Source organism: Pseudophryne corroboree, chromosome 2 (genome assembly GCF_028390025.1).
Source record: "Pseudophryne corroboree isolate aPseCor3 chromosome 2, aPseCor3.hap2, whole genome shotgun sequence".
In the NCBI taxonomy this organism is placed as follows: Eukaryota; Metazoa; Chordata; class Amphibia; order Anura; family Myobatrachidae; genus Pseudophryne; species Pseudophryne corroboree.
In genome coordinates this window covers 936,699,510-937,276,225 of record NC_086445.1, presented here as the reverse complement: position 1 = coordinate 937,276,225, position 576,716 = coordinate 936,699,510, and the positions used below count along the sequence as shown (strand labels likewise).

General features: G+C 46.4%; 2 protein-coding genes across 3 annotated transcripts in view; both read left to right on the top strand.

Annotated features, from left to right (window-relative positions):
* ARL6 (ADP ribosylation factor like GTPase 6) overlaps positions 1-99,627 on the top strand; it is a 156,881-nt gene extending 57,254 nt beyond the window's left edge. Inside the window, exons 6-8 of the mRNA XM_063956284.1 lie at positions 45,523-45,652; positions 57,859-57,914; positions 99,138-99,627. Of these exons, the coding sequence (XP_063812354.1) occupies positions 45,523-45,652; positions 57,859-57,914; positions 99,138-99,163 (212 nt within the window). The 3' untranslated portion in view covers positions 99,164-99,627. The remainder of the gene's footprint in view (positions 1-45,522; positions 45,653-57,858; positions 57,915-99,137) is intronic.
* Positions 99,628-215,368: 115,741 nt separating this feature from the next.
* On the top strand, positions 215,369-558,588 carry CRYBG3 (crystallin beta-gamma domain containing 3). 2 transcript variants are annotated; one of them, XM_063956282.1, is made up of 23 exons: positions 215,369-215,978; positions 300,229-300,295; positions 366,700-367,109; positions 398,922-406,245; positions 413,530-413,565; positions 420,287-420,334; positions 427,858-427,973; positions 433,673-433,820; positions 454,480-454,613; positions 456,505-456,619; positions 457,656-457,691; positions 457,791-457,930; positions 458,118-458,244; positions 469,174-469,316; positions 474,449-474,575; positions 476,810-476,842; positions 489,716-489,825; positions 491,977-492,103; positions 506,645-506,784; positions 538,548-538,671; positions 547,836-547,994; positions 550,057-550,216; positions 557,436-558,588. In XM_063956282.1, exons 1-23 carry the CDS (start codon positions 215,596-215,598, stop codon positions 557,522-557,524), a joined length of 10,296 nt encoding a protein of 3,431 aa, XP_063812352.1. In that variant the 5' UTR covers positions 215,369-215,595; the 3' UTR covers positions 557,525-558,588. The 2 variants fall into 2 exon arrangements, with proteins under 2 accessions (XP_063812352.1, XP_063812353.1); XM_063956283.1 differs by lacking the exon at positions 413,530-413,565.
* Positions 558,589-576,716: the final 18,128 nt, after the last annotated feature.

The window sequence follows — 576,716 nt, the reverse complement described above, 5'->3', positions numbered from 1 at the left end:
AATATGTTGCGTGGTGTGAGGCCAGGAAGGCCCCAACGGAGGAATTTCAGCTGGGCCGTTTCCTGCACTTCTTACAGTCAGGGGTGACTATGGGCCTAAAATTGGGTTCCATTAAGGTCCAGATTTCGGCTCTATCGATTTTCTTCCAGAGAGAACTGGCTTCACTACCTGAAGTTCAGACTTTTGTTAAGGGAGTGCTGCATATTCAGCCCCCTTTTGTGCCTCCAGTGGCACCTTGGGATCTCAACGTGGTGTTGGATTTCCTAAAGTCACATTGGTTTGAGCCACTTAAAACCGTGGAATTGAAGTATCTCACGTGGAAAGTGGTCATGTTGTTGGCCTTTGCTTCGGCCAGACGTGTATCAGAATTGGCGGCTTTGTCATGTAAAAGCCCTTATCTGATTTTCCATATGGATAGGGCAGAATTGAGGACTCGTCCCCAATTTCTCCCTAAGGTGTTATCAGCCTTTCATCTGAACCAGCCTATCGTGGTGCCTGCGGCTACTAAAGACTTGGAGGCTTCCAAGTTGTTGGACGTAGTCAGGGCCTTGAAAATTTATGTTTCCAGGACAGCTGGAGTCAGAAAGACTGACTCGCTATTTCTCCTGTATGCGCCCCACAAGTTGGGTGCACCTGCTTCAAAGCAGACTATTGCTCGCTGGATCTGTAGTACGATTCAGCTTGCACATTCTGCGGCTGGACTGCCGCATCCTAAATCGGTAAAAGCCCATTCCACGAGGAAGGTGGGCTCTTCTTGGGCGGCTGCCCGAGGGGTCTCGGCTCTTCAACTTTGCCAAGCAGCTACTTGGTCGGGGTCAAACACGTTTGCTAAATTCTACAAGTTTGACACCCTGGCTGAGGAGGACCTAGAGTTTGCCCATTCGGTGCTGCAGAGTCATCCGCACTTTCCCGCCCGTTTGGGAGCTTTGGTATAATCCCCATGGTCCTTACGGAGTCCCAGCATCCACTTAGGACGTCAGAGCAAATAATAATTTACTCACCGGTAATTCTATTTCTCGTAGTCCGTAGTGGATGCTGGGCGCCCATCCCAAGTGCGGATTGTCTGCAATACTTGTATATAGTTATTGTTTAACTAAAGGGTTATTGTTGAGCCATCTGTTGAGAGGCTCAGTTGTTATCATACTGTTAACTGGGTATTGTATCACGAGTTATACGGTGTGATTGGTGTGGCTGGTATGAGTCTTACCCAGGATTCAAAATCCTTCCTTATTGTGTCAGCTCTTCCGGGCACAGTATCCTAACTGAAGTCTGGAGGAGGGTCATAGTGGGAGGAGCCAGTGCACACCAGTTAGTCTAAAGCTTTCTTTTAGTTGTTCCCAGTCTCCTGAGGAGCCGCTATTCCCCATGGTCCTTACGGAGTCCCAGCATCTACTACGGACTACGAGAAATAGAATTACCGGTGAGTAAATTCTTATTTTTCTCCTTACTAAATAGAACATACATTATTTTCTCCTTACTAAATAGAACGTACATTGGGGGTAATTCCAAGTTGATCGCAGCAGGATTTTTGATAGCAACTAGGCAAAACCATGTGCACTGCAGGGGAGGCAGATATAACATGTGCAGAGAGAGTTAGATTTGGGTGGGGTGTGTTCAATCTGCAATCTAATATGCAGTGTAAAAATAAAGCAGCCAGTATTTACCCTGCACAGAAATAAAATAACCTACCCAAATCTAACTCTTTCTGCAAATGTTATATCTGTCCCCCTTGCAGTGCACATGGTTTTGCCCAATTGCTAACAAACTTTCCGCTGCGATCAACTCAGAATTACCCCCATTATTTTCTCCTTACTAAAAAGAATGTACATTATTTTCTCCTTACTAAATAGAATGTACATTTTTTTCTCCTTACTAAATAGAATGTACATTATTTTCTCCTTACTAAATAGAATGTACATTATTTTCTCCTTACTAAATAGAATGTACATTATTTTCTCTCTGTTTTGCTTGATCTGTGAATAACAATACGGCGGGAGCAGTATGAGTTACCGGCGCATGGAATCCCGGCGCTTGAAATATCGACGCCGGGATCCCGATTGTTACGACGCCGACAGGGGGAAGGGGTATTCTCCCCAACCCCCTAACCCTATCCCTCCCTTCCCACAGATGAACCCTACCCTACCCCCTTGGTGCCTAACCCTAACCACCCCCTGTAAGTGCCTAAACTGTCAAAGTCAGAAAAATGTCTCTATGCACGTTGCCATATTTGCACCGCACACTGGTCCACGCTGCGCATGCGTACGCTCTCCCGTGAAGGCGCATACCCGCAATAGCGTGCACTCGCAGGCGCGGTATGCGTATTTACGGTAGAGTTTATGTAGTCGTAGCGTGCGACTCATTCGTTACATATTTTTCACAATTAATGTAGTTTATAGATCATGATCCCTTTGATAGTTTCTGAAAGTTTGGTTAATATAGAAGGTCCCTGTTTAAAGGAATCCCTCTTTGTATTGTACGAAGGGTCTAACAGGAATCATACAGCAGTGTTTGGTACCCATCGGAAGAGTATTTAATTAGTAATATTCCGGTGTTGGTTTGGAGCGTATTAATCGCTCGTGCGAATAGTTATGGACATAAGAAGTTTATGTCCATTTCTATTATTTACTCATACTCAGGTATGCGGCGGGAAACCCAGTTTCCCACCCACCTGAGCTGTTGGAAATCGTCACAGCCCACCTGTATGAATCACCCTATGACCTTTTGTTGTGATACAGGGTCGAATTCCTTCATCCAATGGACAATGGGATTGTAGGGACTATGAGATTGCATTGTGTGTGGGGCATAAATAGGCAGGCCGACCATATCCAACTGCACTCTCTCATCAACGGTTATCTGCTGATAGCCGGGAGCTGGATATCGAGGCGCATGCGACCATACCCTTTGTGCGTAAGTTTTCTCTCCGTAATCATTGTCTTTCTGTGAGCCAATTTCTCCCATCTCTCTCCGTCTCTCTCTCTCTCTCTCTCTCTCTCTCTCTCTCTCCTCTTTTCTCTTATATCTCTCATAGTATTATAGCATTGTATTGTATTGCATTTAGGTCAGTGTAGTATTGTCTTTTTGTATTTATTGTTTAGTTCTGTGGTTAGGAAGTCTCTGTTATATTGTAGTGTATCACTTGTACTGTTATCCCCTTTTTACAAGTATATTAGATATAATACAGTTAATAGGCTTTGGACCCTAAACCAGTATCTGTGTATTTTCTATAGTGTTAAGTGTTCACTTGAGCGTCGGTGTTGCTCAAGCAGCTTTTTAGTTAGTCAGGTTACACAAGGTTGCATTTACACCCTGTATTCACATTAAGGTATTCTGTGTATTTCATTAGTATAAGGTCTAGACATAAAGGTATAGCATTGTGAGCGTCTGCACCGCTGGTGACCTCCTCGTGGTCTCGAGCGTAAGCTACGCCATAGCGAATCATTACTCTAGTCATAGCCAATAACGTGTCCTGTGATCACTGGGCCGCGAGCGAACGTGACGCTTGAGCGTCTAGCCTACGGCTGAGCGATCGTTACGCAGATAGCGTACCCTTACGGTACTTCTTAAGCAAACAGCGTACAGTGTTCTTAGACTTCATAAAGGGTTGTTTATACGACAAAGGAATTTAGCATTGTCAATTGGGGACTCGTCCGATCCTTCTCATATCTGCACTAGGTAGATCAGCAGACATTATCCCTCCAGCAAAGGGTGGGAGGTTGTCTCGCAGTGCTGACGGGATAAGCGTCTGCTTCGCTTAGATAAAGAGTGCTGAAGGAATCCGGGAACCGGAAGTAAGAACAAAACGCTTGTGTCTTTTAAAACTGTTTTATTTCTCTTCTGTCTTGCGTATACACGCACGCATACATATATATCTGCATTTCTGTTTCATTTTCGTATATCACTATTCCTGTTTGCCAATTTTATAGTTGATAGAAAGTGCTAAAAGAGATTTGCTGTTATTTCATAGTAAAGGTAATAGTTAAAGTATAGAACAACACACGATTTGTCTAGGAGACAAGGCAGTCAGTGTGGATTGCGGTAGATGATCAGGGATCATTTACATTGATAAAAGTATATATTGTGTTACGGTGGATCTTTGCATTGCGTACACGTGTCGCTAACAAAGACTAGCGTACGCAATCCAAAAGGCAGACGCACGCAGCGTACATTACGCAACGTAGCGTCCGGTTACGCCCACGTAGCTCAAAGTCACGAAAAAGGTGAATTAGCGCAAAGCGATAATTAGCGCAAAGCGATAAGTAACGCACAGCGATAAGTAACGCGAAGCGGTAAATAACGCAAATCTATTTTTGGAAAAATCTGAAATTTAGTTTAACAGATCCTGCTCCTAATTGGTAACACTGTTGGACTGAAGACAATTTCTGCGCAGAAATAGATATAGAAACAAAGTGTACATGTGTTGAGTGAGTGTGTTTTTATCACATAAGTTTATATAACTTAGAGGTTGAACCAAAAGGAAAGTCGGGTACTCGTCAAGGGACATACGTGTAAGTGACATATACGGTGGCTAGGGAGGCATCCCTGGTTAAATAATATCTGAGCATTAGAGTATAGCGGACCATAAGGTAACAGACCAGGAGGTCATTAACAGAAGGTAACAGACCAGGAGGTCATTAACAGAAGGTAACAAGACCAGGAGGTCGTAAGGTACTAAAGAGGTCCGCTATAAAAGTCCAGTGGCACAACCCCTGGGGGCGTTGGTGCAGAACCCATATAGGCCATAAGCTCTTGCTGAAGGAATCGCGGCCGGAAACATCGATTCCATTAAATCTCTCAGTACATAACAGGTAGTGCTTATGTACTGAACGATTGGACCGCACGTAATTGTGTGCAGTAGTTAGTAATCTGACCTAATACCATTAGAGTAAAGTGGTCACAAACGCTATTTGTACATTCTGACGTGATTTGTGTAATTTTTTATTTTTAAAGGGAAGTTCGCTGGTCACTCAGGAACTATCTAACAACCCCACCTTTACTGGAAAGAGTAAGTGTCCTGCGGGTAACCCTCATATGTTCCAGTAAACAGAAGGTTTTTGGTAGGGCCCTGTATCGAGTACGCCAGCACCACGTCGGTGTGATCAGGTCGTATTGGTCGAGGTGGGCGAGTGAGTGGGGTACTCGGTAAACCGCCACCGCCGGCCTACTGTGGAGTAATTTGGTTGTCTGTAAAGGCTTGCTGAAAACCTTGATACAGAAATCCAAGGAGGACTAAGCAACACCTGCAGACTATGGGGGCCAGTTGCTCAGGTAGGGGGCGATCAACCTTGGTTCAGGTTGATTCTGTGAACCGACCAGTTGGGTCGGCACGATATGTAATGTGTGAAAAATATGGAAGTCACACCGAATCTTTATGTGATGAATGGGAGAGAATGACTGTACAAGACAGGGACAAATTCCCAAGAATAGGTAGCTTTAGTCCAGAAGTGTTACAAAATTTAAGGAGGAGGATATGTCTCGTAAAATCAGCAAAGAGACGAATTCAACATCATGATTATTTACAGTTATGGCACCAGGAAGGTGAGATACAGAGAGGTTTGGCTCTGGCGGCAGGATCTGGGGCAGTCAGGAAGCTGATAGCCACAGCTCCTCCTCCACCATACATTGCAGGAGAGAAGTTGATTGCGGAGAGAAACGCACTGGGTTGTAAAACACAAACACTCAGTAACTCTGTAAATGTAAATGATGTTAACCAAGTAACTCATGCAATTATTAACCCGTGCAAGATGTACCCTGTTTTGAACCTTCCTCAGGAGTGTGATCAAGAAGACGATTCAGCAACAATTTCAGCTCTCTCTCTTGCAGCCACCATAGCAGAGACCACAGTAGGCACAGCGACACCCACGAGATTAGTGAAAGCCCCTAGCGGAGGGATAGGTGAGGTCGTGTCAACGGGTAAGTACGGCACCATGCACTACACTGAAACAATTGTACCACAACAAGCAGTAGAATCCACACAGGAAGAGGCTGTTAGAATTGCTCCTGTAAGGGTAATAGCAGTTCCCAATGGAAAAACAGATGTGTCTGGAGCCACTCCCATAAGGAACATTGCCATGTACACTCCATTTTCCAGAATGGAATTAAGAACAATAGTGTCCGAATTTCCTGACCCCAGGAAGGACTTAGTTGCTAGCCAAAAATACATCAGGGATCTAGGTAACACTGTAGAACCCAACAACAAGGATTGGCAGATACTGCTAAGAGCTTGTTTACCTTCCAATGTCGACGCAACTCAATTTTTAGCTGACTGTGCATTGGATAAAGATGTACCGCTTACCGACGTGTACAACAAGGACAATGTAAAAAGGATAAATTTACAGCTAAAGGAGTATTTCCCAGCCGTTGTTAAATGGAACAAGATATTTCCCATTAAGCAAAAGGAGTCCGAAACGGCAACAGAATATTTTCACCGGGCACTATTAGAAATGGCAAAGTACACTGGTATAGAAGACATTAAGACCAACCCAAACCATCGAGAAGTAGCAGTATCTGTACTGATGGATGGTTTGAAAGAAACATTAAAAGCTAGGGTACAGACCACACAACCATGTTGGCGAGGTCTGTCAGTGTCCACATTGAGAGAGGCTGCTATTGATCACGACAGAAACATCACTAGGCACAGGGAGTCGCAAAGTGATAAGTTGATGTCCGTAAGTATACAGGCGCTGACCACAAGGCAGCCTGCGTATGTACCACCGAATCCTGTGGGTAAGGCAAGTGTAATAACATGTTTTTCTTGTAACAGACCGGGACACTATGCACGAGAATGTAGAACAAAGAGTGTACAAAGATCTTTTCAACCCCCTAGACAACGACACGACACACGACATTGGGAGCAGGGTCCACAGAGGCGGAGTTTTGAGCCACATACAGGGGAAACAAAAAGATATCCCCCGAACAGAGATTGGCATGCCTCTGGTAGTTCCCAGCTAACCCCCGCACAAGTAGTCGCTGCCAGCGGGATTCAGGGAGGTCAGCATACCCAATAGGGGTGTGGCCATACCTGTAATCTGCACCCAGTTAAGTTGATTGCTAGTCTTGGAAGCGAACCAGAGATTGCAATCAATGTAGCTGGTAAAACTTTAAACTTTCTTGTAGACACAGGGGCGGCCAAGTCAGTGATAAATTCGACAGTGGGCATGAGAACCACTGGTAGGACAATTCCAGCCATGGGAGTAACAGGAGTAGTCCAGCACTACCCTGTTAGCAAACCAGCCGAGATTACAATAGGGCCTTTGCATACCAAGCATTCCTTTTTGCTGGCTGCATCGGCACCAACTAATCTCCTGGGTAGAGACTTACTATGTAAAATGGGTTGCGTCATTTATTGTACTCCTGAAGGTGTATTCTTGGACATTCCTGAGAATCACGCTCAGGAGGTACGAGACATGTTAGACTCCCCATCAAAATTAATGTCACATTCCATTATGACAAATAGGAATCCATCCCAAGTAGAAGAGATGACATCTCAGATACCAGAGTCACTTTGGACAAAAGATGGACAGGACACTGGATTAATGGCAAACGTAGCTCCAGTAGTTGTACAAGTAAAAGATGGTAGGATAGCTCCAAAAATCCCACAGTATCCTCTGAAGCCAGAGGTGGAGTTAGGAGTTTTCCCAGTAATAGAGCGCTTGCTGCAACAGGGCATTCTGGTAAGAACGTCCAGCACAGCAAATAGTCCCATCTTCCCTGTTAAAAAGAGTGGGGGGAGGGGTTACAGGCTAGTGCAGGATCTAAGGGGAATTAACAAAATAGTTGAGAGTCAGTTCCCCGTAGTGCCTAATCCAGCTGTCATCCTAATGCAAATTCCTCCCACTGCCAAATTTTTCACTGTTATTGACCTCTGCTCCGCTTTCTTTTCGGTACCTCTGCACCCTGACAGCCAATATTTGTTTGCATTCACATACAGAGGAGTCCAATACACATGGACTCGGTTACCCCAAGGTTTCATAGATAGTCCAAGTATATTTTCTCAGGCTTTGCATGATTGTTTACAGTCTTTCCAACCGGAGAGTGGATCAGTGTTGATACAGTACGTGGATGATCTACTACTGTGTTCTGACTCATTGGAGGCATCCCTGAAGGATACGAAACAGCTCCTGTTTCATCTTTCAGACACAGGTCACAAGGTTTCCAAAGACAAGTTACAATTATGCCAAACTAGGGTAAAATATTTGGGACACTGTCTAACACAAGGACTGAGACACCTGACCGCTGATAGAATCCAAGCCATTAGAGACATGACACTGCCACAAACCCAGCAACAGATCAGGACGTTTCTAGGAATGTGTGGGTATTGCCGTAATTGGATCCCAGGGTTTTCCATATTGGCGCTACCTCTGCAGGAAATGGTCTCTTCAAACAAACCTGATCGGATTTCGCATACAGACGAATCTGAAACAGCATTTGAGAGACTTAAGCAATGCCTAACGCAGGCACCAGCACTAGGTATGCCAGACTATGGGAAACCCTTTGAACTATACGGAACAGAAAGTGCTGGGTGCGCAGCAGGTGTACTAACCCAAAAACACGGTGACGCCAGCAGGCCAGTTGCATACTACAGCGCTCAGCTAGATACGGTAGCGCGATCCCTCCCCACATGCTTGCGTAGCGTTGCGGCGATAGCATTGCTAGTGACGAAAAGCGAAGATGTCGTGCTAGGCCACAACCTCACAATCCATACACCGCATGCGGTATCTGCCTTATTGAATTCTGCCCAAACCAGACACGTCTCATCTGCAAGGTTTACAAGATGGGAATTGGCATTAATGGCCCCAGTAAACATCACCATAAGGAGATGCAGTGCATTAAATCCTGCAACATTTCTCCCAGGTGTGCCTGGTCAGGCACAAAGGGTGGAAGGTGAGAGTGATGGGGAAGGAGGATTTAATGCAAAGGAAGATACACATGATTGTATGGAATATTTGACCCAAAATTTTACCGCAAGGCCTGACATCAGTGACAATCCACTGGAAGATGCAGAACTCACGTTCTACACGGACGGTAGTTGTCACAGACAGTCAGACTCGGGAGACTTGTGTACTGGATACGCAGTCGTAGATGACCAAGGCACCATAGAAGCGGAACCGCTAGGCCCACCTCACTCAGCCCAGGTTGCTGAACTGGTCGCCCTAACCAGAGCATGTGAATTGGCTAAGGGTAAGTCACCCAATATCTACACCGATTCTAGATACGCCTTCGGGGTAGTACATGATTTCGGAGCCTTATGGCGTCTCAGAAATTTCATGACGGCAGCTGGTACACCGATAGCGCATGCAGCTTATATAAAAAGGCTTCTAACAGCGATACAGGAACCCGACAGAGTGGCTGTTATCAAATGTAAAGCACATACATATAGTCAAGACCCAGTGTCACTTGGTAACAGCCGAGCAGACGAAGCCGCAAAGCTTGCAGCTGCTACCCCCATACAGACAGACACCACACAACTGATGGTATTTAATACCATCAACACACAAAAGTTGTGTGAGATGCAGAATTTGTGTTCCACACAGGAAAGAGCAGTCTGGAAGGCAAAGGGATATGGCCAGGAGTCCTCAGGGCTCTGGACGGATGGACATGGTAAACCAGTGGCCCCCAGGGCATACCTTCCATGTCTGGCTGAAGCAGCTCACGGGCTGACTCATCTAGGCAAGGAGGGGATGTGCAAATTGGTAAGAGCATACTGGTGCGCCCCAGGATTCTCCTCTCATGCGGGTAAAAGAGCAATGTCATGCCTTACCTGTCTGAGAAAGAATATTGGAAAAGCAATACCTACAGAACCATCCCATATCCCACCTGCCGGCGGCCCTTTCCAGGTAATACAAATTGACTTCATTCAATTACCCCCATGTCGAAATTTGAAATATGTACTTGTTTGTATAGATGTTTTCTCGAATTGGGTCGAAGCTTTTCCAGCAGCTACAAATACCGCTATGTTTACAGCTAAGAAAATTGTGCAGGAATTTGTATGTAGATATGGTATCCCTAGAATCATTGAAAGTGATAGGGGTACCCATTTTACAGGTGATGTCTTTCATAGAATGTGTAAGTTGATGGGAATTGATAGTAAGCTGCACACTCCGTACCGTCCACAGGCGAGTGCGAAGGTCGAAAGAGTGAACAGCACTATTAAAAATAAATTGAGTAAAGTAATGACAGAGACAGGATTGACGTGGCCAGAAGCTTTACCCATTGTTTTGTATAGCATCAGAACCACTCCCAGGTCCCCTCTTAATCTGTCTCCTTTTGAAATCTTGTTTGGTCGACAACCGCATGTCATGATTAACCCTCAGGATGATTTGAAATGTAACAATGAAGTAACTGTAAAGTACTTGATTAACATGAGTAAGCAGTTGAGGAGTCAAAATGATAATCTGAAGTTGGTGATTCCTGATTTACCAGATAGTAATTGTCATGACATTGAACCTGGGGATTATGTAATGATACGAAATTTTCTACGCTCAGGTTGTCTTATTGATAGATGGGAAGGACCATACCAGGTCTTATTGACTAGCACCACAGCATTGAAGGTTGCTGAGAGAGAGACTTGGGTCCATTCATCCCACTGCAAAAAGGTTGCTGATCCAGAGAAGTCCCGTGATAAGGAACAGACGGTAGAGGTTGTATCACTGGAGTGTCTGTTCCAGGAGGACTGAGGCGGCACCTGAGCCTTGAAGACCGAAAGCAGTTGTCGACTCCCTTCTCCCTTTTATTGTTTTTCTCCACTTCCCAGCCCCTCTCCCTTAAAATTTCTTTTTCCCCCTTCTCATTCTTCTCTATTTCCTCCTCAAAGATGGACTTGCCCCAAGAGACTGTGATCCGGATTTTGATGTTAACCATGATGTTGACCAGAGCAGTCTGTTCCGGCGAGAGTACCATAGAGGTCGAAAGAGGTTCTGGAATGGGTTCCGATTATGATGATGGAGGCGTAGTTTTCCAAGATCAACCAAACCAACAAGCAAAGGCGAGTATCAGAAAACGATCCGATAGAAGAAATTGTGATGGATTGTTAGCTGAAGAAAATTGTATCTGTAGGCTCTGTGATAATCTGGTTGAAGATGGATGCATAAAGAAATGCCAATCCAGTTTTAATATCCATATGGACCGGCATCCATTGAGTGACTATCACTCCTTAGTGGGTAACGTATTAAACCAAACAGATTGTTGGGTATGCTCTCAAGTACCTCAGGGTCACAGCAAATCAGGGCTAGTACCATTTCCTTTAACGTTAGGGGAGGTACTTGAGCTAAGTGGTGGGAGACCGGTGGACCGGAGGTTTAACATCTCCAGCCCTCCTAGTTTGAAGCTCCACCAATACCATGTGGATAGGTCCCTCTTATGTTTTAATATCTCCAATCCCCGTAAGCCGGGAAATTGGGAAGTGTCATGGAGCAACCTTACCATGACCTTTTCACACAGAGCAGATAGAATGCCTACAGATACAGAGCTCGTACGCCACATAGCCAGTAGAGGAAAATCTTTCCGGTATCGATATACCTTAGGAAATAGGATTACTAGAGTTGGAGAGGTATCACCAGGATACTGTGCACATATCGTACAAACCGATACGTGCATTAAGCAGATGGAAGAATTAGGGTCAGGAGATTTCACCTGGAAGGTTTGTAACATGATCATGTCCTTCTCCGTCCCTTATGTTCTCCCCGATGATGCATATTTCATATGCGGGAGAAAGGCGTACAAGTGGCTTGCCCCAAACTCTGAAGGATTGTGTTATATTGGAAAGGTATTGCCTGAAGTGATGACTGTTACACATGACAAAATGAAGGACATACACCGTGGTGCCCAAGCTCCTTATACTCTCACTCATTACGAGCACCGAGTTAAAAGACAACTGTCAGAAAGGTTAGAGCATCCGGCCTCTGATCTTATCCATGAATCCACCGGGATTCAGGTTCTGGTAGCGTTAGATTTCACTCGTACCGCTCGAGGAGTGATGAATTATAGATACATTTCCGCACTCGCCAATTTGTTAGATAATATCACTGAAATGTATGATGACACGTTTAGATACACTGGAAGAGAACTTCAAGCTTACAAAACAGAACTAGTTCAGCATAGGATGGTTCTTAATTATCTTACAGCAGTAACAGGCGGATATTGTGTTACATTGGCAACACAGTACGGCATAAAGTGTTGCACGTATATCACAAATAGCACCGAGGATCCGGTAGAGGTCATAGACCAAAAGATGGACGATATTCTCCAATTGAAGTGGGAATTTCGTCGAAAACACAATCTCACCCTTGCTGCTGTAGGTAATGAGCTGACTGGTTGGGTGTCATGGTTGAACCCGCGAAATTGGTTCTCCGGTTTAGGAGACTGGGCTCAAGGAGTCATAATGGATGTTGGAAAGTTTCTACTATGTATCTTGGGTGTCATTATATCGATTGGATTGATATTTAGATGCGGGCAGGCTTTAATGAGGTGCAAACAAAGTACAAAAGTGATGAGCTTGAGGAGTGAGGAAACCGTAATTAACCTGGATTTGATTTATGACCCAATGATAGAAACCAGAATGTGATGAAAATGCGATTATACGGTCCGTTTCTTTCACCTGTTTTTCTGTTTTTCTCCAAGACACAAAGACCCCCTTGGACGAGGAAGCTGACGAGACGAGATGTATACAGACAACAGACAAGCACCAAAGATAAAGTTTTGACAACCTATGATATGGACACTTGATGAACTTTGCCATGGATCCCCAGTTTCCCTAGTACTTTTAAACTCACGCTAGCCCAACATTTTTTTGTAAATCTGATGGCTCAGACAAAGCTATTTGCTCACGCCCAAGGAGCAATACAGCGCAAAGAAGACGACTCTCAACAGATACCGAACACAACTTCAACGACAGATGTACATTTCCCTGACATAGAATATCATTGCATTTTCCATAAGTGTTCTTTATCTTCATCTCTTCAACCCTCAGGTAATGACACACATAGACGATAGGGAGTACAGGCACAGATATCAGCAACCACATACCTCCCCCATTCATGTATCATCAACTAAAATGTGCATCCCCATTCTGTTACAACTGAAAGCCGAAATGAGCTCGGTAGAGTTTGACAGCCCATCCACAGACCCTTAGTACGGGATAAGAAGGAATTCAAATGTATACTTCGCAATACCTCAAAGCTTGATTTACCACACGTACGGCACGATGATACATGACCCTCCAAACATGGACTCATACACACAAGCTTCTACTTTCTCACTAGGTCATACCCTTTTCACACCTACTCCTCTCTTCTTCCTTACCCCACCATGGAAATCAATTAACCCCTGACTTACATTTTTCTCCTTAAATATTTTAGAAGGTGGCAGTTATTATTGACTGCCAAAGGGTGGACTGTCAAAGTCAGAAAAATGTCTCTATGCACGTTGCCATATTTGCACCGCACACTGGTCCGCGCTGCGCATGCGTACGCTCTCCCGTGAAGGCGCATACCCGCAATAGCGTGCACTCGCAGGCGCGGTATGCGTATTTACGGTAGAGTTTATGTAGTCGTAGCGTGCGACTCATTCGTTACATATTTTTCACAATTAATGTAGTTTATAGATCATGATCCCTTTGATAGTTTCTGAAAGTTTGGTTAATATAGAAGGTCCCTGTTTAAAGGAATCCCTCTTTGTATTGTACGAAGGGTCTAACAGGAATCATACAGCAGTGTTTGGTACCCATCGGAAGAGTATTTAATTAGTAATATTCCGGTGTTGGTTTGGAGCGTATTAATCGCTCGTGCGAATAGTTATGGACATAAGAAGTTTATGTCCATTTCTATTATTTACTCATACTCAGGTATGCGGCGGGAAACCCAGTTTCCCACCCACCTGAGCTGTTGGAAATCGTCACAGCCCACCTGTATGAATCACCCTATGACCTTTTGTTGTGATACAGGGTCGAATTCCTTCATCCAATGGACAATGGGATTGTAGGGACTATGAGATTGCATTGTGTGTGGGGCATAAATAGGCAGGCCGACCATATCCAACTGCACTCTCTCATCAACGGTTATCTGCTGATAGCCGGGAGCTGGATATCGAGGCGCATGCGACCATACCCTTTGTGCGTAAGTTTTCTCTCCGTAATCATTGTCTTTCTGTGAGCCAATTTCTCCCATCTCTCTCCGTCTCTCTCTCTCTCTCTCTCTCTCCTCTTTTCTCTTATATCTCTCATAGTATTATAGCATTGTATTGTATTGCATTTAGGTCAGTGTAGTATTGTCTTTTTGTATTTATTGTTTAGTTCTGTGGTTAGGAAGTCTCTGTTATATTGTAGTGTATCACTTGTACTGTTATCCCCTTTTTACAAGTATATTAGATATAATACAGTTAATAGGCTTTGGACCCTAAACCAGTATCTGTGTATTTTCTATAGTGTTAAGTGTTCACTTGAGCGTCGGTGTTGCTCAAGCAGCTTTTTAGTTAGTCAGGTTACACAAGGTTGCATTTACACCCTGTATTCACATTAAGGTATTCTGTGTATTTCATTAGTATAAGGTCTAGACATAAAGGTATAGCATTGTGAGCGTCTGCACCGCTGGTGACCTCCTCGTGGTCTCGAGCGTAAGCTACGCCATAGCGAATCATTACTCTAGTCATAGCCAATAACGTGTCCTGTGATCACTGGGCCGCGAGCGAACGTGACGCTTGAGCGTCTAGCCTACGGCTGAGCGATCGTTACGCAGATAGCGTACCCTTACGGTACTTCTTAAGCAAACAGCGTACAGTGTTCTTAGACTTCATAAAGGGTTGTTTATACGACAAAGGAATTTAGCATTGTCAAAACCTAACCCCCTGTCCCCTGCTGCCTAAACCTAACCCTCCCCCCTGCAGCCTAACCCTCACCCTCCGAGGGGGGTGCCTAATCCTAACCCCCCGGCATGCAGCCCAAGCCTCCCACTGCAGCCTAAACTTAACCCTCCCCCTGCAGCCTAACCCTAACTCCCCGGGATGCAGCCTAACCCTAACTCCCTGGGATGCAGCCTAACCCTAAGCCTCACCCTGCAGCCTAAACCTAACCCCCCACCCCCCTTCCCTCCCCAGGATCCTGACTGCTTCCCCAATATGGCAATTGAATATTAACTAATATACTCATTACTTATAGGGAATTAATACAAGTTACACATTATCCACTTGTAATACAGAGTCTTCCTTCTTACGCAACCATTCACACCTTTGTCTTGTATCACAGCAACCCATAGCCATGTAGGGCAGTATTTAACTAGTAATATACCGCAATTAAACTTTTTGCCCTTAACGGATGAAAATGCGTCCTTTTCGCCAGTTTGCGCCTTCCCGTTTTTAAACCTATCCAATTGCAAATGTGCGAAAACGGGATTCGCACTATAATTCCTAGCGGCAAAACCAGTGAAAAGTGTAGGCGAAAATGGATAAATTTGTCTGGACCCCAAAGTAAGACAAAATAATATAGGATAACAGTATAGAAGTGTATTAGTTGATCATAATAAAAGTTTTGGGGTACTTAAATTGGGTCAGATGGCTAACATATACCTTTTTAGAAAGAAAATGGCAAAAATGATAGAAAGTAAGTGTTTTTCAGCAAAATAAGTGCTCAGATAAAATTAGGGCTACATAAAAATTGGTATAAGTAGATATTTGGGTAATTTAAAGCCACTTAAGAAAAAATAATAATACAAATCTTCCACCTGCAAGCTTAAAAACATTTGTCCTACTCATAAAGCACCCCACTATACCTGTCCCAAACTATGTACCTAATTTTCCATCATTTTGCACTTTTCCACCCAAAATGTCACTATTGGCCAGTTTAAAAATTTTTAAAAACTTTTAAGTGTCTACTGTAATTAGTCATTCAAGAGGGGTGTCCCAAGAGTTCTGAACAAAATCCCCATCCTTTTTACCTTAAAAGTGGGATTTTTCCCAACCCTTCACCTGCTCGGAGGTGGTGAAAAGAAATTTGTGCTAAAACCTATGGAGAATTATCCCAGGCAAATCATTGAATTGGTCCTTTATAAGTGAGGAGAAAGTATTCAATTATTTTCTTTGAAAGTTATCATGAAAACATGAACAAGTAAATCGTTTTTTTCACATAGAAACTTTCAGATCATATAAGCAGAAAATAAATCCTTACATACTGTGCAAATAAAAAAATTGTTACAAATAACAATATTGAAGTTTATTGTTAAAATGTCGACAGGCAACCTGATGGCACACTCAAAATGTTGACAGGTGAAAAGTCATCATTGTCAGAATGTTTAGGGTTAGGCTGCAAGCAGGAGGTTAGGGTTGGGGGAGGGGGGGTCAGGTTAGGCAGTAGAGGGAGGGGTAGGGATTAGGTACAGGGGTCAAATACCAGAACACTGGAGAATCGGAGGTCTGACCCGGAAGTGACAGTCACATGACAGATGGGTCCAGGAAGAGAAGGAAAGTCACCGCTGGGTCTCTAGGGTGATATGTTAACATTCTAAGATGTTGACATTTCATCACTGTTTACATTATTAATGTTGACATTTCATACTCAACCCATCTCAGAGGCAGTTTACCAAGTTATATTCATAAATGGGTTTTCTTGCTGAGAGTTAGCTCTTTGGGTTAGACGTGAGTTTGCAGCGATATGCAGCCAACAGCTGGAATGACAACACACGATTTTAGGGTCAGGCTTGTGAGAAGGCTTAGACTAAATGTAAATGGGACATGCAGAATGGTGCCAAAAATAGGCCACCTCCTATGCAGTAAATGTGATTACCTGTATCCCTGTTGTAGTGCAATTGAGGGGGAATCCAGAACATTTCTAAAGCAAAATTCCTGGAGTCCCAGGTATTCTCCCAGCCAATCACAAGCAGCCAGCAGGGGAAACTCAGGTGATGAAGTGTAGTGCTGGCGACTTCATGCTGTCACCACCTTGGTTATTTAGTGGGTGGGTAGTTCTTATGGGGATTTTTTGGGTTACATGGTTCCCTGTTATCATGAATGCAGGCCCTGGCTGTCTAGCACTGGGGCTGGTGGAGTATTTGTTTCTGCGGGAAGTCAGGGGGAGTATTGTGCCCACTTTTTTAAATCATTTTGTTATTTCTTTTTTTAAACAGGCAACTTTGCATACAGATGCATCCTTATACATCTAGCCTCAGTACGCAATGCAGTGCGAGATGCCTTGCGGGAGTGAGCCGCGAACACCACTGTAACTCAGGTCGGACTAGGACGCTTCTCCCCTCTATGCCTCCTCCTACAGCTCAGTTTAGAAAAAAGTGCCCTCAGGTGAGGATGCACACTCTGCAAGCTCCAGAGCTGTTTGGGCAACAGCATACCTGCACTGTGGGAGTTAGCGGGGAAACGGTCACCGGCCTCTTGAGGTGCAGAGCCGCTTACCCGCTGCAGGACCACCGTCCTGAGGGGCTGGTACCAACCGGGGGCCCCGCTAGGGGGTCCCCCGGTTTACTGTGCTGCAAAAAGCGCGGGTGTGGCGACAGAGTGCCTCCTGGGGGGAACCCGCTATAGCCCCTGCGTGAGACTGACTAATTTAGGGTAAACCAAGCATTTATGTAAGGTTTTACAACTTGGGAGACATGGCCAGTATAAATATACAGAGGCAGCTCCGGCGCCATGACGGGGGGGGCGGAGCTACACGAGAGCGGGCTCAGTGGCATTTTGGCGCCTTCCTCTGCATAGCAGCAGCAGCCACCTCACAGCTCCGCCAAACAGTCCCTAGATCGCTGGTACCGGGTAGAGATGGGCAGAGCCCCTATATTACTGCACAATAAAAATCCCTCTGAGGGATTTTATCAAATTACAGTCTCACTGTGTTTACAGAAAAACGCTGACAGCCTCACTGGGGCTGTGCAGCGCTGGGTGCGTTGGGGTCTTCTCTTCTGTGTCTCCTCTCACATGCACTAGGGCAGGCTTGCAATATATCAATATCAGGCTGTGTTGTAAGTATATTGTACCTGTTTTTTCTATTCACAATGGTAAAACAGAAGTCATGCAGAGTATGTAATGCTAGATTCTCTAATAGTTCATCTGACTCCATATCATGTGAGCAGTGTAGTCAGCCATCTCAGAATGCTGATATCAATGTGGGGGAGAGTCCAGGGCCCTACTGGTTAGGGGCTATCAAAACTATGGTGGTCATTCCGAGTTGTTCGCTCGCAAGCTGTTTTTAGCAGATTTACTCATGCTAAGCCGCCGCCTACTGGGAGTGAATCTTAGCATCTTAAAATTGCGAACGAAAGATTCGCAATATTGCGATAAGACATCTCTGTGCAGTTTCTGAGTAGCTCGAGACTTACTCTGCCAGTGCGATCAGTTCAGTGCTTGTCGTTCCTGGTTTGACGTCACAAACACACCCAGCGTTCGCCCAGACACTCCTCCGTTTCTCTAGCCACTCCCGCGTTTTTCCCAGAAACGGTAGCGTTTTTTCCCACACGCCCCTAAAACGGCCTGTTTCCGCCCAGAAACACCCACTTCCTGTCAATCACATTACGATCAACAGAACGATGAAAAAAACGTGAGTAATATTCCTAACTGCATAGCAAATTTACTTGGCGCAGTCGCAGTGCGAACATTGCGCATTAAGCGGAAAATCGCTGCGATGCGAAGAAAATTACCGAGCGAACAACTCGGAATGACCACCAATGATGGCTGATATGTCGTCTGTTCCATCTGCCACCCTCTCATCTCAGGTGTGAGCAAAGGGTGCTGTTTGGAACCTTTAATAAGCCAGATTCCCACTTGAAGCCACCGATGCCCTTGCATTAGCCCTATGGAAACTGGCATTTACTTACAGTAAGATAGTAAATCAGGCTTCTGTGGCATCATGCAAACCCAGCTACTATACGTCTAATTCAGAATCCGGCCCTTAAGGGCATACAACCATGTTAATTTTAAGCATCTGATCAATGCAGGGGGCGAGGGGGGGTTCCGGGTTGCCTTGGCAAGTTGCTCAAATTAGAACATCAATAGCAATGGTATGTAATATGATTACTAGAGCTACCGCCACATTATACAGTTTGAGACAGAGCAGAGTTGCTGCACATGCCCACTGATAGCAGCTTCTCCTATGTGTGTGTGTGTGTGTGTGTGTGTGTGTGTGTGTGTGTGTGTGTGTGTGTGTGTGTGTATCTGAGTCCTCAATCCACTAAACCAGAGGGTAGCTACCAGGACGAAGAGACAGGAACCTTACCATGAGGTGGGAGAATGTGTGCTTAGAGAGTGTAGTACAGGTTCTATTATGTTTATGTATTTATTTATTTATTATAGTATGGTTAACCTTTTCCTGACCGCTTATTTATATTATTTAAATGTTTGATACAGCCCATACTATAGACTATCTGTACTGTGAAATATTAATACTGTATTCCATACAGTACCCAGTGTATAAAAAGACCAACGTTTACATTAAGGTCCAGTGTCGTTACAAGGTTCTTCTACCGCTCCCCCAGACTACCCACTTACTGCAATGTTCCGCGGAGAGGAAGATTGTGGACTGCATTAGGAAACCCCCTCTAGAAATCCCGCATTTGCCACTGTAATGTGCTCTTCAAAACCATTAAATGCTATTAGTACGCGTTAGCTACCACCAATATTGTTGAGTATTAATACACACACAAATAAAAAATTCTATGTTGTGCACAGACGTATATTCTATCATACACACCCTTTTGATGTGGAACAGTAGGTTGTTTAATGGGGCAGGGAAGGAAGTTTTGTAACATAACTTGCATATCTATGAATGGGGGCTTGGCCAAAATAATGTGATTCTCAGCATGCAGAATGTCAGGGGATGTACTGGGTACTCAGAACCCCCCCTGGGTGTGTCCTTGATTCTGATAACCTGTCAGCAAAAGGACCTGTACACACACACATTCAGAAAAGCAATTGCTTCACATTTATATCTACATTGCCTGTAGCATTACCACTCTGAAATACAGCGTTTTATGGGAACGCTCATGAAGTACATAGTGCTCTATGCTGCAAGTTTGCTCTGAGTATGTGCTTCTAGCCGTCTGTTTAAATTGAGGACAAACGCTCTGCTCATAACTTCCATTGTTTTGTAACGCTCATGGGTGCAAAATCAAATTACCATGTTATGTGGAGCATATATATCTATTAAAGAGTATTTTGTTGTTTCTGGCTGGTAAATGTTATTAGATTCCATCTGAAATTATTTAAATTACTGGAACATTTTACCAGCGCCAAAGCTTTAACTTCAATATATCATTAATTGATTAGTAGTTAGGGCAAACTGCCTCACTGGTATGTGCTGCCTTTTCTCAAATCCTATTACAAGTAGCTGGACTTGTTTGTGCTATGGGTATACCATTCCCAATGGGTGGTTACACATCTACGCGTGTTACAATGCCCTGTGTTTGTTAAGCAGAAGATGAACAAATCATGACGAGACCTCAAATAGTGATCTATTGATTTTTCTATATGGAAGTTGTGTGCGGTCCTGTAGATGAAGACGAAGCTGTAATTCTCCTCAATGAAAAGCAACATCAAAGTGTATTACAAAGGATATTCTGCCGCTTCCAGCTATTGTGCTTTGGAGAGGCAATAATGACCCATGTGCTTGGCATTTCCTAGTCATTAATGCACTTGCTAGGAGAGTGTCAGCTACAGCCTTTAGCTGTCAACATTTGGGGTTGTGTCGGATGCAAACAGACACTTCCTGGAAGGGATTCTGCTAAAGATCACAGTCATATGCTTAGTGCAGCTTTCATCTTCAATGTACGGCTTATTCGTGTGCTGCACATTGCCAGTAAAAGTATGTGTATGGTATATATCATCTTAGAGGACAGTGGAAACTATGGGCCTGATTGCTGAGATGTATGCAAACTTGATGGTTTGTGTACAGTTATGATGGTGAGAGATCTGCAAATGTGAAGATCTGTGTGCGAGATCACACGGAATGCCCTAAAACTGCAGCATGAATAACATACAGTACTGCGGCTGTTTGGGGGCGTTTTACAGACATGTTCCCCTTTTTTGCAGGCACTCCCTTTCCCTGGCCCCGGCTGCGTGAACACACTGACCATCCTACTTAACTTGAGATTTAGTGAGATTGAAAATGTTTTTTGCAGATGGTCTGATGCTGTGTCCACGGATGCAGCAGCAGATCACTGAAGCCGACAGGAATACGGCTCCTACAGCCTCCATCTCCTGCGGCATTAGCATACATTCACAGTAGCATCTGTGGCAGCATTGCATACAACTATCAGGACCACTGTTCCTAAGGATGTTTTAATTGCTTTGTTTTACCTTGTAGACGTTACAGCTTGTCATGTGGTTACGTTCTTGCATTACATGAGCTGCAGGTGAAGGGTCCGCACTGAGATGGATGAGTTTACAGCTCAGACAAAGATTTTGGATGGGACTGACTGTGCAGAACAATGCTAGGTCTATGGTTAGAGTGACGCATGTTTAACCTCTTGGCTACTGAGTGTTTTCTCACCCCAGTGCTGAGCTCCTTTTTAAACACGTATGATTGTCACATTCCGAGATGTATATCAGTCCTATTTTATACAGTACACATTATGCCTGATCCTTTTTTCAGCAGACACAAAACACCATTTATATTTCTGGTCAGTCTATACCTCAAATAAAAGATAATCAAAATGGGCATATAATTTTTTTCTTAATTATTTAATTAAAGTGAACTAAAAGCAAATGTGATGGGAGTTTTTTTCTATATAAACACTTTGTGGTTCTTTTCTCAGTATTAATCCATCAGAACAAAATCCGGTGGTTATTTTCACCGTCTGGTAGGGATAATAAAAAGAAGGCCGCCATTTTTCAAACTGGTAAACCTGCTGAAATGAGGGGATCCCTTTTTTTTTTTATGTGACACAGTATCGGTGAGATCTGGGCTTTAGATCCTTCATCTATAGAAAATGCTATTTATTGTGGTTACTGTATTAGTCAATGGTGAGCGTCAACACTAACTACTAAGGGGGAATTCAATTAGTCGCTGTAATTTACAGCAGCTAATTGATTCCCCAGTTAGTCCTGAAATGCTTACAGCTGCAGCACTGATCAGGGATTTGTTTTCAGGACCTCAGCAAGTCCCCAAGAAAATACCCGATAAGTGTCCATTTTTTGCGGCCACGATAATACGTAGGTCCAGGAACTTATCCCAAATCCTTTGTGTTTTCACCTGAAAATGGGTAATTTTTTGGGGAAAAATGGCTACAATTGAATTAATCAAAACCCACCATTGGGCAAAAATTGCAGTAAAAGCAGGTTTTTTTGGGGGGGGTTTCACCACAAAATTTTTTGGGGTACTTGAATTTCCCGCTAAGTGGGAAACATTGTGTGAATTGATAATGTCGATATTATCTTAAACCATAAAGCTATACCTCTAAATACACTTTTACCATGGAGCCGCTGCGGCCGCTAGACTTAATACACACGCTACGCACTTTGTACGCTATTTGCTTACAGAGTCCGTACCTTGTACGAACTTAGCGTACAAACGCCGCGCTGGGGGTACAAAGTACACACAGCGCGCACACACTCTTGATATACTTTAACCCTTATTAGAAATGTGATGCAATAATATTATTACACTCTAAACCTTATGCAGCAAAGCACTGCAATGATGTTACACCTTAAACCTTATGCAGCGCTGACGGTATAAAGTACCCGCAGTGCGTACACACCTTATCAATACACTCTTAAACCTTATACAGTTTGGTAATGTAATACGCTTTAAACCCTAGCAGGGAAAAGGGGACACAACACCGATTTGTAGTTAAACACTGGGCTCCGAAACCTCAGCATATATGTCTGGAAGGGGATAACAATACAATTTATACACTACAATATACAACAGAGTAAATGGCTACAGTCAATGTACATACGTGAGAATATTCGCTTGCGCAACCTGGTCCAGTCCTCCGCTAATCAGGTAGATAGCGTTCAGAGTCTTCTGACCGGCCAGGCAACAACTGGCTTTTTATACACTACTTCCATAAACAATATAATGGATACTGTAATCCCTTTGTCCATTGGACACAGAGATGCATCTTTACATTACAGGAGAGGTCATAGGTTGATTTGAAAAGGTGGGCGATGTCTTTCTCAACTGCTCTTGTGGGTGGTCTCCTCTGGATTCCCGCCGCATACATAATATACAGTAAATACAGTTTATATCTATATTCTACTTCTGCACATAACTATACGCAGGAACATGCGATCTTCCTCTAACCAACACCGGAATGTTACCTTTAAAATACCCTACAGCTGGATACTAGACATCACCGTATAACCTTAGTCTGTCCCTTCCTATCATGCAAAGGCGAATCCCTTAGTCCTGGAATCATTTAAACTGGTGATACTTGCTGATGTGGTGCAGGGGGGCTATGTGTACAATGTGCACTATTTGGGTTAAATATGTAATGTCTTGATAACCCTCTATGCGCTCACAAACTCCGCCGTAAATACCCACACCACGCGCAGGACCGCGGGAGCGATCATACGCAAATTGCGGATATGTGCACGCACGGCGGAACAAGTGCACACGCAGCGGGCATGTGTGTGTGGTTAGTACGTGCTGTGTGTATTACAATATTTTTCGACTTTGACAGTCCACCCTTTGGCAGTCAACAATAACTGCCACTATCTAAACACTAAACAGAAAAATATACAATACAATATCTACAGATGATTGGATGGTAGGAGGAGAGGTGTAGGTGGGAAATGTATGAGCTAGTGGGATAGTAACAGCATGTATGTATGAATCCATGTCTGAGGGGCATGTATCATCGTGCCGTATATGTTCTAGATAAGCTTCGAGGTATTGCGAAGTATACATTAAATCCTTCTTATCCCGTATTAAGGGTCTGTAAGTGGGCCAACAAACACTACCGAGCTCTTTTCGGCTTCTTGTTCCAACAAATGGGGTACACATTTAGTTGATGATACATGGAGGGGGAACATATGTGAGTGCTAGTATATGTGGATATCACCTGTCGACTATGTGTGTCACTAACTGAAGGTTGTAGAGATGAAGATAAGACACATATCTAAAATACATTCACATAACATTTTCGTAATCATTCTTGGGTGTAGTTGATGTCTTTTCCGGATCGGTGTATCTGGGCCAAGGGGGAGACAAAGGAAAAACGGGTGAAAGAAACAGGCCATGGAATTCATTTGCAATCCTTATCAAAACACTGTCTCTATGGATGGGTCATAAATTAAATCTGCTGCGATAACAATGCCCTCGCTCCTTAGACTCATCAATTTTGTGCCGTGCTTGCGCCGCGTTAGAATTCGAACACACCTGAATATCAAGCCAATAATTATGACGACTCCCAGGATACAAAGGAGAAACTTCCCTACACTCATAATAACATTTGAGCCCATTCTCCTAATCCTGAGAACCAATTTCGTGGGTTCAACCATGAGACCCAGCCGGTCAGTTCATTAGCAGTCAGGGTAAGGTTGTGTCTCTTTCGGAACTCCCACTTCAACTGCAAGATATCGTCCATCTTTTGATCGATGATCTCGTTTGGGTCATCAGTGCTGTTTGTAATATACGTGCAGCACTTCACACCATATTGAGTTGCCAAAGTGACCCAGTTCCCACCCGTCACGGCTGTGACATAATTAAGGACCATCCTGTGCTGGATCAATTCCTTCTTGTAAGCTTGTAACTCCCTTCCTGTATACCTGAAGGTGTCGTCATACATCTCAGTGTTATTATCTATCAAGTTCGCCAGCGCATGGATATACCTATAATTTATAGTTCCTCTGGCCGTACAGGTGACGTCCAATGCGATAAGGAACTGAATCCCGGTGGATTCGTAGTTCAAATCAGAGGCTCCGTGCTCTGTCCTTTCTATGAGGTGTCTCTTGACGATGTGTTCATAGTGAGTATGAGTATAAGGAGCCTGAGCACTGCGGTGAACATCTTTCATCTTATCATGGGTTATGGTCATGACTTCTGGCAACACTCTTCCAACATAACACAATCCTTCTGAGCTCGGGACAAGCTTCTTGTACGCTTTCCTCCCACACATGAAACAGGCATCATCGGGGAGAACATATGGTACAGAATATGACATTACCATATTGCAAACTTTCCAAGTGAAAAACCCAATCCCTAGTTCACCCATCTGCTCTGTACAAGTATCTGGCTGGATGATATGAGCACAGTACCCTGGTGATACTTTTCCAACCCACATGGTCTTGCTTCCTCGAGTATACCTATACCAGAAATACCTTCCACTGTTGGCTTTTTGGCGTACAAGTTGCAAGTCTATGGGCATCTTATCAGCTCTGTGTGAAAAGGTCATGGTCTGGTTATTCCAGGTCACTTCCCAATTTCCCGGTTTTTGGGAATTGGAAATGTTGAAACACACTAAGGATCTATCTACATGATACTGGTGGAGCTTTAAACTAGGGGGCCTAGAAATATTGAATTTCTTGTCCACCTGACTCCCACCCCGTAATTCGAGCACCTCCTCTATTGCTAAATGGTACGGTACTAATCCTGACTTGCTCTGACCTTGAGGTACTTGTGAACACACCCAGCATTCTGTCTGGTTTAAGACCTTACCCACTAGTGAGTGGTAATCACTCAATGGATGATGGTCCATGTTGATATTAAGGCTGGACTGACATCTCTGGATGCACCCATCCTCAACTATGTTCTCACAATTCTTACAAATGCAATTTTCCTCAGCCAATAACCCTTCACAGTGCCTCCTAGCTCCCTGACTACCAGATCGTTTTCTGATACTCTCCTTTGCTCGAGTGATGTGTTGCTCTTGGAATTCTACAAATCCGTCCTCGCCATCAGAACCCATTCCAGATCCTTTCTCGACCTCTCTGGTACTCTCACCGAAACAGACTGTTCTGGTCAACAACAGGGTTAACCGGAAAACCCAGAAAGCAGTCTCTTGGGGTAAGTCCATCTTGTTAAGGGGAGAGAAAGGAAACAAGAAGGGGGAGGAAAAGGGAAGGAGAGAAGGAGGGTAGTGGGAGATGGAGAAACTAATAAAAAAGAAAAACTGGTACGACAACCGCCTCTTGGTCTTGTTGTTCTCCGCGCTCAGGTGCCGGGACAACAGTCCTGCCTCTCAACCTTCCCGGAACAGACACTCCAGTGATACGATGTTCTCTCCGAGTCAGCGACCTTTCTGTAGAGAACATAAATCTTGTATTTCAATGTGTTTAACTGTTGTATGAAGTAAACCATCTTTGGAAAGTGAAAAGAGAGGGGAAATAAAAAAAAGAAAATTTGTCAGATTTGCGTTCACCATCAGGCTGTCACACCATCATGTATATCGGTGTCTATGCACAGTCTCCCTTCACCAGTATTCCCATTCTCCACCCTTTGTGCATGACCAGGCACACTGATACTGGTGTCCTTATGCTAGTGAGATATACTGGATTTAGGCAGAGCTCTGGCAGACCGAGTAGGCATGTGGCGTTTGAACTATATTCCTGTCAGTGAACGTAAGAGGATGAAGAGGAAACTTTGAAGACAAATCACAGAGTTTAGTAACAGGTAAGTTTGTAAAGGCAAAGAAGATTTTACAAAGTTTGACATCTGGATTGGGCACTACGGGGAATGATTCCCTAATCGGTCTGTTCCCCTTAAAAAAAATGTTTTATGTGTGTTATATCTCTACTGGGACTATCCCAGCCATGAATCCAGTGTCTTGTCCATTCTAAGTTCATAGGGAACCCGGTATCCTTGAGATAATTTCCTCTACCTGTGATGGACATGCATCTAAAACAGTGGAATGCATTATTAGTCTCCGTGGGTATTTAACATATTTTGTGCTTCCTGGGTGGGAGCACTCTATATGTATACCATCTCTAACAAAACTCCTGTTAAGTTACTTAGAGGTCACTTCTGCTAGAGAGAAAAGCAGAAGTTTAGAGGCCTCCTCCTAACCCCAGTAAGTTCTGTCAAAGGGTAAAGTTGCATTTATTCTGTTCTTCCCATTAATCGAATCTGTGTTTTTCTATACAGTATCGTGATTCCTTACTATATGTCCCTTGATCCCGTCTATGTGTTTAATAACGTGGCTTGTTTTCTTGTCTAGGGGGTCTGAATTTTTGTGTGCAGTTACAATTGCTGGCATAATGCCCTTCCCTTTTACACAGATAACATATTCTCGGTCTTTTGTTACTACTAGGGTTTTGGGGATTTGGCTGATGAGACTTTGGTGTAAGAGTCTGCATACTTTCAATCCTCAGCCTCTCCTCTTGTAGTTTCCTACGCCTAGCAATATTCCTATGGTGTTCAATTGCGCACTCTCTAAGGCAAGCTACTGTGACCCCTCTCCAACCAGGCAAAGAGGTTTGTACTCTGTCCCTCACTGTCTTATCGAGTCCGTCCATCAGCACAGAGACAGCCACCTCTCTGTAATTTTCATCGTTCCCTGCATCCGATACCCCTATCTATCCATTTCCTGCAGTGCTCGGTGGAAATATTCAGATGTCATTTCATTTTCCCTCTGTTTTATGGAGAAAATTCTTCTCCACTCAGTGGGGAAACACAACTCTAGTTGCCTATTAATTCGTTCTATATTTTCCTGATTGTTTCTGTCAGTCATAGGACTATCCGACTCTAGCCTACAATCAGTGGTGCATTTTTGGGTGTCAATATTAGGGGGTAGGCATGCTCTCAAAAATGTCCGCCAATGTTGGTTTGTCGGTTCATACGCATTACCCAGATCTCTGATAAACTTTTGACATTTGGCTAAATGCTTCCGAGGGTCGGGGAATTCTGAAATGATTGATCGCAGCTCATCTCTGGGCCACGGGCAATACATTGCATTATTCTTGGTGAGGACTATTTCCTGACTATCGGTTCCCCCATTGGGAGTTACTATTTCCAAGACAGGGTGTAATCCTACCATTCCGTTCCTAATCTGTTTACAGTGAGGTGTTGTTGTCTCTGTGCAATGAACTGTCTCACACTTACCGGTAGCTGTGACCTCACCCATTCTTTCATTGGGGAATATGCACTACCTGGTTGGACAGGCCCCACCTGAGTTTCCTGCAAGGTGACTGCTTGGAGGAGAGCTGCGATTTGGCTGAATCCTTCATCTTCCTGTGACCTAAAACCTTGGAGAGACTTCAAAACAGGATAGATTTTGCAAAAATTAGGGTTAATACATTGCTCTTTCATATTACGATCATTTACGGATGTATCATTGACTGTAGTCTTCTGTTCCCCTTCGACCTGTGTCGACAATGGTGTGTTTGTGTTCTCATCCCCGCTAGGTTTGGAACCTGTTGCATATGTTAATTTCCCTTGCATATCGCCCTCTTGCTGCCATAAGTTTAAACAGTTTGTGTGTCTGACCCTTTGCTTTCGGGATTTTATCAGACATATCCTACTCCTTAAATTCTGCAATACCTCTGGTTCAAAACTGCCTACCTTAGGGAATGGTTCCCTATCTTCCGCAGTCATACGTTCCCATTCATTGCACAAAATTTCTGCGTGTGGTCCATGCTTCTCACACATTATGTACCTCGCCGACCCCCTGGGCCGCCGAATGTCAACCTGAACCCTGGTTGCACGTCCCTTACTTGAGCAACTGGCCCCCATATTTTGCAGGTATTGCCGTCCCGGCTAATCCTACAAAAAAACAAAATACTCAATATAAGGCAACGGTGAAAGTTCTCCGAGTGCTTTCACCCACTCACCGCCCACGTTGGCCAATACTACCATACACTGTCATTAGCGAAGGTACGTACCCAACCTAGGGCCCCTATGTAACCTCTATTTACTGGAAGTATCTGGGAGTGACTTACCCTTTCCAGTAAATATTGGTTGTTGGAGATTTCCTGAGAGAGACCAGCGAAACCTCCCTTAACCTTTATTATACACAAATCACGCTTGCGTATGCTATATCCGGCGCTAATGATCCCGCGATTTTATGCAAAGCTCGTAAAAAGGGTATCACGTTGCGCTAAGTATTGCACCCACGAACGCGCGGTCCAATCGCACAGCGTATAGGTAACTGTTACTTATCCGCCGTACGACCAATGGAATCGATTTTTCAGGCTGCGAAACCTCAGCCGGAGCGTATCAATCAAAAACTAAATGGGTATCTTCGCTAACCCCCTGGGCTGCGGTACACTAAACAAAAACCTCGCTGACCTTTGGTCTGCGGTACTCTAAACCTTCGCTGACCTTCTGGCCTGCGGTACTCTGCTACCTTGCTCCTTTGTACTTCAATTTATATTAACGTGAGCTAGCTATTCTCACGCCACCAAGTCTCCACTCACCTGGTGTGGTCTCCTACGGCATCCCGAATTCCCTGGGTCCACAAAACCTTTATTATGTTTGCTCACTCACGCTCGTTCACTCAAATACACTTTGGTTTTTTCTGTACAGAAAATTAACTTTCATTCAGATAAACAGCCTTAGTACCAGAGGTAATACAGTAAAAAAGGTTTTATTTAAACTAAATCTTGGAAACTGAGCAATTTGTGCTATTGTCGCGTGGCTACCGTCCCGCGCCTAAACTAAACAATGCTATTGTGTAATTTGTACTTAGCGGCCGTACCCTTACGCACGTTGCGTAAACACGCGACCGTGCGTATGTCTTTACGTTGCGTACGCAGTCCCGTACCTTGTCCGAGACACGTGTACAAAGACCGTACGTCCGCAGTAGTACAAATCCCACACTTCTATAAATGTAAGCGATATTACCTATAATCGTTTACTTAACATAACACAGTATCTTTCTGTATAAACCTGTTTAACTAGGCCAGACTGTATTTGTGTTTTACGTTTACTTCCTTAATATTTAGTCTATGTCTTAACTAAATAGCAACAAATTTCTCAGTACAGGTCTAAATGAATCTAGTAATCGGTACTTATGGCAACAATGCGAGCCGGTATACAAATACAAAGTACAGGTGTATGCTTGTGTTGTGTGCGCATTTGGCGCAAAAATAGAAATTCACAGACTTTTAAAATAGCTTTGCGTATTTACCTTACGGATCCCACCAGCATCCCTACAAACCATGCAGAGCAGACGCCAACTTATCAGCAATGAGATAGGGTTTACCAGTGTATCCACCAACCAGGAGAAGGCTTACGTGGGATACCTGTCCGCCCTTTGCTGATAGATAAAGTCTGCTTTAACCTGCTAGGCTGCGGGTATGAGGAAAAAACGGACGATGTCCTCAATTGATAATGTCGATATTATCTTAAACCATAAAGCCTCTAAATACACTTTTACCATGGAGCAGCTGCGGCCGCTAGACTTAATACACACGCTACGCACTTTGTACGCTATTTGCGTACAGAGTCCCGTACCTTGTACGGACTTAGCGTACAAACGCTGCGCTGGGGGTACAAAGTACACACAGCGTGCAAACACTTGATATACTTTAACCCTTATTAGAAATGTGATGCAATAATATTATTACACTCTAAACCTTATGCAGCAAAGCACTGCAATGATGTTACACCTTAAACCTTATGCAGCGCTGACGGTATAAAGTACCCGCAGTACGTACACACCTTATCAATACACTCTTAAACCTTATACAGTTTGGTAATGTAATACGCTTTAAACCCTAGCAGGGAAAAGAGGACACAACACCGATTTGTAGTTAAACACTGGGCTCCGAAACCTCAGCGTATATGTCTGGAAGGGGATAACAATACAGTTTATACACTACAATATACAACAGAGTAAATGGCTACAGTCAATGTACATACGTGAGAATATTCGCTTGCGCAACCTGGTCCAGTCCTCCGCTAATCAGGTAGATAGCGTTCAGAGTCTTCTGACCGGCCAGGCAGCAACAGGCTTTTTATACACTACTTCCAAAAACAATACAATGGATACTGTAATCCCTTTGTCCATTGGACACAGAGATGCATCTTTACATTACAGGAGAGGTCATAGGTTGATTTGAAAAGGTGGGCGATGTCTTTCTCAACTGCTCTTGTGGGTGGTCTCCTCTGGATTCCCGCCGCATACATAATATACAGTAAATACAGTTTATATCTATATTCTACTTCTGCACATAACTATATGCAGGAACATGCGATCTTCCTCTAACCAACACCGGAATGTTACCCTTAAAATACCCTACAGCTGGATACTAGACATCACCGTATAACCTTAGTCTGTCCCTTCCTATCATGCAAAGGCGAATCCCTTAGTCCTGGAATCATTTAAACTGTTGATACTTGCTGATGTGGTGCAGGGGGGCTATGTGTACAATGTGCACTCTTTGGGTTAAATATGTAATGTTTTGATAACCCTCTATGCGCTCACAAACTCCGCCGTAAATACCCACACCACGCGCAGGACCGCTGGAGCGATCATACGCAAATTGCGGATATGTGCACGCACGGCGGGCATGTGTGTGTGGTTAGTACGTGCTGTGTGTATTACAATATTTTTCGACTTTGACAGAATGTCTGTTTTCTGTAAAGAGACTTAAAGTAATTCCCCTGTTCTTCTGCAATTTTTTTGTTTTACAAAAGTGATGTTGTTGCACCTGTATGGGAATCCTGTTTTTAAGTTGTAACAGTACAACCCATCAGAACACTCACAGCAGCACAGAATATTTCAGGAAATTAGTGTGCTTGTGGGAAGTAGTGACCTTTCTACTTGTTTTGTTTGATTGTGTTAGAGAGTACAAGGTGTAAGTGTGTTACACAGATGCAGGGTGACTGGGTTATGAAATGCACTTCTATATGCAACAAAGTTCATTTAGTCAGCTTGTTTTACATATGATAGCCATTCTTTTTCAGCATTAGATAATGTATTCTACATGTTATAATTATTAACAAGGGTTATTTATTCCATTGCTATACAACTGGAATGTGAGCAGTAGTTGTGCTTTATTAGTAAAGATAGGGGGTAATTCTGAGTTGATCGCAGCAGGAACTTTGTTAGCAGTGGGGCAAAACCATGTGCACTGCAGGGGGGACAGATATAACATGTGCAGAGAGAGATAGATTTGGGTGTGATGTGTTCAATCTGCAATCTAAATTGCAGTGTAAAAATAAAGCAGCCAGTATTTACCCTGCACAGAAACAAAATAACCCACCCAAATCTAATTCTCTCTGCACATGTTATATCTGCCCCCCCTGCAGTGCACATGGTTTTGCCCAACTGCTAAAAAATTTCCTGCTGCGATCAACTTGGAATTACCCCCAGTGAGAGAGTGCCGCTGATAAGTGTGTGTGTGGGCACAGCACGTGGGGAGGGATGGTTATGTGTTGTTAGGTAGTACCATGCCCCAAGGTAGGGAGTGCCTGACTGTAGTTCTAGAATGCCTCCTCTCTGGACTGTTCTGATGGCAGGGCTTGTTCCCTAAAGTCTGAATGTGGGGTTTCCAGCCTAATTGGGAAGTTAATAAAGCTGACCTATTGCAAAAGTGTCTTTAGCATAGCCGACATAAACATAAAGAGCCTGATTCAGTGCCACACATACAGCAGCTACGTCTGCAGGAATTTGCACAACGCTAGCCTCCAAGGCAAACATTTGCATCTTTGCAGATCTTCAGGGCTATTCGCAGTAGCATGGAAGTCAGCCAGATCTCCGCTTGCTGCTAAATAGTTGTAACTGGCTGACAATGGGGCATTTGCGTTTAGCCTAAGCTTGCTGTTGGTGCGTAGACAGAATTGCAGAATAATCAGAGATAAGTGATAAAGCTAAATATTTATCTTATATAATACCCTTTATGAGGTCTAAGAACACTGTACGCTAACTACGTATGAAGTACCGTAAGGGTACGCACGTTGCGTAACAATCGCTTAGCCGTGGTCGAGACGCTTAAGCGTTACGTTCGCTCACGGCCAAGAGATCACTGGCAGGCACGCTATTGGCTGCCGACTACCGCAATGATTCGCTATAGCGATGCGAACGCTCGAGACCACGAGGAGATCACCAGCGGCGCAGACGCTCACAATGTTAAACCTTTATCTCTAAACCATAAACAGTGTATTATGCAGAAAACCCTTAGTGTAGTGATATGGTGTAAATGCAACACAGTATAACCTTACTAACTTAAAAGCAGTTTGAGCGTCACCGACGCTCTGAGAATACTTAACGCTATAAGAAATACACAGATACCGTGCTTAGGGTCCAACGCCTAATATATATATTTTGAATGATATACTTGCAAAAGAATTAATACAAATACAAATCATACACTACAATATAACATAGACTAACTAACCAGATAACTACACAGTAAATACAATACAATTAAGTTTAAGAGAAAATGAGAAAGAGAAGAGAGAGAAAGATATGGCCCATAATAACAAGAGAGAAACAGTATGATTACGGAGAAAAACTTACGCACAAAGGAAACGATCGCATGCGCCTCTGGACATCCAGATCCCGATTTTCAGCAATGATAACCGTTGAAGAGTGAGAGCTGGATGTGATCGGCCTTTCTATTTATGCCCCACACACAATGCAATTCAATGGTCCCTACAATCTCATTGTTCATTGGACACAGGAATTCCTCCTCGCATTATAACAAAAGGTCATAGGTTGATTCATACAGGTGGGCTGTGACTATTTCCAACAGCTCAGGTGGGAGGGAAACTGGGTTTCCCGCCGCATGGGTAATAAAGTGCAAATACAGTAAATGTTCATAAACTTCTTATGCCCATAACTATTCGCACGAGCGATTGATCCGCTTCAAACCAACACCGGAATATTGCTAATTAAATATTCTTCCGATGGATACTAAACACCACTGTACTACTCCTGTCTGACCCTTTGTATCAAACAATGAGGGATCTCTCTGTCCAGGAACATGCTATATTAACTAAACTTTCAGAATCTATCAAAAGGACCATGATCTACAAAATACATTATATAGTGAAAATGTGTAACGATTGAGTCGTCCGCTACGATCACATAAACTCTACCGTAAATACGCATACCGTGCGCCTGCGGGTGCCCGCGACTGTGAGTATGCGCACGTACGGGAGAGCGTACGCATGCGCAGCACGGACCTGTGTGAGGTGCAAATATGGTAGTGTGCATAGAGATATTTTTCTGACTTTGACAGTCCACCCTTTGGCAGTCAACAATAACTGCCACTTCCTGAAAACATTTCAAAAAGAGAAAAATATATGTTAGGGGTTAATACATTTCCATGGTTGGGTAAGGGAGGAGAGAGGAGAAAGTGTGAAGAGGGTATGACCTAGTGAGATAGCAGAAGCATGTGTGTATGAGTCCATGTTTGGGGGGTCATGTATCATCGTGCCGTACGTGTGGTACATCAAGCTTCGAGGTATTGCGAAGTATACATTTGAATTCCTTCTTATCCCGGGGTACGGGTCTGTGGATGGGCTGTCAAACTTTACCGAGCTCTTTTCGGCTTTGGTTGTAACAAAATGGGGGAGCACATTTTAGTTGATGATACATGAATTGGGGGAGATATGTGATTGCTGATATCTGTGCCTGTATTCCCTATCGACTATGTGTGTCATTACCTGAGGGTTGTAGAAATGAAGAAAAGACATAATTACGGTAAATGCAGTGGTATTCTATGTCAGGTTAATGAACATTCGTCGATTGAGGTCTTGTTAGGTGTCTGTTGAATGCAGTCTTCTTTGTGCTTTTGCCCATTAGGTGCGAGCAAAAGCTTTGTCAATGTCCATAGATTTACAAAAAATGTTGGGCTAGCGTAATTTTAAAATTTCTAGGGAAACTGGGGATCTATGGCAAAGTTCATCAAATCTGTGTATAAGGTTGTCAAAACTTCTTCTTTTAATCCATCTGTTGTCTGTATATCGGCTCATCAAATTCCTCGTCCAAGTGGGTCTTTTCACCTTGGAGGAAAACGGAAAAACAGGTGAAAGAAACGGACCGTAGAAATCACATTTTCATTACATCATTGTTTCTACCGTTGGGTCATAAATCAAGTCCATTGGAATTACAGTTTCCTCACTCCTCAAACTCATTACCCTAGTACGACTTTTGCACCTCATTAAAGCCTGACCGCATCTAAATATCAAACCAATTGATATGACAACACCTAAGATACATAGGAGAAACTTCCCAACATCCATTATAACTCCTTGGGCCCATTCTCCTAAACCGGAGAACCAATTTCGCGGGTTCAACCATGACACCCAACTAGTCAGCTCATTACTCACAGCAGCAAGGGTGAGATTGTGTCTTCTGCGAAATTCCCACTTTAGTTGGAGAATGTCGTCCATCTTTTGGTCTTTGACCTCGACCGGGTCCTCGGTGCTATTCTTAATATATGTGCAACATTTCACGCCGTATTGTGTTGCCAGTGTGACACAATATCCGCCTGTCACTGCTGTGAGGTAATTAAGAACCATTCTATGCTGTACCAGTTCTGTTTTATAAGCCTGAAGTTCTCTTCCAGTATACCTAAACGTGTCATCATACATTTCAGTGATATTATCTAACAAATTTGCAAGCGCAGAGATGTATCTATAGTTCAGCACTCCTCTAGCAGTGCGAGTGATATCTAACGCGATTAGAAACTGAATCCCGGTGGATTCATGGATCATGTCAGAGGCCGGATGCTCTGTTCTTTCTATCAGGTGCCGTTTAACGATGTGCTCGTAATGAGTATGAGTATAAGGAGTTTGGGCAACACGGTGTATGTCTTTCATTTTGTCATGTGATACAGTCATTACTTCAGGCAATACTTTTCCAATATAACACAATCCTTCAGAGTTTGGGGCAAGCCACTTATACGCCTTTCTCCCGCATATGAAATATGCATCATCGGGGAGAACATATGGGACAGAGTAGGACATAACCATATTACACACCTTCCATGTGAAATCTCCTAACCCTAATTCTTCCATCTGCTTAGTACACGTATCAGGTTGTACGATATGTGCACAGTATCCTGGTGATACCTCTCCAACTCTCGTAATCCTATTTCCTAAAGTATACCTATACCGGAAAGATTTTCCTCTACTGGCTATGTGGCGTATAAGCTCTGTATCTGTAGGCATTCTATCTGCTCTATGCGAAAAGGTCATGGTTTGGTTACTCCATGACACTTCCCAATTTCCCGGCTTTCGGGGATTGGAGATGTTAAAACATAATAGGGACCTATCCACATGGTATTGGTGGAGCTTCAAACTAGGAGGGCTGGAGATATTAAACCTCCTGTCCACCGGCCTCCCACCACTTAGCTCAAGTACCTCCCCTATCGTTAAAGGAAATGGTACTAGCCCTGATTTGCTATGACCTTGAGGTACTTGAGAGCATACCCAACAATCTGTTTTATTTAACACACTACCCACTAAAGAGTGATAGTCACTCAAGGGATGCCGGTCCATATGGATATTAAAACTGGATTGGCATTTCTTAATGCACCCATCCTCCACTACATTGTCACAGAGCCTACAGATACAGTTTTCTTCAGCTAACAATCCATCACAATTCTTTCTGTGGTCAATGCTATCGGATCGTTTTCTGATACTCGCCTTTGCTTGTTGATTATGTTGTTCTCGGAAAACTACGCCTCCATCTCTGTCATCAGAACCCATTCCAGAACCTCTCTCGAACTCCATGGTACTCTCGCCGGAACAGACTGCTCTGGTCAACATCATGGTCAACAGGAAAATCCGGATCACAGTCTCTTGAGGCAAGTCCATCTTAGGAGGAGACGAAGAAGAATGAGAAGGGGGGAAAAATAATTTGAGGGAGAGGGGATGGGAAGTGGAGAAAAACAATAAAAGGGAACAGGGGATCGACAACTGCTTTTGATCTTGTGGTTCTCGATGCTCAGGTGCCGCCTTAGTCCTCCTGGAACAGACACTCCAGTGATACAACCTCTACCGTCTGTTCCTTATCACGGGACCTCGTTGGATCAGCAACCTTTCTACAGTGGGACGAATGAACCCAAGTCTCTCTCTCAGCAACCTTCAATGCTGTAGTGCTAGTCAATAAGACCTGGTATGGTCCTTCCCATCTGTCAATAAGGCAACCTGAGCGTAGAAAATTCCGTATCATTACATAATCCCCAGGTTCAATGTCATGACAATTACTATCTGGTAAATCAGGAATCACTAACTTCAAATTATCATTTTGATTCCTTAGCTGTTTACTCATATTAACCAAGTACTTTACAGTCACTTCATTGTTACACTTCAAATCATCCTGAGGGTTAATCATAACATGCGGTTGTCGACCAAACAAGATTTCAAAGGGAGACAGATTAAGAGGGGACCTGGGAGTGGTTCTGATGCTGTACAGTACAATGGGTAGAGCTTCTGGCCATGTCAATCCTGTCTCTGCCATCACTTTACTCAGTTTATTTTTAATAGTGCTGTTCACTCTTTCCACTTTCGCACTCGCCTGTGGACGGTATGGAGTGTGCAGCTTGCTATCAATTCCCATCAACTTACACATTCCTTGAAAGACATCACCTGTAAAATGGGTACCCCTATCACTCTCAATTATTCTAGGGATACCATATCTACATACAAATTCCTGCACAATTTTCTTAGCAGTAAACATAGCGGTATTTGTGGCCGCAGGAAATGCTTCAACCCAATTTGAGAAAACATCTATACAAACAAGTACATATTTCAAATTTCGACAAGGGGGTAATTGAATAAAGTCAATCTGTATTGCCTGGAAAGGACCGCCTGCAGGTGGGATATGGGATGGTTCTGTTGGTATTGCCTTTCCGATGTTCTTTCTCAGACAGGTAAGGCATGACATTGCCCTTTTACTCGCATGAGATGAAAATCCTGGGGCACACCAATATGCTCTTACCAATTTGCACATCCCTTCCCTGCCCAGATGAGTCAGCCCGTGGGCTGCCTCAGCTAAACATGGAAGGTATGCTCTGGGGGCCACTGGTTTACCGTGTCCATCCGTCCAGAGTCCTGAGGACTCCTGGCCATATCCTTTTGCCTTCCAGACTGCCCTTTCCTGTGCGGAACACAAATTTTGCATCTCACACAACTTCTGTGTGTTGATGGTATTAAATACCATCAGTTGTGTGGTGTCTGTCTGTCTGGGGGTAGCAGCTGCTAATTTAGCAGCTTCGTCTGCTCGGCTGTTACCAAGTGATACTGGGTCTTGGCTATATGTGTGTGCTTTACACTTGATAACAGCCACTCTGTCGGGTTCCTGTATCGCTGTTAGAAGCCTTTTGATGTGAGCTGCATGCGCTACCGGTGTACCAGCTGCCGTCATGAAATTTCTGAGGCGCCATAGGGCTCCGAAATCATGGACTACCCCGAATACGTATCTAGAATCGGTGTAGATATTGGCTGATTTGCCCTTAGCCAATTCACATGCTCTGGTTAGGGCGACCAGTTCAGCAACCTGGGCTGAGTGAGGTGGGCCTAGCGGTTCCGCTTCTATGGTGCCTTGGTCATCTACGACTGCGTATCCAGTACACAAGTCTCCCGAGTCTGACTGTCTATGACAACTACCGTCCGTGTAGAACGTAAGTTCTGCATCTTCCAGTGGGTTGTCACTGATGTCAGGCCTTGCGGTAAAATTTTGGGTCAAATATTCCATACAATCATGAGTGTCTTCCTTTATATTAAATCCTCCTTCCCCACCACTCCCATCTTCCACCCTTTGTGCCTGTCCAGGCACACCCGGGAGATATGTTGCAGGATTTAATGCACTGCATCGCCTTATGGTGATGTTTACGGGGGCCATTAGTGCCAATTCCCATCTTGTAAACCGCGCTGATGAGACGTGTCTGGTTTGGGCAGAATTTAACAAGGCTGACACTGCATGTGGTGTATGAATTGTGAGGTTGTGACCTAGCACGACGTCTTCGCTTTTCGTTACTAGCAATGCTATCGCAGCAACGCTTCGCAAGCATGTGGGGAGGGATCGCGCTACCGTATCTAGCTGAGCGCTGTAGTATGCTACCGGCCTGCTGGCATCACCGTGCTTTTGGGTTAGTACACCTGCCGCGCAACCAGCACTTTCTGTTCCGTATAGTTCAAAGGGTTTCCCATAGTCTGGCATACCCAATGCTGGTGCCTGCGTTAGGCACTGTTTAAGTCTCTCAAATGCTGTCTCAGACTCGTCTGTATGCGAAATCCGATCAGGTTTGTTTGAGGAGACCATCTCCTGCAAGGGTAACGCTAGAATGGAAAACCCTGGGATCCAGTTACGGCAATACCCACACATTCCTAAAAATGTTCTGATCTGTTGCTGGGTTTGTGGCAGAGTCATGTCTCTAATTGCTTGAATTCTATTAGCGGTCAGGTGTCTCAGTCCTTGTGTTAGACAGTGTCCCAAATATTTTACCTTAGTTTGGCATAATTGCAACTTGTCTTTGGGAACCTTGTGTCCAGTGTCTGAAAGATGAAACAGGAGCTGTTTCGTATCCTTCAGGGATGCTTCCAATGAATCAGAACACAGTAGTAGATCATCCACGTACTGTATTAATACTGATCCACTCACTGGTTGGAAAGACTGTAAACAATCATGCAAAGCCTGGGAAAATATACTTGGACTATCTATGAATCCTTGTGGTAATCGAGTCCATGTGTATTGGACTCCTCTGTATGTGAATGCAAACAAATATTGACTGTCAGGGTGCAGAGGTACCGAAAAGAAAGCGGAGCAGAGGTCAATAACAGTGAAAAATTTTGCAGTGGGAGGGATTTGCATTAGGATGACAGCTGGATTTGGCACTACGGGGAACTGACTCTCAACTATTTTGTTAATCCCCCTTAGATCCTGCACTAGCCTGTAACCCCTCCCCCCACTCTTTTTCACAGGGAAGATGGGACTATTGGCAGTGCTGGACGTTCTTACCAGAATGCCCTGTTGTAGCAAGCGCTCTATTACTGGGTAAACTCCTAACTCCACCTCTGGCTTCAGAGGGTACTGTGGGATTTTTGGAGCTATCCTACCATCTTTTACTTGTACAACTACTGGAGCTACGTTTGCCATTAATCCAGTGTCCTGTCCATCTTTGGTCCAAAGTGACTCTGGTATCTGAGATGTCATTTCTTCTACTTGGGAGGGAGTCCTATTTGTCATAGTGGTAAGTGACATTAATTTTGACGGGGAGTCTAACATGTCTCGTACTTCCTGAGCGTGATTCTCAGGTATGTCCAAGAATACACCTTCAGGAGTACAATAAATGACGCACCCCATTTTACACAATAAGTCTCTACCCAGGAGATTGGTCGGTGCCGATGCAGCCAGCAAAAAGGAATGCTTGGTATGTAAAGGCCCTACTGTAATCTCGGCTGGTTTGCTAACAGGGTAGTGCTGGACTACTCCCGTTACCCCTATAGCTGGAATTGTCTTACCAGTGGTTCTCATGCCCACTGTCGAATTTATCACTGATTTGGCCGCCCCTGTGTCTACAAGAAAGTTTAATGATTTACCAGCTACATTGATTGCAATTTCTGGTTCACTTCCAAGGCTTGCAATCAATTTTACTGGCTGCAGATTACAGGTATGGCCACACCCCTATTGGGTATGGTGACCTCCCTGAATCCCGCTGGCAGCAACTACCTGTGAAGGGGTTAAATGGGAACTCCCAGAGGCTTGCCAATCTCTGTTTGGGGGGTATCTTTTTGTTTCCCCTGCATGTGGCTCATAACTCCGTTTCTGCGGACCCTGCTCCCAATGTCGTGTGTCGTGTCGTTGTCTAGGGGGTTGATAAGATTTTTGTACATTTCTCGATCTACAGTCTCGTGCAAAGTGTCCCTGTTTGTGACAAAAATAACATGTTACCACATTTGACTTAACCACAGGGTTTGGTGATGTTAACACAGGCTGTTTTGTGGTCAGGGCCTGTATACTTACTGCCATTAACTTATCACTTTGTTGTTCCCTGTGTCTGGTGATGTTCCTATCGTGATCAATAGCAGCCTCTCTCAAAGTAGCCACAGACAGACCTCGCCAACATGGTTGTGTGGTCTGTACCCTAGTTTTCAATGACTCTTTTAAACCATCCATCAGTACCGATACTGCTACTTCTCGATGGTTTATGTTTGTTTTAATGTCCTCTATGCCTGTGTATTTTGCCATCTCTGATAATGCTCTGTGAAAATACTCTGCAGCTGTTTCTGACTCCTTCTGTTTAATGGAGAATATTTTGTTCCATTTAACTACGGCTGGGAAATACTCCTTTAACTGTAAGCTTATTCTTTTTACATTGTCTTTGTTGTACACATCTGTAAGAGGTACATCCTGATCTAATCCACAGTCAGCTAAAAATTGAGCTGCGTCAACATTGGAGGGTAAACATGCTCTCAGCAATATCTGCCAGTCTTTGTTGTTAGGCTCTACCGTGTTACCTAGGTCTCTGATGTATTTTTGGCTGGCAACTAAGTCTTTTCTAGGGTCAGGGAATTCAGACACTATGGTCCTTAATTCCATTCTGGAAAATGGGCTATACATGGCAATGTTCCTCACAGGGGTGACTCCTGATGTGTCAGTTTTCCCATTTGGAACAGCTATTACCCTAACAGGATTAACTCTAACAACATCACTCTGTGTGGGTTCTACAGCCTGTGGTGAAATGGCTTCAGCATAGTGTATGGTGCCGTACTTACCTGTAGATACGACCTCCCCTTTCCCTCCGCTAGGGGCCCTTGTTACTAATCTCGTGGGTGGAGCTGTGCCTACTGTGGTCTCTGCTATGGTGGCTGCTAGAGAGAGCGCTGAAATTGTTGCCGATTCGTCGTCTTGATCATACTCCTGAGGAAAGTTCAAAACAGGGTACAACTTGCACGGGTTAATACTTGCATTGGTTAATTGGTTAACATTATCTTTAACATTTACACAGTTGCTAAGTGTTTGTTTGTTACACCTTAGTGCGTCATTCTCCGCAACCAATTTCTCTCCTGGTATGTATGGTGGCGGTGGGGCCGTGGCTATCAGTTTCTTGATAGAGCCAGATCCCGCCGCCTGAGCCAATCCTCTCTGTATGTCACCCTCCTGTTGCCACAACTGCAAATAATCATAATGCTTGATTCGTCTCTTTGCTGATTTAATGAGACATATCCTTCTCCTTAAATTCGTTAACACTTCTGGGCTGAAGCTACCTACTCTGGGGAATTTCTCCCCGTCATGTACCGTCATTCTCTCCCATTCATCACATAAAACCTCTGTGTGTGAACCGTATTTTTCACACATCACGTATCTTGCCGACCCGACTGGTCGGTTCACTGAATCAACCCGAACCGAGGTTGATCGCCCCCTACCTGAACAAGTGGCCCCCATAGTTCGAAGGTGTTGCTTTATTCAGCCAACCCTTACGCAAACCAAAATGTTCAAAATAGGCTGACGGTGGCGGTTTACCGAGTACCCCACTCACTCGCCCACGCCGACCAATACGACCTGATCACACTGATATAGTGCTGGCGTACTCGACCCAGGGCCCCTGCGACCTGAACCTCTATTTACTGGAACCTGTGAGGGTGATCCGAAGAACACTTACTCTTTCCAGTAACTATTGGTTGTTGGATAGTTCCTGAGTGAGCAGCGAACCTCCCTTAAAATAAAAAAATTACACAAATCACGTTAGAATGTACAAATAGCGTTTATGACCTTCGTACACAAATAGTACCGGTCAGGTTTACTAATGTACACAATTACGTGCGGTACAATCGTTCAGCACATAAGCAACTAATCTTATGTACGGAGCGACCAGTGGAATCGAAAATTGCGGCTGCGAATTCCTTCAGCCAGAGCTTGTATGGCCTATATGGGTGTTGCACCAACCCTTTCTTGGTGTTGTGCCTGTGGACTGTATAGCGGACTTCCTTGTCTGCTGTACCTGAACCTGTTGGTCTGCTATGACCTCCTGGTCTGTTACAGTATGACCTCCTGGTCTGCTACACTCTAATGCTCAAATTGTATGTTTTAACCAGGGATGCCTCCCTAGCCACCATGTACGTCACTTACACGCATGTACCTCACGAGAACTCGACTTTTCTTGTGGTTCAACCTCAAAAAATTGTAAAAACAAACACTCACTCACCACATATACACTTTTGTTTCTATGTCTATTTCTGCGCAGAAATTTCTCTTTAGACCAGATGTGTTACAAATTAGGAGAAGGATCTATTAATTTAAATTTTTAATGTTAAAATAGATTTGTGCGATTTATCGCCTTGCGTTATTTACCGCGTTGCGCTATTTATCGCGTTGAGAAAAGAGAAGAAGAGAAAAAAAAAAAACTTGTGATTTGAGTTACGTGGGCGTACCCGGACGCTCCGCTGCGTGATATACGCTGCGTGCGTCGGCCTTTGGTTTGCGTACGCAAGTCTCAGTCCTTTGTTAGAGACACGTGTACGCAAAATAAAGATCCACCGTAACACAATTTATACGTTTATCAATGTAGATGATCCTTGATCATCTACCGCGCACCACACTGACTTCGCCTTGTCTCTCAGGCACAGCTGTGTTTGTCTATACTTTAACTATATTACCTTTTTACTCTTAAACTATAGAATAGCAGCAAATCTCTCTTAGCACGTTTATCAACTATAAAACTGGCAAACAGGAGAGTGATATACGAAAATACACAAATGAAAAAAAAGAAATGCAGATATATATGTGTGCGTGCGTGTGTACGCAAGACAGAAAAATAAACAGTTTTAAAAGAGACTAGCGTGTTGTTCTTACCTCCGGTTCCCGGATTCCTTCAGCACCCTTTACTAAGAGAAGCAGACGCTTATCCAAACAGCACTACGAGGAATATGATTTCCCGCCCTTTGCTGCTGGATAATGTCTGCTGAAATTACCTAGTGCAGATATGTGAAGGATAGGACGAGCCCGCAATTGATAAAGCTAAATATTTATCTTATATAATACCCTTTATGAGGTCTAAGAACACTGTACGCTAACTACGTATGAAGTACCGTAAGGGTACGCACGTTGCGTAACAATCGCTTAGCCGTGGTCAAGACGCTTAAGCGTTACGTTCGCTCACGGCCAAGAGATCACTGGCAGGCACGCTATTGGCTGCCGACTACCGTAATGATTCGCTATAGCGATGCGAACGCTCGAGACCACGAGGAGATCACCAGCGGCGCAGACGCTCACAATGTTAAACCTTTATCTCTAAACCATAAACAGTGTATTATGCAGAAAACCCTTAGTGTAGTGATATGGTGTAAATGCAACACAGTATAACCTTACTAACTTAAAAGCAGTTTGAGCGTCACCGACGCTCTGAGAATACTTAACGCTATAAGAAATACACAGATACCGTGCTTAGGGTCCAACGCCTAATATATATATTTTGAATGATATACTTGCAAAAGAATTAATACAAATACAAATCATACACTACAATATAACATAGACTAACTAACCAGATAACTACACAGTAAATACAATACAATTAAGTTTAAGAGAAAATGAGAAAGAGAAGAGAGAGAAAGATATGGCCCATAATAACAAGAGAGAAACAGTATGATTACGGAGAAAAACTTACGCACAAAGGAAACGATCGCATGCGCCTCTGGACATCCAGATCCCGATTTTCAGCAATGATAACCGTTGAAGAGTGAGAGCTGGATGTGATCGGCCTTTCTATTTATGCCCCACACACAATGCAATTCAATGGTCCCTACAATCTCATTGTTCATTGGACACAGGAATTCCTCCTCGCATTATAACAAAAGGTCATAGGTTGATTCATACAGGTGGGCTGTGACTATTTCCAACAGCTCAGGTGGGAGGGAAACTGGGTTTCCCGCCGCATGGGTAATAAAGTGCAAATACAGTAAATGTTCATAAACTTCTTATGCCCATAACTATTCGCACGAGCGATTGATCCGCTTCAAACCAACACCGGAATATTGCTAATTAAATATTCTTCCGATGGATACTAAACACCACTGTACTACTCCTGTCTGACCCTTTGTATCAAACAATGAGGGATCTCTCTGTTCAGGAACATGCTATATTAACTAAACTTTCAGAATCTATCAAAAGGACCATGATCTACAAAATACATTATATAGTGAAAATGTGTAACGATTGAGTCGTCCGCTACGATCACATAAACTCTACCGTAAATACGCATACCGTGCGCCTGCGGGTGCCCGCGACTGTGAGTATGCGCACGTACGGGAGAGCGTACGCATGCGCAGCACGGACCTGTGTGAGGTGCAAATATGGTAGTGTGCATAGAGATATTTTTCTGACTTTGACATAAGCGTAGAGAAAGAGCCGCCAATTTCAGACAGACAAGCGATTCCATGTTTTAGCACTTTATCTGCCAGTGCAACCAGATAGACGCGACCAGCTCTGAATATGGGAAAGTCCGCACCTATTTGCAGTGCGGCCGCTATGTGTCTGGCTATGAATTAGCCCCAAAATCTCTCCATAGACAGCTATACCTCCACCACTAGCCTTAAGAGACTACAGAGTTTAAAGGGCAAAGACATCTCGGTCTGTCACTTGTCCTTTTCCTCATCTGTAGTTATAGGGCAGTGTGGATGGGATTGCACATTGGCAGTATGTAAGAACACCTTGCATCCAGACTATCATTTTCATTTAAATAACTATTTTTTTCCCTCCTATTCCCTAGACATTAAACACCGACGGATACCAATTTTGTTTTTTGCTAACAAAATGGACCTGAGGGACTCTCTGTCATCTGTCAAGGTCTCCCAGTTGCTGTGCTTAGAGAACATCAAGGACAAGCCGTGGCATATTTGGTAATGGTTCTATTATTCTGAAGTGTGTGTGCACAATAAGCATGTTTTGTTAGCTAGAAATGCCTATAAACCGCAACACTAAACTCATGCCAAGCAGAAATCATTTCTCAAAAACAAAGTGACAGCAGGGGTTGCTGGGAATAAGAAAGGGAAATAGCGGTTTTTAAACTCCTTGTAATAGTGCTTTGTGATTTCAATAATACTCCTTTCAGATCACCAATGCCGGATCCCACCCTGGAATTGGAAACGGGTCCTTCCCGGGTGGGATCTGGCATTGGAGCCTCTGCGCTGGCTTCCCGACCCGGCAATATGCCGGGTTGGTTGCCATAGCGGCATGGGCGGAGCTTGGGGTGGAGGCGGCGCTGGGAGATGAGCTCATCTCCGTGCCGCTTCTCCCTATTAGTAAATGGGTCCCGGGTTGCATCGACGCGGGAATCCGTTTATGCTGCCACTGACCCGTATTCAACCCAGGAATAACCCTTCTTATTACCTGGGTTGAATTACCTGGTCAGGCGACCCGGGAATTCTCCAATGCCCCTTTCACATTGCACACTGATCCGTGTCGACCAGGCAATATACCGGGCCGATTCCGGTTTATTTTTGTGATGTGAAAGGGGTATTATTCACAAATTCCTTTTTTGCTCTTTAATTAATGTGTGTTTTGTATTGGCTACAGTAATGCTCAGCTGTGTAGTTACAGATCCTCACGCATTTTATCCTTTTTTTTTTTTTCCATATGTCAAGAGATTCCTGGGGCGATTCCCGTGTTGTGCACTTTTTCCGAAATTTTTATACTTTTTCCGAAATTTGCGTCTTAGCTTTGCTTATTGGGGCTAATTCAGATGTGGTTGGAGCCGCTATCGCTGAGCTTCCTTGTAAACACCAGTGATAGCGCTGTATGGTAATGCAGCAGAAGGCGTCTTTTACAAATAGAAGCCTCCTGCTGCAGTAGTGATCCGACCTGCATCCTAGGACGCAACATCGGATCACTAATCATCGGGGTAACACAAGCCACCATCCGTATTTCCTCGTATGAAGCCAGTAATCTCTGTCCAGCGACGGTATACGGGAACCTGAGGGTTAGATGCTTTCAAGTTGCAGCATGATTGACATGCTACGGCCATTTGGGGGTGGAGCAGGGGCGGCAGTCGGCAGAGTCAGTGTCAGGGACTCATATTCTGGTCATCCTGAGTACACAGAGTGAATCAATGCTGCAACATCGGATGACAGAAGTGGGTAGGAGGTGTTTATTTACACAATACGCCTCCAATGGCATTAGTGTAATTTGGCAGCTGCTATTGCATAGAGTATCTCTCTGAATCAGGCCATAGCCGCTTATAGTGCACTAGATACTTATGATTACCGTTTTGGCTTGGCTAAATCGCAAAGCCAGTGGGGTTCTAAATGGGTCTGTTTGGCATGATATGAGGATAGGTGTGTGGATACGTCTGTGCAGAAATCATAATGGAGGGGGACAGTGGTGAAGGGAAGCTACAGATGGAGCTGCTGGTGTGATCTGGAGCTTTCAGTGACTACTTGCCAATGTAGTAGAGTCGTTAGTATAAGTGAAAATGTATCCAATAACCACCAGGCATGTGCTTTCACTGAACACCGCAATCTGCAGCCTGGTACCCGTGGAGCGTGTTAAGCAGTTCCAGTACATAACACTGCGGCCAGAAACTGTCACATTAACCTGCCGGGTTCGTTATATACATACTGTACTGCTAGGCCAATGGTTCGTTATATACATACTGTACTGCTAGGCCAATGCAGAGGTTATTTGGCAATGGATATCCTTAGATTTTCTGCTGGCTATGGGTTCCCTACTAAACTTTTAACCTAAGTTTTAAATAATAATAATAATAAAATGAAAGCTGAAACTCTCTGATGCCCTGAGCCAGATTTGTTTATGATGACTGATTTTTTTTGTTTATTTAAATGATCTTGCGACTACCAGTCTTTTCCATAATGTTTAATGTTCTATTGAGCGGTTTGACAGCATAGTGAGGTTATCACCTAATGTATTTGGGGAAACGCTTATGCCCCCACTTTCCCTGTTTTTTTTACCATCTCTAGCACATTTTTTAAATCAGTGTAAATAATCACTTTGCACCTACATACTGTAGTATGACTTTTCTCTGACGTCCTAAGTGGATGCTGGGGACTCCGTCAGGACCATGGGGAATAGCGGCTCCGCAGGAGACAGGGCACAAAAATAAAGCTTTAGGATCAGGTGGTGTGCACTGGCTCCTCCCCCTATGACCCTCCTCCAAGCCTCAGTTAGGTTTTTGTGCCCGTCCGAGCAGGGTGCAATCTAGGTGGCTCTCTTAAGGAGCTGCTTAGAAAAAGTTTTTAGGTTTTTTATTTTCAGTGAGTCCTGCTGGCAACAGGCTCACTGCATCAAGGGACTTAGGGGAGAGAAGTTCAACTCACCTGCGTGCAGGATGGATTGGCTTCTTAGGCTACTGGACACCATTAGCTCCAGAGGGAGTCGGAACACAGGTCTCACCCTGGGGTTCGTCCCGGAGCCGCGCCGCCGACCCCCCTTGCAGATGCTGAAGATTGAAGGTCCAGAAACCGGCGGCAGAAGGCTTTTCAGTCTTCATGAAGGTAGCGCACAGCACTGCAGCTGTGCGCCATTGTTGTCACACACTTCACACCATAGGTCACGGAGGGTGCAGGGCGCTGCTGGGGGCGCCCTGGGCAGCAATGTATAATACCTTTTATGGCTAAAAAATACATCACATATAGCCCTTGAGGCTATATGGATGTATTTAACCCCTGCCAGATATCTCAAACTCCGGGAGAAAAGCCCGCCGGAATAGGGGGCGGGGCTTATTCTCCTCAGCACACAGCGCCATTTTCCTGCTCAGCTCCGCTGTGAGGAAGGCTCCCAGGACTCTCCCCTGCACTGCACTACAGAAACAGGGTAAAACAGAGAGGGGGGGGGGGCACTTTTTTTGGCGATATTTTATATATTTAAGCTGCTATAAGGATACAACACTTATATAAGGTTGTTCCCATATATATTATAGCGCTTGGGTGTGTGCTGGCAAACTCTCCCTCTGTCTCCCCAAAGGGCTAGTGGGGTCCTGTCTTCGATAAGAGCATTCCCTGTGTGTCTGCTGTGTGTCGGTACGTGTGTGTCGACATGTATGAGGACGATGTTGGTGTGGAGGCAGAGCAATTGCCGATAATGGTGATGTCACCCCCCAGGGAGTCGACACCGGAATGGATGGCTTTGTTTATGGAATTACGTGATAATGTCAGCACATTACAAAAATCAGTTGACGACATGAGACGGCCGGAAAACCAGTTGGTACCTGCCCAGGCGTCTCAGACACCGTCAGGGGCTGTAAAACGCCCTTTACCTCAGTCGGTCGACACAGACCCAGACACGGACACTGAATCTAGTGTCGACGGTGAAGAAACAAACGTATTTTCAAGTAGGGCCACACGTTATATGATCACGGCAATGAAGGAGGCTTTGCATATCTCTGATACTGCAAGTTCCACAAAAAGGGGTATTATGTGGGGGGTGAAAAAACTACCTGTAGTTTTTCCTGAATCAGAGGAATTGAATGATGTATGTGATGAAGCGTGGGTTAACCCAGATAGAAAAGTGCTAATTTCAAAAAAGTTATTGGCATTATACCCTTTCCCGCCAGAGGTTAGGGCGCGCTGGGAAACACCCCCTAGGGTGGATAAGGCGCTCACACGCAAATCAAAACAAGTGGCGTTACCGTCTCCTGATACGGCCGCCCTCAAGGATCCAGCTGATAGGAGGCTGGAAACTACCCTAAAAAGTATATACACACATACTGGTGTTATACTGCGACCAGCCATCGCCTCAGCCTGGATGTGCAGTGCTGGGGTGGTCTGGTCGGATTCCCTGACTGAAAATATTGATACCCTGGATAGGGACAGTATTTTATTGACTATAGAGCAATTAAAGGATGCTTTTCTTTATATGCGAGATGCTCAGAGAGATATTTGCACTCTGGCATCGAGAGTAAATGCGATGTCCATATCTGCCAGAAGAAGTTTATGGACGCGACAGTGGTCAGGTGATGCGGATTCTAAACGACATATGGAAGTATTGCCGTATAAAGGGGAGGAATTATTTGGCGTCGGTCTATCGGATCTGGTGGCCACGGCAACTGCCGGAAAATCCACCTTTTTACCTCAGACCCCCTCCCAACAGAAAAAGACACCGTCTTTTCAGCCGCAGTCCTTACGGTCCTATAAGAACAAGCGGGCAAAAGGACAGTCATATCTGCCCCGGGGCAGAGGAAGGGGTAAGAGAGGACAGCAAGCAGCCCCTGCCCAGGAACAGAAGCCCTCCCAGGGTTCTGCAAAGCCCTCAGCATGACGCTGGGGCTTTACAAGCGGACTCAGGAGCGGTGGGGGGTCGACTCAAGAATTTCAGCGCACAGTGGGCTTGCTCACAGGTGGACCCCTGGATCCTGCAGGTAGTATCTCAGGGTTACAGGTTGGAATTCGAGAAGTCTCCCCCTCGCCGGTTCCTAAAGTCTGCTTTGCCAACGTCTCCCTCAGACAGGGCGACGGTATTGGAAGCCATTCACAAGCTGTTTTCTCAGCAGGTGATAGTCAAGGTACCCCTCCTACAACAAGGAAAAGGGTATTACTCCACGCTATTTGTGGTACCGAAGCCGGACGGCTCGGTAAGACCTATTCTAAATCTGAAATCTTTGAACCTGTACATACAGAAATTCAAATTCAAGATGGAGTCACTCAGAGCAGTGATAGCGAATCTGGAAGAAGGGGACTTTATGGTGTCCCTGGACATAAAGGATGCTTACCTGCATGTCCCAATTTGCCCTTCACATCAAGGGTACCTCAGGTTCGTGGTGCAAAACTGTCATTATCAGTTTCAGACGCTGCCGTTTGGATTGTCCACGGCACCTCGGGTCTTTACCAAGGTAATGGCCGAAATGATGATTCTTCTTCGAAGAAGAGGCGTAATAATTATCCCTTACTTGGACGATCTCCTGATAAGGGCAAGGTCCAGAGAACAGCTGGAGGACGGAGTAGCACTAACCCAATTAGTGCTGCAACAACACGGGTGGATTCTGAATTTTCCAAAATCTCAGTTGACACCGACAACACGTCTGCTGTTCCTGGGAATGACTCTGGACACGGTTCAGAAAAAGGTGTTTCTTCCGGAGGAGAAAGCCAAGGAGTTATCCAAACTTGTCAGGAACCTCCTAAAACCAGGAAAAGTGTCTGTGCATCAATGCACAAGAGTCCTGGGAAAGATGGTGGCTTCTTACGAAGCGATTCCATTCGGCAGATTCCACGCACGAACTTTTCAGTGGGATCTGTTGGACATATGGTCCGGATCGCATCTGCAGATGCACCAGCGGATAACCTTATCACCACGGACAAGGGTGTCTCTTCTGTGGTGGTTGCAGAGTGCTCATCTGTTAGAGGGCCGCAGATTCGGCATACAGGACTGGGTCCTGGTGACCACGGATGCCAGTCTGAGAGGCTGGGGAGCGGTCACACAGGGAAGAAACTTCCAGGGAGTATGGTCAAGCCTGGAGATGTCTTTTCACATAAATATACTGGAGCTAAGAGCGATTTACAATGCTCTAAGTCTGGCAAAACCCCTGCTTCAGGGTCAGCCGGTGTTGATCCAGTCGGACAACATCACGGCAGTCGCCCACGTAAACAGACAGGGCGGCACAAGAAGCAGGACAGCAATGGCTGAAGCTGCAAGGATTCTTCGCTGGGCGGAAGATCATGTGATAGCACTGTCAGCAGTGTTCATTCCGGGAGTGGACAACTGGGAAGCAGACTTCCTCAGCAGACACGATCTACACCCGGGAGAGTGGGGACTTCATCCAGAAGTCTTCCGCATGATTGTGAACCGTTGGGAAAAACCAAAGGTGGATATGATGGCGTCCCGCCTCAACAAAAAACTGGACAGGTATTGCGCCAGGTCAAGAGACCCTCAGGCAATAGCTGTGGACGCTCTGGTAACACCGTGGGTGTTCCAGTCAGTGTATGGGTTCCCTCCTCTGCCTCTCATACCAAAAGTACTGAGAATTATACGGCAAAGGGGAGTAAGAACGATACTCGTGGCTCCGGATTGGCCAAGAAGAACTTGGTACCCGGAACTTCAAGAGATGCTCACGGAGGATCCGTGGCCTCTACCTCTAAGACGGGACCTGCTTCAGCAGGGACCGTGTCTATTCCAAGACTTACCGCGGCTGCGTTTGACGGCATGGCGGTTGAACGCCGAATTCTAAAGGAAAAAGGCATTCCGGAAGAGGTCATTCCTACACTGGTAAAAGCCAGAAAGGAGGTGACTGCACAACATTATCACCGCATTTGGAGAAAATATGTTGCGTGGTGTGAGGCCAGGAAGGCCCCCACGGAGGAATTTCAACTGGGTCGATTCCTACATTTCCTGCAAACAGGATTGTCTATGGGCCTCAAATTGGGGTCCATTAAGGTTCAAATTTCGGCCCTGTCGATTTTCTTCCAGAAAGAATTGGCTTCAGTTCCTGAAGTCCAGACTTTTGTAAAAGGAGTACTACATATACAGCCCCCGGTTGTGCCCCCAGTGGCACCGTGGGATCTTAATGTAGTTTTGGATTTTCTCAAATCCCATTGGTTTGAGCCACTCAAATCGGTGGAGTTGAAATATCTTACATGGAAAGTAACCATGCTACTGGCCCTGGCTTCAGCCAGGAGAGTATCAGAATTAGCGGCTTTATCATATAAGAGCCCATATCTGATTTTCCATTCGGACAGGGCAGAACTGAGGACGCGTCCTCATTTTCTGCCTAAGGTGGTGTCAGCGTTTCACCTGAACCAGCCTATTGTGGTGCCTGCGGCTACTAACGATTTGGAGGATTCCAAGTTGTTGGACGTGGTCCGGGCATTGAAAATATATATTTCAAGAATGGCTGGAGTCAGAAAGTCTGACTCGCTGTTTATATTGTATGCACCCAACAAGCTGGGTGCTCCTGCTTCTAAGCAGACGATTGCTCGTTGGATTTGTAGCACAATTCAACTTGCACATTCTGTGGCAGGCTTGCCACAACCAAAATCTGTCAAGGCCCATTCCACAAGGAAAGTGGGCTCATCCTGGGCGGCTGCCCGGGGGTCTCGGCATTACAACTCTGCCGAGCAGCTACGTGGTCGGGGGAGAACACGTTTGTAAAATTCTACAAATTTGATACCCTGGCTAAAGAGGACCTGGAGTTCTCTCATTCGGTGCTGCAGAGTCATCCGCACTCTCCCGCCCGTTTGGGAGCTTTGGTATAATCCCCATGGTCCTGACGGAGTCCCCAGCATCCACTTAGGACGTCAGAGAAAATAAGATTTTACTTACCGATAAATCTATTTCTCGTAGTCCGTAGTGGATGCTGGGCGCCCATCCCAAGTGCGGATTGTCTGCAATACTTGTACATAGTTATTGTTACAAAAAAATCGGGTTGTTATTGTTGTGAGCCGTCTGTTCAGAGGCTCCTACGTTTGTCATACTGTTAACTGGGTTCAGATCACAAGTTGTACGGTGTGATTGGTGTGGCTGGTATGAGTCTTACCCGGGATTCAATATCCTTCCTTATTGTGTACGCTCGTCCGGGCACAGTATCCTAACTGAGGCTTGGAGGAGGGTCATAGGGGGAGGAGCCAGTGCACACCACCTGATCCTAAAGCTTTATTTTTGTGCCCTGTCTCCTGCGGAGCCGCTATTCCCCATGGTCCTGACGGAGTCCCCAGCATCCACTACGGACTACGAGAAATAGATTTATCGGTAAGTAAAATCTTATTTTTGTGTTTGTGTGTTCATTGTCATGTGATACAATTTGTACAACATAGATCACAAACTCAGAATGTTTCTAGAAAAGCATTTAGCCTTTGCTGCTATTTCTGCTTGGGACTGTGCTGCTGCTTTCTGTATGTTATTCTGCAACTATGAAGCTGTGCACTTGTATTCCACCTCTGGTTGTCATGGTAGAGAAATACTGGTGGTCATTTATCAACAAGAAAACATTCAGGTGTACAACACTTTTCTTATTTAGGCCCAGATTTATCAAGCTTTGGAGAGTGATAAATTGCACGCTGATAAAGGGCCTAATTCAAGGTTGATTGCAAAACATTTTCTTCTAACGGGCAGAACCATGTGCACTGCAGGTGGGGGGAGGCAGTTATAACGTGTAGAGAGAGTTAGATTTGGGTGGGATGTGTTCAAACTGAAATCTAAATTACAGTGTAAAAATAAAGCAGCCAGTATTTACCCTGCACAGAAACAATATAACCCACCCAAATCTAACTCTCTCTGCACATGTTATATCTGCTCCAACTACAGTGCACATGGTTTTGCCCATTAGAGGAAAATGTTGTTTTGCAATCAACCTTGAATTAGGCCCAAAGTACTAACCAATCAGCTCCTGTCATTTTTCAAATACAGCCTGTAACATGACAGTTAGGAACTGATTGGTTGGTACTTTATCACTGTGCAATTTATCACTCTCCAAGGCTTGATAAATCTATGTATTAGACACAGTTACACCTATTTTACCATATCTCATAGGAGACACTTTATACTACATTTACATATCTGATAAAAATGTTGCTTCAGAGTATTGTTTATTATAAGATTGCGACCACATCTTTAAGGGCCATATACACGGGAGAGATGTTTGCTGAGTGAACCGCTCAGCACATATCTCTCCCGCCGCTCAGCACAGCGCGATGTGTGCTGAGTGATGCGGGGGAGGACGGGGGGGCCTCAAATCACTGAACCCGTACTTGCGGGTGTTCAAATTAAAGATGGAGTCTCTGAGAGCGGTGATCTCATGTCTGGAGGAGGGGGAATTCCTGGTGTCTCTGAATATCAAGGATGCGTACCTTCATATTCCTATCTGGCCGCCTTATCATGTTTATCTAAGGTTTGCATTACAGGACTGTCACTACCAGTTCCAGGCCCTGCCATTTGGCCTCTCCACGGCACCAAGGTTATTCACCAAAGTAATGGCAGAGATGTTTCTCCTCCGCAAACAGGGAGTAAACATAATACCGTACCTGGACGATCTACTGATAAAGGCACCATCCAGGGAGAGGTTGTTTGCCAACATTGCCCTCTTAATCTGACTACTCCGGGATCACGGGTGGATTCTGAACCTGGAACCAACACGGATGCTTCCATTCCTGCGGATGATACTGGATACAGAGGCACAGAAGGTATTCCTTCCATTGGAAAAGGCATTAGTAACCCAGTCTATGGTGCGGGACGTTCTAAAACCGACCCGGATATCGATGCATCTATGCATTCACCTTCTGGGGAAGATGGTAGCCTCTTACTGGGCACTGCAGTACGGAAGGTTTCGCGCAAGGCCCGTCCAGCTGGATCTGTTGTACAAATGGTCCAGATCGCATCTTCACATGCACCAGAGGATACTTCTGTCGCCAAAAGCCAGAATTTATCTTCTGTGGTGGCTTCAGACTTCTCACCTGACCGAGGGCCGAAGGTTCGGGATTCAGAATTGGATTCTGCTAACCACAGACGCAAGCCTCAGAGGTTGGGGAGCAGTCACCCAGGGGGAACAGTTTCAAGGAAAATGGTCAAGTCAGGAAACCATTCTTCCGATCAACATTCTGGAGTTAAGGGCCATATACAATTCCCTTCTACAGGCATCACATCTTCTTCAAGATCACGCCATTCAAGTTCAGTTGGACAGTGTGACAGCATTAACGTACATAAACCAACAGGGCAATCTTCATTCCGGGAGTGGACAACTGGGAAGCAGACTTCCTCAGCAGGCACGACCCCCACCCAGGAGAATGGGGCCTTCACCCGCAGGTGTTCGAGTCCTTGACACGTCGGTGGGGAATGCCACAAATCGACATGATGGCCTCTCGTCTCAACAAGAAGCTCAAGCGTTATTGTTCCAGGTCGAGAGACCCACAAGCAGTGGCGGTGGACGCTCTGGTGACTCCATGGGTCTACCAGATTATATACGTGTTTCCACCACTTCCATTGACCCCAAGAATTCTCAAAAGAATAAAAAGGGAAAAAGTTCAAGCAATTCTCATTTCTCCGGAGTGGCCAAGAAGGGCCTGGTACGCAGATCTACTGGAGATGCTCCTAGAGGACCCGTGGCCTCATCCTCTTCACGAGGATCTTGTACAACAGGGGCCGTTCGTCTATCAAGACTTACCACGGCTACGTTTGACGGTATGGAGGTTGAGCATCAAATTCTAGCCCGGAAAGGGATCCCGGACAGGGTTATTCCAACCTTGATCCAAGCTAGAAAGGGGGTAACGTCTAAACATTACCACAGTATTTGGAAAAAATATGTCTCTTGGTGTGAGAACAGGAAATTCCTTTGGTGGAATTTCAACTGGGACGTTTTCTCCTTTTTCTGCAGTCAAGAGTGGATGTGGGCCTATGTTTGAGCTCCTTAAAAGTCCAGATTTCGGCCTTATCCATTTTCTTCCAGAAACAATTGGCTTCTCTCCCGGAGCTTCAGACATTTTTGAACAGTGTTCTGCACATCCAACCGCCCGTTGTGCCTCCCACGGCACCTTGGGATCTCAATGTGGTGTTGCAGCTTCTGCAATCGGAATGGTTTGAGCCTTTACAGGATGTTGACGTAAAGTTTCTTACTTGGAAGACCGTCACACTGTTGGCTTTGGCTTCAGCAAGACGTGTGTCGGAGCTGGGGGCGTTGTCTCACAAGAGCCCCTATTTGATTTTTCATGAAAATAGAGCTGAACTCAGAACTCATCAGCAATTTCTTCCAAAGGTGGTGTCTGTATTTCATATCAACCAAACTATTGTGGTTCCGGTGGTTACCCACACCTCTGCTACTTCGAAGTTCTTGGATGTTGTGAGGGCTTTGAAGATCTATGTTAAGCGGACAGCTCGTCACAGAAAATCAGACTCGCTGTTTGTTCTCTATGATCCCAATAAAATTCGGTGTCCTGCTTATTCTACGGCAGGTTTGCCGGTTCCATGATTTGTACAGGCCCACTCTACTCGGTCGGTGGGTTCTTCCTGACAGCTGCCCGGGGTGTAACGGCTTTACAGCTCTGCCAAGCAGCCACTTGGTCAGGTTCGAACACATTTGCTAAGTTCTACAAGTTCGATACTTTGGCCGCTGAGGACCTTCGGTTTGGTCAATCGGTTCTGCAGGAATCTCCGCACTCTCCCACTCGGTTTGGGAGCTTTGGTACATCCCCATGGTACTAATGTGGACTCCAGTATCCTCTAGGATGTAAAAGAAAATAGGATTTTAATTACTTACCGGTAAATCCTTTTCTGGTAATCCGTAGAGGATACTGGGCGCCCGCCCAGTGCTTCGTGTTTTCCTGCACTGTTACTTGGTTAAGTATTGTTGTTGGTTCAGCTGTTGCTGTTCCTGTTCAAGTTTGGTTAGCTTAGCTTTCCTCTTGTTTGTGTGTGCTGGTTTGAATCTCACCACTGTTCTTTAAATCCTTCTCCAGGTATGTCCGTCTCCTCGGGCATAGTTTCTAGACTGAGTCTGGTAGGAGGGGCATAGAGGGAGGAGCCAGCGCACATGATTGATTTCTTAAAGTGCCCAAGGCTACAAAGTGGACCCATCTATACCCCATGGTACTAATGTGGACCCCAGTATCCCCTACGGACTACGAGAAAAGGATTTACTGGTAAGTAATTAAAATCCTATTTTTTCTTTTGTTGTAATTTATTATTTGGATGTACAGAGAAAATGAATAAAACATATTGTTGGTAAAAAAAATAAAAGGCTCCTTCACAAACTTCTGCATAATACTAGGTTCAGTGAACCCAAAACATTAAAGTACAACTCAACGATGAGCATTAAAACCAGGAATCAGGGGAGCCACACCATGGGAAACAGCCCCACACCCTGTTGTCACCTCTTGCAAACATTGTTGGAACTACACGCTTGGTTTGGTATCTTCCCCTGTCATCCTCCAAGCACACAGCCCCGTTAAATCAACGCATTGTGTTATGACTGCTGATTCTTAAGTTTTGCACCACGTACCATTCTTATATTGACTGTGGCTCATGTATGTATTCTTCTGTATGTAACTATTTACAACACCAATGTGACGTCCACCTTCAGATGTGTCTAAGGTCGAAGAGGTTCTAATACTTTTACCCAGAAGTGTACATTTTATTTACAATTCTGTTGTGTTAACTGTATTTCTATTCATTACAGTGCGAGTGACGGGCTGAAAGGAGAAGGCCTTCAGGAAGGAGTAGACTGGCTGCAGGGTAAGTCCCAGTGCCCCACCACATTACTGCTGCATTTCTCTAGTGCCTCCATTTAGTTTTGCCATTCTTTCATTGTATTATCTCCATTTCTCCTGCTATCAGACCAAATCACTCAGTGAGTACAACCGCTTTTCATTTGCTTATTCTGTTGTCATTCCTTCAGTCTTGTTCCGGTAGTGCTGTTAGAGTCCCCATACTGGCAGTGCTTTCCCATTTATCACTACGCTTTGTCTTTTTTTTTTTTTTTTACCAGCCTTTGTTATCGGGGTCATTCATTATTATTTATTACCAGTTATTTATATAGCGCACACATATTCCGCAGCGCTTTACAGAGAATATCTGCCCATTCACATCAGTCCCTGCCCCAGTGGAGTTTACAATCTATATTCCCTATCACATGTATACACAGACACATTCATGCTAGGGTTCATTTTGTTGGGAGCCAATTAACCTACCAGTATATTTTTGGATTGTGGGAGGAAACCGGAGTACCCGGAGGAAACCCACGCAAGTACGGGGAGAATATACAAACTCCGCACAATTAGGGCCATGGTGGGAATCGAACCTATGACCTCAGTGCTGTGAGGCAGTAATGCTAACCATTACACCATCCGTACTGCCATCTGAATCTATAGTAGTTATATTCCCGTAACCTTAACATGCATCCAGCAAACACAACTCTATATATTTGTGTCTATAATAGCATCCGTGAAAACAATGTGTGTGTGTGTGTGTACAATTACTGCAAAGAATATAGCTATATCTCTTGGAGGTGGCTATGGTATAACTTTGAAGTGGACACTGACGTAAATGACGGCCATTGGCCTAAGCGACACTGTGGGGGAGATGTACCAAGCCTCCTAAAGATTGGAGAAATTGCCCATAGAAACCAATGAGCTTATAGCTATAGTTTGTCAAGTACGTTCTATAAAATGATAGGGAGAAGGTGATTGGTTGCAACCTCTACACTAGTCCACTCTTCACTACATATATCGCCCCTTTGTTTCATAACCCATAAGGAGCCTCCATATAAATGCCTTGGGTCCTGTTGGAGAAAGAGAGCGCTATATAAATAAAATTATTATTAAATGCATTAAAAGAACGGCATGCTCAGAACTGGTGCCAAAATAATAAATTAATTATTAATTTGTTATCAATCTGGTTACGTATGGTTAATCCTGTCGCTGAAACATTTTGTGTATTAATAAACTATGTTTATGCTTTTTTGTTTTATTGCTGCATATATATTATATATAGATGCTTCACATATGTGTCACGATACATCCGTTGAGATGGGTCCTCATGTACCTGTATTGTAAGAGAACATCTTCTCCAGCATATAAACTGTGCATTGCTTGAGAATTAGACATAAATTACTCTGAGCCTTCAGTTCTTCCCAGATGTTATCCTAAAGCTCCTGGCTGCTTGATTGGCAAAGCTGAGCTGCCAATCACCTGTGGGCTTGTCAGTCATCTGTCTGACACTTGGGAAATCTAAGGACACCTTGGAACTATGATTGCCACCCGAGTGTTCTGCTAAAAGACTGTTTGTAATTAAGAGAACACAATTTAATCATTTTTAATAAGACATTACCAGCTGGGGTCAAGTTGTATATTTAGCCAGTCACAATTACAAAGAAAATAGTTTTTATTTGCGCAATTAAATGCTGGTAAAATCTTGTGTATTCCCTTATAGAGGTTATTGTGTCCCTTTCCTCCTCTGCTGTTGTTATTATCGTTTATTTGTATGGCGCCACAAGGGTTCCGCAACGCCTAACAAAGTACATAAACAATTTAGATAAACAAAAACACATAGTCAGGGATGGTGCTAGAAGTCTAGGCGCCCTAGGCAAAGCTTCAAATTATAGCCCCTAATTCCCCAATACACTCCAGTCCATTTACATAAACCCACACTTGTTCACCCTGTCAGCACCCCTTAACCTCCCCCCACCCATTACCTATTAATCCATTCACCCCGACCACTCATTAAACCCCCCACAGCACAAATTACCTCCCCAACCAGCACCTATTCCTTTCACTCTCAACATCCATTAACCCCAGAGCATAGCACTTATTAATCCATTCACTCCCAACACTCATTAACCCCCCTCTTAGCCCTCAATAACCTCCCTCCACCTACCACCTATTAATACATTCACTCTCAGCACCCGTTAACTCCCCTTTCACAGCCCCAAATAACTTCAGTCACGCACCAAGAAGCATTTAAAAAGTTCCATTGTCTGACTCCTGCTGCTCATTCAGCACCTCGTTCTTCTTGTACAGCCTGGCAGGGGAAGCTTGCACAATTGGCTGTGCCAGAGGGAAGGTGGAGGAGAGGGAAGTGGGTAGGGCACCCACGTTAATGCCTGCAGACTACACCTGGCTGATAACACTTATGGCCATAGGACCAGGCTGCATCCCGTATAAATAAATAATAGCTGGTGCAGCTGTGGGCATGGCTGTCACCAGCAGTAAGGGTAATAAGGATGTCAGAAATGTCCTTCATTTTTCTCACAGGCAGCCTCCAGGGGTAAACGTAGGATTTCCAGAGTGGGGTTTCCAAATGCAATCCACGTTATCCCACTCTGCGGAACATTGGAGCAAGTGCGGGAATCTGGGTTAGCCCTTGAAAAACCTACTATCGACCTTGGACGTTAATTTAACTAATATAAATATGTGGTCAGGAAAATGTTAAACATCCCATAATAAAAAAATACTCAAACATAACAGAACCAGTAGGAGACAGAACTGCACTTTCTAAGCACACATTCTCCCACCTCATGGTAAGGCTCCTGTCTCTTCTTCCTGGAAGCTACTCTCTGGTCCAGTGCACTGACTGAGGACTCAGATCCACACACACAGCAAACTTGGTAAAAGAAGCTGGTATCACTCACTGGGCATGTGCAGCATCTCTGTCTCTTAAGAATGTTGTGTCAGCAGCTCTAGTAATGATATTATATACTCTTGCTATTATTGTCATAGTTAGAGCCACTAAGGGGGTTTCCAAGCAACCAGAAACCCCCCCCGCCCCCCCCCCCCCCCAGTGTTTGCCTATGGTCTCAGTGGGCCGCCCCCTCAGGTCTCGGTGCCCTTAAGCAGCTGCCTAATGGAAGAACCGGCCCTGCATACAGTACAAGACAATGTAGGACAAGTACATGGTATATACACATTACTGCATCAGGGGAGAGGACACTGAAAATAGTCTAAAAGAGGGAAAAGCACATGAGGAGAGAGGTCCTTGCTCGTGGGAGCTTACATTCGGAAGTGACGGGCCAGACAAACAGGGGTGACACAGATGGGCGAGAAGTGAGCATGGAATAGAGGGTTAGGACAATGGCAGCGAGGTTTGAAGAAGTGGGTCTTGAGAGCCCGATTAAAGTTTTGTGGAGAGGTGGGAAGTCTGAATGGGAGAGGTAGACCATTCCAGAGATGGGGAGCGCCACAGACAAAATTTTGGTGGCAGGAAAGGAAGTAATCAATTGGGAAGCGGCCTGTGTTTGTGGAGCGAAGAGGGCGGGTGGGAGTGTAAAGGTCAGCTATGTTAAAGGCAAGAAGAATGGGCGAGGGCTTTGTAGTAGTACTAGTAGTAATGCTGCTGCTTGCATGTACGAGTGGAAACTGCTACATCTGTCTGTCACTGCACATGTGCTAGGTGGACGCAATAACCTAAGTATATACCAGGGGCGTCACTAGCCTTGGTGACACGCAGTGCGGGTGAAAGACTGCATGCCCTTACCACTAAAAGGGGCCATGCCTTCATGTAAAGGAGCGTGGCTTCATGGCCCGACCCCCGTTTTAGTCACTCCGGGGTCCTGGAGATGCTGGGCTGCCTTCAGAGACTGACTGCCACGTTATGTTTACAGTGCAGCAGCCGGCGCCTGTCACTGAAGAGGAGCTGGCATTTTGGTGTCACCCCTTTGCAGGTGACACCCGGGAGCAGCAGGCACCCCCACACACACACCCGTAGTGACACTACTGCTTATACTCTGTTGCTGCAGTCTTAGGGGTCTATTTATTATCCCTTAATTTCTAGAAAAGCGGGTGGAAACTTTCTCTGTAGTACAAAGTTTCATGCAAAAAAATAAATAAAAAGGGCGATTACAGGGACAACTGATTAAAATTAGCATCATGAATAGACCCCTTAGTGGCATAAATAAAACAATCGGATGCAACAAAACTGCCTAAAGAAACTGCACTGATTTAATTCTGAATCTGGATAGGAACACGAAGTACTGTTGTGCTCCATATTTAAAACAAATTCCTGTGCGGCGTCTCTGGTACAGAGTGAGTGGTATTTCACTGCGTGTGTGGTGCGAGTACCATGCAAATTGAAAGGAATTGTTGCTGCCCTGCTCCGCTGTGGGGTGGTCTTCAGTTTGCCGGCTGTCATGATCCCGGCGCACAGTATACCGGCGTCGGAATTCCGTCAGCCGGCATACCAACACTTTTTCTCCCTCTTGGGGGTCCACAGCACGCAAGGGACTCATTTGCGCTCGCCACGCTGTCGGTATGCCGGCGGTCAGGTCCCGGCGCCGGCATACCATATTACACCCCCGCTTGGCATGGTCGCCTGCGCTGGTTTCTTTGCACCGCATGGTGTATTGAGGCTTGGTATATGAGGACATTTCTGTAATAGATACAGAGTCCAAATTGTTAGGATTCATCCTTTTGACTTTAGCACACAAGACAACTAATTATCACCTTTATTAACTAAGCTTCCACATTAGATGTGATCAGTTAGGTGCATCTTCATTATGCTTAATATGTTAATTACTGAAGGGAAATGGAGAAGTGGGTGTGGGTTAAAAGAAGCAATAAAGGGGAGTGGCCTGTCCGCCTACACAGCAGGACGTGTTTTTGGTGGGCCCCTGCAAATACTACCTGTATATAGGATTTATTACCTCAATCCTGCCAGATTGTGCCTCTTATTATACCCCTGATTGCACCTGGGGAGCACCCAGTACGCAGCGGACCCTTCCCTGTCTCGCCTGAGGTATCCCACTGTGGCCCGTCCATTGCGGCCTACTCTCTGAAGCCGGGGACTGGAGTATGTGCGGCGGCCGGCCAGGTGAATCGGAGACGCCAAGCCCGCACTAGAGGAACACAGTTTGCCAGCCCACACCCCCCTCGACGAGCTTTACCTGACCTTGGAGGGCGCGAAGCAGTGGAGGAGAGAGGCACCGCCTGAGTCCCGTGTAGCGGCGGCCGGGTGAGCGGACAGCGCGACTTCCGGCTGGCGCTTCTCAGCGGCCGAGGGCCTTCCGCCCCTTCACGGAGGGGAATCATTATAGCTCCGCCCCGCGGCCTCGCTCTCCCCAGTGCCCTGGGACCGACACCGACACTCAGGCCAGCAGACCTCTTCAGCAGAGGAGGAATACAGTAGTACACCCGGGAAGAGAGGTGAGAGGGGGGCTGTAATTAGACATTGATTTCTGCCCCAACTGGGCCCTTCCCCCCCCCTCCCTCCCACTGTACCCACAGTACTCACTGCACCCCATACCAACGGGGCACTCCTATTCCTGTTCGGCAAGGGACAAAAAGTTATATATTCAATGGTGTTCGTTTCCACATGGTTCTTCGCTGCCATCTGGTGGATGCTTCTGGCAATTCCAGGGGATTTGACCTCAATTGCGTCATTATCTATACTATCCGTTGTATGTGAGGGAATCTCCATCTCTGCAACTGCTGAGTTTGTGACCTTGAAAATTTCCTGCTGCTGCTTGTGATGTATGCAGGCTTCACCATGCAGGTGATCTGTTAACGTCATATGTGATCACTCATTACGCCCCTTCCGCTCCGACATCATATATACAGTAACATTCTGATGTGACGTCTACTGCCTACCCCCCGCAATTGCCCACGGTTGCTTGAATACTATATAGTCCACCAGTGTGATTTGTTATACACATACACTACCGGTGATAATGCCGCCCAAACGACAGAAGGATCCGGCCGGAATCCCTCCCGTTAATTTCTTTAAACCACACTCTCCTCCGCGTACGAATAAGAACACTTCCTCTACCGACAAAACCCACAAGCTGTCTGCTTTGAGCTCTCCCTTTGAGCCCTCTCACACGACTCCGACCACGGAGACGATGCCCCGCTAACGATTGGATCAATGAAACAGCTGTTAGCCTCCTTTAAAGCGGATATCTCAGCGGACTTCAGATCAGCATTGCAAGTTTGCCAACAATCCATAGATGAAGTGGGTCAACGTACTGATCGGTTGGAAACCAAATTGGAAGAAGTGGTCGCATCCCACAATGGGCTTATTACCCTCCATGATGACATGCAGGCGGAAATCACTGAACTCCGCGCTAAAATCAGAGATCTTGAGGATAGATCGCGCAGGAACAATATCAAAATACGGGGTATCCCGGAATCTGTTTCAGCGACTGACCTGCTTGAATTCGTCACGGACATATTCACCAAGTTGCTCCCGACTGTTACGATAACTGATTTTTTTATTGGATCGGATTCACTGTCTCCCTAAATCCAAAAATGCCCCAAATGATGCCCCAAGAGACACCATGCGGTTTCACTATTACCATATCAAGGAGAGGGTACTCCGTGCAGCTCGCACGTCAAACTCCTCCGAAGACATCCTGGGAGATCTCCAGATATTCTGTGATTTATCCGCTGCTACGTTGGCATCTCGCCGTTCCTTTTACCTGGTGACCAAGGCTTTGAGACAGGCTGACATCCCTTATCACTGGGGATTCCCAGCCAAACTAATCATTAGGAAAAATGGGACCACGGCTGTAGTCTCAACGCCAGCGGCAGGCTCCCAACTTCTTCGTTCCTGGAATTTGGAGGATGATTCTTCTGTAAGGGCCTCAGATCATAAAATCTCTCCCGATTGGGCTACTAAGACTCACCCCCCGTGATGGCAGACTGCGACATGTATATTAGTGACGTTGTAGCTCAACCCTGATGTCCATTAAGGTCGTATGCTTTACTACTTAACTTCATATACTGCACATTCTACTCGCATGGACTTCCTACATATGTTATGTGTTTATTGTATTCTCAATTTGCTGTTTTCTATGTTTTGTTCTTTCTTATTTTTCTAGAGTGTTCTATGTTACTGTTTACTATGTTATTGTTTATATCAGACCCGCGGTCTAGGTTGTGTTGTCCAATTAATTTTAAAACAGCCCGACAAGTTCGGGCGCTATAGTTACTGCCCGATTTGGACTGCGGAGTCTTTTTGATGTCAGAGTGTAGGGGGTGGCTACTCAGGCCACTACCCTCTATGTGCCGCTATGTTCAGCGGCCCCAAGTTGCGCCCGCGAGGCGCTCAACCTATTTTTCCCTTCCTTTTTCTTTTGTTTTTGCCATTTCCTGTCCCCTTATGTCCCCCCTCACACATTGCAAAGTATTTAGCAAATGCATACAAATGGACGTGTTCTTAGGTCCACATCTTTAAATCAGTCTTATACTCCAGCTTTCTCTCCTCTACCCACAAAATAGTTAATGTAATATCCCTTAATGTTAAAGGACTTAACTCCCCAAATAAACGGAGGCTTGCTTTATGTCATTTTGCCAAACTTAAGGCACAAGTCATAGCGTTGCAGGAAACTCACTTTATGGCGTCCTTTCCCCCCCAGTTTTCGAACCACAACTTCCCGAGCTGTTACACATCTAATGGGCCTAAGAAAAAGGCCGGAGTGGCTTTTTTGGGGTTCACTACGGCTGGCCGGCGGTCAGGCTCCCGGCGACCAGCATACCGGCGCCGGGAGCCGACCGCCGGCTTACCGACAGTGTGGCAAGCGCAAATGAGCCCCTTGCGGGCTCGCTGCGCTCGCCACGCTACGGGCGCGGTGGCGCGCTACGCGCGCCACACTATTTTATTCTCCCTCTATGGGGGTCGTGGACCCCCACGAGGGAAAATAAGTGTCGGTATGCCGGCTGTCGGGCTCCCGGCGCCGGTATACTGAGCGCCGGGAGCCCGACCGCCGGCATACAGAAGACCACCCCTTTTTTGTTCTCCCGCTCGTGCACTTTTGTGTTGGATAAAAAATTCACTGATGCTGATGGCCGCTACCTGATTCTTACTGGGACATTGAATGACAAGCCGGTAACATTGGCGGTGGTTTATGTCCCTAATGTCGAACAAACCACGTTTATTAGGAAATTCTGTTCTACTCTCCAATCCTGCCTCAGTGGAGCACTATTATTAGTGGGAGATTTTAATTTAGTCTTAGACCCACGTTTAGACAAGTCGTCTACCCGACGACCCCTACGAACCCTTCCGACTAGGGACCATTCCCAAACATTGAGATGCATACTACATGAGTATGGCCTGTATGACGTTTGGAGGGCACGGAATCCTAACTGTAGAGATTACACCTTCTACTCCCAAGTCCACGGATCATTTTCCAGGATCGACTTGGCGTTGTCAGATAAATGGACGTTACAACAAATAAAGCGGGCCGATATACTGTCAATCCCCTGGTCGGATCACTCGGCCTTAAAACTACGCTGGGATTTGACTTCCCCTCAGACGTCCTCCCGATCGTGGCGCCTTGGCGAGTACCTCCTCACGGATAAAGAAGCCAAATCATGTATTTCCCAAGCCTTATCCTCCTACCTAGAATGTAATGATCCTGCTGACACATCTGTGTTTAACAACTGGTGCGCACTAAAAGCGGTGGTTAGGGGCTCAGTTATCCAAGCGGCAGCTCGACATCAAAAGCTGTTACGAAAGCAACAAAATGACATAGAAGCGCGCTTAGCAGACCTGGATCTTAGACTCAAATCCTCACCCGATAATAAATCACTCTATCGGGAGCTACTCCGCGTTAGGGAGGAATGGAATATTCTAACCTTAAAAGAGGTACATAAGAACCTCTTTAAGCTGAAACTAAAATTCTATACCCATGGGGATAGGGCAGGACGAATGTTAGCCAGGAAGCTGAGCGGCAAACTGGCAACTGAGAGAGTCGAGGTTTTTAATGCAAAAGGCTTGAAGGTCTCTGATCCTTCGGACATAGCCAATGCCTTCGCAGAGTATTACTCCGCCCTATATAATCTCCGCTCGGACCCCTCTACCCCGCAACCAACTACTATAGAGATTGATGCTTTTTTGAGTAAACTAAATTTGCCCAGCTTAGATCCCCGTTCCATTCAAGTGTTGGAACGCCCCTGGACCTTGGAGGAGATTAGTCAAGTAGTTGATGGACTCCCGTCAGACAAAGCCCCTGGCCCAGATGGCTTCACGAACGGGTTCTTTAAATGTTTTAGAGATACCCTGGTTCCAGTCTTGAGGTCAGTTTTTGATGAAGCCACGACAACGGGCTCGTTTCCATCGGAAATGTTGGAAGCCAGAATAGTAGCTTTCCCCAAACCTGGTAAGAATCCAGTTATGCTATCCAACTACCGCCCTATAGCTCTCTTAAATTCCGACGTTAAAATTTATGCAAAATGAATTGCTAATAGATTAAATCCACTATTGCCATCCCTAGTTAAGCAAGACCATGTGGGCTTCGTTCAGAATCGTCAAGCTCCCGACAACACCAGGAGGATTATAGATCTGTTGGACGCCTTCTCTGAGTCGGTGGATCCTCTTTTGTTGCTTTCCTTGGATGCGGAGAAGGCGTTTGACAGATTACATTGGGGCTATCTGAAAGCAGTTTTGATAAAATTTGGTATTTCTGGTAGGGCCCTGTCCTCAATTACTACACTCTACTCTGTCCCTTCAGCTAGAGTATTTATAAATGGTATGCTCTCTCCCATATTTACAATTTCTAACTGTACTCGCCAGGGCTGCCCGCTTTCCCCTTTAGTTTTTTGTCTTGGCCATTGAACCCTTGGCGGAAGCTATCCGCATTGATCCCAGGGTGAGAGGTCCGACTTTGTCTGGTCATATGTACAAGATATGCCTCTTTGCGGATGATGTCCTCCTCACCATCACCAAACCTCACGACTCTCTCTGGGCCCTCCATGACATATTACAGGTCTACTCTCAAGTTTCGTATTACAAACTAAATGCGTCTAAAACAGAAGCGCTCCCGATCAACTTCTCCGCTGTCCTTCTCGATCAATTGAAATCTCGATATACTTATGCCTGGCAAGTAGATTGCCTGAACTATTTAGGAGTCCGTATCTCCCCTAAAGTTTCGGATATCATTGGCTGTAATTACCCCCCCCCCCCTTTTGACTAAACTAACCATGTTGACAAAAGACTGGATGTTATATAATATATTGTGGTTGGGCCGTATAGCATCTTTGAAGATGGTCCTGCTCCCCAAACTGCTTTATCTATTTAGGACGATCCCCATCCTATTATCTAATGCCTTATTAACCAAATTTAACTCTGTACTAACCCGATATGTGTGGAGAGGCAAAAAACCAAGACTAGCCCGTAAAATTTTATCCTTACCAAAATCGAGGGGTGGTTTAGCTTTTCCCGATTTACATTTATACCAGATAGCGTGTATTTTGGCCCCATTAGGGGCGTGGTATGAGACGGATGCTCCTAGAATATGGGTCTCCTTGGAAAGGGGCCTCTTATCACCTCTCCCTTTATCTAGTGTCTTAGGAATGCCTGCTATTGAGAGGCCAAATCTATTTTCAGGATCGGCTGTGGTGCAATCCGCACGTAAATCTTGGCTGACTTTGGTAGGGATGTTACCGGAAATCTCTCTCCCCCCGCCAGACTTCCCACTGGACGGATTGGCGGGTCTAGTTCCGGATTTATCATTTCGCTTATGGGTTTCCCAGGGGATTAGGACTCTTCAAGATGTGATGGAAGGGGGTACTTTAATGTCCTATGCCCAACTACAATATAAATTCTCCCTCCCCAAGGGCGATTTCTTTAAATATCTTCAGCTCCGACACTGGTTGCAGAGTGTACCCATGCCACATGGTAGAATACTACAGATTCCCAAATATGTTCACTCCCTGATTGTGAGAACCGACCGCAAAGGTACAGTCTCCAGATGGTATGCCCTTCTCAACTGCCCCCCCTCTCAGACTAAACTTAAGTGTCAGGTGAAGTGGGAATCCGACCTGAATACAGTCCTGACGGAGGATGAATGGCGTCTGATATTTGCCTCCTGTGCTCATTTGTCTAAATGCGTGTCACACACAGAACAGTTTTATAAACTAATACATCGCCAATATTTAACACCGGCCCTCCTCCATTCCATATGGCCAACTACCTCTAATGATTGCTGGCGATTATGTGGTAACGTTGGGACGCTCATGCAGTTTTGGTTATGCCCTTCGGTTTCGGCCCTTTGGTATCATGTTTTTGACCTTATCTCTAAGATTGTGGGCTTTCCAATATCTCCCCAACCTACATTAGCCCTACTACACCTCTTTCCCAAGTATGTCCCCCCTCACACTAGATATGTCTTAGGCCACATTCTATCCACCACAAAATCGCTACTAGCACGCAATTGGCGCTCCCCAGTGATACCTACGGTCTCTGCTATTGAAGCCACAGTTCAGTCCCACTTTGAGTTTGAGATGGCGGGCGTAACTTTTACGTCAGGAAATGCCAAGCTAACCGCACAATGGGCGGCGTGGTGTGACTATAGGAAGACACGGCCCCCTTGACCACTTACCTGCCTTGATAGTCTACTTCCAATATGGAAGTTGTAAATCTCGGGTCATACAACCCTTGTTTATAGTAAAATTACACTTCGGAGAGGCCCCTTAGAATAGAATATTGGATTCGCCAATTTTGGGACAGTTAACCTTGGCTACTCCCGGATAAGGGATCTCCTTTAGGAGATGATATCCGTTGTTTATTGTACTCAATTGCCTCTTGTGGTGTAGACTGACACGAAGTATCGAATTATTGCTAAGAATGCTACTCGTTTGTATTGTCATGATGCAATGTCTGCTCCCTCTTCCCTCCCTTTTTTTCTTTCTTTCTGTAATCCTCCCCCCCCCACCCCGTTTTTATGTGAAAACTAATAAAAATTTAAAATAGAAAAAAATAAAAAAGAAACAATAAAGAGGTGTATAAAGTTAAAGATGGAAGTAGAAATGTCAAAACAATAGAAACAAATTCTGTAAGGGGGAATTCAATTAGCCAAGGTAATTTACTGCAGGCTAATTAATACTCTGGGGTAATTCGGTTAGCCCCGAAGGCAGCCCACAGTTAACAGGGATTTTTATTTTTCAGGTCTGAGCTGATCTAAAATGAAATCTGTGATAAGTCACCTGTTTTCGGGTACCGCAAACTGTTAACTCATAGGTCTGGTAACTTATACCGGATTCTATGTGTTAGCACCTAAAAAGAGTTACTTTAACTGGCGAGAAAGAAGGGGCTTTAATTGAATAGCCCTGGTCGTTAAGGCCCTAGGCTACCACCCTTTTTCAGACTTGTTAAATTAACGGGACTAATTGAATTCCCCGCATCCCCCCCCCCTCACCCCCACTAAGTCTTCCTAACAAAATAGATGAGCTAAAATAATGATTGCAACACAATTATTATTGTTTATTTATATGGCATCACAAGGGTTCCACAGCACCGAACAAAGTACATAAATTAGTGAGCACAACAAGAAAACAACAACTTTCAGTACAAGACAATGTAGGACATGTACATGGTATATTAACATTGCTGCGTCAGCAGACAGGACACTGAGATAAGCATCAGGGTGGCAGAAACTGAGGGTTAGGTGCCATATAGAGTAGAAAATAGTCTTAGAGAGGGAAAAGCACATGAGGGGAGAGGGCCCTGCTCGTGAGACCTTCACGATTGTTCCCTATTGTTACCTGTATCTATCCAATTTGATCGCCTGTAAATAAAAATAAATAAATAAATACATTCTCTCCCGAAAACACACAGGTTCAGTGAAGCCTGTATGTTTTTGGTTGAAACAGTACCGTTTTCGGATGAAATCCTCCGGCTTAGCGGGGCTAATAGGATAGCTCTTGGCAGGACAATTAGCCACGGTACTTAACCGTGGCTAATTGGATACCCCCCATAGAGTGTGTAACTGAGATTTGGATTGCTGAAAAGTCATAATTGGGTAGTGAATTTTGAAGATGATATGCCCAAAAAGGCCACCGGTGCAATCTCAGCTATTAAGTCACTAGATTTGAAGCAAAGTTAATATAAGACGTGCAAAATCAGGTAGGTTTTACATTTTTTAATTATTGCTGCTTTACATCTGCTTCTTCTAAATCGTTAAGTATTTAGGATGGAAAAGATAAATAGGGAAATAGTTTTTGTACTAGATGAAAAAAACCTTTGTACTAGATGAAAAAAACCTGTTTAAGACCTGGCCAGAGTGTCAGGTGATAATTATGACAGTGAGATGTGTTCAATAATAGCAATGGCCCCATGCAATTTAAGCATCTGCCTTGTAGCAAGTAGCAGAGGCAGATCCAAAACTACTGGTGCGGAGACACCTGCTCTATGAACGGAATCCGTATGTGATCCCGGTGGTCAGGAGACCGACGTCTGGAACCCGTCAGCCGGAATCCCGACTGAGAGCGCACCATGTCCCCTCTCGGGCTCGCTGCGCTCGCCACACTTCAGGCCCAGTGGCCGGTGGGAGGCGGGCCGTGCGTGTTACCGTGGACACTGGCAGTACTAGACCACAAGGCCAAGGGCACAGGTCAGTTTCCTCTCATAAACCGTTTTTATAAGCCCACAGTACCTGGTGGTGAAGTCCATGTTGACAAAAGACTGGATGTTATATAATATATTGTGGTTGGGCCGTATAGCATCTTTGAAGATGGTCCTGCTCCCCAAACTGCTTTATCTATTTAGGACGATCCCCATCCTATTATCTAATGCCTTATTAACCAAATTTAACTCTGTACTAACCCGATATGTGTGGAGAGGCAAAAAACCAAGACTAGCCCGTAAAATTTTATCCTTACCAAAATCGAGGGGTGGTTTAGCTTTTCCCGATTTACATTTATACCAGATAGCGTGTATTTTGGCCCCATTAGGGGCGTGGTATGAGACGGATGCTCCTAGAATATGGGTCTCCTTGGAAAGGGGCCTCTTATCACCTCTCCCTTTATCTAGTGTCTTAGGAATGCCTGCTATTGAGAGGCCAAATCTATTTTCAGGATCGGCTGTGGTGCAATCCGCACGTAAATCTTGGCTGACTTTGGTAGGGATGTTACCGGAAATCTCTCTCCCCCCGCCAGACTTCCCACTGGACGGATTGGCGGGTCTAGTTCCGGATTTATCATTTCGCTTATGGGTTTCCCAGGGGATTAGGACTCTTCAAGATGTGATGGAAGGGGGTACTTTAATGTCCTATGCCCAACTACAATATAAATTCTCCCTCCCCAAGGGCGATTTCTTTAAATATCTTCAGCTCCGACACTGGTTGCAGAGTGTACCCATGCCACATGGTAGAATACTACAGATTCCCAAATATGTTCACTCCCTGATTGTGAGAACCGACCGCAAAGGTACAGTCTCCAGATGGTATGCCCTTCTCAACTGCCCCCCCTCTCAGACTAAACTTAAGTGTCAGGTGAAGTGGGAATCCGACCTGAATACAGTCCTGACGGAGGATGAATGGCGTCTGATATTTGCCTCCTGTGCTCATTTGTCTAAATGCGTGTCACACACAGAACAGTTTTATAAACTAATACATCGCCAATATTTAACACCGGCCCTCCTCCATTCCATATGGCCAACTACCTCTAATGATTGCTGGCGATTATGTGGTAACGTTGGGACGCTCATGCAGTTTTGGTTATGCCCTTCGGTTTCGGCCCTTTGGTATCATGTTTTTGACCTTATCTCTAAGATTGTGGGCTTTCCAATATCTCCCCAACCTACATTAGCCCTACTACACCTCTTTCCCAAGTATGTCCCCCCTCACACTAGATATGTCTTAGGCCACATTCTATCCACCACAAAATCGCTACTAGCACGCAATTGGCGCTCCCCAGTGATACCTACGGTCTCTGCTATTGAAGCCACAGTTCAGTCCCACTTTGAGTTTGAGATGGCGGGCGTAACTTTTACGTCAGGAAATGCCAAGCTAACCGCACAATGGGCGGCGTGGTGTGACTATAGGAAGACACGGCCCCCTTGACCACTTACCTGCCTTGATAGTCTACTTCCAATATGGAAGTTGTAAATCTCGGGTCATACAACCCTTGTTTATAGTAAAATTACACTTCGGAGAGGCCCCTTAGAATAGAATATTGGATTCGCCAATTTTGGGACAGTTAACCTTGGCTACTCCCGGATAAGGGATCTCCTTTAGGAGATGATATCCGTTGTTTATTGTACTCAATTGCCTCTTGTGGTGTAGACTGACACGAAGTATCGAATTATTGCTAAGAATGCTACTCGTTTGTATTGTCATGATGCAATGTCTGCTCCCTCTTCCCTCCCTTTTTTTCTTTCTTTCTGTAATCCTCCCCCCCCCCCACCCCGTTTTTATGTGAAAACTAATAAAAATTTAAAATAGAAAAAAATAAAAAAGAAACAATAAAGAGGTGTATAAAGTTAAAGATGGAAGTAGAAATGTCAAAACAATAGAAACAAATTCTGTAAGGGGGAATTCAATTAGCCAAGGTAATTTACTGCAGGCTAATTAATACTCTGGGGTAATTCGGTTAGCCCCGAAGGCAGCCCACAGTTAACAGGGATTTTTATTTTTCAGGTCTGAGCTGATCTAAAATGAAATCTGTGATAAGTCACCTGTTTTCGGGTACCGCAAACTGTTAACTCATAGGTCTGGTAACTTATACCGGATTCTATGTGTTAGCACCTAAAAAGAGTTACTTTAACTGGCGAGAAAGAAGGGGCTTTAATTGAATAGCCCTGGTCGTTAAGGCCCTAGGCTACCACCCTTTTTCAGACTTGTTAAATTAACGGGACTAATTGAATTCCCCGCATCCCCCCCCCCCCTCACCCCCACTAAGTCTTCCTAACAAAATAGATGAGCTAAAATAATGATTGCAACACAATTATTATTGTTTATTTATATGGCATCACAAGGGTTCCACAGCGCCGAACAAAGTACATAAATTAGTGAGCACAACAAGAAAACAACAACTTTCAGTACAAGACAATGTAGGACATGTACATGGTATATTAACATTGCTGCGTCAGCAGACAGGACACTGAGATAAGCATCAGGGTGGCAGAAACTGAGGGTTAGGTGCCATATAGAGTAGAAAATAGTCTTAGAGAGGGAAAAGCACATGAGGGGAGAGGGCCCTGCTCGTGAGACCTTCACGATTGTTCCCTATTGTTACCTGTATCTATCCAATTTGATCGCCTGTAAATAAAAATAAATAAATAAATACATTCTCTCCCGAAAACACACAGGTTCAGTGAAGCCTGTATGTTTTTGGTTGAAACAGTACCGTTTTCGGATGAAATCCTCCGGCTTAGCGGGGCTAATAGGATAGCTCTTGGCAGGACAATTAGCCACGGTACTTAACCGTGGCTAATTGGATACCCCCCATAGAGTGTGTAACTGAGATTTGGATTGCTGAAAAGTCATAATTGGGTAGTGAATTTTGAAGATGATATGCCCAAAAAGGCCACCGGTGCAATCTCAGCTATTAAGTCACTAGATTTGAAGCAAAGTTAATATAAGACGTGCAAAATCAGGTAGGTTTTACATTTTTTAATTATTGCTGCTTTACATCTGCTTCTTCTAAATCGTTAAGTATTTAGGATGGAAAAGATAAATAGGGAAATAGTTTTTGTACTAGATGAAAAAAACCTTTGTACTAGATGAAAAAAACCTGTTTAAGACCTGGCCAGAGTGTCAGGTGATAATTATGACAGTGAGATGTGTTCAATAATAGCAATGGCCCCATGCAATTTAAGCATCTGCCTTGTAGCAAGTAGCAGAGGCAGATCCAAAACTACTGGTGCGGAGACACCTGCTCTATGAACGGAATCCGTATGTGATCCCGGTGGTCAGGAGACCGACGTCTGGAACCCGTCAGCCGGAATCCCGACTGAGAGCGCACCATGTCCCCTCTCGGGCTCGCTGCGCTCGCCACACTTCAGGCCCAGTGGCGCGTGGCCGGTGGGAGGCGGGCCGTGCGTGTTACCGTGGACACTGGCAGTACTAGACCACAAGGCCAAGGGCACAGGTCAGTTTCCTCTCATAAACCGTTTTTATAAGCCCACAGTACCTGGTGGTGAAGTCCAGTAGGGGGATAAGGCTTTGACCTGTAGCCCCTCCCCCAGTCCCAGGGCGCCATTTAGAGTAAATGTTCCCGCCCTGGAGCTGCATCTCTCTCGCTCTCTCTCTCTCTCTCCCTCTCCCTCTCCCTCTCCCTCATGTCCTGTCAGCATTTGGCTGCCATTAGGACAAGCTGAGCTGATCCTGGAACTGTTTGGGCAAATCCTCCTCTGTAAAGCCGCCTGCCTGTCAGCGATGTGCATTTTACAGGACACTTAAGTTTTCTACATGTCTGCTCACAGTGTTAGTTAAGAAAGAGTGCATTTAGTCAGGGTTATATAGTACAAGTACCCTGTGATATATATCCAGTCTTTACTGTGCATTGTTATATCTATTGAGTGTATAGCTATACTTAGTACTACTTTGTATTGCGAATTCAGTGCAGTTTTATTACATATCATAATTTCTGCATTGTGTAATGTGACTGTGTGTGCATATAGCTGCTGTGTGACCTCCATTTTGTGTATCTCACTCAGATTGCTATCCCTATATTCTATAACCTGAGGGAGCTAAATGCGTCAGGTTTATCATTCAATATAGGTGTTTCACAAGATATACTCAGTGTGTATTTTTCTCTGTGATTTTTAGTCACCATATACCTCTTGAATTCCCTGTTTGTGCTGTTACACTGCACAGGGGGTTCTTGTCGGGTATTGTGCTGCTGATATTGCACTGGGTTGCCCTGCATTGAGCTTTCGGATATGTCAGCTACAAGGGGCAACGGAGCTGGGGCTGATCCCACATTGTGTGGTGGTGACGCTGCAGACGCATTTGAGGAAAATATAGCAGCTGAGGGTTCAGCTTCTGGGGGCTCCTTAACCCCCAGTCGGATCGTAGCAACGGGGGTTGAAAATGACCCGCTTTGGGCTACTTTCTCCACACTTTTGAATACGCTGATAACTAGATTAACGCCCACTATGGGACCTTCTGTGCCTGTACAACCGCTTATGGTTCCCGTGGTTAACCCGCCTTGGGCAGATCAACTGTCTGCGCAGTTACAGCAATTGAACCAATCACTGAAAACTCAGAAGTCTAACCCTCGCCCGCCTAAGACCAAGGGATCCTCTATGCCGGCCATTACTTCCTCACAATCCACCAACGTCCCAGACACCTCGTCTGATGAGGATGGCGTTTATACTGGCCCCACAGATTCTGATCCTGACGCTTCTGATGGTGAATCTGTTTCATAGGCAGATGTTCCTGATTTGTTGGAGGCTATCAGGCTCATTCTTCAGATTACTGATGAATCTGAGCCTGATGCTGCACCTAAGAAACCGGACAGATTTAAACGTCAGAAAGTGGTTAAACAAGTTTTACCTCATTCTGATCATTTAGTTGACATATGTCAGGAGTCCTGGGAAAATCCAGGAAAGAAATTCAGGCCTCACAAGAAGATGCTGGCTCGCTATCCCCTCGCTGCGGAGCTAAGTAAAAATGGGGAAACACCCCCGCCAGTGGTTTCGCAGGTGGCGCGGCTGGTGGTATCCTCAGCTCTGCCGGTAACTACCATCACGTCTCTGAAAGGAGCGACGGATAAGCGTGTGGATGGTTGTTTAAAGGCGATTTACACCCTAGCAGGTGCTGCGCATCGGCCCAACATTGCAGCGACATGGGCTGCAGAGGCTATTGAAGCGTGGACTCAGGAGTTGGAAGCTGAGATGTCTTCCAACGCTTCTGATCATTCTAGACAATGCTTATTGTATATTGTCACAGCTTCTCATTACATTAAAGAGGCGGCTTGTGATGCCGGTATTCTGGCAGTCAAGGACTCTACTATGTCCATACTGGTGCGCCGGATTCTATGGTTGCGGTCCTGGTCCATGGATCTGGACTCAAAGAAAACCCTGGAGGTACTCCCTTTTAAGGGAGAAATCCGTTTCGGAGAAACCTCAACAAGATAGTGGCTGACTTAGCTTCTGCTAAAACAGCTTGTCTACCTAGTACTGCTCCTTCTGTACCGAAGGCTAAGAGTACTTCCTTTCGCTCCTTTCGTCCTTCAGGGAAAGCAAAGGGTCAGGCGTACCTGAAACAGGCTTGCGCTTCCAAACCCAATAAGCTCAAACCTAAACGGGCCTGGGCTGCCTTTCAGCCTGTTTCCAAGACTGACAAGCCTGCCACATGACGGGGCGGGCCTCCCTCTGGGGGATCCCAGGATGGGGGGCCGACTTCTAGGGTATACCCAGGAATAGTTGAAGACCACTTCCAATGCCTGGGTACGGGAAGTCGTCACTCAAGGTTACGCCGTATCCTTCAAAAATCATCCCTCTCAACGATTTTGCCTGACAGACGTCCCTTCGGATCAGGTGAAGGCAAAAACTCTTCATTCGGTGGTACAGTCCCTACTGGACACAGGAGTGGTAGTACAGGTGCCTCTAGCTCAGAGAGGCAAGGGGTACTATTCACCGCTTTTCCTAGTCCCGAAACCGAATGGGTCCTCCCAGCCCATTCTCAACCTCAAGTCCTTGAACAAATTTGTTAGGGTCTCCAATTTTCGTATGGAAACTCTTCGCTCTATTGTTCTGGCATTGGAACCTGGGGATTATATGGTCTCCCTGGACGTACAGGATGCTTACCTGCATATTCCCATTGCAATGTCGCATCAGCAATACATGAGGTTTGCGGTTGGCAACCTCCATTACCAATTTCGGGCGTTACCTTTTGGTTTGACCATGGCTCCACAAGTCTTCACCAAGGTCATGGCGGTAATGATGGTGGTACTCCGCCGTCAAGGGGTCAGGATCCTACCGTACTTGGACGACTTTTTGATCCTGGCAAATTCCCCAGAAGTTCTCCTACGCCATCTGTATCTGACCTTTCAGTTTCTGCAAGCCCACGGGTGGCTCATCAACTGGAAGAAATCTCTCCTTGTCCCTGCTCAGAGCATGGTGCACCTGGGTGAGCAACCAGCGGTTGTTCTGGTCTCAGGAGAAAGTCCTGAAGCTTCAGGACAGGATTCGATGCTTCCTATCTCGTCCACAGGTGTCGATACATTCGGCGATGCAAGTGCTAGGTCTCATGGTGTCGGCTTTCGACATGGTGGAGTATGCTCAATTCCATTCCCGCCCTCTGCAGAAGCTGATTCTTGCCAAATGGGATGGCCTGCCTCACCAGATCAGGTCTCAAATGATCTCCTGGTCTCCGGAGGTCTGTCTGTCACTGAGCTGGTGGCTTCAGGACCAACGATTGAGCAGGGGTCGTCCCTTCTGGATCTCCAACTGGGTCCTTCTGACAACGGATGCCAGTCTGAGAGGTTGGGGCGCGGTGTTGGAGCAACACTCTCTTCAGGGTCGGTGGACCAAGGAGGAGTCTCTCCTCCCGATAAACATTCTGGAATTGCGGGCGGTGTTCAACTCATTGAACTTGGCCCATCATTTAATACAGAACAGACCTGTTCAAGTACAGTCGGACAACGCCACCACGGTGGCTTACATCAATCATCAAGGTGGCACTCGAAGCCGCATGGCAATGAGGGAAGTATCACGGATTCTTCAGTGGGCAGAACGCCATCTGCCAGCCATATCGGCATTATTCATTCCGGGTGTCCTAAACTGGGAAGCGGACTTTCTGAGTCGTCAGGACGTACACGCCGGAGAGTGGAGCCTCCATCCAGAGGTGTTTCAACTCCTCGTGGACAGGTGGGGCCTTCCAGATGTGGACCTGATGGCGTCTCGACACAATCACAAGGTTCCGGTCTTCGGAGCAAGGACAAGGGATCCTCAAGCAGCATTCGTGGACGCACTGGCAATTCCATGGAACTTTCAGCTGCCATACGTGTTCCCTCCGGTGTCACTCCTGCCCAGAGTAATAAGGAAGTTCAAGCAAGAAGGAGGAATCCTACTTCTGATCGCTCCCGCATGGCCCAGACGGCATTGGTTCTCAGACCTTCAGGGTCTCTCGATAGAGCGTCCCCTTCTACTTCCACAGCGCCCAGATCTTCTCATTCAGGGCCCCTGTGTATATCAGGATTTAGCCCGGTTGGCTTTGACGGCGTGGCTCTTGAAGCTTCCGTCTTGAGGACCAAAGGATTTTCTGAGGCGGTCATTCAAACCATGTTGAAGGCGCGGAAACCGGCTTCTGCTCTGATTTACCATAGGGTCTGGAATTCTTACTTTGCTTGGTGTGCATCTAACAATCATGACGCTTACAAGTTTAGTACGGACAAACTTTTGGCCTTTCTACAACAGGGCCTGGACTTGGGCCTTCGTCTGGCCTCCATCAAGGTTCACATTTCTGCCTTGTCGGTTTGGTTCCAGAGAAAAATTGCTAGTTTACCTGATGTACATACGTTTACTCAGGGTGTGTTGCGGATTCAAACTCCCTACGTCCCGTCTGTGGCCCCTTGGGGCTTGTCGGTGGTTTTGGAGGCGTTGCAAGGGTCTCCGTTTGAGCCTCTTGAATCTGCAGACCTTAAGTGGCTTTCTCTTAAGGTATTGTTTCTGCTAGCTATTGCCTCTGCTAGATGAGTGTCGGATTTTGGTTCCTTGTCTTGTAGGTCACCATATCTGATTTTTCACCGTGATCGGGCGGTTCTTAGAACACGTCCCGGGTATTTACCTAATGTGGTGTCTTCTTTTCACCTTAATCAGGAGATTGTGGTTCCAGCCTTTGCCGCTCCTGATTTTTCTTCCAAAGAGCGGTCTTTGGATGTGGTACGGGCTCTCCGTATCTACGTGAAGAGAACTGCCTCCATCAGGAAGTCGGATTCTCTCTTTGTTCTGTTTGGTTTTCACAAACGTGGCTGGCCTACTCACAAGCAGACCCTAGCCAGATGGATTAAAATGGTGATTGCACATGCTTATGTACAAGCTGGCCTTCCAGCTCCTGCTACCATAAAGGCCCATTCTACTCGGTCTGTTGGACCTTCTTGGGCGGCCCGCCGTGTTGCGACCCTTGAACAATTGTGCAAGGCGGCTACGTGGTCCTCAGTGAACACGTTCATAAGGTATTATGCCTTTGACACTTCCGCCTCCCAAGATGCTTCCTTTGGACGCCGGGTTCTTGTGCCCGCTACAGTGCATCCCCTCCCATAAGGAACTGCTTTAGGACATCCCCAATGTCATTCCCTGTGGAGCCCAGTGTACCCCGCAGCAGAAACAAGATTTATGGTAAGAACTTACCGTTGTTAAATATCTTTCTGTGAGGTACACTGGGCTCCACAGGGCGCCCACTCTGACGCACTTAGCTTCTTTGGGTTGGTATGGCATTAGCCGCTGACACTTTCTCCTGTCATGAGAATGTGGTGTATGTGGCTACTAACAGTTGTCGTCTCTTTTGCCTGCTGCTGCATTGGACTGGTTAACAAAAACTGAGCTCCTGTGCACGGAGGCAGGGTTATAGAGGAGGTGGCGCTATGCATTCTGGGAAGAAGGTTAAAGCTTTGAGCCTGTTGGTGCCTCAGATCCAGTGACGTGCAGTGAGGTCAGTGGCTGGTGAGGCACTACAGCCATAATGTCCGCCGAATCCTGCCGATGACCCCTAACGCCGCCAAGCCAATGCCCGCTACTGCCTCTGAGCCGATGCCTGCTGCCACCACCAATGGCTTACAAACTTGCCCACCATCAACTGACCCAGCCCTTCGCCACTAATTTGCATCTCGGTCCAATGCCGCCAATGCCCGCTGCCTGCCTACTCATCATACTTGTGATATATTGTATATTTTTATAGAAAAAAATAATAATTAGTGTTTGGGACTGGGAAAGGAGTGGGAGGAGGACATGAATGCAATTTTGTTGTCCAGGGCTTCCATTAACTTAATGGAGAAGGGTCTGAATGGGTTAAAAAATGGGGGGGGGAAATGCGTGAGATCCCCCTTCCCAAGTATAACCAGCCTCGGGCTCTTTGAGCCAGTCCTGGTTGTTTAAATACTGGGGAAAAATTGGACAGGGGTTCCCCGTATTTAGACAACCAGCACCGGGCTATTAGACCGGTCCTGGTTCCAAAAATACAGGGGACAAAAGATGTAGCGGTCCCCCGTATTTTTAAAACCAGCACCGGGCTCCACGAGCCAGGGACATAATGCCACAGCCGGGGGACACATTTATGTAGGTCCCTGCGGCCGTGGCATTACCCCCCCCAACTAGTCACCACTGGCCGGGGTTCCCTGGAGGAGTGGGGACCCCTTAAATCAAGGGGTCCCCCCCCTCCAGGCACCCAAGGGCCAGGGGTGAAGCCCGAGGCTGTCCCCAGCACCCCTGGGCGGTGGGTGCCGGGCTGATAGCCATAAGTGTGTAAAAAAAAAGAATATTGTTTTTTGTTGTGGAACTACAAGGCCCAGCAAGCCTCCCCCGCTTGCTGGTACTTGGAGAACCACAAGTACCAGCATGCAGGGAAATAACGGGCCCACTGGTACCTGTAGTTCTACAACAACAAAAATACCCAAATAAAAATACAACACACACCGTGAAAGTAAAAATTTATTAAAACACACTCACACATACTTACCTACATCCCACGCCGGTCACGTCCACTTGTCCATGTAGAATCCAATAGGTGGTTCCTGTAAAAATGAGAGAGAGATTACTTACCTACATTCCACGCCGGTCATGTCCACTTGTCCAGTAGAATCCAATAGGGCCGGTACCTGTAAAAATGAAAATTATACTTTCAAACTAAGTAATCCACAGGAGGAGAGAGAGAGAGAAATAGAGAAAAATTAATGAATATTGGGGGTCATTCCGAGTTGTTCGCTCGCTAGCAGATTTTAGCAGCATTGCACACGCTAGGCCGCCGCCCTCTGGGAGTGTATCTTAGCTTAGCAGAATTGCGAACGAAAGATTAGCAGAATTGCGAATAGAAAATTCTTAGCAGTTTCTGAGTAGCTCGAGACTTACTCCTACACTGCGATCAGCTCAGCCCGTTTCGTCCTGGTTTGACGTCGCAAACACGCCCTGCGTTCGGCCAGCCACTCCCCCGTTTCTCCAGACACTCCTGCGTTTTATCCTGGCACGCCTGCATTTTTCCACACACTCCCAGAAAACGGTCAGTTTCCGCCCAGAAACACCCACTTCCTGTCAATCACACTCCGATCACCTCAATGATGAAAATTCTTTGTTCGGACATGAGTAAATCTACTAAGTTTTGTGCTAATTTACTTAGCGCATGCGCATTTTTGCCTTAATCGCTCCTTTGCGAAAATCGGCAACGAGCGAACAACTCGGAATGATCCTCGCTGATGAGGGAAGACGTTAGCACAGACAGGGGAGAGTGCTGCTGCTAGCTGGTATGATGGAGCAGGCTCCCCCTATAGTTGTGAGCCCAGTAGCTATACCCCCAGTAGCTTTGCCCCCTGTAGCAGTGCCCCGAGTAGTTGTGACCCCTGTAGTTGTGCCCCCAGTCGCTGTGCCCCTTGTAGCTGTGCCCCCTGTAGCTTTGCCCCCAGTAGTTGTGACCCCTGTAGCTGTGCCCGTTGTAGCTGTGCCCCCAGTCGCTGTGGCCCCTGTAGCTTTGCCCCCAGTCGCTGTGCCCCCAGTAGTTGTGACCCCTGTAGTTGTGACCCCAGTCGCTGTGCCCCTTGTAGCTTTGCCCCCAATAGCTGTGCCCCGAGTAGTTGTGCCCCCTGTCGCTGTGCCCCCTGTAGCTGTAGCTTTTCCCCCAGTAGTTGTGACCCCAGTCGCTGTGCACCCTGTAGCTTTGCCCCCAGTAGCTGTGACCCCTGTAATTGTGCCCCCAGTTGCTGTGCCACTTGTAGCAGTGCCCCGAGTAGTTGTGCCCCAAGTAGTTGTGACCCCAGTCGCTGTGCCCCCAGTAGTTGTGACCCCAGTAGCTGTGCCCCTTGTGGCTGTGACCCCAGTAGTTGTGACCCCTGTAATTGTGCCCTCAGTTGCTGTGCCCCCTATAGCTGTGCCCCTTGTAGCTGTGCCTCCAGTTGCTGTGCCCCTTGTAGTTGTGCCCCCAGTTGCTGTGCCGCTTGTAGCTGTGCCCCCAGTTGCTGTGCCCCTTGTAGCTGTGCCCCTTGTAGTTGTGCCCCCAGTTGCTGTGCCCCTTGTAGTTGTGCCCCCAGTTGCTGTGCCCCTTGTAGTTGTGCCCCCCAGTTGCTGTGCCCCCTTGTAGTTGTGCCTCCAGTTGCTGTGCCCCTTGTAGTTGTGCCCCCCCAGTTGCTGTGCCCCTTGTAGTTGTGCCCCCCAGTTGCTGTGCCCCTTGTAGTTGTGCCCCTGTTGCTGTGCCCCCAACACAAACACATAAAAAAAAAAAATACAAACACACATACTTACCGCTCCTGCAGCGCTGTCCTCCGTCTCCGTCCGCCGGCTCATCTCTACTATGGGAGAGACATCATGACTCATGACGTCTCTCCCATAGTAGCGCCGCTCAGACACTAAGGGTCAATTATGACCTCTGGTGTCAGTCAGCGGCGCCGGCTGCAGCGGGCGCCCACACAGCCCACGGCACCTGCTGCAGCCGGGAAGGGGCTCGCTAGTGATTGGACAGCGGATCCAGCACTGGATCCGCTGGGCCAATCACATCTGGGGCACTGACAGGGGCGTGCATTCATCGGGGCTGAATGCACACCCCTGTCATTGCGGCACCAGTATAGGTGCCGCTTCACCATTCATTTACAATGGGCTTTCACAGCCCATTGCTGCGCCCCGCCCCCCGCTGCCCGGACTTTAACTGTTAGCAGCGGGAGGCACCTTTCCCGCTGCCTCCCACCTATCCCTCACACGCAGCCACAGGGAAGGGGGAATTATTAAAATAATAAAAAAAGATATTTATGACGGACTGTGTTATAAATATCTTCTTTTTATTATTTTAATCATTATGACAGGGGAGGCACTGCCTCCCCTGACTGCACGTCCCTGCTCGGATCAAGATCCTACTCTACACCCCAATGTCATTCCCTGTGGAGCCCAGTGTACCTCGCAGAAAGAGATTTAACAACGGTAAGTTCTTACCATAAATCTTGTTTCTCTGACGTCCTAGTGGATGCTGGGAACTCCGTAAGGACCATGGGGAATAGACTGGCTCCGCAGGAGACTGGGCACTCTAAAAGAAAGATTAGGTACTATCTGGTGTGCACTGGCTCCTCCCTCTATGCCCCTCCTCCAGACCTCAGTTAGAATCTGTGCCCGGCCAGAGCTGGGTGCTCCTAGTGGGCTCTCCTGAGCTTGCTAGAAAAGAAAGTATTTGTTAGGTTTTTTATTTTCAGTGAGATCTGCTGGCAACAGACTCACTGCTACGTGGGACTGAGGGGAGAGAAGCAAACCTACCTGCTTGCAGCTAGCTTGTGCTTCTTAGGCTACTGCACACCATTAGCTCCAGAGGGTTCGAACACAGGGCCTGACCTCGATCGTCCGTTATCCGGAGCCGCGCCGCCGTCCCCCTTGCAGAGCCAGAAGACAGAAGAGAAGCGAGGAAATCGGCGGCAGAAGACTCCTGTCTTCATTAAGGTAGCGCACAGCACCGCAGCTGTGCGCCATTGCTCCCATAGCACACCACACACTTCGGTCACTGTAGGGTGCAGGGCGCTGGGGGGGGGGGGGGCGCCCTGGGCAGCAATTATAATACCTTTTGGCACTTTGGCACTTAAAATACACATAATACAGTCTGAAAACTGTATATGTGTAAAAAAAAACCCGCCATTAAGTTACATAAAACGCGGGACAGAAGCCCTCCGCTGAGGGGGCGGGGCCTTCTTCCTCAGCACACCAGCGCCATTTTCCCTTCACAGCTCCGCTGGAAGCAGCTCCCCAGGCTCTACCCTGCAGTATCCTGATACAAGAAGGGTAAAAAAGAGAGGGGGGGCACATAAATTTAGGCGCAAATAAGATATTTAAGCAGCTATTGGGTAAATCACTTTTTATAGTGTAAATCCCTGTGTTATATAGCGCTGTGGTGTGTGCTGGCATACTCTCTCTCTGTCTCCCCAAAGGACTTTGTGGGGTCCTGTCCTCAGTCTGAGCATTCCCTGTGTGTGTGCGGGCTGTGTCGACATGTTTGATGAGGAGGGTTACGTGGAGGCGGAGCAGGGGCAGATAAGTGTGGTGTCGCCCCCGTCGGGGCCGACACCTGATTGGATGGATATGTGGAAGGTCTTAACCGACAGTGTCAACTCCTTACATAAAAGGTTCGATGACGCAGCAGCCTTGGGACAGCCGGGGTCTCAGCCCGCGCCAGCCCAGGCGACTCAGAAGCCGTCAGGGGCTCATAAACGCCCGCTAGCTCAGATGGTAGACACAGATGTCGACACGGAGTCTGACTACAGTGTAGATGAGGATGAGACAAATGTACAGTCTACAAAAGCCATCCGATACATGATTACTGCAATGAAAGATGTATTGCACATTTCTGACATTAACCCGGTTACCACCAAGAGGGGTATTATGTTTGGGGAGAAAAAGCAGCCAGTGACTTTTCCCCCATCTGATGAATTAAATGAATTGTGTGAAGAAGCGTGGAGTTCCCCTGATAAGAAACTAGTGATTTCTAAGAGGTTACTGATGGCGTACCCTTTCCCGCCAACGGATAGGTTACGTTGGGAAACATCCCCTAGGGTGGACAAGGCGCTAACACGCTTATCTAAAAGGGTCGCACTGCCGTCTCAGGATACGGCCGCCCTAAAGGAGCCTGCGGATAGAAAGCAGGAAGCTATCCTGAAGTCTGTGTATACACACTCTGGTACTCTACTGAGACCTGCTATTGCTTCAGCCTGGATGTGTAGTGCTGCAGCAGCATGGACTGATTCCCTGTCAGACAACATTGGTTCCCTCGACAGGGATACTGTTTTGCTAACCCTCGAACATATAAAAGACGTCGTCTTATATATGCGGGATGCCTAGAGGGACATTTGCCTGCTGACATCTAGAATTAATGCAATGTCCATTTCTGCCAGGAGAGTATTATGGACTCGGCAGTGGACAGGTGATGCTGATTCTAAAAAACACATGGAGGTTTTGCCTTATAAGGGTGAGGAATTGTTTGGGGACGGTCTCTCGGACCTCGTATCCACAGCAACTGCTGGGAAGTCGACTTTTTTACCTCGGGTTCCCTCACAGCCTAAGAAAGCACCGTATTATCAAGTGCAGTCCTTTCGGCCTCAGAAAGGCAAGTGGGTCAGAGGAGCATCCTTTCTGGCCAGAGGCAAGGGTAGAGGAAAGAAGATGCACCAGGCAGCCAGTTCCCAGGAACAAAAATCCTCCCCTGCTTCCACTAAGTCCACCGCATGACGTTGGGGCTCCGCAGGCGGAGCCAGTGCGGTGGGGGCGCGTCTCCGAAACTTCAGCAACCAGTGGGTTCGCTCACAGGTGGATCTCTGGGCTGTACAAATTGTATCTCAGGGATACAAACTGGAGTTCGAGGCGACTCCCCCTCGCTGTTACCTCAAATCAGCCTTGCCAGCTGCTCCCAGGGAAAGGGAGGTAGTACTGGCGGCAATTCACAAGCTGTACCTCCAGCAGGTGATAATCAAGGTCCCCCTCCTTCAACAGGGAAGGGGTTACTATTCCACAATGTTTGTGGTACCGAAACCGGACGGTTCGGTGAGACCCATTCTGAATTTAAAATCCTTGAACACTTATATAAAGAAGTTCAAGTTCAAAATGGAATCGCTCAGGGCGGTTATTGCAAGCCTGGAAGAGGGGGATTTTATGGTGTCGCTGGACATCAAGGATGCTTACTTGCATGTCCCCATTTACCCACCTCACCAGGAATACCTCAGGTTTGTGGTACAGGACTGTCATTACCAATTCCAGACGTTACCGTTTGGTCTCTCCACGGCACCGACAATATTTACCAAGGTAATGGCCGAAATGATGATACTCCTTCGGAAGAAGGGAATTATAATTATCCCGTACTTGGACGATCTCCTCATAAAGGCGAGGTCCAGAGAGCAGTTGTTGGTCAGCGTAGCACTCTCTCAGGAAGTGTTGCAACAGCACGGCTGGATTCTGAACATACCAAAGTCGCAGTTGATTCCTGCGATGCGTCTGCTTTTCCTGGGCAAGGATTCTTCGATGGGCGGAGAATCACGTGCTAGCACTGTCAGCAGTGTTCATTCCGGGAGTGGACAACTGGGAAGCAGACTTCCTCAGCAGGCACGACCTCCACCCGGGAGAGTGGGGACTTCATCAAGAAGTCTTCACACAGATTGTAAATCGCTGGGAACTGCCACGGGTGGACATGATGGCGTCCCGCCTCAACAAAAAAAAAATATTGCGCCAGGTCAAGGGACCCTCAGGCGATAGCTGTGGACGCACTAGTGACACCGTGGGTGTACCAGTCGGTTTATGTGTTCCCTCCTCTTCCTCTCATACCCAAGGTACTGAGGATAGTAAGAAAGAGAGGAGTAAGAACTATACTCATCGTTCCGGATTGACCAAGAAGAACTTGGTACCCAGAACTACAAGAAATGATCTCAGAGGACCCATGGCCTCTGCCTCTCAGACAGGACCTGTTACAGCAGGGGCCCTGTCTGTTCCAAGACTTACCGCGGCTGCGTTTGACGGCATGGCGGTTGAACGCCGGATCATAACGGAAAAGGGCATTCCAAATGAAGTGATTCCTACGCTGATAAAAGCTAGGAAGGATGTGACAGCAAAGCATTATCACCGCATATGGCGGAAATATGTCGCTTGGTGTGAGGCCAGGAAGGCCCCAACAGAGGAATTCCAGCTGGGTCGATTTCTGCACTTCCTACAGTCAGGGGTGACTATGGGCCTAAAATTGGGGTCCATAAAGGTCCAGATTTCGGCCCTATCTATTTTCTTTCAAAAAGAACTGGCTTCACTGCCTGAAGTTCAGACGTTTGTAAAGGGAGTGCTGCATATTCAGCCCCCTTTTGTGCCTCCAGTGGCACCTTGGGATCTTAACGTTGTGTTGGATTTCCTGAAATCACACTGGTTTGAGCCACTTGGGACCGTGGAGCTAAAGTATCTCACGTGGAAGGTGGTCATGCTGTTGGCCTTAGCTTCAGCTAGGCGTGTGTCAGAATTGGCGGCTTTGTCGTGTAAAAGCCCGTATCTGATCTTCCATATGGACAGGGCAGAATTGAGGACTCGTCCCCAATTTCTCCCAAAGGTGGTATCAGCGTTTCATTTGAACCAACCTATTGTGGTGCCTGCGGCTACTCGGGACTTGGAGGATTCCAAGTTGCTGGACGTAGTCCGGGCTTTGAAAATTTATGTTTCCAGGACGGCTGGAGTCAGGAAAACTGACTCGCTATTTATCCTGCATGCACCCAACAAGCTGGGTGCTCCTGCTTCAAAGCAAACTATTGCTCGCTGGATCTGTTGCACGATTCAGCTGGCACATTCTGCGGCTGGACTGCCGCATCCTAAATCAGTAAAAGCCCATTCCACTAGGAAGGTGGGCTCTTCTTGGGCGGCTGCCCGAGGGGTCTCGGCTTTACAGCTTTGCCGAGCTGCTACTTGGTCGGGTTCAAACACATTTGCTAAATTCTACAAGTTTGATACCCTGGCTGAGGAGGACCTTGAGTTTGCTCATTCGGTGCTGCAGAGTCATCCGCACTCTCCCGCCCGTTTGGGAGCTTTGGTATAATCCCCATGGTCCTTACGGAGTTCCCAGCATCCACTAGGACGTCAGAGAAAATAAGAATTTACTCACCGGTAATTCTATTTCTCGTAGTCCGTAGTGGATGCTGGGCGCCCGTCCCAAGTGCGGACTCTCTGCAATACATGTATATAGTTATTGCTTCACTAAAGGGTTATTGTTATGAGCCATCCGTAAAAGGAGGCTCAGTTGTTGTTCATACTGTTAACTGGGTATGGTTATCACAAGTTGTACAGTGTGATTGGTGTGGCTGGTATGAGTCTTACCCTGGATTCCAAATCCTTTCCTTGTAATGTCAGCTCTTCCGGGCACAGTTTCCCTAACTGAGGTCTGGAGGAGGGGCATAGAGGGAGGAGCCAGAGCACACCAGATAGTACCTAATCTTTCTTTTAGAGTGCCCAGTCTCCTGCGGAGCCCGTCTATTCCCCATGGTTCTTACGGAGTTCCCAGCATCCACTACGGACTACGAGAAATAGAATTACCGGTGAGTAAATTCTTATTTTTTAGTCACACATAAGGCTATTAACCAAACTGCACCAACATATATCTCTTTGCTTATCTCAAAATATCACCCAACCCGACCTCTCCGCTCTGCACATGATCTGCATCTCTCATCCACGCACATTACTCGCTCCCACTCATTTCTGCAGGACTTCCTTAGGGCTGCACCTGTAATGCCCTCCCACTCGCAGTGAGACTGTCTAGTCTCTAAACCTTCAGGCAAGCTTATCCGATTCCAGGACCGCAAACATAATCTTCATAAATATTCATATCTAATTACATCCCCTCTGTACAGTCCACTAATCCTCACACACTGTACGGTATTTTCTTTTCTTCAGTTTAGCATCCTCCTAACCTCTTGTCCGTATCCAGATGATAGGTCGACAGTCAATAGGTCGCCACCAAATGGTCGACATGACAATTGTTGACATATCATATGTTCAGCATGGGTTTTGCTTTGCTTTATATAATTTTTTTCATACTTTACCATCCACGTGGACCACGGTTGTGCTGAGCACAGTGAGGCGCCTTTCTGAAGCATGGCGAGCGACACCAAAAAAAACTTGAAAAACGCATGTCAACCTTTTCATGTGTTAACCATTTCCATGTCGTCCTTTCAACCCTGACGACCTCTGGGCCCTGTTGACTTTGTGCATGTCAGCAATTTGATGTTGACCTAGACACTGTTGACCTTTTAACTGTCGACCTATAAAAGTGATGGGGAACCTTTGCACTCCAGCTGTTGTTGAACTGCACATTCCAGCATGCCCTGCTACAATTTTGCTATTTGGCCATGCTAAAACTGTAGCAGGGCATGCTGGGATGTGTAGTTCAACAAAAGCTGGCGTGCCAAAGGTTCCCTATCACTGACCTATAATAATGCCATAACCCCCTGGTCAACATTGCTGTGTGACCAGTGCAATCTGGCTGGACCATTATGCAGAAGATAGCACCTATCCTTGTGTATCAATGCCTATTTCCCTATAGAGTGTAAGCTTGCGAGCAGGGCCCTCCTACCTCTATGTCTGACTGTTATTACCCAGTTTTCTTCTGTTATTGTTGTTCCAATTGTACAGCCCAATGGAATATGCTGCACTATATAAGAAGCTGATAATAAATAATATACCTATTGCTCATGTGTGTAAGGGTGAAGTAATGCATGCAGGTCAGGATGCATGTCTGTATATGGGGAAATGGTATGTAGAGTACAGAAAGCATGTGTACCTGATTGCACAAGCATTGAATCCCGACCCAAAGCCATAGTATACACCAGCCCACTCTACAGGAACACCAATCACTGGGACAGATGTATTAAGCCTGGAGAAGTGATAAGTGGAAGGTGATAACGCACCACCCAATCATTATGGCTTTGAAAAATGACAGGAGCTGATCGGCTGGTGTGTTATCACCTTCCACTTATTACTGATTTATCACTTCTCCAGGCTTAATACATCCGCCCCACTGTGCTCACACAACACTGACAGCCAATGCCACAATCACACGCCCACACAAAGACTGACACCCGTACTAACAATGTCATAGGATGCCGTATGCTCACACCCAAAGTGTTTCTAAAGTGTTTGTCTTTTTCTCTAAACAAGGGTAACTATAAACGTATATTCCACATATGCATTAGTAACAAGCACCCACTGCAAAACAATACATAAATAACCATCTATAAATCATTAATTATCTGCCTAAAGATGCTCACTGGAGCATGCCAAGCTAGCCCATCATTGTATTGCACTAATTACCTATGTACATTACAGATGTGAGCTCTTTACATTTTGGTTTTTAAATTAGGAAATGAATGGCCAGATCTTATTTACTAATGTGTATATGCGTGTGTCTATATTTTCGGGACTTTTTTTTATCTCAAGTACCTGAAACGGAAACCATTAGTATTATTTATACACTCACTTCTGCTTGTCTTTCCCTTATACAGTACCTACAGTGTCACATTTATGATGAGTCTCAAACAGAACGACTCAATACCAAATGGTGGGGAACTTTATTATTTTAGCAACACAGGGAATCACCACTAGGTGTCAGAATTGATTTACTGTTCATAAACCTGTAGCTGCAGCTGTATTGCAGTACATATCGTGTACTACAGGACACTGGGATGAGAGAGAATAATGCAGTGTTACATAATATGTGCGGAATGATAGAAAGTACTGCAGAATTAAATCTTTATACAGTATGGCAGAGTGTCACGGGTTGTCTTGCTCTGCTGTATGGTGTGTTATTGACTGAGACATATTTTCAACATTGATTTTTATTTATTTATTATTTATTAACAGTTTCTTATATAGCACAGCATATTCTGTTGCACTTTACAATTAGAACAACAGTAATAGAACAAAACTGGGGAACAGTAATAGAACAAATCTGGGGAACAACAGACCGACATAGAGGCAGGTAGGCCCTGCTCGCAAGCTTACAATCTATTGATATATTTCAATATGATTCAGGAGAGGGGCTAACCTTGGCTGGCAGCCCATGTTAGTGTTTCCAGCAATTTCCAACTATTTCAGAAGGTTGCAATTACGTCTCACATGGGTGGAGCAGTTCTGTCCCAATTAAAACCCTCAATCTAGAGCCAGGGATTTTTTTCCCACTACCATTCTTTCCATTTCAAGTGAGTTTCCAGAACTTCATTAAAGGCAATGGCCACATATTTTTATGCTTTTTGTGTTTTTGTTTTTAGCACTTGACCCCTTCCATACAAAAAAGACCTTTGTAAATAGTGTGTATGTTCAGTATGTAATACATATAGTATTCAGTCTTCCTCTTCTGGCAATAGATAAGACTACACACAGTATATATAGGACTGTACATGCATGTTTATGTATTAGATACTGTAGATACAGGGCCGTCTTAGCAGTATTGTAGGCCCTGGGCAAAGCAATTTTATGGGGCCCCTATACACCGATTCACGGTAAGAAATAATAAAAAAAAAAATCATACTTTACCCATCCTGCAGCCCCGCTCTGTCTCTCCACTTGCTTCCATACAGTGAATGGCTGTCGGCGCTCGGATTGGTGTATAGCTCCAGCCATCCACCAATCAGCATTCACTGTCTGGCTGCAGGCAACCATGCAACTACTGTATGAACCAGGCCCTAGGTTAACAACTGAGATTAGATGAATGTACACTACTCTGCACCTAGAGGTGGAAAATAAGATAACTGGGTTTCTGCATTTGGACCATTATCTAACGTTGATCCTGTAAAATCCACGCAGAATCACACACAGCATATGGTATCCAATGAGAGGACTTTTAAAATTTGTGAACGCATGTGCTGAAAAGTAATGACTGTAGATAAGGCTATATACAGATGGGTTCTCGAATATCTAGCCTCAGTACACCATGTGTGTGAGCCGCCAGGTCCTCTGCTAGTGATGGGCGTCTTTTTTCTTTTTGCCAAAAGTGCATCTTAGTCACAGCACGATGTGACTAGGACGCACCAGGAGACTATGCTGATTAATTTGATAATCGACACTTGTATACATGGAGCAGAACATAACTTGTATTGGAAAAAAAGCTGCGGCTGCTACATTGTAGCATTTCGTATGCAGATTCAGGGACTCGGTCACGCACAGATATACAGATGTGTCCTCATCTTGCCTCAATACGCCAGGCAGCAGGAGATGGCTGACATTAGTGAGCTGACAGATCCTGTACAACTCCGCTAGCGTTGGGTGTCTTTGCCAAAATTGTCTTACTCGCATCACTATGCGACTAAGACGCACAAGTAGACTTCTGATTAAAATAACATGCGATATGCCTATATTCTGTGTGCAACCGCACCTGTATCTGCATACAAAATACTATGTTAAAGTGTTTTCTACAGTGTATGCAGATACAGCTGTGATCGTACACAGAATATAGGCATGCCGCATATATTTTTAATCAGCATAAGCTGCTTGTGCGTCCTGTTTGCATCATTTTGCGAATAAGACTCATCTTAATAGAAAAAGTTGCACAAAAAGATGCTCAACGCTACTAAGTCACGCCACAGAATGGCATGACTAGAAGGGCTGTTTAACATGCAGGGAGGATAGCTGTAAGTGGACTCATCTGTACAAGTGTCGCATATCCAATTAATTGTCCTAGCTTCATTGCGTTGCGACTAAGATACATTTTCAGCAACAAAGACGCCCCAACACTAACAGAGCCTCACAGGATCTGGCGCACTGAGAGGGGCTTGTTGACGTGACTGCAGCAGTGATGTGTGAGGACACATCTGTAATAGACAAGATTAGAGTTCTCACTGTGTGTATTCAAGGGATCAATGCTACATTGAACAGCAGGTGAGCGTTGTACAAAATGTTACAAGCAACCAAACAGAATAGCTCAGTTACACACAGACACTAACAGGATAATAACTACCTTTCATACAGCGAAACCCTTTTATCCCATAATTCCAGTATCGCAGCTTTATATTAGTACAACTAAGATGTGTCCTATATGCTGTGAAAGGGCAGCAGCCAAGTGCTTTAGTTAAACTCCAAGGTGACTTCTCATGATAATCGTACATTCCACCATGGTTATTTGTAATACCCATTCAAATTCACAAACGTGCCGTTTTATTAAAACACCTTGACATAATATTCATGAAAGTTTTGAGTCATAGGAAACCGTACACCAGATGTATTTCCAGCATGAATACATTGATATGTTCAATGATTTGAAGGTTGATCTCAATTTATTAAAAATATGTAACTATATATTTATCATTTGTAATTACTAAACTCAAAAGGAAATGTTGGTGTTTCTTAATTAGATGTTAATTTGCTTTCATTTTAGACCTATAATGTTGACATTCAGCATGTTATGTTCAGAATATCAACGTTTGAAATGTTGAAATTCATTTGTGAACACAGACATGTTGACATTGTAAATATCGACAGAATGTTGACACATGAAATGAAATTAGGGTTATGCTGCAATTGGGGTTAAGGTCGGGCTAAAAATATTTCATACCACACCCAAACTGTGTTACTCCATTTAGACTAATAATCACGTGCAGTATCTAATTTCCTGGTAAAGTCACGGTTTCCGCCTAGAGCCCTGGATCTCTTGTTCATCCAACTTGGTTGGTTTATGGCTTGAGGATCTATGAGGAGCTATGAGGCATTAGTGTCTAGTGCAGTGGTTCCCAAATACGCTCATCAAGATACCCCAATAGTCTAGGTATTATGGATTTACCTGCTTGTGCACAGATGATACTAATTAAGTCACCCATTCCTAAGCATGGATAGCCTTAAAACCTGGACTGTTGTGGTGCCTTGAGGGACTGCATTTGGAAATCACTGGCCCAATGGATTGGACTATGGAATCAGCCCATTCTCCTGGCTCCCAAGCTGTCTGTATCAGGGGCAAACGCAGGATTTTTAAAGGGGGGTTTCCAAGCATTTTTTATAAGAAGATAGATAGATAGATAGATAGATAGATAGATAGATAGATAGATAGATAGAGGGCAGATATAAAAAGAGAGGTAAATGAAGACAGACAGACATACAAAGGAGGACAAAACAGTGGCAGACACAATGTAGAGATACTGTACACAAACACAATGGCAGGGAGGCTGAGAAAAATATGGAAAGACAGCTGTACATACGGTATAAAATAACAAATGCACAAAAAGGGGGAAAAGAAAGGAACAGACATACACAAACGGGAGACAGATGGAGAGTAAATGGCACAAAGGCAGGAAAGGGGGAGATACTGACACGGTAAGAGAAGAGGAGCGACATAGTTGGAGGGCAGAGTGGATGGCAAAGATAGAAGGAAAATGAGACTGGTGCAGACACAACGGGCATAGAACCTAGCTCAGAGACGCTGGGGTAGACAGAGGATGGGTGGAAACGGTGGTGCAGACAGAGGAAGTCCAGAAAGACTGGCACAGTGGAAGGGAAGAGAGGATGGGCAGAAAGATTGGCACAGACAGAGGAAGGTCCGAAAGTCTGTCACAGTGGAAGGGAAGAGAAATTGGCCCAGACAGGATGGACAGAAAGGCTGGCACTGACATATGAGCAGAGAGGCTGATACAGAGAAAGGAGAGGAAGAGAGGCTGGCACAGAGGAGAGGAAAAAAGCATAAGGCTGGCACAGAGGAGAAAAGTGCAAAGAGAGTCTGACACAGGCAGTAACCAAAATGAGAATGATTTAAAATAATAATAATAATGGAACAGGAAAACATGTGCATGTTAGAGGAAAAGCTGATGTGAGATCACTAGCAGGCAGCAAACTGTGGCATGGTACTACCTGAGCCAACTGGACAGTCCTTCAAATTCACTCAGGGCTTACGTAAGGCAGGTCACCAGAAGCCTCGGCTGGGATCCGTGGTGCATACAGGAGGAGGGGAGTGTTCCCCGGTAAACATCCTCTCACTGTCATCAGCAGACTATACTGTGTACACACAGAAGCAGCCCGGCCACACTCACTGCACACTTAGCACGGGCGGGCAACTTCTTCAACCTGTCTCCCGGCGGTTGTGAGGAATGTAGACGCTACCGCGGTCTCCCGAGCTGTCCACTGTAGTGCTCGGGGGGGGGGGGAATGTGACGGGGGCACTGGGCACTTCTGGTGTACAGCGGCTTCTTCTGTAATATAAGCTCAAGTTGCAGCTGCGCCCTGCACTTGCGTTACACGGATGCACCGCATTCGTACCTCGTGGTCACTGTCTGTTCAATGTGGTACAGGTCAGGGCCGAAACTAGGATTTTTGTCACCCGGGGCAAGGTAGTCATTTGACACACACCCCCCACCCCCCAAAAAAAAATTTCTTTATTTTTACAATAAATAAATAAAAAAACTAAACATTTTAAAATATATAAATAAATGAATAAAAATATTAGATATATATATATCTCTTTCAGAACTTTTTTACCTGAAAAATTGCCTTTTCTAACATAAATTTCATATCCAGGAAAAAGTGTCCCCATTTTACACAGTACGACAGGCAAGTGTCCCCATTTTACACATTGCGGCAGACAGGTGACCCCATTTTACACATTGCGGCAGACAGGTGTCCCCATTTTACACATTGCGGCAGGAAAAAGTGTCCCCATTTTACACATTGCGGCAGGCACGTGTCCCCATTTTACACAGTACGCTGGCAAGTGTCCCCATTTTACACATTGCGGCAGACACGTGTCCCCATTTTACACAGTACGACAGGCAAGTGTCCCCATTTTACACATTGCGGCAGACAGGTGACCCCATTTTACACATTGCGGCAGACAGGTGTCCCCATTTTACACATTGCGGCAGGAAAAAGTGTCCCCATTTTACACATTGCGGCAGGCACGTGTCCCCATTTTACACAGTACGACAGGCAAGTGTCCCCATTTTACACATTGCGGCAGACAGGTGACCCCATTTTACACATTGCGGCAGACAGGTGTCCCCATTTTACACATTGCGGCAGACAGGTGACCCCATTTTACACATTGCGGCAGACAGGTGTCCCCATTTTACACATTGCGGCAGGAAAAAGTGTCCCCATTTTACACATTGCAACAGGAAAAAGTGTCCCCATTTTACACATTGCGGCAGGAAAAAGTGTCCCCATCTTACACATTGCGGCAGACAGGTCCCCATTTTACACATTCCGGCAGGTGGTGGGGAGAGGGAGGGAGAGAGAGAGAGAGAGAGGGAGGGAGAGGGGCTGACTTACATTTGAAGCGGTTCTCGCCGCTCTTCAGCCGCCTCTCCCTCCTCGTCTGCGCGGCTCCCCCTTCTCCCTCCTCCCGAGTGCCCAGCTCGGGGGGGCGGGGTTTCGCGGAATGACGCGTTTGCGTCGTGACGTCACGACGCAATCGCGTCATTCCGCGAAACCCCGCCCCCCCGAGCTGGGCACTCGGGAGGAGGGAGAACAGGGTTTCAAAGTACAAAGAATAGGGAGAGGGTGTTAGGGGGTCTCGGCGTCCCCTCCAGTCCGGCGCCCAGGTCGCCTGCCCCCCTAGCCCCCCCTAGTTTCGGCCCTGTACAGGTGACAATGAATTGGCGCGGGGGGGGGGGGGGGGCGCTCTGGGTACTCAGAATCCCCCCCCTGCGTGCGCTACTGTGTTTAGTGGTCCTGCCCAGTGATCGTTCTTTTTTTGAACATATTATTCCTATCTCCATGATGGAGGCTCTGATTATAAAAGACACATAGATCTTCCTCCTGTTCTATGTGTGAGAGGTGACTTTTTCCATAGTTCTCACACCAGAGAACATTGGCAGTCCCAGTTCTGCTCCCAGCAAGCCTTTTTACCCCAGCGCCATCTAGCTGCATGCATTTTCTGCCGAATGCTGCAGGTGAGACTTTCCTGGTAGTGAAAGGGAGGATTATACTTGCAAAAAAATATAGGGCTTACCGGGATACTTTAAAAAGGTATTCTGGGGCTGATTCAGAGGGGACGCTGTGTGCATTATTTTCACAGCTGGAAGATGTTTGAGGATCAGCGCAGGAGCTGCACTGTGCATATGCAGAACTGGGGGCTTAATGTTGCCTTCAAGTGCCCCAGTAACATGTCAGCCCTGTGTTCTAAGCATACCGAAAACAGTGGTTGCTTCCTTGGACACAGCTTCACTAGATGTGGCAGTGTGATTTGGCCGTATTACTCAAAACAAAAAAGAAATAATAGAGGTGGATGGTTTCGCTGTAAGGATTTGTGCAGGCCTGGGGGTAGTCTGGGAGTTCCCTACAAACTCCAAACGGTAAAAATGCACTAAAAATGGTAAAGGGACTCCTTCCACTTTGGCGCTAATCCAATGCTACACTTTTTGCAGGAACTTCTATTTTCTCAATAAAACGTAATGTACCGGCTTGATGTGAATAAAATATAAATTTAATACTACACAATGATTAAAAGTGAGACAAAAACAGAACCCAACATGGGAAACAGAGTCCTACCAAGATGATAATCGGAGCCGCAGGTGTTATGAATGCAAGGTATTTCCCGGGAACAATACCCTGCATGTGGCTCCGTCAGGTGTGTTCCCCAGTGGTCCCTTTCACAGTCAGGGATGTCCAGGAGCACATGAAAGTACTGGAAAGCAGGTGCCGACGCGTTTCGGGACATCAAAGTCCCTTTTTCAAGGCTGTATGGCCGTATTACTCAGATGACCGATGGTCTTGCAGTTGATCTGATGCTGAGTCCTCATACGCAGAAGCAGATCTGAGGAGCCGGCGGTCAGGGTCTTTTTACTTAAGATGCCTTCTGTGGCCTTAGCATAATTTCATACAGCCACTGCGTACAGTTATGTATGTGTACCATAGCAAGAAACCCTTTCATTGGATTCTAGGAAGTATTTATCCAACAAGTTTTCCAATTACCTTTCGCCATTTTGTAGGTTGAGCATCCATTAATGAGAATATACGATGGTCTGGACATATTTAGTATCTCAGCAATGTTACTAGTCTCTAGTGCTGGGATTTCCAGCCACGGTCCTCAAGACACTTTTAACAGTCCAGGTTTTAAGGATAGCTGTACTTGAGCACAGGTGACTTAATTAGTACCTTACTTATTTTGATTCAAACATTTGTGCTCAAGCATGGATATCCCTAAAACCTGGACTGTTAGTGTAATATGAGGTCCGAGGTTGATAATCACTGCTCTAGTGAACTGATAGGCTGCATTGGTTTTGCCTACAAAATGGCTGCCTCTGCCATTTGTAGAGTACGACAGTAGTTTAAGTGTCATTTTCCAGACCCTCTTCCCCAGAATTAAAGAAAACAATGGTTAGTAGAAATATCTTAATATATAACTTCTTAAATTCTTAGTTTGAAAATGGGTACATATATAAAGCTCTCATAAAAATGAAAAGTTGCTTACTAAGGTTTTTTTTGCGCAACTTTAAAGTACATAAGTCAAAATATTCAGTTTTACTTTTGAAATATGTTTGTAAAGACACATTTTCATAATTAAAGTCATAACCGTGGAGCATTTTATGTACTGCAATGATTGTAAAAATCGTCTAGTTTGATAAAACCTTTAATGGAAATAACTTTATTAAGACATTAAATAAGATGTTCTAAATATTTTATGCTCATCATCATTTTTGTCGTCAACAGATCAAATCCAAGCAATGAAGACATAAGAAGATAAAGCGTTTCACACTCCACTGCTTTCTATACACTTAGACCAAAAGAAGTGCTAATTGATATCCTTAGTTTACAAGGTCAGAGAAGGTCATCCATTATTTAGCGCTCAGGTACACTTTTGTAGAGCAAATCTAGTGCAATGTTATTACAGCAAATAATGAAGAGTACACACGTTTATTTTATTTATCTTTTTATGTGCTTTGTTACGTCAGTGAAATAAATGTGGTCCATTTTATAAATAATACAATGTAGTGGTATCACATTTTAATTTATTAATTTATTCACCATCATTGTACTTGAAAAGTACTGTCAAATATTCCTAGTTTACATTTTGTAATTTAGAACTGAAAAGAAATGTGAGCAAGTGTTTAAGCAATATTACAAATGAACGATTATATATGTATATTGATTTTATTAACTGTGTTTGATTCAATAAATAAAATATATTGCAAGTTTGTAATGGAGTAAGTTGTTGTTACATTTTGAGTTATCTCCATGTTTTTCTCTTTTTCTGAAATTCTTCCTTAAAATGAAACTCGGAGAGATGTATGAAGCAGTGAAAAGTGTGGAGAAGTTGCTAATGGCAACCAGGGCCATTTCTAGGGCCACGCGAGCCATGCATTCGCACGGGAAGCCTGCAAACACGGACATTGTCTCTTTCAGACTATTCCATGCGATCTGGCTGTCCACTTGGAATACTGTTGAAAATGTCCGCAGCCTCAGAGGAGACACTTATGACAGTTGTTAGAGGGGGCGACGGCATTTTGAGAGGGACATTTATAACACTGGCAGGCGCAAACAGCGCAGGAGTGCCGGGACTGCGGTGGCGGCATTATGAAACCCCGGACAACAAGCAGTTGGGCAGTGTGGCACAGTGGCATAATTCTAAGAGGCTTTACTGTGTAGGACGTAAATATGGTTCATGGGGCATTACTGTCTGTGTGGGGCATAGGGGGTCTTTCGGCCTGATCGCTTGCTGCCGTTTATCGCAGTGCAGCGATCAGGTCAGAAATGCGCATGCGCCGGTGCATGGCTGACAGCCGACGGCTGTCGTTGCCTAGCGATCGCCTCTGCCTGATTGACAGGCAGAGGCGGTCGCTGGGTGGGAGGGGATCGCACAGCGGCTTTTGGCCGCTGTTTTGTGGGCGCGGTCCGGCCAACGCAGGCGTGGCCAGACCGTGCAGGGGGCGGGCCACAGCGGCTGCGTGACGTCTCATGTAGCCGCTGCGAGCCGGGCAGTGATGAGTAGCTCCTGGCCATCCCGCAAAAGCTGCGCTGGCCGGGAGCTACTCCTGAAGTGCGAAAGCATCGCCGCTGTGCGATGCTTTTGTACTTCAGTAACGGGGTAGGAGTAGCCCTGTGCTGGGCGTCCCCCCGCATGTCAGTGTGGATGATCGTAGCTGTGCTAAATTTAGCACAGCTGCAATCAACTCTGAATCACCCCCATAAAACGATGTCAGGAGCATTACTTTGTGGGTCATAATATGCGCAAGGGCATAACATGGTGTAAGGGGCATAACACACACACATATGTGTAGGGCATAACATGGTGTAAGGGGCACTATTGTGTCGGTATAAGGTAGTCTTTATTTGCAAGCCACGCCCACTGCAGTGAGGCCACATCCCTGTGTGGTAGAGCACACCATTATTATTTTATTTTTACGATATCTTTGGGGGTGGGCACATTTTTTAGTGTTCGCACTGGGAGACAAATTGTCTAGATACAGTCCTGAATGCAACCAGTCATTGACTTTTATCTGTAGATTTATTGATTACATAGTTTAGATAATCATATCAGTTACTATAAACCGCTGCTTGTTCTGAGTTTATAATCCAAACTCTGAGAGGTCTCAAGGCATCTGACAACCAACTGTGGATCTCATGGTAAGTTTGGACACTAGACTGTATTTGCCATGAGGCAAGGTGAGGTCTTACCCCAGGAGGCACTTTTGTGTAGGCCTGCAGTGGTCATATAGATGCAGATTGCTGGCTCTTGATGAAGAGAGTGCCCCCAGCCTGCACCTGCTACTTCAATTGCAGCCTGTCCCAGCACTTGGTTCATTGACAAGTGGTAGGCGACAGGGCCAGATTTACAATGGGAGACTACTGTTCAGGGCCCCCACATAAAAGTAGGCCCATCATCATGACTGCTCAATGATGTCAAAGTAGTATGTTTATTTTCCTCACAAAATGATGCATTTTTTACTACTTATTTTAAGTAGACATTGAGGTTGACAGTGTATTAATGTACACGCCCACATGGCACTGGCCACACCCACACAGCACTGGTCACACCTTCTCTGCTTCTTCCAATTGGCCGTTTGATTATTTTCAGCTCACTGAAATACAGGTGGTAATTTTGCTCTGTGGAGCTTCGCCTTCAGGGAGGAGAGCTACCAGTGCTTGGTCTGTCTGCACTCTCTGTTCATTGTTGGTCTGAGAGGTCTCTAAGCACTGCCTCTGTCACATAGTACAGAAGACGGCAGGCACTAGGACCTGCCGAGGATCTCTCTGCAGGTCCGTCCTTTCACAGGCGCTACTGCACGGCCATGCCATGGGTCTCTCTCCGCCATCATCAATCCACAGATGCAACCCAGGCTTCCAAGACCCTATGGCTCCTTTGGTGGCTCCAGTTAGATCCCCAAGAGCTCCAGTTAACATCCTTAACTGCATTGCTTAGCACCTCCTGAAAAAGGGAGATGGGTTCCCTTGAACACACTTTGCAGTGTAACCAAGCGGCTGTGACTGTGGCAGTGATGAACTAGATGATCTATGGATATTACACGAGAAAGCCATTTATCCTTTCAGTGCCACAGAAAGCAGCAATGCATCCACAGTGCAGAAAGCCTGAAACATTTGCAATCATTCACTTATACCACAACACATATATATATACCGTATATACCACCACCACTTAGATTCCCAAGCACCCTACTGCCCTCACATTGAGTTTAGAGCCTGATACTGCATTCTGCACCAGATGTATTACAATGCCCAGCAAACCCTGTACACTCCAGGCTGACACAGTATAGCTCTTGCTGGTGAGATCTCTGCATTACTACTGTTTAAGCCCTGCATCAAGTACTGTAGGTGGTGTGGTGGGTGACTCCAGCTGTCCCTGAGGGGGTGACCTTCAGCGATTTTGGGGCGCCAAAATGATATCATGGCCCTCCCAATCTACAAACCTTCTGTTGCCCCTGGTTATAGGCAAATTAGCGGTTCTATATCAAGCCTTGCTAAAAAGATGAAGCTTAACAAAAATGCAAATCCGATGGTTTACGTGAAAATATGTTTAGGGGTCTGTGCAGACGCAAGATCCGTTCTGTGCCCCCTATCGGCTCGCAGCCTTTCAGCCGCAGCTTTATTGACATGCTGTAGCGTTTGGAGGGTGGAGCAGGGGCGTCATGGTGATCTGATACTGCGTCCTCAGGCGCAGCACTCGGATCTCACAAATGCAAACAGGAGGCATCTATCCCCAGCTGCATTACAATTTTAATGACACAAAATCGCACAGACACTTCCCTGCGGTTGTCCAATTCCTTACAATCCTGAATCAGATCATCTGTAGGTTTTTTTTTTCATATATGTAAAAAATTTGAAAATTGTACTGAGACCAAAATGATGAAGATGAGGTCACTTCTCACACCCATGATCTCTCACACAAGTGGGAGCACAAGGGTTCTGGTGACAATGAGGTCCGCGAGAGGAAGGAAAAAGCAGCACTCAGGAAACTGATAAAACATTAACTATTCTCCTTTGCAGTAATGTAACGGATAAGTGACTTTACTCTCTGCCACTTAATATAGTGCATTCTGTAAGGCTGACTGCATTAAAAGCAGCGCGCGTACTGCATTTCATGGTTTAAACATGAGTAAACCATTTTTGTCGTTTACCGAAGAGTGGTTTAGTTTATGAAAGCATCAATAATGTACATTTTTCAAACAATTTGACGTAGATAGGAATATGGAAATAAGTTAAACATTGTGTTTTAATGTGTAAAAATAATAATTTCCTGACATTTTCATAGTTCTTTTTAAGTGGCGGAAGTAAAGCAATCACTACAAACAATGACATGGAAAAAGTTGGGTGCTATTGCAAGTTTCAGTTGGGTCTCTTAACTTTTGTGGTGTGAATTTTCTTGTGATTGGCTACAAGTAGCTCCCGCACTGTGAATGGCCTAAAGTTCTGATTGGCCACAGGTAAGTCTAGACCTGTGAAGGTTCTAAATGTTCAGATTGGCTACTGGTACTGTAGGTCTATATCTGTGAATGGCCTAATCTGATGGTTTGCTGCAGATAAATCTAATATTCTGATTTGCTACTGGTAGGTCTTGACCGGTGAACATTCTGATGTTTTGATTGGCTACCAGTAGGTCTTGACCTGTGAAAGTTTTAATGCTCAGATTGGCTACAGGAGTATCAAGACTACCAGAGGTAGGCAGATGTCTGTTAAATGCCTCCTAGTTAGTAAAGAGACACTTTTCCATAATCCAATGCAGCGTACCTTTAAAGAGAAGAAAAGTATTACATGGAAAATATGAAAACATTTTCTGCAACATCTGTTTTATCCATGTGAATGGCTGCTGGCTTCTCTCAGATTTGTTATCTGGCACTACCTTAGCTGGAAGCTTGCCTTGTGTCTCTTATAGGCCCTACACACTTGTCGATGTAACTGAAAGATATGAACGATCTCGTTCATTATTGAACGAGATACCGTTCATATCTTTCAGTGTGGAGTCACCAGCGATGAACGATGCGCGGCCCCGCGCTCGTTCATCGCTGGTTCCCCGTCGGCTGTGCATGCAGACCAATATGGACGATCTCGTCCATATTTGCCTGCACTTCAATGGAGCTGTGTGACGGGGGAGTGAAGGAACTTCACTCCCCCCGTCACTGCCCCCCCACCGCCGGGTCGCCTGTCTGCCGTATCGGCGGTCGGGCAACTCGGCGGCATATCGCCATGTCTGTAGGGCCCATTAGAATGTATTAATAAGTAAATATACAGAGCAATAAAATATTTTTAAAAAGTTGTAAATGATGAATAATGGAAATACTTTGAAGGCTCTGTTTATGCAATGTAACTAAGAATAGAGTACAAGGTTTATAAAAAAAAATGATAATATGGTCAGAACAAAATATACAGTGTACTGTATAACAATAATACATATTTTACTAAAATGCATGCATTATATCTAATTGGCATCTCTGATGCTGAAGGTCCTTTTATAAGCAGTCAGTGTTTGTCTGATACTATATACGGGATGGTATCAGGGTCCCTGGGCTTGGGAGACCGGCGATCAGAATACCGCCAGCGGCATCCCTATGCGTAGAATACTGACACTACGAGGTAAGTATTCTAACCCATTTTTCTACAGTATGTTGTAGTATTAAGGGGGATATTCAATTATCCCTCTTAATACTATAAGGGGGCTATTCAATTAGCCCCAATAAGCTAAACGGGTCTGTTTCTACTGAAAACACACAGGTTTCGCTGAACCTGTGTGTTTTTAGGTGAAAAGGATGTTTTTTCCTAGTGAAAATACATCGAAGAAACATCAGGAAAAATCACCCGAAGCTTCTTCAACAGTAGTTGAATACCACCCTAAGTCTCAGCTAGGCAGCACATCCATTATAAGTAGCTAGGGTGTGCAGGACCTCTTTCACCAATATATTCAGAGGCACCAGTCCCACTGCCTCTGAGGCTTTTAAATAGGGACCTACCATTTCTGACTGCACAATCTGTATATCAAAGCCACAGGTAGCATCTTTATAATTATATAGCAAGTCAGTTTTGGGGGTGAACTTTTGGGGCGTGGGGCTCCTTGAATTTACTCTAGGGGCATCACCATCTTACATTTATTTTTAACACTTATATCACTTATATGTGTTTATTTTTTTTATTTATGTAACGTTTTCATACACCTTTTACTTTTTGAACACTAAACACTGATTAGCTAACCTCACCTTTTTAACACTTTAAAGGTACATACACAGTGTGCGATATGCTGTATGTGGGATATCATCTAGTGTGTTCCCTTTCCTCCCAAGCTGCCTGACATACAGGGTCATTCCGACCCGATCGCTCGCTGCAGTTTATTGCAGTGATCGGGTCGGAACTGCGCATGATGCCGGCCGGACTTGCTCTCTTTTTCTATGTTGTAGTATTAAGTCTCAACTAGGAAGCACATCCCATTATAAGTAGCTATGGTGTGCAGTCCAGGCCCTATTTCCCCAATATATTCAATATAATATTAATCAGGTATGCACACCTGAAGGCTAGAGACTTAGGGGGTCATTCCGAGTTGATCGTAGCTGTGCTAAATTTAGCACAGCTACGATCATTCACACTGACATGCGGGGGGACGCCCAGCACAGGGCTAGCCCGCCCCCCCCCCCCTCGCAGAAGTGCAAAGGCATCGCACAGCGGCGATGCATGACGTGCAAGGACACTGGGTCACTAGCGTTTATAATGTGAGAGAAGCAGCCAAATTCATTCTGAAGTGTGTGTATATATAGTATATACTGACACGTCGCCACCGGTCGGTGCACTAAGGGGTAGGAGAGGCGCAAGCTGCGCTCTCCTCCCCTCCCCTGACAGCAGCAGCGGTGGTGAGCAGCACAGTGGGGTGGGGCAATGTATATCTGGCACTGTGGGGCATTTGTGTATCTGGCACTGTCGGGCATATGTGTATCTGGCACTGCACTGGCATATGTGTATCTGGCACTGCACTATTCGGGGCATATGTGTATCACGTCCCATTTTAATTGGCTACACCCATTTTTTGATAATTTTTGTATGGCCCCCGAAGGATTTTATAAATATCCAAATGGCCCTTGGAAGAGAAAAGGTTCCCCAGCCCTGTGTTAAAGCAACCTATGAGGTTGTTTTCTTTAAGGCAAAGAAGTGGATATTCTGCAATGACCAAGTCAATCACCTGATCTCATCCTTATCGGGCATGCATTTCACTTGCTGAAGACAACTCACAAACAATAACTGAAGACATCTGCAGTAAAGGCCTGGCAAAGCACAACAAAGGAGCAAACCCAGCATTTGGTGATGTCCATGAGTTCCAGACTTCAGGCAGTCATTGCTTGCAAAGGATTATCGACAAAGTATTAAAAATTAACATTGTTTTTATAATTGTATGTTAATTTGTCCAATGACATTTGAGCCCCTGGAAACAGGGAACTGTGTATAAAAATGGTTGCAATTCTTATACGTTTCGTATAATATTTATTAAACTTACTGAATTAAAGCTAAAAGTCTGCACTCATTTGCATCCCCATTGTTTAAATTGATATCCATTGTGGTGGCTTACAGAACCAAAATTAGGAAAATTATGTCAGTGTGCAAATACATGTAGACCTAAGTGTATATGTTTGTATGTATATTATGTATGAATATATAATATGTAGAAGAAATAGACAACACGGCTATCGGCCTGATTCATGTTTGTAAGTAAAGCAAATTATCAAGCAACTGGGAAAAACAATATTGTACTGCAGGTGGGACAGATGTAAAGTACAGAGGAAGTTGGATTTGGGTGGGTTATAATTTTTTCTGTGTAGGGTAAATACTAGCTGCTTTTACATGTAGTCTACAAATGTTAGACAGCTTTATTTGTACACTGCAATTTAGATTCCAGTTTGAAAACAGCCCACCCAAATCTAACTCTCTCTGCACATGTTACATCTGCCCCGCTTGCAGTGCAGCATGGTTTTTCCCAGTTGCTTGATAATTTGCTTTACTTACAAACATGAATCGGCCCCTGTGTTTCAATATGCGGTATTGCAGCAAATACATTGTACTGTAGCCACATTTCTGGTAGTGATGACAGTGTTTATATGATGTCAATAAAGATATATAAATTGGGGATCACTGTTAAAAAATTTAAAGGAACACCCTGAAAAGAACCTGTTACTATTAGTGGCTGCTTTCAATGGCTCTTTTTTATTATGAGTGGGCTGCAAGGCATATATTGTATGCAGATTAGGATTCTCTCAATGTTGTACATGTAGAGCTGCCTTCTAACCATTCAAGGAATTATCATTTTAAAATCACTGTACTGCAGCTCCAAGTTCCAGCTGTCCTGCGTCCTGGCTCCAGCTGGCACTGCCAAGATTCCTCTCTCTGACTCTACTCTGGCACTCTCACACCTTCTGAACCAGCAGCGGGTTCTAACGGTATACTGTGTGTAACTATGTTATTGGCATCAGCATGTGTGGCATCATCGTGAACCTAATGACCAGAAGTGTAGTGGTAAAGGTTCACGCCATCTAGGGACACAGACATTCACATTTGTAGCAAGTACGAGTATTTCAAGTCACTTGTGAGAAGGCTTGGACTTGCCCACAGGGGTACAGGGGAAACCACTGATGGGCCTTACTGCCTGGGGGCCCACCTCCTGCTCTAAGGATCAGGTTCCAGACTGTGCACTTGAATTATACATTATACCTATGTTACCTTATACTGGATTATAGTGTATTTTCTACAGTGCATTGATGTTATTAATCTGGTACATTATAATTCATGCAGTAGCTGAATTACTGTATATATTTATGAAGGGGCCCAGACATTGCACTCTCTAATGGTTAGTCAAACCAATGAGGCAGCAGGCCACCACCCCCCTCCCCCCCTCAGCAGACTGGTCACACCCCTAACATGGGCCCCTAACACTGCATTTCCCCCGTGGGACCTACATGCCCCAGTCCGACACTGCTTGTGAGGCACCATGGAGTGCTATTGCCAGCTTTGAGGTATACGTAGTGACTGAAATATAGAACTTTGTAGCGGAATTCCAATGTTAAACAGTGGGTGGAGTTCTAAGTCATGATTAGTTTAAATCTGATTTACAACAGGAACCACACTCATCCAATTAGCATTTGGTACAAGAATGCTATTTCTAATTAATAATTTCAATAATAAGTAAGTAGTAACAGCAACCATGGTGGCAGCAGATAAGTGGCACATATGGGGTCAGATGTAATGAAGTCCGAGTTGGCCAGAGGTGCGGGTTCCCGGACTTTTTTAAAGCGACAATCATGTACAAGGCAAAACCATGCTTGTAAATGATTGCCGCTTTAAAAATAAATCTATATAATAACTCTGCATCCATACTAAATAATGGGATTTAGTTCATACATTGTTCAATACATTTAAACTTGCAGCCCCTGTCAAGGGACCTCATTTTTCTGCAAGTCCTACTGTATCACTCAGAAGTATATACATGGCAACTGCTATCACATTAGTGTTAAACGTAAGGTATGCTAACTGGTGTAACACTAACATCACATTGACTTTTAAAGGTGAGACATTGCATTCCCTGTTGGGCCCTTCATGCCCCAGCCCGACCCTGCCTGTGGCAGTAAACCAGCAGTCACCCAGAATATTCACTACTGCCAGCAATGAGCCTATTACCTACAGGAACATTAGCAGGAATAATACTGAGGCTGTGCTAGACCCTGGGCAGTTATGTTGCAACCTATACTTAGGGCCGCCCTTGTACATGTGTTTTCCAAGGAAATATTGAGATATTTGCCTTGCTGACCTTTGTTCCCCGAGCTGGTCTGTGAACTGTTTGACAGCAGTGCAAATATTACACTTTAGTGACTTATCCAGCACAACCAGTTTGGTGGAATGCGTAGAATCACCGCTTGTTTGCACAAGATGGCAGCAGTCCTAAAGATGATAAAAGCACTGGTTTCACTAATTTACTGAGTCAATGAAAGTAGTTAAATATTTAAAGGGAACCTATAATTAGAATCTTTATCTTTTGTTAAATTGCATTTAGATATTGCATTTTTTGTTTAGTTAAACATTCCACTCATAACAGCCTATTAGGTGCAGGTTCCGATTCCTAACTAATAAATTAGTAAAGCATAAAAGAAAGGTATTCTTAAAGGGACATTAAACTGGAACATTATGTATCTGAAAATTAATATTTAGCTTAAGAGTCTATTTATATAAATCAATGTTACTCCCATGCCAAAAGATAAAAGAGACAGAGAAACTTTGGCACAGTGCAGACCCACCACAAGCAGCAGACGCCCGATCAAGGGGGATCTGGTCAAGATCCCAGCGGTCAAAATACTGATGTCGGGATCCCGATACTACTGAATGCTGACACCGGCATCCTGAATAGGGTCACCTTCCCGGCGCTGGAATCCCGACTGCCGGGTTCCCAAACAAATAACTGGGGGGGGGGGGGGGGTGAGGAGGTTAGGTTTAGGCTCTCTACCCAACTAGTAGCCAAATTACTAGAGCTGAGCGGATTCGGTTTTACTCGGTTTTACTCGGTTCTCAAAACCGAATCTTATTGGCTCACGGATGTCACGTGTTTTGGATAGCCAATAAGATTCGGTTTTGAGAACCGAGTAAAACCGAGTAAAACCGAATCCGCTCATCTCTACAAATTACCAAGGAAAAATAAATCACACATGTATTTCACAAAACTCTAACTTTTGAACAAAGGTAGCCTTGGACATGGTAGTGGCATAGGACAATGCAGGTAGAGGTCACTCTCACTTGTCTTGTAATAGGTTATAGGCAGGGGTGTATTTAGGGGTCCGAGCACCCCTGGCAAAGTAAAGGACTGGTGCCCCCCATATTTGAAATAGGGAAGGCGTGTGCGCCAAAAACAGGGCGTGGCCACTCAATAGTACCGCAATTCAAATAACACCACACAGTAGTGTTCCTTACTCACATTACACAGCACAGTAATATCTGTTATTCATGTTATGCTACACATTAGTACCCCTTAAACACATTATACCACACAGTGGTGGCCATATATATGGGAAGGTGCACGCGCTCCTGGGAAAGTGGGCGTGACCTCACAATTTTATATTATAACATCAAACTATAAATATATAATCACACCTTCCCTACACACAAACACACACAATTAGCAGCCTTACACACAATGCCTACAATAGTGCTCCTTACACATAATGGGGGTAATTCCGAGTTGATCGCAGCATCAAATTTGTTAGCAGTTGGGCAAAACCATGTGCACTGCAGGGGGGGCAGATATAACGTGCAGAGAGAGTTAGATTTGGGTGGGTTATTTTGTTTCTGTGCAGGGTAAATACTGGCTGCTTTATTTTTACACTGCAATTTAGATTTCAGTTTGAACACACCCCACCCAAATCTAACTCTCTCTGCAAATGTTATATCTGCCACACCTGCAACACAAATGGTTTTGTTCAACTGCTAACAAATTTGGTGCTGCGATCAACTCGGAATTACCCCCCATATCCGCATTATAGTGTCAGATGCACATAATGTTCCCAGTATAGTGTGAAATATACATAATGTCCCCCAGTATAGTGCCAATTACACATAATGATCCCAGTAATGCAGTGCTTGATTCACATGTGCCCCATAGTGCCAGATACACATGTGCCCCTTAGTGCCAGATACACATGTGCCCCTTAGTGCCAGATACACATATGCCCCCATATTGATTTTATTTATAGAGGCAGCAGCTATCCCCCACCCCTATGTAGTTCCTCACTAGTAGGGATGCCCAGTAATGATCACAGCATGCAGCAGCGGCAGCCACTCTTATTGGCGCTGGGGTCCGGCACCGCACTGCACTCAAGAAACGCTACATAAATTACCCCTCCCAGTAGCCCTTGCTGCAGTGAGCTCCCAGCAGCAAGGGCTGCTGGGAGGTGTGGTTTATGTAGACTTTCTTAATTGCAGTGTGGTGCCAGACCTCTGCGCCAATAACAGTGGCTGCCGTTGCTGCATTCTGTGATCGTTACTGGGCATCCCTGCTGGTGAGGAACTACACGGGTTGGTGGATAGATGCTGCCTCTAAAAGTGAATTTACCTAATGGCCGTGGGTGGCACCGCTGGATGGCGCCCCTGGCAAGTGTGATCCTGGCCAATAGGTAGATACACCCCTGGTTATAGGGTTATAACCTTGAAGTTCTTCACACAATATTTAGGTCTCTGCTATGACTAGAGTAATCTTAAGGGTGAACTCCCAGCATTATTCTTTAATATCATATACTTGATAATAAGATGATCTGAAGATCTTTGTTTCTTTGTCTTCTTCTGTAGTATGATTGGACAGAAAAACGGAATTTAAACTTACAGCTCTTTGGCAGGTCTAAGGGTCAACTACAAAATACCAAACTGGTTTTAAGTATCGGAGAGAGAGCTGAGCTTTGCTTGCTGCCTGCAAGTGTGTAATGGCAAGCTGTAGGACATGTACACGATGTCAGTTAGATCAGGCCTTCATCACACGTTACCTGCAGTCATGCTGATAGACTTTTGCTAATTTGCAAAGTTCGCAAGTTCTCAACACTGAGAAGTTAATACACATGCATACAGGGCCTTAAGTCACCCGCAGACCCAACACTTGGTGTGGGGTCTGGCAAGGGCAGGCTGAGATCAGTAGTGCAACATGGAAAATATCACTATATATCGCCCACTGCACCAGTTGGTTTAGCCCTACTGTACCTGGATTATACTAGCCTGATCCTTCCCATCAATTGTCTTACTCTATGTAAGCCCCTGAGTGTCAGGTTTTAGCAGCCCTGTATATGCATGCAGGTCACAATACAAGAGCTGGGGTTAGGGGGATCATGATTACCAGGAATATCATCCACTGATACTTATTTTACATTTTGTTAAATTATCAATGTTGGGTGGTGTTTCATCTTTCAGAAGACAATAATGTCACCCGAATACTTGATATGTTGTTGATGATGATGATGAGAGCAAAGGGGTTGTCACTGTTTAACTGCACTTGAGTGGAAGATGACTTGCACTGTTATAGTTGCTCAATTAGAGGTGGCTTCAGTGACGTGCGGTCAGGTGAGGCAGAACTTTTACTGTCATACTCCAGTATAGACTTTTGACTGCATAGTTATATAAAAAATACAAAGACGATATTATAAATATCTTCTTTGTATTATTCTAATCATTTTAATAGTCAAAACTCTGGAGTATGACAGAAGAGGCAGTGCCTTACCTACCTAACTTGTCCGGACATCTCGGATCAAAATTCACCAAATTCCCAGCAGTATACACAGCAGCACCTGTTTATAATGCCCACTTGAAAGTTCATATATGTGTGTGTAAATCTGTCTCTGATACTAGCCAGTGCCTCCCCAGCCGTTTACTTCACTGCACGACACTGGGGGGCAGATTTATTAAGCTCGGTGAAGTGATAAAGTGGAAGGTGATAAAGCACCAGCCAATCAGATCCTAACTGTCATTTTTCAAACCCAGCCTGTAACTTGGAAGTTAGGTCTGATTGGCTGGTCCTTTATCACCATGCACTTTATCACTTCACCGAGCTTAATAAATCTGCCCCTGGGTGACATCTATTGGTATATGCATGTGGCAGCAGAGATGTCCCACAGGTGCATAGGACTCGGTAGGCCCATTATAGCCACCATCTTTTGGGCAGTTTGGGACAAGATTTCAGAATGAATGTGCAGATTACAGCAGGTGCCAGTTACTTACTCTAAAAGACCTGATTTTATTTCAAATCTGTGATATTTTTCTAGGACCTTGTAAAGCTCCATTGTTTAGCCCCAGTTAGCCGTCACCTACAGACAGGCCCAGTCCATGGCTATTTTATGTCATGGTGAAATCATGGAGGTGTAACATCCACTTTCCAACCTTTGTGCCTAACTTGGAAGTCTGCTACTGTTTCTCTGTTCACACCAAAGATGAAACTGTGGCTTTCACATGTTTGCAGATGGTTATTTTACTTAGAAAGCACACAAACAGAACAGAATAGTTCAACTGTCATCTACATTTTCTATATGCTACCAATGGGTATTAGGGGACATTCAGACACAAAAGGCCTACTTCAGATGTGGTTGTTCTTGCTGCTGCTATCTTATTCCGTACGCAATTGTGATTATATACTAATATGACCAGAAGCTAAGCTGAGCATAGGGTCGCCCACTGCTTTTGTATAATTTCCATCGGACGGCGGATAATTGCTGATACATTGGTACCATCGTTGTAAATCGGAACATGTCACAGAGTCTGAGTGCCTCTGTCAACGCACAGGCTGAGCTGCTCCCCAGTAACAAGTAAGATCACAACTGCTAATTTATGCACGCCCAGAAAATGCTCCTGCATTTACCCAACCACTGCCCGTTACCACCCCCCAAACGCCAGTGGCAAACGCAGGATTTGCATGGGGGGGGTTTCCATAACTGGGAGGAGCCAAGCACGGGGGTGGGGACTGAGGTGACCCAGTATATGATGGGTCCGTAAAACTAGTGTCTGTGTGTATGTATGTATATATCTACACACATATATATACCGTATATACACCTCTCTCTCTCTCTCTATATATATATATATAAATATATATACACATATACATAGCATATTAAACATGCATATATTTACAGTACACATATATATACACACATGTATATATATCATATGTGTGTGTGTTTATATGTATGTATATGCATGTGTATATATGTATGCACATGGATATATATGTACTATAATTAAAGTAAAGTAAACTTTTTGTAAGTACTTATAAGTACCACCAGGAAGACAGCAGGCATAATAATAGTCATGCAGGACAAAAAACTTTTTTTTAGTGAGGGGGGTTTCTGGGTGCTCGGAAACCCCCCCTGCGTGCACCACTGAAAGGCTGTCCTCCTGTCAACACTTTGCAACTCCTTCCTCGGTGTGATTGCAATCACATTTCATTTGCTGCACTTGCGCACTGTGGCTCAGATGCATGTGCAATAAGAAAACATCAGCCCATTTGCGTACAATAGCAGTTTTGCAGCCGCATCTGAATTAGATCCAAAGTACCTGGCTTCCCTTGACAGATTATGCGCAGGCCTGGCCAACCTGTGGCTCTCCAGCTGTTGTGAAACTACAAGTCCCAGCATGCCCTGCCGTAGTTTTGCTATTAGGAGATGCTAAAACTGTGGCAGGGCATGCTGGGATATGTAGTTTTACAACATCTGGAGAGCCACAGGTTTTCCAGGCCTGGATTATGGTGTGGACAAACGAGGAGAGAACCTGGGGCCCACAACTCTTGTCCCATCTGAGACCGCTTATAGTCAGGTTAATCACCAATAGCTTCCACTAGTATATGCCAAAGCTGCACATGCAATCAAGGTTGGACATGCCAGCCACATCCCCAAAGCCTGTACACAGCAGAACAGGCTTTTGTTAGTCAGTTCTTCCAACAGATTCATTTTGTTAACTGACATAGAATGGCAATGAAGGGGTGTGAGTGGTCCTTCTGCTGGTATTTGGAAGGTGCTTAACCCGGAACCCCAGGCAAAATGGCTGCAAACAGCCCTGAATCCCCCTATGGCTTCAGGTAGAATGGAGAGTCTGCGTTGCCACCTTGTAGTGAAGTGTTAAAGATTATTTGAATAATTCAATGCTTGACAGATGGATTCTACATGCAGACACACACACACACACCCCAAACTTTTTTTTTTGTCCTAGTAGATAATGAGGCTCCAGGAATCCAGACTAGCTCTGTAATAGCAGTTGAACAACAATCCTACACTGAAATAGGAAAAAGGAATTTATAATGTTTAAAATGGTGTGTGAAACATGCTAGACAACATTCTCCGCTCATGTGACCATACAGTGTATACAGTACATGGACTACACAGGTGCCACCACATTTAATGCCATCTATCATCTATCTCCACTTAGGAAGACACATGTACTTAGTGATATAGAAAAGTGCCCTAAAAGTGATAACCCTGAAGGGATTAAAAGGAGGGCTGATGTATTTGCACAACCAAGGAACCTATAACAAATCAGACCCTGTAGAATCTGACCAGATGCTTAGCATAAACAGACCAGCGCGTTTCGCCAGAAAAGTGAGCAATGTTCTACAGCAAGGATAAACCTTTTCTGAGTTGCATGAAATAAATGGAATTGGTATACCAAAGTTATTCCTTTGTTAAAGTATTGCATGTGGCCCCTATTTACATTACATGGACTGAGCATCTTCTTGTTTTAACACAATGATTACATGGACAGAAACATTTGGTTACCTAATCACCTGCCTGACAAGGTAGGTAAACATATTTTCAGCTAACTCGGGAGACGGCACTTTTCGTATAAAAATCTATATATTTTGTGTTACCCTCCCGTTCTCACAACTCTTTAGCCAAAGCTGTCAACATTTTGCTAATGCCCGGTGAGCAGACACAGGTGCGAAATGCGTGACGCATGATATTATAAAGTAAAGCTGCTGGATCTAAAGGGGCAATAATATTAAATACAAAACATGCCTGATTTTGTATTTATTATTATTCCCCCTTTAAATTTAGCAGCCGAAAACACTGAAGATCTGGCGGCTTTGAAAGCGTTGCATAGTAATAAGGCAATTATCGGTCTGCCATTGCCTGTTTCTATGTAAAAAATGGCCAACATACTGTACAATCATTTCCTTTTTGCCTTATTGCTTGTAATCAGAATACAAACACAACTGTGCTTTCTGTTCTAGGTATTTTATGGGTTTGTTTCTATTATTAGTCTTTAATCTAGTGCATACTGTATGCAGGCAACCTGCAATTTCCCAGCTGTTGTGGAGCTATAAGTCCCAGCGCATCATGTCAAGTAATACCGGGACTCGTAAGCACACAACAGCGAGAAAGCTAGAAGTTGCATGTGTCTAGTAAATACTGGCACAGAGAGCTCATTATGACATTGAACTCGTGTTCCTTGATTTTAGGCTGTACACTTCAGTGATACTTGGAAACCACAAGTGTTGTCTGAGAAGAAAGGTGATTGATTGAAATCCTGTCTTGGCAAAGCACTGATTGAAATGCTTTCAGACCAGACCAGAGATTTGTGATTAGCACAGGAACTATCACATATCCCCAAAAGCTGAGATATTCTGTATGCACAACCATTCATTCGCAAACCCTTGGCAATCAAGAGAATGAAACTGATCTGTAACATATGTGAAAGGATACATTCATAGTCAAAAAAGCTCAAGTACAGTAATTGGCGTACCGTAGCTAACAAAAAGCAGAACTGTGTTATTTTGATTTATTTTTCACTGCAACCTTCACTTGCTAACACAGATTTGGTTCCAATGTATGTTCATCTGCAAATGCTAAAATATATATTCTTATAAAGCCGCTGATGGTTTGCAATCTACCCTAAAAGACATTTTTTCCTATACTTTTTTCCATTATATCCTTCTATGAGTTTGATTCCTTTGCAATAGTATTTGGTTTCAAACCATTTATGGGCAAAATGTAATCTAATATCAGTCAGTTACAAGCGTCACCCTGATTATGTTATAGTTGAGGAAAGGGGAGGGATCAAAGTATTGTACTGGAAATGTGCATGCTGATTAACCCACTGCTCACTACACCATGGGGGTCATTCCGAGTTGATCGCTCGGTAGCTGCTTTTAGCAGCAGTGCAAACGCTAAGCCGCCGCCCTCTGGGAGTGTATCTTAGCTTAGCAGAAGTGCAAACAAAAGGTTAGCAGAATAGTGCTGACATTTTTTCAAGCAGTTTCAGAGTAGCTGCAGACCTACTCCTTCCTTGCGATCACTTCAGACTGTTAGGTTCCTGGTTTGACGTCACAAACACGCCCTGCATTCGGCCAGCCACTCCCCCGTTTCTCCAGGCGCGCCTGCGTTTTTACCTGACACGCCTGCGTTTTTTAGCACACTCTTGGGGAAATAGCCAGTTACCACCCAAAAACACCCACTTCCTGTCAATCATTCACCGATCAACAGTGAGACTGAAAAATGTCGCTAGACCTTGTGTGAAACTGCATAGTTTTTTGTGAAAGTACATCGCGCTTGCGCACTGCGCCCCATATGCATGCGCAGAAGTGCCGATTTTTAGCCTGATCGGTGCGCTGCGAACAACAGCAGCTAGCGATCAACTCAGAATGACCCCCATGTCATTTGACTGTGGTTGCCATAGTAATCACATGTTCCAGAATGAAAAGCAGGTCTATTAGCACAGACTGTTGAACAAAGTGTTATTAAGTGCAAAATAACAGAAAATGGCACAGCAGAAAATTATTTTTTTGTGCTGTCATGCTTATCGATTTATACAAGTGAGCCTAGGTTCTGCCAAAGCACATGGATATAAGGAACAAGAGGAACATAGTTTTTAAGAGGTCACTCTTGAAACATAGTAGTACTGAGCAGTGCAAAGCTAGATTTAATTTTGCAGAGCTAAATTATTCAGGCACTTTATTAGCAGTGTTCTTTGCCATGTTGGCCCATGGCCATGTCCACAATACAAATGAACTTGATTTTTAACCAACTCAGAACAGTGAGAAATTAATTTTTATCTTGTACTTTTAGTGAGACCAATTTGCACCTTCCAATTGCACTCAAACAGAGAAACAGGAGGTGCACTTTTAGGGGTATACATTCAGGATCCCAGCTGTCAGGATCCTGGTAGCCGCAATACCGACACCGGAATCATGATAGCCGTCAGAACTCCGACAACGAAATCCCGACATCCAGGATCCCAAAGGTAAGTATTAACGGACGGGTTAGGTTTAGGATGCATGAGTTAGGGGGTAGGGTAGGGAGGTTAGAATACTTAACCTATGTCGGGATTGCCGTGAACGGGATGCCGGCGTCTGGATATTCAACAATGGGCATCCTGACCACCAGGATTTCTGAATGAATCCTTAAGGCTTACTTGTACAACTCACAAATTTGGGAAGCTTTCCTGCACTCCTGCCAGAGTAGACTAGCCTCCTGGTTCCTACCAACTTCCCCAGTGTAGTGGGCAGTCAGGGGGCTTGATAACATAATTTACAGTCAAATGTGACATTGTGGCGTTGCCCTCTGATTCACAATGCTGACAATTGTACCACTATACAACTAAGATAGCAATGACGTGATTCATGATTCCATAGCCCCACGCACCTTCTCCTTGGTGATCTCCAAGAAGGGACCATTAAAATAATTAGCCAGTGTGGTTCTAGGCACAGTTGGGCCAATATAAACATAGCTTTAAACAAACAATATCCCTTAACTCCCATGATTAATTTCAAACTATCTGATGCACAATCAAATATTTTTATGCCAAATGACATTTACACTATGGCATAAAAAGATTTATCCACATCACCATATATTTATGCACACTACTAGATTGTGGAGGAATCTCCCAAGAGTGCAGCATAGGCACATACTGTATCGTGATGTACACAAGGGCGACCTACTGAGCCCATTGGGGCAAAATCGTGACATTTTGCACTGTGCATAAATAAAGACTTCTGGCAGCGCAGTGATTCTGAGTAATTGATAATAGAAATCATGATTCCTCTTTCAAATGATGGATCCCCTTGTCTTCATAGAATATTGGTTGGTTGGGATCAAGGTTCTTTTTAAACACTACCATATATGATTAAAGAGAGTGAACATGCTCTGGAGAGCTTTCCAGCATTCTACATAATTTGTTTAATTACTTGTAGTAACTCCAATCTGTTCTGCCATCCGTTGATCCTTCCTCCACTCGATTGCTTTGGTAAATAAACTCTGCTTGCTCCATTGGTATCTGCACCACGTTCCAGGTTAAAATCGCTAATCTGGGCCACAGCTTTGAAATGCATCTTCCACCCACTGTGCCTCCTGGATACCCATACAATGCCTCCATTCTCCTTCATCCATCTGCTTGATCTTGTACTCCAATGAAGCCTTCTCAACAACTCCCTGAACACCTTTCTGCTGGTCCTATATCTTGGACTTCTGTCCAAATCCGCTGCCCTTCCACAGCCATACTCCCTGCACTAGTCCCAGAACTCGTTCCTACGACCCTCCATGTACTGTCAGACAGCTCTTGCCAATTTAGTCTGATATGACCCTATGTACATTTATTTTAACCTTCTGCCTGACTGATCTCACCTGAAATGCTGTATTTACTGATTGTGTGCATTTTTTGTGCCATTCCCCTGCCTTCTCTCTGCTGTTGTTACATGTCAAAATAGCCATCCAGCCTCAATGTGTATGCTCATAGTATAGCTTTTATCAGTTATCACTCCTTTTTCTTTTTCATCCACTAGGGGTCACTGGAGTACTCTAGGGATATGGACGGTTCCACAGGAACTAGGCACTGAATAGTTAAACTTTGACTATACCTCCACTCCATATCCCAGAGTACCTCAGTGTTTTTTCGGTGCTCACCGAGACTAGGCTTGTGGAAGCTGATCCACAATTACTGAATTTTTTGATTATTTTTTTTTTTGAATCCCTTTCCCCCTTCCAAGAAGGCGAGGGTCTGGGATAGGAAAGCTGCTGAAGCAGCTGTGGGTGTCGGACCTCTCTAGAAGAGCTCCCTCACTACCACGTGCAGGTCACCTGCAGTAAAAGGCTGACAGTGCTTACAGAGAAGCCCCGTCATTGCCCTCACCACAGGGTCCAGGTATGTTGAACGGGGCGGTCAGCTCACGCTGCCGCCCTGCTGTGTGGGATACTGTGTGTGTGTGTGTGTGGCCGCCGGCTGCTGCCTTCAGCCGCCCGCCGCCGCTTCCAGCGCCGCTATTGATGCTGTGTCCCTTGCCGCTCTGAGCCGCGCCGGCCACGTTGATTTATGCATAGGCCGCTCCACGGCTCTATGCAGCGCGCTCCCCGGCCCTCGATGCCGCTTCCGGCTCCCTCTCCACCATAGCCCGGCTCCGTGTATAGAGAACAATACACGGAGCACGGGGGGAGGGGGGGGCACACAAATGTGAGTAACTTTGATGCCACAGTGATGTTCCCTGCACACAGAAATGTCAGGGTCACTGGATAAAATCTCATGATTCAACTCTTGTTGATAAAAGAAGTATGTTTACTAGAATACAGCAGCGCTGCATATGTATTACAATAGGCTATTAAGTCTTTGTTAAACAGGATACATGTTGCTCATATATGTGCAGGGTTGAATGCAACATAGTATGTTTATTAAATCTGCTTACATAATTATAAGTCTGCATATTTAACCATTTTTCCTGTTGTTTTTCCAGAATTTCCTGTATTACATCTCTCCTCCATTGAAGGCGCAGGGGTGTTAAGGGGAATTTGGAACCAGGCATATTGCTGACGTGTACTGCACTTGGCCAGATATATATTTGTAAAGACACCTTAGTGCTATTTACTGAGTCGCGCAAGTTGTATTTTGTATTGTCTGTCAGTATAATGAGTTGACACCAGCAAAGACTATTATTCTTATCATAACTGTTTATAATGATATTATCCCAAAGACTGCAAATCTGAATCATGGCTGTGGTCAGCCAAATACTGGCTTTGTTCACTGTTGTAAAGTAAGATGTGTTATACAATTGGTCAGCACATGGTGATTATAAAACAGTATCTGTGGAGCACTGCAAGCATTGTGAGTTCAGGCTCACCTGCAGCAGCTTTGCTTAATTCACTTAGCCACACCACAATTGGATACGCCCGATCTCATCTGATCTTGGAGGCTGAGCAGTGTTGGGCCTGGTTAGCCACCTGGGAATACAAGGTGCTGTAGGTATTTTTAAATCTACAGCCACACCACACTGGATTCGGGACCCATTAACTAAGCTGCGGTTAAGCAGCAGACTTCTCAGGTTTTTAAGCCTGTGAGTGGTCACATTTAGTTTCAGACTTCTAAGAATTATTATACTTCTGAATCAGGATATATCTGGATATATGTATATGGGTATATAATATATATGTGTATGTGTGTATGTATGCATATATGAAATATATATATATTTATAAGGTCTGAGTATGTGTGAATATACATGGTTGTATATATGTATACTAGGTGATTCAACGCTCCCTACGGGCGCTCTTCACACCGTCGTAAGGGGCTACGCCCTGTTAACCCTTGCACACCCTTGTGGTGTGCAATATTTCTCTGACGTCCTAAGTGGATGCTGGGGACTCCGTCAGGACCATGGGGAATAGCGGCTCCGCAGGAGACAGGGCACAAAACTAAAGCTTTAGGATCAGGTGGTGAGTACTGGCTCCGCCCCCTATGACCCTCCTCCAAGCCTCAGTTAGGTTTTTGTGCCCGTCCGAGCAGGGTGCAATCTAGGTGGCTCTCTTAAGGAGCTGCTTAGAAAAAGTTTTTAGGTTTCTTATTTTCAGTGAGTCCTGCTGGCAACAGGCTCACTGCATCGAGGGACTTAGGGGAGAGAAGTTCAACTCACCTGCGTGCAGGATGGATTGGCTTCTTAGGCTACTGGACACCATTAGCTCCAGAGGGAGTCGGAACACAGGTCTCACCCTGGGGTTCGTCCCGGAGCCGCGCCGCCGACCCCCCTTGCAGATGCTGAAGATTGAAGGTCCAGAAACCGGCGGCAGAAGGCTTTTCAGTCTTCATGAAGGTAGCGCACAGCACTGCAGCTGTGCGCCATTGTTGTCACACACTTCACACCAACGGTCACGGAGGGTGCAGGGCGTTGCTGGGGGCGCCCTGGGCAGCAATGTATAATACCTTATTCTGGCTAAAAATACATCACATATAGCCCCTGGAGGCTATATGGATGTATTTAACCCCTGCCAGGTCTCAGAAAAACGGGAGAAGAAGCCCGCCGAAAAGGGGGCGGGGCCTATTCTCCTCAGCACACAGCGCCATTTTCCCTCACAGAAAGGCTGGTGGGAAGGCTCCCAGGCTCTCCCCTGCACTGCACTACAGAAACAGGGTTAAAACAGAGAGGGGGGGCACTTATTTGGCGATATGTATATATATATTAAAATGCTATAAGGGAAAAACACTTATATAAAGGTTGTCCCTGTATAATATAGCGTTTTTGGTGTGTGCTGGCAAACTCTCCCTCTGTCTCCCCAAAGGGCTAGTGGGGTCCTGTCCTCTATCAGAGCATTCCCTGTGTGTGTGCTGTGTGTCGGTACTTGTGTGTCGACATGTATGAGGACGATGTTGGTGAGGAGGCGGAGCAACTGCCGGTAATGGTGATGTCACTCTCTAGGGAGTCGACACCGGAATGGATGGCTTATTTAAGGAATTACGTGATAATGTCAACACGCTGCAAGGTCGGTTGACGACATGAGACGGCCGGCAAACCAATTAGTACCTGTCCAGGCGTCTAAAACACCGTCAGGGGCGTTAAAACGTCCTTTTACCTCAGTCGGTCGACACAGACACGGACACTGACTCCAGTGTTGACGGTGAAGAAACAAACGTATTTTCCTTTAGGGCCACACGTTACTTGTTAAGGGCAATGAAGGAGATGTTACATATTTCTGATACTACAAGTACCACAAAAAAGGGTATTATGTGGAGTGTGAAAAAACTACATGTGGTTTTTCCTGAATCAGATAAATTAAATGAAGTGTGTGATGATGCGTGGGTTTCCCCCGATAGAAAATTATTGGCGGTATACCCTTTCCCGCCAGAAGTTATGGCGCGTTGGGAAACACACCTTAGGGTGGATAAGGCGCTCACACGCGTATAAAAACAAGTGGCGTTACCGTCTCCAGATACGGACGCCCTCAAGGAGCCAACTGATAGGAGGTTGGAAAATATCCTAAAAAGTATATACACACATACTGGTGTTATACTGCGACCAGCGATCGCCTCAGCCTGGATGGGCAGCGCTGGGGTGGCTTGGTCGGATTCCCTGACTGGAAATATTGATACCCTTGACAGGGACAGTATTTTATTGACTATAGAGCATTTAAAAGATGCATTTCTATATATGCGAAACTCTGGCATCAAGAGTAAGTGCGATGTCCATATCTGCCAGACGATGTTTATGGACACGACAGTGGTCAGGTGATGCAGATTCCAAACGGCACATGGAAGTATTGCCGTATAAAGGGGAGGAGTTATTTGGGGTCGGTCCATCGGACCTGGTGGCCACGGCAACAGCTAGAAAATCCACCTTTTTTACCCCAAGTCACATCTCAGCAGAAAAAGACATAGTCTTTTCAGCCTCAGTCCTTTCGTCCCCATAATATCTGCCCAGGGATAGAGGTAAGGGAAGAAGACTGCAGCAGGCAGCCCATTCCCAGGAACAGAAGCCTTCCACCGCTTCTGCCAAGTCCTCAGCATGACGCTGGGGCCGTACAAACAGGTGCGGTGGGGGGTCGTCTCAAGAGTTTCAGCACGCAGTGGGCTCACTCGCAAGTGGACCCCTGGATCCTACAAGTAGTATCCCAGGGGTACAGATTGGAAATTCGAGACGTCTCCCCCTCGCAGGTTCCTGAAGTTTGCTTTACCAACGTCTACCTCCGACAGGGAGGCAGTATTGGAAACAATTCACAAGCTGTATTCCCAGCAGGTGATAATCAAAGTACCCCTCCTACAACAAGTAAAGGGGTATTATTCCACACTATATTGTGGTACTGAAGCCAGACGGCTCGGTGAGACCTATTCTAAATGGAGTCACTCAGAGCAGTGATAGCGAACCAGGAAGAAGGGGACTATATGGTGTCCCTGGACATCAAGGATGCTTACCTCCATGTCCAAATTTGCCCTTCTCACAAAGGGTACCTCAGGTTCGTGGTACAAAACTGTCACTATCAGTTTCAGACGCTGCCGTTTGGATTGTCCACGGCACCCCGGGTCTTTACCAAGGTAATGGCCGAAATGATGATTCTTCTTCAAAGAAAAGGCGTCTTAATTATCCCTTACTTGGACGATCTCCTGATAAGGGCAAGGTCCAGAGAACAGTTGGAGGTCTGAGTAGCACTATCTCAAGTAGTTCTACGACAGCACGGGTGGATTCTAAATATTCCAAAATCGCAGCTGTCTCCGACGACACGTCTGCTGTCCCTAGGGATGATTCTGGACACAGTCCAGAAAAAGGTGTTTCTCCCGGAGGAGAAAGCCAGGGAGTTATCCGAGCTGGTCAGGAACCTCCAAAAACCAGGAAAAGTGTCAGTGCATCATTGCACAAGGGTCCTGGGAAAAATGGTGGCTTCTTACGAAGCGATTCCATTCGGCAGATTTCACGCAAGAACTTTTCAGTGGGATCCGCTGGACAAATGGTCCGGATCGCATCTTCAGATGCATCAGCGGATAACCCTGTCTCCAAGGACAAGGGTGTCTCTTCTGTGGTGGCTGCAGAGTGCTCATCTACTAAAGTGCCACAGTTATGCATTCAGGACTGGGTCCTGGTGACCACGGATTCCAGCTTGAAAGGCTGGGGAGCAGTCACACAGGGAAAAAATTTCCAGGGAGTGTGATCAAGTCTGGGGACTTCTCTCCGCATAAATATACTGGAGCTAAGAGCAATTTACAATGCTCTAAGCTTAGCAAGACCTCTGCTTCAAGGTCAGCCGGTATTGATCCAGTGGGACAACATCACGGCAGTCGCCCACGTAAACAGACAGGGCGGCACAAGAAGCAGGAGGACAATGGCAGAAACTGCAAGGATTCTTCGCTGGGCGGAAAATCATGTGATAGCACTGTCAGCAGTTTTCATTCCGGGAGTGGACAACTGGGAAGCAGACTTCCTCAGCACGACCTCCACCCGGGAGAGTGGGGACTTCATCGAGAAGTTTTTTCCACATGATTGTGCACCGTTGGGAAAGACCAAAGGTGGACATGATGGCGTCCCGCCTGAACAAAAAACTGGACAGGTATTGCGCCAGGTCAGGAGACCCTCAGGAAATAGCTGTGGACGTTCTGGTAACACCATGGGTGTACCAGTCGGTGTATGTGTTCCCTCCTCTGCTTCTCATACCAAAGGTACTGAGAATTATAAGACGTAGAGGAGTAAGAACTATACTCGTGGCTCCGGATGGGCCAAGAAGGACTTGGTACCCGGAACTTCATGAGATGCTCACAGAGGACTCAGGGCCTCTGCCGATAAGAAGTGACTTGCTTCAGCAAGTACCATGTCTGTTCCAAGACTTACCGCGGGTGCGTTTGACGGCATGGCGGTTGAACGCCGGATCCTAAGGAAAAAAAGGCATTCCGGAAGAGGTCATTCCTACCCTGGTCAAAGCCAGGAAGGAGGTGACCGCACAACATTATCACCACATGTGGCGAAAATATGTTGCGTGGTGTGAGGCCAGGAAGGCCCCACGAAGAAATTTCAACTCGGTCGATTCCTGCATTTCCTGCAAACAGGAGTGTCTATGGGCCTCAAATTGGGGTCCATTAAGGTTCAAATTTCGGCCCTGTCGATTTTCTTCCAGAAAGAATTGGCTTCAGTTCCTGAAGTCCAGAAATTTGACAAGGGAGTACTGCATATACAACCCCCTTTTGTGCCTCCAGTGGCACTGTGGGATCTCAACGTAGTCCTGGGATTCCTCAAATCACGTTGGTTTAAACCGCTCAAATCTGTGGATTTGAAATATCTCACATGGAAAGTGACCATGATGTTGGCCCTGGCCTCGGCCAGGCGAGTGTCAGAATTGGCGGCTTTGTCTCACAAAAGCCCATATCTGATTGTCCTTTCGGACAGGGCAGAGCTGCGGACTCGTCCCCAGTTTCTCCCTAAGGTGGTGTCAGCGTTTCATCTGAACCAGCTTATTGTGGTACCTGCGGCTACTAGAGACTTGGAGGACTCCAGGTTGCTAGATGTTGTCAGGGCCCTGAAAATATAGATTTCCAGGACGGCTGGAGTCAGGAAAACTGACTTGCTGTTATCCTGTATGCACCCAAAAAACTGGGTGCTCTTGCTTCTAAGCAGACGATTGCTAGTTGAATGTGTAGTACAATTCAGCTTGCACATTCTGTGGCAGGACTGCCACAGCCAAAATATATAAATGCCCATTCCACAAGGAAGGGGGCTCATCTTGGGCGACTGCCCGAGGGGTCTCGGCTTTACAACTTTGCCGAGCTGCTACTTGGTCAGGGGCACACCCTGGCTGAGGAGGACCTGGAGTTCTCTCACTCGGTGCTGCAGAGTCATCCGCACTCTCCCGCCCGTTTGGGAGCTTTGGTATAATCCCCATGGTCCTGACGGAGTCCCCAGCATCCACTTAGGACGTCAGAGAAAATAAGATTTTACTTACCGATAAATCTATTTCTCGTAGTCCGTTGTGGATGCTGGGCGCCCATCCCAAGTGCGGATTGTCTGCAATACTTGTACATAGTTATTGTTACAAAAAAAAAAAAAAATCGGGTTGTTATTGTTGTGAGCCGTCTGTTCAGAGGCTCCTACGTTTGTCATACTGTTAACTGGGTTTAGATCACAAGTTATACGGTGTGATTGGTGTGGCTGGTATGAGTCTTACCCGGGATTCAATATCCTTCCTTATTGTGTACGCTCGTCCGGGCACAGTATCCTAACTGAGGCTTGGAGGAGGGTCATAGGGGGAGGAGCCAGTACACACCACCTGATCCTAAAGCTTTAGTTTTGTGCCCTGTCTCCTGCGGAGCCGCTATTCCCCATGGTCCTGACGGAGTCCCCAGCATCCACTACGGACTACGAGAAATAGATTTATCGGTAAGTAAAATCTTATTTTTTATTATATGGAGTATTACCTTCAATCATAATTGTGTGAGTGGTTAAATATTGCACGTACAAAGGGCGTGCAATGGTTAAGGGGTGGAAGCCCCTTGCAACGGCGTGAACAGCGCACGCAGGGCCTGGTGAATTACCTAGTAGGTGCTTTGGTTGGGGGAGTAGGGGGTGCGGGGAAGAGGCGGATGGGATCCTGGGGTGCCACGTGAGGGGCGGTTGCGGTGGTGCCGCAGGTGGGGGAGGGTGCATGGGTGCCGCGGGTGGTGGTCTGGAGGCGCTGCGGGTGGGGGAGGAGCAGTTGCGGGGTTGCCCCGGGTAGGAGAGGGGTGGATGCGGTGGTGTGGCGGGAGGTACGGGTGCGGGGTCGCTGCGGGTGGAGGAGTGGGTCCGGCGCTATCGCGGGCACTGGAGGGGGTGTGTGGGGGTGCCGCGGATGGGGCCCGGAGGTACTGCGAGTGGGGGAGGGTAATGTTTCTCCTGCTTCTCCTCCTGTCAGCAGCTAAGCTGCTGTCCTCCCTTTGGCAGTGGCTCTCCCAGAGACTCGCACAGCAGCCAGTCACTATTGTTCGCGCCGGTGTCCCAATGCACTGCATTACAGGGAAGAAGATGTACGCAATAAACTACAGCTCCCAGCAGGCCTAAGGGGCGGAATGCTTCGGCGCTACGGGCTGCTGGGAGCTGTAGTTTATGTAGTGCATCTACTTCCCTGTAATGCGGCGCGTTGGGACACTGGTGCTAACAATAGTGACTAGCTGGCAGAACTGTGTGACTGGCTGAATGAATGTAAAAGGTGAGAGTGCTGTGCAGTGTCAGTGACACTACACACATGCAGCGGCGCCGGAAGCACAAAACCTTTTCTCCCCCTTGGCGCTGGCAGCACAAAGCCTCCTCTCCCCCTCGGCGTCGGCAGCACAAAACCTCCTCTTCCCCCTCCCCTCCCCTGTGTGACATTCAGTGGCCGGGAGGGAGCCAAAGTGGGCGAAGCTAGATGGGAGTAAGGGGCGGAGCTACACAGGACCATGCTGCAGCAGGAGGATGATCTGCTACAGCTTCGGCCAGCCAGACTTCATTAGATAAGTGTCTGGAAAGAGAGTGAGTGTGTGTGTATATATACAGTGTCTGTGTATACTGTATATATGTGTGACTGTGTATGTGTGTAATGTATGTGTGTAAACGGTACTGGGAGAGGGGGCAATACGTGTGTAAGCGTCACTGGTGTCAAAGTCAGAAAAATATCATGATGCACACTGCCATATTTGCACCTCATATGTGTCCCCGCTGCGCATGCGTACGCTCTCCCGTGCGTGCGCATACTCGCTGTTATGTGCACCCGCAGGCGCACGGTATGCGCATTTACGGTAAAGTTTATGTGCGTCTAGCGGGCGACTCGTACATAACATATTTTAACTGTATAATGTATTTTGTAGATTATGGTCCCTTTGATAGAACCTGAAAGTTTAGTTAAGGTAGCATGTTCATAGACAAAGAGAACCCTCTTTGTTTGATACGAAGGGTCAGACAAGGGTTATACAGTGGTGTTTAGTATCCATCGGAAGAGTATTTAATTAGCAATATTCCGGTGTTGGTTTGAAGCGGATAAATCGCTCGTGCGAATAGTTATGGACATAAGAAGTTTATGGACATTTACTATTATTTGCACTTTATTATCCATGCGGCGGGAAACCTAGTTTCCCACCCACCTGAGCAGTTGGAAATAGTCACAGCCCACCTGTATGAATCAACCTATGACCTTTTGTTATAATGCGGAGACGAATTCCTGTGTCCAATGAACAATGAGATTATAGGGACCATTGTACAGTATTATGTGTAGGGTATAAAAGGACAAGCCGACCTGATCCAGCTCTCTATTCTCTTCAACGGTTCTCATTGCTGATAATCGGGAGCTGGATATCCAGAGGCGCATGCGATTGTTTCCCTTGAGCGTAAGTTTTCTCCGCAATCATATTGTTTTTCTTGTTATTGTGAGCCATATATCTCTCTCTCTCTCTCTTCTCTTTCTCTCTCGTTTCTCTTATATCGTTATTGTACTGCTATTGTATTTCATGTGTAGTTATCTGGTTAGGTAGTCTATGTTATATTGGTAGTGTATGACTTGTATTGTATCATTCTTTTTGAACGTTCATTCATTTCCTTAAAAGGCGTTAGACCCTTAGACCGGTATTGTGTGTTCATTATATTGCAGTGGGTAATAGGAGCGTCTCTATCGCTCAAACAGCTTTAGTGTAAACCATCTTACACTGTGTTGCATTTTCACCTTATCACTGCACAAGGGTTTATTGCATAAATACATTGTTTATGGTATAGTTATAAAGGTTTAACATTGTGAGCGTCTGCGCTGCTGGTGATCTCCTCATGGTCCCGAGCGTCCGCTACGCAAATAGCGTATCATTACGTTAGTCGGCAGCCAATAGCGTGCCTGCCTGTGATCTCTTGGCCGTGAGCGAACGTGACGCTTGAGCGTCTCGACCACGGCTAAGCGATTGTTACGCAACGTGCGTACCCTTACGGTATTCCATACGCCAATAGCGTACTGTGTTCATTGACCTCTTAAAGGGTTTTAAGTAAGATAAATATTCAGCTTTATCAATTGGCGGCTCGTCCGTCCTTCACATATCTGCACTAGGTAATTTCAGCAGACATTATCCATCAGCAAAGGGCGGGAGGTCATATTCCTCGTAGTGCTGTCTGGATAAGCGTCTGCCTCGCTTAGTAAAGGGTGCTGAAGGAATCCGGAACCGGAGGTAAGAACAACACGCTAGTGTCTTTTAAAACTGTTTATTTCTGTCTTGCGTACGCACGCACGCATATATCTGCATTTCTTTTCATTCGTGTATTTTCATATCACTCTCCTGTTTGCCATTTCACAATTGTTAACGGGCTAAGAAAGATTTGTTGCTATCAGTAGTTAAAGAGTAAAGGTAATACATTTAAGGGGTAATTTGTAAAGCACGCACACAGCTTTGCCTAAGATACAAGGAGAGACTTGTGTGGTGCTCAGTAGATGATCGAGGATCACCTACATTGATAAACGTGTTAATTGTGTTACGGTGGATACCTGCCTTGCGTACACGTGTCTCTAACAAAAGACTGAGACTCGCGCACGCAACCCAAAGGCCGACGCACGCAGCGTATATTACGCAACGGAGCGTCTGGGTACGCCCACGTAACAAATCACACGATAGTGTTATTTTTAACAGGCGAAAAGGTGGCAACGCGATAAATAGCGCAAGTCAATTTTAGTGTCTGAAATTTAAATTAATAGATCCTTCTCTAAATTTACGACTCATCTGGTCTAAAGGAAAGAAATTTCTGCGCAGAAATAGAAATAGAAACAAAAGTAAAGTGTACATGTGGTGAGTGAGTGTTTGCATATATAAGTTTCTACAATTTTTTTTGAGGTTGAACCACAAGAAGTCGAGTTCTCGTGAGGTACATACATGTAAGTGACGTGCATGGTGGCTAGGGAGGCATCCCTTGCTAAACATAAAAATTTGAGCATTAGAGTATAGCAGACCAGGAGGTCTACTGTAGCACAGACCAGGAGGTCCAGAATTGACCAGGAGGTCCAGGTACAGCAGACAAGGAAGTCCGCTATAAATTAAAGAGCACAACCCAGGGGGTTGGTGCAGAACCCATATAGGCCATTAAAGCTCATGCTGAAGGAATTCGCAGCCGCAATTTTCAATTCCACTGGTCGCTCCGCACATAAGATTAGTTGCTTATGTGCAGACTGATTGTACCGCACGTAATTGTGTGCATTAGTTAGTAATTTGACCCAGTACCATTTGCGTACGAAAGGGATCATAAACGCTATTTGTACATTCTAACGTGATTTGTGTAATTTTTTTTATTTTAAGGGAGGTTCGCTGGTCACTCAGGAACTATCCAGCAACCAATAGTTACTGGAAAGAGTAAGTGCTCTGCGGATCACCCTCACATGTTCCAGTAAATAGCGGTTCAGGTCGCAGGGGCCCTGGATCGAGTACGCCAGCGCTAAGGCAGTGTGTGGGCGTATTGGTCGGCGTGGGCGAGTGAGTGGGGTACTCGGTAAACCGCCACCGTCGGCCTATCCTGAACATTTTGGTTTTTGTAAGGGTTCGCTGAAGACCCTGATTAAGGTCAGAGGTAGTGAAAGCAACACCTGCAAGTTATGGGGGCCAGTTGTTCAGGTAGGGGGCGATCAACCTCGGTTCGGGTTGATTTAGTAAACCGACCAATCGGGTCGGCAAGGTATGTAATGTGTGAAAAATACGGTTCACACACAGAGGTTTTATGTGATGAATGGGAAAGAATGACTGTACATGACGGGGAGAAGTTCCCAAGAGTAGGCAGCTTTAGCCCAGATGTGTTACTAAATCTAAGGAGAAGGATATGTCTCATTAAATCAACAAAGAGACGGATCAAACATTATGATTATTTACAGTTATGGCAACAGGAGGGTGAAATACAGAGAGGATTGGCTCAGGCGGCGGGATCTAACCCTATCAAGAAACTGATAGCCACGGCACCGCCGCCACCATATATATCAGGAGAGAAATTGGTTGCGGAGAATGACGCATTAGGGTGTAACAAACAAACACTTAGCAACTGTATAAATGTTAAAGATAATGTTAATAAGTTAACTAATGCAAATATTAACCCGTGCAAGTTGTACCCTGTTTTAAACTTTCCCCAGGAGTGTGATCAAGAGGATGAATCGTCAACAATATCGGCGCTCTCACTAGCAGCCACCATATCAGAAACAGCAGTGGGCACGGCCCAACCCGTAAGATTAGTATCAAAGGCCCCTAGCGGAGGGACAGGTGAGGTCGTATCAACGGGTAAGTACGGCACCATACACTATGCTGAAACCATTTCACCACAAGCTGTAGAATCTATTCAGAAGGATGTTAGTAGACTTAATCCCGTTAGGGTAATAGCAGTGCCAAATGGGAAAACTGACACTACAGGAATCACTCCTGTCAGGAACATTGCCATGCACTGCCCGTTTTCCCGAATGGAATTAAGAACCATAGTGTCTGAATTCCCTGATCCTAGAAAAGATCTAGTTGCTAGTCAGAAATACATCAGAGACCTAGGGAACACTGTAGAGCCCAATAACAAAGACTGGCAGATATTGCTGAGGGCATGTTTACCCTCCAATGTCGACTCAGCTCAATTTTTAGCTGACTGTGGATTGGACCAGGATGTACCCCTTACGGATGTGTACAACCAAGACAATGTAAAAAGAATAAATTTACAATTAAAAGAGTATTTTCCAGCTGTAGTTAAATGGAACAAAATTTTCTCCATTAAACAAAAAGAGTCAGAGACAGCTTCAGAATATTTTCACAGGGCATTACTAGAAATGGCTAAATACACAGGCATAGAAGACATTAAAACAAACATAAATCATAGAGAAGTAGCAGTATCTGTGCTAATGGATGGTTTAAAAGAAGCATTAAAGACAAGGGTACAGACCACGCAACCATGTTGGCGAGGTCTGTCGGTGGCTACTTTGAGAGAGGCAGCTGTTGATCACGATCGGAATATCACCAGACACAGGGAATTACAAGGTGATAAGTTAATGGCCGTAAGTATACAGGCCCTGACCACAAGGCAGCCTTTGTATAGATCACCAAACCTTGTGGGTAAGTCAAATGTGGTAACCTGTTATTCCTGTCATAGAGAGGGACACTTTGCACGAGACTGTAAATCGAGAAACACACAAAAGTCTTATCAACCCCCTAGACAACGACACGACACACGACATTGGGATCAGGGTCCGCAGAAACGGAGTTATGAGCCACATGCAGGGGAAACAAAAAGATACCCCCCGAACAGAGACTGGCAAGCCTCTGGTAGTTCCCAGTTAACTCCCTCTCAAGTAGTCGCTGCCAGCGGGATTCAGGGAGGTCACCATACCCAATAGGGGTGTGGCCACACCTGTAATCTGCAGCCAGTAAAATTGATTGCAAGTCTTGGAAGTGAACCCGAAATTGCAATTAATGTAGCTGGTAAATCATTAAACTTTCTTGTAGATACGGGGGCAGCCAAATCAGTGATAAATTCGACAGTGGGCATGAGAACCACTGGTAAGACAATCCCAGCCATGGGAGTGACGGGAGTAGTCCAGCACTACCCTGTTAGCAAACCAGCCGAGGTTACAGTAGGGCCTTTGCACACCAAGCATTCCTTTTTGCTGGCGGCATCGGCACCGACTAATCTCCTGGGAAGAGATTTATTGTGTAAAATGGGGTGCGTCATTTATTGTACTCCTGAAGGTGTATTCTTAGACATACCTGAGAATAACGCTCAGGAAGTACGAGACATGTTAGACTCCCCATCAAAATTAATGTCACATACCGTTATGACAAATAGGACTCCATCCCAAGTAGAAGGAATGACATCCCAAATACCAGAGTCACTGTGGACTAAAGATGGACAAGACACTGGATTAATGGCAAACGTAGCTCCAGTAGTTGTGCAAGTAAAAGATGGTAGGATAGCTCCAAAAATCCCACAATACCCTCTGAAGCCAGAGGTGGAGTTAGGAGTTTACCCAGTAATAGAGCGCTTGCTACAACAGGGCATTTTGGTAAGAACATCCAGCACTGCCAATAGTCCCATCTTCCCTGTGAAAAAGAGTGGGGGGAGGGGTTACAGGCTAGTGCAGGATCTAAGGGGGATTAACAAAATAGTTGAGAGTCAATTCCCCGTAGTGCCAAATCCAGCTGTCATCCTTATGCAGATCCCTCCCACTGCGAAATTTTTCACTGTTATTGACCTCTGCTCCGCTTTCTTTTCGGTACCCCTGCATCCTGACAGCCAATATTTGTTTGCATTTACATACAGAGGAGTCCAATACACATGGACTCGATTACCGCAAGGTTTCATAGACAGTCCAAGCATATTTTCCCAGGCTTTGCATGATTGTTTACAGTCTTTCCAACCAGAGAGTGGATCAATATTGATACAGTACGTGGATGATTTACTACTGTGTTCAGATTCATTGGAAGCGTCCCTGAAGGATACGAAACAGCTCCTGTTTCATCTTTCAGACACAGGACACAAGGTTTCCAAAGACAAGTTGCAATTATGCCAGACTAAAGTAAAATATTTAGGACACTGTCTAACACAAGGACTGAGACACCTGACCGCTGATAGAATTCAAAAGGCTTCTAACAGCGATACAGGAACCCGACAGAGTGGCTGTTATCAAGTGTAAAGCACACACATATAGCCAGGACCCAGTATCACTTGGTAACAGCCGAGCAGACGAAGCTGCTAAGTTAGCAGCCGGTACCCCCAGACAGACAGACACCACACAATTGATGGTATTTAATACCATCAACACACAGAAGTTGTGTGAAATGCAAAATTTGTGTTCCACACAGGAAAAGGCAGTCTGGAAGGCAAAAGGATATGGCCAGGAGTCCTCAGGACTCTGGACGGATGGACAAGGTAAACCAGTGGCCCCTAGAGCATATCTTCCATGTTTAGCTGAGGCAGCACACGGGCTGACTCATCTGGGCAAGGAGGGAATGTGTAAGTTGGTAAGAGCATATTGGTGCGCCCCAGGATTTTCATCTCACGCAGGTAAGAGAGCAATGTCATGCCTTACCTGTTTGAGGAAGAATATCGGAAAGGCAATACCAACAGAACCATCTCATATCCCACCTACAGGCGGCCCTTTTCAGGTAATACAGATTGACTTTATTCAATTACCCCCTTGTCGAAATTTGAAATATGTACTTGTTTGTATAGATGTGTTCTCAAATTGGGTCGAAGCATTTCCGGCGGCCACAAATACCACTATGTTTACTGCTAAGAAAATTGTGCAGGAATTTGTGTGTAGATATGGTATCCCTAGAATAATTGAAAGTGATAGGGGTACCCATTTTACAGGTGATGTCTTTCAAGGAATGTGTAAGTTGATGGGAATTGATAGTAAGCTGCACACTCCATATCGCCCCCAGGCGAGTGCGAAGGTGGAAAGAGTGAACAGCACTATTAAAAATAAATTAAGCAAAGTTATGGCAGAAACAGGATTGACATGGCCAGAAGCTTTACCCCTTGTATTATACAGCATCAGAACCACTCCCAGGTCCCCTCTTAATCTGTCCCCCTTCGAAATCTTGTTTGGTCGACAACCACATGTTATGATTAACCCTCAGGATGATTTGAAGTGTAACAATGAAGTGACTGTAAAATACCTGGTTAACATGAGTAGACAGCTAAGGAATCAAAATGACAATCTGAAGTTAGTGATTCCTGATTTGCCAGATAGTAATTGTCATGACATTGAACCTGGGGATTATGTAATGATACGGAATTTTCTACGCTCAGGTTGCCTTATTGACAGATGGGAAGGACCATACCAAGTCTTATTGATTAGCACGACAGCATTGAAGGTTGCCGAGAGAGAGACTTGGGTTCATTCGTCCCATTGTAAGAAGGTTGCTGATCCAGAGAGGTCCCGTGATAAAGAACAGACGGTAGAGGAAGTGCTATCACTGGAGTGTCTGTTTCAGGAGGACTGAGGCGGCACCTGAGCTTTGAAAAAATCATAAGATCGGAAGCAGTTGTCGATCCCCTGTTCCCTTTTATTGTTTTTCTCCAACTTCCCATCCCACCTCCTTCAAGTATTTCTTTCCCCCTTCTCATTTTTCTCCATTTCCTCCTCTAAGATGGACTTGCCCCAAGAGACTATGATCCGGATTTTCCTGTTGACCATGATGTTGACCAGAGCAGTCTGTTCCGGCGAGAGTACCATGGAGGTCGAGAGAGGTTCTGGAATGGGTTCTGATGACAAAGATGGAGGCGTAGTTTTCCAAGAACAACATAATCAACAAGCAAAGGCGAGTATCAGAAAACGATCCGATAGCATTGACCATAGAAGGAATTGTGAAGGATTGTTAGCTGAAGAAAACTGTATCTGTAGGTATTGTGACAATATAATTGAGGATGGATGCATCAAGAGATGCCAATCCAGTTTTAATATCCATATGGACAGGCATCCATTGAGTGACTATCACTCCTTAGTGGGTAAAGTACTAAATCAGACAGACTGTTGGGTATGCTCTCAAGTACCTCAGGGCCATAGCAAATCAGGGCTAGTACCACTTCCTTTAACGATAGGGGAGGTACTTGAGTTAAGTGGTGGGAGGCCGGTGGACAAGAGGTTTAGTATCTCTAGTCCTCCTAGTTTAAAGCTCCACCAATACCATGTGGATAGGTCTTTAGTGTGCTATAACATTTCCAATCCCCGAAAGCCGGGAAATTGGGAAGTGTCATGGAATAACAAGACCATGACATTCTCACATAGAGCAGACGAATTGCCAACAGATACAGAGCTTATACGCCACATAGCCGGTAGTGGAAAATCTTTCCGATATAGGTATACCCTAGGAAGTAAGACCATGAAAATTGGAGCGGTATCACCAGGATACTGTGCACATATCGTACAAACTGATACGTGTATTAAACAGATGGGAGAATTAGGGCTAGGAAATTTTATATGGAAAATGTGTAATATGGTTATGTCCTACTCCGTCCCATATGTTCTCCTCGATGATACATATTTCATATGTGGGAGGAAGGCGTATAAGTGGCTTACCCCAAACTCAGAAGGATTATGTTATATTGGAAAAGTACTGCCTGAGGTAATGACTGTACAGCATACAAAAATGAAAGATATTCACCATGTTGCCCAAGCTCCTTATACTCATACGCATTACGAACACATCGTTAAACGTCATCTAATAGAAAGAACAGAGCATCCAGCCTCTGACATGATCCATGAATCCACCGGGATTCAGGTTCTACTCGCGTTAGACATCACTCGCACCGCCAGAGGAGTGTTGAATTATAAATACATATCAGCGCTTGCACATTTATTAGACAATATCACTGAAATGTATGACGACACTTTTAGGTATACCGGAAGGGAGCTTCAAGCTTATAAAACAGAACTGGTTCAGCATAGGATGGTTCTTAATTACCTCACAGCAGTAACAGGCGGATATTGTGTCACACTGGCAACGCAGTACGGCGTAAAATGCTGCACTTATATTACGAATAGCACCGAGGATCCGGTCGAGGTCATAGACCAAAAGATGGACGACATTCTCCAATTAAAATGGGAATTTCGCAGGAGACATAATCTCACCCTTGCTGCTGTGGGTAATGAGCTGACCGGTTGGGTGTCATGGTTGAACCCGCGAAATTGGTTCTATGGTTTAGGAGAATGGGCTCAAGGAGTCATAATGGATGTAGGGAAGTTTCTTCTATGTATCCTAGGTGTTGTCATATCGATTGGCTTGATATTTAGATGCGTTCAGGCTTTAACGAAGTGTAAACGAAGTACTAGGGTGATGAGTTTAAGGAGTGAGGACATTATAATTCCAATGGATTTGATTTATGACCCAACGATAGAGACAATGATGTGATGAAAATGTGATTCTACGGTCCGTTTCTTTCACCTGTTTCTCGTTTTTCTCCAAGATAAAAAGACCCGCATGGAAGAGGAATTTGGCGATCCTGTATACAGACAACAGATGGATTAAAGAAGAAGTTTTGACAACCTTGTACACAGATAATTGATGAACTATGCCATAGACCCCCAGTTTCCCTAGAAATTTTAAATTTACGCTAGCCCAACACTTTTGTAAGTCTATGGACATTGACAAAGCTTTTTGCCCGCACTTTTTGGCAAAAGCCCAAAGAAGACTGCATTCAACAGACACCAGACAAGACTTCAACCGACAAATGTTCATTAACCTGACATAGAATACCACTGCATTTACCATAATTGTTTCTTATCTTCATCTCTACAACCTTCAGGTAAAGACACACATAGTCGATAGGGAATACCGGCACAGATATCAGCATTCACATATTCCCCCATTCATGTATCATCAACTAAAATGTGCTCCCCCATTTTGTCGCAACCAAAAGCCGAAGAGAGCTCGGTAAAGTTTGACAGCCCATCCACAGACCCTTAATACGGGATAAGAAGGAATTCAAATGTATACTTCGCAATACCTCGAAGCTTGATTTAAAACATGTACGGCACGATGATACATGACCCCCCCAAAACATGGATTCATACACACATGCTTCTGCTATCTCACTAGGTCACACCCTTTTCCTACCTTCTCCTCTCCTCCCCTACCCAATCATAGAAATGTATTTACACATGACATATATTTTTCTCTTTTTGAAATGTTTTAGAAAGTGGCAGTTATTGGTGACTGCCAAAGGGTGGACTGTCAAAGTCAGAAAAATATCATGATGCACACTGCCATATATGCACCTCATATGTGTCCCCGCTGCGCATGCGTACGCTCTCCCGTGCGTGCGCATAATCGCTGTTATGTGCACCCGCAGGCGCACGGTATGCGCATTTACGGTAAAGTTTATGTGCGTCTAGCGGGCGACTCGTACATAACATATTTTAACTGTATAATGTATTTTGTAGATTATGGTCCCTTTGATAGAACCTGAAAGTTTAGTTAAGGTAGCATGTTCATAGACAAAGAGAACCCTCTTTGTTTGATACGAAGGGTCAGACAAGGGTTATACAGTGGTGTTTAGTATCCATCGGAAGAGTATTTAATTAGCAATATTCCAGTGTTGGTTTGAAGCGGATAAATTGCTCGTGCGAATAGTTATGGACATAAGAAGTTTATGGACATTTACTATTATTTGCACTTTATTATCCATGCGGCGGGAAACCTAGTTTCCCACCCACCTGAGCAGTTGGAAATAGTCACAGCCCACCTGTATGAATCAACCTATGACCTTTTGTTATAATGCGGAGACGAATTCCTGTGTCCAATGAACAATGAGATTATAGGGACCATTGTACAGTATTATGTGTAGGGTATAAAAGGACAAGCCGACCTGATCCAGCTCTCTATTCTCTTCAACGGTTCTCATTGCTGATAATCGGGAGCTGGATATCCAGAGGCGCATGCGATTGTTTCCCTTGAGCGTAAGTTTTCTCCGCAATCATATTGTTTTTCTTGTTATTGTGAGCCATATATCTCTCTCTCTCTCTCTTCTCTTTCTCTCTCGTTTCTCTTATATCGTTATTGTACTGCTATTGTATTTCATGTGTAGTTATCTGGTTAGGTAGTCTATGTTATATTGGTAGTGTATGACTTGTATTGTATCATTCTTTTTGAACGTTCATTCATTTCCTTAAAAGGCGTTAGACCCTTAGACCGGTATTGTGTGTTCATTATATTGCAGTGGGTAATAGGAGCGTCTCTATCGCTCTAACAGCTTTAGTGTAAACCATCTTACACTGTGTTGCATTTTCACCTTATCACTGCACAAGGGTTTATTGCATAAATACATTGTTTATGGTATAGTTATAAAGGTTTAACATTGTGAGCGTCTGCGCTGCTGGTGATCTCCTCGTGGTCCCGAGCGTCCGCTACGCAAATAGCGTATCATTACGTTAGTCGGCAGCCAATAGTGTGCCTGCCTGTGATCTCTTGGCCGTGAGCGAACGTGACGCTTGAGCGTCTCGACCACGGCTAAGCGATTGTTACGCAACGTGCGTACCCTTACGGTATTCCATACGCCAATAGCGTACTGTGTTCATTGACCTCTTAAAGGGTTTTAAGTAAGATAAATATTCAGCTTTATCACTGGTATAGGGGGTGTTACGTGTGTAAGCATCACTGGTACAGGGGGCGTTACGTGTATAAGCGTCACTGGTACAGGGGGCGTTACGTGTGTAAGCATCACTGGTACAGGGGGCCTTACGTGTCTAAGTGGCACTGGTACAGAAAGCATTAAGTGTGTAAACATCACTGCTACAGGGGGCATTACGTGTGTAATTGTCACTGCTACAAGGGGTGTTACTTGTGTAAGCGCCACTGGTACTGGGGGGCGTGACATGTGTAAGCGTCACTGGTTCAGGGGGCATTACATGTGTTAGCGTCTCTGGTACAGGGGGCATTACATGTATAAGTGTCTCTACTACAGGGGTCATTATGTGCGCTGTGCATTTGTAAAGTATGTGAGGGTGCAAATTTATAGTTTCAGGGGGGCGCACAGCACTGTTACCTTACATTGATTCAGCGTCCATACATTACCCTCCACGATATCACCCTCTCTATCCGCTACATTAACCATCTCGGGGCTTCCAGGCCAGCAGGCCAGGTGCTGTGTTGCGGAGTCGGGGCCTCTGGGGATCTGGGTGCGGCTGTGGTGGGGAGGCACTTCTGTGAATATCACACGCAGAGCAGGCTCCGGGGCTCAGAGAGTATGCGGCGCAGGGAGGGCTATGAAAGTCTTCCGCTGCGCCGCTTTCATACACATCTATGCTGGTGGCCGCAGCAGCTTTTGTTCCACCTGCGGCGCGGCTAGGGAGTGGGGATTGTTGATGCCGGAGGGGGCAGGTGGACTGGCAGCAAGACATTGGTGGTCATTCCGAGTTGATCGCTCGCTAGCAGTTTTTAGCAGCCGTGCAAACGCTATGCTGCCGCCCAGTGGGAGTGTATTTTAGCTTTGCAGAAGTGGGAAGGAAGGGATCAGAGAGCGGGTACAAAAAAATTTTGTGCAGTTTCAGAGCAGCTTCAGACCTACTCAGCGCTTGCGATCACTTCAGACCATTCAGTTCCTGATTTGACGTCATGAACACGCCCTGCGTTCAGCCAGCCACGCCTGCGTTTTTCCGAACACTCCCTGAAAACGGTCAGTTGACACCCAGAAACGCCCTCTTCCTGTCAATCACTGTGCGGCTGCCTATGCGACTGAAAAGCATCATCGCTAGACCCTGTGTAAAACTACATCGTTCGTTGTAATAGTAAGCCGCACGTGCGCATTGCACTGCATACGCGTGCAGAAGTGCCGAGTTTTTGTCTGATCGCTGCACAGCAAACGAATGCAGCTAGCGATCAACTTGGAATGACCCCATAGGACGCTGCAGTGTAAGGATTGTTTCTCTGAAGTCCTAGTGGATGCTGGGAACTCCGTAAGGACCATGGGGAATAGCGGCTCCGCAGGAGACTGGGCACAACTAAAGAAAGCTTTAGGTCACCTGGTGTGCACTGGCTCCTCCCACTATGACCCTCCTCCAAGCCTCAGTTAGATTTTGTGCCCGGCCGAGGTTGGATGCACACTAGGGGCTCTCCTGAGCCCTTAGAAAGAAAGTATAGATTTAGGTTTTTTATTTTCAGTGAGACCTGCTGGCAACAGGCTCACTGCAGCGAGGGACTAAGGGGAGAAGAAGCGAACTCGCCTGCTTGCAGCCGGATTGGGCTTCTTAGGCTACTGGACACCATTAGCTCCAGAGGGATCGACCGCAGGCCCAGTCCTTGGTGTTCGGTCCCGGAGCCGCGCCGCCGTCCCCCTTACAGAGCCAGAAGCAAGAAGAGGTCCGTAAAATCGGCGGCAGAAGACATCAGTCTTCACCAAGGTAGCGCACAGCACTGCAGCTGTGCGCCATTGCTCCTCATGTACACCTCACACTCCGGTCACTGAAGGTGCAGGGCGCTGGGGGGGGGGGGGGCGCCCTGAGCAGCAATATTAACACCTTGGCTGTCAAAAATACCACAATATATAGCCCCAGAGGCTATATATGTGGTAAATACCCCTGCCAGAATCCAGAAAAAAGCGGGAGAAAAGTCCGCGAAAAAGGGGCGGAGCTATCTCCCTCAGACACACTGGCGCCATTTTCTCTTCACAGTGCAGCTGGAAGAAAGCTCCCCAGGCTCTCCCCTGTAGTTTTCAGGCTCAAAGGGTTAAAAAGAGAGGGGGGGCACTAAATTTAGGCGCAATATTATATATACAAGCAGCTATTGGGTAAATTTCACTCAGTTATAGTGTTAATCCCCACATTATATAGCGCTCTGGTGTGTGCTGGCATACTCTCTCTCTGTCTCCCCAAAGGGCTTTGTGGGGTCCTGTCCTCAGTCAGAGCATTCCCTGTGTGTGTGCGGTGTGTCGGTACAGCTGTGTCGACATGTTTAATGAGGAGGCTTATATGGTGACGGAGCAGATGCCGATAAATGTGATGTCGTCCCCTGTGGGGCCGACACCAGAGTGGATGGTTAGGTGAAAGGTATTAACCGACAGTGTCAACTCCTTACATAAAAGGGTGGATGACGTAACAGCTGTGGGACAGCCGGCTTCTCAGTCCGCGCCTGCCCAGGCGTCTCAAATGCCATCAGGGGCTCAAAAAAACGCCCGCTCACTCAGATGGCAGACACAGATGTCGACACGGAGTCTGACTCCAGTGTCGACAAGGTTGAGACATATACACAATCCACTAGGAACATCCGTGACTTAATCCCGGCAATAAAAAATGTGTTATTTCTGACATTAACCCAAGTACCACTAAAAAAAAAAAAAAAAAAAAAGGGTTTTATGTTTGGGGAGAAAAAGCAAGCAGTGTTTTGTTCCCCCATCAGATGAATGAATGAAGTGTGTGAAAAGCGTGGGTTCCCCCCGATAAGAAACTGGTAATTTTTAAAAGTTACTGATGGCGTACCCTTTCCCGTCAGAGGATAAGTTACGCTGGGAGATATCCCCTAGGGTGGATAAGGCGCTCACACGGTTGTCAAAAAAGGTGGCACTGCCGTTTTAGGAACGGCCACTTTGAAGGTACCTGTTGATAAAAAGCAGGAGGCTATCCTGAAGTCTGTATTTACACACTCAGGTACTAGACTGAGACCTGCAGATCGTGCTGCTGCAGCGTGGTCGGTGACCCTGTCACACATGAGAACATATTAAAGACGTCGTCTTATATATGAGGGATGCACAGAGGGATATTTTGCCGGCTGGCATCCAAAATGAATGTAATGACCATTCTGTCAGGAGGGTATTAGAGACCTGTCACTGGACAGGTGATGCTGACTTTAAAAGGCGCATAGAGACTCTGCCTTATAATGGTGAGGAATTATTTGGGGATGGTCTCTGGGACCTCGTATCCATTACCTCAGGTTTCCTCACAGACTAAGAAAGCACTGTATTATCAGGTACAGTCCTTTCGGCTTCAGAAAAGCAAGCGGGTCAAAGGCGCTTCCTTTCTGTACAGAGACATGGGGAGAGGGAAAAAGCTGCACCAGTCAGCCTGTTCCCAGAATCAAAATTCTTCTCTCGCTTCCTCTGAGTCCACAGCATGACGCGGGGGCTCCACAGGTGTAGCCAGGTACGGTGGGGGGCCGTCTCAAAAAAATTTCAGCGATCAGTGGGCTCGCTCACAGGTGGATCCCTGTTTCATTCAAGTAGTATTTCAGGGGTACAAGCTGGAATTCGAGATGTCTCCCCCCCGCCGTTTCCTCAAATATGCCTTGCCGACAACTCCCTCAGGCAGGGAGGCTGCGCTAGAGGCAATTAATAAGCTGTATTTCCAGCAGGTAATACTCAAGGTGCCCCTACTTCAACAAGGACGGGGTTACTATTCCACACGGTTTGGAGTACCGAAACCGCATGGTTCGGTGTGACCCATTTTATATTTAAAATCCTTGAACAAATACATAAAAAAATTAAAGTTCAAGATGGAATCGCTCAGGGCGGTTATTGCAAGCCTGGACGAGGGGGATTACATGGGATCCCGGGACATCAAGGATGCTTACCTGCATGTCCCCATTTACCATCCTCGCCAGGAGTACCTCAGATTTGTGGTACAGGATTACCATTACCAAGTCCAGACACTGCCGTTTGGACTGTACATGGCACCGAGGGTGTTTACCAAGGTAATGGCCAAAATGATGATACTCCTTCGAAAAAAGGGAGTTTTAATTATCCCGTACTTGGACAATATCCTTATAAGGGCAAGGTCCAAGGAGCAGTTGCTAGTCGGGGTAGCACTATTTTGGAAAGTGCTACAACAGCACGGTTGGATTCTAAACAGTCCAAAGTCACAGCTGGTTCCTACGACACGTCTACTGTTCCTGGGGATGGTTCTGGACACAGAACAGAAATAAGTGTTTCTCCCGGAGGAGAAAGCCAAGGAACTGTCATCTCTAGTCAGAGACCTCCTGAAGCAAAAACAGGTATCGGTGCATCATTGCACGCGAGTCCTGGGAAAAAATGGTAGCTTCCTACGAAGCAATCCCATTCGGCAGGTTCCATGCAAGAGGGCCGCAGGTTCGGCATACAGGACTAGGTCCTAGTGACCATGGATGCCAGCCTTTGAGGCTGGGGGGCAGTCACGCAGGGAAAAAACTTCCAGGGACTTTGGTCAAGTCAAGTGACTTCCCTACACATAAATATTCTGGAACTGAGGGCCATTTACAATGCCCTGAGTCAGGCAAGGCCTCTGCTTCAAAACCAGCCGGTACTGATCCAATCAGACAACATAACGGCAGTCGCCCATGTAAACCAACGGGGCGGCACAAGAAGCAGGATGGCGATGGCAGAAGCCACAAGGATTCTCCGATGGGCGGAAAATCATGTGTTAACACTGTCAGCAGTGTTCATTCCCGGAGTGGACGACTGGGAAGCAGATCTTCTCAGCGGACACGACCTCCACCCGGGAGAGTGGGGATTTCATCCAGAAGTCTTCCAAAGGATTGTACACCATTGGGAAAGGCCACAGGTGGACATGATGGCGTCCCGCCTCAACAAAAAGCTATAAAAGATATTGCGCCAGGTCAAAGGACCCTCAGGCGATAGCTGTGGACGCTCTGGTAACACCGTGGGTGTACCAGTCGGTTTATGTGTTCCTCCCTCTGCCTCTCATACAAAAGGTACTGAGAATAATAGGAAGGCGAGGAGTAAGAACGATACTCGTGGTTCCGGATTGGCCAAGAAGAGCTTGGTACCCAGAACTTCAAGAAATTATATCAGAGGACCCATGGCCTCTGCCGCTCAGACAGGACCTGCGGCAGCAGGGGCCCTGTCTGTTCCAAGACTTACCGCGGCTACGTTTTGACGGCATGGCGGTTGAACGCCGGATCCTAAATGAAAAGGGCATTCCGGAGGAAGTCATTCCTACGCTGATTCAAGCCAGGAAAGATGTAACTGCAAAACATTATCACCGCATATGGCGAAAATATGTTGCTTGGTGTGAGGCCAAAAAGGCCCCAACAGAGGAATTTCAACTAGGTCGATTTCTGCATTTCCTACAAGCAGGAGTGTCTATGGGCCTAAAATTAGGCTCCATTAAGGTACAGATCTCGGCTCTGTCGATTTTCTTCCAAAAAGAACTAGCTTCAGTACCTGAAGTTCAGACATTGTAAAAGGAGTGCTGCATATTCAGCCCCCGGTTGTGCCTCCAGTGGCACCTTGGGTTCTCAACGTGGTGTTGAGTTTCTTAAAATCACATTGGTGTGAGCCACTAAAAACCGTGGATCTAAAATATCTCACGCGGAAAGTGGTCATGTTATTGGCCTTGGCTTCAGCCAGGCGTGTATCAGAATTGGCGGCTTTGTCATATAAAAGTCCTTATCTGATTTTCCATATGGATAGGGCAGAATTGAGGACTCGTCCCCAGTTTCTCCCTAAGGTGATATCAGATTTTCACTTGAACCAACTATTGTAGTGCCTGCGGCTACTAGGGACTTGGAGGATTCCAAGTTACTGGACGTAGTCAGGGCCTTGAAAAATTATGTTTCCAGGACGGCTAGAGTCAGGAGAACTGACTCGCTGTTTATCCTGTATGCACCCAGCGAACTGGGTGCTCCTGCTTCTAAGCAGACTATTGCTCGCTGGATTTGTAGCACAATTCAGCTGGCGCATTCTGCGGCTGGACTACCGCAGCCAAAATCTGTAAAAGCCCATTCCACAAGGAAGGTGGGCTCATCTTGGGCAGCTGCCCAAGGGGTCTCGGCTTCCCAACTTTGCCGAGCTGCAACTTAGTCAGGGGCAAACACGTTTGCTAAATTCTACAAAATTGATACCCTGGCTGAGGAGGACCTGGAGTTCTCTCATTCGGTGCTGCAGAGTCATCCGCACTCTCCCGCCCGTTTGGGAGCTTTGGTATAATCCCCATGGTCCTTACGGAGTTCCCAGCATCCACTAGGACGTCAGAGAAAATAAGATTTTACTCACCGGTAAATCTATTTCTCGTAGTCCGTAGTGGATGCTGGGCGCCCATCCCAAGTGCGGATTGTCTGCAATACTTGTATATAGTTATTGCCTAACTAAAGGGTTATTGTTGAGCCATCTGTTGAGAGGCTCAGTTATATTCATACTGTTAACTGGGTATAGTATCACGAGTTATACGGTGTGATTGGTGTGGCTGGTATGAGTCTTACCCGGGATTCAAAATCCTTCCTTATTATGTCAGCTCGTCCGGGCACAGTGTCCTAACTGAGGCTTGGAGGAGGGTCATAGTGGGAGGAGCCAGTGCACACCAGGTGACCTAAAGCTTTCTTTAGTTGTGCCCAGTCTCCTGCGGAGCCGCTATTCCCCATGGTCCTTACGGAGTTCCCAGCATCCACTACGGACTACGAGAAATAGATTTACCGGTGAGTAAAATCTTATTTTTTGCCCCTATCTACAGCACAGAGACTTGCTGCAGATGGAGTGGCATACCCTCCAGCTGCACCTTTTTGGCAGGTACAGGACCTTTTTTTATGGTCTGTACCGTTTTTTGACTCTCCAAGCTTCCATTGAAAGTATAGGAAAAGGGGCGTGGCCACGCTGCTGTACCCGTGACCACGCCCCCTTCGAATTTGCATCAATGTTTATGTGTAAAGTGTTGGAGGGTGTGTTGCTGCAGATGCAGTGGGACTATTTGTGGGGTGTGGGTCTGGAGCTGCAGCTCCATCAGTCCCATTGCTAATCCTGCTCTGTAAAAACACAGCAGGCAAAGGGCAGAGCCTCCCATTGGATGTAACCTGTGCGGGAGGGCATTTCTCGCCCAATCAGCTGTGGGCTGGGTGTGATAGACCTGCCACTAACCCAATGAGAGCTCCTAGCCACGCCCAGCATTAGAAATCCAGGCACAGAATCACAGGGCTATTATATAGGAGATATGTATATATGTATATATATATATATATATATATATATATATATATATAGGTACACCCAAAGACGGCACTCACTGGTCTCACAAAGAAATACTGGACAACGTCCTCTTATCAACGTTTCGGGTTTATTTCAACCCGTCATCAGGATACACATACACATGTGTATCCTGATGACGGGTTGAAATAAACCCGAAACGTTGATAAGAGGACGTTGTCCAGTATTTCTTTGTGAGACCAGTGAGTGCCGTCTTTGGGTGTACCTACATGCTTTCTGTCAACGCAGCACCTTGGCAAGCTACACATGCGGGACAGAAGTGAGTGCCGACCTTTGGAAATTATATATATATATATATATATATATATATATATATATATATAATATGCTGACATTAAAAATCTATTTTGGCAAGACTACAGTGGCGCAATTGGTCGGCACACAGTGCTTATTAAACAGTATCTGTTGAGCACTGCAAACATTGTGAGTTCAGGCCTCACCTCCCCAGATCCCCAGTGGCCTAATGGATAGGACACTGCCCTCCTAAACCAGGGATTGTGGGTTCAGGTACCATCTGGATTGCAAGTCACTACAGCAACCATTTCATCACCAGAGTTGATGTTTAAACAGCAGCTTTTGCTTGTTATTTTTACAGGTGGCTCTGTAGCCAAGTGGTTAGGCTTCCCGCCCACAGTGAACATTGTGATTGCATGGACACTGGTTCAGATCCTGGTTTAACAGGTGTAATATATATTTATATAATAAAAAAAACATAATAAAAAACATGGTAGGACACCATTTATTTATTTTTTACGTTACTTCCTGGGTCTTTGCTGGAGGTTGCTGCCCTACAACACTCAGCCTCTGGGGGAGCAGGGGGTTGTTAGGAATTTAATTTATTAATTGTTTTTGACAGCATGTCTCTACAGGAAGATTCACTATTGCTGGAAACCACATGCACGGTAATGCAGGTTTAAACACAGATTACTTCCGTGGTGTACTTACTGGTCGGGGTACATGATCACTAAGTCTAATGCATAATCAAACAAGCAGCTTCGCTGCAGAGTCGGTCACACAGTGTGTCGGACAAATTCGCCTGCGCAGACAGACCCTTACCGGTCCTCTTTGGGGGGAATGCGGGCGCATGTACTGCCTGAGAGGGAAAAATTTACTGTTTCAGCTAGATTGTTGCGGTCGATTCGCCGCCAGCCCTCATAGCACCAGGCCAGTACATCAGGTTCTCAGCGAAGGCTGAACAATTTCCAATGAGAGACAATTGCAATTATTGGGCGTTTAACTACCTATCGGAGTGTACCCTACACAGCAGTAGGGCTGTTGCTTCGCCCTGCTTTGGTAAGGGTTTGAGGTAACAAGGCTGTAGTGGCAGGGCGCTCCAGTTCAGGTTTGCCCTAAATAAAGACCACCTTACACTTGCTGCCTACAGCTTCTTTGAAGTTGGCAGTTGGTTCTTGCGTCTCAGCTTCGTTAGTGGCGCACAACGTCCACTTTGGCTACGTTCCAAACGAGAATAGATCGCAGACCGAGTGGGGGGGGAAATCTGATTTCCTACCATTGTCTACGCAAATTCCTGAATGATTCCATCTCAACAATTTCAATTCCTAGGTATGATTCTCGATACGGTAAATCAAAGAATTTACCTACCCAAACAAAAGTACAGGTCATTCGTCATCTGGTACAATTAGTGCTCAAGCCTCGCACAGTCTCGGTTCATTTGTACATTCGCCTATTAGACACAATGGTGGCGGCTTTTGAAGCGCTTCAGTTCGGAAGACTTCACTCACGTCCTTTTTAACTGGATGTGCTCGCAATGGTTGGCTGTGGCCTAACGAGTACAGTGTCTGCCTGCAATGCATGCCAAAAACAATGGTCGGGCTCGCTTCTGCAGATTCACCGCAGGGTCAGTGGCGTAAGTTCGTCACAGTTGCCCGGAGGCAAGAAAAATATTGGTGCCACCCTATTTCCTATATTAAGATAAATATATGTATGCATGTGTGCGTATGTATATATATATATATATATATATATATATTCAGCACCTGGACCCCGGCACTCCGGACTAACGCAAATCCTGCTCCGGTGCCTTCCCTTCAGGGCTAATCACCTCTGTTTAGCATATAATACCTTGGAGAGGGCGGCACTCAAAGACTTGGCAAAATGATGTAGGTAAAGAAAAAACCCCGCAGGGCAACCTTTAATGTGACGTTTCGGGGACTAGCCCCTTCCTCAGACAGAGGAAGGGGCTAGTCCCCGAAAACGTCACATTAAAGGTTGCCCTGCGGGGTTTTTTCTTTACCTACATCATTTTGCCAAGTCTTTGAGTGCCGCCCTCTCCAAGGTATTATATATATATATATATATATATATATATATATATATATACACACACGTGTGTGGAGTGTTCTGAAAAAAAAGTATATACTGTTACTATTTATACATTTAATTGTCTTTTGTTTTAAATCACACATTTCTTAGCAGTCATACCCAGGTTTAGAACCCATGACCTGTTACACTAACAGCAGATACTTTACTGATGGAGTTATTTGCTGCTGTAGAGGAAGCATGAGGATTCTAACTAGATGAAGTTACATGTAATTGTCAGAGAAGTAACTTCATATAGTTAGAATTCTCATATTTCCTATACAGGAACAAACAGCTTCATCAGTAAGGTGTCTGCTTCCAGTGTAATAGGTTGTGGTTTCTAATCCTGGGTGTGATACTTGTAAAATGAATATATTCAGTATAATAAAGAGGCCCTGGGTGTGACTTGTAAGGTGCAGGGACCAGTGAGGAAGTTGGCCACTGAAAAGACAGCGAGAGCTATCAATTAACTTAATTCAATGGTGTCACAGAATGGGAGGAGAGGTGCCCCCCTTCAGAGCAGAAGCACGGCGGCAGATGACTCCGTTGCCTCCCAGAGTTCTGCCTCTGCGCAGGGTGAGGTGGTCTCCAAGGGCCAGGGTGTCTCTACTCTGGTGGCTCAAAGTACAGAATCTAACCGCAGGGAAACGGTTCGGCGCCTGGAATTGGATAATTCTCACGGCAGACGTGAGTCTCAGAGGTTGGGGAGCTGTAGTTCAAAATTTTCAGCTCCAGGGTCTCTGGGCGGATCACGAAAGATTGCTGTCTATAAATGTCCTGGAACTCCGGGCAATTTACAATGCGCTACGACAAGCAGTGCACATGCTGCAGGCTCAGGCTGTTCAGGTGCAGTCAGACAATGCGACGGTGGTCGCATACATCAACAAACAAGGAGGAACGAAAAGCCGCATGGCAATGCGGGAAGTAGCTCGAGTCCTCAATTGGGCCGAGGTGATTTTGTCGGCAGTATTCATTCCGGGAGTGGACAACTGGGATGCAGATTATCTCAGCTGCCGGGATTTTTAGCCAGGATGTGCATTAAATCCAGAAGTGTTTCACATGCTGGTCCAGAAGTAGGGTTACCCGCAAGTGGACCTGATGGCATCTCGCCACAATTATCAAACGCCCCAGTACATGTCCAGAACGAGAGATCCAAAGGCAGTGGCGGTGGATGCTCTCACAATCAAGTGGCCATACAGTCTCGTGTATCTGTTTCCACCGTTTTCCGCTGCTCCCTCTGTTGCTAAAACGGATCAAAAGAGAGTCCGTCACAGTCATACTAGTGGCGCCTCATTGGCCTCGGAGAGCTTGGTTTTCGGATCTCCGTGGTCTACTCGCGGACGTTCCTTGGCAGCTCCTACTGCGTCCGGACCTGTTACAACAGGGTCCGTTCTTTTTCTCCGATTTAGCGCGGCTGCGTTTGATGGAGTGGCTGTTGAGACAGCCCTCTTAAAAAGAGAGGGCATTCCAGAATAGGTTATATCAACCATGTTACGAGCTAGGAAGCCGGTTACGGCAGCTCATTATTACAGAATTTGACGTGCCTATATAGGTTGGTGTGAAGTTCGGAAGTTTCCGACATCATCTTTCAAGTTATCCCGTCTTTTGTTATGTCTACAGATGGGGTTAGATGGAGGTCGGCGTTTATCCACACTAAAGGTGCAGATATCTGCGTTGTCAATTTATTTTCAAAGACGATTGGCTCTATTGCCGTCGGTACACACCTTTATGCAGGGTGTCCTCAAAGTACAGCCTCCATTTCACTCCACTTACTGCGCCATGGGACTTGAATCTGGGTTTAGATTTCTTATAGTCTTTTTGTTTCGAACCCTTACAACAAGTGGATATTAAGTTTCTCACTTGGGAAACAATTTCTCTCCTAGCCTTAGCTTCGGCAGGGCGGGTTTCAGTTTTGGGTGCCTTGTCATGCAAGCCACCGTATTTAGTGTTTCATAATGACAGAACGGAATTTTAGACGAATCCCGCTTTCCTGCCAAAAGTAGGGTCCTCTTTTCACATCAATCATCCAATAGTAGTTCCTGTGTTAACAGGAGATTCTGGAATTTTGGTTGTGGTACGCACATTACGAGTTTATGTATTCCGAACGTCTACAGTTCCTAAGACGGATACGTTGTTATTCTCTATGATGCGGCCAAGATGGGTTGGCCACCTTCTAAGCAGACCTTATCCAGATGGATAAAACTGACCATACGTCAGGCTTACCTTCATGTTAGGTTACAGCCGCCTACATCAGTAACAGCTCATTCCACACGTTCTCCGGGAATGTCATGGGCAGCTGGTCGTGGAGTTCTACGACACAGCTTTGCAGTGCGGCTACATGGTCTTCAGTGCACATGTTTGTGCGCTTTTACAGGTTTGATACTTTTGCGGCATCAGCATCTAGCTTTGGCCATCTAGTGTTACAAGTGCCAGACAGCTCTCCCGCCCAGGAGGGAAACTTTGGTACGTCCCTAGAGTACTCCAGTGACCCCTAGTGGATGAAAAAGAAAATAGGATTTTGGTACTTACCATGTAAATCCTTTTCTTTGAATCCATAGGGGGCACTGGACGCCCACCCAGAGCAGTTGTTTACCTGGTTGTGGTAAGTGCAGGGAATATTATGGTAACACACTCTTACCGACTGTTTCAAATTAGAAATTCTATCGGGTTGGTGTCGACTGTTAGTTGTCAGTTTCGTTTTGTGTCAACTTTATTGTTGTCCGTTTTTTGGTTATATGTATTTCTCCATTGTCAACCTCTATAGCTCCAGTTCGGCTCAGTAAAAAAACACTGAGGTACTCTGGGATATGGAGGGGAGGTATAGTCAAAGTTTAACTATTCAGTGCCTAGTTCCTGTGGAACCGTCCATATCCCTAGAGTACTCCAGTGCCCCCTATGGATTCAAAGAAAAGGATTTGCCTAGTAAGTACCAAAATCCTATTATCTCCCCTTTCCCTTTCTACCCCCTCACCATTGGGTCTAATTACATCTCATCCATTCATACTCTTTGCTCCCTGTCCTCTACACTCCCTCTTATTTTCTGTTACCTGCCCAGTGGTCTCCCCACTCCTTTCCCTAAACTCGTATTCTCATACGCCACAATCCCTCCATCACTCAAGGTCCTTTCCTTCACCAACCTCATTCAATCTCACCACTCCTTTCCCTCTATTTTCTCTGTGCCCTCTGAAATGCAAGATCTGTCAGTAATAAACTATCAACCAGCCATGACCCTTTTGATCTCTAACTCCTTTAATATTCTTGATCTCTCAGAAATCTGGCTTCCCCCCTCTGATACACTTCTTGTACTGCTTTCTCTTATGGGGACTTCTTTTTACCCTGTCTACAGGCCTGGTGTCCGACTAGGTGGTGGTGTGGGCATCCCTCTGTGTTTCTCCTGCTACAACTTCCATGCCACACTATCAGATCACTCCATCAAAATTCTCCCTTGTGGTCTACTCTATTTGTCTTTTCTTCCCATGCAACCTTCATGTTATGTTCATCTACTGCTTCCAAATTTCACTTCCTCATATCTACCTTTGTATGTCTGAATGGCCATCCTCATCTACTCACAGTCTTGGTTTCACCATTGACTTATCCCACTCATGCAACATTTTTGACCTTTCACTCTCCTGTGCCATTTCCTGACCACCACCTACTCTTCTTCACCCTCTCCTTGCTTCCTGCATGTTCCCCTGCTCCCAAAACCACCCCAACACCTTTTCCTCTTTGCTGAAATACTTCAAATCATCAAACTGGCCTACCAAACAAGGTTGCTACTTTGTACATCCAATCTCTTGCCTCAAACTTCAACTCATCTGCCCATGTTACTGTACCTTGGTCAGCCTCCAGTGGACCTAACCCAATTCCTAACACTCCAAGTGCACCTCTACAATTTGCACTTCCGACCCTTCTGTGGATCAAGTCTCACTCGCTTTTTGACTTACATCTCTTCAAATTAATTATCTTTTCAGTTACATCACACCAGCCAAATATTCCTTCTTCAATGCTCTCATCTCCTCCCAATCCTCCAATCCCCAGTGGCTTTTCGAGACTTTCAATTCCAATCTTTGCCCTCCTCTTTGAGTTTGATTATTTCCTCCAAAATTGAATCTGTCAGTAGCATTCCTCCTGCCATGCCCCTCAATGTTATCCTCTTCCTCCACCTGTTTCCCTTGTGCTTCTTCCTTCCTACCAATGGGAAGTCCAAGCTGTTATCTCTGCTTCTCACCTCTCTGCCTAACTGTTGACCAACCACTTCTTTCTGTTCTCTTCACTCACTCGGCCTTAGTGTCACAATCCTCTCTTGGATTTCCTCATATATCTCCACCCAACATTTGTCTGTCACAGCCACCACCACCCCCTTCTCCCGCTCCCTTTACCTGTCCTTTCCTGACCCCTCCTCTTCAAATCTTTCATGCATTTAAAACTATTAGCTATTTCCGCGTGGATTGTCTCAGTACTTTCACAAGCTTAATATGTCCAAGACTGAGCCTATTTCCTTCCATCCTTTTGTATCTCCACCCCTCCCTACATTTCCCTCATCATCGATAAAACCACCTCATCAAGTTCATCAAGTAAGCTCTCTGGGCATCACTATTGATTCTGCTCTCACTCATTCCCCACTTTCAGTCACCCACTTCGGAACATTGCCATAATTTACACCTTATTCTCCCTTGACACTACAAAAGAACTCTTCCACTCCTACATGATCTCTTATCTGCACTATTGCAACCTTCTCTTTAGTCTTCTACTCAACTGCCTCCCTGCTCTTCCATCTCTCCCTAACGCTGCTGCTTGGTCCCTGCCTCCCCTCTCTGGCAATCCCTCCACTGGCTCTTTATCCCTAGGATTCCAGTTTGAACTCTACACCCTTACTTTCCTTTCATAGCCCTTTTACTCTTTTCTCTCTCCTTCTTCTCCCACACTTCCTTCTGCTCCCTCTCTGGTCAGCCGGTGACTATTGCCTGGTCGGTGACTATTGTCTCTCCTCCACACTGATTACCCAGTCTCTCTCCTGCCCGTAACATCTGCTATGCTTCTCTAATCTATAGCACACTTTCCCTCTCTCTATCAAACCCAGCCCTAACCACCATTGTTTCAAATGCTCCCTCAAATCTCACTTATTCACCACTGCTGGATCTCTGCCTGATCTGTTCTTTCTCTACTAAATCCTTAAACCTCTTTGCATCTTCACATTTCCCTCACTCATTTCCTACCCTTTTAGAATGCAAGCTATCACGAGTATGGCCATCCCAGCGACAGTGCGATGTGATGCATGATGTGTCGTTACAGCATGCATGTAACTGTATTCAGTTGTTCACCGCATCATCCCATCTGATGTGCAGCACATCACATAAAAAGATGCGATGAATGACCGCCTTGAATTCGCAATCTCGGGTACACGCTACGTGATGCATACAATAATATACAGTATCATTCGGATCTGCATCCTAACAATATATCGCATAGTGTGTACTCGGCTTAAAATGGCGCTGCTCTGTGGCCATTTGTGGCTCTTTTTAAATAAATGCTGGTAATAATGACTAGCTGTTCTACCCGTTCTTCACACGGGAGTTTCTGATTTTCACAGTTGTAAATATAAATGAGTGTTAAAAATTTGGTAAATCTATAGAGATGTACATTTAAGACATCTTAATGTAAGTAAATATTAATCCATGGTTGTTGGTGTTACCCGAGGAGCACCCGTAGCAGATACGCTAAAAAGTGACAGGACCATTTTTGTAGTTTATGAAATTCTACACACTGGAGGTGCAATCCAAATTTTTATCCGATTGTCCGTTTGGACGTTATCGTTCACTCAATGCAAGCCACGCAACGGTAATGATGTCATTATGTCAACCCCCTGTTCATCCCCTTAGGGGAGGATTATTACAATTCTAATTACATTGTTTTCTATTTCCCACCTGCAGAATACCTATGTTACATTTTAGCTTCCTCACATATCGGGAAGTAAGCGAATTAGTGATGAGTCAGTGAGTAAGGGCTTTCGCCTTTTTATATATATATATATATATATATATATATATATATATATATATAGCTCCAGAACTAAATAAGTGTAATGGAGAACCCATTGGCCTGTTTGGTATGAAAGAAATACTTTTTCTGCAGTTCATTCAATACACTGACCTGTCTATCAAACATATAATGAGAGCTAGATGGATGTATTGTAGAGAAACTAATCCATAGCAAATGTTAATTGTGGAGATGATGAGGCTATAGAAACATCTTGTGAAACTCACCATACAGGCTTTTTAAAAGGTGCCTGCAGGCTCCTTTTATACCCAGTTAGACATGTCTCTGAACTAAGGAGAACTGTGTTAGAGCACCTCAGTGGATCTGTAAGGCTGAAACAGACACTCCCTAGCAGGAGAATCACTAGATTGTAGGGGTGAGCGGGTTCGGTTCTCTGAGAACCGAACCCTACCGGACTTTATCATTCGAGTCCGGTTCTGAGTCAGGCATGTGTTTTCCCACCTGACTCGGAAACCAGAACAAGGCAAAATGTCATCATCCCGCTGTCGGATTCTCGCCGGATTTGGATTCCATATAAGAAGCCGCGCGCCGCTGCCATTTTCACTCCAGTCTTGGAGAGTGTAGTGAGAGGACGTGTCTCCGTCCTCAGTGTCTGTGTGGGGGCAGGGAAGTGGGGTGGCGATTCTAGAGCTGTCTTGTGCTGCTCAGTCCAGTGTAGTCAGTGTATTGTGCTGCATCAGTCCAGCCAGTCACAGTGTTGGTGTCCTCTGCTGCTATATGTCCCCAGTGCTGCTGGCTGCTGTATAAGTTCCTTGCAGTTTTTCTGTGTTGTCTTGCATCAGACCAGGGGTAGTGTCTTGTGCAGCATCAGTCCAGTGACCAGTCACAGTGGTGGTGTCCTCTGCTGCCATATATTCAGTGTTACTGGCGTATAATACTAGTGATATTGCCGTATAATTCCTGTGATATTGCCGTATAATTCCCGTGATACTGGCGTATAATTACAGTAATATTGCCGTATAATTCTCGGGATACTGGCGTATAATTCCTGTGATATTGCCATATAATTCCTGTGATATTGCCATATAATTCCAGTGATATTGCCATATAATTCCAGTGATATTGCCGTATAATTCCTGTGATACTGGCGTATAATTCCTGTGATATTGCCATATAATTCCCGTGATACTGTCGTATAATTCCGGTGATATTGCCGTATAATTCTCGGAATACTGGAGTATAATTCCAGTGATATTGGCGTATAATTCCAGTGATATTGCCATATAATTCCAGTGATATTGCCATATAATTCCAGTGATATTGCCATATAATTCCAGTGATACTGGCGTATAATTCCTGTGATATTGCCTTATAATTCCAGTGATATTGCCATATAATTCCCGTGATACTGCCGTATAATTCCATATAAGTGTCACGGTCCGGGTAACTGGACGCCATTTTCTACCAGTTAGGTGTCTCCTGAGATTGGCTCAGCATGCCAGGGCCGGGTCATAACTATGTTTTGTTTCACATTTCATCTGGTGTTACCCGCAGCGCTGGCTCAGCGGCCACCGCCGTGCCCGTGATCTTGCCGCATGGAAGCTGAGTGTGGCGTCCTCTGTGTGCCGACGCGGCCGTCCCTGTGGCAGCTGTGCGTGTGTGGCAGAGCGTGGAGTCTTCTGCTGCAGCCTCCACCGCCATTACTGTTTGGCACATGGTTCTACAAATCATCTTTCCCCTTCAAACTCTGTCATGGGCGCAGCCATGTTGGATGAAATCACATGTCACTCTTCTCATCAATCTGCAGCGCTGCTGGTGCCTGTGTGTAATTGTCAGCCAATGCCTGCTTCCCAGCAGGTATAAATATCCTGTCCCACACCTAGGAAATTGTCAGTGCTACAAATGTCTTCCCAGTGATTCCAGTCTTCAGCTTCACTAGAGACTCTCCTGTGATTATACTCTGCGGTACAGCCTGACTCTCCTGTGATTACACTCTCTGGTGCAGCCTGACTCTCTTGCTATTGCACCCTGCATTGGCAGAGTGTACGCCTCGGCTTCCAGCAGCTTCTCTCCAGCGGTACTTTGCTCTCACTGTCTTCAAGAATCCACTATTATTGTTAAGTGCTATCTCTGCGATCCCTAGCATCACTTAAATCATACTTACCTACAGGGCTGTTTCTAGCCAATTTGGCTCCCAGTGCGAGATTTAAAAATGCGCCCCCCCATGACATAAAAAAATGTGCCCCCCCCCCCACACACACACCTAGATAAAAAAAAAATTGCGTGCGCACCCGGCAAGGGGGCGTGGCCTCATCTAAATGGGTGTGGCCTCATTTAAATGGGCATGGCCTCGTCTGAAAAGACTACCTCACAATACAGTTTTTGACCCTGCTCCACCAGATCACGACCACCACAGGAAAAAAAAATTCTACCATATTAAGCCCCACACAGTAATGCCCCCTGCACCATATTATGCCACACACTGCAATGCCCTTGATACATTAAATCCCCACACTTCGGCAGGCAAGAGTCCCCATTTCACACATTACGGCAGGTGTCCCCATTTTACACATTGAGAGAGAGATAGAGAATACTTACAGAGGCGATTACCGCTCTTCGGCCCGCCTCACCAGTCGCTCCTTGCGCCAGCCTTTCCCTCTTCCTAACTTGGATCCCCCTCTGTACTCCGCTCGGGGGGGGGGGGAGTTTCGCGTCGTGACGGGGCTGCGTCGTGACGTAACGATGCAACTGCGTGAGCGGGTTACTCGGGGAGAAATAGGAGGGGGAAGCAGGGAGCCACAGTTAGTGAGCGGCGGGCGCCCAGTGCGGTTGCACTGCTCGCCTGCCCCAAGAAACGGCCCTGCTTACCTACATTGTAGGTCTCCTCTCCGGGAGAAGCCCGGAGAGGAGACGCTGCAGGTGTCTTCGGGGGGCGGGGGCGGACTGTGACATCACTAAGCCCCGCCCCCCGCACCGGAAAATTCCGCGATTCGCGGGTCCGCGGGAAGGGGGCGTGGCTAAAATGACGCGATTTGCGTCATTTTAACCCCTTCTCCACCCGACAGACCCGCGAAGAGGTTATCTGCGGGAGGTTATCTCTCCATCCTGCTCACATCACTAGGGTGCGAGCAGGATGCGGGAGACCTGCCCACTCTTCCGGGGATGCGGGGGGCTACCCCAAAAAACGGGAGCCTCCCGCAGCTTCCGGGAGAGTAGGTAAGTATGACTTAAATGCTTTACCTACGATCTCTAGCATCATAAAGCACTTTAAGCCAACCCCTAATTACTGGTCTCAAACCAGTAGGAATTCAGAGACTTTCTTTGACGGTTATTGTTTTGTTGCACCTTCTATGACTTTTATTATTTAATAAAAACCTTAAAGTCACCTCCAGTTGTCGTGGTCACGCCTTCGGGCATTGGTACTGCAGTCCCTGCGCATGTCTAGGAGTCCCATCTCACCACATAAATTCAGGTACCCGTCAGCCCCTACAACTGAGACTTCCCGCTAATAAGTCCATATCATTACGTATAAATTCAGTCCAGTGGTGCTGCCATATAAGTTCAGTGGTACTGTCCTGTGCTGTATATTATTTACTCCAAATAAAGGGGTTATTAATATTTAATCCAAATAATTTTTACAGGGTTTGCCCTGTGTGGTGTAGGGATACGCTGTCTTGTGCCGCATATTGGTGGTCATTCCGAGTTGTTCGCTCGGTAATTTTCTTCGCATCGCATCGATTTTCCGCTATTTGCGCATGCGCAATGTTCGCACTGCGACTGCGCCAAGTAAATTTGCTATGAAGATTGGTATTTTACTCACGGCATTACGAGGTTTTTTCTTTGTTCTGGAGATCGGAGTGTGATTGACAGGAAGTGGGTGTTTCTGGGCGGAAACTGACCGTTTTATGGGAGTGTTTGTAAAAACGCTACCAGTTCTGGGAAAAACGCGGGAGTGGCTGGAGAAACGGAGGAGTGTCTGGGCGAACGCTGGGTGTGTTTGTGACGTCAAACCAGGAACGACAAGCACTGAACTGATCGCACTGGAAGAGTAAGTCTCGAGCTACTCAGAAACTGCACAGAGAAGTCTTTTCGCAATATTGCGAATCTTTCGTTCGCAATTTTGATAAGCTAAGATTCACTCCCAGTAGGCGGCGGCTTAGCGTGTGCAAAGCTGCTTAAAGCAGCTTGCAAGCGAACAACTCGGAATGAGGGCCATTGTGTTATATAACTCCAGAAAAATAATGGAGAACAAAAATTTGGCGGATAAAATAGGGAAAGATCAAGAACCACTTCCTGCTAGTGTTGAAGTTGCTGCCACTAGTCATGACATAGACGATGAAATACCATCAACGTCGTCTGCCAAGGCCGATGCCCAATGTCATAGTAGAGGGCATGTAAAATCCAAAAAGCCAAAGTTCAGTAAAAAGACCCAAAAAAAGAAATTTAAATGGTCTGAGGAGAAATGTAAACTTGCCAATATGCCATTTACGACACGGAGTGGCAAGGAACGGCTAAGGCCCTGGCCTATGTTCATGACTAGTGGTTCAGCTTCACATGACGATGCAAGCCCTCAACCTCCATTTTGCCTATTAATTCCAGTGATTTTGACGTTTAATTCCAGTGATTTTGCCATTTAATTCCAGTGATTTGGATGCATAATTCCAGTAATTATGACATATAATTCCAGTGATTTGGACGTATAATTCCAGTGATTTTGCAGTATAATTCCAGTGATTTTGCAGTATAATTCCAGTGATTTGGACGTATAATTCCAGTGATTTGGACGTATAATTCCAGTGATTTTGCCGTATAATTCCAGTGATTTGGACGTATAATTCCAGTGATTTTGCAGTATTATTACAGTGATTTTGCAGTATAATTCCAGTGATTTTGCCATTTAATTCCAGTGATTTGGACGTATAATTCCAGTGTTGAAGTCGAAAATATTATACCCACATGCATCACGTGCAAACACCACACAGAGTGGCCTCCGTGCGTGTGCTTGTTCTGCCGTGCGTGCGCATGCCCGCAGGTTGAGTATATTGGCTCACGAAGTCCTGCGTATTAACGCGTGGTATGAGTAAATACGCTAGCATACGCATTCGCATGGAAAAGCCACAAAGACATATCTGATATTTAATCCACATAGTGCATAATTTACACATAGCCTACACGCACCACACCAGCAAGTTACATTTACTATGGAAGTATAACAACAGAGGGATTCAACTTTACAGGATATGAGGGGACAGAATTAGGTTAGGATGTGGTGTTTGGTATCCAGCTGTACAGTATTTCAAGGGCAATATTCCAATGGCAGTTTGCAGAAAGTAGCACGCTCCTGCGCATATCTATGCGCAGGAATGTTTTATTAATATCACACTGTATTTTCTGTATTCTTGATATTCGGCGGGAACCCAGTGGAGGACACCTGCAAGTGCACCTGGACCAGGCATCGCCCACCTATTCAAACCGACCTATGACCCCTCATGTACTGTAAATGACCAGCCCTTTGACCTATGAAGGAAGAGATTACAGTTTCCTTTGTTTCATGATTTGGACTATTGTATAAAAACCAAGCCTCCTGGCCGGCCTCAGTCTATTCTCTGAAGGTCACCTTTCCAGATTGACTGAGGACCGGATCCGGGTGGCGCAGGCGAACAAACGTATGTATCCATTGGTTGTAGCCTTTTCTCTTGTATTGTTGTATTTCTCTGTGAACCCCCTTTTAAGTAAATATTTGTTGCTGCGTTGGACCACAACATAACATATACAATTGGTGTCGCATTCCTTTCCTGTTAGGGGTTAAAGTGTATTCGGCCGCACGTGTAGCTACTTTGTGCTTACAGCGTGACGGCGTGCTTACGCAATGTGTACGCATTTCATAGAGGTTTAACACACACGCGCTTAGAGGTTGCAGCAGCCTGAATATTTCTGTATTAAGGTAGTGCTTTTTCTTCTTGTAAGTTAAACGAACTTAACAATTGGGGACTCGCCCGGTACACCACATACTTACAGACTTGCAGGCCATAACAGACTTTGATCTATCAACAAAGTGTGGAGACGCATCATAAGTAACCTTGCATTGTGTTTAAAACCATCCTGTGTTGTTAGACCACGTCTTTTCTGTATAGTCTTAGTGTTACGATCCTGATGCTCAGGACAGGGGAGATCTTATGTAGTGAGTCCTGAGCACCAAGACGGAATGCTGGGATTGGGAAATGGGAAGGAAATAGCCCCTAGCACCCTACCTCCGTTGTCTTACCCGTGTTATCAATTCACGCCTGAACGACTATGGTTTCTTGGGCCCATGGCAGCCGCGTTTGAAGGGCGGATTAGGTCTGCCCAACTCCGATGCCCCCTCAGGTCTTAAAGAGAGACAAGGTGTGAACTGAGACAGGGTAATAACAAGGGGACCTCTAACTGAAACAACCACGCTAGGGGCTATTAACTACCTAAAAACTAAACGTATGTGCGGCACGCCGCCAAAGGAAAAAGAACTACAAAGAAACCACTGTCCACTCCCCTACACGGCACCGCCGAGTTCCGGGGAGGACAGTGAAAGCGGAAACCCCCGCAAATGCACCAATTCACAGTTAAGTAAACACTAAGCGGCATAGGCCGCAACACGCGGCAGAAGCCACTACTCACGAAACCAGGCGAGAACCCCAGATGACAAACGGGTTCGCAAGGACTAGAAGGATTCCCAGGACCGGCTTCGGACCTCCAAAGTTCCAAAGGGCAGGGAGCAAGATCCACCAAACACGGCTGACAGGAACAGAGTTCTGCAAGGCAGGAACAGCATGCAAGAAGCTATCACCGGCGGGGCTGCAGTGTGCAGGCTCACATAAAAAGGCCCTGCTGGCCAATAACAGGAGGGCCAGCAGGACCAGCCCCCAGACCCTAATTACTAGTTGCCGTGCAGCTGCCCTGCTGCACGAGCAACCTAATTAACTATTCTTAGCAACGGGGAACACGGTCCACCTGTGGCGTCCCCGTTGCTATGCACCCGGCGGCCCTGCACGCACGGCGTCCTGCGTTGCCAGGGACCTGGCGGCTATCGTGCGCACGGCGTCCTGGCGTTGCTAGGCGCCGTGCGGGGGACAGGGAATGAGAGGCGCGGCGGCCGTGACCGCTGCTCAGTCAGGGCACGGCCGAAGACTGCCGCGCCTAACAGTACCCCCCCCTTGAGGAGGGGTTAAAGAACCCCTAGAGCCAGGTTTCTGAGGAAACTCCTGAAATAAAATCCTCTTCAGCTTGGGAGCATGTAAATCTTTATCCAACACCCAAGATCTTTCTTCAGGGCCATAACCTTTCCAGTGGACCAAAAAATAGAGCCGACCCCGAGAAAGCTTATAATCTAAAACCTTCTCCACCAAGAACTCTTGTTGCCCCTGAACATCCACCGGAGATCTACCCTGGGAAGTCCTCCGAGGAAATCTCCTGGAAGAAAAATACTGTTTCAAAAGAGAACAGTGAAAAGTATTGCCAATTTTGAGAGATCTCGGCAAGCGTAGCCGAAAAGCAACTGGGTTGACCTTCTTAATGATAAGGAATGGTCCAATAAATTTGGGACCCAATCTAGCCGAAGGTTGTCGGAGCTTGATGTTGCGAGTTGACAACCATACCTTATCTCCCACATTAAAAGTGCAAGGACGTCGGAGCCTATCAGAAAATTTCTTTTCTCGGAAGGCAGCTTTTCTCAAGGCAAGGTGCACCTTTCTCCAAATTGTTCTGAGATGGGAGGTTAAGGTCAACGAGGAGACTGGAGAATGAGGGGGGAAAAATAAGAGTTGGCTCTAGGATGAAAGCCAAAGACTGAAAAGAATGGGGACTCCTTGGTGGAAGAATGACAAGAGTTATTATAAGCAAATTCGGCTAACGGAAGAAATTCAGACCAATCATTCTGGAGTTTGGCCGAATACAACCGTAAATACTGTTTTAATGACTGGTTAACTCGTTCGGTTTGTCCGTTAGATTGTGGATGGTACCCAGATGTTAAAGAGAGTTTCATATTTAATGAGGCACAAAAACGTTTCCAGAAACGAGCAATGAATTGCGGACCCCGATCAGAGACAATATCCCTGGGCAACCCATGGAGCCTGAACACATGACGGAGAAACAAGACTGCCAACCCTTGAGCAGAGGGTAATCGGGGAAGAGCAATGAAATGAGCCATCTTACTAAAACAATCTACTACCACCCAAATGACTCGAAATCCGTCTGAAAGAGGAAGGTCCACCACGAAATCCATGGATATATGTGACCATGGCCTGAGAGGAACGGCTAAAGGTACGAGTTGCCCGATCGGCAATGAACGAGGAACCTTATGCCGTGCACAAACCTGACAGGAATGGACAAATTCCCTTACATCTTTAGAAAGACTAGGCCACCACACCGAGCGAGAGACTAACTCCAAGGTCTTAGTGATACCTGGATGACCAGAGACTTTGTTGTCATGAAACTCAGCTAAAACGGTGCCTCTCGGTTTAGGAGCCTGCTGTTGAAGCTGGACTAACTGAGTAAATAAATCCTGTGTGAGGCCTGCCCGGATGACAGATGATGGAACTATGGGGGTAGTAGCAGGATGGTTATTGTGAACCGGAAGAAAACAACGTGACAGGGCATCAGCTTTAGTATTTTTGGAACCGGGCCTGAAGGTGATAATAAACCTGAAACGAGTAAAAAACAAAGCCCCAACGTGCCTGCCGAGCATTAAGCCGTTTAGCTGACTCAATATACTGCAGGTTCTTATGGTCAGTAAACACTGTAATAGTATGCCTAGCTCCCTCCAGCCAATGCCTCCACTCCTCGAAAGCCCATTTAACTGCCAGCAATTCTCGATTACCAACGTCATAGTTGGATTCTGCGGAGGAGAATTTCCTGCACATGAAGGCACAAGGGTGTAATTCCTGAGACTCCGGATCTTCCTGAGATAGGATAGCCCCCACTCCAACCTCTGAGGCATCTACCTCGACTATAAAGGGGAGCTCCGGGTTAGGGTGCCTGAGAACAGGAGCCGAGACAAAGGCCTGTTTTAAGGCCCGAAAGGCAGACTCGGCTGCAGGCGACCAATTGGAAGGGTCCGCTCCTTTTTTAGTCAATGCTACTATAGGAGCGACCAAATCAGAAAAGGTATGAATGAACCGCCTATAATAGTTTGCAAACCCTAAAAAGCGCTGAATTGCTTTTAAATTTGTGGGTTGCGCCCAATTAAGGATGGCCTGGAGTTTTTTCGGTTCCATGAAAAATCCCTGGGGAGAAATAATATACCCCAAGAAGGACACTTCCGTGATGTGAAAATCACATTTCTCTAGTTTTGCGTATAAATGATTCTCCCGTAGTTTTTGAAGAACCAGACGCACATGGGTAATATGTTGTTCCATAGAATCAGAATAAATCAAAATGTCATCTAAATAAACGACAACGAACTTTCCAAGAAAGTCACGAAGAACATCATTGATGAGGTCTTGAAATACCGCAGGAGCATTTGACAGCCCAAAGGGCATCACCAGGTATTCATAATGACCCGACTGTGTGCTGAAAGCCGTCTTCCACTCATCCCCAGATCTTATTCGGATGAGATTGTAAGCTCCTCTAAGATCGATTTTTGAGAAGATAACGGCAGAGCGTAACTGATCAAAAAGTACTGAAATCAAAGGCAAAGGGTAGGTGTTTTTAACAGAAATTTTATTCAGAGCCCGAAAATCAATACATGGTCTGAGCGACCCATCTTTTTTCTCAACAAAAAAGAATCCTGCACTCAAAGGAGATTTCGAAGGCCTAATGAAGCCTTTTTTCAGGCTTTCCTGGATATAATTATCCATAGCCGTGGTTTCTGGCCCGGTGAGGGCATATAATCTCCCCTTAGGTAAAGTTGCCCCGGGAACTAAATCTATAGCGCAGTCATAGGACCGATGGGGAGGCAGAACGTCCACATTACCCTTGGAGAACACATCAGCAAAATCCTGATATTCCAGAGGAATAAGTTCTGGGGTAACTGCCGCAACCCGGACAGGATGAGAAATACACTCCTTAACACAAAAAGGACCCCATTGGGAAATCTCCCCAGACCGCCAATCTATGGTGGGATTATGAAAGGCATGCCAGGGGTGACCCAAAACTACTGGAACTGCCGGACAATGTGTAAGGTAAAATTCTATTTCTTCTGAATGTAGGGCCCCCACTGTCAGCAATACTGGAGGTGTGCGGTGAGTAATAACCCCATTGGAAAGCGGACCCCCATCCAAGCCGTGCATGGTGATACGTCTATCTAAGGGTATAAGTGGAACGCCTAAAGCCTTAGCCCAAGCTAAATCCATAAAATTTCCTGCAGCTCCACTGTCGACGAAGGCCGACACCAACGAACTGAGGCTGCCAAAGGAAATCTTTACCGGAACTAATAGAGAATTATTAGAGGAGATTAACTGCAGACCCAAGTGAACCCCCTCACAATTCACTTGGTCAGAGCGTTTCCCGGCTTGTTCGGGCAGTTACGTGCGATATGTCCCTTTCCACCACAATACAAACAAAGACCAGAACTTAACCTTCTGGTTCTTTCCTCTGGGGACAGCCGGGAGAGACCCATTTGCATGGGCTCCTCGACGTCCTCAGGAAAAGTATATACACATGGATTAGGCCTAAAAGTTGTTCCTCTTTCAGCCCTCCGCTCTCGGAGACGACGATCAATTTTAATAGCGAGCTCCATGAGTTTGTCTAGAGTCTCAGGAGCGGGGTACTGAAGGAGACTGTCTTTAATCACTTCCGACAGTCCGAGGCGAAACTGACTGCGCAGGGCCGGGTCATTCCAGCCACAGTCGTTCGACCAACGGCGAAATTCGGTACAATACACCTCTGCTGGATTTTTGCCTTGCTTAAGGGCACGCAGGTGACTCTCAGCTGATGCTTCTCTATCTGGGTCATCATATACCTAAGGATTTAAAAAAGGCGTCTACTGATAACAAAGCAGCATCATCCACTCTTAGCCCAAACGCCCAGGTCTGTGGATCCCCCTGAAGTAGAGACATCACAATCCCGACCCGCTGAGACTCAGTACCAGAGGAACGGGGCCTTAAACGAAAATAAAGCTTACAAGCTTCCTTAAAATTAAAAAAATCCTTTCGGTTACCCGAAAAACGGTCAGGTTAATGCATCTTTGGTTCTGGAACCATACTCGGGGAGGCTCGCAAAAGATCTTCCTGCGATCTCACCCGAAGAGTAAGGTCCTGAACCATCTGAGTTAATTCCTGTATTTGGTTAACCAAAAGCTGACTGGAGTTTGGCCCTAAACCTGCCGGATTCATGAGGCCGAATTTCTAGGCCCACCAATACAACGGAAAAAATTAAACCCCCTTTTTTTTTTTTTTTTTATGTGTGCCGGTGATAATGTTACGATCCTGATGCTCAGGACAGGGGAGATCTTATGTAGTGAGTCCTGAGCACCAAGACGGAATACTGGGATTGGGAAATGGGAAGGAAATAGCCCCTAGCGCCCTACCTCCGTTGTCTTACCTGTGTTATCAATTCACGCCTGAACGACTATGGTTTCTTGGGCCCATGGCAGCCGCGTTTGAAGGGCGGATTAGGTCTGCCCAACTCCGATGCCCCCTCAGGTCTTAAAGAGAGACAAGGCGTGAACTGAGACAGGGTAATAACAAGGGGACCTCTAACTGAAACAACCACGCTAGGGGCTATAAACTACCTAAAAACTAAATGTATGTGCGGCACGCCGCCAAAGGAAAAAGAACTACAAAGAAACCACTGTCCACTCCCCTACACGGCACCGCCGAGTTTCGGGGAGGACAGTGAAAGCGGAAACCTCCGCAAATGCACCAATTCACAGTTAAGTAAACACTAAGCGGCATAGGCCGCAACACGTGGCAGAAGCCGCTACTCACGAAACTAGGCGAGAACCCCAGATGACAAACAGGTTCGCAAGGACTAGAAGGATTCCCAGGACCGGCTTCGGACCTCCAAAGTTCCAAAGGGCAGGGAGCAAGATCCACCAAACACGGCTGACAGGAACAGAGTTCTGCAAGGCAGGAACAGCATACAAGAAGCTATCACCGGCGGGGCTGCAGTGTGCAGGCTCACATAAAAAGGCCCTGCTGGCCAATAACAGGAGGGCCAGCAGGACCAGCCCCCAGACCCTAATTACTAGTTGCTAGTTGCCGTGCAGCTGCCCTGCTGCACGAGCAACCTAATTAACTATTCTTAGCAACGGGGAACGCGGTCCACCTGTGGCGTCCCCGTTGCTATGCACCCAGCGGCCCTGCACGCACGGCGTCCTGCGTTGCCAGGGACCCGGCGGCTATCGTGCGCACGGCATCCTGGAGTTGCTAGGCGCCGTGCGGGGAACAGGGAAGGAGAGAGGCGCAGCGGCCGTGACCGCTGCTCAGTCAGGGCACGGCCGAAGACCGCCGCGCCTAACACTTAGAGGTGCTGTTGTAACCCGAGGGACAAACAGGAAAAAACAACGTTTATTATTTGTGTGTAACTTTTGGCGCTAAAGCGTACCGATACTTTGCATACATTCACACATACTGTTGCCATATGTTATAATAGTCATTATAGATCTGTGTGAAATCGGATACATTTATTTGCTATATATATATATTTGCATTATTGTGTTAAGGGAGTAATTATAAAAATACGAAACACAGTTTCAGCCTAAACGTTTAGGTATACACTCAAAAGAGGATTATCTTTGTGGGTGACTTCCGGCAAGTGTAAGGAACAATTGTGTGTTGTGTTAGTGAGCAGTAGTATTTTGTTGCTCACATTTATCGTGATATAGTGTGGATTAGTGAGTTGCGTACGCACGTTGTACACTGGTACGGTACGAGAGGAAAGTGTGCAGAAACGCGCACGGTCGTGTGTTTACGCAAGGTTGCGTGAAGTTGCGAGCGCAAGTTATAACCGCACAATAGCAGTTCAATTTAAGGTGGGATAGAAGACATTCATACAGTAGCAAATAACTATCCGATTTAAAAAAGCAGATTATTATAATACATTGTTTAAACTGTACTACCTCTGGGATAGGCTATCAATCAAAGGGAGTGATATTTTTCTGTACAGAAAAAAAAACATTGTGTATTTGTGTGGGCTGAAAGTAGGAGTGGACGTATTGAACCTCGATAAGGCATCATTTCCTAGGATGGGTAGTTTTAAACCAGAGGTACTGCAGAATGTAAGGAATAGAATATGTCTGATTGAGTCTAAGGAACAAAAGATCAGACATAACAACTGTTTAAATATATGGCAACAAGAGGGAGATGTGCAAAGGGAGCTTTCTCGCACAGCAAGTTCCAAACCTGACAGGAATGTGATTGCGAGCACACCATCACCGACACATGTCGATGGGGAGGAAACAGCTACAACCAATGGTACATCGGCAAAGAATAGGAACATTCATGTAAATTGTATTAACCCTAACCCATGCATATTGTACCCTGTCTTAAGTTCTCTCATAGGTCATAGGTCGAAGGAAGATGATGGATCCAGCCTAATCTCAGCCCTCATCCAGGCAGCCACCTTGCAGGAAACTCAGGTGGGCACGGCCCAACCAGTAAGAACAGTGACAGTGTCTCCCACTGAAGGGACGGGTGAGATCATAGCCACCAGTAAGTGTGAGACTGTTCATTACGCAGAGACAGTAACACCTCAAGTGAGCCAAATAGGAATGGAATGGCTGGGTTACATCCTGTCTTGGTAATAGCAACTCCCAAAGGGAGAACAGATAGCCAGGGAGTAAACCTCACCAGGAATACTGCAATGTATTGCCCGTGGACCAGATCAGAACTGCAGTCAATCATTTCAAAATTCCTTGATCCACGGAGACATTTAGCTAGATGTCAGAAGTTTATTAAGGGTAATCCCCACGAACCTACAAACAAAGATTGGCGGAGACTTTTGAAAGCGTGCCTACCCCCTAATATTGACACCCAAAAATGTATCACGTATTGTAAGATAGAGTCAGACGATCCCCTGACTGACGAATACAATCAGGAGAACGTGGAACTAATTAACATACAACTAGGATTGTATTTCCCCACAATTGTAAAATGGAGCAAAAATGTCACAATCAAACAGAGAAAATGAAATGACATCTGATTTCCATAGGGCCTTACAAATAATGGCTAGATACACTGGGGTATCGGATATAAGGAACGATGCAAATTACAGGGAGGTGGCTGTCTCTGTGCTAATGGACGGGCTCAATAAGGCATTAAAGGTCAGGGTACAGACTTATTTGCCTAATTGGAGAGGGATCACAGTAGACACTCTCAGAGAGTGCGCTATCGAGCATGACAGGAATATCTCCAGACACAGAGAACAGCAGGAGAAGAGGCTGAGGACGGTAAGCATACAGGCACTTAAAGGGATGTCTAATCAACCAAGATCCCAGGCCCCTAAAGACTGTAAACGAGCAAGAATATGTTATGTTTGTAGAAAGTAGGGGCAGTTTGGCAGGGATTGTAGGAGTCATGGGACACATAGTAAATATAGACCCCCTAGACAAAGAACACGAGCCACGTTATCAAACACATAGACGGGACCAAGGGACATATAGTAAGAATTTAAAGCCATATAGAAAACACTAATTCGGTAAATGGGAAGAACGAGAAAAATGCAACATTACCCTTTGACAAAACCTGCAAAAGTTATGATTGGGCCTCTATGATGCTAAACCTTTTCTTTTTTTTCCTAGCAGCAGTGGCCCCTGACTAACTTAATCAACAGAGACCTTGTAAAAAAAAAAAATGATATACACTGCTCAAAAAAATAAAGGGAACACTTAAACAACACAATGTATCTCCAAGTCAATCACACTTCTGTGAAATCAAACTGTCCATTTAGGAAGCAAGACTGATTGACAATCAATTTCACATGCTGTTGTGCAAATGTAATAGACAACAGGTGGAAATTATAGGCAATTAGCAAGAAACCCCAATACAGGAGTTGTTCTGCAGGTGGTGACCACAGACCACTTCTTAGCTTCTATGCTTTCTGGCTGATGTTTTGGTCACTTTTGAAAGCTGGCAGTGCTTTCACTCTAGTGGTAGCATGAGACAGTGTCTACAACCCACACAAGTGGCTCAGGTAGTGCAGCTCATCCAGGATGGCACATCAATGCGAGCTGTGGCAAGAAGTTTTGCTGTGTCTGTCAGCGTAGTGTCCAGAGCATGAAGGCACTACCAGGGGACAGGCCAGTACATCAGGAGACATGGAGGAGGCCGTAGGAGGGCAACAACCCAGCAGCAGGACCGCTACCTCCGCCTTTGTGCAAGGAGGAACAGGAGGAGCACTGCCAGAGCCCTGCAAAATTACCCCCAGCAAGCCACAAATGTGCATGTGTCTACTCAAACGATCAGAAACAGACTCCATGAGGGTGGTATGAGGGCCCGACGTCCACAGGTGGGGGTTGTGCTTACAGCCCAACACCGTGCAGGACGTTTGGCATTTGCCAGAGAACACCAAGATTGGCAAATTTGCCACTGGCGCCCTGTGCTCTTCACAGATGAAAGCAGGTTCTCACTGAGCACATGTGACAGACGTAACAGAGTCTGGAGACGCCAAGGAGAACGTTCTGCTGCCTGCAACATCCTCCAGCATGACCGGTTTGGCAGTGGGTCAGTAATGGTGTGGGGTGGCATTTCTTTGGGGGGCCGCACAGCCCTCCATGTGATCGCCAGAGGTAGCCTGACTGCCATTAGATACCGAGATGAGATCCTCATACCCCTTGTGAGACCATATGCTGGTGCGGTTGGCCCTGGGTTCCTCCTAATGCAAGACAATGCTAGACCTCATGTGGCTGGAGTATGTCAGCAGTTCCTGCAAGACAAAGGCATTGATGCTATGGACTGGCCCGCCCGTTCCCCAGACCTGAATCCAATTGAGCACATCTGGGACATCATGTCTTGCTCCATCCACCAACGCCACGTTGCACCACAGACTGTCCAGGAGTTGGCGGATGCTTTAGTCCAGGTCTGGGAGGAGATCCCTCAGGAGACCATCCGCCACCTCATCAGGAGCATGCCCAGGCATTGTAGGGAGGTCATACAGGCACATGGAGGCCACACACACTACTGAGCCTCATTTTGACTTGTTTTAAGGACATTACATCAAAGTAGGATCGGCCTGTAGTGTGTTTTTCCACTTTAATTTTGAGTGTGACTCCAAATCCAGACCTCCATGGGTTAATAAATTTGATTTCCATTGATAATTTTTGTGTGATTTTGTTGTCAGCACATTCAACTATGTAAAGAACAAAGTATTTAATAAGAATATTTCATTCATTCAGATCTAGGATGTGTTATTTTAGTGTTCCCTTTATTTTTTTGAGCAGTGTACATATAGTGTGCTCCCGCTCAGGAAGTACAAAGTATGTTAGACACCCACAAAGACTAATGTTGCATTCCACTGTTCTAAATTCATGTCCATCACAGGTAGAGGAAATTATCTCACAAAATACCGGGTTCCCTATGTACTTAGGATGGACAGGACGCTGGATTGATGGATGGGATAGTCCCAGTAGTGATACAACAAACACAAACTTTAAAGGGGAGTAGATCAAGTAGGGAATCAATTCCCTGTAGTGCCCAATCCAGCTGTCATTTTAATAAAATCCTCTTCACATCTACAAAACTTATTTGTTACCAACCTCTATTCTGTTTTTCTTCACAGTTTCCTCTTCACCTTTTACGTTCACCTACAGGAGGGTACAATACATGGACCCGATTACAGTTCATACACCACATGCCTTATCGGTCTTTCAGAGTGCTGCCCGAACCCGGTATATCTCACCAGCACGATGGCACCAGTATTACTGCAGTGTGCCTTGTCATGCACAAAGGGTGGAGAATGAGAATACTGGTGAAGGGGAATTGTGTACAGACACTGATATGCATGATGGTGTGACAGCCCGTTGGTGAACGCAAACCTGACATTTTCTTTTTTTCTCTTTTTTCCTCTCTCCTCTAGAGATGTTTTTACCCTACACAACAAATACACAACAATTAATCTAAATGCAAAAATTGTGTTCCCTACAGGAGAAGGCAGTCTGGAAGGCGAAGGGATATGGTCAGGAGTCCTCAGTACTTTGGAGAGATGGACACGGTAAGCCAGTGGCCCCCAGGGCACATCTCCCAAGCCTAGCTGAGGCGGGACACGGTCTGACTCATCTGGGCAAGGAAGATATGTGCAAATTGGTAAAAGCCTACTGGAGTGCACCAGGGTTGTCTTCTCATGCAGGTAAGAAAGTAATGACATGTCTTACTTGCTTGAGGAAGAATATTGGTAAGACAATACCAACGGAGCCATCCCATATCCCTCCTACAGACGGACATTTCCAGGTAATACAAATCGACTTCATACAGTTACCACCCTTTAGAAATGTAAAGTATGTTTTAGTATGTACCGATGTCTTTTCGAACTGGGTAGAAGCATTCCCCGCTGCCACAAATACTGCCGTGTTCACTGCAAAGAAAATCGTGCAGGAATTTGTCTGTAGATATGGTATCCCTAAAATGATTGAAAGTGATAGGGGTACCCATTTTATAGGTGAAGTCTTTCAGGTCTTGTGCAAACTGATGGGTATTAATAGTAAGCTGCATACTCCATACCGGCCACAGGCCAGTGCGAAGGTGGAGAGAATGAACAGCACTATTAAGAACAAGCTGAGCAAAGTGATGGCTGAAACTGGACTGTTGTGGCTAGTGTCGGACTGGGGCATGTAGGGCCCACCGGGGAATGCGGTGGTAGGGGCCCATGTTTACGGGTGTGGTAAGTCCGCGGAGGGGGTGTGGCCTGCCACCTCATTGGTTTGACTAACCATTAGAGAGTGCAACATCTTGGACCCTTCATAAATATATACAGTAAATTTAGCTGCTGAATGCATGATAATGAACCAGATTAATAACAGCAATGCACTGTAGAAAATACACCATAGCCCAGTATAAGGTAACTTATGTATAATGTATAATTCAAGTGCACAGTCTGGAACCTAATCCTTAGAGCAGGAGGTGGGCCCCCAGGCAGTGGGGCCCACCGGTGGTTTCCCCTGTACCCCTGTGGGCCAGTCCAAGCCTGGTTGTGGCCAGAAGCACTGCCACTAGTGTTGTACAGCATCAGAACCACTCCCAGGTCACCGCTTAACTTATCACCCTTCGAAGTTCTTTTTGGACGACAACCCCATGTAATGATAGACCCCTAGGATGATTTGAAGTGCAAAAATTAAATGACTGTGCAATATTTGGTTAGGATGAGCCAGCAACTGAGAAACCAGCAAAGGAATCTAAAACTGGCGATTCCTGACCTACCAAACAGTAATTGTCATGACATTGAACCTGGGGATTATGTGATGATTCAGAATTTTCTACGCTCAGGTTGCCTCATTGGCAGGTGGGAAGGACCGTATGAAATTTTGTTGACCAGCACCGCAGCACTAAAGGTTGCTGAGAGAGAGACTTTGGTCCACTCGTCCCACTGCAAGAAGGTCGCTGACCCGGAGAAAACTCGTGACAAAGAGAAAGGTGAAGAAAACCTCGTATCACTAGAGAACCTATTCCGGGAAAGATGAGTGGCAGGACTGTCGGACGGCACCTGAGCGTGGAGAGCAGCAAAATCAAAGACGGTTGTCGTAACATTTTTCTTTTTTTCACCTCCCACTGCATTTTTCTGTTTTTTTCCCCTATTCTATTTTTGCTCCTTTTTTTGATCCACACCAAGAGACTGTGTTCCAGCTTTTTCTTGTGACTCTGTTTTTGATCAGGACAATTTGTTTTTGTGAGGGCCCCCGAGACGTCGAGCAAGGATCTGGAATGGGTTCTGATGGAGAGTACGGATTCGTAGGACCCCAGGATCAGCGCATCACTTTGGTCAAAGCTGGTATCAGTAAGAGATCTGGTAGTCACGGAGCTCGGAGGCAATGTGAAGGGTTATTGTCTGATGAATACTGCATATGTAGGTATTGCGAAAACATAGTCGAAGATGGGTGCATCCAGAGATGTCAATGAAACTATAATATCGACATGAGCGGACATCCTTTGAGTGATTACCACTCATTAGTGGGTACGGTCTTAAACCACACAGAATGCTGGGTGTGCTCACAAGTACCTCAAGGACAGAGTAAGTCGGGATAAGTGCCATACCCTTTAACAGTAAATGTGGTACTCGAATTACGGGGGGGGGAGACTGGTGGACAAGAAATTCAACATATCTAGGCCCCCTAGCTTGAAGCTCCACCAGTACCACGTAGATAGGTCACTGTTGTGCTTTAACGTGTCCAATTTCCAGAAACCAAGAAATTGGGAAGTGACATGGAATAACCAGACAATTACTTTCTCACATAGAGCTGATAAAGTACCCATCAACTCCGAACTTGTACGTAAGATAGCCACAAGTGGGAGGTACTTTCGATATAGGTAAACACGTGGGATCAAAACCATGTGGGCTGGAAAAGTGTCGTAGGGGTATTGTGCCCACATCGTCCAGCCCGATACTTGTACTGAGCAAATATAACCAGAGGTTATGACCATTATGACCATTGCACACGACAAAATGAAAGATATTCACCGCAACGCTCAGACTCCTTATACTCATACACATTATGAACACATTGTCAAGAGACACCTCATAGATAGGACAGAGTCTGTAGCCTCTGATTTGATCCATGAACCTACCGGGATTCAAATTCTTCTCGCATTAGACATACCCCATACTGCCAGAGGAATTCATCCATGCGCTGGCGAACTTAATAGATAATATAACTGAGATGTATGATGACACCTTCAGGTATACGGGTAGGGAGTTACAGGCCTACAAGAAGGAGCTGGTCCAGCATAGAATGGTCTTGAATTATGTCACGGCTGTGACAGGTGGGTGCTGTGTTACTCTGGCAACTCAATATGGTGTGAGGTGCTGTACGTATATTACGAACAGCACCGAAGACCCAACGGAGATCATCGATCAAAAGATGGACGAGATCTTGCAGTTGAAGTGGGAGTTCAGAAGGAAACATAACCTTAGTTTGATGGCTGTGGGTAATGAATTGACCAGCTGGGCCTCATGGTTGAACCCACTCAAATGGTTCTCTGGGTTAGGAGAGTGGGCCCAAAATTTAATTGCGAGTGTGGGAAAGTTTCTCCTCTGTATCCTGGGTGTCATCATAATTATTGGGCTGATATTCAGATGTGTTCGAATTTTGACGCGGCACAAACATAGGACAAATTTGATGAGTCTAAGGAGTGAGGGCGTTGTAACAGCGGCAGATTTGATTTATGACCCATCCGTAGAAACAGTGTTGTGATAAGGATTGTAAATGAATTTCATGGCCTGTTTCTTTCACCATTTTTTTCTGTTTCCCCTCTACCTAGAGACATCCAACCGGAAAAGACTTCGGTATACCCAAATTTATGTAAATGTATTTTTATGTGTCTTACCCTCAGCTCTGCAATCTTCAGTTAATGACACACATAGTCGATAAATGTTATCCACACAATAGCATACACATACGTCTCCCTCACGTGTATCATAAGATAAATGTGCTCCCCATTTGTTGGTATAAGAAGCCGGAAAGGTGAGGGCTAATGGCTCTTGCCTGAAAAGAGCTCGGTAGTGTTTGTTTGCCCATGTACAGACCCTTAATACGGGATGAGAAGGATTTAATGTATACTTCGCAGTACCTCGAAGCTTACTTAGAACACATACGGCATGATGATACATGCCCCTCAGACTTTACTCGTACATACACGCTTTTTCCTATCCCACTAGGCTATATCTTTCCCACCTACAACTCTTCCCCTGTAACCCGAAATTTTGTACATATTGTAAATGTAATATTTTCAGTATTATTAGTTATGTGTGACAGTTATTGTTTACTGCCAAAGGGTGGACTGTCGAAGTCGAAAATATTATACCCACACGCATCACGTGCAAACACCACACAGAGTGGCCTCCATGCTTGTGCTTGTTCTGCCGTGCATGCGCATGCCCGCAGGTTGCGTATATTGGCTCACGAAATCCTGCGTATTAATGCGTGGTATGAGTAAATACGGTAGCATACGCATTCGCATGGAAAAGCCACAGAGACATATCTGATATTTAATCCACATAGTGCATAATTTACACACAGCCTACACGCACCACACCAGCAAGTTACATTTACTTTGGAAGTATAACAACAGAGGAATCAACTTTACAGGATATGAGGGGACAGAATTAGGTTAGGATGTGGTGTTTGGTATCCAGCTGTACAGTATTTCAAGAGCAATATTCCGATGGCAGTTTGCAGAAAGTAGCACGCTCCTGCGCATATCTATGCGCAGGAATTTATTATTAATATCACACTGTATTTACTGTACTCTTGATATTCGGCGGGAACCCAGTGGAGGACACCTGCAAGTGTACCTGGACCAGGCATCGCCCACCTATTCAAACCGACCTATGACTCCTCATGTCCTGTAAATGACCAGCCCTTTGACCTATGAAAAAAGAGATTACAGTTTCCTTTGTTTCATGCTTTGGACTGTTGTATAAAAACCAAGTATCCTGGCCGGCCTCAGTCTATTCTCTGAAGGTCATCTTTCCAGATTGATTGAGGACCGGATCCGGCTGGCGCAGGCGTACAAACGTATGTATCCATTGGTTGTAGCCTTTTCTCTTGTATTGTTGTATTTCTCTGTGAACCCCCTGTTAAGTAAATATTTGTTGCTACGTTGGACCACAACATAACATATACAATTGGTGTTGCATTCCTTTCCTGTTAGGGGTTAAAGTGTATTCGGCCGCACGTGTAGCTACTTTGTGCTTACAGCATGACAGCGTGCTTACGCAACGTGTACGCATTTCATGGAGGTTTAACACACACACGCTTAGAGGTTGCAGCAGCCTGAACATTTCTGTATTAAGGTAGTGCTTTTTCTTTCTGTAAGTTAAACAAACTTAACACCAGTTATTTGGCCGTATAATTCCAGTGATTTTGACGTATAATTCCAGTGATTTTGCCATTTTATTCCAGTGATTTGGATGTATTATTCCAGTGATTTTGCCATTTAATTCCAGTGATTTGGACGTATAATTCCAGTGATTTGGATGTATAATTCCAGTAATCCTGCCGTATAATTACAGTGGTACTGGTGTATAATTACAGTGATCCTGCCGTATAAATCCAGTGTTACGCCCGTATATATATATATATATATATATATATATATAAAATATACCCTGTTGCAAAGCCGATTACTGAGGCCAAAACAACTATGCTGGTGTTAGATGTGAGTCCGGTATCCTCCATTAGTGCAGTGGGACTGCAGTGCCAGCCCTAGATGGGCCAGGTGATTGTGTCGCTTAGCTTAGTCATACAGCTACCTCATTGCTCTCTTTTACTTCTTGGCATGATGTGCTGTTTGGGGACTATTTTTTTAAAGTGCCATCCTGTCTGACACTTCCGTATATGTCCAGTGGTACTGCCATTAAATTCCAGTGATTTTGCCGTATAATTCCAGTGAGTTTGCCATTTAATTCCAGTGAGTTTGCCATTTAATTCCAGTGATTTGGACGTATTATTCCAGTGATTTGGACGTATAATTCCAGTGATATGGACGTATAATTACACGTCCAATTCCAGTGATATGGACATGTAATTATTAATGTTGCTTGCCTTAGTCATACAGCCACCTTATTACACCTCTTCGACATCTTCACATGTGGTGCTGTTTGAGACCTAGTTTTTTAAAAGTGCCATCCTGTCTGACACTGCCGTATGAGTCCAGGGGTACTGCTGTATTAGTCCTGGGGTACTGCCGTATAAGTCCACCTATTGGAGAATTTAAAAAAAATGACAGGGGCATGCTGGAGATGCTGTCAGTTGACCGAACAATTGCGGCCCACTCTCGACATTCAGCCACTGCGTGACACTACTAGATCGGCCAGGAGGTTGTGTCGTTTAGCTTAGTCATACAGCAACCTCAGTGCACCTTTTTTTCTTCTTTGCATCATGTGCCGTTTGGGGCCTTTTTTTGATATCTGCCCTCCTGTCTGCCACTGCAGTGCCACTCCTAGATGGGCCAATTGTTTGTGTCGCTTGGCTTAGTCATACAGCTACCTCATTGCACCTCTTCTACATCTTTGCATGAGGTGCTGTTTGGGGCCTAGTTTTTGAAAAGTGCCATCCTGTCTGACACTGCAGTGCCACCCCTAGATGGACCAGGTGTTTGTGCCACACACTTGTGTCGCTTGGCTTAGTCATACAGCAGCCTCGGTGCACCTCTTTTTCTTCTTTGCATCATGTGCTGTTTGGGGACTAGTTTTTGAATAGTTCCATCTTGGCTGCAACAGCAGTGCCACTCCTAGATGGGCCAGGTGTTTGTACCGCACACTTGTGTCACTTAGCTTGGTCATACAGCCACCTGAGGTGTTCAGAATAGACTGAAAATTAGTGGAAATGAATGTTATTGAGGTTAGTAATACCGTAGGAGCAAAATTACCCCCAAATTCTGTGATTTTAGCTGTTTTTATGTTTTTTCCCCAAAAATCATCCAGATCAAAAACCAAAACCAAAACACGAAAGGGTGGTTTTGGCAAAACCAAGCCAAAACCAAAACACGAAAGTGGAATTAGAACCAAAACCAAGACACAAAACACGAAAAGTGCCAGCCGCACATCTCTACAGATTGTAAGGTACAAGAATATACAGCTACAGTATGAGTCTATATAATCAAAAAAATCCCATACTACTGTACTTTAACCTAAATAAATATAGTGTGTATGCAGGGCAGTAGAGAGATTGCAGGTCCTCCTCCCCGCTCCCACATAATATTATGCTCCAGTAATAATATGCTCTAGCCCCCTCGCCCCCATAATAATATGCTTCACTCACACACTGAGAGAATGAGACCCCCAATGCTGCCGACTGGCCAGACAGGGTGATGCTAAAATTAAAAATATTAGTATAAAAAAATAGAGAACAAGGTACCTAAATAGACCACTACTGCAAAGAGGACAGGCAGGAGACAGGCCTGTGCTCTGCATACTAGCCAGGCACACCAACACTGCCCTGCTGCTGAAGATGGCGCCTAGACGGATGTAAGAAATCTCTGACATCATGCATGTGCACAAAGGAGGACATGGGCTGCGGAAAACACTACTCAGCCTAGCATCAGCGGTGAGTGAGTCATCGATGGCGCTGCCGATGCTCTGTGTGAATGGCAATTACAATCGCCAGTGAGACCAGGCGCTGGAGCAGTAAATGGACGGGGCTTCGGGGCTGTGTTTACGGAGGGTGATCACCCTTGTTGCCCTCCCCTGGATCCGCCATTGGCTATGGGAAGTGATCGCGGAAGGCGGAGTGGAGGAGCAGCTGGCCAAGGGAGCCAGGTAGAGTGCTCGATGCCCCCTGAAATCCCCTTAGCCTCCCCTAGTTGCGGCCCTGGTACACCTATTAACCATGCTGTCTTATAAAATGTGAGGCAAATTGGAGTATAGTAAAACAAATACTAGGGCCAGTATTTACTAAAAATCCGAGTTTGGTCGATTTTTGTGTTTTTTTTTTCTAAGTCCCAATCCGGGAATTCACTAAGCACCAATCTCGGCAGTGTCTGGTCTATTCGTAATGGTTTGAATGGCAACGTCCTGAAATACGAATGAATAGACCATCGGTCAAACGCGGTTGTTATTTCATAGAATACGGGAATTCACTATTCATTCGTATTTGGGTGTTAGTCTCTGAGGGCTCAAATGCGGTCGTATTTTTTTGCGATTCGTTAAAAAAAGCGGCAAAAAAATAGACCTGCTTTTTTCAGTCGTGTTTACATGTGTTGCAAATAAAAAATCACTCACACCTGAATTAGGATGCCTATAAAAGGATGTTAGGCCCATTTCAATACACCTACACTCAGAAATGGCAGCAGGACTGTGGGCCAGTGATCTTTTGTGTGCTGTGGGATTCCTCAGACTCAGACATCAGCCTGTAAGTACCCAGGGCCAAGAAACTGAACATGGTCAGCAGGTTGTACAGGTTCCGCGGAGGCTGCGCAGGCCTCGTTTTTTTAGGGGGAGTTTAAACTTGAACGCATTGTCCGATGATAAGGTCATACAGATGTTCAGTCTAAATCGTAACAACATTTTCCGTCTGTATGACCTTGTCAAACTGGGCCTAGACCCTGAGACAGCACGCTCTCGCCCTGTCTCAGGCCTGCACAAACTCCTGGCTGTGTTGCACTTTATGGCTACTGGCAGCTTTCAGGCTGTGTCTGGGGATGTCATAGGAATCTCACAGCCCTCATTTTCCAGAATCTTAACACAGGTGATGTATACCTAACAACCTCTTCTGTTTTGTGTTTGTTTTAATTTCTCGGTGGCCAGTTTTGTCCTAAAATCTCAAGTTTATTGTTCTTTAAAATGTTCACACAGGTTTTGGCTGTTTTGCAGCCCCACATCGAGGCCTCAATCTGCTTCCCTACCCAGAAGTCTCAGTGGCATGCCGTCAGGGTAGATTTCTATGAGCTGGCTGGCATGCCCAATGTGCTTGGAGCCATAGATTGCACACACATTCAGCTGAGACCACCTAGGGGCAGACAGCACATATATACAAACCGCCATTTTGAACACTCCACAAATGTGCAGGTGGTTTGTGATGTAAATCTCAAAATAATGAGTGTTGTTGCTGGTTACCCTGGGGGCTGACATGACTCCTTCATCCTCAGTCAGTCATCCCTCTTTGATAAGTTTGAGGACGGACAAATGCCAGATGGATGGCTGCTGGGTATGTCATTTGATATGTGTAGGCCTGCGTATACTTTGTCCAAAAACAGGTGCAGATGTATTAACCTGTAGAAGGCATAAGGAAGTGGGAAACCAGTGATCTGTGCAAGGTGATAAAGGCACCAGCCAATCTGCTCCAATATGTAAATTAACATTTAGGATCAGATTGTCTGCTGCCTTTATTACCTTGCACATATCACTGGTTTTTCACTTCCTTATGCCTTCTACAGGTTAATACATCTGCCCCACAGTGTGTTACTTATGTGTTGCTGTATCTTAACATGAATCACGTTACTATATCTGTCTTTTAGGTGATGGAGGATATGGCTGTTTCTCTTGGCTTCTAACTCCATTGTCCCGACCTGATACCCCTGCTGAACACAATTACAATAATGCACATAAGTCCACGCGGAATGTGATAGAAAGATGTTTTGGTGTGCTGAAATCTAGGTTTCGGTGTCTGTATAAGTCTGGTGGCCTTTTGTTGTATAGTCCCTCCAAGGTGACTCAAATTGTGTTCTGCTGCTGCTTTCTTCATAACATGTGTTTGCAACAACATCTGCCACATGTTGAGGAGGAGGAGGAAGAAAGCAGCCAGCAAGCAGAGGAGTTAGAGACATCTGGTGATACTTGGAGTACTGATGTAGGGAGGCAGGTTAGGCAACAGATCATCAATCGCTATTTCTAAGGTAAGCTTGGTTTGCTTATTTCATTTGTTGTGTCTTCATAAATAGATGTTTTGTTTTTTTGGTCAAAATCCATTACTCAGAATGTGTCTGTCTCCTTGACACATACAAACATACCCTCGCTATATGATAAACAAATGTTGCATGTGTATTGTGTGTCTTTTTAATATCAAAACAACAGATTATGAGTGTCATGCATTAAGTATAAGTGTTCGAAATCTTGCAGTGCTAATTTCTTACAAGCCCACATCATCCATTTAGTATTTCACTTTATCATTGTGTGTAATGTCCTAATGCACAGGTTCACAAACTCGGCCCTCAGGACCACACACAGTGCATGTTTTTCTCGTAACCCAGTAGAAGCACAGGTGTATGAATTACTCACAGACATATGTTAAAAGGTTCACAGGTGGAGCTAATTATGTCACTTGTGATTCTGTGAGTAGACCTGCAAAACATGCACTGTGTGGGTTCCTGATGGCCGAGTTTGAGAACCTGTGTTCCCAAAAAACACTCCTCAACATATATGTTTGCCTTGAGGAATACATGTGTCCCTATGTGTGATGCACCATCATATTTAAGACTCACAAACTTACTGTAATCAGGAATAATTTATTTCCTAATGTTTGATGCTGTAAACTTGATGATGTGTAAGTAAATACACAGTTTGCCACACATATACATTATTATAAACAGGTTTTTTTTTTTTAAAGTACATATTTGTTTGTTTCAGCATCATGTGTAAAAACATGCTTAATAATTTTTAGCACACACAAACCTGTCCCAACAATACTGACATTCATTTGGACAATGTTTTTCAAACAAAACAAAGGCAACATATTACAAGCTTTTTACGCCACTCAATTGTGTTCATCTTGTAATGTTGTATAGATAAGATAGCTAATATATGTATTACTAACATTGTAATTTGGATTGTCTGCAGGCAAAGAGAATGATTGGAATCTAGAAAGAGTAATGATTAGAAAAAAATCAAGTGGTCAGTTTACTTCCTGCTAAAGACATTCTGCCTGGCTGGCAATTATTGTATCTGCAGGCAAAGTGAATGATTGGAATCTAGAAAGAGTAATGATTAGAAAAAAATCAAGTGGTCAGTTTACTTCCTGCTAACATGTATGTGTGGCTCCATCAACATTTTCCTCCTCCAATACCCCAAAAAAATGAAAAGGAATAAATGTGCGTACTATTTTTTACAATTAATGTTGTCCACTTATAATTAATGATGTTAAAAAAAGGGGCAAGGAGCTAAGTGTGATATTTTGTAAAGCATCAAAAACACTTGCTAACTATTTTGAGTTACTTATCACAAATGTCTAACTTTTTTTTTAACGTTTTTTTTTGGTGGCTGCTTGTCCTGCCCTTTGCCTTTAGCACTGTCATGTTGGCGTGCTCTGGTGGACCGTCTTGGTGGTGATGAGACTGGCGTGATATTTGGAGTAGTCATACCAGAACTGCTGGTTGTTTGCTGTTGGTGCATGCATCTGAGTGTTTCATTCATTTTAGTGAGGGTGGCATTGAGTTCACGTGTAGCAGCATTTTGATTGTCTACTATTCTGAATAAACTTTCATTAATCTTTTGACTGTTTTGAAAAATGCTCATATAACTTTGCTGTTGTCTGTGCTGTTCTTCCATTAGTCTGTGCTGTTCTTCCATTAGTCTGTGCTGTTCTTCCATTATGCGCTGTAAGTTGCCCATGACCTGTGTAATGTCTGTATGCATGAGTTCCATTGTATTGCCTATTCTGGTTGTTTGCTCATTTTGTCGACTCAGATTTCTTGAGATTCTTCTGAGGTGAGATGGTAGGCTTGCAAACATTTGTGTCTGCTTACGCAGGCAATCTTCATTAGTGGCCTGCAGTCTAGCCCAAATAGTCCAAAACACCTGATCAGGGCCTTGTGTTCCTGGTGTTGTTGGGCTGTGTTGTGGTGGTGTACTCACAGGTGCTGGGGGGCTCATTCCTTGCATTAATGGCCGCATTTCTAAGATGTTTGTCTCCTCCATGTCACTGTGTTGGTGTTATTGCGGAGGGATGCTGTTCCCAGGACTCGAAGCTGAAATGTTAAACAAATCTCCGTTAGCTATCCATATGGTTGTGAAATGATAAAAAATCACTACACATGGAACACGTCATTCACTGTTGCTTTCAACTATTCTGCCTAGCAACATCATCACTCATAGCTTAAATACATACATATGCCTGTTTGTGGCAAATGTGTCTGGTTACTTAATTGTGAAAGCAAACACTTTAGTTTTACTGTAGCTCACACATACTCCACCATAAAAAAAACATTGTAATACATAATGTGTTACCTTATAGCTTTGTTCAAACAAACATAGTAATGTTTTTTTATGTATTTGGCAATGTTACCTTAAGCACACATGAGATTTTTTGAAAAACAAACTTACTTTTTACAAACAAACCAACATGCTTTTTGTTGCAGCATCTTATACCCAATGTCATACTGTATGACTCAAGTGGACATACATATCTTTACTGGATGTGGACAAGGCCATTTAGTTTGGATTCCATTTCAGCTTTTACTAACTGCGGTAAGTATTTTTGTTTTGGATTTGTTTTGACTTAATGCGGTTATGACTGATTATGATTATGTTCTGACATTTTACACTTTTTTTTCAGTTTGATACTAACAATCAAGATGAGGGGAGTGTGGATGACGTCTTGGAGGTGTGTCCAAAATTTGGAGTGGGGGGACAGAACATACGGACGATAATCTTCGTGGCAGGGTAGCCTGCTGTGTTTGTGGTGGGACAGACGACCTTGCTTTCTTTTCGGCCACAGATTTCTTGTGGTGATGTCTAACAGAAGAGCCACTTCTGCTGCTCCATACTTCTTTTGATGGACCTTTTAATGAAAGTGCAATTTTGTTATGGCCATTCCTTTACAAGCATACCCTATACTACAATGGACACTTTACCTGCTTCCGCAGCGTCATCATCATCAGATGTGTTAGGATTTACTGGCCGACGAGTAGTACTGCTTTTTTCAGACACTGTATAAAATGAGATATATTCATAAATCATGCTATTGTGTATACATCCACCCATTATGCTTATAAACATTTTTACCTTTAGAAATGCTTGGATTTTAATTAAAAAAAACATAAGGACCAGAAATACCAAAAAAACAAAAACAAAAACAAAACACATATGCACTATGGCAACATCAAGACAGGCAAACATGTACAGGACACTGACATAGGCCACAAGTTAAAGGAAAGGTTTTTTATTTTTTTAAAAACACACAACTTCATTTTGTATTGTTTTTAAAAATAATACAGATGCAATATCTAATTTGCTCTGTGATGTGGCTGTCAGGAATCGACTTACCACAGCTGCATCTGTCCGTCGGTGCGGACTCCGTCCGGGGTTCCTACGTTTCGCTGTCGCTGGTCTCCCTGTCGCCGGATGCCATCCTGGGCCTAGGAACGCTCCTGTTGTCAGCGGGCGTGCATGCACGCCACGTTCCCGCCGGGCCGCGGCATGGGCGCCGCCATGACAGCTTTCCTCAGACTGCCGCATCAGCCAATCCGGAGCTTGGCCGCACCTCCTCGTTTCCCTTCCAGCCAATGCCTGCAGACCGGGGGGTATATCAGGAGCAGCAGGGTGAGTCAGCCCTTGTTCTGGACTTCGTGTCACTCCTATGACCTGTGTCTCTGGCTCCGTTCTCCAGTTCCTCCGTTTACCTGCTTTGCCTTCCAGTTTGTTCCTGTACTACCGTGGAACCACAAGCACCAGCAACCCTTGCACTTGAGTTCTAGCTTCACACATTTACCAGCTACAGTGTGCTCCAGCCCTCTGCAGTAGAGACTCTCCTCCAGGTGCATCTCGTCATCTACACCTGTTCATCAGCCTGCAAGCTGCCAGTGTTATTCAAACTGCACTGAGAACTTTAACACTTGTCTCCTGCAATTGCTACCAGGTTTGCTATTCCCACTAACATCTCTGCTGGCTCCACGGTCCAACAACTATCGGTTCCCATACCGACACATCGATCCCCTGATCGATTGAACTTACCTTACAGACTTTGCCATATGCTGCATTCAGACTGCAAATGCCGGATCATACCCGGTAAGACAAACGTGTACTTACCGGGTGGGATCCGGCATTTGCACTCCGCTGCTGGCTTTCCGACCCGGCAATATACCGGGTCGGTTGCCATAACAACGGAGCGCGCAGCAGCAGCAGGGGCGGGGGTGGAGGCGGCGTCGGGAGATGAGCTCATCTCCAGCGCCGCCTCTCCCTATCTTGTGAATGGGAACCGTGTCGCATCGACACGGCTCCCATTCACACCGCACCTGACCCGGTAATCAACCCGGGTAAAACCCTTCTTTTTTACCGGGTTGATTTACCGGGTCAGGCGACCCGCTAAATCGGCCAGTGTGCTTTCACATCGCACACTGACCCGGTTCGACACGGCAATATGCCGTGTCGGTACCGGGTTATTTGTGCGATGTGAAAGGGGTAATAGACTCTCAGCTTCCACGCTGCATATTCACAATTGCATTTTGTTTCTGTTGTTATCAAGTATTCCTGCTGCCTGTCACAATCCTGACTGTAGGTTTCATATTTGGTGACTTACCCCTGCCATCTGTCCCGGATCCTGTGTCTTTTTACTCACTGAGTTAAACAGCTTGTCAGCACTATGTGTTTTCCTGAGTTCTCTGCCTGAAAGGTAATAGTTAATTAGCTCCACCTGTGGTGATCTCCTGTGTGAGGCTGAATTCAGCAATATGAAGTTTAGGCCTAAAAGCCAGCATCTTATGTTTTGCAGAAGTTCAGGCTTCAGTGTTCTCTCGGCCTGCTAGGCCTCATTCTACATCACAGCCTAGGCTAGAGTAGTCACATGACAGTGACTGTTCACCTGACCCAGAGTTGTCCAATCCTCTGCCAGCCTGAGACTCTCTGCATCACCTAATCCTGCTCACCAATCACCAAGGACCAGGAAGTATAAGTCAGGAGGCTGAGTTAGAAACTGGGCCAGTTCCTTGTGTCACACTCACAGCTATGTGTGAGTCTTCAAGCTGAGCTCCCTAAAGGTAACCTTTATACTCTAGTTCCTGTGAAAACTGCTCCTTGTTACCCTGTTTGGTTTACTTTTGTGTTGCCACTGATGATCACTATTTCCACGAGTCTCAAAGTAAAGGCACAGCTGCAGTGGTTCATCTTAAAGGCACAGTATTATATTCCATAGTCTCAACTGAAAACCACAGCTGTCGTGGTTCATCTTTACTGCTGTTGTAGTTGTGATCTCCAGAGCTCCCGTATCTCCGTGCCTCAGCATCTCCGTGCCTCAGCATCTCCGTGCCTCAGCACCTCAGCACCTCAGCACCTCCGTGCCTCAGCACCTCCGTGCCTCAGTATCTCTGTGCCTCAGCACCTCCATGCCTCAGTACCTCCGTGCCTCAGCACCTCCGTGCCTCAGTACATCAGTGCCTCAGTACCTCAGCACCTCAGTGTCTCAGCACCTCCGTGCCTCAGCACCTCCGTGCCTCAGTACCTCCGTGCCTCCCAGCACCTCAGCACCTCCGTGCCTCAGTATCTCCGTGCCTCGGCACCTCGTGCCTCCAGCGTCTCCGTGCTTCAGCATCTCCGTGCTTCCGGCATCTCAGTGCCTCCAAGCACCCCAGTGCCTCTACGCACCCCAGTGTCTCTACGCACCCCAGTGTCTCTACGCACCCCAGTGTCTTCAAGCACTTCCGTGCCTCCTAGCACCTCAGTGTCTCCAAGCAACCAGTGCACTTTAGCGCAGTTGTACCTGGTATTCTTCACTGATTCATCAGCGCCTTTCCAGTTCTGTCTTTCAGGAGACCTTCAGCGTTCACACGTGCCCCCTGTCTGCCGACCTAATCCTGCATGGGGAGAACCTAGATTCGTCCATCTCTGCTGCGGTTCCTCTTCCCAGTCACCGGAAGAAGCCCCGAGTCCACAACACTCCCAAACCAGGTCAGTGGTAGTATTCATATAATTCTCCAGTCGCCCGCACAGACTTCACTAACACCGGGTTCACAAAACCTCAGTCATGACACTGCCATATTGTTTAAAGCCTATTGTTTAATAAACAACATTGCGCACATGCGCAGGAATCCAATCCGGCCTCCTCACTTCTTCCATCCTACCTCCACTGACCCACTAGCGCCCCCTCCGGGGACACAAACTAAACAGAACCTGACAGTAAGTCCAGAACCGATGGACTCGGATGGTGGTCAGAATGTGGGGTCAGGGGCCTTACAAAATCTAGTCTCCCGCTTGGATGGTCAAGAGGCTGCGCAGCAGCAGATGTTCCAGTTCCTGCAAGGAATGTCCTCCCGTCTCGATACACTACAACAATCTCTGCCCAGTGCTCTTGTTTCTTCAGTTCCAGTCACCCCTGCGCCTGCAAGTGCAGAGGGTTCTCCTTCACCGGCTGCATCAACTCCAGTGTCACGCTTGCACCTGCCCGTGCCCAGCAAATATGATGGCAGCCCTAAGCTATGTCGCGGGTTTCTTAATCAATGTGAAATCCAGTTTGAGTTGTTATCATACAATTTCCCCATGCCAAGATCCAAGGTTGCCTACATCATATCACTGCTCTCTGGATCAGCTTTGAGTTGGGTGTCTCTTCTGTGGGAACGTGCCGACCCTCTTATGAATAACTATACCGAATTTGTGTCAACCTTCAGACGCATCTTTGATGAACCAGGTCGCGCAACATCAGCTCCTGCAGATCTTATCCAACTTCGTCAAGGTACCCGTAGCATGGGTCAATACGTCATCCAGTTCCAGACGTTAGCCGCAGAGATTCAATGGAATAACCAAGCACTTGTAGCAGCCTTCTGACATGGACTCTCTGATCGGATTAAAGATAAACTAGCCACCCGTGACATTCCTGAGCAATTATCAGAGTTAATTTCTTTGTGTATCAAGTTGGACTCTCGCATTCGCGAACGCAACAGTGAGCGTGCTCGTAGTGAGTCTCGCAAGCCAAGAATGGTACCTCCGACACAATTTCAGCCTCCACCTTCTGACGAGCCTATGCAAATTAATAAGTCCCGCTTAACCCCTGAGGAGCGGTCAAGAAGACTTCGAGAGAGACTGTGTCTTTATTGTGCGGCTACAGGTCACCAAATTAATTCTTGTACAGCGCGTTCGGGAAACGCCATATCCTGACTTGTAAAGGAGGAGTCAAGTTGGGATCTTCTAGACAAGCTCCTTCAAACCAAGACCTTATCCTTCCTGTGACTTTAGAGACTAGGGCTGGACTCCAGTCTGTAACTGCATTAGTGGACTGTGGAGCTTCTGGAAACTTCATTACTCAAGCTGCAGTTGATAAGTTCCGTCTGCCTGTCTGCGAACTCACATATCCAGCCTACATCACTGCAGTGGATGGTAGCCGAATTTCCAAGGGTAACATCTCTCATCAAACCAAGCCAGTGGTGCTGGGAGTCGGGTTTCTGCATTCTGAATTAATTGAGTTCCTAGTCATCCCTCAGGCAACCCAGGAGGTCGTTTTGGGTATGCCCTGGCTCCAGCTACATAATCTGCAGATTGACTGGTCCACGTTACAACTGACTTCTTGGGGTTCACACTGCCATCAGTCCTGCCTAGCCCAAGTTCGTCCTGTGAGGTCTTCAGAAGTTAAAGTTCAGTCAAGTCTTCCTGTGGCCTACCAAGATTTCTCTGACGTCTTCAGCAAAAAGGCTGCCGATGTTCTGCCGCCCCATAGAGAGTGGGATTGCCCCATCGATCTCATTCCTGGCAAGAAGCCACCTAGAGGCCGTACTTATCCGTTATCCAGACCTGAAACCGAGGCAATGAGTGAGTACATCAGGGAGAATTTACAGAAAGGATTCATCCGCCCTTCGTCTTCACCCGCTGGAGCGGGTTTTTTCTTCGTTAAAAAGAAAGATGGAGGATTACGTCCATGCATCGATTACCGGGGGCTCAACGATATTACCGTCAAAAACAGCTATCCATTACCTCTCATCACTGAATTATTTGACAGAGTCAAGGGAGCCCGCATCTTCACCAAGTTAGATCTCCGCGGTGCCTACAATCTCATCAGGATCCGAAGTGGTGATGAATGGAAAACTGCCTTTAATACTCGGGATGGTCATTACGAGTACCTAGTAATGCCATTCGGGTTGAGCAATGCCCCAGCAGTGTTCCAGCACTTTGTTAACGAAATCTTCCGTGATGTTCTGTACAAATATCTCGTAGTCTACCTGGATGATATCCTTATCTTCTCTCAAGATCTCTCCTCACATCGCCTACAAGTTCGTGAGGTCCTCCGACGTCTTCGTGAGAACCGTCTCTACGGCAAGTTGTCTAAATGTACCTTCGAAGTTTCTTCCATACCCTTCTTAGGGTATATAATTTCTGTATCGGATCTCCAGATGGACCCGACAAAATTAGAAGCTATTGCCAATTGGTCTATTCCGAGTACTCTCAAGTCCATTCAGCGATTCCTGGGATTCGCTAATTATTATAGGAAGTTCATCAGAGGATTCTCAACTCTCATTGCTCCTATTACCAGCCTAACTCGAAAGGGGGCAGATCATTCCAACTGGTCAGAAGATGCTTTGGCTGCGTTTCAAAAAATCAAGCAGGCTTTCATGACCGCCCCAGTTCTGTCACAACCAGACGTTAACAAGCCATTCGAGTTGGAGGTAGATGCTTCTACAGTGGGAGTCGGAGCTGTTCTCTCCCAAGTGGGGGTTGATGGAAAGGTTCACCCTTGTGGGTTCTTCTCTCGCAAATTCCTTCCTGCGGAAGTTAATTACTCCATTGGTGACCAAGAACTACTGGCGATCAAGCTGGCTCTTGAGGAGTGGAGGTATCTCCTGGACGGAGCAAAGTTCCAATTTAACATCTACACGGATCACAAGAACTTGCTCTACTTAAAGGCAGCCCAGTGTCTTAATCCTCGCCAGTCCCGGTGGGCTATGTTCTTTTCTCGTTTCAACTTTAAGCTTCATTTCCGTCCAGGTTCTCAGAATACCAAAGCTGATGCTCTGTCTCGTTCTATGGAATCCGAAGAGGAGATTTCCGATCCAGTTGCGCATTCCATTCTGAATCCAGTTGTGTTTGCTTCGTCTCAAGTTACTTCTGTTCCGCCTCCTGGCAAGATTTTTGTTTCTCCTGAGCTTCATTCCAAGTTACTGTCTTGGGCTCATCAGTCTAAGTTCACTGGGCATCCTGGTGTCCTAAAGACTTTCAAGTTCCTGTCTGAAACTTACTGGTGGCCGAAAATGAAGGTCGACATCAAGGACATCCTGGCGTCCTGCCCCAAGTGTGTTCAACACAAGACTCCCCGTCAGTCTCCGGCAGGTCAGTTACAGCCGTTATCAGTACCCAGCCGTCCCTGGTCACACCTGTCCATGGACTTTATCTCTGATCTTCCCTCCTCTCAAGGATTCAATACCATCTGGGTAGTTGTCGACAGGTTTACTAAAATGGCCCATTTTGTTCCACTCCAAGGTCTTCCTTCTGCTCCGAAACTTGCTCAAGTCTTCCTACGGGAGATCTTTCGTTTACATGGACTGCCTACTGAAATTATATCTGACCGTGGAGTTCAGTTCGTGGCAAGATTTTGGAGAGCCCTTTGTTCTGCCTTGCAAGTCAACCTTAAGTTTTCGTCAGCCTACCACCCTCAGACGAATGGACAGACGGAAAGGGTGAATCAAGATTTGGAGACCTTCTTGAGACTTTATGTTTCATCTTCCCAAGATGACTGGGTAGACCTGCTTCCGTGGGCTGAATTCGCTCACAACTTTCGCTATCATACTGCCACGGAAACCACTCCGTTCTTTGCTGTATATGGACAACATCCTCGTGTCCCAGATTTCCAAGACCTTCCTTACATCGATGTTCCTGCAGCCACTTCTGTTCTAAGTCAGTTTTCATCAACTTGGAAGAAAATTCATGTTTCCCTTAAAAAGGCTTCAAGTCGATACAAGTTCTTTGCCGACCGCAAAAGACGTGCAGTTCCCAGCCTAAAACCCAAAGATAAGGTTTGGCTTTCCACTCGGAATCTTCGTCTCAGAGTGCCGTCGATGAAGTTTGCACCACGCTTCATTGGTCCTTTTCCCATTGACAAAGTCATCAGTCCTGTGGCCTACAAGCTCAAATTGCCTCCTTCTTTACGAATACCTAATGCCTTTCATGTCTCTCTCCTCAGACCTTTGATCCTGAATCGTTTCCAAAGAGCTCTTCCAGTTGGTCCCAAAATACGAACCCAGCGGGGCATTGAGTTCGAAATAGAGAAGGTTCTGGATTCCCGTTGCCGGTACGGTCGTCTGCAATATCTCATCGACTGGTCCGGTTATGGTCCTGAGGAGAGGAGTTGGGTAAATGCTACAGATGTCCATGCTCAAAGGTTGGTCCATGTTTTCCACAGAACTCATCCTTCCAAGCCACGTGGGTGTTCGGTGCCCACCCGTAAAGGAGGGGGTACTGTCAGGAATCGACTTACCACAGCTGTATCTGTCCGTCGGTGCGGACTCCGTCCGGGGTTCCTACGTCTCGCTGTCGCTGGTCTCCCTGTCGCCGGATGCCATCCTGGGCTTAGGAACGCTCCTGTTGTCAGCAGGCGTGCATGCACGCCACGTTCCCGCCGGGCCGCGGCATGGGCGCCGCCATGACAGCTTTCCTCAGACTGCCGCATCAGCCAATCCGGAGCTTGGCCGCACCTCCTTGTTTCCCTTCCAGCCAATGCCTGCAGACCGGGGGGTATATCAGGAGCAGCAGGGTGAGTCAGTCCTTGTTCTGGACTTCGTGTCACTCCTATGACCTGTGTCTCTGGCTCCGTTCTCCAGTTCCTCCGTTTACCTGCTTTGCCTTCCAGTTTGTTCCTGTACTACCGTGGAACCACAAGCACCAGCAACCCTTGCACTTGAGTTCTAGCTTCACACCTTTACCAGCTACAGTGTGCTCCAGCCCTCTGCAGTAGAGACTCTCCTCCAGGTGCATCTCGTCATCTACACCTGTTCATCAGCCTGCAAGCTGCCAGTGTTATTCAAACTGCACTGAGAACTTTAACACTTGTCTCCTGCAATTGCTACCAGGTTTGCTACTCCCACTAACATCTCTGCTGGCTCCACGGTCCAACAACTATCGGTTCCCATACCGACACATCGATCCCCTGATCGATTGAACTTACCTTACAGACTTTGCCATAGACTCTCAGCTTCCACGCTGCATATTCACAATTGCATTTTGTTTCTGTTGTTATCAAGTATTCCTGCTGCCATATTGTTTAAAGCCTATTGTTTAATAAACAACATTGCGCACATGCGCAGGAATCCAATCCGGCCTCCTCACTTCTTCCACCCTACCTCCACTGACCCACTAGCGCCCCCTTCGGGGACACAAACTAAACAGAACCTGACAGTGGCACTCCAAAGACACATTACCACTATATGACCCAAAAAAAAACACAGCAAATTTTATGATTTAAAAAAATGCAGTATGGTGTCACGGTACAAATACAAGCAAAAATAAATTTAATTAAAACAAAAAAAAAACTTAACATTCTCTAAAGATGACATTACACATGTAAGTGGTTTACAAACCACTTTCTAGTACTCCAGCCTCTAGCATGACAACGACTTTTTTTAATAAAAAAAAAAACATGGATCACTTATATATAAAACATAGTCATAATTTTTAACGTAAAAAACTCCCAAAAGGAAAACATTATTGCAGGACAAATCAGAGACACAACAAGTCCAAATTACACATGCTAAATATCTGTCTGAAAAACACATGACATACAATAAAGTAAGATGTTACATTGGCTTTTAGCTAACACATGACCCAAAACAATGTATTTGCAGACACACACTTGAAGATGGGAGTAATATGCAACGACACATGACACAGATTACAAAATAAAACTTAAAAAAAAAAAAAAAAACATGCTCACCATTCTTCCTTGGTCTATCTGAATCCCGGACATGGGTTGCAGAGACAACTTCAGGAGGTATTACACTCCGCATGGGCTCCTCATACTCCAGATATCTTGCAATATAGGGCTGCCCACCACCGGTTTGCCGAGCCGACTTGGCCTCCTTGGCCATTTTGGACTTGACACGTCGCTTTATGTCATAGTACCGTTTGCGGCATGTGTCCTCCGTCCGCTTGACCACCCCCTCACTATTGACAGCAGCAACAACTTTCGACCACAACACCGTCTTCCTCCGTGTTGGCACCTTGGCGGACTCAGGGCCAAATAGCTGCCTCTGATACTTCATCAGCTCACGCACCAATGCCACATTTTCAGCAAAACTAAACTTAACATTCCGCCCAGTCTTAGTAGTGGTGCGTGGCTGCAGAGCACTCTGACTGTCACTGTCACTTGAGGCTGCTGCAGCAACCTCACCCACCTCCTCCACCTCACTAACCTCACTAACACTCACCTCCTCCACCTGACCGACCTCCTCCCCCTCACTCACACCCTCCACCTCTGAGTCACACATAATTGTGTGTCTAAACCGTTAACACAGGAAAAAAAAAAGACAAACAACACACTCCTCCACTACCACTACACAACTCTCTCACACACACACACACACACACACACACACACACACACACACACACACACTGACAAGGGACTATAAAGAAAAATAACTTGGACTAAAAATGAGACAAAACCACAAAATACAAGATAACAAGAATGACAAGACGACTTTCAAACACAATACCACACTCAGAAATCGCTACCAACACTCCTCTTCAAACCACAAATTCACCTACCTCCACAGCACAACCTCCCTCCTCCTCACCACTAACTAAACCCACGAGGTGCGGACGGTTTGGGGTGTATTTATATGGTTGTGCACAGACACTCCTACCATCTGAAACACAACCAATCACAAATGGGGATGAAAATCGAAACTGAAAGTGAAAATGCGGCCACGGGGAAAAAAAACCCTGCCGCATTTAACTTAGGGAAAAAACCAGCAAATCCAACAAAAACACGTACGCAAACGACAATGACGGCCGTAAATGTACCAAAAAAAAACGACTGGCATTGACATCGGAAAACACGAAAACCATAAAGTCGACTGCTTCGTAACTTTGCGTATATGGATTCAAAAAGTTGCATGAAAATGCACCCGATACAAAACGAGTTTAAACACTACACAAACCGACTCAAACACGAATATTAGTAAATATTGCCCCAAGTGTGATTTTATACAGGAACCTCTAATCTCGTATATATATCATTAAATTTGAAAGAATGTAAAAGAGAGAAAAGGACAAACCAAATTTCTGCAGTGGGGTACACTGTGTTCCACAGGGAATACATCAGGGTGTAGGGATGGATTTTGATCCAGGCACCTACAGGTTAAAGCTTTAGCTGTCCCAGGATGTATTGGGGCCTCCTCTATAACCCCACCTCCAGGCATTGTGAGCTCAGTTTCGAGACTAGTTGGTGCCTGCAGAGCAGGCTAGTAAACAGGAGGGCTGCGCTGGGCAGCCCTGAATAAAGCTTTCTAAGAAGACTTCAAGGGCCGCAGCACTGTTACATGTCAGAGTGAAATTCAGCGCTGCGGCTCCATCACCTCTCAAGCGGCGTCGCATACTCCCGTGGCCTGTTCCCGGGTACTTGCGGCGGAGACGCTCCAGCTGCTACAGGGAGGAGGTAAGAGGGTCCCTCAGGCGGGACCCGCCACTAAATCGCGTTCCATTCGCAGTTTAGGGAGATGGACTGTGACGCTGGCGTGAACACTGTTGTGCACAGGGACCCAACTATATTTGCCAAGGCATAGGAGTACAGGTCAGGTGTACTAACACCCAGTTTAATAAGACTCCGTAGGACCAGGCGTTGAGGACCAGCATAGGGGAGCCGGTGCTTGACCTGTAGCCCCTACCCCGGCCCAGGGCGCCATCTCTGAGCCACCCTGGAGTTGCCTTTCACTCTCCCTCACTCCCTGACTGAGACGCTGGGTGCCATATTAGGTATAGCTGCGGCTGGTCTCCGGGACTGCAGGGCAAGAACTCCCTTGTAAAGCCGCCTGTATACAGCGCTGTGACTTTACAAACACATATATATATATATATATATATATACTGATATACTATTGTATACTAGTCCAGTGCAGTTTTATTGTCATAACTAATAATTATCTGTATTGTCACTGTGACTGTGTGCCTATATCTGCTGTGTGGATTTCACTTTCGGTGTTTACAAAGATATATCTAGCACAATATTCTGTACCCTAAGGGACTAGGGGGGGTCATTCCGACCCGTTCGCTCGCTGCGGGTCCCTGCTGCGCAGTGGCGTAACTAGCGAGCGGTGGGCCCAGGTGCGGCAAAATGCTTTGGGCCCCCCCCCCTCATCCCATCTAAGTCCACCCCCTCACCCCTGGAGAGGATCTGGTGAGGGGGACCTGCTCAGGGCCAGAGAAATGGATACCTAGCAACAGTGCCGTAACTAGACATTTTAGCACTGTGTGCAAGAAACGGCATCGGAGCCGCACCCCTGCATGCAAAACAGGGGCAGTGCGCGCCGTAGGCGCGCGCAAAAATACATAGTGGCGTGGCTTCGTGGGGAAGGGGTGTGGCCACAAAATAATACCAATTCATAAAACGGTGCACAGTAGTCTCCATTATTCAAATTACGCCGCACAGTAGCACCACTACACCAGGTAGAGACCCTTTTACACCTTACAGCAGACAGATTCCTCTTTTTACACATTACGGCAGACAGCGTCCCCTTTTTACACATTACGGCAGACAGCGTCCCCCTTTTTACACATAACGGCAGACAGCGTGCACTTTTTACACATAATGGCAGACAGCGTCCCCTTTTTACACATAACGGCAGACAGCGTGCCCTTGTTACACATAGCGGCAGACAGCGTACACTTTTTAGACATAACGGCAGACAGCGTACACTTTTTAGACATAACGGCAGACAGCGTACACTTTTTACACACAACGGCAGACAGCGCCCCCCTTTTTACACATTACGGCAGACAGCGTCCCCTTTTTACACATTACGGCAGACAGCGTCCCCTTTTTACACATTACGGCAGACAGCGTCCCCTTTTTACACATTACGGCAGACAGCGTCCCCTTTTTACACATTACGGCAGACAGCGTGCCCTTGTTACACATTACGGCAGACAGCGTCCCCCTTTTTACACATTACGGCAGGCAGATTCACCCTTTTTACACATTGCGGCAGGCAGATTCCCCCTTTTTACACATTGCGGCAGGCAGATTCCCCATTTTTACACATTGCGGCAGGCAGATTCCCCATTTTTACACATAGCGGCAGGCAGATTCCCCATTTTTACACATTGCGGCAGGCAGATTCCCCCTTTTTACACATTGCGGCAAGCAGATTCCTCCTTTTTACACATAGCGGCAGGCAGATTCCCCATTTTTACACATTGCGGCAGGCAGATTCCCCATTTTTACACATTGCGGCAGGCAGTCCCAACAAAGACAGAAAGAAAGAAAGACAGAAAGAAAGAAAGAAAGAGACGGAAAGAAAGAAGAATTATACTTACCCTCTCCGCTGGATCAGGCTCCTCGGTGCAGCTTGACGATTCCCGGGCAGTAGAGAAGGAGGAGGAGGGAGGTGGAGGAGGGAGCCGCAGCAGCGCTGTGTTATTGGTGGAGGCGCTGCTGCCGCTGCCCCTCTGCTTCACTATAGGCTGTTCTCGGAAGACAGCCTATAGTGAAGCAGAGGGGCAGCAGCAGCAGCGCCTCCACCAGTACCAAAGCGCTGCTGCGGCTCCCTCCTCCACCTCCCTCCTCCTCCTTCCCCCGTACTGCTGCTCCTCTCCTCTCCGCAGCGGCATGTAATGAGTCAGTTTGACTCATTACATGCTTTGGGCCCCTGGACAGAGGTACTGGTTGCACTGGCGGTAGTTCCGCCTCTGCTGCTGCGCATGCTGGACGGCCGACGGCCATGGCAGGACATGGCAGGACAGCGATCGCCTCTGCCTGATTGACAGACAGAGGCGATCGATGGGTGGGAGGGGGCGAAACAGCGGCATTTGGCCACCATTTTGTAGGCACGGTCCGGCCAACGCAGGGCCGCAGCGGCTGCGTGATGACATACGCAGCTGCTGCGGGCCAGGGAGCGAGGAGTAGCTCCCGGCCAGCTCGCTAAAACTGGCCGGGAGTTACTCCTGAAGTGCAAAGGCATCGCCGCTGTGCGATGCCTTTGCACTTCTGCGAGGTGGGGCCGGACTGACATGCGGGGCGGACTAGCCCCATGCTGGGTGTTCCCCCGCATGTCAGGAAAGTTGATCGTAGCTGTGCAAAATTTTGCACAGCTACGATCAACTCTGAATGACCCCCTAGGTGCATCAGGGTCGTTTATATAGTGCGTCACTGTATTTACCAATTATACATATTATACTGTGTACTCAGTCACTTACTTACCGGATTTATTCGCAGGTGTTGTATACTGGGTACTCCGTTGCATACTAAAGAATTTATTCGCAGGTAGTGTCTAGCTTTATCGTTCTCATACGCTCTATTGTTGCATTTACAGATATGTCTAACACAAAGGGCAGTAAATCTGGGGATGCTGCCGCATCATGCAGGGCATGCACCAAGGATTTACTTGAGGGGGAAGTTTTACATGATGGTTTGTGTAATGTGTGCCATACCTCTCCCAGTCAGTCCGCAGCTCCAGCAACCAATCAGGAGCCACCCTAGGATATGTTCTCAACTCTGTTGGGTACTCTGGTGGACCACCTTACGCCTACTATGGGATCACCTGTGCCACTACAGTCACAAATTGTCCCTATGGTTAATCCGCCTTGGGTGGATAATTTCTCTAACCAGTTGCAGCAATTAAATCAATCTTTGGTTAGCCATAAATCTACTATAGGTCACACTCGTGCCCCTAGGTCATCTAAGTGGGCTGCTACTTCCTCACAGTACACGCATCTCTCAGAAGTTTCTTCTGATGAGGATGGGGAACTAACTGTGCTGTCAGACACTGAATCAGATGCTTCTGACGAGGAATCTTCTTTACAGGTTGATGTCCCTGACTTGGTGGTTGCTGTTAGACAGATCCTCCAAATATCTGATGATGATGAGGAAACCACTGCAGTGGCTAAGAAACCTGACAAGTTTAAACGTTAGAAGGTGACTAAAACTCTATTACCACATTCTGACCATTTAGTGGACATATGCCGAGAACCCTGGTCTGAGCCAGGGAAGAAATTCCCCCTATCTAAACGGGCCATAGCTCGATATCCTCTCTCTGCAGAGTTATGTAACAAGTGGGAAAATCCGCCACTGGTGGATCCCCATGTCACCTGTCTGGTGGTATCTTCTACTCTGCCTGTCACTACTGTCACCTCATTGAAGGAACCGACAGACAAACGTGTGGAGGGTTGCCTGACATCTGTTTACTCCCTAACAGGTGCTGTACATAGACCCACTATTGCTGCCTCCTAGGCGGCAAAAGGTATTGAAGCATGGGTTCAGGCACTGGAGAAAGAGCTACCCGATGAATTATCTGACAAGGCCAGACAATATCTGTCTCACATTACCACCGCTGCCTATTATATCCAGGAAGCGTCCTCTAAGGCAGGTGTATTGGCGGCTAAGGCGTCGACTTTGTCTGTCCTGGCCCTCCGTATCCTGTATTTGAGGTCATGGAAGGTGGACCTGGACTCCAAAAAGACCTTGGAGGTACTCCCTTTTAAGGGAGACATCTTGTTTGGAGAAGACCTAAATAAAATTGTGTCTGATTTAGTGGCTGCTAAGACTGCATTTCTCCCAAATCCTACTCCCTCTGTACAGGGAGCAAAAGGTACCACTTGTTGTTCCTTTCGGCCTCATGGGAAACCAAAAGGTCAGGCATACCTGAGACCGTTTCGTGCTACCAAAACCACAAAGCCCAAAACAAAAAAGTCCTGGGCGGCGCGTCAGCCTGCTTCTAAACAAGACGAGCCTGCTGCATGATAGGCGGGCCTCCCCCTGGGGGATCCCAGGGTGGGAGGCCGACTTCTACAGTTTACCCAGGTCTGGTTAAAGACCACTTCATATGCATGGATGCAGGAAGTCGTCTGTCATGGGTACGCAGTCCCCTTCAAGAGACGTCCCCCTCGCCAGTTCTGCACCATGGTTATCCCTTTGGATCCATTAAAAGCGCATGCTGTACAATTGGTGGTGGGTTCCCTCCTGGATACAGGAGTGGTGGTGCCGGTACCTCTGTCCCCAGAGAGGCACCTCCACCCTGTTTCTAGCTCCGAAACCCAATGGGTCATTCTGGCCTATACTCAACCTCAAATCATTGAACAAGTTTGTGAGAGTATCCAAATTCCGTATGGAAACTCTGCGCTCAAATGTACTGGCCATGGAACCCGGAGACTATATGATATCCCTGGATATACAGGATGCATACCTGCATATACCTATTGCCATGTCGCATCAGCAATATCTGCGGTTTGCTATTGGCAACATCCACCATCAGTTTCAGGCTCTGCCATTTGGACTGGTTACGGCCCCTCGGATCTTCACCATAACCTTCACCAAGGTTATGGCCGTAATGACGGCTCATCTCCGTCGCCAGGGAATCAGGATTCTGCCATATCTGTTGATCCTCGCAAACTCCCACAATGTCCTTCTAAGCCATCTACAACTGACAGTAAGCTTCATACAAGCCCATGGGTGGCTCATCAATTGGAAGAAATCCTCGCTGGTCCCAGCTCAGAGCATGGTGCACCTTGGGGCATCTGCTGGACACGCACAGTCAACGGCTGTTTCTGTCTCCAGAGAAGATCCTGAAGCTTCAGGACAGGATAAGATGCTTCCTTTGTCAGCCCAGAGTATCGATACACTCAGCAATGCAAGTACTAGGTCTGATGGTGTCGGCATTCAACGTGGTAGAGTATGCTCCGTTTCATTCCCGCCCTCTGCAGAGGTTTATCCTTTCCAAATGGGATGGCCTACCTCATCGGATCAGGTCTCATATGATCACTTTGACTCCGGAGCTTCGTCTGTCGCTGACCTGGTCGCTTCAGGACCAGCAATTAAGCAGGAGCCGTCCCTTCTGGATCCCCGATTGGGTCCTGCTGACAACGGACGCCAGACTGAGAAGCTGGGGCGCGGTGTTGGAGCAACACTCTTTTCAAGGTCGGTGGACCAAGGAGGAATCACTCCTCTCAATAAACATTCTGGAGTTGTGGGCAGTGTTCAATGCATTGTCTATTTCGCTGCCGATAGTACAGAACAGGCCTGTTCAAGTACGGTCAGACAACGCCACCACGGTGGCATACATCAACCATCAAGGCGGCACTCGAAGCCGCATGGCAATGTTAGAAGTGTCAAAAATCCTTCAATGGGCGGAACGCCATCTGCCAGCAATATTGGCAGGGTTCATTCCGGGTGTCCTCAACTGGGAAGTGGACTTCCTCAGTCACCAGGACGTGCACACCGTAGAGTCGAGACTTCCGGAAGTCTTTCAACTCCTAGTGGACAAGTAGGGCCTACCAGATGTAGACCTGATGGCGTCTCGACACAATCACAAAGTTCCGGTCTTCGGATAAAGGACCGGGGATCCTCAAGCAGCGTTTTATGATGCACTAGCCATTCCATGGAACTTTCGGCTGCCTTACGTGTTCCCTCCAGTGTCACCCACTTCCCTCCAGTGTTACCCAATGTCCTATGGAAGTTCAAGCAAGAAGGAGGAATACTACTTCTAGTCGCTAAAGTGTGGCCCAGATGGCATTGGTTCTCAGAGCTGCAGGGTCGATCTATAGAGCATCCTCTTCTACTTCCTCAGTGACCAGATCTCCTCGTACAGGGCCCTTGTCTCTACCCAGACCTGGCCAGGCTAGCTTCACTCCTAGGGGCAAAAGGATTTTCTGAGGTGGTCATCCAAACTATGTTGAAGGCCCGCAAATCGGCATCTCCCCGGATCTATTACAGAGTCTTATTTCACCTGGTGTGCTGATTCAACAAGGCCTGGACTTGGGCCTTCATCTGGCCTCCCTCAAGGTTCACATATCTGCCTTGTCGGTGTGGTTTCAGAGAAAGATTGCATCTATATCTGACGTTCATACCTTCACTCAGGGTGTATTGCGGATTCAACCTCCCTATGGTGGTCATTCCGTGTTGTTCGCTTGGTAATTTTCTTCGCATCGCAGCGACTTTCCGCTAATTGCGCAATGTTCGCACTGCGACTGCGCCAAGTAAATTTGCTATGCAGTTAGGTATTTTACTCACGGCATTACGAGGTTTTTTCTTCGTTCTGGTGATCGTAATGTGATTGACAGGAAGTGGGTATTTCTGAGCGGAAACTGGCCGTTTTATGGGAGTGTTTGAAAAAACGCTACCATTTCTGGGAAAAACGCGGGAGTGGCTGGAGAAATGGAGGAGTGTCTGGGCGAACGCTCGGTGTGTTTGTGACGTCAAACCAGGAACGACAAGCACTGAACTGATCGCACTGGAAGAGTAAGTCTCGAGCTACTCAGAAACTGCACAGAGAAGTCTTTTCGCAATATTGCGAATCTTTCGTTCGCAATTTTCATAAGCTAAGATTCACTCCCAGTAGGTGGCGGCTTAGCGCGTGCAATGCTGCTAAAAGCAGCTTGCGAGCAAACAACTCGGAATGAGGGCCTATGTCCCTCCTGTGGCTCCATGGGATTTGTCTGCTGTCCTGATTGCCCTGCAAGAGTCTCCATTTGAGCCTCTTGAGTCAGTGGACCTTAAATGGCTTACGGCTAAGGTCCTGTTCTTACTGGCTATGGCCTTTGCCAGGAAGGTGTTGGATCTAGGCGCTTTGTCCTGTCGTCCACTCTTTCTGATATTTCATTGTGACCGAGCAGTTCTTAGAACTTGCCCTGGTTATTTACCTAAGGTGGTGTCATCTTTTCACCTTAATCAAGAAATTGTGGTTCCAGCCTTCATCTCCTCTGACTTGGGTTTCCACAAACGAAGCTGCCTGCGAACAAGCAAACCTTGATCAGATGGATTAGAATGGTGATTGCACAAGCTCATGCACAGGCTGGACTTCCAGCTGCTGCTGCTATTAAAGCCCATTCTACTCAGTCTGTTGAAGCCTCTTGGGCGGCCCGCCGTGGCGCATACACAGAACAATTGTGCAAGGCGGCTACGTGGTCCTCAGTGAACACGTTCATTAGGTTCTATGCCTTTGATACTTCCGCCTCCCAGGATGCTTCCTTTGGACGCTGGGATTTCATACCCGCTAAGGCGCATCCCCTCCCTTGAGGAACTGCTTGAGGACATCCCCGATGTATTCCCTGTGGAACACAGCATACAGAAAAGGAGATTTATGGTAGACTTACCATTGTTAAATCTCTTTCTGCGAGGTACACTGGGTTCCACAGGGCACCCGCCCTGACACACCTAGCTTCTTTGGGTTGTATGGCATTAGCTACTGGTCCCTTCTCCTGTCGTGAGAATGTGGCTCTATGTGACTAACATCTACCTTCTCTTTTACCTGCTCCTGCAAGACTGGTTAACGAAACTGAGCTCACAGTGCCTGGAGGCAGGGTTATAGAGGAGGCACCAATGCATCCTGGGACAGCTAAAGCTTTGACCTGTTGGTGCCTGGATCAAGATCCATCTCTACACCCCAATGTATTCCCTGTGGAACCCAGTGTACCTCGCAGAAAGAGATTTAACAATGGTAAGTCTACCATACATCTCCTTTTAAGGGTTGATTTATCAAGCAGTGAAAACAGTGGAATCAAGTGCATTCTGTCACGATCCGGGTACTGAGACACCGCTTTCTACCTGTTAGGTGCCTCCTGAGGTTGGCTCAGCGAGCCAGGGCCGGGCCTTAGTTATATTTATTGCCTGCAGCGCTGGCTTCAGCGGCCGCCTCACTATATGTACTCACGGAGGTGTGGCGCTTCCAGCCCCGTCGCGGACATCCCTGACGCGACTGTGGTTCTCTGCTGGATGCGCGTCCTTGTGTGCCTCGGCCGCCACTTCCATCCCTGTGGCCGCGGTGCGCGTTTGGGCGCATGGAGTCTCTGTTGCTGCGGCCTCCGCCGCCATTGTTGTTTGCACATGTTGCCCAGTGCTTAGTTCCCCTTCAGTTTCTGTCAATAGGCGCAGCCATCTTGGACTCTAATTACATGTTATCATTTCACCTATCCGTAGTGCTGCTGAAGCCAGGGAGTACTTGTCAGCCAATCCCTGCTGTCCAGCAGGTATAAATATCCTGTCCCAGCACCCAGAAGGTTGTCAGTGCTTCAATTGTCCCTCCAGCGTTTCCAGTGTGCAGTTCTCTGTGGATTCTCCTGTGGATCTCTCCTGCATTACAGCCTGACTCCCTGGTGATTCTCCTCTGTGGTGCAGTTCCAACTCTCCTGTGTCCAAGCCCTGTGGTGCAACCTGTTTCCTTTGCTCTCGCACCCAGTGTGTGATACTCTGTTTTCCAGCAGCTACTCTCCAGCTTCATCTACAGTGTTCCTGCAAACCCCAGCTTCATCTACAGTGTTCCTGCGAACCCCAGCTTCATCTACAGTGTTCCTGCGAACCCCAGCTTCATCTACAATGTTCCTGCGAACCCCAGCTTCATCTACTGTTTTCCTGCGAACCCCAGCTTCATTTACAGTTTTTCACGAACTCTATTATTATTTAGTTTCACTTGCCGTCCCCAGCATCACGTTTTACCTCACCTGGGTTCCCAAGCATTATACTGAACTTTTAGTTACTTTCTGGATTACTGGTCATTACCAGTTGTGCTCTCAATATTCACTTGTGACATTTATTTTCTCATTGCACCTTATATGACTTTTCATTTAATAAAAACCCTCAAAGACATTCTCAGTTGTCGTGGTCACGCCTTCGGGCATTTACTGCTACTGTCCTAACGCATGTCTAGGAGTCTACTTTCTCCTCCTAAGTTCCGGTATCCGTCAGCTTCTACAACTGAGGCTTCCAGCTACCGGCACCAGCCCTCAGTTGTGACACATTCTATAACATGATAAGTAGAATCTGATTGGTTGCCATGGGCAACTTTTCTACTTGTCCACTTCTCCAAGGGCCGTAACTAGGTGTGTGCAGAGGGGGCACCAAACATAGTGCTGCAGGGTAGGGGGTGCTGTTGGCAGCACTTGACAATTATCTGTTCAATTACTTTCACTTGCAGCTTTCACCCCCTTCAAAGCCCAGCATCTCCTGACCACCACTGTCTCCTACCCTGACCCCTTCTGTCGCTAATAATACCTATAAAACATTCATGAACTCAACTTGAGATTTATTTGGTATTTAGTCAGATTGTCCTTTATTATATTTCAAGATGCTGACATACCCGGGATTTGAACCCATTGCCTGTGGCATTGCAGTCAGAAAATGTATTCATTGAGCTATCTGCATAGAAAGGTAGATAATTCTAAGCTAGAGAATTCTAAATATTTGAAGTTTACCTTTTACCTTGTGAAAAAATGATCAGCATTGCAGCTGAGCAGATATATGTAGTGTTTGGCTGTGCACTACATAGATCTGCTCAATTGCAATGATGATTAAGGGGGTCATTTCGAGCTGATCGCTCGCTAGCTATGTTTTGCAGCGCTGCAATCAGATAGTCACCGCCTATGGGGGAGTGTATTTTCGCTTTGCAAGTGTGCAACTGCTTGTGCAGCCGAGCGGTACAAAAACAGTTTGTGCAGTTTCTGAGTAGGTCTGAACTTACTCAGCCGCTGCGATCACTTCAGTCTGTCCGGTCCCGGAATTGACGTCAGACACCCGCCCTGCAAATGCACGCCTGCGTTTTTCCAACCAGTCCCTGAAAACGGACAGTTGACACCCATAAACGTGCTCTTCCTGTCAATCTTCTTGCGATCGGCTGTGCGAATGGATTCTTCGTTAAATCCATCGCCCAGCACCGAACCGCTCTGTACCCGTACGACGCATCTGCGCATTGCGGTGCATACGCATGCGCAGTTTTGCTGAGTTTTGACCTGATTGCAGCGCTGCAAAAATAGCTAGTGTGCGATCAGGTCGAATGACCCCCTAAGTACCAGTAGCTTCATATAGTGTTCATAGTTTTTATGCAGGATCAAATAGCTCAATGAGTAGTGTGTTTGATTAGAATTCAACAGATTATAAGTTTGAATCCTGGGTATGGCAGCATATTGAAATGTGTTATTTAATCAAGGGTTCCGTAACTGAATAGCAACGAGCTCTCAAGTTAAGTGCATGAATGTGGTAAAAAGAGGATTTGTGTCCAAATCCATTCTCTTGAAATAGTCTATAAATGTGTGTGTATTATCTTTATATATATATATATATTTATACGAAAGGGGATGCAGTCAATTTACCTCCAATCAAAATCCCGACAGTCGAAATCCCGACAGCAATTGACCGACGGTCAAATTCCAGACAAGGTCAAAATCCCGACATGGACAAAATACCGACATTTAAAATACCGACAAGGTAAAAATATCAACATGCAAAATGCCGACAGGTCAAAATGCCGACATGAGTTTTTCATGATTTTTTAATTGAAACCGACTTGTTCATACTTTACCATCCCAGTGGACCTGGAGGGGGAATATAATAGTGTGCCGAGCACAGCGAGGCACCATGCCCGAAGCATGGCGAGCCCATGTCCATGTCGACACACACACAAAAACAGCGAAAAATGCATGTCTGTATTTTAACCTGTCGGCATTTTACATGTCGGTATTTTGACCTTGTCGGTATTTTAAATGTTGGTATTTTGTCCATGTCGGGATTTTGACCGTCGGTCAATTGCTGTGAGGATTTCGACCGTCGGGATTTTGATTGGAGGTATTTCATACCAATCCCTGTGAAAGACCTCACTCACTCATCACTAATTCTTTTACTTTCTGATATGTTAGGAAGCCAGTGGTGCAAGTAGAAAAAATGTCTTATAGGCGCACGTGACCAAAAATGGGTGTGGACAAATGCCACATGGGGCGTGGCCAATGAAAATGGGGGAGTAATACACATATTGGGGAGGGGCAGATACACATATGACCTCAATAGTGCCTGATACACGTTGCCCCACAGTTCCAGATATACATTGCCGCACAGTGCCAGAAATACATTGTCCCACAGTGCCAGATACACATAGCCCCACAGTGCCAGATACACAAATGCCCCCAGAGTGCCAGATATACATTGCCTCACAGTGCCAGATACACAAATGTCCCCACTGTGTCATATATACATTGCCCCCACTGCCAGATATAGAAATGCCCCCAGAGCCAGATACACATGTCCCCCCAGTGCCAGATATGCCCCCAGTGCCAGATACAGAAATGCCCCCACAGTGCCAGATATGCTCCCAGTGCCAAATATGCCCCCAGTGCCAGATATGCCCCCAGTGCCAGATACACATGTCCCCGAGTGCCAGATATGCCCCCAGTGCCAGATACACATGTCCCCCAGTGCCAGATATGCCCCCAGTGCCAGATACACATGTCCCTGCAGTGCCAGATATGCCCCCAGTGCCAGGTACACATGTTCCCCCTGCCCCCCTTCCCCTGCTGCTTACCGCTGCTACTGTCCTGTGTATGAGGGGAGGAGGCTGCCGGTCCGCGACCTCTGATTGGCTCACGGGCCGGCGTTGAATTGAAGGGAGACACTGAGGGGCAGGAGAGGCGCACCCTGCGCTTTCCTCCCCTCAAGCAGCAGTGGCGGTGAGCAGCATCAGAGGGAGGGAGGAAGCGGCGGCCCGTCTGCGGTGGGTACGGCGTACCCACGGCTAAATTCTTAAGGGTACGCCATACCCGGCCACTTGCACCGCTGTAGGAAGCTGACATTTAACATAGGTATTCTTCAAGTGGGAAATAGGAAAACTACATAATTAGAATTTTTATAAACCTCCCCTAAGGGGGTTAACAGAGTGTTGACATAATGACATCATTACCGATGCGTAGCTTGCGTTGTAAAATTTAATAAACTACAAAAATGGTACACATATGCCCCACAGTGCCAGGTAAACATATGCCCCACAGTGCCAGGTACGCATATGCCCCCAGTGCCAAGAACACATATGTCCCCACAGTGCCAGATACATATATGCCCCACAGTGTCAGGTACACATATGCCCACAGTGCCAGGTACATACATGCCCCTAGTGCCAGGTACACCCCCCCCCCCCTCATCGCCCCCCCCCCCCCCCCCCGTGCTGCTCTCCGCGCTGCTGCTCTGTTAAGTCTGCTGTGTGTTAGGGGAGGAGATCGAAACATGCACCTCTCCTGGCCCTCAGTCTCCAGTGGCGGTGTGTATCTCCAATCAGGCACCGGTCCATGAGCCAATCAAAGCTTGCGGTCCGGCAGCCAATCAGGAGCCTTAGCTGCCACTAATTCTCTTACTTCTCAATATATTAGGAAGCTGAAATGTAACATAGGTATTCTGCAGGTGGGAAATTGGAAAACTACGTAATTATAATTTTAATAAACCTCCACTAAGAGGATGAACAGGGGGTTGACATAATGACGTAATTACTGATGCGTGGCTTGCGCTGCGTGAACGATAACGCCCAAATGGACAATCAAATCAAAATTTGGATTGCACCTCCAGTGGGTAAAATGTAATAAACTATAAAAATGGCCCTGTCACTTTTTACTGTATCTGCTATGGGTGCTCCTCGGCTAACACCACACTCTCTCCCCTGCCCTGCTCACCCCCTTCTGTCATCTCTTTGCCCCCCTATACAGACTGGGAACCAGGAGATGCCAGGGGGCTCCCTCTCTCTTTTTGCTGATGACCCTTGTTAGCATAAGATTAGTATAATCGGCAGAGATGTGGGTGGGGGCAATGGTGGGGTAGGGGGTTGGGTGTAATCACCTCAGGAGAGAGGATGATAGGAGCCATTCTGTGCTGGTCACATGGTCATCAGAGCTTCTCTCCCCCTATGCTGCAGACACTTTGTCATATGAAACTTCAGAGAATAGTTACCTACTTTTAATATCTCCTCTTGGGGAGAAGTCCAGAGAGGAGACGCTGGAGGTAACTTCGGGGGGGCAGGGGCAAGTTGTGACATCATCAAGCCCTGCCCCCACACCGGGAAAATGCAGCGATTCGCGGGTCCGCGGGAAGCTGGCGGGGATAAAATTACGCGATTCACATCATTTTTGCCCCTTTCCCACCACATGGACCCTGCGAATACCAGTGAGTATCTCTTCATCCTGCCAGCATCACTAGGGTGTGGGCAGGATGTTGGAGATCTGCCTGCCCCAAAAATCGGGAGCCTTCCGCAACTTCCGGGAGAGTAGGCAAGTATGCTTTGTATGTGCCTTTTACTTCACACTTTATATCTCTCAGCCTGTGTGCCATGTTCTCCCTCTAAGTACTGTTTTATCGAAGTATTAGATCCTTGTGCAAGCATTAAGGTATACTGTATTTTGCTGTAATATGACATGTGTACAGGTAATAAAATGTGTTCCTCTTGCTGAAATGTGACATCAAATGATTGCACCTAAACTGTTACCTGGAAGCGCTGTTTGTACCTCAACATATTGGGGAGCGTTTGCAATTTCTATTTCTTTTGTGTGTAAGCAGCTAGTGTTGTTACTGTTATTATTGGTAGAAATAAAATATTAATTGGTAGAATGTTGTAAAAAATTGTATAAATATTTTATTTGATCTGTACTATACTTGATATTACCAAAAATGCACAGTGAATTTACTGTTTCATTAGGACTAAATTCATCTGAGTGATTTCTCCTTGTATACGTTTTAGCTATCTATCTGTATATCTATCTATCTATCTGTCTATCATGGGCTCTGCTGTCTGGCGTAATGTGTATAAGAGGCTGTACTGTTGCGCAATGTGTATAAGGGGCTCTGCTGTCTGGTGTAATGTGTAAAAGAGGATTACTTTATGGTGTAATGTAAATAACAGACACTACTGTGGTCAGGTGTAATGTGTATAAGGGGCTCTGCTGTCTGGTGTAATGTGTAAAAGAGGATTACTTTATGGTGTAATGTAAATAACAGACACTACTGTGGTCAGGTGTAATGTGTATAAGGGGCTCTGCTGTCTGGTGTAATGTGTAAAAGAGGATTACTTTATGGTGTAATGTAAATAACAGACACTACTGTGGTCAGGTGTAATGTGTGTAAGGGGCTCTACTGTGCGGTGTAATGTGGATAATGAACACTACTGTGCAGTGTATTGTAAATTGGTACTGTTCTTTGTCCATGCCCGTTCCCCACGAAGTCATGCCCCTTTCTTTGTGGCATGCCTTATCCCTATTTCGAATATGGGGAGGGGGGCACCAATTCTCTTTCTGGCACAGGGCACTAAAATGTCTAGTTTCGGCACTGACTTTTCCACTCTTTTCACTGCTTGAAAGACATCGGGCCTAACTCAGCTGTAATATCGTGAAAAATTGCAAAACTACAACTCCTTTCTCTAGCATGCGGGGAACCGCCCAGCACAGGGCAAGGCAACCCGCATGCTAAACAGCGAAGCGCTAGCAAATTAAGGATAGCCCTCTGCCTTCGCAGCCTAGCTGTCTGTCTGTTTGTTCCAGGTTGGCACAAAAAGTACTGAGACAATTTTTTTGTAGTGAAAGCTCCTAAAAATAACCTGCACTTTGGTTCATCAAGATCTGTCAAGTTGAAGCTGAGCAATAACAAAAACAAAATGTATTGTTTGTTGCTCAATTATGGCCCAACCTTTAACTCAATTGACTTCACATTTGGCATAAAAATAGTTTAAATGGCAGGTTAGAATACAGGCTATGTGTTTTCCCATAACTCCCACTCACATTCCCATTTTTTAGGTACTGGTGTACCAACTCCAACACACATGCATGGCTAGGAACCCGCCATGCACAGCACATAATAGGGAGATCTGTAGTGCAGTTAGTTTGTATCAAAGAGATAATAAGGGCAAGTTAAAGTATCCGAGAGATACTTATCGAAAGTAAAAAAATATATACAAAACAAAATACTGCTGTGCCGCACATTGCCTGAAACCTGTTTAAGTGTGAAATTGCTTACCACAGAACTTTGGAACGGAGTAGCTGCACGTAGTAAAATCCACAATGTTTGTAGCTTATGATATAGTATGTCAGCATCTTCAGTCACCATATGTAGAACATGTAATGTATATTGATTGCTGTTAATTATATATAGTCTGCAGCCATAAATTAAGGTCTACATACTGTCCGAGACCGCTATTCATAAAAGCTGCCAGACCTCAGAATGCAGATAACTTGAAAGCAGCTCCACATTACAAGGAAATCCTTTGGAAATGTTGGGATCTAATTTACAAGAACTGTTGACACAGTCCTGTTACTTTGAGCTCCTTAGCACTTTTGGAGGTACTGACGCACCAACCCCAATGAGCATGCTCAAGTCGGACCCATCCAAACAGAGCGTGTAATGAGATGTTTGGCGCTGACAATGGCATTGCCATTCACACACGAGCGTGCAGTGATGATGCACGCCAATTTAGGCATAGCCAGTGGCATAACAGTGGATGCGAGACGCTCCCGGTTGTCACCCTTCCAGGGGGTGACACCAAAATACCGACTTCTCTGCAATGACAGGAGCCGGGTGCTGCAGTGTGACATTACCTCTCCAGTCACTGAGAAGGAGCAGGCAGTGCTGGAAGAGTCTCTGGGAGCAGCCCGCACACCCCCAGGAGTAAGGAAATTGAAGGGCTTCCCTACAAAGCCACACCCTTAAATAATGTGAGGGCGGCTTCCACAAGGTCACGACCCCGGTGTCGCCACTGGGCATAGTAATTTTAAGTACATTCAGATCTTCACAGTAAAAGGAGAACTTCTCTACTATTGTTTTTGTTCTTCAGAATATTACTTGAAATGTCACTCAGATGTCCAGATATAAAATCCTTTTTCAATATAATTCTAATGACGGCAATGGTTGGTACTACAGCTAGTCATAAAATAACCAATGAGAAACATCATCTGGTCAAATTCGGACACTGGACCAGCCTTTGGACCGCAATCATGTGGTATGTGGTGTTGTGAATCTGATGACCTCCACCTCTCTTGTCTGATGAACAGTTTTCCATTGGTGAGGTTAACTAAACTTGAGTTTCTTGGATAGTCATCTTCTGAATCCTTAGCAAAGACCACCCACCTGTACAAAGAATGTGAACCAGCAAGAAAGATGCAGGAAAACATGGATCTTGATCCTATCGAAGTCAATTACATTAGTAGCTTATATCCTCTATATGTATCTTCTAGATAATTTCCTATTTCTGTGTAAAGTAATGCAAACTGCACATGACATATTTTGGTCTTTCCATTGCTTGTTGGGGATCTTGTACTAACATTTTATTTAAAACTTAGTGAGGATGTCTACAGACACTTTGAAGGTCATTCAGGAGCAGTTGGAGGTGCTATCACCGCTGCTTCCTTGGAAGCAGCAGTGATCACGCTGTATGGTGATGGAGCTCCCATGTACCTCCAAGCTTTGTGAGAAACTTGCCTACACTCGCCTCACACACATTCTGAACTCACACAACTTATTGGACCCACTTCAGTCAAGCTTTCATACCCAACATGCCACAGAGACAGCAGTAAGGTAGTGAATGATCTGATCCCTACTAAATCTAAAGGCCACTACTTACTTCTTATTCTCCTTGATCTCTCTGCTGCTTTTGACACTGTTGACCACTTTCTTCTCATATAAACACTACAATCCCTAGGTCTCCAGAGGACAGCCTATTCTTGGTTCTCATCCTACCTATCTAATCGCTCTTTCAGTGTTCACTTCTCTGATTCCACCTCCTCTTTGATACCTCTATCAGTTTGAGTACCGCAAAGCTCAGTCTTAGGTCCTCTGCTTTTCTCAATGTATGTATACCACATCTCTTGGCAAACTAATCAGCTCTTTCAGATTTCAATATCATCTGTAAGTGGAGTACACTCAAATCTACCTATCCTCCCCAGATTTGTCACCATCTGTATTGGTCCTTGGGGGTAATTCAGACCTGATCGCTAGGCTGCTTTTTCTCACAGGATGCGATCAGGTCCGAACTGCACATGCGTATGCACCACAATGCGCAGGCGCGACGGACGACTGCACCAGGCAACGGTGCATAGCGACGGATGGTGCGAAAAAAGCGATCGCACGGGCGTTCACAAGGAGATTGACAGGAAGAGGGTGTTTGTTGGTGTCAACTGAGCGTTTTCTGGGAGTGTTTGGAAAAACGCAGGAGTAACAGGTCACGCTGCGCAGGGGGAGCCAGAAGGAGGGAGCCGGGCAGCGTTGAGCATCCTGAGGACACTCAACGCTGCCCAGGATTAAAAGGCCGCCTGATCCCTCAATCCCCGGGATTGGAGTTTCCAATCCCGAGATTGAAGTTTCCAATCCCGAGATTGAATCCTGGCCGATTTTTGGGCTAAATCCCAGGATCCCACCGATCCTGATCCCGGGATTGGCCACCCTAGATAACACATATCCTTGTGTATCAATGCCTATTTAACTATAGAGTGTAAGCTTGCGAGCAGGGCCCTCCTACCTCTCTGTCTATTACCCAGTTTTGTTCTAGTATTGTTATTCCAATTGTAAAGCGTAACGGAATATGCTGCGTTATATAAGAAACTGATATTGTAGCAGGAGACGTCTATTACATGCAGACGCCTCCTGCTACAGTAGTAATACGAGGATCAGGTACCCACCATCATGCGGCTTATGGCATCCATTGTGCAGCGCAAGCAGATTCCTGACCTATTTCCTCCCCCAAACACCGTGACACGCCTCAGTTATCACAAACAGAGTCCGTCGCTGCCCCTTCCCCACCTCCGAAATGGCATCAGTCTGTCAATCAATGACAGTCTGATGCTGGGTTGCTTGTGACATCACAGGACCATTTGCGCCAGCACAGGACGAGTCCAGCGCATGCGTAACGTTCCCAACATCGGTACTTTGTGGCAGGAGCCGCCTAGTGACCGCACCTGAATAAGGGCCATACTACTGTACCCAATTCTTACTGACGACTGAGTAGTATTGAGGCCACTAGTAATTAACAAAATGAATGGAACACAGATATAAAGTGACTTGGTGGCTGGTATGAGTTAACACTTTTGAAAACATTGTTAAATTACCATTTTTCCGTGTACCGCTAGGTCACAGCATGCCCAGGCCAGGGACGTGCAGTCAGGGGAGGCAGGGGAGGCAGTGCCTCCCCTGTCATAATCATTAAAATAATACAAAGAAGATACTTATGACACATATTCTGTGTCATAAGTATATTCTTTAGGCTTTATATTATTTTAATAATTTTTACTGTGTAAAATAATAGTTTTAAATGTGTTTGGGAGGCACCGCTGTCGGTGCCTCCAGCTGTCAATGTGAAAAGGCTTTATCCCGGGGAGATGGGGCCACGAACTGGGCAGTAAAAGCCCATTAAAAAAAGGAGCTGAAGCGGCACTGTTATGAGTGCCTCTTTGACAGGGGCGTGCTTTCATCCCATATAATTGCACGCCCCTGTCGCTATGACCAATGTGATTGGGCAGTGGGCACCTACTTTCCTGTTAGGATCAGCAGCGGTGGAGCGGGAAGCTGCTGGCTGCCCGTGTCAGCCCGGAATCAGCGGGAGGGGAGCTGTGAATCCCGGAGCCCTCCTCTCTACTGCCGCTGGTGCCCTTTGGAGCCGTTCTCTCTACTGCCGCATGGTGCCCTTTGGAGCCGTTCTCTCTACTGCCGCTGGCGCCTCTTTACGGCCGCTGGTTCTACCGCCGCTGGTGCCTTCCTCTCTACCGCCGCTGGTGCCCTCCTCTCTACCGCCGCTGGTGCCTTCCTCCCTACCGCCGCTGGTGCCCTCCTCTCTTCCGCCGCTGGTGCCCTCCTCTCTACCGCCGCTTCTGCACTCGGCGAAGGACCAGGGGCTCGCCAGCGCAGGACACAGATCACAGGTGCAAGGGCTGCTGCTAACTTGTGTGGATAGCAGCAGGAGGGGGGAGAGGAATAGGGGAATGCAAGCACTCTCAGCTGTTAACCCAGTGCAACCATTGCCCTGTCCTCCACACTGCCCACTTAAGTCCAACTATAGTACATACACATACAAAAGTATACACATCTGATCCTATGCTACACAATGTAATGTTGTATAGGATCAGAAACCAACTGTGAGAAACACACAACTAAACACTACACTACTAGACACTGACAGTCGCTATTTTGTTGTCAAGGATTTCCATTAACTTAACAGCGCTGAACCCGTGGCGCTATTAAGTTAATGAAAGCCCTCGACAACAAAATTGTATTCATGTCCTCCTCACACCCCTTCCACAGTCCCAAACACTAATATTTAGTTTATATAAAAATGTACAATATATTAGCCACCCGCAGTGCTCATCACAAGTTTGATCAGCAGGCGGGCTGTAAGTATTGGCGGCGGCATCGAACTGAGATGCGAATTAGCAGCGGGGGACGGGGCGGTTGATGGCAGCAATTTTGTAGGCCATTAGCGGTGGTGGTAGCGGGTAGGAGGGGCGTTAGCGGACATCAGGGACCGTGGCGGTAAGGTTTATAGCCGGACTTTGTGGATTATGGCTGCAGTGCCTCACCAGCCGATGATCTCACCGCACGCCACTGGCCCAGGCTGCCTTTATGTGGTTAGGCATGCTGGTGCTTGTACCACTACAATCTCTAGCATACCCATGGCTGCCAGGGTACTGTGGCACTTGAAGAACCCCAATAAGGGACTTCTAACACAATATAAATACATGCAGCATATTACACACGGGACTTCTATGGTCTGAACACGTTAGAGACTGGATGAGGGATATGCAGACAGTGGCAGGCATGCACAGCCAGCTCTCACACACTTACTACATACATACATACAGCAGCTGTGACTCCGCCTGGCACCCTGTGTGCACAGTACTCTCTCCCCCTGACAATATGTGTGTGTGTGTGTGTGTGTGTGTGTGTGTGTGTGTGTGTGTGTGTGTGTGTGTGTACGTGTGAATTGCAGGGCAGAGTGTGTTATACACATGATGTAAGCTAGCAGAGCTCCTTGCTGGGTAATATAACAACATTCCCCGGGCTCCCAGCTGAAGGGCTGCACCTCTCCTCCTCCTCCTCCCCCCGCATAGTAGGGGCAGGGCCCCGGACCGTGCTGCTGCTGCTAGTATAGAGCCTGTGTGTCGTCTCCCCGGCCGGTGCAGCAGCAGCAGCAGCAGCAGGTCACACACAGCGCAGCAGCAGCAGCAGGTTCTGTCTCTCCCTAGCATGCAGTGACCCCAGCAGCCAGTCCCCCTCTCTGCTACTAAACTTCCCAAACTTTCCCACCAGTTGGCAGAGGAACTCTACAGTCCGCATGTCCCTACTTTCCCCACTCCCAGGACATGGGCACCCGCAGGAGACCCGGCTGGCAGGATGAGCTGTCCAGGAGCTTCTCAAGGCTCTTCTCCCGGACCTCTTCCCAGGAGAAGGAGGAGGACTCAGGAGAGGAGCAGGAGAGAGGGGACAGGAGCTCGTCCCGACTTTTCTTCAGGAGCACATCACAGGAGAGGAAGGGAGGCAGTGACAGGACTGAGCTTTCAGAGGAGCCGGAGAGAGGTCAGAGCCCGTCCAGGCTCTTCAGGAGGACTTCTCAGGAGACCAATGTGTCAGGTAGGGGATCCAGAGAGGAGCCCAGCGGGTTGTCCAGGCTCTTCTCCAGGACATCATCTCAGGAGAAGGAGGAGGACAGTGGCAGTCCCAGGAGTGCAGGAGAGGACCGTAGCAGGTACTTTTATTATTCTTATCCTTATTTTTCGTTTTCTTATTAGTAGTGTTATATTATTTTCTTATTGTTTTTTATTATTATTATTATTATTATTATTATTATTATTGTTACAGTTTTACTGTTTATTATTGTTTTGCAGTGATGATATTTTATGTAAATTGTGTATACAGCAAATCACTGGAATATTAGGACTTGTTTGTTGTTTGCTAAGGATGGAAACTTATTGTTGGGCATAAACTTCAAGGCTTCACAGTCGGCCACACACACACACGCACAATACTACACACCTATTTTATGGTTTCTGAATGACGATTTTATGGTTTCTGAATGAGCACATATATTTTTGCGTGAGCCAGAGGTGGACGCAGCAACGATGTTGGCGCAGTTGATCGATTCTTTTCGTACTGTGCATGCATCACAGTTGCACCGAGCAAGTGCAGCGATTGATTAGCGATGGCAGTTGCGCTGATGTTTTTTTTCGCAAAGCGAATAGCAAGAAGTGACCATATGTGGGCTGTGAAGGGGGCTTCAAAAATGCAGGTGTGTCAAGTCCATTTCAGGGGCATTTCTGAGCTTGTAAAGTCGTACACAGTTGTAAAGGCTCCGGCGGGTTACTTGTTGTGACGGACATTTATAGCAACCTTGGGGATGGTCATATGATTGATGGTACGTCTTTGTACACAAGCGGCGGATCAGAGACGCTTTCAGGCGGCGTCTCTGTACAAATCCCCTTGGCAGCGTCATTAACATATTTCCGCAGATCCTCTGCGTGCAAAAACTCAGTTGCTAATTCAATTGCAAGCACCTCTGAATTAGTACCATTCATATTCTATTTATATGGCACAGCAGGGTTCCGTAACCCCATACATGCTGAATGGAACATAATAATATAGTATATAATTGGTTCACACACATTAAAGACAATAGTTTTATTTGGTCCTGGCACAAAATGAGTTATCTGAGATACGCAGTGTTACAGTGTTGATGTTGCACTTGAGCAATGCAGTTTGGAGACACTCCACTTCAATGTCCTTTCCTCTGAAAAAGTGTTACAGTGTAGAGCAGTGTTTTTCAACCACTGTGCCGTGGCACACTAATGTGCCCTGAGCAGTCTCCAGGTGTGCCGCCATAGAAGCACAGCCAGTCACGTCAGTGTTTTGCCGCTACTGAGGCCCTGGAAGGATCAATACTGGTGGGTTTAGTGGTTGCAGAGCCAATTCTAATTTTGGGCCCGGGCAGTGTTGGTCTCTTCTGGCTTTCTCAGATGTGGCTCAGGCGTTACCTATGGAGAAGCTGCGACATGACATCTTAGGACACGCACTGCACCATGCCATCACCATTATATTTGAATGTGCCTTGGCAATATTTAAATCTTGTTCAGTGTGGTGCCATTTGTTTTAAACGGTTGAAAATCTCTGGGGTGGACAGTGAGTTTGGCCTGCTGCATCTGATCATACCTGTCACATAGTATTGAGGACCCTTCCAAAGGAGCCCCATAATGTCCATTGGATGTATATCTGGCATGTTGTACTGAGAAAGTGACACATTTGGCATTGAGCACCTGCTTATTACAGCTGTAAGATGTTTGCCTTGGTGCTGTGTTTGCATGATTTTGGCTCCTCGCTGTGATAGACGTTGCAGTGGGGGAACTATTATTTTGAAAAAGGTATAGGTAAAAGGGGATACAGTTGTTATGTCGACACAGCTTAGATCGACAGTCATTAGGTCGGCATAGTCATTAGGTCAACATGTTCTAGGTCGACCCGAGTTTTAAAAAAAAAAAAATTTTTTTTTTTTATTTTCCCATAATTGACGATCCACGTTGACTTCGATTGGAACGGTAACCTGTGCCGAGCAAAGCAATAGCGGAGCAAGGCACCATTCGCTCGCCCATGTGAGGGGACATGGTGCACTAATTGGGGTTCCCCGTCACTTTACAAAGAAAATGACACAAAAAAAAAGGTTAAAAAAATCTCATGTCGACCTTTTCACCTGTCGACCTAGTACACGTCGACATAATGTCCATGTCGACCTTCAGTGGTCAACCTGACTGTCGACCTAAGTTGAGTCGACCCAACAACCCATACCCGGTAAAAGACTATGGGGGTCATTCCGAGTTGATCGCTCGCTAGCAGTTATTAGCAGCCGTGCAAACGCATTGTCGCCGCCCACGGGGGAGTGTATTTTCACTTTGCAAGAATGTGAACGCCTGTGCAGCAGAGCGCCTGCAAACACAGTTTGTGCAAAACAAGACCAACCCTGTAGTTACTTATCCTGTGCGATGATTGCTGCGACGAGTGACAAGTAATGATGTCAGATACCCGCACAGCAAACGCCCGGCCACGCCTGCGTTTCTCCAAACACTCCCAGAAAACGGTCAGTTGCCACCCATAAACGCCCTTTTTCTGTCAATCTCCTTGCGTCCGGCTGTGCGATTGGAATCGTCGCTAGAACCAGTGCAAAACCACAAAGGGCTTCGTACCTGTACAACGCGCGTGCGCATTGCGGTGCATACTCATGCGCAGATTAGTAATTTTTTTCACTGATCGCTACACAGCGAACAACGGCAGCTAGCGATCAACTCGGAATGACCCCCCATATCCATGGAAGTCAATTGTAATTCTACTAATTTCCAAAAGGATTTCCAGGCCAGGTGCTGTGGGGGGAGGGGTGTATCCACTGGAGGAGGTGCAGCTAAGCCCCATCGTTGTGTACAGTCCTGTGGTGCTTAGTGGTGGTGCACGCACAGAGGACATGGATGTGGCATTGCAGGAGTGTGTGATTGCACCTTCCCTGTACTCCCAGGAACCCACAGACAAATTATCATTGGTTAGTAAGTAAAACTCAACAGGCCAGCTGAGTGATACTCCGCTTCCCAAACTGCTGTATTTACCGCATCTATCTTCATAAATGGTGGAGGAACTTTTGTCGGAAGTGAAACCTGGGTAGTTTCTTTTGTGGGGTATACAGCGATCCATAACTACCCTTTCAACACTATTAAAGCCACTGGTAAAAATGGGGAGCACTGATCCCTAAGGTCATTATACTGGATGAAATTTTGGACTCTGACCATAAACACTTCTTACACTATTTCTCTATCGTCCTAGTGGATGCTGGGGTTCCTGAAAGGACCATGGGGAATAGCGGCTCCGCAGGAGACAGGGCACAAAAAGTAAAGCTTTTCCAGATCAGGTGGTGTGCACTGGCTCCTCCCCCTATGACCCTCCTCCAGACTCCAGTTAGATTTTTGTGCCCGGCCGAGAAGGGTGCAATTCTAGGTGGCTCTCATAAAGAGCTGCTTAGAGAAAGTTTAGCTTAGGTTTTTTATTTTACAGTGATTCCTGCTGGCAACAGGATCACTGCAACGAGGGACAGAGGGGAGAAGAAGTGAACTCACCTGCGTGCAGGATGGATTGGCTTCTTGGCTACTGGACATCAGCTCCAGAGGGACGATCACAGGTACAGCCTGGATGGTCACCGGAGCCGCGCCGCCGGCCCCCTTGCAGATGCTGAAGTAAGAAGAGGTCCAGAATCGGCGGCTGAAGACTCCTGCAGTCTTCTAAAGGTAGCGCACAGCACTGCAGCTGTGCGCCATTTTCCTCTCAGCACACTTCACACGCAGTCACTGAGGGTGCAGGGCGCTGGGGGGGGGGCGCCCTGGGAGGCAAATGTAAACCTATATAAAGGCTAAAAATACCTCACATATAGCCCCCAGAGGCTATATGGAGATATTTAACCCCTGCCTGTATTCACAAAATAGCGGGAGACGAGCCCGCCGAAAAAGGGGCGGGGCCTATCTCCTCAGCACACGGCGCCATTTCCTCTCACAGCTCCGCTGGTCAGGACGGCTCCCAGGTCTCTCCCCTGCACTGCACTACAGAAACAGGGTAAAACAGAGAGGGGGGGCAAATTTAATGGCAATATCTTGATATATATAAAGCAGCTATAAGGGAGCACTTATTATAAGGCTATCCCTGTCATATATAGCGCTTTTTGGTGTGTGCTGGCAGACTCTCCCTCTGTCTCCCCAAAGGGCTAGTGGGTCCTGTCTTCGTTTAGAGCATTCCCTGTGTGTCTGCTGTGTGTCGGTACGTGTGTGTCGACATGTATGAGGACGATATTGGTGTGGAGGCGGAGCAATTGCCAAATATGGGGATGTCACCTCCTAGGGGGTCGACACCAGAATGGATGCCTTTATTTATGGAATTACGGGATAGTGTCAACACGCTAAAGCAGTCGTTTGACGACATGAGGCGGCCGGACAATCAATTAGTGCCTGTCCAGGCGCCTCAAACACCGTCAGGGGCTGTAAAACGCCCTTTGCCTCAGTCGGTCGACACAGACCCAGACACAGGCACTGATTCCAGTGGTGACGAATCAACCGTATTTTCCAGTAGGGCCACACGTTATATGATTTTGGCAATGAAGGAGGCGTTACATTTAGCTGATACTACAGGTACCACTAAACAGGGTATTATGTGGGGTGTGAAAAAACTACCTATAGTTTTTCCTGAATCAGAAGAATTAAATGACGTGTGTGATGAAGCGTGGGTTGCCCCTGATAAAAAGCTGATAATTTCAAAGAAATTATTGGCATTATACCCTTTCCCGCCAGAGGTTAGGGAGCGCTGGGAAACACCTCCTAGGGTGGACAAGGCGCTAACACGCTTATCAAAACAAGTGGCGTTACCTTCTCCTGAGACGGCCGCACTTAAAGATCCATCAGATAGGAGGATGGAAAATATCCAAAAAAGTATATACACACATGCAGGTGTTATACTACGACCAGCTATAGCGACTGCCTGGATGTGCAGTGCTGGGGTAGTTTGGTCAGAGTCCCTGATTGAAAATATTGATACCCTGGACAGGGACAATATTTTACTGTCGTTAGAACAAATAAAGGATGCATTTCTTTATATGCGTGATGCACAGAGGGATATCTGCACACTGGCATCACGGGTAAGTGCTATGTCCATTTCGGCCAGAAGAGCTTTATGGACGCGACAGTGGACAGGCGATGCGGATTCAAAACGGCATATGGAAGTTTTGCCGTATAAAGGGGAGGAGTTATTTGGAGTCGGTCTATCAGATTTGGTGGCCACGGCTACAGCCGGGAAATCCACCTTTCTACCTCAAGTCACTCCCCAACAGAAAAAGGCACCGACTTTTCAACCGCAGCCCTTTCGTTCCTTTAAAAATAAGAGAGCAAAGGGCTATTCATATCTGCCACGAGGCAGAGGTCGAGGGAAGAAACAGCAACAGGCAGCTCCTTCCCAGGAACAGAAGCCCTCCCCGGCTTCTACAAAAGCCTCAGCATGACGCTGGGGCTTCTCAAGCGGACTCGGGGACGGTGGGAGGTCGTCTCAAAAATTACAGCGCGCAGTGGGCTCACTCGCAGGTAGATCCCTGGATCCTGCAGATAATATCTCAGGGGTACAGGTTGGAATTAGAGACAGATCCACCTCGCCGTTTCCTGAAGTCTGCTTTACCAACGTCCCCTTCCGAAAGGGAGACGGTTTTGGAAGCCATTCACAAGCTGTACTCTCAGCAGGTGATAGTCAAGGTACCTCTTCTACAACAAGGGAAGGGGTATTATTCCACTCTATTTGTGGTACCGAAGCCGGATGGCTCGGTAAGGCCTATTCTAAATCTGAAGTCCTTGAACCTGTACATAAAGAAGTTCAAGTTCAAGATGGAGTCACTCAGAGCAGTGATAGCGAACCTGGAAGAAGGGGACTTTATGGTATCCTTGGACATCAAGGATGCGTATCTCCACGTTCCAATTTACCCCTCACACCAGGGGTACCTCAGGTTCGTTGTACAAAACTGTCACTATCAGTTTCAGACGCTGCCGTTTGGTTTGTCCACGGCACCTCGGGTCTTTACAAAGGTAATGGCCGAGATGATGATTCTTCTTCGAAGAAAAGGCGTATTAATTATCCCATACTTGGACGATCTCCTAATAAGGGCAAGGTCCAGAGAACAGCTAGAGATGGGATTAGCAATATCTCAAGAGGTGCTAAAGCAGCACGGATGGATTCTGAATATTCCAAAATCCCAATTAATGCCGACAACTCGTCTGCTGTTCCTAGGGATGATTCTGGACACGGTTCAGAAAAAGGTTTTTCTTCCCGAGGAAAAAGCCAAGGAGTTATCCGACCTGGTCAGGAATCTCCTAAAACCAGGAAAGGTGTCTGTACATCAATGCACGCATCTTCAGATGCACCTGCGGATAACCCTGTCTCCAAGGACAAGGGTATCTCTTCTGTGGTGGTTGCAGAGGGCTCATCTATTGGAGGGCCGCAGATTCGGCATACAGGATTGGATCCTGGTGACCACGGACGCCAGCCTGAGAGGCTGGGGAGCAGTCACACAAGGAAGAAACTTCCAGGGAGTGTGGTCGAGCCTGGAAAAGTCTCTTCACATAAACATTCTGGAACTAAGAGCAATCTACAATGCTCTAAGCCAGGCGGAACCTCTGCTTCAAGGAAGACCGGTGTTGATCCAGTCGGACAACATCACGGCAGTCGCCCATGTAAACAGACAGGGCGGCACAAGAAGCAGGAGTGCAATGGCAGAAGCTGCCAGGATCCTTCGCTGGGCGGAGAATCACGTGATAGCACTGTCAGCAGTGTTCATCCCGGGAGTGGACAACTGGGAAGCAGACTTCCTCAGCAGACACGATCTTCACCCGGGAGAGTGGGGACTTCATCCAGAAGTTTTCCACATGCTAATAAACCGTTGGGAAAGACCAATGGTGGACATGATGGCGTCTCGCCTCAACAAAAAACTGGACAGGTATTGCGCCAGGTCAAGAGATCCGCAGGCAATAGCTGTGGACGCGCTGGTAACACCTTGGGTGTACCAGTCGGTGTATGTGTTTCCTCCTCTGCCTCTCATACCAAAGGTATTGAGAATCATACGGCAAAGCGGAGTAAGAACGATACTAGTGGCTCCGGATTGGCCAAGAAGGTCTTGGTACCCGGAACTTCAAGAGATGGTCACGGACGATCCGTGGCCTCTACCTCTAAGACAGGACCTGCTTCAGCAGGGACCGTGTCTATTCCAAGACTTACCGCGGCTGCGTTTGACGGCATGGCGGTTGAACGCCAGATCCTAAAAGGAAAAGGCATTCCAGAAGAAGTCATTCCTACCTTGATTAAGGCAAGAAAGGAAGTCACCGCGAAGCATTATCACCGCATTTGGCGGAAATATGTTGCGTGGTGCGAGGATCGGAGTGCTCCGACGGAGGAATTTCAACTGGGTCGTTTCCTACATTTCCTGCAATCAGGATTGTCTATGGGTCTCAAATTGGGATCTATTAAGGTTCAAATTTCGGCCCTGTCAATATTCTTCCAAAAAGAATTGGCCTCAGTTCCTGAGGTCCAGACTTTTGTCAAAGGAGTACTGCATATACAGCCTCCTGTGGTGCCTCCGGTGGCACCGTGGGATCTAAATGTAGTTTTAGATTTCCTCAAATCCCATTGGTTTGAACCACTAAAAAATGTGGATTTGAAATATCTCACATGGAAAGTGACTATGTTACTGGCCCTGGCGTCCGCCAGGAGAGTATCTGAACTGGCGGCTTTATCTTATAAAAGCCCTTATTTAATTTTCCATTCGGATAGGGCAGAGCTGCGGACGCGTCCGCATTTTCTCCCTAAGGTGGTATCAGCGTTTCACCTGAACCAGCCTATTGTAGTGCCTGCAGCTACAAGCGACTTGGAGGACTCCAAGTTGTTGGACGTTGTCAGAGCTTTAAAAATATACATTTCAAGGACGGCTGGAGTCAGAAAATCTGACTCGCTGTTTATACTGTATGCACCCAACAAGTTGGGTGCGCCTGCTTCTAAGCAGTCGATTGCTCGTTGGATTTGTAACACAATTCAACTTGCACATTCTGTGGCAGGCCTGCCACAGCCTAAATCTGTTAAGGCCCATTCCACAAGGAAGGTGGGCTCATCTTGGGCGGCTGCCCGAGGGGTCTCGGCATTACAACTCTGCCGAGCAGCTACGTGGTCAGGGGAGAACACGTTTGTAAAATTCTACAAATTTGATACCCTGGCAAAGGAGGACCTGGAGTTCTCTCATTCGGTGCTGCAGAGTCATCCGCACTCTCCCGCCCGTTTGGGAGCTTTGGTATAATCCCCATGGTCCTTTCAGGAACCCCAGCATCCACTAGGACGATAGAGAAAATAAGAATTTACTTACCGATAATTCTATTTCTCGGAGTCCGTAGTGGATGCTGGGCGCCCATCCCAAGTGCGGATTATCTGCAATACTTGTACATAGTTATTGTTAACTAATTCGGGTTATTGTTTAGGGAGCCATCTTTCAGAGGCTCTTCTGTTATCATACTGTTAACTGGGTTTAGATCACAAGTTGTACGGTGTGATTGGTGTGGCTGGTATGAGTCTTACCCGGGATTCAAAATCCTCCCTTATTGTGTACGCTCGTCCGGGCACAGTACCTAACTGGAGTCTGGAGGAGGGTCATAGGGGGAGGAGCCAGTGCACACCACCTGATCTAGAAAAGCTTTACTTTTTGTGCCCTGTCTCCTGCGGAGCCGCTATTCCCCATGGTCCTTTCAGGAACCCCAGCATCCACTACGGACTCCGAGAAATAGAATTATCGGTAAGTAAATTCTTATTTTTTGTTCTTTCAGTCTCTGATAAGTCTCCAGCAAGCACAGATACAGTCTATCAACAGCCTAATACATGTCATTGGAGCATGTCTCAAATACTCTCCCACTCCCCAGCTAGTAGAGCCGAGAGGGACTCTTGCCTGGGACCTAAGGGGTTGACAGATTGTTTACTCCTGTGGCAGATGCTTGAATGAGAAATGATCACAGATTGTTATAAAACTTCTGCACTATCGGCCAGAGCGAAGTTACCATTACACCCACGTGCTGGACTGTATTTGCTGCCATCAGTCTTATAGTAAGATGTCATACATTCCTCACACTTAAGTTATTGTGCTGTGTTCTACAAATCGCTGCTCAGATAAGCCAAACGCCCAATTTACCTTCCCTTTAAAAGACTCGTAACGATACACAGATCTGGGCAAGTTAAATACAGAGATCAATCTGTAAACTGAGATTTTAATTGCCACTGAGTAACACATAGCTGGAAGCAGGCTGAGCACTTGCAGAATGTTAGTACTGTGCCTTATCATTCCTAATCTAGGTCTTGTGTAACTTGTAACCGGACAACAAAAAGGAGAAGTTGCATTGTCATGAGGATGTTCTGAGTACACATAAAGAGACAGTAATTCATGAAACAAGTCTGAACACAGCATATAACGGCAGTGGGCATATCGGTGGTATCTAGGATTATGGAGAGAATTAATGGGCACCTGTAATTTAACACACAAATAAGGCAGTCATTATATGTGGGTAGTCATTGTGAACGACAAGGGCCTTCTTCAGGTTCATGCGGATCTGAGATGCAATCGCATTCCTCTTTTCTAGAGCCCAATGCGCACGTGCAGGGCCGCACTACGGATGGTGAGATGCAATGCGAAACCATCTACCTGATCAACATGCAGTGGCGGTTGGGGGCAGCAGCGGTGCCGGGGCTGTTTTTGGGGCAGCCGTGTGACGTCACACTGCGTCAGGAAACATGCCGGTGGCCCGACTGCCCTCACAACCAGGCTGCGGAGGCAGGGGGGCTTCCCTTATTCAGTGGTGCGATTGCAATTGAATTGCGATTGCATCACTGTCCGCCATTAGCATGCTGGGCGGCCTTTCCCCGTGCTGGGCGGCCTTGTCCTGTGCTGGGCGGCCTTGCCCTGTGCTGGGCGGCCTTGCCCCGTGCTGGGCGGCCTTTCCCTGTGCTGGGCGGCCTTGCCCTGTGCTGGGCGGCCTTTCCCCGTGCTGGGCGGCCTTTCCCTGTGCTGTGTTGGGCGGCCTTTCCCCGTGCTGGGCGGCCTTTCCCCGTGCTGGGCGGCCTTTCCCCATGCTGGGTGTCCGTTCCCTGTCCTGGGCGGCTTTTCCCCGTGCTGGGCGGCCCCCAGCATGCGACTGATAGCAGAACTGTGATTGCTGCTGAATATGGTCCTAAATCAGTATTCATGTGGCTGGATTAGTGACATAGCTATTGTGGTTATGGATCAATAGATCTACAATAAGAAGGTCTACAATCATTAGGTCGACATTATATGGTCAACATGGACCAAAGCTTGCCATGGTTATTAGGTCAGCATATGAAAAGTCGACACAGGAAAGGGTAGTCAGGTACAAATGGTTGACATGAAAAGTTGTTGACACAGGAAAAGGTCGACACTGCATTTTCTGTGTAGTTTTCACCGTCTGAGCACGTGGACTCCCAAATTAGTGTGCCGCGACCTTTTGTACCAGTCGACCTAATACATGAGAACCATGTGGTGTTGACCTTTTGACTGTCTATCGAGACAGTGTAGACCTTCTGTACCGCACCCATACTTGCTTTAGAAGTGAATAACATTGTGTTCTCTTTTCACTCTGTTCCGGGCATTATTCAAATTCAGTCGCAAGTGTAAATTAGAACCTATTTCTATCTGACCTTGTGGTTTTGTGCACTGTACGTGCATGCTTTTATGCTTTATGCGTCTGTTTTTTGTCTCAAGTCTGACAGGTAGTTTGTAGAGTATCCCAGGGAGGTAAAGAGTATTGTCTGTGGCTGGAATGTATGTGGAATTGCGGGAAGTCGGTGTGATTGCAACTACAGTGGGTGTGCAGTCACAACAAAAGTACAGTGAGGGCATGTAGTCTGCAGTTAAGACAAACATGGCCGCCGATAAGTCTGAAACACAGCCTCCTGAAGGGGTCTGACTTGTGCCACCTCTGGTGTTGGTGTAACGTTACTACTGATGATTGCAGAGCTGCTAATGATGATGACTGCATCCGATTGGTCGCAAATGTGAAAACACAACCAATTAGACTGACTGTGAATAGGTCACACAGATACAGCTTCTAAAAACTTTCAAATTGCGATTATATTTCAGTCAGAAAGTGAATTAAACATGCCGTTAGTTTCTAGTTCAAATTAAACTATTTACTATTAGATTATTTGTATCATAGTAAGTTTCTCTAATGTCCTAGGGGATACTGCGATGGTATTAGTACCATGAGGTATAGATCAGATCCATTGAAGCCTGGCACTTTAAGAAATCTTCAGTGTGTGCTGGCTCCTCCCCTCTATGCCCCTCCCACAGACTCAGTTTAGGAAAGTGTGCCCAAGGAGCTGGGTGCATTCTCTGGAGCTCTAGAGTGTTTTCTTCAGAAATTTGTTTTAGTTTGTTATTTTCAGACAGCACTGGCTGGCACCAGTCTGCCTGCGTCGTGGGACATAGGGGTAGGGGGACCAAACCAACCTCTTATAGGGTTAATGGTCCGGATTGCCGCTGACAGGACAAAGCTCCTGAGGTGCTGTTTCGCATACCCCCAGGGTGTGCACGCACCCCAACAGCATGCCGCCACCCCTAACAGATGCTGAAGACGCTGGTGCGGTGAGTACAGACACCGGGGCCCCGGTTAGCGGGTCCTCGGTGACAGTGGCGGCATAAGGGCACGGTGGGCATGCGGCTGCAGGTTGCGGTGCCCGCCTTTACTGACGCTGGTACAGAAAGGGGTTTTAACCCTGTTTCCTGTGTTTTGGGACACAAATGCCAGTATAATTCCACACAAGGGATCACGTGCCATTACGGGGGCGGGGCTTCCCGGAGAGCGGGACCAGCGGCTCAGAGGCGCCATTTCCTGCTGCCTTGGACTGCAGGCTGCACACAGGAAAGCGCTGCTCCTCCAGGGATCCTCCAAAAGTCACCTTGTACGGTACCAGGGGGATTTATTTCACTTTACTGTTTGTGTGGGTTTTGCTGTATCAGCATGTCTGGTAAAAAAAGCTGTGTGTCCCTCATGCAACACAAAGTTTTCCCCTTCTCTACTATGTAATCAGTGCTCTCTTCCTTCTCAGGGTAGCAGTACACAGGAACCTGAGTGTTTAGAATCATTTAAAGGAATGATTTCTAATATTAATTCTGAATTGGCTGCTGCCAGACAGGAAAGGCAAATGCTAAAGAAACCTGTGGATGATTTTTTAGTCAATGCTGCTGACTGCAGACCAGCTCCTCAGCCCCTCCTGCTGGTCTCACGTAAATGCACACTCCCACATGTACTCCAATCTGACTCTGAAAATGACATGCCAGATTTGGAAGATGGTGAAGTGGACATAGAAGGGGACAATACTCTGTCTCAGGGTGTGGAAGCCCTAATATATTCTGTTTGGGAAGTCGTCAATATACCAGATAAAGAGACAGAACCTGATGAAGAGTTGTTTTTCAATGTGAAACCAAAATCTACTGCCATATTCCCTGTCTCCAAGGAATTAAACACACTTTTTAAAGAGGCATGGGTTAATCCTGACAAGAAATTTCAAACCCCAAAGTGATTGCTGAATTCCTTCCCTTTCCCCCTCCTGAGGATAGGAAGGTCTGGGAGAACTATCCAATTGTGGATACCTCAGTGTTCAGGCTGTCACGTAAGATTGTGCTGCCTGTACCTGGTGCTATCTTTCTAAAAGACCCTGCTGACCATAAGATTGAGACTACACTCAAATCCATTTACACTGCAGTAGGAGTCGCACAGAGGCCCACCATTGCTTGTGGTTGGATCACAAGGGCCATGGTTAAATGGTCCGATAATGTCATTGAGGGGTTTGACACCTTACCTCAGGATGAGATCCTGACTCTACTGCACCATATCCAGGATGCTGCTAACTTCATGAGTGAGGCGATCAAGGATACAGGCCTGATTAATGCCTGTTCCACGGCTATGGCGGTCTCAGCTCGCAGAGATCTTTGGCTGCGACAATGGACAGCGGATGCTGATTTTAAAAAAGGCGTGGAAAATCTTCCCTTCATGGGGAATGTCCTGTTTGGGGAGGAATTAAACAAGTGGCTTTCTCAAGCAACGGCAGGTAAGTCCACCTATCTGCCATCTGCGGCGCCTTCGTCTAGACGTCCTTACCCCGGTCCCTGTCTACAGTGTGGCCAGGTTTAGAGGCAGGGCCAGTTGTGCCTCAAATGCTGCCAGAGGAAATAAAGGTAAATCTCGCAGACCAGCGGCTGCTGGATCACTGGACCAGGCTTCAGGTTCTACCTCCACAAAGCCCTCCGCGTGACGGTTGGCCCCAGCTGCAGGGAAACTTTCAGGTGGGTGCTCAATTGCAATATTTTGTCTATGTGTGGGCAGAGTCCTCCCGGGACCCTTGGGTGAGGGATCTCATATCCCACAGGTACTGGTTAGAATTGAAAGCAGGTTCTTCAGGTCAGGCTTACCAGCTGCACATGTAGCAAAAGTTACCTTGCAGGACGCAATTCAAAAACTGTGTCTCAGAAAGTTTTCCTCCCTATGGAAAAAGCTTTGACGATTCAAGCTGTGGTCCGCTCTGTGCTCAGACCCCGCAAGATCTCAGTGCACCTTTGCATCTGACTACTGCTCAAAAAAGTGGCCTCCTACGAGGCAATCCAATACGGCAGGTTCCATGCCCATCCGTTCCATACCTACAAGTTTCTCACCTTGTGGAGGGTCGGAGTTTCGGAACCCAGTCTTGGACTCTACTGACGATAGATGCAAGCCTCCGCGGTTGGGGGGCTCAGTTCCAAGGGAGGTGGCCGAGTCAGGAATCTTCCCTCCCGATAAATGTTCTGGAACTCAGGGCGATTTACAATGCCCTTCTACAGGCATACTTTCTCCTCCAACATCAAGCCATACAGGTATAGTCTAACAACGCCACGGCGGTGGCGTACATAAACCGACAGGGAGAAATAAAAAGCAGGGCCGCAATGTGAGAAGTGTCAAGGATACCCCTCTGGATGGAGGCCAACGCAAGGGCCATATCGGCCATATTCATTCCAAGAGTTGACAACTGGGAAGCAGACTTCTTCAGCAGGCACCACCTCCATCCGGGGTAATGGGGCCTTCACCATCAGGTGTTTCAACAGCTGGTTCAAAGGTGGGGCTGCGCACTGATAGACATGATGGCTTCTCGTCTCAGCAAGAAGCTCCGTCGCTACTGTTCCAGAACAAGGGATCCGCAGGCTGCAGCAGTGGACGCTCTGACGGCACCGTGGACCTACCAGTTTGTCTGTTTCCTCCGATTCCTCTCATTCCCAGAGCTCTAAAAAGACTCAAACAGGAAAACGTTCAAGCAATTCTAATTGCCCCAGATTGGCCTTGCCGGACCTGGTATACAGACCTCCTGACCATGTCTCTCGAAGAGCCCTGGCCTCTACCACTTCTTAAGGATCTTCTTCAACAAGGGCCATTCGTCTATTCAGACTTACAGATGGAGCCTCCGTTATTTTGGCTCCCTGGGCACACCTAGTCACTGTGAGCGTCTCCGTCTGGCAGGGCACGCGCGCCCGGACGGAGACGCTCTCGATTCACTTTAATGGAGAGCGTCTCCATCCGCGCGCCTGGACAGAGATGCTCTGAATGGGAAGCGGCTCGTGCACTCCCGGCGTGACTAGGCAGACGTATCGCCTAGTCACGCTGGGTGTGCACGCCTGCGCCTCAGCCAGCAAACATAATGCTGGCTGCATCTGTACTGCAGTTACATTTGACAGCTTGGAAGTTGAGAGGAGATCCTAGCCAGAAAGGGTCTTCCGTCCAAGGTTATCTTGACTTTGGTGAAAGCTCGTAAGGCGGTCACGTGGAAGCATTACCACCGTATCTGGAAGAAGTATGTTTCTTGGTGTAAGGGTAGAAAATATTCTACTCTGGAATTTCAACTTGGCTGTTTTCTGCTCTTCCTGCAAGCAGGCGTCGATATGGGCCTACGGTTAGGCTCCATCAAGGTTCAGATTTTGGCCCTATTTGTTTTCTTCCAGAGACAGCTGGCTATAATTCCAGAGGTACAGACATTCCTGAAGGGTGTCCTTCGCATTCAACCACCCTTTGTCCCTCCCACGGCTCCATGGGATCTCACGGTGGCCCTGAATTTTCTACAATCAGATTGGTTTGATCCTTTGCACAAGGTGGACTTAAAATATCTTACTTGGAAGACCGTTGTGTTGCTGGCTTTGGCCTCCGCAAGGCGTGACGGAATTGGGGGCCGTATCCTGTAAGAGCGCTTATTTGATATTACATGAGGATAGGGCAGAGCTCAGGACTCGCCCACAGTTTTTGCCGAAAGTGGTTTTTCCTTTCACATTAATCAACCGGTCATCGTTCTGGTGATGTCTGACACTTCGGTTGCTCCAAAGTCCTTGGACGTGGTTCGGGCTTTCAGGATTTACGTCAAAAGGACAGCTCGTCACAAAAAGTCAGACTCAATTTTTGTCCTTTACGATGCTACCAAGATTGGATGTCCTGCTTCCAAGCAGTCCATTGCCCGTTGGCTCCAGCTGACAATCCAACAGGCTTATTCTTCGGCGGCGTTGCCACTGCCGAGTTCTATTCAGGCCCACTCCACTAGGTCGGTGGGTTCCTCTTGGACGGCTGCCCATGGCGTCTCGGGCTTACAGTTGTGCCAAGCTGCTACTTGATCTGGTTCGAACACATTTGTAAAGTTCCATAAGTTCGATACCTTGGCTGGTGAAGACCTTCACTTTGGTCAGGTAGTTTTACAGGGGTGTCAGCACTCTCTCACCTGTTCTGGGAGCTTTGGGACTTCCTCATGGTGCTAATACCATCCCAGTATCCCCTAGGATGTTAGAGAAAATAGGAATTTAATACATACCAGTAATTCCTTTTCTCGGAGACCGTAGGGGATACTGGGCGCCCGCCTCGGTGCTTCATGTTTTCTGCTTACCTGGTTGTAAGTTTTTTTGGTTGGGTCTACTGTTGCTGTCCCTATTCCTGTTCTGGTTAGTGTTGCTATCCTTTACTGTTGTGTGTTGGTTCGTTACCTCACCGCTATTGTTGTCAATTTTTCATTCTCTCAAAATATGTTCGTCTCCTCGGGCACAGTTTTCCTAGACTGGTCTGCAGGAGGGGCATAGAAGGGAGGAGCCAGCACACACTGAAGATTTCTTAAAGTGCCAGGCTCCAATGGACTCGAGCTATACCCCATGGTACTAATACCATCCCAGTATCCCCTACAGACTACGAGAAAAGGAATTACCGGTAGGTATTAAATTCCTATTTTTTGTACCAACAATCTGCTTGTGACCTGGACATTTTAGTTAAGTTTGAAAAAATGCTGAAACCTCCAGCTCACAAATAGATTCATTAAAAACTTTCAATTATGCATATTTTTTCACAAGAGTCACGTTAACTTACTAATGTACGTCTCTCGCACCCACCACCTTTCCTTTCTTGTTACACCACAACTTGGTAGATAGCCAACTGATGTTGTTAGACTCTTGAAGTCAGCCTTGATTCTGGTAACACAATCTGAGGTATCGTAGCTAATGGGCAGTTGGCCCAGTATTGCAGCTGATGTGGCCCAAAAAAAGACAATAATGAATAATAACAATAATAATAATAATAATAATAATAACAACAACACAATTGAGAATGATTTTGGTAAGTGAACAATGGCCTATACTGACCTTAGTGAGGTCATATTACAGATGTAATAACAGGTCCCAGTGTTACTCGGTTCTTGGGGCTGAACGCCCGGATCTTGTCCAAGTTATCATCCCACTGTTTCACCAAATTTAACTATATCCCATGTGGGGACAGTTTTAGTGCTGCTGGAATGTTTTTCAACAATTTCACAGAAAAACTAAAAACAGAATTTGTACAATTGCGGGATATGAAAACCGTGAACTTGAATGAACTACTGCTCCCATAGTACACTGCCAAATGTTGCACATTGATTTGTAGATAGAAGGCATCTCACAGGCAAATGTATATGTAGATACCAAATTACTTGCCATTATTTTAAAACTTGATTATACAAAGCGATATTTATGTATTTATTTGCAAACAAAGAACATATTAAATGAGAAAATATTGTAATAACTTACATCTCAGTTATATTTATTAGCTTCTCATTAGTTTTATCACCTGGAGCCTGTTTTGCTTTTTGTATCCAGAATTTCTGAAGATAGTTTAACTATCCCCCCTCCGAAACGCAGTTCATTTGCTTCTCATGGTCTCTAAACACCCAAATGATAATGAGTAGAGGAGATTGATGCCAAAGCTTCTCATCGGCATTTGGCAACTGAACACGAGTCTGGCAAAATACCTTGCTCAAAAGAAATAGAGCTCTGGGCATTTAAACTGACTGTCAGTGAGAATGACTCTGCATGACATGGCACAACCCTCGCGCGTCGCAGTATACATGGGAAATAAATGACCTGTGAGATGATATTATCACAATAACTGCACTGTATTTATGAACATTTATTTAAATAGCGCCGGCATACTCAGCAGGGATTTACGGCTGGGAAGGAATACATCAAATAGCAAATGTGGGTGTTAAATAAATGGTGTCAAAGGATAATATTAAACCATGTAAGGAAAAGGGCTTTGCTCTCACAGTCATGAGGTTAAAAGCCTCAGATTGCATATTGGTGGTCATTCCGAGTTGAACGCTCGTTGCCGTTTTTCGCAGCGCAGCGATCAGGTGAAAAATCGGCATTTATGCGCATGCGCATGGTACGCAGCGCGCATGCGCTAAGTACTTTCACACAAAAGTTTGTAGTTTTATCCAAGCTCGAGCGACGTTTTTCAGTCGCTCGAGTGTTCGTAGTATGATTGACAGGAAGTGGGTGTTTCTGGGCGGCAACACAGCGTTTTCAGGGAGTGTGCTAAAAAACGCAGGCGTGCCAGGTAAAAACGCAGGAGTGGCTGGCCGAACGCAGGGCGTGTTTGTGACGTCATACCAGGAACTAAACTGACTGCAGTGATCGCAAGATAGGAGTAGGTCTGGAGCTACTCAGAAACGGCATGAAAATTTTTAGTAGCAATTCTGCTAACCTTTCATTCGCACTTCTGCTAAGCTAAGATACACTCCCAGAGGGCGGCGGCTTAGCGTTTGCACGGCTGCTACAAGCAGCTAGCGAGCGAACAACTCGGAATGAGGGCCATTGCTCCAGCCAGATTGCAGTGGGAGAAGGGGTGCTTATAGTGGGACTATGCCCCAGTCAAAGGTCAATTTAGTTGAGTACAGAGAGAGAGAGTAAATGTAAAGCTGGGTAGACACTAGACGATATGCTCCATGGGGGTCATTCCGACCCGATCGCAGCGTACTTTCACTTGCACAGCTGCGACCGGGTCACTACTGCGCATGCGCGGGGGCCGTAATGCGCACGCACGTCGAGGGAACGAAGAAAGCGATTGCAGCGACGACCGCTTGAAGATAGACAGGCGGTGGGCGTTCCAGGGCAGCAACACAGCATTCTGACCCGTTTTCTGGGAATGGTAAGAAAAACGCAAGCGTGTTTGAAGAAACGCAGGCGTGTCCAGGGCGGGTATTTGACGTCAGAGCCAGGACCGAACATGCTGAAAACGTCGCAGCTGGTAAGTATGTCTAGACCTACTTAGAAACTGCACATTTTTTTTTACCATACAGGGCTGCACAAGCGAACGCAGCCTTGCTATGGGAAAAACCCCAGTATAGTTGATCGCACGGGCTATAAAAAGCAGCTACGTGCGATCAACTCGGAATAACCCCCCCATGAGCGATATCGTCAGTGTTTGCCCTTGAACTTCCGGGCAAATGACCTAGTACATGCAGACTGAACAATATCGTTCAGTGACGTCATCAGGCACAAACCCCGAACATGCAGTTTCTGACAATAGCGTCAGATTGACCTGCATGTGCGGGCAACAGAACACCTCATTAATGACTCTTGGGAGCGCGAATTGTTAACGAGATACGATATTACAAACGGTGTCGCTCAGACGGGTCAAAATGAGTGATATCGTTGAAAATATCGCCTAGTCTGTATGGGGCTTAAGATTTGTGTGCTGGCAGGGGAGAACATTCTAGGGAGGTAACCTGGAATGGGTGAAAATAATGATTAAGGGTGAGAGGTGCAACCCAGGTGCACCCAAAATGTTATTTTGTTTTCCCAACAACATGCCTTATTCATAATACGCTGCCAGAGAACAAACATATTTCAAGTCTTGTTTTATGATTACAGTAAAGAGGGCTGTCCTGTTCTTTTTAATTCGAGCACAGAGAGGACAAATGAACAACTACTACCCACATAACAAACCTGGGAATACTCAAAAATAGAAAGAACTGATGTATACAGTACACAACAAAACAATAACAGGGTACTTTGCAATTGCACATGGTATATTATATTTCAGCTGTGACTCTACTTAAGAACAAACAATTAGTACTCGCCAGAGGAGTCTATGCAAAGTTACATGCTCTCAAACCACTTGGTGAAGTAGTTGGACCAGTCTAAAGCATTTATGCCTTCTACATGCTGAATAAAAGTCTCCACTGCAGCTTCCGGTGACTCACAACGAGTCCCAAGCATCTTGCGCTTGATTTTTCGGAACACAAAGAAATTGCAGGGACTCAGGTCTGGACTGTACAGTGGATGACCAAGCTCCTGGATGCACCTGCACACTTTCTTGGACTTGTGGACAGGTGCGTTGTCGTGATGGAGAAGGGCAGCTCGAGCGTGAGTTCTTGCATGACACCTGGCAATTGCTTCCAGCACTTGCAGCAGTCATTGATTGATGTACCAGTCCCCAGCGACGGTGCACTGCTGCACGAGTGGTACAGTAGCTATATGACCAGTCTCAGCCATGAAACAGCCACCGGCTGCTTGGCAACGTTGCACTCACATCAGAACCTCTGTAGCGGCTCACCTCCAACTGGGACGATGTTTGGTCTCAGAATTTGAGTGACTGCCATCAACCCTGGCCAGCATGTTGCGACACAAAAAGTCACCCAAGTCTCCTTCTGCTCTTGAGTCACCTGACAGGGCACCCAGTGTGCAGAAACCTTGCTGAGGCCAAGCTTTGTGGAGTATCAAGTGGATGGATCCTAATGAGTTTTCACTGCCTATCTCCTTCTCTAACTGTCATCCACCTCAGCTATGGCCGCATGGCAGCAACGTTGTCCTCGGTGATGGTGGACACAGGTTGGCAACAACGCTAATTCTGCAATCCACTCAAACACAGTGGTTCAGGACGGTGTTTCGTCCTCAAAAGCAGCCAGTAAAAACTCTCCTTTCACAGACCACTCTTGTAGTCACAGAAGGGATACGGTCGTTAGGTCGACAGCCATTAGGTCGACCACTGAAGGTCGACATGCATTAGGTCGACTTGGTCATCAGGTCTACATGTACTAGGTCAACAGGTCAAAAGGTCTACATGAGTTTTTCACTTTTTGCATACATTTTTTGGATTTTTCCATATTTGACGATCCACGTGGACTACGATCGGAACGGTAACCTTGCCCGAAGCAGGGGACACGGTGTACTAATTGGGGTTCCCCGTCACTTTACGAAGAAAACGACACAAAAAAAGTAAAAAAGCTCATGTCGACCTTTTCACCTGTCGACCTTTTCACCTGTCGACCTAATGCCCATTTCGACCTAGTGCGTGTCGACCTAATGCCCATGTCAACCTTCAGTGGTCGACCTAATGACTGTCGACCTAAGTTGAGTCGACCCAATGACCCATACCCGTCACAGAAGATCATGGCTCTTCAGTGGCCTCTGTTGAGCTCCATACTGACTTTGTAAAGGAAGTGAACATGCTGATTTCTTCAATGTGCAGTGCTACTTATATATGGTTCTGTGCCTTGACCTTTTACAAGAACTTTAGTCCGAGATTACAGTGTCTTCTCTGCCTATGTACTGCACATCTGGAAATGTATTGCACATCCCTCGTACATAGTATGGCTGTAATATTGCATCTTTTCTCACTGCACACGCTCCGAAGCCGAACACGTGTATGTACGAGTGATGCAGATTTGTGCGCATCTCCACTTGTGACTGAAGAGACGTACCTGGTATGTAACGGGGGCTTTCTCACGTAGACAAAGTTCAGAGGGACGTGCTGATGAAATTGCTGGCTGTACAGAGGGGGTCATTCCGAGTTGATCGCTCGCTAGCTGTTTTTAGCAGTCGTGCAAACGCAAAGCCGCCGCCCTCTGGAAGTGTATTTTAGCTTTGCAGAAGTGCGAACGATAGGATCGCAGAGCGGCTACAAAAAAATAGTGTGCAGTTTCAGTGTAGCTCCACTTCAGACTGTTCAGTTCCTGTTTTGACGTCACAAACACGCCCTGCGTTCGCCCAGCCACGCCTGCGTTTTTTCGAACACTCCCTGAAAACGGTCAGTTGACGCCCAGAAACGCCGTCTTCCTGTCAATCACTCTGCGGCCAGCAGTGCGACAGAAAAACTTTGCTAGACCTTGTGTGAAACTGCATCAGCCTTTGTGAAAGTACGTTGCACGTGCGCATTGCGCCGCATGCGCAGAAGTGCCATTTTTTTGCATCATCGCTGCGCAGCGAACATTTTCAGCTAGCGATCAACTCAGAATGACCCCCAGAGATGGGCTGTGCAGGGTCTGCCCACAAAGAAGCGTGTAATTATGTATACAGATGAAAATACGCATTTAATTCTGTGTGCAACACCGGGACGGATACAGAATTAACCGCACATTGGCGACAATAGCTCCTGCATATCGTGCCTGGAGATAAATTTGTATGTCCAGCCATATGCAGAGTTTTATGCTCCTACTATTTACACACTTAGCCGGCATCATTATTAGGGTACACTTGCACCAGCCCTATCCTTGCTGCTAGGGCCGCACCTGAAGAAGTAGTATCTAGGCTTCCATCCAACTCTGTACAGCCGTCATTAAACTTAATGGACGCAAGTGAAGATACGGTTGAGCTACTATGTCCCTGGTGACTTCTTTTCTGCGCATGCACAAATCACTGGCATAACGGCAGCTGTACCATATTCCCGGTGATTTCTGTGATGACCCATTATAGATACGCCAATGTGTACTTAATAAATAATTCACAGTGTTATTTTCCATCTAAGGTTAATGCATCGCACAAAATGCTGATCAGTGACATTTTGTAAACATTATGTTTGAGATGTGTTATAGAAATGTAACACAACCACAAGCGCACAGTAATTTTATTCTGTGCATGTTATATGTGTGGAACAGTTGTGGCCTTAAGTGGCTGCTAAATTCTAGGCTGCACAGTTTCTGGAGCATAAGAAGCTAAATGTGGGTTTGGCTTTTGCTAATATTAGCAGATTATGGCTTTGAAGCTTCGGCTCTACAGATTCCGTTTAAAAAAATATTACTACATCTATAATTAACCCAACATACGGAAATAACTTAAGAAAATACCATCAACTACAAAATAAAATCTGATTTCCCATATAAATTTTTCAGTTTTATAAGGTGTTAATTGTAGCTTGAAACCTGTTCTACGAATATTTTGGATTGTTGTATTTATCACTTTCAGTTCCAAGTTGAAGCTGACTGTACAGGCTGAGAAATAGGTAGAGGAAACCATTTGTGGTTTTAACTGATTCACTCACTAGTGATATAACTAAGGCACAAGGCACCATGGGGCAGATGTATTAACCTGGAGAATGGATAAAGAAGTGACAATCATTACGGATTTGAAAAATGACAGGAGCTGACTGGCTGATGCGTTATCACCTTGCGCTTATCACTTCTTTATCACTTCTTTATCCCTTCTCCAGGTTAATACATCTGCCCCTACGTACCTCAGTGTTTTCATTACTTCTGAACAACCTCATAGGTACACTGGGTTCAGTATGATTTCCCGGTGGCCGGGATGCCGGCCGTCAGTATACTGACAGCGGCATCCCGGCCACCAGTATACCCGCAGCAGGGCGAGTGCAAAGAGTCCCCTTGCGGGCTCGGACACCCACAAGTGGGAATATTTCTGTTGCGCCAGTATTCCAGTTTCCGGCTGCCGGAATTCCGACGGATTCCGGTGTCGGTATCCTGACCGCCGGGATCCCGACAGCCGGCAAATAAAACATATACAGGTCCACTAAATGGCAGCCACCTGGGTGTGGGTGAACGTATTGACTACTTTTAGCACGTTTTCTGAAATGACACTGAGATAGGGCGTATCACTTATTAGGGGATACGTCACTGTTTAGCGCATCACAAATGCGGTCACTCTGATAATAGTAGCCTTTGTTCCATTCAGCAACACATCGTATAACTGATACTTATTTTCAGCAGAAGGCAAGTGGTCTGAACCTGATCAAACAAGATGCGGTCTCATAACGTCATTTGCCTTGGGCTTTTTACGTTAAATTAGCTGCTACAGCCTTGTATCGTGTTCCGATAGTTCATTAGCTATAGTGGGGCAAAAATCAAAGGTTAAGCCAACTTCCAAACATCACAGTGTAAATTATTGTTGTATCGCAGGCAGTTCTTTTACATACTATATAAATCTACTATATGTTTTCAGGTACAGTATTGTGAAGTCATTGATTTGTTTGCAGCACCAAATAATGTATGGGCGTCACTTGTCATTTATACTTGTATAACAAAAGATTAACTCAGTATTCTGTGATACAATGGGCTACAGATAAAAGGTACTGTAATACATAACAACCAGACAGAAGTTTGCTTTCATTTCTCTAACTGTACTTGAAAAATGCTAGTTAAAATCTCATTGGTTGTTTTTTGGCTAAAGCACATTTTTTCCACTTTAAACAACCAGGCCCACAGTTGATTCTAAAATAACATGCAGCACAAGCATTTTATTTAGTATGGAATAACATGACTAGAGAGATACATTTGGAATAGATCCAGTCTTTAAAATCATTGCCCTTTTCTTTTCTTGTCTGCGTGAGTCTGTCCCATTGTATATACCATTGTCAGTGTGGTATATAGTCATAAGATTGTAAGCTTGCGAGCAGGGCCTTCCTACCTCTGTCTGTCTGTCTTTGCCCAGTTTTGTTCTATAACTGTTGTTCTAATTGTAAAGCGCAACGGAATATGCTGCGCTATATAAGAAACTGCTAATAAATAATGTCAATTACAGAGTCCAGTCACATTGTTATGACCACCAGCTAATAGAGTAATAGCCGCCGTGTGCAGCACAGACAGCAGCTAGAAGGGCTGAACTGTCGTTTTAGACACACGTCTGGTAGCCCCCAGGTTCATTTTGACGGTGAGCTGCTCCACTGTAGTGCGTCAGTTGGCCCTCACGCACCTCCATAGCCGACGTTCACCTCTCACATCAATGGCACGTGAAGTACTTCATGGGCTACGCACTACCGACGTCAAATGTAGGGGGTGGTCATAATGTTACTCAACTGTGGATTTTTGGTTTTAAAGTAGGGACTTCATTGGCCTATTGAGTGACAATGACTTGTAGCTGAAGTGATATATTATTTATATTTTCACTGCAGCGGCCGGATGGTTTATAGAATGCCATAAATAATGATTGATGCTATTGGTATAGTCTGTATATTTGCTGTCGCTGAGGCATGAGGCACCAAGTGGCCGAAGTAGGCTGCATATTGTGCTGAGGTAATGAGTACACTTGTATAACAAAAAAAGGTTTGTAGAAATTATTTTCCGTCCCTAATAAATTGCTATTTGAAGGAGAAGCAGTTAGTTTCTCGGCTGTCGGGATCACGGCCAAGGGAACACTGGCGGTCAGAATCCCGACCAGGGCCCGGAATCCCCACTCGGGGGGTGGTCCACCCCAAAACTACAGTATCAGTGGTTTATGAAAGGAATAAACCTCCTAATGATACTCTATGGACCCCTTCATTCAAAGTAAAGCATTCATTACCTCTAATACCAAGAAATAATGACACGGAGACTTGAATTTGGCAGAAAATTGCTAGCTATTTATTGTACCCTAACCATTAGCAAACCTGTAAATTGAAAATTTTGTTAACATGCCGATTCAGCCGGCATATGGTGGCAGAAAAAAGAACGGCTCTATTGACCTGACGCTAACCTTAAAAACGTTAAAATTCAAAACTATCCTAATTTAAATACAAACTATAAAATCGGTAATAGGTGCCCAACTCAACCCCCACGGTGACTACCCACCCTGATGGGTGCCTGCCGCTGCCCCCGGACGGGTGGTCGAGCGGCCTTAAAAGTCGATGGAGGTGAGTGCACCTAAACCACACCAAACTGTAAATCACTACAGCTAACAAGACAAACTACAACCTGCCGTTCTTTTCCGCCAACAAAATAGCCAACGATAAAAACAGCCAACAATTCAACGCCAAGGCACTCCGTGCCAGAACCTCTATCAACAGGGCGGGAGGGCGGGAAGGCAATTCAGCAGCAAGAGAGACCAAGCTGGCCTAGCATTCCCTATATATATTAACCCTCCCCCTTTTCCAAAGGCTGTACCTCACAGCTAGGTCTACCCCTCACAGGATGTTTAACTCTTTCCATTCCTATGCAGTCATTTCTCTCTCCTTCTAACAACATTTTCTCTTTCAGCTTATTAAATTCCAGCCAGTCCCTCCTTGATTACACTATGGTGACTAATAGTGATACCAGGATACCAGCAGTCATTCTCTCTCCCCGTACATAAATATTCCTCAGGTTATATGGTGTTGTCACTATGGTGCATAATGTCACTGGGTAATATGATCTCATGCTGCTAATCCTATTCTACACACTAATATAATCTCCCAGCACTGCTTCTACATAATGTATTATTGGTCATGTCACCTTTTTAAAAGTATTTTTGCTATTTTGGTTAAGTGTTATGTTATATACAGATTTATGTGAATATATAGGTACTGATATAATAAGCTATATACAGATAAAGGCTGTCAAAGCGTCTGATTATCTGGATTTAAACTGGCAATAAATGCAAAAGAAGCCTGATACAGCATTTATTACTATTACTGTATTGGAACGATGGTCATAGCCATATGTGTACTGTACCTTTAGTCTAGGATCTATAATCCAGTGCTTTTTATGTAGCATATAAGGAGGCTGATGTAGGTTTGTGTGTGAGTGTATATGTGGGATGTGGGATTGTAAAGCAGGCCCTCGTTCAGTAAAGGACAGTATACACTAGAGCAGGGGTTCTCAAACTCGGTCCTCAGGACCCCACACAGTGCATGTTTTGCAGGTAACCCAGCAAGTGCACAGGTGTAATAATTACTCACTGACACATTTTAAAAGGACCACAGGTGGAGCTAAGTATTTCACTTGTGATTCTGTGAGGACACCTGCAAAACATGCACTTTGTGGGGTCCTGAGGACCGAGTTTGAGAACCTGTGAGAGATGTGTGGTGAGTGATCTGTCACAGACCGCTCAGCACACATCTCTTCCCCCGCTCAGCACATCGCAATGTGTGCTGAACGGGGGGGGGCGGGCCTCACTTCATTCAGCGGGCCGCGCATCACTATCGCTGGGGGGCATACACACGAGAGATCCATGCTTAAAATCTAAGCAATCTAGTCAGATTTCTTAGATTTTAAGAGCGGATCTCTCTGTGTGTACCCCCCTTTTGGGCGTGTTGTGAACAAATGCACAGATGCTTAGTTATATGCCTTTGAAAGCCCTATTATTATTTGCAGGTGGTCAGGGACAGATGCCCACAGCAGATGACCATAATGACAGTCCCCATCAGGGTTGGGAACGAAATGCAGACAGTAATAATATCGCCGTTGATCATGTCAACATTCAGGGATGAAATGCCAACATGTTAGAATGTTGATATTCTGTCTTGGTGGCCCAGTGGGGACTTACCATCTGGTGGCTTCAGCGGTGCCTGTCAGGTCCCGGCAGTCATGTGGCTGTCATTCCTGGGACAGACCTGCGGTACATCCCCAATCCCTACCCCTGAAAATGTCGGCATGTTGCCTGTCAACATTATAACTGTCAACATTGCGGATTTGACAGTATGAAAGTCTACATTGTTGACCTTTTGACTACATCCCTCCTCAGCACTAGCAAACCTCTTGTTGAATTCACCACTGCCGCTGATTGGTAACTTATTTATCGCTCCGGCCTATGTGAGGCATTTCTGTATGTGTTTAAGCAAAAAAAAAAATCCCGTACTGGCAATAGGGCCTTGTTTCTCCTTGTTTAAAAAAAAATATGGGTGCAAGTGGGACGTGAATGTATGCCTGGTCTGGGTGCGTCTTAAGATAGTTGTCATTTTACATACAGTCACACATTTGCAGTTTACTCTGTATAAGCTCCAATATGTTTTTTGGATCATGATGAAGCCTACACTGCCCCTGGCGTTCCATTCCTCATTGTGTAGCAGCGCTCCTCCTAGGAAAACCTAGAATGAAATGTAATAGCTTGCGTGATTCAGGCATCGACGAGTTCCTGATGAATATGGATGACGTGTTAAAAAGGGAGTCTTTTAAAAGTCAAAAACCACCTGGTTTTGCCTTTTAAAAGATTCCTCCTTTAAGACATGGGGCTGACGTGCCGGGACACTTGACAATGACTGCATTGTGCAGGCTAATATATTTATACCCCCTGGTGTCTGCATAGATGAAATCCACAAATTTAGGAATCTTTTTATCCTCTCCTCATTTTGGAGTTTTCTGAACATGTTTAGAGGATAAAACAAAACATTCTGTATTTGTGACCGTGTTAGGTTTTGTGGGAAGCCACAGTTGCTCAGCACTGCTGTGATTCAGCATGAAGGTGAATACTTCAGGCTGATGTAAGGGAAACTGTGATGAGAAAACATTTCTTGTCGCTCTAACAGACTGCAAATATCCAACCAGAAGTAACAAGAGGGAAGACGCTTATCCAAAAATATCTCTTTATTCTAGTTGTGATTGAGTCATCCACCCAATTCAGTTGGGGAGCTTGTACGTGTCCGGGTTGGGCTCGTTATGCCTGCGATTTGGGATGCTGGCAGTCAGAATACCGACCGCGGCATCCTGACATGGAGAATCCAGACAGGGGGAAGGTAAGGATACTTACATACCCCTGATGTCCCCCTAACCCAAACCCACCCCTCGTGAAGCTTAAACCTAACCCTCCCCCCCTCCCTGCAGCCTAACCCTAACTCTCCCCTTGGGTGCCTAACCCTAGCCGCCGCTTCCCGCAGCCAGACCTAACCCTAGCTCCCCCCGCAGCCTAACTCTAACCCTCCCCTGGGGTGCCTAACCCTAGCCGCCGCTTCCCGCAGCCTAAACCTAACCCTAGCTCCCCCCGCAGCCTAACCCTAACTCTCCCCTGGGGTGCCTAACCCTAGTCGCTGCTTCCCGCAGCCTAAACCTAACCATAGGTCCCCCAGCAACCTAACCCTAACCCTCCCAGGGGATGCATAACCACAATCCCCCTCCCCACAGCGTAAACCTAACCCCCCTCCTTCCCTCAGGTTAACCCTAACTCTCCCACAGCAGCCTAAACCTAACCCCAACAACCCCCCCATCCCCATCCCCGCATCCTGTCCTGCATGCCGGGAGTGTAATTATGGGGATTCCGGGTGTTGGGATTCCAGCGCTGGGATTCTGTTCTCATTCCAGTCTTCTTAGCTGTGTTGGGATCCCGGCGTCAGGATCCTGAATGGATCGCATATATTCGGTTGATCAACAACAGCTCCCAGCCTTCTATTATGTACATGGAATACCATGATAGGGATATCCTCTCCAGGACTGCCTGTATAAACTGATGACTTAAGGGCCCTACACACTGGCAGATAACACTGCATGAGATGAACGTTGCTGTTCATTAATGAACGAGAACTCGTTCATATTGTGCAGTGTGTAGGCACCAACGATGAACGATGCGCAGCCCCGCGCACGTTCATCGTTGGTGCCCCGTCACTTATGCATGCAGGCCAATATGGATGAGATTGTCCATATTAGCATGCATTGCTATGGTGCCGGGTGAAGGGGGGAGTGAAGAAACTTCACCCCCCCGGTCACTTCGCCTCCTCCGCCGGGTCGCTCGTCTGCCGTATCGGCGGTTGGGCAGCTCGGCGGCGGGTCGCCCCGTCTGTAGGGCCCTTTAGGCACTTAACACCAACATTCATAAAGTTTTCTCAGATGATTTGTCTAATGGTCCTGTTAAAAAATATATTTATATACCGCCTTATACAGAAGCCATCTGTACATACTTTGACAATGCCTGCTACACTGAATTACATTTATTATAATTCTAATGGTTGTATGGTGCACCTGCTCTCTTGTTCCTATATTATGCCCAATGACAAAGGGAAAAAAGAGAAAAGAAGTGATGATACAGTGTTGTGAATTGTAGTATTTTCGGTGTAGCAGGGACTGTCACAGTATGTACAGATGGCACATCATCTCTGAGGTTCTTCGCATACATTGGACAATATATGAGCCTGCCCATCAGTCGTCACGGTGACCTCATCAGACAGGTTGCTGACTTTATAGGGGTTCGCCTCTGGGGCGCAGGACACCCCCAAGCCACCCCAGCCAAACCACCCCAGGGCATTGCACATATAAAGGATAGCAGTGAAAAATCAGATTGTTAGGCAAATGAAAAAGGCTGCTGAGTGTTAGAAAGAGGACAGCAGTAAGGTGTCAGAGTGTTAGAAAGTGAGGGAAGCTGCTGAGTGTTAGAAAGAGGACAGCAGTAAGGTGTCAGAGTGTTAGAAAGTGAGGGAAGCTGCTGAGTGTTAGAAAGAGGACAGCAGTAAGGTGTCAGAGTGTTAGAAAGTGAGGGAAGCTGCTTACTGTTAGAAAGAGGACAGCAGTAAGGTGTCAGTGTTAGAAAGTGAGATTAGCTGATCAATGTTACAGATGTAAAAGATGTGTGACAAATGCTACATAAATAAAAACAAACACAGGGTGATATAGGTGTAAAAAATAAATGGTGATGTCCCAAAGTGGCCCAGCCATTGGGTATAATAAAAGAAGTTTATTCAACCCAAGATTTTGCTAGATGTATGTTTCCACAAACTATAAATCACAATTACAGATGCTCGAACAAGTTTATCGAATCTTCTTTAAAGATTCAAAATGTGCTGGAAATTCTCAGATTTGAGGTAGAGTAAAATACATGCAGCACTTGCCTAGTCAACGGGAATGTCCAAAATGTTTTGAATTATGGAGAGCTTTCCCGTGCCCCCCACCCTCCCTGATCCCGTCCTCTACTCCAAAGGACAGGACTGTGATCATGAGATATGCAGCATTGCACCATGGGATGTGTGTGGCCACATTGAGGTGCTTGGCGGTGCCACCCACCAGAACCTTCTCTTCAGTACAACCTGGACAACAACGTTTAAACATAGGTACTGTATGTATACTCATCATTACCAGTGCCACTGCCATGTGGTGTTCCGCAGGATTATCTCCTGTCTCCCATGCTTTTTGCAGCAGGAACGGATTTAGGGGTGAGGGCGCCCCTTGGCACAACAGTAGCGGCTGCCCCCTGCCTGCCTAATTTTATTATTAATATTGATTGGTTATAAGCACTCATTTTATGATAGCCAATTAAATAGAATAATAAAAAATGCCACTATGACATTTGTTTTTTAAATTACGTATACTGTACATATTTACTAAGTAGGACAGCTTACAGGGGCAGTATGTGCATGTCCTACCCATTTACACTCCATTCAAGATGGCATATGGTACAGTACAGTGGAAATATTTTACAGTTACTGGTACTTTTTGGGCTGACAGTACCAACATAAGCATCCGTAATTCATTTTGGAATGGAGGTTTTAGCTTTGCAGCCCCGACTCTCTGGAACTCGCTTCCTCACATAGTTTGAGAGGCCCTCACTCTGGAAAAAGGGATTCAGGACTTACCTGTGTACTCACGCATTTCACTAATGATACTGCAGTTCCTAAAAATACCACCCAAATGCTTAGCTCTCGTTTCTGTTACGTTTATTATGTACTGTATGTTGTGTTCTTAAATGCAAATATAAAGAAAGCTCTGTGAGTCCTATTGGGAGAAAGTACTACATAAATAACATTATCATAATAATAATAATAATAATAATAATAATTATTATTATTATTATTATTATAAAAGATTTGAGCTTAATACAGGAAAGGCAAACATGCTTAACAGCTAGTGTATTGTATTTTTTCTTTATAACGTGGAGTTTGGACACGGTAATGTCCCTTTTACAATCCAACAGCAATAGTGTATATTTATTTCTTTTTAAATAGCAAATGCATGACTCAAACCTTGAATCCTAAAGGTGGGTACACACTAGGCGATGTTGGGTACACACTAGGCGATGTGCTCTTGGAGCGACGTCACCTAGTGTGGTCGGTGGCAGGGCATACACATTGAGCGATATGACGACCATATTGCCCAGTGACGTAACGCCGCAGCCAAGCCATGCAGGCAGCTCTTGGACGACAGTCCAAATTGAGCTGCATGCACGGCCTACAGCGAGGGTGATTAATGACTCACGGGGCCGCGCATCGCTCATCGGCGGCGGCATACACACTTGCCGAGAAAGTAAACAACGTCGCTCAGGGTGAAAATGAGTTAAGTCGTTTACTTTCTCGGCAAGTGTGTATGCACCTAAGAATAGAACCGGGTCAAACTTGCAATCGAACAATTTCAAATACGATCGATTTTCGAATGAGTTTAATTATTCAAACATCTCAGCTAACAAGTGGTGCGGCTCCTTGACTCAATGCAAATTGGCCGAGCCCACTGTCTGTAAGTAACAGGTCCACTTTAAGAATACTTTAGCTCTGTTTTGGGTCAGGACCAGGGAAGGTCCTTGTCACTCCCTTCAGCTCCTCCGTTGCTCCCTTGTTCTTTATTCATTGTCTCCGCTTGCCTGGCACTCATTCATATTGTGATCCTCATGAATATTTGTGGACAGAGGGGGAAAAATAGAAATCCAGCTTCAAAACCTATTTTTGTATGATATTGTTTGCAGGCCCTTATCCTGAGATGCGCATAACGACAGGCTGTTTGGGAAGGAACGTCTTCACCGGAAATTTATGCCTGGGAGAACAGATTTATAAAACTTGGATTTTGTGAATATAGTGGGTGTATAGTTGTAGTGGCTTCTGGGAATGATTTAAAACAAAGAGAACTGTATATATTTTCCTCTCTCACTTTCTCTTTGCTGTTGTGTCTTTTATTATTCATCTTCCAACACATCTGCAAAAACAATCTCCAAGTACTGATGTTTGCTGGGGTGAAAAGCGTTTCGTTTAAGTCTTGGAGAGAGATAAGGTGGAGAGAGATGAAGAGATTCTTACTGGCATTTTTGCAAACACAGCCTGTAAAATGGCAGTTAATATCTGATTGGTTGGTACTTTATCTTTCTCCACTTTATCACTCTCCTAGATTCGATACATCTCCCCCTCAGTTAAATAGGATACAATTGTCAGATTGGCTGCGATGTGCCCCCCAACACCCCCTCCCAGATGAGTCTACTTAAATCAACAGCGGTAGCGTTTTTGAGTACCTCCAATTTTCTGCTTATATAAATTGAAACAAAAGGAAATATCCAACAACGGATTAAAAAACAAATTGTAGAATGTGTGCGTCATATAATCCATAGAAAAAATGGCAATAATCCCTGATTCTTATTAGTGCGCCATTCCGGATCTGGTAGGATCCTCTCTCAAGCTGAACATGCTTGTTGTAGATCACTTGAGTGGCAACTCTTTCATGGATTATATATACACCGAAACAGGACAAAGAACCCAAGATTGGGGATTCTTGGGGTGGAGTGGATAGGGCACATTATGGAGAGCCTTGTCCTGATTTTTCTAATCGGGCATGCTGGCACGTATATTATATATATATATATATTTATTTGATGCATACTTGTTGTAAACTTATAAATCATGGGAAAAGGGACCCATACATCTAGCCAGGATTGGGGCAGCCCCCCGTTCTGATTGGGTCTAGGGATCGGAGAAGTCCAACATATTACATTTCCTTGACTCACGGATTTCAGCAAAAAAATAAATGGTTGGAATCAGCGAGGCAGGGATTTTTGACATGTTGAATTTCCCCAATTCCCTGAATGGTTGCCGGTCATCAATGTCCGCAAATCAGCAGAATGCGTAGGACCGCATAAGCTCAAATGTGTCCTGGTATTTACTGCTGGAAAACCTTTTGGAATAGTTTGATTTTCCCCGCGATCATGGGTTATGTTGTAAGCCACCGACCTGTACCCCTTTAAAATGTCTTCCGTCTATATTTTTCTCTGCTTTGTTGTAAAAACCCAATAATATATATATATATATATATATATATATATAAAAAAATGTCTTCCGTCAATTTCAACAATGAACTTTTCAAATGGCAACATAGGCATATAAGTACAAACGTAGTCTTTTTCATCCAGAAAAATATCATGACACAACTGTACTCTTTTTCTTTTTTAAAGGTAATAATTGCAAGTAATGTGGTTTTAAAGAAAATACTGCATGCTGTTAATTGGGGTTTCGGTCTTCACATGATCGTTATTTTATTACATACACGTTGGCGGCTGCTAGCAACTTTGATAAAATACATTGCTTAATCTTTCTTCCTTCCTTCCTTCCTTGCCTTTCAGCCTTGTAATTATTGTATTATTGGACTACAAAACTATTTGGTACATAAGATACATAGGAGCTTTTAGGACTATAAAAAAGAAGAGAAAGATAATCCAGAAAGTCAGGGCTCCATTAGTAAGATGAAGTGTTCTGTAACAATGGGGAAAGAAGACGGAAAAATAATTCAGTGTAATTTGCAAAAGTTGCTGATTGGTGGTAATTTGAATTCAGCCTCAATTACCCCTTTAAAGTAATGGTGATAATAAAGACATACGTTTAGCACCAAGCATAGGGCTCTCATATATCAGAAATCCTAGACACTCATGTAGCAGGATATGTACTAATAAAAAGATTGTTTAAAATACTAATTTGATGAGATGGAGTATCATTAACCACTGCACTGAAAGCACTCTTGGGAGCAGATTTAAAGTTGGGCGCATTGTGCGTCAGATATGCAGGTGATAATGCAGGTGCTAGCATTTGCGCTACTTATACGCCAGACGACAGCAATAGTATAGGTGCTAGTTTGACACTAGGATAAAGCATACTGTATGTACCGGGTTAATGCCAGCAGTTGTGGCTTCACAGTGGTGTAAATGCTGCAGTTACAGAACTTAATTTATAAGAAAATATAAGTGTCTATGTACTAATCCTTGGAGAGAGATAAATTGGATGGAGATAAAGTACCAGACAGTCAGCTCCTAACAGGGTTACCAGCTGTGTTTGAAAAATGGCAGTTAGGAGCTGATTGGCTGGTACTTTATCTCTCTCTGCTTTATCACTCGAGAAGGCTTAGTACATAAACCCCATAGTAATATAAAGTATCGTATACAGCAGACTGTGGGCCTAATTCAGAACTGATCGCTGTGCTGCAAATTTGCAGAAGGCTGCGATCAGATAGATGCCGCCCAGGGAGAGTGAAAACCCGTCCCATACAAGTGTGCGAATTCATGTGTACGCCGTGCAAAAACTGTGCCAGGCAGCGGACATCTGCAAATCCGTTCACAACTCACCATCAAATGATTTTTCCAGTGTGTGCAGTCTGTGCGCAGCCCAGGACTTACTCCTACAGTGCGATACAGACAGGCTGATCGGGGCCGGAGGTGACGTCACCCCCCCACACTGAACACGCTTGGGAAAGCCTGTATTTTTCCTGACACTCCCAGAAAACGGCCAGTTACCACCCCCAAACGTCCGCTTCCTGTCAATCACCTTGCATACGCCGTGCAGTCTAAATTTTTGCACCATTCTGTCGCTGTTTAGCCATGCGCCTGTGCATTGCGGTGCATACACATGCGCAGTCATTCGATAATCGTCCGCTGTGCGAATTCTCACAACAGCCATCAGGTCTGAATCGGGCCCTGTGTTTGGATGATTTTTTTTTATGTGCAAATGTGCAATATGAAAATGCTTATTTTACACATCAGACCCATAAGTCCTGATTCAGAGCTGCATGCAATGCCAATCTTCACGTAGTTGAGCGAGGTCTTGCAACAGCGCATGCACAAATAATCTGCACAGAATATGCGAACAAAGTTGCTGTTGTGATCAAGATGGACGGAATCAGTACTCTTGTGGGAAAGTGATTGGTGTCCCTGGGCAGTGACTGAGAGATGTCTAGTAATGTACTGTACGCAAAATGTCCCATTCAGTAGGTGTGTTATGGAAGTGATGTGGGCGTATCACAGATGTTTCACAGCTCCCATAGCAGGCCATAAAAAAAACTGCACCAGCCATCTAGTGCAAATTCACTGTTGCAACCAATGGTGGCGTTGAATGATGCACCAATCGGTATTACAGCCTGAACGGACATATACACAGGGGAAGGAGTTTGTAGCTGCATTTGCATAAAGTCACAGATGGGCGACTGCCAATAGTCGCTGCAGCGTGTGATTCTGCATCCTCCTCTGGATCATATCCTTAATGTGCAATGTTTTTACAAAAGCTGATGAAGGAAATTAGTGCAAATCTTACGTTCTCCGTCCGCATTACTCATTCAAAAAAGGAAGTTTCAACATAGGGTTCAATTATTCCCCCAAATCTTACTTTATGTAAAGTTCAATAAAATATTAATCTTTAGGCCCTATTCCGCTAGCATCGCATAAGCGATGTGATCGCATTTAGCCGAATCTTTGGCCAGTGCGCACATGTAGGTCCCGTTCTGCGTGTGCGCGGACCAACCATTGTGATCGCATTGATGCGAACGCCTCTGCCTGATTGATAGGCAGTGACATTCTTGGGGCGTTTGGGGTTGGTGACGCATTGTTGCGGGGGCGTGGCAATGAAATTAGGGTGGGTTCGGTGCGACCTCTACGATGCGGAAAATGGCGGTGGACAGACTGCCTTCAAAGCCAGGCTGTGAAGGCACGGGGGCTTCCCTTATTCAGCAATTAATTGAATTGCAATCGCATCACTGGCCACCATTAGCATGCTGGGCGGTCTTGCCCTGTGCTGAGCGGGCCCACAGCATGCGATCGCAAGCATTTGCAGTTTTGCAAATTTAGCAAAACTGCAACTGTTGCTGAATGATGGCCTTTATCTCACATCCTAATATCATATTGGTATTAATAAATTTTATAAACTTCAGTTAGTATGTAAGCCCTCACAGGCAGGGCCCTTCATAACCCTATATGTGTCACTAGTACTCCGATGTCTTGCCGGCCCTTACATTGGGTACAGAATGATTTATTGCTGCTTCTCCACCCCCACCACCACCCCCAGTATGGCACTATTAATACCTTGTGGCTCCATATAAATGGAAACTAAAATAAAGAGGTGGTGGCCCTTCAATCAACACTATAATGCTCTCAGCACTTAGCAGGTGGCTAGCGTTCAAAATGGTAGCTCTGGAACGTAGCTTTATTATATACTTAATAAATGGCAATTGATATTATTGCACTGTGCATGCTTATTGCATGGTTATGTAATTAGAGAAGAGTTCTTTAGAAGACTTTATTAGATGACTTTGTATAAGGGCAGAGACGGTGATTTATTACACTGATTTGCTCGTCAAACACATGGCAACAAGTTAGAGTGTATCTGGACGTAATGATGAGTTTTACGAGACGGTTTCATTGTCCCGTCCATGTTGGAATTGTTCCCAGCTTCTGTGTGGGACAGGTTATTGGTGAGTTGTTGTGATTTAGAATTCTGTATTTTTGCACTTAGCGGATGAAGTAGGTGAAAGGTGAGTGGTGGAAAGACAGTGCACATCTAGCTCTCTTCTGCTTACTATTCCTTGCTGATAATATACAAATGCCATTGCAGTATGCGCCATAAACATATGATGAAACTGCAGAGATGTCAGCTGTTACATTGATTTAATGTTGTTTTTTTTCTTCGTTTCATATAATTTCCATTTAGGCTTCTTCAGCACAAGATATGATAGGCCTTAGATTGTTGTGAGTGTTAGAGTGTATCTGGACGTAATGATGAGTTTTACGAGACGGTTTCATTGTCCCGTCCATGTTGGAATTGTTCCCAGCTTCTGTGTGGGACAGGTTATTGGTGAGTTGTTGTGATTTAGAATTCTGTATTTTTGCACTTAGCGGATGAAGTAGGTGAAAGGTGAGTGGTGGAAAGACAGTGCACATCTAGCTCTCTTCTGCTTACTATTCCTTGCTGATAATATACAAATGCCATTGCAGTATGCGCCATAAACATATGATGAAACTGCAGAGATGTCAGCTGTTACATTGATTTAATGTTGTTTTTTTTCTTCGTTTCATATAATTTCCATTTAGGCTTCTTCAGCACAAGATATGATAGGCCTTAGATTGTTGTGAGTCCAGCAACCATCCTGCACTCGCTCCTAGTCTTCATTTGCATTTACATTTGCAGCAAAGTACTCGGGAGCAGCGGATCTGCGAATATATGCTAATGACGCAGCTGCGGGTATTTGTACAGAGATGGGGAAATGGCTCTAAATTGCACACCCTCCAGTAATGTAATACACAGACAAAGGGGGTGCAGATGCACTATGCGATCATTACATTTCAATATAATAAAATATAATCTATCCTAAGAGGTTGTTAGTATATCGTTGGCCAATGATATCGGCCTGCCCACCAATCGTCCAGGTCACCTCTTAGCGAGCAGGTCCCTACCACTATGTGTCATGTTTCGACCATTTGTCCATGTCGACCATGTCAATGTCGACCAATATGTAATTGACCTAATGATTGTTGACCTTAACATTGTCGACCATTCATACCGGAACCCTCTTCTCCTTATCCTACACTGCATCCCTCACCTCACACCTCCACTCTTCTCCTTATCGTACACTTCATATCTCACCTCACACCTCCACTCTTCTCCTTATCCTACACTGCATCCCTCACCTCACACCTCCATTCTTCTCCTTATCCTTCACTTCATCCCTCACCTCACACCTCCACTCTTCTCCTTATCCTACACTTCATCCCTTACCTCACACCTCCACTCTTCTCCTTATCCTACACTGCATCCCTCACCTCACACCTCCATTCTTCTCCTTATCCTACACTTCATCCCTCATCTCCACTCTTCTCCTTATCCTACACTTCATCCCTCACCTCACATCTCCACTCTTCTCCTTATCCTACACTTTATCCCTCACCTCACACCTCCAGTCTCCTCCTTATCCTACACTTCATACCTCACGTCACACCTCCACTCTTCTCCTTATCCTACACTTCATCCCTCACCTCACATCTCCACTCTTCTCCTTATCCTACACTGCATCCCTCACCTCACACCTCCACTCTTCTCCTTATCCTACACTTCATCCCTCACCTCACACCTCCATTCTTCTCCTTATCCTACACTTCATCCCTCGCCTCACACCTCCACTCTTCTCCTTATCCTACACTTCATCCCTCACCTCACACCTCCACTCTTCTCCTTATCCTACACTTCATCCCTCACCTCACACCTCTACTCTTCTCCTTATCCTACACTGCATCCCTCACCTCACACCTCCACTCTTCTCCTTATCCTACACTTCATCCCTCACCTCACACCTCCACTCTTCTACTTATCCTACACTTCATCCCTCACCTCACACCTCCATTCTTCTCCTTATCCTACACTTCATCCCTCACCTCACACCTCCACTTTTCTCCTTATCCTACACTTCATCCCTCACCTCCACTCTTCTCCTTATCCTACACTTCATCCCTCACCTCACATCTCCACTCTTCTCCTTATCCTACACTTCATCCCTCACCTCACACCTCCAGTCTTCTCCTTATCCTACACTTCATACCTCACATCACACCTCCACTCTTCTCCTTATCCTACACTTCATCCCTCACCTCACATCTCCACTCTTCTCCTTATCCTACACTGCATCCCTCACCTCACACCTCCACTCTTCTCCTTATCCTACACTTCATCCCTCACCTCACACCTCCACTCTTCTCCTTATCCTACACTTCATCCCTCACCTCACACCTCCACTCTTCTCCTTATCCTGCACTTCATCCTTCACCTCACACCTCCACTCTTCTCCTTATCCTACACTTCATCCCTCACCTCACACCTCCACTCTTCTCCTTATCCTACACTGCATCCCTCACCTCACACCTCCACTCTTCTCCTTATCCTACACTTCATCCCTCACCTCACACCTCCACTCTTCTCCTTATCCTACACTGCATCCCTCACCTCACACCTCCACTCCTTATCCTACACTTCATCCCTCACCTCACACCTACACTCTGTTCTGTATACTACACATCATTCCTCACCTGTTACCTGTGCTGCATTGGAATTTCCCCACAGGTAAAAATACTACTAGGGAAGAAAAATAAGTACGAGTTGTGACCAGTAGTTCTGCAAAACCAAACAGTGGGGGTCATTCCGAGTTGTTCGCTCGCAAGCTGCTTTTAGCAGCTTTGCACACGCTAAGCCGCCGCCTACTGGGAGTGAATCCTAGCTTATAAAAATTGCGAACGAAAGATTCGCAATATTGCGAAAAGACTTCTCTGTGCAGTTTCTGAGTAGCTCGAGACTTACTCTGCCAGTGCGATCAGTTCAGTGCTTGTCGTTCCTGGTTTGACGTCACAAACACACCCAGCGTTTGCCCAGACACTCCTCCGTTTCTCCAGCCACTCTCGCGTTTTTCCCAGAAACGGTAGCGTTTTTTCACACACTCCCATAAAACGGCCAGTTTCCGCCCAGAAACACCCACTTCCTGTCAATCACATTACGATCACCAGAACGAAGAAAAAACCTCGTAATGCCGTGAGTAAAATACCTAACTGCATAGCAAATTTACTTGGCGCAGTCGCACTGCGGACATTGCGCATGCGCATTAGCGACTAATCGCTCCGTTGCGAGAAAAAAATAACGAGCGAACAACTCGGAATGACCCCCAGTGTTTCTGAATGTGTGCTGGAACACACAATAACCGAGATTCTTGCTATTTTGTAATGTCCTCCCAGTCATGTCATAAATGTTTAAAAATTCAATTTATTTGCATTTCTTTTTCTATCTATATCAATCAATCAATCAATCAATCAATCAATCAATCAATCAATCAATCAATCATTCTTGTATGAATGTCTTTACTATAGCATGGAAGGTGCTGTTTTATAAACTGTGAATGCAGAGTTTCCTACTCCCTTATCTAATACCACTTTTCTGCTCATTCTGGCTGTGCTCTTTCACTAACTCCACCAGATATATTTATTCTTCATAACATAGAATGAGATTAATCTTAGCCTTATAGAATGCACTGTAGGTGTATATCTGCTTTAAAGCTTTATAGGACTTGACTTTCCCACAGGTAAGGAGAGCCGAAACTGCACAAACATAAAACTATCAATGGCTCCTATTTAAACGAGGACTATGGGATCACAATGCATGCACTTATCTCATCAAGATAAACACAGGACATTTCTTACATAACAGTATTTATACACAGGGGCACACTGTGAGTAACGTTCTGCACTTCTGCATGATAGATGTGTCCACATACATCCAGCCGCAGTACGCCATGCAGCGCGAGGTGCCTGGCATGAATGAGTAGCTAGGTTTCGTGCAAATCTGCTAACGCCGGGCATCTTCTATTGCATTGCGACCAGGACGCACCAGAAGACTGTGCTGATTAATTGATATATGACACTTGTATATTGTGTGTGACTGAGTGTGTATTTGGAGCAGAACAGAACTTTTGTGGCTGCTACATTGTAGCACTTCGTGTACAGATTCAGAGACTCAGTCGTACATAGATATACAAGTGTCATACTGTATATCAAATGAATCAGAACAGTCTCTTTGTGCATCCTATCCGCATTACATTGTGACCTAAAAAGACACATGATGCTAGAAGATTGTCACGCAACCTGGCATGCCAAGGGGGGCTGTTTGGCGTGACTGCAGCAAAAATAAACGAGGACATATGTACATAGGGGGTCATTCCGAGTTGATCGTAGCTGTGCAAAATTTTGCACAGCTACGATCAACTTTCCAGACATGCGGGGGGACAACCAGCACGGGGCTAGTCCGCCCCGCATGTCAGTCTGGCCCCCCCTCGCAGAAGTACAAAGGCATCGCACAGTGGCGATGCCTTTGCACTTCAGGAGTAACTCCCGGCCAGCGCAGGTTTAGCAAGCTGGCCGGGAGCTACTCCTCACTCCCTGGCCCGCAGCGGCTGCGTATGACGTCACGCAGCCGCTGCGGCCCGCCCTCCGTTCAGTCCGGCCACGCCTGCGTTGGCCGGACCGCGCCTACAAAACGGCGGCCAAATGCCGCCGTTTCGCCCCCTCCCTCCCACCCATCGATCGCCTCTGCCTGTCAATCACACAGAGGCGCCGACGTATGCGCAGCAGGGACCGTTCGCTCAGCTGCGTGAAAACGCAGCGAGCGAACGGGTCGGAATGACCCCCATAGTCTTTTTCCTTATTCTGCATTATTACTGTACATCTCCTGCACCTTCCAGTTGTCCCATAAAGCTGCGCATATTTCCCCTTTCCTATAAGTCTCATAGCTTATGCTGCTTTCCTCCTATTGCATTAGGTCGACATGGTCATTAGGTCGACACGAACAAGGTCTACATGGAAAAAGGTCGACATTAGTTTTTCAAAAATGTTTCCATTTTTGAAACTTTTTCATACTTTATGATCCACATGGACTACGATTGGGAATAGTAACCTTGCCCGAAGCTGTGGGGGGACATGGTGCACTAATTGGGGTTCCCCGTCACTTTATGAATAAAACAACACCAGAAAAAAGTAAAAAAAACTCATGTCCACCTTTTTCCATGTCGACTTTGTTCAGGTCGACCTAATGACCATGTTGACCTAGTGACCATGTCGACCTAATGCACGACGACCAATAGTGGTTGACCTAATGACCCATACCCCTTCCTTCCCTACACCTTTGTCCTACCCTTCATATATCTGCACTCCTTCCTCCCTTCCCCATAGCTCTCTGATTCCCACCTACTACTTCAGTTCTCTCCAAGATATTCCCTACTTTGTGCTCTTACATTAGGATGTAGTTATAATGTACAGTACACGCCTCTTCAGCAGCAATCAGGGGAGTTAGTGAGATGATAAAATAATGATGATATAAAGCATAGTGTAATCACTGCTCATGTAGCTGTAGGACATGGCTGTGCAGCACACATTGCCCCTTTTATTAGGGCTCCCTTGTGTGCTGGACCCCAGAAATGTAGAACGTTGAACTTTATTTATTGAATATGATTTTTCTAGAATTCGGCTAATGTTGCAATCTATCCGTCTCTCTGTAGTCAAGCTCTGTGAAGCTCGGTGGAAGGGGAATGGACGTATTGTGGGGGTTATTCAAGATCTGCGTCCATCTACTCACATGCTAGGGGCCGCCCAGCACAGGTCAAGGCCACCCAGCATGTATGTGGCGCAGCCCCGTGATGCGTTCGCAATTTAATTACTAATGCATCGATTAGTGGACAACCCCTGCCTGCGCAGTCCGGCGCCATTTGTTTTCTCAGGAAGGCTGCCTGTGACGTCACGCAGCTGCCCTGAAAATGGTCCGGACTCGCTTGTTTTGTCCAGACCATGCCCCCTAAACGCTGCAGTGCCGCCCCTAAACCACCGATGTCCGCGGCTGTCAATCACTGTGCAACCCTTCCGGGATGCAATCACATGGTGTCGGTGCGTGTGCATGGACCCGATGGACGTGGCCGCGGCATGCAAACACAGAGGCTGCGTCCATCTCTGAATAGCCCCCTGTATTTGGGAAGAGGGGGTGACTATAATATAGTAAGGGTGGACAATCCCTAGTAACATGAATAAATTCTTACTGTATCTATCTCTATAAGGAAACTTGGGGGGTGAACAAATGTCCGACCACATGAGATTCCCAATTTTATAGCTTAAAAATGACGGCACCCCTACACCTGCATGCTCCCTGACAGCCTGTTAGTCTTCCCACAAAAGGGTCATGACAAACTTAGGGTGGGGAAGTGGTTCCTTACATAAACATACAAACATTCCTTACATACTGTATAACCATATAAACATATAAACATCATTCATTATCTAAACCTCTATAGGTGTCATTAGCTTCTTCCAGTCCTGTGCAGTGTGCAGGTATAAAATATATACTACATAGCTGACCTTTGTATAGCCAGTGATGGGGCTGCTGGATGTTCTTTGAAATTGCTGGATGTGAACTTGCTGTCGCTGTATTTGCCATCATGACAACTTGAAATTAAGTACAGAATATTGGTTCTTCAAACCTGTGTGCACATTACCTGGTGCATGCACACTGGAGGCGTTGACCCAAGCTCATGATCTTATCCTTTCCAGTCAATGAGGTATTGAAGATGACCATAGGGGGAAATCAATTATTTTTTGGGAGAAAAAAACATGGTTTTATTCACTTTGGGCTATTCAATTAAACCCCATTTTTCTCCCAAAAAATTATCTAAAGTATTTTCGGGTGGAAACACATAGAATCCGTCACAGATATATGTGTTTTTGCAACCGCGGTCGCAATAACAGGGCTATTTATCTGGAATTTCTCTTTGCCTGCTTAAGGCAGGTGAAAACAAATCCCTGATGAGTGCTGGTTTCGGGGCTAATTGAATAGCCCTGGTAAGGGGGTCAATTAACTCTCCATATCTGAATTGAATCTCAAATCAAGGATATCCTTGACCTCATGTTCTTCTCCATGCTGGATCTGAATTTATGGAGAGCGCTGTCTGGGAGAGTAAAAGTGGTTGAACACCACATGTCTCAGGGATACCACAGATGGTCAGCGGTGACACAGTTAGCAGTAAGGTGACACATCTGGACCCAGTAACAAGGACCTGTGTAACAAGGTGCGTAAGTGAGACACATGACAGAGATGGTCCTGGTAGAGATCGTACAGTCACAGATGTGTCTTAATATATCTAGCCTCAATACGCCACGCAACGGGTCCCATGCAACTCTGCTAGCGTCGGGTCTCTTCTTTTGCCCAAAAAATGCTTCTAAGTCACAACGCACAAGGAGACAGATTAATTTCATATGCGACACCTGTATGTCTGTGAGCGAATGAGTCTGTATATGAAGCACAACGGAACTTGGTATGACAAAAGTCACGGCCCATGCATTGTAGCATTTTGTATGCAGATTCAGAGACTCACAGGTATATAAGTGTTGAATATCAAAGTAATCAACACCTTCTCTTGGTGCATCCTAGTGGCATTGTGTTGCGTCTAGCAGAGTCTCATGGGACCTGGTGTTCCAAAAATTAGATGTTTGGCGCAACTACAAAGAGGTATGAGGACACATCTGTAGATCTAATTAGCTGTCTGTGTAGAGGACCAAACACAGCCACCAACCCTGACCAGAATCTGACCAGAATCTTGGACAAGGTGAATGAGATGTGTGAAGACGTTGGCTGGACAATAATCTCTGATAGTATTTGACAATGCGGGCCTTTGACTCCGGTATTTTTGCCACCCTACAGTTTGTCGCAAGCACCTAGCAGTTGTCTGTTTATGGGCACATTAAGCTCTAACCCGTGTGAGAATATTCAATACAAGGGCCATCCACCATACAGACCTTATTTATTGTTAATGTTACTTTTGCAGCTGAAATTATATGTAACCTTACATCCAAGTAAATATTAATACTTCAATTAGAACGTTGAGCATAAACGTTGTTTTCAAGATGCCGCCCAGTTTGGGAATGGAGTCAGATGTAATTTGTTCTAGTTTGCAGAAAGGGAATGTGTACTGCAGGCACTAGGAAAGTTTCCAAGAATTTGTTGGTTTTGTTGTGTGTGACTAACAGGGAACTATCGTCGTGCCTTAATGTTGCCAGACCTGTGAGCGGAACGCTATGCCTGGAAGGGTAGGTGTGCCACTTTCTACCACGTTTGTTTTCTTGTCTCTAAATTGTTCTTCCCTCATCGGTCTTATGTATTCATTTAATCTGACTGTGTGCCTTTACCAGCATTGTTCATTGCCTATATTGAATATATCAGTACGATGGTTCATGTTGTACATCAGTGTGTCTTCTCTCTGTTGTGCAGATTGGGAGAATTGTTTAGTAGTAGGATGTACCAACATTTCTTGGGTGAGATTCTTACTGACAAAGCTCAAAAAAAGACAATCTATACTGTAATTGTACGCTACATAGATCGGACAAGTGAATTGGTGTTTATAGGCCTAGAGGTACTTTGTGCCCTCATACACCTATTTGGCACCATATGGCACAGGACACTGGAGTGATTCCCTTGCTGTGCGTTTTTTCCTCAATTTTGCAACTTTTTCCTCAAATTTGCATCTCATATAGGGGGTAATTCCAAGTTGATCGCAGCAGGAATTTTGTAAGCAGGTGGGCAAAACCATGTGCACTGCAGGGGAGGCAGATATAACATGTGCAGAGAGAGTTAGATTTGGGTGGGTTATTTTGTTTCTGTGCAGGGTAAATACTGGCTGCTTTATTTTTATACTGCAATTTAGATTGCAGATTGAACACACCACACCCAAATCTAACTCTCTCTGCACATGTTAAATCTGCCTCCCCTGCAGTGCACATGGGCCCTCATTCTGAGTTGTTCGCTCGCAAGCTGCTTTTAGCAGCTTTACACACGCTAAGCCGCCGCCTACTGGGAGTGAATCTTAGCTTCTTAAAATTGCGAACGAAAGATTCTCAAAATTGCGACCACACACCTCTTAGCAGTTTCTGAGTAGCTTCAGACTTACTCGGCATCTGCGATCAGTTCAGTGCTTGTCGTTCCTGGTTTGACGTCACAAACACACCCAGCTTTCGCCCAGACACTCCTCCGTTTCTCCAGCCACTCCCGCGTTTTTCCCAGAAACGGTAGCGTTTTTTTGCACACACCCATAAAACGGCCTGTTTCCGCCCAGAAACACCCACTTCCTGTCAATCACATTACGATCACCAGAACGATGAAAAAACCGTGAGTAAAAATCCTACCTGCATAGCAAATTTACTTGGCGCAGTCGCAGTGCGGACATTGCGCATGCGCACTAAGCGTAAAATCGCTGCAATGCGAAAAAATTTACCATGACCCCCCATGGTTTTGCCCAACTGCTAACAAAGTTCCTGCTGCGATCAACTTGGAATTACCCCCATAGTGTACTAGTTACTTCGGATTAGTTCTTTTGTCACAGACAGAGCATAACGATGCATGGTGCAGGTCGTTTGTTTCGGACCTGCCTTTTTACCATAGTGTACTTTTTTCTCTTTTAACCCCTTTGCTGTGGATGACAAGTGGGACTCATCATCTGCATATACACAAAAACTGCAAATGACGAGTCACATTGTTCTGAATGACCAGTGGGGATGACTGCTATCTGGGGAGCTGGGTTCCGGCCACTGACGTCAGTCCCAGGTTATGTAGGACATATGCAATCGCACATAATCACACGGTACTCACTCAAAGGGTGAGATTCAAATGATATATCACGCCCAATTTCCTTTCTAAAATGATCTCCGTTACTGCGCATGTTGCACCAATAGGGATCAGGTTTAGCTGTATAAAGGGTTGGGTGCCTCCCTACTCCGGGGGTAGCGAGCTGAAATAATGATACCACGCCACTGAGGGCAGAAACAGAACGGGTGTGGAAAGGGGTGAAAAGAATTGAATCCCACCCCAAGACTGTTAGTGGAAGTTCTGTGCATTTAGAAGGAATGATCATATCCTCTCATAAGTGTTATGTATTAATTTAATCTAATCACTCCACATGCCTACAATAAATGGGCTCCACATGTATGTAGTGCATATACTTCTACCATAATTACTGTACATTGCAAGATTATTATGTAATTTACAGCGGCATGTTTGGTTAATAATTGTGTCCTATTAGATTTCAACAAAATACATGGTCCGCGGCTATACACACAAACACACACTACATATATATACTGTATATATATATATATATATATATATATATATACAGTACTGTGCAAAAATGTTCACAAACCGAGGTAATTGTTTATTTTTATCAATTAACAAAATGCAAAGTGATGAACAGAAGAGAATTCTAAATCAAATCAATATTTGATGTGACCACCCTTTGCCTTCAAAACAGTATCAGTTCTTCTAGGTACACCTGCACACAGCATTTAAAGGGACTCAGCAGGGAGGTTGTTCCAAACATACATTTTGCATCAACGCGCCCTTATTGTACTTTGACCAGGTCTGCGCTGTCCCTTATGTTTCTGTCCCTCTTGGCACAGAGAGCTGTAAGTGCAAAATACGTCCGAGTTTCCAGATCAAAAGACGCATATCACGGAAAAACGCACATGCGCACTTTGTTTTTTGTTTTTTTTTAAATAAGAAAACTGCCCAGGCTGCAACTTGCTTTTATGTCCAACTCTGAAAAGGGTCCAGAATATTTACATTTCTGTTTGTCCTTCAGCGCTAATCTAAAAAGTGGCGGGTTACTTTTGCAAGGGCAACAGTTCCTGAATATGGGGGAGCTTATACCATAGATTGTAAGTTGCGACCAGGGCCTTCCTTCTTCTATGACTGTCTGTAATTACCCAGTTTTGTTTTCTCACTGTTGTTTCCAATTGTAAAACGCGATGGAATTTGCTGCGTTAAATAAGAAACTGTTGGAAAAAAAAAGAGTGTGCACACGTTTATAAGTATCCTGTTAGTCGCTGTTAGATTGTATCAGTTAAAAAAGCATTTTCCTCAATTCTGCTACTTTTTCCTCAATTTCACAACTGTGCAAAAGTTTTAGGCAGGTGTGAAAAAAATTCTGCAAAGTAAGAATGCTTTAAAAAAATAGAAGTGTTAATAGTTTATTTTTAGCAATTAAAATAAGAATTTACTCACCGGTAATTCTATTTCTCGTAGTCCGTAGTGGATGCTGGGACTCCGTAAGGACCATGGGGAATAGCGGCTCCGCAGGAGACTGGGCACAACTAAAAGAAAGCTTTAGGACTACCTGGTGTGCACTGGCTCCTCCCACTATGACCCTCCTCCAGACTTCAGTTAGGATACTGTGCCCGGAAGAGCTGACACAATAAGGAAGGATTTTGAATCCCGGGTAAGACTCATACCAGCCACACCAATCACACCGTATAACTCGTGATAGAATACCCAGTTAACAGTATGATAACAACTGAGCCTCTCAACAGATGGCTCAACAATAACCCTTTAGTTAAACAATAACTATATACAAGTATTGCAGACAATCCGCACTTGGGATGGGCGCCCAGCATCCACTACGGACTACGAGAAATAGAAGTACCGGTGAGTAAATTCTTATTTTCTCTGACGTCCTAAGTGGATGCTGGAACTCCGTAAGGACCATGGGGATTATACCAAAGCTCCCAAACGGGCGGGAGAGTGCGGATGACTCTGCAGCACCGAATGGGCAAACTCTAGGTCCTCCTCAGCCAGGGTGTCAAACTTGTAGAATTTAGCAAATGTGTTTGACCCCGACCAAGTAGCTGCTCGGCAAAGTTGTAAAGCCGAGACCCCTCGGGCAGCCGCCCAAGAAGAGCCCACCTTCCTCGTGGAATGGGCTTTCACTGATTTAGGATGCGGCAGTCCAGCCGCAGAATGTGCAAGCTGAATCGTACTACAGATCCAGCGAGCAATTGTCTGCTTTGAAGCAGGTGCACCCAACTTGTTGGGCGCATGTAGGATAAATAGCGAGTCAGTCTTTCTGACGCCAGCTGTCCTGGAAACATACATTTTCAGGGCCCTGACTACGTCCAATAACTTGGAAGCCTCCAAGTCTTTAGTAGCCGCAGGCACCACAATAGGTTGGTTCAAATGAAAAGCAGATACCACCTTAGGGAGAAACTGGGGACGAGTCCTCAATTCTGCCCTATCCATATGAAAAATCAGATAAGGGCTTTTACACGACAAAGCCGCCAATTCTGATACACGCCTGGCCGAAGCCAAGGCCAACAACATGACCACTTTCCACGTGAGATATTTCAATTCCACGGTTTTAAGTGGCTCAAACCAATGTGACTTTAGGAAATCCAACACCACGTTGAGATCCCAAGGTGCCACTGGAGGCACAAAAGGGGGCTGAATATGCAGCACTCCCTTAACAAAAGTCTGAACTTCAGGCAGTGAAGCCAGTTCTCTCTGGAAGAAAATCGATAGAGCCGAAATCTGGACCTTAATGGAACCCAATTTTAGGCCCATAGTCACCCCTGACTGTAGGAAGTGCAGGAAACGGCCCAGCTGAAATTCCTCCGTTGGGGCCTTCCTGGCCTCACACCACGCAACATATTTTCGCCAAATGCGGTGATAATGGTTCGCGGTCACTTCTTTCCTAGCTTTAATCAGCGTAGGAATGACTTCCTCCGGAATGCCCTTTTCCTTCAGGATCCGGCGTTCAACCGCCATGCCGTCAAACGCAGCCGCGGTAAGTCTTGGAACAGACAGGGCCCCTGCTGCAGCAGGTCCTGTCTCAGTGGCAGAGGCCATGGGTCCTCTGAGATCATTTCTTGAAGTTCCGGGTACCAAGCTCTTCTTGGCCAATCCGGAACAATGAGTATAGTTCTTACTCCTCTTCTCCTTATTATCCTCAGTACCTTTGGTATGAGAGGAAGAGGAGGGAACACATAAACCGACCGGTACACCACGGTGTCACTAGAGCGTCCACAGCTATCGCCTGAGGGTCTCTTGACCTGGTGCAATATCTTTCTAGCTTTTTGTTTAGGCGGGACGCCATCATGTCCACCTGTGGCGTTTCCCAACGGTTTACAATCAGTTGGAAGACTTCTGGATGAAGTCCCCACTCTCCCGAGTGGAGGTCGTGCCTGCTGAGGAAGTCTGCTTCCCAGTTGTCCACTCCCGGAATGAACACTGCTGACAGTGCTAAGACGTGATTTTCCGCCCATCGGAGAATCCTTGTGGCTTCTGCCATCGCCGTCCTGCTTCTTGTGCCGCCCTGTCGGTTTACATGGGCGACTGCCGTGATGTTGTCTGACTGGATCAGTACCGGCTGGTTTTGAAGCAGGGGTTTTGCCTGACTTAGGGCATTGAAAATGGCCCTCAGTTCTAGAATATTTATGTGTAGGGAAGTCTCCTGACTCGACCATAGTCCTTGGAAGTTTCTTCCCTGTGTGACTGCCCCCCAGCCTCGAAGGCTGGCATCCGTGGTCACCAGGACCCAGTCCTGTATGCCGAATCTGCGGCCCTCTTGAAGATGAGCACTTTGCAGCCACCACAGCAGAGACACCCTGGTCCTTGGAGACAGGGTTATCAGCCGATGCATCTGAAGATGCGATCCGGACCATTTGTCCAACAGGTCCCACTGAAAGGTTCTTGCATGGAACCTGCCGAATGGAATTGCTTCGTAGGAAGCTACCATCTTTCCCAGGATCCGCGTGCAGTGATGCACCGACACCTGTTTTGGTTTTAGGAGGCCTCTGACTAGAGATGACAGCTCCTTGGCCTTCTCCTCCGGGAGAAACACTTTTTTCTGTTCTGTGTCCAGAACCATTCCCAGGAACAGTAGACGTGTCGTAGGGACCAGCTGTGACTTCGGTATATTTAAAATCCAGCCGTGCTGTTGTAGCACCTCCCGAGATAGTGCTACCCCGACCAACAACTGCTCCCTGGACCTCGCCTTTATCAGGAGATCGTCCAAGTACAGGATAATTAAAACTCACTTTTTTCGAAGGAGTATCATCATTTCGGCCATTACCTTGGTAAATACCCTCGGAGCCGTAGATAGACCAAACGGCAACGTCTGGAATTGGTAATGACAATTCTGTACCACAAATCTGAGGTACTCCTGGTGAGGATGGTAAATGGGGACATGCAGGTAAGCATCCTTGATGTCCAGTGATACCATGTAATCCCCCTCGTCCAGGCTTGCAATAACCGCCCTGAGCGATTCCATCTTGAACTTGAATTTTTTTATATATGTGTTCAAGGATTTCAAATTTAAAATGGGTCTCACCGAACCGTCCGGTTTCGGTACCACAAACATTGTGGAATAGTAGCCCCGTCCTTGTTGAAGTAGGGGCACCTTGACTATCACCTGCTGGGAATACAGCTTGTGAATTGCCTCTAGCACTGCCTCCCTGCCTGAGGGAGTTGTTGGCAAGGCAGATTTTAGGAAACGGCGGGGAGGGGACGTCTCGAATTCCAGCTTGGACCCCTGAGATACTACTTGAAGGATCCAGGGATCCACCCGTGAGCGAGCCCACTGATTGCTGAAGTTTTTGAGACGGGCCCCCACCGTACCCGTACCTGGCTCCGCTTGTGGAGCCCCAGCGTCATGCGGTGGACTTGGAGGAAGCGGGGGAGGACTTTTGCTCCTGGGAACTGGCCGTATGCTGCAGCTTTTTCCCTCTACCTCTGCCTCTGGGCAGAAAGGACGCGCCTTTAACCCGCTTGCCCTTATGGGGCCGAAAGGACTGTACCTGATAATACGGTGCTTTCTTTGGCTGTGAGGGAACATGGGGTAAAAATGCTGACTTCCCAGCTGTTGCTGTGGAAGCGAGGTCCGAGAGACCATCCCCGAACAACTCCTCACCCTTATAAGGCAAAACTTCCATGTGCCTTTTAGAATCTGCATCACCTGTCCACTGCCGAGTCCATAACCCTCTCCTGGCAGTAATGGACATTGCACTTATTTTAGATGCCAGCCGGCAAATATCCCTCTGTGCATCTCTCATGTATAAGACTGCGTCTTTAATATGCTCTACGGTTAGCAATATAGTGTCCCTATCTAGGGTATCAATATTTTCCGACAGGGAATCTGACCACGCAGCTGCAGCACTGCACATCCATGCTGAAGCAATAGCTGGTCTCAGTATAATACCTGTGTGTGTATATACAGACTTCAGGATAGCTTCCTGCTTTCTATCAGCAGGCTCCTTTAGGGCGGCCGTATCCGGAGACGGTAGTGCCACCTTCTTTGACAAGCGTGTGAGCGCTTTATCCACCCTAGGGGATGTTTCCCAACGTGACCTATACTCTGGCGGGAAAGGGTACGTCATTAGTAACCTTTTAGAAATTACCAGTTTCTTATCGGGGGAAGCCCACGCTTCTTCACACACTTCATTTAATTCCTCAGATGGAGGAAAAACTACTGGTAGTTTTTTCTCTCCAAACATAATACCCTTTTTTTTTTTGTGGTACCTGGGGTAACATCAGAAATGTGCAACACATTTTTCATAGTCTCAATCATGTAACGTGTGGCCCTATTGGAAGTTACATTAGTCTCATCGTCGTCGACACTGGAGTCAGTATCCGTGTCGACATCTGTGTCTGCCATCTGAGGTAGCGGGCGTTTTAGAGCCCCTGATGGCTTTTGAGACGCCTGGGCAGGCACAGGCTGAGAAGCCGGCTGTCCCATATTTGGTATGTCGTCAAACCTTTTATGTAAGTAGTCGACACTGTCACGTAATTCCTTCCACATAACCATCCAGTCAGGTGTCGGCCCCGCAGGGGGTGACATCACATTTATAGGCATCTGCTCCGCCTCCACATAAGCCTCCTCATCAAACATGTCGACACAGCCGTACCGACACACCGCACACACACAGGGAATGCTCTGACAGAGGACAGGACCCCACAAAGCCCTTTGGGGGGACAGAGAGAGAGTATGCCAGCACACACCAGAGCGCTATAATAATACTGGGATTAACTGAATTATTTCCCCTTATAGCTGCTATGTAAGTTATACTGCGCCTAAATTTAGTGCCCCCCCCCCTCTCTTTTTTACCCTTTGTAGCTTGATACTGCAGGGGAGAGCCAGGGAGCGATCCTTCCAGCGGAGCCGTGAGGGAAAAATGGCGCCAGTGTGCTGAGGGAGTTATCCCCGCCCCTTTTCCGGCGGACTTCTCCCGCTTTTTTCAGGAATTCTGGCAGGAGTAATTTATCACATATATAGCCTCTGGGACTATATATTGTGATGATTTGCCTGCCAAGGTGTTTATATTGCTGCTCAGGGCGCCCCCCCCCAGCGCCCTGCACCCATCAGTGACCGGAGTGTGAGGTGTGCATGAGGAGCAATGGCGCACAGCTGCAGTGCTGTGCGCTACCTTGTTGAAGACCGAGGTCTTCTGCCGCCGATTTTCCGGACCACTTCTTGCTTCTGGCTCTGTAAGGGGGACGGCGGCGCGGCTCCGGGACCGAACGATCGAGGTCGGGTCCTGGTTTCGATCCCTCTGGAGCTAATGGTGTCCAGTAGCCTAAGAAGCCCAAACTATCTCCAGTCAGGTAGGTTCGCTTCTTCTCCCCTTAGTCCCTCGCTGCAGTGAGTCTGTTGCCAGCAGATCTCACCATAAAATAAAAAACCTAAAATATACTTTCTTTCTAGGAGCTCAGGAGAGCCCCTAGTGTGCATCCAGCTCAGCCGGGCACAATATTCTAACTGAAGTCTGGAGGAGGGTCATAGTGGGAGGAGCCAGTGCACACCAGTTAGTCTAAAGCTTTCTTTTAGTTGTGCCCAGTCTCCTGCGGAGCCGCTATTCCCCATGGTCCTTACGGAGTCCCAGCATCCACTTAGGACGTCAGAGAAAATGCAAAGTGAATGAACAGAAGAGAAATCAAATCAATATCTGGTGTGACCACCCTTTGCCTTCAAAACAGCATCATTTCTTCTAGGTACACTTGCACACAGTATTTGAAGTATTTCAAAGGGTTTCTTTTACATTTTCATTAATATTGCACAGAGGAGGTCTAGACATGGAACCATTACAAAACAAAATATAACATATACTATGTAATAATAATTCAAACCAATATAGTCATAAAACATGAAGTAAAATATGACAGCTGAATGGTCTGTGTTTACCATTAAATAAGAACGTATTAAAATAAGATTTTACTTACCGGTAAATCTATTTCTCGTAGTCCGTAGTGGATGCTGGGGACTCTGTAAGGACCATGGGGATAGACGGGCTCCGCAGGAGACATGGGCACTTTAAGAAAGAATTTAGGTTCTGGTGTGCACTGGCTCCTCCCTCTATGCCCCTCCTCCAGACCTCAGTTAGAGAAACTGTGCCCAGAAGAGCTGACAGTACAAGGAAAGGATTTTGGTAATCCAGGGCAAGATTCATACCAGCCACACCAATCATACCGTATAACATGTGAAAACAACCAGTTAACAGTATGACAAACGACAGAGCATCAGGTCAAACCCTGATGCAACCATAACATAACCCTTATTGAAGCAATCTTTTTTAACAGGCGCTAATATCAAATGCTATAAAAAACCCTTTTGGATAAAATAACAATCAGCTGCAAAAAGTTAATGACCTGGGGTTAGCAGGTCAATCAAATTGCACTGGGCCACCCAAGTGCAATTAACCACAAAACTCCAATTGTTAGAAACTTTTGCGCTATATTATAAATTTATATGATATGGCTGACAAAAATAACAGACTCCTATTAAATTAAAAATATTTAATAATATATGAATAATCACAAATCATAAAACAAGACCGGTCTTAGTAGTTTAAACATCTAAGATGACAAGTATATATACTTTCCAATAAAAGGAGGTGGACTTAAGCATATTCTGTGCACAGAGGTGTAAAAACTAGCTTTATAGCTAAATGACTTGATTTACAAAGTCAAAAAAAATATAGATCAAGTGTAGCTGCTGGTAGAACCCGTATAATAGATGTTTCCAATAAACAGTCACTTTGTATCAAAGTTCCTTTGAATGTAATAATCCAACATAGATCAGTAAAATGAAATGAGAGCCGTTTTCAACCGGAATCTTACGTGAGGTGTGAGCAAGTAGTATCAGCAGGAGTACATCCCGACGTCCACCACACTGGCTTCTAGCTGCGGGGAAAACGGCACCTGCACTGGCGCCTGCTACAACCTGTCCTGCTCGGTCTGAATGCTCCACAGGTCTCCACCTCTACGTGCCGTTTGCGGGCACCGGTGAGCGGCTCCTCTCCACTCAAAAAATATACAACCAGCAGATGAATGCTGCGGCCGGTATGTACTACGGGTCTAACTCCAGCTGGGGTCCAACAGTTCAGCTTCTGACGCGTTTCGCTCCTCCCACAGGGGCTTCCTTGAAGCAATAACTATATACAAGCATTGCAGAAGAAGTCCGCACTTGGGACGGGCGCCCAGCATCCACTACGGACTACGAGAAATAGATTTACCGGTAAGTAAAATCTTATTTTCTCTAACGTCCTAGTGGATGCTGGGGACTTCATAAGGACCATGGGGATTATACCAAAGCTCCCAAACGGGCGGGAGAGTGCGGATGACTCTGCAGCACCGATTGAGCAAACAAGAGGTCCTCCTCAGCCAGGGTATCAAACTTGTAGATCTTTGCAAAAGTGTTTGAACCTGACCAAGTAGCCACTCGGCAAAGTTGTAATGCCGAGACCCCTCGGGCAGCCGTCCAAGAAGAGCCCACCTTCCTAGTGGAATGGGCCTTAACTGATTTTGGCAGCAGCAATCCAGCCGCAGAATGAGCCTGCTGAATCGTGTTACAGATCCAGCGAGCAATAGTTTGCTTTGAAGCAGGAGCACCAAGCTTGTTGGATACATACAGGATAAACAACGACTCTGTTTTCCTGACCCTAGCCGTTCTGGCTACATAAGCCTTCAAAGCCCTGACCACATCAAGCAACTCGGAATCCTCCAAGTCAGTAGTAGCCACAGGCACCACAATAGGTTGGTTTATATGAAAAGATGAAACCACATTGTGGGCGGGTCCGCAATTCTGCTCTATCCACATGAAAAAACAGATAGGGGCTTTTATGTGACAAAGCTGCCAACTCTGACACACGCCTAGCCGAAGCCAAGGCTAATAGCATGACCACCTTCCACGTGAGATATTTCAACTCCACCGTTTTAAGTGGTTCAAACCAGTTAACACCACGTTAAGATCCCAAGGTGCCACTGGAGGCACAAAAGGAGGCTGAATATGCAGCACTCCCTTTACAAACGTCTGAACTTCAGGTAGAGAAGCCAACTCCTTTTGAAAGAAAATGGATAGGGCCGAAATCTGGACCTTAATGGAACCCAATGTTAGGCCCAAATTCACTCCGGACTGTAGGAAGTGAAGGAAACGGCCCAGCTGGAATTCCTCCGTAGGAGCATTCCTGGCCTCACACCAAGCAACATATTTTCGCCATATACGGTGATAATGTTGAGCTGTCACGTCCTTCCTAGCCTTTATCAGCGTAGGAATGACCTCATCTGGAATGCCTTTCTCTGCTAGGATCCGGCGTTCAACCGCCATGCCGTCAAACGCAGCCGCGGTAAGTCTTGGAACAGACAGGGCCCCTGTTGCAACAAGTCCTGTCTTAGAGGAAGAGGCCACGGGTCCTCTGTGAGCATTTCTTGCAGATCTGGATACCAAGTCCTTCGTGGCCAATCTGGAACAATGAGATTGTTCTCACTCCTCTTTTTCTTATGATCCTCAGCACCTTGGGTATGAGAGGAAGAGGAAGAAATACATAGACCGACTGGAACACCCACGATGTCACCAGGGCGTCCACAGCTATCGCCTGAGGGTCTCTTGACCTGGCGCAATACCTCTGTAGCTTTTTGTTGAGGCGGGATGCCATCATGTCAACCTGTGGCAGTTCCCACCAACTTGTAATCTTTGCGAAGACTTCCTGATGAAGTCCCCACTCTCCCGGGTGGAGGTCGTGTCTGCTGAGGAAGTCTGGTTCCCAGTTGTCCACTCCCGGGATGAACACTGCTGACAGTGCGCTTACGTGATTCTCCGCCCAGCGAAGAATTCTGGTGGCTTCTGCCATCGCCACCATGCTCCTTGTGCCGCCTTGTCGGTTTACATGAGCCACTGCGGTGATGTTGTCTGACTGAATCAGAACCGGTTGGTCGCGAAGCAGGGTCTCCGCTTGACGTAGGGCGTTGTATATGGCCCTTAGTTCCAGGATGTTGATGTGAAGGCAAGTCTCTTGACTTGACCACAGACCTTGGAAATTTCTTCCCTGTGTGACTGCTCCCCAACCTCGGAGGCTTGCGTCCGTGGTCACCAGGACCCAGTCCTGAATGCCGAATCTGCGGCCCTCGAGAAGGTGAGCGCTCTGCAGCCACCACAGGAGTGACACCCTGGCCCTGGGGGATAGGGTGATTAACTGATGCATCTGAAGATGTGATCCGGACCACTTGTCCAGTAAGTCCCATTGAAAGGTCCTCGCATGGAACCTGCCGAAGGGAATGGCCTCGTATGATGCCACCATCTTTCCCAGGACTCGGGTGCAGAGATGTACTGACACCTGTTTTTATTTTAATAGATTCCTGACCAGTGTCATGAGTTCCTGAGCTTTCTCTATCGGGAGATAAACCCTTTTCTGGTCTGTGTCTAGAATCATGCCCAGGAAAGGCAGACGAGTCGTAGGAACCAACTGCGACTTTGGAATATACAGAATCCAGCCGTGTTGCCGTAACACTTCCAGAGAAAGTGCGACGCTGTTCAGCAACTGCTCTCTTGATCTCGCTTATATGAGGAGATCGTCCAAGTACGGGATAATGGTGACCCCTTGCTTCCGCAGGAGTACCATCATTTCCGCCATTACCTTGGTAAATATTCTCGGTGCCGTGGAGAGACCAAACGGCAACTTCTGAAATTGGTAATGACAATCCTGTACCACAAATCTGAGGTACGCCTGATGAGGTGGATAAATGGGGACATGAAGGTATGCATCCTTTATGTCCAGAGACACCATAAAATCCCCCCCTTCCAGGCTTGCGATTACCGCTCTCAGCGATTGAACTTGAACCTTTTCAGGTATATGTTCAGGGATTTTAAATTCAATATGGGTCTGACCGAACCGTCCGGTTTCGGGACTACAAACATGGTCGAATAATAACCCCTTCCCTGTTGAAGGAGGGGAACGTTGACCACCACCTGTTGAAGATACAATTTGTGAATTGCAGTTAACACTATTTCCCTCTCGTGGGGGGAAGCTGGTAGGGCTGATTTGAGGTATCGGTGAGGGGGCATCTCTTCGAATTCCAGCTTGTATCCCTGAGACACAATTTCTATCGCCCAGGGATTCCACCTGGGAGTGAACCCACTTGTGGCTGAAATTTGAAAGACATGCCCCCACCGGGCCTAGCGCCGCCTGTGGAGCCCCAGCGTCATGTGGTGGATTTTGTAGAGGCCGGGGAGCACTTCTGTTCCAGGGAACTAGCTGTGTTGTGCAGCTACTTACCTCTGCCCCTGCCTCTGGCAAGAAAGGACGCACCTCGGACTTTCTTGTTTCTTTGTGATCGAAAGGACTGCATTTGATAATACAGTGCTCTCTTAGGCTGTGAGGGAATAAAAGGCAAAAAATTTGACTTTCCAGCTGTAGCTGTGGAGACCAGGTCCGAGAGACCCTCCCCAAACAATTCCTCACCCTTGTAAGGTAAAACCTCCAGATGCCTTTTTGAGTCGGCATCACCTGTCCATTGCCGAGTCCACAGGACCCTTCTGGCAGAAATCGACATAGCATTTATTCTAGAACCCAGTAGACTAATGTTTCTTTGAGCATCTCTCATATATAGGACAGCGTCTTTAATATGCCCCAGCGTCAACAATACAGTATCCTTGTCTAAGGTATCAATTTCCTCAGATAAGGTATCCGTCCATGCTGCTACAGCACTACACACCCAGGCCGACGCGATAAGGTACCTGAATGTGTATAAATGGACTTCAGGGTAACCTCCTGTTTGCGATCCGCAGCATCTTTGAGGGTAGCCGTATCCTGTGACGGCAGGGCTACCTTCTTGGATAAGCGTGTTAAAGCTTTGTCCACCCTAGGGGAGGATTCCCAGCGTAACCTGTCCGTTGGCAGGAAAGGATATGCCATAAGAATCCTTTTGGAAATCTGCAGTTTTTTATCTGGAGATTCCCAAGCCTTTTCACATAACTCATTTAGCTCGTGTGAGGGGGGAAAGGTTACCTGTGGCTTCTTTTCCCCATACATATGCACCCTCTTGTCAAGGACTGGGGTTTCCTCTGTGATGTGCAACACATCCTTAATTGCTATAATCATATAACGGATGGATTTAGCCAATTTTGGCTGTAACTTTGCATCATCGTAATCGACACTGGAGTCAGAATCCATGTCGGTATCTGTGTCAACAGTTTGGGATAGTGGGCGCTTCTGAGACCCTGACGGCCTCTGCGACATAGGATCAGGCACAGGTTGGGACCCTGACTGTCCCGAGGCTTCAGCTTTTTCTAACTTTTTATGCAAGGAATTAACATTATCATTTAAAACCTTCCACATATCCATCCAATCAGGTGTCGGCGCCGTCGGCGGAGACACCACATTCATTTGCTCCCGCTCTGCTTCCACATAGCCTTCCTCATCAGACATGTCGACACAAGCGTACCGACACACCACACAGGGAATGCCCTCTCTGAAGACAGTTCCCCCACAAGGCCCTTTGGAGAGACAGAGAGAGAGTATGCCAGCACACACCCCAGCGCTATAAACCCAGGAATAACACAGTAACTTAATGTTAACCCAGTAGCTGCTGTTTATATTGCTTTTTGCGCCTAATTATGTGCCCCCCCCCCTCTCTTTTTACCCTCTTCTACCGTGTATCTGCAGGGGAGAGCCTGGGGAGCTTCCTCTCAGCGGAGCTGTGGAGAAAAAATGGCGCTGGTGAGTGCTGAGGAAGAAGCCCCGCCCCCTCGGCGGCGGGCTTCTGTCCCGCTTAAATCTGCAATTTTTTGGCGGGGTGTCATACATATATACAGTGTCCAGCTGTATATATGCTTAACTTTGCCAAAAGAGGTCCCAAATGCTGCCCAGGGTGCCCCCCCCCCCCCCCCGCGTCCTGCACACTTACAGTGACCGGAGTATGTGTAGGTGTGTGGAGCAATGGCGCACAGCTGCAGTGCTGTGCGTTACCTCATTGAAGAACACGGAGTCTTCTGCCGCCTGTGAAGTCTTCTTTGCTTCTCATACTCACCCGGCTTCTGTCTTCCGGCTCTGCGAGGGGGACGGCGGCGCGGCTCCGGGACCGGACGGCGAGGGTGAGATCCTGCGTACCGATCCCTCTGGAGCTAATGGTGTCCAGTAGCCTAAGAAGCAGGACCTAGCTTCAGAGAGTAGGGCTGCTTCTCTCCCCTCAGTCCCACGATGCAGGGAGTCTGTTGCCAGCAGAGCTCCCTGAAAATAAAAAACCTAACAAAATACTTTCAGCAAACTCAGGAGAGCTCACTGAAAAGCACCCAGCTCGTCTGGGCACAGTATCAAACTGAGGTCTGGAGGAGGTACATAGAGGGTGGAGCCAGTGCACACCGAAACCTAAATTCTTTCTTAAAGTGCCCATGTCTCCTGCGGAGCCCGTCTATCCCCATGGTCCTTACGGAGTCCCCAGCATCCACTAGGACGTTAGAGAAATAGTAATGATACAGGCCCTCTCAGATCTGTTTCCCGGAACCAGTGTAACCCACAGGGAGTGGCTGAGCCTCAGCACAAAGGGACGGCTGTCTGCATTATTTGGTCACATGCCGCACCATTTGTCATCTTGTACATTTACAAGCACTTAGTGCAGTTCTTTGAAGGGTGAGCTGGGCGGATTACTGCTATTGCAACATATGAAATATAAATGGCCCACAGATCCTACCTATAAGGAAGAGGGAGCAGGCCAGTGATCTGCTGGTGGTATTGCTCTCCAGTGGAAACTAAAAGCAGCATAGAGTGTGCATGTATAATTCATGGGTCACCTCTCGGCAGAGGCGTCGGAACTGGGGGGGGCAGCTCGCCCCCCCAAACATAGAGAGGCGCCTATTAGGGTAGAGGAGGAGCGGAGGAGCGATGTGCGGTCAGGTGAAAGACCGCACATAGGCCCTCATTCCGAGTTGTTCGCTCGGTAAAAATCTTCGCATCGCAGCGATTTTCCGTTTAATGCGCATGCGCAATGTCCGCACTGCGACTGCGCCAAGTAAATTTGCTATGCACTTAGTAATTTTACTCACGGCTTTTTCATCGGTCTGGCGATCGTAATGTGATTGACAGGAAATGGGTGTTACTGGGCGGAAACTGGACGTTTTATGGGCGTGTGGGAAAAAACGCTACCGTTTCCGGAAAAAACGCAGGAGTGGCCGGAGAAACGGAGGAGTGTCTGGGCGAACGCTGGGTGTGTTTGTGACGTCAAACCAGGAACGACAAGCACTGAACTGATCGCAGATGCCGAGTAAGTCTGAAGCTACTCAGAAACTGCTACGAGGTGTGTAATCGCAATATTGCGATTACTTCGTTCGCAATTTTAAGATGCTAAGATTCACTCCCAGTAGGCGGCGGCTTAGCGTGAGCAACTCTGCTAAAATCGCCTTGCGAGCGAACAACTCGGAATGACCTCCATTACATCCTCCGCTCCGTGTAGTGAACGTCCCGCGCCCAGTGCGGACCCCTCCCCCGTCATTTTCAGGCATTTTTTGTTTGTTATAGCTGGCGCTGCGCTGCTAGTCACACAGCAGCAGCAGCATCCCTGCAGCCAGAGGAGCTCCGCCTCCTTGAGCTCTGCTCTGCGAGGTGCGAGCATCCCGGCCGTCAGCTTGAGGGAGGAGGGAATCTCTCTGCGCGCAATGGATGCAGCCGATGGCGAACCTACTGAGCCTGGAGCCGGACAGGTGAGCGGGAACAGAGAGGGTGAGGAGGCTGGCTGTGGACTGTGCGGCTGGAGGCATCCCCGGGGACAGCGTGGGGGAGAGAGGGAAAAGACGGCTGGAGGCATCATCCCCTGTGACAGCGGGGAAGGGGGAGGAAGCTGCCTTAGACGCCGCTGGAAGCATCCCCTGTGACTAGGGGTAGAGGAGGCTGGCCGTGCCACTGGAGGCATCCTCTGTGCTCTGTGAAAGGGGTGGGGGAGGAGGCTGTCAGTGCTGCTGGGAGGCATCCCCTGCCCCTGTCACCGTGCAGTGAGGGGGGGGGGGGGGGGGGTTAGGAGGCTGGCTGTGCCCTATCATTCACTATCCCCCTGTCACCCTCACCATGTCACCCACTATCCACCTCTCACCCTCACCATGTCACCCACTATCCACCTGTCACCCTCACCATGTCACCCACTATCCCCCCGTCACCCTCACCATGTCACCCGCTATCCCCCCGTCACCCTCACCATGTCACCCACTATCCCCCGTCACACTCATGTCACCCACTATCCCCGTCACCCTCACCATGTCACCCACTATCCCCCCATCACCCTCACCATGTCACCCACTATCCCACTGTCACCCTCACCATGTCACCCACTATCCCCCCGTCACCCTCACCATGTCACCCACTATCCCCCGTCACCCTCATGTCACCCACTATCCCCGTCACCCTCACCATCTCACCCACTATCCCCCCATCACCCTCACCATGTCACCGACTATCCCCCTGTCACCCTCACCATGTCACCTACTATCCACCTCTCACCCTCACCATGTCACCCACTATTCCCCTGTCACCCTCAGCATGTCACCCACTATCCACCTCTCACCCTCATAATGTCACCCACTATCCCCCTGTCACCCACTATACCCCTGTCACCCTCACCATGTCACCCACTATCCACCTCTCACCCACTATCCACCTGTCACCCTCACCATGTCACCCACTATCCCCCCGTCACCCTTACCATGTCACCCACTATCCCCCCGTCACCCTCATGTCACCCACTATCCCCCGTCACCCTCTCCATGTCACCCACTATCCCCCTGTCACCCTCACCATGTCACCCACTATCCCCCTGTCACCCTCACCATGTCACCCACTATCCACCTCTCACCCTCACCATGTCACCCACTATTCCCCTGTCACCCTCAGCATGTCACCCACTATACACCTCTCACCCTCACCATGTCACCCACTATCCCCCTGTCACCCACTATCCCTCTGTCACCTTCACTGTCACCCACTATCCACCTCTCACCCTCACCATGTCACCCACTATCCCTCTGTCACCCTCACCATGTCACCCACTATCCCCTTGTCACCCTTACCATGTCACCCACTATCCCCCTGTCACCCTCACCATGTCACCCACTATCCTCCTCTCACCATGTCACCCACTATCCCCCTGTCACCCTTACCATGTCACCCACTATCCCCCTGCCACCCTCACCATGTCACCTACTATCCACCTCTCACCCTCACCATGTCACCCACTATTCCCCTGTCACCCTCACCATGTCACCTACTATCCACCTCTCACCCTCACCATGTCACCCACTATTCCCCAGTCACCCTCAGCATGTCACCCACTATCCACCTCTCACCCTCATAATGTCACCCACTATCCTCCTGTCACCCACTATACCCCTGTCACCCTCACCATGTCACCCACTATCCACCTCTCACCCACTATCCACCTGTCACCCTCACCATGTTACCCACTATCCCCCCCGTCACCCTCACCATGTCACCCACTATCCCCCCGTCACCCTCATGTCACCCACTATCCCCCGTCACCCTCACCATGTCACCCACTATCCCCCTGTCACTCTCACCATGTCACCCACTATCCCCCTGTCACCCTCACCATGTCACCCACTATCCACCTCTCACCCTCACCATGTCACCCACTATTCCCCTGTCACCCTCAGCATGTCACCCACTATCCACCTGTCACCCTCACCATGTCACCCACTATCGCCCCTGTCACCCACTATCCCCCTGTCACCCTCACCATGTCACCTATTATCTCCCTGTAGCTCTCTCTCCCTGTCACCCTCTCTACCTGTCACCCAGTGTCTACATCACCTAGTATCTCCCTGTCTCCCTCACCATGTCACCCACTATTTTTCTGTCACCCAATGTCTTTTTGTAAGCCACTATTTCCCTGACACTTTCTATCTCCCTGTCACACCTCCTTGCTGAGAAATGCTGCTGTTGCTGCCGGCTGCCAGCGCTTGTCACTCTGACAGGCAGCAGCTGCGTCGGCAGCATGAAAAGCGGCTCCTCCCTCTCTGCCTCCTTACTGAGGGAGCCGCACAGTCCTGCCTGTTGCTGCCGCTGCTGCCAGAGCCTGTCTCACTTACCACAGGCAGAGCAGCAGTGGCGAAGGCGGCATGAAGAGATGTGCCGCTCGCCCGCCCAGGAAGACCGCACTATCTCAGGCAGCTCTAGGTACTCTCTGAGAGTGGGCTGCTCTAAATCAATGGGATAGCCGTAGCACACAGACAGAATTCCACGTGTGACAGGCTGGTGCTTTTTCCTAAAGAAGAGAGGAGGCGCTACTTACACTCCAAATATATGGTAATCAGCAGTCGGGGGGGCTCTCTGTATGTTATAATCTGTATGTGAATGTTTAATCCACACTTGGATTTAGAGTATTTTATTTGTTCTAATAAAGCTATTTTTATATGCCCCTTCCCTCACTCCCTGTAAGTCCACCCTCGGTGCCCCTGCCCTCGCCCTCCCTGTAACTCCCCCCTCAGTGCCCTCGCCCTCCCTGTAACTCCTCCCTCAGTGCCCCTGCCTTCACCCTCCCTTTAACACCCCATCAGCACCCATGCCCTCACCCTCCCTGTAACTCCCCGTCAGCATCCCTGCCCTCACCCTCCATGTAGCTCCCCCCTCAGTGTGCACTCACCCTCTGTTAGGTTCCTGGTGCTCAGAACAAGGGAGATGTTATGAAGCGAGTCCAGAGCACCAGGACGTAATGCTGGGAAAGGGGAATGGAAAGGGAATAGCCCCTGGCGCCCTAACTCCGTTGTCTCGCCCGTGTGGTCAGAAATCCCCTGCGAGACTATGGTTGCTTGAGCCCATGGCAGCCGCGTTTGAAGGGCGGATTATGTCTGCCCAACTCCGATGCCCCCTCAGGTCTTAATGGGAGACAAAGGGAAATCCGAGACAGGGTGATAACAAGGGGCCCTCTGACTAAACAACCAGGCCAGGGGCTACAAGCTAACTGACTAAACCTGAGGTATGTGCGGTAACCCGCCAGGGAAAAGGACAACCAAAATCCACTAGTCCGTACTCCTACCCAGCACCGCTGGATACCAGAGTGGATCTGTGAGAGCGGAATCCTCCGCAAAAGCTCCGGAACACAAATAATAAAAGATAAATAATTAAGCGGCCCAAGCCGCAACACACGGCTACGCCGTGACTCACGAACACCACTGGATGTTCAAAGGTGCTCAGTCAGGACTCCAGGAACAGATGACGACTTCCGAGTACAGGACAACTGAGAACAGGAACGACCGGATACAGCAGGACTGGAAACACTTTCAGCAAACAGATTCAGCATTCAGGAAGCTCAGGAACTAGCAGGAACCAAGCTCAGAACTCAAGCAGACTGAAAACCCAGAAATATCACCAGCATCTGCGAACTGCAATCAGCCAGCATATAACAGAGAGGCCTAATTAATAATCCAGTGCAGCTGGCCTATTGCAGGACTCCAAGCTGACAAGATGCAATTAGCAGCCAGATGAGGCTGAACACATGGGAACAAGCTGCAATTGCACAGACTCACCAGCGGCAGCAGACAAGAGTAATCTAAAACAGAGCAATGGGAAATCCTGGCATGCAAGACAACTAAATAAACATAAAATAGAAATGAACCACTACCTGTGGTTCATAACAGTATCCCCTCCTTAAGGGTGAGCTCCGAGCACCCCACGACACCCACGGGGAACATAAACAGAAGTATAACATAAAATACATAACAAAAATGCAAAACAGGAATGAGCCACAGCCGTGGCTCATAACATTACCCCCCCCTTGAGGAGGGGTCAAAAGACCCCAAAATTCAGACTATCCAGAACAAGGGATACAAAAAAAAAAAAACCTGACACACTGGTCTAACAGACAAGAAAACAAAAACAAGCTGTAGCAACAACTTGTAACAGTGCCTTCCCCCTAAACGGTGGCCACAGGACACAAGACAAGGAGAAAAAAAAAATCTCTTTTTTTTTTTTTTTAAATCAAGGCAAGTCAAAAAATTATTTCTTTTTCTTCTTCTTCTTTTTACAAAGCTCTTTAGGTCTGACCAAGGTAATTCCCCAAACATTGTCTGAACTGATGGTACCACCCAGCAAGGCTGCGTTCAAATCAGAGACAGGTTTCTTACCCTTGGGAGCTGAACTTTCTGGTAAAGTACTATTATTAGAAGAAGAAGAAGTCAAAAAAGCACATCCTGCAGTCAAAACATCGGGCTGGGACTCTTGTGCAGAGTTTACAGTATTTGGTGGACTCTCAGCAGACAAGACGGGTGACTTAGAGGAACCTGAACCAATTTCTTTGGAACCGTATCTTTTAACAATTGCATCACAGAATGCTAGGGGATCCTGAAGAATGGGATCTTCAGCTTTCATTAGGCTGGTTGCCCACTCAGAAGGCTCTCCTCTAAAAGAATAAATCAGATAGAGCCCAAGGTTTTCTGAAGTGATGCCCAGAAATGGTCTAGACAACATAATAGTGTAATAGTGTTTGAAAAGCGCCAAAAATTGGGCGAAGTCCCCATCAAAGGTTATGGATGTTGAGATATCAGAGTCAGGATCTGTTTCCTTCTCATCTGACTGACTGGAGTGCTTTGCTAGGACCTGGTCACTATTGACCTTACTCGAGGCTGAGACTCTCTGAACCCCACCCGGGGCTGAGACTTTCTGAACCCCACCCGGGGCAGAGACTTTCTGAACCCCACCCGGGGCAGTGACTTTCTGAACCCCACCCGGGGCAGTGACTTTCTGAACCCCACCCGGGGCAGTGACTTTCTGAACTCCACCCGGGGCAGTGGCCTCCGGGGACCCCGCTGGGGCAGTGGCCTCCGGGGACCCCGCTGGGGCAGTGGCCTCCGGGAACCCCGCTGGGGCAGTGGCCTCCGGGAACCCCGCTGGGGCAGTGGCCTCCGGGAACCCCGCTGGGGCAGTGGCCTCCGGGAACCCCGCTGGGACAGTGGCCTCCGGGAACCCCGCTGGGACAGTGGCCTCCGGGAACCCCGCTGGGACAGTGGCCTCCGAGAACCCCGCTGGGGCAGTGGCCTCCGAGAACCCCGCTGGGGCAGTGGCCTCCGAGAACCCCGCTGGGGCCGGCACCTCGGATTCTTTTACTGGGACCGGGCCATCGGCCTCCCTCTCTGAGTCGATAATTATCGAAAGTTCTCCCGGGACTATGACTTCCGGGACTTTTGCTGAAGCAATAACGTTCAGATCCTCCACTAATGCTATGCTTCTTAAGTTCTTTCCTGGGGAAGCGACTTCTAGACCCTTCTTTGGGGCTGCGTCTCTCGAGACCCCACTTGGGGATATTACTTCAAAGATCCCTTCTGGGGTTTTGCTTCTCGAGTTCCCCTCAAGAACTATGGTTTTAGAGACCCTTTCTAGGGTTGCGCTTTTCAAGTCCCTACCTGGGGTAACAGCTTCTGAGACCCCTTCCGATATGGACACCTGAACTATAATATTTGATGTCCCTCTATAAGCTAGGGCATCAGGTACCGCTCCAGCACTCTGGGCATCGGGTACCGCTCCAGCACTCTGGGCATCGGGTACCGCTCCAGCACTCTGGGCATCGGGTACCGCTCCAGCACTCTGGGCATCGGGTACCGCTCCAGCACTCTGGGCATCGGGTACCGCTCCAGCACTCTGGGCATCGGGTACCGCTCCAGCACTCTGGGCATCGGGTACCGCTCCAGCACTCTGGGCATCGGGTACCGCTCCAGGACCCTGGGCTACGGGTACCGCTCCAGGACCCTGGGCTACGGGCACCGCTCCAGGACCCTGGGCTACGGGCACCACTCCAGGACCCTGGGCTACGGGCACCACTCCAGGACCCTGGGCTACGGGCACCACTCCAGGACCCTGGGCATCGGGCACCACTCCAGGACCCTGGGCATCGGGCACCACTCCAGGACCCTGGGCATCGGGCACCACTCCAGGACCCTGGGCATCGGGCACCACTCCAGGACCCTGGGCATCGGGCACCACTCCAGGAACCTGGGCATCGGGCACCACTCCAGGAACCTGGGCATCGGGCACCACTCCAGGAACCTGGGCATCGGGCACCACTCCAGGAACCTGGGCATCAGGCATCACTCCAGGGACTTGCAACTCCGCTTCCACAGGAACCTCAAGAGAGGAGAGAAACATTCTCTTTTGATTCCTGAATCTATAATGGGGCTCCCTTGCCCAAGGACCCCAATTATAGGACAGAGAGCTTTTTTGTGTGGGTTGTGTGACAAGTGCCTCTGCCACAGTAGAGACAGGAGTAGGTCTTGTATCATGACTCAACTTGGCCAGAGGGCAAGACTCGTCACCACACTTTGGCTTGCGCAACTCACAGGTCTGCAGATAATGGCCTAAACCCCCACAATATAGGCATAAGTTTAAGTTTCTGCGACGCAGACGCTCCTCTTCTGAGAGCCTGGGCCGCAGAAAACTTTTAAACCTTTTCTCTTCAATTAGACCAGAGGATTCTCTTGTCACCATACTGTGAGCAAGAGTCTCTTTAGAGATAGATGTACTCTCAACGACTTCTGGCAAAATGAGCAAGATTTTAGTCAGAAGGTTTTGCAGTTGCTTTAGGGATTGCTGCAAAACTTCTAGTCGCTCTGGTCTCAAAGCACTGAATACAGAGTTCAGAGCTGCGAGAGATGCCTGCAGGGCTTGCATAGTAGACATAGGAGGATTTAAAACTAGACGAGACAAGACAAGGCAAGGCAAGACAAGGCAAGGCAAGACAAGGCAAGGCAAGACAAGGCAAGGCAAGACAAGGCAAGACAAGGCAAGGCAAGGCAAGACAAGGCAAGGCAAGACAAGGCAAGACAAGGCAAGACAAGGCAAGGCAAGGCAAGACAAGGCAAGGCAAGGCAAGGCAAGGCAAGACTAAATTTTGCTAAACAAAACAAGACTTTTTTTTTTTTTTTTTTTTTTAAACACCGGACTGGATTCTATTCTAACCACCGGACTGGATTCTATTCTAACCACCGGACTGGATTCTAACCACCGGACTGGATTCTAACCACCGGACTGGATTCAAAACACCGGACTGGATTCAAAACACCGGACTGGATTCAAAACACCGGACTGGATTCTAGACTAGACACTGGACTGGGCCAAAAAAGAAAAAAAAGTTTTATTTCTTTTTTGTGGTATGGCTGGTGATAATGTTAGGTTCCTGGTGCTCAGAACAAGGGAGATGTTATGAAGCGAGTCCAGAGCACCAGGACGTAATGCTGGGAAAGGGGAATGGAAAGGGAATAGCCCCTGGCGCCCTAACTCCGTTGTCTCGCCCGTGTGGTCAGAAATCCCCTGCGAGACTATGGTTGCTTGAGCCCATGGCAGCCGCGTTTGAAGGGCGGATTATGTCTGCCCAACTCCGATGCCCCCTCAGGTCTTAATGGGAGACAAAGGGAAATCCGAGACAGGGTGATAACAAGGGGCCCTCTGACTAAACAACCAGGCCAGGGGCTACAAGCTAACTGACTAAACCTGAGGTATGTGCGGTAACCCGCCAGGGAAAAGGACAACCAAAATCCACTAGTCCGTACTCCTACCCAGCACCGCTGGATACCAGAGTGGATCTGTGAGAGCGGAATCCTCCGCTAAAGCTCCGGAACACAAATAATAAAAGATAAATAATTAAGCGGCCCAAGCCGCAACACACGGCTACGCCGTGACTCACGAACACCACTGGATGTTCAAAGGTGCTCAGTCAGGACTCCAGGAACAGATGACGACTTCCGAGTACAGGACAACTGAGAACAGGAACGACCGGATACAGCAGGACTGGAAACACTTTCAGCAAACAGATTCAGCATTCAGGAAGCTCAGGAACTAGCAGGAACCAAGCTCAGAACTCAAGCAGACTGAAAACCCAGAAATATCACCAGCATCTGCGAACTGCAATCAGCCAGCATATAACAGAGAGGCCTAATTAACAATCCAGTGCAGCTGGCCTATTGCAGGACTCCAAGCTGACAAGATGCAATTAGCAGCCAGATGAGGCTGAACACATGGGAACAAGCTGCAATTGCGCAGACTCACCAGCGGCAGCAGACAAGAGTAATCTAAAACAGAGCAATGGGAAATCCTGGCATGCAAGACAACTAAATAAACATAAAATAGAAATGAACCACTACCTGTGGTTCATAACACCCTCCTTCTAACTCCCCCCTCAGCATCCCTACTCTCACCCTCCCTGTAACTCTCCCCTCAGCGTCCCAGTCCTCATCCTTCCTGTAACTCGACCCTCAGTGCTCCTCACGCTCCTTCGAACTCCCTGTCAGCGCCCATGCCCTCACCCTCCCTGTAACTCCCCGTCTGTGTCCCTGCCCTCACCCGCCATGTAACTCCCCATCAGTAGTGTTCACTCTAGGCTGTTTTAGCAGGGCGCCGCGCCCTGCCCGTTTTTAAGCAGGCAAAACCCGCCCTGCCCCTTTTGCAGCGCCCTGCTAGAACAGCCGCCCGCTCCCTGCCCTCCCGGCGTGTATAGATGCCGTGCGCATGCGCGCGGCATCCATTCACGCATTGGGAGAGGGCTGGGGGAAGCCCAGCACCGACGGAGGTGCTGGGCACGCCCCCAACAGTGACGTCGCCTGCCACAGACGCTCTCTATAGTAGCGTCTGTGGGCCGCACCGCACCCTAAAATGACGTAGGCGTGGCCACACCCCCTAATTTGCGTGGCCGCGCCCCCATTTCGGGCGCGCGCGCGAGCATGTACCCCCGGAGTCCGGCGCACTGCCCCTTTTCACTCCTAGAGTGAACACTACTTTAGTGTCCCTGCCTCACCCGCCATGTAACGCCCCGTCAGCGTCTCTGCCCTTACCCTCCCTGTAACTCCCCCCTCAGTGCTCCTCACGCTCCTTCTAACTCCCTGTCAGCGCCCATGCCCTCACCCTCCCTGTAACTCCCCGTCTATGTCCCTGCCCTCACCCGCCATGTAACTCCCCATCAGTGTCCCTGTCTCACCCGCCATGTAACGCCCCGTCAGCGTCCTCAGCTCCTCACACTCCTTCTAACTCCCTGTCAGCGCCCATGCCCTCACCCTCCCTGTAACTCCCCGTCTATGTCCCTGCCCTCACCCGCCATGTAACTCCCCATCAGTGTCCCTGTCTCACCCGCCATGTAACGCCCCGTCAGCGTCCTCAGCTCCTCGCACTCCTTCTAACTCCCTGTCAGCATCCCTGCCCTCACCCTCTCTGTAACTCCACCACGTCAGCATCCCTGCCCTCACCCTCCCTGTAACTCCCACGGCCACTACTATCAGTCACCATGACGCCAGCACTGCACTGGTCACTGCTAGTGCTTGACCTACTCTCCCTGCTACATGGGGCACATGGTGGGAAACTAGAGTGGCATGGGAGAGCTGAGCTGCTTATTTTGCTGTTCTGTGTTCAAATAGTCGCCACCTCCAGGGGTAGTGTATATTTGCCGTGCAAGTGTTCGACTGCATGTGTACGCCGAGCTGCTAAAATCCACTTTGCGCAGTCTGTGCGCAGCCTAGGACTTACTCCTACAGTGCGATCACATCAGGCTGACACCAGACACCCTCCCTGAAAACGCTTGAGCACGCCTGCGGTTTTCCGGACACTCCCAGTAAATGGTCAGTTTCCACCCACAAACGGCCACTTCCTGTCAATCACCTTGCGAACGCCCGTGCCAACGGATTTTTCGCATCATCCCCTCGCTGACCAGCGACACCCTTTGTTGCTGTCCAACGCCACTACGCCGTTAATACCTGATTGCCCACTGTGTGAAAACATACAGCAGCGATCAGATCTGAATGACTCCCTTAGTGTGGATCTGGCCTTCTCAGTGGATTTCAGGTGGATCTGGCCTTTAGCGATTCAGCAATTTAGGGGCGCCAAAATGAGACTATATCTTGCCCCCCCCCCAACCTAAAAACGTTCTGACGCCCCTGCCTCTCGGGTCACTATTTAAATCATGTGCAGCACATCAGTGATAATTCCTGTCTTAAAATATATTTCTCCCTGTACTATATATACCTTGCAAATGTACAGTATGTGTATAGAAATATAGACCCAGTTTAGTACATCTTACTATTTATTACTGATTGTATCACTTTGTTAGGATTTTATAAACTGACTTTAATAGAAATTAGGGTTAATTCAGCAGATAATTAAAAAAGTACTTGTAATAGTATTTAGGCTGTGAGATCGTGGGGATTCATTGACAACTGCCTTTCCTCATGGCTGCGGCAGCCTATTTCCTAGCCTATGGTAAAATGAAAATCCGCCAATGTATGCCGAACATCGATTCATCTGCATCTGTAAAGCTGCCCCGCCCACTGTTTTAGCCACTCCCATGCCACTCCCACTAGACGGAATAGTTCTGTGTTTTTGCACGGCCGCGACCCAGTTACCATCCAGACACACCCTTTTCAAGGAAAGAGTGGTCGGATCAATCCACCAGCACTTGTGATCTCCGCCCGTGTGCATATGGTTGATTCTTTCTACAGCCCATGCACATTGAGCCTGATTCTTATTTGTAAGTAAAGCAAAAAAAGCAAACAACTTTGTGTCTGGAACAAACCATGTTGCCATGCAAGGGGAGCAAATACATGTATATTGTTTCTGTACAGGGTAAATACTAGTGATGAGCGGATTCGGTTTTACTCGGTTTTACTCGGTTTTACTCGGTTCTCAAAACGGCATCTTATTGGCTCACGGATGTCACGTGTTTTGGATAGCCAATAAGATGCCGTTTTGAGAACCGAGTAAAACCGAGTAAAACCGAGTAAAACCGAACCTCGCTCATCACTAGTAAATACTGGCTGCTGTTGCATGTAGCCTGCAAATGTTAGATAGCTTTATTTTTACACTGCAATTTAGATTTCAGTTCATACATGCCGACATTCTGGCTGCCCCCTCTGGGAGGAAGCAGCCAGATCGGCAAAGTTGGGGGCGTGGCGCGATATGAGAGGGTATAGCGGGGGCGTGGCATGGGGGCCACGACATCGAATGGGGGCTGGGCCGGGGCGTGACAACAGGACCACGCCATTGTGGTTCCGACCCCACCACACATTGCCGCGATTAACAGCATTGCGAATGAAGGGGTGGAGTCACAATGACGCGATTCAGCGTAAATCGAGTCATCGGACCCACGGCCAGACAGCGACAACTGCAGGGGACTTCTGGGCGTCCGGCCGGGAGACTTGCCTACTATTCCATGAGGCATCACCTGATTTTCGGGAGCTTCCCAGCCATTCTGGGACAGTAGGCAAGTATGTTTCAGTTTGAACACACCCTAACCAAATTGAATCTCTCTGCACGTTACATCTTGCCCACCTGTAGTGCAACATGGTTTTGCCCGGTTGCTTGCTTTTTTGCTTTACTTACAAAAATGAATCAGGCCCAGTATGCAGAGATTCATGAGATCTGCCCGCCAACCCACTGGAATCAGGCCCTGTGTGTGTTTTGCTGGTCTTTGTTAGACCAATGACAATTAACTATTTATTACGCTTCAGATTCCAGTCAAAATTATTATCTCCCCTTACATAACAGAATCACGGAAGTTAGTTGCAGCCAGTGCCGATTTAGGCGCAAGATTTAAAGCAGCAATTTTTTTCAAAGGCAAAACTAACAGTGGTTATTAGATACTGTAGCGCTGTGCAGTGACAGTAGGTAGCCTGCTTTCCTTATGTGCCTCAGTTGGTGCAATTAGCAGGGCAGAGCCACCGGTCTCCTCGGCAGAAGCCAGAATGCAGATTTCCCCAGAATTCTGCAGTAATAAAAGAGAAGTACTGGCCACAATCATTATCCGGCACATACAGGTCTGCTGGCTCATCACTGGTTACTAGCGCTACATTCCTTCACTTTAGTCATAAAGTAGTGTGAATATAGGACTATACTGCTGTTCTGTGACCACTTACGTGTAATTGTCCATCTCTCCTATGCCCTTTAGACATAGAATGATGTTCCTTGATGAACCAGTTTCATTTGTAAATACCTCCTGTCTTACTCTTATTCCGGTCACTTATACCCCTTTTCCACTAGAAGTCTCGAGTCTGACCCGGGATATGGAACACGGTTCCAAGCCAGGTCAGACCCAAGACAGACCCCTTTTCCACAACGGCGCCGACCCGGGAATATCCCAGGTCGGCACTGTTACTGTTTGCAGTGTCTTCTGCCCGGCGCTTGGAGATGACGTCATCTCCAAGCGCCGGGAAAACCGGCAGATCAGGACCCCCGGGGCATGGCCACGGTCCTGATAGGCCACGCCCCCAATGCGATGCTGCCCTCCGTCATGCGGGGGGCAAGCCCAGCACTCTGGAAGCTGCTGGGCTGCTCCCAGCCTCCGGCACATGCTTTCCCAGCATGTGCTGTGTCCTCCCGACCGCCCGAGGGACACTGTGGTCAGGGAGGAATGTGCTCTGACATGCTGTAAACAGGTCCCGGGTCGGATGACCCGGGTAACCCGTTTACACTACACCCTTTCCCGAGTCATTCCCGGGTCCAACCCAGGTAGCTACCCGGGTAGGATTCCCGGGTCATTATTCCCGGGAGTTTTCAGAGGGAGCCGTTTCCACTAGCAAAAAACCCAGGTAGATGTGCGCCCCCATGCAAAGACCCAGGTTTTTTGAGCTAGTGGAAAAGGGGTATTAGCCACACACACAGTCCTGATTTCTGTTACTGAAAAGGACTATTATTATTATTATTATTATTATTATTACATTTTATTTATAAGACTAGGGGTGGAAGTGCTTCATTTAGCCACTTAGCCTTAGTGGGACCTAAAACGTCCTGATTTTTTAATTGAGAATGTTGAGCGTTATGTGTTCAGGGGCTTTTATTGGGACTATAAACCCTGGATACTGTATGTGACAACACGGTATGCAGTCATCCTGTCTACATTCACCATGTCAATAGACATTGATGATGTCGACCTGTTTAAAATATCGACATCGGAAATGTTGACATTAGCAGAATGTTGACATTGAAAATGGCGACATTGCCATAATGTCAGCATTTACATCAGTCTTAGGGTTGGCTTTAGTGTTAGGGAACAAAATACACAAAAAAATAGTGTGTTGACATTCTAACAATGTTGTCATAACATTAATGCTGACGATGTCATCATTCTCATTTCGACATCATGTCTAACTTATTATCCTTTTCTTGTTGCACGGATGATTTGTTATATTGCTAAACTAATGCACTATACCAAAAACAGTACAAAAAAATATACAGACATAGAATGAAGTGAAGATAAGATTGTCTGTAGCACAGAGATGTCAGCCGGGCACATACAGATGTGTGTAGGAACCTGGAGCAGGGTTTGATCACAGATAAGTAGGATGCGCACATGGATGGACTTGTGTTGGACGGCACAGGGTGACGGCTCATACTGATGCAGCTCTTCTGCTACTGAACAGTTGCCCTCTCCTGAAACAACTTTTCTTCTTCTCAAATCCCAAACCAAGTTCAGTCCTTACAGGATTTTCAAGAATACACTGAAAGCTACTGTACCCCAGTCTTAGCCAGAGGGCAGACATTTTTGGTGGGTTCCTGTCAGTACTGTAATGTAGATCCAGCAAATCAATTTAGTTCTCCAATTTAAAATGGCGGGGGAAACTTGAGAACCAGTCAGTAGCTGGCTGTGAGGTGGGCGGAGGAGTCCTGGCAATATGGCTGCATGTAGCAGCCCCCGTGGCTCCAGTTGTGAAGTTGGGTCCTGTACTGCCACCTTTTAGGGGGGTATTCAAATGTTTGAAAAGTCAGTTGGGTGTCTTTTTCCCCCTATCTAATAGACAGGAAAAAACAGACACCCAACGACTTTTCAAACATTTGAATTCCCCCCTTACTGTCTTGTTGTCAGAGAAACCTGTGGCAGGGAGACTGCATGGAGCAGCCCCCAGGGTTACAGATAGGGGGAGGTGCCACCTAGAAAAAGCTGATAAGTGGCTGAACAACATTGTTAGTAGAAAATATTTTTATCTGAGGCAGCAATTTGACTAGTTACACAACAACACTTTCTTACAAAAAAATTTCACACAGTATGCTGCTAGTCTTCAGCATTCATTATGTGGGTGGGCCAGGAAACTGAGCACCTTTCAGTGCACGTTCTATTCACTCTGAGAAATATTACCCGAGATGAAAAGCAGATGGATTTATTTTTTTATTTAGCTGACAAATGATGGCTAAAGTTTAAGGCCTCGTATTCCTTCCAACATACAGGAAACACCAGAGCCTGAACAGGCTTTATGTCATGTAGTCAGAATTGCTTACAGGTGTTGTCCTTGGATACAAGACAGTTGAATTCTGATCTGTAGAATGGATGCAACTGAATCAACAGTTTTCTGACTACTTTTGAACAATGTTTTGAAGTAGATTGTGAATGTAGCTTCTATGAGGTACTTGTGTGCTGTACAGTGACGGCCATTTTCTTGTAGCCCACCTCCTCCAGGCAAATACCTTTTTTTTTTTTTTAATTCAACAATTTTTATTAGATTTTTTTATAGAAATACAAGAAAAGGGAAGACCTTCATGATACAGACATACCAAAAACCGGAGAGAAACCGGTGTAGTTACAATAATCCATCGTAAGGTGCTTTTGAGCCACATCAGTGAAACCACAGATACATAGTCGGTACTTGTAGGCTTGAGTAAGAGGTAAAGGATAAACAATCTTAACCTACATGAGGTCTAGGAAATGATGAAAACATTACCGACGTGCGTCTTAGCATAAGAAATCACCATATACCTAAGGCTAAGCATACAATTCTACCTGAGGATTCACAGGACATCAGTATACCCGAGAGGTCAGTAAAGAAGACAGACAGGAGGGGAAGGGGGGGCGGGGGAGAGAAACAAATGGGGAAAACAATACAAGTATAATCATATCATGAATGAGTAGCGGCCAAAGAAGTCCTAAGTAAAAATATTAAAGAAGTAATTCAGGCATGGTTAACCATTCTAACCAAAGAGAAGGTTCAGTACCCATATGGCATCAGACTAAACATACAGCATGGGGTATTAAAATTAATATAATTGCATTTCCTAAGAAAACAGCAGGGGGTCCCAAAGGAACAGTACATGGGCCTAGGTTGTCAAGAGGCCCTATCGATTTGTCTATATAGATACCACGTTGTGGTCTCAAAAAGTTTATAAATGAAAGACTGTACATCCGGGTCTAGAGTATCAATATACCTCTCCCACTTCTTGGCAAACCGCCTGACCCCCATTTCAATATCAGGAAGAGTAGCACGCCTCTCAAAATAAATAATCCGGAGGGTCATGTGTTTCACAGCCATCAAAGAAGGGGTAGACGGTTTGATCCGATTATTAAGAATTTGTTTCTTGGCAATTGTCAGGATAACAGAGAGTACCGGAACAATGTCTCTATCTTCAGGCCCAAGAGACCACTCCCTAAAATCAAGTAGCAAACAAGCCCTTGGGCGTTTTATTAACCGTAAGTTAAATACTGTATTGAGATAAGCGACCACCTTGTACCAAAACTTAGATATTTTCCGGCAAGACCACATATTGTGGTACAAGGTGGCACTCTGCGCAGTACATTTGATGCAACAGCCAGTGTCGTCTGGGACCATGTGTGCCCTCTGATTAGGCGCTATATATGCCCTTTGGAGCGTCTTCAAGTGAACCTCTTGCAAAGAGGCAGAGTATAAGAACCTAAAAGTGGGTAAAATGTTATCTAACAATTCAGCGCACTAACCCATATTGGGGATATCTCTGGCCCATGAAGACAACGCGGAATCCCCAGAGCCGGTCTCTATATGAGACTCTAAAGGTGTTTCTGAAGTAACTAAGATGGTAAGGACAATCTTTAGTAAGCACCATTAAGGTGCGCAGCGGGTCTGTGGTAGCCTCAGAAATCATTGGGTGAGACTGGGATTGAGCAAAGTGTCTAGCCTGCAGGTACATAAAAAATTCCCGGTGGGAAATACCAAATTTTATCTGGATATCAGAGAAAGAAAGCACTGCGTTGCCTCCTGGGTCGTATATGTCTCTAATATCTGCGATCCCCTTTTCTCTCCAACTCAAAAAATGTGCGTTATCAAGGCCAGGAAGGAAACATGGGTTACCCCAAAACGTAGTGTGAAGAGAGGTGTCAGGTTTTCTCTGGGCTTTAGTGTGAGTGGCCTGCCATGCTCGATATGTATGCCAAAATGAAATATTATGTTTTATCTCAGATGGGAGACGGGAGTTTGGGGTGTGTAAGAGTGCAGCCGGGGAGAAAGGATGGAATACGGCCAGTTCAAGTGGCAAGTTCGTAAATACTGATCTGCCCCAAAGCCAGTCTGTGATATAGTGGTACATCGCTGCTCTACTAAATAGAACAGGATCCGGGATTCCCATACCTCCCTCTTCACGTAATAGCTGTAGCCTAGCGTAGGGGACTCTTGGTCGTTTACCTGCCCATAGAAATCTAGTGAAACACTGTTTAAGAAAAAGGACATCTTTCTCAACAAGGGCAATAGGGAGCATAAGAAGAAAATAAGCAATCTTGGGAAAAACAACAGATTTAATAACTTCTGCGCGACCCATAAGAGACAAGGGCAGAGACGCCCAGTCTGTAAGGATTTTAGACACCTTGGACAAAATAGGACCAAAATTAACCGCATATAGATCCGGGAGGGAAGTAGGGATCTGAACTCCTAAATATCTAAGACTATCTCGAGCCACTGGGAATCGGGACAGGACCGGGTGTAATGGAAAGAGGGAAGAGTCTCCTGAAAGGAGGAGAAGCTCGGATTTAGATATATTAATTTTGTATCCCGCAAAGGAACCAAATTGTTCAATCAGGGAAACAATCGCAGGGATGGACGTATCAGGACGAGAAATAAATAGAAGCATGTCGTCAGCATACAGTGATAATTTTACCATGGTGTCCATTATTTTTATGCCTGTAAAACTGGGAGAATTTCTCAGGGAAACAGCTAGGGGTTCTAAAGCTAAGGCAAATAATAAAGGTGACAAGGGGCAGCCCTGACGTGTGCCACTCTGGATAAGAAAAGGGGATGAGAGGATACCATTCCCCAAAACTTGAGTGGAGGGAGATTCATATAATCGGGAAATAAGAGAGACAAAGTCCTCAGGTGCGCCAAAGCGGTGAAGCGTTTCATACAGATGGTCCCAGGTGACCAGGTCGAACGCCTTTTCGGCATCAAGTGACAATAATACATTAGTGTCAGTGGGTTTGGAAAGCTGAAAGGCCTGCATAACAGTCAAGACCTTTCGGATATTGCTCACTGATTGCCGACCCCAGACAAATCCAGTCTGGTCTGTATGAACTATATCAGGGACTATGAATTTGAGTCTATTCGAGAGGATTTTAGTGAACAATTTATAATCCGTGTTTAGAAGGGAGATCGGACGATAAGAACTGGGAGACTCAGGATCCCGGCCAGGCTTCGGAATAACCTTTATGACCGCGGAATTAAAATATTGGGGCAAGGAAGCACCCTGCATAAAAGAATTAAATAAGACAGAAAGAGGTTCGCACAGTCTAGTAGATAGAATTTTATAGGAGTCATTGGCAAAACCGTCAGGGCCCGGAGTCTTCCCAGTCTTTAGTCCAGCTATTGCTAAAGAAACTTCCTCAGTGGTGATAGGTGCAAGAAGAGAGGTACAGTGCGACTCTGACATTTGAGGCAGATCAGTAGAAGACCAAAAGCTAGACTTGTGGGTCTGGTTAATAACAGGACGTGCATAAAGAGTGGTATAAAAAGACTGTAGCACCTCAGCAATCTCGGCCGAGGTCCGTACTCTATCCCCACCTTGGGTGAGCAGAGAGTGAATGACCACTTTAGGGTGTCTGCCTTTTAACAAATGGGATAACAGTTTGCCAGACTTATTGCCATATCTGTAAATGCCACAGTCTCTTGAAAATGAATATTTAGCTTCCATTTGAGAAAGGAGGGTATCAAACAGTGTTTTTTGTGTAAGGTACCGTTCCCTAGTAGAAGGGGAGGGGGAGGATTTAAATTCCTGAAAAGAGTGAGTAAGACCCGCCTGGGCTTCCAAGTATTGTGAGTTTAAATCTAAATCCCTTTTTTTACTATAGGACATAATGTGACCCCGAATAACTGATTTTGACGCCTGCCAGAAAAGGGCAGGATCATCGCTCAGGGTTTCTCCATTGTGCGTATGATAATCCAGCCACGCTGCATCTAATGAGGAGCGGAATTTCAGAGAGCCACTTAAATGAGAGGGGAAGTGCCAGGAGCGAAAAGGGGATTTTTCTGAGAGGAGCATCAATTTCATCCAGCATAAAGCATGGTCCGAAATACAGATATCCTCAATTTTAGAGTCAGACACTTTTGAGAAAAAGGAGTCAGATAACAGCAGATAATCAATCCTCGAGAACGTGTGGTGCGCAGCTGAGAGGCATGTAAATTCCCTTTCTAATGGGTAGCATGCGCGCCACACATCCACTAAGGACAACTGCGAGCAAATATAGGGGATACCAATACGTGGTAACGAGGGGGGAGCGCGAGGGGGGGGGATTTATCCAAGGTTGGAGAAGAATATAAATTAAAATCTCCACCCAAGATTATAGGAATTTCAGAGTAGCTTAGTAGCTTAGTGACCATGTTCGTATAAAATTGCTTAGAGTACTGATTGGGAGCATAGATATTACAAAGTAGGAACCTGGATGCATACAATGTGACATCTGCCAGTACATACCGACCCTGAGTGTCATCTAAAATCGCATGGACAGAGATAGGGACCGTGTGCCGTGCTAAAATAATCACTCCCCTAGCCTTAGAAGAGAAGGAGGAAGAGGCTACCACAGACCAACCCATAGTGTTCAGTTTTACCACCTCATTTGGCATAAGGTGAGATTCCTGAATGAAAACAACATCCATCCCCACCTTCCGAAGAGAGAGCAAAATCTTTCTGCGTTTAGCTGGGGAGTTGATCCCTCCCACATTCCACGTGCCGACACTCAAACTAGCCATGCATCGAATGAACTGGGAAAACCTGAAAACCTGCGTAGTAATCATGATATCTACAGCCGCTGAAAAACAGATACAAATCATACCGGGGTGGACACATTAGGAGGAGAAGGGGAGGGGGAGAAGAAAAGAGGGACAGAAACATAGAAGACGCACAAAATATAACATTAACATTGTGAAAGAAAGTCCTGCTAAGGACAATCATAACTTCAGAAAACGAGAACAACCGGTTCAAGCAAGCACAGAGGCCGTCATAGACCACCAATGAGCCAGCCAGAATTATGAAAACCTGAGGAAAAAATAGGGGAGGGGGCGCCCTTACCCACCCTCGGCAACATAATATATGAAAATATACATAGGAAAAATAACAAGAAAATATCAGAGCACACAGAGCATGTTACAGAAAAAGAAAAACGCAGCCTGTCACATAAGAAGTAGGGGGAGATATCTCCGCTAAGCATATATAACCATTATAGAAAGATTACATAGCCACAAAAAGACAACAGATGAATAAGAAAAATCTAAAACATAAAACAAGGCAAAAAGGTTCAGCCCGCTGTATAAGACCAAAGTCTCTTTTGGGGGAAAAAACACCTGCAGCAGATTCTACAGCAATAATTAAATTGGCAGACATAACCGGAAACAGAGAAGTCCAGGAGCAATACTCAGCCATCTCGATCCAGGGTGTCATCCGCCTGAGAGGAGTCGTCATCTGCCTTGGATGCCTCAGAAACATAAGCCTCTGCATCTGCAAGATTTGTAAAGTCCCGGAAAAAATTTCCATCACACAGGCGTAGTCTTGCAGGGAAGAGCAGAGCAAATTTTTTATTCGCCTTTACCAAACGGGAGCAAAGGGTGGTAAATTCCCGACGTGCCCGGGATACCTCCGCGGAGTAGTCCTGGAAAATGGCCAAACGAGCTCCCTCCCATTGTAAATTCCTATGCCTCCTGGATGCCGTCCATATTGCCTCCCTATGGAGAAAGTTCAGACATTTAAATATAACCACACGTGGTCTGCTATTAGGTGAAGAACGTGGGGAACCCAGTCTGTGGGCTCTCTCGATAACTAAGCCAGTGCATTCATCTTGGATATGCAACAAATCAAGGAGGGACGTTTGTAAAAAAAAGAGTCAAATCAGGACCTTTCAGTGACTCAGGGAGCCCCAGCACCCGAAGATTCGATCTCCTCGATCTATTTTCAAGATCGTCAACCTTGTTCAGCAGCTGGAAGTGAGATTTCTGGAGCTCATCATATCTGTGCTTAAGATCCCCAACATCCTGAAAAGTCTCCCCCAGCCTTTGTTCATTTGTAAGAACAGTCTCAGATAACTGCTTGATTTGGGATTTTAGGTCTTTTACTGCCTGCTGCATTTTAGCAGCATGTGCATCCATGATAGGCTCCATGGCATCCCTAACAGCTCTCACTACATCAGCATAAGTCACTGGAGAGGCAGGGGAACAGTCAGGCTCACCTGAGGGAGAAATGTGTTTTGCAGAAGCCTGTTTAATGCTGCCAGCAGCCTGCAGACTCGTTTGTGAGCTAGGTGCGGTGGCCATCTTGGATTCCCCCGGCCGTTTTTCAGACCTCGATCTCTGGGCTTTAGGGGGCATGGGGGAGGACAGAAACCTTTCCATCCAGTCCCCAGCACTTTCCCACAGGTAGTGTGCGCCAGGTGCGGAGAAAAGCCGCGAACGGGAGGCGCTGTGTGCTCCGGTTACCGAGGGTGCAGGAGAGCTGCAGCAATCAGCTTCTCCTCACATGGGCGCCGGAACCGGAAAAACCCGGCAAATACCTTTTATTTACCAGGAGAAGGTATTTCCCAAAATGGCTGCCACTCGCCATTATACAGATGTAGTCATTGCTATTTTATTCTCTGAAGTGTTTACGGTGGCTCTCCCCCTCCCTCTCAAGGCTCTGGGAAGTAATTTACTATTTCAGGAGGCTACTGGATGCTTCGGGAGAGTCGGAAAGCATAGTTAGAAGTATAAAAGAAGAAAAGAAAAAATACTTTTTGTTTGGCGCACTCTTGGAAAAAAAGAAAGTAGATAATGAGTCTTAATGAGTCTGTATTGTTGTAGAAATATAAAAATTACCTTTTATTAGAATAGCATAGATATGGCTATCATCCAGGATTTTTGGAAATCATAGAATCAGAAGGTACAAGAAAAAGTTGTGTGATGGAATGTACACCGTTAAAGTTATATCAATATTTAAATTCCAAGAAAAGGGGCAGATATATTAAGCCTGGAGAAGTGATAAAGCAGTGTTAAGTGCAAGGTGATAACGCACCAGCCAATCAGCTCCAGTATGTAAATTGACAGTTAGTAGCTGATTGGCTGGTGAGTTATCACCTTCCACTTATCACTGCTTTATGACTTCTCCAGGCTCAATACATCTGCCCCAGTGTGCATTATATATTTTTACTCGACCCCGGGACAGTGCTGCACTGAACTAGGCCCCCACTTCAGTTGATGTGCAGTGGGTTGTCCCAAGCATTGCATGGCAATATTTGTGACCAAATTTTGGACAGAGATTGCTGATCTGCTTAATAAACAAGCAAACTAATGAACTACAGCTGAAGCACGCTGTACAGTACATGCTGTTTGATTGCACTCAGGTCAGATCTTGATTTGGCAATCCAACAGTTGATGCTTGTTTTGGCGAAAATACACTCAGGGATATCTAGCCAACTTGGTCAAAGCCAATGATCACAGCAGGTGGCTGTATTAGGAACACTAGGGGGGATATTTATTAAAGCTTGCAGAGAGATAAAAGCGGAGAGAGATAAAATACCAACCAATCCACTCCTGTCATTTTTCAAATGCAGAATGTAAACAAGACAGAAGCTGATTGGTTGGGATTTTATGTCCCTCCACTTTATCTCTCTCCAAGGTTTGATACATCTCCCCCTATGTCTTTTTATAAAACTTGTGTTACTTATACATTATAGCATATCGTATTGAATTAATTAATGTAATATATTTCTATTATATCCATATTGATAACTGGGATTCCGTTCCCAATGTTATTCTAAGAATTAATAAAAGAAATATAGCACCATAAAAACATAGGAGTGGCATAGCGATAAGAGATGTTTGTAAATTGGGAGAAACCAGCTTCTGTTTTTAATGGGGTCATTTTAGGTTATCTCAGAGCTTTAAGTACTCAGGTTCAGTTGTACTTTACAGGATTCCAGAGGTATATTGCTTGTTTACAGGGCCTGAGTTATAAGATGCTAATTGTTTTTTATATATTTTTTTCAACTTGGAAGATACTTTTATGGAATATTCTGGCAGAATGCATTTATCAGCATTGTACAATGAAAGACTATCTGTGGCTTACTTACTGTGTTACTTGTTCTCGATGACCTTTGGTAAGCTGACTATTGGGTCACCTCACAAATTGCAGCAGGTGACAGATGCACTGGCAAATGATTGGGATTTTATTTGCTTCTTTCAGCCCCGGATATAAGTCTGTGAGCACAAATGACATTTACAGCCACATTGATGGATGTAATGAGCACATTAGCCAGGCTATAAAGACAAAACAACAGTGTAGGTTTCTATTGCAGATAATGCCAATATGCCAAATACATATCCGATTAATAAACAATGTGTTTGCTTTTCAGACATGAAGATAACGGCAACCTAACACTGGAAAGCCAAGAACAACTATCTATACCTGAATCAGAACAGGTAAGCAAAACAAATTATATTTACTGTTACAGTTATGTGAATATTTGTCCGCAAAATAACTATTTCTTCCAATAGTACAGTGGGTGTGGCTTCTACGGGGCCCGAAGGTGAGGTGGGCCCAGAAACGCTATGCTGCTATTTAGATCTGCGTAGTCCGTGCTGGCCTGGACTGGTTCCCACTCTCTGATTTTTACAAACTTTGCTGTAGGGCCAGGTCTGTCTGGCTTCCACTGTATGCAAGTCATGAGTACACTTTAATACTAACCACCAATATAATATATATATAATATGGCAGGTAGGGGTATTAGACGTAAACATATAAAACATATAACAAAAGTTAATTTATATAAAAGTGCTACTTACAACATCCACAAATGTTTATGTAAAAGTTTTGGAGGTCTTATGCTGGGTACACACTATGCCAGCAGATCCGGCGACAGAGAGGCTGATTTGGTAAGTATGCACACTTACCAATCAGCTGTTTGATATGTCGGGCCAGACATCACAACTAGGATGGCATTTGAATTTGTCCACCCACCTGTGTCATCATTGTTGGCGGTTCCTGCCACCGCCATGTGGGATGATCGGCTGTACACACAGCCAGACATACCAATATACTGTATCTGCAAGATATATCGGCATCAGCTGTGCTGCAGGGCTGACCTGATATGTCTGTGAATTATGCTGTTCACAGACATATTGGGTGTACACACCCACCGATGCACTGCAGATATATTGTTCATCGCTCGAACAAGTGATACATCCTTGTAGTGTGTATCCAGCTTTATACATACTGTACTTGCCGGGAGTAGTATGAGTGGCCGGCGGCCGGGATCTCGGGGGCCAGCATACCGGCGCCGGGATCCCGACCGCCTGGCATACCGAAAGCTGGCCGAGCGTTAATGAGCCCCTTGCGGGCTTGCTGCGCTCGCCACGCTGCGGGCATGGTGGCGCGCTACCACACTATTTATTCTCCCTCCAGGGGGGGGTCGTGGACCCCCAAGAGGGAGAATATGTGTCGGCATGCTAGCGGTCGGGATCCCGGCGCCGGTATGCTGTTCGCCGGGATTCCGGCCGGCGGCATACTGAAGACCACCCGTACTTGCCAACTCTCCCTGATTGTTAGGGAGACTCCCTGAATTTGTAGCAATCTCCCTGACTCCCTGAAGAGTCTAGCAATCTCCCTGATTGCACCTTACTCACATTACTGTATGTAGCTGGCATATTCTAGGGGAAATCAGAGATATGTTCAAATGGAATCAACCCTGCATTGGTTATAAGACACAGTGATCCCTATGGCTACATGCAGTTTCAAATGAGGTTTTGCATGGCCACTTATATGGAACCTCTTGTAAGACACAATGGCCCTCATTCCGAGTTGATCGGTCGCAAGGCGAATTTAGCAGAGTTACACACGCTAAGCCGCCGCCTACTGGGAGTGAATCTTAGCTTCTTAAAATTGCGACCGATGTATTCGCAATAATGCGATTACTAACTACTTAGCAGTTTCTGAGTAGCTCCAGACTTACTCTGCCTGTGCGATCATTTCAGTGCTTGTCGTTCCTGGTTGACGTCACAAACACACCCAGCGTTCGCCCAGGCACTCCCACCGTTTCTCCGGCCACTCCTGCGTTTTTCCCGGAAACGGTAGCGTTTTCAGCCACACGCCCCTGAAACGCCGTGTTTCCGCCCAGTAACACCCATTTCCTGTCAATCACATTACGATCGCCGGAGCGAAGAAAAAGCCGTGAGTAAAAATACTTTCTCCATAGTAAAGTTACTTGGCGCAGTCGCAGTGCGAACATTGCGCATGCGTACTAGGCGGATTTTCACTGCGATGCGATGAAAAATACAGAGCGAACAACTCGGAATGAGGGCCAATATGTGAGCAAGTCCTTAAAAGTATCAGTGTCTTTTCATCAACAAGTCCATCTTACTAACTGCTTTGGGCTCGTTTACCTGTGGATGGAAGTCATTTTTATTACCCGCCTCTCGGATGTAGAACTGCACGTCCACTTTACCACTGTGCTTATACGTATTGCTTTCACAATCTCCCTGAAATACTTTTTCAAAAGTAGGCAAGTATGACTTTATACTGAATATCTCCACTTCTTCCATGGTACGGGATGTACTAGACAATCACATCCATCATGCAGTACATACCGCCACTTATTGTGTACATATTTATCGCGTATGTACACCTAAATGGGGTTAGTATCGCAAAGGACAGCTCTCCCGATAAGATCTGTCCATTGCGATTGCTGGACTTCAGGGTTTAGGACCCAGGAGATATTCTGTGCATGAGCAAAGTGACGCACGCACTGTGGGGGGTGCTGGGAGGGATCCATTTGGATTCCTCAAAGGGGGAATTGCGAAGAGAAACCCGTAGGCTTCTATTAGGTAACGCCAGCTACAAATGGCGTTACACACATTCCGGAGCTTGGTACGTCCGGGAATGTGGTAAAATATCCAAAAATGGGATTTTAAGAGTTTTTACTGCATACTTGGCTCCAGTACAGCTCGCCTATATTATGGGAACCTTTACACACATGATTTAAGAATGTGATCAGTAGTTCTTTCACATAAGCCAGCGTGATATATCGCGAGTTGTCCTTTTCTTTTATAACGTGGACATTCCTGTTCTGCAGAAGGATCCTGGTAGTTGTAACGCCAATAATCTGCATTCTTGTAGCTTACTGATCTCTCTAGAGATTGCCAGGTCATTACCCGGTGGCAGATATTTTGTTGTGTTTTGAACAGCATATAATACTTAAATACCATAAAAGAATTGCAGTACGGGATGTATTTATGCACCTTAATCCCAGGATGTCTCTATGGAATCCTCCTACCCATAAATAACATATTACAGACACATGCTCTGTCCCCGTATCTATTGAGCAGAGATGATGGAATAATGCATGGTCACACAAGCAGCCCGTAAGAACATTCATACATACATTATGCATCTTCTTGATTTCAAATTGGGAATGATTTATCCTTGTTGTCTGTCCGAACCCCTGAAGATCAACCCTGTAAGAATGCATTTAATCTCCGTTGAAAACTGTGTATTGCAAAAATTGCACGCATAGTGTCTAGATTAGTAAATATGTAAATATAAAAAAACAAAAAAATGTGTTTTAGTTTTTTTTAATATAATGTAACTACATTAAATTGAGGAACGAAGCAGTACAGGCGTACTTGTAACGTTTCCAAACAATGTTTCATTGTCTGAGGCAGTCTGTGGGGAAACCGGGACATTGCACAGTGAAGTGGAAATCATGACATCCAGACACACGATGTTACAGTCAGCCGATGCCAAATCCCACAGAGTACACACAGGACAGCTACACACACAGGACAGATGGTCTGCAGTGCAAGTCGGAGATTTGTGTTTGTATTTTAATGGCAGTTGCCCAGAAATATTCTTGGCAGCCTTACATCTATGTCAGTGCTACAGCAGCAGGCCGGGAGTTCTCACAGGGAACAACAGTCACTTATTTCCAGGGCCGGGCCAGGCCAGGGTTGTACATTGTCCCTGTTTCTCTAACGTCCTAGTGGATGCTGGGGACTCCGTAAGGACCATGGGGAATAGACGGGCTCCGCAGGAGACTGGAGACTGGGCACTCTAAGAAAGATTTAGTACTACTGGTGTGCACTGGCTCCTCCCTCTATGCCCCTCCTCCAGACCTCAGTTAGAATCTGTGCCCGAACAGAGCTGGGTGCATTTTAGTGAGCTCTCCTGAGCTTGCTATTAAGAAAGTATTTTAGTTAGGTTTTTTATTTTCAGAGAGCTTAGGCTACTGGATACCATTAGCTCCAGAGGGATCGAACACAGGAACTTAACCTTGGTCGTCCGTTACCGGAGCCGCGCCGCCGTCCCCCTCGCAGAGCCAGAAGACAGAAGCCGGCGGGTTGAAGCAAGAAGACGTCAAAATCGGCGGCAGAAGACTCCTCTCTTCATATGAGGTAGCGCACAGCACTGCAGCTGTGCGCCATTGCTCCCACCCTAACCCACACACTCCGGTCACTGTAGGGTGCAGGGCGCAGGGGGGGGCGCCCTGGGCAGCAATTGAGTACCTCCTGGCAAAAAGCAGCATATATACAGCTGGGCACTGTAACATGCATGAGCCCCCGCCATTATTTTTACACAAAATCGCGGGACAGAAGCCCGCTGCGGAGGGGGCGGGGCTTCTTCCTCAGCACTCACCAGCGCCATTTTCTCTCCACAGCTCCGCTGAGAGGAAGCTCCCCAGGCTCTCCCCTGCAGACTCACGGTAGAAAGAGGGTAAAAAGAGAGGGGGGGCACATAAATTTAGCGCATTAATCATATATACAGCAGCTACTGGGTAAACACTAAGTTACTGTGTAATTCCTGGGTTATATAGCGCTGGGGTGTGTGCTGGCATACTCTCTCTCTGTCTCTCCAAAAGGCCTTGTGGGGGTCCTGTCCTCATATAGAGCATCCCCTGTGTGTGTGGTGTGTCGGTACGCTTGTGTCGACATGTTTGACGAGGAGGGCTATGTGGAGGCAGAGAAGGTGCAGATGAATGACGTGTCTCCGCCGACGGCGCCGACACCTGATTGGATGGATATGTGGAAGGTGTTAAATGATAATGTAAACTCCTTGCATAAAAGGTTGGATAAAGCTGAAACCTTGGGACAGTCGGGGTCTCAGCCCATAAAAAAAAAAAGTTAATTTCTCTATCGTCCTAGTGGATGCTGGGGTTCCTGAAAGGACCATGGGGAATAGCGGCTCCGCAGGAGACAGGGCACAAAAAGTAAAGCTTTAGGATCAGGTGGTGTGCACTGGCTCCTCCCCCTATGACCCTCCTCCAAGCCTCAGTTAGATTTTTGTGCCCGGCCGAGAAGGGTGCAATCTAGGTGGCTCTCCTAAAGAGCTGCTTAGAAAAGTTTAGCTTAGGTTTTTTATTTTACAGTGAGTCCTGCTGGCAACAGGATCACTGCAACGAGGGACTTAGGGGAGAAGAAGTGAACTCACCTGCGTGCAGGATGGATTGGCTTCTTGGCTACTGGACATTAGCTCCAGAGGGACGATCACAGGTACAGCCTGGATGGTCACCGGAGCCTCGCCGCCGGCCCCCTTGCAGATGCTGAAACGAGAAGAGGTCCAGAATCGGCGGCAGAAGACTCCTCAGTCTTCTTAAGGTAGCGCACAGCACTGCAGCTGTGCGCCATTTTCCTCTCAGCACACTTCACACGGCAGTCACTGAGGGTGCAGGGCGCTGGGAGGGGGGCGCCCTGGGAGGCAAATGAAAACCTTTTTTGGCTAAAAATACCTCACATATAGCCTCCGGGGGCTATATGGAGATATTTAACCCCTGCCAGAATCCGTTAAGAGCGGGAGACGAGGCCGCCGAAAAAGGGGCGGGGCCTATCTCCTCAGCACACAGCGCCATTTTCCCTCACAGAAAGGCTGGAGGGAAGGCTCCCAGGCTCTCCCCTGCACTGCACTACAGAAACAGGGTTAAAACAGAGAGGGGGGGGCACTAATTTGGCGTTAGAAATATATAAAAAAGATGCTATAAGGGAAAACACTTATATAAGGTTGTCCCTATATAATTATAGCGTTTTTGGTGTGTGCTGGCAAACTCTCCCTCTGTCTCTCCAAAGGGCTAGTAGGTCCTGTCCTCTATCAGAGCATTCCCTGTGTGTGTGCTGTGTGTCGGTACGTGTGTGTCGACATGTATGAGGACGATGTTGGTGAGGAGGCGGAGCAATTGCCTGTAATGGTGATGTCACTCTCTAGGGAGTCGACACCGGAATGGATGGCTTATTTAGGGAATTACGTGATAATGTCAACACGCGGCAAGGTCGGTTGACGACATGAGACGGCCGACAAACAATTAGTACCGGTCCAGACGTCTCAAAAACACCGTCAGGGGTTTTAAAACGCCCGTTTACTTTAGTCGGTCGACACAGACACAGACAGGGACACTGAATCCAGTGTCGACGGTGAATAAACAAACGTATTCCTTATTAGGGCCACACGTTAAGGGCAATGAAGGAGGTGTTACATATTTCTGATACTACAAGTACCACAAAAGAGGGTATTATGTGGGATGTGAAAAAACTACCGTAGTTTTTCCTGAATCAGATAAATTAAATGAAGTGTGTGATGATGCGTGGGTTCCCCCCGATAGAAAATATGGGCGGTATACCCTTTCCCGCCAGAAGTTAGGGCACGTTGGGAAACACCCCTTAGGGTGGATAAGGCGCTCACACGCTTATCAGAACAAGTGGCGGTACCGTCTATAGATAGGGCCGTCCTCAAGGAGCCAGCTGACAGGAGGCTGGAAAAATATCATAAAAAGTATATACACACATACTGGTGTTATACTGCGACCAGCGATCGCCTCAGCCTGGATGTGCAGAGCTGGGGTGGCTTGGTCGGATTCCCTGACTAAAAATATTGATACCCTTGACAGGGACAGTATTTTATTGACTATAGAGCATTTAAAGGATGTATTTCTATATATGCGAGATGCACAGAGGGATATTTGCACTCTGGCATCAAGAGTAAGTGCGATGTCCATATCTGCCAGAAGATGTTTATGGACACGACAGTGGTCAGGTGATGCAGATTCCAAACGGCACAAAGGTGTATTGCCGTATAAAGGAAGAGGAGTTATTTGGGGTCGGTCCATCGGACCTGGTGGCCACGGCAACTGCTGGAAAATCCACCGTTTTTACCCTAAGTCACATCTCTGCAGAAAAAGACACCGTCTTTTCAGCTTCAGTCCTTTCGTCCCTATAAGAGTCATATCTGCCCAGGGATAGAGGAAAGGGAAGAAGACTGCAGCAGGCAGCCCATTCCCAGGAACAGAAGCGTTCCACCACTTCTGACAAGCTCTCAGCATGACGCTGAGACCGTACAGGACCCCTGGATCCTACAAGTAGTATCCCAGGGGTACAGTTTGGAATGTCGAGACGTTTCCCCTGCGCAGGCTCCTGAAGTCTGCTTTACCAAGGTCTCCCTCCGACAAGGAGGCAGTATGGGAAAAAATTCACGAGCTGTATTCCCAGCAGGTGATAATTAAATTACCCCTCCTACAACAAGAAAAGGGGGTATTATTCCACACTATATTGTGGTACTGAAGCCAGAAGGCTAGGTGAGACCTATTCTAAATCTAAAAAAATTTGAACACTTACAAAGGTTCAAATCAAGATGGAGTCACTCAGAGCAGTGATAACGAACCGGGAAGAAGGGGACTATCTGGTGTCCCGAGACATCAGGGATGCTTACCTCCATGTCCCAAATTTGCCCTTATCACTAAGGGTACCTCAGGTTCGTGGTACAGAACTGTCACTATCAGTTTCAGACGCTGCCGTTTGGATTGTCTACGGCACCCCGGGTCTTTACCAAGGTAATGGCCGAAATGATGGTTCTTCTTCGAAGAAAAGGCGTCTTAATTATCCCTTACTTGGACGATCTCCTGATAAGGGCAAAGTCCAGGGAACAGTTGGAGGTCGGAGTAGCACTATCTCGGATACTGTTACAACAGCAGGGGTGGATTCTAAATATTCCAAAATCGCAGCTGATCCCGACAACAAGTCTCCTGTGCTTAGGGATGATTCTGGACACAGTCCAGAAAAAGGTGTTTCTCCCGGAAGAGAAAGCCAGGGAGTTATCCGAGCTAGTCAGGAACCTCCTAAAATCAGTGCATCATTGCACAAGGGCCATGGTAAAAAAATGGTGACTTCCTTCGAAGCAATTCCAGTCGGCAGATTTCATGCAAGAACTTTTCAGTGGGATCTGCTGGACAAATGGTCCGGATCGCATCTTCAGATGCATCAGCGGATAACCCTATATCCAAGGACAAGGGTGTCTCTCCTGTGGTGGTTACAGAGTGCTCATCTTCTAGAGGGCCGCAGATTCGGCATTCAGTTTTGGATGTTGGTGACCACGGAGGCCAGCCCGAGAGGCTGGGGAGCAGTCACACAAGGAAAAAATTTCCAGGGAGTGTGATCAAGTCTGGAGATTTTTCTCCACATAAATATAGCTAAGGGTAAATTTATAATGCTCTAAGCTTAGCAAGACCTCTGCTTCAAGGTCAGCCGGTATTGATCCAGTGGGATAAAACATCACGGCAGTCGCCCACGTAAATAGACAGGGCGGCACAAGAAGCAGGAGGGCAGTGGCAAAAACTGCAAGGACTTTTCGCTGGGCGGAAAATCATGTGATAGCACTGTCAGCAGTGTTTCATTCCGGGAATGGAAACTGGGAAGCAGACTTCCTCAGTAGGCACGACCTCCACCCGGCAGAGTGGGAACTTCATGGGGAAGTTTTCCACATAATTGTAAACCGTTGGGAATTACCAAAGGTGGACATGATGGCGTCCCGTCTGAACAAAAAACGGGACAGGTATTGCGCCAGGTTAAGAGACCCTCAGGCAATAGCTGTGGACGTTCTGGTAACACCGTGGGTGTACCAGTCGGTGTATGTGTTCCATCCTCTGCTTTTCATACCTAAGGTACTGAGAATTATAAGACGTAGAGGAGTAAGAACTATACTCATGGCTCCGGATTGGCCAAGAAGGACTTGGTACCCGGAACTTCAAGAGATGCTCACAGAGGACTTATGGCCTCTGCCGCTAAGAAGGGACTTGTTTCAGCAAGTACCATGTCTGTTCCAAGACTTACCGCAGCTGCGTTTGACGGCATGGCGGTGGAACGCCGGATCCTAAGGGAAAAGGCATTCAGGAAGAGGTCATTCCTACCCTGGTCAAAGCCAGAAAGGAGGTGACCGCACAACATTATCACCACATGTGGCGAAAATATGTTGCGTGGTGTGAGGCCAGGAAGGCCCCACGAAGAAATTTCAACTCGGTCGATTCCTGCATTTCTTGCAAACAGGAGTGTCTATAGGCCTCAAATTGGGGTCCATTAAGGTTCAAATTTCGGCCCTGTCGATTTTTCTTCCAGAAAGAATTGGCTTCAGTTCCTGAAGTCCAGAAGTTTGTCAAGGGAGTATTGCATATACAACCCCCTTTTGTGCCTCCAGTGGCACTGTGGGATCTCAACGTAGTTCTGGGATTCCTCAAAACACATTGGTTTAAAACCAGTCAAATCTGTGGATTTGAAGCATCTCACATGAAAAGTGAACATGCTCTTGGACCTGGCCTGGACCAGGCGAGTGTCAAATTGGTGTTTTTTTTCTCAAAAAAGCCCATATCTGTTTGTCCATTCGGACAGGGCAGAGCTGCGGACTCGTCCCCAGTTCTCTCCCTAAGGTGGTGTCAGTGTTTCACCTGAACCAGCTTATTGTGGTGTCTTGCGCCTACTAGGGACTTGGAGGACTCCAAGTTGCTAGATGTGGTCAGGGCCTTGAAAATATAGGTTCCAGGACGGCTGGAGTCAGGAAAACTGACTTGCTGTTATCCTGTATGCACCCAACAAACTGGGTGCTCTTGCTTTTAAGCAGACTTTTGCTAGTTGGATGTGTAATACAATTCAGCTTGCACATTCTGTGGCAGGCCTGCCACAGCCAAAATATGTAAATGCCCATTCCACAAGGAAGGTGGGCTCATCTTGGGCGGCTGCCCGAGGGGTCTCGGCTTTACAACTTTGCCGAGCGGCTATTTAGTCAGGGGCAAACACGTTTGTAAAATCCTACAAATTTGATACCCTGGCTAAGGAGGACCTGGAGTTCTCTCATTCGGTGCTGCAGAGTCATCCGCACTCTCCCGCCCGTTTGGGAGCTTTGGTATAATCCCCATGGTCCTTTCAGGAACCCCAGCATCCACTAGGACGATAGAGAAAATAAGAATTTACTTACCGATAATTCTATTTCTCGGAGTCCGTAGTGGATGCTGGGCGCCCATCCCAAGTGCGGATTATCTGCATTACTTGTACATAGTTACAAAAATCGGGTTATTATTTTTGTGAGCCATCTTTTCAGAGGCTCCGCTGTTATCATACTGTTAACTGGGTTCAGATCACAGGTTGTACAGTGTGATTGGTGTGGCTGGTATGAGTCTTACCCGGGATTCATAAATCCTTCCTTATTGTGTACGCTCGTCCGGGCACAGTACCTAACTGAGGCTTGGAGGAGGGTCATAGGGGGAGGAGCCAGTGCACACCACCTGATCCTAAAGCTTTACTTTTTGTGCCCTGTCTCCTGCGGAGCCGCTATTCCCCATGGTCCTTTCAGGAACCCCAGCATCCACTACGGACTCCGAGAAATAGAATTATCGGTAAGTAAAAAATGAATGGTAAAAACAACAGGCGCTGTAACTGGGCTGGTTTTCTAAGCCGCTGTTGGAAAAGGGGTGATAGTCGTTCACCCCAATAGCATAAATATGAACAAAACAAGAAATACCAACTGCGCTAACATATAAATTGAATTTTTATATTAATTAAAATCAATATCACAAATACACATACACATAAACAAACTAGAATAATATAATACGACACTGATAATGACAAGAAATAATATTAAAACTGAGCCTTAGTAAGCCACTCTCTGACAGTGATTATTCACTTGGGGCAGTCTTTATGCAAAATAGCCGGTATGTACAACTGATTGTTGGAGGATGGTAAAAGTCCTGCAACGCATGCGTTGATGTAAATAAAGGCGTCCAGGTGATGGAGAATATTTACCAGGTCCCTGGTGGTGATTCAGCCGGGTATCCCACCTAGCGGGGTTCTGGAGCAATCTCTCTATCCCACGCAATGAAGATGATGGTTCTCCCTTTATTAATGTCCACACCGAAGGGACTGGAATCTCCTGGTGGAAACAAAGTCCTGTGTATCGCCTGCAGGAATCCTCAGAAATGCCCTGGTCAGAGGTGTGGCCCACCTAACGCGTTTCACTGTCACTTGGCAGCTTTATCAAAGCCCATGCCTGATCCTACAGCGCAGAGGCCGTCAGGGTCTCAGAAGCGCCCACTATCCCAAATTATTGACACAGATATCGACACGGATTCTGACTCCAGTGTCGATGGCGATGATGCAAAATTGCAGCCTAAAATGGCTAAAGCCATCCGCTACATGATTATAGCAATGAAGGATGTATTGCACATATCAGAGGTAAACCCTGTCCCTGACAAGAGGGTTTATATGTTTGGGGAGAAAAAGCAAGAGGTGACTTTTCCCCCTTCACATGAGTTAAATGAGTTATGTGAAAAAGCGTGGGATTCCCCTGATAGGAAAGTGCTGATTTCCAAAAGGTTACTTATGGCGTACCCTTTCCCGCCAACGGACAGGATGCGCTGGGAATCCTCCCCTAGGGTAGACAAAGCTCTGACACGCTTATCTAAGAAGGTGGCCCTGCCGTCACAGGATACGGCCTCCCTAAAGGATCCTGCGGATAGGAAGCAGGAAAGTATCCTGAAGTCTGTTTATACACATTCAGGTACTCTACTGAGGCCAGCAATTGCGTCGGCCTGGATGTGTAGTGCTGTAGCAGCACGGACAGATAATCTGTCTGAGGAACTGGATACCTTGGACAAGGATACTATTTTACTGACCCTGGGGCATATAAAAGACGCTGTCCTATATATGAGGGATGCCCAGAGGGACATTTGCCTACTGGGCTCTAGAATAAATGCAATGTCAATTTCTGCCAGAAGGGTCCTGTGGACTCGGCAATGGACAGGTGATGCCGACTCCAAAAAGCACATGGAGGTTTTACCTTACAAGGGTGAGGAATTGTTTGGGGACGGTCTCTCGGACCTAGTTTCCACAGCTACGGCTGGGAAGTCAAATTTTTTGCCATATATTCCCTCACAGCCTAAGAAAGCACCGTATTACCAAATGCAGTCCTTTCGATCACAAAAAAGCAGGAAAGTCAGAGGTGCATCCTTTCTTGCCAGAATCAGGGGTAGAGGAAAGAAGCTGCACCATACAGCTAGTTCCCAGGAACAGAAGTCCTCCCCGGCTTCCGCTAAATCCACCGAATGACGCTGGGGCTCCACAGGTGGAGCCAGGAGCGGTGGGGGCGCGTCTCCGAAATTTCAGCCACCAGTGGGTTCGCTCAAAGGTGGATCCCTGGGCTATACAGATTGTGTCTCAGGGATACAAGCTGGAATTCGAAGTGATGCCCCCTCACCGTTACCTCAAATCGGCCCTGCCAGCTTCCCCCATGGAAAGGGAGGTAGTGTTAGCGGCAATTCACAAGTTATATCTCCAGCAGGTGGGGGTAAAGGTTCCCCTCCTTCAACAGGGAAGGGGATACTATTCCACAATGTTTGTGGTACAGAAACCGGACGGTTCGGTCAGACCCATATTGAATTTAAAGTCCCTGAACATTTATCTGAAAAGATTCAAGTTCAAAATGGAATCGCTCAGAGCGGTCATTGCAAGCCTGGAAGAGGGGGATTTTATGGTGTCTCTGGACATCAAGGATGCTTACTATCATGTCCCCATTTATCCACCTCATCAGGAGTACCTCAGATTTGTGGTACAGGACCGTCATTACCAATTCCAGACGTTGCCGTTTGGGCTCTTCACGGCACCGAGAATATTTACCAAGGTAATGGCGGAAATGATGGTGCTCCTTCGAAAGCAAGGAGTCACAATTATCCCATACTTGGACGATCTCCTCATAAAGGCGAGGTCCAGAGAGCAGTTGCTGATCAGCGTAGCACACTCTCAGGAAGTGTTGCAACAGCACGGCTGGATTCTGAATATTCCAAAGTCGCAGCTGATTCCTACGACGCGTCTGCCCTTTCTGGGCATGATTCTGGACACAGACCAGAAGAAGGTGTTTCTCCCGGCGGAGAAGGCTCAGGAGCTCGTGACTCTAGTCAGAGACCTCTTAAAACCGAAACAGGTGTCGGTGCATCACTGCACGCGAGTCCTGGGAAAGATGGTGGCATCATACGAAGCCATTCCCTTCGGCAGGTTCCATGCGAGGATCTTTCAGTAGGATCTGTTGGACTAGTGGTCCGGATCGCATCTTCAGATGCATCGGCTGATCACCCTATCCCCCAGGGCCAGGGTGTCTCTTCTGTGGTGGCTGCAGAGTGCTCACCTTCTCGAGGGCCGCAGGTTCGGCATACAGGACTGGGTCCTGGTGACCACGGATGCGAGCCTACGAGGATGGGGGGCAGTCACTCAGGGAAGAAACTTCCAAGGGTTGTGGTCAAGTCAGGAGGCTTGTCTGCACATAAATATCCTGGAACTAAGGGCCATATACAACGCCCTGAGTCAAGCGGAGCCTCTGCTTCGCAACCAACCGGTGCTGATTCAGTCAGACAATATCACCGCAGTGGCTCATGTAAACCGCCAGGGCGGCACAAGAAGCAGGGTGGCGATGGCGGAAGCCACCAGGATTCTTCGTTGGGCGGAGAATCACGTGCAAGCACTGTCAGCAGTGTTCATTCCGGGAGTGGACAACTGGGAAGCAGACTTCCTCAGCAGGCACGACCTCCACCCGGGAGAGTGGGGACTTCATCAAGAAGTCTTCACGCAGATTACAAATCGATGGGAACTGCCACAGGTGGACATGATGGCATCCCGCCTCAACAAAAAGCTAAAAAGGTATTGCGCCAGGTCAAGGGACCCTCAGGCGATAGCTGTGGACGCACTAGTGACACCGTGGGTGTTCCAGTCGGTCTATGTATTACCACCTCTTCCTCTCATACCCAAGGTGCTGAGAATCGTAAGAAAAAGAGGAGTGAGAACAATACTCATTGTTCTGGATTGGCCAAGAAGGACTTGGTACCCGGAACTGCAAGAAATGCTCACAGAGGACCCATGGCCTCTGCCTCTCAGACAGGACCTGTTGCTACAGGGGCCCTGTCTGTTCCAAGACTTACCGCGGCTGCGTTTGACGGCATGGCGGTTGAACGCCGGATCCTAGCAGAAAAAGGCATTCCGGATGAAGTTATTCCTACGCTAATAAAGGCTAGGAAGGACGTGACAGCAAAACACTATCACCGTATATGGCGAAAATATGTTGCTTGGTGTGAGGCCAGGAAGGCCCCTACAGAGGAATTCCAGCTGGGCCGGTTCCTGCACTTCCTACAGTCTGGAGTGACTATGGGCTTGAAGTTGGGGTCCATAAAGGTCCAGATTTCAGCCCTATCCATTTTCTTTCAAAAAGAACTGGCTTCTCTTCCTGAGGTTCAGACGTTTGTTAAGGGAGTGCTGCATATTCAGCCCCCTTTTGTGCCACCAGTGGCACCTTGGGATCTCAACGTGGTGTTGGGTTTCCTGAAATCCCACTGGTTTGAGCCACTTAAGACCGTGGAGCTAAAGTATCTCACGTGGAAGGTGGTCATGCTATTGGCCTTAGCTTCGGCTAGGCGTGTGTCAGAATTGGCGGCTTTGTCATGTAAAAGCCCCTATCTGGTTTTCCATGTGGACAGGGCAGAATAACGGACTCGTCCACAATTTCTGCCGAAGGTGGTGTCATCTTTTCATTTGAACCAACCTATTGTGGTGCCTACGGCTACTCGTGACTTGGAGGATTCCAAGTTGCTTGATGTAGTCAGGGCTTTGAAGATTTATGTGGCCAGAACGGCTGGAGTCAGGAAAACTGACTCGCTGTTTATCCTGTATGCATCCAACAAGCTGGGTGCTCCTGCTTCAAAGCAAACTATTGCTCGCTGGATCTGTAACACGATTCAGCAGGCTCATTCTGCGGCGGGATTGCCGCATCCAAAATCGATAAAAGCCCATTCCACAAGGAAAGTGGGCTCTTCTTGGGCGGCTGCCCGTGGGGTCTCGGCATTACAGCTTTGCCGAGCAGCTACTTGGTCGGGTTCAAACACCTTAGCAAAATTCTACAAGTTTGATACCCTGGCTGAGGAGGACCTTGTGTTTGCCCATTCGGTGCTGCAGAGTCATCCGCACTCTCCCGCCCGTTTGGAAGCTTTGGTATAATCCCCATGGTCCTTACGGAGTCCCCAGCATCCACTAGGACATTAGAGAAAATAAGATTTTACTCACCGGTAAATCTATTTCTCGTAGTCCGTAGTGGATGCTGGGCGCCCGTCCCAAGTGCGGACTTTCTGCAATACGTGTATATAGTTATTGCTTAATAAAGGGTTATGTTAAGTTGGCATCCATGGTTGATGCTTTGTTGTTGTTCATACTGTGAACTGGGTATGTTATCACAAGTTATACGGTGTGATTGGTGTGGCTGGTATGAGTCTTACCCTGGATTCCAAAATCTTTTCCTTGTAATGTCAGCTCTTCCGGGCACAGTTTCCTTAACTGAGGTCTGGAGGAGGGGCATAGAGGGAGGAGCCAGTGCACACCAGTAGTGCTAAATCTTTCTTAGAGTGCCCAGTCTCCAGTCTCCTGCGGAGCCCGTCTATTCCCCATGGTCCTTACGGAGTCCCCAGCATCCACTACGGACTACGAGAAATAGATTTACCGGTGAGTAAAATCTTATTTTTTGGGGTAGTTTTAGTGTCAACCAACTGGATATTGGAGACTAACCGGATAGTGCAGTTCCTATTTTTTTTCTGCAAGATAGATGCAATTTTTAAACATTTATTGAAATGGAGTATATTAATATGGAAAACGTACACTATTATCATATCTGGGGGGAGGTTTATCAAAGCTTGGAGAGAGATAAATTGGAGAGAGATAAAATACCAACCCGTCAGCTCCTGGTATTTTACAGGCTGTTTTTTTTTAACTGACAGGAGCTGATTCGTTGGTACTTTATGTCTCTCCAGTTTATCTCTCTCCAAGCTTTGATAACTCTACCCCCAGTAAGGATATGCTGGGAACTTTGGTGCGCCAAGGTCCACTGATATGGCACCGCTATGTATAAACTAGCTCAGCAGGAAATATTTAAAAACTTTGGCAAATATGGGTTTCTCTGAGAGGATCGATTGACCAGTTCGTTGTGGAGATATAAAATATCCTACATCCAGGGACGGCACTAAATGAGCTTAGGTTTAGGCTCCAAGATTTAGGGGGGATCTAACACAAAATCTCATGGACTCTTGGTTTCTGTTTCCAGCTGCTGACATGGAGGGAAAAACAGCCGTCATATCTTTATCTGTGTCACTGTCCGTTACAGCGTTTCAATGACAGCGATAGGCTATGTGTGGTGTCGGTGCTGACATCACAGCCCAGCGCCACTTTCCTAGTCTAAGAGATAAAGGAAAGGGTCTGTGCCCAAAGAGGACAGGGCGGGTAGTGCCCTACCTGCATTTACCATGTATCTTAATATCACAGCTTATTTTACTATTATGATTGTTCTTGGAATTTTGTTTTGCCATATTCCCATATTTATCATTCTCTACATTAAGTTAACTGACCGATAAGCCTAGGATATCAGATGTCCTATGTAAAAGTAAAAGAAAAAGAGAAAAGATAATGTAATGTGACAAGTTACATACACTAAAAGACTGGAGACTTCAGATGTTTTATAAGAAGGGGGTAGATTTACTAAAGTGCATTTTTACAAAAGTGGATGTGTTGCCCACAGCAACCATTCAAATTCTAACTAATATTTTCTAGAAGGTCAGAGGTCATAGATAGCAAGCATCTGATTGGTTGTTGCACGCCCCTGCTTTAATAAGTAAACCCCCATATATTACTTATTGAAATGCAAAATTGAAGGCTAGCAGTGCAAATGTCATTGTGTGTTCTCATGCCCCTGTACTCGCTAGAATACCCCCAGCTTTTATGAGGAAGTAACATGAAGTTGTGGACAGTAGTGCAGGCTGCAGAGTATATCTTCTGATCAGGGGTCTCAGAATAAATTATGAGGTAGGAAAATGAATGTATCTATAATCTCTAAAAAGTATATACAAGCCTTTGGGGGGGAATTCAATTAGCCGTGATAATGTGCTAATTTACCGTGCTCTGGGGGTTATTCAGAGATGAATGCAGATCGCTGCATATGTAGTCGGATCTGCGTTCATCTCTGCACACGCTTCTCTGCACATGCTGAGGTCTGACCAGCACAGGGCAAGGCCGTCCAGCATGTGTGAGGCCGCCTCCCAATGCGTCCGCAATCTAATTGCGAACGCATCGGATCTAGGATTGACCCCTGGCAGCCCAGCCGTGAGATGGTCAGCGGCCGTGTTTTTTATTGGAGCGGCTGCACGTGATGTCATGCAGCAGCCCTGAAAACGGTCCTGGCCTGCCCCCGTTTGTCCCTCCTCCCCCCGCCATGTCGCCACCCCGAAAACGCCTTCTGCTGTCAATCACATTGTGGTCCATCGGGAATGTGACTGCAATGTGTATGCCTGCGCCGTCGCTGTACAAGCGCAGTTTCCCGCCATCTGCAAATTGCGCTGCGCGCCGCAATAGTGGCAGGGTCTGAATGACCCCCTCTGATTTTTCATAGCCATTGCCAAAAAATTACAGCAAAAAGCGGCTTAAAGCAGGTTTTGCGCACTCCCGGGATACTTGCGATAATTCTTTCCGTCAAAACCAGAGAAAAGTTTAGGAGAAAATGGGGAAATATGCCTGTACCACAAAAAAAAACTAAGATAGGAAAACAGTATAGACACCTATTAGTGGTCATAATATAAATATATGGGTACTTACATTGGGTCAAATGGATGTTACAGTATATGCATTTTTCTCTAACGTCCTAAGTGGATGCTGGGGACTCCGTCAGGACCATGGGGAATAGCGGCTCCGCAGGAGACAGGGCACAAAAATAAAGCTTTAGGATTAGGTGGTGTGTACTGGCTCCTCCCCCTATGACCCTCCTCCAAGCCTCAGTTAGGTTTTTGTGCCCGTCCGAGCAGGGTGCAATCTAGGTGGCTCTCCTAAAGAGCTGCTTAGAAAAAGTTTTTAGGTTTTTTATTTTCAGTGAGTCCTGCTGGCAACAGGCTCACTGCATCGAGGGACTTAGGGGAGAGAATTTCAACTCACTTGCGTGCAGGATGGATTGGATTCTTAGGCTACTGGACACCATTAGCTCCAGAGGGAGTCGGAACACAGGTCTCACCCTGGGGTTCGTCCCGGAGCCGCGCCGCCGACCCCCCTTACAGATGCTGAAGATTGAAGGTCCGGAAACAGGCGGCAGAAGGCTCTTCAGTCTTCATGAAGGTAGCGCACAGCACTGCAGCTGTGCGCCATTGTTGTCACACACTTCACACCAAGCGGTCACGGAGGGTGCAGGGCGCTGCTGGGGGCGCCCTGGGCAGCAATATTTAATACCTTTATGGCAAAAGAATACATCACATATAGCCATTGAGGCTATATGTATGTATTTAACCCATGCCAGATATCTAAAACTCCGGGAGAAAAGCCCGCCGAAATAGGGGGCGGGGCTTATTCTCCTCAGCACACAGCGCCATTTTCCTGCTCAGCTCCGCTGTGAGGAAGGCTCCCAGGACTCTCCCCTGCACTGCACTACAGAAACAGGGTAAAACAGAGAGGGGGGGCATTTTTTGGCGATATTTTGATATATTTAAGCTGCTATAAGGAACAACACTTATATAAGGTTGTTCCCATATATATTATAGCGCTTGGGTGTGTGCTGGCAAACTCTCCCTCTGTCTCCCCAAAGGGCTAGTGGGGTCCTGTCTTCGATAAGAGCATTCCCTGTGTGTCTGCTGTGTGTCGGTACGTGTGTGTCGACATGTATGAGGACGATGTTGGTGTGGAGGCAGAGCAATTGCCGATAATGGTGATGTCACCCCCCAGGGAGTCGACACCGGAATGGATGGCTTTGTTTATGGAATTACGTGATAATGTCAGCACATAACAAAAATCAGTTGACGACATGAGACGGCCGGCAAACCAGTTAGTACCTGCCCAGGCATCTCAGACACCGTCAGGGGCTGTAAAGCGCCCTTTACCTCAGTCGGTCGACACAGACCCAGACACAGACACTGAATCTAGTGTCGACGGTGATGAAACAAACGTATTTTCAAGTAGGGCCACACGTTATATGATCACGGCAATGAAGGAGGCTTTGCATATCTCTGATACTGCAAGTACCACAAAAAGGGGTATTATGTGGGGGGTGAAAAAACTACCTGTAGTTTTTCCTGAATCAGAGGAATTAAATGATGTATGTGATGAAGCGTGGGTTAACCCAGATAGAAAAGTGCTAATTTCAAAAAAGTTATTAGCATTATACCCTTTCCCGCCAGAGGTTAGGGCGCGCTGGGAAACACCCCCTAGGGTGGATAAGGCGCTCACACGCTTATCAAAACAAGTGGCGTTACCGTCTCCTGATACGGCCGCCCTCAGGGATCCAGCTGATAGGAGACTGGAAACTACCCTAAAAAGTATATACACACATACTGGTGTTATACTGCGACCAGCCATCGCCTCAGCCTGGATGTGCAGTGCTGGGGTCGTCTGGTTGGATTCCCTGACTGAAAATATTGATACCCTGGATAGGGACAGTATTTTATTGACTATAGAGCAATTAAAGGATGCTTTCCTTTATATGCGAGATGCTCAGAGAGATATGTGCACTCTGGCATCGAGAGTAAATGCGATGTCCATATCTGCCAGAAGGAGTTTATGGACGCGACAGTGGTCAGGTGATGCGGATTCCAAACGACATATGGAAGTATTGCCGTATAAAGGGGAGGAATTATTTGGCGTCGGTCTATCGGATCTGGTGGCCACGGCAACTGCCGGAAAATCCACCTTTTTACCTCAGACCCCCTCCCAACAGAAAAAGACACCGTCTTTTCAGCCGCAGTCCTTTCGGTCCTATAAGAACAAGCGGACAAAAGGACAGTCATATCTGCCTCGGGGCAGAGGAAGGGGTAAGAGAGGGCAGCAAGCAGCCCCTGCCCAGGAACAGAAGCCCTCTCAGGGTTCTGCAAAGCCCTCAGCATGACGCTGGGGCCTTACAAGCGGACTCAGGAGCGGTGGGGGGTCGACTCAAGAATTTCAGCGCACAGTGGGCTTGCTCACAGGTGGACCCCTGGATCCTGCAGGTAGTATCTCAGGGTTACAGGTTGGAATTCGAGAAGTCTCCCCCTCGCAGGTTCCTAAAGTCTGCTTTGCCAACGTCTCCCTCAGACAGGGCGACGGTATTGGAAGCCATTCACAAGCTGTTTTCTCAGCAGGTGATAGTCAAGGTACCCCTCCTACAACAGGGAAAGGGGTATTACTCCACGCTATTTGTGGTACCGAAGCCGGACGGCTCGGTAAGACCTATTCTAAATCTGAAATCTTTGAACCTGTACATAAAAAAATTCAAGTTCAAGATGGAGTCACTCAGAGCAGTGATAGCGAATCTGGAAGAAGGGGACTTTATGGTGTCCCTGGACATAAAGGATGCTTACCTGCATGTCCCAATTTGCCCTTCACATCAAGGGTACCTCAGGTTCGTGGTGCAAAACTGTCATTATCAGTTTCAGACGCTGCCGTTTGGATTGTCCACGGCACCTCGGGTCTTTACCAAGGTAATGGCCGAAATGATGATTCTTCTGCGAAGAAGAGGCGTATTAATTATCCCTTACTTGGACGATCTCCTGATAAGGGCAAGGTCCAGAGAACAGCTGGAGGACGGAGTAGCACTAACCCGACTAGTGCTGCAACAACACGGGTGGATTCTGAATTTTCCAAAATCTCAGTTGACCCCGACGACACGTCTGCTGTTCCTGGGAATGATTCTGGACACGGTTCAGAAAAAGGTGTTTCTTCCGGAGGAGAAAGCCAGGGAGTTATCCGAACTTGTCAGGAACCTCCTAAAACCAGGGAAAGTGTCTGTGCATCAATGCACAAGAGTCCTGGGAAAGATGGTGGCTTCTTACGAAGCGATTCCATTCGGCAGATTCCACGCACAAACTTTTCAGTGGGATCTGCTGGACAAATGGTCCGGATCACATCTGCAGATGCATCAGCGGATAACCTTATCGCCACGGACAAGGGTGTCTCTTCTGTGGTGGTTGCAGAGTGCTCATCTGTTAGAGGGCCGCAGATTCGGCATACAGGACTGGGTCCTGGTGACCACGGATGCCAGTCTGAGAGGCTGGGGAGCGGTCACACAGGGAAGAAACTTCCAGGGAGTATGGTCAAGCCTGGAGATGTCTCTTCACATAAATATACTGGAGCTAAGAGCGATTTACAATGCTCTAAGTCTGGCAAAACCCCTGCTTCAGGGTCAGCCGGTGTTGATCCAGTCGGACAACATCACGGCAGTCGCCCACGTAAACAGACAGGGCGGCACAAGAAGCAGGACAGCAATGGCAGAAGCTGCAAGGATTCTTCGCTGGGCGGAAGATCATGTGATAGCACTGTCAGCAGTATTCATTCCGGGAGTGGACAACTGGGAAGCAGACTTCCTCAGCAGACACGATCTACACCCGGGAGAGTGGGGACTTCATCCAGAAGTCTTCCACATGATTGTGAACCGTTGGGAAAAACCAATGGTGGATATGATGGCGTCCCGCCTCAACAAAAAACTGGACAGGTATTGCGCCAGGTCAAGAGACCCTCAGGCAATAGCTGTGGACGCTCTGGTAACACCGTGGGTGTTCCAGTCAGTGTATGTGTTCCCTCCTCTGCCTCTCATACCAAAAGTACTGAGAATTATACGGCAAAAGGGAGTAAGAACGATACTAGTGGCTCCGGATTGGCCAAGAAGAACTTGGTACCCGGAACTTCAAGAGATGCTCACGGAGGATCCGTGGCCTCTACCTCTAAGACGGGACCTGCTTCAGCAGGGACCGTGTCTATTCCAAGACTTACCGCGGCTGCGTTTGACGGCATGGCGGTTGAACGCCGAATTCTAAGGGAAAAAGGCATTCCGGAAGAGGTCATTCCTACACTGGTAAAAGCCAGGAAGGAGGTGACTGCACAACATTATCACCGCATTTGGAGAAAATATGTTGCGTGGTGTGAGGCCAGGAAGGCCCCCACGGAGGAATTTCAACTGGGTCGATTCCTACATTTCCTGCAAACAGGATTGTCTATGGGCCTCAAATTGGGGTCCATTAAGGTTCAAATTTCGGCCCTGTCGATTTTCTTCCAGAAAGAATTGGCTTCAGTTCCTGAAGTCCAGACTTTTGTAAAAGGAGTACTACATATACAGCCCCCGGTTGTGCCCCCAGTGGCACCGTGGGATCTTAATGTAGTCTTGGATTTTCTCAAATCCCATTTGTTTGAGCCGCTCAAATCGGTGGAGTTGAAGTATCTTACATGGAAAGTGTCACGATCCGGGTATCTGGACGCCATTTCTTACCCATCAGATGCCTCCTAAGGCTGGCTCAGCGCTCCAGGACCGGATTCCATCTGTTATCCTGATGTGTACATTCCTGTATCCTCTCCTGTCACTCTGGGACGCTGTCACAGTGGACGCCATATTACACCTGGCATGGCGTCTCCCGCGGCCTCCGCCGCCGTCCCTGAACTTCTGCATGCAGAGTGTCTGAGTGGCGATTACGTCAGCCGCGGCCTCCGCTGTGTCCGCGTGGTTGGATGTGCATCTGTCAGCCTGGCGCCTCCTGTCTCCGGTGGCCGGCGCCGCCATTACTGTTTTCATTACCACATGGATTACAAACCAAACTTCCCTCCAAGTGTCTGCATGGGCGCAGCCATCTTGGATTCTGTCAGCTGATCATTTCCACCAATCTGTTCTCAGTATTGATAATCTGCATAATTGCCTAGCCAATCCCTTCCTTGCTGCAGGTATAAATACACTGTGCCTGAGCAAGGAAGGCGTCAGTGCTTTGGTTGTCAAACCTAGTTCCTGTTTGTCTCTCTCCTGTGATTGTCTTCCAGGTTCCAGCTCCTGTCTCAAGACTTCCACCATAGAGACCCGCACCAGCATTCCACCTGCGGTGTAGCCTGACTCTCCAATCCATTGTGGATTCATCTGTTTCCAGCTACAACATTACCTGCTTCCAGCTCAGCTTCCAGCAGAGTACAGCTTCCCTTAAAGGGCCGGTGTCCTTTCTACACTTTACCACTCTCCACCGGTATTATTATTTCTCCGCTCTCAAGTTCTACATTTCAGTTCATATTTCATCGCTCCCAAGTTCATTTATTATTTAACTGGTTCCAGCCAGTATCCACTCCGTGCTAACAACAGTCTGGTTCCAGCCAGTATCCACAGCAGCTGTTTTATCTTCAGCAACCCAGCTTTTCCTGGAACACCAGCTGGCACAATCCTGGGTTATCTCCATTGCTACAGTCGGGCCTGGTAAGGACTTTCCATCTAGAAGATCATAAGAACTATCTCACACTACCAGTGCCCTGTGGCTCCTGCCATCCTGTAGTACCCAGGAACTGTATTTATTCTTTGCTGACTTTTACGTTTTCTTTTACTGCTGCTGTGTTGCGGAGTTGTCATAATAAACATCATTGACTTTTATCCAAGTTGTCGTGGTCACGCCTTCGGGCAGTTATTATTCATGTTACTTACATGTCCAGGGGTCTGATACAACCTCCCAGGTTCCGGTACATCTCAGCCCCTACAACTGAGGCTGCCTCCCGTCAGCTCAGGCCCTCAGTTGTGACAGTAAGCACTGACCTAATGAATCCAGCCGGAGACCAGGATCAAGCGGCCAGGCCGATGCAAGAACTGGCAGCCCGACTAGAACATCAGGAGGCTGCACAGGGCCACATAATCCGCTGTCTCCAGGATCTCTCTACTCGGCTGGATGGGATTCAGACAACTCTCCGTGGATCAGGCGTGTCTGGTGCGTCAACCACAGTGACTCCAGCTATAACCCCACCCACCTTACCCATTTCTGCTCCACGTCTTCATCTTCCAACGCCAGCAAAATTTGACGGATCTCCAAGATTCTGCAGGGGATTTCTCAACCAGTGTGAGATTCAGTTTGAGCTACAACCTGGCAATTTTCCCAGTGACCGTACAAAAATTGCCTACATTATTTCTCTTCTCAGTGGCTCAGCCCTTGATTGGGCATCACCGTTATGGGAGAGGTCCGACACCCTGCTATCTTCCTACACTGCCTTCGTGTCAACATTCAGGCGCATCTTCGACGAGCCAGGCCGGGTAACCTCAGCTTCATCCGAGATTCTCCGTTTACGCCAGGGGTCACGTACTGTAGGACAATATCTGATACAGTTCCAGATCCTGGCATCCGAACTGACATGGAACGACGAGGCCCTGTATGCTGCATTCTGGCATGGCTTATCTGAGCGTATTAAAGATGAGTTAGCTACCAGAGACTTACCTTCTAAGTTAGATGAGCTAATCTCACTCTGCACGAAAGTTGATTTACGTTTCAGAGAGAGAGCAACTGAGCGTGGAAGATCATCTGCTCCAAAATCTTCTGCTCCTCCTCCTCGTCAACTGTCACCATCTAAAGATGAGCCCATGCAACTTGGCCGTTCCCGTTTAACTCCTGCTGAGCGCCGAAGACGTCTCTCCGAGTTTCTCTGTCTCTATTGTGCAGCTCCGTCTCACACCATTAATGCCTGTCCCAAACGTCCGGGAAACTCCAAATCCTAGCTCGCCAAGGAGAGGGCCGGCTAGGAGTAATGATCTCCTCTCCATCTCCTCAAGATTGTAATCTCCCAGTCTCGCTTCAAGTTGCTCAACGTTATCGGAACGTCATTGCCCTCCTTGATTCCGGAGCAGCTGGGAACTTTATTACCGAAGCCTATGTTAAACGGTGGTCCCTACCCACCGAGAGACTTCCTTCGTCCATTTCTTTAACTGCCGTGGATGGCAGCAAAATTTTTGATGCAGTTATTTCTTTAAGGACTCTACCAGTTCGTCTGAGAGTGGGAGTTCTTCATTCCGAACTTATTTCTTTTTTAGTGATTCCAAGAGCCACACATCCTGTGGTCCTGGGCCTTCCATGGCTCCGTCTTCACAATCCTACAATTGATTGGACGACTACGCAAATCCTGGCATGGGGTTCCTCCTGTGCTGAGACATGTTTGTTTAAAGTATTGCCTGTCTGTTCTTCCTCCCCCAGGTCGTCTGATGTTCCACCTCCTCCATATCAAGATTTCACAGATGTGTTCAGTAAAGCTTCTGCTGATATCCTTCCTCCTCATAGAGAATGGGACTGTCCGATTGATCTCGTTCCAGGGAAGGTTCCACCTCGAGGCCGAACTTGTCCGTTGTCTCTGCCTGAGACGCATTCTATGGAGGAATATATTAAAGAGAACCTAGCAAAGGGGTTCATTCGACCTTCTTCTTCTCCAGCCGGCGCAGGCTTCTTTTTTGTAAAAAAGAAAGATGGTGGTCTGCGGCCGTGCATCGACTACAGAGGTTTGAACGACATTACCATCAAGAACCGTTATCCTTTACCCCTGATTACTGAGCTCTTTGACAGAGTTAGCGGAGCTACCATCTTTACAAAGCTGGACTTGCGAGGTGCATACAATCTCATCCGGATCCGTGAGGGTGACGAGTGGAAGACCGCCTTTAACACCCGTGACGGACATTATGAGTACCTCGTCATGCCCTTCGGATTGAGCAATGCTCCAGCTGTCTTCCAGCATTTTGTCAATGAGATCTTCAGAGACATTCTATACCGTCATGTCGTGGTCTATCTAGACGATATCCTCATTTTTGCCAACGATTTAGAGGAACATCGTTTTTGGGTTAAAGAGGTTCTGTCCCGTCTCCGTGTCAATCATCTCTATTGCAAATTAGAAAAATGCGTCTTTGAAGTCAAGTCCATTCCGTTTCTAGGGTACATTGTGTCCGGTTCCGGACTAGAGATGGATCCTGAGAAACTACAAGCAATCCAAAATTGGCCGGTACCCTTAACCCTCAAAGGGGTCCAGAGGTTCTTAGGGTTCGCCAACTATTACCGAAAGTTTATACGAGACTTTTCCACCATTGTGGCGCCTATTACTGCTTTCACTAAGAAGGGTGCTAACCCGTCCAAGTGGTCTGAAGAAGCCATGCAAGCATTTCATCTTTTAAAACAAAGGTTCATCTCTGCGCCTGTTCTGAAACAGCCTGACATCGACTCTCCTTTCATCTTAGAGGTGGATGCCTCCTCCGTTGGAGTAGGAGCGGTGTTATCTCAGAGGGCTAAAGATGGCCATTTACACCCTTGCAGTTTCTTCTCCCGGAAGTTCTCCCCAGCTGAGCGCAACTATGCCATTGGCGACCAGGAGTTGCTAGCCATCAAGCTCGCTCTAGAAGAGTGGAGGTATCTGTTGGAGGGAGCTTCTCATTCAATCACCATACTTACAGACCACAAGAACCTTTTATACCTGAAGGGCGCACAATGTCTCAACCCTCGTCAGGCCAGATGGGCACTTTTCTTTTCCAGGTTCGACTTTAAACTCCAGTTCTGTCCGGGCTCTCAGAATCGCAAGGCCGATGCCCTTTCCCGCTCATGGGAGCAAGAAAATGAGTCAGAGTCTTCAGACAAGCATCCTATTATAAATCCGTTGGCATTCTCCACGGTAGGGATGGACTCTACGCCCCCATCAGGGAAAAGTTTTGTGAAGCCGATGCTAAGGAAGAAGCTCATGCATTGGGCCCATGCTTCCCGTTTTGCCGGACATACAGGTATCCAAAAAACCCTGGAGTTTATCTCTAGGTCCTATTGGTGGCCAACTCTGAAAAAGGACGTCTTGGAGTTTATTGCATCTTGCCCAAAGTGTGCCCAACATAAAGTATCCCGCCAGTCGCCTGCGGGGCAACTGGTTCCACTATCCGTTCCCCGTCGACCATGGACCCACTTGTCGATGGATTTCATTACAGACTTACCCATGTGCAACAAGTTCAATACCATCTGGGTGGTAGTTGACCGGTTCACCAAGATGGCACACTTCATTCCTCTCACCGGTCTTCCGTCAGCTTCCAAGTTGGCTCAAGTATTCATACAAGAGATCTTCCGACTCCACGGTCTTCCTGAAGAAATTATCTCAGATCGAGGAGTTCAATTCACAGCCAAATTCTGGCGAAGTTTATGTCAAGTCCTCCAAGTCAAGCTAAAGTTTTCCACGGCTTACCATCCTCAGACCAATGGTCAAACCGAGAGGGTGAATCAGGACTTGGAGGCCTTCCTCCGCATCTATGTGTCCTCCTCTCAAGATGACTGGGTTCAATTACTTCCCTGGGCCGAGTTCTGTCATAACAACCAGTATCATTCTTCATCTGCTTCAACACCATTCTTCACTAACTTTGGATTCCACCCTAAAGTCCCTGAGTTCCAACCGCTTCCAGCAACTTCTGTTCCTGCAGTGGATATCACCTTGCATCAGTTTGCCAATATCTGGAAGAGCGTACGATCAGCTCTGCTCAAGGCATCGTTCAGGTACAAGAAGTTTGCGGATAAGAAGCGTCGAGCAGTTCCTGCTCTCAAGGTGGGTGATCGGGTATGGTTATCCACGAAGAATTTGAGGTTAAAAGTTCCCAGTATGAAGTTTGCACCTCGCTATATCGGTCCTTTCAAGATTGAACAAGTCATCAATCCTGTTGCTTACAGACTCCAGTTGCCTCCCTTCTTAAAAATACCCAGGACATTCCATGTTTCCCTGTTGAAACCGCTGATCTTGAATCGGTTTCATTCCTCACTTCCTCCAACTCCGAAAGTCCAAACTCAACGAGGCGTTGAGTATGAAGTGGCCAAGATCCTGGACTCACGTCACCGTTACGGTCAACTACAATATCTTATTGACTGGAAAGGTTATGGTCCTGAGGAACGTTCATGGACCAATGCTTCTGATGTCCATGCTCCTGCCTTGGTCCGGAGATTCCATTCCAAGTTTCCTCAAAAGCCAAAGAAGTGTCCTGGGGCCACTCCTAAAGGGGGGGGTGCTGTCACGATCCGGGTATCTGGACGCCATTTCTTACCCATCAGATGCCTCCTAAGGCTGGCTCAGCGCTCCAGGACCGGATTCCATCTGTTATCCTGATGTGTACATTCCTGTATCCTCTCCTGTCACTCTGGGACACTGTCACAGTGGACGCCATATTACACCTGGCATGGCGTCTCCCGCGGCCTCCGTCGCCGTCCCTGAACTTCTGCATGCAGAGTGTCTGAGTGGCGATTACGTCAGCCGCGGCCTCCGCTGTGTCCGCGTGGTTGGATGTGCATCTGTCAGCCTGGCGCCTCCTGTCTCCGGTGGCCGGCGCCGCCATTACTGTTTTCATTACCACATGGATTACAAACCAAACTTCCCTCCAAGTGTCTGCATGGGCGCAGCCATCTTGGATTCTGTCAGCTGATCATTTCCACCAATCTGTTCTCAGTATTGATAATCTGCATAATTGCCTAGCCAATCCCTTCCTTGCTGCAGGTATAAATACACTGTGCCTGAGCAAGGAAGGCGTCAGTGCTTTGGTTGTCAAACCTAGTTCCTGTTTGTCTCTCTCCTGTGATTGTCTTCCAGGTTCCAGCTCCTGTCTCAAGACTTCCACCATAGAGACCCGCACCAGCATTCCACCTGCGGTGTAGCCTGACTCTCCAATCCATTGTGGATTCATCTGTTTCCAGCTACAACATTACCTGCTTCCAGCTCAGCTTCCAGCAGAGTACAGCTTCCCTTAAAGGGCCGGTGTCCTTTCTACACTTTACCACTCTCCACCGGTATAATTATTTCTCCGCTCTCAAGTTCTACATTTCAGTTCATATTTCATCGCTCCCAAGTTCATTTATTATTTAACTGGTTCCAGCCAGTATCCACTCCGTGCTAACAACAGTCTGGTTCCAGCCAGTATCCACAGCAGCTGTTTTATCTTCAGCAACCCAGCTTTTCCTGGAACACCAGCTGGCACAATCCTGGGTTATCTCCATTGCTACAGTCGGGCCTGGTAAGGACTTTCCATCTAGAAGATCATAAGAACTATCTCACACTACCAGTGCCCTGTGGCTCCTGCCATCCTGTAGTACCCAGGAACTGTATTTATTCTTTGCTGACTTTTACGTTTTCTTTTACTGCTGCTGTGTTGCGGAGTTGTCATAATAAACATCATTGACTTTTATCCAAGTTGTCGTGGTCACGCCTTCGGGCAGTTATTATTCATGTTACTTACATGTCCAGGGGTCTGATACAACCTCCCAGGTTCCGGTACATCTCAGCCCCTACAACTGAGGCTGCCTCCCGTCAGCTCAGGCCCTCAGTTGTGACAGAAAGTAACCATGCTACTGGCCATGGCTTCAGCCAGGAGAGTATCAGAATTGGCGGCTTTATCATATAAGAGCCCATATCTGATTTTCCATACGGACAGGGCAGAACTGCGGACGCGTCCTCATTTTCTGCCTAAGGTGGTGTCAGCGTTTCACCTGAACCAGCCTATTGTGGTGCCTGCGGCTACTAACGATTTGGAGAATTCCAAGTTGTTGGACGTGGTCCGGGCATTGAAAATATATATTTCAAGAACGGCGGGAGTCAGAAAGTCTGACTCACTGTTTATATTGTATGCACCCAACAAGATGGGTGCTCCTGCTTCTAAGCAGACGATTGCTCGTTGGATTTGTAGCACAATTCAACTTGCACATTCTGTGGCAGGCTTGCCACAACCTAAATCTGTCAAGGCCCATTCCACAAGGAAAGTGGGCTCATCCTGGGCGGCTGCCCGGGGGGTCTCGGCATTACAACTCTGCCGAGCTGCTACTTGGTCAGGGGCAAACACGTTTGCAAAATTCTACAAATTTGATACCCTGGCTGAGGAGGACCTTGAGTTCTCTCATTCGGTGCTGCAGAGTCATCCGCACTCTCCCGCCCGTTTGGGAGCTTTGGTATAATCCCCATGGTCCTGACGGAGTCCCCAGCATCCACTTAGGACGTTAGAGAAAATAAGAATTTACTTACCGATAATTCTATTTCTCGTAGTCCGTAGTGGATGCTGGGCGCCCATCCCAAGTGCGGATTGTCTGCAATACTTGTACATAGTTATTGTTACAAACAAATTCGGGTTGTTATTGTTGTGAGCCGTCTGTTCAGAGGCTCCTACGTTTGTCATACTGTTAACTGGGTTCAGATCACAAGTTATACTGTGTGATTGGTGTGGCTGGTATGAGTCTTACCCGGGATTCAATATCCTTCCTTATTGTGTACGCTCGTCCGGGCACAGTATCCTAACTGAGGCTTGGAGGAGGGTCATAGGGGGAGGAGCCAGTACACACCACCTAATCCTAAAGCTTTATTTTTGTGCCCTGTCTCCTGCGGAGCCGCTATTCCCCATGGTCCTGACGGAGTCCCCAGCATCCACTACGGACTACGAGAAATAGAATTATCGGTAAGTAAATTCTTATTTTTTTTTAAGTGGGAAAATTATAGCATGTAAGTGTTTATCAGCAAAATAAGTGTTCAAATTAAATTAGGGGTACATAGAAATGGTATATAAATGGGACATTTTAAGCTACTTTTAAAAAACAGCTTCCAAAAAAACTCCCAAATAACTCCTATCTGCAGCCTTAAACGTGCTTGTCCCATTCATAAGGCAACCTAGTATAACAGTCCTATACCTTGTACCCCAATTTCCATCACTTTGCATTTTTGACCCCCAAAATTCCGTCATTATTAGCCAAGCAAAAAAAATTTTTACACTTCGTCCCAGGGGTTTGGAACTAAATCCCAACATTTTTATCTTAAAATAGGGATTTTCCCCAAGTTTATCATCGCTTAGAGGTGATAAAGTCAAAGTCGCAGTAAACCTAATGAAGAATTATCTCAGGTTATTTATCATGGACAATTGAATAGGGGCTTATTGCGGGTCACGATAAAATCTCAGTTTTTATAGCAAAAATAGGTCATCGTGGCTAATTGAATTCCCCATTCTGTGTTATGTCCCCTATACATCAATGGCCCTAATTCCCTGAACCGTCGGCACTGCCGATCCGCTGTCGTCTAGCGATATTCGGCGATGCGTCTGGTAATCAAGGAAATTAAACATGTTAAAAATGCCCAACTTGCCAATTGCGACCATTTTCAGACCTAATAGGGGAATCAGAATTTTTAAACTTGTTTAATATTCCCAATTCTCCACCCTGGCCGTCAGGATATTGGGACAGTGCCCAATACATATGTGATGTATAGGGGCCATAACACAGTGAGATTGTTTATTGAAATTGACACGTTTGATCATGTTTCACTTTCCAGGAACCTTAGGAATGCCCACAGGAAAGCACAGGTCCGGGGCCATTTTGACCAGTGTAATGAAAATATTGAAAACGAACATATGGAATTAATATTACACATATTAGATTACTCCAAGCAGTATTTTATCCCTAAAGTGGTAGTATGCCGGACTTTGAAGTGATTTTCTTTTTACATTTCCAGCCGGATTTAGTTTTCAGCGGTTAGTTGTAGAAAGTGTAATGATTGCAGGCTGTGGGCATGTTCCTTGTTACGGGCGAGGCAGACAATTAGACACATTGGCTTAAATAGAAAATATACTGAACCCCTGCTTAATTTAAAGTTCTCAAACAAACTTTATTTTATTTACTAAGTTAAGTCGGAATGGGTATGATATACCAGCTGCTAGGATGCCGGCTGTCAGTATACTGACAGTGGTATCCAGTCTTCTGGTGTACGGGCAGCGAGGCAGGAAGTCCCCTTGCAGCGACAGGTTCTAGTCCCACTCGGTTGGTGGTATTTACGGGCGGGTGTCAGCATTCCGACCGCCGGTAATACAGTATGTCGGCTGTCGGGATTCCAGCAGCAGGTTCCTGAACGCCGGGATCCCGACAGCTGGCATTATAACTGCATCCCCTTAAATCAGTGTTTAGTGTCCTTCACGGAATGGTTGATAAGAAGTCTGACACTTTATTCTCGGGTGTCTCCTGAGACTTCTAAATCTGTTTCTGAATGTTATTAGCAGTTTTGTATTTGTCAACTTCTATTTTAGGTTTAGTGGACCCTTAACGTTTGTTGGGAATAGTATTTTTAAAGTATTATGATCCTGCTTGCTGTGGAAAAACTGTCAAATATAACTGACAGACACCTGCCGAGAAATTGTGGAATTTTTCCATATTTGTCTCCTCTCTGCCGTCTTGCACAGTTGTCACCAGTGGGAGCTACAGAGCACACGTATGTTAATGGAATTTATCATTGCCATTGCACCTTCCTTTGTAGGGATGGACATCAAATGGTTCACCATTGGTAGTGCCGTTGGAACTTTACATCGATGGCAGGAAACCATCGTCAGAAAACCATCCATGGTTTCAACCATCAACGGGAATCACTAGCATTACTAGATGATGGTAAACCATCCATAGTTCCTTACCATCGATGATCAAAGACCATCCATAATTGATCGGCGTCTGCCACATCAGAGGTGATGGAATTCAGTTACGCTGCATGTATATTTGGAGCACTGCGTGCATAACGCCACAGTACATAGCTGCATATACACAGTGACTTGTATCAGCCTGGGAATATTCTGTGCACAGCAGCAATAATACTATCGGGTCATATTGCATGGGAACAAACAGTAAGTAGCAAATCACTGAGCTGCATTACGCTGTCTGTGTTGCTGGTGACCTGATCACACACAGCAGTCAGCTATAGCTGCTGGCTAATTCTCACTTCTTGGAAATCATATCCCCAGAAGTGCTGGACATGTTGGCAGATGCTTGGACATGGGGAATGTGTCTCTGCAGAAGACACATGTTCTTACATGCTCTGCTTCTATGTCTGTTATGTGCACCAGACTTGCTAGTTCATTCCCGGGTACCTGGAGCTTTGATTTGCAATTAGTGAAACACATGGATTGAACGTTTTAAGCTTTATTTCATCTTAAACAGCTGTCATATAATTCACTTCGTCATTTCTGATGTGACTATAGTTGGCTGTGGTTCATCAAGAACACGAGGCGGCCCTTCAAAAAAAAGAGTAAATGTATTAAGTTGTTTAGTTATTAATTGCGAGTTTTATGATCCATTTTTATAATCATTATTCCAAATATTTAGAGGATAAAGGAGGGGGCATATTTATTAATGTAAATATTTCAGTCAGTCCACCAAAAGCTGGATTATCGGACTATCGGAACTATTGAAAAAAAAAAAAGTTTGAAAAGACGGGTAGTTGTTAGGGTCTCCTGCCCTGTGCTGCCACGTCGTCATGGCAACCGGGAGACAAGTGCTAGTGGAGTAACCTGAGCGCAGCTGATACTCCGGTTCGGGTCTTTTGCTGTGCAGTGGTTATAGGCTCTGTGCACGGCAGGGGATCCTGTGCTGGTTTTTGTGCTCACAGTCTGTGAGGTCTGAGTGGGGCGTGGACAGCACCTGCTTTATAAGGCCTCTTTTCAGGGTAAGCAGATGCTGCTGAATCTTTGTTGGTTAGTCAGTTCATGAAAGTTAGCCAGTACTGTGTAGCTTTGTATTTGTTTGTTGCTTACTGCAAATAGGCCTGGGGATTTGGTATTACACTCTGCCAATCCAGACCTAGCAGTAAGACTGGAGTCAGTCGTTTAGCTTGCTGGGGTTCTGTTACTACTCTGTGAACTTAGCAAGTTTGCGGCTGTATTCTAAGACTTGCCTGTCTAATCCTGTCTCACTGTGCTAGGTGTCAGGGGTCAGTTTAGTGGCAGTAAGCTAAAACCTGTGCACTGCAAGTGAGAATTAGGATTGTGGAGATTCTCCTTGTGTCTATCATTCCATCTCTGACCAAGGAGTTTACTGCCACACCCGTTGGTAACCCTTTAGGGTTTTGCTGTTGCCCTTAGCAACAGCATTTCGGGTTCTCTACGTATTAAAACACAACATCTTGCTTTTCCATCTGAGCAGTTCTAATACAAGGGAGATACCCAGTTCCTTAGCCTCTGGGCTTCTCTGTTCACTTTGTGTGTATTTTGTTACCCTATCACCTTCTGTGTACATTATGTCATATCCCCCAGTTTGTCTGTGAGTCCATCTGTTTTGCATAACAGTTCAAACACCAGTACATTCCTGCAGACACTGGAGTGCATAACAGTTCTGACACCAGTACTTTCCTGCAGGCACTGGTGTGCATAACATATTCAGCAGCCTAATACTCCTGTTGAAATTTTGTGGGAATATGGAGCATACCCCTCAAAATACGTTGCAACAGGTGGTCGATCAGGTGCAGGTCCTGACTCGACAATTTAATGATTTGTCCATTAAAATGCACACCTCCCAGGCTGCTGGCGGAGCTCCCGCAGCAGCAGCACCTGCAGGGGTTAAGGAGCCGAAAGTAAATCTCCCGGATCGTTTTTCTGGAGATCGCTCGCAGTTCTTTTGTTTCAAGGAGAGCTGCAAGCTATACTTCCGGCTTAGGCCTCAGTCTTCTGGGTCGGAGATTCAGCGGGTGGGCATAGTGATTTCCTTGCTACAAGGAGACCCACAGGTCTGGGCATATGGGTTGCAGCCTGACTGTCCGTCGCTTAAAAGTGTTGATGCTTTTTTTACGGCACTGGGCATGTTGTATGATGACCCTGACAAGACGGCCTCAGCCGAGGCTCAGATTTCGATCCTTAAGCAAGGGCGAAGGCCAGTTGAGGTTTACTGTACGGAGTTTCGGAGGTTGGCCCATGATACCCAGTGGAATGACCCAGCCCTGAGACACCAGTACCGAAGAGGTCTTTCTAACCAGATAAAGGACCAACTGGTACAATATCCCTTGCCTGATAGCTTGGATCAGCTCATGCAGTTATCCATCCGGGTGGATAGACGGCTGAGAGAGCGTAGGCTTGAAAGGGAGACTGAGATTTCCTTCCTTCCCAAGGGAACCTCAGACTCTGAGGAATTTTCTGAGGAGCCTATGCAGATTGGGGCTACCCGCCTCTCCTCGCGTGAGAAGACGCGGAGGAGACAGCAGGGGTTGTGTTTGTACTGTGGGAATAAAGGTCATGTGGTAGTATCATGCCCTGAAAAGCCGGAAAACTTCAGGGCCTGAGGGTGATGGGAAATATCCTGTCAGGCCAGAATTCAGAATTTCCCAAGAAGACTTTTATCATTCCGGTGACCTTGAAGATCCTCGGTCAAACTGTCAAGACTGAGGCCTTTGTGGACAGTGGGGCCGACGGGGTTTTTATGGACCGCCAATTCGCCCTGAAACACTCTGTTCCCTTAGTACCCTTGGCATCGGAAATTGAGATTTGTGGGTTAAACGGGGAACCATTATCCCAAGGTAAAATTACCTCTTGCACTAGCCAGATTTCTTTGTTTATTGGAGCCACACACTCTGAAAAATTGTCCTTTTATGTGACTGTCTGTACTTTTGCCCCATTGGTGTTGGGGTTACCCTGGTTAAGGGCCCACAATCCTCAATTTGACTGGGTCTCTGGGGAGATTCTTAGTTGGGGTACTGATTGTTTCAGGAGTTGCTTGAGCCTTCCAGTCAGGCTCTCGCAGCTAAGTTTGCCAGGATTGCCAGGGTGTTATGCAGATTTTGCGGACGTGTTCTCCAAAAAAGTTGCAGAGGTACTACCTCCCCATCGCCCCTATGACTGTGCCATTGATTTGTTGCCAAATGCTAAGCTTCCCAAGAGCAGATTGTACTCCTTGTCACGTCCTGAGACTCAGGCTATGGCAGAGTACATTCAGGAGAACTTGGCTAAGGGATTTATCAGACCTTCACAGTCTCCAGTTGGGTCGGGGTTCTTCTTCGTGGGTAAAAAGGACGGTTCGTTGCGACCCTGCATCGACTTCAGGGAATTGAACCGTATCACGATTAAAAACTCATACCCACTGCCTCTCATTTCGGTCTTGTTTGACCAGCTTCGTACTGCCACCATTTTTTCTAAGATTGACCTACGCGGTGCGTACAATCTAATCCGAATAAGAGAGGGGGATGAATGGAAGACTGCCTTTAATACCCACTCAGGGCATTATGAATATTTGGTGATGCCTTTTGGGCTCTGTAATGCCCCGGCAGTCTTCCAGGATTTCATGAATGATGTGCTCAGGGAATATTTGGATAGATTCTTAGTTGTATACTTAGATGACATCCTAATCTTCTCCCATTCACTGGAGGAACATCAGAAGCATGTACGCTTAGTCCTCCAGAAACTCAGAGACCACCGGCTTGGGGCGAAGCTGGAGAAGTGCGAATTTGAAGTTCAGCAAATCGCATTTCTAGGATATATTATCTCCCCAGAAGGTTTCCAAATGGAGGGTTCCAAGGTACAGGCAGTCCTGGATTGGGTGCAGCCCACTAGTTTGAAGGCGCTTCAGCGTTTCCTGGGCTTTGCGAATTTTTATAGACGATTTATCGCTGGATTTTCGTCTATAGTGGCGCCCTTGGTGGCACTCACTAAGAAAGGGGCGGATGTTGCTCACTGGTCTTGTGAGGCTAAAGCGGCTTTTGCCCGTCTCAAAAGGGCATTTGTTTCGGCCAAGGTGCTGCGACACCCAGATCCAGAGCGTCCTTTTGTGGTGGAGGTGGATGCCTCTGAGATGGGTATTGGGGCAGTGCTTTCTCAGATGGGAGTGTCTGATAATCGCCTTCATCCCTGTGCTTACTTTTCCCGTAAATTTTCGCCTGCCGAAATGAATTATGACGTGGGTAACCGGGAATTGTTGGCTATTAAGGATGCACTCGAGGAGTGGAGACACTGGCTTGAGGGGGCTAAGTTTGTGGTCTCAATTCTCACTGACCATAAGAATCTGGCATATTTAGAGTCAGTGAAGCGTCTCAATGTCAGGCAGGCACGATGGGCTTTGTTTTTTGCTCGCTTTAATTTTTTGATAACATATCGCCCTGGGTCAAAAAACATCAAGGCTGATGCGCTCTCGCGGAGTTTTGCTCCAATCCAGGAGACCACCGAGGAGCCGTTGCCCATTGTTTCCCCATCATGTATTAAAGTGGGCATTACCCAGGACCTCTTATCATTAGTCCTTAGAGCACAGGAGCAGGCTCCTCCAGACCTTCCGGTAGGTCTTTTGTTTGTGCCTCCTAGGTTAAGACAGCGAGTGTTCCTGGAATTCCATGCCAAAAAGTCGGCAGGTCACCCGGGTATTGCCAGAACTCGGGAGTTGCTATCTAGGGCGGTGTGGTGGCCCTCGGTGGCTAAGGATGTGGATCAGTGGGTTCGGGCATGTGACATCTGTGCCCGAAATAAGACTCCTAGAGGGGTTCCTGTTGGCCCATTACATCCACTCTCTATCCCATCTAAGCCATGGACCCACATTTCAATGGATTTTGTGGTGGACTTGCCCAAATCCTCGGGGATGACAGCCATCTGGGTTGTCGTTGACAGGTTTTCGAAGATGGCGCACTTCGTTCCACTGGTTGGGCTGCCATCAGCCAGACGCCTGTCTGAATTATTTATGCTGCATGTTGTGCGTCTCCACGGGTTGCCACTTGATGTGGTCTCTGACCGCGGATCCCAGTTTGTGGCCAAATTCTGGAGGGCATTTTGTTCCGATCTCCAGATTTCTGTCAGCTTGTCGTCAGGCTACCATCCGCAGTCTAATGGGCAGACTGAAAGGGTGAACCAGTCCTTGGAGCAGTTCCTCAGGTGTTATGTCTCCAAGTGTCAGACTGACTGGGTTGCTCATCTGTCCATGGCGGAGTTTGCCTATAACAACGCGGCTCACTCTGCTACAGGGATCTCTCCCTTCCTTTGTGTGTATGGGCATCATCCTAAGGCCAATTCTTTTGACCCCCTGGACTCCACGCCTGGTGGTTCCTCTGTGGTTTCGGTCCTTAGAGGTATTTGGCGGAAAGTGAAGAAAGCCCTTGTGTCTGTGTCATTAGTGACCAAAAGGATTTTTGATAAGCGGAAAAGACCCTGCAGCTTCAAATTAGGAGACTTCGTCTGGTTGTCTACCAAGAATTTGAAGTTGAGACAGCCATCTCATAAGTTAGGGCCCCGGTTCATCGGCCCTTATAAGATCACCAGGGTTATCAATCCGGTGGCATTTCAGTTAGATCTGCCCCGTTCTTTGGGTATCAATAAAACATTTCATTGTTCCCTTTTAAAACGGGCGATTAGTAATCCTTCTTCCAGTGGAAGACCTTCCCCTCTTCTGATACGTGGCCAGAGGGAGTTTGTTGTTGAAAGGATTCTTGACTCCAAGGTGGTTCGGGGTCGGCTGTCATTTTTGGTGCACTGGAAGGGGTATGGCCCGGAGGAGCGGTCGTGGGTGCGCAGTTGTGATCTTCATGCCCCCAGACTGATACGCTCTTTCTTCTCGCAGTTCCCCGATAAACCCGGTGGTAGGGGTTCTTTGACCCCTCGTCAGAGGGGGGGTACTGTTAGGGTCTCCTGCCCTGTGCTGCCACGTCGTCATGGCAACCGGGAGACAAGTGCTAGTGGAGTAACCTGAGCGCAGCTGATACTCCGGTTCGGGTCTTTTGCTGTGCAGTGGTTATAGGCTCTGTGCACGTCAGGGGATCCGGTGCTGGTTTTTGTGCTCACAGTCTGTGAGGTCTGAGTGGGGCGTGGACAGCACCTGCTTTATAAGGCCTCTTTTCAGGGTAAGCAGATGCTGCTGAATCTTTGTTGGTTAGTCAGTTCATGAAAGTTAGCCAGTACTGTGTAGCTTTGTATTTGTTTGTTGCTTACTGCAAATAGGCCTGGGGATTTGGTATTACACTCTGCCAATCCAGACCTAGCAGTAAGACTGGAGTCAGTCGTTTAGCTTGCTGGGGTTCTGTTACTACTCTGTGAACTTAGCAAGTTTGCGGCTGTATTCTAAGACTTGCCTGTCTAATCCTGTCTCACTGTGCTAGGTGTCAGGGGTCAGTTTAGTGGCAGTAAGCTAAAACCTGTGCACTGCAAGTGAGAATTAGGATTGTGGAGATTCTCCTTGTGTCTATCATTCCATCTCTGACCAAGGAGTTTACTGCCACACCCGTTGGTAACCCTTTAGGGTTTTGCTGTTGCCCTTAGCAACAGCATTTCGGGTTCTCTACGTATTAAAACACAACATCTTGCTTTTCCATCTGAGCAGTTCTAATACAAGGGAGATACCCAGTTCCTTAGCCTCTGGGCTTCTCTGTTCACTTTGTGTGTATTTTGTTACCCTATCACCTTCTGTGTACGTTATGTCATATCCCCCAGTTTGTCTGTGAGTCCATCTGTTTTGCATAACAGTTCAAACACCAGTACATTCCTGCAGACACTGGAGTGCATAACAGTTCTGACACCAGTACTTTCCTGCAGGCACTGGTGTGCATAACAGTAGTTAGTACCACCCATGCCACTGGAGACATGACCCTAGACCCCAGTTACCACTATAACATAAGCAAATACAGGAGCGGTTTCCAGTTGCCAGGAAACTCCCCCTCTTTATAGCCCAACCAATAGCCACATAATGCAGTATAAAGGACAGAACGGAGCTGTCAGTGTCAGCAGATACTCCTACCAAGTCTGCCATGTGTGTGAATCTGAGCGCTCAATGGGTCTGATTCAGATATGGATAGAGTTGCGGCACATAGCGCAAGCTAGTGATGTTCGGTACTTTGTGGATGTGCAGGACCCGTACTGAGCATGTACAGGACCCGTACTGAGCATGTGCAGAACCCGTACTGAGCATGTGCAGAACCCGTACTGAGCATGTGCAGAACCCGTACTGAGCATGTGCAGAACCCGTACTGAGCTTGTGCAGGACCCGTACTGAGCTTGTGCAGAACCCGTACTGAGCTTGTGCAGGACCCGTACTGAGCATGTGCAGGACCCGTAGTGTGCATGTGCAGGACCCGTACTGAGCATGTGCAGGACCCGTACTGAGCATGTGCAGGACCCGTACTGAGCATGTGCAGGACCCGTACTGAGCATGTGCAGGACCGGTACTGAGCATGTGCAGGACCGGTACTGAGCATGTGCAGAACCCGTATTGAGCATGTGCAGAACCCGTACTGAGCATGTGCAGGACCCATAGTGTGCATGTGCAGAACCCATACTGAGCATAGCATGTGCAGGACCGGTACTGAGCATGTGCAGGACCGGTACTGAGCATGTGCAGAACCCGTACTGAGCATGTGCAGAACCCGTACTGAGCATGTGCAGTATGGGTCTACAATGTCAGTAGCAGATCAGCTTCTGTCAGTGGTTGACAGTCTACTGCAGTTTAGGCGCGGCGATGGGCTCCCTTCCCCAAAATGGAGGTGTGTTGTCTCCAATTTGGGGGAGTGATGAAACTAGGATCTCCGTCTCAGTATGGAGATTTCCTGTCCTCTTTGTTAGATCTGGGCTGGCCGGCTTGTGTGACCCCGTGGGTCATGCAGCTGGGCGATGGTGTTGCTATGATCCGATGCTGCGTCCCAGGACGCAGCACATATCACTAATGCAAGCAGGAGACGTCTACTTATATCAGACGCCCCCTGCTGCATTACCATATTAGCACTTCCTTTTGAGCAGCAGCAATGCACGATCTGTCCACATCTGAATAAGGCCCATTAAGCTCACCGTACCATAGAGCCCAAAGAGCAGTTGGTAAGTGGCTTACCATGATCCATGGCCCTGTATCACACAATTGGAAGCTCCCCTCTAAAAATGCTGCATTTGCCCCTGTATACCACAGCAGGACAATAGAGCCCTAGACAACTCATAGCACTATTCAGATGCTGTCGAATACATAATAAAGTCCAGATTGCACCTGAAGGGACTGATGCCTCTGTCATCCAGTGGAAATGTAGATGGCTGCAGAATAATGTGTGTCTGAAACGCTAACCTTTAGGCCAGGCTTTTTCAACCAGTGTGCCGTGGCATACTAGTCTGCCGCGACCAGTTGCAAGGTGTGCCGCGGAGCCAGAGTAGCTTCCTGCACCTTCAGAGTGAACTGTTGGCCCGGGCTCTTCTTAGAGGATCATTCATGCTCCGGCTGTGACCTGTGCCTTGATGATGTGGCGGTGTGATATCATAGGTCACGGCCGCTGCATCTCACCACCCAGTCAACCCACCCGCCTGCATACACATCTTCCAGTTCCCGCCTGCATCCACAGCTTTCCTTGCCCACCCACATCCACACCTGCCCGACCGCCCGCTGCTCAGTATTCGCAGCAATCCACTATGAACAACCCCCGCCACTGAGGGACAGGGAGGAGGACAGCTGACCGGTAGGGGCTAATATGTTATCTCTCCTGTGGGGAGAAATAGTATTTATGGATTTATAGGGGAAACAATGTGAATAATTCATGTGGGGATAAATGTGGTTGATTTATGTGTGAGCAACATGATTTATGTGGGGAGCAAAGTGATTGATTTATGTGGGAAGCAATAGGATTTATGTAAGGAGCAACATGATTTATATGGGGAACACTGTGATTGTTTTTTCTGTGTAGGCCGATGTATGTGTGGATTTTTTATTACTGTATTGGCCAATGTGTGTGTTTTTTTTTTCTGTGGGGAACGGATGGTGTGCCTTGGCAATTTTAAAACAGTGTTCGGTGTGCCGTTTGTAAAAAAAAGGTTGAAAATCACTGCTTTAGGCAGTTGTATTACTGGCTTACAGCTTCTATAGAGTCATATGTAATTTGTAATCCTGTAATTTGGAGATGTTCTGAGAACCTTTGCGGCAAGACCGAGTGCCTTAGATGAGGCTATAGAGCTTGGTGTGGTTATGCCCCTCAGCTAGCTTGATAGTATTTAAAAAAGAGCTCATTTTCTTAAGGTTAAGTGCATCCTTTCCTTGGATCCCATCCAATTCAGTGTTATCTCAGGTCAGAGTTATTGTTTTGCTATGCGATGTTATTAAACGGATGTATCCCACACCAAAGTGTTTCTGTAAATTAATTAGCTTATTTTCCTATTGTGGGCCGCGTTGGCACAGTGCAGGGCAATGCATCATATTGTCTGAATTGCCAGGTCACTGGTTAGCGGGTGAGTCATGGGTACGTACTGTAAGGGATATTCACCAGATGCTGATAGCCTTTCTCTAGTACGTGTTCTGTACGTGGCTGGAGCAAATAAATGAAACCTTATCAAGGAGTTGTCAGAAAGGTTAGTGAGAATTGTTTCTGTGCACCATACTTCCTTACGGTATCTGGTCTCTTGGTCGACAAGTTTCAGGTTGACAGTGTCTAGGTCGACCACTATTGGTAGACAGTAAGTAGGTCGACATGGTTTCTAGCTCGACGGGGACTCTAGGTCGACAGGACACGAGTTTTTCATTTTTTTCTTCTTATTTTTAACTTTTTCATACTCTACGATCCATGTGGACTACAATTGGGAACGGTAACCTGTGTTGAGCACAGCAGTAGCGGAGCGAGGTGAGGGGACACGGTGCACTAATTGGGGGACTCGGTCAATTTACAAAGAAAACGACACCAAAAAAGTGAAAAAACTCATGTCGACCTTATGTCATGTCAACCTAGTACATGTCGACCTAGAGTCCCTGTCGACCTAGAACCCATGTCGAACTACTTACTGTCGACCAATAGTGGTCGACCTAGACATTGTCGACCTAACTCTTGTCGACCCTCCATACCACACCCCTTTCTGACGTGCAAGCTGAGAAGTACACTTTTAAAGTGGTGTCTTTTTTCCTTTTGTGTATTGTTTCTGTCACTTTCAGGCCTCTGTATATCATTATGCAACTGCTCATTTTTGTTGCCCTGAGAAACAACCTAAAGATGCTCTTTACTCAATGCAGACAGCAGTGCAGAGCAAGTTGTGTACTGGGGCAAAATGCTTCGTCTAGAGATAACAAACCATTGCTGTATACCACAGAAAGCAAGAAAATACAATGTATTTAGTAGTATAAATTACTGGTGGTCATTCCGAGTTGATTGCTCACTAGCAGTTTTTAGCAGCCGTGCAAACGTTATGCCGCCTCCCACTGGGAGTGTATTTTAGCTTATCAGAAGTGTGAACGAAGGGATCGCAGAGCGGCTACAAAATAATTTTGTGCAGTTTCAGAGTAGCTTCAAACCTACTCAGGGCTTGCGATCACTTCAGACCATTCAGTTCCTGATTTGACTTCACAAACACGCCCTGTGTTCGCCCAGCCACGCCTGCGTTTTTCCTGGCACACCTGCGTTTTTCCGAACACTCCCTGAAAACGGTCAGTTGACACCCAGAAACGCCCTCTTCCTGTCAGTCACTCTGCGGCTGCCTGTGCGACTGAAAAGCATCACTAGACCCTGTGTAAAACTACATCGTTCGTTGTAATATTTATTATTTATTTATTATTATTTATTAACAGTTTCTTATATAGCGCAGCATATTCCGTTGCGCTTTACAATTAGAACAACAGTAATAGAACAAAACTGGGTAAAAACATACAGACAGAGGTAGGAAGGCCCTGCTCGCAAGCTTACAATCTCCGCCGCGCGTGCGCATTGCGCAGAAGTGCCTTTTTTTGCCTCATCGCTGCACAGCGAACGAATGCAGCTAACAATCAACTTGGAATGACCACCACTGAGTATAAGTATAAGGAGGGTGTGTGCAGGTCCTTTGTGAAAAGGGCATAATTTGTGGACACAATGTCAAATGCAGTGGAGCGATTTTTGGTCCATAACCATGCATCAGAGCCACATCGGCGGTTGATTAGAGATGGGAGACGCAGAGAAGGTTTATTAGAAAAATGAGTGACAGGCAGTGATCGTTTGTAGGAGGTAACGGGGGGAAGGGGGGGTTTGGCTACAAAAACACAGACTTATTGCCACCATTTCTGGGCGTGTCCTAGTCAGCCACTGCAAATTTCTTGCACTGACCCCAGCATCTTAGTTGAGCCGCACATTCTGAGACACCATAGATCAGCTCAGACGTTCAGTGGTGCCACCAATGTTCCATCTTTGTACGCAAGTGGCGCATTTGAGACGCGGGTACTCAAGACAGTGGCTAAATCATTAGCATAATTTACAAGCATATTGCATCGGAAATTGCCGTTGCAAATGCAGCTGCGTGCATCTCTGAATAACGCCCAACGTCTTCTGAAGTCAAAATACCTGGATGCCAATAGGAGCCTTTTATGAAATCTTACACCACACGGAACTAATTATCTGCTTCCTTATTCTGTTGGCATAGGAATATTTCCATCTGTTATGTAATATATTTGTAATGGCTTTGTAATTGCTGTGGGTTGCTTTTTCACATTTGACAAAATGGCCTTCACTTTTTAGGTTTGCAAAATGCATAATTATTTAAATCACATAATAATAATGTTGGAAGTATTAAGCCCATTTAACTTCACAAACTTTCTGCATGCGTTTGTCAGGAGGCTCCCATCACTACTCTTGTTTAGATCCCTATTCCTTAAATTGACAGATTTTTGTAGTTCCCAATACTGTAAACATTTCCCTCCCTCACACCATGACACTAGGGAGATGTATTAGTAAGGTACATATCATGTCAATAAAGCCCAGTACACACTAGACGACCCCCACCGACGCCGACATTGGTGGCGGCGGGGGCCCGGTGGGGTACCTGCATCGGCAAGTGCATACACACGAACACATATACAGCATGGCTGACGCTAACGAGGATCTCTTACGTCTGTACATGTTGAGATGAGGGAGGAGGTTGCTAACGATGTGCGTAGGGAGGCCAATCCCGGGGCATTTTTTCAATCCCGGGATTCGGGATTGAAAAATGCTCAATCCCGGGATTCCCGGGATCCCGGGATTGCAGTAGGGATCAGTGTAGGGAGCAGGGAGAGTATATGTGGAGGGCAGCGAGGGGTGGAGGGTGGGTGGAGGGAGCATGTAAGGAGCAGGAAGGGAGGGTGGGTGTAGGGAGCAGCGGCAGAGTGAGTGTAGGGAGCATGTAAGGAGCAGGAAAGGAGGGTGGTTGTAGGGAGCAGTGGGACAGTGGGTGTGTAGGGAGCATGTAAGGAGAAGGAAGGGAGGGTGGATGTAGTGAGCAGGAAGGGAGAGTGGTTGTAGGGAGCAGCGGGAGGGTGGCTGTATAGGGAGCAGGAAGGGAAGGTGGGTGTAGCGAGCAAGGAGGATTTCAGGCTCAGAGAGGGAGGGAGGATGTCTGGAGCAGAGAGGGAGTGTGGGTGTAGGGTGCAGTGGGACAGTGGGTGTGTAGGGAACATGTAAGGAGAAGGAAGGGAGGGTGGATGTAGTGAGCAGGAAGGGAAAGTGGTTGTAGGGAGCAGCGGGAGGGTGGCTGTGTAGGGAGCAGGAAGGGAAGGTGGGTGTAGCGAGCAAGGAGGATATCAGGCTCAGAGAGGGAGGGAGGATGTCTGGAGCAGAGAGGGAGTGTGGGTGTAGGTAGAGAACACTTACTAATTAATGCGCCGCGGGCACCAGCCATGGACACACACACACTGACCACGCTGGCGGCATTTCAAATGTAGCGCCGGCCGCCAGCCAGTCAGAACTGGCATTCTGGCAGCCAATCAGGAGCCGCGGCTGCTGCCGCTTCCCTGATCGGCTGCCGGTCTGCCAGCTCTGATTGGCTGGCGGCCGGCGCTACATTTGAAATACCGCCAGCGAGGTCAGTGTTATATCGCTGACAGCCGGGCAGCACTGTGCTGTAGTGCTCAGCGCTGTCCGGCAAAAATGCGCATGCGCACTCGAATCCCGGGATTGGAGGCTCCAATCCCGGGATTCAAATCCCGGCATTTTTGGGGCCAAATCCCGGGATCCCGCCGATCCCGATCCCGGGATTGGCCTCCCTAGATGTGCGGGAGCACGCATTGTCAACGACATTGAGTGTACACACTGGATGTTAGGCGCCGGGGTCCGCTTGTCTGCGCGGCCCGGCGCCTAGCAACTAGAGACGCCGTGCGCGTACAGCCGCCGGCTCCCTAGCAACGCTAGACGCCGGGCGCGCTGAGCCGCACGGACCCTAGCAACGGGGACGCCACTAGCGGACCGCGTTCCCCGTTGCTAGGCTTTAGGAAATTAAGATATTCACCTGCTCTCTGGCCGTGCAGCAAGGCAGCTGCACGGCATTTATTACTGTTAGGCGCCGGGGTCCGCTTGTCTGCGCGGCCCGGCGCCTAGCAACTAGAGACGCCGTGCGCGTACAGCCGCCGGCTCCCTAGCAACGCTAGACGCCGGGCGCGCTGAGCCGCACGGACCCTAGCAACGGGGACGCCACTGGCGGACCGCGTTCCCCGTTGCTAGGCTTTAGGAAATTAAGATATTCACCTGCTCTCTTGCCGTGCAGCAAGGCAGCTGCACGGCATTTATTCTAATCAGCCTTTAGCAGCTGATTGGAGGACTCCTTGTTAAATACACTCCCAGGGCTTCTCACAGACGCCGGTAATAGCTTCCTGCATGCTGCCTTTGTTTGCTGAGAGTCTGTTTCCAGTCCTGCTGTATCCGGTCATTCCAGTCCTCAGAAGTCCGGTATTCGGGAGTTGTCATCTCATCCCAAGAGGTCGTTTGGTTCCCTGGAGTCCTGACTGATCACCGTTTTATATCCAGTGGTGTTCGTGAGTTGCGGCTCTGCCGTGTGTTGCGGCTCAGCCGCTTTACCTTTTATATTTTGTGTTTGGAGCATTTGCGGAGGGTTCCGCTTCCACAAGTCCTCTCTGGTACTCGGCGGTGCCGGGTAGGAGAATTGGACAAGTGGATATTTTGGTTGTCCTTTTCCCTGGCGGTTTCTCCGCACATATTATAGTTTTGAGTTTGCTTAGCCCCTGGCCTGGTTGTTTAGTTAGAGGGCCTCTTGTTATCACCCTGTCTCGGGTTTCCCTTTGTCTCTCATTAAGACCGGGGGGCATCGAAGTTGGGCAGACATAATCCGCCCTTCAAACGCGGCTGCCAGGGGCTCAAGAAACCATAGTCTCGCAGGGGATTTCTGACAACATGGGTGAGACAACAGAGTTAGGGCGCCAGGGGCTATTTTCCTGTCCTGCTCCCTTCCCCAGCATTCCGTTCCAGTGCTCCGGTCCTTGCCATAAGATCTCCTCTGACCAGAGTGCTGGAATCATAACATTATTACCGGCCATACCAAAACTTAAAATTAAACGGGGTTTAATTTTTTCTCATTCAGTTTTGTGAGAGTTTATCAGCCTCATGAATCCAACAGGTTTAGGGCCAAATCTTGGTCAGCTCTTAGTCAGCCAGATTCAAGAACTTACTCAGATGGTTCAGGATCTTTCTCTTCGGGTGAAGTCGCAGGAAGATCTTTTGCGAGCTTCCCCAAGGGTAGTCCCTGAACCAAAGATGCATTTGCCTGACCGTTTTTCTGGTGATAGAAAAGAGTTTTTTAATTTTAAAGAATCCTGTAAACTTTATTTTCGTTTAAGACCGACTTCCTCGGGTACTGAATCTCAGCGGGTCGGGATTATTATTTCTTTGCTCCAGGGGGATCCTCAGGCCTGGGCATTTGGTTTAAGAGCAGAGGATCCGGCATTGTTGTCAGTTGACGCTTTTTTTGAGTCTTTAGGGCTCTTGTATGATGACCCTGATAGAGAGGCGTCCGCTGAAAGTCAGTTGCGCGCTCTCAGACAGGGTAGAAATCCTGCGGAGGTTTATTGTACGGAGTTTCGCCGTTGGTCGAACGACTGTGGCTGGAATGACCCAGCCCTGCGCAGTCAGTTTCGCCTCGGCTTATCAGAGTCTATAAAAGACAGTCTCCTTCAGTACCCCGCTCCTGAGACTCTCGATAAACTCATGGAGCTTTCTATTAAGATTGATCGTCGTCTCAGAGAGCGGAGGGCTGAAAAAGGAGCACCTGTAAGGTCAAGTCCGTGTGTATATTCCATTCCTGAAGACGTAGAGGAGCCCATGCAGATGGGTCTCTCCCGGCTGTCTCCTGAAGAAAGAGCCAGAAGGCAAAATTCTGGTCTTTGTCTGTACTGTGGGGGTAAGGGACATTTTGCTCGTAATTGTCCGAACAAGTCGGGAAACGCTTTGACCAGGTGAATTGTGAGGGGGTTCACCTAGGTCTGCAGCTTATCTCCTCGAATAACTCCCTTTTAGTCCCAGTTAAAGTTTCCTTTGGCAGCCTCAGTTCTTCGGTGTCGGCTTTTGTTGACAGTGGAGCTGCAGGAAACTTTATGGATTTAACTTGGGCTAAGGCCTTAGGCATTCCTCAGTTACCTTTGGGTAGGTGTGTCACTATGCATGGCTTAGATGGGAGTCCGCTGACTAATGGGATTATTTCTCTCCATACACCCCCTGTACTACTTACAGTAGGAGCTCTGCATTCCGAGAAAATCGAGTTCTTTCTTACACATTGCCCAGCAGTTCCAGTTGTTCTGGGTCACCCTTGGCTGGCCTTTCATAATCCCACCATTGATTGGCGGTCGGGGGAGATTTCACAATGGGGTACTTTTTGTGATAAGGAATGTATCACGTTTCCAGTCAGAGTAGCAGCTATCATTCCAGAACTCATTCCGGTGGAATACCAGGAGTTTGCTGATGTTTTCTCCAAAGGCAATGCGGACATTCTGCCTCCCCATCGGCCTTATGATTGTGCTATTGAGTTAATTCCTGGTGCCGCATTGCCAAAGGGAAGATTATATGCATTATCCGGGCCAGAAACTGCGGCTATGAATGATTATGTAAAGGAGAGCCTTGAGAAAGGATTTATTAGACCATCAAAATCTCCTTTAAGTGCAGGCTTCTTCTTTGTGGAGAAAAAGGATGGCTCGCTTAGACCTTGTATTGATTTTAGAGCCCTGAATAAGATCTCAGTTAAAAACACCTATCCTTTGCCGTTGATTTCTGTACTCTTTGATCAGTTACGTTCTGCTATGATTTTTTCTAAAATTGACCTTAGAGGAGCGTACAACCTCATCCGAATTAAATCTGGAGATGAGTGAAAAACGGCCTTCAGTACTCAGTCGGGTCACTACGAATACCTGGTGATGCCGTTCGGCCTGTCCAATGCTCCGGCAGTTTTTCAAGACCTCATTAACGATGTGCTCCGTGACTTCCTAGGGAAATTCGTGGTCGTTTACTTAGACGACATCCTGATTTTTTCTGAATCAATGGAACAACATGTTACCCAGGTGCGTCTGGTTCTTCAAAAGTTACGTGAGAATCATTTATATGCCAAGTTGGAGAAGTGTGAGTTTCATGTCACGGAAGTATCTTTTTTAGGGTACATAATTTCCCCTCAGGGATTTTCCATGGAACCAAAGAAACTCCAGGCCATCCTTAGTTGGGCGCAACCCACCAATTTAAAAGCAATTCAGCACTTTTTAGGGTTTGCGAATTATTATAGGAGGTTCATTCATTCTTTTTCTGACCTGGTTGCTCCCATTGTAGCTCTGACAAAGAAAGGAGCGGATCCTACCAACTGGTCGCGTGAAGCTGAGTTGTCCTTCCGGGCCTTGAAACAAGCCTTTGTCTCGGCTCCAGTCCTCAGACATCCTAATCCGGAATTGCCCTTTGTGGTGGAGGTTGATGCCTCGGAGGTTGGAGTGGGGGCTATCCTTTCTCAAAAGGATCCGGAATCTCTGGAGTTACATCCTTGTGCCTTTATGTCCAGGAAATTCTCCTCCGCTGAATCCAACTATGACGTTGGTAATCGGGAGTTACTGGCGGTAAAGTGGGCTTTCGAGGAGTGGAGGCATTGGCTGGAGGGAGCAAAACATACTATTTCGGTATTGACTGACCATAAGAACCTGCAATACATTGAATCGGCTAAGCGGCTTAATGCCCGGCAGGCACGTTGGGCATTATTTTTTACGCGTTTCAAATTTATAATCACTTTCAGGCCTGGTTCCAAGAATACTAAGGCTGATGCCCTGTCACGTAGCTTTCTTCCGGTTCACAATAACAATCCTGTTACCCCCATACTTCCATCTTCGGTCATCTGGGCGGGCCTCACACAAGATTTATTTACCCAGTTAAAACAGCTTCAACACCAAGCTCCTAGAATTACTCCTGCTGGTCGTCTTTACGTCCCTGAGTTTTTGAGAGCTACTGTTTTAACGGAATTCCATGATAACAAAGTTTCAGGGCATCCAGGAGTCTCTAAGACATTGGAGTTAGTCTCTCGCTCAGTATGGTGGCCTGGTCTTTCTAAAGACGTCAAGGAATTTGTTTATTCATGTCAGGTTTGTGCACAGCATAAGGTTCCCCGTTCCTTGCCCATCGGGCAACTTATGCCCTTAAATGTTCCTCTCAGGCCGTGGTCTCATATTTCCATGGATTTTGTGGTTGACCTTCCCCTTTCAGCCGGATTCCGAGTCATATGGGTGGTAGTGGACCGTTTTAGTAAAATGGCTCATTTTATTGCTCTTCCCCGATTGCCTTCTGCCCAAGGGTTGGCAGTTTTGTTTCTCCGCCATGTATTCAGGCTTCATGGGTTGCCTACTGATATTGTTTCTGATCGGGGTCCACAATTCATCGCACAATTCTGGAAATGTTTTTGTGCCTCATTGAAGATGAAATTGTCGTTAACATCCGGTTACCACCCACAATCCAACAGGCAAACCGAACGAGTTAACCAATCATTGAAACAATATTTGCGCTTGTATTCAGCCAAACTCCAGAATGATTGGTCCGAGTTTCTTCCGTTGGCTGAATTTGCTTACAATAATTCTTGTCATTCCTCCACTAAAGAGTCTCCATTCTTTTCAGTTTTTGGTTTTCACCCCAGAGCTAATTCTTTTTTTCATCATTTCTCAGTCTCCTCGCTAACCTTAACCTCCCATCTCAGAGCCATTTGGAAAAAGGTGCACCTTGCTCTCAGAAAAGCGGCCTTTCGAGAGAAGAAATTTTCTGACAGGCTCCGACGTCCTTGCACTTTTAAGGTGGGAGATAGGGTGTGGTTGTCGACTCGCAACATCAGGCTTCGACAATCCTCGGCTAGACTGGGACCCAAATTTATTGGGCCATTTCTTATTATTAAAAGAGTCAACCCAGTTGCCTTTCGGTTACGTTTACCAAGATCTCTCAGGATTGGAAATACGTTTCATTGTTCCCTGTTGAAACAATACGTTTCTTCCAGTAGATTTCCTCGGAAGATCTCTCAGGGTAGATCTCCAGTGGATGTACAGGGACAAAAGGAGTTCTTGGTAGAGAAGGTTCTCGATTCCAACTTGTCCCGGGGTCGGCTGTATTTTCTAGTTCACTGGAAAGGCTATGGTCCGGAGGAAAGGTCTTGGGTCCTGGATAAGGATCTTCATGCCCCGAGGCTCAAGAGGGCATTTTTTGGGGAATTTCCTCAGAAACCTGGCTTTAGGGGTTCCTTGACCCCTCCTCAAGGGGGGGGTACTGTTAGGCGCCGGGGTCCGCTTGTCTGCGCGACCCGGCGCCTAGCAACTAGAGACGCCGTGCGCGTACAGCCGCCGGCTCCCTAGCAACGCTAGTCGCCGGGCGCGCTGAGCCGCACGGACCCTAGCAACGGGGACGCCACTGGCGGACCGCGTTCCCCGTTGCTAGGCTTTAGGAAATTAAGATATTCACCTGCTCTCTGGCCGTGCAGCAAGGCAGCTGCACGGCATTTATTCTAATCAGCCTTTAGCAGCTGATTGGAGGACTCCTTGTTAAATACACTCCCAGGGCTTCTCACAGACGCCGGTAATAGCTTCCTGCATGCTGCCTTTAGTTTGCTGAGAGTCTGTTTCCAGTCCTGCTGTATCCGGTCATTCCAGTCCTCAGAAGTCCGGTATTCGGGAGTTGTCATCTCATCCCAAGAGGTCATTTGGTTCCCTGGAGTCCTGACTGATCACCGTTTTATATCCAGTGGTGTTCGTGAGTTGCGGCTCTGCCGTGTGTTGCGGCTTAGCCGCTTTACCTTTTATATTTTGTGTTTGGAGCATTTGCGGAGGGTTCCGCTTCCACAAGTCCTCTCTGGTACTCGGCGGTGCCGGGTAGGAGAATTGGACAAGTGGATATTTTGGTTGTCCTTTTCCCTGGCGGTTTCTCCGCACATATTATAGTTTTGAGTTTGCTTAGCCCCTGGCCTGGTTGTTTAGTTAGAGGGCCTCTTGTTATCACCCTGTCTCGGGTTTCCCTTTGTCTCTCATTAAGACCGGGGGGCATCGAAGTTGGGCAGACATAATCCGCCCTTCAAACGCGGCTGCCAAGGGCTCAAGAAACCATAGTCTCGCAGGGGATTTCTGACAACACGGGTGAGACAACAGAGTTAGGGCGCCAGGGGCTATTTTCCTGTCCTGCTCCCTTCCCCAGCATTCCGTTCCAGTGCTCCGGTCCTTGCCATAAGATCTCCTCTGACCAGAGTGCTGGAATCATAACACTGGACAAGATTGTAAAAGATCTCGCTCAGATTGGTCCTTCCAAGTGAGATAGTTTACTTTCTCGTCTAGTGTTTATGGAGCTTAAATAGCACCAATATGTACTAATATGTTAGCCACTGGATCGGGGGGGAGAGAAAACTCCCCCCCTCCCCCGGCAATCTCAACAAGCGACTAGCACATCAGCCTAATACACTATGACTATGTCATGGCTCCTGCCTGACCACAATGTGCATGTGTAAGATCTCATAAAGCTACAAGCTTTCATTGCGGCTGAACTGCACATGCGTGAGGAAGCCAAGAGCCGTCGCTGGAGCTGGTGACACATAGCGCCATCTTCAGGGGATACAGTATGTGACGGGAAGCAAATCTATTCATTGCTTAGTAAAAAATGTGTGTGGATCGTTGGGTCCACAGTAACTAGGTCAATAGTCTTTAGGTCGACCACTTTGGGTCGACAGTGACTTGGTCGACACATGAAATAGGTCGACGCGGTCATTATGCCGGCATGGAAAAAGGTCGACATGCGTTTTTACATTTTGTTTGGGTTGTGTAATTTTACAATTAGTGCACTGTGTCCCCTCGCATGGCTCGCTTCGGTCACCATGCTTCGGAGAAGGTTACTATTCCCAATCGGAGTCCATGTGGATCGTAAAGTATGAAAAAGTAAAAAAAAATTAAAAAAGGTGAAAAACTCATGTCGACCTCTTCATGTGTCGACCGTTAACATGCCGATCTAATGACCAAGTCGACCTAGTGCATGTCGACCAATAGTGGTCGACCTAATGAGTGTCGACCTAAAGACCGGATACCGTAAAAAATGCCCCGTGATACTTTACTGCCAGAATTCTTTACACAAGCTGAAGGCTCCTCTAGGGGAATCTCTCATTTCTCCACAGTCAGTCTTTTCATACATTGTAGTTGTCGAAAACACTGAAAAATAGGTGTTATCAGTACTTGGAACCTGTAGCGCACTGTCCCTGTCACATGCAGCCCTGTCCTCACTAACTCAGTCACATGCTAGGACAGGTCACTGCCTCCCACAAAATCAGCATAATAATAACCTGAGATATTCTGTGCTGCTGTACACAGTCCAATTATCAGATTGGGTTCGGTATGACACCCTTGTGGTCGGGATGCCTACCCCTCCCTAATCCTCCGGGGGTGGCGGCTAAGGCTAACCCTCAGAGGGGGGATGGCTAGGGCTAATCACCCTCATTAGTACCTAACTCCCCCCCCCCCCCCTAATGCCTAACCCAATATCCCCCCCCCCCCCTCCCCAGGCCCTGACCCCAATACTTACCTTTGCAATGTCGGCTGTCTGTGTTCCTGCCCCGGTCTCTTGATTGGTGTTGGGATTCCAGCGCAGAGATGCTAAACGCAACCCATATGCTTGGCTAAATGCCATTTTATAGCTGATTTTATGTGCATAGCTAAATCATCAATGCCAGGAGTACATAAGGTTATTAAATGATAAGATGTTGATCCGTCCTATATGTCAGCTTCTCGGCACATGCATGTTCCTTTAAGAGTCACATAAGTCAGTATTTCTCAGCGTTTTTACTTATTTTCTGAATAGTTCTACAGTTCGATAAGTTCTACACTTGGAGCTCCCTCTGCGATTTTAACGTTTTTACAGTTTACTTAACTAGCTTTGCAGATTCCAATTACCATTAATTAAGCATTCACTCAAATGGTTCAGGCATCATTAAAAAGCGCTATTTGTGATTGCAGAATAATCTAATTACATTAAATCAGTTTGTTAAATCTCTTTATTACTTTGATGCTGCATTTTATAACTATTCTACTTTGAATGAGAACATTTGGAAAAGTACATAAAGTAACACATGGAAAACATGTCAGCAGCACAATATGGTCGCTACTACGGAGAATGGTATAAAACATGCTGTAAGCTCCTGTGGTTTTTTTACTATCATTTACAGAGCAGGCAATGACTGAAGTGCTGCAGTGACAGCTAGACCCCAGTAATCTCAGATGCACATCCTCATGCCACTTTCTCTGCCACTCAAATACACTATTCTCCAAACATCTGGGGGTATATTAAAGTCGATTTGGGTTGACGTTGAACAATTTTTAGTCGATGTTGGGTCGATTTTTAATTGATTTTGTGTTTCAGGGTCTAAATCACAAATTTAATAACAGATCATTTTTTAAATCTTTTTTTTTTTTAAATATGTAAAAAAAAATCATATGTTAGTAAATGTGGTATTTAGGGGTATATTTACTAAAAATCCATCTGGGTCGATTTTTGGTAGATGTTTGGTCAATTTTGTTTTTCAGGGTCTAATGGTAGCATTACTGCCTCACTGAGGTCATGGGTTGAATTCCCACCATGTCCCTAACTGTGTGGAGTTTGTATATTCTCCCCGTCAAAAAGGGGTGTGTTCTTGCTGGGAAGGGGCATAGCCACACAATGAATACCTTAATAAATATACCCCTAAGGGGTAAATGTTCTAAAGCTTCTTAAAATGAAAAGTGGTGATGTTGCCCCTAGCAACCAATTCGATTCTGTCTATTATTTCTCTATTGCATCCTAGAAATGATAGACAGAATCTGATTGGATGGGCAACATCGCCACTTTTCAATTTTAGAAGCTTTAATAAATATTCCCCAAAGTATCAGCATGCCATGTCAAATTAAGGCGAGGAGGACATGTTATTCCTGCCAGTGCTGGAGAACTGCATGATGTACAAGGGGTGTGTAATAAGTTTCTGGAGGCACAAAAAGTGGTACTATATATTTACAAACAAAGTGAACATTAGATGTTTTCAAAGTATTCACCAGAGGAGTCTGAGCAAAGCTGCATGCACTGTAACCACTTGGTGAAGCAGCTGGACCAGGTATGTCTTCTACATGCTGGATGAAGGGTGATTCTGTAGTTTCCAGTGATTCAAAATGAATCCCATGCATCTTACGCTTGATTTATTGAACACGGAGAAGTCGCAAGGGGCTAGGTCTGGATGCATTCTTGGGCCAGAAAATCCACCACTTTCCTGGACTTGTGGGTAGGGGCATTGTACCGATAGAGAATGCATGAGCATGAGTTCTTGCATGGTGCCTGGAATGGCTTCCAGCACTTGTGGCAGGCATTGGTTGGCATACCAGTCCCCAGTGACGTGCGCTGCTGCACGACTGGTACGGTAGCTAAATAACCAGTCTTGGGCACAAAAACAGCCACCATGTGCTTGGCCGCCCTCGACGGAACTACTGTGGCATTGCATCTCCAACTGAGGTCCACCTTGCCGACTGTTGTTTGGTCTCATGGTCGAAACTGTAGATCTAGGATTCATCGCCACTGATGATCTCCCACAGTTTGAGCAACCGCCAGCAAACCTGATCTGCATGTTGCAGCACCAAGTCACTCGAGCCTCCTTGTGCTCTCGAGTCAGCTGACAGGGCACCCAGAGTGCAGAAACATTCGCTAACAGGGCCATGGGCACCTTGGCATTCACCTCAACTATGGCCCACACAGCTGCAGCATTGTTCTTAGGGATGGTGGACACAGGTCGGCCGCAGCTCTCCTCGTCTTCCGACTGTCTCCCGTGCTGAAATTCTGAAAACCACAGTGGTACAGGATGGTGCTTCCTCTCCAAAAGCCGCTCGCGGTCAGTTAATACTCTCCTTGAACAAGGAAAAGACAATTTTTTTCAGTATAAGCGCCACAGTATAAAAATAAAATAAATATGACATATACGTCCCTTGGAGATGTTCGGTATGTTGGTCCTCAATTGCTCAACGAATGTTCTCAATTGATGTAGTTAATATCCAGTGGTTTTTATATGAAAACAAAAAGAGCAAACATACAATGTGTAGTATTGTTTTATGCAATGTTTTCTTTTTATATATAGAGCTCCCATCAGAGTAAAAGGAAACGATAGCATGAATAGGGGATCTATATGAGGTGCGTACCCCAACTCACACTAGGAAGAACGAATGTGTGCACAAAAAGGTTTCTTTAGAATTCTTCACCCTCTCTATGTGTCCTTCACCATATAGTATGCCCTTCACCATATAGTATGCATGGAAAAGCATACCTAAACTCACTTTAAAGTGGGAATGAGTCAAGTATATAAAGGTATCTTTCTCCTATATTGCTGTATCAATAAAGGTGCGTACCACACTCACAAGACAAAAAGTGAAGATGTTCCTATCAAGGTATCTTTTGAATCCACAGCCATTTCAGACTTCAGGAAACCAATGCGCAGTTTAACAGTTCCAAATCCAAAAATAAAAAATGGTGCCAATCAATCCATTTCAAAAAATAAAAATGTTTTAATTAATACAAAATCCCATAGTTGGGAAAAAACACGTACATAGATAAACGACAATCACTCCTTAGAAGGAGAGTCAAGTTAGAATAAAATTCGCACCAACAAAAAAATATATTAAAAAATCCAAATTTCATAAAGTGCACTAGATGATAAAAAATACATCAAAGGCTGGCTTTTTGGAGTTGAGAGAAGTTGCACAGTGCCCAGTATTGTCGACGCGTTTCGGCTCACCAGGAGCCTTCCTCAAGACATGTGGGCACTGTGCAACCCCATGCTATTTATCTGGGCACTGGCCAATGAGGTATACAGGAAATGACCTCACACTTATGTAATCAATTAGTAAAGGTATTGAGAGAATTGTAAATTCTTATATTCTGAATTGAAAGATCGTTTCCAAAAAGCCAGCGTGTTGTACAATAACTAAAATTTTATCAATATTAGACTGAGCACTACGTCATCTGACAGCAAGCAGGCCCATAAGGTGTGAGCTGATATAAATATTCCCCCATAAACTTGTACCTATAGAGGAGGTTCCGCTGTGTTGACACACTCCCACAAGCTTGGAGGTGTCAGCACGCTGCGCCCGCCTCTGCTCCATCGTGGCGCATGTTTGCGTTCCACGGCGCGTACATGCGTTCCACGGCTTGTTTCCGGGAACGGACGCTTGGTGGTGACGCGATTTGCGTTCCACCACTGGATCTATGCGCTCCACATGTGACTTCCGTGTTGGGGAAAAGGCAGACCGCTGTATCCAGCGGTGCCCATCCCCAACAACATAAAAGGGGGGCAATTGAAAAACCTTCTAATGGACCCCACCGTGGTTACCATAACATTGCATAAACATAATTCCAAAAATACACAAAAACATCCAATAAACAACATAAACATATGAAGAAATATATATAAAGAACATATATAGAAATGATCATGTCGGTGTGTTGCCCGTGAACGCACACCACTCTTGTCGTTGCAGAAGATGATGGCTCTCCAGTGGCCTCTGTTGAGCTCCATAACGAGTTTGTGATGGAAGTGTACATACTGACTTCTTCATTGTGCAATGCTGCTTATTGGGGTTATTCAGGTTGCATCGCTACCGCAAGCGTCAGTGCACACCCAGGTCCTGTTCTGAGTGTGGGCACCCAGGCCAATGCGATTGGATCGCATTGGATGCAAACGCCTCTGCCTTTGCGGGACAGGAGGTGGCCATGGAAAATGGGGGCGGGTTGGTGGCGTTTTCGGGGTGGCTGTGTGACGTCACACGCAGCTGCTCCGATGGGAAAAATGGCGGCGGACCGCCTGCATATGCAGCTTAGCTGCGGCTGCAGGGGGTTGTCCACAGTTGCTGTGACCGCAGCCACTGGGCAGGCCATTCAGCATGCTGGGCGGCCTTGCCCTGTGAAGAGCGCCCCCCAGCATGTGATAGAACGGATCGCAGATTCTGCTTTTTAGCAAAATCTGCAATCCTTACTGAATAACCCCAATATACGGTTCTGTGCCTTGACATTTCACAAGATCTTTAGTCAGAGATGACAGTTCACAACCAGACAGTCAGATTGTGTCTACTCTACCTGTCCACTGCATATCTGGAAACTAATGGCATACCCCTCGTAGATTAGGTTTACAGTTTAATGCCAAAAAATGCTAAATCATCCCCTTGAGTCTCAAAAACCCAAAGAGGTTAAATATAGTATTAACTGCACTATAATGGAAACTACCGAGGAGAGGCGTATAGTAGTCTTTCAGGTGACTTGAAGGAAGGTAAGCAACGTAAGAAAGCAACAAGGAAGGCTAGTCAGATGCTTAGTTGCATAGGAAGAGTAATCAATAGCAGAAAGAAAAACGTTATAGTGCCACTGTAGGTGGTTATAAGGTTATAAAAGGGGCAGAGTAGATGGGCCAAGTGGTTCTTCCCTGCAGTCAAATTCTATTTTTCTGTGTCTATTTTTGGTACAGATGATCCATCGGGTGTGGTGAGTTAGGTCGACAGAAGTTAGGTCGACATACATTGGGTTGACCACGTTTGGTCGACTTGCTCATTAGGTCGACATGTGCTAGGTCGACATGGGAAAAGGTCGACATAAGTTTTTTTAAACTTTTTTCGGTGTCGTTTTCTTCGAAAAGTGACGGGGAACCCCCATTAGTGCACCGTGACTCCTCGCATGGCACGCTTCACTCGCCATGCTTCGGGCACGGTGCCTCGCTCTGCTACCACCCACTGCACTCGGCACAGATTACCATTCCCAATTGTAGTCCACGTGGATCATCAAGTATGAAAAAGGTCAAAAAAATGTAAAAAAATTATGAAAAACTCATGTCGACCTTTTCCCATGTCGACCTAGAGATCATGTCGACCTAATGTATGCCGGCCAAATGTGGTCGACCCAATGTATGTCGACCTAACTCATGTCGACCTAATGACCGCCATCCAATCCATCACTCATATTCCTTTTTGAATTGTTATACCATCATTCCCACCATTCTGTGGCTGATTACAGACGATATTACTGAAGCATTTTTATTTATTTTTGTACTATATGTGATTATTTCTGAGTGTGAAACGCTCCTCTGTATTTTGGAATCATTTTAATGAATTAAGTGTTTTGTGCAGTTGGCCAATATTATAAAATAGACAAGTCCTAGGTTTAAACATTTCCAGATTTCTTTGTTTTTTTTAGACATTTATAAATGATCTGCAGTTCTTTATTGGGTGTCTCATGCGTCCTATTACTGTCTTGTAACACGTTTCTCAAGTTTCTGTCTAAATTACACATTAGTTGTCCACAGATATTTCTGCTACTCCTAATGATGTATAAATACCCGAGTGTGTGGGAGAACGGGAAAGGCAATGATGGAGTAGGCGGGTGGGCTTTTGCCAAAACTGTGAACACTGCCTGGGGTGGGGGCACAGTGACACTGTCCCAGGCTGCGTGTGAGTCACCATATTTAGCCAGGGGTGTGGCTATCTCCTAGATGGGAAGTGGCCCAAGGTTGAAGTCGGTGCCCCTATATACGTATATAGGTGGTCATTCCGAGTTGATCGCAGCAGCAATTTTGTTAGCAGTTGGGCAAAACCATGTGCAGAGAGAGTTAGATTTGGGTGGGGTGTGTTCAATCTGCAATCTAAATTGCAGTGTAAATATAAAGCAGCCAGTATTTTCCCTGCACAGAAACACAATAACCCACCCAAATCTAACTCTCTCTGCACATGTTATATCTGCCCCCCCTGCACTGCACATGGTTTTGCCCAACTGCTAACAAAATTCCTGCTGCGATCAACTCAGAATTACCCCCCCATGCGCATTATAATGCTTTATTTATGCGACAGAGTATATCAGTCCTTGACCCAGTACAGCTTTACAGTCTAAAGGTGGGTACACACTAGTAGATATATCTGCAGATCAATTGATCTGCAGATATATCTATGGACGGATCGGGCAGTGTGTTGAGCATACATACTGGCCGATCCGTCGGGGACTGACGTCATGAACTGGGCGGGCGTGTACACACGCCCGCCCAGTTCAGCTGTCAATCACCGCCGGCCGCCGCAGCATGTGTACGGGTGGTCGGCCGACCGCCCCGTACACACACAGCGACGCGCCAATATATCGGTAGATATATTGGCCGTCGGCTGTGCTGCAGGGCCGACGCGATACGTCTGTGAACGACGGAGTTCACAGACGTATCGGCCGTACACACTGGCCGTTCAGGAGAACGGCCGATATATCGACCAGTGTGTACGGGCCTTAAGACAGGCCTGGCCAACCTGTGGCTCTCCAGCTGTTGTGAAAATACAAGTCCCAGCATGCCCTTCTACACTTTTGGAAATAGGAAATGCTAAAACTGTGGCAGAGCATGCCGGGATGTGTAGTTACACAGCAGCTGTACAGTAATGTCCTTGGCCCTCATGCAGCTTGGATCGCTATATTGCAAACACGCAAATCGCGATTATCGTAAGACTGCTCATGCGCTGCAAACGCACTATGTGCACGTACAAAAGGCGCATTGCGATCACCCTGTGATCACTGCCTCCGATTGACAGTCAGTGACCGTTTGTGGGTGTTCACATGGCGTTTGTGGGGAGTAGTTGGACAAACGCAGGCATGACATGGCTGTTTTCAGGGCATTATTCTGAGGTATGGGTCAACCACAATTGTCGATGGTACACGGTTTCTGCGTATGGATCGCAAATCTGCAACTGCATATGCAGAGTTGCGATCGCATCAGTGAGCGTCTTGTAAGATTTTTGGGCGTCTCTTCACACGATTTTTCGCAGAAACAGTTTTGAGACAATTGCAGTTTCAGTCTTATGGGTATAGTTGATTGAAGTCGAAACTGGCGTCTTGTCGGAAAGACGGCAGCTTCCAACTGATTTAGGTTGGAAGGGGTTCTGACCTATTCAATAGGGGCCGTTTTTTTCCAACAAGTCGGGAATTCCCGACTAGTGAGAAAACACGTGGATTGGCAGAATAGCCGCGGATCCACGTGCTTTTGTCGGAAACGTGGCCAAATGCGACAGGTTTTGGCCCCGTTTCCGACAATCTCAATCCGACTTTCAAAAATGTTGGATTGAGGAGATGAGACGGGGGAGCGGGGACATGTTTTGAGGGGTGTGGGGATGGGGGAGGATTAGGAGGAAGAGACGGCGGGCTATAGGGGCAGCAGGGGTACCTCAGACGGGCGTTCCCCCAGCCAGGCTCCTCTCTCCCGGCAGCTATGTGCAGCGCTTCCCGGCCGGCACTGGGCTGTGTGGCTGAGTGTGGGAATCTGAGGCTCTCTCCAGCCCCTCCCTGTGATCTCACACACGGGGACGGATGAGGATGAGCTGGGAGGAGGAGCGGGTCAGTGACAGCAGCAGCACGGACGGGACACCGGCACGGCGATTTGGCTCACATCCGACAGTCAGATTTGGCCGCTCATTGAATAGTGCTTTGTCGGATCCTTTCCGACACTGCTTATCGGAAAGGATCCAACTTGAATTGAATATACCCTTTAATAGCAATCAAAGCTGAATGAGGGACCATATACGCTGTGAGTAACCGAAAATATGCAAATGTCGCAGCTGCCGGGATTTGTATTCAGACCCCCACCAGCAGCTTTGCAGATGCCAGCAGCTGCATAGAAAGTTGCAGATTAGTCGATTTGACAAATTCTGAGTGACACCATGTTTGCGCAGGAAGTAAGATGGCGAGCCATTGCAGCTGCATATGGGATCCCAGTCGCGGGCTCTGTAAGCGCAGAGCACCTGCATTTTGGCTGCTGCTCCCCTGTTACCTCCTGCAGATGCTCCCTGACTGTCACTTTGGGAATAAATCCTCTCTGTGTCCGCATGTGCAGACTGACGATAAGCGCTCAGCAGCAAAAAAATTGAGTTTGCATACAGTACAACTAGGAAGCAGGCCCGCAATTATCTACTGCTGACTTAAAATCTCCTGTAGTCCTCAAACTTTTATGGGAAGATGTACTAAACTTTACAGATTTCTTATCCATGCAAATCGCAGCGATAAGACATTATTTTTCTCCGAGTGTATTACGCTAGCACAGGTGGCACAGCTCCTATGATAGCGGACTGTCTCAGCGATCATCCAGAGTCCTGTTATCTCATCCCAGCTGTGATATATTTCTATTCTATATCTGTTCTGGTTTTACTGTTCTGTATGCATGTGCCAATCCATATCCGGGCTTGCACATATGATATCACTCGCTGTGTACGCTAGGTCCTTTAATATGTATTGAAAGCATACTGAAATCTCTTAACAAGCTTAATGCACTACTGTTAAGCAAGCTTCATGGGCTTACAATGGTCCATGTAGGCGTGCCGAGCCCAGAGGCATCAGAATCAGACTTCTTGGACCCGGCAGAGAGGTTCCAGTAACACAGCCTGTGTACTGTAAGCTTTGGATGCAGAACTCGGGTCGCTGATGCATGCAGGATGTGTCTATTTTCTACAGACGCCTCCTGCTGCATTTGTACGGTATTGCACAGCCGCTTCCTGACAGTTGTGGAGTGTGGGATCCGGTCTGAAGATCGACAGTGTCTAGGTCGACAATGTTTAGGTCGACCACTATAGGCCGACAGTCACTAGGTCGACATGGATGGAAGGTCGACAGGGTTTCTAGGTCGACATGTGCTAGGTCGACAGGTCTAAAGGTCGACATGAGTTTTTAAAAAAAAAATTGGGGGGGGGGATTTTTTCATACTTAACGATCCACGTGGACTACGATTGGAACGGTAAAGTGTGCCGAGCGAAGCGGTAGCGGAGCGAAGGCACCATGCCTGAAGCATGGCGAGCGAAGCGAGCCATGCGAGGGGACGCGGTGCACTAATTTGGGATCCCGGTCACTTTACGAAGAAAACGACACCAAAAAAAAAAAAAAAATCCTCATGTCGACCTTTAGACCTGTCGACCTAGCACATGTCGACCTAGAAACCCTGTCGACCTTCCATCCATGTCGACCTAGTGACTGTCGACCTATAGTGGTCGACCTAAACATTGTCGACCTAGATACTGTCGATAAAACGAACCACACCCGTGGAGTATCGTACAAATCGGATTCAGGACCTTTAATTTTGACCAACTCTGGGTCGCTCGGGGTGGAATTTGGGTCCCCTTTAGAATGTAAGCTCTCACGAGCAGGGTCCTCTTCCCTCATGTGCTTTTACGTCTCTTACTTATCCTATCTTCTCTTCAATACTCCCTCTGATGGCACCAAATTCCCTGTTTTCTGCCACCCTGATACTTATTCCAGTGCTGTTTACTGACGCAGCTATGTTTATATACCCTGTACTTGTCCTATATTGTATTGAACTGTAAGTCACTGTCTTCATGTTTTGCTTATTTGTTTACTCTGTAATTGGGCACTACGGATCCCATGTGGCGCCATATAAATATAAGATAATATTAATAATAATAGAGGGTACTTCTTATTTTGCCATGGTTAAGCGTGTATATGTTAGGAAGTATACTTAAAATACAGATATTTTTGTATCCTTGAGACAAACACTGTGGGTGGGTATGACTAGAGAATAGGGTGCCAGGAATAGTGTTCTGTAATGATCTATGTTACGCTCTGTGTGTTCTTTCCCACAGTGATAGGTTTGATTGCAGAATGTATTAGTAGTAACTATTTCAAGTCATACAAAAGTTTCAGCTAGTAGTATTAAAAATGACTTTCTTTGTTCATGTGTCAAAAAATAAAACATTAACTCAGTTTAAAAGTACAAGATATAACTGATGCTTTGATGTCTTTCCTGAGTGAGGAGCAGCACCAACTTCTCATCTAGGCATAGGGGGTCATTCCGAATTGCTCGCTAGCTATTTTTTGCAGCGCTGCGAACAGATAGTCGCCGCCCATAGGGGAGTGTATGTTTGCTTTGCAAGTGTGCGAACGCATGTGTAGCCGAGCGGTACAAAAAAGTTTTGTGCAATTTCTGAGTAGCTCAGAACTTACTCAGCCGCTGCGATCATTTCAGCCTGTCCGGTCCCGGAAAACGGTCAGTTGACACCCACAAACGCCCTCTTCCTGTCAATCTCCTTGCGATCAGCTGTGCGAATGGATTCTTCGTTAAATCCATCGCTCAGCAACAATCCGCTTTGCACTCGTACGACGCGCCTACGCATTGTGGTGCATACGCATGTGCAGTTCTGACCTGATCGCACCGCAGCGAAAAAACCTAGTGTGCGATCAGGTCGAATTCAGAGTTGATCGCAGCAGCAAATTTGTTAGCAGTTGGGCAAAACCATGGGGGTCATTCCGAGTTGTTAGCTCGTTATTTTTTCCCCGCAACGGAGCGATTAGTCGCGAATGCGCATGCGCAATGTCCGCAGTGCGACTGCGCCAAGTAAATTTGCTATGCAGTTAGGTATTTTACTCACGGCATTACGAGGTTTTTTCTTCGTTCTGGTGATCGTAATGTGATTGACAGGAAGTGGGTGTTTCTGGGCGGGAAACAGGCCGTTTTATGGGTGTGTGCGAAAAAACGCTGCCGTTTCTGGGAAAAACGCGGGAGTGGCTGGAGAAACGGGGGAGTGTCTGGGCGAACGCTGGGTGTGTTTGTGACGTCAAACCAGGAACGACAAGCACTGAACTGATCGCAGATGCCGAGTAAGGAGGTCATTCCGAGTTGTTCGCTCGCAAGGCGATTTTAGCAGAGTTGCTCACGCTAAGCCGCCGCCTACTGGGAGTGAATCTTAGCATCTTAAAATTGCGATCGATGTATTCGCAATATTGCGATTACACACCTCGTAGCAGTTTCAGAGTAGCTTCAGACTTACTCGGCATCTGCGATCAGTTCAGTGCTTGTCGTTCCTGGTTTGACGTCACAAACACACCCAGCGTTCGTCCAGACACTCCCCCGTTTCTCCAGCCACTCCTGCGTTTTTTCCGGAAACGGTAGCGTTTTTTCCCACACGCCCATAAAACGGCCTGTTTCCGCCCAGAAACACCCATTTCCTGTCAATCACACTACGATCGCCTGAGCGAAGAAAAAGCCGTGAGTAAAAATCCTAACTTCATAGCAAATTTACTTGGCGCAGTCGCAGTGCGGACATTGCGCATGCGCACTAAGCGGAAAATCGCTGCGATGCGATGAAATTTACCGAGCGAACAACTCGGAATGAGGGCCTAAGTTTGAAGCTACTCAGAAACTGCTAAGAGGTGTGTAATCGCAATTTTGAGAATCTTTCGTTCGCAATTTTACTATGCTAAGATTCACTCCCAGTAGGCAGCGGCTTAGCGTGTGCAAAGCTGCTAAAAGCAGCTTGCGAGCGAACAACTCGGAATGAGGGCCCATGTGCACTACGGGGGGGGGGGGGGGGGCAGATATAACGTGCAGTGAAAGTTAGATTTGGGTGGAGTATGTTCAAACTGAAATCTAAATTGCAGTGTAAAAATAAAGCTGCCAGTATTTACCCTGCACAGAAACTAAATAACCCACCCAAATCTAACTCTCTGCAAATGTTATATCTGCCACACCTGCAGTGCACATGGGGCCTAATTTAGACATGATCGCTAGGGTGCGTTTTTTGCATCCCTGCGATCAGGTAGTCACCTACAGGGGGAGGGGGTAGTCGCTGTGCAGCGGTGTGATCTCATGTGCAGAGTGCTGCACAAACAAAAGTTTGTGCAGTCTCTGCACAGCTCAGGACTTACTCTTCCAGTGCGATCATCCGGCCCGGAGCTGACGTCAGGAACCCTCCCTTCCAATGGCTGGACACGCCTGCGCTTTTCAGGACACTCCCTGGAAACGGTCAGGTGACACTCACAAACGGCCTCTTCCTGTCAATCTTCTTACGATCGCTTTCTTCGGTCATTCCGTTGCTGTCCGGCGATCCCCGTTGCCAGGGGGCGACGCACCTGCGCATTGTGGAGCATACGCATGCGCAGTTCTGACCTGATCGCAGTGCTGCAAAAAAACGTAGCGTGCGATCAGGTCTGAATGACCCCCATGGTTTTGCCCGACTGCTAACAAATTTGCTGCTACGATCAACTCTGAATTACCCCCATATAGTAGGTCCCTACAAGCAGGGATTATAGATCAATAAAACTTTTAAAAGGGACATACCTGGCACTTTTATGTACTGGGTGACACATTAACAACATTTTTCTGATAGATTCCCAAGAACGCAAAGAATGTGGGAAGATTATTCCCGGAAATCATCTTTATTGGAAAATGTTACAATTGGAATAGCTCTAGCTATTTATTTGTTTATTTATTTGCAAAGAGAACAAACATTTTCAATCATTTTGGGGGGAAAAAAGTATAATTTAAATATAATAGTTGTTATTTATTAGTTATAATTATTTAGAAAGATGCAGTGGTGTAATGTGAACTATATGGGGCTAATTCAGGTTAGATCGCAAATAGCGTTCCAATCAGAATTTTTACGACCGCCCTGCATGCGCAGGGCCCGCATTTACTGTGGGTGCCCCGTAGAAAATGCATACGTCTCTGCCTGTCAATCAGGCAGAGGCGTTCGCGGGGGATGTCAACGCTCCATTTCCTAGGTGGAGACGAAGCGTTGCGGGGCTTAAAAATGGGGGCGCTGCAATCACAAAAATGGCGGCGCCGCCAGGAGGCTACCCTATCTTTAGCAATCATGCTGAAATTACGGTGCCACAGCATGTTCATGTGGATGTCTTTAAAAATGATTTACAAGTATTCTTGGGATAAATCTCTGATACGTTACTATGGTAACCATTTTGATCTGATAATATTGTATAACTTTATGCCGCGTTCTTTAATCTTATCAGGAAGGGGGTAGCCTCTGTTACAGTACCAGTAACCCACATAAAAGAAACATAATGACTGTGCATTCTGTATTCCCCGCTAGGTAAAACAGGACCAGGTTACCAGTCCTGCGCTGCAAAGCACGTCTGAATCTGAGGAGGAAAAGGATGGAGAATCCACTCATACTTCCAAGGAACCTGACAGTGAGAAACAACCAAGGGAGAAGTTTCTTAATTTTTTGGGGAGCCTCTTCCATTTCTCGCCAAAATCTTCTCAGGGAAATTCAAAACAGACTCCTGGTGTCCAAAACCTCAGTAAGGAACATGAGGACGGACAAGTTAAAAATAACTTGGATAAAGAGGACTTAAACCAGGAGCAGGCGCTGGATGTTTGCAGTGGAATAGAGCAGCCTGCAGATCAGAACACAGCACATGAAGAAGACCCGGTGGTCAGTAGTAGTGAAACAGTCAAAGACGAGGTAAAGCAGGAACAGCAAGAAGAGACATCACCAAAGTAAGTACCAGGAGCAGATTAACTGTAGTCTAAAGTTACCTACTGTTAAACAGAACTTTCTTTGTAACGGTTTCTGGCAATTCCAGATTTCGGAAATGTCCACAATAACTAAAACGAATCCTCACATCATTACACATATCAAGGGAATGTTTAGGCGTTGACTGTAAACACACACAGTATTGTAGTCTCATAGAATAACATAGTATCGGAAATATTTCAGAGTTATATGAATGTAAATTTATTGTGCAGCATTATGGGGGTCATTCCGAGTTGTTCGCTCGCAAGCTGCTTTTAGCAGCTTTGCACACGCTAAGCCGCCGCCTACTGGGAGTGAATCTTAGCTTATCAAAATTGCGAACGAAAGATTAGCAGAATTGCGAATAGACACTTCTTAGCAGTTTCTGAGTAGCTCCAGACTTACTCGGCATCTGCGATCAGTTCAGTCAGTGTTGTTCCTGGTTTGACGTCACAAACACACCCAGCGTTCGCCCAGACACTCCTCCGTTTCTCCAGCCACTTCCGCGTTTTTCCCAGAAACGGTAGCGTTTTTTCACACACACCCATAAAACGGCCAGTTTCCGCCCAGAAACACCCACTTCCTGTCAATCACATTACGATCACCAGAACGAATAAAAAACCTCGTAATGCCGTGAGTAAAATACCTAACTGCATAGCAAATTTACTTGGCGCAGTCGCACTGCGGACATTGCGCATGCGCATTAGCAACTAATCGCTCCGTTGCGAGAAAAAAATAACGAGCGAACAACTCGGAATGACCCCCTATATTAGTAGCCTATTATGTGTGTGGTGTCAGAGAGAAATTTGTTTATTTGTAAGGTTTATAATATTATAGCCTTTGTTCTGCAACACTGTACAGTGCACAGTACTTACAAGTTAGTAAGCGGCAATATAATAAATTCAAGTAATAGCAACGAGTAACCTGGACATGCCAGGAAATATTGTCACATCTTCACTGTTATGTAAATACAGTATAGAGTATGTGTCTTCAACCTGCGGCCCTCCAGCTGCTGTGGAACTACACATTCCAGCATGTCCTGCCACAGATTTGCTACTAAGGCATGCTAAAACTGAGGCAGGGGATGCTGGGATGTGTAGTTCCACAGCATCTGGAGGGCCGCAGGTTGAAGACCCATGGAACAGAGCCTTAAGGCCCATACACACTGGGCGATTTTGAGCTGAAAGCAGCTCACTTTTGGTGCGTTGAGCTGCTTTCAGTGTGTATGCACAAGCAGTGAGCGCTAATGCGCGCTCCCGCTTCATCGCTGGCGGCCGCCGTTCATCTGCTGGTATTACCAGTAGATGAACGGCGGGGTGAGCGGCTTTCCATAGCATTCTGCTATGGAAAGCCGTTCACCTCCGCTCACATCGCTGGGCAGGGGGGAAAAGCGCTCAGTTTAGTTTAAATCCACTAAACCTCAAAATTTCCATTTTCAGGTAAGTTACCTCCTCACTCCACTATAGACAGCACCTACACCTTCCTGTTGTATCTAATTCCAGTCTAACATCTGAGAATACAGTCATTTCAGTTACTCGCTTATCTAGGCTGACCATATTATCCCTTTAACCTGGAACACTCATGAATTACACAGGTTCTGTGACTGGCTGACTACAAGCCTGCATTTCACCTGGTTTTAAGCAGCCACAGAACCTGTGTAATTCATGAGTGTCCCATGTTAAAGGGATAATATGGTCAGTCTACCTTATCAGGGGCTATGCAGCTATGTTTGGATCAATAATGCCGCTTTCAGATCGCAAATGCCGGATCCCACCCGGTAAGAGAAACGTGTCCTTACCTGGTGGGTTCCGGCATTTGCTCTTCTCTGCTGGCTTTCCGACCCGGCAATATACCGGGTCGGTTGCCATAGCAGCGGGGGGCGCAGCAGCGGCGCTGGGAGATAAGCTCATCTCCTGCGCCGCCTCTCCCTATGCTGTGAATGGGAGCCGTGTCGCATCGAAACGGCTCCCATTCACACTGCACCTGACCCGGTATTCAACCCGGTAATAACCTTTCTTTTTAACCGGGTTGAATTACCGGATCAGGCGACCCGCTAATTCGGCCAAAGTGCTTTCACATCGCACACTGACCCGTTTTGACACGGCAATATGCCGTGTCGATACCGGGTTATTTGTGCGATGTGAAAGGGGCATTAGTCCGCACAGTGGATTTTGGCAGAGCGAGTCTTCCAATCAGTCAGTCACTCTCTGTCTGCTGTGTTAAGAAAGCGTCTCCCTCGTAACATGGCATTCCATTATAAAGAGTTAAATGGAATTTATTGGCATAGATAGTTACGTATTAGAATTGAAATCATTTAATGTATGCTATTCATACCCGCCAACACTTTTAAACCACTTTCAGATGTATCCAAACTCTACTTACTCTACTGTTCCAGCAAGTAATTGATGGCCGGTATGATCACGCGGCTTGCTTGTTAAACACGGTCAATAATTACCGTTGCAGAGTTTTGCATTTATTGTAACTAAGGCTGCAATGTTTTATTTAATGAAAATTAACATGTAAAGTGCTAGAAGGCAAGACTAGATGCTTAGATTAGCACCTGCAGTATAAGGTTATAGAGGGTTACTAATCCCTGGTGCTCCAGCTGGCAATCTGTACATCATGGGCCTAATTCAAGGTTAATCGCAAAAGCAAAATCTTCCTCTGATGGACAAAACATTGGGCATAATTCAGACCTGATCGTAGATGTGCTAAATTTAGTACATCTACGATCAGCTGCCCAGACATGCGGGGCGATGCCCGGCACAGGGCTAGTCTTCCCCGCATGTCAGGCCCTACCCCCGCACAAGTACAAAAGCATCATACGGCAGCAATGCTTTTGTGCTTGAAGAGTAGCTCCCTACCAGCGCAGCTCCTGTGCGCTGGCAGGGAGCTACTCGTCGCTGTCCGGGTCGCAGTGGCTGCGAGTGAGGTCACGCAGCCGCTGCAGCCTGCCCCCCGCACGGTACGGGCACGTCTACATTGCCCGGACTGCGCCCCTAAAACGACGGACAAACGCTGCCGGCCCGTCCCCTCCCGCCCAGCGACCGCCTCTGCCTGTCAATCAGGCAGAGGTGATCGCAGGGCTGAGATGGGCGTCGGCTGTCTGGCATGCACCGGCACACTGCGGCGCTGGCACCTGTGCAATTCAGACCTGATCAGCTGCTGTGCGAAAACGCACAGCAGCGATCATGTCTGAATCAGGCCCAGTGTGCACTGCAGGTGGGGCAGATATAACATGTGCAGAGAGAGTTAGATTTGGGTGGGGTGTGTCCAAACTGAAATCTAAATTGCAGTGTAAAAATAAAGCAGCCAGTATTTACCCTGCACAGAAACAATGGCCCTCATTCCGAGTCGTTCGCTCGGTAATTTTCTTCGCATCGCAGCGTTTTTCTGCTTAGTACGCATGCGCAATGTTCGCACTGCGACTGCGCCAAGTAATTTTGCTATGAAGATAGTTTTTTTACTCACGGCTTTTTCTTCGCTCCGGCGAACGTAATGTGATTGACAGGAAATGGGTGTTACTGGGCGGAAACACAGCGTTTTATGGGCGTGTGGATGAAAACGCTACCGTTTCCGGAAAAAACGCAGGAGTGGCTGGAGAAACGGAGGAGTGTCTGGGCGAACGCTGGGTGTGTTTATGACGTCAAACCAGGAACGACAAGCAGTGAACTGATCGCAGATGCCGAGTAAGTCTGAAGCTACTCTGAAACTGCTAAGTAGTTTGTAATCGCAATATTGCGAATACATCGTTCGCAATTTTAAGAAGCTAAGATTCACTCCCAGTAGGCGGCGGCTTAGCGTGTGTAACTCTGCTAAAATCGCCTTGCGAGCGAACAACTCGGAATGACCCCCAATATAACCCACCCAAATCTAAATCTCTCTGCACATATTATATCCCCCCCATGCAGTGCACCTGGTTTTGCCCATTAGAGGAAGATTTTGCTTTTGCAATCAACATTTCTTTTGGCATAACTGAGAGCATTCCAACACTTTTTTATGATATAAAGATGATATATATATAAGTAACATGTATGTAACAATCCTCATGTAAAATCGTCACAGAACTCACCAACTACTGTATACGGATATTCTTTACCGGTGCTTTCACATTCATTATCATGTCACTTGTGTATTATAGTTATATACTCTCTAGGCTAATATACATTTTGAATAAGGACCTGAAAAGAACAAGGTAAAACTTTATCAAGTGCTTAGTATCATTTAGCTAAGGCCTGCTGACCGATCTTATGATTGGTAAGGTTTATGATCAAATGATCTTGTGCATACACACTTAACAAACATCCGCCAGATATGACTGGCCAGCAGACCCGTTTGAATATGCCCGCACACTTGTGATGTCATATTCAATGGCTTCGGTGGCTGATATATCGTTTGGTCAGCCAGATGCCTTTACACACAGGCAGATGTACCAATCTATCTGCATGATGTATCAGAATCGGCTGTGCTGCAGGGCCATTCACAGACATATACAAGCTGTAAACATGAGCCAATGGTCCAGCCGATACATCGTTTGTCTGCTTCATAAACGATATATCGGCAAGTGTGTACCCAGCCTAAGAGAGGATAGAGGCCAGATCAGATTCGGTTAACATTTTATTTCATTTTTAGGAACACTCTTACTTGTTGAGTAGTGTGTGACCCCGTAGAGCACTTTCCTGGTGCTCTGTGCGTCTCTCATTATAGCATTTATATATCTGCTACAGAGGTGACATAAAGTTACACACTGAGCTGCTGACTCTTCCTCTGGGTGTGTGAAAGTGTATCCCCATTGTGTGTGATTCCATTGTTCTCATTTCCGTCCAGAGGGAAAGGACAGTCATCAAATATGATTTGTCTGATTTATTGCCAGATGCACGGTTTGCCCTTCTGCATTGAAAATCAGCGTCTTCTTTTTTTTTTTGTTAAATGAAACAATACTTGGAAGCTTATAGTATAGTGAAAAAGGATAGCTGTAATAGGTACATTATTGCAGAAAATGACCACAGGACCAGTGACACAGTAAAAAATAAATATATGTTCATGATCGTATACATTTACACAATAAAACAAGGCCTTTTACATTTCTTCAAAATAAATAAATAAAAAGTACATGTATATATATATATATATATATATATATATACACACACGCACACACACACACTCACGTTGAGTCTCTCATATACAAAATTCCAAAATATTCCAAAATATGGATTTTTTTTAGCACCACTTCGAAAGTGAAACCTTGTCTTTCTGTTGGTTTAGTGTACACAATCTTTAATGCACAAAATTATAAAATAACCGTCAGGCTGTGTGTGTAAGGTGTATATGAAACATAAATAAATTTTGTGTGTGTACACAAACTGTTTCATGCACCAAATTATTACAAATACAGGTTGAGTATCCCATATCCAAATATTCCGAAATACGGAATATTCCGAAATACGGACTTTTTTGAGTGAGAGTGAGATAGTGAAACCTTTGATTTTTGATGGCTCAATGTACACAAACTTTGTTTAATACACAAAGTTATTAAAAATATTGTATTAAATCACCTTCAGGCTGTGTGTATAAGGTGTATGTGAAACATAAATGAATTGTGTGAATGTACACACACTTTGTTTAATGAACAAAGTTATAAAAAATATTGGCTAAAATGACCCTCAGGCTGTGTGTATAAGGTGTATATGTAACATAAATGCATTCTGTGCTTAGATTTAGGTAACATCACCATGATATATCATTATGGTATGCAATTATTCCAAAATACGGAAAAATCCAATATCCAAAATACCTCTGGTCCCAAGCATTTTGGATAAGGGATACTCAACCTGTATTGTATAAAATTTCCTTCAGGCTGTGTGTATAATGTGTATATGACACATAAATGCATTCTGTGTTTACACATGGGTCCCATCCCCAAGTTATCACATTATGGTATGCAAATATTCCAGAAGCCTCGAAGAGTCTGCAACCAATCAACTTCTAGCTATCTTTTATCTAATACATTCTATAAAATGGTAGCTGGAAGCTGATTGGTTTCTATGGGCAACTTCTTCCTCTGCCCTCTTTTGAAGGTATATTACATTTCCCCCATATGTTCAGTGCATGTAGGTAAAGAATCCCATCTGAGCCCTTTATACAGAATAAACTGCACATACTGTACTACATGCAACTTGAGTGTATACTGAATATATAACCAGCGATGGCTCCTACCTTAGGTCTCCGCCGCTTTGTCCCTGCCGCGTGTGTCCCTGCACCTGTACTATTTACAGTGCACAGATGCAATGACCTGGCGCATGCGCAGTAGTGGCGATGGTACTGCGCATGCGCAAAACCACAGCTTCTATGGACTGCATTGGCTGCAGCCCATAGAAGCCGGTTAGGGCTGACGAGGCAGGGAGCTGGCTTCCTGCAGGAGGAAACACCTCTTAATAGGACTGCCTGTAGTGTCTGTGTCTGGAATGTAGGACTTCCAATAGGAAGTCACTGCCAGTCACAGTGAAGCCAGTGCAGTCTCATGTACTGTATCTGGCTTCACTGACAGTGAGCTGGGTGGCAGATTTTACTGGGGAAGCTGCAGTCCCATAGGTAAAAATCGCCACTGTATAGAACTACTTTATAAGTTACATAGACAGTAGAGGTAAGAATTCTAATTGTGTTGGCTAAGAGGAATACATAAACCAAGGGCGTATCTAGAGAGGAGGGGACCCGTGTGCAGTCTCCGGGTGTGGGCCCCCTCCTCTCCCGTCCCATAGCCGGCAGCAGCGCTGTTAGCTCTCTGCGTGAGCACTAGAGACTCTGGCACAGTGCCAGAATCTACAGGGCATGACAAGTCTCCGAAAAAATGGCGCGGCGGCCATTTTTTCAGAGACCTGCGCATGCGCTGAAGACTCTGGCACTGTGCCAGAGTCTCTAGCGCTCACACAGAGAGCTAACAGCGCTGCTGCCGGCTACGGGACTCAGGAGAGGAGGGGACCCACACCCGCACACTAGAAAGGTAAGTATATAGAAGAAATGGGTGCATTATGTGGGCCCCCTCTGGACCCAGAGGCCTGTGCGCACTGCACACACTGCACCCATTATAGATACGCCACTGCATTAACCCCTGTGTAGCCATTTAGCCTCTCAGAGGGGAAAATATTTATTTCTGACCCCAAAAATTACAATTGGATAAATTCCCTTCAGCAATCATACCGATAATATTATAAGGATTTCCTCCTACGGAGAGGTTGCAGCCATCCCTCTCTATGTAAATATTGATTATGTGAAACAGTGTTATATGCAGGTTTATTTGCCAGCAGTGATTTCGGTCTGGCACGTACTTTCCATCCAGATCCTATCTTATTAAATGGTAATCTGTGTCCAATGCAGTGTTCTGATGTTACTACACAAATATTCTGTGATTTGGAAAGCAGTTCCTAATGATTCTTCAGGACACTCTGGAAATGTGTTATGATTATGGGATTATGTAAATGAGATGAGTGGTAGAGGTTTAAAATACAAGGATGTTCCGTGCTTTCTAGAAAGCAGCAAAAAAGATGCACATTTTCCCCTTCCACTTGCATAGTTATACCAATTGTCTGTGATAGTGGAGAGGGGAGTGATGTAATAAGTGTAGTGAGGGCCTTGCTTAAGTGAAATTACTTTCTTCAAGGGAAGGGGATAAGAGTTGGGGTATTGCAGAGAGACAAGTGCTTAAGGATGTAGGAGGGAAACCAGATCAGGCACAGATCCAGTAGGATAGGGTGAATTAATTAACTTTAAGGGAACATATGAGGCAATAGATGTTGGGGGAAGAGTCTAACAGAATGAGAAAGAGAGTTTCATAGGTTAGGGGCAGCACGAGAGAAGTATTGGAGAATGGAGTTAGAGGTAATCAGTGTGGAGGAGAGGTGGTGATCACTGGTTGGCGGAAGAGTGCGGAAGAAGGGATGAAGTTAAATGAGAATTGTGGGTTGAGGGTGAGATGTTTAAGCTTGATTATGTAGGGGAAGGGAGCTAGTAGAGGGACTGTCAGAGAGGAGAGGCAGAGACAGAGTGGTATGAAGGAAATACTAGTAATACCCCTTTCAAATCGCACAAATAACCCAGTATCGACCCGGCATATTCCCGGATCGACACAGGTCAGTGTGCGGTGTGAAAGCGCCATGTCGAAATTCCCGGGTCGCCTGACCCGGTAATTCAACCCGGGTTATAAGAAGGGTTATTCCCGGGTTGAATACCGGGTCAGTGGCTGCGTAAACGGATTCCGGGGTCGATGCGACCCGGGACACGTTTCCTAGATAAGGAGAGGCGGCGCGGAGATGAGTTCATCTCCCAGCGCCACCCCTGCTGCCGGCTCTGTCCCCCACCGCTATGGCAACCGACCCAGCATATTGCCGGGTCTGGAAGCCAGCGAAAGGGGTAGCAGAGTCTCCAATGCCGGATCCCACCCGGGAAGGACCCTTTTCCAATTCCCGTGTGGGAACCGGCATTGGAGATCTGAAACGGGTATAAGTATACCTTTAGTGTTTTCCATATCAATAAAAAAGGTAATTTGAGCCAGATGCTAATAAAGTGCAGGACATTATTTCATCATCAGGAAGTACCACCAAGCAGAACCTTAAGTAGAAGGATCTAGTGCATTCAGGTTTGAGTTAACGCTATGTCAAGAAGAAAAGATTTATTCAACGATCTCAGAGAAACAATTGATCATCAGTCTGGAAAGTGCTGTATGTAGGAAGGGTCAATCCCGGGATCGGGATCAGTGGGATCCCGGGATTTAGGCCCCAAAACGTCCGGGATTCAATCCTGGGATTGGAAGCTCTAATCCTGGGGATTGAGGGATCAGCGCTGCGCGTTTTCAGGACGCTCAGGCGCTGACCGGCTCCCCCGCGCAGCGTGACGTCCAGAGACAGGTCACGCTGCGCTGTCCGTTGTCACCCGCCGCTGACCGCCGAGAGAGACGGATGTGTCCCATCCTCCCGCCCCGGTTGTATGGTCAGTTATTTATGTGTGCGGGACGGGCAGGGCGAGGGGGGCGGACTCATAGGGAAAAGCCAATCCTGGGTATCCCAGGAATCCCGAGATTGACCATTTTTCAATCCCGGTACCCAGGATTGAAAAAAATGGCCCGGGATTGGCCTCCCTAGCTGTATGGCCACTTCCAAACAATCATTCTTCAGTGAGAAAGAGCATTTGCAAATCTAGATCACTGAAACAAGTTTTCAGTCTTCCCAGGAGTGGACATCCAAGCAGTTTCCTCCAAAGTTCGAATCATAGCATGCTCCTAGAAAATACAAAGAGCTAAAAGAGAGATCTAGTCATTCATAGAAATATTACAGTGTGACCTAGGCAAGGATGCTACTGAACGAATCACAAGATTTCTGAAAAAGTGTTCTCTGGATAAAAAAGATCAAAGTGGAGTTGTTGTGTTTGGCAAAAAATGATCAGCACAATAAACTTATACCAACCAGTGGGGGCAATGATCTGGTGTTGTGAAGCCACAAGACCCGGATGCCTCATAGTCATTAGCTTAATTCAAGATGGTTTTTATTTCTGATATTTGTTCCTTGATTTATTTTTGTGTACACATTATTGTCTGCCTCATGAGGGCTATTGTGATCCTTTAAGTAATTTATGACCTGTGTGATCACTGGGATAACAATCTCTGAGTTCACCTAAAATATCCAAGTGGTTGTTTTTCTCATTGATGGTAAATATGGCCCTGATTTAGACACATTTATAGTAAAAATTTTGACTATAGAACACCTGGAGTAGGAAGATTATTTGACCATTCCACTGTCACAGTTATACTGTGCCTCCACGTTTTCTTCTCCTTGGTTCTCTTTTTGAAATATCCCCCTTAATTTGCTACAAGCGAGCTTCATTCTAAACCACTGTATTCCGTAGAGAGTACACAATGAATGTGAAAGGACCAATATGAGTACAGACATCAGGACTGTTGATCCCTATGGAATTACAGACCAAATTGCTGAATCAAAGATATAAGGCTAGATGCGTCATCGCTTGGAGAGTGATAAAATGGAGAGAGAAAACGTACCAGCCAATCAGCTCCTAACTGCCATGTCACAGGTCCTGTTTAAAAAAATGACAGTTAGGAGCTGGTTGGCTGGTAGTTTATCACTCTCCATTTTATCACTGTCCAAATGATGATGCATCTATCCCTTAATAATAAATAAATATGAACAAAGCCAAGAACATTCGTAGAAATTAATCTAAGGCTTGGTGCAGCTCAGACTGCATGGTTCTGCAATACTGTAGCTCATAATTCATGTTATTATTAGATAGTGCTAACATTTCCAATGCATTTCCTCCACAAAGTAAGGTATGCTCTGAATATGCTGATGAAAGCAATAATCTTTGAGGCAAATAACATTAAAAATGTTAATCGAATAGAAATTGATCTTCCTGAGGCAAAATAGAAGAAAGGAAAAAGAGTTATAAGCAGTAATAAAGTTATTCACTCATAATAGCTCTGATGCAAGTAATGTTATTTAAAATGATCTACTGCAGATTGTTCTCATTAATCTATCTCAGGTTCTCTTTCTTCTGTTGGAACGTAGCGCACTTATCTGCCAGTCTGTCTTCTTCCTCTTTTTCTTATCTGGAATCCAATGGTTTTAGGTGTTTATTTGTGAAAGTCAAGAAGCATGCATTGGTCTTTCCTGATCTGTTTGTAGGGGTGGTCTTCAGGTTGCTGGCGGCCGGCCTCCCGGCGATCACCATACCGGCGGCGGAATACCGACATCTTTTCTCCCTTTTGGGGGTCCACGACCCCCCTGGAGGCAGAAAAGATAGCACCGTGCCCGCAGCATGGCGAGCGCATCGAGCCCGCAAAGGGGCTCATTTGCGGTTGCGCAGCTGTAGGTATGCCAGCGGCCGGGATTCCGGCACCAGTATGCTGGTCGCCGTGACCCCGACCGCCGGCAAACCATACTACACCCGTTTGTAGTCTTATGTTTTCCATACATGTTTTTCCTACTTTGTAGTATCACCAGTTTAAAGTGTGTTCTATCATGTGGACTATGCCTGGCGAAATGCGTGCTTAGTTTTTTTTTAAAGGTCACATGTGGCATCTGATTTTCAAAAGTGCCAGGGCAGGATGGCAGCAACACATTGTAAGGTAATGGCTCCCATCCAATGGGGTGCTATTTTTACACATAATACTCCCTTTGACACCTCTCCAGGCACCAATTCCTGCTGAATCTCCAGCAAGCTTCATCTCATTAACTGGAAGCAATGACCGACTAGGGCCAAACAGGTGGGGATATATATATATAGCTCACAAACGTATTAATTTGTTGTAATTGCTGTAAAACGTTGTTTCCTGATAAGATGCAGGGGCAGGTGTCAGTTTTTGGGAAGGGAAGCCGCCTGCTTTACTGTGTTGTGTAGCTGCTGCAGCACCTGTTTCCTGGTACAGTGCATCCGTAAAGTATTCACAGCGCTTCACTTTTTCCATATTTTGTTATGTTACATTCCTATTCCAAACTTGAATAAATTATTTTTTCCCCCACAAAATTCTACACACAATACCCCATAATGACAACGTGAAGAATTTTTTTTTTTTTTGCAAATTTATTAAAAAGAAAAAAAAATCACAGCCTTTGCTCAATACTTTGTTGATGCACCTTTGGCACCAATTACAGCCTTGAGTCTTTTTGAATATGATGCCACAAGTTTGGCACACCTATCTTTGGGCAGTTTCACCCATTCCTCTTTGCAGCACCTCTCAAGCTCAAATCAGGTTGGATGGAATGCGTCGGTGCACAGCCATTTTCAGATCTCTCCTGAGATGTTCAATCGGATTCAAGTCTGGGCTCTGGCTGGGCCACTCAATGACATTCACAGAGTTGTCCTGAAGCCACTCCTTTGATATCTTGACTTTGTGCTTAGGGTCGTTGTCCTGCTGAAAGATGAACCGTCGTCCCAGTCTGAAGTCAAGAGCGCTCTGGAGCAGTTTTTCATCCCTGATGTCTCTGTACATTGCTGCATTCCTCTTTCCCTCTATCCTGACTAGTCTCCCAGTTCCTGCCACTGAAAAACATCCCCACCACCATGCTTCACTGTAGAGATGGTATTGGCCTGGTGATGAGCGGTGCCTGGTTTCCTCCAAACATGACGCCTGGCATTCACGCCAAAGAGTTCAGTCTTTGTCTCATCAGACCAGAGAATTTTGTTACTCATGGTCTGAGAGTCCTTCTGGTGCAAACTCCAGGCGGGCTGCCATGTGCTTTTTACTAAGGAGTGGCTTTCGTCTGGCCACTCTACCATACAGGCCTGATTGGTGGATTGCTGCAGAGATTTGTTGTCCTTCTGGAAGGTTCTCCTCTCTCCACAGAGGAATGCTGTAGCTCTGACAGAGTGACCATCTGGTTCTTGGTTACCTCCCTATCTAGGGCCCTTCTCCCCTGATTGCTCAGTTTAGACAGCCGGCCAGCTCTAGGAAGAGTCCTGGTGGTCCCGAACTTCTTCCATTTACGGATGATGGAGGACTCTGTTATCATTGGGACCTTCAAAGCAGCAGCTATTTTTTTCGGTACCCTTCCCCAGATTTGTGCCTCGAGACAATCCTGTCTCAGAGGTCTACAGACAATTCCTTTGACTTCATGCTTGGTTTGTGCTCAGACATGCACTGTCAAGTGTGGGACTTTATATAGACAGGTGTGTGCCTTTCCAAATCATGTCCCATCAACTGAATTTACCACAGGTGGACTTCCAATTAAGCTGTAGGAACATGGATGCACCTGAGCTCAATTTTGACCTTCATGGCAAAGGCTGTGAATACTTATGTGATTTCTTAGTTTTTTATTTTTAATAAATTTGCCAAATTCTAAAAAAAACAAAACTTTTTTTCATGTTGTCATTATGGGGTATCGTGTGTAGAATTTTGTGGGGGGGAAAAAATATATTCAATTTTGGAATAAGGCTGTAACATAACAAAATGTGTAAAAAGTGCAGCGCTGTGAATACTTTCCGGATGCACTGTAGGGGTGGTTTAGTGTGGTAGCTATTTTCTGTAGGTCAGGAGGATCTAGCCGAATGTGACAAGAGCCATTGACCATTCAACTGATTGTCTGTGCTCTCCAATATCCCTTTCACATCTCCAATGCCGGAACCCACCCGGGAATTGGAAACGGGTCCTTCTCGGGTGGGACACAGGATTGGAGACTCTCCTACCCCTTTCGCTGGCTTCCAGACCCGGCAATATGCCTGGTCGGTTTCCATAGTGGTGGGGTCGGCGCTGGGAGATGAGTTCATCTCCGCGCCACCTCTCCCTATCTAGTAAACGGGTCCCGGGTCGCATCGACCTGGGAATCCGTTTATGCAGACACTGACCTGGTATTCAACCCGGGAATTACACTGCTTATAATGCAAGTTGAATTACCGGGTCAGGCGACCCGGGAATTTGGACTTGGTGCCTTCACACCGCACACTGACCCGTGTCGACCCGGCAATATGCCGGGTCAATACCGGGTTATTTGTGCGAGCTGAAAGGGGTATTAGAGTCAACCTTCTATTCCATAGAGATAACATTTGTTTCTCTTACATGTAGGAACAGTTATTGCAACAATATAAAGATTAACCTGCTGTAACTTCAGTCTGAAATGCCACATTCATTCACCTGCACAGAAATCCCTTTTACTCCCAGTGGGGCTGATTCTTTGTTGGCTAGATCTCTTTGTGTGGAAGCAGATAGTCTTATCATATAGCACTTTTGGAGAAGCAAATTTACTCATTGTTTGGTATTTCTTACCAATTCTGAGATGGAATGGTCTTGTCCGGATCTGTCTTTGTGTGAAATGGGCGTTTCAGAGCGGGAACTATGTGGCGACAATGTGATCACAAGGAACAGTTCTTTTTGTGGGAGTGCCGTGGGCATGTAGCTGAACGTTTGTGCTATCCTCAGTCACAAGTACACTGAATGGGGCAAGTGCATGTGATGCTAGCTGCGACTGTGGACAGAAAAACAGTGGGCGTAGCAGCTTCCGGTTTGAAGTCTTAAACAGGGTACACACTGGGACGATGTGCATCCAGTTCATATGTTGGACCGGCGGGCTGACATATCAGATCCTGGGTGCACATTGAGCGATATAACGAATGCCGGAGTAACATATCGCTCCTTCCTTCATTACACATGTCACGTGACAACCGGGCAACGGCGCTAGCCACCACAGGCACTCGCAAATCGGGCACAGACAATGAGCGATATGTCCGATTTGTTGTTCCGATTCATCTGGAAACGACAAATCATCCAATCTATTGTATCAGTGTGTTCCCAGCTGTACGGATCCTTGCATTGGCCCTATGGAAACTCACATTAACATAAGGTAGTAATGAGGCCTCCGCAGCTTCAGGCAAACACAGACGCTTTTTACTAAAGCTTCTAAAACAAAAGTGGAGGGATTGCCCATATAACCAATCAGATTCTGTCTATACTTTTCAAGAATGCAATGTTTTCTACAATCTGATTGGTTGCTATGGTCTGCATCACCACTTTTCATTTTTAAAAGCTTTAGTAATTCTACCCCAATGTGTCAAACTCAGAATCAGCCTCGGTGTATATAAATCGGAAATACTTAAACAAAGGAACATATATGAGCCACTTCTAAATATATGTATTCAGCCGTATCTCTTAATGGTAGGAAAAGTGTTACAGTATATTGAATAGGGCTTAACAGGGTTTAATGATCACTATAGTCAGCACCCTTCTATTCCTTATAACAGTCATGCTCTCAGTGAGCTCATGATTCTACTTGTCTTTCAAATAATAAATAAGCAATGGGCCTGGGTGCCAGTGTGCCAGTATGGCTGGTGTACGCATGGTGTAATGGTTAGCGTTACTTCCTTACAGCATTGAGGTTGTGGGTTTGATTCCCGCCATGACCCTAACTTGTATATTCTCCCTATACTTGTGTGGTTTTCCTCTAAAAAATTAGATGGGCCAAGTGGTTGTTATCTGCCGTCAAATTCTCTGTTTCCATTAAATTGCAGGCATAGAATTTTTCCCTAAAAAGGCCCATGTTTTTAACTGTTTCTTTGTCTTGCAAAAAACACATATTGCCAACATGAAAGCTTACAGTAGAGACATCTCAGGACCAAAAAAAAGACAAAAGCAACATGCAAAAAACAACGTATGCAAGAGCATTAAAGAAAGCATATATCAAGGGTCTTAACAAAGTTCAGGAGGGAAACAGTCTTCAAAGGAAAATAAGTATTAGAACTCGAGGGCATACATTGAGACTGGAGGGGGGGAGGTTCAGGGGAAATTTAATGAAAAATTACTTCACAGAAAGGGTAGTGGATAAGTGGAATAGCCTCCCATCAGAGGTGGTAGAGGCTAAGACTGTAGGGCAATTTAAACATGCTTGGGACAGGCATATGAATATCCTTACAAAGAAATAAGGTTAAAAAAGGGTTGAGATTGCCTAAAGGATAAAATAAAAAAGGGGCAGACTAGATGGGCCAAGTGGTTCTTATCTGCCGTCAAATTCTATGTTTCTATGTTTCTATAAAGCAACTATTATCGTCAACAGTGCATTCACAGTCAGCCAATCAGAAGTCGTTTGCTAGTGCTAGCGACTATCATCGGAAACATGTACTTGCACCTGCCCCCAAGCACCCGTAAATTATATGGCTTTCACAGGTGTATGTCGCGGTCTGCATCTATTTACTGTGACTGTGCAGGAATTGGTTCTACCAACGTACAAAGTCACAGTTTGAGTACAAAGGAACTTGGGGCATAATTCAGACCTGATTGCAGCAGCAAAATCTTTCTCTAATGGGCAAAACCATGTGCACTGCAGGTGGGCCAGATATAACATGTGCAGAGAGAGTTAGATTTGGGTGGGTTATTTTGTTTCTGTGCAAGGTAAGTACTGGCTGCTTTACACTGCAATTTAGATTTCAGTTTGAACATGCACCACCCAAATCTAATGTCTCTCTGCACATGTTACATCTGCCCCACTGCACTTCTCATGGTTTCGCCCATTAACGGAAAAAAGTTGCTGCTGCGATTAGGTCTGAAAGCTGCGGCTATTCGCATTGGAGCCCTGTGGTCTGCATACATAGCAATACAACTTTGTTGCTTCCAGTACTTTTATTTGTAAATACTATAGGACAACTTGAGCAAAAAAGCCACTGACCTGGCGCTCTGGGAGGGGTTATTGGCGCGACTTGAGCAACAGTGAATACAGACTACTCTGTAAGGCTTATTCAGTTATGTGATTCTCATCTAGTTTCAGTGCACTTTAAGTGGCCGGAGAGGAGATGAAACGTGCTAGAATGCTCATAAAAAGCATGGAAACACTTTTTATGTGTTCAGCAACTCTGCCCATTTTCCATGTATTTCCCTTTAGTCGCACTGACAACTCAGCCAAATAGACATTTTTTCGGTACAATAGAAGCGCTTGCACTTTTGCAGACTCGTTCCTTGGTTGGGTCTGGCTGCCAAATAAATTGCATTAACTTGTGACCAAGAATAACAGTTTAGGATATTCCATGGCAGCTAACAAAATCGGCAGTCAGACTCCCTTTATACGTGTGTTGTGCACGTGTGGATCAGCACGTTCCACAAAGAAGAACCGGAGGCAGAGTCACTATGTGTGCATTCCATGTAGGATTTTTAGCGTTGTAAAGCCATTTTATATACCGGAGGGTTTGCACAGCATCCAGGTCTGCTGACACAGAAACTGATTTACAGCTGGACTCAGTTGGTGTCTAATTTTTTTTTTCTTGCTACCTATGGAAAATTGCCCCAAAAGTGTGAGATACCACCAATGCTACATAAGTAGCAAATAGGGCTCCATCCCCATGTAAGTGACCGGAAGCAGATGCGCCAGGGATATGGCAGGAGGTGTAGCTTCACCGCGAGCACAAAAGACTACGGGGGTCATTCCGAGTTGTTCGCTCGCTAGCAGTTTTTAGCAGCCGTGCAAACGCTATGTCGCCTCCCACTGGGAGTGTATTTTAGCTTAGCAGAAGTGCGTACGAAAGGATCGCAGAGCGGCTACAAAATAATTTTGTGCAGTTTCAGAGTAGCTTCAGACCTACTCAGCGCTTGCGATCACTTCAGACTGTTCAGTTCCTGTTTTGACGTCACGAACACGCCCTGCGTTCGCCCAGCCACGCCTGCATTTTTCCTGGCACGCCTGCGTTTTTTCGAACACTCCCTGAAAACGGTCAGTTGACACCCAGAAACGCCCACTTCATGTCAATCACTCTGCGGCCAGCAGTGCGACTGAAAAGCTTTGCTAGACCCGGTGTGAAACGACATCGTTCGTTGTATTAGTACGACGCGCGTGCGCATTGCGCCGCATGCTCAGAAGTTCAGTTTTTTTGCCTGATCACTGCGCAGCGAACGAAAGCAGCTAGCGAACAACTCAGAATGACCACCTGTGTCTGTTTCCCACCAATAGTAATTGTCTCTATTACAGTGTATCTATGGGCTCATTTCCACAATCTACTAGGCAATTGGTTGATGAGTCCACAGCAGCATTATGTGGCTCTGTGGATCTGACGTAACGCTGGATATAAGTGCATTTGGCTACATAATGGTGCATCATGGTGCACCAGGCATAGACTCTGCATGGCTTATCTTAAGTTACCTATTGCAGCTATACGCTAGTGTTATGTGTATCATTTTAAAGAAAGCTGTGGACAGATATACTCAGTGGCTGACTGTTTAAAACCGTGTTAAGCAAGTCCGAGTTCTTTCCAGGTGCCTGTTATTGGAATCGCCCTAGAGCATCAGCATTTTTTCACAGCATCCCTAGGCCAAATGTTTCTTATTGAGAAAATAAATAAATTGTTCCTACCTGTCCTCCTTAAGGTCAGATATGTGGCGGGGGACAGTGTTGCACTTCTGTTTGTGTACATCATTTATGATTGGCAGCCACCAGCTCTGGTTTTGCCTGTAATATTAAATAACCATAAATGATTTGATTTGTTCCTGGACCCCAGGGTGCCACGTCACACAGTTTGGGAACCACAGGTCTAGCAGATGAAAATTTTTCTTATTCATGTCATGTTTTATAAATCTATCAACCCGCATGCTTACATTTTGCTATGACTGCATTATCCCTTTATTTACATCTTTTCATTTCTTTTTACCGACCTCTTAAGCCTCTTGGCAACTAAAATGTTAATCTCTTGATTTCCTAAAGCAGCTTTGACTGTAGCGGAGTTCCTGGCAGCACTCCGTGGCATAGAATTTCCATAATACCGCATTAATAACAAATACTTCCTAAGGTGCACTGAGTATTGTAATTGTCCCGCTCTCCGTGCATCCTTTAATAACACCATACATTATGTGAGATTACAATTCGTGGATATGATTTAACTTCAATGTCAAGAACCTATATACTGTGGCCTCTAAGTACAAACCACAATTGAATAGTTTATTTCACACATTACGTTTGCAAGGGAAACTGACACCCAGTAACAGAGTGGGGACTGTAGGTGTTAAATTATAAGGTCTTTAGGTGGGAATTCTATAGTGTGTCCAAACCAAATTAGCTGCCCCCAGTTCAGATTTGTGGTTTGGGGCATGTATCTCCCATTAGCATTGACCGCAATTGAGATTTGGCATTTTCTTTTTATTTTAAGCATTTTAAATACTAATATACTATTTTAATTTAGAATTAAGTATTTCACATTGGCGATGTGAAGAAAGGAATCTTGTTATTGGATGACGGACTACTATAAACAATTTATTGGTACATATAGCTTAGTAATATCCCCGAACAATTGTGTTCATGTAAACAAATAGAAATCTAAAACCAATATTCAAGATTGTTCCACTCACAGCATTCATAAATCTAACTCTGATTTATTTATTATTACCTAAAAAAGTAGAGAGGGACAGCTGCTTATCGCCTTGTTCCCCTGATGAAGACCTAAAATAAATAGGATGAAACGCATAGGAAAATTTGGCCCTGTGCATCTGTGGTAGGGTTAGTCTGCAGGGCGGGTAGGGTTAAAGTTCTTACCGGGATCCGCCGGGATAATGAACGTGGGGATGCCGCTGGTAGACTTCTGACCGAAGGAGTAGTGACTGCCGGGATTTCGTACCCAACCCTGCACTGCTGAAATATCATTCCGCTCTGAATGATTACATGTCCTAAAGATATTCAAGGGGACTTTCAATTAAATATTGGGCAGAAATGTCAGACTACAAAATGTTTGTTATCTCGGCTCATGTTTGGATTAATGATGTACGACAGGCCAGAGCAGATGAGCATATCTGACCGTAATGTGTCCAGACTACTATGTACACCCTGCAGTAATTGGACCGAACAGCTGAAAATGCTTGGCCTTTTTATTGGCTGATTTCCGCCTGTGATTGTAGGCTGCCTCCATTCCCCGCATTCCTTATATCATTGCATTGCCGCAATCACATGCAGACCAGTACGCACCATGCCTGCCAACATTCACTGCCTGTTTCAAAGGACGCTAACTGATATTTGGGTTAGGGCTAGGGGTTAGATGCTGATTCACAGGACGCTAACTGATATTTGGGTTAGGGCTAGGGGTTAGATGCTGATTCACAGGACACTAACTGATATTTGGGTTAGGGCTAGGGGTTAGATGCTGATTCACAGGACACTAACTGATATTTGGGTTAGGGCTAGGGGTTAGATGCTGATTCACAGGATGCTAACTGAGAGTAATGCTGATGTTTGTGCAGCTGAACGATTCTTTGCTACTGCCCATGTGCAAATTATTCTGAGAACCCCTATGGTGCATGCATTACCATGAGTGCATGCGTACAGGGGTGCAGAAAGTGGACGTCTCAGTGCTTGCGCTTTCCAGCACTTGCTATTGCACTAGGGGAAGGCTGAAGCTGGCATCTGCATATTATCACACCCACAACTCTGCCAATAGGTGCTAGTGCAATAATGGCCACCTCTGAATCAGGCCCTCCGTGGCTATAATAAATGCCATCGGCAATGCATCTGATCTGCCCTGCCATAAGTATGTGTATATCGTAAAAGCAAAGAGAGGAAAGTCATTTGAAGCTGGAGAGCTCCTTCAGTAACTGTATTTAGGGGCTAATTCAGACCTGATTGCTGCTGTGTGTTTTCGCACAGCAGGCGATCAGATCTAAACTGCGCAGGCTCCACAGTGCGCATGTGCATGCCAGAGATGTAATCGGCATCTCAGCCCAGTGATCGCCTCTGCCTGATTGACAGGCAGAGGTGTTCCCTGGGCGGGAGGGAGATGGGCTGGCGGCGCTTGGCTGCCGTTTTGGAAGCGCTGTCCGGGCAATGCAGGAGTGCCTGGACCGTGCGGGGGGCGGCCGCTGCGACCCAGGATGCGTCAAAAAGTCGCCTACCAGCACAGCAATGCGGGGGGACGGTCAGACATGCGGTGCATATTAACCCTGTGCTGGGCGTCCCCCCTCCCCTCCCCCCCCCCCATGTCACGGTGGCTGATCGTAGCCGTGCAAAATTTTGCACGGCTACGATCAAGTCTGAATTAGCGGGTGGTCTTCAGTATGCCGGCTGTCGGGATCCCGGCGCACAGTATACCGGCGCCGGGATCCCGACACCCGGCATACCGACACTTATTCTCCCTTTTGGGGGTCCACGACCCCCCTGGAGGTAGAATAAAATAGCGCGCCACCGTGCCCGCAGCGTGGCGAGCGCAGCGAGCTCGCAAGGGGCTCATTTGCGCTCGTCACGCTGTCGGTAAGCCGGCGGTCGGGCTCCTGGCGCCGGTATGCTGGTCGCCGGGAGCCCGACCGCCGGCATAACATACTACACCCTAATTAGCCCCTTAATGCAATCCAGTGCACAAACTGCCGGACATGCAAACAACTGAGGGAACCGTCATTTCGGTGGATGACTTCATACACGTGGAATATTCCTGCAAAGACCTAGGTAATAAAATATGCAACATCTGCAGTGCTACATTAACCAAACCTACAGTATTGATTGTATTGGAATAGGACAGTTTTAGAGCATCTGCATTAAATATTGAAGAGTTTTCTTTATCTGGTTGTTTTAGAGCCTGTGAATAGACAATAAGTGATAGCCTCTTCACTTCAAGTGTGGGACTAATTAACTATATTTTCCAACATAAATTACCATTTCATTTAATAAGACATTTGTTAAAGCATCTTTCTCTGACGTCCTAAGTGGATGCTGGGGACTCCGTCAGGACCATGGGGATTAGCGGCTCCGCAGGAGACAGGGCACAAAAGTAAAAGCTTTAGGATCAGGTGGTGTGCACTGGCTCCTCCCCCTATGACCCTCCTCCAAGCCTCAGTTAGATTTTTGTGCCCGGCCGAGAAGGGTGCAATCTAGGTGGCTCTCCTAAAGAGCTGCTTAGAGTAAAAGTTTTGTTAGGTTTTTTTATTTTCAGTGAGTCCTGCTGGCAACAGACTCACTGCATCGAGGGACTTAGGGGAGAGAAGTGAACTCACCTGCGTGCAGGATGGATTGGCTTCTTAGGCTACTGGACACCATTAGCTCCAGAGGGAGTCGGAACACAGGTCTCACCCTGGGGTTCGTCCCGGAGCCGCGCCGCCGACCCCCTTGCAGATGCCGAAAAGTGAAGAGGTCCAGAAACCGGCGGCAGAAGACTTTTCAGTCTTCATAAGGTAGCGCACAGCACTGCAGCTGTGCGCCATTGTTGTCAGCACACTTCATAGCAGCGGTCACTGAGGGTGCAGGGCGCTGGGGGGGGCGCCCTGGGCAGCAATGATAGTACCTTATTCTGGCTAAAAATACATCACATATAGCCCCTGGGGGCTATATGGATGTATTTAACCCCTGCCAGGTCTCAGAAAAACGGGAGAAGAAGCCCGCCGAAAAGGGGGCGGGGCCTATTCTCCTCAGCACACAGCGCCATTTTCCCTCACAGAAATGCTGGTGGGAAGGCTCCCAGGCTCTCCCCTGCACTGCACTACAGAAACAGGGTTAAAACAGAGAGGGGGGGCACTTATTTGGCGATATGACTATATATATTAAAATGCTATAAGGGAAAAACACTTATATAAAGGTTGTCCCTGTATAATTATAGCGTTTTTGGTGTGTGCTGGCAAACTCTCCCTCTGTCTCCCCAAAGGGCTAGTGGGGTCCTGTCCTCTATCAGAGCATTCCCTGTGTGTGTGCTGTGTGTCGGTACGTGTGTGTCGACATGTATGAGGACGATGTTGGTGAGGAGGCGGAGCAATTGCCTGTAATGGTGATGTCACTCTCTAGGGAGTCGACACCGGAATGGATGGCTTATTTAAGGAATTACGTGATAATGTCAACACGCTGCAAGGTCGGTTGACGACATGAGACGGCCGGCAAACCAATTAGTACCTGTCCAGGCGTCTCAAACACCGTCAGGGGCGTTAAAACGTCCTTTTACCTCAGTCGGTCGACACAGACACGGACACTGACTCCAGTGTCGACGGTGAAGAAACAAACGTATTTTCCTTTAGGGCCACACGTTACTTGTTAAGGGCAATAAAGGAGATGTTACATATTTCTGATACTACAAGTACCACAAAAAAGGGTATTATGTGGAGTGTGAAAAAACTACATGTGGTTTTTCCTGAATCAGATAAATTAAATGAAGTGTGTGATGATGCGTGGGTTTCCCCCGATAGAAAATTATTGGCGGTATACCCTTTCCCGCCAGAAGTTATGGCGCGTTGGGAAACACCCCTTAGGGTGGATAAGGCGCTCACACGCTTATCAAAACAAGTGGCGTTACCGTCTCCAGATACGGCCGCCCTCATGGAGCCAACTGATAGGAGGCTGGAAAATATCCTAAAAAGTATATACACACATACTGGTGTTATACTGCGACCAGCGATCGCCTCAGCCTGGATGGGCAGCGCTGGGGTGGCTTGGTCGGATTCCCTGACTGGAAATATTGATACCCTTGACAGGGACAGTATTTTATTGACTATAGAGCATTTAAAGGATGCATTTCTATATATGCGAGATGCACAGAGGGATATTTGCACTCTGGCATCAAGAGTAAGTGCGATGTCCATATCTGCCAGAAGATGTTTATGGACACGACAGTGGTCAGGTGATGCAGATTCCAAACGGCACATGGAAGTATTGCCGTATAAAGGGGAGGAGTTATTTGGGGTCGGTCCATCGGACCTGGTGGCCACCGCAACAGCTGGAAAATCCACCTTTTTTACCCCAAGTCACATCTCAGCAGAAAAAGACATCGTCTTTTCAGCCTCAGTCCTTTCGTCCCCATAAGGGCAAGCGGGCAAAAGGCCAGTCATATCTGCCCAGGGATAGAGGTAAGGGAAGAAGACTGCAGCAGGCAGCCCATTCCCAGGAACAGAAGCCTTCCACCGCTTCTGCCAAGTCCTCAGCATGACGCTGGGGCCGTACAAACAGGTGCGGTGGGGGGTCGTCTCAAGAGTTTCAGCACGCAGTGGGCTCACTCGCAAGTGGACCCCTGGATCCTACAAGTAGTATCCCAGGGGTACAGATTGGAAATTCGAGACGTCTCCCCCTCGCAGGTTCCTGAAGTTTGCTTTACCAACGTCTCCCTCCGACAGGGAGGCAGTATTGGAAACAATTCACAAGCTGTATTCCCAGCAGGTGATAATCAAAGTACCCCTCCTACAACAAGGAAAGGGGTATTATTCCACACTATATTGTGGTACTGAAGCCAGACGGCTCGGTGAGACCTATTCTAAATCTGAAATATTTGAACACTTACATACAAAGGTTCAAATCAAGATGGAGTCACTCAGAGCAGTGATAGCGAACCAGGAAGAAGGGGACTATATGGTGTCCCTGGACATCAAGGATGCTTACCTCCATGTCCCAATTTGCCCTTCTCACCAAGGGTACCTCAGGTTCGTGGTACAAAACTGTCACTATCAGTTTCAGACGCTGCCGTTTGGATTGTCCACGGCACCCCGGGTCTTTACCAAGGTAATGGCCGAAATGATGATTCTTCTTCAAAGAAAAGGCGTCTTAATTATCCCTTACTTGGACGATCTCCTGATAAGGGCAAGGTCCAGAGAACAGTTGGAGGTCGGAGTAGCACTATCTCAAGTAGTTCTACGACAGCACGGGTGGATTCTAAATATTCCAAAATCGCAGCTGTCTCCGACGACACGTCTGCTGTTCCTAGGGATGATTCTGGACACAGTCCAGAAAAAGGTGTTTCTCCCGGAGGAGAAAGCCAGGGAGTTATCCGAGCTAGTCAGGAACCTCCTAAAACCAGGAAAAGTGTCAGTGCATCATTGCACAAGGGTCCTGGGAAAAATGGTGGCTTCTTACGAAGCGATTCCATTCGGCAGATTTCACGCAAGAACTTTTCAGTGGGATCTGCTGGGAAAATGGTCCGGATCGCATCTTCAGATGCATCAGCGGATAACCCTGTCTCCAAGGACAAGGGTGTCTCTTCTGTGGTGGCTGCAGAGTGCTCATCTACTAAAGGGCCACAGATTCGGCATTCAGGACTGGGTCCTGGTGACCACGGATGCCAGCCTGAAAGGCTGGGGAGCAGTCACACAAGGAAAAAATTTCCAGGGAGTGTGATCAAGTCTGGAGACTTCTCTCCACATAAATATACTGGAGCTAAGAGCAATTTACAATGCTCTAAGCTTAGCAAGACCTCTGCTTCAAGGTCAGCCGGTATTGATCCAGTGGGACAACATCACGGCAGTCGCCCACGTAAACAGACAGGGCGGCACAAGAAGCAGGAGGACAATGGCAGAAACTGCAAGGATTCTTCGCTGGGCGGAAAATCATGTGATAGCACTGTCAGCAGTGTTCATTCCGGGAGTGGACAACTGGGAAGCAGACTTCCTCAGCACGACCTCCACCCGGGAGAGTGGGGACTTCATCGGGAAGTCTTCCACATGATTGTGAACCGTTGGGAAAGACCAAAGGTGGACATGATGGCGTCCCGCCTGAACAAAAAACTGGACAGGTATTGCGCCAGGTCAAGAGACCCTCAGGCAATAGCTGTGGACGTTCTGGTAACACCGTGGGTGTACCAGTCGGTGTATGTGTTCCCTCCTCTGCTTCTCATACCTAAGGTACTGAGAATTATAAGACGTAGAGGAGTAAGAACTATACTCGTGGCTCCGGATTGGCCAAGAAGGACTTGGTACCCGGAACTTCAAGAGATGCTCACAGAGGACTCATGGCCTCTGCCGCTAAGAAGGGACTTGCTTCAGCAAGTACCATGTCTGTTCCAAGACTTACCGCGGCTGCGTTTGACGGCATGGCGGTTGAACGCCGGATCCTAAGGGAAAAAGGCATTCCGGAAGAGGTCATTCCTACCCTGGTCAAAGCCAGGAAGGAGGTAACCGCACAACATTATCACCACATGTGGCGAAAATAGGTTGCGTGGTGTGAGGCCAGGAAGGCCCCACGAAGAAATTTAAACTCGGTCAATTCCTGCATTTCCTGCAAACAGGAGTGTCTATGGGCCTCAAATTGGGGTCCATTAAGGTTCAAATTTCGGCCCTGTCGATTTTCTTCCAGAAAGAATTGGCTTCAGTTCCTGAAGTCCAGAAGTTTGTCAAGGGAGTACTGCATATACAACCCCCTTTTGTGCCTCCAGTGGCACTGTGGGATCTCAACGTAGTTCTGGGATTCCTCAAATCACATTGGTTTAAACCGCTCAAATCTGTGGATTTGAAATATCTCACATGGAAAGTGACCATGATGTTGGCCCTGGCCTCGGCCAGGCGAGTGTCAGAATTGGCGGCTTTGTCTCACAGAAGCCCATATCTGATTGTCCATTCGGACAGGGCAGAGCTGCGGACTCGTCCCCAGTTTCTCCCTAAGGTGGTGTCAGCGTTTCACCTGAACCAGCTTATTGTGGTACCTGCGGCTACTAGGGACTTGGAGGACTCCAAGTTGCTAGATGTTGTCAGGGCCCTGAAAATATAGGTTTCCAGGACGGCTGGAGTCAGGAAAACTGACTTGCTGTTATCCTGTATGCACCCAACAAACTGGGTGCTCTTGCTTCTAAGCAGACGATTGCTAGTTGGATGTGTAGTACAATTCAGCTTGCACATTCTGTGGCAGGCCTGCCACAGCCAAAATATGTAAATGCCCATTCCACAAGGAAGGTGGGCTCATCTTGGGCGGCTGCCCGAGGGGTCTCGGCTTTACAACTTTGCCGAGCTGCTACTTGGTCAGGGGCACACCCTGGCTGAGGAGGACCTGGAGTTCTCTCACTCGGTGCTGCAGAGTCATCCGCACTCTCCCGCCCGTTTGGGAGCTTTGGTATAATCCCCATGGTCCTGACGGAGTCCCTAGCATCCACTTAGGACGTCAGAGAAAATAAGAATTTACTTACCGATAATTCTATTTCTCGTAGTCCGTAGTGGATGCTGGGCGCCCATCCCAAGTGCGGATTGTCTGCAATACTTGTACATAGTTATTGTTACAAAAATCGGGTTATTATTGTTGTGAGCCATCTTTTCAGAGGCTCCGCTGTTATCATGCTGTTAACTGGGTTCAGATCACAGGTTGTACAGTGTGATTGGTGTGGCTGGTATGAGTCTTACCCGGGATTCAAAATCCTTCCTTATTGTGTACGCTCGTCCGGGCACAGTATCCTAACTGAGGCTTGGAGGAGGGTCATAGGGGGAGGAGCCAGTGCACACCACCTGATCCTAAAGCTTTTACTTTTGTGCCCTGTCTCCTGCTGAGCCGCTAATCCCCATGGTCCTGACGGAGTCCCCAGCATCCACTACGGACTACGAGAAATAGAATTATCGGTAAGTAAATTCTTATTTTTTTTCCATACTTATTAAAAGGGGATACGGTCGTTAGGTCGACACAGCTTAGGTCGACAGTTATCAGGTTGACCACTGAAGGTCGACATGCATTAGGTCGACATGGTCAATAGGTCGACATGTACTAGGTCGACAGGTCAAAAGGTTGACATGAGTTTTTCACATTTTTTTAAATTTGGGGGATTTTTGTTCATATTCAGCGATCCACGTGGACTACGATTGGAATTGGCACCTTGCCCGAAGCATGGCGAGCGAAGCGAGACATGCAATGGGACACGGTGCACTAATTGGGGTTCCCCCGTCACTTTACGAAGAAAGCGATGCCCAAAAAAGTTAAAAAAACCATGTCGACCTTTTGACCTGTTGACCTAACGACTTTCGACCCAAGTTGTGTCTACCCAACGACCCATATCCTATTAAAAGTATGTGTTAAGCTTCACCTTAGTGCCAAATAATGTCTATGCAAATAACTAAAGACAGGTGGCCTCTATTTTTTAGCCAAGTGTGTCAGTGGCAAAAGTGGATAGCATTACTGCCTCTGCACAGAGGTTATGAGTTCTATTGACGATCATGGCCCATCCGTGTGGAGCTTGTATGTTCTCCCAGTGTCTGCTTGGGTTACCTCCTGCTATTCCCCTTTCCTCCCTCACTCCAAAAACATGCTGATAGGTTCATTGGTTGCTGGAAAATGTAGCCCTTGTGTGTGTTTGCTTTTATGTTAGGGAACTTTGAGCCTAATTCACACCTGATCACTGTTGTGTGAAATCGCACAGCATCCGATTATTAAATGACTGTGCATGTGTATGCACATTTTAGGTACCTTGAGACGCGATGCGCGGGCACGCCGCTTGAGTGCCGCGTCTCAAGATATGTGCTGCACTTAATATCTCTCGCATCGCAGTGCGATCGCATGTAGTTCTCATATGCACATGAGATATATCGCAGTGCGATGGGCACCCGCCGGGAGCGGCCCACTCGGCGGTGAAGTGCCGATCACGTGATTACCATGCGATCTATCGCATGACCGCAAGGTAATCACTTTGGCAGTTCAGGTGCGATTTCATTGCACCTGAACTGCCGGTGCGATGCCCCACGATGTTGCGTCGCGGGGCATCGCACAAGTGTATGGGCACCATAACACCTTGAGATAGGCACTAACTTTTCATAAAATTTTGACTATATAGTCAAAATCTTACAGATTTATCTCACCGTGTGTACACACCTTTAGACTGTAAGCTCCATTGGGGCAGGAACTGATATGATTGACATTAATTCACATTGTGAGGCACTGTGTCATTTGGTGGTGCTATATAAATAAACCATAATAAAATAGATCGCTTTGCAGTTTTTACATGACATTATGGTCTTGATCACCTTGACCCAACTGCACCTCTTGATAACGTTTCCTAAACAGAGAACAGCTGCGGTCACACAGTTCTGTCATTGTGATGAAATCAATAACATTACTGGTATGACTCAACTTTTCCCAAGCAGATTTACGGTTCTGTAATAGTGTGTGATGGGAAGCTACGACTTATTCTTTGCTTTTTGTTGAATGTAATAACAAATAAGAAAGTTGTAGCCAAAATGTCTCTGTATACTATAATACAGTATAGTCATAGTTGCCTACCCTCCCTCATTCTTCAGGAGACTCCCTGAAATAGCAGCAATCTCCCTGACTCCCTGAATATACCAGCAATCTCCCTGATTTCACCTAATCACCATTATGTAGCTGTTACAGTCTTGGGGGAAAAAAATAAATCTGCTATACATACATGTACATTCACAAGGGATCATCAGTGCCATTTCCCTGTATTGGTTATAAGGCACAATTATTCCTATGGCTACATGCATTTTAAATAAGGTTTCTCGTGGCCACTTACAGTATATGGAACCTCTTATAAAACACAATACGCAAATTCTGAAAAATATCAGTGTTTTTACTTCAACAAGTAGATCTTATTAACTTTCGGGCTCATTTAAATTTGGATGTAAGTCATGGATATAACGCGCCTCTAAGATGTAGAAGTACATGTCTGCGCTGATAGGTGTTACTTTTACAATCTCCCTGAAATGCTTTTTCAAAAGTAGGCAAGTATGAGTATAGTATAACACTGTTGGTAAGTCTGGCAATTATCCTAACATTTTGTGCAGTGTAAAAAGTTACAGAAACAAACTATGGGTGTTTATTCAGCGTTGACATAGGAATAGATGCAATACATGGTTTAATGCGCTCCATTACCATCCGATTTGAGCTGCGATCCCAGCACTGCAACTGACATTGTCGCGATGTTTCACACAGTCAGCCAGCTGAGTAAGCCTCACCTTGCAAACTTGGCCAACAGAAACGGGGGCTGCGAGGCAACAAAGTTTCAGGAACGCCCCCCCGCCTCCTCTCCACCCCCTCACCGCTGCTGCCAGGCATAGCTGCAGATTGCCAATAATCAGGAATCTGCATGGGACACAATACCTGCGTCTATCTCTGAATCAGGCCTACTAGCCGCTGGGGCAGCAGTGACATTTGCACATCTGTGTGTGACTGAGGGCAGGATACAGGAAGATTGCCATTTTCAGAGGTTTGGCCGCTTTTCACGTATGCAACAAGCTCTGGCTTGGACCCGATTGGAGCTGCCATCTTTAGATGGTGTTACCCAGTAGAAGCCTATGGGCTTCTTATTGGACTCTGCTCTGAGAGGGATCCAATCTGAACCCTCCCAGCACCTCCTGTGGCAAAATAAGAGCAAAATGTAATGAAAAATACAGTACGCCATACAGACACCCAGTAAGTGGTAACACACCTGTATACAAGTATTTCTTATAATAACTTCCACTGTAATAACTTCAGTGTTCAAGGAATGACCTCTCACCTCATTGTTTATACAACTGTTATTTATAGATGTTTACATACAGTATAGTTTATTGATATACATGTGTATTATGCATTTTAGAATACAATAAAGTGCTATAAATTAGATGTAAAAGCACTTTGTTTTTTCACTCTCAGTGGTGAATTGGAAAACTCACGTTGATATGAGTTAATATAGCAGAAGATCACAAAACTGCCTTATATAATTTGTGTCACCTGACAATCAAGCAATACTATAGACTAAGAAACTTTCCTGCGTTAAGGAATGTAAATGAGCAATCATGTCAGACATATTTTTATTAACACACACACACAAAAGGGACAGGAGTGATTTATGACGTATAAAAAATAGTGCCACTCAGCATAAAAGTAATTTTTTCTCTTCTTGTAAGATCAGATTGCATCTGTTCTATGATCTATTCTGCAAATATATCTAAGTCGCTCTGCCCAGGATTCCAGATAGCGTGGAGTCGCAGTTGAGGAGCACAAAAGACGTAGATTCAGAAATGTTTTTTAAAATGCATTGGGCGTTCCCGGGCGGTGATACGAAAGTGGCTTAGTGGACGCATATGGTAATGTTGTGGGCATGTCGCTGAAAGCGGTTACTAATACCCCTTTTACACTCGCAAAAATATCCTGGGATATTGCACATGAACGCGCATCATCCCGGGATTTTGCTCGGTGTGAAAGGGTACAGGGACAATTTCCCGGGACGGGAAGCTGTGTAGTGTGAAAGGGCCCGTCCCGGGATTCACTACCCGGCTCTGTTAAAAGCCCTTGGATTGGAGCTTTCTTGGGCTTGTCACCCATTGTCAGCAGCCCGGCTGCCCGCGCCAAGCTCTCCCCTCGCAGGCTCCGGGGATACGATGCGGCAAGGCCCGGCGATTTAGCTCCTAGTCCCAGTTCCGGTGTAAACGGTGTGTGGCAGGCGGGGGTTCCCGGGGCGGGGTGCGATGTGCTGCATTACCCCGGGAGGGGGGACCTGCCCTGTGCACGCCGCAGCCTCCCCTTCATTGTCTCCGTGCGGCGCTGCTGGGCATGTCTTCGATGCCTCATATGCCGCATCGCTGGTGCCTCATCCCTGGCAGCCCAGTACGCCCCATCCCTGGGAGCTCTGGCCGCTGTGAAGGGTGGCTGCAGGCATGTGGGCTGTATGTGACACTGAGCAAATATACAGTGTTGCTGCATGTCGTATGGTTATAGTGCATGTTGCAGGGATATCCCGGGATCAGTGTAAATGGGGCTGTCCTGGGTCGATCCCAGGTCTTAGTGCAGTGTGAAAGGGGTTAGACCCGGGAATTCATCCCGGGACGCATCCTGGGAGTGACCCGCCTGTGTCAGTGTAAAAGGGGTAATACAGAGATGCCCATCTGCTCACATAACGGCCATACATGGAGTGAGCAACTGCATCTGACATGGGCTGGGGCAAGTTTCGATGGTGTGATCGATGCAGTATTTAAAGATGCACCAATCTATATTTCAGCATCTACAGATATTGTCAGTGGGCATCTCATTCCTTGCACATACAGATATACACAAGGGAAGGGCTGTGTAGCTGCATTTGCATAAAGTTGCACACGTGCGACTGGCAATAGATGCCGACACGGACTCGAACCAGCCCATAATTGTACAGGTAAACTATAAAATAATGAACTGCTGTTGATCCAAGTTTTCTTTTACAGTATATTATTACACAGCATAAGGCACAGAAAATATTACAACATAGCTGGTTGCCATTATAAAAAATAGGCGGCGGTGACAATATTGGGGGGGATAATGAAAGGGAAGGAAGGTTTATGACAGATATCTGTATTTTATCCATGTTTGTTTTGCCTGATGGCTGGGACTGGACAGATAGAAGTGTCGGTCAGGAGATATGTAATAATTGTGAAATATTTGCTGATAACACTTCGGACTTGTCTTTAATACTGTAGTAATGAAAAGTAAAGCGTAGTTAAGAGATGAAAATATGCATAAAAGTGGCTAATAAAAATTAATGACATTAAATAACTGTTTAGGAGTCTTGAAACACTCTCATTTCACACGGTGTTACAAATATTATGAAGTCAAAATATGACTTTCTTTGCTTTCTTTCTATAAAACCTGATTAACCCAATTTAGTAAGCTGTGTGAATTTTTATCATATTTATTATAACCGCCTTTTAACAATTAATGTTTCCACAGACTCAATGGCTACACCCTCAACGCGCCAGCAATAACGTATGGCACCTACAGAGGATCCAGGAGAATCAGGAAGCTCCTCAAGCGTCGCCCTGATGTAAATTCTCCAATTCCAGAAAAAGAAGAGACTAGCGAAAAAGAAACCAATTGTACAGAAGATGCTGACACAGAAAGTTGTTGTATGCTGCATCAGTTGGTGAAAATGGATCCATCATCAGATGCAGATTATGAAAGTCAGATCCTACCTACAGAAATCCAGATAAAAATGTTATCAAAATCTGTAGATCTGGACCAAATTGTTAACAGTAGAGAGGGCTTGTTCGAGGCTCTACAACCAAGTGCTATGGAAAGTTCCGTAACGTCTTTAGACCTGCAACCTAATGCAGAGATCTCAAATATTTCAAAGGATCTGCAACCCAGTGATGAGAGTTGCTCAAATATATTGGAGGATCCAGAACTTAATTGTAAAATTAGCTCGAACATTTCAGATGATCTACAGCTGGGTACTGAAGGTAGTGCAAATATTTCAGGGGCTCTAGAAACAAGTGCTGATAGGGGCGCACCATTTTCAGACATTCTACATACAGATGCTGAGGAAAGCTCAAGTGTTTCAGGTGATCTACATCTAAGTGCCATGGGGAGCTCAAGCATTATAGAGGATACCCAACCAAAGTTAAGCTCAATACACTCAGAGGATCTAGAATCCAATGCTCAAAAGAGCTCTAAGGCTTCAGAGGATCTACAACCAAATGCTATGGAAAGCTCAGTAATATTAGATGTGCAACCTGATGTCGAGAGGATCTCAAATATTTCAGAGGATCTGCAACACAGTGATGAGAGTTGCTCAAATATATTGGTGGATACAGAACCTTATGGTAAAAGTAGCTCGAACATTTCAGATGATCTACAGCTAGGTACTGAGGATAGTGCAAATATTTCAGGGGCTCTAGAAACAAGTGCTGATAGAGGCTCACTATTTTCAGACACTCTACATAAAGATTCTGAGGAAAGCTCAAGTGTTTCAGGTCAGCTACAACCAAGTGATGAGGGGAGCGCAAGCATTATAGAGGATACTCAACCAAAGGAAAGCTCAAAACACTTAGATGATCTAGAAGCCGTCGCTTATAAGAGCCCTAACATTTCAGATGACCTACAACCAAATGCTATGGAAAGCTCAGTAATATTAGACGTGCAGCCTGCTGTTGAGAAAATCTCAAATATTTCAGAGGATCTGCAACACAGTGATGAGAGTTGCTCAAATATATTGGAGAATCCAGAACTTCATGGTAAAAGTAGCTCAAACATTTCAGATGATCTACAGCTAGGTACTGAGGATAGTGCAAATATTTCAGGGGCTCTAGAAACAAGTGCTGATAGAGGCTCACTATTTTCAGACACTCTACATAAAGATTCTGAGGAGAGCTCAAGTGTTTCAGGTGATGTACAACGAAGTGACGAGGGGAGCGCAAGCATTATAGAGGATACTCAACCAAAGGAAAGCTCAAAACACTTAGATGATCTAGAAGCCGTCGCTTATAAGAGCTCTAACATTTCAGAGGACCTACAACCAAATGCAATGGAAAGCTCAGTAATATTAGACGTGCAGCCTGCTGTCGAGAAAATCTCAAATATTTCAGAGGATCTGCAACCCAGTGATGACAGTTGCTCAAATATTTTGGAGGATTCAGAACTTAACAGTAAAACTAGCTTGAATATTTCAGATGATCTACAGCCAGGTGCTGAGGAGAGCACAGATATTTCAGGGGCTCTAGAAACAAGTGCTGATAGGGGCTCATCATATTCAGATACTGTACATACAGATTCTGAGGCGAGGTCAAGTGTTTCAGGTGATCTACAACCAAGTGCTGCGGGGATCTCAATCATTATAGAGGATACCCAACCAATGAAAAGCTCAAAACACTCAGAGGATCTAGAAGCCATCGCTTATAAGAGCTCTAAGATTTCAGAGGACCTACAACCAAATTTTATGGAAAGCTCAATAACTGTAGACCTACAAACTAATGCAGAGAAGAACTCAAATATTTCAGAAAATATGCAACCCGGTGATGACAGTTGCTCAAATATTTTGGAGCATCCGGAACCTAATGGTAAAATTATCTCAAACATTTCAGATGATCTACAGACGAGTGCTGAGGAGAATACAAATATTTCAGGGGCTCTAGAAACAAGTGTTGATAGGGGCTCAACATGTTCAGCTACTCAACTTACAGATGCTGACGGGAGCTCAAGTGTTTCAGGTGATCTGCAAGCAAGTGCCGAGGGGAGCTCAAACATTTTAGAGGATATGCAACCCAAAGAAAGCTCAAAACACTCTGAGGATATAGCAGCCAATGCGCATAAGACTTCTAAGGTTTCAGAGGACCTACAACCAAATGCAGAGGACAGTGAACCAAATGCAGTGGACAGTGTAAATATTTCAGAAGATCTACAAACAAGTGCTGAGACCAGCTCAAAGATGCCGGAGGCTATACATACAAAGGCTGAGGAGAGCTCAAGTGTTTACGATGATCTGCAACCAAGTGCTGCTGGGAGCTCAAGCAATTTAGAGAGTATACAGCAAAAGGAATGCTCAAAGATTTCAGAAGATCTGCAACCAAATCCTGAGGAGAGTTCAATGATTTTACAGGCTCTACAACCAAATACTGAAGAAAGCTTAAGGACTTCAGGGTATATACAACCTAATGCAGAAGGGAGCTCAAAAACATTAGGGAAATTATCACCCAATAAAGAGGAAAGCTCAAGGACTTTAGAGAATCTACAATTAAATGTCAATAAAAGTACAAAGATTATAAATAACCTACAACCAAAAACTGAACAATTCTCTGCAGATCTGAAGCCAAAGACAATCACTGTCTCATGCTCTTTAGAGGGCACACATGTAGATTCAGAGGAGGGGTTAAAACTTTCAGAAGATCTGGAAGCAAATCCCAAAGAGAACGTAAATGTTCCAGAGGAACTGCAGTCATGTACTGAAGATAATGCAAAATATTCAGCTGATTTTTGGCCAAAGACAATAGATTGCTTTAACATCTCAGGTGATCCAGAAACCAATGTAGAACATCACAACATGGAGGTTATACAGGTAAATACTGACATTTTAAAGAGTGAAAAATATGTATTCATAAATGATCTGCAATCAGATACTGATAAAATACTAGACAGGGCAGATCTACAACCAATCACACAGGAAAGCACAACGATTTCAGCAGTTCTACAGCCAAATACCAAAGGGAGCTCAATTATTATGGAAGATTTTCAGCTAAATGGAGATGAGAACTCAAAACATCTAATTACAGATTTGAAAAAAAAGGAATCAAAAGAAGTTCAACCGAAGATAGAGACAATCCCAGAGGTAAATTTAGATGTACAAATAAATGGGAATTCAAAAATCACAGAAAATATGCAACAAAATACAAATGATATGATTAAGGAACATCAACTAAATGCAAAAGTGATTAATAGCGTTCCAGAAAATCCTCAGTTAAAGACCAGAAAAGTCCCAAGGTCTGAACTACAACTAAATACTAATGGGAACTTAACAGTTATGGAGGATCTAAAAAACAACGGAGAGGAGACTTCAAAGACTAGAGAAAATCTACAACTAAATACACAGGTTAATCTAAATGTTTCAGAGAAACCTCAGAGAACGGTAGGGAGAATCCCAAGGATTGAAACAAACCAGCTTAACATTAACGTGGGACCAAATATTTCTGAAGCTCAAAACGCACAAATAGAGAAACCCTCAAAGAGAAGTGTAGATCAACAACCAACTGCAAAGGAGAAAGATCTTAATTCTGCTGTATCAGTTGACAATTCAGAAAAGGCAAAGAACAACTCAAAAATTACTTTGTCTTCTGTAACACTTGACAAAACAAATACGTTCATCCATCTGGCTCCCAACCCAAGTTCTTGCATGTCTGAGCATAGTCTTCCAATGATCACAGATATTCCTGTTCACACCGTATCAGAAAGTGAGGAACTGGGTAGGCAAATGTTAACTGACACCTTTGATTACTGTTTAGTTGCCAAAAATAAAGTTAATTTGGATAAAATGGATGGGGTGGCCAGGGAATTGAATTTAAAACCTATCACTTCTGATAATGCTGATAACAAGTCTCAGACTATTTTAATTAATGACAGCTATCAGAATGTCTCAGTTGTTGATGTCAAACCTGTGCCAGAGAACTCTTTGACTAGTATTTCATCTCTGGATAAAAGTAATTTCTCAGGAACTGCCACAAACATTTCTTTAGACAATGTGCTTGAGTTCCGATCATCATCTCCAACCATAATATTGGACTATCCATCATCTCCTTATGATTGCAATAATGTAACATGTGACAGCCCTCAAGATGCAGTTGATTCTGGAATTGTGTCCTCGCAAGCTTATACGCCAGAAGAACACATTCCACTTAAGATATTTCCTCCTGAAATATTCAGCAAGCATATATCAGATACTTTTGCAGTTGACAAAGATGCCAATATTATTGGTGATATAAAGTTAAGTGGAGAAAACATAGAGAGCACTGTTTCTTTGGTACCTAAACCTGGTAGTATAGCCAAATTAAAAAGTTCACCACTATTGAAAGAAGACAAATCACTTGCAGACAGTTGCGCAGCTAACTCAGGTATTGATATATCGGGTGGATTTTCTGCACCAGATAATCTAAAATCCAACATGAACTCTGAGGTTTATATTGCTAAAGTGTCAGTAAAAACTGTAAATATTGAAGAAGTAAAAATTCCTCCCTATGGTTTCTTGTCAGATGTCATATCTGTTGGTAAAGTTGAAAGTCCTACTTTTGAGAAAGAGTTAATATGTCTTCCAAACTTGTCACCCCCACCCGCAGACTCAGCAGACAGTAATAAATTTCAGGTTCCTCAAAGTGCTCAAGAGGATAAAAGCGTCACCAATGGAGAAATGTCCTTCAGTAGAGAAGATGTCACAGCTAACAACAATTTTAATAATTGTGAAAAGGATCCTAAAAAGTGTATTGTAGGAATCAAAGAGTTGCCTTCATCGAATAAGGAGAACAATGTATCTGCGCATATGGTTAACATGTTAAAAAATGACAAAAAAATACCAACAAGCACAAATAAATCACCAGATGTGCTAATAGAAAATATAAAAAATAACAATTTATCTGTCCACACGTGTGGTAACATAATAAATGTTTCACTCCAGACATGTCCATTTGAAAATGAATTAAGGAATCAGTCGTTGCTCTCCAGTGATTCGCAGTGGAAAATAGGAAGCTGTGAATCACTTTCAGAATCAAATCCAGATTTAGAAGTGACTCACAGTGAGCCAGGAAAGTTGTATGATGTACTGAATCACGCACCATTACAAGCTGATGTAAACCTCTCAGATGACCTAATTTCTTCAGATTCTACGACTCCAAAAATTATCCTTCCAGACTATTCTGAGTCAGCCAATGAATTATATCAGCAAAAGGCCAACGAAATTATCTTCACTGTGCTGAACTCCGCCATGGATGAATTTAAAAACATAAATAAAAATTCTGCAAACATAGCTTGTCTCCATAGCCAGATCTCTATTACACCAGATGTAAAACTTGCAGAAGAAAAAACAAGTAATAATTTCCAACAATCCTTGGAATACTCCTCCGTAGATGTCCCATCAGGTGTCTTAGAGAAATCTTTGGACAGTATCCTACGTAAGAGCAAAGATCCTTTTATGTCTATAGCGGAAGGACTAGTAAATGAAGTTATATCTTCTTCAAAACAGCTGATGGTTTCCAATACGATACAGAAGATTATAAATGAAGACAGTGACACAAATGAAATGAGTCCTAAAAAACCACCTAACAATTTAAATCAGGCGTTTGTGGACAAAAATGACCCACCTGAGAACATCACAAGCTTAATAAAAAATGATTCTTTATTAGATATTAACAATGCAGTGTATATGCCTTTTAGCGAAAGAAATTGTAATGCCATGACAACAACAGGAATGCTGCAGAATGTTCCATCTAGCCAGACAACTGACCCATCCTCTTTAGATGAGTTTGGTTCTAGAGCCACTGTAGGCATGAGGGACAGAGCTCTGAATGTTCCTATAGAAAGTAGTGTTCTCGCAGAGGCAGAAGATAAAGAGGAACATTCAAATTGTTTCATAAATCCATGTGTTGCTGAAATAAACAATCCAAATGTGCAAAATGACAGCTCTCTAACCTTTGATATGAACGTGCAAGGAGATCTTGAGATTGAGAATCTTAAGTGCAATGAAGATCAAAATGAGTATTATGACAGTGAAATGGGATATTCATCCAGATCCCTTGAAACGGAAGGTTCACTGAATGAGTTCCTTAGTAATCATTTATCTGAGGAGATCTACAACATGTACATGTCAGAAGTAAGTTCAGAATTCTCTGATCCATTCCAGTTCTTCGTCCATAACAGTCAATATGTTGAAATAAGTGAGAGTGATGATGAGTTAGGGGACGAGGACAAGGATTATGGTGCTAGTGGACAGGACTCTGTCGAAGACTCATTTCTGTCTGTACAGTCAAGACGTGTAAGGATCTATCCCTTTGCTCTGTCTCCAATATACGAGGACGATAGCTCTTGTGAGGGCCCTTTGTCTAACAGCAGCTCACCGAGACACATCGAGGGAGCTGCAGCAAGTAACAATGAGAACAGCCATGCATCAATCTTATCTCTGCTACAGTCTGTGTCGGATCGCTTGAAAGAAGCTGACATGGATGAAATGGGCAGTGAAGAAAGATTGCCATTCCTCAATAATGAAGCTGTAGTTGTCAGTGACCAGCCTAATAAGGATACATCGGAGTCACTCTCTGTGTGTAAGACAAGCCTTGATGTCCCCACATTACCTGAAGAAGAAAAACCATCTGGAGGAAGCAGATCCAGTTTGTTCATTACCAAATCTTTTACAGAAAACAGGCCTTCCTCAGTCCCAGGCCGTCAGTCTTTTCTTCTTAATTTGTCATCACAGTCTAATATAGCAGGAGCAAAGTCTGCTGCGGAAAACACTTCTGTTCCGGCTTCTGGGGGTGAAGGGTCAACATCACTGACCAGTGAATCCAAATCAACTCATGACACAGATCTTTTCCCAAATACTGCTGCTGTGAGCGGGCCTTCACCATTACAGGCGGTAACAGAACCTACATTGTCCATTCTGAAATCTGATGTAGAGCACAAGCCACGTCTGTCTCCCCAAAGTGTTTACTACCAGTATTTCCAAGCAGCTACTACGGGGAATAAGGAGAACTCCGCTCAGGCAAAGCTGGAAGGGGAATTCAAGAAAGCAGAAGCGCAACAAATGGTAAGAAGTATATCTACTAACGACTGGAATGAATTATTATTCATTAATTAAGTTATTTATATGGCACATACATATTATGTATATGTATAAACACATACATAGGCCCAGATTTATCAAGCCTTGGAGAGTGATACATTTCACGGTGATAAAGTACCAACCAATCAGCTCCTCACTGCCATGCTACAGATTGTGTTTGCAAAATGACAGGAGCTGATTGGTTGGTACTTTATCACCATGCAATTTTTCACGCTCCAAGGCTTGATAAATCTGGGCCACAGTATATATTGGTGGAACAAGTTGCTTAGTTGATTACAACCGTTTTATCTTGTGTTGAGTATTGCACCTTTGATATGAGGGCATGCTTCTTAGATTAGTATATATATATATATATATATATATATAAAAGAAAGGTGATGTCTAAGGGAGCTATCTGAAGTTATATCTTCCAGGATTTGACCACAGTTCACTTAAAAAACTCCAATTTATTTGTATAAAAGTGTTCAACAATGAATCACAGTGAATGACAAATGGCTGACACAATTAAAATACAGACATCAGATATGGAAACAGTATATTGTGGGCAATCTGTTAATCCAATGATGTTTTCTTAATTAGTACATATCCGATGTTCTCATATCCAAACCAAAACCCAATGCGTTTCGTCCAACTGGACTTCATCAGGGGCTCATTATCAAAATGGTCGGAAGAACATAAAAGAATGGATGACAATCTATGATCGTATTTATCCCACAAAAAATCAGTAAAACATACTTGCAATAACAGATGCAATAAAAAATATGCTGAATTCACAGCTAGATTTATGTTGAATACGCCAACTCGATAAGGCAAACAGTGACACAATAATGCTGAATTCACTATAAGCCACAATGTCGTTTGTGTAGACAATGCTCAGCAGGAAGAGTGGCTTCTCCTAGTCAGCATATATATACAGTGTATTTAGCCAGATGTACTGCTCACTGTGTGGATTGTATGTGGCTGAAGCACAAGGTGCTGCTTACTGTAAGTCACAGCCACAGGAGTCAATGGCAGAAGAGAGGACAGCCTCAATAGTCCAAAAGCTGGCCATATGTGTTGCCACGTCGTCCTCTTCTCTTCCCCCATATCCATGTACTTCATTATTATCCCAAATCATCACTAAATGAACATGATGAAGAGCTGCAGTAAGCTAGAACAAGTTGTCCCCAAAACAACAATCTGTATGTGCCTTATATGAAGGTCATTTATCTAGGGCATAAAGGCCACACAGCAGGGCAAAGACAGATTTTTTTATTGTGTTCCACCTGTGCACCTCAATGTATTGAAAAATATGGAATGGAGATTTCTTGCTGGACAAAATGCTTGTAAGTATATAGGTCTCTACTGTATTTGTAAATACTTTTCACAGAGCTCTTCACTCTTCGTGGCAAATATAATTATTTTCTTTTGAAGACTGAGGTATACTCTTCCTCCAGCGATCTGAAGCTGAAATGCAGGTCCTAGGTAATGCCTGTTCTCCTTACTGCAGCGTTCTACACAGTATTGCAATGCCCAAGAGAACAGTTCACTGTACTGACAGTGAACTGTGGGCTGTATTGTACTCTGACCCGGACGGTGGGGAGAGAACGAACACTTATCACATCAGTGTTATAGAGCTTCTTCATAGGCTAGTCGGTTGCCCCTTTCAGTCTATGGAGCCCGTCCTCCTCCTACCTGGCTGCGCCTACATTATATGCTTCTGTGCTTATGGTGGCTGTTAGTGGGAAACTGGGAAAACTAGAGCATCTTCACAGCAGCGCCCCAGCATTATTTGACTATGGAGACTCGTCCTCCTCCTGCATAGCTGAGCTTACAGTATTGCACTATTATTGCCCATGTGCTGGGGCACCCAGGCAATACTGACCTGCAGCTGTGTCCATTCACTTTACTGTACACACAAATGGCATTTCTGATTGGTTGCTGTACACTGAAAGGGGCGGAGCAACACTCTGAGGACGGGGTGGAGGCAGGGAGACTGCAGTTTTCACTACTTTTCTCCTCCAACAAGTCTCATTACGCCATCCTGAGATGACAAAATTATTTTGAGACGAGAAATGGAAAGCTGATCTTCATGTTCTCCTCTGTAGCTTTCCCCATACTAGGGCATAGGGAAGTGAATTCTGCACTATAGTGGTCATTCCGAGTTGTTCGCTCGTTGCCGTTTTTCGCAACGCAGCGATTAGGTGGAAAATGCGCATGGTACGCAGCGCGCGTGCGCTGAGTATGTTAACATCAAACGAAGCAATTTTACACAGGTCTGAGCGACGCTTTTCAGCCGCTGGGCTGATCGGTGAGTGATTGACAGGAAAGGGGCGTTTCTGGGAGGTAACTGGCCGTTTTCAGGGATGCCAGGTAAAAACGCAGGAGTAGCTGGAGAAACGGGGGAGTGGCTGGCCGAACGCAGGGCGTGTTTGTGACGTCAAACCAGGAACTAAACGGACTGAGGTGATCGCAGTCTAGGAGTAGGTCTTGAGCTACTCAGAAACTGGAACAGATAATTTAGTAGCAGTTCTGCTAATCTTTCGTTCGCTATTCCGCTAAACTAAGATATACTCCCAGAGGGCGGCGGCCTAGCGTGTGCAATGCTGCTAAAAGCAGCTAGCGAGCGAACAACTCGGGATGAGGGCCAATATAAGGATATTGCTGGGAAAATCTCAACCCACTCTCTGAATTCATTGAAGCAGTGGAAAGGCCTGTTATCACAGAGGAGGTGTGATAAAGGGCTTCTCACTGCTTCATAAATAGAGCCCATACTGAGCAAGAGAGGGTGAATGTTCAAACATTTTCCATCTGCAGAATGTATTCTACTCCAGCTCATATCTGATGAAGACATGTTATTTTCCGATAATTTATTTTTTTATTCCTATAGTGAATAATAAAAACACAAAAATGGGTCAGTATGGCTCCAGCCCTAACATTATTAACCAGCTCACATACAAGGCAGGCTGGGCTGTTTTGCACTATGTAGGAATATGATAAGCCACCAGTGCCCGAGTGTTTGGGGGTGGTTTGTACCTCAGTCCCTCCCAGCAGATGTTGTCGTGCCACCGCTCCCCTCAAAGACTCCTGGCATCCAATTCTCACACTCCCCTAGATCTTAGCCACTACACATTTGGACAATGAAGTATTAAACTGGAGCGTTGTGTCACTGTTATAAACTGTCATTGTTTACATTAATGGAAGAGTGAGTAGTAATATCATGTATCACAAATTGACAAAATCATTCACATGCGAAGCAATCCCCGACAAATATTTAACATACAGCATGCAAGTTAGTAAGCATTTCCATTTCAACATTAACCAGTATTAGACATGAAAAACCTGTAGCGTTAGCAGTAGCATTTAGTTTGTACATATACAGTACACATTTGACATAACAGCATAAACGTTAAATAGAGCTATAATGTCTCTAATGTCCCAAGGTAGCCGATATTATATTAGAAGAAAGCCAGCAACAAGCAGTTAAGCAGTTCTCCCTATTTGTGGTAGCACAAATATAATTCCGCCTGTTCGCAGTAATAATAAATAATGGCAATCCTCCCTGCTTATATAGGTGCTAATTAATCCACTGCTTAACCCCTTCAGTGGTGTTTTTTTTTTTAATACACACCTCCCATGGTGTGTTTTTAAAATTAGGTAGTGCAGGGGGAGGAGTGCAGGAGGGCGATCGCCTGCGGCGGAATACCCGCGGGCATCGCCAGCATCATAAACAATTATTATATTACAACATTAGTTTATTTATAAAATACACACCACCAAGGGTGTGTTTTTTTTATTCAGCAAATGCTGAAATCAGGCAATGCAGGGGTTAAAAATTCTGGGGGGGGCAGTGCAGGAGGGCGATCGCCAGCGGGGGAACACCTGCTGGGATCACCCGCGTCAGTGCTGATTCCCAGCCGCATAGCGGCGCTCGGGAATCAGCATTAGCCATTACACTGTTAAGCGCGCCCCCCGGCCAATAGGAGTCCAGGGGGGTGGGTGTAACTTATAATAGCTTATGCTGATTCCTGGGCGCCGTCATGCTGCACGGCTGTCCCCGGGGAATCAGTTAGTAGCATCTTCCAGGGTTGCTGACAGCGCTGGCTACCCCAGAAGATTTCCGGGCATATCACTAACGAGGTTAAGGTAGCTGGTGGCTGTTCCTGCAGCACTAAGGGTGTGTACACACGGTGAGATCCTTGCTATGCCCGATTTTCACTTTGCGATTTCCCCTGAACTCCCTGGAGCCCAGCACCACCGATTTTGACTAACTTTTCTTGAGATCTGGACTATATGTACTTACGATTTTGGCTTATGTGAGATTTTGGCTTATTTGAGATTTAATTTACACGTGAGATGAACTAGATAGCACACCGATCTAGCAAGGATTGACGGGACTGCGTACCGGGATCGCAAGTGGCATAACACCTTGCAATTTGCACTAACTTTTCTTGCGATTTTGACTATATAGTCAAATCGAAAGAAAAAATCTCACCATGTGTACACACCATAAGTCACACCAAATAACTGGTTAAACAAGAACTCTCTCTATTTGCTCCAAGCTGACTGCTGAGGTGAAAGTTCTGTTCACTGTGCTGCTCAGGTAAACTAATGCTGTTGCTGAGGTAAAAGTACAACTCAGGATACTGCTTTACCTGCCGATTAGAGCCGCCACCACTATTCCGACTCCCGGCTCTATCAAACACTGCCCGCTGTCACCACTCCGACTCTGGCTCTGTTCAACGCTGTCGCTGGCTCTGTCACCTCAGGGCTCAGTCTCGCTATGACTGCTGTGCTGCATCCCTCCCTGGAATCACCGCAGCATTGTCACCTCTGGTAACCTGGCCACCCAGTGATCTCATTTTACCAAAACAGTAATAGAAGCAGAGTTTTCAAATAAACTTAAATTAATTAAACAACTCTCCAAACCTCATTTGCCACAAATAAAATGATATTCTCTATTCCTTGGCCCGTTGTAGTAATAAGGGGAAATAGAATAGTCTTTTCTCTTTAATTTTACTGGGAATCAGAACACTGTGATTTTCAGTGCAGAGAAGTGGGGGGTGGCGTCCTGTCACATGGGGAGGGCGGTACTTAACTGGACCCATTGACACCGTGGGTGGGGGGGGGGGGGGGGGGTAGTGGTGGTTCTGCCAGGGTATCTGTTACCACCAGGGAGTGAGGGAGTTGAGACAAGAGGGTTCTTATACCACTAGGGGAATATTTGTGATGTAGGTATGTTTCTTTAAATACATTTTTTAAATAGATCTTTAAAAATGCTTTTTAAACTATTACATAAACAAAAGACCTTTTCTGCGCGGTTTTGGGGGATAAAAATTGTTAAAAAGAGTTAGAGAAGGCGGATGAGGAAGAATCCATGTCATACTTATAGGTTTAATTGTGTGGTGTGGGACAAGATTTGCTTTTTTATGACTGGCTGCCACCAGCACTGGTTTTGCCTATTACATTGACCATAAATAATTTAAATTGGTCCTGGACCACCAATCCAAGGCACTCCGGTAAGTGACCTCAGGAACCCCAGGGTGCCACTGAACGGGTGTAGTAGTGTATGCCGGCGGCCGGGCTCCCGGCGACCAGCATACCGGCGACGGAATCCCGACCGCCGGCATACCGACAGCTGGGCGAGCGCAAATGAGCCCCTTGCGGGCTCGCTGCGCTCGCCACGCTATTTATTCTCCCTCCAGGAGGGTCGTGGACCCCCAAGAAAGAGAATAAATGTCGGTATGCCGGCGGTCGGGATTTCGGCGCCGGGATGCTGGACGTCGGGAGCCCGGCCGCCGGCATACAGAAGACCACCCCCACTGAACACAGTTTGAGAACCTGTGGTCTAGGGAATAACTGATTTATTTTCGGGAAATGAAAAAATAAGAAACCTTGCCAAGTCTTTTATCTACTATATTTTACATGATAGTGAAATAACTGCTTTGTGATTATCCCGCATGAAGCTCCCCCTTATTAGCATAGATATTTTAGGTTTGACTACAGTATATTCAGAAAATGTTAATTGAATGTAATGGAGTAGGATCAAGTGTTCCAGAACTGTGCAAGGCAATTACACAGCTATGCTCTGCGATTATACTCCCAGTAGTAACACACTAACATAACACTATAATAAAAGTTGCCAGTAGGGAGTCTGTATTATACAGGATTAGCAGAAAGACATCTGTTTTGGACATGATTTACAATTTAGTGATAAATCTCAGGAGAGCAATGTCATGGATGGTATATCCCCCAGTTTTGACATCGCTTTATATAAATTAATTCCTTGCTGCGTTTATTCGAGGTGGGGGTTGTGCGAGTTACGGATTTTTCCCGTTTGACGGACCGTGCTGGAGAAGACAAATTCAATAGGCATTCTAGTGGTCATGTTTCTAGTGCAGTGTGGGGTGATCCTGTTGAGAGGAACAAATATTTACTTTATATGATGGGCAGATTAGGATGTTCAATGTAGAATGCGGGGTAGCTGCTTTCATGCACCTGGTTCTGCAAACATAGAAAATTTAGATCATATACCATAGTGCAGGATATCCTAATAACTTTTAGTGGGTGGGGTCCATAGTTGCCCCCCCCCCCCCCATCTTCCCCACATCCTGGCCACTACATGCAGTATAGAGGGTGGAATGGAGCTGATGCACATGCCCAGTGGCAGCAGTTTTTTCTACCATATCTGTTGTGTGTGTCTATGGATCTGAGTGCTCAATCACCGCGTAAACTAATAGGGGTCGGCACAGCACTGGATTTGAAATCGCAAGGAGTTGTATATATACCCTTGCGAGTGGACCAACAGTGTGTAACAATAGAAGGATCCCTGATAGGGGTGCTTGATGTAAAAGTTGGTGGTGCTCCCAGAGTCAGCGGTATAAATGATAGTGTACAAAGAAAAAAGAAAGACTCTGTTGGGGCACACTTGATGGATATAAAATATGTTAAAACTTAACTTTTATTATGGTTAGTCATAAAAGAAGAATGAACACAGACTTACATACAAAAAACAGTCACCTTAGGTGGGGTTCAATGGTATTAGTATAAGGGGTTGACATGCCCCATGTTGCCACCAAGCAAATCGCTAAGTGTACATAACCAATTCCAATACGCCTCTGGTGAAAAATATTAAAATCAAAGATATGTATAATATCTTAGAATATCAGGAGTGTAATATTGTTATGGAGGAAAATGATTTTCAATAATAGTAGATATACTCCTTGATAATGGCTCCCTCTGTATTTGTTTTTGGTTGTGCTATTGAAGCTCAAGGGTCAATCATCGCACCAGAGAGAGAATCTGGTAAGTGGTTTACCGTGATTACTGGGCCTGCATATGTCTGATGTACTGTATTACATAAGCTGCACTTTGTTTGGGACAGACTATAACTTGCTACATGCTAATTATACATCCTTCATAGGCTGGTGACAATCGCTTTAAATTCAAACATTTAGAACTCCCCCCTCCGGAAATCCTGTGTTTGCCCCTAAGATCTTATTCGGAGGCCTCCTTGGTTTAATGGGAATTTTTTTTTAAACTTTATTTTTATTGATGTTTACATAATTTAAAGTCCTTATACAGAACCTCTTTTAGTCACCCAACATGGTCAGATGTTTGCACATCGGCCTCTATAGAGATCTGATTCCCAATAATATTGGTAAAGTAAAAGTAATATTAAATACTAAAGTAATATTAAATACTAAATAAGGAACCTAAATCCTTCATATCAACGGGTTGGGTACAGGATACCGGCAGTGAGGATGCATGGGGTCAGAATATCGACACTGGCATCCTGACTGCCAATATCCTGTCAGGTGTGAGCAACTGAACTAACCCTACTTTCCCTAAGCCTAACCCTACCTTCCCACATCCTAACCCTACCTTCCCACAGCCTAACCCTAACCTTTTCTTCCCACAGCCTAACCCTAACCCTACCTTCCCACAGCCTAACCCTAACCCTACCTTCCTACAGTCTAACCCTACTTTCCCACAGCCTACCCCTAACCCTTTCTTCCCACAGCCTAACCCTACCTTCCATCAGCCTAATCCTAACCCTACCTTCCCACAGCCTTACCCTAACCCTACCTTCCCACAGCCGAACGCTAACCCTATCTTCCCACAGCCTAACCCTACCTTCTCACAGCCTAATCCTAACCCTACCTTCCCACAGCCTAACCCTACCTTCCCACAGCCTAACCCTACCTTCCTACAGTCTAACCCTACCTTTCCACAGTCTACCCCTAACCCTTTCTTCCCACAGCCTAACCCTAACCCTACCTTCCCACAGCCTATGCCTAACCCTACCTTCCCACAGCATAACCCTACCGTCCCACAGCCTTACCCTAACCCTACCTTCCCACAGCCTAACTCTAACCCTACCTTCCCACAGCCTAACCCAACCTTCCCACAGCCTAACCCTACCTTCCCACAGCCTAACCCTAATCCTACCTTCCCACAGCCTAAGTCTAACGCTGCCTTCCCACAGCCTAACCCTACCTACCCACAGCCTAACCCTAACCTTACCTTCCCACAGCCTAACCCTACCTTCCCACCGCCTAAGTCTAACCCGGCCTTCCCACAGCCTAACCCTACCTTCCCACAGCCTAACCCTACCTTCCCATAGCCTAACCCTAACCTTACCTTCCCACAGCCTAACCCTACCTTCCCACTGCCTAACCCTACCTTCCCACAGCATAAGCCTAACCCTACCTTCCCACAGCCTAAGCCTAACCCTACCTTCCCACAGCCTAACCCAACCTTCCCACAGCCTTACCCCAACCCTACCTTCCCACAGCCTAACGCTAACCCTACCTTTCCATAGCCTAACCCTACCTTCTCACAGCCTAATCCTAACCCGACCTTCCCACAGCCTAACCCTACCTTCCCACAGCCTAAACCTAACCCTACCTTCCTACAGCATAACCCTACCTTCCCACAGCCTTACCCTAACCCTACCTTCCCACAGCCTAACTCTAACCCTACCTTCCCACAGCCTAACCCAACCTTCCCACAGCCTAACCCAACCTTCCCACAGCCTAACCCTACCTTCCCACAGCCTAACCCTAATCCTACCTTCCCACAGCCTAAGTCTAACCCTGCCTTCCCACAGCCTAACTCTACCTTCCCACAGCCTAACCCTAACCGTACCTTCCCACAGCCTAACCCTACATTCCCACCGCCTAACCCTGCCTTCCCACAGCCTAAGTCTAACCCAGCCTTCCCACAGCCTAACCCTACCTTCCCACAGCCTAACCCTACATTCCCATAGCCTAACCCTAACCTTACCTTCCCACAGCCTAACCCTACCTTCCCACCGCCTAACCATACCTTCCCACAGCATAAGCCTACCCCTACCTTCCCACAGCCTAACCCTACCTTCCCACAGCCTAGGCCTAACCCTACCTTCCCACAGCCTAACCCTACCTTCCCACAGCCTAAGCCTACCTTCTCACAGCCTAACCCTAACAGTACCTTCCCACAGCCTAACTCTAACCCTACCTTCCCACAGCCTAACCCTACTTTCCTACAGCCTAATCCTAACCCTACCTTCCCACAGCCTAACCCTACCTTCCCACAGCCTAAGCCTAATTCTATCTTCCTACAGCCTAGCCCTACCTTCCCACAGCCAAACCCTAATCCTACCTTCCCACAGCCGAACCCTACCTTCCCACCACCTAACCCTACCTTCCCACAGCCTAAGCCTAACACTACCTTCCCACAGCCTAACCCTACCTTCCCACAGCCTAAGCCTAACCCTACCTTCCCACCGCCTAACCCTAACCCTACCTTCCCACAAGCTAAGCCTTACCCTACCTTCCCACAGCCTAAGCCTAACACTACCTTCCCTAAGCCTAACCCTACCTTCCCACAGCCTAACCCTACCTTCCCACAGCCTAAACCTAACCCTACCTTCCCACAGCCTAACCCTGCCTTCCCACTGCCTAACCCTACCTTCCCTCTGCCTAACCCTACCTTCCCACAGCCTAAGCCTAACCCAACCTTCCCACAGCCTAACTGTACCTTTCCACAGCCTAACCCTAATCCTACCTTCCCACAACTTAACCCTAACCCTACCTTCCCACAGCCTAACCGTACCTTCCCGCCGCCTAACCCTACCTTCCCACCACCTAACCCTACCCCTACCTTTCCACAGCCTAAGCCTAACCCTGCCTTCCCACAGCCTAAGCCTACCTTCCCACAGCCTAACCCTACCTTCCCATAGCCTAACCCTAACCTTACCTTCCCACAGCCTAACCCTACCTTCCCACCGTCTAACCCTACCTTCCCACAGCATAAGCCTAACCCTACCTTCCCACAGCCTAAGCCTAACCCTACCTTCCCACAGCCTAACCCTACCTTCCCACAGCCTTACCTTAACCCTACCTTCCCACAGCCTAACGCTAACCCTACCTTCCCACAGCCTAATCCTACCTTCTCACAGCCTAATCCAAACCCTACCTTCCCACAGCCTAACCCTACCTTCCCACAGCCTAAACCTAACCCTATCTTCCTACAGTCTAACCCTACCTTCCCACAGCCTACCCCTAACCCTTTCTTCCCACACCCTAACCCTAACCCTACCTTCCCACAGCCTATGCCTAACCCTACCTTCCCACAGCATAACCCTACCTTCCCACAGCCTTACCCTAACCCTACCTTCCCACAGCCTAACTCTAACCCTACCTTCCCACAGCCTAACCCAGCCTTCCCACAGCCTAACCCTACCTTCCCACAGCCTAAGCCTAACCCTACCTTCCCGCAGCCATACTGTACCTTTCCACAGCCTAACCCTAATCCTACCTTCCCACAACTTAAGCCTTACCTTACCTTCCCACAGCCTAAGCCTAACACTACCTTCCCTAAGCCTAACACTACCTTCCCTAAGCCTAACCCTACCTTCCCACAGCCTAACCCTAACCCTACCTTCCCACAGCCTAACCCTGCCTTCCCACAGCCTAACCCTGCCTTCCCACTGCCTAACCCTACCTTCCCTCAGCCTAACCCTACCTTCCCACAGCCTAAGCCTAACCCAACCTTCCCACAGCCTAACTGTACCTTTCCACAGCCTAACCCTAATCCTACCTTCCCACAACTTAACCCTAACCCTACCTTCCCACAGCCTAACCCTACCTTCCCACCGCCTAACCCTACCTTCTCACAACCTAAGCCTAACCCTACCTTTCCACAGCCTAAGCCTAACCCTGCCTTCCCACAGCCTAAGTCTAACCCTACCTTCCCACAGCCTAACCCTACCTTTCCACAGCCTAACCCTACCTTCCCATAGCCTAACCCTAACCTTACCTTCCCACAGCCTAACCCTACCTTCCCACCGCCTAACCCTACCTTCCCACAGCATAAGCCTAACCCTACCTTCCCACAGCCTAAGCTTAACCCTACCTTCCCACAGCCTAACGCTAACCCTACCTTCCCACAGCCTAACCCTACCTTCCCACAGCCTAACCCTACCTTCCCACAGCCTAAGCCTACCTTCCCTCAGCCTAACCCTATCTTCCCACAGCCTAAGCCTAACTCTACCTTTCCACAGCCTAACCCTAACCCTACCTTCCCACAGCCTAACCCTGCCTTCCCACAGCCTAACCCTGCCTTCCCACTGCCTAACCCTACCTTCCCTCAGCCTAACCCTAATCCTACCTTCCCACAACTTAAGCCTTACCTTACCTTCCCACAGCCTAAGCCTAACACTACCTTCCCTAAGCCTAACACTACCTTCCCTAAGCCTAACCCTACCTTCCCACAGCCTAACCCTAACCCTACCTTCCCACAGCCTAACCCTGCCTTCCCACAGCCTAACCCTGCCTTCCCACTGCCTAACCCTACCTTCCCTCAGCCTAACCCTACCTTCCCACAGCCTAAGCCTAACCCAACCTTCCCACAGCCTAACTGTACCTTTCCACAGCCTAACCCTAATCCTACCTTCCCACAACTTAACCCTAACCCTACCTTCCCACAGCCTAACCCTACCTTCCCACCGCCTAACCCTACCTTCTCACAACCTAAGCCTAACCCTACCTTTCCACAGCCTAAGCCTAACCCTGCCTTCCCACAGCCTAAGTCTAACCCTACCTTCCCACAGCCTAACCCTACCTTCCCATAGCCTAACCCTAACCTTACCTTCCCACAGCCTAACCCTACCTTCCCACCGCCTAACCCTACCTTCCCACAGCATAAGCCTAACCCTACCTTCCCACAGCCTAAGCTTAACCCTACCTTCCCACAGCCTAACGCTAACCCTACCTTCCCACAGCCTAACCCTACCTTCCCACAGCCTAACCCTACCTTCCCACAGCCTAAGCCTACCTTCCCTCAGCCTAACCCTATCTTCCCACAGCCTAAGCCTAACTCTACCTTCCCACAGCCTAACCCTAACCCTACCTTCCCACAGCCTAACCCTGCCTTACCACAGCCTAACCCTGCCTTCCCACTGCCTAACCCTACCTTCCCTCAGCCTAACCCTACCTTCCCACAGCCTAAGCCTAACCCAACCTTCCCACAGCCTAACTGTACCTTTCCACAGCCTAACCCTAATCCTACCTTCCCACAACTTAACCCTAACCCTACCTTCCCACAGCCTAACCCTACCTTCCCACCGCCTAACCCTACCTTCTCACAACCTAAGCCTAACCCTACCTTTCCACAGCCTAAGCCTAACCCTGCCTTCCCACAGCCTAAGTCTAACCCTACCTTCCCACAGCCTAACCCTACCTTCCCATAGCCTAACCCTAACCTTACCTTCCCACAGCCTAACTCTACCTTCCCACCGCCTAACCCTACCTTCCCACAGCATAAGCCTAACCCTACCTTCCCACAGCCTAAGCTTAACCCTACCTTCCCACAGCCTAACGCTAACCCTACCTTCCCACAGCCTAACCCTACCTTCCCACAGCCTAACCCTACCTTCCCACAGCCTAAGCCTACCTTCCCTCAGCCTAACCCTATCTTCCCACAGCCTAAGCCTAACTCTATTTTCCCACAGCCTAGCCCTACCTTCCCACAGCCAAACCCTAATCCTACCTTCCCACAGCCTAACCCTACCTTCCCACCGCCTAACCCTACCTTCCCACAGCCTAAGCCTAACCTTCCCACAGCCTAACCCTACCTTCCCACAGCCTAAGCCTAACCCTACCTTCCCACCGCCTAACCCTAACCCTACCTTCCCACAACCTAAGCCTTACCCTACCTTCCCACAGCCTAAGCCTAACACTACCTTCCCTAAGCCTAACCCTACCTTCCCACAGCCTAACCCTACCTTCCCACAGCCTAACCCTAACCCTACCTTCCCACAGCCTAACCCAACCTTCCCACAGCCTAACTGTACCTTTCCACAGCCTAACCCTAATCCTACCTTCCAACAACCTAACCCTACCTTCCCACAGCCTAATCCTACCTTCCCACCGCCTAACCCTACCTTCCCACAACCTAAGCCTAACCCTACCTTTCCACAGCCTAAGCCTAACCCTGCCTTCCCACAGCCTAAGCCTAACCCTACCTTCCCACAGCCTAACCCTAACCCTACCTTCCCACAGCCTAACCCTACCTTCCCACAGCCTAAGCCTAACTCCACCTTCCCACAGCCTAACCCTAACCCTTTCTTACCACAGTCTATCCCTATCCCTACCTTTCTACAGCCTAACCTTAACCCTACTTTCACACAGCCTAACCCTAACTCTCACCTCCCACAGCCTAATCCTAACCCTCCCCGTCGTACTTACATTCAGGATTCTGGCATCTGCATTCTGAGAGGTGCCAGAATTCTGACGCCGGTGTTCTGACCGTGAGCATCCCGTCTGTCGGGGTGGCAACTACATCCCATATCAACATCTCTCTATGGATGTCTGTTGCTGGCTTTTAGAATATCTTAAATACTGTATACATATATTTGCTTGGATGATACTGTATGTTCTATAAATATTTTGCTTCTACCGTCAAGGATTATCCTAAGTATATTTAAATATTGTTTTATCCCCATGTTCTGAGAAGTTCTATTTTTAATTTATAATTTCAGGATGCAGCTGATTCAGAATCCCTAAAGTTTAACCCAAGGCCCGGAAAGGTAAATCCAGCATTTTTTCCCATTCCTTATTTATTTTACCAATACACTGCTGAATGCTATAGAACAAAGATGAACTGCTGAACATTTTGTCAATAGTGCACACACTGCACAATTTTTTAGATCGATCCAGGAATTGGGACAGAGGGTGTGGCCATGTCACAATGTGGGTGTGTCCTTACCCCAGGGTGTGTGTCTAGTGCACATTAAGTACCAAGCTTTCTCTTAACCCCCTCATCTCCACTTACCCTTTCATTAGCACATGCACCAGTATAATGTGCACTTGGCGGAGGGACAGACTTGTCAGCAGGTGGGATGGCAGACACAGTATAAAAGTGGGACAGGTTGTCTGCGGTAGAGTAAGAAACAAATGGCATTTTACTGTACAGGTATTTAGTCTGTCTTCCACAAAGAGCCCATTGTCAATGAAGCATTGTCTGCCTGGTTCAGCCCTGATGGACATCCCTCATTATGTTTGGTTCTTTTAAGTATGTACATTAAATGTTTTTCCAAAAATCCTGGACAGAGTTCTGCTACATTGGAAATGGCCTAACCATTATTTTGTTTGCTGCAGAAATTAAATGCCACCTCTAATGTAACTTTAACTTTTTGGACAATTCCTCCTCTTTTGCCCCTCTTCATTTTGTTATCTGAGGCCAGGAGCCATTTGCAGCAGCTGTATCTCGCAACATAGGAGGGTTTTAGGAGCGCTTATAGGTTAGAATCACTGCTTTACAGTGCTATGGGCTATGAGCCATAGGTTCAATTCAAATTGGGCACAATGGGTATGCAGTTTGTATGTTCTCCCCAAGTTCACATTGTTGTATGTTCTGTTTCTAAGATTCTGGATTTCGGTGCCACTGGTGCCCCAGTTTGTTACAGTGGGAGTTGTATATAAATATTTATAAATCTACAAGAGGACTGAAACCATACGTTTTACATTTTTATCTGGAATTTTTGCAAATCTTTGTTATCTATTTGCAACATATCACTGCTCCCCCTTACTTGACAGAGGAGAGAAAGCAGCAGGGAATCTTAGTCTAGTGACCGACTTACTGTGAATCACAGTGTCTTATAAGGAATTGTCTTACGAATGAAAAGAGCAATTAGACAGGTCCTGGGGGAAAGACACTTTACTCTTCAAAAATAAGGTCATAGCATGGTAATGCTGCTGCGGGACTAATTCTTTATGCTTCTGTGTGCTCCAGTGCCCTTAAATTAATATAACATTGGGAAGCTGTTATTCATTCTTCCTGATGACTATCAAGTGCAATATTCACATGAAAGTTATACTGCTGATGCTTTGTAGATAGAAAGAATGATTGTATTTAGTGCTGGACTTGCACTACTTAACCTCTCTTCCTCTCCTGCCTACCTTTGATCACAGCCCTATACATTGTAAGGTGTCCACTATACACTAAAGGGACAATGTTACGTCAGGTCAAGCACCAGTTTGCTTCTAAAAACAGCTATCCCAACATGGGGCCTGATCCATGTTTGTAAGCGAAGCAAAAAAGCAAGCAACTGGGCAAAACCATGTTTCCCAGCATGTGGGGCAGATGTAACATGTGCAGAGAGTTAGATATGGCTGGGGTGTGTTCAAATTGAAATCTAAATTGCAATGTAAAAATAACGCTGTCCAGTATTTGTGGGCTACATGCAAACGTAACCAGTATTTACCCTGCACAGAAAAAAATATAACCCACCCAAATTTTAATCTCTCTGCACATGTTACATCTGCCCCACCTGCAGTACAACATGGTTTTGCCTAGTTGTGTGCTCTTTTGCTTTGCTAACAAACATAGGCCCACAGTGCCTTAGTTATGTTACCCATGTGATCTGTGTATGCACATTGTTGAATAATATGGACTAGAAACAGAGAATTTGACGGCAGATAAGAACCACTTGGCCCATCTAGTCCGCCCTAAACACATGTACATGCACACACTTACACACTAGGTTTATTTTTGGGGTTTGAGCAAATTAACCTATTAGTATATTTTTGGATTGTGGGAGGAAATCGGAGTACCTGGTGGAAACCCATGCAAGCATGGGGAGAATATACAAACTCCACACAGTTAGGGCCATGGTGGGAATCGAACCCATGACCTCATTGCTATCAGTCTTTATTGCTAAACCATTCAGTAAAGCAGATATGCAATAATCAAAGCATCTCATACTGGCCCAGATTTATCAGATTATACAGACAATTTTCAGTATTCAATTGTGGTTGGGCACCCGTGAATGTCACGCCCAAACACACAGGGTTTAGCCGCATAAAATGGGTAAACCAATCTCCAGACTGGCTTTGGGCGTCCAAATCAGTGACGTGCGGTGGGGTGAGGCAGAGCCTTTCCTGTCATACTAACGTTTGTGCCAGAGTTTTGACTGCATAAAGTATATGAAAAATACAAAGAATATGTTTGAAATATCTTCTTTGCATTATTCTGATCATTTTTATATCCAAAACTCTGGAGTAAAAAGTCTATGGCAGGGGAGGCAGTGCCTCACCTGGCTAACTTATCCGCACATCTCTAATCAAAACTCACCACATTTCCAGGAGTTTATACTGCTGCACCTGTGTATAATGTCCAGATGTACGTTTTGGCTCATATATTGCATGTAAATCTGACTCTGATGCTAGCCAGTGCCTCCTGAGCCATTTAGATCACCGCACGTCCCTGGTCCAAATTGCTAAGTTTGCACACATTTTTTCTTGCTCTTCAGGAGGCTGCAAGAAAACGTGTGTCCCCCCCCATGGCTACTGGGCGCCCGAATTGTAGAACAATTGAATTGCTGCTATAGAAGGGAAGAGGAAGGTAGTAGGGAAATTATATAAAGCAAAATAGCATATTGTCTTTATGAAATACATTTAATCTAAAAGTGTAATAGCTGCACTTGCGATTAGCTTCTTTGAGGTCACACTCATCCATATGATGTCATACAGAAGTACGAGTTCGGTGGCTGTGAGGAATGCCGGCCAAACTCGGACGTTTTTTTAAAAAGGCATTAATGTAGAAGACATGGTTTAGCCTTGTACGTGTTTGCTCTTTTAAAACAAATGTCTGAGTTCGACCAGCATCCCGCATGGCTAGTGGAACTGGCGAGCACTATAGTCATTGCTACTCATTACCATAAGCACTGCAGACCACAACACCACTGTGCCCAAAGCATTTAGTTGACCTGATCTTACCTTATTGAGTTTTCCTTGAGAAATTTGCCTTTAATGTATATAAAAGCTGATTGTTTCATCACTGCCACATTGCATACTAATCTACCCTTTTCAGTGTCAGGAGAGCCAGAAGTTGATTACAAAACACCAACATAATTAACTTGTTCTGTTAAATACTCATCATCAACAAATTGCTTTGCAAAACAAGCGACTCGTCTGAAAGTTCAAGATGTCGCCTTTGTGATCTTTACACAACATGCCAAATTAACATTTTATTAGTAAACTACAAAGGAGGATGCTAATGTGCCACTGGCTGGTAATAAATAACGCTTAATTTATTCCAGACTGATTTATCTTTTCCTACAACAGAAGAGAGGAGTGAGGGTGGGGATTAGTCATGTTTCTGAGCGAATACTTCAATGCTGGCTTGGTCTCAGTATGTCCGGGATGAGAAGCATTTAATTCTCTTCCTTTACTGAGCATCATGGGAAATGTAGTTCAACAACAGTATGTCTGATTTAACGATTCTATAATTTTTTTATGCCATCAAATCAACCACATAATTATTTATTCTACCATATCAACTCAATTATTATAACAGGGTTTTATATAGTGCATACATATTACACAGCACTGTACAGTGCCTCTGTAACAGAGGTCATCCACATCAGTCCCAATGCACGCAATGAAGAAGGCGAGGTGCTTGGTTGCATAGGGAGAGGAATCAGTGTCAGTAAGCAAGAAGCAATAATTCCACTGTATAGGACATTGGTACGGCCCATCTAGAAAACTGTAAGTTCTGGAGGCCATAACTCTGGAAGGAGACTATACAAGGAAGGGTACCTTAAATGGTACATGGCCTACATCACAAAACTTACACGGAAAAACTAAGAGATCTTAATATATATAATTTGAAGCAGAGAAGGGAAAGGGGGGACATGATATAATATATCAAGGTTTTTAATAAGGTACAAGAGGGAGACATTCTTTAAATTAAGATAAGTATTAGAACACAAGGACATGCACGGAAACTGGAGGTAGGTAGGTTCAAAGGAAACTTGAGGAAAAATTACTTAACAATAGGGTTGTGGATAGTTGGAATAGCCTCCCATCAGAGGTGGTAGAGGCTAAGACAGTAGAGCAATTGAAACATGTTTGGGATAGGCATAAGGATATCGTTACAATGAACTAAGAATAAAATAGGGTTTGAGGTGGCCAAAATTGGCAGACAAGATGGGCCAAGTGGTTCTTATCTGCTTTCAAATTCTATGTTTCTATTTCCCTGCCCCAGTGGAGTTTTCACTCTATATTCCCTACTACGTGGACACACACATACACAAGTGTTCATGTTTTTGTGAGAGGCCAGTTAACCTACCTGTATGCTTTTGGATTGTGGGAGGAAACCAGAGCACTCAAAAGAAATCAACACATACAGACTCCGCACAGATAGGTCCTTGGTGGGAATCAAGCCCTTGACCTCAGTGCTATGGGGCATTAATGCTAGGCACTACGCCAGGGGTAGGGAACCTCAGGCCCGAGGGCCGTATAAGGCCCTCAGCCACTTGATCCGGCCCGGCCAGGCTCACCTAAACGAGAGGAGATGCCGAGCGCCCGCTGAGATTTTACCACCAGCGGGCGCCCCGGCTCCTCAGCAGGAGCTCACTCTTGTGCTCCAGCTTCTGGCTCAGGCAGTGTACATGTGTGGCTCTGCGGCGCTATGGGAGAGACGTCATGACATCTCTCCCATAGTTCCGAGGAGAGGGAGGGCAGCGGTTCGGAAGCAGGAGCAGGGCTGGTGAGCATTGTGTTTTTTTTTCTCCTTTTAATGTGTGTGTGTGTAAGCGGCGCTACTAGGGGGCATATTTAATGGGGCATAACTACAGGGGGCATATCTAATGGGGCATAACTACAGGGGGCATATTTAATGGGGCATAACAACTGCCGGGGCATATCTAATGGGCCAAAACAACTGACAATGGGCATATCTAATTGGTCATAACAACTGAATGGAGGCAAATCTAATCGGGCATAACAAGTGATTGGGGGCATAACCACTGACTGGGGGCAGGCTAATTTTTAAGTTGATGATTTTTGTATGGCCCCCGAAGGATTTTATAAATGTCCAAATGGCCCTTGGTCGAAAAAAGGTTCCCCACCCCTGCACTACGCCAACAGTACTGATTGTTAAAACCTATGCTACATACTGTATCCTGTTAGATAGGATCTTTATGGAGTTTAAATTATGGAAAAAAAAGCACTGCAATAAATTTCGGGGTGGGGAAAATGATATGTCCTGGCAAAGTAAAATACAGGAGGCTCATTATCCATGATATATGTGCAGGATAGCAATTCACTTGTCATTGTCAATTAATAGTTTGTTATTTAGAATACTTTTTTCGAAGAGTAAGGTATTCACTGTTCTGCATACACACACAGAACTGACATAACATTTTCAGTTTGGAAGACGACCTCAACCTTATTGCTACTGAATTTTGGTGGTTGTCATCCTGCAAACAGTAATAATGATAAAAAAAATAGTTAACAGAGAAAGTGGGAGGCGACTGACATTAAGTCACCCATGACTCAAAAACTATATTGATAATCCAGTATATATTTTTGTAGAGAATGAAGAGTTTTAATAACACCTTGATTCCCAAATGCTACGTGAGCTGTCTTGTCTATCAAGGAAGTTGGTTAATATTTTCTTTCTGTTGTATACAGCTGAGCATCCTCTTCTCTTTGACACCCTTCACTCCCATGGCCTCTTCTCCTGGCTCACCAGCGCTGAGGTCACGGGTTCAATTCCCACTATGGCCCCAACTGTGTGGAGTTTGTCCATGCGCTTGCGTAGGTTTCCTCTGGGTACTCCGGTTTCCTCCCACAATCCAAAAATATATTGGTAGGTTAAGTGGCTCCAAACAAAATTAACCCTAGAGTGAAAGTGTGTGCATGTACGTGTGGTAGGGAATATAGACTGTAAGCTCCCGTGGGTCAGGGACTGATATCAATGGGCAAATGTTCTCTGTAAAGCGCTGCAGAATATATGTGCGCTATATATATAACTGGTAATAGATTCTCACCTCCTACGTTTCTGCATGCTCCCTTAGTGCCTCAACTGATGACACATCCACCCCTCTACCTCTTCTGTCTGTCGGGTTCCTGAGCCCTCTCCTTTTTCTCTTTTTATATTCCTTCTCTTGGAGAGCAACTTTGGCTTCCTCTACTCCCCCTATTTTGATGACACACATCTACCTCTCTTACCATGACCACTATCCCATCTGTTCTGCTGACTCTCTGTCATCTTCACCTGTATTTCTGGGCTCTAGTTAAAACTCAACATGTCTATAATAGATCTTACCATCTAGCCCTCCTCTTAGTTGCACTGCCCGTCTTGTAGTCTTGCTCCACTAATGACAACATCACAATCTCTTATGCTCCGCAAGCCTACTGCTATGGTGCCCTCCTCAAGTCTGCCTTCTGCTTCAGCCACTCATCCAGTCTCTTGTGCTATCTTATTGTCTCCTCCAAAGAAACATTACCAGATTATGCCTCTTTCACATTCTGGACATTATCATAACTCTTATCCAAGCTACTCACCCTCACCTAAGTGCTCACCTACTCCCCTTCCTCCCCCCTTCATGTGTTTCTGGCCTATCTCCATCTTTCCTCTGCCTCTGACCTTCATCTCTCCTCCCCTCTGAATGACAACCATCTCTCTCTGTCCCACCTCCAAGACTCCTCCTCTGCTGCTCTGTACTTACAGAATGCCTCAAAATCCACCTCTTCACCATAGTCTATGACCATTTCACAGTGAGAGCAGTCTGGCTGCAAATCAGAATACATGACCTTTACTCTGATTCGGTGCCAACTGCCATGTTCTAGTGAAGAGCTAGGTCTTGTGAGAGACACTAAGAGGTCTATTTACTAAGCCTTAGATGGAGATAAAGTGGACGGAGATAAAGTACCAGCCAATCAGCTCCTAACTGTCATTTTTCAAACACAGCCTGTAACATGGCAGTTAGGAGCTGATTGGCTGGCACTTTACCTCCTTCCACCCAAGGTTTAGTAAATACACCCCTAATACGGGGGACGATGTGTTGTTACAGGTGACGACGATCTGCTACAATGAGTTTAGATATATGAGACAACTGTATACATTGTTCTATAGTAAATCATTTTAGTGAGTACTCTTTGGCAAAAATTGTGCACAGTCTAAATAAATCCTTATTTGACGTTTTAAAGACATGACTGTAGTTTCATGTGGAGAAGACAGTTTAATGTATTTTTTATGATGAAAGAACCAGCATGTGATGTCTACGTCAGTGCCAAATCATGTTTTCTTAACTAAATGCAGATGACCCTGTCAGACATATTAGATCTTGAGAACAAGATTGAACTAAAGAGTGACGTTCTTGATGCAGCATCCTGGGAGTTTCCAAATGGAGTAAATATCCGGGTCATCAGAGGATGGTAAGGAACATGCACAATATTTTCTGAGCTGCAATCTATGGGCCTAATTCAGACCTGATCGCTCGCTAGCGTTTTTTGCACCGCTGCGATCAGGTCAGAACTGCGCATGCGTATGCACCACAATGCGCAGTCGCGTTGCGTGGGTACATAGCCGCTCGTTGCTCTGCGATGGGTTTGTGCGAAGAATCCATTTGCACGGGCGATCGCAAGGAGATTGACAGGAAGAAGGCATTTGTGGGTGGCAACTGACCGTTTTCTAGGAGTGTTTGGAAAAACGCAGGCGTTCCCAAGCGTTTGCAAGGCTGGGTGTCTGATGTCAATTCCGTTCCCGGACAGGCTGAAGTGATCGCAGCGGCTGAGTAAGTCCTGGGCTACTCAGAGACCGCACAAGATCTTTTTGTACCGCTCGGCTGCACGTGCGATCGCACACTTGCACAGCTAAAATACGGCGACTATGCGAACGCAGAACTGCAAAGAGCAGCTAGCGAGCGATCAGGTCTGAATTAGGCCCTATATACGTGACAGCTGGTAGCCAGGACAGCTTCTTGCATGGATATAGTTTATTCTGAATGAGTATCCATTTCTATTATATAAGTGTTGCAATCTGTATTTACCTTTCATGTAGAACTCACATTACATTAAATAAGCGGAGTTATTTACTTCTCATACTTTTATGTAGTTGTAGCCTCTATGTATAAGCATCAATAATAGTTTGGGCCCACTACAGCTTATCCCTCTGGAAAACACAGCAGGTTTTCATGGATCCTGAAATATTTAGGATCATGGAAAAGAAAACGTTTGTAACATGGCAGGTAATTTATATCACAGCCATTATTAATGTCATTTATTTTGTAAAACACTTTTTTTAATGTCACCGTCATGATGTCATGGAAGTCATTGTAAAAAGACATTAGAAAATGTTGGTTCCAGAGCAGCCTGCAGCCAACCAGGCCATCAGTATGCCCATAGCAGCAGAAGATGAGTGTCCTGACTCTGTGGGAGGCAGAGGACTGGTCACACCTGTGATTACATTACTGAAGACAGGGCTGTGTGTAACACGGACAGCATCATAGGGGAGGAGGGGAGGCGTGGAGTTTGGTGGTGGAAGGAACAGAAGAAGGGCAGATGTATTAACCTGGAGAAGGCATAAGGAAGTGATAAAGCAGTGATAAGTGCAAGGTGATAACGCACCAGCCAATCAGCTCCAATATGCAAATTGACAGTTAGGAGCTGACTGGCTGGTGCATTATCACCTTGCACTTATCACTTCCTTATGCCTTCTCCAGGCTTAATACATCTGCCCCAGAGTCAAGTAACAACATAAACTAGTGCTATATAAGTGCTACAGCCCCACCTCTGGACTGAAGCTGCCACTATATATATGGGGGACATGTACCCCTTTTCCACTAGCTCAAAAAACACGGGTAAATGCACGGGGGGGCGCATTTACCCGTGTTTTTTGCAAGTGGAAAAGGGTAAACCCGGATCAAGTGATCCGGGAATCCTACCCTGGTAGCTAGCCGGGTTGAACACGTGTTCAACCCGGCTAGCTGTCTAGTGTGAGCGGGAGCCGTGTCGAGGTGACACGGCTCCCGTTCACAGTGCATAGGGAAGGCGGCGCTGGGAGATCATGTGATCTCCCTGCGCCGCCCCTGCCGTGTCACTAGAAGCGTCACCAACCCGGCATTTGCCAGGTTGTGACTGCTAATGGGAAAGGGACCGAGCACGGGTCGCAGCAGGGGGCGGCTCCCGTGTCAGGCTCCCGGCTGCGACCCGTGCTCGTTAGTGGAAAAGGGGTATAGTCTAAATTCTGCATGGCTCAATGGGGTCAATTCGGCTAGCAGGCGTGATACGTGGGTATATTAGGCATATATGGTTCCCCCGGTATTGTGGCAACATTGCAGATTTTTGTGCACACCTCTATGGCAGCGAACTGAAATCCAGACGTATGTGCAAAGTGGAATCACGTTCCAGAATGTGATCTGCATTTTTTTGAATTAATCCCAATGTTGGGAGGTAGGTATATGCGGGACTGTCGAATCCGTTTTTTATTGAATATGTTGATTTCCGGCACCCACTTGCCGGAATTCGACGGTCGAATTGTGTCGAATTAAAAAACGGGCGAAAAATTGCCGGGATTCGCCGCTAATTGCATATACCCCATGGTCTTACATGGCTCGTATCACACTGGTGCAGGCTAGCTGCGCAGTCAGACTCCCCTCTATAAAACCTAAGTGCATGCATCTGATGTGTTTTCTCATACTTTACTACATTCCTGCTCTACTAATCTGTGTGCCACAATAGAGAACCCGGCCCTCTGCCGACCCTCCTGACCATCCTTCTATCCAAAGCATTTAGACATCCGTGTTATATTAGATAAACGTTTGCAAAAAGCCATTCTCAGATTGTAACCATACCTATAAATTGTAAGCTTGTGAGCAGGGCCATCTTACCTCTTTGTCTGTCTGTTATTACCCAATCTTGTTTTATTACTGATTTTTCCTAATTGTAAAGTGCAATAAAATATGTGGGCGCTATATGTTTATGTTAATAATAAATAAGGAATTCTTACATCACCAATTGTGTACTTGGTTCCACCGTGGGCAGCACCTCAGACCGCCCATCTCGGACCACACATAGCAGGGGGAAGTGGCAGGTTGAGCTGCTGAGCCCCGGGGACAGCCAGCCAGCACACATTATATAACACACAGTAAAGGTACTTTAAATTTATATACGAGACTTAACCTGCCAACCACCCAATCCTCCCTGCTACATGTGGTCTGAGCTGCAGTCCAATGGCAGAAGCTGCCACTGGCTGAGACATAAATGCAGGGGTGTCTTGACCGTTTTCAGGGAGCGACTCAGGCTGCGACTGCAATCCCGTACACAGAAAACATGGAGTCGACATCTCAGTTCTCACGGGCATGCTCAGAACTTCTCAGATAACCGAATGATCTGCTCTGTATGCAGCCGCTAGGATTGGCAAAGCCGCCGGTGGGCATCTCAGTACAAATCAAGGTGTCTGCGGCATTTGCATATTTTCGCACAGCCAATGCGTACGGGATCGCAGCTGCAAGTGAATTATCGTACATTTCTTAATTAGATCCTAGGCCTTTATGGAGGGATTATAATCTAGATTTGATAACAATGAAATTAACGGTATTTAAACGGGTGTGGTTCATCAAATTGACAGTGTCTAGGTCGACAATGTTTAGGTCGACCACTATAGGTCTACAGTCACTAGGTCGACATGGATGGAAGGTCGACAGGGTTTCTAGGTCGACATGTGCTAGGTCGACAGGTCTAAAGGTCGACATGAGGATTTATTTATTTTTTGGTGTCGTTTTCTTTGTAGAGTGACCGGGATCCCAAATTAGTGCACCGCGTCCCCTCGCATGGCTCGCTTCGCTCGCCATGCTTCGGGCATGGTGCCTTCGCTCCGCTACCGCTTCGCTCGGCACACTTTATCGTTACAGTCGTAGTCCACGTGGATCGTTAAGTATGAAAAAATTCAAAAAAAGAAAAAAAATGTGAAAAACTCATGTCGACCTTTAGATCTGTCGACCTAGCACATGTCGACCTAGAAACCCTGTCGACCTTCCATCCATGTCGACCTAGTGACTGTCGACCTATAGATGTCGACCTAAACATTGTCGACCTAGACACTGTCGATCTTCAGACCGGATCCCATTTAAACAGCCATGATCGTCCATTGTTACTATGGTAACAAATTATGTCTGAAAAGTGAAATTCAAACACAAAATCCGCACAGTGGATGTCGGATAAATCTGCTTTTACCATTCACAGCACCTAGTACAATAAGCATCTGTCACCTGTGAAATATTTGACACTTCCCATAGAGATGCTCTTTGCTGCACTTAATAAGGGTGGTAAGCGTCAGTATTTATGGCTTGGCTTCAGAGTGACCACTTCATCTTTCTCTAATATTGTCTGGAATGTGTTTATTGCATGCAAGTATTTATGGCTTTGCTTTCAGAGGAAATTGCTTATTTTCCTTGTTGGCTGTGTTTACAAAAATAACAGTTTAGGAACAGAGGAGAGAAGCAGAGATACAGAAAGACAGACTGTCTGTCCCGGCATGTACAGAAAATAAAAATACAGCCAGTACTATCCACTAGTGTAAGCCATTTATTTGTTCTTCTAGTTATTACTAACAGATCAGATACATAATTCTACTTGTGTTTGTTGCCTGGACAGCAGTATTCAGCACCACCACAGGCAGGGAGGTGTACTGCACCCTAATTCTGCCATTTCAATAATGATTGATTTATTTGCAGGATATTCCCCAAAAGAAGCAGTTTTCAGGGGATACCCGCAAATATTAAGGATCCCCAGAATGTATGAAACAGAGATCACACCAGATATCTCCATGTCTGCCCTGGCGGTCTGTTCATTTCCGACAACAACCCCAGCCCCCTTAGGCCAGAAACACCACACTCTTGGCCCAATATGTAATTTCAGAACAAATTAGAACGACATATTGGCCAGATCGGGCAGTGTGTACCCGTGATTTGTACTCTCCAGTGGTCATTAGCGATGTCACCTGTTCAGCCTTGCTGCAGGGTCAACCAGAAGGTATTGCTAATGATGCCATGCTGCAAAATGCTGCGACGTTGTCAGATTTACCAAGCTATTCCAGAGTTTGACCCGGCAGCTAACGCCATCTGGAGATGGCATTAGCCTGTTGTAGCCTATGGGCTACATTTCACAAAACTTACCAGGTGAGGGTTCCTCCAGATCCCTCCCTGGCATTGGCCACAACAGATGCACAATACCCTTCAACTGTACCTTTTTGGCAGGTACAGTACCTTTTTTATGGTCTGTACTTGCTAAAAAGGGCTTTGTACCGATTTTTTGACTCTCCAAATTAACATTGAAAGTATAGGAAAGGGCCTTTTACCAGAGACCACACCCCCTTTCCTAATTTGTACCTGTTTTCATGTGTAAAATGGGCCTAATTCAGGACTGATCGCTAGCAAGCGATTTTTGCCACCTACAGGGGGAGGGTATTTTAGCTGTGCATGTGTGCCTACGTATGTGTAGCAGAGCTGTACAAGCTTTTTGCAAAAAGTGTGAAAAATAATTTTGGACTGTGCACACTTAAGCAAGGAGGGCAGTTTCATGTTAATGAGCAGCAAAGTCTTTAATTAGTAGGTTTGAACTCCGGTGACACAAACAAAATGACATGGGTCACTCAGACGAGGGTATTTTATTTAATAGAGTTTCCAGTTTTATTGATTTGGAATGTTTCCTTTCTTAATTCCCAAAACATCAAATTACCAACAGCAACTTTTATTTGGTTATGAGACCTCGTATCCAGCAAGCAGTCAGCCACATGTAAAAGCCAGATAGACAAGGACAGAACTAATTGCATGCTTTGATCTGGTTTGAGAAGTGAATCATTCCACCTCTGTATATATAAGATCTGATTCTGAGTCACATGAAAAGCACTAACGAGCGCAGATGGCTGCAGCAGTCAGATTGACCATCATATGCTAATAGATATTTGCGCTATTTTGCATCTCTCTCTCTCAGAAACACACACTCTCTCTCCCCCCCTCCCTTATATACAGTGCAAGCAATCTCGGATGGCGGTAGTGAAAGTGGAGTAAATACACTTCCGCAGCATGTCTCTCTGCCTGTGTTTTCTCATTACAGTATTTATTTCTCTATCACAGCTGGGTTCTGTATGAAAAACCACATTTTGAAGGTCAAGCACATGTCCTTGAAGAAGGGGAAGCTGTGTTATACCGCCTCTGGGATCTTTCAGGAACCAAAGCTAAGCCAGATAAAATCAGGATAGGCTCAGTGAAGAGAGTAGTGAAGGTATGTAATTATATGATGTTGTACAAGTTCGTTATGTCTAATGCTTGTGCAGTGTTCTCCGCAGCTGGATTGGATTGTTATGTTTATCATTTGGTAAGTTTACGATGTCCCTATAGGCGGTGCTTAGGAAATAACACAGTATCATTAGCGTTGTCAGCTGTCCACCTGCACAAATACCCTGCTACACGTTATCACACCAACTATTATTCTGCTCTTCCTTTTAATTAAGCTGTTATTGTATTGTAGAGTCCCATGTGCTTGTGGCCCTCATTTCTCCTTCCCCCATAAATGGTTTAATGTATATTGGGCCTAATAGCATGGATCGCTATTCAGAAATTGCAGTTGTCTGCGAGTAGAAAGGCGCCACCCTGACAGGAATTAAAAAACACCCCATGCAGAATTGCGAATGCATCACAGTTCGCTATCCATTAGCAAATGCATACACAATTCCTGGAACATCGAACAATCTTTGCCGTCTGAGCAAATGTGAGTAGGTCTGAGGCTGCCACTAATTTACGACTGAGACGACCTGGAAGTGGTCTGCGCTGACGTCAGAGACCCTCCCCAAAAACGCCTGGGCACACCTGCATTTTTTCTGACATACCCAGAAAACGTCAGGTTCTTGCCCATAAACGCCGGCTTCATACCCTCATACACATAAAAATCGGTACAAGTCCGAAAAGGGGGCGTGGTCACGTGTAAAGGGGGCGAGGCCACGCACCTTTCCCTATACGTTCAATGGAAGTTTGGAGAGCAAAAAAGGTACTGTACGTGCCAAAAAGTTACAGTTGGTGGTTATTCACTTCCTGTCAAACAGCGGCTACATTGCGATTATGATCTATACGCAATTTCCATGCTATTACCCCTCGTGCGTGCACAATGCGAATGCTATGCATGTGCAGTGGTTTGATAATCGCTCAGTTTGCGATTTCTCTGAATAGCGATCCATGCTGAATTAGGCCCAATGTCTGCACTCTAGGCACCTTGGTAATAGGATACTATGTTCTGTTAATGTATGATATCGGAGGCTGGGCGTGTGCGAAAGAAAGAGGGCGATTTGTAGTACATAAATATTAAGGTTGCTTCTTTGATTCATATAACAAACTTATACCAGCTCTTTCAGATGAAAAGAGTTTATACCAGTGGTTCCAAAACTTGAATCACGGCGCCCTAGAGTATCAGCATTTGTTCCAAGCACCCCTAGCCCAAAAGTTTCTTATTGAGAAATCAAAAAAATATATTAAATTAAGTAAATTGTGTTTATATGTCATCCTTAGGTTGACGATCTTAGACATTTTTTTAAAGGGACAATCTCCTACAAGGCAAAACCTTGCATTGTAAGTTATTGCCACTATAAAAAAACGTCCGAGATCGTCCGGCAACCCGCACCTCCGGCGATCTCGGACTGCATTGCATCCCTCCAAATATGTCTGATTGTCCACATATTTTGTGTTTGTTGGCCACCAGCACTGGCTTTGCTTATCACTATGACTATAATTTATTTGTTTTGGTCCTGGACCACCAACTCGAGACACCCCTGCAAGTGTCTCCAAGTGCCCCAGATTGCCTAGGCACAGTTTGAGAACCACTGGTTTATACACTCTCATAAGTCATTCTGCTGCTACAGCAAGGTAACCAAATGTAAAACTTGGGCCAAGCCCTGCAGCCCGTGCCGCCACGTGTTTTGTTATTAGCAGGCATTACCAAGAGATTGACATGTCGCTGAGTGGCAGCAAGTCTAAGTAGTCAGCTGCTCTCCTCTGACCAATTACAGGAGAGTAGGTGTGTATTAATCAGCCAGTTAGCTGGGGAGTTCCCTTAATCAGAATAAGCAGCACGTATAAATGTGTTTTATATAACTGCATAACACATATTAATGCTTACCAATAGACCTATCTTCCAGGGAGCCGGGGTGGTGGTGCCACAGGCTTGCCATCTGCTCCAGCAGGATTTTAGGGAGGACCCAGGCATGCTAGGTTGCCACCTTTGGTCCAGTGGCTGCAGACTGCTGGCGATTCTAGGCTGCAACCTTAGGATCTTACCAAAGGGCTAATTCATACCTGATCGCTGGGCAGCGATTTTTGCTGACCTGCGATCAGATAGTCGCCACCTACAGGGGGAGGGTATTTGAGCTGTGCGATCACTTCAGCCTGTCCGGGACCGTTTTGACGTCAGACACCCTCCCTGAACACACATGGATACGTCTGCGTTTTTCCAGACACTCCCTGGAAACAGTCAGTTGCCACCCACAAACGCCCTCTTCCTGTCAATCTCCTTGCGATTGCCCATGCAATCGCTTTTTACGCACCATCCCATCACTATGCACCGATGCCCAGTGCAGTCGTCCGACGCACCTGCGCATTGCGGTGCATACGCATGCGCAGTTCGGACCTGATCGCAGGCTGTGGGAAAATGGAGCCTAGCAATTAGGTTTGAATTACCCCCAAAGTTTCCTGGGTCCGGATTTGTCTTGAAGGTGGTGCTAGAACCTGGAGACATAGCCCTGGAAGTAGATTGGTGAGTCAGAGGTTGAGCTACGGAAGCGTAAGAGAGAAACACTATAGCAGTAAACATCTTAGAGAACTCTCAATAAATACACACTTAATGCAATGACCACTTTAGAAATAAGGCCTTTCAGATTTGTTGCATCCGCATCATTTCGGGAACTGAGGGCTTGTGCAGAACTAGCAACTGGCAAGCACCCAATCGCTACTATATGTTTCTCCAGCAAAGTTGAACTTGATTTAGACACCAACACTAAAAAACCCTACATCTAAATTTCTATTTGAACTCCCCTGCATTTACACATTGGGGGTAAGATCATTTACTTAGACATGCTAGTCTGCCCAGCATGTCTGGCTCTGCCCCTCTCCACGGGTGCAGAAGCATCTCACGGTGGCGATGATTTTGCACCCAGCAAGTAGCTCCCTGCCGGCGCAGCTCCTGCACGCTGGCAGGGGGCTACCCGCCGCGTACCGGAGAGCAGCAGCTGCGTGTGACGTCACGCAGCCACAGCCGCTCGCCCCTACAACGGTCCGGACATGTCTGCGTTGTCCGGACCGTGCCCCGCCAACGGCGTTCTAACGCCGTTGGCACGCCCCCTCCTGCCCCGCAACCGCATCTGCCAGTCAATCAGACAAAGGCTATCGCAGACCAGAGACGCTGTTAGCATCTCACTGAGCTCCCGGGGTGCACGAGCGCTCTCCACAAAGGGATTCAGACTGCGATCGCTGCCGCTACAGCGATCCAGTCTGAATTACCCCCATTGTTTTGTGCTGGCTACTGAATCACAGAAATGATAGATTCCTGATAGGGAGAGAGGGGGATCTGGGATCCTGCTAAATTAATTGTTTTTTTTAATTATTATTATTATCGCTTATTTATGAGGCGCCACAAAGGTTCTGCAGCACATAACAAAATACATAAACTAATGGGCAACTTACAGTGCAAGACTATGTAGGACAGGTACAGGGTATATAAACATTGTTGCATCAGGTGACAGGACACTAAAATAATAATTAGGTTGATAGAAACCGAGGGTTCGGTGCCGATAAAGGGAGTATGGAGTAGAGACGGAAAAGCACCTGAGGAAAGAGGGCCCTGCTTGTGAGCTTACATTGTGAAGGGGAGGGGCAGACAGACAGGAGTGACACAGATGGGGTAGAAGCAAGCATGTAACAGAGGGTTAGGATGAGAGATGGCTGGGTTTGATGAAGAAGTGGGTCTGCAGAGCCCGTTTAAAGTTTTGTAGAAGCACAGTAGATTTCTAAATGAATTTCTCTAACGTCCTAAGTGGATGCTGGGGACTCCGTAAGGACCATGGGGAATAGCGGCTCCGCAGGAGACTGGGCACATCTAAAGAAAGCTTTAGGACTAACTGGTGTGCACTGGCTCCTCCCCCTATGACCCTCCTCCAAGCCTCAGTTAGATTTCTGTGCCCGACGAGAAGGGTGCACACTAGGGGCTCTCCTGAGCTTCTTAGTGAAAGTTTTAGTTTAGGTTTGTTATTTTCAGTGAGACCTGCTGGCAACAGGCTCACTGCATCGAGGGACTAAGGGGAGAAGAAGCGAACTCACCTGCGTGCAGAGTGGATTGGGCTTCTTGGCTACTGGACATTAGCTCCAGAGGGACGATCACAGGTCCAGCCTGGATGGGTCCCGGAGCCGCGCCGCCGGCCCCCTTACAGAGCCAGAAGAGCGAAGAGGTCCGGGAAAATCGGCGGCAGAAGACGTTCCTGTCTTCAATAAGGTAGCGCACAGCACTGCAGCTGTGCGCCATTGCTCTCAGCACACTTCATACTCCGGTCACTGAGGGTGCAGGGCGCTGGGGGGGGGGCGCCCTGAGACGCAATAAAACATTACAGAAATACCTTACATGGCAAAAAATGCATCACATATAGCTCCTGGGCTATATGGATGCATTTAACCCCTGCCAAAATATACAAAAAACCGGGAGATAAGGCCGCCGAAAAGGGGGCGGAGCCTATCTCTTCAGCACACTGGCGCCATTTTCCCTCACAGCTCAGTTGGAGGGAAGCTCCCTGGCTCTTCCCTGCAGACAGAAAGGGTTAAAAAAAAGAGAGGGGGGCACTAATTAGGCGCAGTATTAAAACATACAGCAGCTATAAGGGGAAAAACACTTATATAAGGTTATCCCTGTATATATATAGCGCTCTGGTGTGTGCTGGCATACTCTCCCTCTGTCTCCCCAAAGGGCAAGTGGGGTCCTGTCCTCTATCAGAGCATTCCCTGTGTGTGTGCTGTGTGTCGGTACGTTTGTGTCGACATGTATGAGGAGAAAAATTATGTGGAGACGGAGCAGAGTGTCTGTAACAGTGATGTCACCCCCTAGGGGGTCGACACCTGAGTGGATGTACTGTTGAAAATTACGTGACAGTGTCAGCTCTATATAAAAAAACAGTGGTTGACATGAGACAGCCGGCTACTCAGCTTGTGCCTGTCCAGACGTCTCATAGGCCGTCAGGGGCTCTAAAGCGGCCGTTACCTCAGATGGCAGATACAGACGCCGACACGGATACTGACTCCTGTGTCGACGGTGAAGAGACAACCGTGATTTCCAGTAGGGCCACACGTTACATGATTGAGACAATGGAAAATGTTTTTATACATTTCTGATAATACGAGTACCACCAAAAAAGGGGTATTATGTTCGGTGAGGGAAAAACTACCTGTAGTTTTCCTAAATCTGAGAAATAAAATGAGGTGTGTGATGATGCGTGGGTTTCCCCCCGATAACAATTAATAATTTCTTAAAAAGTATTGGCTGCATACCCTTTCCCGCCAGAGGTTAGGATGCATTGGGAAACACCCCCTAGGGGGGATAAGGCGCTCACACGCTTGTAAGAACAAGGGCTCTACCCTCTCATGAGATGGCCGCCCTTAAGGATCCTGCTGATAGAAAGCAGGAGGGTATCCAAAAAAGGTATTTGCACACATACTGGTGTTATACTGCGACCAGCTATCGCCTCAGCCTGGAGGTGCAGTGCTGGGTTGGCATGGTCGGATTCCCTGACTGGAAATATTGATATCCTAGATAAGGATAGTATATTATTGCCTATAGAGCATTTAAAAGATGCATTTCTATATATGCATGATGCACAGCGGAATAATTGCCGACTGGCATCAAGTATAAGTGCGTTGTCCAATTCTACCAGTAAAATGGTCAGGTGATGCGGATTCCAAACGGCATTTGGAAGTATTGCCTTTGAAAGGGGACATTTGGGGTCGGTCTTTTAGACCTGGTGGCCACGGCAACAGCTGGGAAATCCACGTTTGTACCCCAGGTCGCCTCTCAAAATAAGACGCCGTATTATCAGGCGCAGTCCTTTGTTGGCAAGCGGACAAAAGGTTCCTCTTTTCTGCTCGTGACAGAGGGAGAGGAAAAAGGCTGCAGAGATCAGCCAGTTCCCAGGAACAGAAACCCTTTCCCGCCTCTGCCAAGCCCTCAGTATGACGCTAGGGCTTTACAAGCTCAGGCACGGTGGGGGCCCGTTCTCAATGAATTTCAGTGCGCAGTGGGCTCACTCGCAAGTAGACCCCTGGATCCTTCAGGTAATATCTCAGGGGTACATATTGGAATTCGAGACGTCTCCCCCTCGCCGTTTCCAAAAGTCGACTTTACCGACGTCTCCCTCTGACAGGGAGGCAGTTTTGGAAGCCATTCACAAGCTGTATTCCCAGCAGGTGATAATCAAGGTACCCCTCCTGCAACAGGGAACGGGGTATTATTCCACACTATTGTGGTACCGAAGCCAGACGGCTCGGTGAGACCGATTCTAAAATCTAAAATCTTTGAACACTTACATACAGAGGTTCAAATTCAAGATTGAGTCACTCAGAGCAGTGATTGCGAACCTGGAAGAAGGGGACTACATGATGTCTCGGGACATCAAGGATGCTTACCTTCATGTCAAAAATTACCCTTCTCACCAAGGGTACCTCAGGTTATGGTATCAGTTCAGACGCTGCCGTAGGGATGGTCCACGGCACCCCGGGTCTTTACCAAGGTAATGGACGAAATGATATCCCTTCGAAGGAAGGAAATTTTAGTTATCCCTTACTTGGACAATTCCCTGATAAGGGTAAGATCCAGGGAACAGTTGGAGGTCGGTATAGCACTATCTCAGGTAGTGTTGCGGCAGCACGATTGGGTTCTCAATATTCCAAAATCGCAGCTGGTTCCGACGACTTGTCTTCTGTTTCCTAGGGATGATCCTGGACACAGTCCAGAAAAAAGGTGTTTCTCCCGGAAGAGAAAGCCAGGGAGTTATCCGAGCTAATCAGGAACCTCCTAAAACCGAACCAAGTCTCAGTGCATCAATGCACAAGGGTTCTGGGAAAAAAATGGTGGCTTCCTACGAAGCAATCCCATTCGTTAGATTCCACGCAAGAACTTTCCAGTGGAACCTACTGGACAAATGGTCCGGGTCGCATTTTCAGATGCATCAGCGGATAACCCTGTCACCAAGGACAAGGGTATCCATCCTGTGGTGGTTGCAGAGTGCTCATCTTCTAGAGGGCCGCAGATTCGGCATTCAGGACTGGGTCCTGGTGACCACGGATGCCAGCCTGTGAGGCTGGGGAGCAGTCACACAGGGAAGGAATATCCAGGGCTTAGGGTCAAGCCTGGATACATCACTTCACATAAATATCCTGAAGCTAAGGGCCATTTACAATGCTCTAAGCTTAGCGAGACCTCTGCTTCAAGGTCAGCCGGTGTTGATCCAGTCGGACAACATCATGGCAGTCACCCACGTAAACAGACAGGGTGGCACAAGAAGCAGGAGGGCAATGGCAGAAGCTGCAAGGATTCTCCGCTGGGCGGAAAATCATGTAATAGCACTGTCAACAGTATTCATTCCGGGAGTGGACAACTGGGAAGCAGACTTCCTCAGCACGACCTCCACCCGGGAGAGTGGGGACTTCACCCAGAAGTCGTCCACATGATTAAAAAAAAAAAAAAAAAAACTCGACAGGTATTGCGCCAGGTCAAGAGACCCTCAGGCAATAGTTGTAGACGCTCTGGTAACACCGTGGGTGTACCAGTAAGTGTATGTGTTCTCTCATCTGCCTCTCATACCCAAGGTACTGAGATTGATAAGATGGAGAGGAGTAAGCACTATATTCGTGGCTCCGGATGGGCCAAAAAGGACTTGGTAACCGGAACTTCAAGAGAGGCTCACGGAGGATCCGTGGCCTCTACCTCTAAGAAGGGACCTGCTCCAGCAAGGACCCTGTCTGTTCCAAGACTTACCGCGGCTGCGTTTGACGGCATGGCGGTTGAACACCGGATCCTGAAGGAAAAAAGGCATTCCGGATGAAGTCATCCCTATCCTGATCAAAAGCCAGGAAGGATGTAACCGCAAAAACATTATCACCGCAATTGGCGAAAATATGTTGCGTAGTGCGAGGCCAGTAAGGCCCGACGGAGGAAATTCAACTGGGTCGATTCCTACATTTCCTGCAAACAGGAGTGTCTATGGGCCTGAAATTGGGGTCCATTAAGGTTCAGATTTCGGCTCTGTCAATTTTCTTCCAAAAAAGAACTAGCTTCAGTCCCTGAAGTTTAGACGTTTGTAAAAGGGGTACTGCATATACAGCCTCCTTTTGTGCCTCCAGTGGCAATTTGGGATCTCAATGTAGTTTGGGTTCCAAAAGTCACATTGGTTTGAACCACTTAAATCTGTGGAGTTAAAATATCTCACATGGAAAGTGGTCATGCTGTTGGCCCTGGCCTGGGCCAGGCGCGTGTCAGGATTGGCGGCTTTATCCTGTAAAAGCCCTTATCTGATTTTCCATTCGGACAGGGCGGAATTGAGGACTCGTCCTCAGTTTCTCCCTACGGTGGTTCCAGCGTTTTCACCTGAACCAACCTATTGTGGTGCCTGCGGCTACTAGGGACTTGGAGGAATCCAAGTTGCTGGATGTTGTCAGGGCCCTGAAAATATGTTCCAGGACGGCTGGAGTCAGGAAATCTGACTCGCTGTTTATCCTGTATGCACCCAACATGCTGGGTGCTCCTGCTTCTAAGCAGACTATTGCTCGTTGGATTTGTAGTACAATTCAGCTTGCACATTCTGTGGCAGGCCTGCCACAGCTAAAATCTGTAAAAGCCCGTTCCACAAGGAAAGTGGGCTCATCTTGGGCGGCTGCCCGAGGGGTCTCGGCTTTACAACTTTGCCGAGCAGCTACTTGGTCAGGGGCAAACACGTTTGCTAAATTCTACAAATTTGATACCCTGGCTGAGGAGGACCTGGAGTTCTCTCATTCGGTGCTGCAGAGTCATCCGCACTCTCCCGCCCGTTTGGGAGCTTTGGTATAATCCCCATGGTCCTTACGGAGTCCCCAGCATCCACTTAGGACGTTAGAGAAAATAAGAATTTACTTACCGATAATTCTATTTCTCGTAGTCCGTAGTGGATGCTGGGCGCCCATCCCAAGTGCGGATTGTCTGCAATACTTGTACATAGTTATTGTTACAAAAATCTGGTTATTATTGTTGGGAGCCATCTTTTCAGAGGCTCCTCTGTTATCATACTGTTAACTGGGTTCAGATCACAAGTTATACGGTGTGATTGGTGTGGCTGGTATGAGTCTTACCCGGGATTCAAAATCCTTCCTTATTGTGTACGCTCGTCCGGGCACAGTTTCCTAACTGAGGCTTGGAGGAGGGTCATAGGGGGAGGAGCCAGTGCACACCAGTTAGTCCTAAAGCTTTCTTTAGATGTGCCCAGTCTCCTGCGGAGCCGCTATTCCCCATGGTCCTTACGGAGTCCCCAGCATCCACTACGGACTACGAGAAATAGAATTATCGGTAAGTAAATTCTTATTTTTGTCACAGTTTTTGAAAATTGCAGCTGAGTTCCCCCGAATCACACAATTAGAATTTCCCTGTGTGACCTATACTTCCCCATTTATCTTCCCTCATAACCCAGCTGGGCTGTACCTATCACCTGTATTTCCATTCTCCTTTGGTGAAAACGATGCATATTTGCTCTGCATTTGTTACAGTTTGGCCTCTCATTACATATTATATTATATTGACAATGCAGTTACTTCTTACTGTGACATTCACTAGCAAACAGGTCAGTGCTCTGTCATAACTCAGGATCCTGTGATAACACACAAGCTATTTGTGCAATGCCCTCATGTAGACAACACAGTGCATAGTCCAGTACAGTATTTACAGTATTTCATTTAGAGATGTGCGGGTTCGGATTTACCAGGATTTACTCGAATCTCAAAACGGCATCTTAGTGGCTATCAGCTCTCACGTGTTTTGAATAGCCAATAAGATAAATCCGAACTTGCGATAAATTTGGCGAAAAGATCCAAGTAAATCCAAACCTGCACATCTCTAATTAGAGTAGATGTATGATCCTCCTATATGGGGGAGAAGTGGTATCATTGCACGTTATGTGTGCTGATATCACTTCTCTCCATTTGCTACAGCAACGGCGTGTGCCCAGTGACAGGGGCGCTGTGCACCTATAGTTGGCGATTTATGTTTTTACTGGTGGGTGCTCGGCAGGAGGCGGCAGCGGGAATGATCGGGCGGCCGCAGCAGTGACTAATGCCCATATACACATTATGCAACACACTGTAATGCCCATTACACATTATGCAACACACTGTAATGCCCATTACATATTATGCAACACACTGTAATGCCCATTACATATTATGCAACACACTGTAATGCCCATTACATATTATGCAACACACTGTAATGCCCATTACACATTATGCAACACACTGTAATGCCCATTACACATTATGCAACACACTGTAATGCCCATTACATATTATGCAACACACTGTAATGCCCATTACACATTATGCAACACACTGTAATGCCCATTACACATTACACCACACACCGTAGCCATTACGCAATATGCCACACACCGTACAGCCTATTACACATTATACCACACACCGTAATGTCTATTACACATTATGCTACACACCGTAACACCCATTATCGTTATGCCACACACTGTAACGACAATTACATATTATGCCACACACAGATATGGCACTGACACCATTTTATGCCCCTCACACAATAATGCCCCTTACAAATGATGCCACACAGTAAGGCTCCTAATAAGTTTTAAATTACCTGCTTGTTATCAGGGGTCTCATGCTCGTTGCTAAGGGTTTCATGCACGTTGTCAGGGATTTCATGCTCTGGGTTCCATGCTTGCAAGAATCTCCTGCGCGTTGTCAGGGGTCTCTTGTGCGTTGCCATGGGTTTAATGTGCATTGCCAGGATTTTCATGCATGTTGCCAGTGTCTCCTGGCCGCTGCCCCAGTAAAGTATGGGAGGGTGGGTGTGGGCATCAGTAACTATACTGCTAGCCCCCGCATCCCCCGCAGTGGATTGAGACACGCTAAGCCTTTAAAATGCCTACCGCCGAGGAGACAGGCGCTAGAGGTCAAATGTGACTTCTAGTGTCTGTCTCCTCCTTGGCAGCAGGCATTTTTGGTGGGGTTTTAACACTACAATGTATAGAAGTGCTTTACCAGCCCCCAGCGCACCTCAATCTACTGCAGGGGCTTGCGGTAACTTTACTGGGGCAGCGGCTAGGTCTGTGGGTGCTCCTCATTGTCCATGGGTGCTTGGGCCCTGGTGCACCCACGGAATCATCGCCAATGTGTGCACCCATGTCATTATCAGCGATGTTATCTGATGTGCAGAGCAGTGTACATTATAAGTAGTTTCACTGCAGCTATCGATTTCGACAGCTGCAGGTGTCATTGCCCATCCAGCTGCAATATACCCGGCTCACGATGTTGGATGCAAAAGACACCGCTTCAAAAGAGGAGTAATTACAAACTAATTAATTTAATTGGAAATTTCCAATTGCTTAATTAGTTCTCATGGGTCTTCAACGCGGTATGAAGTTACAATGCCGCCAGATGGGATCCCGGCGGCTGGAATCCCGACTGGCAGCATAATACGACATTAAAATCCCAACGGAGATATGGATCCTGGCGCCAGGAATCCCGAATGCTCTTTTAGCGGGACATGCTCACTTTCTGCCGCAGGGGGTAGGAGGTTAGATTTAGGCATTAGAAGGATGGTTAGAGTGCAGCACCGGGAAGGGGGTGGTTAGGTACTGGGAAGGGGAGTTAAGGTTAGGCACTTACAAGGGGAGGTCAGGTTTAGGCAGCGGAGAAGGGAGGGTAAGGGTTAGGCACCACCGTGGAGGTCTAGGGTAAGGCACCACCGGGGAGGGTTAGGGTAAGGCACCACCGGGGAGGGTTAGGGTAAGGCACCACCGGGGAGGGTTAGGGTAAGGGTTAGGGTAAGGCACCACCGGGGAGGGTTAGGGTAAGGCACCACCGGGGAGGGTTAGGGTAAGGCACCACCGGGGAGGGCTAGGGTTTGGCACCCACAAGGGAGAGTTAGTGTAGGGGTCAGGGGAGGGTTAAGGTACTTTTTGGGGGGCTGTCGGTATTCTGATGGTTGGGATGCCGCTGTCGGTATTCTGACCGCCGGCATCCCATCCATCAGTATATCATACCGAATCCCTTTGAGCAAGTCCTGGTAATGTTTCCTAAAATTAAGGATTTTAGGAAAAATAAGACTTGCTATGGAGGTGCGTAAGAAATCGCTGCATCTCATTTTTTGTCCTCTAATTGAATAGCAACGCCCTGCGGCTGTGGGAAAGACCCTGCACAGAGGGTTTTTTTTTAATGTCCCACCTACAGTTGGATTCCCCAACATGTCTATTATCATGTTCTGCTAGTCTTAACTTTATATATCCTTTAGTCTAAAGGTATATCCTACGTTTCTGATAAGCCCTTGTTTTAAATTTAATAAATGCAGAATTTGTTGCTTATTTAATTTCATTTTTCATTTTCATGTTCAAAAATGTTAATAAATATATTTTATGTTCAATCAGTATAAGCAGCCTGATGATTTGCATAGTGCTGATGAATATGCCTTGTGCTACCATTTTAATACAGTACATTTGGTATTACTAATTAGTATACATTAATATAAATTCACACAAAAAAAACCTTACATATTTTTTTTATTCTTGTATAAGTATAAAAATATCTTGGATTACCCCTGGGGACCTGGAGCCTTAGATTGCTAGCCAGTGGCGGCAGCTAGAATACTCTGAGGGCCCAGTAGGGCCATAGGCACAGCCTTACCAGGGGTTACTGTACTGTCACATGCATCTCATTGATCTGTCTCAAGACTAGCTTCCAATTATGTTACCTGCAAAGCTTGCTCTCTACTGTATATTAGATGGACTCATGTCTGTTTGTTTTTACATCATAACTAGTGTAGATACAAGTTCTTTTATTAAAACAAAAAGTTGCAAATAAAAGACTATAGCAAATTAAGAATATAAAGATCACGTGTGTTCAGCCAATGAACAATTCTGACAACGCTATGAGGCCGCCCTTACAGTTACCATTGCTCGTACTTGCCCTTAGGGACGTTTGCATTTAACATTTAGGATTTCTGCAAAACCGAAGCATAAGGACACGGCTGATCTGTTTGCACGGGAATTATGTAGCATTCCTGTATATGGGGGATTGTTGCAACACAGTAATTTAGATATAGAAATACCATATTTCTCTGACGTCCTAGTGGATGCTGGGAACTCCGTAAGGACCATGGGGAATAGACGGGCTCCGCAGGAGACTGGGCACTCTAAAAGACAGATTAGGTACTATCTGGTGTGCACTGGCTCCTCCCTCTATGCCCCTCCTCCAGACCTCAGTTAGATTTCTGTGCCCGGCCGAGCTGGATGCACACTAGGGGCTCTCCTGAGCTCCTAGAAAGAAAGTATATTTTAGGTTTTTTATTTTACAGTGAGACCTGCTGGCAACAGGCTCACTGCAACGAGGGACTAAGGGGAGAAGAAGCGAACCTACCTGCTTGCAGCTAGCTTGGGCTTCTTAGGCTACTGGACACCATTAGCTCCAGAGGGATCGACCGCAGGACCCGTCCTTGATGTTCGTTCCCGGAGCCGTGCCGCCGTCCCCCTTACAGAGCCAGAAGCTAGAAGAGGTCCGGAAAAATCGGCGGCAGAAGACTTCAGTCTTCACCAAGGTAGCGCACAGCACTGCAGCTGTGCTCCATTGCTCCTCTTGTACACCTCACACTCCGGTCACTGATGGGTGCAGGGCGCTGGGGGGAGGCGCCCTGAGCAGCAATAATTAGACCTTGGCTGGCAAAATAATCACAATATATAGCCCCAGAGGGTATATATGTGATAAATACCCCTGCCAGATTCCATAAAAAAGCGGGAGAAAAGTCAGCCGAAAAAGGGGCGGAGCTATCTCCCTCAGCACACTGGCGCCATTTCTCCCTCACAGCTTCGCTGGAAGGAAGCTCCCTGGCTCTCCCCTGTAGTTTTCAGGCTCAAAGGGTTAAAAAGAGAGGGGGGGCACTAAATTTAGGCGCAATATTGTATATACAAGCAGCTATTGGGGAAAATTCACTCAGTTATAGTGTTAATCCCCACATTATATAGCGCTCTGGTGTGTGCTGGCATACTCTCTCTCTGTCTCCCCAAAGGGCTTTGTGGGGTCCTGTCCTCAGTCAGAGCATTCCCTGTGTGTGTTCGGTGTGTCGGTACGGCTGTGTCGACATGTTTGATGAGGAGGCTTATGTGGTGACGGAGCAGATGCCGATAAAGGTGATGTCGCCCCCTGTGGGGCCGACACCAGAGTGGATAGATAGGTGGAAGGTATTAACCGACAGTGTCAACTCCTTACATAAAAGGCTGGATGACGTAACAGCTTGGGACAGCCGGCTTCTCAGCCCGCGCCTGCATCTCAAAGGCCATCAGGGGCTCAAAAACGCCCGCTCCCTCAGATGGCAGACACAGATGTCGACACGGAGTCTGACTCCAGTGTCGACGAGGTAGAGACATATACAAAATCCACTAGGAACATCCGTGACTTGATCCCGGCAATAAAAAATGTGTTACACATTTCTGACATTAACCCAAGTACCACTAAAAAAGGGTTTTATGTTTGGGGAGAAAAAGCAGGCAGTGTTTTGTTCCCCCATCAGATGAGTGAATGAAGTGTGTGAAAAAGCGTGGGTTCCCCCGATAAGAAACTGGTAATTTCTAAAAAGTTACTGATGGCGTACCCTTTCCCGCCAGAGGATAAGTTACGCTGGGAGATATCCCCTAGGGTGGATAAGGCGCTCACACGTTTGTCAAAAAAGGTGGCACTGCCGTCTTAGGATACGGCCACTTTGAAGGTACCTGTTGATAAAAAGCTGGAGGCTATCCTGAAGTCTGTATTTACACACTCAGGTACTAGACTGAGACCTGCAGATATTGCTGCTGCAGCGTGGTCTGTGACCCTGTAAAACAGGGATACTAGTTTGCTAACATAAGAGCATATTAAAGACGTTGTCTTATATATGAAGGATGCACAGAGGGATATTTTACCGTCTGGCATCCAGAATTAATGTAATGTTCATTCTGTCAGGAGGGTATTAGAGACCCGACACTGGACAGGTGATGCTGACTTTAAAAGGCACATAGAGATTCTGCCTTATAAGGGTGAGGAATTGTTTGGGGATGGTCTCTGGGACCTCGTATCCACAGCAACAGCTGGGAAGAAAATTTTTTACCTCAGGTTTCCTCACAGCCTAAGAAAGCACTGTATTGTCAGGTACAGTCCTTTCGGCTTCAGAAAAGCAAGCGGGTCAAAGGCGCTTCCTTTCTGCACAGAGACAAGGAAAGAGGGAAAAAGCTGCACCAGTCAGCCAGTTCCCAGAATCAAAATTCTTCCCCCGCTTCCTCTGAGCCCACCACATGACGCGGGGGCTCCACAGGCGTAGCCAAGTACGGTGGGGGGCCGCCTCAAAAATTTCAGCGATCAGTGGGCTCGCTCACAGGTGGATCCCTGGATCCTTCAAGTAGTATCTCAGGGGTACAAGCTGGAATTCGAGGCGCCTCCCCCCCGCCGTTTCCTCAAATCTGCCTTGCCAACAACTCCCTCGGGCAGGGAGGCTGTGCTAGAGGCAATTCACAAGCTGTAGTCCCAGCAGGTGATAGTCAAGGTGCCCCTACTTCAACAAGGACGGGGTTACTATTCCACACTGTTTGTGGTACCGAAACCGGACGGTTCGGTGAGACCCATTTTAAATTTGAAATCCTTGAACACATACATAAAAAAATTCAAGTTCAAGATGGAATCGCTCAGGGCGGTTATTGCAAGCCTGGACGAGGGGGATTACATGGTATCCCTGGACATCAAGGATGCTTACCTGCATGTCCCCATTTACCATCCTCACCAGGAGTACCTCAGATTTGTGGTACAGGATTGCCATTACCAATTCCAGACACTGCTGTTTGGACTGTCCATGGCACCGAGGGTGTTTACCAAGGTAATGGCAGAAATGATGATACTCCTTCGAAAAAAGGGAGTTTTAATTATCCCGTACTTGGACGATCTCCTAATAAAGGCGAGGTCCAAGGAGCAGTTGTTGGTCGGAGTAGCACTATCTCGGGAGGTGCTACAACAGCACGGATGGATTCTAAACATTCCAAAGTCACAGCTGGTTCCTTCCACACGCCTACTGTTCCTGGGGATGGTTCTGGACACAGAACAGAAAAAAGTGTTTCTCCCGCAGGAGAAAGCCAAGGAGCTGTCATCTCTAGTCAGAGACCTCCTGAAACCAAAACAGGTATCGGTGCATCACTGCACACGAGTCCTCGAAAAAATGGTAGCTTCATACGAAGCAATTCCATTCGGCAGGTTCCATGCAAGAACCTTTCAGTGGGACCTCTTGGACAAGTGGTCGGGATCGCATCTTCAGATGCATCGGCTGATAACCCTGTCTCCAAGGACCAGGGTGTCTCTGCTGTGGTGGCTGCAGAGTGCTCATCTTCTAGAGGGCCGCAGATTCGGCATACAGGACTGGGTCCTGGTGACCACGGATGCCAGCCTTCGAGGCTGGGGGGCAGTCACACAGGGAAGAAATTTCCAAGGACTTTGGTCAAGTCAGGAGTCGTCCCTACACATAAATATTCTGGAACTGAGGGCCATTTACAATGCCCTAAGTCAGGCAAGGCCCTTGCTTCAAAACCAGCCGGTACTGATCCAATCAGACAACATCACGGCTGTCGCCCATGTAAACCGACAGGGCGGCACAAGAAGCAGGATGGCGATGGCAGAAGCCACAAGGATTCTCCGATAAGCGGAAAATCACGTCTTAGCACTGTCAGCAGTGTTCATTCCGGGAGTGGACAACTGGGAAGCAGACTTCCTCAGCAGACACGACCTACACCCGGGAGAGTGGGGACTTCATCCAGAAGTCTTCCAACTGTTGGTAAACCGTTGGGAAAGGCCACAGGTGGACATGATGGCGTCCCGCCTCAACAAAAAGCTAAAGAGATATTGCGCCAGGTCAAGGGACCCTCAGGCGATAGCTGTGGACGCTCTAGTGACACCGTGGGTGTACCAGTCGGTTTATGTGTTCCCTCCTCTGCCTCTCATACCAAAGGTACTGAGAATAATAAGAAGGCGAGGAGTAAGAACGATACTCGTGGTTCCGGATTGGCCAAGAAGAGCTTGGTACCCAGAACTTCAAGAAATGATATCAGAGGACCCATGGCCTCTACCGCTCAGACAGGATCTGCTACAGCAGGGGCCCTGTCTGTTCCAAGACTTACCGCGGCTGCGTTTGACGGCATGGCGGTTGAATTCCGGATCCTAAAGGAAAAGGGCATTCCTGAGGAAGTCATTCCTACGCTGATAAAAGCTAGGAAAGAAGTAACCGCAAACCATTATCACCGTATTTGGCGAAAATATGTTGCGTGGTGTGAGGCCAGGAAGGCCCCTACTGAGGAATTTCAGCTGGGTCGTTTTCTGCACTTCCTACAGTCGGGAGTGACTATGGGCCTAAAATTGGGTTCCATTAAGGTCCAGATTTCGGCTCTGTCGATTTTCTTCCAGAAAGAACTGGCTTCACTGCCTGAAGTTCAGATATATGTAAAAGGTGTGCTACATATTCAGCCCCCTTTTGTGCTTCCTGTGGCACCTTGGGATCTCAACGTGGTGTTGAGTTTCCTGAAATCACATTGGTTTGAGCCACTTAAAACTGTGGATCTGAAATATCTCACGTGGAAAGTGGTCATGTTATTGGCCTTGGCTTCGGCCAGGCGTGTGTCAGAATTGGCGGCTTTGTCATGTAAAAGCCCTTATCTGATTTTCCATATGGATAGGGCAGAATTGAGGACTCGTCCCCAGTTTCTCCCTAAGGTGGTATCAGCTTTTCACTTGAACCAACCTATTGTAGTGCCTGCGGTTACTAGGGACTTGGAAGATTCCAAGTTACTGGACGTAGTCAGGGCCTTGAAAATTTATGTTTCCAGGACGGCTGGAGTCAGGAAAACGGACTCGCTTTTTATCCTGTATGCACCCAACAAACTAGGTGCTCCTGCTTCTAAGCAGACTATTGCTCGCTGGATTTGTAGCACAATTCAGCTGGCGCATTCTGCGGCTGGATTGCCGCATCCTAAATCAGTAAAAGCCCATTCCACAAGAAAAGTGGGCTCATCTTGGGCGGCTGCCCGAGGGGTCTCGGCTTTACAACTTTGCCGAACTGCAACTTGGTCAGGGGCAAACACGTTTGCTGAATTCTACAAATTTGATACCCTGGCTGAGGAGGACCTTGAGTTCTCTCATTCGGTGCTGCAGAGTCATCCGCACTCTCCCGCCCGTTTGGGAGCTTTGGTATAATCCCCATGGTCCTTACGGAGTTCCCAGCATCCACTAGGACGTCAGAGAAAATAAGATTTTACTCACCGGTAAATCTATTTCTCGTAGTCCGTAGTGGATGCTGGGCGCCCATCCCAAGTGCGGATTGTCTGCAATACTTGTATATAGTTATTGCCTAACTAAAGGGTTATTTTTGAGCCATCTGTTGAGAGGCTCAGTTATATTTCATACTGTTAACTGGGTATAGTATCACAAGTTATACGGTGTGATTGGTGTGGCTGGTATGAGTCTTACCCGGGATTCAAAATCCTTCCTTATTGTGTCAGCTCTTCCGGGCACAGTATCCTAACTGAGGTCTGGAGGAGGGGCATAGAGGGAGGAGCCAGTGCACACCAGATAGTACCTAATCTTTCTTTTAGAGTGCCCAGTCTCCTGCGGAGCCCGTCTATTCCCCATGTTCCTTACGGAGTTCCCAGCATCCACTACGGACTACGAGAAATAGATTTACCGGTGAGTAAAATCTTATTATCCTTTATTGACGTAGACAAGATGTATAATAAGATTAGCAGTACGGATGGTGTAATGGTTAGCATTACTGCCTCACAGCACTGAAGTCATGGGTTCAAATCCCACCATGGCCCTAATTGTGTGGAGTTTGTATATTCTCCCTGTACTTACGTTGGTTTCCTCCCATAATCCAAAAATGTACTGTTAGGTTAAATTAACCCGAGCGTGAATGTGCGTGTACATGTGGTAGGGAACAGGGCCAGTTCTAGACCTTGTGACGCCCAGGGTGAAAGTTTCCCAACTTTTGAAGTAGGGAAATCAGGTCTGGAAAGAGGGTGGCTTCGCCACACAACCCCCGTGATTTTCATTTTCCCAGTGCTCCCCAAGCCTCTGGGCAGCCCCCTACTCACCTATCTATGGCCCACGGGTGGGTCAGTGTCCGAATAGCGGGACTGTCCAGCTGGAATCGGGACAGTTGTAAGGCACAGGTATGTGTAATTGGTGTGGAGTTTGTATGTTATCCATATGTTTGCGTGTGTTTCCTCCCTGGGTGCTCTTTTTTTTTCCCACACTCCAGAAACATGCCACTAGGTTAATTGGATTCTGTCTGAAGTCACGATACTGCGTGAGTGTCTGTGCACGTTTGTACAGTACAGTATGTTACTGAATTTAGGGTGTAAGATCCACTGGGGCAGGAAATTAGATAGAATGTATTCTCTGTACAGTGCTGCAGAAATGACAGGTGCTAAATGAATAATAATAAACACGTTTTCAATGGCATTTTTCATACAACCATCTACTTGTTTCCTGCTCACTTTAAGGATTAAGCTTTCAGTACAAGAAACGTCCAGATTCTAATGATTATTAGCACGCAACCGAATTCATATCCCTTGTTAGTGATAAGAAAGTTACAGTATATGTAAAAACTTGATCTATATTTCTTGCTTCTGCAACATTTGAAAATGGAATTTAAGGTTTCAGAGGGGTTTCAATTTGGCAGTGTTCCGCTACACCTAGCCAAGACTTTTAGGCCCTACACACATGCCGATTTTTTGAAAGATATGAACGATCTCGTTCATAAATGAACGAGAACTCGTTCATATCTTTCAGTGTGGAGACTCCTGCGATGAACGATGCGCGTCCCCGCGCTCGTTCATCGCTGGTCTCCCGTCGGCTGTGCATGCAGGCCAATATGGACGATCTCGTCCATATTTGCCTGCACTTCAATGCAGCCGCGTGACGGGGGGAGTGAAGAAACTTCACTCCCCCCGTCACTGCCCCCCCGCCGCCGGGTCGCTCGTCGGCCGTATCCGCCGTCGGGCAGCTCGGCGGCGGGTCGGCCAGTGAGTAGGGCCCCTAAGAGCCCTCCATTACCTGGTGCTGATAATCGCCTGCTGCACTATATGTCATCCAGTCAAATATTAGATTAGACTATTGAAAGTTAAACCATTGAAAGTAAATGGGATCTGATGTGATTGCAGTGCTAATTCTATTGGATCGCAGTTCACAGAATCCCAGTGAGTTCAGCATTGGTGTGAATAAATCCAAATGAACTAATTTACACCTGTACAGCTAACGACATGAGTCACCTATTAGAGGCTGTCCGCATCAGTCACATGTAATGTCTCTCTGTGAATCTTTACAAATGATCATCACTTTCCGGTGGTAATAAATAGCCTTATAGTAGTGCCTAAGAAATAAAACTCTCAGTGTGACTGTAATAGAAAATACATTCAGTAATGGCTTTTCTTACCCAACTTGTTGCGATACCTCATAGGATTTACTAACTAGCATATTTCACTTTGTTATGGGAAAATAGCATTATTTTAATTGGCTATACAGTTTAGCAGTATATCTATATTTACTGTAATTCCCCAGTTATATTTATACAGATATTTGATGTTTATTGTCCTTAGGATTACCTTCCAGTGGTAGTAATATCCTCCCTGCAGGATACGGCTGACTCTCCTGTTTATATATGTACAGAGGTTCCCTCATTGGAAAATCTGGTTGATAAACGCCCACGTTCTTTAACAGTGAATTCCGGAGTGTAAGTATCATTTGTTATCATGTTCCTTTTGGCTGCTTTTTCGGAAATGTATATGAAACTCCAGAATATCTGTGAGTTCTCCCTGACTCCCTGGAGAGCAGTGATCCCTCCTGGGTTCCAACCCCACTTCCCTAGTAAAATGGGGGGCACTTAATGGTGTGATTCACTGTTGAAACATGTCATCAATTAGGTCCTGTGAAAAACACCAGCTTGTAGCGCGAAAATACATAGATCCTTGAGAAAAGCCACTTATTGTGGATTATGTTTTGCGTGCCTGACACGAAGCATAATTCCCGATAAGTGTCTGTATCGGGGGGAGGAGTTTGCCGCATCAGTGCTAGTTGGATAGCCACTGGCAAACCAATTAGCCACTGTAAATGACCGCGGCTAATTGGATGCCCCCAATGAGTTTGTGATAGTGTCACCCAGCCTCTTAATTTATGCAAGTTGTCTTTAGACCTGACATATCAGTAAAAAGACATGTTCTAAACTACTTCCCTTTACATTGAATTGTCTAGAATTGAGGGTATGAAACACTTTTATTTTTGTAGAAAACCATTGTGCAGGTTCTGCTAAACCTCAGGTGTTCAGTGCAGTCTCACAGAGGTGGAGTTCTCATTATATTTGTAACATTAAGCTTTTATCTCATCCGGCTATTGGGGGTCATTCCGACCCATTCGCACGCATTGGTTTATCGCTGTGGTGCGAACGGGTGCGGAATGCGCATGCGTGGCGGCCGCAGTGCGCGTGCACGACGTTGCCTGGCGACATGGGTCGCCGGGTTACGTTGCGTCTAAAGAAGGAAGCGGTCGCAGAGCGGACCGCAAAGAAGATTGACAGGAAGAAGGCGTACCTGGGCGGATCCGGAGCATTGGAGACTGTTTTCGGCTAGTGGTGAGGAAAACGCAGGCGTGTCCAGCAGAACGGAGGGCGGATGTCTGACGTCAGAGCAGGCTCCAGCATCGCAGGGATCGTCGCACAGGGTAAGTAGGTATAGGGCTGGTCTACTTCTGCTTGAATTTTTTTTAAGCTTAGCAGGGCTGCACAAGCGATCGCAACCCTGCTAAGCTAAAATACACTCCCCCATAGACGTGTACTAGTTGATCGCAGCAGCAGCAAGAAGTTGCTGGCTGTGATCAATTCGGAATGACCACCATTGTCCAGCTAAAACTCCTGTCTGTACACCAACACCATTGTGCTCATAGAACCCACCATTCCACCCAAGAAACAAAACAGCTAGTCTCTGAAAACAATGGGGGTAATTCCAAGTTGATCGCAGCAGGAATTTAGTTAGCAATTGGGCAAAACCATGTGCACTACAGGGGAGGCAGATTTAACATGTGCAGAGAGAGTTAGATTTGGGTGGGTTATTTTATTTCTGTGCAGGGTAAATACTGGCTGCTTTATTTTTACACTGCAAATTAGATTGCAGATTGAACACACCCCACCCAAATCTAACTCTCTCTTCACATGTTAAATCTGCCTCCCCTGCAGTGCACATGGTTTTGCCCAATTGCTAACTAAATTCCTGCTGCGATCAACTTGGAATTACCCCCAATATTCCCTATTGCATGTACACATACACATATATACACTAGGGTTCATTTTTTGTCTGAAGCCAACTAACCTACCAGTATGTTTTTGGAGTGTGGGAGGAATACAAAGCATCTGGAGGAAACTCACGCAAATATGTGGAGAACATACAAACTCCACAAGTGCCATAACCAGGAATTAAGTGGGTGTAAACCTGTAATACACAAGTTTTGTGGCTCATACATGACCCCCAATGCTTATATTAATATTTTGCTTTATACAGTGCTTCAGAAAGTCTTGTCCTTTACTCTGTATAAAGAACAGCTATATTACCAAACTACACCTGATCTCCCCACAGCTGGCTGGCATACACAGAACCTCAGTATAATGGCACAGTGACTGTATTAGAAGAAGGATGTGAATTGCCTCAAATTCAGGATTGTGGTATCAAATCTATGCGAGCCTTGAAAATGGTGAGAAAGTCTGCAATTCCTGGTGATTTAGATATAATGGGATATATTATTTTATAATAAATTCCAATGCTTACTGTATTTTCCTTCTATTGAGATGCAGGACATTTTCTTTAATTTTACCCCAGGGTTTTAGGTCATCCTCATTCACAAACCTAATCCTTGTGCCCAGAATTGTGAGGGGTGCCACCATGCCATTTAAGTGGGTGTCCCATGAGCCTCTCTTTGCAATCCTTATATTTTATTTATTAGGCTTAAACTGTGCCTATTGTCTAAATACAGAAGAGGCAGCCATTTGGTATGCTGTCCCATATGTCCCAAAATGCAGCATATCAATCAGCCAAGATAAGGTAACATCACTGAAGTGCCTCAGTAAGAGCATGGGCTTTCAGTGAATAGATAGCCTGTACTCTAATCAATATCAGTTTAACCTACTTTGGTCCTCACAGATGACCTCGAGCCTGGTCACTAGTAAACAGATAGGATGCAACAACATCATTGTTGGTCTAGCCCTCGGAATGACTGCCTGCAGTGGCCTGCTGAATGACTGCCTGCAGTGGCCCGCTGAATGACTGCCTGCAGTGGCCCGCTGAATGACTGCCTGCACTGACCCGCTGAATGACTGCCTGCACTGACCCGCTGAATGAGTTTCTGTGCTGGCCCGCTGAATGACTTCCTGTGCTGGCCCGCTGAATGTTTCCTGTGCTGGCCCGCTAAATGACTGCCTGCCCTTGACTGCTAAATACCTTCCTGCGCTGACTGGAAGAATGACTGCCTGCGCTGGCCCGCAGAATGACTGCCTGCGCTGGCCGCGGAATGATTAGCAGAGTTGGCATCCTATAATACCTTCATTAATAATGGGCCATGATCATCCACTGACAGAAGTTGGTTTAGGATGATTAGCATTTGGGACTGCTAGAAAACCACCACTTGTTTTCTCCTGGATGTCTGTGACTGGCAGTGATTGCACTTCAGAATATAAAGCTTTAATGTGTGGAAGAAACAAATGTCTGATTACGTTTTGTCCCATTTATTTCAGGGAGGCTTGAAAGTGCAGTTGCCCAGTGATCCAAAGGTTAGTGATTAAATTCCCATGGCAACAATTATGGCTGCTTAATTCACAGTGTGCCCCATTTATGCCAGAACTGTATTTAAATAAGCGTCTCTGTTACAGATAATTATATATGAGAAACCATGTTTCCAAGGGCGGTCAGGAGAGATCACAGAACATGTCTGTAACATTGGGACACTTCTCCGTGATGAGGATAAAGGCAATAATCTAAATATTGGATCAATGCAAGTTCTTGGTGGCATGTAAGTGACAATCAACCAATTAAATGTAGTTGTAGCTGTTGGACGTTTGAATTGGTATTTGTTATATCTATGAGTTATCTGTTATTTTTCATACATCCTACGTGTTCTAGACTGGTAAACATGTTCCTTCTCTCCTGCTTCCCTTGAGACTAAACACATTTTTATATTGCTTTGCTGTAATCTCTAGATGGGTTGGATACGAACAAGAGCGGTATAAAGGGCAGCAGTATCTCCTGGAAGAGGGTGACTATGAGGACTGGCACGCCTGGGGAGGATATGGCAGCACTTTGCAATCAGTCCGATATCTTCAGGCTGTAAGTACTCTTACCTGTGGCTTCATGTTAGAGTATAATATATGATTGATGGGCTAGATGGGCTGTAACCGGAGAGGGACGTGTGTTGCCAATAATATCTATGAAATTCACAGTGGTGCAGTGTACAGGTGAATGCAATGAGAGCACTGTCAGCCATTATATGGAAGGGCGGCACATACAGATGACAATGCTACATGTGATCACTTCACTGGCAAGCAGTAACATCACTGAGGCGGTGACATGAGTCACTGTTAGTATTTATGTGGCACTGATTTCTAGTTGTTACAGATCTCATGGAGTTTAATAATGGCCATCACTATATAACCTGGACTATTGTCGCTTCCTGAGATTGGTATCACAGATCAGGCTTGGGTGACAACAAAAACAATCTTCACTATAACAATTTTAAGAAGTGTATTGCAATAAGTTCAACATCCCACAGAAGCTTCTGCTCCTCTTCTACTCCGCGATTGTGGAGTCGGTACTGTGCTCCTCGATACTGGTATGGTACGGCTCCGCCAGCGCAAGGGACAGATGCAGGCTCCAAAAGGTGGTCAGAACCGCAGAGAATATCATAGGGGCCGACCTTCCCTCAGTCCAGGACTTGTAGCTAAAAAGCGGGCAACAAAGATAATAAGGGACCCCGGCCACAGCATGTTTAACTTGCTTCCTTCAGGCAGGCGTTACAGGTCCGTCCCCGCAGGGTCCACCAGAAGCCTCAAAAGTGTCTTTCCCCAAGCGGTCCACCTGCTGAACTCCTGAACATTGACTGACTAGCTGTACATGTAACTCACTTGTGTCCCTCTGGTATACTTATCTGTATGACGTTACTTCCCCCCACCTGCTTATCTGTTACCTACTTGGCTGTTGTATAGCAAACCAAATACAAATTCCTAGTATACGCAAGTATACCTAGGCAATAAAGCTGATTCTGATTCTGATAATGCTGGAAATATATACTGATATCTTGACTTGTGAAGAGACGCTCTCCATGACAGTTTTCCTGTGAACCGGCGGAAATGCTAGGGGAGCTAAACTAGCACACCATTTCCCTGATATACATGTAATGTCACATCTTTAGTCAAAAATGAGATTTAATTCATATATATAAGTCTGCACAGCTTGTCTTCCTGCCTCTGAAGTTCACTTTCGCCTCCCCCCTGCAGTTCTTTTCCTACCCCTGCAATCCACCATCCCTTCCTTCCCCTTGCAGTCCTCTTCCTCCACCCTGCAGTTCACTCTCCCCTTTCCTTCCCCCTTTTACAGTTCTCTTCCTCCATCCTGCAGATCACTCTTCCTCCCTTCCCCCTTGCAGTGTTCTTCCTCCCCTTGCAATTCACACTCCCTCCTCCTCATCCCTGCAGTTCTCTCTCCCCCGCAGTTTCCTCCCCCTGCTATTTTATCATCCCTCCTCCACTGAGTGTTTGCTCAGTGATTACTTTTGGAAGTCAGTGGACAATGGGGGTAATTCTGAGTTGATCGCAGCAGCAAGTTTGTTAGCAATTGGGCAAAACCATGTGCACTGCAGAGGGGCAGATATAACATTTGCAGAGTTAGTTAGATTTGGGTGGGTTACTTTGTTTCTGTGCAGGGTAAATACTGGCTGCTTTATTTTTACACTGCAATTTAGATTTCAGTTTGAATACACCCCACCTAAACCTAACTCTTTCTGCACATGTTATATCTGCCTCTCCTACAGTGCACATGGTTTTGCCCAACTCCTAACAATATTCCTGCTGCGATCAACTTGGAATTACCCCAAATATTCACTGAGCTGCATTCAACTTATGTTAAATGTCAAAAAATTTAGCAAGCAGCGTCTCAAAAACTCCATCACCTTACAAGGCAATCTTAGGGTGTGTACACACGGTGAGATCCTTGCTATGGCCGATTTTCACTTGCGATTTCCCCTGAACTCCCCGGAGCCCAGCACCACCGATTTTGACTAACTTTTCTTGAGATATGGACTATGTGTACTTACGATTTTGGCTTATGTGAGATTTTGGCTTATGTGAGATGTCATTGACATGTGAGATGAACCAGATAGTACACCGATCTAGCAAGGATTGACTTGCCTGCACAGTCTATCTTTTCTTGCGTTGCCGACCTGGCGGGACCGCACATCGGGATCGAACCGGGATCGCAAGGTGACTTTCACCTTGCGATCTGCACTAACTTTTCTTGCGATTTTGACTATATAGTCAAAATTGAAAGAAAATATCTCACCGTGTGTACACACCCTAAGTGTTCCCCAAGTGTGTAAATACCAAGGTATATTTCGGGTGCTTGTTATGAGTTGTTGAGTCAAGTAGCTGCCAAATAACAGGATAGTTAATCCTATACAGTGTACAAAGATAAAAATAAGCAAATGTGGCAGCGGTAATGATTAATTAAGAATTTTCTCATAATAATAATTATCTGGATGAGTAAAAGATGTACATTTAATAACAATTAAAATAAAGACTGAAAGTATATATTCAATATACACGTTAAATTGAACCAGGTACACACAAAAAAATTACCTGCACATCCCAATAAGCAGGTTTCTAGCTTAGGACCAGTCTCTGAAGTGATTAAGTGTTTGTTCCTATTAATACCCCTGTTATTGTGTGTCGAGAAGAAATACTAGCTTCTTAAAAGTGGCACTGTCCATGTTTATAGTTACCGGTTCACCGTTAGAGGGATACTGTAGTTCATGAGAACGTAAATTGAATGCGGAGGTTCTCAAGCTGTACGCTGTAAATAATAGGATCCAGTCCACGATTTTGAGGCAATTTAGAGCTGAGGTGTGGCCCACAGAAGGTAAAACAGCGGAGGGTTGGTACGGTCACACTCCTTGGTTGCAAGGTCCAAATGGGATAGGCAAGGTGGTTCAACTAACGCGTTTCACTGCATAGGGGGTTGCAGCTTTTTTAAAGTGTTCCCGACTACTAGTACTAATGCAAGTAGGTTGGCGACATGGGGGGTAATTCCAAGTTGATCGCAGCAGGAAATTTTTTAGCAGTTGGGCAAAACCATGTGCACTGCAGGGGAGGCAGATATAACATGTGCAGAAAGAGTTAGATTTGGGTGGGTTATTTTGTTTCTGTGCAGGGTAAATACTGGCTGCTTTATTTTTACACTGCAAATTAGATTGCAGATTGAACACACCACACCCAAATCTAACTCTCTCTGCACATGTTATATCTGCCTCTCCTGCAGTGCACATGGTTTTGCCCAACTGCAAAAAAAAATCCTGCTGCGATCAACTTGGAATTACCCCCCATTGTCACCAGCATTTACATGCGTTGTACAAGAATTACACAAAGGTTTGCACACTCATGTATACTGATAACAGTGGGTACAAGGCCTAATATGGAGCCAAATGTAACATAATGAAAGTATTTATATATTCACTGACTGATAAGCCTAAAGTCTAGATACATTAAATTATAAGATATTATTATTATTATTATTATTATTATTATTATGTTAAAATGCCCTAACATATTATGCAGCTCTCTGCATAACTTTTATATGTAATGGAATTAAAAACCTTTAAATTGTCCAGGAATACAATTCATGCATAAGGTAGCTGTATAACAACTATGGCTATTGGTGGGGAAAGTGTGTATGTACTGTATGACAGCAGCATTTTCTGCTACCAATAGTAAAGAAGCCATTGGTGTCTGTTTCCCCTGTGCAGCGCCAGCGGCCTGAGGCGTGGTATGGTGGGAATGAGGACACAGTGTGAGATGGAAGCAGGGAAGATGAACTACTCACTGTAGACAACTTAGGACAGTCAGCTGCTAGCAAAGGATCCCTTACATTTACCATTTACCTACACATCCTTCCAGTCTTGAATCTGGATAAGGCTTTTGCTCTGCATGGGCACACGAATCACAGGGGTTATCTGCTAGCCGGAAGAAGCTGTGTGCCCAGTATTTCCTTGTGCACCATCATGGGCAAAGAGCTAGGACACATGCCCCACGTTTACAAACACTGCGGCCATAGCTGCTGCCATCACACACCTCCCAACATGACCCTCTACAGGAAGGACAGAATGCTCTTCTCCTGGAATTTTCTCTTCATTTGTGATTGCCATCACCTGTGTTGAACAGGTTAATGGATAAGAAAGGCGTTTGCGCACAGGTGGTGGCAAGCATACACGAAGAGGGAAGTCCAGGAGCAGAGCATTCTGTTTCTCCTGGAGAGGGTCATGTTGGGAGGTATGCCATCAGAGGCGAAACAGATATGGCAGCAGCTGAGCTGATGTTACAGTCCTATCCTTCTTGTGATGACACTCCACGGTACCACCAACTGCCTTCACACATTTATATTTGACAGGGATGGACTGGGGCTGTATAGAGCCCTGGCATTTATTGTGCGCTCGTGTCACAAAAAAGTGGCGTGGCATGCCGCAAGTCACTGGGGCCTGGTCTTGTTGCACTCCCCCATCTTTCCATGCCGTGCAGCCGAGCAGAGCATCGGGAGGGTGGAACTGCTGGCCAGCCCCAGTCTGTGTGAGCCAGGCAGCTGAGCATGGTGCCTATGTGTGACCAGACTGGCCCATCAGCCCATCGGCCCTTCTGGCATTTGCCAAAGGTGCCAGATAGGCAACCCGGACCTGATATCTGATTTAAATTTATGAGAACATTATTATGTGGGAGGTAGGGAAAGAAAAAGTGGAGGTTAAGTGGGAGTACTAATGGGGAGATTTATCAAGTATTGGAGAGAGATCACGTACCAACCAATTAGATTTTAACTGACATTTTACAGGCTGTGCTAAAAAAAAAAACAGCAGAAGCTGATTGGTACTTTATCTCTCTCCACTTTATCATGGGTTCGATTCCCACCATGGCCCTAACTGTGTGGAATATGCTCCCTATGCTTGTGTGGGTTTCCTCCACGTACTCTGATTTCCTCCCACAATCCAAAAATATACTGGTGTAAACAAAATTAACCCTAGTGTGAATGTGTCTGCATGTACATGTGACAGGGAGCATTGGGGGAAACCAAAAAAGCAGGCAAGTGGGCAAAACCAAGTTGCACTGCAGGTGGGGCAGATGTAACAAATCTAACTCTCGCTGCACATGTTACATCTGCCCCGCCTCTGCCCCGCCTGCAGTGCAGCATGGTTTTGCTCAGTTGTGTGCTCTTTTGGTTTTGCTCAGTTGTGTGCTCTTTTGGTTTGCTTACAAACCTAAATAAGGCCCATAGACTGTAAGCTCCACTGGGGCAGGAACTGATGTGAGTGGCCAAATATTCTGTGTAAAGTGCTGCCGAATATGTGTGCTCTGTATAAATAACTAGTGGAGTGTAAATTAACCCTCCCAAGCCCCCCCTGTGTACCTGGAGGCTGTTCCGGCTTTCAAAATGAAAGCCGCAATGTTTCTGATGTTCTGATGGTCGTGATGTTCCCGATCGATGTTTCAATGTTTGGAAAAATATTTAGAAAAAAATCATTAAAAAAAATTTTAATTTTTTTTTTTAACTAAGGGGGTCATTCAGACCCGATCGCGCGCTAGTTTTTTTTGCAGCGGTGCGATTGGGTCTGAACTGCGCAATGCTCCGCAATGCGCAGGCACGTCGGCCGCCGGCGACGGGGATCACTGGCGATCGCAAGAAGATTAACAGGAAGAGGCCGTTTGTGGGTGTCAACTGACAAGGAGTGTCCGGGAGAACGCAGGCGTGTCCAGCCGTTTTAAGAGAGGGTTCCTGACGTCAGCTCCAGGCCGGATCGTCGCAGCGGCTGAGTAAGTCTTGATCTGTGCAGAGACTGCACAAACTTTTGTTTGTGCAGCTTTCTGCACATGCATTCGCACCCCTGCACAGCGATTACCCCCTCCCCTTGTAGGCGGCAGCTACCTGATCGCAGCACTGCAAAAAACGCCTGCGTGCGATCAGGTCTGAATCACCCCTAAAATCATTTTGGCGAGTTAAATTCATGTCCTTCACCTAATTCACTCATAAAAAAAACCCTGGCAATTTCGGAGCGTTTTTTTTGGGGAGGGAATCGTCAGTTAAGTGGTTAAGTTACAAATAATACACTATTCAAAATCAAGCATAGCCTTCTGTCCTTTTGCAGGATATAAGGGGTCATTCTGACCCGATCGCACGCTGGAGTTTTTCACAACGTAGAGATCGGGTCAGAACCGCGCATGCGCCGGTGCCGCAGTGCGCCGCCGCACGGCCGCCCGTCACTGCGCTACGATCACCTCTGCCTGATTGACAGGCAGAGGTGGTCGATGGGCGGGAGGGGGCGAAGCGGTGGCGTTTGGCTGCCATTTCGTGGGCTGCAGGCCCGAGAGCGATGAGTAGCTCCCGGCCAGCACGCTAAAGCGGCGCTGGTCGGGAGCTACTCTTGAAGTGCAAAGGCATCGCCGCTGTACGATGCCTTTGCACTTCTGCGGGGGGGGGGGGGGGGACTCAGGTGCTGGGCGGACTAGCCCTGTGCTGGGCGTCCCCCCGCATGTCTGGGTTCATGATCATAGCTGTGCTAAATTTAGCACAGCTACGATCAACTCAGAATGACCCCCTTAGTCCCAGCTCTGGCATAATGTTTAACAGCCCTTAGTCTTCATGAGTCATTAGTGAGGCCAAATTACACTTAATTCCTATACAGAAAGTTATGTTGAGCTTAATAGCTGGAAAAAAAAATGTCTTATTTGTTTTGGTACTAGCTATACCTGGCCGTTATCTCTTTCTCACCCTCTCAGACTGGAGGAGTGATATAAAAGGAATACCATAACATGTAAAGTGTGTATTGGGGTCACATTGTGGTGGAAAATGATCACGTCATCTAGAGATAAGTGTGCGAGATTACTTCCCTTTAATGAAGTGCAGAGAAGTGGTTAATTTAAAGTTAGATGCAGTTTTTGAGAAACTGTAATATGTCAGTAAGAAAGAAGTATGTAAGGAGTCACTGATCTGGAACTACTTTACAGAAGAGTGTAGTTACATTTCTTGATTTGCTTTTGGTCCAAAATATTGAATTTGGCAGCTGTTTTTTCCTCCTTGTTTTCACATGTACTCTTATTAAAAATATTCATCTGCACACTCATTAGTATAGTGTGATTCACCTGCACGCCCATTAGTATAGTGTAATTCACCTGCACGCTCATTCCTAATGAGTGTGTTAGTGTACCTCATTCCTAATGAGTGTGTTAGTGGTCTTCATTCCTAATGAGTGTGTCAGTGACCCTCATTTCTAATGAGTGTTTCAGTGACCCTCATTCGTATTGAGTGTGTCAGTGACCCTCATTCCTAATGAGTGTGTTAGTGATCCTCATTCCTAATGACTGTGTCAGTGACCCTCATTCCTAATGAGTGTGTTAGTGTACCACATTCCTAATGAGTGTGTTAGTGTACCTCATTCCTAATGAGTGTGTTAGTGATCTTAATTCCTAATGAGTGTGTCAGTGACCCTCATTCCTAATGAGTGTGTCAGTGAACCTCATTCCTAATGTGTGTCAGTGTACCTCATTTCTAATCAGTTTGTTAGTGATCTTCATTCCTAATGAGTGTGTCAGTGACCCTCATTCCTAATGAGTGTGTCAGTGACCCTCACTCCTAATGAGTGTTTCAGTGACCCTCATTCCTATGAGTGTCAGTGAACCTCATTCCTAATGACTGTGTCAGTGACCCTCATTCCTAATGAGTGTGTTAGTGTACCACATTCCTAATGAGTGTGTTAGTGATCTTCATTCCTAATGAGTGTGTCACTGATCCTCATTCTTAATGACTGTCAGTGATCCTCATTCCTAATGACTGTGTCAGTGACCCTCATTCCTAATGAGTGTGTTAGTGTACCACATTCCTAATGAGTGTGTCAGTGATCCTCATTCCTAATGACTGTGTCAGTGACCCTCATTCCAAATGAATGTGTTAGTGTACCACATTCCTAATGAATGTGTTAGTGTACCACATTCTTAATGAGTGTGTTAGTGATTTTCATTCCTAATGAGTGTGTTAGTGATCTTCATTCCTTATGAGTGTGTCAGTGACCCTCATTTCTAATGAGTGTTTCAGCGACCCTCATTCGTAATGAGTGTGTCAGTGACCCTCATTCCTAATGAGTGTGTCAGTGAACCTCATTCCTAATGTGTGTCAGTGTACCTCATTTCTAATCAGTGTGTTAGTGATCTTCATTCCTAATGAGTGTGTCAGTGACCCTCATTTCAAATGAGTGTGTAAGTGACCCTCACTCCTAATGAGTGTTTCAGTGACCCTCATTCCTAATGAGTGTGTCAGTGAACCTCATTCCTAATGACTGTGTCAGTGACCCGCATTCCTAATGAGTGTGTTAGTGTACCACATTCCTAATGAGTGTGTCAGTGATCCTCATTCCTAATGACTGTGTCAGTGACCCTCATTCCTAATGAGTGTGTTAGTGTACCACATTCCTAATGAGTGTGTCAGTGATCCTCATTCCTAATGACTGTGTCAGTGACCCTCATTCCTAATGAGTGTGTTAGTGTACCACATTCCTAATGAGTGTGTCAGTGATCCTCATTCCTAATGACTGTGTCAGTGACCCTCATTCCTAATGAGTGTGTTAGTGTACCACATTCCTAATGAGTGTTAGTGATCTTCATTCCTAATGAGTGTGTCAGTGATCCTCATTCTTAATGACTGTGTCAGTGATCCTCATTCCTAATGACTGTGTCAGTAACCCTCATTCCTAATGAGTGTGTTAGTGTACCACATTCCTAATGAGTGTGTCAGTGATCCTCATTCCTAATGACTGTGTCAGTGACCCTCATTCCTAATGAACGTGTGTTAGTGTACCACATTCTTAATGAGTGTGTTAGTGATCTTCATTCCTAATGAGTGTGCCAGTGATCCTCATTCTTAATGACTGTGTCAGTGATTCTCATTCCTAATGACTGTGTCAGTAAACCTTTTCATCAAAAGGGCACAGGGGTATTTCCTTCCTAGTGCATGTTAATGTGCCAGTAGTGCTCCAAGCTAATGAATATGTAGGAGAAACTCTTCCTCACAAATAAGACACATCCAAATCCAATCTTTATAAAGCTCAGTATTTCACAGTACATTAGTTTTGGTTCTCATATTTGTAAATAGAATGGATTTATTACTCTTCATAACTCCCCATCTAGATGTTTGCCCAGGTTTATATATTGGAAGCTGCTCATTTTGTTACAGTTTAACTTTGAATAGTCAGCCACGTAGGGTTCAGATAAGAGGCACCCACTGGCATAGCTGGTGTAATCACATTCCTCGTGGATTAATCAGTGCTCAGTAATGCCAGTTAGGAACCACACAAAACTGGTAAGGTTTTTCTTTCCAGCTCCCCCCTGGTTCACAGACCAAGCCAAATGCACTCGTCATGTACAAAGTAATGGAATCATATAAGAGCCTTAGTAGTGAGGGTGGCCTTGTTAGTTAATCAGATAGATATGATCTATATATACGTTATTATGTACAAGATCCTGGTACCAGTGATAATGTGGCTGCAGGCCAAATCATAATAACATTTGTTTGCTTTATGTAAAAATTGTGTGTGTGTGTGTGTGTGTGTGTGTGTGTGTGTGTGTGTGTGTGTGTGTGTGTGTGTGTGTGTGTGTGTGTGTGTGTGTATATATATATATATATATACACTGTATATATATATATCTATAAAAAAAATAGTCATCGATTGAAGCCAGTCTGATATTTCTGGTGCCAGACAGGCACTTCTGAATGCTGTTTTATTTGTTGACCCGGCATTTCCTGCTCAATATACTCAGATAGAAACACTAACATCGTCCATTTTATACTTAAAGTAAAGTGTTGCAGTTATGCTTCAGCGTACAGGCTGACCAGTGCCTAAAAGCATTGTGAATCGTGACTGATAATCGCAGTGGTGATCCGAGGCAGCGTCCCTAGACGTAGCAGTCAGATCTCGCAAATGCAAGCAGGAGGCATCTATCTCCTATAGACGCCTCCTATTGCATTTGAATTTTAATGTCATGGAATTGCACAGCCGATATAGGCCCTCAGTGGGGAATTCAATTCCAGACAAGGGTGAAAATTGCCATTGCCGCAGCATTTAAACGGTGGCAACGTCACCGCATCTCACACCCTTCTCCCACCCAGCTGAATGCTATTGCCGTGCTGATTCGACAAGGCAGATGTATGCACCTGCAATTAAATTACCCCCTCAGTGTACTGGTGTCAGCGCTCCCATTGAGTAATAAGTGCAGCTCCACATCAGAATGAAGGCTGTGTCTTAGTGGCTGCAAACCCAGAGTGTTCCAAACCGCTTGCCTGGCGCCACTTGTGGTAATATCTCTTAAAATATGCTATGAAACTGTCATGCAGTAACCACTGTTTCTACACCGGCAAGTATGGCGCTCATGGGGCATGATTTAGAGATGGACACAATTCCTATATCATCGCAAATGGACAGTGTTTTTCTACTGCACAAGCATCTGAGCCGCACTGCGCATATGCCACGATGGTCTTGTGACAGCGGTGGCAGTGTAGAGAGAGATAGACAGGTGGTGACCATTTGGGGCAGGTAATGATGAAGTGGTAAATAAAATGCAGGCATGTAACAGTTTTGGTGGTGTGTCGCAGCTTCGGACGCAGTATCACTGGCCCCCGTCGGCTTAGTTGTGACGGACATTCTGAGCAACCGTAATGTTGCTGAGAGTTCTAATGGTGTGACTGATGTTCGTCCGATGCTGCATCTTTGTACACAAGCAGCAATCTGAGAAGCCAACGCTTGGCGACTCTGTACAAAGGATGGCTTCCGCGACATTTGCAGACTTTCTCAGATCCGCTGCGTATGAAGGGATTAGCGTCCACCTCTGCATCATGGCCATTGTCTTTCCTGCTATACAGTAGCTCTATCTGCCTTATTATTAGCATACAATACACTCTGCATTATATGTGCAGGAGCAATGTGTCTGACTGGTAATCTAATGCAGGTCTCTTGTACATTAGAACTTTTTGGAGGCGTCTGTCACCTTGTACGATTCGGAAGCGGAAGAAGGGAAACAAGTGGATCTTTTCAACCAGGCGATTCCTGACCTGGAGCTGGCTGGATATAACCCCAAAACGCAGTGTATCCATGTGAAATCTGGGATGTGAGCATATTCTGTGGTTTTATTACATATTGCTTTTTATTCTCTAGGCACTGATGTGCCCATGGGGCAGATGGACTAAGCATTAAAGAGAGATAAAGTGGAGAGAGATAAACTACCAACCAGTAAGCTCCTGTTGCTGGGTACACATTGGCATTTCAACTAAAGGACCAATATATCGTGGGCATGTCGGCAGGTGTGTAAAAGTGATGCGTCTGTGAATGACGTCATTCACAGACGTACGCATCGGCTGTGCAGCACAGACTATGGCCAATATATCTGCAGATATATCAGCACATCGTGCTATATGTACGGACGGTACACTTGCTGCAGAGGTCGCTGGTGACTGACATCACAAGTGGGTGGGCACATGTAAATGCGTCCCAGTTGTGACGTCAGGCACAACACATCGAGCCGACGATTGGTAAGTGTGTATGAACTAACCAAACATCAGATAGGTCAGCAGATCAGCTGGACAGCCGTTCCATCATCCCAGTATGGCCATAGACAGCGTGGCTGGGCGCAGGTAATGGGGGGGCCATGTCCTAATGGAGAGGGGAAAGGGGGGAGCGTGACCACGCCTCCTTCCCCAAAAATATGATTTAAAATAGGATTTATGGCACCTTAAAGGGGGAGCCAAGAGCAGATCAGAAAGTGGACACGATCAGTGTGATCGCTATCCCCTCCCCCCTTCCTGCCGCCACACAGACAGAGGATGTCGCTGCTGCTGCGGCTCGGCAGCAGTAGCCTCCCTGCAATCACTGCAGCCCAAACTGCGGAAGTAAGATGGAGCTGACCGTTAAGGAAGGGGTGATCGGGCAAGTGGCGGAACGAGCCTTTCCCCCCAGCCCCTTCCCCCTCTCGGTGACACTGCATCCTAGTGTGTATCCAGCATAACTGTCATTTGTCAAACACGGCATGTTGCATGGCAGCTAGGAGCTGATTGGCTGGTTCTTTATCTCTGTCCAAAGCTTAGTACATCTGCCCCATAGTATACCTTTACAGTATACACTGGTGCAGTGATTAGAGAGATATTAGTGTAACATACAGTAACTATATACTGGTAATTCTTTCCAATTTGAGATTTAGTAAACATTTTAAACTGTTGTCTATAGCAACCAATCAGATTCTAGCTAACATTTTATATAAAGCACTAGATAAATGACTGCTAGAATCTGATTGGTTGCTATGGGCACCACCTGTTTATGTCATGTGTAAAAAAACCTTTAGATATCTGAGGAAATGGAACAGATCAGTAACTGGAGATGTATAGAGAAAGCACTCTCTGTAACTGAGTAATGCAGGAGCTGTTGTGTAATTAGCACACCTGCTCTCAAGGCCATAAGGGCAGCTATGCAAATATATAGCACTATACTTTATCATGTGTAGTGACAGTCCAGCATTATAGGAAAGTAGATGTACTAAGCATTGGAGAGAGATAAAGTGGATGGAGATAAAGTGCCAGCCAATCAGTTCCTAGCTGTCATGTTACAGGTTATGCTGAAAGGTTAGGAGCTGATTGGCTGGTACTTTATCTCTCTCCACTTTATCTCTCTCCAAGGCTTAGTACATCTGCCCCAGACTGTGTTTAGTGCTTCTTCGCTATTGTTTCACCCCTTATTAGCAGCCAATCAGTTTTCATCATTATGTTTGCCTTTTACTTTGTGAGATCTAAACTTTCATAGTTCTGTACAGTAGCTTCCGAGAGGAGGCTCTCATCTTATTTCATCGTCAGAGCCCTCGCTCCTTGTGCACGCTGCTCGGGGATTGTGCTGTTAATCTGCATGCTGACAAGACAGGTGTTCCATGATAGGGGGTCATTCTGACCTGATCGCACGCTGCCGTTCTTCGATGCGCAGCAATCAGGTCAGAAGTGCGCATGTGCCGGTGCCACAGTGCACTGGCGCATGGCTGACAGCCGACGGCTGTCGTTGCCTAGCGATCGCCTCTGCCTGATTGACTGATTATCAGGCAGAGGCGGGAGGGGGCGGCAAACGCAGGTGTGGCCGGACCGTGCAGGGGGCGGGCCGCAGCGGCTGCGTGTCGTCGCACGCAGCCGCTGCGACCTGGGCAGCGACGCGTAGCTCCTGGCCAGCAAGCAAAAGCTGCGCTGGCCGGGAGCTACTCCTGAAGTGCAAAAGCATCTGTGGGCCTGACATGCGTGGCAGACTAGCCCTGTGCTTGGCTTCCCCCCGCATGTCAGTATGCCTGATCGTAGCCCTGCAAAATTTTGCAGGGCTATGATCAGCTCTGAATTAGGCCCATATTTGGGTGTAGTACGGCTGACCGGCGGTCAGGAGACCGCCGGTCAGCTTACCGACGCCGGGATCCCGGCAGCATACCGACGCCGAGATCCCGGCGGGGAGGAAGGGGCGAGTGCAGCAAGCCCCTTGCGGGCACGGGTTCTATTCCCAATCTATGGGTGTCATGCCGACCATCGGGATAGCGAGCCGTCGGGATGGTGGAGGAGGTCATGTGACTGTCGGTCAGCTGACCGGCGGTCACATGAATACCACCCCCATAGTCATGTGACAATTAACAATTATTAATAGCTGCGTAAAGGACAAAACTGATTTATGTTGGACACGGGTATGGGACTCATGGTCGACGGTGTCTAGGTCGACACCTATTGGTCGACAGTAGCTACAGTAGGTCGACATGAATAAAGGTCGACATGATTAAAGGTCGACATGAGTTTTTCATGTTTTTTTGGTGTCGTCTTTGTAAAGTGACCAGGGACCCCAATTAATGCACCGTGTCCCCTCGCATAGCGAGCAAGATTCGGCACAGGTTCCCGTTCCCAATCGTAGTCCACGTGGATCATAAAATATGGAAAAGTTTAAAAAAAAAAGGAAAAAAAATGTGAAAAACTCATGTCAACCCTTTTGCATGTGGACATTGTTCACGTCGACCTATTTATAGTGTTGACCTATTTACTGTCGACCAATGGGTGTCGACCTAAGTGGGGTCGACCCAGATTCTGTTAGACACACGTCATAATTTGTTTTTTTTGGCATGTCTGTTTCATGTGTTTAATGTGGAACACACACTGCAGGTAATTCAGATGTGGTCAGAGCTGCTGTAACCGCCTTGCTTGGAAGCAGCAGTGATAGCGCTGTATGGTAATGCAGCAGGAGGCGTCTATTTCAAGCAGACTCCTCCTGCTGCAGTAATGATCCGACCTGAGTCCGAGGACGCAGCATCGGATCACTGTGACATCACTGGTTGGCTTGCAGCACCCATGGGGATGCACAAGCCACCCAACGCAGAACCTCATAAGAAGCCAGGAATTCTCTGTCCAGCGATGGAGATCCTGGTCTCTTCCCTCCCCCTAAACAGTGGCGACATGCCTCCGTTTTCACAAACGGAGGCCGTTGACGCCCCCAAACAGCATCAGACTGTCAATCACTGGCAGTCTGATGCCATACTGCGTCCTGTGTCGCAGAACCCATTCGCTGAATTAGCCCCACAGTGCTTTGGTAGTTACACATAAATGGACTTTGTATTGGAATCAAGTCACTTGTTCTTGTTGGAAAGAAAACACAACTTTACATGTTATAGTAGAATAATGAGATACAGATGTATCCATGTTCATCGTGTCTACGCCTAGATGCGAATGCGGCCCATGTATACGCTGCTTTGTGCGTGTACATCTTAGATGCTTCCCTTACAGAGTATATGGACGGCAAAAGATGCAGCTTGGCGTGGCTACATCTGTACTGTCCAGGGCTGTCTTAACAGCAGTGTAAGTCCCTGGGCACAGCAATCCACTGGGCCCCCTACCCATCCTCCAGCAGTAGGGGTGGGGGGTGCTGTCAGTGGCAGCTTTGATGTCCCGCGGGCGGTAGGGGGTGTTCTATCTTCCGCTCAGCATGTAGGACCTGGAGCAGTAATTTCTGCTAATTACTCCTTTACTGCACAGATGGTGCTAAACTGTAGTAGGAGGCATTGGGCTGAAAGAAGAAGCCCTGGTACATGACATCCAGGGTGGTAAGGGGTGTTTCATACGTAGGGGAGGGATGGATAGTGGAGTGGGCTTAATATTTATCATTTTCCGGTGGGAGGGCATCTTGCTTGACTGCATATATCTCATGTTCCTGAAAATATATTTCATAGCTTTGAATGGGATAAAAAACTAGAGAGTCCCACCTTTCAGGAGGTACTGGGGACTTGGGGATCAGAGCTCAGGAGCCAGAGCAATTCACCAACGAAAATCACTGCATATTAGGCGTGTGGAGCTGGAGCAGGGACCAGCTGCTTGAAGGCTGATATCTCTGGTTCTGGGCATAGTATAGACAAGCTGCCAGTGTCCACCAAAAGGGGAGAGTCCCAGCTTTTGGATTATAACCTCAGAGAAACTAAGTCAGACAGAACCCGAGATATCTGGCTGGGAAGAGCAATTAACAGGCTTGGATGGGGACCACTGCTTTCAAGTCGGATATCTCCAGTTCCCCAGGGCCGATTTTCAAAAATCTGGTACCCCTGGAAAGAGGGGACCCTCAGCTATCAGCCTAGGACCCTTACACTCCTGGGGCCCTTGGGCAAGAGCCCATTGAGCCCATACGAAAAGACGGCCCTGTGTACTGTACTCTGAAAGAAAGCAATAAGCCACCCCGAAATTCTGTTTCCATCCCAGCAGTGGATTCCTCTGTGACATAGAGAATACCTATAATACCAGTAATCTGGGCTCCTAAAGCCCAGGGGTGTTGTCGACACTGATTCCGTGATGGAAAGTCACCCTTATTCTTGTCATTGAGCTTTATAGCGTATCTCCTATGAATGATGCTTGGCAGATCAGTGCTCATAAAACAGAAGAGTCCTGATAAGAATAGCAGACGTACATAGAGAATTTTAACTCTAAAACATGAAAACAATTACACATAAGCGTTAGTAAACTGGATACACATCCCGGCACCGCCTTCCTTTGACATTGGATAAGCCGTACTCTGACTTACTATACGTGGAATCTTGTGTCCATGTTACAAAAACTAGATCACAGTCTGTGTAAAGTAATGGCCATTCTGTATTGCTGATATTATTGCACGCATGGAGAAGTAATATGTTTTATGATGTTTATGCTGTTGTTGTTATTATTATGTATAATTATTACATTTTCCTGCATTGATATTTGTCAGGTGGGTAGCGTATCAGCAGAAGCATTATTGTGGAGAACAATATATACTGGAAAAAGGCAGATACAAGACCTATATGGACTGGGGAGGCAGCAACAATACAATAATGTCTATTAGGCCAGTTCTTCTGGTGAGTTGTTTTGGATAATTTTTTTTTTCTTATTCTTTTTGTATTTTAAGCTTAATTACCTTTTAGGAGATGAAACCACTGCAGACTGTGGAAAGCCTCCTTTACTAGAGAGTAAAAAGAAGTGGAGAATAAAGCGGAGATACAATTGTACACATGGGGCCAAATGTAATAGAGTGAGAGTTTCAGAAAGTGAGAGATTTGGTAAGGTTTTGCAGGTTTTTTTTAAAGTGGCAATCATTTACACAGCAAGATCAACCTGGTTTTGCAGTGTAAATGATTGCCACTTAAAAAAAAAAAAAAAAAGAAAAACCTTACCAAATCTCTCACTTTCTGAAACTCTCACTCTATTACATTTGGCCCATTATCTTTCTCTTTAAATTTAAAAGGTCTTTGTGTCCCCCCACCCCCAATAAATACAAATGTAAATGTTTTATATAAACCTCCTAACTGCTGAGGATTGCCCTGTGTATGCATCAGTGACAATCAACCTCTATACCTTAATAAAACAAAGATGCAAAGACATGAATTTGACAGACATTGGTAGCTATTTATTAAATGAACAATGGCCCTCATTCCGAGTTGTTCGCTCACTAGCTGCTTTTAGCAGCATTGCACACGCTAAGCCGCCGCCCTCTGGGAGTGTATCTTAGCTTAGCAGAATTGCGAACGAAAGATTAGCAGATTTGCGAATAGACACTTCTTAGCAGTTTCTGAGTAGCTCCAGACTTACTCTGCCATTGCGATCAGTTCAGTCAGTTTCGTTCCTGGTTTGACGTCACAAACACACCCAGCGTTCGCCCAGACACTCCCCCGTTTCTTCAGACACTCCCGCGTTTTTCCCAGAAACGCCAGCGTTTTTTCGCACACTCCCATAAAACGGCCAGTTTCCGCCCAGAAACACCCACTTCCTGTCAATCACACTCTGATCACCAGAACGATGAAAAATCCTCGTTATGCCGTGAGTAAAATACCAAACTTTTGAGTAAAATAACTAAGCGCATGCAGCACATAGAACTCTCAGTACTTTGCGCATGCGCAGTAAGCAACTAATCGCAATATAGCGAAACTCGGCAACGAGCGAACAACTCGGAATGAGGGCCAATATACTTTAATAAATGTAAAAAATATAAACAACGAATGGTGGCAAAGAAAGAACGGCTAAAATCAGCCCAAATCCAAAACTCAATCAAAACAATCCAAAAAAACTAAAGCCACAAAGGTATCCACTCAACATTCTACCTTGACTACCGACCCGGAAGGGTGATGACGCTGCCCCCGGTAAGGTAGTCCAGTAGAAATAAACAGTCAGAGAAGGTGAGCGCACCTAAAAACTAAGAAACAATCAAACTCTAACTGAGATCCACTCCAAAAACAGGTAACCTGCCGTTCTTTCCAGCCTATAATAGTCAATGAAAAAAGCACCCAAAAATCAGCAAAACAAAAATAGGGAGGGAAGATTTGAAGACACGAACAAAAGCCCCCTAACAAGCCCTAATAGTGTTGCCCATCGACCATCGATGATTCAAAATCATTGATAGTCTATGGCGGATGTTGAATTCTTTAGCCTTTGATGGGGGAGAGCCAGATGGTTTCCTGCCATTGATGGTAAAGACCAACCAGATTTTTCCCCCCTCTTCTTTGTGTCGGGACATGTAGCTTAGCTTCGACACCTGCGAAAACCCCCCGACCCCCCCCCCCCCCCCCACACACACACACACTCTATAGTAAAGAAGGGACAACCATCGGTGGGTGAAACTATTGATGGTTTCCCAGCAGATGGTTTCATACCATCATTGTTATCCATCAATGGTACTAATGGTTTTGTTACCAATGGTAACAAACCGATGGCCATCCCTAAGCCCTAAGATGAAACTAAACCCACACCCTCCATTCTTATTGGACAAAACCTATCACCTGATACCCGACACAGGCCCGCCCTAGCCTACGAGGTTTGCTTCAACATTTCATCCCAGTTCTGTAATAAATCTTTGAATAAATAAATCTGTTATATCTAATGACAATAAAGTTTATTTCCGTAGAGGTGTGTTTCAATATTTAGAATTACACTTTTAAGATTATAAACTGTATATCACTATAGTTATATATACAACATCATTTGATTGCCATTTTGTGTCTTTGATTAATACTGTGTTTCATGGTAAAAGCTTTTTAGCTAAACGTAATGGTCTTAACAAAGTTAAGAGGCTGAAATAATAGGCTCTTTTCATTTTCAGGAACCACTGGGACGGAACGAAGTGAAACACTTGGTAAGTGGTATCTTCTGCTCGCACTAAAGAGCTTGCATTCGGAACACTGAACGTAAAATGAGTGAGGAGTTGTTTGTACTGGTGGCACATGAAATAGGAGATCCCTTTCAACAATGGCTTAAGGAAAACATTGGCTCACTCAGAACGGGATGTAATTATTTGCAGGTGATCCTGCCGCCTCTTTAGTGAATGCTGTTTATGAAAAATGCATGGCACACACGGCAAGAATTAATTTTTCATAAACATCCTGCATGAACTGGAGGGAATATTCCTTACATGGAACCTCGGCCCTCTAGTCTCTCTCAGAAATGTTTTGTTATATATATTTAAGCAATGCGTGCAATCTGTTATATTTCCAGGTTGTTTCCAGTGAGCAGCACATAGAACTCTCAGTACTTTTTGTTAAGAAATAAAATAGATTTTCAGGAATCCTCTAGACAGAACACTTTGTAGATGATCCTTTGTTACTTACGTAACGACAGAGATTGGGTGAAGTACTGTAGATCGAAACCTCTGAGGGGCATTTTAAGACTGGAGAGGTCCCGTCTGCAAGTATCCGTAGGGATGGCAATTAGAAATATTTCGCTTCAATGGATATGCTGTTTTCAATTCATTTCCATGCTGATGATGGTGGAAATCATTGCTCTCTTTGTTCCAGAGGCGGCTTCCCAATGTTTGGTGATGTCACGGTGTAGACTATGCTAGAATTATTTTTCTTTTATCCTTTCTAGAGGATTGTGTGGAATATTAGATTCCAGAGTGTGTTCCCTAGCTTGATAATATCCTACCCATTTAGGCCTGTAATATGGAGATGGGTAGGAACATTTCTCGTACACTGGGGAAGATGTGGATCTGAGGACGTATGTGTCCACTAATGGGTTCTAAACATTGACCGACTTCAGTGACCCCTGACCAGACAGTGGAGAGTCACTGGAGAACCTGCTTCATCCTAACTGGCTATAATTATGAATGCCATATACCCACATTTGCAGCCTCGGGGTGTCTAACAATCAGTGAGACATTTCTTTTTTAGCAGGATAGTAATACTGCCAGAGCCACAGGGGGGTTGACTGTCTCTTAGAAAAAGATATTCTGATTGATTTATATGATTATTTGTGATTGTTTTATATAGTAATGAATGGTATGGTTTTAACTGGCACTATCTTAGCCAAGGTCTACATCCTCGCTCAGCTCATGTTTTTTTTTTGTAGCTGGTGTTGACATTATAGATAAAGGAGGATTTACCAAGTTCCACGCACTGCTCCAAAGTAGGACCGTGCCCATAGAAATATGTTGGGCTTGTGCTTAAGATTGTGCATGTTGTGTTTCTTGTTTGAGTGGTTTTTGATGGCTTTCTAGAGCTTAGTTATGCCGACCATGTTATTTTATCAACTAGATGAACAGGAAATAAAGCAGATCGAACAGAGATAACAAGTTACATGGACTATAGCTGTTACAAAACAACATTTTGTTATTTGTGTATCACGTTACCACCCCTGGGGTATATAGCTTCATTAATCTTGTGGTTTATTTCTTTTTATGCCACTGTTGAGGTTTTATGGCTTTCGCGCTTTTGGCAGTTGCCACATTGATCCGTATTCTAAGCTGCACGTAGTGCGGGCACAATTCCAGTCACCTGCAGCGATCGGAATATGAACAGTAGAACAATATGCTGATGTTACTACTGTGTACATTGGTATTCTGAGTCATACGGATCTACACAATCACACCACCCACGTTCTGCATCTACACGCGCAGTTGTTATTGCTATCAGTGGCAATTACATCTGGCCCTTGCTAGGTGCAGAAGATTAGACTGAAAACATTGTGCACTGTGGATACACAAAACTGAGGATAAATAGTAACTCTCACTGCATGCTCACAGCACGCTCACGGAACATTTCTCTTCTGTACAATCGCCTGTTGCCACTCAGTAACGCTCATTTGATAGACACCAAGGAAAGAATGACATTCATGACAGCAGCCCCACAACACGTGCAGTTTGCTAACAAGTGCTTGAAACGGTTGCATTCAAACTTGTGTGCAAATCAGAATAAGCCTCTTTGTGAGCTGGACCAATATGCGTCCTCTTTAGGTGAGCTCATCAGCTCTTTTGGCGTCCAATATCATCTCTTTACTGATCATGCTCAGATCTACCTTTCCTCCCCTGACCTCTCCTACTCTCTCGTCACTCGTATCTACAGATGTCTCTCTGCTATCTCTTCCTGTATGTCCCGGCACTTTCTTATACTTAACATGTCTAAGACTGAGCTGATCATCTTCCCACCCTCCTGTATAACCTCATATGCCACAATTTAATTATCTATTGACAGCACTACCATTTCCTCTAGGCCCCAAATGCGCTGTTGAACTTTCATCAGCTTACACAGACCTGTCGTTTCCCTCTCAAGAATATTTCCATAATCAGACCATTTCTCTATCGTCCTAGTGGATGCTGGGGTTCCTGAAAGGACCATGGGGAATAGCGGCTCCGCAGGAGACAGGGCACAAAAGTAAAGCTTTCCGATCAGATTTTTGTGCCCGGCCGAGAAGGGTGCAATCTAGGTGGCTCTCCTAAAGAGCTGCTTAGAAAAGTTTAGCTTAGGTTTTTTATTTTACAGTGAGTCCTGCTGGCAACAGGATCACTGCAACGAGGGACTTAGGGGAGAAGAAGTGAACTCACCTGCGTGCAGGATGGATTGGCTTCTTGGCTACTGGACATCAGCTCCAGAGGGACGATCACAGGTACAGCCTGGATGGTCACCGGAGCCTTGCCGCCGGCCCCCTTGCAGATGCTGAAGTAAGAAGAGGTCCAGAATGGGCGGCAGAAGACTCCTCAGTCTTCTAAAGGTAGCGCACAGCACTGCAGCTGTGCGCCATTTTCCTCTCAGCACACTTCACACGGCAGTCACTGAGGGTGCAGGGCGCTGGGAGGGGGGCGCCCTGGGAGGCAAATGAATACCTATTTTGGCTAAAAATACCTCACATATAGCCTCCGGAGGCTATATGGAGATATTTAACCCCTGCCAGAATCCGTTAAGAGCGGGAGACGAGGCCGCCGAAAAAGGGGCGGGGCCTATCTCCTCAGCACACAGCGCCATTTTCCCTCACAGAAAGGCTGGAGGGAAGGCTCCCAGGCTCTCCCCTGCACTGCACTACAGAAACAGGGTTAAAACAGAGAGGGGGGGCACTAATTTGGCGTTAGAAATATATATAAAAAAGATGCTATAAGGGAAAACACTTATATAAGGTTGTCCCTATATAATTATAGCGTTTTTGGTGTGTGCTGGTAAACTCTCCCTCTGTCTCTCCAAAGGGCTAGTGGGTCCTGTCCTCTATCAGAGCATTCCATGTGTGTGTGCTGTGTGTCGGTACGTGTGTGTCGACATGTATGAGGACGATGTTGGTGAGGAGGCGGAGCAATTGCCTGTAATGGTGATGTCACTCTCTAGGGAGTCGACACCGGAATGGATGGCTTATTTAGGGAATTACGTGATAATGTCAACACGCTGCAAGGTCGGTTGACGACATGAGACGGCCGACAAACAATTAGTACCGGTCCGGACGTCTCAAAAACACCGTCAGGGGTTTTAAAACGCCCGTTTACTTTAGTCGGTCGACACAGACACAGACAGGGACACTGAATCCAGTGTCGACGGTGAATAAACAAACGTATTCCTTATTAGGGCCACACGTTAAAGGCAATGAAGGAGGTGTTACATATTTCTGATACTACAAGTACCACAAAAGAGGGTATTATGTGGGATGTGAAAAAACTACCGTAGTTTTTCCTGAATCAGATAAATTAAATAAAGTGTGTGATGATGCGTGGGTTCCCCCCGATAGAAAATTATGGGCGGTATACCCTTTCCCGCCAGAAGTTAGGGCGCGTTGGGAAACACCCCTTAGGGTGGATAAGGCGCTCACACGCTTATCAAAACAAGTGGCGGTACCGTCTATAGATAGGGCCGTCCTCAAGGACCAGCTGACAGGAGGCTGGAAAATATCATAAAAAGTATATACACACATACTGGTGTTATACTGCGACCAGCGATCGCCTCAGCCTGGATGTGCAGAGCTGGGGTGGCTTGGTCGGATTCCCTGACTAAAAATATTGATACCCTTGACAGGGACAGTATTTTATTGACTATAGAGCATTTAAAGGATGCATTTCTATATATGCGAGATGCACAGAGGGATATTTGCACTCTGGCATCAAGAGTAAATGCGATGTCCATATCTGCCAGAAGATGTTATGGACACGACAGTGGTCAGGTGATGCAGATTCCAAACGGCACAAAGGTGTATTGCCGTATAAAGGAAGAGGAGTTATTTGGGGTCGGTCCATCGGACCTGGTGGCCACGGCAACTGCTGGAAAATCCGCCGTTTTTACCCTAAGTCACATCTCTGCAGAAAAAGACACCATCTTTTCAGCCTCAGTCCTTTCGTCCCTATAAGATCATATCTGCCCAGGGATAGAGGAAAGGGAAGAAGACTGCAGCAGGCAGCCCATTCCCAGGAACAGAAGCGTTCCACCGCTTCTGACAAGTTCTCAGCATGGCGCTGAGACCGTACAGGACCCCTGGATCCTACAAGTAGTATCCCAGGGGTACAGATTGGAATGTCGAGACGGTTCCCCTTCGCAGGCTCCTGAAGTCTGCTTTACCAAGGTCTCCCTCCGACAAGGAGGCAGTATGGGAAAAAATTCACAAGCTGTATTCCCAGCAGGTGATAATTAAATTACCCCTCCTACTACAAGAAAAGGGGTATTATTCCACACTATATTGTGGTACTGAAGCCAGAAGGCTAGGTGAGACTTATTCTAAAAAAATTTTTGAACACTTACAAAGGTTCAAATCAAGATGGAGTCACTCAGAGCAGTGATAACGAACCAGGAAGAAGGGGACTATATAGTGTCCCGGGACATCAGGGATGCTTACCTCTATGTCCCAAATTTGCCCTTCTCACTAAGGGTACCTCAGGTTCGTGGTGCAGAACTGTCACTATCAGTTTCAGACGCTGCCGTTTGGATTGTCCACGGCACCCCGGGTCTTTACCAAGGTAATGGCCGAAATGATGATTCTTCTTCGAAGAAAAGGCGTCTTAATTATCCCTTACTTGGACGATCTCCTGATAAGGGCATAGTCCAGGGAACAGTTGGAGGTCGGAGTAGCACTATCTCGGATACTGCTACAACAGCACGGGTGGATTCTAAATATTCCAAAATCGCAGCTGATCCCGACGACACGTCTGCTGTGCCTAGGGATGATTCTGGACACAGTCCAGAAAAAGGTGTTTCTCCCGGAAGAGAAAGCCAGGGAGTTATCCGAGCTAGTCAGGAACCTCCTAAAAACAGTGCATCATTGCACAAGGGTCCTGGTAAAAATGGTGGCTTCCTACGAAGCAATTCCATTCGGCAGATTTCACGCAAGAACTTTTCAGTGGGATCTGCTGGACAAATGGTCCGGATCGCATCTTCAGATGCATCAGCGGATAACCCTATATCCAAGGACAAGGGTGTCTCTCCTGTGGTGGTTATAGAGTGCTCATCTTCTAGAGGGCCGCAGATTCGGCATTCAGGATTGGATGCTGGTGACCACGGAGCCCAGCCCGAGAGGCTGGGGAGCAGTCACACAAGGAAAAAATTTCCAGGGAGTGTGATCAAGTCTGGAGACTTTTCTCCACATAAATATACTGGAGCTAAGGGTAAATTTATAATGCTCTAAGCTTAGCAAGACCTCTGCTTCAAGGTCAGCCGGTATTGATCCAGTGGGAAAAACATCACGGCAGTCGCCCACGTAAACAGACAGGGCGACACAAGAAGCAGGAGGGCAATGGCAAAAACTGCAAGGACTTTTCGCTGGGCGGAAAATCATGTGATAGCACTGTCAGCAGTGTTTCATCCCGGGAATGGAAACTGGGAAGCAGACTTCCTCAGCAGGCACGACCTCCACCCGGGAGAGTGGAAACTTCATCGGGAAGTTTTTTCCACATGATTGTAAACCGTTGGGAAATACCAAAGGTGGACATGATGGCGTCCCGTCTGAACAAAAAAACGGGACAGGTATTGCGCCAGGTCAAGAGACCCTCAGGCAATAGCTGTGGACGTTCTGGTAACACCGTGGGTGTACCAGTCGGTGTATGTGTTCCCTCCTCTGCTTCTCATACCTAAGGTGCTGAGAATTATAAGACGTAGAGGAGTAAGAACTATACTCATGGCTCCGGATTGGCCAAGAAGGACTTGGTACCCGGAACTTCAAGAGATGCTTACAGAGGTCTTATGGCCTCTGCCGCTAAGAAGGGACTTGCTTCAGCAAGTACCATGTCTGTTCCAAGACTTACCGCAGCTGCGTTTGTCGGCATGGCGGTGGAAAGCCGGATCCTAAGGGAAAAAGGCATTCCGGAAGAGGTCATTCCTACCCTGGTCAAAGCCAGAAAGGAGGTGACCGCACAACATTATCACCACATGTGGCGAAAATATGTTGCGTGGTGTGAGGCCAGGAAGGCCCCACAAAGAAATTTCAACTCGGTCGTTTCCTGCATTTCCTGCAAACAGGAGTGTCTATGGGCCTCAAATTGGGGTCCATTAAGGTTCAAATTTCGGCCCTGTCGATTTTCTTCCAGAAAGAATTGGCTTCAGTTCCTGAAGTCCAGAAGTTTGTCAAGGGAGTATTGCATATACAACCCCCTTTTGTGCCTCCAGTGGCACTGTGGGATCTCAACGTAGTTCTGGGATTCCTCAAATCACATTGGTTTAAAACCAGTCAAATCTGTGGATTTGAAGCATCTCACATGAAAAGTGACCATGCTCTTGGCCCTGGCCTGGACCAGGCGAGTGTCAAATTGGTGGTTTTTTCTCAAAAAAGCCCATATCTGTTTGTCCATTCGGACAGGGCAGAGCTGCGGACTCGTCCCCAGTTCTCTCCCTAAGGTGGTGTCAGTGTTTCACCTGAACCAGCTTATTGTGGTGCCTTGCACCTACTAGGGACTTGGAGGACTCCAAGTTGCTAGATGTTGTCAGGGCCCTGAAAATATGTTCCAGGACGGCTGGAGTCAGGAAAACTGACTTGCTGTTATCCTGTATGCACCCAACAAACTGGGTGCTCTTGCTTCTAAGCAGACTATTGCTAGTTGGATGTGTAATACAATTCAGCTTGCACATTCTGTGGCAGGCCTGCCACAGCCAAAATATGTAAATGCCCATTCCACAAGGAAGGTGGGCTCATCTTGGGCGGCTGCCCGAGGGGTCTCGGCTTTACAACTTTGCCGAGCAGCTACTTGGTCAGGGGCAAACACGTTTGCTAAATTCTACAAATTTGATACCCTGGCTAAGGAGGACCTGGAGTTCTCTCATTCGGTGCTGCAGAGTCATCCGCACTCTCCCGCCCGTTTGGGAGCTTTGGTATAATCCCCATGGTCCTTTCAGGAACCCCAGCATCCACTAGGACGATAGAGAAAATAAGAATTTACTTACCGATAATTCTATTTCTCGGAGTCCGTAGTGGATGCTGGGCGCCCATCCCAAGTGCGGATTATCTGCAATACTTGTACATAGTTACAAAAATCGGGTTATTATTGTTGTGAGCCATCTTTTCAGAGGCTCCGCTGTTATCATACTGTTAACTGGGTTTAGATCACAAGTTGTACGGTGTGATTGGTGTGGCTGGTATGAGTCTTACCCGGGATTCAAAATTCCTCCCTTATTGTGTACGCTCGTCCGGGCACAGTACCTAACTGGCTTGGAGGAGGGTCATAGGGGGAGGAGCCAGTGCACACCACCTGATCGGAAAGCTTTACTTTTGTGCCCTGTCTCCTGCGGAGCCGCTATTCCCCATGGTCCTTTCAGGAACCCCAGCATCCACTACGGACTCCGAGAAATAGAATTATCGGTAAGTAAATTCTTATTTTCTCTCGCTGGATGCTACTAAAGACCATCATCCACTCACTAGTCATCTCCAGATTGGCCATCTCCTATCTGTCCTCCATGACTACCGCCTCTCTCCACTCCAATCTGTCCTCAATGCTGTGGCCCTGGTCATCTTCCTCTCCAAACGTACTAAGTCTACCTCCCCTCTCACTCAAGCCCTACATTGGCTCCCCTTCTGAATCCAAATCAAGATTCTCACACCCACTTACAAAGACCTCACCCACTGCTCTCCCATTTACATCTTTGACCTTATCTTCTATCACACTCCGGCCCTCTTCGCTCCACAAATGCATGCCTCCTCTCATTCCCACCTCCAAGATTATGCCCATGCTGCTCTCTGTCTCTGTAATACTCTCCCCATCCATATCAGAATCTCCACCTCTCTACAAAACTTCAAACGGGCTCTTCAGACCCACATTTTCATCAAGTCCAGCCATCTCTCATCCTAACCCTCTGTTCCACGCTGTCTACCCTATCTGTGCAACCCCTATCTGTCTGCCCCTCCCCTTTAGAATGTAATCTCTCATGAGCAGGGCCCTTTTTCTCATCTGCTTTTCCTTCTCTTACTTAGATTATTGTCTACTCCATACTCACTATGTAGGCACCTAACCTTCGGTTCTGCCACCCTGATGCTTATTTCAGTGTTTGGGTCGCTGATGCAGAAATGCTTATATAGCATGTACTTGTCCAACATTGTCTAGTACTGTAAGTCGCTGTTTTCTTGTTTTCTTCATTTACGTACTTTGTTGGGAGCTGCGGAGCCCTTGTGGCACCATATAAAGTATAATAATAATAATAATGAAATGGAGCCAATCAATTCCCATGAAACTGGTAGCATCGCTGAGGCATGAGAGTGCCATAATTATTCTCTCAGCAACAAAATGGCTGCCTCCCCAGAGTGTAGATAATAACTGCACTCCAACTGAACCAGTAGCCTTGTAGCTGTTTTGTTATGAAACTCTGCAAAAAATAAAAAGACCCCCTATGACATTTACAATTAGCTATCTTAAATTTATCATATTTTTCTTACTGCGCACGACAAGCTCTTCTCTCCTTCAGGAAACACTCCTGATCCTACTGTATCTATCAAAGCTGGATGACGTAACAACAAAACCAACTGAAAAACGTGCAATAATCTCCTATATAATAGCCCTGTGATTCTGTGCCTGGGTTTCTAACGCTGGGCGTGGCTAGGAGCTCTCATTGGGTTAGTGGCAGGTCTATCACACCCAGCCCACAGCTGATTGGCCGAGAAACGCCCTCCCACACAGGTTACATCCAATGGGAGGCTCTGCCCTTTGGCTGCTGTGTTTTCACAGAGCAGGATTAGCAGTGGGACTGATGGAGCTGCAGCTCCAGCCCCACACCCCAAAATAGTCCCACTGCATCTGCAGCAACATACCCTCCAACAATGTACACATAAACATTGATACACATTCGAAAAAGGGGCGTGGTCACGGGTACAGGCGCGTGGCCATGCCCCTTTTCCTATACTTTCAATGGAAGCTTGGAGAGTCAACAATCGGTACAGACCATAAAAAAAAGGGAATGTACCTGGCAAAAAGGTCCAGCTGGAGGGTATGCCACTGCATCTGCAGCAAGTCTCTGTGCTGTAGATAGGGGAAAAAAACATCCTTTTACTGCAGCGTCCTATGGGAGTCATTCCAAGTTGATCGCTAGCTGCATTCGCTCGCTGTGCAGCGATCAGGTAAAAATTTGGCACTTCTGCGCATGCGTATGCAGCGCAATGCGCACGTGCGGCGTACTATTACAACGAGCGATGTAGTTTTACACAGGGTCTAGCGATGATGCTTTTCAGTCGCATAGGCAGCCGCACAGTGATTGACAGAAAGAGGGCGTTTCTGGGTGTCAACTAACCATTTTCAGGGAGTGTTCGGAAAAACGCAGGCGTGGCTGGCCGAACGCAGGGTGTGTTTATGAACTGAATGGTCTGAAGTGATCGCAAGTGCCGAGTAGGTCTGAAGCTGCTCTGAAACTGCACAAAAATTTTTTGAACCCGCTCTCCTATCCCTTCGTTCCCACTTCTGCTAAGCTAAAATACACTCCCACTGGGCGGCGGCATGGCATTTGCACGGCTGCTAAAAACTGCTAGCGAGCGATCAACTCTGAATGACCACCAATGTCTTGCTGCCAGTCCACCTGCCCCCTCCGGCATCAACAATCCCCACTCCCTAGCCGCGCCGCAGGTGGAACAAAAGCTGCTGCGGCCACCGGCATAGATGTGTATGAAAGCAGCGCAGCGGAAGACTTTCATAGCCCTCCCTGCGCCGCATACTCTCTGAGCCCTGGAGCCTGTTCTGCGTGTGATGTCACAGAAGTGCCTCCCCGCCACAGCCACGCCAAGATCTCCAGAGGCCCTGACTCCGCAACACAGCACCTGCCCTGCCGGCCTGGAAGCCCCGAGATGGTTCATGTAGCGGATAGAGAGGGTGATATCGCGGAGGGTAATGTATGGACGCTGAATTAATGTAAAAGGTGACAGTGCTGTGCACTGCAGTGGGTGTGCAGTCTGGCCCGGTGCTAGAGTGTTCGGCGCTCCCCTGCAAACTATAAATTTGCACCCTCGCATACTTTACAAACGCACAGCGTACATAATGACCCCTGTAGTAGAGACACTTACACATGTAATGCCCCCTGTACCAGAGACACTTACACATGTAACGCCCCCTGTACCAGTGACGCTTACACATGTCACGCCCTCCTTTACCAGTGACGCTTACACATGTCACGCCCCCCGTGTACCAGTGACGCTTACACAAGTAACACCCCCTGTAGCAGTGACAATTACACACGTAAGCCCCCCTGTAGCAGTGACTCTTACACACGTAACGCCCCCTGTACCAGTAACGCTTACACACGTAACTCCCCCTGTACCAGTGACGCTTACACACGTAACGCCCCCTGTACCAGTGACGCTTACACACGTAATGCCCCCTCTCCCAGTACCGTTTACACACATAACGCCCTCTGTACCAGTGCCGCTTACACACATAACGCCCCCTGTACCAGTGACGCTTACACAAGTAACACCCCCTGTACCAGTGACGCTTACACACGTAATGCCCCCTCTCCCAGTACCGTTTACACACATAACGCCCTCTGTACCAGTGCCGCTTACACACGTAATGCCCCCTGTACCAGTGCCTCTTACACACATAATGCCCCTTGTAGCAGTGCTGCTTACACACGTAACGCCCCCTGTACCAGTGCCGCTTACACACGTAACGCCCCCTGTACCAGTGACGCTCACACACGTAACGCCCCCTGTACCAGTGACGCTTACACACATAACGCCCCTTGTAGCAGTGCTGCTTACACACGTAACGCCCCCTGTACCAGTGCCGCTTACACACGTAACGCCCCCTGTATCAGTAACACACACATTATGCAACAGTCACACACACACACGACACATATATACAAACACACACACATACATACTGTACATACATTACACACATACACAGTCACACATATATACAGTATACACAGACACTGTATATACACACACACTCACTCTCTTTCCAGACACTTATCTAATGAAGTCTGGCTGGCCGAAGCTGTAGCAGCTCATCCTCCTGCTGCAGCATTGTCCCGTGTAGCTCCGCCCCTTACTCCCATCTAGCCCCACCCACTTTGGCTCCCTCCCGGCCACTGAATGTCACACAGGGGAGGGGAGGGGGGAGAGGAGGTTTTGTGCTGCCGGCGCCGAGGGGGAGAAAAGGTTTTGTGCTTCCAGCGCCTCTGCATGTGTGACAGCAGCCGGCAGCAGCAGCAGGGATAGCAGCAGCAGCTCAGCACAGGGATGTAGAGCAGGGAGAACGCCTCTCCTTCCTGCCGCCTCCCTGCACTGCATCCCTTTGCTGAGCGGCTAGCGCCGGGCCTGTGTGTAGTGTCAGTGACACTGCACAGCACTCTCACCTTTTACATTGATTCAGCCAGTCACACAGTTCTGCCAGCCAGTCACTATTGTTAGCACCAGTCTCCCAACGTGCCGCATTATAGGGAAGTAGATGCACTACATAAACTACTGCTCCCAGCAGCCCTTAGCACCGAAGCATTCCGCCCCTTAGGGCTGCTGGGAGCTGTAGTTTATTGCGTACATCTTCTTCCCTGTAATGCAGCATATTGAGACACCGGCGCAAACAATAGTGACTGGCTGCTGTGCGAGTCTCTGGGAGAGCCACTGCCAAAGGGAGGACAGCAGCTTAGCTGCTGACAGGAGGAGAAGCAGGAGAAGCATTACCCGCCCCTCCCCCACTCAAAGTACCTCCGGGCCCCATCTGCGGCACCCCCACACACTCCCTCCAGCGCCGCGATAGCTCTGGATCCCCTCCCCCACCCGAAGCGACCCCGTACCTCCCGTCGCACCACCGCATCCACCCCTCCCCCACCTGGGGCAACCCCGCAACTGCTCCTCCTCCACCTGCAGCAGCTCTGGACCTCCACCCGCGGCACCCACGCACCCTCCCCCACCTGCGGCACCACCGCAACCGCCCCTCCCGTGGCACCCCAGGATCCCATCCGCCTCTTCCCCGCACCCCCTACTCCCTCAACCACGTTACAAGGGGCTTCCACCCCTTAACCATTGCACGCCCTTTGCCCGTGCAATATTTAACCACTCACACAATTAGGATTGGATGTAATACTCCATATAATAAAAATATTGCACGCCACAAGGGTGTGCAAGGGTTAAGGGGGCGTAGCCCCTTACGACGGTGTGAAGAGCGCCCGTAGGGCGCGATTAATTACCTAGTACAATAATAATAAGTAATGCAGATTCATTAGAATTAGACATCACTGTAGTTAGTGCGTCAGGCCATGGTAGGTCTGCTGTTTTTCTATGTAGCCAGTAGTTACATGGTTCTAATGTCCAGTAATGGTGCTAGTCATAAGTTTATACTTTCCCTCTCTTTTTGTTGTAGATTAAGGCATATAAAAGCTGCAATTTTCAGGGGGAGTCTGTGGATTTCTCGCAGGAAGTATGTGACTTTCCCTCATTCATGCCCAGGTCTTTCAAGGTCTTAAGAGGATGGTAAGATATATATTGACTAGTGAATGTTATGATATTTGTGTTGTGCTTTGTAAAATAAAATTTAGAGGGAACTGTTCTGAAATATAGGGTTTCTCAGTTGCTGGACCCCTATCAATGTGCTTATTAGAGGCATAGGCTATATTAAGTTTCATCTCCATCCATTTTTTGCATTTGTAGGTGTTTCTTTTTATTATTTAAAGCTGCACCACTATCTAAGGAAATGCTTTTCATCAGGTACTCCTTATATGGAAGCAGAGAGGGGTGATTAAGTGGAAGACCCAATAAGCTGCAGTCACTCGCAGTCCACCCAAAGTGTTTGTACAGAAGTGTAGAAGCTCCAAGAAGAGCAGATACTTGGATCCAGTTTGGGGGAGGGGGCGTGTTAGGAAGATATTTTCCTAGGTGGTAATGAACCTTTATAGAAATAAGACTTCTGCTGTATAAAGGGCTAATTATCACCATATCAGCAATGGCGTAGCTACCATAGGTGCAGGGAGTGCAGCTGCTATGGGGCCCAGAGCTGAGAGGGGCCTACTTTTCCTGTCAATGTTATATGTGTTATATACTTTTTTCACCATTGGATGGTACATAGGGGCCCTTACAAACTTTTTCCTTGGAGCCTGCATTATATCTACTTATGCCCCAGGACCTGCTCATTGTAGTGTGTTATAAAATTAGCTGGAAGGCATTATAATGTGGCATAATATGAACTGGGGACATTGTATATCATAATGTGAATTGAGGGCACTATGGGGGTAATTCCAAGTTGATCGCAGCAGGAATTCTGTTAGCAACCGGGCAAAACCATGTGCACTGCAGGGGAGGCAGATATAACATGTGCAGAGAGAGTTAGATTTGGGTGTGGTGTGTTCAATCTGCAATCTAATTTGCAGTGTAAAAATAAAGCAGACAGTATTTACCCTGCACAGAAATAAAATAACCCACCCAAAGCTAACTCTTTCTGCACATGTTATATCTGCCTCCCCTGCAGTGCACATGGTTTTGCCCAACTGCTAAAAAATTTCCTGCTGCGATCAACTTGGAATTACCCCCTATGTTCCATAATGTGTACTGGCAGCCCTTTAATGTGACATAATGTGAACTAGGCCACTACTATGGTTCAGAAAATGACCTAGGTCACTATTATGGGGCATAACATTAAGAAATTCTGAGAGGTGTCTCTGTAGATGCATTGGCACAGGGGCCCCTTCAAAATGTTGCTATGGGGCCCACAAAGTTCTGTCCCTCCATATCGGTGGTTGGACGTCTCATATTTCTGATACAGAGGCCCATTATCATGAGTGAGACTAGGAAAGAGAGTGCAGCGAGTTGCTAAGCCCAGACTTATGTCTCATATGATGAAGGTTACTTCCATCCTGTGTGGCTAGCAGCTGTACAAACAACATTAATATTCCCACCGTAAAGCAGCAGAAGCTATAACAGTGCATTTTACACATCACATAATAGTTTTAAGTAAATGCTGTATGATGGTGACATTCTTTACCATTGTGTAAACACACCTCCCAACTTTTTTAATCACTGATTTGGTATGCAGTGTACATGGCGGCAAGCACATATAAGATGGTATGGCCACTTCTGGAGCTTCCCTTACCTCCTTCCTTCCCCCAAGGTCTCCAGCACATTGCTTCATGTCCCAGTGGCTGGGGCTAGTAGCACCTGTTCCCCCCTGCTCTGCTTTTCCGTATAACGCCGATCTGGAAGTGATTCCAAATAAAAGTGCAGAACCCAGGAAATGCGTGTCCTTTTGTAGGAAGATAAACGATGAGTCGTCCTGCCAAGCCGGCACACCACAATAAATGTAGCTACTCCCCCACTTGTATACCGGTATCATGTTTGCATGAGGCTACAGAGAACACAATGATGGTAGGAGTATCTCTGATCCAGCCAAGTCCTCCAAACATCAGTTGCTAAATTGTGCGACCCCCATGCCGCCACCTTGACCTGCAGATCCCTGTGCATCCCCATAAAAGGGGTACATTTATTGGTTATAATGATCACACTGTTTTGTCATGTTAGGTTAACGTGTATCTTACATGTAGTTTCCTTTCCCTGTCCTCACCAAACCTGTTCAGTCAGACCTCTGTACAGTAATAATGACAATGTCTTTTGGCAATGGGTTGTGTTTTCCAGCTGGCTGCTGCAGTACCAGGCAGACTCATGTGATAATCTGTGTGTGCTAGAAGAGGGGCACTTCCCAGACTTGGCATCATGTGGGATCCCCGTCGCTGAGATCACATACATCCAGCCCATAGATTATGTAAGACATCTGTGTGCATCTGGTCTGTGCTTACTGTGCAAAGTGTAATAACAATAATATAATCATCCTCACCTGTGTTTGTAGCCGGTCAGTGCCTTACAGATTTTGTGCTGGTTATTTCTTTAAAATAGTTTGCAAAATTAAAAGTTTAGGCCCATACACATTAGACGATGTCGCTCTGTGAGCGACGTCGTCTAGTGTTTCCCCTCCCGGGCCGGGCGGTCGGCGGCCGCCTGTACACACTGAGCGATATGATCGCTCATATCGCTCAGTGACGTCACGCCTCCGCCGGCCGTGCATGCAGCTCCTGGACGACAGTCCAGATAGAGCATGCATGCACTGCCGACAGCGACAATCATTGCCGACCCGCGGGTCGTCGCTGGCGGCATACACACTTGCCGATAAAATGAGCAACGTCGCTCAAGGAGGGGGAAAATGAGCGACGTCGGCAAGTGTGTATGGGCCTTTACTGAAACAAACAGGTGTTTAGGAAATAAGAGATTTCTCTAACGTCCTAGTGGATGCTGGGAACTCCGAAAGGACCATGGGGAATAGCGGCTCCGCAGGAGACTGGGCACAACTAAAAGAAAGCTTTTAGACTACCTGGTGTGCACTGGCTCCTCCCACTATGACCCTCCTCCAAGCCTCAGTTAGATTTCTGTGCCCGGCCGAGCTGGATGCACACTAGGGGCTCTCCTGAGCTCCTAGAAAGAAAGTATATTTTAGTTTTTTTATTTTACAGTGAGACCTGCTGGCAACAGGCTCACTGCAACGAGGGACTAAGGGGAGAAGAAGCGAACCTACCTGCTTGCAGCTAGCTTGGGCTTCTTAGGCTACTGGACACCATTAGCTCCAGAGGGATCGACCGCATGGAACTGGCCTTGGTGTTCGTTCCCGGAGCCGCGCCTCCGTCCCCCTTACAGAGCCAGAAGCAAGAAGAAGTCCGGAAAATCGGCGGCATGAAGACTCCTGTCTTCACCAAGGTAGCGCACAGCACTGCAGCTGTGCGCCATTGCTCCTCATACACACTTCACACTCCGGTCACTGAGGGTGCAGGGCGCTGGGGGGGGGGCGCCCTGAGCAGCAATAAAAACACCTTGGCTGGCAAAACAATCACAATATATAGCCCCAGAGGCTATATATGTGATAATTACCCCTGCCAGAATCCTTAAAAAAGCGGGAGAAAAGTCTGCAAAAAAGGGGCGGAGCTATCTCCCTCAGCACACTGGCGCCATTTTTCCCTCACAGCTCCGCTGGAAGGAAGCTCCCTGGCTCTCCCCTGCAGTCTACACTACAGAAAGGGTAAAAAAGAGAGGGGGGGCACTAAATTTAGGCGCAGTAAATATTATAGCAGCTATAGGGGACATAATTCAGTTAGTCCCTGCATTATATAGCGCTCTGGTGTGTGCTGACATACTCTCTCTCTGTCTCCCCAAAGGGCTTCTGTGGGGTCCTGTCCTCTGTTAGAGCATTCCCGGTGTGTGTGCGGTGTGTCGGTACGGCTGTGTCGACATGTTTGATGAGGAAAATGATGTGGAGACGGAGCAGATACCTATAGAAGTGATGTCACCCCCTGCGGGGCAGACACCTGAGTGGATGGTTTTATGGAAGGAATTACGTGCAAGTGTCGACTCCTTACACAAAACATTTGACGACATGCCAAATGCGGGACAGCCGGCTTCTCAGCTCGTGCCTGCCCAGGTGTCTCAAAGGCCATCAGGGGCTCTAAAACGCCCGCTACCTCAGATGGCAGACGCAGATGTCGACACGGATACTGATACCAGTGTCAACGACGATGAGTCTAATCTAATGTCCACTAGGGCCATTCGTTGCATGATTGAGGCAATGAAAGAGGTGTTACACATTTCGGATATAAACCCAGGTACCACTAAAAAGGGTATTATGTACCCGTAGTTTTTCCCCCATCTGAAGAATTAAATGAAGTGTGTGAAGAAGCGTGGGCTTTCCCCGATAAAAGATTGGTAATCTCTAAAAAGTTACTAATGGCATTCCTTTTCCCGCCAGAGGATAGGGCACGTTGGGAAACACCTCCTAGGGTGGATAAAGCGCTCACACGTTTGTCTAAAAAGGTGGCACTTCCGTCTCCGGATACGGCCGCCCTGAAGGAGCCTGCGGATAGAAAGCAGGAGGCGATCCTGAAGTCTGTATATACACACTCAGGCATTATACTTAGACCAGCTATTGCATCAGCATGGATGTGCAGTGCTGCCGCTGCATGGTCAGATTCCCTGTCAGAAAATATTGACACCCTAGACAGGGACACTATTCTGCTAACCATAGAGCATATAAAAGACTCAGTCTTATACATGAGAGATGCACAGAGGGAGATCTGCCGGCTGGCATCTAAAATAAGTGCATTGTCCATTTCTGCTAGGAGAGGCTTATGGACTCGGCAGTGGACAGGGGATGCAGATTCCAAAAGGCACATGGAAGTTTTGCCTTATAAGGGTGAGGAGTTATTCGGGGATGGTCTCTCGGACCTAGTTTCCACAGCAACAGCTGGGAAGTCAGCATTTTTACCCCATGTTCCCTCACAGCCTAAGAAAGCGCCGTTTTATCAGGTACAGTCCTTTCGGACCCAGAAAAACAGGCGAGGAAAAGGCGGGTCTTTTCTGTCCAGAGGCAGAGGTAGGGGAAAAAGGCTGCAACAAACAGCAGGTTCCCAGGAGCAAAAGTCCTCCCCCGCTTCTTCCAAGTCCGCCGCATGACGGTGTGGCTCCACAGGCGGAGCCAGGTACGGTGGGGGGGCGCCTCAAAAATTTCAGCGATCAGTGGGCTCGCTCACAGGTGGATCCCTGGATCTTTCAAGTAGTATCTCAGGGGTACAAGTTGGAATTCGAGGCGTCACCCCCCCGCCGTTTCCTCAAATCTGCCTTGCCAACAACTCCCTCGGGCAGGGAGGCTGTGCTAGAGGCAATTCACAAGCTGTATTCCCAGCAGGTGATAGTCAAGGTGCCCCTACTTCAACAAGGACGGGGTTACTATTCCACACTGTTTGTGATACCGAAACCGGACGGTTCGGTGAGACCCATTTTAAATTTGAAATCCTTGAACACATACATAAAAAAATTCAAGTTCAAGATGGAATCGCTCAGGGCGGTTATTGCAAGCCTGGAGGAGGGGGATTACATGGTATCCCTGGACATCAAGGATGCTTACCTGCATGTCCCCATTTATCATCCTCACCAGGAGTACCTCAGATTTGCGGTACAGAATTGCCATTACCAATTCCAGACGCTGCCGTTTGGACTGTCCACGGCACCGAGGGTGTTTACCAAGGTAATGGCGGAAGTGATGATACTCCTTCGAAAAAAGGGAGTTTTAATTATCCCGTACTTGGACGATCTCCTAATAAAGGCGAGATCCAGGGAGCAGTTGTTGGTAGGAGTAGCACTATCTCAGGAGGTGCTACACCAGCACGGTTGGATTCTGAATATTCCAAAGTCACAGCTGGTTCCGACGACACGTGTACTGTTCCTGGGAATGATTCTGGACACAGTCCAGAAAAAAGTGTTTCTCCCGGAGGAGAAAGCCAAGGAGCTGTCATCTCTAGTCAGAGACCTCCTGAAACCAAAACAGGTGTCGGTGCATCACTGCACGCGAGTCCTGGGAAAGATGGTGGCTTCTTACGAAGCAATTCCTTTCGGCAGGTTCCATGCCAGAATCTTTCAGTGGGACCTGTTGGACCAATGGTCCGGATCGCATCTTCAGATGCATCGGCTAATAACCCTGTCTCCAAGAACCAGGGTGTCTCTGCTGTGGTGGCTGCAGAGTGCTCATCTTCTAGAGGGCCGCAGATTCGGCATACAGGACTGGGTCCTGGTGACCACGGATGCCAGCCTTCGAGGTTGGGGGGCAGTCACACAGGGAAGAAACTTCCAAGGACTATGGTCGAGTCAGGAGACTTCCCTACACATAAATATTCTAGAACTAAGGGCCATTTACAATGCCCTAAGTCAGGCAAAACCCCTGCTTCTACACCAGCCGGTACTGATCCTGTCAGACAACATCACGGCGGTTGCCCATGTAAACCGACAGGGCGGCACAAGAAGCAGGACGGCAATGGCAGAAGCCACAAGGATTCTCCGATGGGCGGAAAATCACGTACTAGCACTTTTAGCAGTGTTCATTCCGGGAGTGGACAACTGGGAAGCAGACTTCCTCAGCAGGCACGACCTCCACCCGGGAGAGTGGGGACTTCATCCAGAAGTCTTCACACTGATTGTAAATCGTTGGGAACGGCCACTGGTGGACATGATGGCGTCCTGCCTAAACAAAAAACTAGAGAGATATTGCGCCAGGTCAAGGGACCCTCAGGCGATAGCGGTGGACGCTCTAGTGACACCGTGGGTGTACCAGTCAGTTTATGTGTTCCCTCCTCTGCCTCTCATACCAAAGGTACTGAGAATAATAAGAAAACGAGGAGTAAGGACAATACTCGTGGTTCCGGATTGGCCAAGAAGAGCGTGGTACCCGGAACTTCAAGAGATGATCTCAGAGGACCCATGGCCTCTGCCGCTCAGACAGGACCTGCTGCAGCAGGGGCCCTGTCTGTTCCAAGACTTACCGCGGCTGCTTTTGACGGCATGGCGGTTGAACGCCGGATCCTAAAGGAAAAGGGCATTCCGGAGGATGTCATTCCTACTGATTAAAGCCAGGAAAGATGTAACTGTAAAACATTATCACCGCATATAGCGGAAATATGTAGCTTGGTGTGAGGCCAGAAAGGCCCCAACAGAGGAATTTCAGCTGGGTCGATTTCTGCACTTCCTACAGGCAGGAGTGACTATGGGCCTAAAATTAGGCTCCATTAAGGTACAGATATCGGCTCTGTCGATTTTCTACCAAAAAGAACTAGCTTCACTACCTGAAGTTCAGACATTTGTAAAAGGAGTGTTGCATATTCAGCCCCCTTTTGTGCCTCCAGTGGCACCTTGGGATCTCAACGTGGTGTTGAGTTTCCTAAAATCACATTGGTTTGAGCCACTAAAGACCGTGGATCTAAAATATCTCACGTGGAAAGTGGTCATGTTATTGGCCTTGGCTTCGGCCAGGCGTGTATCAGAATTGGCGGCTTTGTCATTTAAAAGCCCTTATCTGATTTTCGATATGGATAGGGCAGAATTGAGGACTCGTCCCCAGTTTCTCCCTAAGGTGGTATCTGCCTTTCACTTGAACCAACCTATTGTAGTGCCTGCGGCTACTAGCGACTTGGAGGATTCCAAGTTACTGGACGTAGTCAGGGCCTTGAAAATTTATGTTTCCAGGACGGCTGGAGTCAGGAAAATTGACTCGTTATTTATCCTGTATGCACCCAACAAACTGGGTGCTCCTGCTTCTAAGCAGACTATTGCTCGCTGCATTTGTAGCACAATTCAGCTGGCGCATTCTGCGGCTGGACTGCCGCATCCTAAATCTGTTAAAGCCCATTCTACAAGGAAGGTGGGCTCATCTTGGGCAGCTGCCCGAGGGGTCTTGGCTTTACAACTTTGCCGAGCTGCTACTTGGTCAGGGGCAAACACGTTTGCAAAATTCTACAAATTTGATACCCTGGCTGAGGAGGACCTTGAGTTCTCTCATTCGGTGCTGCAGAGTCATCCGCACTCTCCCGCCCGTTTGGGAGCTTTGGTATAATCCCCATGATCCTTTCGGAGTTTCCAGCATCCACTAGGACGTTAGAGAAAATAAGATTTTACTCACCGGTAAATCTATTTCTCGTAGTCCGTAGTGGATGCTGGGCGCCCATCCCAAGTGCGGATTGTCTGCAATACTTGTACATAGTTATTGTTAACTAAAGGGTTATTGTTATGAGCCATCTGTTGAGAGGCTCAGTTATGTTTCATACTGTTAACTGGATATGGTATCACGAGTTATACGGTGTGATTGGTGTGGCTGGTATGAGTCTTACCCGGGATTCAAAATCCTTCCTTATTGTGTCAGCTCTTCTGGGCACAGTATCCTAACTGAGGCTTGGAGGAGGGTCATAGTGGGAGGAGCCAGTGCACACCAGGTAGTCTAAAAGCTTTCTTTTAGTTGTGCCCAGTCTCCTGCGGAGCCGCTATTCCCCATGGTCCTTTCGGAGTTCCCAGCATCCACTACGGACTACGAGAAATAGATTTACCGGTGAGTAAAATCTTATTTTTGCAGATGGGTTCTCTGATGGACTGAGCTGCTCCAGTGACACTATATGAGCGCGGCGCATGTACTGTATGGTGCCTTCTTGTGTATGACTGATGAAAAGGCTTTTCATTTTCTCTGCGCAAGGGGCTGATTCTGAGTCGGATGGGCGCATTTGTATGTCTGTCCTATACCGAGTCGTTTAGAACTCGCAGTTTTTCCAAGAAATTGACCATTTTGGAGCAGCAACTGGGATGCAACAGAACGAGTGCACGGGGCAATTCCAGATACTAATGCAGCGACTGCTATACCATTAATGCGTCATGTTTTCTCTTGTTGTGTATACCCTATAGGATGCTGCAGTAAATTATAAATCAAGGATAATAATAATAATAATAATAACTTGTTAATACATATGTTTTAGACACCTGAACTTAAAGCTGCAATGAGCACTCCTGCACTGTAAGGGGAATCTAACATGAGCAATTAAAACACCACCGTTTAAGTGTGGCCGTTAATCTAGAACACTGCTGCAGAGAAATGAATAGAGTCTTAAAACTAGTGATTATACACTTTGCAATTGCTAGTCCTGAGTCTTCTATTCATTACTGCGTATTAGTGTTTTACCGATTAAGTACGGTGCTGAAACGCTTAAAGCTATTTAATTGCTTATGTGACATTACCCTTAAGGAGAACTCCAATGGTATTTCTTACAAAACAGCCCTGTTCAATCTCTTCTCCAGGTCACCGTGCATAGAGGATTCTGAGAATGAGTCTGCTCTGTGCAGGCTGCAAATTACAATGGTGCTGAATGGACAAGGTGTGAAGGGCAGGATGCATTCACCCCTAACATTCTGTGGAATTGATAGAGTAGGGATGCGCTGGATATCAGGGAAAGGACCCCCCATGTTCTAAGTAGCTGGAAGAGGGGGCTATTATGGAAATATTCAGAAGAAGACTGCAGGGTTTCTACAAATGTAAAATGCAACATTAGTGACCTCTATTGTACTGATTTACTGATATCCTTATCAATTAAGGACAAAGGGGCTGGATGTACTAAATGACATTGTCGCCATTCGTCATGATGCTAAGCACATACAGTATGTACTTACATATGCGCTTAGCATTGCGAAGGACAGCTCTTCCGATAAGAGCTGTCCTCTGCGATCCCTGGCGTCTCCTTGACTTCCGGTATTCGGCCCCCTGTGTCATTCTGCGAATGTGCAGAAAGAACGGGGCCGGCTGCGGAGCTGCTGAGAGAAGCCCATAGGCTTCTATGGGGTACCACCAGCAAAAGCTGGCGAACCCCTCCGCAGCGCTGTCCTGCCGGCCGGGTGTTAGTACATTAGGAAAATGGGGGGGTTACCGTATTTTCCGTTTAGTACATCCCTCCCAAATTGACATATAAATCACCCATTTCCAAACCTCCAGACATCTAACAATCGCTGAAATTACCGATTTCTCAATGTTAATTATAGAATGGGAAATCTACGAAAGATCAATTTAATAACTTGATTTTGAAATCACCAAATCGTTTTTCTGATTTAGATTAGATTAATCCATAACCATTTTATGTATGAATGGGACTATTTAGTTCAGTGTTGTATGAAAAGGTGTGCTAATAGTTCCATTGAAATGTATGGGTACATTGAAATGAACGTGAAAATATTTGTTTATGGAGATATTTGGAAACATATCTACATTTGTCTGATGAATGATCCTTCACTTTTTCCCCCCATATTTCCAGAGTTTCCCAGCTGCATTAATTATTAAACACTTTGAGCTCAATATTGTAAACCTGCTGTTATTTAAATAATATAGCAGTAGAAGCATTCAATGTTAAGAATAACAGTGTTATGAAATTAATTAACAACTTCATTAAATACCTCCACATCTCTATTGATGTGATAATAAATAACTGAGATGCATACACACCAAATACAGTGCAGGATAATTTGGAATAGACATGGCACTTGGGTGTAGAAATATCTGCCTACTGTATGGCTGCAACGTAATACCCTATAAATTGCAGGCAGCGGTGCATTGGTTTTGCCTTTTAAATGATTTCAGTTTTAAGTCTATGGGCGAAATCACTGAAATTGCATTATTGCCTAATTTATCGCAGACTATTACATTTGGACCTAAGACTAGAACGTTTGGTAAGGAAGGGAAATTTACATTGATAGATCTTATTCTAATTAAGTCAATGGAGCAAATCAATTTGTACATTACGAAGAATGACAGTTTTGTAGAGTTTCTTTTATTTCCAATAGTCGCTGCTTCAAAGATAGTTTGGAAAAATAATTCCTATTTTTTCAGCGGATCCTACAGATTTTTTTTTAACCATAAACCCACAGGTAATATATATATTTGTGTGTTAGCCTATTATTTGGGGGCTGTTTGTTTTGGTTTGCACAGTGATTATACGTTTCCAAGTACACCCAGAATCAGGGTTGGACTGGCCCACAATTGCACAGGGGGGGAACCCCCGGTGGCCCAGGGCTACCCCCCCTCTAGGGATCAGGTTGCAGACAGTGCACTTGAATTGTACTTTATACATATGTTGCCATATACTGCACAGGACTATGGTATATTTTGTACAGTGCATTGCTGGTATTACTCTGTTACATTGCATGCACTAGCAGTATTTCTCTGACGTCCTAAGTGGATGCTGGGACTCCGTAAGGACCATGGGGAATAGCGGCTCCGCAGGAGACTGGGCACAACTATAAAGAAAGCTTTAGGTCTAACTGGTGTGCACTGGCTCCTCTATGACCCTCCTCCAGACTTCAGTTAGAATCTTGTGCCCGGCTGAGCTGGATGCACACTAGGGGCTCTCCTGAGCTCCTAGAAAGAAAGTATATTTTAGGTTTTTTATTTTACAGTGAGATCTGCTGGCAACAGACTCACTGCAGCGAGGGACTAAGGGGAGAAGAAGCGAACCTACCTGACTGGAGATAGTTTGGGCTTCTTAGGCTACTGGACACCATTAGCTCCTTAGTGTTCGAGGGATCGAACACAGGACCCGACCTCGATCGTTCGGTCCCGGAGCCGCGCCGCCGTCCCCCTTACAGAGCCAGAAGCATGAAGTGGTCCGGAAAATCGGCGGCAGAAGACCTCGGTCTTCAACAAGGTAGCGCACAGCACTGCAGGCTATATATGTGATAAATTACCCCTGCCAGAATTCCTGAAAAAAGCGGGAGAAGTCCGCCGGAAAAGGGGCGGGGCTAACTCCCTCAGCACACTGGCGCCATTTTTCCCTCACAGCTCCGCTGGAAGGATCGCTCCCTGGCTCTTCCCTGCAGTATCAAGCTACAAAGGGTAAAAAAGAGAGGGGGGGCACTAAATTTAGGCGCAGTATAACTTATATAGCAGCTATAAGGGGAAATAATTCAGTTAATCCCTGTATTATTATAGCGCTCTGGTGTGTGCAGGCATACTCTCTCTCTGTCCCCCCAAAGGGCTTTGTGGGGTCCTGTCCTCTGTCAGAGCATTCCCTGTGTGTGTGCGGTGTGTCGGTACGGCTGTGTCGACATGTTTGATGAGGAGGCTTATGTGGAGGTGGAGCAGATGCCTATAAATGTGATGTCACCCCCTGCGGGGTCGACACCTGAGTGGATGGTTCTGTGGAAGGAATTACGCGACAGTGTCGACTCCTTGCATAAAAGGTTTGACGACATACCAAATATGGGACAGCCGGCTTCTCAGCCTGTGCCTGCCCAGGCGTCTCAAAAGTCATCAGGGGCTCTAAAACGCCCGCTACCTCAGATGGCAGACACAGATGTCGACACGGATACTGACTCCAGTGTCGACGACGATGAGACTAATGTAACTTCCAATAGGGCCACACGTTATATGATTGAGGCAATGAAAAATGTGTTGCATATTTCTGATGTTACCCCAGGTACCACAAAAAAGGGTATTATGTTTGGAGAGAAAAAACTACCAGTAGTTTTTCCTCCATCTGAGGAATTAAATGAAGTGTGTGAAGAAGCGTGGGCTTCCCCCGATAAGAAACTGGTCATTTCTAAGAGGTTACTAATGGCGTACCCTTTCCCGCCAGAGGATAGGTCACGTTGGGAAACATCCCCTAGGGTGGATAAAGCGCTCACACGCTTGTCAAAGAAGGTGGCACTACCGTCTCCGGGTACGGCCGCCCTGAAGGAACCTGCTGATAGAAAGCAGGAGGCTATCCTGAAGTCTGTATATACACACTCAGGTATTATACTGAGACCAGCTATTGCTTCAGCATGGATGTGCAGTGCTGCAGCTGCGTGGTCAGATTCCCTGTCGGAAAATATTGATACCCTAGACAGGTACACTATATTGCTAACCGTAGAGCATATTAAAGACGCAGTCTTATACATGAGAGATGCACAGAGGGATATTTGCCGGCTGGCATCTAAAATAAGTGTAATGTCCATTTCTGCCAGGAGAGGGATATGGACTCGGCAGTGGACAGGTGATGCAGATTCTAAAAGGCACATGGAAGTTTTGCCTTATAAGGGTGAGGAGTTGTTCGGGGATGGTCTCTCGGACCTCGTTTCCACAGCAACAGCTGGGAAGTCTACATTTTTACCCCATGTTCCCTCACAGCCAAAGAAAGCACTGTATTATCAGGTACAGTCCTTTCGGCCCAATAAAGGCAAGCGGGTTAAAGGCGCGTCCTTTCTGCCCAGAGGCAGAGGTAGAGGGAAAAAGCTGCAGCATACAGCCAGTTCCCAGGAGCAAAAGTCCTCCCCCGCTTCCTCCAAGTCCACCGCATGACGCTGGGGCTCCACAGGCGGAGCCAGGTACGGTGGGGGCCCGTCTCAAATACTTCAGCAATCAGTGGGCTCGCTCACGGGTGGATCCCTGGATCCTTCAAGTAGTATCTCAGGGGTACAAGCTGGAATTCGAGACGTCTCCCCCCCGCCGTTTCCTCAAATCTGCCTTACCAACAACTCCCTCAGGCAGGGAGGCAGTGTTAGAGGCAATTCACAAGCTGTATTCCCAGCAGGTGATAGTCAAAGTGCCCCTACTTCAACAAGGACGGGGTTACTATTCCACAATGTTTGTGGTACCGAAACCGGACGGTTCGGTGAGACCCATTTTAAATTTGAAATCCTTGAACACATATATAAAAAAATTCAAGTTCAAGATGGAATCGCTCAGGGCGGTTATTGCAAGCCTGGACGAGGGGGATTACATGGTATCACTGGACATCAAGGATGCTTACCTGCATGTCCCCATTTACCATCCTCACCAGGAGTACCTCAGATTTGTGGTACAGGATTGTCATTACCAATTCCAGACGTTGCCGTTTGGTCTATCCACGGCTCCGAGGGTATTTACCAAGGTAATGGCCGAAATGATGATACTCCTTCGAAAGAAGGGAGTTTTAATTATCCCGTCATTGGACGATCTCCTGATAAAGGCGAGGTCCAGGGAGCAGTTGTTGGTCGAGGTAGCACTATCTCGGGAGGTGCTACAACAGCACGGCTGGATTCTGAATATTCCAAAGTCACAGCTGGTCCCTACGACACGTCTACTGTTCCTGGGGATGGTTCTGGACACAGAACAGAAAAAAGTGTTTCTCCCGGAGGAGAAGGCCAAGGAGCTGTCATCTCTAGTCAGAGGCCTCCTAAAACCAAAACAGGTGTCGGTGCATCACTGCACGCGGATCCTGGGAAAGATGGTAGCTTCCTACGAAGCAATTCCATTCGGCAGGTTCCATGCAAGAACCTTTCAGTGGGACCTGTTGGACAAGTGGTCCGGATCGCATCTTCAGATGCATCGGCTGATAACCCTGTCTCCGAGGACCAGGGTGTCTCTGCTGTGGTGGCTGCAAAGTGCTCATCTTCAAGAGGGCCGCAGATTCGGGATACGGGACTGGATCCTGGTGACCATGGACGCCAGCCTTCGGGGCTGGGTGGCAGTCACACAGGGAAGAAACTTCCAAGGACTATGGTCAAGTCAGGAGACTTCCCTACACATAAATATTCTGGAACTGAGGGCCATTTACAATGCCCTAAGTCAGGCAAAACCCCTGCTTCAAAACCAGCCGGTACTGATCCAGTCAGACAACATCACGGCAGTCGCCCATGTAAACCGACAGGGCGGCACAAGAAGCAGGACGGCGATGGCAGAAGCCACAAGGATTCTCCGATGGGCGGAAAATCACGTGTTAGCACTGTCAGCAGTGTTCATTCCGGGAGTGGACAACTGGGAAGCAGACTTCCTCAGCAGACACGACCTCCACCCGGGAGAGTGGGGACTTCATCCGGAAGTTTTTCAACTGATTGTAAACCGTTGGGAAAAGCCACAGGTGGACATGATGGCGTCCCGCCTAAACAAAAAGCTAGAAAGATATTGCGCCAGGTCGAGAGACCCTCAGGCGATAGCTGTGGACGCTCTAGTGACACCGTGGGTGTACCGGTCGGTTTATGTGTTCCCTCCTCTTCCTCTCATACCAAAGGTACTGAGGATAATAAGGAGAAGAGGAGTAAGAACTATACTCATTGTTTCCGGATTGGCCAAGAAGAGCTTGGTACCCGGAACTTCAAGAAATGATCTCAGAGGACCCATGGCCTCTGCCGCTCAGACAGGACCTGCTGCAGCAGGGGCCCTGTCTGTTCCAAGACTTACCGCGGCTGCGTTTGACGGCATGGCGGTTGAACACCGAATCCTGAAGGAAAAGGGCATTCCGGAGGAAGTCATTCCTACGCTGATTAAAGCTAGGAAAGAAGTTACCGCAAACCATTATCACCGCATTTGGCGAAAATATGTTGCGTGGTGTGAGGCCAGGAAGGCCCCAACGGAGGAATTTCAGCTGGGCCGTTTTCTGCACTTCCTACAGTCAGGGGTGACTATGGGCCTAAAATTGGGTTCCATTAAGGTCCAGATTTCGGCTCTATCGATTTTCTTCCAGAGAGAACTGGCTTCACTACCTGAAGTTCAGACTTTTGTTAAGGGAGTGCTGCATATTCAGCCCCCTTTTGTGCCTCCAGTGGCACCTTGGGATCTCAACGTGGTGTTGGATTTCCTAAAGTCACATTGGTTTGAGCCACTAAAAACCGTGGAATTGAAATATCTCACGTGGAAAGTGGTCATGTTGTCGGCCTTGGCTTCGGCCAGGCGTGTATCAGAATTGGCGGCTTTGTCATGTAAAAGCCCTTATCTGATTTTCCATATGGATAGGGCAGAATTGAGGACTCGTCCCCAGTTTCTCCCTAAGGTGGTATCAGCTTTTCATCTGAACCAACCTATCGTGGTGCCTGCGGCTACTAAAGACTTGGAGGCTTCCAAGTTGTTAGACGTAGTCAGGGCCCTGAAAATCTATGTTTCCAGGACAGCTGGAGTCAGAAAGTCTGACTCGCTATTTATCCTGTATGCGCCCAACAAGTTGGGTGCACCTGCTTCAAAGCAGACTATTGCTCGCTGGATCTGTAGTACGATTCAGTTTGCACATTCTGCGGCTGGACTGCCGCATCCTAAATCAGTGAAAGCCCATTTCACAAGGAAGGTGGGCTCTTCTTGGGCGGCTGCCCGAGGGGTCTCGGCTCTACAACTTTGCCGAGCAGCTACTTGGTCGGGGGCAAACACATTTGCTAAATTCTACAAGTTTGACACCCTGGCTGAGGAGGACCTAGAGTTTGCCCATTCGGTGCTGCAGAGTCATCCGCACTCTCCCGCCCGTTTGGGAGCTTTGGTATAATCCCCATGGTCCTTACGGAGTCCCAGCATCCACTTAGGACGTCAGAGAAAATAAGAATTTACTCACCGGTAATTCTATTTCTCGTAGTCCGTAGTGGATGCTGGGCGCCCATCCCAAGTGCGGATTGTCTGCAATACTTGTATATAGTTATTGTTTAACTAAAGGGTTATTGTTGAGCCATCTGTTGAGAGGCTCAGTTGTTGTCATACTGTTAACTGGGTATTGTATCACGAGTTATACGGTGTGATTGGTGTGGCTGGTATGAGTCTTACCCGGGATTCAAAATCCTTCCTTATTGTGTCAGCTCTTCCGGGCACAGTATCCTAACTGAAGTCTGGAGGAGGGTCATAGTGGGAGGAGCCAGTGCACACCAGTTAGACCTAAAGCTTTCTTTATAGTTGTGCCCAGTCTCCTGCGGAGCCGCTATTCCCCATGGTCCTTACGGAGTCCCAGCATCCACTACGGACTACGAGAAATAGAATTACCGGTGAGTAAATTCTTATTTTAATATATATTTATTTATGAAGCGGCCCAGCCCATGCACTCTTTATTTTTCAGCCAAACCTCTGTGGCATGGGCCCCCACTACCTGTACTTTCCCGCTGGGTCTTCAATGCCCCAGTCCGACACTGCCCAGAATCATTGTGAGAGACAAGGTGTGTTTTTGCTATAGCACTTACCGCTCTACTGTTACTGCATTGGTTTTAGGTCTTTGCTGAACCTTCTGTCAGTTTGTTTGCTCTGGACTCATGTGAGGGGAGGGAACTGCACTTTGAGGAGGCTGTAACTTCGGTACTAAGCAAGGACCTTCACTTCTATACCCAGTCTGTGTGGATACGAAGAGGACTGTAAGTATCAGTAATTATAATGCTACACTAAACGTCTGTACCCATGTACTGTATTACACAGTAATGTGCATATATAAACATGCAAAATACACTTTGGTACTGTTTGAGAGGGAAAGAAAAGCTCTATGTATTTGGGAAGCGATGCATTGTTTCCTTTTTTACCCTTGGTGTTTATAGAACCTGAGACACTAAAGCAGCTGCCATTCCTGCCCGAAATGGGCAACAGGATGTTAGTGTCTGTTGGTGTTACCTCACATCCAATGAAGTGGTGCCCTCCTCAGCTGAGAATACCCAGTTCATGGTATCTCTGGGCCTGTGACCTTGTGTAATCCTTTTGGACTGTGGGAAGTCCAATCATATTAGGACATAAAGCCAACAGCTGTAGATCAAAAGCCAATGACAATGCATACCAATTATGGCCACATTTTCCATGCGATTGGGAAGATCAGTGGGTGGCAAGAATGAACATGAGTAGATATGGTAACGTTCAAATGGATTTAGTGGCCATTTTGTTTGTATCCTGTAATTAAACTTGGATACTAAGGGATCTATTCATGAAGCAGCTAAAAGTGTGGAGAAGTGAACCAGTGAAGAAGTTGACCATGACAACCAATCAGCTGCTCTGTATAATTTTATAGTATGCAAATTATAAATGTTACTTCAATGCTGATTGGTTGCCATGGGCAACCTCTCCACTAGCTCACTTCTCCATACTTTTCACTGCTTTATGAATAAACCCCTACGTCCACACGGATTGGCACTCAATATTAACAGTTCACAGCTGCCTGGGTGCCCTTGTAAGTATAAGTAAAAGCTTCAAGATGAATAACTGCAGTCATAGAAATCAGCACATGGCACTTCTTGTACAGTAGTTGTAATAAATTCAGCGTTACTGTGTAGCCCACTGCCGACACTTCATGGAACTATGAAGACGGGGCAATGCCAAAATTATGAGATTCTTATAGAAACACTACTATTGCCCCCCGCCCCCTCCCAATAGACCACAAGGGTCCAGGCTCCAGGTGACCAATGCAAAGATGGTCCATCAGGGGGGTTGTGTACAGTACAGAATGTATAGTAACTGATTTATCTAATGTACTTTGACTGTGGTGCATGACACAAGTATTAGATGTTGCGCTATTGGGTTGCCCTGTACAGGAAACAGGCAGTTTATTGATGCTGTTTCATTTGATAGATTTGGAGATAATATGAGAGTCTGTCTATCTTTATTGTATTGCCTGCCACATTCCTAGTTGCACTGTTTGCTAAATGTATTTCTCTAACGTCCTAGTGGATGCTGGGAACTCCGTAAGGACCATGGGGAATAGCGGGCTCCGAAGGAGGCTGGGCACTCTAGAAAGATCTTAGACTACCTGGTGTGCACTGGCTCCTCCCACCATGACCCTCCTCCAAGCCTCAGTTAGATTTCGTGCCCGGCCGAGGTTGGATGCACACTAGGGGCTCTCCTGAGCTCTTAGAAAGTTATAGTCTTAGAATTTGTTCTTTTCAGTGAGACCTGCTGGCAACAGGCTCACTGCAGCGAGGGACTAAGGGGAGAAGAAGCGAACTCGCCTGCTTGCAGCCGGATTGGGCTTCTTAGGCTACTGGACACCATTAGCTCCAGAGGGATCGACCGCAGGCCCAGCCTTGATGTTCGGTCCCGGAGCCGCGCCGCCGTCCCCCTTACAGAGCCAGAAGCAAGAAGATGGTCCGGAAAATCGGCGGCATGAAGACATCAGTCTTCACCAAGGTAGCGCACAGCACTGCAGCTGTGCGCCATTGCTCCTCTCACACACTTCATACTCCGGTCACTGAGGGTGCAGGGCGCTGGGGGGGGGCGCCCTGAGGCAGCAATAAAAACACCTTGGCTGGCAAAAATACCTCAATATATAGCCCCAGGGGCTATATATGAGGTAAATACCCCTGCCAGAAGTCCATAAAAAACGGGAGAATAGGCCGCGAAAAAGGGGCGGAGCCTATCTCCTCAGCACACTGGCGCCATTTTCCCTCACAGCTCCGTTGGAGGGAAGCTCCCTGGCTCTCCCCTGCAGTCTACAAGGGTTAAAAAAAGAGAGAGGGGGCACTAAATTTAGGCGCAGTATACATTATATATATAGATATAAAGCTATAGGGGACATAACTCAGTTAGTCCCTGCAGTATATAGCGCTCTGGTGTGTGCTGGCATACTCTCACTCTGTCCCCCCAAAAGGGCTTTTGTGGGTCCTGTCCTCGTTTAGAGCATTCCCTGTGTGTCTGCGGTGTGTCGGTACGGCTGTGTCGACATGTTGAATGAGGAGGCTTATATGGTGACGGAACAGAGGCCGATATATGTGATGTCGCCCCCTGTGGGGCCGACACCAGAGTGGATAGAGAGGTAAAAGGTATTAACCGACAGTGTCAACTCCTTACATAAATGGGTGGATGACGTAACAGCTGTGGGACAGCCGGCTTCGCAGCCCGCGCCTGCCCAGGCGTCTCAAAGGCCATCAGGGGCTCAAAAACGCCCGCTCTCTCAGATGGCAGACACAGATGTCGACACGGAGTCTGACTCCAGTGTCGACAAGGTGGAGACATATACACAATCCAATCCGTGACTTGATCCCGGCAATAAAAAATGTGTTATACATTTCTGACTTTAACCTCTATAAATGGGTTTTAGGTTTGGGGAGAAAAAACAGGCAGTGTTTTGTTCCCCCATCAGATGAATAAATGAAGTGTGTGAAAAGCGTGGGTTCCCCCGTTAAGAAACTGGTAATTTATAAAAAGTTACTGATGGCGTACCCTTTCCCGCCAGGAGGATAAGTTACGCTGGGAGATATCCCCTAGGGTGGATAAGGCGCTCACACGTTTGTCAAAAAAGGTGGCACTGCCGTCTTAGGATACGGCCACTTTAATAGGTACCTGTTGATAAAAAAAACAGGAGGCTATCCTGAAGTCTGTATTTACACACTCAGGTACTAGACTGAGACCTGCAGATAGTGCTGCTGCAGCGTGGTTGGTGACCCTGTCAAACAGGGATAATAGTTGGCAAACATAAAAACATATTAAAGACGTTGTCTTATATATGGGAGATGCACAGAGGGATATTTTGCCGGCTGGCATCCAAAATAAATGTAATGTCCATTCTGTCAGGAGGGTATTAGAGACCTGTCACTGGACAGGTGATGCGGACTTAAAAAGCGCATAGAGAGCCTTATAAGAGTGAGGAATTATTTGGGGATGGTCTCTGGGACCTCGTATCCACAGCAACTGCTGGGAAGAAATAATTTTACCTCAGGTTTCCTCACAGAAAAAGGTACAGTCCTTTCGGCTTCAGAAAAGCAAGCGGGTCAAATGGCGCTTCCTTTCTGTACAGAGACAAGGGTAGAGGGAAAAAGCTGCACCAGTCAGCCTGTTCCCAGAATCAAGATTCTTCCCCCGCCTCCTGTGAGTACACACCATGACGCGGGTGCTCCACAGGTGTAGCCAGGTACGGTGGGGGGCCGCCTCAAAAATTTCAGCAATTAGTGGGCTCGCTCACAGGTGGATCCCTGTTTCTTCCAAGTAGTAATTTCAGGGGTACAAGCTGGAATTAGAGAAGTCTCCCCCCAGCCGTTTCCTAAAATATGCCTTGCTGACAACTCCCTCAAGCAGGGAGGCTGTGCTAGAGGCAATTAATAAGCGGTATTCCCAGCAGGTAATACTCAAGGTGCCCCTACTTCAACAAGGACGGGGTTACTATTCCACACGGGTTGGGGTACCGAAACCGCATGGTTCGGTGTGACCCATTTTATATTTAAAATCCTTGAACATAAAAAAATTCAAGTTCAAGATGGAATCGCTCAGGGCGGTTATTGCAAGCCTGGACGAGGGGGATTACATGGTATCCCGGGACATCAAGGATGCTTTCCTGCATGTCCCCATTTACCATCCTCGCCAGGAGTACCTCAGATTTGTGGTACAGGATTACCATTACCAAGTCCAGACACTGCCGTTTGGAATGTACATGGCACCGAGGGTGTTTTATCAAGGTAATGGCCGAAATGATGATACTCCTTCAAAAAAAAAAAAAAAAAAAAAAAAGGGAGTTGTAATTATCCCGTAATTGGACAATCTCGTTATAAGGGCGAGGTCCAAGGAGCAGTTGGTAGTCGGGGTAGCACTATTTTGGAAAGTGCTACAACAGCATAGGTGGATTCTAAACAGTCCAAAGTCACAGCTGGTTCCTATGACACGTCTACTGTTCCTGGGGATGGTTCTGGACATAAACCAGAAATAGTGTTTCTCCCGGAGGAGAAAGCCAAGGAGTTGTCATCTCTAGTCAGAGACCTCCTGAAACCAAAATAGGTAGCGGTGCATCATTGCACGCGAGTCCTGGGAAAAATGGTAGCTTCTTACGAAGCAATCCCATTAGGCAGGTTCCATACAAGAACTTTTCAGAGGGACCTGTTGGACAAGTGGTCCGGATCGCATCTTCCGATGCATAGGCTGATAACCCTGTCTCCAAGGACCAGGGTATCTCTACTGTGGTGGCTGCAGAGTGCCCATCTTCAAGAGGGCCGCAGGTTCGGCATACAGGACTAGGTCCTAGTGACCATGGATTCCAGCCTTTGAGGCTGGGGGGCAGTCACATAGGGAAGAAACTTCCAGGGACTTTGGTCAAGTCAGGTTATTTCCCTACACATAAATATTCTGGATCTGAGGGCCATTTACAATGCCCTGAGGCCAGCAAGGCCTCTGCTTCAAAACCAGCCGGTACTGATCCAATCAGACAACATCACGGCAGTCGCCCATGTAATCAACGGGGCGGCACAAGAAGCAGGATGGCGATGGCAGAAGCCACAAGGATTCTCCGATAGGCGGAAAATCATGTGTTAGCACTGTCAGCAGTGTTCATTCCCGGAGTGGACAACTGGGAAGCAGATCTTCTCAACAGACACGACCTCCACCCGGGAAAATGGGGACTTCCTCCAGAAGTCTTCCAATAGGATTGTACACCATTGGGAAAGGCCACAGGTGGACATGATGGCGTCCCGCCTTAACAAAAAGCTATAAAAGATATTGCTCCAGGTCAAGGGACCCTCAGGCGATAGCTATGGACGCTCTGGTAACACCGTGGGTGTACCAGTCGGTTTAGGTGTTCTCCCCTCTGCCTCTCATACCAAAGGTACTGAGAATAATAAGAAGGCGAGGAGTAAGAACGATACTCGTGGATGGCCAAGAAGAGCTTGGTACCCAGAACTTCAAGAATTTATATCAGAGGACCCATGGCCTCTGCCACTCAGTCAGGACCTGCGGCAGCAGGGGCCCTGTCTGTTCCAAGACTTACCGCGGCTGCGTTTGACGGCATGGCGGTTGAACGCCGGATCCTGAAGGAAAAGGGTATTCCGGAGGAAGTAATTCCTACGCTTACTAAAGCCAGGAAAGAGGTTACAGCAACTCATTATCACCGCATATGGCGAAAATATGTTGCATGGTGTGAGGCCGAAAGGGCCCCAACAGAGGAATTTCAACTAGGTCGATTTCTGCATTTCCTGCAAGCAGGAGTGACTATGGGCCTTAAATTGGGTTCCATTAAGGTACAGATCTCGGCTCTGTCGATTTTCTTTCAAAAAAGAACTAGCTTCAGTACCTGAAGTTCAGACATTTATAAAAGGAGTGCTGCATAGTCAGCCCCCGTTTGTGCCTCCTGTGGCACCTTGGGATCTCAACGTGGTGTTGAGTTTTCTTAAAATCACTTTGGTTTGAACCACTAAAAACCGTGGATCTGAAATATCTCACATGGAAGGTGGTTATGTTATTGGCCTTGGCTTCTGCCAGGCGAGTATCAGAATTGGCGGCTTTGTCTTGTAAAAGCCCTTATTTGATTTTCCATATGGATAGGGCAGAATTGAGGACTCGTCCCCAGTTTCTCCCTAAGGTGGTGTCAGCGTTTCACCTGAACCAGTCTATTGTGGTGCCTGCGGCTACTAAGGATTTGGAGGACTCCAAGTTGCTAGACGTTGTCAGGGCCCTGAAAATATATGTTTCCAGGACGGCTGGAGTCAGAAAATCTGACTCGCTGTTTATCCTATATGCACCCAACAAGCTGGGTGCTCCTGCTTCTAAGCAGACTATTGCTCGTTGGATTTGTAGTACAATTCAGCTTGCACTTACTGTGGCAGGCCTGCCACAGCCAAAATCTGTCAATGCCCATTCCACAAGGAAGGTGGGCTCATCTTGGGCGGCTGCCCGAGGGGTCTCGGCTTTACAACTTTGCCGAGCAGCTATTTGGTCAGGGGCAAACACGTTTGCAAAATTCTACAAATTTGATACCCTGGCTGAGGAGGACCTGGAGTTCTCTCATTCGGTGCTGCAGAGTCATCCGCACTCTCCCGCCCGTTTGGGAGCTTTGGTATAATCCCCATGGTCCTTACGGAGTTCCCAGCATCCACTAGGACGTTAGAGAAAATAAGAATTTACTCACCGGTAATTCTATTTCTCGTAGTCCGTAGTGGATGCTGGGCGCCCATCCCAAGTGCGGTTTATCTGCATTACTTGTACATAGTTATTGTTAACTAAATCGGGTTATTGTTGAGCCATCTGTTGAGAGGCTCTATTGTTTCATACTGTTAACTGTGTTTCATATCACGAGTTGTACGGTGTGATTGGTGTGGCTGGTATGAGTCTTACCCGGGATTCAAAATCCTTCCTTATTGTGTACGCTCGTCCGGGCACAGTACCTAACTGAGGCTTGGAGGAGGGTCATGGTGGGAGGAGCCAGTGCACACCAGGTAGTCTAAGATCTTTCTAGAGTGCCCAGCCTCCTTCGGAGCCCGCTATTCCCCATGGTCCTTACGGAGTTCCCAGCATCCACTACGGACTACGAGAAATAGAATTACCGGTGAGTAAATTCTTATTTACTCTTTATCATACTTACCTACCCTCTCAGAAACTGCGGGAGACTCACAATTTTTCTGGTAGTCCTCCGCAGCCCTGGAAAAGTAAGCGACTTTCCAGCATGCCGCCCGCTTCCTAGTGTAGTGGGCATTATGGTGAGAGAAGCACCGGCAATCGTAGCGCCGCGGGGAGGGTGCGGGGCTACATTACTCGAACCATGGCATTTACGCCTGCCCCCTCCATCCGGACCTGCAAATTGCATGCGTTTACCTGTGTTGGTGGCGGGGCCTAATGACGTGACCCTCCAGCAGAGCCCTCCGAAGTGGCCTGCAGCGTCTCCTCTCTGGAGACAACAGAAGTAGGTGCTTTTTTTATCTTTCTAGCATCCATTCTCCTCACACATCTTAGACTGTAAGCTCACAGTGCCATCCTTACTTTTTGTTTCATGTCATTATATATGATTTGTTTATAATATATACTATGGCGTTAATTCAGATCTGATCGCTGGGATGCGTTTTTTGCTGCCCTGCGACCAGATAGTCGCCGACTACAGGGGGAGGAGAAAACGCTGTGCAAGTGTGCGATCGCTTCATTAGCAGAGCTGCACAAACATCAGCACTTACTCAGCCGCTGCGATTGTGTCCTCCTGATTGGGGCTGGAGCTGACACCCTCCCTCAAAACGCCTGATCCCGCCTTCGTTTTTCCGGACACTCCTGTAAAACGGATAGTTGCCACCCACAAACGGCCTCTTCCTGTCAATCTGCTTGCGAACGCCCCCGTGCATTCGGATTTTTCGCACCATCTTGTCGCTAGGCACCGATGCCCGGTGCTGTTGTGGGACGCACCGGCGCATTGCGGCTCACGCGCATGCGCAGTTCAGATCTGATCGCACGCTGGTGGTCATTCCGAGTTGTTCGCTCGTTGCCGTTTTTCGCAATGCAGCGATTAGGTGGAAAATGCGCATGCGCATGGTACGCAGCGCGCATGCGCTAAGTTATTTAACATAGAACTTAGTAGATTTACACAAGCTCGAGCAACGTTTTTTCATCGCTCGAGTAATCGTAGTGTGATTGACAGGAAGTGGGTGTTTCTGGGCGGAAACTGGCCGTTTTCAGGGAGTGTGCTAAAAAACGCAGGCGTGCCAAGTAAAAACGCAGGGCGTGTTTGTGATGTCAAACCAGGAACTAAACGGACTGAGGTGATCGCAGTCTAGGAGTAGGTCTGGAGCTACTCAGAAACTGCAAGGAATTATTTAGTAGCAATTCTGCTACTCTTTCGTTCGCTATTCTGCTAAGCTAAGATACACTCCCAGAGGGCGGCGGTCTAGCATTTGCAATGCTGCTTAAAGCAGCTAGCGAGCGAACAACTCGGAATGAGGGCCGCTGTGCGAAAACACACAGCAGCGATCAGATCTAAATTACTCCCTACATATTTATGTAAAGCAATGCAACGCTATCTGGGTTTTTTTTTGGTTTGTTTTTTTAATCATGCAAAGTTATTTTCCTAGTGCTTGAAATTGTATATTTATTTAGGCCATAAATTTACTCGTTCAGACTTTAAAGAAACAATAGGGCATGTGGTATTCCAATATAGCCACCTATTCCTCAGACGCAAACTTGGTGCCACCCGGATTACACCAAATGCGGATACCTGCTCAGTGTAATCACCTCCACACTGTATTACATAAATAAAAGTTCCAAGCAAGCCTCTATGGAAAATGAATCAAAAGGAATTATAAAAAATTATATGAAAAAATAATAGATACTCATCTTCAGACAGACTTGTGAATATGTGAATAATATATATAAAGTGTATGTAGAGTAAAAGAATATACTGTATGTAGGGCCGAAATCAGGTGTTTTGTCACCCAGGGCAAGCCAGTAACTTAGCGACAACACCGTCTCCCCCCCGCATTTAAGTGTGTGTGTGTGTGTGTGTGTGTGTGTGTGTGTGTGTGTGTGTGTATATAATAACTCCGTAAGGGTAAAGGGGATAGCTGGGCATTTTCACACTTTTTTTTTACTTTAATTTTTTATTTATTTGGGCTACGGATAAAGATAAAATGATACCGCTGATATACCAATTGAGATGGGTCGCACCCGGGAGCCTGACACGGGTGCTTCCCGGGCGCGACTCGCCTCAGGCCCCTTTCCCACTGCAGATTCCAAACTGGCATATTTCCGGATTGCTGACGTTTCCGGTGACACGGTGGGGGCAGTGCTTGAAGATCACATGATCTCCAAGCGCCGCCCGTACATACACTGTGAAGGGTTTACACAGCACAGTTTGCCGGGTTGAATCAACCCTGAAAGCTAGCCGAGTTGGAATACCGGGTCAATCGACCTGGATTATTCCAACTGGGCCCTTTTACACCGCACAGCAACATGATGCGCGTTCATGTGCAATAACCCGTGTTATATGCTGGCGGCGTAAAAGGGGTATACAATAATTACCCATACATTGATACATACATGAAATCACACACCTATACAAATACATACTGTCACACACCTAAAAACATACACGCACACATACATTCACTCACATACATACATATAATCACACACCTGTATAAATACATATACGGTGACACATATACATACAGTGACATACAAGCACACATACAGATATGTAGTCACACACCTATTTACATACAGTCACACACAAGCACACTTTTATACACACATATATAGCAGTCAAACACACATACAGTGCCCTTCCCTGAGTCATACTCGCTGTTTTGGCTGTGCTGTTGCTCTCTTCCCCTCCATTCTCCCATGCTGCGGGTAAGGCACTGTGAAGGTCATTCCGAGTTGGTCGCTCGCTAGCAACTTTTTGCTGTGCTGCGATTAGATAGTCGCCGCCTATGGGGGAGTATATTTTTGCTTTGCAAGTGTGCGAGCGCTTTTGCAGTCGACAGCACAAAAAAGTTTTGTGCAGTTTCTGAGTAGCCCAGGACTTACTCAGCCGCTGCGATCACTTCAGCCTGTCCGGGGACGGAATTGATGTCAGACACCCGCCCTGCAAACACTTGGACACGCCTGCGTTTTTTCAAACACTCCCATAAAACGGTCAGTTGACACCCACAAACGCCCTTCTCCTGTCAATCCTTGCGATTGGCTGTGCGAATGGATTCTTCGTTAAATCCATCGCCCAGCACGATCCTCTTTGTACCCGTATGACGCGCCTGCGCATTGCGGTGCATGCACAGTTTTGCCAAGCTTTAACCTGATCGCAGCGCTGCTAGTGAGCGATCAACTTGGAATGACCCCCTATGTACAGTACAGTGCCGTTAAGCCCCGCCCCCTTTTCAGACCTCAGGAAGCTTATTATTTTACAGTGCAGCAGTGCACTGCCATGATTAAAGGCAGTGAGGGAAGGGGGGGAGGAAAGGCTGAGGTAACTTGTCCCCTGCCTGGGCCCCCTCTTAGGGGGTAATTCTGAGTTGTTCGCAGCAGCAAGTTTGTTAGCAATTGGGCAAAACCATGTGCACTGCAGGGGGGGGGGGGGCAGATATTACATTTACAGAGAGCGTTAGATTTGGGTGGGTTATTTTGTTTCTGTGCAGGGTAAATACTGGCTGCTTTATTTTTACACTGCAATTTAGATTTCAGTTTGAACACGCCCCACCCAAATCTAACTCTCTCTGCACATGTTATATCTCCCCCTCAGAATTAGGCCCTTAATCCGGTTCTTCAGATCACTGCAAAGATGAAACTGAAAGTAAACTACTGCTCACGGCAGGAAGGGCTGCTGGGAGATGTAGTTTATTATCAGTTTCATCTCGACTGCTGCTGCATAGGGACGGGGGCGTTAGGGGGGATCGGCGCCCTCTCCTATCAGGCGCCCAGGTCACATGCCCCCCTAGCCCCCCGCCGTAGTTACGGCCATGCTGTATGCTGCTGCGTTGTGAAAAGTAGCAGATGGTAATATACAGCATACCCTCCAACATTTTACACATAAAAATCAGTACAAATTCGAAAAGGGGTGTGGCTGTGCCCCTTTTACTATAGTTTCAATGGAAGTTTGGAGAGCCAAAAATCGGTACAGATCATAAAAAAAAGGTACTGTACCTGCCAAAAAGGGACAGTTATAGGGGGTGTAGTATGGTAGGCCGGCGGTCGGGCTCCCGGCGACCAGTATACCGGCGCCGGGAGCCCGATCGCCGGCTTACCGACAGTGTGGCGAGCGCAAATGAGCCCCTTGCAGGCTCGCTGCGCTCGCCACGCTATTTTATTCTCCCTCCAGGGGGGTCGTGGACCCCCACGAGGGAGAATAAGTGTCGGTATGCCGGCTGTCAGGATTCCGGCGACGGGATCCCGACAGCCGGCATACTGAAGACCACCCGTTATAGGGTATGATACAGTAGTTAAAAGTGAATAGAAGAGTGAAAACAGTAGATAATAAGAATAGAGAGGACAACATCAAGCACTCTCTATGTCGCACTGCGCATATACCATCTTGCTACGATCACAGTGAAGATTTATTGACAGGGAAGCATTTGTGGGATGTAACGGGGGAGAGGTGACTCTAACACATTTGCATATTTTTACTCAGTTGCTGTGTTCTATATTGTAGCTGCAACGGTATTTGCTCTGAATCAGGCGCTTAGATCGCTATTGTAACCAATTATCTAGCTGCAGCACAAAAGGATTCTGTTGTATGATGTATTCAGAAATAAACATTCAACTTAAATAACACACAGCGCAAACCAGCTAAATGGGTCAGTGAGGACCAATGTTTCCTAGAGAAATGTTACATGAAAGTCTGTTGCTAATTGAGTTAAAGTATTCTAAAAAAAAAAGTATAATGAATTATCACCATAAAAATAGTGAGGAATGATACCAAGCACTTTATATAACGATAATGGTTTGTGCCAGTGCTATCTTTCTGGAAAAAATAGGTTCAGGAACTACAGGTCTGGGGATTTAAAAAGTTACAGATAAATAGATAGGGATGATAGATACTGCCTAACCCTTATGGTAATCTTACCTGAATTCCCCTTCTCAGGTGCAGCCTTTGCAAAGCTGTTCGTTGTGTTTGCTAAGACTGCACATTTTTACTTCTAAAAGGTCGTATGATTATGTTGTTTCTGTGACACATATTTTCACTGCAACTCACTTACAGTGGTGTTTGCCACCTTTAAATTAAACAAATTGTGAAAGGAAATGTCAAGTGTTCCTACTGCTGGTATTTGGGCACGCCTGTTTGCACATTCTTGTGTCTGTCACTCACTGTGATTAAAAATTGTTGTGTTTTCTTGTGAACTTGCTGCACTGTTTTATGACAGTGAGAAATTCTACCCATCATTCACAATTCCCTGTAAGAAAGCACACAAGACACACTTATAAGCTCCTCAAAGCAACACAGAAATTATACACATTTTGGAGTGTACTGTAAATACAAACTTGACATAAACACCAGGCATACGGTATAGTCATTTTGTTACTTTTAAAGACGTGCAAACACCGTAATATGTACACAGTTTGCTTTTTATGTTATTTAAGGCTTCTTTACACTACAAGACAATTACCTCGTACTTGGGAGATGTGTATTAGGAATACTTACTAAATCCCGGCGGTCGGGGTGCTGGCGTTCACATGACCAACCGCGGCATCCTGAAATTAAAGATCCTAACATCAGAGGGGGTATTTCTTTTTCATCCACTAGGGGTCACTGGAGTACTCTTGGGATATGGACGGCTTCCGCAGGAGACAGGGCACTGAATATTTAAATTTAGAACACTCCACCCCTCCATATCCCAGAGTACCTCAGTGTTTTTTCTGTGCTCGACGTAGCAACAGGTTCTGTGGCTTAGTCCACAATTCTTTTGAATATTTTTATTTTTTTTAGTTAATATTTTTTCTTTTTTCATACACATCCCTTTCCCCCTTCCAAAAGGCAGGGTCAGGGATAGTGCAAGCTGCTACAAGCAGCTGTGGCGTGTCGGTCCTCAATAAATGAGCACCCTCACAGCCATACAGACCTCCTACAGACAGGCTGGCCGGCGCTTGCAGAGAAGCCCCGTCGGAGCCTCACCACAGCAGCAGGAGTCAAGGTATGTTGGTCGGGGCGGTCAGCTCACACTGCCGCCCCGCTGTGTGGGGACAAAGTTTTCTTTAAAGCTGATGGCGCTGGGATCCCTCTACAGTCCGCCCGCCCGCCGCCGCTGCTCCGGCCGCTGCTCAGAGCGCTTCAGGACGCGCTCTCCGCTGTCTGTTCCAGCGCGTCCCGCTACCCGGCTCCCACTGGTGGCCCCACACGCTGCTCGCTGCCCGCCCCGCATACTGCATCCGCAACGGAGCATACGGGGGGTGGGGGTTAATTACAGACTGCAAGGGGTACAATCAGCGGCACGAGGGGGGATAAACTGCAGCAACAGCAGTATGCTAGGCTGCAGCCATGATTACACAGGATTTTCATACAGAGTTATATATCAGTTTATAAGCTTGTAACCTGTACTGTGACTATGATTTTAAGCATGGCAGCCATTTTAACCATGCTTCCTGTGTCTTCCTGCTGTGATTCCAGAATGTTCCAGTACTACATCTCTACTCCACCGGAGGCACAGGGGTGTTAGTGGGAATTTGGGATCACATTTCATAGTACTGGCCACGTGTACTGCACTTGGCCAGATATATATATAGAGACACCTTAGTACTATTTTACTGAGTCGTGCAAGTGTCTGTTTTTTGTGTATTGTATTGTAGGTCTCCATAATGAGTAAGGCACCAGCAAAAATTAAAAAGCATCACTGCAAAGTCTGTAGCAGTGTGTTACCGGATGGATCTACCACATGTACAGTATGTTTTGTGGATTCGGTTCCGAATACAATTTCTGCGCCGGTTTTAAAGCCAATTTCCTCCCCGGACCCTCCATGGGAAATGCTAGCCAATGTACTGGCTGGGTTGCAATCAGAATTGACCGCCGCTCGACAAGAGCGGGAAGCGGCAAGATCTGAGTCTAGGGTGAGACCGCCAGAACTACCGGAGGCGTCTCCGCCTTGCGAAAGGTCCAAATCCATTTTGGGTAGACGGGATAAATTTCATATGTCTTATGATTTACCAGTTTCTGCTATGTTGCATTCTGACGATTCCATGCCAGACCTCACGGCACAAGATGAGGGTGAGGAGGGCGAAGTGGAGTCAGATAGTGAGGATTTTAACAGCTCAGGCATTGATAATCTCATCAGAGCGGTGCGTCAGTCTCTGAAGTTTACAGAAACTGATGAGCCTCTGACAAATGATCAGGTCGTATTTACTAAACGACAGAGAACTCCAATGTGTTTTCATGTTTCGGAGTCTCTTAATAAGATGTTAGTAGAAACACGACAGACTCCTGATAAACGGTTTTCTATACCTCGCAGATTTAAGTCTAGTTACCCGTTTCCAGACTCTGTGACATGTACATGGGAGAATCCACCAATAGTTGATTCGTCAGTGTCGAAGCTTACAAAGAAATTAACCATACCAGTGCCAGCTGCTACTACGCTTAAAGACCCTTCAGATCGCAAAATAGTAACTATGCTAAAGTCCATGTATGTAGCAGCAGGAGTGCTGCTGAGACCTGGCTTGGTTGGTATCTGGGTCACTAAGGAGCTCATAGTATGGATAACAGAACTCAAGTCTGCCCTCCATGACGAACACCTTATACTTCTTGCTGATCAAATGTGTGAGGCTGCGGAGTATCTCTGTACAGCTTCTACTGACGTCTGTCAGCTCACTTCTAGCCTTTCATCGTCGCTAGTTACGGCACGACGAGCACTCTGGCTGCGTTCTTGGCAAGCGGAGGCAGAGGTCAAAAGAGGTATAGAGGCATTACTTTACGGTGGCAAGAAGTTGTTTGGTCCTGAATTGGACACATGGATTTCTGAGGCCACGGGAGGAAAGTCAGTTTTCTTACCATTGCCTCCACCGGTACCAAGACGGAGGTACTCTGGACCTGCGTTCAAATCCTTTAGACCTCAGTCCTTTCGCGGACGTGGCAGAGGAAAGCCACGCCTGGTAGACGGGGTCGTGGACGTGGTTTCCAACAAACCAACACAAGTCGTCAGGACGCTAAGGTCACCGACAAGCCAGTGGCATGACGGGCTACCAGCCCATCTCGGTTCTACGATTGTGGGGGCACGCCTTCAGACGTTCCATTTGGCGTGGTTCCAGACATCCGCGGATGGGTGGATCCGCAATTTAGTGTTAAGAGGTTACAAAATAGAGTTCGACTGTCTTCCGCCACTGCGGTTTTTCAAGACAGGACTGCCTCTGTCGGACGACAAGAGGGCGGTTCTGCAAATTGCCATTAAGTCCCTACTGGATTCAGCAGTTTTGATTCCGGTCCCTGTACACCAACAGGGTCAGGGTTATTATTCCAGTCTGTTTGTGGTACCGAAGCCGGATGGCTCAGTCAGGCCAATATTGAACTTAAAGGGTCTCAATCGGTACGTAACTTACTACAGATTCAAGATGGAATCTCTGCGTTCAGTGATTGCGGGTTTAGAGCCAAAGGAATTCATGATTGCGCTAGATCTCAAGGATGCGTACTTACACATTCCGATTTGGCAGCCTCATCAGAGATTCTTGCGGTTTGCAATACGCCAGAACCATTACCAGTTTCAGGGTCTACCGTTTGGCCTTTCGTCAGCGCCTCGGGTATTCACCAAAGTGATGTCTGTGATGATAGCTCATCTCAGATCCCTGGGAGTGACAATAGTTCCATATTTAGACGATCTGCTCATCAAAGCCCCGTCTCAACAGATGCTTCTCCAACATTCGCTGCTAACGTACAATGTACTGGTTCACCACGGTTGGATTGTCAACTTCAAGAAATCACATCTAATTCCGTCTCAACGCCTTCAATTCCTAGGTATGATTTTCGATGCGGTCAATCAAAGAATTTACCTACCACAACAGAAAGTACAGAGTATTCGCCATCTGGTACAATTAGTGCTCAAGCCACGCACAGTCTCGGTACATTTGTGCAGTCGCCTCTTAGGAACAATGGTGGCGGCTTTCGAAGCGCTTCGGTTCGGAAGATTTCACTCACGTCCATTTCAACTGGATGTGCTCGCACAGTGGTCGGGCTCGCATCTGCAGATTCACCACAGGGTGAGGTTGTCGCCAAGGGCAAGGGTGTCTCTACTCTGGTGGCTCAAGGAACACAATTTAACCGCAGAGAAACTGTTCGGCGGCTGGAATTGGATAATTCTAACGACGGACGCGAGTCTCAGAGGTTGGGGAGCTGTAGTTCAAAATTGTCAACTCCAGGGTCTCTGGGCGGATCACGAAAGATTGCTGTCTATAAATGTACTGGAACTCCGCGCAATTTACAATGCACTACGACAAGCAGTACACATGCTTCGCTCTCAGACTGTCCAAGTGCAGTCAGACAACGCAACGGCAGTCGCATACATCAACAAACAAGGAGGAACGAGAAGCCGCATGGCAATGCGGGAAGTAGCTCGAATCCTCAATTGGGCAGAATACCACCAGGTTATATTGTCGGCAGTGTTCATTCCGGGAGTGGACAACTGGGAGGCGGATTATCTCAGCCGTCGGGATTTTCATCCAGGAGAATGGGCATTAAATCCAGAGGTGTTTCACATGTTGGTTCAGCGGTGGGGTTACCCTCAGGTGGACCTGATGGCGTCTCGCCACAATCACAAAACGCTCCAGTATGTGTCCAGAACGAGAGATCCAAAGGCAGTGGCGGTGGATGCTCTCACAATCGCTTGGCCGTACAGCCTAGTGTATCTGTTTCCACCATTTCCGCTGCTCCCTCTGGTGCTAAAACGGATCAAAAGAGAGTCTGTGACAGTCATACTAGTGGCTCCTCATTGGCCTCGAAGAGCTTGGTTCTCGGATCTCCACGGACTACTGGCAGACGATCCTTGGCCGCTCCCTCTACGTCCGGACTTGTTACAACAGGGTCCGTTCCTTTACCCCGATTTAGCGCGGCTGCGTTTGACGGGGTGGCTGTTGAGACCGCCCTCTTAAGAAGAGAGGGCATTCCGGAATTGGTTATACCAACCATGTTACGTGCTAGGAAGCCAGTTACGGCAGCTCATTATTACAGAATAGGCACTATTTAGGTTGGTGTGAAGCTCGGAAGTTTCCGACATCAGCTTTCAAGTTATCCTGTCTTTTGTTATTTCTACAGACGGGGTTAGATGGAGGACTGCGTTTATCTACACTAAAGGTGCAGGTCTCTGCATTGTCAATTTATTTTCAAGGACGATTGGCTCTATTGCCGCCGGTACACACTTTTCTGCAAGGTGTCCTCAGAGTACAGCCTCCATTCATTCCACCTACAGCGCCATGGGACTTGAATCTGGTTTTAGATTTCTTACAGTCTTCATATTTTGAACCCTTACAGCAAGTGGATATAAAGTTTCTCACTTGGAAAACAATTTTTCTTCTAGCCTTAGCTTCGGCAAGGCGTGTTTCAGATTTGGGTGCCTTGTCATGCAAGCCACCGTATTTGGTGTTTCATGATGACAGATCGGAACTTCGGACGAATCCCGCTTTCTTACCAAAGGTAGTGTCAGCTTTTCACATCAATCAACCAATAGTAGTTCCTGTGTTAACAGCACATTCTGGAACTCTGGATGTGGTACGCGCATTACGCGTTTATGTATCCCGAACGTCTACAGTTCGTAAGATGGATACGTTGTTTGTTCTCTATGATGCTGCCAAGATGGGTTGGCCAGCATCTAAGCAGACCTTATCCAGATGGATAAAACTGACCATACGTCAGGCTTACCTTCATGCTAGGTTACAGCCGCCTACATCAGTAACAGCTCATTCCACACGTTCTGTGGGAACTTCATGGGCAGCTGGTCGTGGAGCTTCTACGACGCAGCTTTGCCGTGCGGCTACATGGTCTTCAGTGCACATGTTTGTGCGCTTTTACAAGTTTGATACGTTTGCGGCATCAGCATCTAGCTTTGGCCGCCTAGTGTTACAGGTGCCAAACAGCTCTCCCGCCCACGGGGGAAGCTTTGGTACGTCCCAAGAGTACTCCAGTGACCCCTAGTGGATGAAAAAGAAAATAGGATTTTGGTACTTACCAGGTAAATCCTTTTCTTTGAATCCATAGGGGGCACTGGACGCCCACCCAGAGCAGTTTTACCTGGTTTGTGGTAAGTTCAGGGGATCTTATGGTAACACACTCTCACCGACTGGTTCAAATTATCAAGTGCTGGTTATGGTGTCAACTGTTTAGTTGTCAGTAACGTTTGTGTCAACTTCATTGTTGACCGTTATGTTATATGTAATACTCCATTGTCAACCTCTCTATAGCTCCTGTTCGGCTCAGTAAAAAACACTGAGGTACTCTGGGATATGGAGGGGTGGAGTGTTCTAAATTTAAATATTCAGTGCCCTGTTTCCTGCGGAAGCCGTCCATATCCCAAGAGTACTCCAGTGCCCCCTATGGATTCAAAGAAAAGGATTTACCTGGTAAGTACCAAAATCCTATTTTCTACCCCTGTCCCCTACCATAACCCTAACCTTCGGGGGTAGCGGCTAGGGCTAAACCTCTGGTGTTGTTGGCTACGGCTAACCCTCGAGGGGTTGCGGCTATGCCTTACCCCCCTCCCCTAGTGCCTATCCCATACTTGCCTACCCTCCCGGAATGGCTGGGAGGCTTCCAAAAATTGGGTGTCCCTTCCGGCCCCCCGGAAAGGTGGGCAAGTCTACCACTTTCCCAGGCAGCCCCCCGCAGCAAAGAACAAGTGGGCGGTCTGAGGGGGACATGATGACGCAATTCTTGCTGACTCACATCATCTTAGCTCCGCCCCCCGCTATACAGTGCCGTTTTTTTCGGCACTGTCTAGTGGGGGGGGGGGGGCACGTTGACGCAATTGTGATGTCACGCCACCAGACTGCCCACTTTCCCCCTCCGGCAATGCCCCCAGACTAACCACATTGCCGGCGGCCACACCCCCATTAGCCTACCACGCTTCCATCTCCCGGAGGAGGGTGCAGCAAGGTAGGTGCGTATGACCCTAACCTCCTTAGTGCCTAACCCTAACCTCCCATGGGCCCTAGCCCAGAACCCTGATACCATCTGGATGTCGGCTATCAGTCATCTGGCGCCTGTGTCCTGGGTGGTTTCGGGATTCCTGCATCGGTCACATGACTGCCGGAATGCCGACAGCCGGGATGCTGGACGCCTCCCTTGTATTATCATGCAGTGTTTACAGAGACGTCCTACCCTAATGTCCATTACTGATTAAGCAATTTTTACTAATGCAGTTTAGAAAATGGAGGCATTTCACTTTGATTAACTCACTGTAGGTCCCATATGTATATAGACCATCTTTTCATGTTCCCACTGCGAGATCCCAGAGGAAGACGTCAAGGTGGGAGCTGCATATTGCATATTTGTGGCGAGTTGCAGAGCCAGAATGATGGGACTGAAAGTCATCTAGCCCCAGGACCGCTCACTTACATAGATCCAGGAGGATGTAATTCTCTCCCTGAAATCTGTGAGAGGACCATGAAATTCCTGAAAGTAGACAAGGATGGCCCAGATCGGGATTTGAGTAAGTGCCAGGTTGGAGGGGTGAGGTATGAAGGTTTGCATTGTCCAATCATGAGCTGGGAGATCAGGGGCATTTCTTGCTAAGTAATGTCAGTGTGATTACAAGTGGCAGATTTTACATAGTGGCTGCAGCGCCTCCCCCAATAAAATCTGCCACATCCAGTGACTACACTGGCAGTGGCTTCACAAAGCCAGCAGGTTCTGCTCATTGAACTAATGTGAGGCAGTCCCAGGGAAGGTGTTTTCTCCTCCTGGGACTGCCAGTCCTATTACCATCAGCACAGAGCACTCCCCTGCTATTATGGCAGCCCTAAATTGCTTCTAGAGCCTGCAGGCGATGTAGTGCTAGACGCGGGCTTATTGTATTGTGCGCATGCGTGCATTTGCAGACCCCAGCAAAAAGAAATGGTAGAAATCATCGCTGGTGATTACTGTTACACTTGCAGGCAAATTATACTGTCATGGATCAACATAAATTAGGCTAAATTAAACAGAAAAAAAAACAGACTCCTTTTGGAATGAATGAGGTGGTCGGTTGCTTTATTAGATTGGATCTGCTGCTCATTAAAAGTAGGCTTTAGGAATAAATCAGGCACTTTAGCCCTTGTACCAAACAAACACTGCTGGGCATCTCGGTGTCTGGCTTCTGGTGATTTGTTATATTGCATTCCCAGGGCCAGATGAAGCGTCACATGGTCCTGGGGCTGAAAGGGTTTACAGGCCTGTACTAAGAAGGAGATGAGCTGTGACCAGTACTTTGTGGTTGTGGTCAGTGCTGTGTGGGTGTGGTTAGTGCTGTGTGGGTGTGGTCAGTGCTCTGTGGGTGTGACCAGTGCTGTGTGGGTCTGGTCAGTGCTGTATTTCTCACAGAATACATGAAATTGATAAATTGCAGAATTCTGTCAGAAAACTAGTAATACAATTTTAATACTTAAGTTTTAAGGCCATTTGTGTAACCAATTAGGTGGCTTGATAACATCATACTGTCATCATGGTGGGCCTATGCTTTTGTGGAGGCCTGGAGCTGTAGCTCCGTCTGCCCCACTGTTAATCTGGCCTATCAGCAGAGGTGTTAGTAGGTGACAGGTGCACTTTAACGCATTGGATGCACATACATACAGATATTGGGGGTCATTCCGAGTTGTTCGCTCGTTATTTTTTTCTCGCAACGGAGCGATTAGTCGCTAATGCGCATGCGCAATGTCCGCAGTGCGACTGCGCCAAGTAAATTTGCTATGCAGTTAGGTATTTTACTCACGGCATTACGAGGTTTTTTCTTCGTTCTGGTGATCGGAGTGTGATTGACAGGAAGTGGGTGTTTCTGGGCGGAAACTGGCCGTTTTATGGGAGTGTGCGAAAAAACGCTACCGTTTCTGGGAAAAACGCGGGAGTGGCTGGAGAAACGGAGGAGTGTCTGGGCGAACGCTGGGTGTGTTTGTGACGTCAAACCAGGAACGACAAGCACTGAACTGATCGCAGATGCCGAGTAAGTCTGGAGCTACTCAGAAACTGCTAAGAGGTGTCTATTCGCAGTTTTGCTAATCTTTCGTTCGCAATTTTGATAAGCTAAAATTCACTCCCAGTAGTCGGCGGCTTAGCGTGTGCAAAGCTGCTAAAAGCAGCTTGCGAGCGAACAACTCGGAATGAGGGCCATTATCTCTTACAGTGCAAGCAACTTTCATGTAGACCTTTGTGTCATCACAAATGAAACCTACAATAGTGTAACCAGGAAGCTTCTTATGTTTAAAAATGGCATACACTGTTCTATGTGTTGTGTAACCACAAGCCTAATAATATATTGGTGCGCACTGCTGTTCCTGTTGTGGAATTTATGTGAAGTATCAGACCACAAGGCACCAGTCATAGAATGTAGCTGCACCAGTTCTCTGGAAACTAACACTGAAATGTTATTTATTTTGAGCAAAGTTTGTTTTTATTTAAAAAGCTGTTTCTCAGTCTGATAGCTGTGTGTATCCTCACAGATCTGTTTTTCATTTGAATCACTTCTGTTATATGTCTAGCTAGCCCAGGGGAAGATACCGGAGGCATCCTATCGGTACTAAAACTTCAGTTTCAGTGTTTAGTCTCGAAATGTAAAGTGTTCACAAGAAAGGGCCCTCCGGTGTGTGTTTTCACAGTAATCAGTCAGGGCGTACCAATGATGAGACTATTATAGGCAGAGACACGCTCACTACTGTATACCACTCTGTGGGGGGATATTCAATTGTTTGAAAAGTCAGTTGGGAGTCTGTTTTTTCCTATCTAATAGAGAGGAAAACACAGACACCCAACCGACTTTTCAAACATTTGAATTCCCCCGTGTGACTGCGCTCTCTCAGGTCTGAATGGGAGGCATTTGATATGCCGGCTGTCGGGATCTCAGCACTCACCATACCGACGCTGGAATCTAGACAGCCGGCATACTGACAACTATTCTCCCTCTTGGAGAGGGAGGTCCACGATAATCCTGGAGGTAGAATAAATAGCGTTGCAAGGAGCTCTTTTGCGCTCAACCCTGCATGCCGGCGGTCAGGATCCCGGCGCCGGTATGCTGGGCGCCGGGATCCCAAGCGCCGGCATAACATACTACACTCGGTCTGAAACATACTGTACAAATATTTGTTTGTTAAAAAAGTGTATAGGTTTACTTGAATTTAAATCTGTTTTATGATATAAAATGTAAGTTTCTTATATATATTTACCTACATTGGATGGTTTTTGAACCACCTTTGAGGTGGCAGAGATTATATACTATTAACAGGATGCATTTTACACTTCTACAGAATAGCGCAATTCTTTTTGCACTCTTCTACCGATGTAACAATAATTTTCATAAACACAAAAATAAGCTCACGTAACTAAGTCCCATTGTCGGTGCCAGAGGTGTAGTTCCCATAGGTGAAGGGAGTGCAGCTGTTATGGGGCCCAAAGGTGAGAGGAGCCCACCTTCCCTTTTAAAATTACATGTATAATAGGCATTTTTCAGCAATGCGTGGTACATAGGAGCCCTTAAAAACGGTTAGCTTGAGGCCTACAATATATCTAGGTATGCCCCTGGACCTGCGCATTGTAATGTGGTATAAAATTAACTGGAGGGCACTATAAAGTTGCATAATATGAATTGGGGCGCTGTAATGTGGCACAATATAAAGTGGAGGCACTATAATGTGACATAATATGAATTGGGGGCACTGTATGTCATAATGTGAATTGGGGGTACTGTGTAGCATAATAAGTACTGCAGCCCTACCGTGTGACGTAATGTGAAATAGTTATAAATTGTATACCTTGCGCTCACTTATAGGAATACAGGTTTGTGGCAGCAGATTGCAGGTGAAGCTACCCTCTTGAGCTTCACAGAAATTAATATAGTATTAGTTAGAGTTGCAATTGTGCCTGAGGTGAAAAATATAATAATTATTAATTGGAATGCGGATGATTCCTTTGAGAACAGGTTACTTTACTGGTCAAAGATGAACATCTGTTCTACAGGATAATTTACATAAGCAAAAAGATGTGTTTTACTTGTGACAGTGTCAGGTGGGGAGTTTGACTGGTGCGGTACACCTGTCAAACCATAACGCAGATGTCCTATGGCGAGCTCAGGAAGGACAGAAACCTCCCGTGGAGCAGAAGGGTCTGACTAAGGGTCTTGCAAATCTAACTAATACTATAATGTGAACTAGGGCACTACTATGGTTCAGAAAATGAGCTAGGGCACTTCTACAGGGCATAACATTAACTACCGCTGCAGAGAGATGTCTCTAGAAGCATTGGGACTGAGGCAGGTCTGATACTTTATTAGATTAAATATACAGCACATTAAAAGTAGATATTCAGCTCTTACAAATTAAACCTGGAACATTTTGTTTTTTTTACTGGTATCAAAAACATTCACAACCAGAAAACAAAGCAACATGTAAAAGTATAGTCAGTCCCAATTTGTTGAATTGATGACATGAATGAAGGTGGTGGATATACTGTAGAATGGTTGTTTGATGAACTGTGAATTAACATTTATATTCTTTCCGCAATGTCCATTTCCGGCCAGACTGGGGAACAGCTGCTCAGAGCATTTCTACAAGCGAAATCTGTAATGTAGGCCCGCTGTGGGCGTGCTCATTGTTACTTATGAGACAGATAATTAAGTGGATGTTCACAAATATAGATATAACGCCCACTTGCATATTCTGAGGGTAATAAATTGCATATATTGGCCGTATATAATATACATGTAATTAGTGTTGTAGATATAGTGGGGAAGAAGTAGTCTGCAGCTTCCACCTCCCTAATGTTATAATGCAGTATAACAATGCTGTTATATAAGGGATGTAGTCATGTGACCGGCGGTCACAATACCGGCACCTCACTATCCCGACGGTTGGCATGAGAGTGGGAATAGAACCTGCAAGGGGCTTTGTTCCGCTCGCCGTACCAAACCCCTCCGCCTCTGCCGGGCATGTAAATGACGGGATCCCGTCGTCGGTGTTGTGACCGGCGGTCTCACATACCCAACCCTCATATACAGCTCTATCAGTGCATTGTTCAACTATGGATTCTCTATGCCGAAAATATAATTTCTGAGGAATGTGCTGTAAATCTATACATTTATTTCTTTTTCCCTGACGCTGATAGTCTGACGTGTGACACAGCCTCCCTATGTGCGTTATCTCCAGTGTGTTGTGCAATCTTGTCCTTGGAAAGGTTTTCATTCAGTGATTAATGAATCGCTCCGGATTCGCATTTCTCAATTTGTCTCCTGTCTTCCTCCAGCTAAACACCCTTCATGAGCGTGTACCCGTAACAGTGGTCACTTGTGTTCATGATCGCTTCGTTATGGTACAATATAAGTCGTTTTCCTACAGTAATTGCATAACCACTTTACAGTAGCTGTCACAGGGATTCCCACCAGTGTTTCATGCAAGCAAATTACTAATTTGGTGTTATATTACAGGTTGAGTATCCCTTATCCAAAATGCTTGGCACAGAGGTATTTTGGATATGGGATTTTTCCGTATTTTGGAATAATTGCATACCATAATGAGATATCATGGTGATGGGACCTAAATCTAAGCACAGAATGCATTTATGTTACATATACACCTTATACACACAGCCTGAAGGTCATTTTAGCCAATATTTTTTATAACTTTGTGCATTAAACAAAGTGTGTCTACATTCACACAATTCATTTATGTTTCATATACACCTTATACACACAGCCTGTAGGTCATTTAATACAATATTTTTAATAACTTTGTGTATTAAACAAAGTTTGCGTACATTGAGTCATCAGAAAACAAAGGTTTCACTATCTCAGTCTCACTCAAAAAAGTCCGTATTTCGGAATATTCCGTATTTTGGAATATTTGGATATGGGATACTCAACCTGTATTGCTAAAATTCACTATACTGGATTCACTGAGCCCTGCTTCTTATGCTAATGTAGTTGCTTCATGTGCAGCCCATTCAGAATACAGGGACACGACGTGTGGCTGACACATTATTATTATTATTATCATTTATATGGCGCCACAAGGGTTCCGCAGCGCCTAACAAAGTACAAGAAAACAACGACTTAAAGTACAAGACAATGTAGGACAAGTACATGGTATAAACATTGCTGCATCAGAGACATGATACTGAAATAATCATCAGTGTGCAATAAACCGAGAGTTAGGTGCTGTTGTATGGAGTAGATGATAGTATAAGAGAGGGAAAAGCACATGAGGGGAGAGGGCCCTGCTCGTGAGAGCTGATGTTTTGAAGGGGCGGGGCAGACAGACAGAGGTGGCAAATTCTCCACATACAATTTAAACATGTATCCCAGAATTGGAAATTATGTATATTACACAGTCAGCAATAAAGGCATATAGCTAAAACACGTCTGTAAAGCAATATCCAGACTGAAACATGTCCCCAAACAAATATAATGGTTGTCAACTTGTCTTCCAATATACCAATGCTGGCAGAGCGAAGTCATGTCCCTCATGGTGTCGTATTATAAGGTGAAATGTATATAGCAGAGGTTCCCAAACACGGTCCTCAAGGCAGCCCAGCGGTCCAGCTTTTAAATGTATCAATGCTTGGCCACAGGTGACTTAATTAGCACCTCAGTCAATTTGATTTAACCATCTGTGCTGAGCCATGGATATACCTAAATCCTGGACTGTTGGGGTGCCTTGAGGACCGCGTTTGGGAACCTCTAGTATATAGCAATAATATTAGGCTACGTACCAGAGATATATAAATAAGAGCTTATCTGTGAACTTAGTACAGGCATTCCCAACCACAGTTCTCAAGGCACGCTTACAGTCCAGGATTTAGGGATAGCCATACTTGAGCACAGGTGACTTGCTGAAGCCTGGATATCACTAACACCTGTACTGTGAGTGTGCCTTGAGGACCCAGGTTGGGAATGCCTGGTTTAGTAGATTGGACTCTCCTCCAAGGATACTCCTATTTCAGACATGCACATAAAGTAAAATAAACGTGCATTAAATAAAGGTAAGTATACTTATCTGTAGTAGGCAACTTAGATGGTTCTGCAATGAATAGTCCAATTAGATTCAGTCCAAAAGAATCCAAGTTTCAGCAATTCAATGCACTTCATTATGTGCTCAATACCAGCATAGGTTTAAATGCAGTGTTCAAACACATTTCGTCCCTATCGAGGACTTCGTCAGGGGGTATCTATATTATTTAATCATGATCGTCTAAACTGTTTATATTTTAAAATATATAATGTATATTTTACCATGAAATATTGGTTTACTACTTTGTGATGGGAGTTTTTTTTAGAACCGGTGATGTTGCCCATAGCAACCAATCAGATTCTATCTATTATCTTCTAGAAGCAGCTATATAAATGTTAAGTAGAATCTGATTGGTTGCTATGAGCAACATCAAAAATTCTAAAAAAAAAAACTCCCACTTTAGTAAATTTACCCCATTGATTCAGCCATTTATTCCCAGCAAGTTCACTGGGACACGACCATATACAGTATTAGTCAGTTATGTATTAGTTTGAAATACAAAATAACTTACAGGTCATTGGTTTCATCTTCAACATCCTGTGTAAATTGTATAATTCTCATTTCACTTATTACAATATTTTGAGACCGAGGTGCTGTGGTATATGTGTCGCCATATTGGCGTCATATACAATGTCATAGACAAATAGAAAACAATGACGTTCAAAACAGACGCTTCCCGTATTACATACCACCATGAGGCATGCACAGTGGTGTAAGCATATCAAATAAGCAACTATAATGAATAAAATTTTAATGTAAGAATATAATTAAGAAATGGCTTGGGGAGATGTGCTTAGGCCCCGAGTCTTGTGTCGGGTTTTAGCAACATCGCAACTCCCGGCCAATCCATAGATCTTCTACTCAGCTGTTCCCACGCTTCAGCTGCATTTGACCATTTGTCCTCTGCAACTGTCAAAGGTCAATGGACCGTCAACCATGTTTGTTTGTATTGCACAAGGCAGAACATATAGGTCAGTACTGATACATACATACTGAGGCAGTATGCTCCATGCAGGGAGACTGAGAGAAGCTGTACACTGCTCTTATTCCCTGCCATTTCAGATGTTTACATAAAATAATTGATTGGGGTTTTTTTTTACTTTTGTTTTGTATGTACTGTATGTTTAAGTAAGATATTGGCCAGGATGTAATGAAGTCCGAGTTCGGCCGCTGTGCGGAATGGCGGCCAAACTCAGATGTTTTTTAAAGAGTCAATCATGTACAGGGCGAAACCATGCCTTGTACATGATTGCCCCTTTAAAAAAGTCAGAGTTTGGCTGGCATCCTACGCAGCTGCCTTCATTACATCCCACCCCTACTGTATAGCTTGCATACATAATAATAATAATAATAATTTTATTTATATAGCGCTCTTTCTCAAACAGGACTCAAGACGCTTTACAGATATCAAAAACAATGCACATGATACAGCGGATTTGAGTAATACAGCAATACTGACATAAAAGAAAACCTTAAGCACACAGAAAGCATAATGCATGATTGGTGTTGGCATTTTGGGTAATAACTTCCAAGGGTTGTGTATTCCACCCTCATAAGGTACCAGGTGCGGCAGCCATCTTGGGCGCACAGAGTAGGATTACCCAGGGTGGAATAGTCTACCCCTAGAAGAGATGACACAAAATGAGGGTGATTTCAGAGTCCTACAGTTCAGAGTAGGGTTCCATCAAAACCAGAGTAGGGTTCCATCATCCCATCCACAAGTGTACAATATGGGGCAGCCATGTTGGGCGCACTTTGAAGGTTACACTGTGGGAGGTGAGCCATACAAGGGCCAAGTTCATATATGGGAAAACTGACGCTTATGTAGTAGTATGATATACCCTGTATGTAGGGCGCAATGGCAGGGTGTGCAATCAGTGGAGGTTAACATTACAGGAAAAACACACAGTGGGCTTGGGAAAAAAAAGGGGGGGGGGGAATAAACAATAGCAGGTAACTAGTGGCAGAAGTAAAATTGGGATAACATTATTTTGATAAGATCATAGTGGGTGGGTGGGAGAATGTGGGGGGCAATATATAAATAGAGTCTTTATGTAAATCCACAATTATCTAGAATATTGTTAGCGTGGGGAAAGTAATGTGTGACTGTGTATCTGTCACAGCAGTGAGAAGACAAAGCGCTGATTATTATATATCTATTTCTGCCTGATTCTCTGGAGATTATGTCCCCCAAGAGTATAAATCAGGCAGAACCCAATGACAAACATTTGCTGTAAACTGTGAATAGTGCAGTAGAAATGTAATGTGACTTTCTGAGATTCTCAAAGGCACCTTCATCAGAATCCGGCATCATGCTTGTAATGTAATACAAACGTCAGGCCCAGTGCTGCACTGGTACAGTTCAGGAAGCTATTATAACTTGGTCTTAGAAGTTATTCCATTTGTGAACCAGATCAGGGTGTTATATTATATGCAACGACATAAGAACACACACTGTGGGTATTATGTTTTAGGCGTCCATTTATCAAAGATTGCATATTCAATGTGATCTGGGCGGGATCTTACAACCCAGGGGATATCCTAATGTATCATGCAGCACAGGCTTTTATAACAGGAATTCAATGGATGGATCTTCCTCTCTGAAAATGATTAAGGCCTGTACCAGAGAACAAACACGTGCCAATCACAAGAGATAGACCCTGTAGGGTAACAGTGGTGGCTCCCACCAGCCAGCTCAGTGTGGGTACTATACAGGGTGAATGGTAAACACCTCATTTTAGTACATCAGGTTCAGCTTTTAGTGACATCCCCTCAGCTATATTACTAGATGAGCCTGCTAATGCTACTCACAGATAAGCCACCAATTCAGAAATCAAGGATCAGAAAGACCAATATAAAATAACCGTTACAATGAAGATCAAAGTCTGTAATAATGACAGGGTTACATGTACATTTATAGCCATTCCGTGTTCCTGTTATCTAACTGGGCCCAGTGTCTGCTAATAATACATGAGAGAACTACAGCAACAGCCCACAATCACAGAGCAGGCATTCATGTACATTATACAGCACTACTGGAAATGGGAAATTAGTGGTCAGGGAGCGTTAACTGATGGGCCCAGGAATAATTACTGCTTTACTCTATAATGCTCACATTACTGTCTATCATTCATGTATTTTCATACCTGCATCCTGTAGTGAAGGTGATTAAAGGCAAATGCAATAAGAACTTTAAAAAAATAAAGATGATAGATAGATAGATAGATAGATAGATAGATAGATAGATAGATAGATAGATAGATAGATAGATAGATAGATAGATAGATAGATATGTACACGGTCGAGTCACATTATTATGATCATCTCCCCCATTTGACGTCGGCAGTGCATAGCCCATGAGGAACGTCACGTGTCGTGCGCTGGCTTGGTGGGTATATAAGATGTGTGATAGGCCGTCTGCACATATATCACTCGTTGCTGTCATGGGTAAAAGGGGTGATTTATCCGGGTTGCAAAAAGGGATTATTATCGGCTTTCGGGGCAAGGGTGGCAGTATGTCTGACACAGCGCAGTTTGTGAACTGTCCGCGTGCTGCTGTGGTGAAGGTGTATCGTGACTGGACAAACTGCGCCATTGCGAATAACTGACGTGGAAACCGCAGCGCACCACTGAAGTGAACGCCAGGCTATGAAGGACACGCTACAGTGGAGCAGCTCACAGTCAAAATGAACCTGGGGGCTACCAGACGTGTGGCTAAAACAGCGGTTCAGCCGTCTAGCTGCTGTCTGTGCTGCACACGGCGGTTACTCTGGCTATTAGCTGGGGGTCATAATAATGTGACTCAACCGTGTATATATACCTATTGATCAACTGCTATGGATCCCTTCATATGACCTTATTTTTCCCACAGTTACTCAGTTACTGGTTCCCTGTGGCAGACTACACAATTCATATCCGCTAGTTACCCTGCACCCTTGTGCCCTTGTGGGATGCATTTTGCATCTTCTAGTTGTTCTTTTAAGAACTATTATTATTAACCTTTATCCAGCACTTAGATATTAGGGAGTGCTGTAAGGAGGGGTGTAGTATGGTTTGCCGGTGGTTGGGGTCCTGACTGCCGGCATACCGACAGCTGGGCGAGTGCAAATGAGCCCCTTGCGGGCTCGCTGCGCTCGCCACGGTGCGGGCGCGGTGGCGCGCTTATCTATTCTCCCTCCAGGGGGGTCGTGGACCCCTAAGATGGAGAAAAGATGTCGGTATGCCGGCAGTCGGGATTCCGGTGCCGGTATGGTGGTCGCCGGGAGCCCGGCCACCGGCAACCTGAAGACCACCCATAGGGAGGATGGTTAGTCATTCCCTGCAGTCCCTGCCCTAGTGGAGGTCACAGTGTAAAGTCTCTACCACAGTGGAGCCAATGCAGACTTGCGTGAAACAAATGCACTTGCATTGTCTAGAGAACTACCTGTGGATATCTGTGCATCCACAGCGCCAAATCCCGCATGCTTTGTTTCATAGCCCCCATTATTATCAGCCCCATACCTAGTGCAGGTGATCCTTCTGGAAACACATATCTGCACACGCACACTGTCAGCTTAGCAGACTGCTGCTACCCAGTTCCACCATAGACTGAGATGCGTATGACCCTGAATCGCCTATAGATGTGTACGCAGGTTTAAAGAAGGATGTGGAACTAATGGGAAAGTTGGACTTTTTACTGTTTCTGCATAGGGTGCTTCCATAAACAGTGAAGACAGGGTTATTCAGGTCACATTCCGGGGCCAGTGCGCAGCCCGGGCCAGTGTGATCTGATCGCATTGGGTGTGAATGCCTCTACCAGATTGATAGCTAGAGCGGGCAGGGGTGATCACGGACCGTTGCGGGGGTAGCGCATTTTCAGGGTGGCTGCGTGACGTCACACGCAGCCGCTCGATGGGAAAAATGGCGGCTTTAGCAGAATCTGCAATCCTTACTGACCCACAGGTTGGTACTGATCTACTATGTTGCTGTTAGACACAGCTTCAGTTTGGGCTCCCACCTAGAGTCAAGAAGAGTAACAGATAGATGGGGAGAGGTATCAAACCTTGGAGAGAGGTAAAGTGGAGAGAGATAAAGTACCAACCAATCAGCTCCTGTCATTTTTCAAACGCAGCCTGTAACATGGGAGTTAGAAGCTGATTATCTCTCTCCAAGCTTTGACACATCTGCCCCAAAGTGTTATACGGACAGGACAGTGACACATTGGTTAGCACTGCTGCCTCACATCACTGGTGTACTGGGTTTGATTACGACCTGGGCCCTATCTGGGTGGAGTTTGGATGTTCTCTATGTGTAGTTGTGTGGGGTGGTCTTCAGTTTGCCTGGTGGCCGGGCTCCCGACGACCAGCATACCGGCGCTGGAATCCCGACCGCCGGCATACCGACAGCTTTTCTCCCTCTTGGGGGTCCACAACCCCCCTGGAAGGAGAATAGATAGCGTGGCGTGCCTGCAGCATGGCGAGTGCAGCGAGCCCGCAAGAGGCTCATTTGCGCTCGCCCAGCTGTCGGTATGCTGGCGTTTGGGATTCCGGCGCCGGTATGCTGGCTGCTGGGAGCCCGACCGCCAGCATAACATACTATATCCGTTGTGTGAGGTTCCCTAAAGTTATATACACAAGTAATAGTCTTATGCTGAATACATAACCTCTGCCCCGGAAGCTCTTTGGTGACTATACATCTTATCCTATGTGCTATAAAACAAGGTACATTGTAAGCAAACCACTTTTCCAGGCTGAAGTTCTCAGTTAACAAAACTATAAAATTGTGACCACATTACCATCTGTCTTGTACTGATCACATTTTACATTAATATTTATATGCTCTTTTCCAGTTGGATTGCATTTGAAGGGGCCAACTTCCTAGGAAGACAGATGTTACTGGAATCCCAAAAAATTGAAAAATGGTCACAATTCAGCGGCTGGAAAGCTGTTGGGTCACTGCGTCCCTTAAGACAGGTAAAACAAGCTGTAGAAATGAATCAATTCTGTTGACAGGCCATTAGTTATTAAGTAGTGCAAGTCCTAAAGATAAAAGACAGTCTGAAAAGTTTGGCTACTTTGCTTAACTCAAGGCCATGGCAATTAGCTCTTGTCCATCATATAATCTGATTTTCTAGAAACACAAGTGTTTTCTTTTTTTAAATGCCAGGAGGTGGTGTCGGCTGAGGGATGCAGTAAATCCAGTTATTAGGGCTGCAGCCAAGTTTATGTATGTAACAGGACATGTTTTCATGATTCCTGTGTCAAGTAGAAGACAACAGAGGGCATTATAGTGCCCATGTTATTCATAATACTATGGCTTGGTATATAAGAATAAATCTTACCATTGATGTTGGAAGACACGGAAGCAGTGTGCGGGGCACATGACACGCGCTTTCCAGACAGAAATGCCCATTTTGTTATTGTATTTTGGATGGTGAGATTAAATGGTGCAATCAGATGGGTGTAAAGCTGCACTACCAATTTGAAAACTATATATTTCTATATCAGCAGCTTGTGAATGAGTTAGCTCATATTGGGGCAGATGTATTAAGCCTTTAGAAGGGATAAAGAAGTGATAAAGCAGTGATAAGTGCAAGGTGATAGCGCACCAGCCAGTCAGCTTCTGTCATTTTTCAAATCCTTGCTGACTGGCTGGTGCGTTATCACCTTGCGCTTATCACTGGTTTATCACTGCTTTATCCCTTGTCCAGGTTAATACATCTGCCCCATTGCCCGGCAACCACTGGTGAACTACACTGATTTGCCAATTCCATGTTCAAGAACTGGAAGCATTGGGAAAGATGGCAGTACATAGCAGCCCCCGCAGCTGGTTAGTAAGATCATTTCGGGATACGGTCATTAGGTCGACCATACTTAGTGGTCGACATAATGACTGTCGACCTATCGGTCGACATGGTCACTAGGTCGACATGCGTTTTTAAAAAAAAAAATTGAACTTTTTCATAATTTACGATCCACGTGGACTACGATTGGGAATAGTAACCTGTGCTGAGCGCTGCGTGCGATGGGACACGGTGCACTAATTGGGGTTCACCGTCACTTTACAAAGAAAATTACACCAAAAAAAGTTAAAAAAACTCATGTCGACCTTTTTCCATGTAGACCTTGTTCATGTCGATCTAATGACCATGTCGACCAATAGTGGCCGACCTAATGACCCATACCCGATCATTTCCTAGGTGGTAGTGCCGCTTTATCTGCATCGTGAAAACATTCCGTTACAAAAATGTGCTTAGACTGTAAACTGATTTCTTAGATATTAGAGAAAGCTAACAGATCAGAGGAAACAAACATTCTACTGGGATCCATTAACCCACTCTAGTAATGTGAACGGACGGTCTGAGCCTACCACAAACTGCAGCATGTTCTATATACATTATACTAGCCCAATAGTTCCTCATTTGTTTGATTAGAGAACATACTGTACATACTGTACCAATACACCAACCAACCACCTGCTTTGTAAGACATCCATGTTAAAATAGTGTAATAGAAATACAAAAATGGAAATCATAAAAAGAAAAATAATGACAAAAATAAATGTATTTATATACAGGTTGAGTATCCCATATCCAAATATTCCGAAATATGTAATACTCTGAAATACGGACTTTTTTGAGTGAGACTGAGATAGTGAAACCTTTGTTTTCTGATGGCACAATGTACACACACTTTGTTTAATACAGAAAGTTATTATACATATTTTATTAAATGACCTTCAGGCTGTGTGTATAAGGTGTATATGAAACATAAATGCATTCTGTGCTTAGACTTAGGTCCCATCCTCATGATATCTCATTATGGTATGCAATTATTCCAAAATACGGAAAAATCTGATATCCAAAATACCTCTGGTCCCAAGCATTTTGGATAAGGGATACTCATGTGTATTCATATTATCATGTAATACATTTTTACATTCAAATATGGTGGCTTACTACAGTTACTGTATATTTTCAACTTCTTGAAGACATTTCCTCCATGACGTCAACATTTCTGTGAGATACTGACCTGCAAGTGTAACACGCGGAGGTATATACAGGGCGTTATGCTGTAGTAGGCTGGTTATTACAGCTGTAATTAGGCATTTAGGATCAGTTCTGATTGCTAGGATGTTGTAGGTCAACAACTACTTCTTCACATTGTAACTCATCCATTTTACTGAGAGGCGCCTGTGTGTCGTATCTACAGTATGTATTATTCCTATGAGAAACCTCTTCACAAGTTAACAGCTGTTTATAGTTCAACATCATTAAATCACATTAGGCTGTATTGCTGGAATCTGTCACTCACCCTTTGATTTTATGTAACAGACAGTGGGGGAGTTGTATCAAACCTTCTAAAGAGTAAAGGGGGGTACTCACAGAGCGATCGCTGATTAAAATCTAAGCAATCTGACTAGATTGCTTAGATTTTAGGCAGCGATCACTCCGTGTGTACCCCTCACAGCGCTAGCGATGCGCAGCCCCGCGCATCGCTATCGCTGGTGCTAGATTGCTTGCAGGCCAATCTAGCAGGTCGCTCACTTCACCCGCTGGGTCAAATGAGCGCCCCCCCCCCCCCACACACACACACATGCTCAGCACACATCTCTCCCCAAATAGGCCCGTGCATACGGCCTTTAAGGGAAGAGATGTTGCCCATAGGAACCAATTATCATCTAGCTATTATCTTATAGAATGTATTAGATAAGTGATAGCTAGAAGCGGATTGGATGCTAGTATTTTTCTTCTGTAGAATGTTTGATACAGTTGTGTGTTCCCCGTTTCACTTTGATTCAGTTTGGTCTAGTATCCACAATGTAATATAACACAAAAGTATAACTGCACTTATGCATATGCAGAAAGTAGTAAATAAAAATGACCCACTCTCCCTTGTGTGTCCCAGTCAGTATTAGATGACTACTGGCGTCCTACGGCCTACTTGGGGCTACAGTAGTGACTGGCAGTCAGGGGTTTCACACGTCAGGACAAAGGAATTTTTGCTTCGTCCCCCTGTATGTTACAACCTGCAGGTCCCAGTGAATATTCTGCGAAGGGAAGAATCTGTAGATAGCTGCCTTTCATAGGATGACTGATAGGGTTTCCTGACCAAAGTGTCTCTATAGTACATTGCTGTAATATATAGTAATAAGATGATAAGATGTGTATATATATATATATATATATTTCTCTAACGTCCTAAGTGGATGCTGGGGACTCCGTAAGGACCATGGGGAATAGCGGCTCCGCAGGAGACTGGGCACATCTAAAGAAAGCTTTAGGACTATCTGGTGTGCACTGGCTCCTCCCCCTATGACCCTCCTCCAAGCCTCAGTTAGATCTCTGTGCCCGAACGAGAAGGGTGCACACTAGGGGCTCTCCTGAGCTTCTTAGTGAAAGTTTTAGATTAGGTTTTTTATTTTCAGTGAGACCTGCTGGCAACAGGCTCACTGCATCGAGGGACTAAGGGGAGAAGAAGCGAACTCACCTGCGTGCAGAGTGGATTGGGCTTCTTAGGCTACTGGACATTAGCTCCAGAGGGACGATCACAGGCCCAGCTTGGATGGGTCCCAGAGCCGCGCCGCCGGCCCCCTTACAGAGCCAGAAGGCAGAAGAGGTCCGGAAAATCGGCGGCAGAAGACGTCCTGTCTTCAACAAGGTAGCGCACAGCACTGCAGCTGTGCGCCATTGCTCTCAGCACACTTCACACTTCGGTCACTGAGGGTGCAGGGCGCTGGGGGGGGGGCGCCCTGAGACGCAATAAAAACACCTTGGATGGCAAAAAATGCATCACATATAGCTCCTGGGCTATATGGATGCATTTAACCCCTGCCAGAATACATAGAAAAACGGGTGATAAGGCCGCCGATAAGGGGGCGGAGCCTATCTCCTCAGCACACTGGCGCCATTTTCCCTCACAGCTCCGTTGGAGGGAAGCTCCCTGGCTCTCCCCTGCAGTCACTACACTACAGAAAGGGTTAAAAAAGAGAGGGGGGCACTAATTAGGCGCAGTATTAACTATACAGCAGCTATAAGGGGAAAAACACTTATATAAGGTTATCCCTGTATATATATAGCGCTCTGGTGTGTGCTGGCAAACTCTCCCTCTGTCTCCCCAAAGGGCTAGTGGGGTCCTGTCCTCTATCAGAGCATTCCCTGTGTGTGTGCTGTATGTCGGTACTTTTGTGTCGACATGTATGAGGAGAAAAATGATGTGGAGACGGAGCAGATTGCCTGTAATAGTGATGTCACCCCCTAGGGGGTCGACACCTGAGTGGATGAACTGTTGGAAGGAATTACGTGACAGTGTCAGCTCTGTATAAAAGACAGTGGTTGACATGAGACAGCCGGCTACTCAGCTTGTGCCTGTCCAGACGTCTCATAGGCCGTCAGGGGCTCTAAAGCGCCCGTTACCTCAGATGGCAGTTATAGACGCCGACACGGATACTGACTCCAGTGTCGACGGTGAAGAGACGAATGTGACTTCCAGTAGGGCCACACGTTACATGATTGAGGCAATGAAAAATGTTTTACACATTTCTGATAATACGAGTACCACCAAAAAAGGGGTATTATGTTCGGTGAGGAAAAACTACCTGTAGTTTTCCTGAATCTGAGAAATTAAATGAGGTGTGTGATGATGCGTGGGTTTCCCCCGATAACAACTGATAATTTCTAAAATGTTATTGGCATTATATCCTTTCCCGCCAGAGGTTAGGGTGCGTTGGGAAACACCCCCTAGGGTGGATAAAGCGCTCACACGCTTGTAAGGGCTCTACCTTCGCCTGAGATGGCCGCCCTTAAGGATCCTGCTGATAGAAAGCAGGAGGGTATCCTAAAAGGTATTTACACACATACTGGTGTTATACTGCGACCAGCAATCGCCTCAGCCTGGATGTGCAGTGCTGGGTTGGCGTGGTCGGATTCCCTGACTGAAAATATTGATACCCTAGATAGGGACAGTATATTTTTGCCTATAGAGCATTTAAAAGATGCATTTCTATATATGCGTGATGCACAGCGGAATATTTGCCGACTGGCATCAAGTCTAAGCGCGTTGTCCATTTCTACCAGTAGAGGGTTATGGACACGTCAGTGGTCAGGTGATGCGTATTCCAAACGGCATTTGGAAGTATTGCTTTATTAAGGGGAGGAGTTATTTGGGGTCGGTCTTTCAGACCTGGTGGCCACGGCAACAGCTGGGAATTCCACGTTTGTACCCCAGGTCGCCTCTCAGCATGAGAAGACGCCGTATTATCAGGCGCAGTCTTTTCGTGGACAAGGTTCCTCATTTCTGCCCCGTGACAGAGGGAGAGGAAAAAGGCTGCAGAAATCAGCCAGTTCCCAGGAACAGAAACCCTCTCCCGCCTCTGCCAAGCCCTCAGTATACGCTGGGGCTTTACAAGCAGAATCAGGCACGGTGGGGGGCCCGTCTCAATGAATTTCAGCGCGCAGTGGGCTCACTCGCAAGTAGACCCCTGGATCCTTCAGGTGATATCTCAGGGGTACAAATTAGAATTTGAGACGTCTCCCCCTCGCCGTTTCCTAAAGTCGGCTTTACCGATGTCTCCTTCTGACAGGGAGACAGTTTTGGAAGCCATTCACAAGCTGTATTCCCAGCAGGTGATAATCAAGATACCCCTCCTGCAACAGGGAACGGGGTATTATTCCACACTGTTGTGGTACCGAAGCCGGACGGCTCGGTGAGACCGATTCTAAATCTAAAATCTTTGAACACTTACATACAGAGGTTCAAATTCAAGATTGAGTCACTCAGAGCAGTGATTGCGAACCTGGAAGAAGGGGACTACATGATGTCTCGGGACATCAAGGATGCTTACCTTCATGTCAAAATTTACCCTTCTCACCAAGGGTACCTCAGGTTTATGGTACAGAACTGTCACTATCAGTTCAGACGCTGCCGTATGGATGGTCCACGGCACCCCGGGTCTTTACCAAGGTAATGGCCGAAATGATGATATTCCTTCGAAGGAAGTGAATTTTAGTTATCCCTTACTTGGACAATTCCCTGATAAGGGTAAGATCCAGGGAACAGTTGGAGTTCGGTGTAGCACTATCTCAGGTAGTGTTGCGGCAGCACGATTGGATTCTCAATATTCCAAAATCGCACCTGGTTCCGACGACGTGTCTTCTGTTCCTAGGGATGATCCTGGACACAGTCCAGAAAAAGGTGTTTCTCCCGGAGGAGAAAGCCAGGGAGTTATCCGAGCTAGTCAGGAACCTTCTAAAACCGAGCCAAGTCTCAGTGCATCAATGCACAAGGGTTCTGGGTAAAATGGTGGCTTCCTACGAAGCAATCCCATTCGACAGATTCCACGCACCAGTGGGACCTGCTGGACAAATGGTCCGGGTCGCATCTTCAGATGCATCAGCGGATAACCCTGTCACCAAGGACAAGGGTGTCCCTCCTGTGGTGGTTGCAGAGTGCTCATCTTCTAGAGGGCCGCAGATTAGGCATTCAGGACTGGGTCCTGGTGACCACGGATGCCAGCCTGCGAGGCTGGGGAGCAGTCACACAGGGAAGGAATATCCAGGGCTTATGGTCAAGCCTGGAGACATCACTTCACATAAATATCCTGAAGCTAAGGGACATTTACAATGCTCTAAGCTTAGCAAGACCTCTGCTTCAAGGTCAGCCGGTGTTGATCCAGTCGGACAACATCACGGCAGTCACCCACGTAAACAGACAGGGTGGCACAAGAAGCAGGAGGGCAATGGCAGAAGCTGCAAGGATTCTTCGCTGGGCGGAAAATCATGTGATAGCACTGTCAGCAGTATTCATTCCGGGAGTGGACAACTGGGAAGCAGACTTCCTCAGCACGACCTCCACCCGGGAGAGTGGGGACTTCACCCAGAAGTCTTCCACATGATTAAAAACTCGACAGGTATTGCGCCAGGTCCAGGGACCCTCAGGCAATAAGCTGTAGAAGCTCTGGTAACACCGTGGGTGTACCAGTCAGGGTATGTGTTCCCTCCTCTGCCTCTCATACCCAAGGTACTGAGATTGATAAGATGGAGAGGAGTAAGCTCTATATTCGTGGTTCCGGATTGGCCAAAAAGGACTTGGTAACCGGAACTTCAAGAGATGCTCACGGAAGATCCGTGGCCTCTACCTCTAAGAAGGGACCTGCTCCAGCAAGGACCCTGTCTGTTCCAAGACTTACCGCGGCTGCGTTTGACGGCATGGCGGTTGAACGCCGGATCCTGAAGGAAAAAAGGCATTCCGGATGAAGTCATCCCTATCCTGATCAAAGCCAGGAAGGATGTAACCGCCAAAAAAAACATTATCACCGCAATTGGCGAAAATATGTTGCGTGGTGCGAGGCCAGTAAGGCCCGACGGAGGAAATTCAACTGGGTCGATTCCTACATTTCCTGCAAACAGGAGTGTCTATGGGCCTGAAATTGGGGTCCATTAAGGTTCAAATTTCGGCCCTGTCAATTTTCTTCCAAAAAAAAACTAGCTTCAGTCCCTGAAGTTCAGACGTTTGTAAAAGGGGTACTGCATATACAGCCTCCTTTTGTGCCTCCAGTGGCACTTTGGGATCTCAATGTAGTTTTGGGTTCCAAAAGTCACATTGGTTTGAACCACTTAAATCTGTGGAGTTAAAATATCTCACATGAAAAGTGGTCATGCTGTTGGCCCTGGCCTGGGCCAGGCGCGTGTCAGAATTGGCGGCTTTATCCTGAAAAAGCCCTTATCTGATTTTCCATTCGGACAGGGCGGAATTGAGGACTCGTCCTCAGTTTCTCCCCAAGCTGGTTTCAGCGTTTCACCTGAACCAACCTATTGGTGGTGCCTGCGGCTACTAGGGACTTGGAGGCCTCCAAGTTGCTAGACGTTGTCAGTGCCCTGAAAATATATGTTTCCAGGACGGCTGGAGTCAGGAAATCTGACTCGCTGTTTATCCTGTATGCACCCAACAAGCTGGGTGCTCCTGCTTCTAAGCAGACTATTGCTCGTTGGATTTGTAGTACAATTCAGCTTGCACATTCTGTGGCAGGCCTGCCACAGCCAAAAATCTGTAAATGCCCACTCCACAAGGAAGGTGGGCTCATCTTGGGCGGCTGCCCGAGGGGTCTCGGCTTTACAACTTTGCCGAGCAGCTACTTGGTCAGGAGCAAATACGTTTGTAAAATTCTACAAAATTGATATCCTGGCTGAGGAGGACCTGGAGTTCTCTCATTTGGTGCTGCAGAGTCATCCGCACTCTCCCGCCCGTTTGGGAGCTTTGGTATAATCCCCATGGTCCTTACGGAGTCCCCAGCATCCACTTAGGACGTTAGAGAAAATAATAATTTACTTACCGATAATTCTATTTCTCATAGTCCGTAGTGGATGCTGGGCGCCCATCCCAAGTGCGGATTGTCTGCAATACTTGTACATAGTTATTGTTACAAAAATCGGGTTATTATTGTTGTGAGCCATCTTTCAGAGGCTCCTCTGTTATCATGCTGTTAACTGGGTTCAGATCACAGGTTATACGGTGTGATAGGTGTGGCTGGTATGAGTCTTACCCGGGATTCAAAATCCTTCCTTATTGTGTACGCTCGTCCGGGCACAGTATCCTAACTGAGGCTTGGAGGAGGGTCATAGGGGGAGGAGCCAGTGCACACCAGGTAGTCCTAAAGCTTTCTTTAGATGTGCCCAGTCTCCTGCGGAGCCGCTATTCCCCATGGTCCTTACGGAGTCCCCAGCATCCACTACGGACTATGAGAAATAGAATTATCGGTAAGTAAATTCTTATTATATAATTTAGTTTGTCAGAACATCATTTTGTTATAAATCTTCCTCTCCAGCTTGTTCGGTATGTGTCGTCATGACATGAGTGTAGCCAACCAGCACAGTACATTTCAGGAGCGGTAGGGGGCAACGACCCACCCTCTCACATGGTGTTGTTAGTGGAGACAGGACTGCACATGACAGGGGCAGTGTCATGATGTGTGGAAGCAGAAGACATTAAGCAGGAAGCCAGAGGTGGAAAAAGCAGGGTCCTCCAGTAGGAGGTGATATAAGGCACCGGCCAAACTTATGCAGGAATTTTGTGATCAATACATTGTCAAAGGTGCTTTTTTATGATAAGTCATTAATCCATCCACATTATTTTTCTTCTAGCCAGCCGTATACTTCATGGTTAGAAACAGGCACAGAGACAAGTACTTGACAGTCACCGGGAAACTGTCAGATACAAGGGCGACATTTGTCAGCATTTCGGCAAGGAACGGGCAGAGTACCCAGATCTGGTACTTCTGCAGAGGGCTCCTGAAATCAAAGGTAAATATAACATTCATCGTTCTTAAGGTCATACATGAAATATGCAAAAAATATCTGTCAAATAGACATTACCAGATTGTCAATGGGGCAGGTTGTCAAGGCAATTGCCTATTCCCCACCATTACAGAAAGAGCCTCCGTCCTCCCATGTGGTGGCTTTGTCAAGGAATATACTTGCTGTTGGGACCTCCGTGCTTAGAAATAACTTCAGTACCGGCCTATCCCAGTAGGAGTGTGGTATGTTAGGTCGAAAGTGACCATTCAACATCCATCATGTGTCCATGGATGACATGTTGACATGGCAGAATGTCGACTTAATGTCCCTGGTGGCCTAGCATTCACTTACCTGATCCCAATGGCTGCACGTCTCCAGCGTGATTTCCAGGGCCCGGCGGTCATGCGACAGTCATTTCCGACACAGATGCCTGATAGAGTGGCGTTTCAGTGAGTGCCCAACTCTAACACTGCCCCTAGTGCCTAGCCCTAGCCTCCTTTGCCCCACAGCCTAATCCTATCCGGTGGCACCTAACCCTAACTGGCGGCATTCTGAGAATGTCGACATTTCACGTGGCCACATTTGACATACTGACGTGAACTTGTCGGCATTCTAGTGCCAACATTGTGATGTCAACATCATGAATGTTGGCATGGTAACTGTTGACTATGTGACTGGACACCCCCCTCCCCGCACACACACGCACCCAGTATTGCGACCTACTAAAAGAAACAGCAATGATAGGATATTAATTAGCCTGTCACAACGCTCTCAATGCGGCTCCTCCCACTAATCATGTGCCATTAGAGACATGAAGTGAATTACGCTCAATAGACTCCTTATTGGGCATATTTCACCCATGCCCGCTCCCAGGGTAAGGCCCACTGCTGGAATCGGAAAAATGGAGGTGTTACAGGTGTATACTTTATGGGATCAGTGGTTCTTACTATGAGTGTGCAGCAATAGTCCCTCTGCCGTGGCGCTGTTGATGGCTCGCTAGGTGGGAATGGCAGTATATACTGTAAGCAGGGGAGCAGCAGCTTATACTATGAGCTTGGGAAATTATATCACAGCTACTAACATTAGTTTTTTACTCTTATCATGAAATGTTTATGCAGAAAGGTGTTTTATGCTCCTTTTATGCCATTATTGAATTCAATTGACTGAATAAAAATGGATGAAAATTGTAACTTGCGACATTGCATATAGGGCAGCACAACATACAGTGTAGCGTCAGCACAGAGGGGATTTGTGCCATAAAAGTAATTTTTATTCTGTTTTACGGCACCTTCCATTTGGTTCTCATGCATTCAATTGTCTGGAAACCAGATAAAATAGCGTAAGTGTGAGTGCAGGCTTAGGCCAAGGACACTGGGTAATGTAGCTATGCCCCACATCCAGGAACATCCACAGATTGTCATTCTCTTCTGGACAAGTATTTTCATAGGGTCTCAGTGACATATCCTAACATATAATTACCTGAAATATTTCTGTTCCCCACTAGATGAAATCTACCATAGGGACATATCATCAGAAATATGAAGGTGTGAAGCTAAAAATGTATTGTTTTCTTAAGAATGAAGTAGAAAAAAATAATGACCTGTCAGAAGACCGGTGCAGAGAAAAAAGGTGCTGTAATGAAGAGCAAACAACCAGATTGATTTTATTCTTTTGTAGTCCTAGTTATTGTAAATGCCCAATAAAGATCCTATTACTTTCACTGTAAGGCATTAATGTCAGCCGTCCATCCATATATACTGTAGCATGAACTGAAGATACATTAGTAGTGTAGTACACAGACTATCACCATGCTGGATGTTTATTCTGTAATGACTACAACGGCCAGAATTGAAGCGATTTCACCGCTTGTCTACACATTTAACTAGAGCAGCACCAAGTATAGTAGAAGGTCATAAGTAAGGTGAGAGGCGTAGCCTAAAATACTGTAATAGCATTAATTGCAGAGGATGAACCTCACTAAACAGTTTAGTGCTTTGCACTAAGGGTCATGTAGTCTCTGTGTCTTAATGCATCATTAATTACATTGATTTTTGCATCTGTTTGTCAGGCAAATGATTCATGCTTAGATATCATTGGAGGAAGAAACCTACCTGGGTCAAAGGTGTCCTTGTGGTCTGAACATGGGAAAAATCGGCAGAAGTGGACAATCAATAAAGACGGGACAATCGCTTCGTACATAAGTGATGACCTTGTTCTAGATATTAAAGGTAAAATACATCTGCTTCATAATGTATTTTATTTTATATCAGTCCTGTATCTACCAGTGACGTGCGGGGAGGTGAATGGCTGGGGAGGCACACAAGGGAATGGGTCTGAATGCTGGGAGCCTGTCTCACCCCCTACTCACTGTAACTCTCCCCTCACTACACTAAGCTACAGTGTCCATTGAGTCTCCTACCTGCATTCCTGTGTCTTCTCTTGCTGCTGCTGACTGAGCTCTGGCTATAGTGCACTTCCTGGTCACATGACACATCAGTGCACAAGGCACACCCCCACACTCAGAGGCATGCCTCTATTAGCTCCCTTTATGTGCAGAGTTACTATCCATGGTGTGGCCCTGCCCCCAGCTCTGCATAGCAGCATGTCAGTGTAGAACCGAGGCAGAGCTGCTGTTGCCTCATCTCTCATCTCCCTGCAGCTCCAGGGATGGCCACAAGGCTGGTGAGTGTGAGCAATAAAAAGGATTACAATAAACAAAGAAGATGTTTATGTTATAAATATTATCTTTGTATTTCTCTGACGTCCTAGTGGATGCTGGGGACTCCGTAAGGACCATGGGGAATAGACGGCTTCGCAGGAGACTGGGCACACTAAAAGAAAGATTTGGTACTACCTGGTGTGCACTGGCTCCTCCCTCTATGCCCCTCCTCCAGACCTCAGTTAGATTTCTGTGCCCGGCCGAGCTGGATGCACACTAGGGGCTCTCCTGAGCTCCTAGAAAGAAAGTATATGTTAGGTTTTTTATTTTACAGTGAGACCTGCTGGCAACAGGCTCACTGCAACGAGGGACTAAGGGGAGAAGAAGCGAACCTACCTGCTTGCAGCTAGCTTGGGCTTCTTAGGCTACTGGACACCATTAGCTCCAGAGGGATCGACCGCAGGCCCAGTCCTTGGTGTTCGTTCCCGGAGCCGCGCCGCCGTCCCCCTTACAGAGCCAGAAGCAAGAAGATGGTCCGGAAAAGCGGCGGCAGAAGACTTCAGTCTTCACCAAGGTAGCGCACAGCACTGCAGCTGTGCGCCATTGCTCCTCATACACACTTCACACTCCGGTCACTGAGGGTGCAGGGCGCTAAGGGGGGGCGCCCTGAGCAGCAATAATATCACCTTGGCTGGCAAAATAACCACAATATATAGCCCCAGAGGCTATATATGTGGTAATTACCCCTGCCAGAATACAGAAAAAAGCGGGAGAAAAGTCCGCCGAAAAAGGGGCGGAGCCATCTCCCTCAGCACACCGGCGCCATTATTCCCTCACAGTTCCGCTGGAAGGAAGCTCCCTGACTCTCCCCTGCAGTCAACACAACAGAAAAGGGTAAAAAAAAGAGGGGGGGCACTGATTTGAGGCGCAGTAAATATTATAGCAGCTATAGGGGACATAATTCAGTTAGTCCCTGCATTATATAGTGCTCTGGTGTGTGCTGGCATACTCTATCTCTGTCTCCCCAAAGGGCTTTTGTGGGGTCCTGTCTCCTTTAAGAGCATTCTCTGTGTGTGCGGTGTGTCGGTACGGCTGTGTCGACATGTTTGATGAGGAGACTTATGTGGAGGCGGAGCAGATGCCTATAAATGTGATGTCACCCCCTGCGGGGCAGACACCTGAGTGGATGGACTTATGGAAGGAATTACGTGCAAGTGTCGACTCCTTACATAAAAAATTTGACGACAGGCCAAATACGGGACAGCCGGCTTCTCAGCCCGTGCCTGCCCAGGCAATTCAATGGCCATCAGGGGCTCTAAAACGCCCACTACCTCAGATGGCAGACACAGATGTCGACACGGATACTGATACCAGTGTCGACGACGATGAGTCAAATTTAATGTCCACTAGGGCCATTCGTGGCATGATTGAGGCAATGAAAGAGGTTTTACACCTTTCTGATATAAACCCAGGTACCTCAAAAAAGGGTATTATGTTTGGGGAGAAAAAACTACCAATAGTTTTTCCCCCATCTGAAGAGTTAAATGAAGTGTGTGAAGAAGCGTGGGCTTTCCCTGATAAGAAAATGGTGATTACAAAAAAATTACTAATGGCGTTCCCTTTCTCGCCAGAGGATAGGTCACGTTGGGAAACTCCCCCTAGAGTGGATAAAGCGCTCACACGTTTGTCTAAAAAGGTGGCACTACCGTCTCCGGATACGGCCGCCCTAAAGGAACCTGCTGATAGAAAGCAGGAGGCTATCCTAAAGTCTATATATACACACACTGGTGTTATACTGAGACCAGCTATTGCTTCAGCGTGGATGTGCAGTGCTGCTGCTGCTTGGTCAGATTCCCTGTCAAAAAATATTGACACCCTGGACAGGGACACTATATTGCTTACCATAGAGCATATAAAAGACTCAGTCTTGTACATGAGAGATGCACAGAGGGAGATCTGCCGGCTGGCATCTAGAATAAGTGCATTGTCCATTTCTGCTAGGAGAGGCTTATGGACTCGGCAGTGGACAGGGGATGCAGATTCTAAAAGGCACATGGAAGTTTTGCCTTATAAGGGTGAGGAGTTATTCGGGGACGGTCTCTCAGACCTTGTTTCCACAGCAACAGCTGGGAAGTCAGCATTTTTACCCCATGTCCCCACACAGCCTAAGAAAGCGCTGTACTATCAGGTGCAGTCCTTTCGAACCCAGAAAAACAGGCGGGGAAAAGGCGGGTCCTTTCTGTCTAGAGGCAGAGGAAGGGGAAAAAAGCTGCACCACGCAGCAGGTTCCCAGGAACAAAAGTCCTCCCCCGCTTCTTCCAAATCCGCCGCATGACGGTGGGGCTCCACAGGCGGAGCCAGGTTCGGTGGGGGGCCGCCTCAAAAATTTCAGCGATCAGTGGGTTCGCTCACGGGTGGATCCCTGGATCCTTCAAGTAGTATCTCAGTGGTACAAGCTGGAATTCGAGACGACCCCCCCCCCCCCCCGCCGTTTCCTCAAATCGGCCTTACCGACAATTGCCTCGAGCAGGGAGGCTGTACTAGAGGCAATTCACAAGCTGTATTCCCAGCAGGTGATAGTAAAAGTACCCCTACTTCAACAAGGACGGGGTTACTATTCCACACTGTTTGTGGTACCGAAACCGGACGGTTCGGTGAGACCCATTTTAAATTTGAAATCTTTGAACACATACATAAAAAAATCAAAGTTCAAGATGGAATCGCTCAGGGCGGTTATTGCAAGCCTGGAAGAGGGGGATTACATGGTATCCCTGGACATCAAGGATGCTTACCTGCATGTCCCAATTTACCGTCCTCACCAGGAGTACCTCAGATTTGTGGTACAGGATTGTCATTACCAATTCCAGACACTACCGTTTGGACTGTCCACGGCACCGAGGGTGTTTACCAAGGTAATGGCAGAAATGATGATACTCCTTCGAAAAAAGGGAGTTTTAATTATCCCGTACTTGGACGATCCCCTTATAAAGGCGAGGTCCAGGGAGCAGTTACTGGTCGGAGTAGCACTATCTCGGGAAGTGCTACAACAGCATGGCTGGATTCTAAACATCCCAAAGTCACAACTGGTTCCTTCCAAACGCTTACTGTTCCTGGGGATGATTCTGGACACAGAACAGAAAAAAGTGTTTCTCCCGCAGGAGAAAGCCAAGGAGCTGTCATCTCTAGTCAGAGACCTCCTAAAACCAAAACGGGTATCGGTGCATCACTGCACGCGAGTCCTGGGAAAAATGGTGGCTTCATACGAAGCAATTCCATTCAGCAGGTTCCATGCAAGGACCTTCCAGTGGGATCTCTTGGACAAGTGGTCGGGATCGCATCTTCAGATGCATCAACTGATAACCCTGTCTCCAAGGACCAGGGTGTCTCTACTGTGGTGGCTGCAGAGTGCTCATCTTCTAGAGGGCCGCAGATTCGGCATACAGGACTGGGTCCTGGTGACCACGGATGCCAGCCTTCGAGGCTGGGGAGCAGTCACACAGGGAAGAAACTTCCAAGGACTATGGTCAAGTCAGGAGACTTCCCTGCACATAAATATTCTGGAACTAAGGGCCATTTACAATGCCCTAAGTCAGGCAAAACCCCTGCTTCAAAACCAGCCGGTACTGATCCAGTCAGACAACATCACGGCAGTCGCCCATGTAAACCGACAGGGTGGCACAAGAAGCAGGATGGCGATGGCAGAAGCCACAAGGATTCTCCGATGGGCGGAAGATCACATAATAGCACTGTCGGCAGTGTTCATTCCGGGAGTGGACAACTGGGAAGCAGACTTCCTCAGCAGACACGACCTACACCCGGGAGAGTGGGGACTTCATCCAGAAGTCTTCCTACTGTTGGTAAACCGTTGGGAAAGGCCACAGGTGGACATGATGGCGTCCCGCCTCAACAAAAAGCTAAAGAAATATTGCGCCAGGTCAAGGGACCCTCATGCGATAGCTGTGGACGCGCTAGTGACACCGTGGGTGTACCAGTCGGTCTATGTGTTCCCTCCTCTGCCCCTCATACCAAAGGTACTGAGAATAATAAGAAGGCGAGGAGTAAGAATGATATTCGTGGTTCCGGATTGGCCAAGAAGAGCTTGGTACCCGGAACTTCAAGAAATGTTATCAGAGGACCCATGGCCTCTACCGCTCAGACAGGATCTGCTACAGCAGGGGCCCTGTCTGTTCCAAGACTTACCGCGGCTGCGTTTGACGGCATGGCGGTTGAATTCCTGATCCTAAAGGAAAAGGGCATTCCGGAGGAAGTCATTCCTACGCTGATAAAAGCCAGGAAAGATGTAACCGCAAACCATTATCACCGCATTTGGCGAAAATATGTTGCGTGGTGTGAGGCCAGGAAGGCCCCCACAGAGGAATTTCAGCTGGGTCGTTTTCTGCACTTCCTACAGTCAGGAGTGACTATGGGCCTAAAATTGGGTTCCATTAAGGTCCAGATTTCGGCTCTGTCGATTTTCTTCCAGAAAGAACTGGCTTCACTGCCTGAAGTTCAGACTTTTGTAAAGGGAGTGCTTCATATTCAGCCCCCTTTGTGCCTCCTGTGGCACCTTGGGATCTCAATGTGGTGTTGGGTTTCCTAAAATCACATTGGTTTGAACCACTTAAAACCGTGGATCTAAAATATCTCACGTGGAAAGTGGTCATGTTATTGGCCTTGGCTTCGGCCAGGCGTGTGTCAGAATTGGCGGCTTTGTCGTGTAAAAGCCCTTATCTGATTTTCCATATGGATAGGGCAGAATTGAGGACTCGTCCCCAGTTTCTCCCTAAGGTGGTATCAGCTTTTCACTTGAACCAACCTATTGTAGTGCCTGCGGCTACTAAGGACTTGGAGGATTCCAAGTTACTGGACGTAGTCAGGGCCTTGAAAATTTATGTTTCCAGGACGGCTGGAGTCAGGAAGACTGACTCGCTTTTTATCCTGTATGCACCCAACAAAATGGGTGCTCCTGCTTCTAAGCAGACTATTGCTCGCTGGATTTGTAGCACAATTCAGCTGGCGCATTCTGCGGCTGGTTTGCCGCATCCTAAATCAGTGAAAGCCCATTCCACGAGGAAGGTGGGCTCATCTTGGGCGGCTGCCCGAGGGGTCTCGGCTTTACAACTTTGCCGAGCTGCTACTTGGTCAGGGGCAAACACGTTTGCAAAATTCTACAAATTTGATACCCTGGCTGAGGAGGACCTTGAGTTCTCTCATTCGGTGCTGCAGAGTCATCCGCACTCTCCCGCCCGTTTGGGAGCTCTGGTATAATCCCCATGGTCCTTACGGAGTCCCCAGCATCCACTAGGACGTCAGAGCAAATAAGAATTTACTCACCGGTAATTCTATTTCTCGTAGTCCGTAGTGGATGCTGGGCGCCCATCCCAAGTGCGGATTGTCTGCAATACTTGTATATAGTTATTGCCTAACTAAAGGGTTATTGTTGAGCCATCTGTTGAGAGGCTCAGTTGTTATTCATACTGTTAACTGGGTAAAATATCACGAGTTATACGGTGTGATTGGTGTGGCTGGTATGAGTCTTACCCGGGATTCAAAATACTTTCCTTATTGTGTCAGCTCTTCCGGGCACAGTATCCTAACTGAGGTCTGGAGGAGGGGCATAGAGGGAGGAGCCAGTGCACACCAGGTAGTACCAAATCTTTCTTTTAGTGTGCCCAGTCTCCTGCGGAGCCGTCTATTCCCCATGGTCCTTACGGAGTCCCCAGCATCCACTACGGACTACGAGAAATAGAATTACCGGTGAGTAAATTCTTATTTTTTCTAATCGTTTTTATATAAAATCCCAGGAGTTTGATAGGGAGTATGACAGGGGAGACTCTGCCACCCTGCCTACCCTGACTGCACGTCCCTGGTGTCTACAGGAAAGGGGGTTTCTAGGTATGTGTGACAGTGGTCAGAGCACACTTGTATTTAGGGAGAGATGTATGAAGGGCTTGCTTATCTCTGCACTGTTAATTACATCAGTTATCACTGCTTATCACAGTGATACTGGATGCCATAGCACAATAATGTATTAATAATTCAGTCTCCGGAGGGGCCACGCACTAACTGACCGTGGCGCTCTGTGTCCCTTTCTATCACATCAGCTTAGCGTGATTTGAAGTTGTGCAAGCTTGTAAACAAACACTATATCCAACAGCCATGCCAGGAATACCACTAGGTACATTTTCGTTAATGTTAAAATCCCTTTTTTTGTGTGTGTGTTTTTTTTTATATTGAAATTGGATTTGCCCCTTAGGGGTATATTCAATTAGGGTCGGATCCATTCCGACATGCATTTGTCGGAATGGATTAGACAACCCCTATTCAATTTAATCTCAATTCGACTTTTGAGTCTCACATCTGAGTCCGACATTTTTTTATGTCAAACTGAGATGGTCGGAAACGGGGCCAAATCCTGTCGAATTTTGCTCCGTTTCACTCAAAAGTACGTGAATTGGCAGCTATACTGCCGATTCACGTACCATTCGACAAGTCGAATTCCACGACTTGTCGAATAAAAACTGATGGGACTGAATAAGTCGAATCACTGTTCGACCTTAAAAAGTCGAAAACTGACGTCTTTTCGTCAGACGGCAGTTTCCGACCCTAATTGAATATACCCCTTAGTCTTCATCTCCTGCTTTTCCGAATGTCCTGGAGTTGAAGTGGATGGTGACACAGAATAACCCGTCACCTGTGGATTATTTGTTTGTTGGCATAATACTTTCTCACTCACTTTTACTTCATCTGTGGCGCAGTGACCAATAACATGTAACTTACACCTGCAGGTGGAAACTACTACGATCAGAACTACTTGATAGTAAACAGAGTCCAGGACAGCGCCCTCACACAGAAATGGGACATTGAGATACTGTGAACGTCTCTGAGACATGAACTGTCAGAACGGCATGGTCTCTGCACTTACGCTGTGGAAGGTGAGAACTACACGAATCCCCCTACAGAAGTCACGGGATCGCTGCTCTACTAATGTGCTTGACATGGAGCCAGGAAAGTGGATTGAGGTTTCTTCAGAAGAGGCATTTACCTGCCTGTGCCAACCAAAAGGCCAGATTGCCTGGTTGGGATTGCACTTGCCAGGAACGTATTGAGCACAGTAACGTCACTGGATCAAAATGACATGTTTGGGAAATGTTTCCGTTACCTCCTTGAGTCTGGACTGCACTGCCTACTTATTTAATGTCTATACGCGGAAAGGACTGGAGAACAGACGGCTGTGCCAACCACGGGGCGCTGAGCCTTGTTTATATGATTGGCTGGGGCACACACATAACTGGAATACATAAAGGATGAGCAATGCTGGCACTCCATACTGGCATACCTGGGAGTATAACATTATGCAAAACGTTCTCCAGTTATATATTATATATATATTTAAACAGAGTTTATGTTGTTTTTATCTCTCACATTCTCCTGGCGTGACAAACCACAGCTTGGTAAATCAGGACAGTGGTTTTTAATGTGGTGCTTTATAAAATAGCCATTTCCTTTCGTTTTCACAGCAGTTTGGCCTTTAGTAAATCGCCTGTGATACTGTAACCTCAGTGCTGACATGACGTCATTTTTCTGATAGGTATATAATGTACATACTGTAGGTAATCAGAACGCATGTGTACTGCATATATGGGCAGTATATATCTATACTGTAAATGAAATATTTATATAAGGCTGTAAGTAATGTTGTGTATATGTGTAAATCAGATCAAATGAAGCTAGAAAACGGTTTCGTAAGATGTATATATTGTGCAGCCACAGAAAACACTGCACGGGAAAGCGGTGATATTAATCTCATAGAGAACGTGAGGGTCACAGGATAAGAAACCCTAACGAGTGCCTTATTTTTTTTTAAATACTGTATGTGTCTTGTCAATATGGATGTTGATTTCTTTACATTTTGATTAAAAGTTCAATGATTTAACTACAGTATGACGTTTCAGCAGTGACATCTTTTCTTTAGAAGCACAGGGACTATAGTACCAAGGGACTGTTCCCTATGTAACCTACCTAATATGCTGCATATGGGCATTCCCAGTTGGAATATTGTTAAACGCAACGGAATTTGCTGCGCTTTATGAGTAACTGGTAATAAATAAATATTGGGACCAGTAACAGCAAGCCCCCACGGCCTGTGACTCTGGATTACTTGTAGGTGCAGATAGTGGTGTATGCGCACAATACAGACTTGTGTGTAACTCTGAATGTGCTCCTAAGGGTACAGCACTGAGCACGCATAGAGACATCAGTGGGGAGTAGGAGGCGGGCCTGTCTGAATCCCATACTTGACTACTCTCCTGGGAATGTCCAGGAGACTGTGTCATTTTATGGAGTCCTCCCGGTCTCTCTGGCGAGGAATCCACCTTCCCACATCCCACTCACTGAAGATCTTGATGATGACATTTGCGGCATTTTGCAGTTTGGGATGAAACTCATTTAGAGTTGGGCTGAATCCAAATAGAAGATGCAACTCTGCAACTTGGAGAGAGAGCATTGTGCTGAAAGAAGGGGGACTTACAATGTGCAGAAAGATTAGGGTTGGGAGGGCTGGCTTCCCTCGATCCATATTAAATCATGGTATCAAAGTACAGCTGCCTGGTATTTGTATGCTGCAAAGCATGAAGTCAGAACTCAGAAACTGTATGTGTGCCCTGTGCATCGCAGGACGGTTAGTGCAGGTGTAACTTTGCAGCTTTTAGCTTGCATTGCTCCTAATGAGACCCAGTACCTGTTCTGACATAAGTTTCCAGCATTGTATGAAGTCACATAATCCCCTGTTCATGACTGAATGAATAAAATAAAAAGTTATCACAAGGTAAATATCAGCAACACAGGGGTCACTATTTCATCTTAACACAACAGGTTTCTTTGAAGTCTATTGCAGTGACTTACTGACAGTACTGACCTGAGAAAAAGGAAGACGTCAACAGCATACAGACTGCAGGGGTACAATGTATGGCCAGGTGTCTTACAAAGCACACAATAATGACATCCTACACAGCACTAAGAAATACACTACCACTACCACTCTACGGTACAACCGCATATGATGCAGACACCCACAATTTGCCACCACCTACACTACACATTGCTGTCCAAATGACCACTTCCCATACACTACCTCCCCACTGCATATACAGGTTGAGTATCCCATATCCAAATATTCTGAAATACGGAATATTCCGAAATACGGACTTTTTTGAGTGAGATTGAGATAGTGAAACCTTTGTTTTTTGAAGGCTCAATGTACACAAACTTTGTTTAATACACAAAGTTATTAAAAATATTGTATTAAATGTCCTTCAGGCTGCGTGTATAAGCTGTATATGAAACTTAAATGAATTGTGTGAATGTAGATACACTTTGTTTAATGCACAAAGTTACAAAAAATATTGGCTAAAATAACCTTCCGGCTGTGTGTATAAGGTGTATATGTAACATAAATGTATTCTGTGCTTAGATTTAGGTCCCATCACCATGATATCTCATTATGGTATGCAATTATTCCAAAATACGGAAAAATCCCATATCCAAAATACTTCTGGTCCCAAGCATTTTGGATAAGGGAGACTCAACCTGTAATACTCACATTTAGAAGTGAAAGTATGGAAATTTGGATCAGATGGCCAGAGGTCACTCCAGGACCCCAGAAGCTTTAGGGGCCATGACAGTGTGAAATACATTTCAGATGCTTTTTTCTTACTCCTGCCACTAGCAGAGACTGCAACATTAGGTCGCTGACAAAAGAAATAAATATGCATTCTATGCCATCAGCGTTCATTTTAGTTATTTTCTGCCACCCCTGAGGGTTTTTTTATGGGGTGTTGGTGATATTTACCTTGTGATAACTTTTCATGTTATTCATTCAGTCAGTCAAGGGCAGAGGATTATGCAACTTCATAAAAGGTATTATTTATTACCAGTTATTTATATAGCGCACACATATTCCGCAGCGCTTTACAAAGAATATTTGTCCATTCACATCAGTCCCTGCCCCAGTGGAGCTTACAATCTATGGGGCAGATATATTAACCTGGAGAAGGCATAAGGAAGTAATAAACCAGTGATAAATGCAACAGCCAATCAGCTCAAATAAGTAAATTAACTGCTAGGAGCTGATTGGCTGGTGCATTTTATCACCTTGCACTTATCACTGGTTTATCACTTCCTTATGCCTTCTCCAGGGTAATACATCTGCCCCTATATTCCTTGCCACATGTACACACGCACACACATTCACGCTAGGGTTCATTTTTTTGGGATCCAATTAACCTACCAGTATATTTTTGGAATGTAGGAGGAAACCAGAGCACCCGGAGGAAACCCACGCAACTACGGGGAGAATATACAAACTCCACACAGTTGGGGCCATGGTGGGTATTGAACCCATGACCTCAGTGCTGTGAGGCAGTAATGCTATCCATTACACCATCCGTACTGTCCTACATGTCTGCTAATGTAGAGATTCAAGAAAGTTTGTGAACCACTAGGTTACACTATACTTACTGAATGAAAATGTTACACTGCCCCCCTCATTCACATCACAACTCACTGTCTACCTACCAGCAATTCTGTCCCACCACATGACATGATCTCTGCTCAATAAACCCCTTTTCTAACATCAACAGCTGAAGAAGATTGGTGTATAAACAGTATCTTGACATGCAGATGACCTGTAATCAACCAGTGTGTGAATATGTGTGTGTGTGTGTGTGTGTGTGTGTGTGTGTGTGTGTGTGTGTGTGTGTGTGTGTATTTATTTATATATATGTGTGTATATTTATTTATATATATGTGTATATATTTATTTATATATATATATATATATATATATATGTATATATATGTATAAATAGATAAATGTATCAAATTGACCCTCTATTAAGCCAAGCTGGTCCATTACTACATTGAAACAATTGTTTATGTAGTTTCTCAAATTAAGCTTTTCTCTATAAATTTCATGTGGTTCCCTTGTAAACGCCCCATTGCCTGAGTCAGAGACCCAGCCTCTTATCTGCGGCTCTGGGTGCTGGCAGAGGAGAACACCATGGAGCACTATGCTTGATCTGTGGATGGTTTGTTATCCGCTGGCTGCCCTGCAGGGGAAGAATGAGCCTTTGGGGCCAGGTAACGGAGCTGGGGGAACCTGTCTGTGTAAGACGTAAGTAGGGGGAAAGTGAGTTTCAGTATGAGTTTTCCAAAACTACATAACCCCTTTTCTCTATCGTCCTAGTGGATGCTGGGGTTCCTGAAAGGACCATGGGGAATAGCGGCTCCGCAGGAGACAGGGCACAAAAAGTAAAGCTTTAGGATCAGGTGGTGTGCACTGGCTCCTCCCCCTATGACCCTCCTCCAAGCCTCAGTTAGATTTTTGTGCCCGGCCGAGAAGGGTGCAATCTAGGTGGCTCTCCTAAAGAGCTGCTTAGAAAAGTTTAGCTTAGGTTTTTTATTTTACAGTGAGTCCTGCTGGCAACAGGATCACTGCAACGAGGGACTTAGGGGAGAAGAAGTGAACTCACCTGCATGCAGGATGGATTGGCTTCTTGGCTACTGGACATTAGCTCCAGAGGGACGATCACAGGTACAGCCTGGATGGTCACCGGAGCCTCGCCGCCGGCCCCCTTGCAGATGCTGAAACGAGAAGAGGTCCAGAATCGGCGGCAGAAGACTCCTCAGTCTTCTTAAGGTAGCGCACAGCACTGCAGCTGTGCGCCATTTTCCTCTCAGCACACTTCACACGGCAGTCACTGAGGGTGCAGGGCGCTGGGAGGGGGGCGCCCTGGGAGGCAAATGAAAACCTTTTTTGGCTAAAAATACCTCACATATAGCCTCCGGGGGCTATATGGAGATATTTAACCCCTGCCAGAATCCGTTAAGAGCGGGAGACGAGGCCGCCGAAAAAGGGGCGGGGCCTATCTCCTCAGCACACAGCGCCATTTTCCCTCACAGAAAGGCTGGAGGGAAGGCTCCCAGGCTCTCCCCTGCACTGCACTACAGAAACAGGGTTAAAACAGAGAGGGGGGGCACTAATTTGGCGTTAGAAATATATAAAAAAGATGCTATAAGGGAAAACACTTATATAAGGTTGTCCCTATATAATTATAGCGTTTTTGGTGTGTGCTGGCAAACTCTCCCTCTGTCTCTCCAAAGGGCTAGTGGGTCCTGTCCTCTATCAGAGCATTCCCTGTGTGTGTGCTGTGTGTCGGTACGTGTGTGTCGACATGTATGAGGACGATGTTGGTGAGGAGGCGGAGCAATTGCCTGTAATGGTGATGTCACTCTCTAGGGACTCGACACCGGAATGGATGGCTTATTTAGGGAATTACGTGATAATGTCAACACGCGCCAAGGTCGGTTGACGACATGAGACGGCCGACAAACAATTAGTACAGGTCCAGACGTCTCAAAAACACCGTCAGGGGTTTTTAAAACGCCCGTTTACTTTAGTCGGTCGACACAGACAGGGACACTGAATCCAGTGTCGACGGTGAATAAACAAACGTATTCCTTATTAGGGCCACACGTTAAGGGCAATGAAGGAGGTGTTACATATTTCTGATACTACAAGTACCACAAAAGAGGGTATTATGTGGGATGTGAAAAAACTACCGTAGTTTTTCCTGAATCAGATAAATTAAATGAAGTGTGTGATGATGCGTGGGTTCCCCCCGATAGAAAATATGGGCGGTATACCCTTTCCCGCCAGAAGTTAGGGCGCGTTGGGAAACACCCCTTAGGGTGGATAAGGCGCTCACACGCTTATCAGAACAAGTGGCGGTACCGTCTATAGATAGGGCCGTCCTCAAGGAGCCAGCTGACAGGAGGCTGGAAAAATATCATAAAAAGTATATACACACATACTGGTGTTATACTGCGACCAGCGATCGCCTCAGCCTGGATGTGCAGAGCTGGGGTGGCTTGGTCGGATTCCCTGACTAAAATTATTGATACCCTTGACAGGGACAGTATTTTATTGACTATAGAGCATTTAAAGGATGTATTTCTATATATGCGATATGCACAGAGGGATATTTGCACTCTGGCATCAAGAGTAAGTGCGATGTCCATATCTGCCAGAAGATGTTTATGGACACGACAGTGGTCAGGTGATGCAGCCAAACGGCACAAAGGTGTATTGCCGTATAAAGGAAAAGGAGTTATTTGGGGTCGGTCCATCGGACCTGGTGGCCACGGCAACTGCTGGAAAATCCACCGTTTTTACCCTAAGTCACATCTCTGCAGAAAAAGACACCGTCTTTTCAGCTTCAGTCCTTTCGTCCCTATAAGAGTCATATCTGCCCAGGGATAGAGGAAAGGGAAGAAGACTGCAGCAGGCAGCCCATTCCCAGGAACAGAAGCGTTCCACCGCTTCTGACAAGCTCTCAGCATGACGCTGAGACCGTACAGGACCCCTGGATCCTACAAGTAGTATCCCAGGGGTACAGTTTGGAATGTCGAGACGTTTCCCCTGCGCAGGCTCCTGAAGTCTGCTTTACCAAGGTCTCCCTCCGACAAGGAGGCAGTATGGGAAAAAATTCACGAGCTGTATTCCCAGCAGGTGATAATTAAATTACCCCTTCTACAACAAGAAAAGGGGTATTATTCCACACTATATTGTGGTACTGAAGCCAGAAGGCTAGGTGAGACTTATTCTAAATCTAAAAAAATTTGAACACTTACAAAGGTTCAAATCAAGATGGAGTCACTCAAAGCAGTGATAACGAACCGGGATCCATGTCCCAAATTTGCCCTTATCACTAAGGGTACCTCAGGTTCGTGGTACAGAACTGTCACTATCAGTTTCAGACGCTGCCGTTTGGATTGTCTACGGCACCCCGGGTCTTTACCAAGGTAATGGCCGAAATGATGGTTCTTCTTCGAAGAAAAGGCGTCTTAATTATCCCTTACTTGGACGATCTCCTGATAAGGGCAAAGTCCAGGGAACAGTTGGAGGTCGGAGTAGCACTATCTCGGATACTGTTACAACAGCAGGGGTGGATTCTAAATATTCCAAAATCGCAGCTGATCCCGACAACAAGTCTCCTGTGCTTAGGGATGATTCTGGACACAGTCCAGAAAAAGGTGTTTCTCCCGGAAGAGAAAGCCAGGGAGTTATCCGAGCTAGTCAGGAACCTCCTAAAATCAGTGCATCATTGCACAAGGGCCATGGTAAAAAAAAATGGTGACTTCCTTCGAAGCAATTCCAGTCGGCAGATTTCATGCAAGAACTTTTCAGTGGGATCTGCTGGACAAATGGTCCGGATCGCATCTTCAGATGCATCAGCGGATAACCCTATATCCAAGGACAAGGGTGTCTCTCCTGTGGTGGTTACAGAGTGCTCATCTTCTAGAGGGCCGCAGATTCGGCATTCAGTTTTGGATGTTGGTGACCACGGAGGCCAGCCCGAGAGGCTGGGGAGCAGTCACACAAGGAAAAAATTTCCAGGGAGTGTGATCAAGTCTGGAGATTTTTCTCCACATAAATATAGCTAAGGGTAAATTTATAATGCTCTAAGCTTAGCAAGACCTCTGCTTCAAGCTCAGCCGGTATTGATCCAGTGGGATAAAACATCACGGCAGTCGCCCACGTAAATAGACAGGGCGGCACAAGAAGCAGGAGGGCAGTGGCAAAAACTGCAAGGACTTTTCGCTGGGCGGAAAATCATGTGATAGCACTGTCAGCAGTGTTTCATTCCGGGAATGGAAACTGGGAAGCAGACTTCCTCAGTAGGCACGACCTCCACCCGGCAGAGTGGGAACTTCATGGGGAAGTTTTCCACATAATTGTAAACCGTTGGGAATTACCAAAGGTGGACATGATGGCGTCCCGTCTGAACAAAAAACGGGACAGGTATTGCGCCAGGTTAAGAGACCCTCAGGCAATAGCTGTGGACGGTCTGGTAACACCGTGGGTGTACCAGTCGGTGTATGTGTTCCATCCTCTGCTTTTCATACCTAAGGTACTGAGAATTATAAGACGTAGAGGAGTAAGAACTATACTCATGGCTGCGGATTGGCCAAGAAGGACTTGGTACCCGGAACTTCAAGAGATGCTCACAGAGGACTTATGGCCTCTGCCGCTAAGAAGGGACTTGTTCCAGCAAGTACCATGTCTGTTCCAAGACTTACCGCAGCTGCGTTTGACGGCATGGCAGTGGAACGCCGGATCCTAAGGGAAAGGGCATTCAGGAAGAGGTCATTCCTACCCTGGTCAAAGCCAGAAAGGAGGTGACCGCACAACATTATCACCACATGTGGCGAAAATATGTTGCGTGGTGTGAGGCCAGGAAGGCCCCACGAAGAAATTTCAACTCGGTCGATTCCTGCATTTCCTGCAAACAGGAGTGTCTATGGGCCTCAAATTGGGGTCCATTAAGGTTCAAATTTCGGCCCTGTCGATTTTTCTTCCAGAAAGAATTGGCTTCAGTTACTGAAGTCCAGAAGTTTGTCAAGGGAGTATTGCATATACAACCCCCTTTTGTGCCTCCAGTGGCACTGTGGGATCTCAACGTAGTTCTGGGATTCCTCAAAACACATTGGTTTAAAACCAGTCAAATCTGTGGATTTGAAGCATCTCACATGAAAAGTGAACATGCTCTTGGACCTGGCCTGGACCAGGCGAGTGTCAAATTGGTGGGTTTTTTTCTCAAAAAAGCCCATATCTGTTTGTCCATTCGGACAGGGCAGAGCTGCGGACTCGTCCCCAGTTCTCTCCCTAAGGTGGTGTCAGTGTTTCACCTGAACCAGCTTATTGTGGTGTCTTGCGCCTACTAGGGGCTTGGAGGACTCCAAGTTGCTAGATGTGGTCAGGGCCCTGAAAATATAGGTTCCAGGACGGCTGGAGTCAGGAAAACTGACTTGCTGTTATCCTGTATGCACCCAACAAACTGGGTGCTCTTGCTTTTAAGCAGACTTTTGCTAGTTGGATGTGTAATACAATTCAGCTTGCACATTCTGTGGCAGGCCTGCCACAGCCAAAATATGTAAATGCCCATTCCACAAGGAAGGTGGGCTCATCTTGGGCGGCTGCCCGAGGGGTCTCGGCTTTAAAACTTTGCCGAGCGGCTATTTAGTCAGGGGCAAACACGTTTGTAAAATCCTACAAATTTGATACCCTGGCTAAGGAGGACCTGGAGTTCTCTCATTCGGTGCTGCAGAGTCATCCGCACTCTCCCGCCCGTTTGGGAGCTTTGGTATAATCCCCATGGTCCTTTCAGGAACCCCAGCATCCACTAGGACGATAGAGAAAATAAGAATTTACTTACCGATAATTCTATTTCTCGGAGTCCGTAGTGGATGCTGGGCGCCCATCCCAAGTGCGGATTATCTGCATTACTTGTACATAGTTACAAAAATCGGGTTATTATTGTTGTGAGCCATCTTTTCAGAGGCTCCGCTGTTATCATACTGTTAACTGGGTTCAGATCACAGGTTGTACAGTGTGATTGGTGTGGCTGGTATGAGTCTTACCCGGGATTCATAAATCCTTCCTTATTGTGTACGCTCGTCCGGGCACAGTACCTAACTGAGGCTTGGAGGAGGGTCATAGGGGGAGGAGCCAGTGCACACCACCTGATCCTAAAGCTTTACTTTTTGTGCCCTGTCTCCTGCGGAGCCGCTATTCCCCATGGTCCTTTCAGGAACCCCAGCATCCACTACGGACTCCGAGAAATAGAATTATCGGTAAGTAAATTCTTATTTTCAGGCAATGACTGAGTTAGGAGTGCTATTCTAGATATGTTTGTGATTATCAGAGAAATCTTAAAGTATGGACACACTAGGCAGCTGCCCAAGGGCCCCATGATTAAAGGGCCTTCGAGCACAGACTGTACGGCTGCTCAAATTGTAAATGGCACACAGTCAGAGCAGCCAGGCAGCCTTGTCTATCTGTCAGCCAGCAGCCAGACAAACAGTGAATGACTGTCAGCATGCTGTTTGGTGGATGGCTGGAAATTTCACAGTATCCACCAATCAGGGTGCTGACAATCATTTACAGGATGGAAGCATGTTGAGAGAAAACAAATGTATTCCTGTGAATTGGTGTAGGGGCCCCAGTGAATTGCTTTGCCCAGGGCTTACAATGCTGTTAAGACAGCCCTAGTGATTATACTATGCATTTTATACAGAATTAGTCCTTATCTTAGATTTAGTTCAGTAGCGGCCATCTTAATGCCTACAGTCGTTATCTCAAATACCCTGTTGGCCGTATACAAGGCTAATAACTACACAAAGAACACTCGGTGTGTTGGAGCTCTGAGCATACAAGTACTTAGTTATTCATTAAGCACAGAGACATTTCTAATTGTTGGAAAAATACTGGGTTTTCAGTTTTTTTACTAATACAAAAAGTTTGTCAAAAACACTTTTTTTTATGTCAAAAAGGATAATGATCACATACTCATAATGACATGATGATGTACCTTAGGGCTGCTGCGCTTGCAGGAAAAACAAGTATGGAGGTCAGGCGAACGCTTTTCCTGGGGCTACGAGTGTATGTGAATTTCCCACAAAGCAAGGGACTCTGGGAGCTGTCAACGCCTTCAGGGCAAGTGCAGCTGCATGATTAGAATATGGAACTGTGCAGGTGTTCCTGTTACAGGAGGACTGGTGACCTACAATTAGCCCATGGCTTTGTAATGAAGAAAAGTATACACCCCCACCTCAGATTTCATATTTAGTAATCAGATGCCTTCTATCTGGTAATGACTAACAGCAACAGTTTAACTTCAACCTGCATTGCAGTTTGCTTTACTAAGTAGTGAATGTTACACAGAAAAAGTTATCCGTGTGCAAACGGAATGCTTAATGCAGACTAGACTTAAAGTAGCCCCAATGGGTTTGTCGAAATCAATATTCCCCCCTCCAATCCCTTACATATATTTATTTTGTGCCTTTTATGTCATCCATTCCGCCTACATGTTTTTCTTACATTTACTCCTCTTCACTCCTATGTATATATTTATGTGACATGTATTAACCCTCTAAGCAATCACTTCATTTTGCCAAATTAATATAACAAACAAACAAACAAACAAACAAACAGTATTGGTTTAAATGTAATGACAATGATTGGCCACATAATATATTTTGTCTCCTCATCATTGATTGGCCAGATAGGGGGCCTGATTCAGCATGGTTCACAAAAGCAAAATCTCTCTCTAATGGGCAAAACCATGGGGGTCATTCCGAGTTGATCGTAGGTGTGCTAAATTTAGCACAGCTACGATCATGAACTCAGACATGCGGGGGGACGCCCAGCACAGGGCTAGTCCGCTCTGCATGTCAGTGCCGGCCCCCCACCACAGAAGTGCAAAGGTATCGCACAGCTTGTGCGTGGATTTCTAAAGCCATAGTAAAGTGGTCAGTCAAATTACTGGAGAACTTAGATACTATGGATAGGAGTGACATTGATTTGTTTTTACGTCACATACAGGATTCTGCAGGTTTCATGGTGGAGGCCATGAAGGACATTGGCCTGCTTAATGCAAGGGCTACTTCCATGGCAGTATCGGCACGCTGAGGACTCTGACTGCGGATGCAGAATCCAAGAAGAGTGTGGAGAACCTGCCCTTCACAGGTCAGGCACTATTTGAGGACACATTGGATGCATGAATTTCCATGGCGACTGCAGGTAAGTCGACATTTCTTCCCTCCGCCGCAGCCCCGGCTAGGAAATCTTATCCTACGCCTACTCTGCAGTCCTTTCGGACCGCAAAATTTAAAAAATCCAAACCCCCTCCCACCTTCTTTAGAGGAGGTCGGGGGGAAACCAAAAAACCTGCACCATCAGGTTCCCAGGAACAGAAACTAGGTTCTGCTTCCTCCAAATCTTCAGCATGACAGTAGACCTCCCAGCCTGGAGATCGGGCAGGTGAGAGCGAGACTAAAAGATTTCAGTCACGTCTGGGCGTCATCATGCCTAGACCCATGGGTGACAGATATTGTTGCCCAGGGGTACAGACTGGAGTTTCGAAAACTCCTACCTCAGAGTCTTCAAATCAGGCTTACCAGTTTCGCTGACAGAAAGTGCTATCCTACAGAAAGCCATTCAAAAATTGGTACGAACAAATGTCATTGTTCCAGTCCCACCTCACCTAAAAACCAAGGGTTATTATTCAAACCTGTTTGTGGTACCGAAACCGGACTGTTCGGTAAGGCCTATATTGAACCTGAAGTAATTGAACCCCTACTTGAGGGTTTTTCCAATTCAAGATGGAGTCTCTGAGAGCGGTAATCTCAGGTCTGGAGGAGGGGGAATTCCTAGTATCCCTGGATATCAAGGATGCGTACCTTCACATTCTGATCTTGCTGCCTCACCAGACCTATCTACGGTTTGCACTACAGGACTGTCACTATCAGTTCCAGACATTGCCATTGGCCCTCTCCACAGCACTGAGGGTGTTCACCAAGGTCATGGTGGAGATGATGCTCCTCCGATGAAAACAGGGAGTGAACATAATTCCATATCTGGACGATCTGCTGATAAAGGCATCTTCCAAATAGAAGCTGTTGCAGAGTACTGCACTCTCAATTCAACTACTCCGGGATCATGGGTGGATTCTGAATCTTTCAAAGTCGCATTTGGAACCGACAAGGAGACTGCCCTTCCTGGGGACGATACTCGACACGGAAGTGCAGAGGGTGTTTCTACCACTGGAGGAAGCGTTGGTGATCCAATCAATGGTCCGGGATGTCTTGAAACCAGCCCGGGTATCGGTTCATCAGTGCATTCACCTTCTGGGGAAGATGGTAGCCTCCTACGAGGCTAGACAGTACGGAAGATTCCATGCACGGTTCTTCCAGCTGGATCTCCTGGACAAGTGGTCGGGATCACATCTTCACATGCACCAGCGGATATGCCTGTCGCCGGAAGCCAGAATTTCACTCCTCTGGTGGCTGCAAACTTCTCACCTGCTCGAGGGCGGCAGGTTCGGGATTCAGAATTGGATTCTTCTAACCACGGATGCAAGCCTCAGAGGTTGGGGAGCAGTCACCCAGGGGGAGAACTTCCAAGGAAAGTGGTCAAGTCAGGAATCTGTCCTTCAAATAAACATTCTGGAACTAAAGGCCATATACAACGGCCTTCTACAAGCGGCACATCTTCTGCAAGATCGAGCCATTCAGGTTCAGTCGGACAACGTCACAGCGGTGTCCTACATAAACAGGCAGGGCGGAATGAAGAGCAGGGCTGCAATGTCAGAGGTAACAAGAATCCTCCTCTGGGCAGAAAGGCACGTGCTGGTGCTGTCGGCGATCTTCATTCCAGGAGTGGACAACTGGGAAGCGGACTTCCTCAGCAGACACAATCTACATCCAGGAGAATGGGGCCTCCACCCGGAGGTATTCGCAGAGGTAACAAGCCGATGGGGTGTACTAAGATAGACACAATGGCCTCTCGCCTCAACAAGAAGCTTCGGAGGTACTGTACCAGGTCACGAGACCCACAAGCAGTGGCGGTGGACGCCCTGTTGACTCCGTGGGTGTTCCAGTCAGTGTATGTGTTCCCTCCACTTCCACTCATCCCAAGGATTCTCAGACTAATAAAAAGATCAAGAATTCAGGCGATTCTCATTGCTCCGTACTGGCTAAGAAGGGCTTGGTACGCGGATCTTCTGGCATTACTGCTGGAGGATCAGAGGCCTCTAACTGTTCGCGAGGAGCTTCTACTGCAGAGGCCGTTCGCCTATCAAGACTTACCGCGGCTACGTTTGATGGCATGGAGTTTGAACGCCAAATCTTAGCTCAGAAGGGCATTCCGAACAAGGGTATTCCTACTCTGATCCAAGCTAAAAAGGGGGTAACATCTAAACATTACCATCGGATTTGGAAAAAGTATGTGTCTTGGTGTGAGTCCAAGAAGTTTCCTACGGCGGAGTTTCAACTGGGTTGTTTTCTCCTCTTTCTGCAAGCAGGTGTGGATGTGGGCCTACGCTTGGGCTCCATAAAGGTCCAGATTTCGGCCTTGTCCATTTTGTTCCAGAAACAATTGGCTGCTATCCCTGTGGTTCAGACTTTATTGAAGGGAGTTCTGCACATCCAACCGCACCTTGGGATCTTAATGTGGTGCTGCAGTTCCTGCAATCGGATTGGTTCGAACCTTTACAGGAGGTGGACGTAAAGTTTCTTACTTGGAAGGTGGTCACGCTGTTGGCCTTGGCTTCTGCACGACATGTGTCAGAATTGAGGGCATTGTCGCATAAGAGCCCCTACGTGAATTTCCTTGAGGATAGAGCTGAGCTCAGAACGCTTCAGCAATTTCTCCCTAAGGTTGTGTCGGCTTTTCATATCAACCTACCTATAGTGGTGCCAGTGGCTACTGACACCTCGATTACCTTAAAGTCCTTGGATGTCGTGAGGGCTTTGAAAATCTATGTGAAGAAGACTACTCGTCACAGGAAGTCGGACGCACTATTTGTCCTATATGATCCCAACAAGATTGGGTGTCCTGCTTCTAAGCAGACAATTTCTCGCTGGATCAGGCTTACTATCCAGCATGCTTATTCCACGGCAGGTTTGACGATTCCAAAATCTGTTCAGGCCCACTCTACCCGTAAAGTGGGTTCTTCCTGGGCGGCTGCCCGGGGTGTCTCGGCTATTCAGCTTTGCCGAGCAGCTACTTGGTCAGGGTCGAACACGTTTTCTAAGTTTTACAAGTTAGATACTTTGGCCTCTGAGGACCTAAAGTTTGGTCAATCAGTTCTGCAGGAACCTCAGCACTCTCCCTCCCGTACTGGGAGCTTTGGTACATCCCCATGGTACTAAAATGGACCCCAGCATCCTCTAGGACGTAAGAGAAAATAGGATTTTAATTACCTACCGGTAAATCCTTTTCTCGTAGTCCGTAGAGGATTCTGGGCGCCTGCCCAGTGCTTCGTATCCCTGCATTGTTACTTGGTACAGTATTGTTGTTTCAGCCGTTGCTGAATTGTTCCAACTTGGTTAGCTTGTCTTTCCTTTTTGTTATGTGTGAGATGGTGTGAATCTCACCATTATCTGTGTATTTCCTGCTCTGGAAGTATGTCTGCCTCCTCGGGCACAGTTTCTAAACTGAGTCTGGTTGGAGGGGCATAGAGGGAGAGCCCAGCCCACACTATTAAACTCTTAAAGTGTCAGTGGCTCCCAAAGGACCCGTCTATACCCCATGGTACTAAAATGGACCCTAGCATCCTCTACGGACTACGAGAAAAGGATCTACCGGTAGGTAATTAAAATCCTATTTTTTTTAACAAACACTTGATAAATATGCTGGCTTCTACTCTTTACCCTGAAAAATCAGGAGGGCAGTGACCATCCAGCCTTTAGTAACTGTTCCCCTTAAATCTGTGGTTTCTTGCAGTCCCCATTCCCCTCTACACATCATGAAACAGAGCCAGTGACGTACAGCCCAATCCTCAGTCACATAAGGGTACGAGTGGTCACTGCACACCGTAAGATCAGCTCACTTGTTTCCTGAAATACTTTGTGTAGCTGTGAACATTCTGATAAACTTATTGGCTACAAATTGTTCTAACCCTGCCAAATTCATAACTGGAGATACAAAGAGATGCAAGAAACATGGCAGCTAATTTGACCCAAGTCAGATTATTTGAAACAGAAAAACAGCCTTTTTGATTGTGGGAAGAAGAAGACGAAGAAGATGACAAAGAAGAAATTTTTAAATGTTTTGAAACACTAATGTATTTTGCCAAACGATTACAAGTGTATGAAACAAAATTCATGGCAATCTGGCTTTGACCTACTGTATAATTCTTTCCCCTCTTGCCCCAATGTATCCATCACTATAAGTGAATAGAAGCCTGTAATGACTAAACAGTAGACATCTGAGCAATGCAGTGCGCTCCGTCCCCCCAGTAACAATTATGATCATTTGCTTAGTTACCATCTTTAAGAGCTTTCAGAGTTCCTGGAAAATGTGAGGAATTGAGTTAGTAATGGCCTAGGGAGCAGAGCAATAGCACAGAGCGGAGCTGTAACTGAGCTGGGAGCACGGCTGGATTCCATGACATAATAGAGGAAGGATGCCGCTTTGTGAATGCAGAACATTTCCATCTTGGAAAATTGGCTAAAGTGTGACGACTGTGCCCTTGAAACACACTGCCCTTGCTGTAGCACAAAGTACAGGTTACATTACTCTGTGCTCAAACATTGATTCTTACATTTAACATGGGCTCATTACCAGTTAATACATCTCATGTACTTATCTGGAATTTTACAGGGTCATTTGTGAGTTCCATATTCTAGGAATCACATTCACAGGAACTAGGGGCTTTGTTTTAGACAAACGCTGTTTATTATTAACTATTATCCTGTTCCAACCTGTACATTGTCCATCTGTCCTTCACTGCTATAAATCCTGGAACTCTACATATCTGCGCATCACATCTCCCCCGGTAACAGTCACGCCCCAGGGCTCAGCACCTAAGAGAGCACAGAGTGAAACGCAAAGTGTGAATTGATAAAGCTGTAGAGACAGCTGGCATTCAAGGGTGCCCAGAAGGGGCATTGCGGGGACTAAATATTAGCCAGAGTCGGCCTTGCCTGCAGGGCATGGGCCAGTTATGGAGAAAAGTCCCACTTCGCAATGAAGTAGGGATGACCATCGATGATTCAAAATCATTGATGGGCCATAAACGATGGTGAATATGGTTACCATTGATGGGAGAGTACCAGATAGTTTCCAGCCATCAATGGTACAAAATCACTTGATAGTTTTGGGGGGGGTTGTTTTTTATTCTTCAAGGTGGTGGGACACAGTATAGCCCCAACCCCAGTCTCTGTCTGGTTCCACTGGTTCACATTCACAGACCGTTTCACAACTGTGTGGCTTGTTCACTGTGTCACACAGTGGTGAAACGGTCCGTCTGTGAATGTGAACCAGTGGAATCAGACAGTGCACGGTCTGGTCCACTCTGTCCTCCCTTGGATTTCAGCCACAAACACTTCTGAGGAAGAACCCAGACGGGTTCTAAATGAATTAAGCGGTGTGGCTTTTTTACATTGGAAACGGAGGAACTATACTGGGACTTACCTTGTGGAGAACCTTGGAGTATCCGGAACTCTGTGGGACCCTTAGGAGTATACTGTCCAATGAGTATATGTGTGCCTCTATCACCAGCGATCTTTACATGCTTTATATCTGTTAATGTTTGTGAGTGCATCTGTTTAAATTACATTTTCTCCCTATAAGTGGGTGTCTGCACTCTTGCTTTGCTTTATATTATAGCACATTCAGGAAAACGTCAAGAGATCCATCCGATTTGATGTACCTATGTATACCAGCAATGTGCTACATGCTTTTCCAATTCAGATGTTTGTGAGTGCAAAATCTAAACCATTAAAGACCTTTTTCCCTTACAATCGGGTGTCTGCACTATTGCTTCCCTTCTCTTTTTCAGTTTATTTATCCCATTGTTGGATTCTCCTTGAGGAACCCACCCTGCTTTGAAACAGGAAAGTCGTTCCATGTCTTATGAACTTCTAGAAAAAGAAAGGTCGATTACTATCTAGGAGGTCCATGTTTTATATATAACCATTGTAACAGTGTATGCGCAATTATACATTTTATTTTGTGTACTATACAAACGTTTATCCTGCATGTACCGCTCCTCAAGACAGAATGGGGAACCTGGTCCTCATAGCAACCAGATTTTATCATCTATTGCCAGGGGTCACAGACTTTTTTTCTGTCACCTCTGTCCCAGTCTTCGTACAAGTCCTCCACTCCTGTTACAAAATAAGGCATGTTACAGTATGACCCCCTCTCCCAGAAGTGGCACAAATAATATGCACCAATCATGTCATGCTTTGAAATCCATCCACATACAAGCCATTAACGCGAGTGTTGTTTTATAGGTAACAAACGTTTAAGCCGTGAGCTGTATAAATCTCCAACTACTGCGATGAGAATAAAATCTGGAATAACTAATAAGTCTCATAACCCCAGCGTAAGTCAGGCTGTGTTCTCGGTACTGCAATATTTTCCATGTATTAATCCAGCTTGTTAATTGTGCTCATGTGCTGCCTGCTGTTTCCCGGCTTCCCAGGCTGCTGGCACCTATCACACAAGAGTAATGTAACCACCCTGGAGCGGTTTCCACTTAACAAGTTAAATTATTGATAGGAAATGATCTCCCTGTTACTCTGTGGCATACAACATAAAGATAATATGTGCCGTAGATATGTTTTGCGTTTTCTTATCAGACTACCATTTAATAGGACCTATCAGGATGCAGCGGTATAATAAGACAAAATAAAAAGACACTAAAATGGTTTGTGATATTAGAGTTGCAGACAGGTCTCACTATTTTTAACAATTGCGCTTGAGTGAGAAGAGTCCACAACTACAAGCGATTCACAGCCGTCCGCATCTCACTGGCTCCTGGACTTGCTGCTTAGGGGGGGAAACTGGGCCTCACTGCATATGGTGGTTGTGTTCTGGGAGGAATTGTGCGTATGAAGTGAGCCACCTGATTTTAGATGGATCACTTGCTTCAAGTACAAGGCTGGGGCAAGTCTGCACAGATCGCAATTACCACCGCTTTCACAAAGCGGATGGATGGGGGCAGTGCGGTCACATTTATTCCAGCCTAATTGGGTGTAACTGTAAATCAGACCCTAAATATTTCACTTCTGGGGGGTGGTTTCCAGAAAAGAATCATCGGATATATTTTGAAACAGGGTTTTTATTTTTATTATAAGGGGTCAGATTGTCCCTTGTTTTACAGTGAACCTAACGCAGCAGAGACACCAGGAGAATTAAGCTTAGCAACTCCTCAAAAGCCTGTAACACAGAGTTCCCACACTCAGCTATTGAAGTGCCAGTCCAGGTTTAAGGCTATCCATGCACATGAGACTTTATTAGCACCTCAGTCAAGTTCATTTAACCACCAGTGCTTAGCCATAGATAGCCTTAAAACCTGGACTGTTAGGGTGCCTTGGAACCACTGCTGTAACATATTTGCCCAGCAGTTTCAGTGATGGCACTGGTTCCGAGCAGACCCATAGGTTGTAAAGCCAACAGGTGACAGGTCCACATTAAGCTACAATATCACTAATTT

Bases quoted from the DNA above. Each gene is read 5' to 3' on its own strand.
- CRYBG3 (XM_063956282.1), top strand. From the start codon at position 215,596: ATGGGCACCCGCAGGAGACCCGGCTGGCAGGATGAGCTGTCCAGGAGC. The intron at 413,566-420,286 runs GTAAGTGGTTTA...TTATAATTTCAG, and splicing joins CGCACCAGAGAGAGAATCTG to GATGCAGCTGATTCAGAATC. The intron at 454,614-456,504 runs GTAAGTATCATT...ATCTCCCCACAG, and splicing joins TTAACAGTGAATTCCGGAGT to CTGGCTGGCATACACAGAAC.